General features: G+C 38.7%; 4 protein-coding genes, 1 long non-coding RNA gene and 1 other non-coding gene across 10 annotated transcripts; 3 read left to right on the forward strand and 3 right to left on the reverse strand.

The window, feature by feature from the left end:
* Nucleotides 1-32,575: 32,575 nt before the first annotated feature.
* Nucleotides 32,576-214,577, forward strand: KIAA1109 (KIAA1109 ortholog). 3 transcript variants are annotated; one of them, XM_040967356.1, is made up of 88 exons: nt 32,576-32,760; nt 34,202-34,287; nt 44,869-44,998; nt 47,028-47,144; nt 48,365-48,443; nt 50,165-50,229; nt 55,312-55,498; nt 60,842-60,923; nt 61,275-61,468; nt 63,194-63,273; nt 64,650-64,800; nt 70,221-70,377; nt 70,771-70,849; nt 73,894-73,985; nt 75,539-75,656; nt 78,591-78,746; nt 79,008-79,105; nt 80,441-80,619; nt 80,790-80,896; nt 81,876-82,084; nt 85,475-85,702; nt 86,450-86,587; nt 92,960-93,139; nt 97,109-97,237; nt 99,937-100,056; nt 100,948-101,228; nt 103,283-103,533; nt 106,285-106,543; nt 107,391-108,228; nt 109,984-110,054; nt 111,184-111,357; nt 112,369-112,489; nt 113,839-113,985; nt 114,361-114,488; nt 114,790-114,989; nt 118,915-119,112; nt 119,719-119,930; nt 123,311-123,462; nt 123,895-124,045; nt 124,212-124,364; nt 125,877-126,117; nt 127,136-127,278; nt 128,921-129,140; nt 129,588-129,746; nt 131,419-131,594; nt 134,403-134,578; nt 137,643-138,349; nt 138,764-139,009; nt 142,179-142,272; nt 144,030-144,080; nt 145,468-145,674; nt 147,105-147,343; nt 148,669-148,913; nt 149,638-149,743; nt 150,497-150,594; nt 151,144-151,329; nt 153,090-153,258; nt 155,614-155,825; nt 156,962-157,160; nt 160,833-160,892; nt 162,186-162,412; nt 163,195-163,395; nt 163,593-163,723; nt 164,515-164,638; nt 169,853-169,962; nt 170,586-170,676; nt 171,198-171,260; nt 174,577-174,830; nt 179,176-179,391; nt 180,115-180,295; nt 181,476-181,677; nt 183,528-183,689; nt 184,214-184,353; nt 186,737-186,938; nt 193,656-193,856; nt 194,572-194,751; nt 197,419-197,556; nt 198,196-198,453; nt 199,566-199,716; nt 200,140-200,297; nt 200,422-200,614; nt 200,811-201,028; nt 203,775-204,026; nt 204,264-204,467; nt 206,019-206,213; nt 206,654-206,788; nt 211,270-211,435; nt 213,897-214,577. In XM_040967356.1, the coding sequence occupies exons 3-88, from the start codon at nt 44,902-44,904 to the stop codon at nt 214,111-214,113; spliced, it is 15,282 nt and encodes a 5,093-aa protein (XP_040823290.1). In that variant the 5' UTR covers nt 32,576-32,760; nt 34,202-34,287; nt 44,869-44,901; the 3' UTR covers nt 214,114-214,577. The 3 variants fall into 3 exon arrangements, with proteins under 3 accessions (XP_040823290.1, XP_040823291.1, XP_040823292.1); XM_040967357.1 differs by lacking the exons at nt 144,030-144,080; nt 163,195-163,395 and having other exon boundaries at nt 32,584-32,760; XM_040967358.1 differs by lacking the exons at nt 144,030-144,080; nt 163,195-163,395; nt 198,196-198,453 and having other exon boundaries at nt 32,585-32,760.
* Nucleotides 212,590-212,655, reverse strand: LOC121147631. The gene has a single exon (XR_005882446.1). It is a non-coding gene; the product is annotated as a small nucleolar RNA SNORD31 (small nucleolar RNA).
* Nucleotides 214,578-218,706: 4,129 nt separating the features above from the next.
* ADAD1 (adenosine deaminase domain containing 1) lies at nt 218,707-272,672 on the forward strand. Of its 2 annotated transcripts, none has more exons than XM_040967100.1 (11): nt 218,707-218,949; nt 219,855-220,043; nt 223,201-223,374; nt 241,989-242,057; nt 246,600-246,722; nt 249,559-249,682; nt 251,691-251,861; nt 252,991-253,220; nt 258,056-258,293; nt 263,346-263,478; nt 272,520-272,672. In XM_040967100.1, the coding sequence occupies exons 1-11, from the start codon at nt 218,778-218,780 to the stop codon at nt 272,631-272,633; spliced, it is 1,737 nt and encodes a 578-aa protein (XP_040823034.1). In that variant the 5' UTR covers nt 218,707-218,777; the 3' UTR covers nt 272,634-272,672. The 2 variants fall into 2 exon arrangements, with proteins under 2 accessions (XP_040823034.1, XP_040823035.1); XM_040967101.1 differs by having other exon boundaries at nt 251,724-251,861.
* Nucleotides 272,673-298,937: 26,265 nt separating this feature from the next.
* Nucleotides 298,938-303,815, reverse strand: IL2 (interleukin 2). The gene is made up of 4 exons (XM_040967102.1): nt 303,669-303,815; nt 303,527-303,586; nt 301,079-301,225; nt 298,938-299,158 (listed from the first exon to the last, which is right to left on the reverse strand). Exons 1-4 carry the CDS (start codon nt 303,813-303,815, stop codon nt 299,042-299,044), a joined length of 471 nt encoding a protein of 156 aa, XP_040823036.1. The 3' UTR covers nt 298,938-299,041.
* Nucleotides 303,816-437,692: 133,877 nt separating this feature from the next.
* On the reverse strand, nt 437,693-445,088 carry IL21 (interleukin 21). Its single transcript, XM_040967252.1, has 5 exons — nt 444,786-445,088; nt 444,646-444,681; nt 440,236-440,391; nt 437,877-437,954; nt 437,693-437,783 (listed from the first exon to the last, which is right to left on the reverse strand). The coding sequence occupies exons 1-5, from the start codon at nt 444,951-444,953 to the stop codon at nt 437,748-437,750; spliced, it is 474 nt and encodes a 157-aa protein (XP_040823186.1). The 5' UTR covers nt 444,954-445,088; the 3' UTR covers nt 437,693-437,747.
* LOC121147400 lies at nt 443,298-499,944 on the forward strand. Of its 2 annotated transcripts, XR_005882375.1 has the most exons (10): nt 443,298-443,402; nt 443,928-444,095; nt 444,192-444,224; nt 449,021-449,118; nt 457,355-457,560; nt 477,679-477,826; nt 478,132-478,212; nt 484,950-485,065; nt 499,009-499,140; nt 499,419-499,944. It is a non-coding gene; the product is annotated as an uncharacterized LOC121147400 (long non-coding RNA). The 2 variants fall into 2 exon arrangements; XR_005882374.1 differs by lacking the exons at nt 478,132-478,212; nt 499,009-499,140 and having other exon boundaries at nt 484,950-485,025.
* Nucleotides 499,945-539,748: the final 39,804 nt, after the last annotated feature.

Here is a 539,748-nt window from a genome sequence, read left to right on the forward strand (position 1 = left end):
AATAATGGGAGTGCAAGCAAAGGCTTCTCTTCTCATTGTTGATCTCTTCTCCTAACATAGTTTTGGAGTTTTTGCTTTGTCCATATAGCCTCTGTCTTTCTCTGCCTTACTGTTCATGTTCCCTCTATATAGGTGTGGGTGAAAGAGAATAAGAATTCACAGAGTGAGAAAAACTTGTGGATTACATTATCAGCATGTAGCATTAAGGATGTGCTACTGATTTTTCCTAGTGTTCCCACAGGCTGTCAGGCCCCTCTTGCTCTGTGGCGTACATACTACCACACTTAGCCTGCGCCTGTAAGGCCCCCCTCTACAGCTGCAATTTCATGTCTCCATGGGCCCGAGTCCCCGGTGAGAACTGCCAGCAGGGACATGTGAGGTGTACATGTCCACGTCCTCGCTTGCCCCCATGGGAACAGGTCTCACTCCCACTTTGCTGAAACACAGTGATAGCTTTCAAGGCTGAGACTGCAAAGGGATATTCGTGAGAATTAGAGGCAAATCACTGCAGGGAACTAACAACATAAAAATGCCTCAAACTGTGAGGAATTGAAGCAACAATTCCTGTTGTGATGTACACAATGGACATGGCATATGTGCAGCTATAAAAAACACTGCAGGAGGAAGTGTGTTTATGAAAAATAACACAAAAAAACCCACTAAGGGCTCAGATTTTGCATGTGCAGAATATGTAGCTACCACTGCAAAGTCTCTGGGACTGAGAGACTAAACCTTCCACTGAATCCCAAACTAAATCTGCTGGGCCTCATCTGCCTGAGGGTGCCCCTAAATGAGCCCTCAATGTTGTAATTCTTCCTGCTTCTGCCAAACCCTTGAGGCCAAAGGAACTGGGTGAGTTGACCGTGCCCATTCCAAAGCCAATATCATGAAACTGCCTGAGCAAGATGAGGAATCAAGAATCAGTCCTAAAGCTAATGTAGAATATTCACTGCTAAATTCGTGTTTTAATACTACTCAAATTTGTGGCTGTTGTGCATATGTGTCACTAATAAAATATATTAAATCAACTACTTACTGCTTTTTTCATGTTTATGTTTTATTTTTCATCTACTTGAAAAGGGGAGAGAGAGAGAGAGAGAGATCGGGATTGATCTTTCAGCTGCTGGTTATTCCCTCACATATCTGCCAAATATAGGTCTGGACCAGGCAGAAACGACAGTGCAGAACAAAATTCAGGTCCCAGTGAGGGTGTCAGGGGCCCAGACAGTTATTACCTGCTGCATCCCAGGATGCCTCAGCAGGACACTGGATTGAAAGAAGAATGCCTGGGACTTGAACTGGCTCTTCAATATGCAAGTGTCCCAAGTAAGGCCTTAGCATTCTGTGCTATAAAGCCTCTATATTATCTTTTAAATATAAATATACCCTAGTACTTCAAGGCAAGATCACTCTGAATTGAACAGAATGAAAATAAAAATATAAACTGCCTAACATCATCATTTAATATCATGTACATCAATAAGGGAGTATTTTGCATAAGGATCACATTCTTCTGGAAAACAAGCATTTAAGAAAATCATTTTTAGCAGGTAGATAAATCTGACAGGGACCTAAAACTGCTCATTGATATTGAAAGAATAACTTTTTCTTATTGAGTAACTAATGAGCAGTTTATTGTATTTAATTTGCATTGTAGTCATTATCGCCGGATTGTAAAATCCTAGACAACAAAGGCTGCATATTTGTTCATTGATTCAAGGACCTTCCCCAACTGTTATTGTATTAAATAATTAGGAAATTTTTATACCATTTAGGATGCTTTCAGTTGGAATTAACAGAAAATTTATTCTAGCCTGCACAAGCAGTTTGGGATGTGTGTTATCTCAAATTGTTGTATATAACAAGTAGTGCAGTTAGGGGGAATTATTACATAGTTCAGTTGTATTATCAAAGACCCCACTTGTGCATGGGAATTGTGTTCCAGAAAGTTAAGCTGCTGCTTAGTACATCCAAGTGTCTGTTTGAGTTCTCTATATCCAGCTTCCAATCCACTGTCCTGATAATGCATCGAGCAAGGCTGTAGATGATGATTCAAGTGCTTGGGTCCTGTCATCCACGTGAAAGACCCAGATGGAGAGCCAGGGTCTTGGCTTCTGCCTGATCCAGTCCTAGCTGTTGAAGGCATTTGAGACGAGAACCAGTAAATAGATCTCTTTCTTTCTCCCTGACTCTCTATGCTTCCCCTCCACCTACCACTTCTCACTCCATCTATACCCTTCTTTCTGTTCTGCTACTTTTCAAATTTAAAAAAAAAAAACCTAAACTGTCTCCATTTTTCCATTATTGCGCTCTAGGAAGGTCAGTACTGTTAAGATGCCACATCCCTTCATGATTGAAAGATGACTATAAATTGCCAGATATTACATGCAGATACTTCAAAGTCTAATGCTTTATATTGCCATATCCTCCCATACCTGCCATTCTGAAAGAAAATTTGTCAAAATGTCCCCCACATTCCTGTCTGTAGCAGCTGGGTCACAAAGTTGCTCTATTAAACCATCACTGACAAGGCAAATATAACCCGATGATTAATCTGATCAACCAGGGCTTAATTTGGGGTCATGGGACAAAGATGGACAACTACATCAGTTCAGCATAGATTTGCTCATGCATAAAAACAACTCAGAATTATTGAGACTTAAATGAAAAATACAATTACCCACATGAAAATATTATTGTATTTAGATATTGCCACCTAGTGTCTTAAAATGATAAACCCTTATTTAGTATATAAATGCTAATGTTAGTGAAGGAGAGGGTGCAAGAATTGACAAAGCTTCTTGTTGTTGTTTAACAATCTACCCAAAACTTAGTGTCTTAAAACAACAACAGTACTTAGTTTATGAGTTTGTAAGTAGTTTGTGCAGCTCTCTCATGGGTGTTTCATCTAGTACTGTAACTGTGTTTTGACTACATAACCATGGAGCTTAGTTGGGAGCCCTCAGCTGCTCTCCAGTAGAATTTTCATCTGCCAGCAGTCCAACCAGAGCTGTGCTCACAGTGGAAGCAGGCGTTGGTCCACTAAACAAAGCAAAAGCATGCAAGGGGGATTAAGATTAGGATATGAAGTTGACAGATGGCCATTTCTGCTGCATTCTGTTGGCCGATGCCCAGAGGCAAGGTGCAAGGGAAGACTCCACTACTTGGTGAGCATAGCTGTAAAATCAACTTGGAACCATTGTGTATGTGGGGAAGGGAATCACGGAGGCTCTTTGTACGAACCCATCTGGCACAGCAGTGACTCGACTCTTTCTAGATTATCATTCAGTTATAGAGTGTCATCTTTGTCCTTTGGTTTAAGATAGTGGCTTGCATCTGCATTCCAGGTTGCAGACTGAGCAAAAGAACAAAATGGGTGGACAACATGTCTGGTATCTTCTAGGGAACGTTTTCAGAAGTTATTAAGTCACCCCTTTGTATCTAGCAGGCCAGAATCTAGTCACTTGGCTATGCAAAGGGATGTGGGAAATTCAGTCTTTTTTTAAAAACTTGTCTTAAAATATTTATTTACTTTCATTTGAAATGCAGATTTACAGAAAGAAAGAGAGACAGAGGGAAAGATCTTCCATCTGTTGGTTCACTTCCCAAATGACCACAACAGCTACAGTTAAGCTAATATGAAGCCAGGAGACAGGAGCCTCTTCTGGGTCTCCCCACATGGATACAGGGTCCCAAGGACTTTGGCATCCTCCACTGCTTCCCCAGGTATTAAACAAGGAATTGGGTCAGAAGTGGAATAGCCGAACATGGACTGGTACCCCATATGAGATACTGATGCTTGCAGGTGGAAGTTTAGCCTGTTGAGCCATGGCACTTTTCCTGGAAATTCAGCCTTTATTCTGAGTGGCCAGGAGCATTGAAAAAAATACTCGTTTGTGCATAAAAAGTGGGTACATGTTACTGCAAGACAACTGTCAGCCTGCCACAACACCCAACATCTATCAAGCAAGGAAGGTTGGATGCAGATAGCACCAACAACAGTATCTGATACAATTTCCCATAAAAGCTCTTCATTCATAAAAATATGTGGAATATATGGAGTTTATTTATTTGTTTGCCCTCAAAACAAACAAATAAATACTGCCACCATGATTAGGAATAAAATAGTAATTCAAGGATATGCATTATGGCATATCTGGTTAAGAGTCCTGAACTCTGGCCACTGTGCTTCTGATCCAACTTTCTGCTAATTCATTGTGGAAGTAAACGGAATATACCAAAGTGCTTGTGCCCCTGCCACCCATGTGGGAGACCCTGATGGAGTTGCAGGCTGTTAGATTTGGACTGGGCCAGAACTGGCAGTGCAAGAATTTGGAGAGTGAACCAATGAGTAAAAGATCCCTCGTTTTCTCTCACTCTCTTTTAAGCCAACATAAACTTTCACAAAAGCCACCTTAATTTTGTGACTTCTACTTTTCTTTCTGTAAAGAGGTAGGCACTGCCTTGCACTGATGCAAACATGGTAAAGGATCCTTTTCTTCTCTCTCACCATGCCAACTTATATCTGTATAGAATAGAGATGTTCCAGACACCACTTTTGGTAAATATTTTATGACTATTTTTATTTATTTTTTATTTTATGTATTTTTATTTTGAATTTTTGCTTTATGAAGTACAATTTCATATAGACTGAGATTCCCTCCTAAACCCCCACCTCCCCAACAGATTTTTCCCATTTTACTACATGGTGTGGTACTTCATAAGGATTCATAGTTCTATCAGTCTCTTATTTAAGCGTACTCCAACATTGTTGGTACAGGCAATGTCAGACAGTCCAGCATCCCATTGTCCACACATTTCCAACAGTTTCCTTAGGAATCCGTCTTTCGTCTGGAAGCAAGGATGCATGATCCATTATACCCTCACATCTGTATATGATAGACCCCAGTATTCCATCACTATACATTTTCATATTTGAGAAGCCAAGAAACAAGGTCAACAACTGGCATGAGTTAGAACAGCCGCAACAACAAAAACAACATCAACAACAAATCACAGCACCATGAAAAAATGCACCACTCAGTAACCAACACATGACAAAAAGGAAACACAGAAGTCCTTTGGGAAAAATGATGCCACCGTGTAATTCATGAGCCAGTGATGAATTCGACAAGAGAAAAGAAATTATCTGAAATAAACAAAACTGAAATAAAAAAATCAAAACAGATGGGATACAGCCAAACAAACAAACAAAAAACAGTATGGATCAGATTATTGAAGTTACACTTTCCATGCTGGTTTCCTTGTATAAGAGAGAACATATGGTACTTGTTCTTTTATGATTGCCTCATTTCACTGAGCATAATGGTCTCTAGTTGGGACCGCCTAGTTGCAAATACTATAATTTCATTCTTCTTAGTAGCTGAATAATAGCCCATGGAGTAGATGTACCACAGTTTCTTTAACCACTCTTCCTTGGACGCACAGCTGAATGGTTTCCATATCTATGCTATTGTAGATTATGCTGCTGCAAATATAGGATTGCAAGCTCAGTGATCTCCCTGATTGGGTAGGGGGCAGGGCCCTGATCAAATAGGGGGAAGAGTCAGGATAAGGTTCAGTATATCACATATTGTCCTCTGGGAAATTTTCACAGTGTCTTCACCTTGAACTCAGGCACATAAGCTGTTTCTGCATCTTCTTCATGTTGGAGGAGATCAGGTGCATCCCCAGATAATGGGTGTGCTGAACTGGCATTCAAGAAGGAGGGAAACTGTGGAATGTCTTCTAACTCTTATTTCCTGATGCCCTGCTCATCTCATGTCAAAATAAGATTCAATTATGTAAGAATTGAAATGTAATCACAGTCTGCTGCATAGTTCACTTGTAAGTAACACAGAGAATACGATAAATATTGAATGTTAATCTACTAAGAGGTAATCATAAAAACCAGATGTCAGCATTTGCTTCAAAATAGAATAAGATGATCACAGGAGAGGTTGGATATAAATGAAATGTGCACAGCACAGGAGGAGCTATAGGTTCATGGTCATTGTGGCTCAGCAATGGGTACATGATGACTCATTACGTGCATTTTTTGTGAACAAGTTCAGGATTCCCCGTACTACAATGCTTTTGAAAATAAAGCCATAACTATATTGGATAAGAATGAGATGGGATGGGTAAGGGGTAAGATCAGTGTGAGAAGTTGGAGGCAGAGGCAGGAGAGACTTAATCCGCAACTTCCATTTCAGGAAGCCTACAGAAAATGCTTGAAATTAAACACTCAGAAAGAAGATAAATATGCACAACACTTAGATATGTGGCCATAAATACCAGGTGGTATACCTAAAAGATAAGATCAGGCGCCACAGGAGGAAAGAAGGAAGAGAGTGAGACTACTGTTTTCACTGTAGATTTTATAGAACAATCTAAATTTCATACTATGTATTTGAACGTTTTTAAAAATTAAAATTAAATGTTAATATCTGAATAAAATAATATTTTAAAGAAAAAAGACGAAAGTCACTGAAAAAGATATAGCTTGCCATGTACCATCAGCATACCCACTTTGAGCTGAAGAGCAAGAACATCTGGATGGAGACAAGGGCAAGGCAGAACTCAGGCAGACTGATTCAGTCCCAGCTGAGCTTCCTTACCACTCAGAGCATCCATTGCGGTTGACCACGGGAAAGGAAAGCAGTTGATTACAAAGAGGCCACCTGGAACATCAACTTCCCAGTTGATGCTACTAGAAGCTACTAGATGCTAGATTTCTAGCTTTGAAAATATGAGATTTTCTGAATATTCCCAAGGACCTCTCAGTGCTTCCCCCCCCCCCCAAACCAGAAGAAAAAGTTCACAATGACACTGCCATTCTTTCAGCACAACTTTGACCTTTAGCCTTTTTTCTTTGACCTCCAATGGCTCATGGTTTGGTTATTAGACTTATTCAGAAACTGATACGACATATAATTGGGTCCTATAACTGCCACATTGTGGCCCCCCTTCCACAATATACAAGTGGGGTTTTCGGTGTACCTGCCAGGTCAGGCACTGATACCTCGATTGCTGACTGTAGGAAGATCTTAAGAAGTCCAAAGGAAGTCACAGCAAGGGTGATGCACATTCAGGAGGCATCAGTTATGTTCCGATTTTTATCAACATAATTCAGTATTTCTGACAAATTCTAATTGTTTTATCCAGGCAAGCTGAACATCAGCCATGTCAGGATTTCTAGTGCCGAGCAGCTGAACTCAGATGGCAGCAACCACTTTTGGATCTCTTGAGAACAGCACCAGGGATCTTGGTGCTGTGTGAGGATTTGGTCTTGGGAAGACAGGATCATGAGCTCTCTGTGCTTAGCAGAAGTCACTGATGCTTACTAGGCCATTGAAAGCTTTACTATCCTTTTGGTTCTTATTAGATCACTATTTTTCTCCATCCTGCTACTTCTCTAATGCCTGTCTTTCACCTATTGGCCACCATCCAGTTGTCATTGCTATTCACTGTTGATGCTCCTTGCCTAGAATACTGCCAGGCAAGTAAGGCGTAGGCATTTAATGAGTCAGTGGCTGCTAAATAAAGATGAAAAGTATTATGTACTGAAAAGAGATGTGAAGGGAGATCTGAAGGAAATGACTAGAACTCTGGTACTGTCCTGAGACTGGGGCCTTATGTGTGCAGACTTGGCTAGAGGACAGCAGCCAGGACTTTCCAGTCTCCTCCCAAACACTGCTCAAGACAGACAATCTTGGCCAGATGGGTTAAGGAAAGGGCAGTGGATGATGAATGTCTTTGCATACTCACAGTCCTATCTGCCAATAACAGTACGTTCATTCTGGCAGGGGAAGGAAATTGCTCTGCTTGCAGATAAGCATAGGCTGCCTTATTCTCACCCCTGACTGCTTCCTCAAACTCTGCCCCTTGCAAATGAGAAGCTCTCCCCTACAACTCTCACATATACTTGTCTCACTCCACCCTCTTCAAACTTGTCTTTGGATTTATAATGTACTGGGTCATGCACTGATTTGATGCTTTTAATCAGTTTTATGTCCACATTCAACTCTCTCTGTTAAATTGCAGGATAGCAGAGAATTGATCTGTATAACTGTCACGTTAAACAGTAGTGAAAAGCACCAGGTGCAGTAAGTATTTCACAGACTTCTGACAAAACAGCCATGGAATGGGCATTTGGTGCAGTGGTTGATTTCAAAGGGTCCATTTGAAGTGTGGCTTCTCCTCTTTCAATCTGTGCATGCTTGGTGTAGGAACTAGGGGAGGGGAGGTACCACAATTGATGACTCCACTAGTTGCATCCCTGCCTCCTCTTGGGGCACCTGGTTGGAGGTCTAGGCTCCTGGCTTCAGCCTGTTCCAGGCTTGACTGTTGCTGGCAGTTTGGAGTGACAGGTAAACCAGAAGATGCGAGATCTTTCTGTATCTCTATCTCTCTGTCACACTGTCCTTTCAAATAAAATGAAAAATAGTCATGGGTAAGGACCCTGAAACCAGAAACATATTGTCATAATAAAAAGTACCTCCACAAATGGATAACCTTTATATGGTGTTCATTTTACTACCTTCAGCTGAAAATGTAGTAATTTCTTCAATTATTGATAAGCAACAAGTCTTGAAAATATTAGCTGTGCATGTAAACTTGTTACCAATAAAATCACAGATATTTTCATATTGCGTTAGAGTTGCTATTGATAGTTTAAAGCAATGTTTGTACTTATCAGTACCTCAAATCAACAGTAGAATGTATATTACTGTAATATTAACAGTAGTTGTTAGACTTTCCACTAAGTCTTGCCATTTGATGTGTTAATAAAATAGTAATATTGATTTGCTTGAAATCAATGCTAATAATTATGTTTAACATATTTCCTTTGAAATTTTGTGTGTTTTATATTTTCCAAAAACAGGCTTTTAAGCAGTTTGCAAGCTCAGACAAAGGGGTCTATGGCATGTACATCAAAGGTGAATCTTCTCTATTCATGCAAAGCTCTTATCCCAACAACCAGTCATTAAAGTATCCCTATATTAAGACATCGTTTCTCACCATGATCCCGAGACATCAGAGAGATTGGTAATGTGCCTTAAATCACATAACTGAACGATAGCAACTTTGGAAATAGTCTAATTTCAAATCCTGTGCCTTAGTTACATAATAGCACACCTTCTGAATGTTTATGCATTATTACTTTATGTACTATGATGCATAAATTTATCGTATGTCATAAGAGTTCATATTTGCTTTTGTACAAAAGTGATTTTAGTTTCAACTAAGAATTAAACATTGCATTTTCTGTTTATACAGGCAATCTTTCTCTAATAGGTATTGAAGTGATTAAAAATTGAAATATCAGGAAGAAAATACTAATCTCCTGTGATACAACCAGTAATATCATAGATGTCAAATTGGCATCAGAGTTCCTGTTATCATCTAATACCAGCCCCAAAGGTACCCAGCAGCAACCACAAGTGGAAACGGCCAATTGGAATAAGCTTGCAGGAAGCATAGTTAGTGCGGAACTCGGTACCCCACTCCTTGAAACTGACTAAGCAAACTGAGGAAGGAAGAGCTTGAGATTTCTAATTCAAAGATGCCTGAAGTGTTGAGAAGGCAAATCTCTTGCCAAGATCTCATGTGCATTACTCCTCTATGCCACCAGGGTACCTCTGCTAACATCTGTACTGGTAACAGGGTTTGTCTATGTTTTAGAGCAGCAGAAACCTGGACCCTAGGACCCTAAATCCCTGGGTACCTGCCACTGTAGAAGAGCTCCTAGCTCCTAGCGCCAGGTGGCAGCCCTGGCTTAGGTCATTGCAAGCGTTTGGGAGAGTGCATCAACAAATAGGAGCTATTGTCTCTTTCTAAAAGATTAAATGAAAGAAAAAATGTTTGAGATGAGCAATTTACTGCCTAATTCAACAAATATTTTTAAACATAGACAAATGATAAAGGAAGCCATTTGTTCTATAATCAGAAAGCACAGGTTTTAAGGCAGAGGAAAGTTGAACAAATCTGGAGTATGTGATGGTTAGTTTATGCATGAGCTTAGTTCGTAGTATCAACTCATGTAAGCAAACAATAGTCTAGATGTTGCTGTATCTTGCATTTTGCAGATGTATATGATTGACATCTACAATGAGTTGCCTTTAAGTAGAAAGCCCTCTGATATGAGTGAAACTCATCAAGTTGCTTGGAGAGCTTAACGCTTTTAAAGAATAAAAGCAGTTTTCTTGCAAAGGAAGAAATGCTCAAATGGCAGCACTAAGTTTGCTTTTAAGTTTCCAGGTTTCCAACCTGCCTCAGGCTTAAAAATGGAGAGAGCATATGCATATTTATTTTTGTAAAAACAAAAATTCAGGCAAAAAATTAAAAGTTATAGCTAAGAAAACAGTTCTCTGTGATGCATAAGGTGGTGATGAAAATAAGTTCTCCTTGAATATTTTTTTACATGGTTTGATTTTAGAATGTATAAGTTGGAAAAATAACCCCCCAAGTCAGCACTGTGGCACATCAGACTAAGCTACTGTCTGCAGGGCTAGCATCCTATATGGGCACCAGTTCATCTCCTAGCTGTTCCACTTCTTTTTTTGTGTATATTTTCTTCATTTTATTTACTTTATTTTATTTTATTTTACTTATTTTTATTATTATTATCATTTTATGAGACAGTTTCATAGGCCCTGGGATTTTTCTCCCCCTTCCCAAGTCTCCTACCCTCCTACCTAGTTCCCCTGTATCATTACTATATTATAGCTCTTCAAAAACAGTCATATGTCCATCAATGTGGGCATGGACAATGGCAGAGTCCAGCATCCTATTGTCAAGACATAGTAAACAGTTTCATTTGAGAGTTCATCTTTGATCTGGAAGTAGAGATACATACTGCATTGTATCCTCACATCTGGATATGATAGTTTCCATTACACAACTACTATGCATCCTCTTAAATGAAAAGCCGCAATACAAAATCAACAACAGGAAGAAAAATAGATTTACAATTCCATGAAGTTAAATAACATGTTACTAGATATGAGAGTCTCTATTACACAGCTACCATACATCTCCTTAAATGAAAAGCCACAAAACAAAATCAACATCTGGGAGAAAAGATGAAATTGAAAATGCCGTGAAGTAAAATAGCATGCTACTGAATGACTAATGTGTCACTGAAGAAATGAAAAGTAAAATCAAGAATTTTCTTGAAGAAAATGATGCTGCTCTATGATCTATGGGTCAGTGAATAATTCAATGAGAAGGAAAGTGTTTTGAAGAGATGAAACTAAAAAAATTCAAAATCTATGAGATACAGTTTCTGCTGATTTTTGTTGGTGAGATATGTTTCCTGTAGGCAAGAAATAAATGGGCTTTGTTTTTTTTAATCCAGTCTACTTATCTATGATGTTTCATTGATGAGTTTAAGCCTTTTACATTCAGAGTTAATATGAATGGATGATAGTTTTGTCCTGTCATTTTAACAATGGATTGTTGGTTGATTTAGTCTTCTGTTATTTTACTGGGATGTTCTTCACATTTGCCTTTGGTTTTGGTGGGTGCTGTTCCTCTTCTCTGTCAAGAAAACATTTTTAGTTATCCTTTGAATGACAGATTTGGAAGAGGCATATTATTTTAACTTTTCTTTGTTGTGGACAAATATTATTTCATTTTCAAAGAGAAAGGAAAGCTTTGCTGGGCACATTATCCGGGGCTGACAATGTTTTGCGTTTAGAATCTGAAATATATCACTCCATTCTCTTCTTGCCTGTCGAGTTTCCAGTGGGGAAGTCTCCTGTGAATTTAACTGGCATTCCTTTACATGTCAATTGATTTTTTTTCACGTGCATATTTAAGAATCTTTTCCTTATGTTTGATTGAAGAGAGCTTGATTATTATGTGTCATAGTGAAGATCGCTTCTGATCAAGCCTGTTGGGAGTTATGTGCCCCTCCTGGATCTTGTTTCCCAATTCTTTCTCTAGATTAGGGAAATTTTCCCTTATTATTTCATTAAATACACCTTTAATCTCAGTTTCTCTTTCTGCACTTTCAGGGACTCCCATAACTCTTATATTTGGTTTTTGATAGTGTCTTTCAATTCTTGAATACTTTTTTTTAGCTTGACCCAGTTCTGCTTCCAGCTTTTTGTTTGCTTCCCCCTGGTGACAGGAAATATCTTATAATTTTCAGATTCTTTCTTCTGCTTGCTTCATTCTATTTTGGAGACTCTCTACTGCACTTTTAATTTGCTCCACTGTGAAGATATTTCTGATATATCAGTTTTCATTTGATTCATTTCCTGTGTGACATATTCCTTAAATTTCTTGAACTTCTGTATTACATGCTTCTCATTGATGAGAAGCTTTACAACAAGTGTTTTGAATTCTGTATCCCCCATTTTCTTGATGTATTCTACAGTTAACTCTGAGGTTGGCAAAGGCTTTTGCTCCTTTGTAGGGAAGTCTTTAGTAATATTCATTGTGCCTTTGGCTCTTCTTTTGCTCTTGGTCATTATACTTCTGGTTAGCAGATTCTTCTTGGGCAGGTTTCTAAGCTATGTCACCACAGGTCTACAATTTGATTTTACTTATTGTGATTGATACACAGTTCTTTGTTTGCAGTCACTTGTGCCACTCAGTCCAGCAAGTTCCAAATCTGGGTTCTTATGTTATACTTCCACCATGGTCTCCATATGCCCAGCTCCTGGCTCACCAGTCTCCATCTTCTGTGATCCTGTGCCGAGGCAGCACTGTTGTCTGTACAACCTTGCTCCCACTTCCGGTTCAAGCAGTTCCCAGGATTAGAGAGACACCAGCAGTCCTATATAGCTAGGTTGTTGGTGATTTTGCTGGAACCTGTTGGCCATTAGGTCTGGGGACAACACAAACCTATTTTGACCTGTACTATGCTGAAGTTGGTACTATTTTCCCTGTGGGACCAGTGCAGTGCACTGAACTCAGTGAGTTTGCTCACAGCTCAGCACATATGTAGCTCACTGTTGTCCTTGCAGCCCTAAAGCCTTTGCCACATTGTACAAAATGGCACCTGATATGTCACTACTAGATTTCTTGATCTGGTGGCTGTCAAGTCTTAGGGTTACCCAGGCCTGTCTTGGGTGGAACCTCTAGGATGTCCACTGCTTTCTCATGTCTGTCAGTCTTCAGGTACACCTCTGCTGTTGTTCTGTCCACTCCTATTTCCTGGAATGTGCCCTCTTTGCTTCACACTGGCTAATGTTTCTCCGTCTGTTTAAATGTGTCCTTATCCTATTCAACCATCTTAATTCCTGTTCCACTTCTTATCCAGATCCCAGCTAATGCACCTGGGAAAACAACAGAGGATGGCCCAAGTGCTTGGGTGCCTGCACCAAAGTGTGAGAACCCGAACAATCTCCTGGTTCCTGGCTTTGGCCTGGTGCAGTCCTAGCTGTTGTAACCAGCAGAGTGTACTAGCAGATGGAAGATTCTCTCTTGTGCTCACTCTCTTTCTCTCTCTTTCCCCCTTTCTTTCTCTCTCTCATCTTTCTCTGTCTCCTTCTTTCTCTCACCCTATCTCTATGTTTTAAAATACCTTAAACAGGTAAAATGAAAATAAGGTTGTACTTAACTGCTCTGTCCTGATTTTCTCTCAAAAAAGCACCCAGCATCTGACTGTGAGGTGCTCAGACAGCAGGCAGCTGTCAGCTGTCTGATCCTCTAGGGTCCCTTCAGCTGCAGAACTGCCTCATGCCAAGTCATCACTTTCCAGAGACAACCATATCCTGCAACCAAGCAGAGCAGTGGCATAAGGCCCAGTTCAAGATGATGCTATTGGACAATATTCTCAAGATTTCTGCCAAATTGGCCAAGGCTTTGGTATTGTTTGCATGGCATTTGTCTTTTTCCCTTGACTGAATCCTACTTCCTGATCCCTTTCTTCCCAGGAGCTCCTCTAATTTTGCATCTCAAACTCTGTCTCAATATCAGCTTCTGAAGGATTCAACATTTGCAGCTAAGATCTGGATTATTAGCCACCTGGGTGGCAATACAGTCCCCTTCACATAGATTTCTTGGTCTGTGGAGTAACAATAGCAATGACATAAAAATACCATCTGTTGGGCCCGGCGCGGTGGCGCAAGTGGTTAAAGGTCCTCGCCTTGCACGCCCGGGATCCCATATGGGCGCCGGTTCTAATCCCGGCAGCCCCGCTTCCCATCCAGCTCCCTGCCTGTGGCCTGGGAAAGCAGTTGAGGACAGCCCAAAGCTTTGGGACCCTGCACCCGCGTGGGAGACCCGCAAGAGGCTCCTGGCTTCGGATCGGCATAGTATCGGCCCGTTGCGCTCACTTGGGGAGTGAATCATCGGACGGAAGATCTTCCTCTCTGTCTCTTCTCTCTGTATATCCGCCTTTCCAATGAAAAAATAATAAAAATAAATCTTTAAAAAAAAAAAATAAAAAAATAATAAAAAATACCATCTGTTGTTCAGATAATAGGTAGAGAACACAGGATTGCTTCTCAAGAGCAGAAGAAATTAAAGCCAGCTTTAAGAATCTTCAGTATGAAGTGTGGTAGTCCCCATCCATTTAATTCTCCAATTCAACACCTACAGAAATTGGTTGAATCTTAGAAAATAACTTAGTTACCTCCATCTTGAACAGCTAGATTCCTGATCACAGCCCCCATGCCAGATGTGGCATCTTTGCTAGGGAATAGAAATGTGGTTTTATATATGCTATATAGCCATTGTTTTAGTGAATATTCCTTTCTAGCCCAATCCATTGAAATGGTTTTGCCCCAGCCATCTCTTAACTTTTCCATTCTTTGTCACACTACAGACCAAAGAGATAGGGACTGTTTAGATGTCCTGCAGAACATCAAATTAATCTGCTACATTTGTGGCATTGTGTTGAAAAAGTGCATAAATTGAAAATGATTGACACACTAAGGCCTTAATCACACATGTGTGTTCCAAAGGGTGACAGACTCTGTGGAGCTTCAGGGTTCTACTACCTGGGGAAAATGTTTAAAGTATCTGTGATCACAGCTGTTGTGGGACACCCCCTTTAAAGTTACTTCATTGCGTCTTCCTCATTCTTCCTGTCAATTAATAGTTCCTAGATATTGGAGGTAGCACATTCCATATCTCAGCCTGTATACTGTCACCTTTGAACATAGCCCACGGCAAGAAAGGGTGTAAATAGCTGTACCATTGAAACTATGTGAGCTACAGATTCTATCCCCAAAAAGAAAATCACAGAGCAAGAGCCACGGGGTTCTAGAACAATGTCACATCTTCTATAGCAGGAAATTATGTACCTGGCCTGACCATTCATCTGGAGTTTGCTTTCATGAATAGTGAACCAAACTCAAACTCATAATTTGATAAAAAAAAAATGATCAGGCCAGCAACAATCTCTCCTGACACAGAAGTGGCACACTAGAATTGGCCATGATCAACATCTTAGAAAAACAATGGCAGATAACCCAGATTCCCATGGCACCCACAACTGTTACACGAGTATCCCAAATGCAGACAAAGCAGGAAGAAATCACCTGCTTTTGGCTTATGGATGAATTAGCTCTACATGTGCATACAAAGTGAGATGGAGGGCAGCTGCAGGATAGTCTCACTCACAGATGTCCTTGACAGTGTTAAGAGACAATGGAAAGAAGCCTCGATAGGATGCAGATATGTGGGTGGACAAATGGGCATGCATACAAGATATGAAAATGTTTGTTTCACAGCCTAATTCCCAGCAGAGAGCATCCACTAAGTAAGACAGGGAGATGATTTGAGCAGTTGACATCCACTGTCTTTTATCACTGCCCACTTAAGTAGTTGTACAGTAGATACAATTACCAGGATGAATAACGATACTGAAGTATGTTTATTTCATATCTCTAACTACTGAAATGACTATGTTCCGGTAGAAATGAATATATCTAATTCCCAGATCTTGATTTTTGAAAACACCAATCTTCATTAAAACAAAACAGCCTTTTGGATACATGGTTGATTCTGGGTCTGGGAGACGATAAGTATAACAGGAGCTGGTACATATTCATATAGGCAAAAAAGTATGAAAGTGCTCCAGTGCTCACAGGTGTCAGCAAGGAGGAGTTTCCATTGGCTGAATTTGGAACCATTTAAGTGTCAGGACAAAGAATGCTAAAAATAAATTATAGCACATTAAATAGAAATACAGCAGAGTTTACAGTGTTCTTTTTTTTTTTAAGTGAGGGAATAATAGAAAAACCTACCTGCAAAACAGATATGAGCTAATAGATACAGGAATTGATAAATAAGATCACAATTGAGATAGGCTTTGTGGCACTGCAAGTTAAACTGTTGCCTGTAATGATGACATCCCATATTAGAGTGTTGCTTTGAATCCCGCCCCCTTTGCTTCGAATCCAGTTTCCTATTTAGTGAGCCTGAGAAAGCAGTGGAAGATGGCCATAGTTCTTGGATCCCTGGCATTCACATGAGAAAATGGGATGGAGTTCCTGGCAACGTTTGCCTAGTCTGGCCTTGGTTATTGTGAATATTTGGGAAATGAACCAACAGAGGAGAGGGGAGAGATATTCTCTCTCTCTCTGTCTCTCTCTCTTTCCCTCTCTCTCTCTCTCTCTTTTTCCTTACTCCTCTTTTGTTCTCCTCACTGTTATCCTGCCTTTCAAATAAATAAATAAAAATACATCTATTTATAAAAAAGAAGAATTAGTATTTTGACACCATCAACTAATATAGGAATCACTAATGGATGCTAAGTCCACTGGTTAAAAAGTTACTAGAGAATGGATAGTCACAGTTTCCAAATATCACCCTACAGAAGATTTATTAATTATAAAGAGAGAAATAAAGATGTACTTCCATAATGGAGACCTCTGGGGGAAACAATCATGACCCAGAGATCACACTTTTCCTCATTAATAACAGAAATGCCATTTTTCACTATGTTGCACTAATTAGGCAACATTATCTATGTCCATTAATACACAAAATGAAGCATGTGTAAATGAAATAACTTAATTCAGAACAACACACATAACAGAGCAGAAAAATAAATGGCTGTCATGGAGGAAAAGCTTACGAGAGTCCCAGGGAATATGAAAAAGATTACAAGATCAACAGTGAGAAGCTCCATTGCAGCTCAGTAATTCTGCAACTGGATGTAAAGTAATGTGCAGAAATGGTCTTAAAAAGGCCTCTCTTAAAGGGTTAAACTATTTTCCCAGGCAGAGTGAGACATTCTTATTGAAAGGAAGGACAAGGCAAAATGAGGAAGTTTTAAGTCACTACCATTGTCAGTGTCTCTGCTCCTCCTCAACCCCTACATGAATGCACGAAAATGATACTCACACACATTCAAAATGCCAGGGGACTTCAAAAAGCTCTTGCAAAAAATGGGATTAAAAGGTTTTTTAACATAAAAAAGTTGAAATCCATGCAGAGTTTTAGAATACTCATTTTCTATGAACGTTTTGAAGACTTCCTCAGCTCCATGGATTGCAAAACTTTGTGCACTAAAATCAGCCTATCCAAATTTCATTTTTCCTGAACTTTTTCAAGTGTCTGTTTATAAAGCCTTTGAACATCATTGTAAATGGGACCTGATTCAGAGGTCATATTGGATCTCAGTTTGTCTCATGGCCTTTCCCTACCCCCCCCCCTTTAATCTATTGGAAATTTTACAGATACAGGCAAATCAGAGAGAGTTGCCATTCTCTGATTCACTCTCCAAATACCTGCCGTAGCCATACGTGGACTAGGCCAAATGTGAGTTTTACCCCTGAGTCCTACCCTTCAATGGAATTTTTCTATAAAACACATAATTCCAATTAAAAAAAAATGCCAGAAATTGTAGGATCATTCCTTTTTTTTTTGTCTGCCTGCCTGCCTGCCTGCCTTCCTTCCTTCCTTCCCTTTCTTTCTTTCTTTCTTTCTTTCTTTCTTTCTTTCTTTCTTTCTTTCTTTCTTTCTTTCTTTCTTTCTCTCTCTCTTTCTTCCTTCTTTTCTTTCTTTCTATCTTTCTTTCTCTCTCTCTTTCTTCCTTCTTTTCTTTCTTTCTTTCTTTCTTTCTTTCTTTCTTTCTTTCTTTCTTTCTTTCTTTCTTTCTTTCCTTCCTTCCTTCCTTCCTTCCTTCCTTCCTTCCTTTCTTTCTTTCTTTCTTTCTTTCTTTCTTTCTTTCTTTCTTTCTTTCTTTCTTTCTTTCTGTCAGCTGTATAGAAATATCCTCCTTTCACAGTCCTAAACACCAGCTCTGAGATAGGACCAATGCATGAATTGGATATTGGAGACCCTTTATTAGCAACCCAGCTTTTCCTTGGCAGATGTAATTTTGGAATTAAGTTTCAGAAGTCTGTAAAGCTTTCTCCAGACAGGAAAGACAAGATGATACAATCAACTTCTAATTTACTTTTTCCCCATTGTACAAACATCATTTCCTTATCATCATGATTTCTTTCTCAAGGAGTCAGAGCAGAGTCAGCCAAGCAGATCTCTGAGTGCCTGATCATTGGAGGCCTGACACATACTTCACCATTGGTCTTCCAACAGTGCAGCCAACTCTTTTAGGAAAATGAAGAACTCTGTATAGCTCAGCAACCATCTCATCAGTTTTCTGGGGTTTTTACTCAATTACACACTGGCTGTGGTGATTCCTGCACTGGCTGTGCATTCCTTTGACACTGTGTATTTCGTAAGTATCCTCAGAGAAGACACTGACTAAGTGTTGGCACAGACCCATAGCCCAGGGTTCCTTGTTGTCGATGAGTTTCTGCCCAAGTTTTAGCTGAGTCTTGTTTATCTTCAGATGGTTTCCCTTCTCTTTTTATTGGCATCTGTGTTGGACTCACCATCACTGAAATGAGAAAACAAATCAAGAGAAACATTTATGTGCTGTTGGCAAGCTTGTTACATCACATCACATCCTCTTTTTCTTTTTCTATGTTTCTACTTCCTATTTCAACTTATCCATCTCCTTATTTCTAATGAGAAACAATATGGGTGCTGGTTAGAGTTCTTTTTTTATTTTTAATGATTTACTTATTTTTTTTTATTGGAAACACAGATATTCAGAAAGAGAAATATCTTTCATATACTGGTTCACTCCCCAAATGATTAAAACAGCCAAAGCTGACCCCATCTGGATTCAGCAACTTCTTCTAGGTCTCCCACGTGAGTACAGGGTCCCAAGACTGAGCCATCCTCCACTGCCTTCCCAGCCACAAGCAGGGAGCTGGATGGGAAGTGGAGCAACCAGGACATGAACCAGCACCCATATGAGATTTTAGCTACTAGGCTACCGCACGGGGCACCTGGTTAGAGTTCTAGCTACTCTACTTCTGAACCAGCTCTTTGCTAAAGGCTTGAGAAAGCAGCAGAGAATTTGTCGTAGGTACTTGGGGCCCCAAACCATGTGGGAGACCTGGATGAAGCTCTTGGCTTCTACCTAGCTCATCTCTCTCTCTCTCTCTCTCTCTCTCTCTCTCTCTCTCTTTCTCTCTCTCCTTAAGTCTTTCTCTCTCTCTGTAACTCTAATTTTCAGATAAATCTTATTTTGTATAAGTCATGAAGGTCATATGTTTTATAAGAGTAAGTAAAAGTAAAGGCAAGTCATGATTGAGCAGAGCAGTAGATTTTGTTAAAAAAAAAAAAAAAAGAAAGAAAGTTTTCCCCTACTTGTTCTCAGGATTGAAAAAAAAATCACCAATTTTATCTCACACTTTTGTATAGTAATTTCTACCTCAGTAAACATCTTGTTGCTGTTCTTATATATGTATATATATATTAATTATTTCATTCAGAAAAAAACATGTCATTTAGGTTTTTGTTTTCTCATTGAAACATGAATTTTAGTACTAGCTGAAATGCAGAAGATGAAAAAGAAGGTTGTGGGCTGTTACAGGGAGCCTCACATATTGTTCAGTACGGTGCTTATCTTTGTCCCAAACCCACATACAATATCCTCAACTAAGTCAGGGACTGACTTTAAAATCCACCTGCCAAAAACAGTGCTAGAGTTCCTTGCTTTTCAAAAGTCTTGAGATCTCAGTACTATTGAAAGGGAATTCATTTCTCTAGTGCATTTAATGTTTACAAAATGAAGACAGTGTTAAAAGGTTGTCCGTGTTTGTGTCTCTTTCCTTCCATAGGGAATCTCACACTCGTTTATTTCTTCAATTTCACCCTGCTCAGGGTCATCCTAGTTTTCTTGTTCCCAGTATCAAAAAAAAAAAATGCCACTTATTTGGAATTTTGTGTAAACTGTGTATTTACATATCTGTACATTTGAAGTGCTTCTTCTGTTCAGATTTTCCCAAGGCTGACATTTCTCTCTGAAAAAAAAAGAGGATTTTTCAAGGTATTTTTGGACACAAACAGACACAGCCTGATTTTAGTCTTTCAACAATGTTTGTGTTGGCTTCTGGGACACAATTAGTTTATATAAACTGAGATGAATCATGGTCCAATTTCTTGGTTTCTGTAAGAATTACTGTTATAGTTTAGGGGGAAAGTGACAGTGGACTGCTTATGATAGCCGTCTGACTGGGGTAATAATCCCATTACAGGTTATTGCAGTGGGAGCTTACAGGAAAGAAAACATGATTAGAGTTTAAGAAAAGTGTACATAGGAGAATTACTTCCCTTTGTTTGATAACAAATAAGCAAACAACAATATTTCGTTCTAATGAAGGAGCTGGTGTCTTGCTCTGTGATTTTGATGTCAGTGTATGCCACAAAAACTGCTGTTGAGAATTGTTATTTATTGCTGAAATCTTTTGGCAATAATTCAAAATTTCAACATTTGAATATGAATGGAATGGAGGAAAAAATGCAGTTCCAGGATAATAAGTGTAGGCACAAGTGTATTAGCTTCCTGTGTCACTTATAGAAAGAGGAGTGTTAGAGGCCTGGCATGATGGCTCAATTGGCTAATCCCCTAACCCCCACCCCCCCAACAAGTGACAGGATTCCATATGGGTGCTGGTCCATGTTCTGGCTGCTCCACTTCCCATCCAAGTCCCTGCTTGTGTCTGGAAAAGTAGTAAAGAATGGCCCAAAGCCTTGGGCACCTGCACCCATGTGGGAGACCCAAAAGGACCTCCTGCTGCTGGCCTCGGGTCAGCTCAGCTCCAACTGTTGCAGCCAACTGGGGCGCGAACAAATGGACAGAAGATCTTTCTGTCTCTCTGTAAATCTGCCTTTCCAATAAAAATAAATACTAAAAAAAAGAGAGAGAGAGAAACAAAGAAAAGAAGAAAGAAAAGAAAAAAGAAAAGAAAAGAAAGGAAAAGAAAAGAAAAAGAAAAGAAAAAGAAAAGAAAAGAAAAGAAAAGAAAAGAAAAGAAAAGAAAAGAAAAGAAAAGAAAAGAAAAGAAAAGGCAAGAGGGTTGGGCAGCTCTTTGTTTACTCAAGGTAGTTTGATTCTGATTGTTAAGAATTTTCACCACAAACCTAATACACCAAACAGTAGCGGGCCACATGGGAGATATTTATTCCAAGCAGAAAGGAACTGTACCCACACGGAAGGGGGTGAAAGCAAGAAGACAGGGCAGAGAGAGAATGGGGACTCCTGCCAGTGTGGCTGGAGTGGGGCTCCAAGGGAGTTCAGCCCGAGAGAGAGAGGGCCTCAAAGGAGCGCTAGGGGGAGAGAGAGAGAAATGAAAGAGAAAATGAAAGAGAACGTAGGGGCGGGTATTGGGAGTACAGGGCCACAGAGATTGGCGGATAGGGCTGTCAGGTATAAAATTGGGCACCTAACTAATGTGAAGCTTTACAAAAATGAAAATGAAACCAAAACTTAGGGGAACTGAACCCTAAGTGAAGCAACTTTTTACAGCAGTCGCAGGTCTAAAATGGTGGGGATCTCATCAATCTTTGAGTCTCATGTTTGAGTCACTCCTTTAAAACTAAGCCTATAGAATTTACAATTTTAGTTTGCATATTTATTAATGTATCATAAATAGAAGAAATGTGATTGGTTCTTGCATTAATAAGTTCTCTCCTAAACTTTCTTCATCTGTATTAGCTGTTTAACTTTTAATTTACTTGCTTATCTTTTTCTTTTTTCCTTTTTTTCAAAAGGAAGATGCAGGACTCAGCTGCTTGTCTTCACGGCCTGTCTCACTTTCCAGGCAGAACTCCTGCAATACTGTATTAGAAGTCTAGGCAGGGAATGACTTCCTTCCCATCTGCCTCTGTACGTTGGTGGGTATTGGGTGTACAGACTGGTCTGCCCAGTTAGCTCCTCCCAGAGTAGGTTCTTCCCCCACCTAGATGGTCTGGGCTGAGGAACATGGAGCCCTAATAGTTTCAGAGTGCCAAAACTGAGGCTGAATTTCTAGTCTTGAAGGGAGACAGTTGGGGTGAGATTCCTGCCTTCTGATGCTCGCTTAGGCGTTTCATAACATGGAGGTCAAGCAAGAGGAGAAATACCAGCTCCCTGCCCCTGTTATGGTTAGCATAACCCCAGATGAGAAGCAGGAACAGGGTAAAGAATCAGAGGGAGTGAGGAAATCCTGTTTTCTAGGGTTGCTGATTCCTGACATAAACATTTTATTATGCCGTGCCATGTGGTGCTGATGGGGACCATGACAGGGTAGACTGTGACTCGAATGTTCCAGCTTCTCCCGGATCTTCCCAAAGATGTGGTAGATTTCCTTGAATCGGTGTTTCTTCTTTTGGTGTATAAGGGTACTTTAGAAAGTTTGTGGAAATACAACATTAAAAGATAGATTTATTTTGGTGCAAAAATGTTGAGCTCCATGACTAGTTTTTTTTTTTTTTTCCATGGACTTTTGGAACTCTCCTATATGTCCTTAGTGCTATTTTCAGATACCTTAGATGAGTGATTTTGTAATTTTTCACCAGTTAAATTGCTTTTATGGAGAGAGGATCAGCTGAACTCCTTACTTTATTGTTCACTCCAGCTCCATTGTTTTAACAGGTACAAGGGTGTGGTAAATGAAAGGGAAGCTGGAAGAACCACACAGCAAAGTTAGTCCTCATCACCTACCAGGAAGGGGCCAAAGAAAAATGATTCTTCCTCTTCTCCCTAAGGTAAGTGGTTCTGAGACACAATATTCTGTGGTGCAGCCAAGGAACTAGAGTGGCCAAATTCATATGTGCTCCATTTCCCACCCTTTTTTCTTACTCATGCTTCCTGGTCAAGCACTTACACTAATCTTCTGCTTTAACCTCTTGTTAACATATTTATTTGAATTGAAAATTAGCATTTTTCCCCCACAGAATGAATGTCTGTTTTGACTAATTGGTCTAAAAAGGAAGACTGAATTTGCTAATTGAGTTCAATTGTCATAAATGAGCTTAGCCTGCAGCTCTGGTTTGACAAAGCTATAACCATGGTTAAATCATGATTTGAGAACCCATTTTGTCTAACACATTATATGGAAAAATATTCCAAATTTCCTAACTCTCCTTTTGTACAGTGAATTGAAGTTCTTCTAAAGGTTATATATAGGCATAATTAGCATAATTCCATTTGGAATAAATGACTGATCAGCTAATAAATAATTTTACAACCAAGGATCTTTTATTCATTCTGTAATTCTTAGTGTTACAAGAATTTAATCCAAAGATAATAATTTTTTGATAATAGAACATAGTGCAATTTTTATCATGTACCTGAAGAGATTCAGAGAATCAATATTGGAATAATAAAACTGCTTCTATCCCCATCTCTTTGTTTATATTAATGACATTATTTTGGAGACTACATCAAGAATAATCAGCTCTCTGTCAAGCATTTCATGAGATTGATTTCACAGATATATCAAATAACTGAAAAAAAACCCACTTTTTCTCAGTAACAGTTCTAATTTTTTATTGCTAGTTTAATAATTTTTATCATTATTTATTTAAAAAACTTGTTAAGTGACTTATATAAAATTCAGTTCAGAAGAAAAACAATTAACTATTACAATTTTATGGCAACTAGAAACTCATACTTATTTTCATATTTTATTGCCAATAAAGTGACAGATGATCAAGAAAGTTTTATGTATTGTAACCGGAATACATTCCATGAAAGAAAACGAAATGTAAAATTTGAAATCACTAAACATTGTCCATTATTATTTTAAAGTGAATTGTGTAGTATTTACATCCCACTGAATATATTTAAAAGTGATGTTGAAGTTTTCTTTAAATTCAAGAGATTACAATAGACTTTAAGATTGTAGCCTTCGCAATGATTTAAGTTTATAGTGAAAATTAATATATGGTGAGCTATATTGTTTTTCCAAAACCTTTTGGGAATTACAGAAACAAAATAATTTAAAGATCACTGACCCAAATTTAGCTGTCTTAGCTGGGGAGCTACCCACTTGGCACTAAGCCCCTTGGTACAAAGGGAAGGAACAAAAGAGAAACAATACCTGCAAGGTGACCTGGAAACTCTAAAGAGCCTTCTAATTACACACTTGCTGGAGGAGACACGAACAGCCTGAACTAAGAGCACAATGAACCTCTTAGAGAAATAAGGCACAGAACGAAACAACTGAATTCTTTTCGTAAAGTCTGCCGATGGTTTCTTAGTGAACTTATCCTAAACTCCACAGGTCTCATCCCAGGCTACAATCTTTTTTTTTTTTTTTTTAAGATTTATTTTTATTATTTTTTCATTGGAAAGGCGGATATACAGAGAGAAGAGACAGAGAGGAAGATCTTCCATCCGATGATTCACTCCCCAAGTGAGCGCAACGGGTCGATACTATGCCGATCCAAAGCCAGGAGCCTCTTGCGGGTCTCCCACGCGGGTGCAGGTTCCCAAAGCTTTGGGCCGTCCTTGACTGCTTTCCCAGGCCACAGGCTGGGAGCTGGAAGGGAAGCAGGGCTGCCGGGATTAGAACCGGCGCCCATATGGGATCCCGGGCGTGCAAGGCGAGGACCTTTAACCACTTGCGCCACCGCGCCCGGGCCCCCAGGCTACAATCTTGATCAATTCAAAGTCTGGTGCAAGGAATAGCAGCATCAGTATCATTGAGGGATTTGTTGAAAATATACAATCTTAGATACCAACACAGACCTTACATCAGAGCCTGTTAGTTTCTTAAGAGCCCTCATGATGTGGATGCTTATCAAAATGTGAGGAGCATGGGGCATGCATGACCATAAATGAATGATTTAGATGATTAGTAATGGCCAAGATACTTACTTTAGCATAGAAAAAGTAAGTTATTACATTGTTAGATTTTAGGCTTAAGATTGAAATCCCGGGCCAGTGCAGTGGCATAGCCTATGATAGCAGCATCCTATATGGGAGCCAATTCCTGTCCTGGCTGCTGCATTTCCAATCCAGCCCCCTGCTAGTGACTTGGAAAAGTAGTGGAAGATGGCCCAAGCCCTTGGACCCCTGCACCTATGTGGGAAACCTGGAAGAAGGTCCTGGCTTCCAGCTTTAGACAGGCCAAGACCTTGCTTTCAAATAAAACATGAAAATCCTAAGAAGTAAGTAAATAAATAAAAAGTAATCTCTAGCTAATTATAATGCCTCCGAAAAATACCCAGGAGCCTTTCCTACCTCATCAACCTATCTCCTTCTATTCTCCTTTGTTTTGCCCCAGCCTAGTGATTTTCTGTCAATTCTTTGTGCATGCCAAGGTTCCAGCACTTGTGCAGTGCTTCTCTGTTTCTAGACTGCTACTTCCCTCCCATTTTACACAAGGTTATTCTCTTAACTCTGCCCAAATACCCTCAATTCTCCAGATTCTCTCACTGTCCTGTCTTCCATTTCTTCCTAGGCCTTGGCACAAGGTATAATTTATTGCAAAAATAGTACCCATAATTCAGTGCACCATTCAAGCAGTTTTTCCCAGTGGCAACACCTTACATAATCATTGGACAGTAGAGTGTAGATACCACATGTCATGTGCAAGAAAAAAATTTTAGACAAATGGGATACCTACAGGCAGCTACTTAAAAAACAAACAAACAAACAAACAAACAAAACTGTCTCATTGTGGCACAGTTAAGCCACTACCTGTAGTGCCAGCGTCCCATCTGAGTGCCAATTCATGTCCTGCCTGTTCAACTCTGATTCAGTTTCCTACTAATGACTGTGAAAAGTAGTGGAAGAAGACCCAAGTGCTGGACCCCTGCCATGCATGTGGGAGAACTGGATGAAATTCTTGGCTCCTGCCTTTGTGTTGGCTCAGCACTGGTTATTGTAGCTATCTGGGGAGTGAACCAGAAAATGGAAGATTCATATTCTCTCTCTTTCTCTCTCTCTGCCTCTCCTTTGCTCTCTGTAACTTTGACTTTCCAACAAATACACAAATCATAAAAAACAAACAAACCACCATGTCAGGAAGCTGCTAAAATTTTGCAGATATGGACATCATTGTAAGAGTGAAGAAAAAGTATAAGGAGAAATGTGGTAATTACGCCAGTTTGTACTGAAAATAGTGTTTTTGGGGCCCGGCACAATGGTGCAGTGGTTAAGGTCCTCGCCTTGCACGCCCCAGGATCCCATATGGGCACCGGTTCTAATCCCGGCAGCCCCGCTTCCCATCCAGCTCCCTGCTTGTGGCCTAGGAAAGCAGTCGAGGACGGCTCAAAGCCTTGGGACCCTGCACCCGCGTGGGAGACCGGAAGAGGCTCCTGGCTTCGGATCAGCATAGCCTTGGCTGCTGCGCTCACTTGGGGAGTGAATCATTGGACAGAAGATCTTCTTCTCTGTCTCTCCTCTTCTTCTCCTCTCTGCCTTTCCAGTAAAAATAATAAAAAATAAATCTTTAAAAAAAAAGTAGTATTTTTGTTTTTTCATTTTGGTATTTTACTGGCTTTGAAATTTGTTACCTTCAATAGATGTGAATGTTTCTGGAAAATGAAAATATTCATCTCTTGTTTTGTACCTCTTGATAAGAATACTTCCCTTTGAAAATCATAATAACTTTAACTGGGCCTGCAACATTTTCTGCTTCAGTGGCCATTGTAAACTTCTGAATAAAATCAGCTTTCAACACCGAAATACTACCATGTATATAGATGATAGTTTTACATTAATTTGTATTCTGTTGTTTTAAATTTGGGGAGATTGAATCCAAGCTAAGCTACATAAAAACACTTGAGGATTGAATGATGGCACAGCAAGCTAATCCTCCACTCTGGAGTGCTGGTTTCCCATATGGGTGCTGGTTGGTGTGCTGGTTGCTTCACTTCCCATTGGCTCTCTGCTAATGGCCTGGAAAGCAGCGAAGGATGGCTCTAGTTCTTGGGCCCTTGCACCCAAATGGGAAGCTGGGAACCTGGTATTATGATGGGGGAAACAGATTTCTTAAGTGTATTAGGGCTCCAAATAAATAAATAAATAAATAGACTTTAAGAGGACGGAACTCAATCCAAAACGTGTTAAATATGTCATTTCCTAAAGTCATCTCATGTTTACTCTTCTAACATTCCTAGATACATATACTCCACATACCTTATTTTAAAACTCTCACCATTACATGTATCAATCATTTCTATTTGTCTAAGAAAGCATAATGATTTTCAAAATTTAAAAATTGTCACTTGGTCTCATTTATGTTCCATAAAAGGCTGCTGGGTAGGGATTTTCTTTTCCCTTCATTTCTTAGTATTGAACTAGCCTACACTTCACGTGTGTGCTGGCCATTTTCTTATCTCTCAAATCAATGCTTCCTGTTACCTCTGCAGCTTTGTCTTTTTGTAGTTCATTAGTCACCTGTCCCATTATCTCAGTTCCTCAGGTTACCAAATGAAAATATTTCAAAGTTCCTTTTATGTTGCGTTAAGATGTCTCAATAACCCTATGTTACTTTGTACTATGTGTTGTTGATAGGAAATTCTAACTTTTTCCCATTTAGTATATTTTTGATGTGTTGGTTTTGGCTGACTTGTTCATTAATTATTTTTCACACATACATGTGTGTTTTGCTCTTCACTTGATTTATGATAAACATTTAGGAAAATTTAATATTGACATAATTTTAGCTATCACATTCTTTTTTGCCGAGTTACAGATGTTCCATGATTTTTAAGCTAATTTCTAGAATGAACATTTTCAGGATGAAAATCTTTTTACGTTTATGAATAATGTAACAATGGATAACTTGAACACCTTAATCAAAGACAATTGTGCATAATCTGTGTCTAGAAGTCTGTCTCTTGCTGTGTCAAGACAGGAACAACTGAAAAGTTTGTTAAGTTATTGCTGTCAAGTTCACACCAGAGCTTCAGAAGTTCATATGCCAATCAGCAAGGGAAGTGGTTACCTACTTCCCCAAAGTCTAACACCAAGTTGTTTTTAAAATTAACTTTATTAGGTGGAATAGAAATTCACCTAATTATAGCTTTGCCTCTATCTTATTGTAAGAATGAACAGCATCTTCCATAATGTGTTAAGCTATGTTGTGTGTTCTTTTATGTGAACCAAATGTTTATATCTTTTGTTGATTGAGCTGTTGGTTTTGCTTGTTGATTTGTGGGATTTCCTTTTTTTCTCATGTTCAACTCATTAACAGAAAACTGGCCTTTTCTAGTATATCACAAGATGTACAAAACTTCCTGTTTCACAGATGTTCCTTTCCTCTCACTTTATTTTTAAAAGATCAACTTTAAAATAGAGTTGTGTTCCTAAAATATACTTTTGGCTTAAAAAAAAAAATCTCATGGATTTATTTGTTTTTGCATAGTCGGCTCCAGGAATGTTAGTGGCATGATAGGGTCCTGACATGAAGCCTGTCTTGATTCTTCTACATGCTGAGTCTCCACACAGATGGACACAGTGAAGCCAGGAGCTTCACCCATCTTATGTGGATGCCAGGGGTCCAAATACTTGGCCTATCTTCAATTGCTTTTTTTCCCCTCAGGGCATTATCAGAAAGCTGGATTGGAAGTAGAGTAGCTGGGTTATAAACCTATGCCATATGGGATACTAGTGTCATATGCAGTGGCTTAATTTGCTACACTACAATGCTGGCCCTTCTTTTTCTTTTTTAAATCACTAGACCACAAATAATTTTTTTTACATTTGCTCATAATAGCTTTATTTTTATTTTTTTTAAGATTTATTTATGTTTATTACAAAGTCAGATATACAGAGAGGAGGAGAGATAGAGAGGAAGATCTTCTGTCCAATGATTCACTCCCCAAGTGACTGCAATGGCCAATGCCATGCCAATCCGAAGCCAGGATCCAGGAACCTCTTCGGGTCTCCCACATGGGTGCCGGGTCCCAAAGCTTTGGGCCGTCCTCCACTGCTTTCCTAGGCCACAAGCAGGGAGCTGGATGGGAAGTGGAGCTGCCGGGATTAGAACCGGTGCCCATATGGGATCCTGGGGAGTGCAAGGCGAGGACTTTCAGCCGCTAGGCCACGCCGCCGGGCCCAATAGCTTTATTTCTAAAAGCTCTAAAATGCAAAGGATTGTATGTCCCACAATGGGTGAATGATTTACATTGTGGAACTTTCATACCATTTAATAACTGGCTAAGCAACAAAAATACATGTTACTGATAAGTGCAACAATTTGAATACACACCAAGAGCATTAGATAGAGTTTTAAAAAACTTGATTTGTAAAAGCTACACAGCATATGATTTCATTTATGCCATATTCTCAAAGTGATAAAATTCTGAAGTTGGAAGACAGCTTAGTGGCTGCCAGGGTTAACTGGGTATGCATATGAAGAGGCAGCACGAAGGAAACCATTGTGTTGATAACTGTTCAGTTAGAGTGGGCCTAATTGTTAAGAAGCCTGTGTCCCACATCTGAATACTGAGATTGACTTCTGCCTTCAATTCTTGATTCTAGTTACATCCTGATACACACGCAGGAGGCAGTGTGTGGAGACAGTAAGAGAAATAACAGGAAGAGAAGTAGGGAAAATAATGGGTCCCCCTATGAAAAATGAGGGTATGGCACCAGGCCAAACCACACCACAAAGAAACATGTATGTAGCAATCAGTGAGGTCAACAAAACCTTGCTTAACTGATCAGGTAAGCAACATTTCTCAATTTTCATATTTCTCATGTTGTTAGCAAGGTGATATTTTTCTTGGTTAGTAAACATGAACACTTCTTGAGACACACAGATAAAAACCTCCCTCCTCCCATTCAGAGACTGAAACTACGTAGCAGAATTAATCATTTGTACTACCTGTATAAGCTCCTGCACTCAGACCTTACTAGAACCCTCCTTTGGGTCTCCTCTTAATTAGCAGAAGTCTTTGTTCCTCAAGAAAATCTACTTTTTGCTACTTTGGAGGCAGGGACCCAAGCACTAGATCACTTACCTGCTGCCTCTGTGGTGTACATTAGCAAGGAGCTGGATCAAAAGCAGAGCTGGGATTCCAACCCAAGCACGGTGACATAGTACATGGCCATCCCAAGTAGTGTCTTAATTCCTATGCTAAATACACCTTCCCACTTTGTCTTAAAATTGTTTTTGTATCTGTTTCTTTTGATGTAAGAATGAACCTCCTTGTTGAAATGCTTGGAGGTACAATAAAGTCTAGAAGGAGTTAGAACTAGAGTGCAAGACATTTAGAACTCGAAAGGTTGTACAGGAATAGCTCAGAGATACTCTGTGTTGGGTTCCAGATCATTGCATACAGCTAATGTTGCAATAATGGAGTGAGTCACATGAATTTATTGGTTTCCCCAGTGCTTTTAGAAGCTATGTTTATATTACAGAAATGTCTGTTAAATGTGCAATAATACATGTATAAATAAATGTATCTGCCTAAATTTAAATCTATTGCTACAAATGCTATCACGTGAACTGTTGGAAAAATAACACTCACAGATGTGCTTGGTGCTGGATAACACAAACCTTCAAGTATCAAAAAACACAATGTAAGTATAACATGCTTGCATACAGACACAAATGGTTGTTTTGTCTGTTTTTAAAAAAGATGTATTTATTTAGTGTATGTGTAAATTTAAAAAAATTACGTTGAAGTGGTCTAAGAATGGCTGCTTTGTATATGTGAGCTTTTAAAAAGGATTATGGGGCTGGGCACACAAATGGGCCACTCAACCCCACTGGCCGTTCTTGGCTGGTGGGGTGTGGTGTGCAGCCCAACCTGGCTGCTTAGAGGTAGCTAGAGCCATCTTGGCCTGGGTCCGCTGGCCACCCAGCGACAAACTCTGGGGACCCCAGGGAGTGGAATTACTGCCTAGAGACATCAATGTATAAGGCTACAATAAGTGTAGTTGAGGAATGCATCCTGAGCGAATTCCAACAGGGCCACTGTACTTGCAGGCAGTGATGGCTTCAGAAAATGTTGATATAGCAGCTCATAGCTATTTGTTCAAGGAATCTGAAATTCTCATTTCTTCTGCCAGATGAGATCTTCAGTGCTTGGACTGTTTCTAGGCAAATGCAAATAGTAAAAGTTGAAAAAAGTACACAATTGATACTATATTGACAAACCCAAAAAATTATGTATCTGCTCATGTTTCCTCAAACTGATGACATATACATAAAATAACAGAAAAGTTTAACCATGCCTAACAAACTATACTCATAAAAAAAGATTTATTTACTTTAATTTGATAAGGTCACCTACAGATAAAAGAAGAGAGAAAGAGAGATCTTCTACCTGTCTGTTTGCTCCCTAAATGGCTGCAACTCCTGGTGCTGAGCCAATCTGAAGCCAAGATCCAGAAGCCTTCCCTGGGTCTCCCACATGGATGGAGGAACCCAAACATCTATTCATCCTCTGCTGCCCTCCCAGTGCACAGGTAGGGAGCTGGGTCAGGAACACAGCGGCCTGGACAGAATCAGCAAAGTTATGGGATACCTGCGTGGCAGGTGGAGGATTAGCCTGAGTCCCTATCATTTAACTTTTATTCGGTATGAATTTGGAGCCACATAAGTTTAGTTCAATCCTTGGCACTTCCTCTTGGCAACTTATTTAACTTCTCTGTGGCTTAGTTTTTCAATCTATGAAGCAGAGATAAATAAAGATAATGAAAATCTCCATTAGGAGGTTTTGGAAGCATTAGGCAAATCGGTAACCCTATGCCAAATGCTGTTTGCTGTTGTTACATACTGCTGCTTGTTCTTGTCTGATGTGCGTATTCTGCATCTGCATCAAGTGCTTTGAGAGCTAAGATTATGTTTCACGTTTCTCATTAGAGATCATAAATTTTAAGTGTAAAATTATACATCTGAGAATCCTCTAATTCCAGCAAGCTGTTGGTTTTGGTTCATCCTCTGAGTAATGTCAAGAGACTCTCTAACATTGGTAAAGTCACTTTCTATTAACACAGTAATAATATTAGTTTCTGCGTGGTAGCACTGTGACACAACCAAGCCCCCTTGATTAATAGGTCATGAACCCAGCCATCTTTTTTCCTCAGTCTGCTTTTCTTGCCTGGGCTCCCCTACCGCTTGCTATCAGCCTTCAGAGAGGACGGCAATTTCCCTTTCGCGGGACTAGCGTGGGGCATCCTCGGACGCGCACCTGCCGTCGGCCTGCCCGCCCAGGCTCCGCCCGCAGCCCAGGGGAGGAAGGGCAAGGGGCGGGCCCGGGCGGCGTGCCTGGAGTCGCCGGCGCCGCGGACGTGTGACGTTGCCGGCTGACGCAGCCGCAGTGCCTCCGGGTTTCAGCTCCGACCCCTCCCCTGCTCCGCCGCCCCCTTGGGTGTCAGTGTCCGCGGCGGGAGCTGGACCTGGGGCGGCGGGGCGTGAGGGTGTGTGCGTGGGCAGGCAGAGCTCGGCAGGGCGCGTCGGGCTCCGGCCGCCGCCGCCCCAAGCCCTCAGCCCCCGGGCAGAGAGGCCAGAGCGTTGCTGGGCAGCCTCGGCGCTCGCGCAGGTGAGGGGGCCGGTATGGGGGAGCCAGACCTGGGGGGAAGCGAGCCGCACTGTGTTTTGGCTTGTTGTCCGGGCCGCGGCCGGCCGGGTGGGGGTCGCAGAGGTTGCGGGCGTCGCGGCTGCGGCGGCTCTGAGGGTTCTTGGCCGTCGTCACCGGCTGCGCGAGCACCTCTGGGCTGGGTGTCCGTAGTGGGTAGGAAGGCCCGGAGGGGCCATGACAGTGCGGTGACTGGGGGCTCATCTGCAGCAGTGACCCCTGCGGGTGCTGACCAGGCGAGTGGGCGGTGCTGCACTGGCTGGAGGGGGCCCTCGCGGGGAGGACCGCACACCCTGTAGGCTGGGACTTCAGCCTGACCACCCGCGGGAGACCCCACGTTACTTAGTGTGGACAGGGACGGTTGGTTAAACTGGGCGAAGCCTTACAGCACCCGTTTTCCTTCCCAGGCTTGGGTGTGTTTCGCTTTCTGAATTGGTGCCCGCTTTGGAATTGCACATTTCCGCAAAGCAACAACAACAACAACAATCCATTGCCTTTTGATCAAAGGGACGTGAAGAGAAGTTGATTTTCCTTCCTGAGACTGTTCTGTGTCTTTCCCCCCCCTGCATTGTGTTCACATTGGAAAGTTAGAGAGGCTGTTTTTATAAAAGGGAACGAGTTCTTGTAAATTTCCTCTGTAAAGAAAGAATGGGTTTTGTAACCGAGCGTGTATGTTTGGACTGGTCTCAGGTTACTCTTTCGGCATAAAATAAAGTTGATTTATTTTGACTTGACTAGAGTAAGTGTAACAATGGCGAATTTACCAACAAGCGAGTGATACATACTTGCTGTGTCTCTGTTATTCTCACTTTAATGATGACAGTGCTGTCATGTAAAGTCTAGTGTTATTTCCTTTACACCTGAGAGAGCTATAGCATAATAGCCCTGCCAGGTGGTTTGTCCAAAGTTAAAGCTGTGAGTCAGGGCAGCCCCACCTGACTCTATGGCTTCTTAAACTGTGTGAGCTGTATCATCTCCCAAGTATGTTAATGAGTTTGCAGGGTGATTTTCAACTGAGAAAAAGTGTGCTGGGAACAGGGAAGAATTCTTATCATCAAGGACCCAATAATTTGAGCAAAGTATTTTTCCAGGATCACATGCTGAGTATGTTTTAAAAGTAGAATTTAATCTTCACAACTCTCCAGTGAGCAAACTCTTGCTCTTCCCTTAGTGTGGAGATTTTGAAACCTTTGGAAAGCTGTTGTTTGGAAATTGTGTTGTTGTTCTAGGTTTTAGAGTATTTCTTATTTGGAAACTTTAAACAAGGAAATGCAATTCTGGAGTCACGTGAAAGAGTTTCCTTATGTGTATTGCTGTGTATTTTAAGAATTTGGTCTGAAATTACTGAGTTACTGATAAGGCCGGGACAGGTCACATAATTGTCTGCCATGCTGTTCCTTTCTAGGTTTCTTAAGATGAAGCACTGCAGAAAGGCCTTCTGAAGAAAAGGAGAAAAATCAGGAAATTGCAGATTCTGGAAACAAACCTTGAGTAAGTATTTTCTGTTAATATTTTAAAAAATCTTGTTTTTAGTTAGAGCTCAGAGGAAATCTGACTTCATGCTTCATTTGTGGCTTAGCCTGCCGATGTGGCCAGGGAGAGGGGTGGGTTAGTGGTGGTGAATAATGCAACTTGTGAATCATTTCATCTGACTTTTGAACTGTTGATGTCTGATTGGCATCATGTGTTCAGTCTGCACACTGTCAGGAGAAAGCCATGGGACCCCTCCTTGACTCAGTTATGAAGTATACACATTCTTTTCTCTTTTACTTGCTCTGTAATTTTCCTATGTCTGCTTGGCTGAATTCAGTTTTGAATTTTTTATTATGAATTCTATGGAGAATGGTAGAAGATGTTTAACAGGATTAGGTAGCAGTTTAATTGGTTTGATAAGTATTTATTGAATGCCCTATAATAGGCATTATTCCAGGATTCTTCTGAGAGAGGTGATCATTATGGCCATGAAGTGTAATACAATAGTGAATTTTTTTTGAGAAGGCAATATTATAGTGAGCACATATATTTTCTTGACTTTGTACTTAAGAGTATTTTTGGTTTAGGTAAAAGACTAGCACATGAACAGTATGCACACAGTAGATGGTTTTGTATTTACAATAAATCTTTAATATTTTAGTTAATAGAGCAGGCTTCTCTATTGGTACTTCTTTAAGGTAAAGTGGGAAAATAAGAGTTCTTTTTTTTTTTCTCTGAAGGTTTATTTATTTGAATTGAGAGGCAAATTTGTACAGAGAGAAGGAAAGACACAGAAATATCTTCCATCCGTTGGTTCACTCTCCAAATGGTTGCAACAGCCGGATCTGAGCCTATCCAAAGCCAGGAGCCAGGAGCCAGGAGCCAGGAGCTAGGAGCTCAGATCTCCCATGTGGGTGCAGGGTCTGAAGGTTTTAGGTCATCCTCTACTGCTTCTTCAGACCGTATGCCTATAAATAGGGAGGTGGATGGGAAATGGAGTAGCTGGGACACAAACCAGTGTCCATATGGGGGGTTGGTACTTAGTAGAGGATTAGCAACTTGGCTACTGTGCCTCCCTGAAAATTAGGATTTTTTTTTAAGATTTATTTTTTTATTGGAAAGGCAGAGAGAAAATTCTTCTGTCTGTTGGTTCATTCCTCCCCAAGTGGCTGCAATGGCCAGAGTTGACCCGATTCAAAACCAGGAGCCAGGAATTTCTTTCATGACTCCCACACTGTGCAGGGTCCCAAGGCTTTGAGCCATTCTATATTGCAATGCCTCAGCAGGGAGCTGAATGGGAAGTAGAGCAGCTTGGACACGAACTGGCACCCATGTGGAATCCTAGTGCATGCAAGGTGATTTTAATCATCAGGCTACTGTGCCAGGCCCTCGAGTTGGGATTCTTATAGATTATTTTAGCGTATTATTTTTTCATGTCAGGTATAGTGACAGAATTTCAAATTCCATGCAGTATAAGAAAAATAACTTAAAATTGTTTCAAAGAGGTAGAGATTGAGAGAGAGAAACCTTCCATCTATTGGTTCACTACCCAAATGACTACAATGGCAAGTGCTGTTCCAGGCCAAAGCCAGGAGCCTGGCGCTGCTTCTGGGATTCCCATATGAGTACAGAGGCTCAAGCACTTGACCCTCTTCTGCTGTTTCCCAGGTGTGTTAGTGGGAGTTGGTTTGGAGTGAAACAGCTGGGAATAGAACCAGCATTCATGGCAGCAGCTTTACCTTCTGTGTCACAGAGCTTCCCCCGCCTCCCCCCCCCAATAAAGTCCTTAATATGAGAAAGTTTCAGGGGATTTATGCATTACAAATAGGCAGCAGTGTGGATGATGAAATAGAGGGTGAGTATGGAAGCATGGTAGTCAGTTGGGCTACTGAATATGCAGATAGTCAGTGAGAACCCAGACAAGTTCAAATAGGAGGTGAATTGAAGACATGCAAAGGATATGAAATAGATAGGATTTGGTGGGGTTTAAGGAAAGTGAAGTCAGGGAAATTTCTAACCACTTTCCTGTTCATGCAGACAATTCCTATGTAATATTTACAGGATGAATAAGTTCTATGATATCTGTCTTGGGAAACTGAATGGAGTCTGGGACTATTCACTGAGTAGGGAGTTTAGGAGAGATAGATTAGAGAACATGATTGCAGTTCAGTGCAAACTATTAAATATATATGTATTTTAAAAGATTCGTTAATTGAAAGCCAGAATTTCAGGAGTTGAAGAAAGAGAGAGGGAGAGAGGGAAGAAGAGAAAGAGTGAGTTCATTTCTTAAATGTTCCCAATGGTCAGAGTTGGGGCCTGTCTAAAACCGGGAGTCTGGAGCTTCTTCCATGTCTTCCATGTGTGCAGTGGGGATCCAAGGACTTGGGCAGTCTTCAGCTACTTTGCCAGGCAGAAAGCCAGGAGCTGGGTTGGAAGTGCAGCAGCTGGGAGTCAAGCAGGCACCCTTATAGGATTGGTGATCACTACCATGTAAAAGTGAGGTAGAAGAAAAACACCCCCGAAGAAGTGTGCAGGGAAGTAGCAGCAGCAGTAGCATCACAAATTGGTGGAAAAACTTAAGTTTGGAAAAAAAAAAGTATTAGATGTCTAAAGTCACCAAATAGGAAGAGGATTACTGGTGTCCATTGGATATGTTAAGAAATTGGTCAGTTACCTGAGCAAGAGCTGTTGATTCAGATAAAACCAGTGCACATTGGGCAAGAATAAGGAGGTTGAAATAATTGACTTCTTTAACTCTTTGAAAGTTTGATTGTAAATGAAATAGAGTGGGCTATAGCAAGACATAGGAGTTTACAATTTGGTTTCAGTGTTTAAGGGTATGAGGGCTGTACCACATTTAAGCTGTTGATTTGCCAAGGGTAAAAATCTATCAGAAAGAAGATGTGATAATTTAGGCTGAATAATTGATGAAGCTGTGCCATTGAACAAGTTGGGAAGGATGGAATGGAAAGATGCAGGTCTAGGGTATGTTGGGTTGACTTGTCCCAAGGGAGGAGGTAAAGAGGTCAGTGATGATTATGGATACAGATGAATTTGTATGAGGCAGGGCAGAGATTGTCTGAGAGGAACCTGCCCCCTCATTAATTGGTAGCCTTCTTGGTATGGTATTGCTGACTCCTGCTCCTTTAGTGAGTACGAGAGTAGTGTGGTTTAAGTGGATAGGTGTGAATCAGTAGGATAGTGATACCTTGAAGATTAGCTGTAATATTACCTATTCATACTTTTTCTTATCTGTTATACTGAGTAACAGCTTTTCCCAGAATGTAGCAGTTTAAGATGAAAAACAGTTACCTTGGGCCCGGCACGGTGGCGCAGTGGTTAAGGTCCTCGTCTTGCACGCCCGGGATCCCATATGGGCGCCGGTTCTATCCTGGCAGCCCCGCTTCCCTTCCAGCTCCCTGCCTGTGGCCTGGGAAAGCAGTCGAGGACGGCCCAAAGCTTTGGGACCCTGCACCCGTGTGGGATACCCGGAAGAAGTTCCTGGATCCTAGCTTTGGATCGGCATAGCCTTGGCTGTGGCGCTCACTTGGGGAGTGAATCATCGGATGGAAGATCTTCCTCTCTGTCTCTCTTCTCTGTATATCTGCCTTTCCAGTAAACAAATAATAAAAATAAAACTTTAAAAAAAAGAAAACAGTTACCTCAAAATGTCTGTGAATCAGGAACAGGGCAAGAACAAAACTGGGTGTGTGGCTCCCAGTTCTTCATGTGGATATAATGAAGATGTTGGCTAATCATCTAGGGTCTGAAACGATGCTGGAGGATATACTTAAGTGATGATTCACTAATGTGGCTGGTGGCTGAATACCTCAAATCCTCACAATGTAGAACTTTCCCCAGAGTTACTTAGGGATCCTAACAAGTCCGCTGACTTTCCTGAAGCAGGTGATCCCAAGGAGCAAGGAGAAAGCAGAGATTTCATTTTTTTACATTAATTATATACTATTGCTTCTACCATAATCTTCTAGAAATGAATTGCTAAATCCAGTCCACACTTGAGATAGGAATTTAACTGTTTTCTAAAGGGAGGAATATCCAAGAGTTTTGTGGCATAATTTAAAACTACCAAAGACCTATCAATTGTTACTTTCTTTGGGAGCAATAAGATCTTCAAAAATATGTAATTACAGCCTTTCTGAACAGGTGGTAAGATGGAGGTACAAAAATGTGGTGAGTTGGTATGGTTGGATTTAGCTAACTTCACAATTTGGCCTCAATTGCTGCTGTTCAGGCTTCATTGCTTGATGTGTTACCTCTTGTGGTTATTCAGAAAGAGCAATTTTCTAGGAAAAATGTATTGTGGGCACAATAAGATTTTTTTTTATATGAAAACATGATTTTTAGTACCAGTTGTATTATCTCCATAACCAGAATTTTGCTGCTGGGAAAAAAAAATAATTTTTCATAATAAAGAGCTCTAGTTGTACTCTCAAGTGGGAGCTGCAGCCTAGCAGGGGAGTTGCTAAAGTTCCCCTACAAGACACATTCCTAGCCCCGGTTCTTGTGGCTGTTGCTGCCTAGCCAAGCCAGTCAAAGCACATACCCTGTCCTGATGCTTGTACATGCCAGTGAGTGCTGCAGCCTAGCCCAGCCCATCTGCTCCCAGACCCAGCTTTTGTGTACACCAGTGGGCAATGTCAATGCTACTTAGCTCTGCCCAGATCTCTGCCATGTGGGTGGTTGGCTTGGCCTGATGCAGACATGCCCTCTGTACCCCCTATAAACCACCCTGTCTCAGCCCCCTCACCTACCTGTGAGTGCAGAGGCCTAGTCTTTGGAAGATCCCAGAAGTCATTCCCCTTCTGTCAAACATGCCCTCAGCTGCTTGTACTCCAATACATCCATAGACTGCTTTCCCTGGGCATTCTTCAGCATAGCTGCCCTCGCCCCCAAATTGCCCCTCCCCCCGAACTCACCTGATGGCTGGGGTGGCTTGTCCTGGCCTGATGTTCCCTGTGTTTCCCAAATATATTAAAAAACAAACAAAATTAGATGGCTTAATGGCCAAATCCTCACCTTGCAAAGAACCAGGATCCTATATGGGCGCGATTTGTGTCCTGGCTGCTTCACTTCCCATCCAGCGCCCTGCTTGTGGCCTGGGAAAGCAGTCGAGGACAGCTCAAAGCCTTGTAACCCTGCATCTGTATGGGAGACTTGGAAGAGGCTCCTGGCATTGGATTGGCTTCGCTCCGGATGTTGTGGCCATCCAGAGAGTGAACCAGCAGATAGAAGATCTTTTTCTCTGTCTCTCCTTCTCACCATAAATCTGATGTGCCTTTCCAAAACAAATAAAAAAAAAAATAGAATAAACAAGTATACTGGCATACAGATAGAGTTAACACAAATTTGGCATTAACCAGGTTCAGAATGCCTCTCTGGCTGCTTTTCTCCCAGCAGTGTTGCAGTTGCCTGGTAGAAGGCAACTAGGCAGTTGCCTGCAGCTGGGAATATATTTTTAATTAAAAGAAACTTGCAGAGTGTGTTTATCAGACAGTACAAAAATGAAGCACCACAATTAGCAGATTTATGGAGTGTAGAAATAGAAGTTTACATTTATTCTTGGTAATATCTATGGAAGTCTTTGTATTACTGATCATATGAAGGAATATTATCTGTTGAACATATTTGTAGTACAATGAAGGAGGATAATATTTAGAAGTCATGATTTCTTCTAGATTTATGGACATGCAAGTTAGCTCTTTTTTTAATGCTTTTTATAAAAATACAGTTATTGAATTTATTTCTGAATTTCTTTTCTTGGCTACCAGAAAATTTATTGTATACCAGAAAGTCAGAAAGTTTTCTTTTTAAGGTATATTTATTTTTATTGCAAAATCAGATATACAGAGAGAGGAAGAGACAGAGAGAAAGATCTTCTGTCTGCTGATTTACTCCCCATGTGGCCACAATAACCAGAGCTGAGCTGATCTGAAGCCAGGAGCCAGGAGCTTCTTGTGGGTCTCTCACGTGGGTGCAGGGTCGCAAAGCTTTGGGCCATCTTTGACTGCTTTACGAGATCACAAGCAGGGAGCTGGAAGAGAAGTGGAGCAGCCTGGACAGGAACTGGCGCCCATATGGGATCCTGGCTCATGAAAGGCGAGGACTTCAGCCATTAGGCTACTGTGTTGGGCCCCCAGAAAGTTTTTTGCTGGGGGTTGGGGAATGCAGATGGAGTTGGATAATCTACCCACAAATAAATTGGCTGAACTCGTTCTTAGAAAGCAGCTATCTGGTGATAGATATCTAATCTGATTATTGTAAGTGCTGAGGTTCAAGTGATCATTCAGAGAGCATTTTAGCATTTTCTGTTGCCAGACATTCTACTAAAGATTGCTATCAATATCTAAATTTTACACTTAGTAATCAAAATTTCTTAGTATGGTAGAATTCTTAAGTTCAATAAATATTGATTGGAAAGATAAGAAAAAATAGCCCTGTGCTATAATGTACTTACTATGATGCACCAGATAATCGAAATGTATGCTGTGCAATAATGATAATATCACCATAAGCTGTGACTCTTCATACCATGGACTTCTTAAGTTACAAGTACTAATATAAAGACAGAATTCAGTTTAGGACCAAATTAATAAAGCCTTATTTTCCACAACTATTTGTCAAATCAAGGAGTGATATTTATAAATTAAGGTATGAGGCAGCTGTTGGAGAGGCTTATCCCAGGCATTGAACTTTGATGAGGATCTGTGGGCAGGTGCATAGATTGGAATTGGAGAAATTGGTATTACTCAGTTTTTCCCAGTTCAAGTAATTCTTGCTGAGTTGGAATCAGCTGTGATAATGAAGGTTCCCTCATCTGTACTTTATCTCATTATTAGTCTAAGGCCATCCAGCCAGCTGTAATAAACACAAATTAAGCATCAAGAATGAAAGGAAAAAGGGACAGTGGAAGATAATGTGGTTGGCACCGAAAAAAAAATTAGAAGTGGTAACAAAAAAGGCATAAATTGAAATATTAATGTAAACTTTGTTCATATTTTAAAAATATATTGAAGTGGGCCCAGTGTGATGGCTTAATTGCTGATCCTTTCCCTGCAAGTGCTGGGATGCCATATGAGTGCTGGTTCATGGCCTGGCTGCCCCACTTCCCATCCAGCTCTCTGTGACCTGGGAAAGCAGTGGGAGATGGCCCAAAGCCTTGGAACCCTGCACCTGTTCCTGGCTTCGGATCAGCTCCTGGCTTCAGATTGGCTCAGTTTTGGTCATTGCAAGTATTTGGGGAATGAACCAACAGATAGAACATCTTTCTGTTTCTCCTTCTCTCTATAGATTTGCCTTTCTAATAAAGATAAATAAATCTTAAAAAAAATGGAAGTAATCAGGTTTCCTCATCTTTCCACCAGATTCCCCTTGCTTTGGAGTCTGTTTTTCCTCTCTCTGAGCAGATAAAAGTTTGTATTTCTGTCAAAGCTTTTCCTGCATATTTGTATATTAGCTGTGGATTTGAGTGTAAATATATTACATATTTTATTAAACATAATGTACTTTGTGATTTCAGATTTAAACCAAAGCATAGGGGCATCTTCTTATTTTAAAAATGTCCTTAGATTTTATATGACTAACAATAATATTGACAAAAAGATGTCTTTGGGTTTCCGAGAAGTAAATGCTAGGTGGAGATTCAGGCACAGGTGTTATACGGGAAATGGGCATCCAATACACTGTTGGGGTCAAGGAGAAATGGGAAAAGGATGGAATGAAAGCCAATAAAAGGCATTGTTGTGGCAGCTGCTATTATGGGCTTTTGGAGCTTACTCTCTCTGAGAGACTCTCCGACACAAAGTGAAATATACCTCACAGTTATCCCAAGGTAAGAGGAAGCAAGATTTGGTATTTTATCCACCAGCTTTCTATCTGTCATTGACAAGAATCCTCTGGCATATCTGATTGATGCCAGCTGGGCAAGTTGGGCATTTCCCTGTATTAGGAAGCAGCCCTCAGCAGACTGTCTCAGGCACTCATACAGTCCTCTTTTGTAGTAGTGATTGCCAGTGGTTTTTGGTAGACACCAAGAGCATTGGTTTTACATGGTAGACATGTCCTAAAGGTTTTCTTTACGTGAATTCAATTTCTACAATACAACTCTAGGAGGTAGGTACTCTTAGTGTCCACATTTTACACATTAAGTTCATTTTTACATGGAGAAATTAGATATTTTACCTATAGTTATATACCTATAATTACAGAATTGATATTTGCTTTTGCTCCATTCCCTTTATCTGAAAGGCAGATTGGTAGAGGGCAGTGGGATTGAGATCTTCCATTTGCTAATCAACTCCCAGAAGCCTGCATTCACTAGGGCTTGGTCAGGCCCAAGCCAGGAGCCAGGAGTTCCATCTGGCTTTCCTATGTGTGGCATGGACCTAATACCTGAGCCATCACCTGCTGCCTCCCAGCATGCACATTAACAGGAAACTGGATTGGAGGCACAAGAGGGATGCTAATCTAGGCACTCAGGGCTGAAATGCTAGCTTCCCAAGCTGCAGCCCACCTCACTATGCCATAGTATCTAGCCCACTCCATACTATTTCTCAATATAGTAGATTGCTTCTGGAATGACTGAAGCTGAATTTTTAAATTTACTGTTTTTCTTGATAACTGCCTCCTCTTTCTTCCTTTTTAAATCTTTTGATTTTTTTTTTTTTTTTTGAAAGGTAGAGTTAGACTTTGACCTACTGTTTTAGTCCCCACATTTTCCCAATGTTTGGGATTGGGCCAGACTAAAGCCAGAAGCCTGGAACTCCATCTGGGTTTCTCATGTGGGTAGTAAGGGTACAAACACCTGGGCTATCTTCTATTGCTTTCCCAGGTGCATTAACAAGGAGCTAGTTTGATGTGGGCATGTACTGGCATCCATATGGGATGCCCACCTTGCAGGCTGTGGCTAAACGTGCTGTGTCACAACATCAACCCCTCTTTTAGTGTTTTTTTTTTTTTAGCATCATAAATTGTAACTGTCTTACTCCCCACTCTTTCTTCCACTTAAAAATATAATTTTACGTATTTGTAATATACAGTGTGATGATTATATACATATATACATTGTTTAGTAATGGAATCTGCCTGTCACTTAGTGAACAGTGGATTATTAAAGAAATCAAAGAGAAATGAAAAAGTTTCTGAAATGAAAAGGGAAACAACTTGCCAAATTGAGTGATGCTGAGTATGAAGCTGTGCTCCTTCCTTCGCTGCATTACTGTCTCTCCTTTTCCAGTAGTATGTGGGCTCCAAAACTGTTACACATGGATTTTAGGTTTCTGTCTTTGAGAAGACCTCCGTGTCTTTTTGACATGTCTCCATCAAACACTTGCTTTTCTCTTCCTTGGTTTAGAGCCAGCCCTTTCTGGGGGGTGGGTCTTGGTTCTTCTTAGTTAGAGACGGGTTTTTGAAGTGAAATTCCCTGTCAGGTGTAATTTTCTCCTCATATTTTTGTGACTGCAGAAAAAAAATTGTTTGTTTTGGTAAAAATGACCTGCGCTTTTTTGTCTTAAAGGACTGTTGGAAGTATGCAGTTCTTTTTGTGAGTAGTCTCATCTTCTCACCCCTCCCACCCCCTTTTTTTTTCTGCCTTACTGTAAGATTTTTGTCTTTGGTTAGTTCAGTTAGTCAGATAGCAAACTTAGAGGACTTTTTCCTTGTTTCTTGGATCATCAAATAAGAACTTATAGTTTTTTTTTTTTAAATTTGTTCTTAGGTCATCTAGATATTTACACTGATCCTGCCAGTGTGTGTGTGTTGGGGAGAAGGACACACCAGTGTGTACACAGGAATGTTAATAAACACATTTGTCACGTTTGGTCACAATTTGACAGTATATTGTCATACTGAACATCTAATGACAGATCTGCTTAGTCTTCATAGTCCTCAGAGTGAATTTCAACTACATGGATTTCCTCATCCAACAATTAGGAATACCCCAAGGTGATAGATGGGTAGATGGATGTAGCTAACTAAATAGGCAGATAAAATTATGAAAAGGCAATTTGGGACAAGATTTAATGATTTTGTTCATGTAGATGACTAATATATATTCCCTTATTGTTGAGATAGCCACTTGGATTAGATTTGAAAATAATCACGATCTTCCTCTTTTGTTCGAGAATGTAGTAACTGATTGTTAGTCTTTGCTTATATTTAGGGTGATGGACTCGGGATGTTACATTTTCAGAATTATTGCAGATATGTTTCTTTTTTATATATGTGTATACCATATTTAAATTTTTATTTATCTGAAAAGCAGACATGCATGTGCATGAGCAAATACACAAAAATTTAGATTGACAAATGTGGGTGGCATGCCTATTGCACCATGACCTGTTACTTCCCAGAGCACATGTTAGCAGGAAGCTGGAATGAGTGCAGTATGAGGAGTTAACCTCAGGCATTCAGAAATGGCATCCCATGAAACACCTTAACTCCTGTGCCAAACTCTTGCCCTTTTATGCTTATATCCTTATTACTGAATGAAACAAAGTAATTTAGTAAAACTTTCTCCTTTATATGACTTCTCTTGTTATTTTATAAATTGTTAATTCTAAATGTTGTCTTTGTCTCTTTTAGTACTTTAGATACCATTTTGGAGAAACTTCAGTAATGGATCAAAGGAAGAACGACAGTATTGTCCCCAGTATCACACAATTAGAAGATTTTCTTACAGAGCATAATTCCAATGTTGTTTGGCTCCTTGTTGGTGAGTGGAATGCATTTCCGTATACTTTATTGTGTATTATGGATGGATTAACTGTCATATTTTGAGCAATGGTTGATTAAGTTGGGAAACTTACAGAAACATTTATTTCTTTTGAGGAAAGAAGCTTTTTATCAATCTGTCTTGAATATTTTTGTGGGAGTTACTCTGGAATACTCTTTCTTTTAGGTCTGCCTACTTACCTGAGTTAGAGTAGATGAGAAGACCAGAAAGACAATGCTCTTGTCCTATTTTTCCTGTTTCAGGTCACCTTTCCTCTCTGTTGGCCCAACATCCTGAGGTTACCTCCGTTATAAAAGTAGTAATTCCTCATAGTGTGTTTTTATGCTGAAATATGTTACATGTATTAAGAGATCAATTTTAATGTCTTTACTCCTTGCATATCTGGAAATAGGCTTTTTAAAAAGATTTATTTATTTTTAAGTCAAATATGCAGTGAGGAGGAGAGACAGAGAGGAAGATCTTCCATCCCCAGATTCACTCCCCAAGTGGCCGCAACGGCCGGAGTTGAGCCAATCTGAAGCCAGGAGCCAGAGCCTCTTCTGGGTCTCCCATGTGGGTGCAGGATCCCAAAGCATTGTGCTGTGCTCTACTGCTTTCCCAGGCCACAAGCAGGGAGCTGGATGGGAAGTGGAGCTGCCAGGATTAGAACCGGCGCCCATATGGGATCCTGGTGCGTTCAAAGCAAGGACTTTAGCTACTAGGCTGCTGCACTATTCTTTCCCTTTAACATGTTGGGCAGTCAAGGCCTATGAAGATTAAGTACCTTACAGTGGGTACATAGCTGGTATTTTTGGAGGGTATGCTTGTGCTTCTTTGCGCAATAGGGTGTGGTGGGTAGGGATATGGGTAAATAAACTATATTGAGAAAGAATTATACCTCGTGATTTGTTAGTAGTATTGGATTAGCAGGTAAACTTTGAGTTCTACATATTTAGTAAGAGCAACCATTGTAAATTACAGTGAATCCATACAAAATAAAATGCCTAGCATTAGTAGGAAATAGGGCTTTATAAAAGCAGAATTGAAGTTTACTGTGTGGTTTAATTAGGGGAAGATTTAGTCCTTATTTGCAAATGTATTCCTTTTCCTGTTCCCTAGAACTTATGTCACTTTTTTCATACTTTGTATATCTTTTTTTTCCTGCTAATATCTATGTATTTGAAAATTAGAGTAAAAGAGAGAGAGGGAGAGAAAGAGATCTTCAGTTTGCCAGTTTTCTCCCAAAATTACTGCAATGGCTGAAGCCAGGAACCCACATCTTCTTTCTAGTCTGCCACGTGGATGCAGGGCCCAAGCACTTGGGGCCATCCTTAGTTACTTTTAACAGGCCATTAAAAGTGAACTTGATCAGAAATGGACAAGACACAAGCCAGTGTTCATACTGGATGTTGGCATCACAGGTAGTAGCTTTACCTACTGTGCTATACAGTGCCAGCCCCAAATAGTTATAATTTGAGAAGAATAAAGAAAAGAAAATATTCAGTGACATTTTCCTCAGGAAGATTAATGACTTGACAATTATACCAAAGTTTCTAGTAAATGTTTTTATTTAATGTTTCTATTTAATGTGCCTTTATACTAGGGTTAAGATAATTGAAAGAAAAAATGACTTTTCTGTAGAAATTTCTTTTTCAAGTAGGCTATTTGTTAGTTTACTAGCTTGAGAATGAACTTGTGTATGAAGTTTCTGCATAATAAAAGTGAATATTTTTCAGGGAATTCAAGAGATTACAGATTTCTCTTCCTTGAACATATTTATTTATGTTTAGCAACTAAAGCTACAAAGAAAAGCAGTGAAAAAGGAACAGAAGAAAAGGAATTGTATTAGAAACATTGCTAAAATTGATCTCATTGGAATTTCTGCCTTTTCTAGCTAATGAGTGAACAGGAAGACAAGTTGGATAGAGTAGAATTAATCTCTGTTTTTTAAATCCAGGTATTAAATTGTGAGAGGACAGATTATCATATGGATGTAAATCCTATCTTTCATTTTTCTTTTTTCCGATAGCTACCATTTTGTCCTGTGGATGGATTATTTACCTCACATATTACAATTCTCGAAATGTTGGTCTTATTTTAACTCTAGTTCTTAATAGATTATACAAGCATGGCTATATCCATATTGGTAAGTTTAAGTAATACTGGATTTGTTTCTTAACATCTTGAGTTGTGTATTACAAATATATCATTTGTAAATGAATAGTTGGTTTAGAAATTTACCTTTATCCTGGAGGTTTAAAAAATGGCTTGGGATTTAGCTCACATAGCACTTCATGACTAGAGATGAACAACCAGTTGTTACATCTTTTGCCATGTTTTTATTTCACAAAGGGCTTTTATAGTAACTTTTTGACTGTTCTGTTGCTTATAAAATAACTTGAAAGTTTTAGGCATATATAAAATATAGCAATAGTAATGGTTTGATAGTCTACTATCTGAAGAAAATTTTTAATGCTTGATAGAATTTTTGTTACTCTTAAGAAAGGTAATCTAATACTTTGGAATCATGTTGTATACTTTATTTTGCAGTTTGCTTTACTAATTTGATTTCTGACAACTGTTTAAGTTGAATGTTTATTGGTTAGGGAGTATATTAGGAGTCTCTACTTTGGAAATCCCTAAACTGCTTTGAACCTGGAGTACAGGGAGGAGTCACTTGATAGAACTATTCTCATCTTCCTTAGAGTTGGACACAAGCCAGACTTCCCTAAGATGTCAGTAGGAAGTGGCATTTGGCTAGCAGTTAGGATACCAGTTGGAATGTCCACAACCCATATCAGGGTATCCAGGTTCATGTTCTGACCCTGCTCCCATGTCTGATGCTCTGCTAATACATACCACTGGGAGGCAGCCAGTGGTGGTTTAAATAGTTGAGTCCATGTGGCAAAATTGGATTGGCTTCCTAGCTTGGCTGTTCAGACATTTGGGAAATCTCTGTGTGTGCATATGCACACACACCCCCAAATCATAAGCAATCTTCTGTTAATTAGTGTTGGTGGCTGGTTCCAGCAGTGACCTAAATTAGTGGAGACAGATGATGAATTAATCTGTGCTTTGGGTTTACGTAAAGGGTGCATTATAAAGAGAATTATTTGTACTAAGCAGTTACTTAAACAGATTCCCTGATAGTAGCTTTAGTAGCTCAAAGCATATTGATATTTATGGTATTTTTTGTTATATTAGGGAAAGGATGTTGAAAAATTTGTAAGATTAAAAGAATATCAGGAAGTGAGTAGGAAGAGATGATTTAATTATCAAATAAAGATTATTCTCAGGCCTATTTGCTTTTATGTATTAAAACAACTATATTGATTGCTGTTTTCTGTTTGTTTTTCCCTGCAACAGGTTCCTTCTCTTTCTCTGTTCTTTCTGGAAAAGTCATGGTTCGTGAAATCTATTACATTACAGAAGACATGTCTATTAGGTAACAAAATAAAAAATTAAAAAGGATCCATTTTAAACAGCCTTGAAGTAATGTTTTAATTATGTGACTTACTCAAATAAAATTGTAAATAAAAAAAACCTTTCAGCAAGTCACACCTTGTGAACTGATTTTTGTGTGAACTGATTTTTAAGAATTTTTTTTCAGTAGGCTTATTTATCTAAGACTAGATTTTTAATAAGTTGATCAGATATTAGTTTATAGAATTGAATAATGTCATTTAGTTTCTGGGTGAAAGATTGAAGAATTTTCAATTATGTCCCAATTTCAGAGAATTTATGGTGGTCAGTTACATAACAGAAGGTTTGAGAATGTTTAACACTCATCCATTAATTTCCTACTTGAGATAATAAGTTTGTAGGTTTAGTGCTTGTTTGCAACTTTAAATTTTTTTAAGATTTTTTTTCTTTGAAAGATTTTTACAAAGAAAAAGGGAGAGACAGAGAAAGAGGTCTTCTGTCTGCAGTTTAATGCCCCAAATGGTTGCAGTGACCAAAGCTAACTTGATCTGAACCTGGGAGACAGGAACTTCTTCCCAGCCTGTCGTGTGGGTGCAAGAACCCAAGAGCTTGGGCCATCATCTGTTGCTTTCCCAGGTAATAAGCAGAGAGCTGAATTGGAAATGGAATAGCTGGGACTTGAACCAGTGCCCATAGTATGTTTGAGTGTTCCATGTTTGTAGGTCTTGAAGAGAAGCCTACTTTTTTCCTGTTTTCTTAAAATTCACAATTTAAGCAGTGCTTTTAATTAATTGAGAGGTTACAGGTTTTGACAGCACTCACACTCCACTTAAAATTGTGAGACACAACTTTCTATATCAGCTTAAAATTACTTGTCAGTCAATAGTGGAAAATAGAATTTGTACGTGCATATTTTGGGGTATGAGGTGAAGGCACATTTACAAGATGAAGGAATATCTTTAAAAGTTTGCTCTAACATATCTTTTTCAAGATTTGATTTCATATTTATATACTTATTTTTACTATTAACAGTTATTTAGAAAGGAAAAGGTTCTTGTATTAAACGCTTCATTTTCCTTTTAAATTTAATCTGTTGTCACATTGTTACCTAATTAAGAAAATTTTATTTCAAACATCATGCTTTACATATTTTAGTTAATTGTTAATAATATAATTTAGAGCTATACAAAATCTCTTTTCTTTTTCATTGGAAAATTATGGTATGTCATACTTTATAATTCTTAGAAGGATGTAAATTTGTGAATACTAGTGTCCTTTTGAGGATTTTCCTTATTTTTTTGTTATCAGTTGTGTGTTTTAGATAACAACTAATTAAGAGATGACCTTAGGAGACTGGCTATGTTGTGGTGAGGTTGTGGTTAGGTTGTGGCAGGTTAAATTGCCACTTAAGGATGTCAGCATCCCATACTGGCTGCCCCTTTGTGATTCAGCTTGCTGATAATGGCCCTAGGAAGGCAACAGAAGGTGGTTCAGGTGCTTAGGCCCTTACCACCTTTTTGGAGACTTTGGTGGAGTTTCTGGCTCCTGGCTACTGCAGCCCAGACCTGGCTGTTGTGGCTGTTTGGGCAAGTGAACCAATGGATAATGGTTAATCTCTCTGTGTCACTGTCTCCCTGTATGTGTGTGCTGACCCTTTTTATCTTTCAAATAAATGAATATTTTTAAAATGGTCTAAGTAAATTGTAATCATAAGTTCTCATTTTAAAAATTTATTGTGTTTAGAATACAGGATGGATTTATCATTTTTCGGTGGTGGAAAATGTATAACCCAAAACAGAAGCAACATGGTGAGTTTTTCTTTTTTCGTATTTTTAAAACGTTCAGTTATTTAATCAAAATTTTTCTTTATGGGTATTTATATGTTTTACTTTTTATTATGCATATTTTTAAAACTTTGGAGTTTATAAATTTATAAACTGCTTATTTGAACAACTTGAAGCAGCTTCCTGGCTTCAAGGTTATTTTCAGTGTGACCTCTGCCTCCATTACTAGTCTCTTCTGTTACATGTGTGGACCTCACCCTAGTTGCGATTAATATGATCTCCATAGCATTCTGATCTTAGATACTACCTGCTTTTTAGTTTCTATGCTTTTATTCATACCTCTACCTGATGCCACTACAGACCCCATTTACTGGATAAGGATGAAGATAAAAGAGGCAGTATAGGTGCAAGGCTACTCTTGGGTATGCTTTTTCATCATAAGAGCCTTACCTTTTGTCGTCTCAGAGTTTTATGCTTAAACCATCATGTTTTGTTGCTGAAAGTGTTGTCTAATTTCTGCCCTCGACTTTCCTGCTCTTCATTTATCATATTGGTGGCTTCAGGAAGGATTCATTGTGTTTACTTAATGGTTATCAGACATCTCAGTAACTCTCTACGTTCTCCTAGATTATTGAAGTCCTCAAACAGCTTTTATTTAGGGGGCTTTTATGAGAAATTAGGCCTGATAGATTTAGAAATATTTCTCAATTCATTAACAGTACTGTTAATACCAAAATAATGTATTTTGTGAAAAATATTTTCTAAAGCAAAATAAAATTTAATGAGTGCATTGTTTTGTATTTTGCAAATCTTTAAATGTTTGGCTTAATTTGAAAATAAACTGGAATCTTAGGATTCTTTTGTATTCTGTCCTACTCTCAATAATAATATATCATACTGTTGTTGAAAAGCTAAACTCTCCACTCCTGGGAGTATCATTGTGAAAAAGCAGAACATACCAATAATATGGATGTAGTCTTGGCATTTTGGACTCTGAGAAGGATCTTGGGACTCCTTCAAAGGTCCTCTGATCATACTTTGAGGATAGTCTTCTAGAAGGTTATAGGTGGGTTTGGAAGCATAAGATCAGATGAAGATGAATAACTCCATTTTTTTAAGCAATCAGCATTATCCTTTTATTTTTAAATGTATAATTTTTTTTACCTTGATACAGATTTACATATGTATGGAATCTCCGCTCCCTGTCCCTCTTCCCGTTCTCCCTCCCTACATCGCCTCTTACATGTCCCCAAGTGGCAGAGTCATTCATTTTACTGTTGCAGGTTCAACTTTTGGATATATCAATATTTCATTAGATTCCAAATATAGGAAAAGGAACAAAAGAAAGTAATATACCAAAAGTATAATTAAAAATAATAAGAATTCTGTTGTTATTTGATAGTAAAGACATAGGCTGTTATTCATTGTAATTTTCCAGTAGAGTTTACAGTTGTGTGTGTTTGTTCCTGTGTATTAGTTTTTGCATATCAGAGACAATATGAATATGATATTTGTCTTTTGGGGACTGGCTTATTTCAGTAAGTGTAATGGTTTTCAGCTGCGTCTGTTTTGTTGCACATGATTGATATGGTTGACATTTATTGGTAGAAAACTTAGAGGCCTGATTGGTGGATCTACTTGAATAACTAGGTGGTCACCCTACCTTTCGGGCAGATGAACTGAGAGCTGTTTGTGGCTAACCCAAGATTTTCATTGTCAAGTATTAAAATAGATGTGTTACAAGAGTGGTGTTCCAATGCCTAAATTCTGAGCCCTATAGTTTGGTGGGATAATTTTAGCTAGTAGCATTTTTACATTTGTTAGGGGTCTAGTATAACTGTTTGAAAAGGAAAAGAAGCAGAGCATATCTGATTTGTATACCATAGAACTGCCTGTAAAATGTTCCCTAGGTTATGAAATTAATGATCTGCTATAACTGGCTTTCAAAATTAAAGGCGAATTAGATGTCTGTCAAGATTTCAATTTTGTTTTCATGATAGCTGATTTTAAGCAGTTCTTTTAGAAAGTATTTGAATAACAGCATTAGTTGCTTTTTAACAGTGTTCTTTACCTATGTATCTAGTGTTTTGCATTGAAGTTGCCTTATGTGAGAGAGAACATATCATATTTGCTGGAATTGGCTTGTTTCTCTGAGGCTAATGGTCTCTAGTTTGTATTGTTTTGTTGCAAGTGGTAGAATTTCATTCTTTTAACGGCTGAGTAGTATTCCATGAAGTGGTTGTACTCCGTGGTTTCTTTTTCCATATGTGCATGTATGAATGTCAGTAGGAGGGAGAGGGCTACTTTGGGAAAACTGCCACTTTGTCTTTTGAAGGGATGCTTTTCTCTGGGAAGTGACATGCTCACTTTGAGAAAATGCTCTTGTTTATCTGGATCTTCCGTCTGCTGGCTCACTCCCCAAGTGGCTGCTATGACTGGAGCTAAGCTGATCTGAAACCAGGAGGCAGAAACTTCTTTTTGGTCTCCTATACAAGTGCAGGGTCCCAAGGCTTTGGGCCATCCTGTGCTGCTTTCCCAGGCCACAAGCACGGAGCTGAATGGGAAGTTGAGCAGCTGGGATTAGAACCAGCATCCATATGGGATCCTGGAGGATATAAGGCAAGGAGGTTAGCCACTAGGCTAGTGTGCAGGACCCATATGGATATGCTTTTTAGGCACTCAGTTTCTTTGCATCTCTATGTTGGAATAAAGATGGATGGTATTTACATTCCAGCATAGTGGAATGTAAAAAAAAATACTGAGAACATAAAATTGGGAATATCAGGAGGATCCTTTAGTATTTTAATGCTCGGATTTAGTGTGGGTCAGTGTTGTCAAAATACATTTAAAATTGAAAATCTTTATGCCTTGGTAATCACGTCTGTAGCTATATTCTTATGTTGAAAAAAGAGAGTCTCTGTGTATGTTCCACAAGGTAGAAATGAAATTGGAATTAATCCCCTTCCCATTTTTATCCAAGCACTGTGTATTCATCGCTGCTGATTTCATTAGGGGCAAGCGGCTTTTCTCATTGCTGCTTCTGCGGCTCACTGATCAGCCTTAACAGCACATTCCTGATGATCAAGGCTTTTGTACTCAGGATCATTAGTAAATTGTTGATAAGCAAATTTGAAAACAAGTGATTTACATTTGAATTTTAAGGTGAATTTACATTAATTTTTTTATTGCCTTGAAGAATAATATCACAAATTCATATTTGTAAAGGGCTTTCTGGGATTAGAAAAAATTCTTTTTATTAAACATTGTTATGATCAGGGTTATTAACAACAGTGAATAAAACAAGTCCCATCCCTTAGGGTCTGTTGGGTTTGAATCCTTTTTTGAGGGGATTCAGATAGTAAATAAGTTTATCAATCATTTTTAAAAGGTTCATGGATAATATGCTAAATGTAAAAATCAATACTTGAGTCTTAACTTTTTTTGCACTGAAATCTTTTACTTATGTTTCACCACAACCTTTTTGAAATACCCTTGCATATATTATAGTATTGGGAATGCTTGAGGACATAAGCATCTACTGAAGACAATAAAAGTAGGGTCAGTAGAATAAGGCATGCTGGTTGGGGGGAGTGCACTGGTTTACTGTGGGAAGTCAGGAAGGAAGTCTTCATTGGTAAAGGATAGAAGCATGAATTAACTAAGGGAATGAATTGTATTATCAGTAATTATGTGAAGCATTGTATAGTTTTGTTGTTATTTCATTACTTACACAAACAGGCTAATTTTCTTGGAAATGGGAGTCAAAGATTAAGTGTTGGGTTTTGGCACTATAGATCCCTCAGATTTTATCAGACACTTCAAAGACCTTATTAATGTAAATGGAAGCAATCGACAGTTTTATAGAATAGAAAGGGTAGAATTACCTAGAGTTGCTGAAAGATATTTCCAATGTGATAAGTATAGCACTGGTTAGGAGGTTTAGATAATGCCTGTATAAGCTATTGCTGTCTTTTGGACAGGGTAGTGAGAAGTGGTTGTATTCTGGGTATAGCCTGAAAGAAAATCTGAAAGGAATTGCAGAAAATCTTTGTAATACAAAAGAAAGAACCCAAATGGGCAGAAGATATTTCTAACTCCTCCTCAGTTGTTTTTTCAAATAAGCTTTTAAAATTATACTTAAAAATAAGTGACAGTGTATTTTTAGCTTTTTAAATTTGAAATTCACATTTTGTTAGGGAATATGTGTCAATTAAAAATCATTTCTGAAATCACTTGAAAGAATTGCTCATTTTGGCAAAACTTGATAGCTTATCGAAGCATATATACCTCTTATTTAAATCACAATTTAAGCTACTAAAAAGCTAATAGTTTTATTTTCACTTGATTTATAGCATTAAAGTTTTTGATTTTTAATTTCAATTAAATTTGTTTAGTAGAGGTAAAAATGGGTAAAGGTTAAAAAAGAGGTCTCAGGAAATGTGTGATTTTTATTTCCTAACGAAAGCAAGCATTAATACAGATACCTTTCTCTCTTTCGTACACTGTTTTAGATTATTTCCTCAGTAAAAAGTAGTGTGCAGACCATCATTTAAGATGGATACATTAAATACACTGTACCTATTTATACTTAATGCAATAATGTTTTTTTATTTGAGGTTATTGTATTTGGCCTAATCTTCAAAGAATTTTATAGTTACGTAGTTATTTCTAAAGTACTGTTTATGAAAAATCTCACTTTTTATGATGCTGTGGTTCAAATGCTAATAATATTAAGACACTTTAAATATTTTGCTATGTGATATTTTAATATGTGCTTAGGATTACATTCACTTTTATTGTTTAAATCATAATTTTGTTATTAGCATGAAAATTTAAAAATTTTATCATTATGTAACCCGAAGCTAGAACTTCAAGTTGATAATAGAGTGCTAGGTTAAAATACTTTAGTAACATCAGCTTTCGTCGTCTTTTTCTTTTAACTAGTATTTTGCATGTATTTTATAAGTCTCTCTTTACTATAATGTTCTATTTTAAACAAATTTGTTGGAGTTTAATTGTTTAACTGTGAACAAAATTTGACTACTTTGACTCAGGTCCTTTAATTAAGAAGTTGTTGAAACATGTTCTTGTGATTCATATCTTTAGATCCAAAAGCAGAAACCAGATTGCACATCACAGTTAATGATTTTGAATTTCATGTCTATAATCGTTCGGATCTTTATGGGCGCCTTCAAGAATTATTTGGTTTGGAACCAACAATAATTCCACCCAAGAAGGAGGATGATAAAACCTCAGAAAGTGGAAGAACAAGAACCCAGTCAAAAATTGAAAGGTACAAACTGGAATTTTGTTAACTCGAACATTTAAATATTTGCCATTATCCTAAACACAATCTTATATTTCTAATTAAATGTTTTAGTAATAAATAATTATGATTCTTTTAGAAATCTAAATAATCCAGAATAATGTAATATACTATTATATTACATTACAGAAATATGCCGTATGAAGTCCTGTTCTGCGTTTTGCTCACCTGTGTTCCTCAGTGCTCTCTCCCTCTGTAGTATTAAATACTTTTACCAGTTTTATTCTTACATTTTTTGAATTCATGTACACAAATATAGTCAAACATACATAATTAAGGTACTTGTACAGAGTTTTATATTTCTAAATTCATTTATGACCATATTTGGTGTGTATTATTCTCTAATTCACTTTTAATGAATGGCATGTCTAAGCTTTTTACCTATGAGTATCTGTGTATATCATACTACCTTATTTTAAAAATTTGCTAAAATAAGATCAGCAAACTTAGACCTACAGGTCAAATTTAGTGCACTGCTTGTTTTGTAAATAAGCTTTTATTGGAGCATAGCCATACACATTTGTTTATATATCATTGAAGACTGCTTTTATACTCTGAAAGTTGAATAGTTGGGGTCAAGATCACATGGACCGCAAATCCTAAAATATTTGCTATTTGGCTCTTACAAAAAAAGATGTTTACTGGCTGCTGGTATAGAATAAATGAGAAAAAATTGGAGATAGTTGGTTGACATACAGTGTGAGTGATGAAAATATGGCCCCTGGAACATCAGAATGGGTTGTGGAAGAAGTGACTAATATACTGGGGAGTAAAACTATTATGCAGTATGCATCTGTACTTTGAAATAAAAGTAGGACTACCAATGAAACTTATAAATTCATCTCTACATTACAATACTAGGTTTCTACCTTTGCTTTTATTATGTTATGACACATTTAAATATTGGAAAGTTAACACTTGTAACTTGAATTAAGGGACTGTGCTGTTGTGATAATACTGGGAAAAAATGGTGATGGGGAGAATGAGGAGTGAAAAAGAAGAGGGGGAGGCATGACTCCCTATAGGTGTAGAAATACAAAATGGTATCGTGGAAAATAATAAAACAATAACAAATCCCCCAAATAAAAAATTGTTTTTATTAATACCGAGGGGACAGTTTTCATGTATTTAATAGATAAAATTCTAAGAAGATTAAGTATAGTGACTTCGTTCCCTTCTTCAAAGCCCCTAATTCCTTCTGTTATTTTCTGCTTTAATGTTTACAGCAACATGTGTTCGGTTTACTTTGTATTACAGGCTTAGTGTACCACTAAGCACAGTGTTCAACAAGTAAAAAGTAGAAAGACAATGTTCCACTGGAATATATACAATGGCTATAAACAATAATCAAATCACAAGATGTCCATTTCATTCTTACATTTTTGTGTGCATTCTGTATTAACTATCATATCAGAGAAAACATAGTATTTGTCTTTTTGGGACTGTTTTATTTCACTTAGCATGGTGGCCTCTAGTTGCATTCATTTTGTTGCAAAAGACACTATTTCCTTCTTATTTTATCCGGATTAGCATGTCATAGTGTATGTATACCACATTCTTTTATCAGTCATCAGCTGATCTAGGTTGGTTCCACATCTTGGTTATTGTGAGTTAAACTGAAACATGGGGGTGCAAGTGACTCTGTCATATCTAGATTTCATTTCCTTTGGGTAAATTCCAAAGAGTGGGATGACAAAATTATATGGTAGATTCATTTTAGTTGTATTAGTTACCTACCCACCAACATTCTTACCATGTTTTTGTGCAAAAATAAACAGGTTATTTTAAGTTCCTATAATGTATCTTGAAATCTGGTATTAAACCTCTAGCTTTATTTTTGTTGTTTAAGACTGTTTTAGCTATTTGGAAACTCTTGTGTTCTGAATGAATTTCAGAATCGTTTTCTGGATCTGAGAAGAGTATCTTTGTTATGATTGGAATTGTATTCAAACTGTAAATTGCTTTCTGTGATATGGACACTTGATGGTAGATGATATTCTTTTAATCTGCAAACTTGAAAAATTTTTCTGGTTTTTGTGTTTTCTATTTCTTTCTTTAATGTCTTGTATTTTCACTGTGGTGGTCTTTCGTATCATTGGTTAACTTTATTTCAATGTATTTAGATTTTTTGTAGATATCATTAATGGGTTTGATTTTAAATGTTCCTTCCTTATAAATGCTATTAGATTTTGTTGATTTTATAAGCTGCAACTTTGCTAAACTCTGTTGAATTCTGATGGTCTCTTAGTGTTATCTTTTGGTTCCCCTGTATGTACGATCATGTCAACTATAAGCAAGGATAATTTGACTTCTTTCCAATTTGTATCCCTTTAATTGATTTTCCCTGCTTAATGTCTGATAAAAATCCAAGAGCTATACTTAACAGTGGTAGTGAAAAGTGGCATTCCTTTTTTGGTCTGTTTCTTAATGGAGATGCTTCCTGCTTTTCCCCGTTCAGTTTAATGTGGGTTTGTCATTATTGCTTTGATTGTGTTGAGAAGTGTTACTTGTATTAATTAAATTAATTAATTTAATTAAGGATTTTATTGTGAAAGGATGTTCTGTTTCATTGAATGTTTCTCTGCATCTGTAAAGAGAATCATGGTTTTTATTGTACAGTTTGTTAATATATATTGTATGTATTGATTTGCGTATGGTGAACCATCTCATATCCCTGGGATAAATCCCACTTGGTCCTGATGGATGATGCTGTTGATATGTCTGTTGTTGGATTCAGTTAGCTGCCTGTGCTGATTCAGCTTCCCATTAAAGCTCCAAGTTGTGGGCACTTGGGGAGTGAGCCAGCAGATGAAAAATCTCTGTCTTTACCTCTGTCACTCTGCCTTTCAAATAAATAAGTAGTAAGTAAATAAATAAGTCTAAAAAAAAAAAAAACTCAGATTGTTTCCAGAATTCAGTGATGAAATAATGTTGCAGTTTATTACATTATTCAGAGAAAACAAATTTTAAGGTAATTAGATTTCACTGATAAGAGATCATTAAAGAATACTTTTGTAAGCATTGGAGAAAAATGCTTGGATAAAATGATTTAGAATGAGTCAATGCTTAATAGTTTAGATTCCCTTTCATACGCTTGACTGCCATGGTTTACAGAAAAATAAAAGAAACTGAGATGTTCACCTTAAAGGTTAATGATTAAGGAATTGCTTTGTTCTTTAGTTGGTGTTTACAGGTAGGTGTAAAGAGTAGTCCTGAACATGTTAATTGATGGAGAAATGATTAAAGGCAAAGGAATCCAAGTTTTATAAAGAACAACTTGAATAAAATTTGAAATTGAAGAAACAAGATTTTTAGCTAACATGCAGATGTGACTTTATACTTCATCACTTCTGCTCCTGCCCCCGACCTTGCAGCACAGTAATGGCTCAGTGTCATCTGACATGGTGGGGTGGGAGCCAGGGAGACCAGATGGAGGCAAGTTGTCACAGTTCGTGCAAGAGCTTATTATCAAAGTAGTTGGTAGCAGAGGGAGGACAGAGGAATAGATTGCTTCCAGATATACCAACAGTAATTTATGTGGAGAAAAAGAAGAAAGAAGATGAAAATGAATCATATGGTTTTTGAATTTTAACCTCCTATGAGATATATTATTTGCAAACATTTTTACTTAATGCATGGATTATCGCTTAATATATGGGTTGTTTCTTGTGCATGTAGATTTATATAAAAAATCCTTTTCTTGATTTATGTTATGGAACTTTTCCCTCATGCTTTCTAATAATTTCATAGCTTCACTCTATAAATATTGGAATTGATTTTTGTGTATAGTGTGAGGTAGAGGTCTAATTTCATCCTTCTGTTTATACATATCTGGCTTTCCCAACAGTACTGTAGAGAATGACTCTTCCCCCATGGTGTGTTCTTGGTTAAAAATCAATTAACCAGGGCTCAGTGGCGTGGCCTACAGGCTAAAGTCCTCGCTTTGAGCGCACCAGGATCCCATATGGGCACCGGTTTTAATCCCAGCAGCTCCACTTCCCATCCGGCTCCCTGCTTGTGACCTGGGAAAGCAGTCAAGGACGGCCAAAAGCTTTGGGACCCTGCACCCATGTAGCATACCCGAAGGGGGTTCCTGGATCCTGGCTTCTGACCCTCATAGCATTGGCTGTTGCACTCACTTGGGGAGTGAATCATTGGATGGAAGATCTTCCTCTCTGTCTCTCCTCCTTTCTGTATATTTGACTTTCCAATAAAAATAAATAAATCTTTAAAATAAAATCAATTAACCATAAGGGTTTGGATTTATTTCTGGACACGCTATTCTGTTTCTTTGGCTTATGTTTTCGTTTTTTTTTGACAGGGCTATGCTGTTTTGATTACTTTTACTTTGGGATGTATTTTGAAGTCAGGTGCTGCAATGATTGTAGGAGGCTCATGCTTTGTGTTTTTTGTTTTGTTCAAGAGTACTTTAGCTATCCAAGGCTCCCCTCCCCCCCATGGTTCTATACACAATTTAGAATTATTCATTGTTCTATTCAAGATGCTATACAGAATTTTTCATTTCTGAAAAGAAGTTACCACTGAGATTTGATGGGGGATTATAACATCCATTTTGGCATTAATCCAATCCTTACACTCCATAAATGCAAGATATCGTTCCATTTACTTATATATTATGCTTATTTAATTAGTGATTTATACTTTTCAGTGTACAGATATTTTACCCCTTAAATTGATTCCTGAGTAATGTTTTAAATTAAGAAATTTGAAAGGCAGAGTTAACAGAGAAGGAAAGAGTCAAAGAGGTACTGAGGTAAAGCAAGAGCAAGAAAATGAATCTTCCATTCTCAGTTTCATTCCCACAGTGGCTCCAGTGGCCAGGGCAGGGCCAGGCAGAAACCTGGAGCCAGAACTTCATCCATCTCTCCCATTTGGGTGGTAGGGACCCAAGCACTTGGGCCATCTTCTGCTGCTTTTCTAGGTGCATTAGCAGGAAAATGGACTGGAAGTAGAGTGATCAGGACTCAAATTGGTGCTCATATTATTCTGGAATCATAGGTCATAGCTTAGACACTCTGATGCATGATTTGGCCATTTTAAACCCTAGGTTAAACTTCTATTACCCATTTATAATTTATCTTAGTTGTACATATTTATGGAATATTATGTGATAATTCAAAACATGCATTGAGTATATGAGATTTAAAAGATTGCCTTATAGGATCATTGCTTTATTTGATGGAGTGGTGTTTAAATGTTGATAAAGTGTAGCTGATGGTAGTAACGTATATTGTAAGAAAATCAGGTATTTCCCCAAGTGCTTAAGTGTTTGATGTTTTTTTCTTTCAGAGTGAAAGTAAAAACAGAATCTCAGGACCCCACATCTTCATGGAGATCACTTATTCCAGTTATAAAGGTCAATGTGAGCACAGTAAGTAAATCCTTACTATAGTTAATGCTTGGTAGTTAATAATGTAGAACTTAGTTTTGCAAATACAGCTTTTTTTCCAAGAAAAGTGTTTTCAGTCCCTAGTGAGGAACCTAGTGAGGTTTGACACCAATATTGCTTTAAGATACATTTATTAGGTTCTAAAGGTTGTTTTTTTTTATGACTATTTAAAGTTACTTTAAAATATCTTTAAACACTTGGCTTAGATTGATCAGTGGAATAATTTAAATAGCATCTATAATTAAAGTAGAGTCATTTAGCTATTGCCTGAAATTGTTACTCAGTCACTCAGGTGTAAGAGCGTGGTGTAATATCTTTTTGTCTATATTTTAGGGACGCTTGGCCTTTGGAAATCATTACCAACCTCAAACTCTGTGCATCAACTTTGATGATGCCCTCTTAACTTACACTACAAAACCACCTTCAAGTCACCTTGATCAATTCATGCACATTGTGAAAGGAAAGCTTGAAAATGTTCGAGTCATGCTTGTTCCCAGTCCAAGATACGTTGGTCTTCAAAATGATGAGTAAGGAAATTTTGTAAGAATAGCAAATAAGTTCTTTTTAGCAGATATCAGCTTAAACCCTTTATTGTCCTTTTAATTTCTTTGCCATAAGTTATACAATAACCAGGTATATATTGTACGCAGTATGTCTCTATTAATGCATAATCCTAGATAGTCTTGCTTTAGGGTACAAATGGACATATAACGCACTGATAAACTAGTTTTCAATATTTTTCTGTGTCGTTATAAATGCAATTTTTCTGTGCTTTTCCCCCATCTCAGTATTCTTATATTTTAAAAACTTATTTTGGGCAATTAAATCAAATTAAATCATTTTTTGTGATAGGAAATGCATATGACAGTTATTTTATGAAGGCATGACTAAATAGTAAATTCTTCAGATTTGTTATGGTGTGCCTCTCGAGTTAGTAAAAGTTTAAAATTGAATAAAAATTTTGTTGGAAAACTTGGTGGACTTAGGATAGTACAGTTTTATTACCCACTTGACATTTATTTAGGTGATTCCACAAAAATGATTTTTAGTTTTCTACTTAGTTTCCCAGATCCCTCTTCCCTTCTGTGAAGTAACTGGTTGTGTTTAGGAGGCTTGATGGGTGACGCACACTATATTCACCTTGATGTGTAGGAGTGCCTGGGAAGAACCGGAGGGAACAGTAGATTCGTAACTCTTCTCTGAGCCCAGGCCATACCTTTGTGGGTAGGATGGTGAACTTCCTCCGTCTGTTTTTTCTTCAGGAGACTCTGTGGTCTCATCTGAGGAGCGTGATTGCTTCTCATCTGTTCTAAGTCTACTAGCTTGCTGTGAGTTTTCTAGGGATTGAGTAGAATAATAGAGCGTGGTTGTTCTGCTTTTGAGCTCCGTGGTGGCTAAGGGTCGACCTGATCTTGTTGTTCACAAGATCATGAACTTGTTTAAGCATTTTTTGGAGTGCGGGACATATATGTAATTATTTATTCATTTTTTATATTAAGTTGTATATTGAATAAATCTGGAGTTTAAAACTTGCTACCAAGTAGGGGAAAGGTATTCTGTTAATCATTTATGTGAAGACATTTAAGATTAGATTTTTTACTTTTCTAAAGTATAAAAATTAAATCATGAAGTTAAGCATCAACCTCTGTATTAGAATATATAGTTTGAAGAAAAATTTTCATAGTGGTATATTGTTTTATAATGATTGAGAAGTTAATTTTGCTAACAGAGAAACATCTATTCTACACTATGAGTTCAAGATGTTTATTTCAAGGTGATAAACTATACTTGGATATGGGTTGTATTAAGTTGTAGACAAAAATGACAATGTTTCTGAATGTTTACATTTTATTATACAGACAGAATACATATTATTTAGTTTTGAGATATTAATATAAAATGGTTTAATTTTATTGTAAATGAAGAATGATTATTCCGTTAGAGCATTTCTTAATTTTGACGTTTCTTTTAAATTGATTTATAGAATTCTGAACTTAAAATGGAAAACATATGGCAAATGTTTACTTCTTGATCTATTTTACTGATCAATTTTATACTGTTTACTGTTTGATCTAATGTAGGTTACACTTATGGAATGACTTATTAGGACAGTTAGCTATATGAAAAATGTTTTCCCCTTTCTAAGGTGATATTTGTGTTTGCTATTTAAGTGCTCACTTAGTCTCAGCACTAAAATACTGAACATTTTATATTCTTCAGTTATATTTTGCTCTTACCCCTCCTTTTTGCAGACCTCCAAGGTTAATGGGAGAAGGTTTTGTAGTGATGCAATCAAATGATGTTGATATCTACTATTACATGGATGAGCCAGGTATTATTTTTCTAAAACATGTTTTATAGCCTGCAATTCTGTCTCTTTGAAGTGCTGATAATATTTTAAACCTACTTATTTAGGATATAAGCAAGTATCAATAAACAGGGAATGTTGATATGAATGTGTTTACCTAATGCCTGTCGTTTTTTAAAAGTTGAATCAGTATTTTAGACTAAAACAATATTATAATCTTTCCTTTAATTTTTGTTTTCACAGATACACCTCAAAAATTGAAAATGGCTATGAGTAAAAACCGTTAGGAAATAATGTGGTAATAGTTAAGTTAGTTCAGCTTGGTTTAGAAAGATTATTTCATTATGTTAGATTTGAGGCTTAAAATTTAATGTTTTTAAATCTAGCTAGTTATAGAGCTGACAGATAATTTACATTTTATAATATCTAAACAATTTAAAATGTTTTTATTTTTCATGGTAGTTCTGTGGGTTCAGGGATTTTGCCTTGCACTCTTTCCACACCTCCTCTCCCCCATTGCTTTTTCCTGTATTATTACAATAGTGTATCCCTCAGAAACAGTCACGAGTCCATTATTCTTCTGTGTAAGTGTATTGTGACATTGTAGATATAGACTATGATAAAAAGTCCAGTATCCTATTGTCAAGATATTAAATAACAGTTTCTAAAAATCTTGTTCCCTATTTCTGATCCCTTTGTGCCTATCTGGACTTGGAGGGCCAAAGTATTTTCAAAAAGTATGATGCTACTTGTCTTTTCACCTTATTGACATTTGTGCATTTTGCTGGTAAGTTCACATGAACCAAGGCAGTGGTTCCTAAATATATTAGTAGTCACTGTGTCTTCACTGCAATACATTCACAGTAAAAGAAAAGCTGTAGTGCCATTTAAAAGCTAAGCAATAAAAATTACTAAGTGTATCAAATATTGGCCCTTCAGTAAAGTCTTCTTAGAATTAGGTATGACAAGTTGCAGAAGTTACATAAAGTACTTCTGCTGTGTGCCAAAGTATTCTAGTGTCTTTTGGAAAAAATACTGTGTGATTGAAGTGCAGGCTGAACTACTAACTTTATTTTCATGGAGCATGTGTCTTATTTAAAGGGGTAGTTAGGGATTGCTTTAAACTTCAGTGTGAAAATCTGAATCTTGCAAAATTTTAATTAGGAAGAATATTTTGAGTTTCTAAATTTTAATTTTAACACAGTTAACTTTGATAGATATAATACAAAAGTAATTTTGTGGGTTCATAATTATTTTTAAGTGTTTTGAAACCAAACAACTTAAGAATTGCTGATCTATGGAAAATTTTTAGTAATCATTTACAAGTAACTACCTTTTTATTGTATGTTTAATAGTCATTTTAATGTAACTACCTTTTTATATTATGTTTTGGAATTTAGGACTTGTACCAGAAGAAATAGAAGAAAATGTTGAAGGAGAAATAAGCAGTGAAGATTGCAAATTGCAGGACTTGCCTCCCTGTTGGGGTCTGGATATAGTTTGTGGTAAAGGAACAGATTTTAATTATGGACCGTGGGCCGATAGGCAGAGGTACTTGAGTATTTGCCGTTTTAATAAAGCTCTCAAATGTAGAATATCATCATGGGAGAGGTGTTTAGCCTGTTGGTTGAAATGTCTGCATCCTACATTGGGGTGCTTCTGTTTGAGGCCTTGCTCTAGCTTCTTGCTGCTGCAGACACCGCGAGGCAGCTGTATTGGCTCGTGTGGTTGGGTTCCCGCTATACGTGTGAGAGAAACCCAGCTCTCAGCTTCAGCTCTTACTCAGCTCTTACCCAACCTTGACTTATGTTTGCATTTGGGATATGAACCAGTAGCTCTCTCTGCCTCTTTTTAAAGTCAACTAGTTTAATATTTTTATGCATTTTAAAAGAAAGATTAATATCATTAAATATTTTTGATCCAGACAGTAAACTTACTGGTAGAGAAATAATGAACTAATTCACCATCTTCCTATAGAAGAATATTAAAGCTGGAGACATTTTCTACTCATCATAAGGGAACATCTAAATATTTATGTAGGTGGACATTGTTCAAAGTGAATATCTGAGTGATACATTTGCTAAAGCAAATTCTGCTGGACCATAGATCCATCAATCAAAGAGGCTGATACTGACTTATGTATACTGGATTTGCTTATACTTTATTAATTTTGAAAAAGTGCTGCCTATCTAACATTATTAGAATAATTATACATGTTTTCAAGTTGTATGTTTTATAATGTTGGTAACTTTAGCATTCAGGAATATCTGCCACATTAAGTAACTAATTAACAAGCTGGCTGTGTGATAAATGAATGTTATTTGCAATACAGTAGTAAAATTCTTCACTATGTTCTTGGTTAGGTTATTTAATAAACTTGAAAATAATAGAGCTTACAATTTTTGGTCATAAAGCAAGTGCTTACTGGATTTAAATTTTTTTTTATTATATTTTGGGCAATCTTTACATAGTTAATTAGGGTAAAAAGGTTCAAGGGCTATAGGGAAGTGGGTAAGACTATTGTTTCCATATTGTTTCCTTCATGTATCTGAGGTGAAGGAGGATATTAAGGGAGAAGCCCCACCCAATTTCCCCACCCACCCCAAGTCCCAGATGTGGGGAATGCTCTGAGATACTTGCTCAAATGGCTTTGACAGTTCACAAGTTATGAATTGCTGCCAATCTTGCCACTCTGAGCACAATGAGGTCATTGAAGAATCCACTGATTGACATAGTCCCTCATAGAGTCTCCATTTGCCCAGTATTTCGCTCCCAACATATAGCCGAGGTGGTTGATTGACTTGTTCTGTCCTGTGTCTTTTCTTGTTTAGGGTTCTGCATCCTGCATTTAGATTGGGGAGATCCCCAAAGAAACTTTGAGGTATTCCCAGTCCAGGTTCTTGTGTGTTCTAGCAAGCACAGGGCTCAGCACAGTCCATCACCCTATTCAGCTGGTGGTTGCAATTGCTGGGTTGGTTCTGTTTTCAAGTCCCGACTTCCACTGTAAACAAATGGATGTTGCAGTCCAGCCTGGTTCTGCCCAGCACATACTCGGCCCTCACATAAACCAGTGGGAGCTACAGCCTAGTCGGAGCGACCCACAATAACCCCGACCAGGCTCGCCCCTACCCTGGTTTGCCAGTATGTGTGGCAGACTAGCCCAGTCTGTCCCACATCCCATTTGGCTCTCATACATGTTCCATCTAACCAGCTCCACCATGCAGCCCACATGGATGTTGTTGAGTGCCTCTGTCTAGCCACTCCAGCCCCTGTACTAGTTTTCGTGCACTCCCATGGGAGTAGTAACCCAAGAGGGAGGTGACCACTATTTCCCTCCCAGGTATCTCTCACTCCCGGTTTATGTACTCTTCAGGTGGTTCTGTGGTTTGACTTGACAGAATTAGCCCCCAGTGCTAACTTCTGCCAGCTAATGTTGTAGCTAAGCCCAAACAACCCTCAAACACTCTAATTTATGCTTGCACAATAGGAATAATTAGCACAACCTGGCTTTTCCCTGATCTAGTCCACCTGATGCGCACAGCTGTTGTAGCCCTGCTTATGCTGGTCTGCTCCCATCCCAGCACACGGTCTCCAGTGGGAGTAGCTGTCTGGCAAGGGATCCCTCCATATTTCCCCTGCCAGCTCTTCCCACTCCCTTCCTGGTTCTCATGTGTGCTGGTTGGGTGCTGCGGTCACATCTGGCTCAGGCAACCTCACTTTGGCATTCCTTATTGTGCACTAGTTTTTGTTGTGACTGAACCTGGCCCGACCCACACTCTGTTCTGGTGTTCAAATTTACCAGTGGATGATGTGAACTGATTCAGCCTGGTCTTCCCCCGACCCATGGCAAATGTATGCCAGTGGGAAACTTTACATGACCCACTCTGGGCTGTTTCCTATCATGTTTCTTGTGCTTACCTGCAGGTTCTGTGTCCTGCCAGAGGAGTTGCCCAGGCTCCTCCATCAGAACCCCTCCCAATGCCAGATTTTGTGCATACTAGGGCGTCCATGAGCCAGCCCCACTCAGTCCACCACCTGTCTTAGCAGGAACAGTGGCTTTCCCTGACTGGTCTTTAACCCAAACTGGTTCTTGCTGTTGGATGTTTCAGCCCAGCCATGGCTGGTCCATACCTACATACGGCTCACACATGGCTCAGTCGGGGTTGAGACCTAGCCTAGTCAGTCCCACATTTACCCTGGTCCTCTGGGACACCAGAGGGTGTTGGAGTCTGGCTTGGCCTGGTGCATCCAGTCCCAGTCCACACTAGTGCCAAGGGAGACTACATCTGTTCCCTGATTACAATGCAGCACCCATTCCAGCACGTGCGCCCCTTGGTGGGAACCTCATCCCAGTTAGGATGTCCCCTTAGCTCCCCAACCAGGCCTGTTCCCAGCCATAGATCACACACATGCCAGCAGTTGCTCTGACTTAGCTTAGCTCATCGCCTCACCTGTCCTGACCTCTGCCTTAGACACTGTGGCTTAGTGTCCCTGACTCTCACAGACCAGTAGGTGCAAGAGCCTAGTTCGGCATGATTTGTGCTCCATGCTGGTCTCTAGTTTCACTTGTAGGCTAAGGTTTGCTCAGTCCTGCCGGCCCACCCTGTTCCATTACCAATTGACACATTAGCCAGCTGTTGGAGCTACTTTTCCCAGCTTGTCTGACCCCCAGGTCTGGACCACATGTTCACTAGTGGGAGCTATGACTCATCAGGGGAGTTCCCAAGTTCCTCCACTTGATCCACTCCCAGACCCAGTTCTCATACATGCCAATGGGTTTTAGGCCAGTGCCCAGCACGGTGTGGCCTTCCACTTAGCCATGTATGAGCTGGTGAATGTTGTAGCCCGGCCCACCCCACAGCCCATTCAGGATGCACTTTTCGGTGCTGCTGCCTTGACCAGTCCAGATTGTTGTGGGTTCCTTTAACTGTGATTGATGGCAGACTCCTTGGTCACACCTAGCTTAGTCCATCACCATCCCAAACTCTTGAGCTAACTAGTCGGGCTAGAATTTCCATAGGATGTGGCCCCACACATCCCCCACAGAATCTACCCCAGATGTGGTTCTCTCGAGTGCTAGTTAATGTCATGACCCTGCCTAATGTGACCCATCTGCTGATCCATCATCATGTCAGGTAATATGATATCCTGCTGAACAAGCTCCGACCCTTAGCTTATGCATGAATTGGTGTCCAGTGCTCAGCATTGTTCAGTGATTACAAGTTTTTCAAAGGAAGAGTTACTGTCATTGGGAATCTTTAGGATTGACTCACATCCCAGAAGCACAGTGGGATCAACCTGGAGCTATCTAAGCAGTGATTCATAGAACCAAAACCCAAGAGCTCCCAAGCTGGGCCTCCAGCAGGCAGAGCCTGGCACCAAATGGCGCACTGGCTGCCTCGGGACAGCTCACCATGTGCGTGTGGTGGCTGGCATCTGGGATCCAAGCAAGACGCTCTTTCCTGGTCCTGAGGCCCACCAGCAGCCCGGAGGCTGCTGGAAGTTTAAACTCCCAGGCCCAAAGTCGTGCGCCTCCCCAATCCCATTCACTGGCCTTTGAGGGCAGTGGGTAAGCCCTGGACTTACCCAGTCATGGAGACTTCCCCCCTCGGTGTATTCACCCTGAAGGGAGCAATCCTGGAGCCCAGTCAGGCCCAGGGACAGCTCACCACGTGCACATGGTGGCTGGAGTCGGGATCTCAGCAAGACGCCCCGTCCTGAGGCACAGTAGCAGCAAGTTTGGATTTAAATTCTTATGGTACAATTTTTCCTAAAAGCAAGATCACATTATAGCCATGATGTAACAGAACACGAGGGTTAAGTAACAGATTAAATTCATTTCAGTTAAGTTCAGAAATCTTCAGAAAAATTTATTTTTCTTGATTGAAAGGCCTATTACATATTATTTGATAGTAACAATTAGAATGATATCTGATACGAACAGATTACATTATATTTGAATAAGGTAATTCTGTTAAAACTATGTTTAATTTCACTGAGCACTTTTAAAAAGTACTGGAATATATTTATACAAAATCCCAGCTAAAATTCTTATACCGTTGTATTTATTTTGGGAATAGTCTTTGTGTTATGGAAACATGACACTAAAATAGTATGAAACAAGAATTTACTTCAGTAACTTATTTTAGCAGAAGTTCTGCTGCTAAGGGAAAACAGTCTGTTTCTGAAGCTGTTCTGTAGTACAATAGGAAGATTACAGTTTACAGCTTTGTTGTATATTTTACAGAGAATTAGCAGAGAGGCTCCAAAAATTCCCAACACACACACACACAAAAAAATGATAAATGTTTAAGGAGATGGCACTGCTAATTAATTACTGTGGGTTTATCACTTGAAATTTTTATACCTATATTACACTAATCTTGGGCTCACATGAGAGATTGATTTGAAAATTTCTTATGTTCTTTCAAATGTATGAAATAATCAGGGAAGGCAAATATATAACAGTCTTAATCTCTATATGCTTACATGCTTCTTTGATGTCTATACCTCTTATTGATGTGATATTGATTAAAAACAGTGGAAATAATAGTTATAACTTCTGTGTGTACTACCAAGTCTTTTCCGTATAATGTTGCCATTAATTGTCTCAGACAAGTTAGATTATTTTTGTGTTGTACAACGGAAAGGAGGTCAGGTTTTTTTCAGGTTAAATAAATTGTCCTGAGTGGATAATCAATTCTTTCTTTGGCATTTTAACTGTTCAAACACTTGTAGAGTGTCTTTAATTTCTTGCAGTACACTTGAGCAGTGCAGATTTGACCTTACTGATATCTAAGTTTGTAATAGTGTAGGTGTTAAATTTCTAAACTCAGTTATCTCTAAAAGTTTAAAATATTAGAGAAAAGATTTTTATTTGTTAAATGATATGGATATACTGGCTTTGGTCCCGTATTAATGGTAATTTTGTTTGATTAACATGCTGTTACTCTTTCGACCTTCTTATTTAGAGATTGCTTATGGAAATTTTTCTTTCCACCTGATTACCAAGTTTTGAAAGTTTCTGAAGTTGCTCAGCCTGGGAGACCAAGACAGATACTTGCTTTTGAACTACGAATGAATATTATTGCAGATGCTACAATTGATTTGCTGTTTACCAAAAACAGGGTAATTTTTGTAATAATATAGTAGAAAATATTGTTTAGGATTTGATTTGAATGTTATTTCCTAGAGTATTTTTCTGGTGATTAGTCTTGTACTTAGGTTAATTTTTGTGAACTCTCCCCTTGAATGAGAAGTATGTTCCTTTAATCATGCTTTTATTAAAGGCCAAATAATGGAAAGAACTAAGTAGTAATAGATGTTCACACTGTATTTTTTCTTTCCTCCTCTATATTTGGCTAATTTGTTTTAGTTTATATTAGATGCACATCTGATCTTCTGTTTTTTGGGACATTGAATAGGTATTTAGTACATTGATAATTGTATTTCTTAGATAACTGAAAAGTATGATTTGAATAAAATTATACTGAATGCTTTGTATAACTTTTGTCTTGGTAGGAAACAAATGCTGTACATGTAAATGTGGGGGCTGGCTCATACTTAGAAATTAATATTCCAATGACAGTTGAAGAAAATGGTAAGTTACCGTTATTTTCTCTTCTAAATGATTGTCCAGTTAATGTTTTTTAGTCCTTTTCAGGTACCATTAATAGAGTTTATTTTTAATGTAATTTGATAAACCTGTAGCTATTAAGGGTATATATTACAGAAATAAATTATTTGATCACCTAAAGAGAAGGAACATTTTTTTTTTCCTAACTAAGTCTTATAGTTCTGTGCTTTTATCAGATCTTGAGCAGTTCTTTTGGAGAATTGTTTATAGTTTTCTTCCTGTATGATTTTTGTGTTAGATTATTGGGCTATGTTTCTAAGTGCTGTGTCTCTACTGGTGTATTTCAAGTGTTGAATCTAGAACCTGGTACATGGATAGTAATTGAGTGACTAATAGAATTTGTTTTAGACTATGTTGTTAGTAGATTTTAAGAAAGCTAGGCTCTTTGAACATCATCGTTATAAGAAGCAAATAGTAATTTAAAATAATTAAAATGTTATTAAAAATAATGTTTTCATAGCTATTTCTTCTTAACTGAGATTATTATACAAGTTCATTATACATCTGAAAATTTAAGTATCCAGAGAAGTTAATTAGTAACATGAAACATACTTTTGTTTAATTTATCAGATTGTTGTATGGTTTCTTCATTCTATCTGGTTACTGCCATCTTCTTACTACATTTGTAGTTGGATGCAGTTGAGATGAACTTTTTTTTTTACTTTATTAAAAAGATATATTTTATTTGAAATAAAATGAGATGGAGGAGAGATCATATGGCTCTAGTGGCAAGGCTGGCACAGGCAGAAATCAGGAGCCAGGAGTTTTATCCACATATCCCAAATGAGTGGCAGGGACCCACGCACTTGGTTCATCTTCCTCTGCTATACACAGGCCGGTAGCAGGGAGCTGGTCGTAAGTGAAACAGCCAGGGCAGGAAAAACACCCCAATGGGAAGCTGGCATCACACATGGTGGCTTTCTTGACTATGCTGTAAGCTTGGCCCTTGTTTTCTTACCTAAGAGTAAAGGGAATAGCAACCTGTTTGTATTTTAAAATAATATACTGGCAGTGTTACTGTTATTATGTTTGGTTAATTTTTTCTTTTTAAAAATTTTATATTTCATTTCTTTGTCTCTTTGGTTTTACTGTGACTAAAGAGTAAGGGGTTGCGTTGACTAGGTTCTTTAGCTCACATAAAATTATAGCTTTCTTGAATAAACAAACTGTTAAAAACGTAGCTGATAATCACATATTGTCTTTTACTGGTAACTTTGTGGTTGTTTTCCTGACCAGTAAACCTTAGATAGCTTTGTAAGAGTGATCTGGATGGAGATGCTTCAAATTCTCTGGGGTTTAAAATTCTCTGTTAATTCAGTGCAGGCAGATGGAAAGAATAAGCTTATCTTAGGAAAGCATTAATTATTGGTCTAGAACGGGTGTACAATCAGATTCTATAGTATTGATAATTGTTCTCTAAATGAGGAGGAAGTTCATTTATCTTTTTAAAAGTGATACACTTGGGAAATAATACTTATCTTACCACACAAAAATTTGTGAATGTTGGCCCACTGATGGGGCCACTTGTGTGTAAGGGGATTGGTATCTCCAGCATATGTATTGCACACTTGTGGCAAGTGCTTCAACAAACTGTTTGTAGAGCTCTGAGTGAGTTAGGGGTCTAAGGAAGGCCCAGTCAGGTTCTTAAGTAGCTTTTAAGGTGACTGAAGGGAAAGTGGGTTTAGGTATTAGGCAAGAACAATATATAACAACAAATAAATTTAAAACTTTTTTCCAGAGATTCAGCTGTTTTGAGGATTGGGGTTGTGGGACTGGGCAGCAGTATATTGAATTAAACTGTTTGATAATGACCATAGAATTAGTGTTAGTAGGAGCTAACGTCATGGCACAGTGGGTTAAGAATTATTATTAATAGGGCCCAGCGCCATGGCCTAGCAGCTAAAGTCCTCACCTTGAACATGCCAGGATCCCATATGGGCGCCGGTTCTAATCCCGGCGGCCCTGCTTCCCTTCCAGCTCCCTGCTTGTGGCCTGGGAAAGCAGTTGAGGACAGCCCAAGGCCTTGGGACCCTGCACCCATGTGGGAGACCTGGAGGAAGAGTTCCCGGCTTCGGATCAGCACAGTACTGGCCATTGCATTCACTTGGGGAGTGAATCATTTAATGGAAGATCTTATCTCTGTCTGTCCTCCTCTCTGTATGTCTGACTTTGCAATGAAATATAAATAAAAACATGGGTCCAGTGCCGTGGCCTAGCAGCTAAAGTCCTCGCTTTGGATGTGCGGGGATTCCATATGGGCGCCGGTTCTAATCCCAGCTGCTCCACTTCTCATCCAGCTCCCTGCTTGTGGCCTGGGAAAGTAGTTGAGGATGGCCCAAAGCCTTGGTATCCTGCAGCCACATGGGAGACCTGTAGGAGGTTCCTGGCTCCTGGCTTTAGATTGACTCAGCACCGGCCATTGCAGTCACTTGGGGAGTGAATCATTTAATGGAAGATCTTATCTCTGTCTGTCCTCCTCTCTGTATATCTAATTGTCCAATAAAAATGAATAAATCTTTTAAAAAATGATTATTAACAGATATTAACCCTACCAAGAAAGGAAATACTCTTCATTTCTGACTTGGGTGGGAATGGACTATGTTTTTGGAAAATTGCCATTACATAAATTATATGGTTCAGAAACTCATTTAATTAGGAGTAGTTGAAATTACATACGTATCCTTGAGTCTGTGGAAGCAAAAGCATGGGTTCACCTTGCATACTTAAAAGTTATTTTTTAGCGAATAGATATGTAGATTATATTGGAAGGTAAAGTCAAACTACCTGTTATATGAACATAAAACATAAAACATAAATTGGTTTTATATGAAAAAACCAATCAGTTGTTACATCAGAAAGTAGCCTGTCATTGAGGTGTGCTCAGATAGTGAGTGAGCTTTGTTTCTCAGTGATTCCTTCATTGGGTGATGGTAGGAGTTGGTTGTGACCACATATTTTCTAATTGTGTGATTTTCTTTTGTTTCTTGCTTTTTATCTTTTACTATTAGGTTATACCCCTGCAATTAAAGGACAACTCTTGCATGTTGATGCTACAACTAGCATGCAATATCGGACACTTTTAGAAGCAGAAATGTTGGCAGTAAGTCTAGATTGTAATATTTGTAATGAAATTTGAATTTTGTTTCACTTTTAAATAGAAAATAATAAAACTGGAAATAGTCTAATGGTCGTCTTCAACAATTATCAGCTGCTCTTGATCCTACTATGGGAAGGAGTTCCAGTGCTCAGAATTCCTCCTTTGGTATTTCACTTGACTCTGCTAGAGTGGAGAAGTGAATACTAAGTGAAGGGGTTAACCTTTGAAAAATAAGAAAAACTGTTAGATCATTGTTTGTAAACTTCATTATAAGAATGGAGTAAATATCCCAATTATATAGAAAGTTTTAAAATTAATTATTTTATTTAATAGTGAAAATTAGACAAAGACATACACACACACACACACACACACACACACACACACACAAGTGTGTGCATGCTTACAAAGAGAGAGAGCTTCCATCCATTGTTTTACTTCCTGGATGGCTGCAATAGCCAGTGCTTGGCCAGGTTGGAGCCAGGAGCCAGGAGCTTCTTACATTTTCCATTTGGGTCATGGGGATCAAATATTTTACACCATCGTTCACTGCTTTTTTGAGACCGTTAGCAGAGAGCTGGATCAGAAGTGATGTAAGTGGAACACAGACTGGCACCTACATAGGATACTGGTATTGTGACAGTTTAATTTTGTATGGCACCATGCATATAGGATAATATATGGACAACATTTTTAAGCATATGTTTTCTAGTCCCATTGGTCTCTTTTTTAGGATTTATATAATATAATCCGTTGTACTGTTAATGAGTAAGATATACAGAAAGTACTGATACTTTGGAATGCTCCAGATTAGAAACAGATAAAGTTAGAAATGTCCGTGATTATAGGTACAGATTGAAGATTAATTAATCAGGTGGATTATTACTTTTTAAAAACTGAGGACAGTATCAGTAACAACAATAAAAGTCATGGCCAACAGATAGAATGGTTGATATTTAGAGAAGATTCTTTTATCTAAGATGGTGATATAAGGTCTTTAGTAGGTAAACCAAAGTAGACATCTTATATATGTGTGTAAATTAAGAGAAAAATTTTGTAATTACTAATTACTAAGAATAAAACAAACGCCATAATTTGAGTAGACACTGAACTGGCTACTTAACACTTCAGTGAAATCTTGAGTTGTTGTTGAGGTACCTACTGTGTAACAGTACTGTTCCTGGGCGGAAACTTTTGCCTTTGCAGGAATCCCAGTGTCACTTTGTGTGATAGTATACATGACACTTGATTGTCCACTAAACTGAGCTTCTCACTGAACAGATGAAGCTTAAAGAGGAATTAGGGATAGTACAGTGTCAGAGTGGTGATCTAATTTGTTGAATTTTTTTTTTTAGTTTTCTGTCAATATTATAGCTTAATATTTCAAGTGGCTGAGTGTAATTGTGGGTATTGACCTTTAGTCAAAGCAGTACTAAAACCTCATGGTAGGAAAATAAGTTTTAATTTACTACTAATGTATTTGACTTCATTTCTCATATTGCTCACAGCTTCACATTTTGAACTCTTACATTTTTTATTTAATGGTTATTTTACAGTTCCATATCAATGCCAGCTATCCTCGAATATGGAACATGCCACAGACCTGGCAGTGTGAATTAGAAGTTTATAAAGCCACCTATCATTTTATCTTTGCACAGAAGAACTTTTTTACAGGTAATTTTCTAAGATAAGTATTGTATAAATATACTGCACTTTATTATATATATGAGATTTATTATGTATAACTTATTTATGTTCAATGTTTTGCTTTTATATTCAATATAAATATTTATTTATTTGAAAGGAAAAATTACTAAAGATAGAGGGAGAAATAGAGAAGGAGAGGAGATCTTCCATCTGCTGCTGGTTCACTCTTTAAATGCCCACACTGATTGTGATTGGTCTAGGCTAAAGTCAGGAACCTGAAACTCCACCTGGATCACTAGGGAGGGTGTAGGGGTCCAACCACTTGTGTTGCTTCTGCTTTCTGGACTGCTTTACTAAGGAGTTGTATTGTAAATGGAGCATCTGGGATACAAACTGGCGCTGATGTGGACTGCCAGCATTGAAGGCAGCGATTTAACCAACTATACCACATTGCTGCCCTCATGATTCATACTTTTACACTTCATATTCTGCTGCAGATAGCAAATTAACTATTTTCATGTAGGTGTTTTGTGTTTTTTCATAATCTCCTCAAAAACAATAACCAAAAGTTGAGTTTATAAATAAATTGAAGAATTCAGATAAGCTGTTGCTTTTTATTGTTCTAGTGGAGGTTAAAATGGGGTCAATGAATCAGTTTCTCTGTGTTCTTGAGTTAGACATTAGCATGACTTCATTATTTCAATTGTTTGCATCTATAATAGTATACTGAAATAACTAAATATGAGAGGGAAGCAGGCAGAGAGGCAGAGAGAGAAATAGAAAAGAGAAATCCTGTAGCAGCTGGAGCTGGATCATTCTGAGGCCATAGGCTTGGAACTCCAATATTCATTCTCCTGTGTAGATTCCAGGGACCCAAGTATTTGGGCTGTCACCTGTTACCTACAGGTTGTGCGTTAGCATTCAATTAGAATCAGAAGTTAGCCAGGAGCCTACACTGGCAGTCTGTTAGAGGAAGTGTGCTTGGTACCTGTTAACCTGTGTTAACACATCTATGTTAAATTTATATAACATCAAATACTGATCCCTTATGTGACATAAATTTATTTTTACTTTCATTATAGAATCTGTCATTTTATTTTTCAATTTAAAGATGCCCTTTAAAATTAAATATTTACATTATTCTGTTTTTATTAAAATATCTTTCACAAATTTATAGAATGATTACTGCCTGCAGTTTACTTGAGTGCCATTCAGATACCTCAATTAGTATAATAAACCTTCATTTTCTTTTCAAATCTAAAAAAAAGTTTGTTTATTGGAAAGGCAGTGTAGGGAGAGAAGAGTGACATCCGCTGTCTGCTGGATCACTGCCTCCATATTGAGGGTTGGGCCTGACCAAAATCTGGAACCAGGAGCTTTCTCTGGGTCTCCCATACGGATGGCAGGGGCCTGAAGCCCTTAAGTCATTTTCCATTGCCTTCCCAGGCTTCAAGCAGGAGGGAGCTGGATTGGAAATGGAGCGGCTGGAACTCAAACTGTTGCCCGTGTGAAATACTCTCATTGTAGGTGGCAGTTTCACCTATTACACCACACTGCTGGCAGTGCCAGTCTTCATTTTATGAAAGAGTAAACTTTACAGTACTCAAGTCATTTTCCCATAATTACATAGCTAGTAAACTATTAAAACCAGAATTTAAGATCAGGACTTTGTAGGGTCTGAGTTTTTGGTATCACAGTAGTTCTTCCAGTTGTTCCTTACAGATACTTTGTAATTTTCTATACAGAACATTGTGCTATACATGTAAGTTTGACTCATCTCTAAGGATATATAGTATTCGCATATGTTTATGCTGGGATTATATATAAGACATGTAAATGATACAGAGCCAGAAGAAAATGTTGTGGATACCATATGGAAGATCAGCGGTGTGAAAAGATTTTACTTAATGGGATTAAGAAATAAAGTATAGAAAACCAAAATATATCGATAAAATTTTAAGAGGCAGCAGTTGAAACATATAACAAATTCATAATCAACAAAAATGATTGATTATGAATTCTAAGAGACCAAGTCTATGGATGAAATTTCATCATTCTAATTAAGAGTATAGAACAGAGCATAAAAGACAGTGGATGCTCAGTAGGCTTTTTAAGGATGTATAAACATGAAAAATGTCATTAAGGGATCTAGTTGTAGTAAGATACTACTTTTCAGTACAAAATATCGAGACTCTCCTCACCCCAGTACAGTCCAAGCAACACAATGAAAATAAAAAAAGATAGGAAGATTATTAGGTAGAAGGAAATATATTAGCAGAAAGGATCCAATGATATCGCAAGTCAAGAATAAATTTTCTGGTACAAATGGATTTTGTTCTTTTGGAAGGCAATTGTATAATTTATGATAGCATTGAATTAATTCTTCAGCTTTGTTTTTGGTTCTGCTTCTGGACTATAAACTGACAAAAGGATCCTGAGTGTGTAAATATCTTGTACAAAACTGTAAATTTATGTATATAATGCATAAATCTGCATAGACTAAATATCCACATATAGAAAATAGTTAATGTAAATCCTGGCAAATCTCTTTAGTAAATTATCTTGCAAAATTTATATTAGCACGTGTCAAATAATGGAAAAATGAGTTCCATGAAAAGAATGTGTATGTAGAGTAGAATAAATGTCTAAATACATAATTAAAAGGAAATGTATCAATAATGTTGGATATGTGAATAGTGGATTATCAGGTGTCCCAACGCCTGCTCAACTTTATTTATAAAAATGCATAAAATTATTCCTGTTTAGAATTATGTAAGTAAACATTTGTATATTAACAAATAATTTAATTATATCTTAATCACTTTTTACTTATTCTAGTATAAAAGTTCTTTTTAGGTGCAAAGGGAAAATTTATTTTTGAGTATTTTAGAGAATCTATATGTTTTATTTTCTGAATTTCAGTTAACTTTACGTTTTTGTCCTCTGCCCCTATACTTTTAGATTTAATTCAGGACTGGTCTAGTGATAGTGCTCCAGACATTTTTTCATTTGTTCCATATACTTGGAATTTTAAGATCATGTTTCATCAGTTTGAAATGATTTGGGCTGCTAATCAGCACAATTGGATTGACTGTTCTACTAAGCAGCAGGAAAATGGTAAGAAATTTTAAAATTAGATTAAATATTCTTGTTAAGACAAATAAAAACAAAGATTAATTACTATTGATTTTTTCGTTTTAATAGACACTAGAATTGATTTCTTTCCCCATTATATTGGCAGACTCTCAGAGAACTATTTCCAAGTTTATGTTGGACTAAACATATTGTCTTTAATTTTGTTTAGATACATATTTAAGGCAGTTTTTATATTTAAATTTGAGTAAGCTTAAAAGTAAATTTACTTCTTATTTTTTGTAGTGTATCTGGCCGCCTGTGGAGAAACACTAAACATTGATTTTTCATTGCCTTTTACGGATTTCGTTCCAGCAACATGTAATACCAAGTTCTCTTTAAGAGTACGTATAATTGGATGCATTGTTTATTCCATAAGGTTTATTAGTAAGTTTGATTTCCCAAAGCTTATCTTTATTGTCCTCTGTCTATCCCATTTTCAGTTCTCAGGTATTTTAGCTTTATGCCTACTAATTGTAGAGTCACAAAGTCCCTGCTTTTCTTCTTTATGAGCCCTTAAGAAACTGGCTGAAAGAATCCAGATTCTGAGTTGACAAGTTTCTTAGCTTATTTCTGAACACTGAGATTTATAATTACATGTTCTCTTAAAAACTCTTGCTAGTTATAATGGTTGCTTTTGTCTCTGAATTAATTTCACACTTCCTTACTGGTTTTTCATTTATAAAGGAGTTTTTGGAAAGGTTTATGTATTTCAAAAGTAGAGTAAGAGAGAGAGCGAGAGATCTTCTGTTTGATAATTTGCTCTCCAAATGTTGGCAAAAGCTGGGCTGAGGTTGGAGCCCACTTTTCTTGGGCCACCTTTTGCTGCTTTTTCAGCGCGTTAGTGGGAAGCTGCATCAAAACTCAAGCTGCCACCTCCCATATGGAATGCCAGCAGTACTGGTGGTGACTTAATGCGCTGTACCACAATGTCGGCCCTTGATTCCTAGTTACTACTGTCAATTCAAGGAATAACCACAGTACTTTTTATTATTATCGTTGTCATCGTTGTCGTCATCATCATCATCATTTGAAAGCCTGTTTCTATTCCAGTTTCCTACTATGTTAACCCAGGCAGGTGGCAGTTAATGGCTTGGCTACTTTAATTTTTGCCACACATTGATTTCTGGGCTTCTCACTTTGCATGATGTGGCCCTGACTGTTGGGATCATTTTGAGAATCAATTGGCAAGCGGAGGAGCTGTATCTGCCTCTTCCTTTGCCTTTCAAATTAAGAAAGGAGAATGAATAAAAATTTTCTAAGATTATGCGTATTAACTAGCAACCGTATGATGTTATAGTTCATATATGGGTTGTATAATGTCCAATAAGGGTGAACAAATCTATTTAATCAAATATTTAACTTTCTCTTTATGGTAAAACTTTTAAATATTTTTCTGATAATTTAAGAGTAATATGTAGTATGTTATCACTATTTGTAGTATCCTATTATGCAATAGTACACCTGAACTTTTTTCAATCTGCATTTTCTTTTAGTCAGTGTAGTTTTACTCCATTTTTTCTTATCTAACTGTGCAATGTAAAATAAGGCTTATACAGTGTTTTTTTTTTTCTTTCTAGTTTTGAAGATTTTTGTATATTGATTTGACTGGAAATAATAAGCTAACATAGTTGTGTGCCAACTTTATTACCTTGTGATAATATACTTATGTTTTTTAGGGAGAAGATGTTGACCTTCATTTGTTTCTACCTGATTGCCATCCTAGTAAATACTCATTATTTATGCTGGTAAAGAATTGCCATTCAAGTAAAGTGATTCATGATGCTGGTATTCCTGCTGAATGTCAAAGTGGCCAGAAGACAGTGAGACCAAAGTGGCGCAACATTACTCAGGAGAAGTAAGTAAATTAACAATAACTTAAATATTTTGTGCTTAGAATTAATGATGCCAGAAAAGGTCTGCTTTATTCTTTCAAAAATAAAAAATGTTTGCTTACCTGTAACTAGTTTCGGTGTATAATTAAAGGAATATAATCTGAGTAGAAATTTTATTTCTTCTTCCTCAAAGGGCTGGTTGGGTTGAATGCTGGACAGTTCCAAGTGTCATGCTTACAATTGATTATACATGGCATCCAATTTATCCACAGAAAGCAGATGAGCAGCTAAAGCAGTCATGTAAGTGTTTGAATGTAGCTTGTACTTTGAAGCAGCTGCTGTTTGGAAATGCATTTATTCTTATTTTTGCATTTATCATCTATTAACTGTATGACTTTAATTGTAGTTGACTTATTGCATATCTGCTATGCATTAAATACTAGACTAAGCAGCTTTCTGATACGTTACCTCATTCAATCCTTACCATGATAATTCTATAAAATATTTATGATTTTAAGGTTATCTTTTAAATCTGGGAGTCAGAGAGACTGGCAAAAAAACTCTTATTTTCTAATTCACCCAGAAAAGCTTTTAACAGCTAGAGCTTTGCTGGGGCCAAAGGCAGGAGCCAGGAATGCATGCAGAGTGGGTTGTAGGAACAGTTACTTGAGCAATCACTACTGAATCTGTGTATTTAAGGTCCTTAATTTTGTGAAATGTTAGTTTCTTTAATGTATTTTGAGAAATCTGTAATTTATAGGTTTTTAAACACAACTTCTGTTATTACCAGAGGCAGAAAAGAATTAGTTAAGTTTTTTTTTTTCTGTTTTTCTAGTGAATCTAATTTCAGATAATAATTTTCATAGTTATTACTGTGTATGGTGGCTTGGTAATGTTATACTTATTTGCTTAAAATTTTGGTTACATATTAATATCTACCAATGCATAAATAACTTTGTAGATTAATGCCCAAGTAAAGTTAAGGCTTAATTGTGACACAAATTTATATTGCAAGAATTCAGTGAGCAGGTTATTTGTATATGAAATTTTCATTGATTTTGTGTGTGGTGATTTGCATATTTCTTTCCATAGTTGGGTCAAATTTATACTTTATTGGTCTTTAAGATTTGTGGTAATCCACAGTGATATATCAGAATTAGTTGGTTTAATATTTGTGATGTAAAATTTTTTAGTGAATATTTCTCTGGTGAATTTCTAAGAGATCATTTCTTTCCTCCCTCAAATATTTATTCATTATTTTTTTTCAAAACCTTCTCAGTGTCAGAAATGGAAGAAACAATGCTATCTGTCTTGAGGCCATCACAGAAAACATCAGAGAGAGTTGTTTCTTCTCCCTCTGCTTCTTCACGCCCTCCTGTGGATCCCTCAGAACTTCCACCTGACAAACTTCATGTGGAAATGGAGCTTTCCCCAGATTCTCAGATAACTCTTTATGGACCTCTGCTAAATGCCTTCTTATGTATAAAGGTATGATTATAGAGGGAAGTCATGTAACTGTAAAACGTAGGTTAAGAAGTAAAAAAGTAGTTCAAAACTGATGCCATCTCAAAAAGCAGTTGGGTGATTTAGTGTTGAGGCTATGTTATGATGTTGACTGGACTTACAGTTTTATATTCTGTTAAAGAGCTATTTAGAAAAAATAGTACGCTTCAGTTTGGCTTTTTTAAGCATCGAGTATGTACAGGAATGATAGCAATTACTAGAAATTAGATATGTATTTTTCAAAGAGATTGTCAGATTTTGACCTGTTTAATCAATGCAGCAGTAGAAATACTGTGTTAGCATAATTCATACTTGAAGATTTCACTTCAAATGAATCTGTTAATAAAGGATGGCAAGATTTCATGCTAAAAAATCTAAAATATTTGCTTGGAACTTTAAACATGAAGGAAATATAAAAAATAGTTTTGCTTAGTACTAAGTTTGATTTTAAATACATATGCATTACATAGAACAATGACTAACTCAAGTGTTGATTTTGTTAAGATTATTGCGATGCAATTGCATGATTGACAGTATGGTAACACTTGAGGTTAAGATCTGTAGTATGGTTGTGATAAGAGTTTTTTTTGGAAAAAATATTTCAAGAAATATTAATTTACTTTATGTAATAACCTAATCCTTCTACATCTTTGCCTATTCCTGATAGCTTTGTCTGTGATTTGTTTTCTTGATATTACTTTGAGCAACTAAATGAAATTCTGCAATTTTGCAAATTTATTTGACTTTTGACTTTTCATTGAATGTTTATTATCTCTGATAATAAAAGATTGATTATTTCTCAAAACATTAACATCAAGAGCAGTAGAATAAGTTGTGTGAATTATAATTGTGTGGGACTAATTTTGATGCTGTTTACTTGTTTTTCCAGTTTCACAACTTCAGAGATTGATTTTGAATCTTTAGATAACAAGGAATCCCATAAAGTACTGACAGGTGTGATTCCGGGGAGGGAGTAGAATGACCAGAAGTGCTAAAAAAAAGTTGGTTGTAGATGGCTTTAACTGCCTGTGCTTTGGTATCTTTTCCAAGAAGTCATCACCTGTACCGTTCCTTGTTGGGTGTTCTCTGTGTTTGCCTCTGGTTAATTTGATGGTGTTTGGGTGTAGGTTTAGATCCTTGATCCATTTAAAGCTAATTTTTGTATAGGGTGTAAGAGGGTTTTTGTTTCTTACTTCTATAAGAAGATATCCAATTTTCCTAGCAGCATATGTTAAAAAATAAACCTTTCTCCTTGATTGTTTTAATTTCTCTTGATAAAGGTTAGTTGGCTGTAAATGTATGGGCTCCCTTCTGGGATTTCTATTCTGTTCCACTGATTCTCTTCCCTGTGTTTGTACCAGTACAAGCTGCTTTGATTACCTCTGCTCTGTAGTACATCTTGAAATTTGATATTTATTGTTTAAGGTGGCCCTGGATACTTGGGGTCTGTTATGTTTCAGTATGAAATTTTTATCTGTTCCTGGCTCTGAGAATGTTGTTAGGATGTTGACTAGGATCATGTTGAATCTGTAGATTACTTTGGGTAATATGGGCATTTTGATGCTGTTGATTCTACCTATCGTCAAGCGTGGAAGATTTCTTCATCTTTCATAATGTTTGTAGTTTTCATCCTAGAGGTCTTTCACATCTTTGGGTAGATTTCCAAGGTAGTTAATGTTCTTTTTTGCCATTTTGAGATCAGATTGATATTATAGGTTCTCTCTCAGCTATAAAATTGTTTGGAACTCAGTTGTGGTCTCCCACGTGAGTGTAAGGGTTGTAAGCACCTGGGCCTTCACCTGCTATCTCCCATCCCCCAGGCGGCACATTAGTGGGAACCTAGAATGAAAAATAAAGCCAGGACTGTAAGCCAGGCACCTTTAAATCGGATGCAGGTGCCCAAGATTACTTGGTTTCTTGAAATGCTAGATGTGATTTCCTGAAAAAGTACCAACTGTTGATAACACAAAATTTATCTTATCAGCAACTCAAATTGGACATTCTTATTAAAGTTTCAAACATTTCTGATGATTATTCAAAATAAAATGTGTGAATTATTAATTGTATTTGGTCAAATTGGTTTTCAGTTAGTTAACCTACTACCCCTAAAGGGTATCACTGGCCATTACCTCAGAATAGTGAGAAGCAAAGATTGAAAACTGCGGAATTATACAAAACTTCAAAGGCCTCTTTGAAAAAGTAAATTGTAAGATGTTAATATAATGGAGGGTGGTATTTTGAAAGTTTACCATATGATTCTGTAACTTTTTGTGGGGTGTTTTTTTTGTTGTTGTTTTGTTTTTGTTTTTGCTCTAAAATATTTCCTAAGCATCTTATGTGGGTCTTACATATACTTAACTGTACATGTGTTATTAGGAATTTTCCCCATTAGCATGAGATGCCAGCTGCAGCAAGTCACATAGGAGATCTTTATACCAGCGGCAGAGGTAGCCACAGGGAAGTGAGACAAAGCAGGGCAGGGGAAGATGGCTGTGGGAAGGGAGAGAAGGAAGAGGGCAGAGAGAGAGGTTTCCTGCCATAGTGACAGGAGGGGAGTTTGAGGGAGGCCAGCAGGAGAGAAGGCCAAGAGCCAAGAACCAGGGAGAGCCGAGGACCAAGAGCCTTTATTTTCTCAGAGACAGGTGGCCTCCAGAGAAGCAGGGGCAGAGAGCAAGGAGAGTTATAAAATAGAGAGAAAGCTTGTTTTTTTTTGTTTTGTTTTTGTTTTTTTTTCTTTCTTTTTTTTTTTTTTTTTGCATGGGGTGGATACTGAGAGTACAGAGTCTCATTGACTGGTAGATGTAGCAATAGGTGGGGCAAGGGATAATGGGCCACAAGGGATTGTTGGATGTGCTGTCAGGGAACAAAATTGGGTGTGGACCTAAAAAGCCTGGGAATCAAATCAAAATAAGGGAACTGAAAGCCTAAGGGAAACCAAGACGGAAACTAAAGGGAGCTGATGCCTAAAGGAAACAACTATTTAAAGCAGTGGTTGGTCTAAGATGGTGGGAGGGGTGTCATTAGTCTTTGGGGTTGATGTTTGAGTTACTCCTCACACATGTATTTCAAGGTTTCTATTTAAGTACCAAAATACACTTGCTTTTATTCCAGTTTGGGGTTTGGAAAATGTGAAAAAGTATATTGGAAATATTTATTTTGTTTTAAAAATTTTTGAAATTCCTGCATAAGTTTTTCAAAATGTTTATTTTGTGTGACCTTTTCAAAGGTCTTGTATATATGCCTAATTTGTTTATCTTTAAGAAGTACAACTGGTAGTTATAGTAAAAGGGGTGTGTACTTTGTAGCATTGAGGTCATAAGTAAAAATCTATTACCTATCTCTCTTAAAGGGTTGTTGTTCTTTTAATGTTTTCAGGAAAACTACTTTGGGGAAGATGACATGTATATGGATTTTGAAGAGGTTATTTCAAGTCCAGTTTTGTCCCTTTCAACATCATCCAGCTCTGGGTGGACTGCTGTTGGAATGGAAAATGACAGAAAGGAAAATGAAAGTTCAGCGAAGTCAATTCATCCTCTCACATTGCGTCCTTGGGATATTACAGTACTTGTTAATTTGTACAAAGTTCATGGGCGTCTTCCTGTTGTAAGTGTTTATATATCAAAGTAGTCTAAAATGTATTGTGGCATTCACCTAGCATAGGACAGTGTGTGCCTCTGCCCATACATACTCATAATGAAAAAAAACTCATGAGCTAACTTAAGTTTATCCTTGTATTGTAATAGAGCAGCTTGTTTTTGTAATAGTATTTGACCATTTATAATGTTACGGTTTTTCTTTTACATTATCTCCTTGTTTGCTGTCTATTGTAACTTCAGGTCATTTTGTCACAATATTTCATTGTTGGTTTTATCATTAACCTACATTTACATTTTCTTGGCATTTGAGTCCAAATCCCAGATGCCAAAAGGGCTTTATGGTATACCTATTACAGTATTAAATTTCTGCCTTGATCCTGGAAGTTGAGTTGCACCAAAGGTTTAGTTCCAGGCCTGGGTTGTGGTTCATTATAAAGATATCCCTTTGGCCTATTGTTTCTAACCTGAAATGAGGTATATTACCCCCAAAACTCAGAGATTAGAGCAAGGCCAATTAAGGGGGAGGTAACATTGTGTTGCATACTGGCTCCATGCCATGTGTCCTGCTGTTGGATTGGTGTGGCTAACATCTTTAGTAAGACATTACCAAATAGGTATTTTAATTGGTAAGCAGTGTTCCCCGTTTTGAAAAACTGAATTCTCTTAATCATGATAAAATGTTACTTCTGTTTCCTATACTGCCTTAGTATTGCCTTTTTCCATATCTTAACTATGATATTTTGCTTGATGACAGCATGGTACTACGGATGGTCCGGAGTGTCCTACAGCTTTCTTAGAAAGACTGTGTTTTGAAATGAAAAAAGGATTTCGAGAAACGATGCTACAACTTGTCTTGTCACCTCTGAATGTGTTCGTCAGTGATAACTATCAGGTAGTAACGAAAGTGAGAGGGTAGAGATTTGGAGGTTTATTATTATTCTTAATTTTTATTGTGTAAGATAATGTTACCTTCTGTGCATAAAAAGGTAACTTTCAATTACAAACACTTAACTGGTCTTAAGTTTTGTAAGTGTGTATTCATGTGTAACAGTTATTTCAAAGAAACTTATTTTTGCTTTGGTTTTGTATTTATGTAATGCCAATTTTCTATATATACATATATATTTTTAAGATTTGTTTATTTTTTTAAATTAGATTTCTTTTTGATGATTTTTACATAGTTGATTAGGGTGCAAAGGGTCAAGGGCTACAGGATGGTGGGTGAATGAAAGCAAGTTTACTTTGCGGGTTCCTGGGAAGGAGATGTGACCTGAAGAAATGGGACAGTGCTGTCTTAGGCAACTAACAAAGTTTATTTCCAGGGTTCCAGTTTATATACATTCAGCAAAGCAGCACTTCAAACAATTCAGCTCAGATATCAGTTACAGTTAACAGGTTTGATATACAGCTCTCATCACGTGTGTAAGCAGGCAATTCCAGAAGAGCTAACAAGGCATCAGGATCAAAGCACCATTGGTATGAGATATTGATAAGGAACTCTAGTTTATCTAGGATAATTGACTTACTAAGCACAGGTCTTTGCTATAGATCAGAGAAATCCAAAAGCACATCCAAGGACTCACTGGGGGCAAAAGTGCACTCTGGATGAGAGGCCTTCTGCCTCCTCTTTTCTGGAGTCTTCTCAGCAGGATCCCACAGGCCTCTGCTGTCCCAGCTACCCCATTGAATGTATTCTGACAGGTGATATCACCATGTCCACTTTCTCTTTTTTTTCCTTCCTGTATCTGGTGGAAGGACGCAGATAAGGGAAGAAGCCACACCCAGCCTCCTAACCATCCAAGGGTTCCCAGTATGGGTCATGCTCTGAGGGTCCTGCTCAAGAGTTTTAGACAGTTCAGCAGTTCTGAATTACTGCCGATCTCGCCACTCCAAGCACAATGAAATCTTCCCAGAATCTATCTGAAAGTCTCCACTTGCCCAGATAGGCGCTGCCAACACTTGGCTGGGGTAGTTGATCTGTTTGTTCTATGCTCCATCCTCTGTTGTGGTACCAGGTGTCCTCTGCAGGCTAAATGTACTGCCATATCCTCCACATGCACCTAGACATGTGCTCCACTGCTCCATCTTAGCTGCTGAGAAGGCTCAGCTCTGATATATTCGTTCCATGATCAGCCCATGGAACCTGCAATTCCTTGGTTGGGATTCTGAGTCCAGTAACTCAGTTGGGGGGGAGGATCCCCGAAGAAACTTCACCTCAGCTGCTCCCAGACCTGATTTTTGTGTGTGCTTGCCAGTGCAGGGTCTGGCACAGCCCATCGCCCCAATGAGCTTATGCACATGCTGCTGGCTGCAGTTGCTAGGTCAGTTCTGCCTCTAGTTCTGGCTTCTACAGAAACCAATGAGTGTTGCAGCCCAGTTCCATCCTCCCCACAACACACCTGGCTTTCGTGTACACCAGTGGGAACTGCAGCCTAGTCGGAGTAATCTGCAGTAACACCTCCAGGCCCATCTTGCCCTGGTTCCCGTGCTTGTACAGCATGTACAGTGTGTACAGCAGATTGGTCCAGTCTATCCCACATCCCATTCAGCTCTCATACATGTCAGTGGGCCTTGAAGCCTAGTTTAACCCATCCAACCCCACAATCCAGCCCACATTGCCGGCAGGTGCCACTCTTCTATCTAGCCATGTCTTGTCTCAGTCTTGTTTTTCATGCTCACCAATGAGAGTGGCAACCCAAGAGGAAGGTGCCCCCTATTTACCTACTGGACCCATTCCCATTCCCAAATCCTGCACTCTGCAGATCTTATGTAGTTTAACTTGACAGAATTAGCCCCCAGTGCCAGCATCTGCCAACTGATGTTGCGGCAAAGCCCAACCAACCCAGTCCCACTCTGGTTTGTGCATGCACTAGTAGGAACAGTCAACCCAGCCTTTCTTTCTCCTGATCCAGTTCACATGAGGTGAACAGGTGTTGTAGCCCTGCTCAGCCTGGTCTACCCTCATCCCAATTCTTTTTTTTTTTTCCTTATTGTAAAGGCAGATAGATATACAGAGAGGAGAGGAGAGACAGAGAGGAAGATCTTCCGTCTGATGATTCACTCCCCAAGTGAGCGCAACGGCCAATGCTATGACAATCCGAAGCCAGGAGCCTCTTCTGGCTCTCCCGCGCAGGTGCCGGGTCCCAAAGCTTTGGGCCATCCTTGACTGCTTTCCCTGGCCACAGGCAGGGAGCTGGATGGGAAGTGGGGCTGCCGGACTAGAACCGGCGCCCATATGGGATCCCGGGCGTTCAAGGCGAGGATGTTAACCACTGCGCCACCGCGCCGGGCCCCCTCTTCCCAATTCTTAAGCTCACCAGTGGGAGTTGTGGTCCAGCAAGGGAGCCCCATGCAGCTCTCTACCAGGTTCACCTCTTTACCCCCTAAATCTTACATGTGCTGGTTGACTGCTGCAGTCTAGTCTGGCATGACCTGCCTCACCTTGGCATTTGCCAGTAGGTGCTGTAGCCTGACCAGATCCGGTCCACCCCCAGTTCCAGGTCACACTGGTGGGGGCTATAATCTAGCCCAGCCCAGCTAGCCCCCCGTCCTGTGCCTAATGTGAACTAGCATTTGTTGTGACCCAACCCAGCCTGATCCACATTTCATTCTGGTTCTCAGATTCACCAGCAGGTGATGTGAACTGACCCAGCCTGGTTCTCCCTGAACTTGTAACAAAGGTACACCAATGGGTACCATTCCCTAACCTGGTATGGGCTGCTCCCTATCTTGGTTCTTGCACTCACCTGCAGGGACTGTTATGACAGAGTAATTTCCCAAGCTCCTTCGTCAGAACCTCTCCCAATGCAGGATCTTTTGCCCTTCTGGGTCCATGAGCCAGCCTTACTTAATCCATCTCCTGTCCTTGCTGAAACAGTGGCCTTTCCTGACTGGCCTTCAATCCATTCCGGTTTTTACTCTTGTGTGTTACAGACCAGCCAAGCCTGGTCCACACCCAGATACAGCTCACCCATGACTTAGTAGGGGCAGAGACATGGCCTAACCTGTCCTACACCTACCCCGGTTCTCATGAGTACCAGTAGGTGCTGCAGTCTAGTCTGGTGCATCTCAGACTCAGTCCACATTTGTGCTGAGGAACACTGCAGCCATGTCCAGACCAGACTGCAGCCCCTACCCTGGACTTTGCACTCACTAGTGAGAACCACAGCCCAGCTAGTATGTCCCCTTAGCTCCTCAGCCAGGCCTGTTCCCAGCCATATATCTTGCACGTGCCAGTGGTTGCTCTGACCCAGCTTGGCATAGTCCCTTACCTGACTTGGCCTTTACTCTTGGATGCTGCAGCCTGGCTTTGCCCCACCTCCCTCCAGTCCTGATTCTCATTGGTGGGTGCTAGATCCTGGCCCTGCTCAGTCTGCTCCAATCCCTGGCCCATGCAAACTTGCATGTGTGACAGTCTATCCCTGCATAACCAGCCTGGTCTCTGCCTTTGACAGTGAGCTAAAGTTTGCTTGGCCCTGTCCAGTCTGCCGCCTTCCAAAACCAACCCACACATTTGCCAACAGTTGGAGCTACCTTTCGCAGCTTGTCGACACCTATGCGTGGACCATGTGCTCACCAGTGGGAGTTTTGACACACTAGGGTAGAATCCCATGTTCCCTCACTTGGCCCACTCCCAGACCCAGATCTTATGCATACTGGTGGGTGCTAGGCCCTTGCCCGACATAGCCTGCTCCTCCATCTTGGCCTTGTATGAGCTGGTGGAATTTGTGATGTGACCCAGCCTGCCCCACACCCTGTTAGGATGCACATGCAGGTGCAGCAGGCTGAACTTCCACAGACTGTTCTTTGTCCCTGTACCTGTTTGTGATGGCAGGTTCCATGGTCACACCTAGCTTATCCTGTCACCACCACAGCTCTTGAGCTAACCGGCAGGACTTGTATTTCCATAGGGTTTGGCTCACATATTCCCCCACAGAATCTACCTCTGGACCTTGTTCTTTCACATACTAGTTAGTGTCATGGCCCTACCTAATGTGACCTGTCCCCTGTTCTGACAGTCAGGTACTGGGATCTAACCTTGCTAGACAGGTCCCCAGCCCCAGCTTTCACATGGACTGATGTGTGGTGGTCAACAGTGTTCTATGCTAACAAGCTGTACTCAGTACTCCCCTGTGGGGTAGTGTATCAATCTGACCCATACAGATCTTCAAATCACTCACCTCCAAACCACCAGGTCTCAGTACCCACACTTATCTGAAATTACAGTGGTTCTGTTGTTAGGAGTCTTTCAGGATTCATTCTTCACCTGCATGTCCAGTGGTCTGTTCCTGGATGTCCCTAAGCAGTAATTCCATACCCCCGTATCCCTGAGCTCACTGCCAGGCAAGCTCAGGATTTGCCCTCCACCTGGTGGCTGGGGATATGGCCCCAAGCATTGAGTCCGACCTGACTCAGGTATTACCAGCAGCCTCCACGCTGTAGGGACATCTGTCCACCCAATCCCTGAGGTGGAACCCACTTTGGCCCCTCCTGCCAATTATATATTATATCTTTTCAGAAATAGAAAGAAATTCTTTCTTGTATGGAAAATGTACCCAGATTTTGTTAAAAATCATGACATAATGTTAACCTAACCTGTAGTCTTTTAAATCGTATTTTTGTACATGGTGAGTGACCTACTCTTAGTCATTTAAAATACTTGCATAGCACTTTAATTCCTTCAAGGTACTCTGAGTCTTTGTGAAGAAAATCACTTGCAGTCATCAAATGAAAATAATTACATTTCTGTGTAGATTATTATTTTATTTTTTTAAATGCCATATGAAATATTTGGTACATATCACTGCTTTAGAGCCATTCCCTAGTTTTACTCAAGTTGTATAATTTAGAAATATAAATAAATCTAAACTTAAGGCGAAGTAAAATATAAGTGGAATGCTGAATCTGATGCTCCCAAGTCATTAATGGATGATTATTTATTATGGATTATTTGTAGTAACTGATAGTATCAGTTAAAATAGTGTACACTCTTTTTAACTCCTACACCATAGCCGATTGTATTTGATGTGTTTATTTTTCCAGGATTACATGTGATGTTGCTTAGATCATAATAAGTAAAGCTTAGCAGTATATGCTAGCCATCTCTTTTTTTTTTTGCCATATAATATTTCTTTTTGTACAGCTCTTATTTTGACATAATTTTATTTATTTTTTTAAAGATTTATTTATTTTTTATTGGAAAGTCAGATATACAGAGAGGAGGAGAGACAGAGAGGAAGATCTTCCATCCGATGATTCACTCCCCAAGTGAGCACAATGGCCAATGCCATGCAGGTCCGAAGCCAGGAGCCAGGAACCTCTTCCAGGTATCCCACATGGGTGCAGGGTCTCAAAGCTTTGGGCCATCCTTGACTACTTTTCCAGGCCACAAGCAGGGAGCTGGATGGGAAGTGGAGCTGCTGGGATTGGAACTGGTGACCATATGGAATCCTGGCGCGTTCAAGGCGAGGACTTTAGCTGCTAGGCCATGCCGCCGGGCCCTTGACATAATTTTAGATTCATAGGCAGTGACTGAAATAAAATAGAGAAGTCTTGCATGTGCCTTGCACTGTTTCCCTTCAGTATAACATTTTACCTAAGAATAGTGCAATATTAACACAAAGTTTGTAAGATTTATTTGTTTTTATCTGAAAGGCAGATTTACAGAAAGACCAAATTTCCATCTACTGGCTCACTTCCCAAGTGGTCACAATGGGTGGAGCTGAGCTGATTTGAAGCCAGGAGCTGGAGTATGCCTGTCTGTATAGGGTCCCAAAGATTTGCGCCATCCTGCACTGCTTTCACATAAGCCATAAGTAGGGAGTTGGATCAGAGTTAGAGCAACTGAAACACCAGCTGGTACTCCTATGGGATGTTGGTGTTGGAAGGTGGAGGATTAGCCAGTTGGCTTGTTCTACTGGCACCTCTTTTGCATGTTTTAAATAGGATAGAAACCTTAAAAATAATTCCTGTATTCCTATAATAAGTGGATCATTAGAGTTGGTTATTTTTTATTTTGGGAGAGGCGTGTATGGAAAGGAAAATCATATTCTTTATTCAGATAATAAATAAATTAGTAAAGGGAAAAGGGAGCACCTCAGCAGGTGCTTGAGTTCTGGGCTTGATAAGCACATCTGTTTTCACCCGGTATCACTTCAGCTTATTTTTCAGATAGCTTGATTTATGTTCATGTTGGCCAGGGGCAGAAGATGGTTGGCACCCTAGACATTCTAACAGGATTGTTTTGTGTTTCTGTTGTTTTCAGCAGCGACCACCTGTGGATGAAGTCCTTAAGGAAGGTCATATCAATCTATCAGGTCTCCAGCTAAGAGCACATGCTATGTTCTCAGCAGAAGGCCTTCCTTTGGGAAGTGATTCCTTAGAATACGCATGGCTAATTGATGTGCAGGCTGGTAGCCTTACAGCTAAGGTGACAGCACCACAGGTAGGATTGTCACGATATGTTGACTTGTATCTTTTGTGCTTTCCTTACCTTCTCAAGAATAACTTAAGTGCCTTTTTGAACGTTCATTGTATTTAGAAGTCATGCTTGCTCTTCACAATTTTCTGATCAATACAGGACTCACAAGTTTTTCTTTAATGAGCCAATGGTATAATGTTTTAGTCCTATATAATACTTCCAAGAAATTTATTTGTTGGTAAAAATTCTGAATGAGACCTGATCTAGAAATCAAGTTCATCAATGAAATTTATATTCCTTGACCCTCCATTATTAGAAGAATTTTTTTCTCCAGTATATGGAGTAAACACTTGACTTATATATTTCTTAAGTAAGAGTTAAAGAAGCCTTTATGGTTTTAAAAAATTAGTAGTGTGTTTCTGTCCTTTCGTTTCCCCAAAGCAACATAACATCATCTATTCTTACTATTGGTGATTTACATACTAGTATAAAAAAGTAAAAAGGAGTGTACTGTTTAGTAATTCTGGTATATAGTCCTTGATGTAGTCACACTTAATTCTCAGAAGGCTCATTGGTGTTAAGTATTATTTAATTGTAGAAATAGACCATTGACATTTAGTTGAATAGGGATATTACTGTAACATTTTACCTCTTCTCACATATTTATAGTAATATGAATGCATGTCATTTTGAAGTATAGATACTCAAGCTTAGTCAAAGCTTCAGAATGTATATGAAACATATAATCTATGTTATATGTAGAGGAAGATAGTGGTAACAAAAAGATAATCAGTTCCTGTAGAAAATTGTCAGATGACACCAAATATTAATGTTCTAGAAATATTGGTAAAAAGAATGAAACTAAAAAGGGCTATTTTGAGGTTGAATGACTTGTAAAATATGTTAGAAATTAGAAGATCAATGGAATAGAATAGAAGCACCAAAAGGGAACCCACACAAATACAGCCAATTAATCTTTGACAAAAAGACCAATGACAGCTCAAGCAAGTGGGAAGGCCTCTTTGGTAAATGTTGTTGGGACAACTGGCTGATAGCCTGTAGAAACAAAAAAATAGACCCACATCTATCACCATACACTAAGATCCAATCTACATGGATAAAAGACCTAAACCTACATCCAGAAACCTTCAAACTCTTGCAAGAAAATGTAGGAAATACCCTGCAAGACCTAGGAGTAGGTCCCGACTTTCTAAGAAGGACACCAAAAGCAATAGCAGTTGAGAACAGAATAAACAAATGGGACCTCATCAAACTAAGAAGCTTCTGTACAGCAAGGGAAACAATCAACAAAGTAAAAAAGCAACCCACAGAGTGGGAGAAGATCTTTGCACACGATATAGGCGATAGGGGGCTAATTTCCAGGATATATAAAGAACTTCAAAACAACCAAAAAACCAAAACAAACAAGCCACTCAAGAAATGGGCACGGGAAATGGGCAAACATTTCACAAAGGAACAAGTCCAAATGGCAAACAAACATATGAAAAAATGTTCCAGCTCCCTAGCAATAAGGGAAATCCAAATTAAAACATCGATGAGGTACCACCTAACACCAGTAAGATTGGCCCACATAAACAAGAACACCAACGACGCTTGCTGGCGAGGATGCGGGGAAAAGGGAACCCTACTCCACTGCTGGTGGAGCTGCAAATTGGTACAGCCTTTATGGAAATCAGTCTGGAGAACACTCAAACAACTCAAAATCTGCATACCATATGACCCAGCAATAGCACTCCTAGGAATATATCCAAAACACCTGTTTTACGACAAACCAACATGCATCCCTATGTTCATTGCAGCACAATCAGTAATTGCAAAAACATGGAAGCAACCGAAATGCCCATCAGCAGAAGATTGGATAAGAAAGCTTTGGTTCATCTACTCCATGGAATACTACTCAGCTATTAAAAAAAACAAAATGCAGTTCTTTGTGGCTAAATGGGTACAACTGGAAACTATAATGCTAAGGGAAATGAGCGAATCCCAAAAGATTAGATACCACATGTTTGCCTTGATTTAACCTGTAATTTTTTGTTTGGTTGTTTGTTATTTTTTTTTTTTTTGAACCTGTCATTGATACTGTCTCAACCCAGATGTTTCGAAGAAGGGAACTTGCATTATTTTTAACATATTGTTTACCCAATACTATGTCAATTAATTCCATAATGTTGTATATTGATACTGTGGCCTCGTTGGGGCTTTTAACTGACTGGATCTTTACTCTGTTAGACCTATTTTCAGACCATAGAAGGTCTCCCCAAGAGGCCACTGAACTTATCTGGACAATAAGACGCTGAACTTTATGCTAGGCATGTGTCTGCAAGCAATGAATCTCAACCGAACTTGAACTATGGTTATGCAACAAGGTGGAGGAATCCACCATGGGGGGAGGGGTATGGGAGGGGTGGGGGGAATCCCCAGCGCCTATGAAACTGTACTACACAATACAATGTAAGCAACAATAATAAAAAAAAAAAAAAAAAAAAAAAAAAAAAAAAAAAAAAGAAATTAGGATGATATTTATGAAAATGTCTGAAAAAAAGTACATTGAGTGCTCCCTAGACTTGTAACTTTTCTTTCTTAATATCCTGTGTTTCTTGTCCTTAAAGTTTTAATTATAAACTGAAGCATGTAACAGATTAGCTTATTCCCTAAGCAGGGGAGAATCAGTGCTCACCTTTAGCGCCTTATACAATCGTTTGATTCTAAGGACTGCTAGAATCTTTTGTGTTTATGAATTATCCTTATTATAAAAGAAATATTTCTCTGCATTAGAATCTTGCATCACTGTTTCTTACATTGTTCATGAATGCACAAATACTTCGATGTTTATTGCATTTTTGTATGTTTTAATGGGTTAAATTATGTTTTCTGGTTCAAACTATGTTTTTCTTTGGAAGGGGTTGATGTCACATGTATACATCCTCAATGTTTATTATAAAGAACCCTAATTATGCAATTAATTATGCAATTAAGTTTAACTCAGAATTTGAAGAATTGATATATGCTTTCTTTGCTTTGTTCTTAAATATCTAGTTTTTAAAATTATAGCTCAGTATTAATAGATTTTATGTTGGACTTTATTTATTGTGAGATTATTTTAGGTACTTTTGTATGCAAAGGATTTCAGTGAACCTACATGAGAGGAAAGATATAACCTGGAAAAAAAAAGTAGCTTTGGAAGGTATTGAAATGGTGGCTGGTATTATGATTAAGCAGGTAAAACTGTTGCCTTATTGGGCCAATTTGTGGCCTATCTGCTCCACTTACAGTCCATCTCTCTGCTAGTGACCTAGAAAAGCAATGGAGGGTGGCCTAAGTGTGTGAGCCGTGACAGGGTCAATTGAAGCTGTTGGCTTTATCCTAGAACAGCCCTGGCTTGGCAGCTATTTGGGGAGTGAACTGGCAGTTGGAAAATCTTTCTCCTTCTCTGTATCTCCTATTTCTGTAGCTCTAACTTTTATATAAACAGTTTAAAAAAAATTTTTTTTTAAAAAAGCAGCTGAAAGAAATTTTCAGTTGAAATCAGTTTTCTTTTTTTTTCTTTTCTAAGATTGATTTTTTGCAAAAGGCACAGTGAGAGATGGAAAAGCAAATTTACCATCTGCTGGTTCAGTCCCCAAGTGGACTTGATAGGAGGGGCTGGATTTGTCTCAAGGCAGAAACTTTCTCAGTCTCCCATATGATTGTGGCTCAAGTTCTTGGCTTATCGTCTGCTACCTTTCCTGGCACTTTGTTAGGAAGCTTATTGTAAGGGGAATAACTGGGACCATTTTGCATTTTGTCATTCACAAAGAGAAATAACACAAGATTATAAATAATGTCTGAGTGGAAAAGTCATTGGCTAGCAAGGACATGATAGAGTAGCACGTCCTAGCATTGGCGTTTGTTACGATGTTGTTCATAAGCTTTAGAATTCTGAACACCATTTAGAATACTAACTGCTATAAACCTGTCACTGATTATCTGCAGCTAGCATGCCTCTTGGAATGGGGACAGACATTTGTTTTTCATGTTGTTTGTCGGGAATATGAACTGGAAAGACCAAAATCAGTAGTAATTTGTCAGCATGGGATTGATCGCCGATTCTGTGAATCTAAGGTATGTTAACAGACCTATTGGCAACATATATGAGATTTTTAAAAATTAGAAATATGAGGTATTGTCTTTAAAATATATTTAGTCACAAAGGAAACAATACTGTTCAGCTTCTTTTTTAAATTAATAAATGTGTGCAAATTCCTAGCTAGTTATTTAGACTATGAGGTAATTTTTTAAAACATGCTTATTCATAACTAGAAATATTGCAGAAGCTGTATCTTTTACATTTTTATTGTTGAAGTTCATGTCTTAGTATTTTACTGTGTAAACTGATTTGGGATATAGTTGTATATTTATGTCAGAGGTTTAAGAAATTGAAACAGAGATAATATGATACAGTTTATAGATAGTCTGGAACATTCCTGTTCTGTAATGTACTCAGCCATAGTGGGATATTTGCCAGATTTCTTGACTTCAGGTACTATTATGCTCTTCTTATATCATTGCAGTGCTTACACTGAGTTCATTGCCTTTGCCAGTTTATAAAATATAGATGATAATCCCCAAACCATGTGCAATGGCTATGAAAAAGAGTGTTATTGTACAGTAAATATTTTGTCTTGGGAATCTGAGGGGGTATATGCATGTTTTTCCATGTTAGAAGTATGCTTGTTTCAGAAAGTCTGAATGGCATGACAATTTCTAAAAGGAAGAAACAGATACTCCTAATTCTACAAAGATAACTGCTAGTAATTTTTTTTCTTTATCATTTCCTATATGCCTTTCCTTTTTTCCTTTTCTTCTGCTGTGCTAATTACGTTTGCTGTCTTCTTACTGTGAATTGAAAGTGACTTATCTTAATTTTTGTTATGTCCATAACAGCCTGTTACCAAATCTTGTTCATTGACAAAACAGAGAAAAGCTATAATTTGTGACAGAATTATTTTCTTCTTATAAACACATAGCAGGCCAAGGGAATTAGTCCCTTAGTCATATGTCAGGCAGTTAAATTTCTTTCAGATAGTTCACCATGTTGTTAGATGTCCCTGCCTTTTTTCCAGCTGAAAGCTTTTATGTTACAATGATTTTTAGCATTTGTTGAAAGATGTGTTTATTTGATATGCAGGGATAAAGAGTGATACAGAGACAGAGGGAGATTTTCCATTTGCTGGTTTATTCACCTAATGCCTACAACAACCAGAGCTGGGCCAGTCCAAAGCCGGGAGACTGGATCTTCATTTGTGTCTCATGTAGGTAGCAGAGGCCCAAGTGAAAAAGACATAACCAGCTGTATCCTAATGTGTGCGTTAGCAGGAAGCCCTATGGGAAGTGGAGTAGCAGCTTTGATGTAGGCACTCCAATGTGGGATGTGGGAGTTAAACTACAAGTGGTACCTCAATATCAACCCTAAGTTTTCCAAATAAACTTTTTTGGGGCATAATTTGCATACAATAAATTGCCCTTTTAAAGTCATATAGCTTGAGTTGTGACAATTGGGATGTACACATTTGTAACTGTTACCACCAGTGAAGATAATGGGCCATTTTACCATAGAAAATTCCTTTATGTCCCCTTGCAGTCAACTCCAATCCCAGGTGATTACTGATCTACTTCTGTCACTTCAGATTCATTTGTTGAGGTCTGTTTTTCCCTGGTAGAAATATATAACCATATCCATTGTCTCTAGTTTCAACACCTATTCCTAATCCTCACTTTGCCACTGTTGAGCACTTACACCCTATTCAAGAAACCATTGAAATTGATGATATGTACAATTTCTTTTACCGTAAACGCTAGCAAGTCTATTTTAGGAGTAAAAATTAGGTTTGTGTGTATTGTTGTAGATATCTCCCAAGGGTTAACTCCACAGCTTAGCTTGTTTCTCTAGGGGTTACAGGATGGGCAATCTTGGCCTGACACATTTAGCTCCTGACTTGACCGCAAGCTCCCTTTTCTCTGCTTCCCCCTTTTTAATATGCCCCCCGGGGGAGCTTAGGAGTTGCTTGAGCATTGGGAAAGTACTGGGAGGAACTAGGCAGACTATAAAAGAGGCAGGCCAACTTCAAATAAACGACATTCTCTTTACAAGAATGACCCAGTGTTTGTTGTCTTTTTTGTAACCCTGGTCCCTTCGCTCTGCTCAGGGTGGACAGTGATGAGGGCATTGCCAACAGATATCAGCATAAACTTATAGTTGATATATTTGTTTCTGTATGTGTGTAGTAATCAGAAGAGAATTTTGTAGGTCTAAATTCTTGTACAATTCCTTGTAAAGCTGTGACACTGTTTTGGTAGGTTAATTATTATTCTTTTTAAGATTGTGTAGGAAGTTGGACAAAGATATTTGAAAAAAAATGTGGATATGGAATTGAAAGATACATTTATTTTGGTGCATAAAATTTGAAACCCAAACACAATGGAGTCTTCAAAACAATGAAAGCCACATAATGTGAGAAAACGAATCATGGATTTCAAAACTTTTTTCCATCAAAATGAGCTTATCTTTTAATTTCATTTTTCTGTGAACATTTTTAATTGCTCTCATGTATATTTGTTAGATTTGCCATTTGCTCTACTTGAATAATAATAGCACATGCTTTTTATGAGTTTCTCTAGGTGTCAGTACTTTAGTTGCTGAGTATTTCATTTGTTATTGCAAAACATGGATTGCCAGAATTCTGCTTACTTGAGATTTACTTAAGTACAGAAAATGATTGATAGTGGTGAATTAAATCTGTACTCCTTTTTATTTGTTTTAGTTGAGCTCTATTCCTGGACCTTGTCCAACTTCAGATGATTTGAAATACACTATGACTCGGTTAGCAGTAGATGGAGCTGATATTTATATTGTAGAACATGGTTGTGCTACAAATATAAAGGTAAGCACTAGTATTTTTCTTGGCCTAAATATCTATTTCTCTCTCTCTTTGTTAATTAAATCTTCATTTCCTGAAATACAGCATATATTTGTAACTGGTCATATCCCAGAGTGTCACAAAACTTTCGAATTTAACTTTCCAGTTTTAACTCCTTTATATTCTGTTAGGTATTATTAATGTGTAGTTACTTGAAAGGCACAGTGACAGAGTGACAGAAACATGTTCCTTTTGCTGTTCTGCTCCCTAAACACCTTCAACAACAGTGGCCTGGGCCAAACCAAAGCTGGGAGCCTGGAAGTCCATCTGGTCTACTGTGTGGGTGGCAGGAAACAAAGTATTGGAGCTACTGCTGCTACCCTGGATGCACAGTAGCAGGAAATTAGCTCAAAAGTAAGGGCCAGACTAGGTCCTAGTCACTGTGGTGCGATATGCTGGTGTCCTGAGTGATCCTTTTACCTGCTTTACCATGCCTGTCCCTCTCGTCAGTATTTTTAGTGCATACCTTCAACACTTGTTTTTAATGTAACTGAATATAAAATGGCTTTTTGTTTCGAGTATAAACTTGTAGGTTGCTTTTTATGTCAGGGATGTAGACTGTTAGTAATTTTAAAAGATTTCATTTTGAGTGTCTGGGTCTTTCATTATGTTTTCCTTTGAATTTAAACTTTTTTCTCTTTTTGATCACTGCATGTCTTTTTATTCTGGCATTACATTGTATTCTTTTGTTATAATTTCCATTTCCTTTTTTGTTGTTGTTTTGTTTCTTTCCCTTAGTCCACCCTTTCTTTCTTTCACTTAGTTTTCATTCTTTTAAAATTATTACCCCTTTTTTACTTCAGGTGAAGCTACTGAAATCATAGTTTTTTTCTGCTTCTCTTCATTCATTTTCAGATGGGTATAATTCGAGTTGCAAACTGTAATCTCCACAATCAAACGGTTGGAGAAGGAATAAGTGCTGCAATTCAAGATTTTCAAGTGAGACAATATATTGAGCAAGTGAATAGTTGTAGGGTTGGACTTCAACCTGCAGTACTACGGAGGGCCTTTTGGCTGGAAGCTGGGTCAGCCAATCTCGGACTCATCACTGTTGATATTGCTTTAGCTGCTGATCATCATTCTAAACACGAGGCACAGAGACATTTCTTAGAAACTCATGATGCTAGAACTAAGAGGTAAGTTAAAATTTTAAGAATGGCATTGTGTCAGGTTTTGATAAATTACTAGGTACTTGCAGAGCAAATTCTTTTGTTATGGGTAGAATTTAAGTAAATTCATCAGGTATCATATCTCGTTATAGTGTAGTTGCTGGAAATAGTTTCTGTTAATATGTTTCTGAAGCCATGCTATCTGTCTACAGTGAAGTTAAATTTGTTAGTTGTTCCGCAAATAACATTTTGCATTCTGTCACTGTACTTCTATTTCATTATTTCACCATGTGACTTACAAAACTCCTCCTTTTGTGAACTTGGGAAAACACAAGGAGGACTAGGAATTCTTATATAGTTATTTCCATGAGTTCTAAAGACATACTCTTATCTACCTTTTAAAATCCTACTAAGGCCCCTTACTAAATAATTCCCTATTTACTTTTCATTCTTTCTTTTAAAGGTCTAGTTATTTATTTATTTGAAAGGCAGAGTTAACAGATGTTTTTCATCTACTGGTTTACTCCACAAATGATCACAACCACCAGAGCTGTGCCAGTGGGAAGACAAGAACCAGGAACCTCTTCCAGGTCTCCTGTGTGGGTCTATGCAGGCATTTGAGCACTTGAACCAACTTCCCTTGCTTTATCAGGAGCATGATTGGAAGTGGAGCAGCTGGGATTAGAAGCAGTGCTTGTCTTGGATGCCAATGTTACAGGGGACAACTTTACCTTCTATGCCATCACGCTCGCCACTGAATCATTTCCTTTTAAAGTGCTGCTTTGTCTTTTGTCATCCACAGTTTCCCCATTACATAGTTAATATATGCTTATTCTAAAAATATGGATATTATGGGCCTGGCACAGTGGCCTAGGGGCTAAATTCCTCATCTTGAACACACCAGGATCTTATATGGGCATCAGTTCTAATCCCAGCAGGCCTGCTTCCCATCTAGTTGCCTGCTTGTGGCCTGGGAAAGCAGTCAAGGATGGCCCAAAGCCTTGAGACCCTGCACCCCTGTGGGAGGCCTGGAAGAAGTTCCTGGCTCCTGGCTTCAGATTGGCTCAAAGCTCAGTCCATTGCAGCCACTTGGGGAGTGATTCATCAGATGGAAAATCTTCTCCATTTCTCCTCTCTGTATATCTGACTTTGCAGTAAAAATAAACAAATCTTTAAAAATATGGACACTTTTAAGAAAAGAAAAATAATGGTCTGAACTCCATCACATAAAATGTTGTTTTTTTATCTTTCTAGAACTTTAGGTGTATTTTTCTGACACTTGAAACTATTCTGTACTTACTCTGATAAATTTTACTTGTTTAATTAAACTTTCATCCTAAGGAACTGCCTGTGTGATTGAAAATGTTATAAAGATACTTCTAAGAAAATAATACACCATCAAAAAGACACCAAAATGCTGTATTCAGTCATTACCCTTTAATTTAATGTACAAATTGATAGTGTGAGGTAATTTTATTTAAGAAAAGATGTGTCAGTTTTGTGTAACATAATTTTATATGTAGGATAGAATACTTACACTATCTGAATCTGAAGAAGTCTGCATATATTCTTAATGCCTTAATCTTATTAGAGGTGAATGGACCTGGATTTTTTTTAAAGAAACATTATTTTAGTTTTTCAGAGAATAATTTCCTATCCTTAATTTGTAATATTTTGGTGTGATATTGAATTTATAGTGTAAAATTGGTCTTAATGAAAACTAATGAGTTACTTGTTAATCATAATCTATACTGATTGTTTTGTCAGTGTTTTGATTAATGATTTAAAATCCTAGTTCTCTAAGAGTGTTCACTGCTGCTTTAAAACAGCATTCATATGCTTGCTTTTTAGGCTTTTTAATATAAGCTGTCTCTATATTGTTAGTGCTCCTGCTTACTTCCATCACATTTATTAGGCTTATTTTTTCTGAAAGCAAAGATAATTATAACATAAACTGTGGTAGAAATAAGCTTTAATGTTTGCCTTTTGAAAACATTAATGATTGTTTTAAGTTTTTACTCCATATTTTTACTTAATAATGAGTTTTTAATGTTTCTTTGCTTTGTTTTGGATCTGTCTAGGTTGTGGTTTTTGTGGCCAGATGATACCTTGAAGAATAAAAGGTGTAGAAACAAGTGTGGTTGTCTTGGTGGCTGCAGGTTCTTTGGTGGCACAGTAATTGGCCTTGATTTCTTCAAACTTGAAGAATTGACACCTTCCAGTAGCTCTGCATTTTCAAGCACAAGTGCTGAGTCTGATATGTACTACGGACAGTCTCTGCTACAACCCGGAGAATGGATTGTTACTAAAGAGATTCCCAAAATTATAGATGGTAATAAGATATGTTATGTTGTCACTTTTGCTGATTTTTTGTTTACTGTCTTTGTTCCTATACCATTCTGAGAGAAATTCAATATTTTTCTCAGCTGATTTTTGAATAGGCTTATGGCTAGGGTTTAGTATAATCTGCCTTTGTTTTGCAGATGACTTGACTAAAGACAAGTACGACTTTTGATGATTTTCAGAATTACCATGGCCAAATTATGTATACTGTTCAGATTGCCTCTTATGGACATGGTTGGCCTCCCCAATATAGCTTATTCTACTTATTTCCTTATTTTTCTGTAATCTGTCTTCCATATATACTTATACAGAGCTGTACTTTAAGATAACAGTTGTCTTGCCAGCTTCTTTTTAGCAAAACTTATTTATAATTTTAATAGTAAATATTAATATTTATACTGTTACCTTTTTTACCAACTGCTTTTTTTCAAGTATTTACCTTATTGCTACAGTTTAACTTGTCAAGAGGGAAAATAGGGCTTTTGTTTAGAATGTTTAGGATAGCTCTATGAAACACTTGTGTAGTATGAGCAGTTACTGATGGTCTAAAGTGTATTCAGTTTTGAAACTTTTCGTAAGCTTTCTCTGAAAACTTCAAAATGAATTTCCCTTTGACTGTTTTCTGTGTGCTTTCCTGCAATTTAAGTTCAATAATATATTTATTGCTTAAATTGCTGTGCTGTAAGTGTAAGAAGGAAGGTAGCAGATGAACTACGTACACTACTTACAAGATTACTTTTTTTTTTCGTTGAATAAGTCTTCATTTTCAGTGGTTTACAGTAGAATTGTCTGGTCTAATATATGCGCCACCAGGTGAGGTGACTATTAGCCCTATTTTACAATAAGGAAACTAATTATTATCATTGCAAGTGAGTGCCCAAGGCTGATTGAGAAGTTGGAATCAGAGCCATTGAAGTCACATTCGTGTTGTTTCTACTGTACTTCAGTAGACACTGATTAGGAAGACAGCTGTCTCAAACTCAAGGAAGAAACCTGTAGGAAACTTACAAAAATATGAAAGGAGGATAGTAGTAAATTACGTTTGTAACAGTTGACCAGGCAAAACCAGTTCTTACAATGTATAATGGAGAATCTTCAAACCTCTTGGGGAATCTGTCAGTAATGAGTGTTAAATTACCGTAAGCTTCTTGCCCAGAGGAAATTGGAATTTTCCTCAGCATTCATAGCTGAGTTTCTCATTGTGGAACCTTTCTTTTTCATTTTATTTTTACTCAAAAGGTAGATTTTAGAGAAAAAAGAAGAAACAGAGAAAGACCTTCTGACCACTGGTTCACTCCCCAAATAGCTGCAATGGCCAGAGCTAAGCCATTCTGAAGCCAGGAGCCAGAAGCTTCTTCCAGGTCTCCCACACAGGAGCAGGGTCCCATGGCTTTGGGCCATGCTCAACTGCTTTCCCACCACAAGCAGGGGGCTTGATGGAAATGGAGCAGCCATGATGTGAACCGGCACTCATATGGGATCCTGGCGTGTAGAAAGCAAGGATTTAGCCCCTGAGCCATCGCACTGGGCCCTGAATGCTGAGTCTTTCAAGCAGTGAATGTAGATGTACAGTATCCCAGACACAATCAAAATAAGCACATTGGTAGAATTAGGATCTATTTGGAATGCTCCTATTGGAAGTGAATCAAAACTATTTATCTTTTGACTTTTGTTGTTTTATGTTTGTGGTTCTAGAAGTAAATATTATAAGTTATTGAACTTTCTTACCTGTGAGTCCCAACTAGAATTATGTTCATAAGGGAAATGGTTTTTTCCTATTAGCAGGTTTCTTTTTCTTGGATAGCATCTGAATAATTGAAAGGAGAAATTGAGCAAGATTTATTTATTTATTTACTAACTCACCTACTTAGCTGCCTACCTAGACAACTATAGAACTCTGTTTTTTTTTTTTAAGATTTATTTGATTTATTTTATTTTTATTGGAGAGGCGGATATACAGAGAGGAGAGACAGAGAGGAAGAACTTTCGTCCAATGATTCACTCCCCAAGTGAGCGCAATTGCCGATGCTATGCTGATCCAAAGCCAGGAGCCTCTTCCAGGTCTCCCACGCGGGAGCAGGTTCCCAAAGCTTGGGCCATCCTCGACTGCTTTCCCGGGCCACCGGCAGGGAGCTGGAAGGGAAGCGGGGCTGCCGGGAAAGAACCGGCGCCCATATGGGATCCCGGGCGTGCAAGGCGAGGACCTTAACCACTTGCGCCACCATGCCGGGCCCGAACTCTGTTTTTTATTATGTTGTTCAATTCCCCATTTATGTAACACGTAACAGGCTCTGACAGTTTTTCTCCACTCTGGCTATGAAGTCTTTGTTTATTTACTTGCAGAATTATTTGTTGCGTGATTTCTGTGTTCCAGACATTGTTTTAGGTTTTGAAATTAACATTAGTAAATTAAAAATACAGTCTTAGTGAACTTTCAGAACAAATGTAGCAAAATTTTAAAATAAGTAAATCTGAGTAAAAGATACTAGATATTCTTGGTGCTATGTGAAGTTTTCCATGAGTTTAAAAATTTTTAATTTATTGAAAAAGTGAGCTGCCTGTGAACTCTGGATTCATACCTGTGTAGATATCTTTCCATAGTACTGTACTTACTACTAGGGATGTAGATACTTGTACTTTTTTCAGGTGAGTATAGTTGAAAACGGAATTGTCTTTTTTACATATATATGTAAATAACCTTTGAGTTTTTAATGTTAGGTTAATCCACTCTTTTGTTTAGGTAACATGAATGGCATGAAGAGGAAAGAATGGGAAAACAAGTCAGTTGGCGTAGAAGCAGAGAGAAAAACGCAGCATCTTAGTCTTCAAGTCCCACTACGATCTCATAGTTCATCCTCTTCTTCGGAAGAGAACAGCAGTTCTAGTGCTGCTCAGCCTTTATTGGCTGGCGAAAAGGAAAGTCCCTCTTCTGTTGCTGATGACCATTTGGTTCAAAAAGAGTTCTTGCATGGCGCCAAAAGAGAAGATGGCCCTTCAAGGTCAGTATTCAGCTAGTTTTTGAAACTTGACTGTAATAGAATGATAGTTGCAAGAACTTTTTTCTCCATGTTCCCTCACTTCAGTAAGCTTTTTTCTCATGTGTGAACATATCTTGAACTATGTTTTAAGGGTAATACATAAATATTCACTGTACCTAATATGAAAATACAGAAATGTGTAAATAAAATAACTAGTGTCCTACCACTGAGAGTAAGCGCTTCCTAACATTCTGATATTATCCTTCCAATCTAGTGGAATAGTCCAAACAACTGCTCATTTTTGTTATGATCTTCAGCTAACATATGTGTTAAACTCCAGCCAAAATCTTTCTCCTTACAAGCTTAGCCATCTAGTTTGTATTTCTATTTGGATTCATGGAGAACTCAAGATTGAGGAATAACAAGTTACCTCATTCCTGCAATTTTCACCTTATTTTGCCTCAGTCATTGGTACTAATACCAGTTGCTAAAGTCAGAAATATTGTGGTTTTCATGACTTTTTCCTCTCCTTCAATCTTTCTCCCTTAGTCAACTGCCCATGGTATATTTTGTTGGAATTGTTAAAGTATATGCAAAGGAACTTTACGTGCATTGGTGTCCATGAATTATTCAAACAAGGTTGTTCTCTAGGTTTCTGTAATTTTAGTTTGATCAGCTTCAAATATTTTTGGAACTGTATGGGAGGTATGAACACATACTGTTCTATTCTGCTTCTTTAAATGTATATCACTGAAAAGTTTGCAATTTTATTTGTAAAATAAATTATTAAAAGTACTGAAATATCTTTTTGCTAAGAGTTAATTCTGTGATGTACAGAAATTGGTAACAATTTTGCTTTCTTTCTTAGTGTTCCTACAGAAATCTCAGGAAACAGTCCTGTATCTCCTAATACTCAAGAAAAATCAGTCGGTCAATCTCCTCTTAGATCTCCCCTGAAACGACAGCCTTCTGTGTGTTCCACCCGACTTGGAAGCACTAAGAGTCTTACTGCTGCTTTTTATGGGGACAAGCAACCTGTTACAGTTGGAGTGCAGTTCAGTAGTGATGTCTCCCGGAGTGATGAGAATGTACTGGACTCTCCAAAGCAGAGGAGAAGTTTTGGCTCATTTCCATACACACCATCTGCTGACTCTAATTCATTTCATCAGTATCGATCAATGGATTCCAGCATGTCAATGGCTGATAGTGAAGCCTACTTCTCTGCAGCTGAGGAATTTGAGCCCATTAGCAGTGATGAAGGCCCTGGAACTTACCCAGGCAGAAAAAAGAAGAAAAAGCAAGCTCAGCAGGTTGACTATAGCAGGGGTTCCATATATCATAGTGTGGAAGGACCACTTACTGGCCATGGAGAAAGCATTCCTGATCCCCGAACTGTGCCATTTAAAACTCATCCTTCCCAGGCTTCATTTGTTTCTGCATTAGGTGGAGAAGAAGATGTTATAGAACATCTGTATGTTGTAGAAGGTGAGAAAGTAGTAGAGAGTGAACAGATTACTTCTCAACAACCCATGATGAGTTGTTATCAGACTTACCTTACTCAGTTCCAGGTTATTAATTGGTCAGTTAAGCATCCAACCAACAAAAGAACCTCCAAGTCCTCATTGCATAGACCCCTTGATCTGGACACACCAACTAGTGAAGAAAGTTCGTCGTCCTTTGAACAACTCTCTGTTCCAACTTTTAAGGTATTAAGTCATTAATTTCCACTGATACAGTTACTTAGTAAAATAGACATTTTAGGCTTTGTCATAAAAATTACTTTTGCTCAGGCAGACTTTTAAAAGACACAGCTTCATTTATGACATTTAAGTTCGGGGCTATGGAGTATTATCAGTATAAGCAAGTAGAGTGAGTGGTTCAAGTTCTGATTATTGTCATGTTGATCTAAGCAGCACATAGTCTATCCCATCCTAAGATTGGAACCAAATTTCTATGAATTCATCTGTATCTTAAAAATAAAACTTTAAAAATATTTTTGCTAAGTTGCTTTTTCTAATCAGTGAAAGCTTCCAGGCAAATTGAGTTCCACTCATTTGACATTTGACTTCCTACAATTTAGGATGAATTTGGTAATTGCCCATACCTATAATATTTTCCATAAATGGCCTTTTTAAAATGCAGGTAAAAATATCTCAAAATAAATTTCCTGGCAATAGCCAACATGAAAACTCTTTAAAATTATAAATTACAAGAAAAAGTTTGATATTAAAGTGTAAAAACTCATACGTATAATAATGTTCAGTAATTTATATAATTTATAATACTTGTATACCAATTACTAATCAAAAGTGTCTATAAAACTTCATTAATCATTTTTAATTTAAATAATATACACCACTCTCTGTCAGATGTTTGATACACAGTGGTGAGGGAAGCAAATATACAGCTTACAGTTTACTAAGTGAAAGAAATTAAACATTCAGGTAAACATATGGTTACAAATTGAGACTTATGAAAATAAAAAATATGTTGGATAGAGAAAAACGGAGGAGGGACATGCCTGGTATGTAGTAGCATGGGTATGTTTTTATTCCCAAAGTAAAATTGAGTTAGCAATAGGCAAAGAAGGAACTTAAGTGGTGATCTAGACGGCTAGTACAATGTATACATGAGATAATGGACTTGGATTAAAGATAATAGTTGCCGATGGTGGAAGTGTGATAAATGGAGTTGAGTGTTTGTGTAGAGATAAACTTGATAACATATATTAAAAGAAGCATTAGAGATGGTTGTAGTTTTTTGTTTTCTTACTCAAGATAAATTACCCATATTGAGGTTATAAGATGTTCTAATTATTCCATGTTGAAATAAGTTTATATGAATTTTCTATGAAAGCAAATAGCAATTACTTTGTATAATGGTACCTGAAAGGATAAAGTTATTTTGGTATTTTAAATAATTTTTAGTTTGATTAGGCAAGTTTCTCTAGGTGGGCAAATTTTTTGAGAAAATGAAGAATTCTATCCTTATTATACAATTTCGGAAGTAGAACATTGGAAGTAAGAAAACCATTAATCCTAAAAATCTACTAGCATTTATAAAGATTCAGTTTAGAGTGCCATGGTTATTTATTATTTTTCAATGATCATTCTGGAGTTTCCTATAGTTTAATGTTTCTCTAGGTTTCTTTGCTACTTTAAAATGGATATGCTAGGAAAAGCCTAAAATTTTCTTGGGAGAAGTTCAGTTTGACAAACATTTGAAAGATAGGCATCTGAAACATATGGTTTTACATTTTCGTTTTAGTACTTTATTCTCATTGCTTATCCCTCACTAACTTGCTGGAATTGCCAATTGAGTATTTCCTGTGATATTCTTTAATATATGTGATTGTGTGAAATTCTGATTATAAGGTAATTGGGATATTTGCAAATATTGTTTGATACGATAACTTTGACAATACTAAAATTGGAAACTGTAAGGAATGTTTTATATTCTAGGTTATCAAACAGGGGCTTACAGCTAATTCTTTGCTAGACCGAGGCATGCAGTTTTCAGGATCAACATCAAAGTAAGTAAAGTCCATATACATTTAAAGTTTAAAAATCTTGTCTTTCTTGATTATGGGATGGGCATAGTTCTGGGCAATAGTCATTCTTTACTATGCATAGACATTTAAGAATAAATTAGCCTTTTGAGCCTGGATTCTTGGGCCCACCTACAAGGGTGCTGCCAGGTTCTTGAGATCTGAGGGTGGGGGATTCAGCAGGGCTTTTGTTTTTTGTTGGCTGGCCTGTATCCTTGGGCCTGCCTGCAAGTTAAAAAGGGGGAGCAGTGGACACAGATCCTGATGCACATGGAGAATATGGCAGCCAGGTTGGTACCATGGCAGAGGAAGGAGAACAGAGCAAATTGTACAACTTCCCTAGCAAACGATGACAACAAAGATCTGGGTGAATGGAGACTTGAGGTCAACTGTGTCAGCCAATGCACACTGGGAGGGTTGCCTTACCCTTGGTGAAATTGACAGCATTTCAGAACTATCCAAACTACTTGTTCAGAACCCTCGAAACATGCCCCATAATGGGACCCTGGGTTGATGTCAGGTAGCTATTCCCCATCCCTGGTTACTGGAATATTTGAGAGGCTGGGTGTGGCTCCACCCTTTATTTCTCCCCTTCCTGCAGAGTCAAGAAGAAACAGAAAATTTGGAAATAACGATTTTACCCACTTTTTCCTAACTCTCGTTCCTTCCCACCCTGACCAAGCATGTAATCATCAAAAATAAAAATTAAAAATAAATTTGCCAACATGGTATAGTTTTTTGATATGGTGTTAGGTACATTTATAAGCAATCAGTGTTTTATTTATTTAGTACCAAATGTATTTATTTACCAAATATGCTTTGCAAAAAGGTCAGAATTTGGGACTAATGAAGTCAGTTTTGTATTTTTTTTATGTTGGAACAAGTGATCAAGTAAACACATCAAAACTATTTTATCTTTGTGATGTATTAACCATATTTGATCAATTTATATTATAGTTCTTTTGGCCTGTCTTTGGTAAATGTTTGGGAAAAAAAATACCAATTCTAAGTTTATGAAATTTTTATTTAAATATAAACATCCCCTCATCTTAAGGAACTACTGGTTTCTATTTATAATCGTTTTAATATATGTTTTACTTACTGAACTGTATAGCACCCCATATACTCCTTTGGAAAAGAAAGTTGTTGACAACACAGATGATGAAACCTTAACAGAAGAATGGACTCTGGATCAACCAGTCTCCCAAACCAAGACAACAGCCATAGTTGAAGTAAAAGGAACTGTTGATGTTGTTCTGACTCCCCTGGTGGCTGAAGCTTTAGACAGGTATTAATTTTGTATAAAAATATAGGTATTATTTTGCAAAATGATGCATATTATATAAGTATATCTGGCATGACATTTTAAATAGATTATTGATTGAATAAATATGAAAGTACGTTTAAAGAGGTCTATGTTTCAGAATCATTTGTTTCATTGAGTCTGAATAATAATTTTGATTATGAAATAGAATTGGCATTCTATCTTTGGCTGTGCATTAATGAGCATAAAATGATTTTGTATTTAAGAAATAACTTTTGTTTCAAATTCTTATCTTACTCTCACTGTTGTCCTCTTAGTGAAAGGAAAATAGGGAAATAAATGCTTTGTGCTATAAGGAGCTTACAGTATATGTAGTAGCATAACAAAACTGAAATGAATATAAATCATAATGGAACATAATGGAATGCAGTTAGGTAAGGACTGAATTTCAATAAATTCTTCATTTTACTTCAAAGGCATGAAATTTTCTAACAGATTGTTTAGATTTGTGTTAGATATCACACAAATGAAAAACAGGAGATCATATTCAGGAGATTGTAAAGGAAAACACAGTTGCCATAACTGTGTGGTGTGGTGTGTAAAGTCACCATGTGTGATGCCTGTATTCCATATGGACACCCCCAAATGGGCATCATTTTGCATCATGGCTGCTCCACTTCTGATCCAGCTCCCTGCTAATGTGTCTGGGAAGTCAAAGCAAGATGGCCCAAAGGCTTAGACCCTGGCTCCCATGTGGGAAACCTGGAGTAAGCTCCTAGCTCCTCATGTCTGCCTGACCTAGCCCCTACTGTTGTGGCCATTTGGTTAGTGAACTAGTTAATGGAAGATCTCTTGCACTGTCTGTCTCTCCCTCTTTTTCTCTAATTCTGCCTTTCATGTAAATAAATGAATCTTAATAAAAACTAGAGTTTATGCGTTGAAATGAGAATGTTGTTTCCTAATAGGTTTAGATAAACTAGGTCATAGAGTAAAATGATGCTTAAATTTTTTGCTTATTGTTTTTTCTTTCCTCAGATATATTGAAGCAATGGTTCATTGTGCTAGTACCCGGCATCCAGCTGCAATTGTGGATGATCTACATGTTAAAGTCCTTAGAGAAGCGGTCCAAAATAGCAAGACTACCTTCTCAGAAAATGTGAGATCTTTTTTTATTTTAATTTTAAATTTTAAAAAATTTTAATTTTAATTTAATCTGCATAGCAGATCGTATATTCATCATATGCCCAAATTTCAAACATTGATTGTATCAAACTTTCATTACCAAATTAAATTAGAATACATGGGTTTGTTCAAAAAGCATTTATATCTTGTTATCTCCATTTAAAATATCATGTAAATGTAATATGAAACAGTAGTTAACATTTGTTTTTAGATATGGCTTTATTTTTTTCTTGTTATTGCAGAAGTAACTTAGCTCTAGCCCTTTTCTAAAGAGCATTGACCATGATTAAATGATTATGCCTTGTTTTTCTAAGAAATCAAAGAAGCTCATTAAAAAAACTTTACTCTTTTGACTTGTGTCTTAATATTATTTTTGAGGTTATTATTCATTTCTCTGACTCAAGTCACCACCTGTATGGTATAGTATTCTACCTCAAGCTGTAATTCTAGTAACAAAGCCAGTTGCATAACTCATATGCTGTTGTGGTGACTTTCCATTTGACTTTGAAATTTTATGAAACATATTTGCATTACAACCAGAAGAGAGGTGAAAGTGAGGCAAGTTCTTTATTTTCTTTAAAGATTTGTTTCTTTGTATGAAAGGTGAAGTAGAGAGTCCTTTCATGTCTAAATTCATTCTGGAATGGCTGCAGCAGCTGTGACTGAGACTGGCTGAATCCAGGAATCTGGAGCCCTTCTGAGTCTCACATGTGGATAGCTGGAGGCCAGGCATGGGGATAATCCTGTCCTGCTTTCCCAGGTCCATTGTTGGTGTTAGCAGGGTACTGGACTTGAAGGAGAGTAACCCAGTTTGGAACAGATACTTAGATAGGATGCCAACACTGCAGGCAGCAGCTAAACTTGATGAGCCACAACGCTGTTCCAGAAAGTGATAATTTTTAGTGCACCAGTTTTTCAGTATATATAGACATTTCGTTTGTTGGGTACTTAAGACAGAAGAATGCAAATAGAAGTTTGTTTTTTAGCATTTCCATCAAATTAGGAGCCAAGGATCAGAAGCTAAGTCTGCCTTCAAGTCCCTGGAGTTCTGTGATTTAAAAAAAAAAAAATCCTAGCTGTAGTTTCACCATTTTTTTCTGTTTGTTTCTCTGTAGACTAATTTCAATTTAATGCATATTACTTTTTTCAACATTGAAGCTATCCATGTATTTCCTAGTTTTTCTAATGTTTGGATTTTAAGATGAAGTGTAAAACCAGACAGCAGTTGGCACATTAAGCACAGCGGACAGGGGAGTTGCTGTTGTGAGTGATGTGGCAGTTATGAAAGGCCTGTGAAATACTTCTGTTTTTAATATTTCTAAGTTATCTTCCAAACAAGATGTTCGTGGAACAAAAATTGAGCACCCTACTATAGGAACGACTAACCAAGGACAAGCACAGACAAATCTTACCGTTAAGCAAGATAATGTGACAATTAAAGGTCTTCAAGCTAATGTTAGCATCCCAAAGGTAAGCATTCAATGATTAAAGTATTTTCATGAAAAAGGAGAATATTTTTTGGTTTTTAAACCTCTGTGTTTACCAAAACGAGTGCTGGTGGAATAATGTGCAACAATAAAATACACATTTTATTCTCTTGATGCTCTAATATAGCTTTATCATGATGCAATGATTAACTAAAATCTCGGTTAATACATAATAAAACATTCCATATTCACCCAGTAAACAAATCAGTTATAGTTGTGTTGAGAATCTATGTTTGTAAGTCTTATCTTTACTCAGATATGTTGGTATGCCATTTTTAATGGAAGTTTTTCATTTTTTGCATATTTTAGGTCAGTTTTTACTTTTTAGTCCTGAAATTTGTGACATTCTGTCTGTTAGGTAAACTTATGCTTGTTACAAGCCTCAGTGGAAGAATCTCCAACTGCAGCTCCTACTAGAAGTGTGACTCATGTTTCTCTAGTGGCATTGTGTTTTGACAGAATTGCTACACAAGTTCGTATGAACAGGTAAGAAAGAATTATTTTGAGTCATGCTTATCTTACCTGAGTATTAAAGTAGACCTTGATAATATTTTTCATACATATCTGTTCATTGTAATGTTAAAATTGTTTTTGGAACATTAAATCTTACTCTGGATTCATACTTTTTTTATAAAATCCTGTATTTTTATTAATAATATTTTCTTTTAGTAAATGTTGAATTGGTGATTGGTTGAATTAGAATAAAATGGTGGATTTTAAAAAAGTAAACCATCTAGTTAACTTTTTGCTGAACTATATTTTTAAAAAGCTGTTTGTCTTCATATAGAGGTGTGGTTGAAGAGACTTCAAATAGTACAGAACCTGGAAGAACATCACATTTTGATAAGTATGTTCATGCCACTAAGATGCAGCCTCAGTCATCTGGATCCCTCAGGTCAAATGCTGGAGCAGAAAAAGGCAAAGAAATGGCTGCCAAGTTAAACATTCATCGAGTTCATGGGCAACTCAGGGGTCTTGATACAACAGGTGAGATTCTACAACAAATTAACAGTTTTTCTGGCATACATCAATGTAAGGATTTTGCTGGAGGACAGGTTTTCATTTGTATCTTGTGGGATCTGTGTATTCTGTAAGAGATTTCTACATAGATTACACACAAGGTATTTAGTTTTTACTCACTGTTCAAAGTGTCAAGTAGACTTGGTTGGTATGAAAGATAGCTCTTTGACCCTCAGGTAGAAAGTGCTTGTATCTCAGGTGTTTTCTTCGTGCCTTTTGCATGAACCCTTAAGCTTTTTTTTTTTTTTTTTTAATTTTTAATTGTTTATAAAACTTTGTTTAAAAATGGTAGCTTGCAACACTGATAAATTCAGATATCCTCATTGTGAGCTATAGACATCCTGTAAACGTCCTGGTGACATAACAGAAAAAAGGAGAGGGGCTGGTGTTGTGGTGTATTAGGTTAAGCTGGTATTACAACACTGACATCCATGTGAAAACACTAGCTTAAGTCCTGGGACACTGCCAACAATATGGGAGACCTGGATGAAGTTCTAGGCTCCTGGCTTTAGCTTAGCCCAGACCTGGTTGTTGTGGCCATTTGGGGAGTGAACTAATGAATGAAAAGATCTGTCATCCTCTTTTCCCCCATACTACTTTCTGCTTGCCCATCAGTCTGCAAATAAATAAAGTCAGAGTGTAGGGCCCGGCAGCGTGGCCTAGCGGCTAAAGTTCTCATCTGGAACGTGCCAGGATCCCATATGGGCACCGGTTCCAATCCCAGTAGCTCTACTTCCCATCCAGCTCCCTGCTTGTGGCCTGGGAAAGCAGTCAAGGACGGCCCAAAGTTTTGGGACCCTGCACCCATGTGGGAGACCCAGAAGAGGTTCCTGGTTCCCGGCTTCGGATTGGCATAGCGCCGGCCGTTGCGCTCACTTGGGGAGTGAATCATTGGATGGAAGATCATCTTCTCTGTCTCTCCTCCTCTCTGTATATCTGACTTTGTAATAAAAATAAATAAATCTTTTTAAAAAAAAGTCAGAGGGTAGATTTATATATCATTTCAATATTTCAAATATTTTATATATTTTTATTGTTCATGATGCAGTTCTTTAATCTGAGAGGTTTGCCCTTCCATCCTTTTCTTCCCGTTTTTCCATACAGTTTTCCCCTACATTGTAACAATAGTATAGTTCTTTAGCAACAGTCACAAGGGTATCATTCTGCTATTTAAGTGTATGATGACATTTTAGGTATAAACAATGGTAAAAATTCCAGTGTTTTGTTGTGGAAGTCCGTATTTTATGGAGCAGACAAGATACATATTGTTTATATTGTAACCCAATTTATCGTATATTGTTATTCAGAATCATAAATTATTTCATATTATCAGAAAATGAATCCTGAGAAATTATCTTAAGAACATTAGTGTGTTAAAATAGCTTTGTGGGACAGATGAATAAACCTAAATAAACACATGAATTTTTAGTATTTGCTCATTAGGCTCATATTCTATAGCTTCTGCAAGATGGATGATCTTTATGTACTTTGTGGGTTTGTATTAAGTGTTGTAACTTTCTCAATGTTTATGCCACCCTCTTTTTTTCTGAGACCAATATATTTGACCTTAAGATTTCAGAATTACCTGATATAAAATACAATGTCTTAAGTAAAAAACAAGCAAAAAACACCCAGGAGCCTTTTTCTTATAGTTTGCATTAGTTGCCAGTCTGCACTTGGGTACTCTCACAGTTCATACACTGTATTTTAGGTAAATGTGGAAGGCACATCATCCAGATTAAGTTTTATGAGAGAGGAAAAACTCCAGGTGAAATTTCAAGTGGATATTTGCATAAAAATTCAGAATAAATGTCAATGATCAAATGTGTACCTTAGACATTTGTATTCTTAAGGCATGTGTAAAGTTAAGACGTGTTATGCATGGAAGGATGGAGGTACCATGTATGGTGTTGGAGACTTGATTTGTAGTAATTTTTACAGCTTTGATCTGTGTGCAAATATTACCTTCTCAAGACATTTAAATGAAAATCAAATAGAATCTTCAGCTGATACTCTGAAATCGGAAGAGCTCACAAGATTAAAGACAAATATAAAAGAAGCTAAAGAGTAAAAAATTACGGGCAAAAATGGTGAACATTTGCCATCTGAAGAATAGTTTCAGATTGAAGTACAAAGAAAGTTATTTTCCTGTGATAGATTATTGTATCTAGACTGCAATGAAAGTGTTATATTTGAAGAAATTTTAATGACCTGAGGAAATTACTATGCTTGGAAGGTGAGAACCAAAGCTAGGTTTTCAAATGATTTCTAAAGCCCTGGAAGGAAACGTATTTCAGATATATACAGTTATATCTATGCAGTTTAAAAATATTCTTTGGAGCCAGTGTTGTGGCTCAGTAGTGTAATCCTCCCCCTGCAGATGCTGGCATTACATACAGATACCACTTTGTGTGCTGGTTGATTCCCCTCCAGTCCAGCTGCCTGCATATGGCCTGGGAAAGCAACAGAGGATAATCCATGGTATTTGGGCCCCTGACCTACATGGAGACCGAAAAGAATTTTCTGTTTCCAGGCTTTGGACTGGCCCCGCTCAGCTGCTCTTTGGGGAGTGAGCCAGGAAATGAAAGATCTTTCTCTCTGTCTCTTCCTCTCTCTGTAAATCTCCTTTCCAAGTAAAAATGAATCTTTTAAGAACATGTTAATGGCCTGGCGCCGTGGCCTAGTAGCTGAAGTCCTCCCCTTGAGCATGCCGGGATCCCATATGGGTGCCAGTTCTAATCCTAGCAGCCCCACTTCCCATCCAGCTTCCTGCTTGTGGCCTGGGAAAGCAGTGGAGGACAACACAAAGCTTGGGACCCTGCACCCACGTGGGAGACTCAGAGGAGGTTCCTGGCTTCAGATCAGTACAGTACCAGCTGTTGCGCTCGCTTGGGGAGTGAATCATTGGATAGAAGATCTTCTCTGTCTCTCCTCCTCTCTGTATATCTGACTTTCCAATAAAAATAATAATAATAATAAAAGAAATATTATTTTTTGCATATGTGTATTTGTTAGCTGTAATCAGAGCAAGAGAGAATGAGGGGGGGAAGGAAGGTGAAATAAAGACTTCTGGTTATGCATATTACTTATATTGCAACTAATAGCAGTTGAGTTATAGCACTATTTATGATAAATTAGCTTTTAGGAAAAACTTAGTTTTCCTATAAAGTAGTTTTTCCAATAAATTGACAATTAAGATAATTGTTTTATAAAACATAAGATATTTAAAATTATTTTATTATGAAGGTGAATTATTTAAAATGGGCATGGACTTTTTTTTTACATTTTAAAGCTTTTTTTCTTTCTTTTTTTTTTTTTTTTTTCTTAAGCAGAGTTACAGAGAGGGAGAGTGATAAAAGGAAAAGGAGGGCAGTAAGACAGGAGGAATGGAGAGAAAGAGAAATCTTCCAGCTTCTGGTCACCTCCCCAAATGGCTACAGGGGTCAGGGCTGGCTAACTGAAGCTGGGGGCTGGGGATTCCTCCAAGTCCCTGTGGGTGCTGGGGCTCAAGCACTTGAGACATCTGCTGCTGCTTTCCCAGGTCTTTAGCAGAGAGCTGGATTAAAAGTGGATCTGTGCCCAGATGGCATGTTTGCGGTCATTGGGGTTAGCTTTGCCTGGTGTATCACAATGCTACAACATTTTAGAGTATTTTAACCTTTCTGAAATTCATTCACTCTACCTTTGAGCAGTTAACTTCTAATTATGGAATCTTATACATCTTGACTAGTATTACTCTAAATTTGGTTCATTTGTTTATTTTACTTTCTCATCTTTTAAGAAAACAGAATTATAAGATATCTCATCCGACAGCTGCTGTGCTGAATGTTTAATTTTTAAAATGTAAACGTTTTTCTTTCCAAATGATCATGTGACTTTTTCCTGATAATAGACATTGGAACCTGTGCCATCACTGCCATTCCTTTTGAGAAGTCCAAGGTGCTATTTACTCTTGAGGAACTGGATGAGTTTACTTTTGTGGATGAAACAGACCAGCAAGCTGTTCCAGATGTAACTCGAATAGGTCCTAGCCAAGAAAAATGGGGTTGGATTATGTTTGAATGTGGACTTGAAAATTTGACCATAAAAGGTAAACATTTTGTTGTTGAATTCTGCTTATGGGGGAAAATTGAAAAATTGTGTTTTAGTAACCTAAGTTATAATGCAGAAAATGTGCCAGCTGGTGTTGTATCCCAGGACTTGGGTGTTCCACTGTGATTGCTTCAGTATAGTGTTTTCTCCATTTTGTGATTCAGAACTATGTAGAGCATCCAGCTATACTATACGTCAGTGCCTGAGATAGTAAAAGTTCCCAAATAAAATATAAAAGCAAGCGTAAAATTTGCTTCTGCTGAAATTGTATCTCTGATTAGTAGTGCTTTGCTATTTAATGAGATATTAATGTTGTAAATCTTTTATTCAATGAAAAATACAAACTTGTAAATTTATTAAACATTGTTGGAGTAATTTTTGTGAAAAGGTTGAATTTTAGATTTAATCATATATAGTAACTTCAGTATTAACAGTAATTACATATGCCTACATTTATTCACCTGGTGATTCTCTTATCTGTTTTATAAATAAATGTAGACTTGATGAGAAAAAAAATTAGTCTCTGAAATTTTCTGTGCTATCATAGAGTACAATATTGAGGCACTTATCCCTTTTTTAATGAAACATTCTTTTGTTTTTATAGGAGGAAGACAGTCTGGTGCTGTGTTATATAATAGCTTTGCAGTTATGGGTAAAGCTAGTGCCACAGAGAGGGGTGGAGTGCTGACATCCAATAATTCTTCTGATTCTCCAACTGGCAGTGGTTATAATACTGATGTCTCTGATGATAATCTTCCTTGTGACCGGACAAGTCCTTCTTCAGACATCAATGGAAATTCTGTTTCAGATGAACAAGTAGGTGAATTTCTAATAATCAAATTTTTTTTAAATGACAGACAACTGTAATCTCAATTTAGAATTGCATTTTAATTTATTTTTAAAAAAATTATCGGTTAAGAGAGAATGAGAAATATTATCCGTCTGCTCCTTCGCTCCGTATATGGCTGCAAGAGCTAGCACTTAGCCAGGCCAAAGCCAGAAGCTTTGTCCCGATCTACCATATGATTGTCAAAGATTGCCAGATGTGGTACACCTTCCACTGCCTTTCACAAGGCATTAACAGGAAGCTGCACTGAAAGTGAAGCAGCTGGGAGATGAACAGGTTCTATCTGGGATGCTGGTGTTACTCACTACTAAATGCATATATATATGTGTGTGTATATATAGAGTATTGACTTAGTATTATATCTTGCTCATATAATTAATATCTACTGAATGAATTATTGGATTTAAGGGAAACAGACTATGTATGTATATTGAATACATTTAGAAAATTAGTTATTAGTTTTATTGGTAATATTTCATGTAAATTCTAAGTATTTTTGTTAGTTTCTGCTTATCTCAGTTATTCTGAATCTATTAAACACTAATTTTTTATTACTGGAGAGTTTCTTGGTGATATGTATAGTAAGTAACAAAAACTGTGAAATTAGAGATATAGGAAAATTGTGCTACTAACTATTGATGTTAGCATCTGTCTCCTAAATTTCTTCACCTGTGATATGCATATAATAGTGGTGTTGCTTTGATAGACCTATGAGGATTGAGGAGATGATACATATGAAGGACCTAACTCAGTACCTTGTACAAAATGAGAATATCGTAAATGTTGGTCTTATATATGCTTACATATTTGTACTTCTGATCATTTTATCCTTATGTATGTATGCTTCTGATATTTTTAAAAGGTTATATCAGCGTAAGAGGAAGTTTTAAAATTTCCAAGAAAACTCTACTTATTAAATTAAGAAACATGATATGTATAACCAATATTCATGGATATACTCGCTCTGAACTCCATATTCCTGGGGATTTTTTTTTTCCTAAGCATTTATTTTTACTTATTGCATTGTTTAAACAATTAAGTACTGTGGCATTTTTGTTTTTGTTTGTTATGCTTTTGTGAAGTCTTTAAATGAAGTCTTTAAATAGGGCATAGATTAGCAGTTTTTGGAAACCAAAAATATAGTAGCTATTCATGGGATGAAAGAGCTAAGGAAAACCTAGGTGTATTTTCTTTCATCTACTAAAATATCAGATACTGCAGCAACTTCCTGGGCCTCTCCCAGTTCTACTCTTCTTGCTGAACATTTTTTGAAGTTTTACTTTTTGGGGGTATATTTCCTCATGAAAGTATTTTTTTTCTTCTTAAATGAAGGTGTCCTCCTCCGATCCTTTTCTTGGGTCTTCTCATATTGCTGTTTTGTCCACCTCTGTCTCCTATTTCGTAATTTATGATTAAATTATAGAAGAGCATGAGTATATATGAATATATAGAGGACTATTATGTAGTTTACAAGGTTTTTGGCTAGAATGACTGAGCAGCATTTGGCTAGGGCTGCTGTTCTCCTCTTCTGTTCCTACTGCTACTTTTGTGCTGTGTCACAAGGTGATGGAGAAGCAGAAAATGAAATGGCCACAGATGAGGGGCTAAGCATATGGAGTGGTCTTGCCTTATAACAACCTGCTCCTGGAGAACTAATACAGACTTGCAAGAACTACATTCGTTTCTTTTTGTTTTGTCAAAATTTGTGTTTGCTTATTTAAAAGGCAGGGAGATAGAGACATGACCTCTCCCCACAAAAGCAAAAGAAATAACAGAATCCCATGTATTGATTAATTTCCTAGTTGCCTGCAACAAACGATGCTGTGCCAGGCATAAGCCATGAGCCAGGAATCTGATACAGATCTTCTCTGTGAGAGACAGGAACCTAACAGTTTGAGCCACCAAGTGCTGTCTACAGCTGTGATCAGAAGTAGAGCTGAGAATTTAACCTCAGCTTTGGGTGCAGGCATCCCCAAGTGGCGTCTTAACTGCCATTCCAGTTGTGCACTGCTATATTCATCAGTTCTAAGGGACATGCTGTCACGACCTAGTCTGCTTCTGCCAGATTCACTCAATGACTCTGTATTTGGTAGTTGTAGTAGTCTATGAAAATGGAACGGGGGATCCCAGCACGGTGGTCTAATGGCTAAAGTCCTCGCTTTGGGTGTGCCAAGATCCCAAATGGGCTACAGCTTGTGTCCCAGCAGCTCACTTCCCATCCAGCTCCCTGCCTGTGGCCTAGGAAAGCAGTTGACCCGCTTGGGAGACCTGGAAGAAGTTCCTGGCTCCTGGCTTTGGATTGGTGCAGCTCCGGCCATTGTGGTCGCTTGGGGAATGAATCATCAGACGAAAGATCTTTCTCTTTGTCTCTCCTCCTCTCTGTATATCTGACTTTCCAATAAAAATAAATAAATCTTAAAAGTGAGGGGGGAACAGGGAAGTGATATTTAGCCTAGAGGTTAAGACCCAAATGTGATTTCTGGCTCCTGATTCTAGACCCTTGGATGAAATAATGGTGACCAAGTGACTGGGTTCTTACTGGTCGTGTGACCTCTAACATTTTGCCAACACAGTTTCTAGCTGTTAGGAGCATTTGGGGAGTGAACCAGCAGATGGAAAAAAAAAGAAAGAAAGAAAATCAGATTACAGTAGAAAGCAGAGATCTTAATTCTACCACTCATTCTTTAACTTTATGATTAAAGGCGCTCTGAAATGTTGCAAAATCTCTTTTTCACTTTTATTCTGGGAAAGGTAGCACTCTACTTCATGAAACAATTGTGATTGAGTGAAGAGATCTATCAAAGCCCATCAATTCTCAAATTTCTGATAGATGGTTTATAGTACATCTTTTTGAAGTTTTTTTTGAAAGGCGAATTTATAGAAAGGAGGGACAGAGCTCTTTCACCTGCTAATTCACTCTCCAAATGGTCACAACAGCAACAGTTAGGCTGATACAAAGTTAGGAGGCTCCTCCAGGTCTTTCACATGGTGTAGGATCCTAAGGACCCAGGCCATCTTTCATTGCCCTCCCAGTCCAGAAACAGGAAGCTGGATCAAAATTGCAGCAGCTGGGACACAAACTAGCACCCATATGGGTTGCTGAAACTTCAGGCAGACCATTAGCCCATGAATCACAGTGCCAGCTGCTGTGGCTTTTTAAAAATCTATTCTCTGGCACATCAATGACCTCTAGATATGTCTCATTATTAGGAATTGCCTGGTGTATATAAAGGTGTTATTTATAAAGTTTGATTTCATAGAAAGATTTGTGCTTAAAACAGTGAATATCTGTGTTGGTAATTTTAAAGGACTATCTATTAATAAGTTTTTGTCATTCTGTTTTATGTAGGATGAAGGAGTTGAATCTGATGACTTGAAAAAAGATCTACCTCTTATGCCTCCCCCTCCAGATTCATGTAGCATGAAGTTAACCATTAAAGAAATTTGGTTTAGTTTTGCGGCTCCCACTAATGTTAGATCTGCTACACATTCATTTTCTAGGTAAGACATTTTTATAGTGTTTTTACTTGTGTATTGTTTATTTAAGATAGTATGCAGTTTTGCTTCATCTGTTTTGGGAATATTTTTCTGATACACTTAGTATTAGATTAGAAACTTTTCCATACTTCCTTCTTTGTGCTTTCTTTAGACAGTGTTCCCAAGTTGCTTTACCAGATTTATTTTTTCTAATACTTAATTTTGTCTTTATCATGTTACTCCTACCTTAGACTTTTTTTTCTTTTAACCTCTGACAACCTTTTTTTTTTTGCATTTTTGCTTTTTTTTCCTTGTTATGTTTTCATAATTTACTAATGGTCAAAAGATAGAGATAGTATTTTTACTTGAAAGAAATTATCAGTGAATAAAGTAAAAATGAGAAATTGTTTGATAATTCTGACACTTGTTTTTGCTATTTTTAATTTACTTTAAAAGGCAACTGAATCTTTTAAGCACTGCAACTCCAGCTGTTGGGGCATGGCTTGTTCCAATTGATCAACTCAAATCATCCTTAAACAAATTAGAAACTGAGGGAACCTTGAGAATTTGTGCTGTTATGGGATGCATAATGACTGAAGCACTAGAGGTATGTCTTCACAAATGTATGATATTATAAATCTGATGTTAAAATGACCCCTTGTTAATCAGCTTTACAAAATATTTGACCTGTGAGTTCTTAATTGCTAGATGTCTTTTGTTTGTATGATCTTTTATACCAGTTATTTTAATTTGTTGTTCTTGCTTGATTTCAGAATAAAAGTGTGCATTTTCCCCTGAGAAGTAAGTACAACAGACTTACAAAAGTCGCCCGCTTTCTCCAAGAAAATCCTTCATGTTTACTATGTAATATACTTCACCACTACTTACACCAAGCAAATTACTCTATCATTGATGATGCCACAATGGTGAGTAAATGAAGCTATATGTTACACTTACAGAAACCCTTATTCTATTTAGAGGCTAATGACCTACAGGGTTTGAAATGCATTTGGGAGTCCGAAGACAAAACTTGGTTACAAATTTATTAGACAGGAGGGTACTTATTGCTTTGAGAGTTACCAGCAGAAAGGTGGAAATAAAAACTGTAGACTTAAATGAATTTAGATTTCAAGGATGAAATGTCTAGTGAGAAAGGTCAGTGATGAAATCCTGAAGAATGTACAAATTAATTAGGAAAATTAAATAAAGATATACAGAGCGTTAAGAAGGAAGAGTTAAGTAGGAGAACCAGGGGAAGAGTTATGTCTTAGAAAGTAAAGGCATGAGAAGTTTCAATCAAGGGAGTAATCACAAGTGTCAAATTTCATGTGATAATTTATGAAATAGGGACTAATTTATGATTGAGGCTACAATATATGATTGTACAAAATAAATACAATTTGTTTCTGGATCTGGAAAAACAGATAAAGCATAATGATGCTAGTTCTAGAGTTTTGAGGAGCTTGTTTCTCTAAGTTCTGGTTAATATGCAAAAAATATTTAGTAAAATTAGAAAAAGTTGTTTCAGTATTATCACTTCCTGTCAGACCATTAGCCAGGCAAGTCAATAATGTTTATAAAATGATAGATTTGAGAAAAATGCTTATTGTGCTCTTTCTCATCTGATAACAGGCAGAGAGCATAGGACAAGAGGTATGGCAGGCATTTCCCAGGGACTGGTGCTCTGCCTGACATGCTTTGCATCTGAGATGAGGAAGCACAGACGTCCCTCCTTATGAGTCTGGGGATACAAGGGCAGGCTGTTGGAGCTGGTGCCCCTCTGAAAGTAAATGCATTTAATCATATCTCTCCAAGCAAATTACTTAGATATCCTAGTGTGCAAAGTTGGAGAAAGAAAGAGGATAAAGGATTAGTCTCTAAGACTTAAAGTCTAGAACTTTAAAAGTAAAATAATAAAAACAATTCTTGTAGTGATTGCCTTGTAGTGTCAAATATAACATATGTAAGTATTGAAGGTGATGTGTTGATTTTTAAGGCAGTTACTAATCAGTTAAATAACCAGCATTTAACTTAGATATTTAATTTTGTTAATTGTTAAAGTGGTAGTGGTTACCTAATATTTGTAGGAAATATTTTTTCCTCATTATTCAGTCATTATTCCACTACCTCAAATACATTTTGATTGTTTACATGAGCAAAATAATAAACTGATTAGATGCTTGTTAACAAGAAACCCAATTTTTGTATTTTATGACAGAAAGTTGATATGATATTAAGAGCTGGAGTTCAGAGATCACCTTAAAATTCTGATGTTTGGAGTAAATTTGGATAGATTACTTAATGTCTAAGTTTTAGTTTTCTCACATCTAAATAGAGATTGTAAGATTTAAGTGAACAAGCACAGCATATGCAAAACATTCAGTAGTAGCTATTATTATTACTTTAGGCTGCTTCTAACCATATCATTGTTTTTACAGAGTGATGGGCTTCCAGCTTTGGTAACGTTAAAGAAAGGTTTAGTTGCATTGGCAAGGCAGTGGATGAAGTTTATTGTGGTGACACCAGCTTTTAAAGGAGTTAGCTTACATCGACCAGCTCAGCCCCTGAAGCCTCAAATAGCTATTGACCATGAGCATGAAGATGGGCTTGGGCTGGACAATGGGGGTGGTCTTCAAAGTGATACCAGTGCTGATGGAGCAGAATTTGAATTTGACGCAGGTAATTTTGCAAACCTGTGTGGAGTGTTTTCTTACCCTACACAGTTTGATAGCTTATTTTTTTAGTACAGTTAATCTTTGCTGGGAAAGTTACACTGACCTGACAGTTTTTCCCCTTTAAAATGTGGAATATATCACTCCATTCTCTTGCCTATAGAGTTTCCCCTGAGAGGTCAACTGTGCCTCTGGTTGGGGTTCTTCTGTATGTTTAACTGATTTTTCTCATATGAATGTTTAAGGATTTTTTTTTGTATTCAACTGAAGAGAGCTTGATTATCATATGTCATAGCAAAGATTGGTTTTAGTCATCCGTGTTGGGAGTTTTGTGCCCCTATTGTATGATGTATTAATAATTATTTTTTGGAAAATTTCAACTGGATATAAAAATTGAAAGAGTAGTGTGATGAAGTTCCTTTGTTTATTTTTATATGGAATGCAGAATTACAGAGGTTAGAGCCAGATATTCCATCCACTGGTTCGCTCCCTTGATGATAGTGGTCAGAGCTGAGCTGATCCAGCACCAGAAGCCAGGAGCTTCTTCTGGACCCAAGAACTTGAGCCATTCTGTGCTGCTTTCTCAGGCCATAAACAGAAGCTGGATTGAAGTGGAGCCGCAACTCCAACGAGGTGCCCACATGGCACGCTGGCTCCACAGGTGAAGGCTTAGCTTACTTTTCCAGGGCATTGCATCTGTAAAGTTACTTTTTACTTATATGCAGATGCTTATAATAAAAATCTTTGAACATTATATACTTTCTTAAGCTTAGCTGAATTGGTTTTTGGTTGCTGTATCATTTGGCAACCATGTGAAAGATTGAATGGAAGCTGTTGTTGTGACTGAGTTGGAGGATTGAGGTTGTGGTATATAAAAGGAAAGAGTAAATATTATAGCAAATTTCATACCTAATTTATCAAGGAATATGAATTTAATATAGTTAAGTGACATTGAAGCCTTGGGTTGATATTTTAAGATAATGCATGATAATCTATCGCTCACATATTCTTTTGAACTTTTTCAGCCACAGTCAGTGAACACACAATGCTACTAGAAGGAACAGCTAACCGGCCCCCACCTGGTAGCTCTGGACCTGTAACTGGAGCTGAGATAATGAGAAAACTTTCTAAAACTCATACTCATAGTGACTCTGCATTAAAAATAAAGGTATCTATTTCTATTTTGGGTTAGAGTTACTTAAACAGAAACTGTATAAAAATTCCTCAAATTTAAATATTACATTCCCTAAATAGTCAAAAAACATTTTTATGCTCAAGTCGTTTTCAATAGTTTGTATTAGACATATTTATTTAAAAAATGTGCCTTATCAGTTAATAGCAAATGAAAACTAACTACCAATCTGTAGTCCATTCTTTATAATATTGATTTCATAAAGCTTAATAATGAAAATGTAGCATATCTTATAATCTTCAATTTTAATGAAAAAGTTTTTAAGGGATGTATTGACAATATGTGGTTTGCACTGGACTTCGAAGTAAATTATTTAATTGAAAATAAATGAGTAAGCATCCCTATCATTGTTCAAATGACAAAGGCTGAGTTTTGGCCAGGCCAAAGGCAGGAGTTAGGAACTTAACGCAGGTTTCCAACAACAGTGGCAGGAAATGAATTACTTGAGCATCTCCTCTGCCATCCCCACTTCCCCCGGTCATCTGCATTAGTAGGAGGCTGGATTCAGAGCCAGGTGTCCAACCTAGGCCCTGTGGCAATGAGGCATGGGTACCTAACCAGTGTCTGAACTGCTGGGACAAACACCTGACCTCGCTTTTGAACTTTTCTATCCCTTTAATTAACTTGTTTCATTTTAGGAAATGTAATGGTTGTTTGGTAAGACACAGATGATATTTGATTTCCACCTTGGGAACTAGATTGCTTTGGAAGTGAATGCTGTCCTTGCCACTTAGTTGTTATGTGACTAAAATTTTTCCTCACCTGTAAGATGCAAATTAGAAAAGTAACCTTCTTTAGAAAATTGTTGCGAGGAATAACTGAGTTACTATATGAGAAATGTTTAGGACAGAGTATCTGACAATAAAATACATGTTTTGTGGATTCTATTTCTAAACTTTGCTAGTTTGCTTTTATGAGCATTGAAAGCAACAGGTAATGATTTGACTGTGATAGAATGTTCCAGTGAAAGTTACTGAATCTAGACAACTTTCTCTAGTTTCTAACAAGAATGAGACTTGACTTTGGAGGATGTCATTCATACTGTGGATTGTTTTCAATGCATTAATTTTTAAAGAATGTTGAGGGAATGTTTTATGTAAGAGATTGTATCTGGGTGTCTGTGTTACTAGTTCAGTACACAAACGATGATACAAAGAATTTTTCAGACTGCATTTTTTTCTCCTTTAGCTGCTTATATTTCTTTAGCACTCCTACATATGTTCTATCCATACGCTTCTGAAATTCTGGTTCTCTGTTTCTTGCTCTTGAATAAACTACTGCTTTATTTGCCATAATCGTTTCTGTAAGCTGCTGTGTTGTGATCTGTATTTCTTGTCAGAAAATTCTTCAAATTTAGATGGAAATTAATGATTCCTGGTTAAAATGAATGAATGTGCTTTTTAATTTAAAGTTGTAAAGCATTTGTAATCCTCAAGGTTTATAATAATCATATAAAGTATTTGTAATCCTCAAGATTTATATAACAATCTTAGTATACAGGATCAATTTTGATACTAATTTTCAGAATCACTAGCTGTTTCAACAATAGTAGTAATTGTAACTTTTCACAGTCATTTTTGAATACGTAAACAAGAATCTTGTGTTGTTCCTTTAATAGGGCATTCATCCATATCATTCTTTGAGCTATACCAGTGGAGACACTGCCACAGATTCTCCTGTGCACATGGGACGTGCTGGGATGGCAGTCAAGGAGAGTCCCAGGAAGGAGAGCCTGCTTAGCTACCTGACAGGAAGCTTCCCAAGCTTGCACAACCTGCTGGAAGGGACTCCTCAGAGAAGTACTGCAGCTGTGAAAAGCAGCTCTTTAACGAGAACAGGTGCGTCCTCCAGCTTTGGCAACCATAGGTTTGCTTTTATGTGAAAATTCAGAAGATGCAATTTGAGTTTCAAATGTGTACTTAGGTTATATAACTAATCTTTCACACTACACCTTACACGTTTAGGAAAATATTTTAGGCACCAGTTATAACTTTTCGCATCTTCTTGTGTTTATTTAACACTTTTAATTTGTATCACTAGTATCCACCTAGGTGTTAGGAGTTGGTGCTTTCTATACCAGCCAAAATAGAATGTCCTCCTGTTACAGAAAGACTAAGGTATTTAGTAACACCTTAATGTGTGAATAACAGCAATATGGAGGGAAGATATTAACCCTTCTACAAAGAAATTCATTTTATCTACTTCTCAAAAATAATTATATATTAATCACATTTTGTACTCATTACTTTATATGTAGTATATATTCAGTAACACTTTATTTTCAGGAAACACAGCGGCCACTGATATGCTATCTGAACATCCATTACTGTCTGAACCATCATCTGTGAGTTTCTATAATTGGATGTCAAATGCTGTGGGTAACCGTGGAAGTGTGGTGCAAGAATCTCCTATTACAAAATCAGGACACAATAGCCTTCCAACAGGTATCAAGTTATACATTCTTGGTTACTACCTAAGATGCACACTTAGATATAGCAAACTTTCATTTTCTATTGTGTTAACTACTGTTGCATTGAAATTGGCTCATTTATAAAAGCCTTTTGTAATGGTGCAATTGAGAGTAGTAAGCACTCAGGATTCCTATCAATTTATGTCAAATATGAGATTGTCTATTCGCTGTAAAGAGATTAAAGGTTCAGTTTAATGTGACTAGTGTATGTTCTAAAACAGCAAAGGGAGTAAATAAAAAAAATGTTAAGTGTAAAATGTAATTGTGATAGCATGTTCCTGTGGTGCTGAAAATATTTTTTTTAGTTCATCCAGATTCTTCTGAGACAATATCTTCTTACATTTTTATAATGGTAATAACAAATATGTAACCAAATCTCAGAGAATACTATAAGAAATAAAGTAAAATTCGTTCTTTAAGAAGGAAAGCATGTGAGAGCTATTTATTTTAAAAAGAGGCTATATAGGGCCTGGAGTGATAGCCTTGTGGCTAAAGTCCTTGCTTTCATGCACCTGGATCCCTGATGGGTGCTGGTTCATGTCCTGGCAGCCCCGCTTCCCATCCAGCTCCCTACCTATGGCCTGGGAGAGCAGTTGAGGATGGCCCAAAGCCTTGGCACAACTGCACCCATGTGGGAGACCCGTAAGAAACGCCTGGCTCTCTGGCTTTGGATCAGCTCAGCTCTGGCCACTGTGGCCACTTAGGGAGTGAACCAATGGATGGAAAATTTTTTTCTCTGTAAATTTGACTTTCCAATAAAAAAAAAATCTTTACTAAAACACGTAGGAAATGTGGCAGGAAATTAATTAAAGAGGGAATTGTGGCTTAATAACCTTTTCTGTTTTTGTTGTTTTGTATTTCTTTACAATTATTAACTAGCTTATAATATATATTCTATATATAATAAATAATTTATATAATAGATTTCTAAAGGATAAATGAGGTTAGCCTTTAGTGTTGATTATTAAAGACAGCTAAAATTAATCTGTGTGACAACTCTTGAGTTGCTCACAGATCTTCATACAAAAAAAAATGAAAGCATAAACATGACTATTATGTAATTATGTAGCTTTGTTTTGCTGACATGTGGATAGCTTTGAATCAAACTGCATAATTTTCATTGCATTTTGGGTCTTGCAATTGGCTCTTAGAAAGATGAAAGGATAGTGCCTCTGTTAGCTCTTAGCACCTTTTTGTTTTTAGTTCAGCTGCTACACAGAGAAGGGGACAATTCCTTTGGGGAATTAAATGATGAAAGAAATAGAGAAGGAAAAAAAGTGCCATTTCATTTATGTCTTAACAGGAAAGCTTATGATTCTGTGACATCTGTAGCTTTTGCCCTGCTACTCTACTTTTTACAGATCTTTTAGCCATCAAATCCTACATTTTAGACTACTGGTTATAATATATGTGTAAGGATAACTGGTATTATATCAATATGAAATTTAGTCCATATTTCTATGATAACTATGTATGGAAAGCAACCTAAAGTGCGTTGTTTTTTGTTTTTTGGTTTTTTTTTTTTAATTTAAATGGTTTTGTGTGGAGGTTATAATACAGGCTTCAAGATGTTACCTTGCTGGGCCCTATATGTTTTTTTATTTCCAGTAACTTGCATTTTCATTCTTAATAATTTACTCTTTTAGGTGTTGCACCCAATCTTCCAACAATACCCTCAGCCTCAGATTTCAACACTGCCTTGTCCAGTGATCAGAATACTTTGGATGGGACACATTCTCAGCATAGCACTAGTCAGGATGATGTGGCAGGTGTGGAAGAAGCCAACCAAGGGTTTCCTGCAGTTCAGCTTGCTGATGCACAGGTGAGCCAGCCTTTTTTTCCCCATTCAGAATAATGCCTCATTGGCAGCTAGAACTGTCAAGCAGTAAAGTTCCTCAGAATTCTATAGAGAATTTTTTTTGTGCCTATTTGTCTAAAAGTTTCTTTTGAAACAGGAGGACTCTTTTAAGGTACTTGTAAATTATAAGTACAAATCAGTCGTTAATCAGTAGTGTCTTATAAGTAACATACTTGTGAAAAAAATGGCTAAGTTAAATACCTGGAAAGTTTAGTTTAAACATCTGTTCTCTTAAGTGCTATGTTAAAACTTAGTGAGCAGTAGGGAGGGATGGAGTATCTAAATAGAGTATCCAAAACTACACACACACACACACACACACACACACACACACACACACACGTAGACTGAAGCATAGGAACTGGAGATCAAAGGTGAGTTGTTGAAATAGTTGACATCAGTGGTAATGACTCTAAGCTTAGATGGTTGTGGTTTTGAAAGGTGAAACAAATATTGTGAGAGTTCTGTTTTAATTGGTAGAATTTGGAGACCGGAGAACAAAATTTTCTGAAACATACTTTTAAATTTGAGTGATCAGAAGACAAGTAGTTTAGAGGGACACTTGAGAAGTTATTTTTGTAGGAAATAGGAAGAGTCTCCAACATATTTATGAGGAAATAAGATGTCATGATGAAAAAAAGAAGGAAGGATTAGTGGATATAATGTGATTTGTAAAGAAAAGAGCAGTATCAGAATTTAGAGTCTAATGCAGAGATCTTTTAGCTATAGAATACACTTGTTCCTCATAAGTTTTGGAACATCAACAGGTACAGTTAATAGCAGTAGAGGGGGTGTGCAGATTGCTTCAATTTGTCTCTTACAAAAGGAGGTAATGTAACATTAAAAAATGTGTGGGCTGCCTTTTGTGGTATAGCGAGTAAAGCCACTGCATTTGATGCTGGCTTCCCATATGTGCCCTGGTTTGAATTGCAGCTGTTCCACTTCCTATACACTCCCTGCTAATGACCTGGAAAAGGTGGTGTAAGATGCCATTAGTCCATGGACTGCTGCCATCCACATGGGAGACCAGATGAAACTCCTGGCTTTGGCTTGGCCATTCCCTGGCTGTTGTGATGGGAGATATCTCTCCCTTTGTGTGTCTCTCTCCCTCTCTGCAGCTTTGTTATTTTCTTCTCTGTAACTCAAATAAGTAAATAAACATTAAGGAAAAAAAAAGTATATCAGGCACTTTTAAAGTTTCATGAGATTCTTTTTTCTCTCTAATAAATTGAAGTAGTTTTCAAAGACTCCTACATATTTTTAAAAAGTGTGATTGAGAAAACAAGTTTTTACTCTTTGGCACGTTTAAGAAATTAGTGGTTTCACTGGCATTCAATACATATTTTTAGTGATAGCTATGCCATGTTACATATAAGACTCAAGAATCTGCCAGAAATGTGAATCTTAAATTTTATAAGAATTTTACAGTTTTTGACCCGTGTAAAGGTCAGAGTGAGTAGGAAAGTGAGGTAATTGCAGAACCCTAGCAGAATTACTAAATAGTGCTGAGGATTTGATTAAAGATTTAGGTTAGTATTGAAGTTAGCAGTAAGTAGGTTTATATACTTTTGTCCCATCGTCCTTAGCAGCTCAGCTGCTGAAGTACAGGAAGATTGATTTTAAGCACAGTTAGTAAGAAAAATGGGGTAAAGAAATGAAATGATGGGTGTAGAGTGTAGAAAGTTGCTGAATGGAGTTTATAAGTAAAGTCGTGGGGGACATAGAAGTCACATGTATTTGAAGCTAGAGTGTTAGTTGTCATTTGCATGGCCAGGGATGTCATGCAGGATGTAAATTGAGATAAAAAATAAAAGCAGTCAGAAAGCAACAGTAGTGTATATGAAAAATTGACCATATATAGGTAGAAAAGACTCGGGAGAATGGACAATGATTTAAACTTTGAAAAGTGATATTACATTGGGATGAAGTAGCAAATCAAACCACGAGTAAACACAAGAAACAAGTAAAGTGATAACAAATTTCTTCCTAAAGTTCTAGTCTGTAGTAGAATTTATCCCCAAGTCCTTCAGACCTTTGTAAGGTGGCCTGCTTTCAGTAGTGCAGCAAAACAAAGTGATCCAAGACAGTAGTGGACATCATCAAATAATTGTCACTGTCCATTTTGATATGAATTTTTAAAAACTTCAGAAAAGGATCATTAAAGTGAAAGAGTACCAGGAAATGCATGGATTCCATCTGTATTTGGAACGTGGCAGGAGAAAAAGCAAGTACACAGTTGAGAACACATTAATTGGAGTGAGCACTTAGTTTGAATGATTATAATGCTGTGGAATTGAGCACATGTATCTGTGTAATTGACTAGATGTTTAGCCAATGTAAGATGGTTCAGTAAACATGTATGATTATTAAATGAACTTCTCTGTCAGAAAATAAATACTAAAGGACTTACAACTCAGTGATAATATTAAAATAGGTTAGATATTCTTAACATTTGAGATGTCTAAAAACATTTTAACACAAAAACTTTATCAGAGACCACTTTGTGAAACTAATTTTATCTGTTCAGATGCAAATAGTAGAAATGCATGCCTCTTTAAAAAGCAATATTTAAAATAAACCATGATTATATTTTTTGTACTTTCAGACATTTCGTTAGGGCCAAGTAGTCTTTGTTGTAAGTAAAATTAGAGCCAGTTATGCAAGGCATTTTATTACTTCACTGTGTAGCAATATCATGCACTGTGCCAGAATAAGAACAAACTATAGTAAACAAAATATAAATTGTGTTAATATGATTGATTTGTCTTTTAGGTTGTTTTCAAACCCCTTCTAAGTCACACAGGAATCCAGTCACAGGATACAATGCCTCTGTGCTACAGAATGTACTTTGGAGAACACCTTTCATTTTCAGGAACTTTGGACTGTCTGAGAGCAGATATTGTGGATTCAGACACAGCCAAAGATAGAAAAGGCAAAAGAGCAAGGAGGTATTTACATTTTTATATAAAATGTTACATGAGAATTTTAACATATGGTTGTTTTTTAGCTTTATTTTCTGAGAGAACACAACTTCAGCATCTTAAGGAGTTTAGGATAATTTCCAATATATAAAAATAGTTTTATTTCCTTTTTAATAGCTATTCTTTTTTCTTCTTTTTTCCTTTTGTGATTTAAGAACACATGCACGTATGTACACACACACACGTACGTACCTGCGTAGACCTCTAGCTCCTGTCCTCTGATTGATTTGCCAAATGCCCACAAAAGCCAGAGAACAGGCTGAAGCTGGAAGCCAGAGCCTTTCAGGTTTTCTAAATGGGCGACAGAGATGCAGCTGCTAGAACCGTGACCTGCTGCGCCTCAGCAGGCACATTAGCAGGAAACTGGAATGATCAGCAGAGCCAGGACTTGCAGCCATTCTCATGTAGGGTGGAAGTTATTCCTCTCTTCCTTTCTAAGTCAATTTGAATAAATGATGTTCATATCAGGAACAGAGAAGAAGCCAATTTTTTCAAATAATTATATTTTCAAATTAGTTTTTAATAAAGAATATGTGATTTGTTCAATTCGAAGAATATAGTGATATTCCCTCCCTCACTTTCACCCTCTTTTTTTTCTAGTTTTCAAGATAATCGTTTTGAATTTATGCTATATTTAAAAAGGGCTTATTACTCTACCGGATAAGGAATTTAACAAGTGAAAGGCAAAAAGAGCCTAATTTAATTGGAGTGTATAAATTGGAGTGGTTATAAACAATAAGTGAATGAAAAACAGTAGCCATCTTCAGAATCAAATGCACAGGGGATTAAATATAGCAAGATCAAATTGAAAACCTCTGTTATTGTAAGGTACTGTTGTGGATAGTTTTTCAGCTTCCTTGCTGCTTGCACAGGCAATGATACTACTCCCCAACAGGATCTGACTAATCTTTAGGAAACCTGAAATCTTATTTTGAATGGGACTTCTTTAAACAGACAGGGTATGCACATTCCTGGCAACATTCTTACTTTCATCCTATTAGTGCTTTTTCAAGGTGACATTAAGTGAAAAGTACTTTTTACCCAATATATAGCTAGCTAAAGTATTTCTCGTTTTAAATATTCTATGTAAAATTTTAAGCAGTTTAATAAAGTAATAGTTTTTATAAAACTCCATGAAATAATGTATAGACAACAAAGCTTTTTAACATTTTATTTTGTATCAAAATATCTGAATTTTTTTTTTAGTGTTAGAGTAGCATAGGCAGTTGCATTGTCCTTCCAGTATATCCAGAGATATAAACCGCATTGACTTTTTTTCTACTAAATCCAACGAATCCTTGGTTTTGTTAATAGTCATTACCATGATGAAGAATATTGAAGCTAAAACTGTGAATTGTCATCGTTAGTAGGAAAAATTGCTTTTATGACCTTGAAAAGATTTACCAAGTTGTTTAAAAAACCTTTCTTATTTATAACAAAATATATAGGAGAAGAGAAGAAACAGTAAAGCTAGTGTTTAGTACTAAGGGATAGTTTGAGAAGTCTTTCCCTTTGGAGCATCTTTTCTGTGCTGAGGAAAGAAACAAACATGGAATAGTTTCCAGGTGGTATACTCTGTCCTTTCAGTGCTCCGAAATAGCTCTGAGTTCCTTTCTTTGTCACCATCACTTCACTTGGGGTATTTTCATCCTTTTGTGATAGCCATCTTTTTGTTTATATCAATAAATGTGTTTCCACTGAGCTTTGTTGGCTGCGTATCTAGTCTCTTAAATAGTGAGAATAACGTTTCCTTCATCAGCTGTTGCTGCTTTTTGATAATTTTAAATTTAATTATTTGAGAGAGAGAAAGAAAAAGTTAATCAGTATATGCATTCCTGTCCACTGGTTCACCCCGCAGGGATTTTCTCTGGCTAATGCTCAGCCAAACTGAAAGCAGGAGCTAGGATCTCAGTCAGTATATGGGTGACAAGAAGCCAATTACGTGGGCCTTCACTGAAGCCCTCCAGGGTCTGCCTAAGGAGGAAGCTGGAGTTAGGAGCTGATGTTGGGAACAAAACCCAGATATTCCACTCTAGAACACTAGCATTCAACGTTTGTCTTAGCTTATAACCACATACCTCAGCCGTTTCTTCTATGGCTTGTTTTGTAGTTCAGTTGAATTTCATCTTCACAATTATCATTTCTAAGCAACAAATGATTTATGCATTTTTTTTGTATTTGTTGTCTAGTTTTTTCTTCTGTCAAACATTATTGGGCTGGTGTTTGTTTAGGCATTGCTGATATGTAATTATGATTTTTAAAGTTAAGTTGAGACTATCAAAGTAGCTTTTTTTTTTTACCAGAAAAAATTCTTATGTTTAACCTGACCTTTGTGACTGTGTACATTCATAATATACGTGGATGAAGAGGAGAAATTACTATTTTACAGTTTAAGTGTTTGTGGTTGTTGCTACTGGTAGATTTGGAGAAATTTGAGACAGTGACTTTTTTAAGATTAAAATTAATGTAATATTCTTACATGAAATTCTTCAGAAAGCTGAAATTTTTGCCAAAGTAAACTTTAAATAAGATTTTCAATTTTCTTTGCATTTTTATTTTGGTTTCAGTTATTTTTCTGTTTTCTAATCTGGCAAAGAATACTGTAAGAATGTTCTTTCTAGTGACAAATAAAATCATAATGTGACAACATCAAATACATGGTTTATATTGAGAGAGGATGGTTAAGAGAGATAGCCTAGTTGCTGTGTAATTGAGGCTGTATACCAGTTTTTTTAGGGGAAAGTGTCTTAGGATGTGGGGGAAAATTGTTTCAGTACCGCATTAAAATCATTTTGTAAAATGTGAATAGTAACATTCACTTGTTTTAGAGATCAGGAGGGAGGACATAAAAGGTTTAACCCCCAACTGATAAAAATCTACCCTAGAAGAAGTACCTATCTTCTGTAAAAACACTTAAGTGATTCTATTGTTGAGATTATTTTTTCTATAAGTCACTAAAGATGTGCAGTTCTAGAAAAAAAAGAAGCAAAATCTTATCATTTATTCATTTTTTATTTATTGTTTACTCTAGGCAAGGCCATGTGAATCTTCCTCCACTGGAGTTCAAACCAGCATTAATGTTGGAAACCTTTAGCATCAGTGCTGTTGTAATGGAAAAATCAGTGTGCACCCCACAAAACTCTACCAATGCCCTTTCTTTTCATGATCTCAACAAGCGTTATTACAATACCTTTCACTGCAATTTCACTATTTCCTGTCAGTCAATAAGCCAGCATGTCGATATGGCTTTGGTTCGTCTCATTCACCAGTTCAGTACAATGATAGATGACATTAAAGCCACTCAGACTGACATTAAACTCAGCAGATACACAGCTGGCTCAGCGTCCCCAACACCTACCTTCAAAACCAGAAAACATCGAGATTTTCGTTCCTCAGACTTCAGCCGCAGTTCTAGAGGAAGTCTAAATGGTGGCAATAGAGTAAACAACGCCAAGAACAAACGGACCAACAATGAGAATAACAAAAAGGAGTCTCGAAACAAAAACTCATTAGGAAGATCTGAACGAAGAACTTCAAAAGTGTCCAGGAAAGGCTCAAAAGATGTAGTGGATCACATGACCATTCACATGGATGATTCTGATTCAATTACAGTATCTGAACAAAGTGAGCCTTCTGCCGAGTGTTGGCAAAACATGTATAAATTACTCAACTTTTATTCGCTTATCTCTGATCCAACAGGAATACTGGAAAAATCTTCAGAAACATTTGGACCAGCAGGTAACAGATATCTTTATGATTTAAAAATCCTGTTTAGAGTAGTAATACTGAGAAAGTAGGGGGGGGCGCATCACATTTTCTTAATTTGCAGTTGGGTAAATGGAATACAGAGAAACTAGTTATCACTAAGGAGAGAAAAAATGATTATGCCATTTGGATATCCTGCCACCCTGTTGCTTACCATTTTTTCCATCTATTACTGACTGTGCTCTTCAGAGGGTTCTGACAGATTTGATATCGAACATCTGACTCCACTATTATTTTCAGTAGGAACTTGGGAAAATATTTAAGAATTTTAAAACTATTTTTGTGGGAAAGGGGAGAAATCTGAGCATGTATAATAAAAGGCAGAAGTTTGCAATATCTTTCTAGTTTGCACTTGTCATATTTAAAGCTCTATTTTCTCTTATTTAGGAGTTCGGAGCCCTACTGAGCCAACATGTAAAGTTGTGTTTGAGAATGAACAAGATAACGTAAGTTTGACCAAGACACAGAGGAAGCGTAGCTTGGTAACTTCTGAACCTCAGTACGTTACTCTGATTGTGTTTGGGATTGGCATGGTGAACCGCACACACCTAGAGGCAGATATCGGAGGGCTAACAATGGAATCAGAACTGAAGAGGATCCATGGCAGTTTTACTCTTAAGGAAAAAATGAAAGGTATGACCATTTTCTGATACTATAGCCCACTTTTCTGATGAGAATCCATGCTGTATCCCCAGAGTTTTCACTTACTAGTTTTTCTTTAGAAAATAAGACTTCCTGCTTCTGGGGTAGAGTACCAAGAACTGTGTATGCACTGGAAGATGAATGGATTGAGGTAGTTTTGATGGATTGGGGATATAGATATTAAGGTAATATACCTAATGCCGTGCGGCACTTGTTCTTTGATTATCTAATGCTGACAACTAATAACATGCTTGAATGGTTGGAAATTTAACAAAATAATGAATTTTGTGAAATATTTGCTGCTGCTTTTTTAATAAAAGATTTATTTTTAAAAATTTTTATTGGAAAGTCAAATCCACAAAAAGGAGAGACAGAGAGAAAGACAATGGCCAGAGTGAAGTTGATCCAAAGTCAGGAGCTTCTGTTAGGTCTTACTTTGGTGCAGGGTCCCAAAGCCTTGGATTATCCTCTACTGCCCTCCCCGGCCACAAGCAGGGAGCTGTAAGTGGAGCAGCTGGGACACAAATTGGCACCCATAAGGGATTCCGGTGCATCCAAGGCAAGAAACAATCTAATAATAAATTTGAAGCTGCACCATTGTTGTTTTATCCCTCCCAAAAAACACTGTTAAATACCATTGATTATAAAATACATCCCAGCTTCAGAAGTGCTAAAAATTTCTTAGAATCAGTTGATAAGTAACACAGAACTAACTTTTTTCTCTTTTTGATAAAACCACCAGGCTGTACTCCATGGAGAAAATGGAATGTATGAATCATCATGAGTTTTTTAATTGTTGTTAACTTTGAGATTGCCAGATATGTAAAGTTTAATCAAAAGTTGTGAACCTCTTTTCATTAAATACTCTTCTTACCTTTTTGGTTTTATATTATAAGCATTTAATACTCAAAAAGTTAATTTTGAATTAAAACTTATATGCCATCAAAAAGAATTCTTTGTATAAATTGAGTGGATTATACATTACTAAAAATACAAATATGGAAAAATACATAAATGTCGTAAAAATATACAAAAATTCGATAGCTAGGAACTAGCATTGTGATACAGTGAGCTAAGCCACCAATTCTGAATGAGGCACCCCAAATGGGAGTGCCCGTTCCAGTCTTGACTTTTGATCCGTCTTCCAGCAATGTGCCTGGGAAGGTTAAACATTATGATCCAAGTGGTTGGGGCCCTGTCATTCATATGATCTTGGCTCTTGATTTTGGCTTTGACCGCTTTGGCTGTTGAAGAAATTTGGAGAGTTAACCAGTAGAGAAAAGATCTCCACTTCCAACCCTGCCTCTCTGGTTCTCTCTGGCTTGCTCACCCTCTCTTTTCTCTTCTGTCTTTCTGTGTTATTCTGTCTTTTAAATAAATGAATAAGTCTTGTAAAATGTTTATTTGGATGGCTGATTTGTGCAAAAATGATTCATCTTTAAAGATTGAAAGGAAATTACCAGCATTTTTTTTGTTGTTGTTGCTTACCAAAAATTAAGAATGCTAATATGTATGTTTGGTTAGAAACACAGAAATAGATATTTTCGTTCACTTCTAAATGAATGCAGATGAATTTAACCTTTTCAAAGGTTAATTTAATATTTTATGTCAATAAGGCATATTTATCCTTTGACTCAACGATTCCAAGTCTGGTTGCTTAGTAGAAGCAATATCGGAGGACTTTGAATTGGGCAATAAAAGGACTGTTTTGAAATGGCTAGATTCATTGTTAAAATCTCAAACTGTGAAAGTTGAAGAAACTGAGTAAAGTTATTGCCTAGATCTTTTCAGACATATTCTTGTACATTTATGGGGTTTTTAGTTTATGAAAGAAGAAAGATCACTGAAATGCCTTTCTTTATTCAAAGCAATATTATTTCCAAGTGTATGAATTTTCTGGGAAACTTTTCAGTAGGAAACATCAGTGATCGGTACTGTAATGACTAATGTCCAGCATTCAAGACTTGTTACATGAACATAAACCACTGTCCCTTGTTCTCAAGTCAGAGGCATTAGACAAGTATACACAACTGTTGGGGACTTTCATATAAATGTAGGCTGAGAAATATTTGCCTGATGTTTTTCCGTAGCTCTATCTTGTCATTAAAGAAAGAGCACGAATTGAAGAGAGAGCTTGCATGTTGCAGAATTTTCCCTTTACAAAATAGTATTGGTAACCTTCAGCTCCATAGACAATGAGCCTGGAACAGAACCAGCACTATGGGGCTTGTCCATTCCTGCGCTCACTGTTGGGTGTTGAAGGATGCATTTCTACTGCAGCAACTCACCCTGTGCACATAAATCTCGAGGATTATGTGGCACTCTCCCGGTTTGTTTGATTTTAGTAATGTGTCATACTTAGCTCCTAGCACTGGTAACATTCCAGACTTGTTTCCTGTTCAACAACTCAGTACTTTGGTCTTTTTTTAATAAGACCTTCATAATAGAAATGTGAAACAGTTGGAACCCCTGACCCGATACTCAACCTTTTGTGTGCATCTGTAGCAGGAGGAATGTTTCTGCAGTGTTAAGTTGGCAGAGGTTTTAGGAACAGTGCTTTGATTTCGTGCCAGAGAAAACTTTCCCACTTTAATTAAATGAGGTGGCTAAAAAGAAAAATAAAACAAACAAAAAAAAAACAACACTGGAAGTTATTGTTCCACTTTCTCTCAGTGTAATGAAGGGAATGACACTATAGCACATGGAGTTATTGGTGTCATGATGCAGAATGGTGCACAGAATATTTGGATTATTTGAATGATGTTGACTTTTAGTCAATCTGCGCCTTAAGTGACTGTAAATATCAAAGAGATACAGATTGTATTTTTGTGTGGGCTTTGTCCTTTAGGTGACTTAAATCAGATATGGAATTAACATTGAAATGGGGATTTCTAAACTAATCAAGTATTAGTTGGAAAATAAATTTATATAGCCCTTTTGTTAAAAAAAAAAAAAAGAAGAGATTAGCTGGGACTATAACTAGCCTTCAGAAAGGATAATGTCATTGCAAGCAAGAGTTTAACTTGCTGTGCCACGATGTCAGATCCGAAATTATTTTTGTTGTTGAATTTTTCTTGAAGGAAAAGCAATTTTAGATTGAACTCCTATTGTTTAATTTTCAGAATTCAAATGTCAAATAATTATTTTTCTCCTATTTAAGATGTTTTACATCAAAAGATGACTGAAACATGTGCCACTGCTCATATTGGTGGAGTTAATATTGTGTTGCTTGAAGGAATTACACCAAATATACAGTAAGTATGTTATGTTGATTTTTATTTCCTTACATTTGTTAGTATTAAATAGAAAACTGAAGGTCTTTGTATAAACTGTAACTGCTCAGAACAAGATTCTGAATATCAGTAACATGAAACAGTAAAATGTTGTTAGAAAAATAATTATTTTCCTTGATTTTGAACTTGTACTACCTTTCTCCCTGAAAATATGGCAACTCTCATTGTAGGACTAACAAGAAAAATGATCAAGGCACAATTTCAGTTCAACATTTAAGAAGCAAATGTTCACATAACTTAAGTAGTTAATAAAAACAATTATAGTCAAAGAATATGGACTCTTAATTTCATATTAAATAGTCATTATCCATATTCACACTGAATTTTAAAACTTTCTCTTCACTTTCTATGTGATTAACAGTAAAACCAGTGAAATTTTTGGTAGCATGCATAAGGCTTTTATTTCTGTTCTTTTATCCTTTTTCTTGAAGTTGTTTTCTACTGGATCCAAATTGCTCTGATAATGATTACCTTCATACATATATTCAGATCGATTATTGATATATTTAACACTTTTACTTGAAGCATTTTCATGCTATTAGCTGTATATACTGTCATTCCTGGATCCGTTTCATACTGTAACTTCAAAGTGTTTTGATAAGTCAGATTTAGAGAGTTTACTTTTTAATATTATTACTACTTAATGTTGATATAATTGTTCTATAACATATCCATTATTCTAGGTACTAAGTACTGGATTTGGTTCAGTTTTATAAATTATTTGTCATAAATTAACTGAGAAGTATGACAAATTACAGCTCTGATCATATGTGCAAAGTTTTCTTAGGAAATATTTTGTTAATGTTCATAAATGATCTGTAGCTTTCTGCAGTGAGTTTTGGTTAAAATCAGTAACCCCAGCATAGATCCGAAACCTTCCTTGAGACCATCTCAGGTTTGTCTCTTGTTTAGTTTCATAATAACTCCCTAGGGTTCAGGTCATTATTTCCTTATTGATATTTTCAAGAAAGACCAGTAAATCCTAGTGATTTTGAGAAAGATCCTTAATATAGATGTTGGCTATTTATAATAATTTTGGATTATTTATAATAATTACAAACTTCCAACTCTTTACCAAGATCTTTGCTTAGACTATTTTATTTATCTTTCACTGTGGTCCTGAAAATTGATGTGGTTTTATTCCACTTTATAGAAATTTGAGATCAAGAAAAATGAAAAACATTTGCATAAATTCTTATAATCATATAATTAAACAAGACTCATGAGCCTATATTCTTTCCACTTTTTCCTGATGCTTCTGCAGAAAGTTACCTCAGATTTTGAGAGTCCATGATACCTTTGTTCACTGTAAAGCTCGCCTACCTTGGTTACTCTACCCTGTTCAAAAAGTAAATCTCTTCAGCTGTCCCAAGTATTCTATTATTCCATGCGCTTGAATCTCTTGTAAATCATATTGCTTTTAAAACCTGTTTCAGAGTGTTAAATTTGATGTTTTTTGCTTTTCACAAGTCACTGCCAAACTCAAATGGTAGTATTTTGAGGGATGAGTATTTAGCATTTCATTTTTAATTGCAATTAAGGGAACTAGAGTTTTTAAAATAGTCTAAAGTTCAAAAGTGTCTAAAATTTGAAGGAAAATTTTAGAAATGAGAAATTAGAAAAGCTTTCCAGTTTCTTGGTCCTGTTGTAACTAATGGATGTATGCCTGTTGATGTGCTTCCTTTTTGTTTCCTGCTCTCTTGAATCTTCATCTGTAGACTGGAGGATTTTCCTACATCTCCTACAAGTACAGCCAAACAAGAGTTTCTGTATGTCATATTATTCTTTTCAATGGCTTTCTGATTAACATAGTACTTGTCTTAGAGATAGATATTTAAATTATCTTAAAGATGTAAATATATGTATTTATTAATTTGAAGCTTTAACATAGAGCCTTTTAAATATTAAAACTTAATAAGGAAAACACAGGTAAGAGCTAATGTTTGAAAATTAATACCTTGTTTTGTTGTTGACAGATTCTAAACATTATAGTTGGGTGTTTCTTGTGCTTTTTTCTTTATCATGCTATTACAATTTCTGCCACAAATGACTGTTTTAAAGATCTTTTAAAGATCTTATTGCTTATTTAAAAGAAATTAAAATTATTCACCTTGCAAAATAATTTTCACTGATTGCAAAAATAATCCTTAAAATACTAACAACAAAGCACTTTTATATCTCAACTTTACATTTTTTTTAAATGTGAGACAGTTTACTGCTCCACTGCTGAATTTTACCTAAAGCTTTCACTATGTGAACTTTTACATTTTGAGTGACTCGAGTCACACATTATACAGTATTTTATACTACTTTTACTCAAGAAGAAAGTGATCAAAATGTCTGCAAAATGAGTATAGTTGTAGCGTGCAATATCTACTTATTGTACATGAAAAGTTCATGGCAAGTAACCAAGAAAACTGAAGACAATGTTCATTAACTGTGGTTCAGAAGACCTCCAAGTGCCCTGTGAGTCTCACTTCCAGGGACCATGCCTGTTCAAAGACCTGCACCAGTTTTCTCCCATTTCTTGAGTCCAGGCAAGAGGACCTTAAAGGCAGGGCCGGCTTTTCCAAGTCTTTTTTTGTTTGTTTTGTTTTTTAACATTTTTTTACTTTTGATGATCATTGCATATTTGATTAGTGTGCCTTAAGGGTCAAGGGCTAGAGGTCACTTTCTTTTAACACAGTAGTTATTAGAGTGATTTCTTTAACTCCTAGATCTTTGAAATAGCATGAGCATTTTCTTCTTTTTGTATCCAGTGCATGTCCCTCTTAGTAGTTGTACAGATCTCTAGAATATGCTGGAAAAGGAAAGAGTTCTAAATGTGAGACACACACAATGACTTTGGGCCATTGTTGACTGCTTTCCCAGGCTATAGGCAGGGAGCTGGAAGGGAAGTTGAGCAGTGGGGACACGAACTGACATCCATAGAGGACCCTGCTGCATGCAAGGCAAGGAGTTTAGCCACTTGGCTATCTCACCGGGCCCATAAATATTTTAACAGTTTTAGAATATGTTTCTGTGTACGATTCAAACACATGAAAAAATCTTGTCATCCTAGCTCATTAAATGATTTGACAGAGTATCTCATTTTTAATTCTTTTCAAAACTTTTTTTATGTTCTGTATGCTAACAGTCCTCTTTTTCTGTTGATAGAACGGTAGTGAAATGTAGTATTGCCAAATCCCAGGCCCTCTACAGTGCTCAGAGAGGGTTGAAAACAAACAACGCTGCTGTGTTCAAAGTAGGAGCTATCAGCATCAATATTCCTCAGCACCCTGCCACCTTACATAGCATGATGGTTCGGAGTTCTCACCAACTGTCTAAACAAATCTCAGACCTCATCAGGCAGCCTTCCACAGCGTAAGCTTTCCATTTGTTGATATTTTATGATTATGTACAATACCTAAGGGTGTTCTTTGCTACATCAACAAAACTTGGAGAAAATGCAGGATTACTTCGTAGTCCTGGCCATTATGGACAATGAATGGGATGTGTAAATATTATTACAATACCATGTCAGACATGAAATTGTTGTTGTGTCATTTTCCCAAAATGAGAATAGATGAATGCTAAAGATCTGAGGGCATCGAAATAGGTACCAGTAGAACTGATGAACTCTAGTCAATCCTTGTTTCTTTTAAATTCATTGAAATTTATAAACTGCATAGGTTTAAAAAAAATCACGATATTCGTTTTTATTCCATGAATGGTTTTGTGTTATAATCTATATGAAATTGTTTATGATTCAGAAAAGGATTTGACAATGCCATTTAAATATTTTAAAAGGCAATCAAAGTTTCGTACATTTCCCCTTATTTCCTATAGCCTTTATTCCTCATATTGCCTTTTTTGTCATTTCTGCATTGCTGGGCCTTATTCCTGGCCTCTGAAAGCCACCACTAAATAAAAATTATAGTAAATTATTAGGTATTTAAAACGTTTTGATAACAAAATATAAAAACATGTGAAATGTAAAAACATGACCATATTTCTTTTCCCCATTTTACAGAGTGGAAATACATTAATATGCCTTCTGATGATGTACAAAAGCAGTGATTTTTTCCCATTCTATCTAGCTCTTTAGCCATGATGTACTAATATGGCTGAAATTGACTAAGAAGTAAAAATTCAAATATTCTCATCCTGTGAATGGAATATGGAATCTAGATTGTATATGTTAAACCTAGGTTCAAAATATGGCATGGAATTCTTTTTTATACCTTTTTGTCAGAGGGATATGGTAGTTCACAAGTCACCCACTAAAGCCAAGTTGTGTTCCAATCCTGGTTTCATTACTTTGTAGCTATACTTTCTCATTTGCAAAATGGAGATAATAATACCTACTCTAAGGATTCTGTATGATACATAGAAAACAAAACATCTAAGACACTGGGAACAGTACCTGGCTCTCAAATAATTACTTTCATTGTTGGTTATTAATAGTGATAGTAATATTAGTAACAATAACATTCCATTAGAGTAACATTGCAGTACTGTACTCAGCAGTAGACTTCATCATGCATGCCATAAAATTTAGAATCTTTCACATTAATGATACAAATGTGTTGGCAGTATAACATTCAGGAGTTGAAGTTGTTACTAATTCTGAGTATCTACTTTTTTAGAATGTATCTGCTTAATAGCTTTCTTTGGAAAGTTTTACTATGATCTGATACTGGGAAGAAAATATCTGTTTGCACAATGTGATTGCTGTTTTTCACCGAGAAACCTTAAAATCTTATATAATAAAGTTATTCAGACTTTTTTCTAAATTTTTGGGGGGTTTATAGCCCACAGCCTGTTAAAGAAGATATTGCAACTCCACTACCTTCTGAGAAAACTCCAACAAGCGTTAATCAAACTCCTATTGAAACAAATGAATTTCCTCAGCTACCAGAAGGTCTAGAAAAGAAACCTATTGTTCTTAAATTCAGTGCCATGTTAGATGGCATAGCCATTGGAGCGGCGCTATTACCATCTCTAAAAGCAGAATACAAGATGGGAAGAATGAGAAGTCATGGAATGACAGGTAAGGTTGAATTTTGAATTGATTCTCTTAAAACTAATAATTTGTTTCACAAATTAGTAATATTCTGATGAAAATATGAATTTGGTTTTATAGATATTAGATGAAAATCTAAATTACTTTGATCACAACCTTTATATTTCAAAAGTAATATTCTCCAGTCTTGCAAATACCAATGCATCTTTTTGAATGGGCAGTGTGGACCTTGTTTTGAACACTTGGAAATGTTTCAGCTGGGGTAGGCATTTGGTTTATCTGTTAATATACCTATATCCCAAATCAAGAGTTCCTAGATTATGTCCTTGTTCTGCTTCTTCCTGGCTTCCAGCTACAGTGATGGCTCAAATCACTGCTTGAGTACTTGAGTACAGTGGTTCAGTTAGGCCAATCAAATAGAAGTTCCCAGTTGTAGGTCTGGGCTCCTGGTTTCAACCTAGCTAAGTGCTGGCTGTTGAAGGCCTTTCAAATAAATAAAAATTAAATAAATTTTTGAAAGCTTTGAGGTCATTTCTGTAATTTAAACTTGAGTAAATGAATCTGTACTTTTTATAGTCTCATAGTCAAAATAGCTTGATTTTCACATTGAGTGCACTTAGTGCAAGTTTGGGATAATTTATGTAAGATAATAACTTCTATGTTTCTGTGACCCTTCTGCTATTCTTCCTTTCCTTGTACACAGTTGGAGAAATATGGGCTGAGTATTAGTATTGACTGTACATTTATATTTATTTGAACAGCTGTTTCATTAGAAGTGAAGTGTTTACAGTCAACAATAAAATAAATAACATATCTTTATGTGATATACAATAGCATTAGTAATTATGGTTAAGGTCAGAGATGTGTATCTTTACATTTATGAATGTTTTCCGTGACTGTAGTTGTATTTGACGATTTTTACCATTTCCTCTTGCAGTTTATCAGGACTAGGAGACATGTTGTAACTGTCAGCTATTTTCTATGAATAAATCTCCCGATTTTTAAAATTTGATGTATTTCTCTTTTTCTAACTCCTTAATACCAATAACTTTTTTCTATTCTGCCATCTATGAAATAAAGAATGTGGATTTTTAGCATGTAAGAGGTTGTTGAACAGTAATAGTCTTAATATACATCTTTAGGCTTACTCTTTATGTGCAAAGTTAATAAACCCTGCTGACTAACTCTTCAGTCATAATATGTATATTTAAAAATAGGAGATATATCACCAGTTTAAAAATAGATTTTCATATATTTCAAGATCAATTCTAAGATATCCATATATTTTAATTTAGTCATTTTTTTGTCAAAGTAAGGATGAGTGCTGACCTATTCAGTGAATTTTCTTACAGGTGCACAGACAAGATTTACATTTGAGCTGCCAAATCACAGATTGCGTTTTACTTCAAAAGTTTCTGCCACAGATTTGTCAACTATTCCTCCTTCTGCTAGCCTTAACCTTCCACCTGTTACTATGTCAGGAAAATACATTATGGAAGAACATGATAGCTATTCAGATCAAGTGTGGAGTATCGATGAACTGCCTTCTAAACAAGGATACTATTTACAAGGAAATTATCTGCGTTGTGTGGCAGAAGTAAGTGTATTTTTATATTTTCTTTCTTTTTAAGTCTTCAAGATCTAAGTATACTAAAATATGTAATACTCTAAACCTTTAAGGCAATACGTTGAAACATTTAATTTTGTAGAAGAATTCTATATAATCCCAGGTCTGCATGTCTGTCTTGATTGTTTTATTTAGAGTTGGCGCTGTTTTAGAGTTTTGTAATGTAGTCTTTTGATTTTTTAAATTTTTGCTTATTTGCCAGCCAGGGAAATCATCTGTTGATTCACCCTGCTAATGCCCATTGAGCTAATGCTGGCAGCTGCAAGCTTATTAAAGAACTGAAGTACATGGACTATAAGGTCAATAAATATTTTAATAAATGGATAAATTTATTTTCACTTACAGTGGTACTTGCTTGTTTTTTGAGTCCATAAAAGTGGCCATTAAAATAAATGTTAACAATAGACAAAATTCCAACTTTGAAGTTAGCTGGCTACGTAATTTTCAAAGTATTTCTTATACTTTATTGATTTCTGTTATTCCAAAGAGGAACTAGTTGGGGGAGTATGGTTTAGTTCGTATAGGTGTCTGTCTTGGAAGTGTTACAGAATCTGTTACACATTCTACAATAAGTTGTGTTCAAATTGTATATAATTATTCCCTCAGAGTTATAGATGAATTTTATGAGCAAAAAGGGATAAAACTATGATTTAGTCAGTAGTGTTAATATAAAACTTTGGCTTTGTTTGGTCAGGTTGGCTCCTTTGAACATAATCTCACAACTGATCTTCTGAACCACTTGGTATTTGTGCAGAAAGTGTTCATGAAGGAAGTTAATGAAGTAATACAGAAAGTTTCTGGTAAGATAATCTGGCGTCCTTTAGTGCAGGTGCAGGTTTTTATTCTCATTAGTGAGCTACAGGATGAGTACTGATCGTTTATATATAACTGTTAGGTAAGTCTTCGGAAGTTATGTGTTCTTTTTCTGGCCTATCCACCTGTGAAGTGTTTGCTAATTATTTTAGTCATGTGTAGTGTAAACATTTTCAAAGCTTCTTTACTGCTCAACTCAAATAAATAAAGGAAGCAAGAAAGCTTAAGTAAGTTATTCAGATTAATCCAACTTATTTAGGAACAAAGGGTTAGGCAGCTATTAAGATTGCAAACCTTTTTCTGCTCTATATGGTGGCTATATACCATCTATATGCTAAATCATCTGTGGTGATGTTTATTTTTGCTATGTCTCAAGAGCAGGTTAATTGAATTTCTTGATCACTGTTTTACATTTTGTCCAGATATTTGATTAAAAATACTTGACTTTTAAATCATGAGATAATATATTAAGAGATGTGAATTAGGGTAAAAAACGTTGATTCTGTATGAAATTGTTTACTGGCATGGTATGTTCCCTGGGCCATTTCTCCTTGACTGTTGAAGTAACTATGAAACCAGAATAGCCACTGATTGTGGCTGGTGACCTCTGTTAAAGATATGATTACTAGCACTGATAAGAGTATCTGTTGTCTAGAACTTTTCCATTGCACAAAGGAGCTGTCTGTATGTTTGTTTCTCTTTTAACAACATTACCCTCACCCTGACTTGTTTACTTTTAGGTGGAGAGCAGCCCATTCCTCTCTGGAATGAACATGATGGAACAGCAGATGGAGATAAGCCTAAAATTCTCCTTTATTCCCTGAACTTGCAGTTCAAGGTAACTTTTAAATGACAGTGTTACTTCAAAGGTGTTTTTCGAACTAGTTGATATATGATAATCATGTCAGAAGTCATAATAAAGACCAATTTCATGTTATTAAATACTGTAATTTGTTTCACCATTGTAACAATTTACTTGATTAATGTTTTGGTGAGTATTTTGTTTTTTATTCTTATTTGTTGCTCTTATAGTTTACTCATAAGTAAATATTACATGTACTTTTTGAGTAGTAATATATGTATAAGAACCTGAATATTTCCAGTAGTTATATTAGTGCTCTTAAAAGGAATTCTTGCCAAATATTTGTTTAATGTATTTAACCAATGAACACTCTAAATATATAGATAAGACTGAAATGAAGTCTTATTGTCAAAAATGCCTTGTTAACCATGAGAAATCAGAATGCTGGCAGTTTTATGAGCTCTTTACTACATATCCTGTACATGTTTTAAAACATCATGTTTATATGTTGAAAGATTTCATTTCAATATGTGTACATTGTTGATTTAAAAGTCTTTTTCTTTCTCCTAATGTATAATCTGCTAGGGCATTCAAGTAACAGCCACAACTCCATCAATGAGAGCTGTGAGATTTGAAACTGGTTTGATTGAATTAGAACTTTCCAATCGACTTCAGACCAAAGCTTCACCAGGAAGTAGCAGCTACCTCAAACTGTTTGGAAAATGCCAGGTAGATTTAAATCTGGCATTAGGACAAATTGTCAAACATCAGGTGAATACAGAATATTTTGATAATAGAACTGTAGCTTTTAAATTTCACAATCAATTTTTTTTCTGTAGTATTTGGAAAATTATTTAAGTTTCTAAAGAAGGCCTTTACAATTTTACCTTGACATTTCATTGAATATTGTTTCATCATATGGTTAGAAGAATAAATTGCATGAAATTTACCTGTTATCTATGTAAAAATTTGCTTGTAATTTGAAAAAGTTCCTTATGTATTTTTATTTCAGCGCTTTGAACTAGCAGTAGTTATGACATCCTCACTGTAGAATGTTAGGTTTTGCAAATATTAATGTTAAATTTATAGTTTTGTAAAGCAATCAATACTTTTTCTCTGATTTACAAAAAGTAACTTTGATAGCTCATTGGAGATTTTGTTATTTCTGTTTTATAAAAATTATTGTAGTAATTAAAAGAGTGCCAATCAGTTTCAACATTGAATTACTAGTTTCAAAGAGTAGGTGGGGAAAAAAATGAACAAAAATTGCTTATCTCTCGAGCGCAAAGTAATTTTTTTAAGGGTCCACACTTTGGGAAGAGGACTAAACTCTGGCATTGCATTGCAGATTGTGAACGTCATCTTAGGTTTTCTTTTCTTTTTTTTAAGATTTATTTTTACTTTTAATGGAAAAGCAGATTTACAGAGAGGAGAGACAGAAATATCTTCCAGCCACTGGTTCACTCCCCAAGTGACTCTGAAGGCAGAGCTGAACTGATTGGAAGCCAGGAGCCAGGAGATGCTTCTGGGCTTCCCAAAAGAGCGCAGGGTCCCAAGGTTTTGAGCCATCCTCTGCCTTCTTTCCCACCACAAGCAGGGAGCTGGATGGGAAGTATAGCAGCCAGGACACGAATTGGTGCCCATATGGGATCCTAGTGCACGCAAGGCAAGGATTTAGCCAATGAACCAATGTAGAGGGCCATTCTGAACTTTTAAAAAAAGAAAAAAATAATTTATTTGAAAGGCAGAGTGTCAGAGGAAAGAAAGGAAGATTTCCTTCTATCTGCTGGGGTCTTCAGCAAATGGCTACTGTCCAGGATTAGTTCTGACCAAGGTCAGAAGGTTAGAAATCTATCCAGTTTTCCTATCTGAGTAGCAAGTGCTTGGGCCCTAGTTCATTTCTTACACAGACACATTAGTAGGAAGCTGGGATTGAATCAGTGCTCTAGAATCGGATGCTGGTACTCTAACTGGCTAATCACTGTGCCACAATGCTAGTCCCCATCCGAGCTTTTGTATTAGTTTTATTTGTGACTTTGTATTTACCTTTTATAGGACAATTCATATAGAATAAGTATTTCTGGTACTGAGTGCAAAAACTATTTCATAAGCAATTTAAATTGAGAAAAATGTACTGTTGTCCTTTTGATGAAAATGCTACAACGGGTTTGTTTTGTTGTTGTCTTTTAATGTTTTGGGGGCTTTGTGGTACAGTAAGTTGGGCTAATGTCTGTGATGCCAAAACACTGTATAGGTGCCAGTTTATATCCTGGCTCTCCACTTCTGATTCAGCTCCCTGCTAGTGTGCCTGGGAAAGCAATCGAGGATGACCCACATGTTTGGGCCCCTGCCACCCACATAGGAGACCTCCATGAAGTTTATGGATTCTGACTTAGACATGATCCAACCCTGTCCATTGTGGCTGTTTGAGTGATGAACCAGCAGGTGCAAGATCTCTCTCTCTCTCTGAAATTCTTATTAAAAAGAAATTTTCTTTCATTTGGTTTTTTAACCTTCACATTTTCTTTTAGGTTTATGAAGAAGCTGGTTCTGATTTTCATCAAGTTGCATATTTTAAAACCAGAATTGGATTAAGAAATGCCCTCCGAGAAGAAATCAGTGGTTCCTCGGATCGAGAGGCCGTGCTTATTACCTTGAATAGACCAATTGTTTATGCACAGCCTGTGGCCTTTGATAGAGGTATGATAAATTCAATAATTTCTGTTTTCTAGAAACTAGAAATGTTTTGGTAATGCTATTTTAAAAACATCTTCCACATACTGGTTAAAATATCTGACAGCTAAATGTTTCCTAAATCTTGAAATTTGACCATTTTTAGTCTCTTCTTCATTCCTTTCAGTTACATTTGAAAGTTCTTTTGCTTTCTACCTTAATACACGAGTATCTGATTCACACCTTTTTTGTGATGTCAAGTTCTTTGTTTTAGATAGCAGTTACATTCCTTTGTGTTTTGATGTATTTATTCATTTGTTTTTAAAAAAATATTTATTGTATATTGTATAGAATAAGAGCATAATATAAGATGGACCAGAGGAAACTGTCCTCAGGAAACTCTTAGTCCAATGGGAAAGAAACCAACTATAGAATACAAAGTCTAGTTAGAGAAATGAGTTCTATGACATAAATGAGTCCTTAAAAATGCCTATGCATCTTAGAGGAGAAACTTCAATTTTAACTTTGAGTTAGTAGTTGATCAGGGACACAAATATATGCACGTTGCTCTTGTCTTGTGTCTTGGGGCTTACTGCAGTCCTTAACATGAAGTAACTTTTTTTCTGTCAAATGGAAGAGTATGAATTGATCTATGAAGATATAAGCACAGAAGTCTCAAAGCATAGCAGCCTCTTTCATAAAGAAAATAGGAAAGAAAACATAGCAGGTAGACAGGGTTTAATTGTGCAGATTGGGCAAATATGTTTGAATTGTGTTTTAGAGGCATGAACCCTTTCTGAAGCCATTTAAGAATGCAGCTAATGGTAGTCATAGGACTGTGGTAAGATCTGCTGGAAAACTGCCCTTTTGCACTGCTACAGATAACATTTTATTTTTTAAAATCCTGTATTTAGCTCTCATTGTATCTCTCAACATTTCCTTAAAATATTTTTTAATAAAATTGTGGGAATTATACACACACACACACGTGTTCTGTGGTTCATTTCCCATATGGTAAAATAGCTGAAATCAGGAACCTGGAACTCCTCCCAGGTCTTCCATAACATGATCAGGCCTGCCTCTGTTGCATTCTTAGGCACATTAATGTGAAACTGGATTGGAATTAAAGAAGCTGGAACTTGAACCAGTGTTGATATGGGATGTGTCGATCACATCAGTGCCCTAAGCCTCTGTACCAAAACGCCAGCCTCTCCTTAAAGTATTTTCCACTCTTGGTGTCCATGACACATTACTTGCTGTTCTTCCTACTTCCTTTTGAAAGTAACAGAGAAAGAGAGGATAAGAGTTCTTCCATCTTCTGATTCACTGCCCAGATAACCACAATAACCTGGTCTGGGCCAGGCAGGTTAACACCAGGAGTCAGGAACTCCATCCTAGTCTATATATTGATAGCATGGCCTGAAGTACTAGGGACATTCTCTACTGCCTTCCCAGGTACGTTTTTAGGAAGCTGAATGGAAAGCAAAGAAGTACTCCAGTCACTGTAAACAGTGGCTCAACTTGATGTACCACATGACCAGCCCCATCTGAGTTCACATCTTTTTCTGCTGTTAGTCTCCTCTCCCTATGTAACACTATGAAATGAAGGTTTTCCTTAAGGTTTCTTCCTTGTTGAACCCTTAATTCTTTGACCTATCTTTCTAAGTCAATGCCTCTTAATATGTATTCCATACATGTTCTTCAAGAATTTTACAAAGTAAGGACCAGCACCATGGTTTGAAACATGAGCTAACATTTCCCCTGCAAGTGCTGTCATCCCATATGAGCCTTGGCTTGTGTCCCAGCTGCTCTACTTCTGTCTAGTTCCCTGCTTGTGGCCGGGGAGGGCAGCAGATAATAGCCCAAGCCCTTGGGACCCTGCAGTCATGTGGGAGACCAGGAGAAAGTTCCTGGCTCCTGGTTTTGGATTGACTCAACTCCAGCCATTGTGACCATTTGGGGAGTGAACCAGTGAACAGTGTTTGTCTCTCCTTCTTTGTAAATCTGTCTTTCCAATAAAAGTAAATCTTAATTTTTTTTTTTTACATAGTAGCAGTAAACTGTACAGACAAGATCAGTGACCATGTCTCAGTTCATTTGTTGTTCCAGCCCAGTATCTAGTGTAGAAATAGCCTTTCACAAATAGTTTGTTGAATGAATCCATGGATCTGGATTTTTTTCATTTCTACCATTATGCATTTGCCTTTATTTTTTTCATTTGTCAATAAAAGCATTAATGGTTGTTCCTTAGATCCTTTCTAATTTTAATGCTAAAGTTTTATGATGTAATTTTTATTAATGAAATTTTATAACTACTTGTTATAGTAAACTGTTTGCAGCATTGATTTTAATTTTCTTTCTGTCTTGCTTAATTCACAAAAGCTGTGCTGTTTTGGCTGAATTATAAGGCTGCCTATGACAACTGGAATGAACAAAGAATGGCTTTACATAAGGATATTCATATGGCTACAAAGGAAGTAGTAGATATGCTACCTGGTATCCAGCAAACATCTGCACAGGCCTTTGGGACTCTCTTCCTACAACTCACTGTGAATGATCTTGGTATTTGCCTACCTATTACAAATACTGCTCAGGTACGTAAGATCGATTGTATTCCAAGATTAGGAAGCAAGCACTGATACCATTCATTACTAAGTATACAGGAGTATGGGACATTTCTCCTCTCAGTGGCCATTTACTACATTAGTCAAAGGTCATACAAAATTATTAACTTAAAAATTAGACTGCTGTGGATTTTTAAAATTTCAAGTGTTGTCTGAAGTTGCCTTGGCAGTAGCTTACCAATTGATTTCACAGGACATACATGGCTTGTAGTCTGGACATTCTCTACTCCTAAAGAATGTTATAACAGATTTTTCAAGAAAATTATTTCTTGAGTTATTTCAGAACAACTGATCTTCTACAACAATTGCTCATCTGTAATGTATTAAATCTGATTCTTAGGAAACTATTCTCTCAAGCACTCTGGCACAGCTCAGGATTGACATCCATCTGGTAACTCTTAGTTTTTACCTTGATAAATGAGAAACTCAACTTTCAGAATCTTTTTGTTTTCCTTTAGCAAAGAAATCTTTGGTATAGGAGTGTAAAAGAAACAAAAATGCTTTTGTAATACTATTTAATAATTCCATGTACAATAGGACAAAGAAGCAAATGAGAAGTTTCTCTTAATTCAGAACTAACTTTTAGGAATACAAATTTGCGTGAGCATGTGTGTGAAAGAGAAAATGCTATGAATACTTGGCAGGGCAAGGATTTGATAGTTACAACAGTCACATACAAAGGTCTGTATTTTACTGTTAGTTTACCTTAAATAATCTATGACCAATTGCTCAGTAAATTTATCTTCCAGGTCTCTGATAAGAAAATCCTTGGGGTTGATCATGGGCAGCATTAGTATGCTGGTATGTCAGGAACTAAAATTTCGTGATTTCTCATGGCATGATTATATGATGCCTTAGGAAGACTGTACATACACGCCACAGGTACTGTCCTAGTGAAAGCACACCTACAGTTAAAACAGGCATGAGTTAGAAAAGTAGATAGTTACCCTGAACACACACATGACTAGTGTTTGACTTGAGCAGTTGAATTTTTAAAAGATGTTTCTAAGCTATTTTCAAATGGGACTTCCAGATGTTTAGTCTGTGAGGATTTCTAAAGGTAAACCATCATCACTTCTCTCTTACCTCTTGAATGTATTTTTCAGTCCAATCACACTGGAGACCTCGACACTGGTTCTGCTTTGGTACTCACCATTGAAAGTACTCTCATCACTGCCTGCTCTTCGGAGTCTCTGGTTAGCAAAGGGCATTTCAAAAATTTTTGTATCCGTTTTGCTGATGGCTTTGAAACATCGTGGGATGACTGGAAACCAGAAATCCGTGGGGATCTGGTGATGAATGCCTGTGAGTGTCGATTATTTTTCTGTGTTAAGTTTTGAATTTTTAGAAAATTCTTCATTTGTAAAACCAAAAATAAAACCATTCAGATATATGACAATTTTCAGTTTATGAAGTAAGAGCTATTTCTGATTTTAAAAAAATAATGAAATTTATTTGTGAGAAACTACATCCTTTAGTAGTTTTGACAAGTGGCTCATGCAGGCTTTCTGCTGCAATAGAAGGTTTCCTCATTGCCAATTTCTTCAATAATTGATCATGAATGATTGAGGAAAACAGCTATGTTCAATGGGTACCTTTAAGAAAGTAATAAATGTGATCTAATACATCATATATAACATATATATGACACCTGTAAATAGCCAAGACCATGAACTCCAGACTTAATCAACATGTGCAAATCCACACATCTGGATTTTTAGGAATACAAAGTGTAATGTATGAATTTCTCTAATTTCATGTTGCTCAAGGATTGATATAACCACAGCTGAGTTTATATGCTATTTATAGGATTTTTATTTATGTCTATTAGATGTCTTAAATGCTATATCAGAATTGGTCATTTTTAATTTTGATAATGAAGATAAATTATTATTGAGGAACTAATAGATTGTGAAATAAAATTCCTCAGCCAGTCTGATAAGTTACTTTTTAAAAGGAAGAATGTTGTTTTAATGCAATTTACCCTCCTTTCCACTGAAGAAAATCTTTGCTATCTTGGTTTATTTACAAATAAAAACTTTTCATTATGTTTATACCAAAAATTGAAGCATTAGCTTACAATATTATCTGAAATTTAAACAAAAAATATATAAAATTCTTATTTTCAATATATGAGGAAGTAAATATGTTTTTCTATGAGTTTTTAATTTCTGTCCTGGAGTCCCTATAATTTGAGACAGATTAATAAGAGAAATGCATCCAAATTGATGTAAGTTCTATGTGACACGGAAGCCTTCTAAAGAAAGTAAAAATGCAAAGAAGTAATCATACCTGGATGTTTTAAATTAGATTTGTTGGGAAAGACAATATAGTAGGGTTAGGGTGGAGATTAGGAGCTAAAGGTGGTAAAGAATGGGACATTCAGCAAGGCCTGTTGGTTTATATTTTTCCACTGTCACTCCATCTTCAGCAGTAGCGATTCTCTTTTCACAGTTTGTAGGAAGAGCACTTATTGCAATTATTAGATTAAGGACCTGCTTAGTCAGAGACTTCCTTTTTTTTTTTTTTTCTTCTGGAAACACTTTTTTTTTTTTTTTTCTTTCTGGAAACACTTTTTTTTTTCTGGAAACACTTTTTTTTTTTTTCTGGAAACACTTTTTTTTTTTTTTCTTCTTTTCTGGAAACACTTTTTTTTTTTTTTTTTCTGAGACTTCCTTTTAAACCTGCCATTTTCCAGATTTTTTTTTCCAGCTAAACATATTCAGTTTGTTAATACACCTTATTTTGGGATATATGGTCTAGTTTTCATCAAATACTTTACACTTAGACAATTCATTGATAGAATTTCCTTGAACTATTTCAAGTGACTGTGAGGAATTGATGCCAAAATACTCATGTCTGTTAGCCAGATCTGAGAAGATTAAAGACAGCCTTCATCAATTTTTATTTGATGAAATAGCCTGCATGTTTCTTAAAAAAAATAATTGGGCCGCTTGGTGGTGAATCAGTGGACAGAAGATCTTCCTCCCTGTCTCTTCTCTCTGTATATCTGACTTTCCAATAAAAAATAAATAAATAAAAAATAGAAAAAAGTATAAATTTTTATTTTTCTTAATAAAATGGAATTTCTTAAGAATAAGTTTAAATCTGAGTTTTATTAATATGACATTGCCATGATTTTATTATGCTCAGTACAATATTTGTAAGCAAAGTAAGTATAAAATTCCCTTAACAGTTTATCTTAAAGGAAATATGTAAAGAAAAAAATACACCTGTGATTCAAAATTAAAAACATGAATCTTAAATAAATAATAATCTAATGCTTCAGTATATATTCAGCTAACATTGGAGAACATTAATATTCTGATACTCATAGTCATAATAAGTTATTTTGGATTTTTGAGAGTACTAATAACTTGCTTTTGTAATAAGATTATAATTTGGATTTTATGGGCAAAGATCAGAGAGTAGAAGCAGATAACTGTTCTATTGGCTTAGTTATAAGAATGCCAAATGATAAAATAGGTGAATTACTAGTTTGTAGCTTTTACTACATCTTAACTGTATTTGCATTTGACTGCCATTTAGAATTTGGGGCAGGGGAAGAGGATGAGTATAAAATAGAGAAATCGGAATAATAGGATTGTAATTTGCAAATCATTATAAAGCATGTCTTAAAAAATACTATCCTATTGAAAAATGACTTTACCCAGTTGTTTTGGGAGGGACAAGTAGTAAAATTTTGAGCAGGAAATCTGTAAGAAGAGTTCAAAGAACCAAGTTAATAACTAGAAAAGAAATACCTGCTTTATCTATCTATATTTATGTAAACTAGAAGTTTAACATTTCAAGTTCTATTTCATAGTATTGGATCATCAGAATAGAAATATTTCCCTCTTCTGTTCAGTTAGAAACTGGCTGAGTCAGCATGTATCTCTTGACTCAGGAACAATGTTCCCTGCAAGAGGATCCCAGTTGACTTCTTATTGTTTTCAGGAGTCATTTATACACCTAGAAATCTTAATATTCTTTATTAATTCATCTATACTCTATGAATTTTTAAAGCATTTTTAAAATTGGATTTAAAAAAAATTGTCTCATTTCTTGGGATGAGAAGTCCTAGAAGTTTTCTACCTCCATTTTATTTCATCAGAAGTTTAATTACAAAGTACCCAGAAAACTAATACCAAACCCAACTTTAAGTAACATTAGGGTAACAATTTAGGATTTAGTGTGAGTTATGAAAGGATATTTCCTTTAAAGCATATCTACTGTTTAGTTTAAATTGTTGTTTTGTTTCTGTTGAGTGTTACTGAGAAAGATAATACTGTCTTTAGAGTTTGTACTTTTTTTGTTTCAGACTTTGTTTACTTTTTTAAAAAGCTGTGCTTATTGAGTTTAAAAATACTTAAAAACTGTTGAATTTACCTTCATTTTTGAAATTGCCACATTAAAACTAGGTGATAATAAATGTTTCATAGTGAATCAGATATTTCTATGGATAGATTCATGATTTTGTGCACTGAAATAGTTACCATAGCTATCATTAGTAGTCAATATTTTTTTCTCATACAGTGTTCCATCTCTGGAAAAAAAGAGAAAGTGGGTGAATCATGCCTCAGGCCTAAATAAATCCCATCAAAAATCATCTTAAAATCATTAGCATTGCCCACATGCCATTCATTCATGATGGTAGGAATGGTTATAGTATCCTGGATATTGGTGAACAGCAGCCTACAGTTTCAGAGCCAGCCAGATGTGGTCACTCAGATTAGGGAATCACGTGCAGAAAAGTGGAGCTGACACTATAAATTGTTAAGACAATGGAATAAAAGTGAGATATGAAACAGATCTAGCATGTCACTATGGTGACCATTTTATGCTAATTAGAAACTGGAACCTGGAAAGGCTAGTAATACTGTTTGCATTTAGATAATCTTAGGGAAAAAGTAAAAGTATAATGTTAAAGTCTAACTATCTTTTTATCAAAAACATTTGCTGGTGATTTTTCTGCAGGTGTCGTTCCAGATGGCACCTATGAAGTCTGTTCAAGGACCACAGGACAAGCAGCAGCTGGTAGGTACCTGTGAGATGTTACTTTTGCTGCATATTCAGAAGTCGGAGAGAATTCTGACTTCATTTTAATGCCAGAGAGTCATTTAACAAAGTTACTTCTAATGTTTACTATTTTTTTAAGAAATCATTTTGCAGTAATATTAGCAAATGTACATTTGTTCGTTATCAGTTAGATGCCTGATGTGTACGAGATACACTATAAAATATTTGGGAGGTGCTTGGATCTGAGAATACTTAAGAGAAGAATAAGCATTTAAATAGGGATTTAAAGGATGAAAAAACAGTTAAGCAAACACTTGGAGGTATTTTTTCAGTAGGATATGTTCAGTAGCAATGTTAAAAAGAAATGGCAGTAACTGAAATGAACACATATTGGGAGATGTTACGTAGAAATCCTTGACATGAACCTGGCATGATGGCTCAATGACGAAATCCTCCTGTTGAAAGTGCCAGAATTGCATATGAGTGCTGTTACGTGTCCTGGTCGCTCCACTTTCCATCCAGCTCCTTGGTTAAAGCCTGAGAAAGCAGTAGAGGATGACAAAACACCTTGGGACCCTGCACCCACATGGGAGACCCAGAAGAAGCTCCTCACTCCTGGCTTTGGATTGGCTCAGCACTAGCTGATGTGGCCTTTGGGGGAGTGAACTAAGAGGCTGGAAGATCTTTCTGTTTTTCCTCTCTGTAAATCTTAACCTGCCTTTCCAAAAAAAAAGTAATGTCTTAAAAACCAAAACAAAACAAAATCAAAAACTCCTTGACATGACTGTTTATGGGTGATAACAACACACTCAAATTAGCTTAACCAACAGGTATTTATTAAAAGGATACTTATAAGTTACAATTAAAATTAAGATTGTCTTGGGGAATAGAGAACCAGGAACTAATGGGACCAGATCAAAACTTTCAGCACAATTCTCTTGGTCCTGTGTCAACTTGTCTACCAAGAAAAGATTCTTCTTTTTCCAGCTTTGACTTTCACCAGGACTAATTATCTGATTAATTCTGGCTAAAGAACTAAATTTATGACAATTACTATAGCCATGGGAGGGTAAATTTATTTGGGGGGAATGATGGAATCCATAATTCACAGAAAAACAAGGGTGTACTGTACAGTAAACTAGATGCATGCTTTACATGTGGGGAAAAGTAAATCCATAGTCTACTGTTTTCAACAAATCTTACTGTGAGAGGCTTTTGTTGTATGCAGCCTACATAACATTTCATTACTTAAGTGCAGGATTTAAATTATTGTACTCAGAGTTTACTAAAATACCTCTTTTTACTAAACAGAAAGTAGTAGTGCTGGAACCTGGACACTCAATGTATTGTGGAAAATGTGTGGAATTGATGTCCACATGGATCCTAACATCGGAAAACGACTTAATGCTCTGGGCAATACCCTAACAACGCTTACTGGGGAGGAAGATATAGATGACATTGCTGACCTAAATTCAGTAAACATAGCTGACCTGTCAGATGAGGATGAAGTTGATACTATGTCTCCCACTATCCATACTGTAAGTAAACTCTTTGTTAGAACTTTTCAGGGCTGGCTTTATCCTGAGTAAATGCATCAATTCAGTGGGTATTTTTGTAGTGTTATATAGTTCCTGTTTTTGGAGATAGGGAAGAGAGTGGTGATTTCCTATGTTTGTGTTTCATAATACTGTCTTTTAATTGAGTTGCATTTACAGTGGTTGTTATTTAACATGTACCTTAACCTGTAACTAATGTCATGACATTGAAAGTGAAGTACAAGCAAATCTGTAGATACAGAGTGGAGTAGGGGTTGTTTGAGGTTGGGAGGGTGAAGAATGTGTGAAGAAAAGGAATAGGAAGAGACTGCTAATAAGTGTGGGATTTCTTTTGGGTTTTGAAAATATTCCCAACTGAAACTGTGGTAACGGTTGACACAAGTTTGTGAATGTAGTTAAAAAAAAAACTGGAGTGTACATATAAAATGGGTGAATTTTACTTTAAGTGAGCAGTAACTCAGTAAGTATGTATAGCTTGAAAAATGTATATACACAATCATAGTATACATTAAAAATGTGTATTTCCATCTTTAATGTACCTTGAATGGGTGGGGATCATTTTGTCTGTGGCTCAGATAATTCATGCAAACTTATTTGGTTTAAAAAAAATTATTTGGTTTGGGCATGTCAAAGAAACTATAGAGGGGGACTCAAAATTCAGTAAATGTATAGCAGGCTAATTTTTTTTCACTATGATAATTGAATTTTTCAAAGTTTTGTATTGCAAACATTTTTTCACAATTAAATTGCTGTTTATTATTTAGAATTCAGATGGAAGTACAGTAGGTGGAGATGGCCACAAGCTCACCTTTGGGCAGCGACTTGTAAATCACCTCCTAGGCCTGACGCCCCCACATCAACGCTATTCTGTTCCTGCAGAGTATCTGTGTGACTCATACATGTGGGGCTCCCCTAAGTCTAGCCAGTCCCACTTGAAAGCATGCAGAGCACACTCATGGGGAAATGTAGGTAGCAATTTAGTAGTTTCCTTCCATGAAAATAAGGGTTTAAATCAGCGGTAAATTGGCGATTATTTTGCTTAATCTAGAAGGCTTTGATTATTGCATGCTTACTTTGATTTCTGGTGTTAATTTTGTAATAGTATAAATTTGCTGCATGAAATGAGAGTGGTATTGACATAATTCACTTTCAACTTTTTTAGGAAACTGTAGATTATCGAAGACAAGCAGCATCTTCTAGCCAGCCAGGAGAACTTAGAGGAAGAAAAATTGTGAAACGTTTAGTGGATATCAGAGAACTGAATGAACAGGCCAAAGTAATAGATGACCTTAAGTATGTATAGTAATTTTTTTTAATGTAGTGTTCCTTAATATTGGAATCATGAGATGTTGAATGTGGAAGAAACTTTATTTGACCTAATACAAACTTTTTAGTATTTCAGTGAGATCACAAATATCCAAAGAAGTTTTACAAATTGCGTGAGATCATAAATTCATCAGTAAATTTTTTCCTGGATGATACTAAGCAATACATCTTACGTAAGAACTACTCTTCTTGCTGAACTTGGAAATTTTTTTCTTCTCAGAAAGTGATGGCTATGCCTCATTTTTCCTGATCTTAAACCTTTACATTTGGAATTTTTCTAAATGTATTCAAGGACTTTACACAAATATGAGTATATATATTTTGTGCAAAAATGAAAAATGTTGCCAGAACATGTTAGTCAGTTTTCTTACAGTGACTCACATGATTCTGTTAACTTAGGTTACAATTTGACTTTTATTCTCAGGGTAAACAAATGACGAAGCAAATCTTACATGAAGCTTTCTTATGATGTATAGTTTTATGTACAGACATTTTTTTGCACTTAGTTTGTTGTTTTTATGAGTTTACCAAAGTGACTTCTGATAAAACAGTGTTTAGAGAGCATTTTCTCAAATATTTGGCAATATGTTTTAATATAGTTTGCTAGATATGAGTGTTAAACTTAGGATTGATTTTGTTGGTATGTGTGATAGTTTTATATCCTGACAGTGTAGAGAATTAGAAAGCAGCCAAGTGAAAGTCAATGTTATTCACTTTGTTGCTTGTTTATAATAATAGGATATTTATTTTACATTCAGAAAATTAGGTGCAAGCGAAGGAACCATAAACCAGGAAATTCAGCGGTACCAACAGTTAGAGTCTGTGGCTGTGAATGACATTCGAAGAGATGTTCGGAAAAAATTGCGGAGGTCCAGTATGCGAGTGAGTGAACATTGAAGAATTTTACTAACCCAGACAGTAGAACTGTGCAATCTATGCCTTTGGCTTTTATATGTTTGCTGCCTTTCATGAAATCACACTTGCTTTCTAGTCACTAATCTGAATGGTAATGAAGAATAGAAGAAAAAGGTATGAAAATGGTATGAAATCTTTGAAATGTCTGTTCTTTCTCTATCCCATTTTCCATGATCAGAATTTACTTCTCAGTGCTGTTCTTTCCATTTTCCCATTTTATTTGCCCCCCACAAGAATTGAAGTCTAATAGTTAAAAGCAATTTTTAAAAACTGTTTTCTCTTTTCATCCAAAGTCATTATCATCCAAAGTCCACAGTTTGCATTAAGGTTTCCTCTTGGTGTTGTGCATTCTGTCAGTTTGTATAAATGTATAAGGTCAGGAACAGTAGTACATTGCCTTAATAATCCTCTGTGATCCCCTTTTCATTCCTTCTTCACTTCTCATACATTTTTGACTTATTAATATTTTGTGGTAGAAGATTTGGCATGTATTTTCAGGAAATTACTGCCCCATAGTTTTCTTGGAATATCTTTGATTTCATTTCTGCTTGTCATTGTCTGGTGGTCTCAGAACAAGTTAGGAACATTTGCTTTTCTGAAAAATATTGTGGACAATTGGTATTATTTTTTTAAATGGTAAGAATTTTTTTACTTACCAGAGTGCCCATTTGGGTTTGGTGTTTTCCATTTTGTAAGGTAATTTATTACTGATTCAGCTTCTTTAACTGAATAGACATATTCAGATTGTGTTTCTTGTAAATTTTGTAAAATTGTTTCTTTCAAGAAATGGCTCATTTTATGTAAATTCTTAAATTTGTTGGCATAGAGTTAGTCACAGTATTTCTTTTTTTAGTTGTTCACCAAGACTGTAGTTGTATTTCCACTTAAATATTTGATATTAATAATGTATTTTTTTCTTTGTGTAAGAACTTATCAATATTATTGATTTTTTAAGGTTTTATTTTATTTTTATTGGAAAGTCAGATATACAGAGAGGAGGAGAGACAGAAGAAGATCTTCCATCGATTGATTCACTCCCCAAGTGGCCACAATGGCCAGAGCTGTGCTGATCCGAAGCCAGGAGCCAGGAGCTCTTCTGGGTCTCCCATGTAGGTGCAAAGTCCCAAGACTTTGGGCTGTCCTCAACTGCTTTCTCAGACCACAAGCAGGGAGCTGGAAGTAGGGCTGCTGGAATTAGAACCAGCACCCATATGGGATGCCATTGTGTGCAGGGCGAGGATTTTAGCCACTAGGCTACTGTGCTGGGCCCTGTTACTGATTTTTTCAGACAACTTTTTGGTTAATTTTTCTCTGTTGATTTCCTCTTGATTTCTTCTTCTTCTTTAACTTTTATTACTCCTTCCTGAAATTTAAATTTAGTTGCTCTCCTTTCTCTAATCCGTATTGTGTAAACCTGGATGATTTATTCCAAGTGTTTTCTTTCTTCCAATATATATATTCAGTTCAATAAATTATCCTCTTAATGTTGCTTTCACTTTATTTTATATATTTTGGTGAGTTGTGTCTTAACTTTCATGTAGTTAAAAGATTTTAAAATGCCCTTGAGATTTCTTCTTTGACCCATATGCTGTTCAGAAGTGTTCTGGTAAATCTTGAAGCATTTGGGAATGTTCTGGGATCTTTCTGTTCATTTCTAGTTTAATTCCACTGTGATTTTGGAGCATACATTATATGGTATCTAACCTTTAAAATTGGGAGGTGTCTTGTGACTCAGACCATGTATTATACAGTGGTTGAATGCGGTATTCTGTGAATGTTGATTCCTGAGTTCAGTTGTGTTCTTACAAATTTGTGTGTTGTATTGTCCATTTTAGATAAGGAACATTGAATTCTTCAGCTGTAATGATGTATTTATCTCTTTCTGCTGCATTTTTATTTTTGCATCATAATTAGATGCTGTGTTAGGTACATATTATTAAGGATTACGTCTTTTTGTAGAAGTGATCCCTTTATTATTTGAAGTCTTTCCTTTCTGAAATTAATGTGTCTGCTCCTGATTGCTTATATTCTTTAATATTTATTTATTTATTTGAAAGAGTTACAGAGAAAGAGTGATTTCTATAAGCTGGTTCACTCTCGAGAAGACTGCAACAGTCAGGACTAAGCCAGGCTGAAGCCGGCAGCTTTATCTGGGCTTTCCGCGTAGTGGCAGGAGCTGAAACACTTCAGCCATCTTCCACTGCATTATCAGACCACTGGAAGGGAACTGGATTAAATGTGAAGTAGCTGGGATGCAAACTGGCACCCATAGGATCCTGGCATTGCTGGAGGCTGTTTCACCCATCAGGCCTCAAAACCACCCTTAATTCCTGCTTTCTTTCAAATATTGTTGGCATGATTTGTTTTTCTTCATTCACTTATTTTCCTTTTGTGTTTATTCATTTACTTTTATTCTCTATGTCCATTTATTTTTTTATTCTGGATATTTAAACTGCAGTGTGTAATTGGGTCTTACTTTCTGTTCTGACAGTTTCTAGTTAAGACATTTTGATCATTGACAAGGTAGTTGTTGATATACTTGGATTAATATTCACCATATGTTTTAAAATTTTTATTTTTATTGGAAATGAATATTTACAAGAAGAAAAGATGAAAAGATCTATCCACTGATTCACTCTCCAAAGGGCTGCCATGGTCTGAGCTAAGCTGATCACAAACCAGGAGTTTCTTCCATGTCTTCTTTGTGGGTTCAGGGTCCCAAGGCTTTAGGTCATCCTCCACTGCTTTCCCAGTCCACAAACAGGGAGCTGGATGGGAAGTGGAGCAGCCGTGACATGAACTGGCACTCATATGGGATCCTAGCCCTCGCAGGAGTAGATTAACCAGTTGAGCCATTGTGCCAGGCCCGATGATCACCATATGTGTTATCATTGTATCTTCCACTCTTTCTGTATTTTCACAGTTTTAATTGAATGTTATATGACCCCATTTTCCTTCTTAGCATATCAAATGCACTTGACTTTGCAATCTAGATGTACAACTAATCCAAATCTTCTTTTAGCTAACTCTACTGCTTCATGAGTGGTTAAGTACCTTGTAAAAGAAAAAATTCTGATTCTTTCCCTCTGTATCACTCATTTCTCATATATATAAAAATACATGTGAGGATGTACGAGAGGTTCTGCAAAAGCTCATGGAGAATGGGTATTATAAAAATACTCTGCACAGACTTAAAAAGTTTTGGCTTCAGAATAAGCCATCTTTTAATTCCATTTACCATAAGCTTTTTGCTATATCCTCAAATATAGAGACATACAAGACATATACATAAGCACATATAATTAAGCCCATTACTAATATTACTTTGAACAAACTGTTAGGTCAGTTAAGAATGACAGAGTTTTAGTTTTACCTTATTCCTTCCTTAATGTTCTTCCTATTCTTTATAGAGATCTGAATGCCTGATTTCTGTCATTTTCCTTCTGTCTGTAGAGCTTATTTAAATATTTTGCAAAGCACACCTGCGGGCTACAAATTTTCTGTCTTTCAGATTTTTATCTCTTCATTTGTGAAGGATAATTTAGCAGCATATAGAATTTTAGGTGTCTAATTCTTTCTGCACTTGGACTTTTCACTGCAGTCTTTCAGTGTTTTCTGTTTTTGAGATTGGTATTGATATTTCTTTAAGCTCAGAGATTTCTCAGTCAACTGCAGTCTACTAGTAAACTGACCAAAAAGAGTAACAGATAATTGTTTTTGCAATATTTTTGGTCTGTAATGTTTGCTTTTGGTTCTTTGTTAAGATTTTTGTTTCTAACATACTGTCATCTTTAACCACTAAGAGCCCTTAGCATATTCATCATAGTGTTATAAATCTGTGACCTGACAATTCTACCATTCTTGATGTGTCTGGTTCTCATGTTTGTTTTTTTGTTTGTTTGTTTTGTTTTGTTTTCTTTTACCTTTTGCTATGCTCTAGACATAATGTGACAAATAAAACGAACTTCCATAAATCATTCTTTACTGACGTACAGGGAAAGTGTTTTATAGTCCTCTGATCTGAAAGTGGAGCTTCACAAGTGTTTGTCAGTATTTTTGTCCCACATTAGGTTGGCAAGGTGACTGGAGCCAACTCTTCTCCCTGTCATTTCTGTCTTTATAATTACCCCAGAGCAGATTTTGTTTTGATACACTAAGTCCTTCTGAGGACAGACCTGTTTAAAAACAGATTGCAGTCAGCTCTCTTCATCTTTGAGTTTCACATTGAAGGACTCATCCAGCCTTAGATTAACAATATCTGGGAGATAAAAAGTTGCATATTTATTAAACATGTTTTTATCCCATAAACAGCTCAGCTGTTGATTAAATAGCACTTATATTCTTTTATTATAAAAATCTAAAGATTATCCAAAGTACAGGGGAGACTGTACTTGGTTTACATTACAGATATAATACTGAAATTTTATATAAGAGACTTGTGCATTTGCAGTATGCATGGAAGGCTTGAACAGTTCCCCCACAGATATGGAAGGGTGACTGCATTTTGGAGTTTTTCAGAATGGTTTCTTTTCCCTACCTGCTTTTGGAGCACTGAGGGGATTTTTCTTTGATATTTACTGTGGCCATCTGATCAAAGTCCTGAAGGAAAAATCTCCCAAAATTGTGGGGGTACCTTATGACTGGAACCCCCTGGAGTTTTTAAAAATTCTCACGTGGCTTCACTGAGCCTACAGCAATGTATTGATTACAGTTCAAATTGTCCCATCCCAGCACTGGCTGACAGTTCTGGGAAGCTGTAACTTCGTATTTTCCCCGTGTTTTCTAATCATAGGAAGCAGTCTGTATTGTGTGTTCACTGTCTTAGAGATCCAAAAAGAGTTGCTGATTTTCAAGTTTTCTCAGTTTTTGCTTGTTACACTCATACAATATAATTAAAATACTTCTTACGTGGTGTTTGCCAAGTAGTTTATATTTGGTAATTGAGTATTAAATATAAAACTAGACTTAAAGAAATTATTAGAGACATTGTTGAAACTATGCCTCTATTGTTAACGCTTTTCTCATTCAGCTTTCCCTCACAGTTTCTTTTATTCCTCTTAGATTTCCAGACCTGACATCTAGCATCCTTATCACAAGTTTGTGCGAGAGAGATTTAGAGGCAGGGAGAGAAGTGAAATGTGACAATAAATAATCACCTTTTTTACTCTCTCATTTTATTAGGCTGCATCTCTAAAGGATAAGTGGGGTTTGGGTTACAAACCAAGTTACAACCGATCAAAAAGCATTTCTGCATCTGGAAGACCACCTCTTAAACGAATGGAAAGAGCAAGGTAATAGAATTTTCAACTACTGAAATATATTGGAACATTAATTATTTCACTAAGATCCACTACATTTTTATTCTAACTGGAGAAATTATAAAATTCAGGTAGCAGAATATGTCTTATGAGTTAAATTGAAATCAGTGGATACTGTCACCCTACAAATTTGAGGAATTTCCCTATTATGTTTGTATCAGAATGTAGTGTTGCTTTATAGTAATAAAATGTATCTCTATTTATACATTTTTATGTATAAACTTGAAGACTGTGCAAAGAAAAGAAATTGTGCATACCACTAGCTGCTGCTGTCAACATGTGTGCTTAGAAAAGGTGTAATTGTATACAAACTTAGCACTTGAAAAAAATAGAAATTGTGCATATTACTAAAGTAAAATTAAGCAGTATCAACTAATTACTATAAATTCCTTTTTGTTTTAACTAGAAAATAATTAATGTGAACATTAAATCTTTTTACAGAATGCTGAATTAACAAATACAGTGCCAAGATTCAGTCCTCTAATAAACTATTTTATAAATAGAACACCAGTGTCTTTAGTCAGCCTTGTGTTAAGTATGGTGATATTTTCTTAATGAGAATATTAATGTTTTACAACTTTGTATTTTACTTGCAGTTCTCGAGTAGGAGAAACTGAGGAGCTGCCCGAAATCCGTGTGGATGCAGCGTCTCCTGGACCTAGAGTAACTTTTAATATCCAGGATACAGTAAGAAAGATATCACTTATCATTGCTAAATAATTTTTACAATTTTTACAAAATTATTGTTTTGTACAGTTTCAAAATTCAGATTTCTGCATCAGTAAAAGTGTGCATCATGATGGTTGAATTATCTGTACATGACCAACTCCTGGGGCACTGTCCCGGGCTGTCACTGGAGAGCCGTGTGGCAAAGGTTACTGCTTTCCTTCCTCAATAGATTCCATGAATGCTTGTTTTTAGGTAGGAGGTTTGCTGTTGAAAATGTTTTTTTCATTTGAGAATAGTCATTACTGTGTCTTTTACAAAGATGTAAATATGAAATATTTGTGTTTTCTTACACACTTTAGTTCAGGATAGAGAGATAGGTAGACTGAAAGATCATAGGAGAAACCAGAGAAAGAGGATCAGCTTCAGAGAATGTTAAAATGTTTGTTTTGGTTTTGTTGTGTATTTATTTACCTTTAAACCATTGCTTATTTTTTATTTTTTCATGAGTTCTCTTTTCTTTTCTTATTATTTTAATTAAGTTGAAAAATACGTTATGGGGAAGTACACCACAGTCCAGCTGTCCTGGGGAAGGGTATTTTCAGGTACTTATTAAAAACAACCTAAACCTTGCCTTAAAACTGATTAACTGATTAACCGCTTTGAAAATCTGCTTTCAAAATATCTTCCTCTTGTTTCCTCAAAAATATTTTACATGAAAGTTCATGATTAAGTTCCTTGTTATATATATATTTCATAAATTCTTGCATGTATATGTTATGTTTATGAATAGTTTGATACTAATTTTAATTTTCAGAATTAAACAAAATCAGCTTAACAAATCATCCCAACCAAATTGTATGTCCCAAATTTCAATTTATTAGGCATCTGCTAATCCCTTTTTTATTATATTCAGTTACAAAATGAATAATCTTTTTTGGAAATAAAAGTAAATAGTATAATGTAGAATTAGAAAACTCAAAACTAACAAATTAATGATTAAATGTTATTGTTTTGGAACATTTATATAAAAGACTATTTATGTAACTATGTGGCTTGGTAATTCTATTTTCATTTTCTTTTTTTTTTTAAGATTTATTCATTCATTGGAAAGTCAGATATACAGAGAAGGAGGAGAGACAGAGGAAGATCTTCCGTCTGATGATTCAGTCCCCAAGTGACCGCAACGGCCGGTACTGCGCCAATCCGAAGCCAGGGAGCCAGGAACTTCTTCCAGGTCTCCTACACGGGTGCAGGGTCCCAAGTCCTTGAGCCGTCCTCGACTGCTTTCCTAGGCCACAAGCAGGGAGCTGGATGGAAAGTGGAGCTGCCAGGATTAGAACCGATGCCCATATGGGATCCTGTCGCGTTCAAGGCTAGGACTTTAGCCGCTAGGCCACGCTGTGGGGCCTGGTAATTCTATTTTCAGTATAGTGTGCTACAAATACACAAATGAGATTAACATTTTAATATACTACATATTGTCCCAAAATAGATAATCAAAGTAAAAATACATTTTGAAAATATAAAGTTTTTTCTGTCAAAGTACATTAAAAGCAGACATTAATTCCAAAATCATTTTGTTTTCCTTTTCTCTCTTGAGTCTTGACATACCCTTTGGTGATACTGAATTCAGTGAAACCAGTTTTTGTTTTAGAATTATCAGATATAAAAAGTTGGAGAAACATATCCTTTTTTCCCCTAAAAAATAAAAAGCTTGAAAACATATAATTAGAGGAATTGAATGTATTGTACAGATTATGTGATTCTTAAAAGTATTAATATTTGAGGGCTCAGCACAATAGCCTAGTGACTAAACCTTCACTTTGTATGCACTGGGATCCCATATGGCCCCAGTTCTTGCCTTATCTACTCCACTTCCACCCAGCTCCCTGTCTGTGGCCTGGGAAAGCAGTAGAGGTTGGCCCAAAGCCTTGGGACCCTGCACCTGCATGGGAGGCCCAGAAGAAGTTCCTGCTTTCTGGCTTGGGATTGGCTCAGCTTCAGCCATTCAGACCACTTAGAGAACGAACTAGGGGATGAAAGACCTTTCTCTCTCTCTCTGTAAATCTGCCTTTCCAAAAAAATAAAATACAAGAAAAAAAGTGTTAATATTTGAAATGATCCAAGTCCTATTTTTAAATGGTAGTGTCGGCCACTGCTTCTAATAATATAGAATATAAAGAATTATAAATTAGATAACAGCAAGGAGCTTATTATAAATTAGAAAACTAGTCATTTAAAACTCTGACCACAGTTTTAAAATATTGCCAAGATAGCCAATAAATCTCATTAGTTATTCAGTAGCATGTATGTTACACAAGAGGAATTCAAAAAGTATATAGAAAATGAAATTAAAACTTAAACTTACTTTGCTGTGAATATTTTTAAGAATCCAATATATTGTTTTTCATAATACACAGTTCCTATGAAGATTTTGAAGACCCCCATATGTATAGTGGAAATTACCTGAGTTCTATAAAAGTTCGGTGTATTTGTTTTTTCATTTTTGAAATGCAGAGACAGAAAATTAGGCAGATGAAGCTCTCATTGACAAGCTCACTCCCCAAATGCAAACCATGGCCAGGAGTGGGCCAAGCTGACTCCAGAGCCAGGGATTCAATTCAGGCCTCCCATGTGAGCGGCAGGAATCCAGTCACTGAATTCATCACATGTTGCCTCCTAGAGCCTGTCTTACAAGACATGAATCAGGAGTTGAGTCATCCCTGGCTCTCCAGTTGGGAAATGGGTGTGCCAACTTGGGGCTTCCCTTCTAGACCAAAAGCTCACTCCTGAAATGCTTATGACTGCAGGATTCCACAATGCAATCACTAGTGGCATTTAACAGTTTTTTTAATTACATCATTGCTGTATACATTTTACTTTACAAAAGCTTATTCCCAAATGATAAGACAACTCTGAAAAGCTAGGAATTGATATTAGATCATAGGAAAGTTTGATTGTTTAGCTACTTAATATGAACTCCTAAATGAGTCACTTGATATTTACTGAACTATAGCAGTTTTGGGGCCAGCAAGGCAGTGTTGCAAGCTAATCCTCTACCTGCCACTCCAGCATCTCTTAAAGAGTGCTAGAGTCGGGTCCGTTTCTGATCCATCTGCCTACTTATGGGCTGACAAAGCAGCAGAGGATGGTTCAAGTCCTTAGGTCCCTGCACCCACGTGGGAGTCCCATAAAGAAGCTACTGGCTTCAGACCAGCTGAATTTTGGCTATTGTGGCCATTTGTGGAGTGAACCAGTGAATGAAAAATCTTTTTCTCTCTCCTTCTCTCTCTGCACTCTGCCTTTCCAAAAAATACATACATACATACAGACATAAATTTTGAAAAAATAAGCCATAGCATTCTTGATACATATTACGTCACTCAGCTGTTTACATGTGTTAAGAGCTCTTAGGAGCTTATTTATATATATATATATATATTTTTTTTAGGAGCTTATTTTTAAAACCATATATGTGCCAAAAGCATTTCCAAGCATGGTGATATGATTATCTGGATTGACACTGCATGCTGTTCCGTCACTAATTGCTCTGGCCACTCGGATTTATAATCCATTGTGTTTGTCTTGTTTCCACATGTTTGTCCTCTGTGCTAAAGAGTTAATATGTGTACTAGCAAATATGAATGAAATGTATATAATAAGTAAAATTGCACTGATTTTTAGTGTGTTAGTATAATTTTCTTTTTTGTAAAAGTCAAGTTAACTTGATTTTCAGCCTCTTTTTTTAGTTTGTCATTTCAAATGTTCATACATTTTTTAGTTCACAGTGAGATGTTTTAGATGTTTAAGCTTACATATTTTCTCTTTGCAATTGAGAAGGGATTTCAAACCTGATTCATGTTTTCTTTTTCCTTTTTTTTTTTGTTTGTTTGTTTGTTTGGTTGGTTTGTTTTTAAGTTTCCAGAGGAGACAGAACTGGACCTTTTGTCAGTGACTATTGAAGGTCCTTCCCATTACTCATCAAATAGTGAAGGGTCGTGTTCAGTGTTCAGTTCTCCCAAAACTCCAGGCAACTTCTCATCAGGCATGCCTTTCCAAGCAGAAGAGGGCCGGCGGGATGACAGTCTGTCTTCTTCCAGTGAGGAATCCGAGAAGGACGAGAAGGATGAAGACCGTGATAGGGAAAGGTTTTACATTTACAGGAAACCTTCGTGAGTAGCTTTTTTAAGACCCTAACATATAATGTAAAACTGAAACCAAACTGTTATATCAAACTTAAACACAAAGTCTTTGAAAGAAAAAACTGTGATTATTTGATGGGCAGAGGAAGAAAAGGAGAATTTTCCATCTAGGTCTATCCCAGCCAGAGCTGGGCCAGTCCAAAGCCAAGAACCTGGAACTCAATCTGAGCCTCCCACCTGACTGGGAGGAGTCCTAGCACTCGGCCAGTCCTTTGCTCCCTTCCCAGGTGTATCAACAGAAAAACTGACCAGTACTCAAATTGGCACCACAATAAAAGATGCTGGAGTCACATATATTACCCATTGCATCATATAGTCCTGACTACTACAAAAAGTCGTAATGTGTGCCTAGCCTCAGGAAGACTAAAAAGCATAACTAATGTAATTTAGTTTCATGTTACACTTTTTTTTTTTTAAGTTTTTATTTTTATTGGAAGGCAGATTTACAGAGAGGAAGAGAGACAGAGATGATCATCTGATATACTCCCCAAATGGCCACAACAGCTGGATTGGAGTCAATCCAAGCCAGAAGCCCAGAGCCTCCTCCAGGTCTCCCACACAGATGCAGGGTCCCAAGGCTTTGTACCATCTTTGACTGCTTTCCCAGGCCACAAACAGGAAGCGGGATGGGAAGTGGGGCCACCCAGACACAAACTGGCATTCTTCTGAGGTCCCGGCAGTTGGAAGACGAGGATTTAGCTGCTGAGCCATCGCTCCAGGGCCACTGTGTTTTTCTTTTTTTGAAAAATTAAATGGATTCATTCAAATCACTGAATTTTGGTTATCTATGAATCTCTGTCAAGAATATGGGAAGAAAGTTGTGGCTATGATTTAAAGCAGAGATTTGTATTTCTCCTAACATTAAAAGTAACAAATTACTGGCCCAGCAAGGTAGTACAGGGGCATGTTGCCAGGGAAAGCAGTGGAGGATGGCCCAAACACTTGGGACCATGCACTACAGCGCTGTATGGGAGACCTGGAAGAAACCCCTGGCTCCTGGCTTTGGATTGGCACAGCTCCAGCCATTGCAGCCGTTTGGAGAATGAACTAGTGGATAGAAGATCTTTCTGTCTTTCCTTCTCTCTGTGAATCTGCCTTTCCAATAAAAATAACTAAGAACAAGGAAACAAACAAAAAGTAATAAATTACAAGGAGGCACAATAGCACGTAACAGTGAAGTATAGCGAAAGAAATTAATAAAGGGAAAGAGGTTAGCGACCTAGGGGCCCATGCTGTGCTACAGCATAGTAAGCTACCATTGGCTGTGCTAATGTCTCATTTGGATACTATTTTGAGTCATACCTCCTCCAGTTCCTATCCTGCTCCCTAATAATGTTCTTGGGAAAGCAGCAGAGAATGCCCAAGTGTTTTGGCCACTGCATCCACATGGGAGACCTGGAAGAAGCTCTTTGCCCCTGGCTTTGAAACAGTTCAGTCCTGGCAGTTGCAAGCATTTGATGAGTGACCAGCAGATAGAAGAGCTCTGTCTCTCTTTTCTTTAATCCTGCCTTTCAGGTAAATAAATAATTATTCTATAAAATAGGTGAAATATTTCAGTGGCCTTCTTGGAAGAAAGAAATAATTTTTTTTAATACAGAATACATCTTCAAATAACTGTATATCTACTTTACTCATTTCTACTTTACTCATTTCTTTCATGTCCAAAATAACTTAGCCATTCCCATATATTACTATGTGGTACAGAATTCTGGTCTGAGTAAGACAATTTTTCCATTAGATTTTATTTATTTTGTAGACAGTTACAAAGAGAGAGACAGACTCGGAAACGAGAGAATTTTTCACCCACCGCTTCATTACTCACATGGCCACAACATCAGGTGCTGCACTAGGCCAAAGCCAGGATCCAGGGTCTTCTCCCACATCTTCCATGGGGCGGAAGGACCCAAGCTCTTGGACTGTCTTTCACTGATTTCCCTGGCATAGCAGCAGGGTGCTGGACCAAAAGTGGAGCAGCCTGAATTTAAACTGGTACCCATGTGGGTTTTGGTTCTGCAGGCAGTGGCTTAACTCATTGTGCCACAGTGCTGCCCCCTAGCATCAGTATTTTCCACGTTAGTTGGGTATCCTTTTTAATTCTCTCAATATGACCTCCTTATTTTCCTTTTGTATCTATTTTTTGTAATTATGATCTGTTTTCTACCCTGGAGTGTTTTTAAGGGCTTTTTATCTTTATGTTATTTAACTTCTGCAGTGATGTGTTCAGGTTTGAGTCTTTTCTAAACAATTTTATAAAATATTTTAGTTTTTCTTAAACACAAATTTCAGATTTGGCTATAAGAAATATTATTTTCAATTTGGATAAATTCTTCCCTTTATCTTTTGTCTTTTCGACATTAATCATAGCTATGTCCTTCTGTGTAAATGTTTCTTTTGTGTTATACATTACCCTTTGTTATTTTAAAAAAATTATTTCTTTAAAAGTCAAGAGTTAGACAGGGGCAGGGTGGTGGGGAGCTTGCATCTTGCATTTGTTTGTTCACTCCCCAAGTAGCCACAGCAGCCAGGACTGAGCCTGGCCAAATCTGAAAGTTAGAAGCTTCATCCTTATCTCCCACGTGGATGACAGGAGCCTAAGCATTTGTGTCATCTTCCTCTGCTTTCCCCTGGGCATGAGCTGAATTGAAGTGGAGCAGCTGGGAGGTTAATGTCTTAGGGGGAAGTTTACCTGCTGTGTCACAACACCAAATCCTATGTTTCTTTAAAAATATATGTATTTTAAGTTAGGCTTATTGAGATATAGCTTATATTAAGGTAGGGTATCTTTTTCATATATATATTTAGATAATTTTTTAATTCACTATATTTTATTGTGTTCTTTGCACTGTAACAGATTTTTAAGTGTATAATACAATTACTGATACTATTTCATATGCGTAGCCCTAAATTTTCTCATCCTGCATAACTAAAATTAAATCTGTTGAGTAGCTACTCCCTAAAGCTCTCCTTTTCCGCAACCCCTGGCCACTCCTGGCAACACCCATTCTCTTCTCTCCATCAGTGAGTTGATTGTTTCAGATATTTCATATAGGATGCATGCAGATTTTGTCCTTCTGAATAAGTTTCCATTGTATGTGCATATTACATTTTTATACATTCATTTTTTAAATACTATTTGGTGAACATTTACATTGTTTCTACATTGTAAAATATTGTAATGAACACAAGGGTGTTAAAATCTGCTTGAGATTGTGATTTCAGATTTTTGGATAAATATCCTAAAGTTACATTTCTGTATTATATGGTAGTTGTATTTATAATTGTTTAAGGAAATTCCATGCTCCTATCCCTAGTAGTTGAACTATTTTATATTCTTCCCAACCATGTTTGGGAGTTCAGATTTCTCCACTCCTTAACAGCACTAGCTGTCCTTTGTGTGCACTTGTGTGTGTGTGTTGTCTAGCAGTCATCCGAACAGAGGCATTTTCCCTCATAATTGGTGATCCAAAGTTTCATATACCTGTTGGCTATTGTTTTTGTCTTCTTTGTGGAAATATTCACTTAAATTTTTAATGCATTTTAAAATTAGATTGCTCATTTTTTTAAGCTATTGAATTGTAGGAGTTGCTTATGTATTTTGAAAATTAGCCTCTTGTCAAATGTATGGTTTAAGATTTGCTCCCATCCTGTCTTGTCACTCTTCGTTGGTTTCCTTTGTTCCATCAAAGCTCTTTTTAGTTTGAATGGCTCCACTTACCCATTTTTGCTTTTGTTGCTTGGTTTCAATGTCATATCCATGAGACCACTGTAAAAACCAATAATGCAGCTTTTTCTCCCTCTTTTCTAAGAGTTTTATAGTTTATAGCTTTACCATTTGAGTCCTTAATCTATTTTGTATTTATTTTGTAGAAGGGTCAAGATCCACTCTATCACAAGGGACTATACAATTTTTACCACTGCCTTTTTTTTTTTTGTGGAAGATATGGCATTGTTTTCCTTTCTTGCCCTGTGTATCTGACTTTTAATAAATTCTGCATATAATGTCTAAATATCATAATTTAAGAAAGTGAAATCTCTCCTAACACAGTGAATGTCATCCATACACTGATAATGAAACTCCAACACAGCAATGATTAACCTTGTGTAGCTTGTTGCCTTACAAATAACACTTTCTTGCTCTATAATTGTTAAAGTGTGACTTCATTAAACTTAAAGAAAACCAATTGATATGAATTACTTGTGTAATAAGAATACATTTATAAAAAAGTTACTACAAGCTATTTTTCGCACAGCATCTCAGAAATTGTTCAAAGGACTTCCCATTATATTGCAATGTAACAATCTGTTTCTTCCGTAGACATACTTCTCGTAAAAAAGCAACAGGCTTTGCTGCTGTTCATCAACTATTTACAGAACGCTGGCCAACTACACCTGTCAACCGAAGCCTTAGTGGCACAGCTACGGAGAGAAATATTGACTTTGAGCTTGACATACGAGTTGAAATTGATAGTGGAAAATGTGTACTTCACCCAACAACCCTTTTACAAGAACATGATGATATAAGTTTGAGAAGGTAAGAAATTCATTGTAAAGGAATATATGTAGTTTCATCTGTTAGAAATGTTATTCATACCTCACTGGAATTACAGTATAAAACTCCTTTCTAATTCCAAAGTGCAGATTTTTCTAGTCAATGAGCACAGTTGGAATGATCAAGTGATTAACTGCAAAGTATTCAATTTATTTAGACTAGTGTGTAGTGTTTTCCAGCTGCTAGGAATGGGTGTCTGATTTAGACTGGAAATTTGCCTATTAAAATAGCTACATCTTTTGAACTCTCCTTTTAGCATACATGACTTTTTTGGTCTTTGTCCTCGAATTGGCACATTTCTGTCCTAAAGAGCAGTTCAGCATTCCAAGGTGTCTGGATCATTTATTGCTTTGATGTCATAAAGAAATAACAACAGTTGGGAAATTGCTGTGCACTGATGCCTCAGCCAACTGAATAGTTGTTCAGGATATACAATGAGCTTTATCATTTCTTATCATTCAACTAAATAATCAAGCAAACAGACTTAACTTTTTTTTTTCTTTTAATTTTGTTTTGCTTTTCTTTCCTAATCTTGTCACTTGTACAAGGCACTAACTGGATAGCTAGAGATTGATGAGCTTTACTTTTCCAATATTTTAAATAATTATTAAATTCCACTCACTATATAAATACAAGTTTGCTTGTAACTCAAAGATGAGAAAAATGTGCCAAATTAAGAAATAAAACATTTTTTTCTTCTCATAGGAGTTACGATCGAAGTTCCAGAAGTTTAGATCAAGATTCTCCTACAAAAAAGAAGAAATTTCAAACTAATTATGCTTCTACCACCCATTTAATGACTGGCAAGAAAGTGCCATCATCTCTACAGACAAAACCTAGTGACGTAGAAACAACAGTATTTTACATTCCTGGAGTTGATGTAAAGGTAAAAACCTAAATGGATAGGAGAAAGTAAGGAATTAGTCCATAAGTAGTAGTGTGTATTTTCTCCTATATGTTCTTCCTTTGCTCATTATTTCATTATATTAGAGATGCAGCTTTCTGCTTTTTTTGTCTAATATAGCCATATCCTGAACATAAGAATCCCTTGCCATGTATTTTAAACAACTGTTGCCATGGAAGTTTGGCAAAAAAAAAAAGTTCTTTTTCATTTTTATTCACTGATTTTCAGATCACACTTGATAAATTTTGGAGAAAATTCATTTAAAAACTTTAGTTTTAGATTCTAGAATTTTAAAATCGGACTATTAAGCTAGAAAGAACTTTTAAAATAATTTGAAATTACTTTTATATTTTAAGACTTATCTGTTTGAAAGCTTATGAAAGGGTCCGGCAGTGTGGTCTAGCAGCTTAAGCCCTTGCCTTGAACGTGCTGGGATCCCATATGGGCTCCGGTTCTAGTCCCGGCAGCTCCACTTCCCATCCAGCTCCCTGCTTGTGGCCTGGGAAAGCAGTGGAGGACTGGCAATACCTTGGTATCCTGCACCCGCTTGGGAGACCTGGAAGAAGTTCATGGCTCCTGGCTTCAGATCAGCCCAGCACCGGCCATTGCGCTCACTTGGGGAGTGAATCATCGGACGGAAGATCTTTCTCCTTTCTCTCTATCTCTCCTCCTCTCTGTATATCTGACTTTGTTATTAAAAAAAAAAATTTTTTTAAGAAAGCTTATGAAAGCATAAGAGCAGGAGAGATAGCAGGATCTTCCATTTACAGATTCACTTCAACAGCCAGGTCTAAGCCTAGCTGAAACCAGGAGCCAGGAACTTCATCTTGGTCTCCCATATGAGTTGGCAGAGCCCTGAGTACTTGCACCATATCTGCTACCTTCCCAAACCATTTAGCATGAAGTTGGATCAGAAGCATTGTAACTGAGACTCCAGCCAACACTCCAGTGTCGGACAAGGGCAACTTAACCCACTTCACAAAATGTTAAAATGCTCCTAAGTTTTTTATTTTACCAGTGGAAAAGATAACAGAGCTAACTTGTAAAAGCTAGATATCAGTCTTGGGAGTCATGCGGTTGTGTTTTTAACATTTTCTACATTTCTTTCTTGATTTTCCTCATTTCTTTAATTAATTTTGAAAGCTTATTTCTTTCAATACAGTTGCATTACAATTCCAAGACCTTAAAGACAGAATCACCAAATACCTCCAGAGGATCTTCCTTGCCAAGAACGCTTTCCAAAGAGTCCAAACTGTATGGTATGAAAGATAGTGCAACATCTCCTCCTTCTCCTCCTTTACCTTGCACTGTCCAGAACAAGACTAACACCTTACTTCCTCCCCAACCCCCACCTATTCCCTCAGGTATTGAAGGATATACTCTATTGTTTGTCACTTATTTTCTTAATTTGTAATCATCACCTACTTGCTCTATTGAGACTTTAAGAATCATGTGTTTAGAAAAAAGGACATAAGCTTGTTAATAATGACTATGAAAGATTCCTGTGTAAAGTGTGGGCCAACTATGTTTGGCTGTTTATTAAATTGCTGTTACTTCAGATTATTAGTTATTAAGCTTAGTATACTGAGTAGTATACTTACACTTTTACATCGATGTACATTTAGAAAAGAGTAGTTTTAGGTAGTTGAAATTTGCGAGCTTACACAGATTTAAGACTGAGTACATTTGATCCAGCCACAATTATTATCTATTACTCTATAAGAGACTACTCCAGACTTAGTGGTTTATGCCCTCAAACACAAGATCAGAAATGCAGGAGCATTTTGGCTTGATTAATCTATCCGTGATCTTTTGTGAGGTTGTAAGTTGGCAAGGTCTGCAGTCATCTGAATACTTGGTTGATATTATTAAAATCTGCTTTTATCATGCACTGAATGTGTAGCTGGCTAACAGCTGTCTCAGTCCTACTGCATGTGGGTCCTTACACTGAACTGCTTCATGTTTTAATGCCATGGAAGCTGATGCAAATAAATCTATATGGCCAAAACTACAATATTGCTAATGACAGCCTCAAGAGTTGCTTACCATCAATGCCGCAATGTCTTACTGATAATTCAGTTCAGCACAAAAGGCACTGGCACAAGGGCGTGAATACCAGGAGCCAAGGAATATTCTGAGCTATGTTGGAATCTTGCTAGCACAGTACATGATTGATATCTTACATAAATGGTAGCAATTCCAACCAAAGGAATATTAAACTGGACAAGAATAATTAGAAAAACGTTTCATTTGTAAGTAGAATTTAATGTATATATCTTTAAGAATAATTCTGTTGAAAATGTCCAAGATTTTTACAAGACATTTACTTATTCATTTTAAAGTTAGAGTGACAGCAATATCTTCCATTCCCCAGTTTCACTCAAAGGCTGCAAAAGCTAGGATGGGCCTGGCCAAAGCCAGGAGCCGGGAATTCCAGCTGAGTCTCCCTCATCGGTGACAGGGTCCTAAGCACTTTTGTCATATTTTACTGCTTCATCAGATATATTAACAGGGAATTGATCAGAAATAAAGCAGCCAGGACTTGAATCCAGTTCACATATGAGATGCTAAACTCATAGTCAGAGGTTTAACTTGCAGTACTACAGTGCTAGCCCTGATAATGCGTAATATATTTATATCATTTTTTCAGTTGAAGACACATCTGCATCCATTAAGCAGTGGCAGATGTCATTATTTCATTTGACAAGTGAGGAAAGCCAAGGCTTATAGAAGTTGGACACCTTTTTATGCAAGTGATAAATGTTAAAATTGGAAACCTATACCTAACTTCATAAGTCGAAAAAGAGAGAGATGGCACCCCACATAGGGAAGCAGGACAAAACTGTGCAAGCTCAACCTAGGGAAATCTGAAAAGAGTGATGCTTTGCCTCACTTGCCACTAAATACTCTGAATTCTTTGTATCTTCTTAGACAAAAGTATGAATGTTAATGATTTTCCAAAAGTGTTATGTTTAAAAATTGAATCCAAGTTTGTTACCTAGAGCAAATAGGAATAATCATCTGCGTATTCAAATATTAATGAATCATTTCTATCAGTCTGCTCTTTATATTGCTTTCTTGTATGGTCTAAAGTATAACATGATTCATCTGATTACACTCATGTAATTCTAATTTCTCATAAAGCTGTCTTATGCTTTTTTGGAATGTTTTATTAAATTTCATTAAATGCACATCACATTTGTAAATATTCTAGCTAAAGGAAAAGGAAGCGGAGGAGTGAAAACAGCCAAGCTGTATGCCTGGGTAGCACTTCAGTCATTGCCAGAAGAAATGGTTATTAGTCCTTGCCTACTCGACTTTCTGGAAAAGGCTCTGGAAACCATCCCAATTACACCAATTGAAAGGAATTACACAAGTAAGCGTTCTTAGTATTTACTTCCTCATCACAAGTATTTTGACATCTTACTCCTTAGAAGGATTTCTTAATCATATTTTACATCGTTGTATAATGTCATCAGTTATAAATACAGAAAGGATTACAGAACTGCAGAACTTGAGAGATCATCTAACCCTCATTTAGAGATGGAGAAGGTAAGTCTTAGTGAAGTCATATGATTTTTCCATCACCACAGTTGGCTATAATGACAAAATTAGCATCCTTCAGTCCTGCATGTATGTGTTCAGTTGGAACTGCCTGAAAGGCAAGGGCATAGTCACTGATTTCTTTGTACAGTATTTGAAATAGCAAGAATAAATTGGAGTTTGTGGGAATGTGAAAAGAATTGAATAGGTAAAGGTGTGTGGAATGATGGCCTACAAGTGGCAAATATTTCTGGTTGTTTATCCCTCCTGTCTCAATATTAATATAAGATACAAGGGTCATTTAATAATTTCCACTCGACCTAGCAATGCAACTTAAAGCTACATTTTTTTTAACAGCTGTCAGCTCACAAGATGAAGACATGGGGCATTTTGAAATACCAGATCCTATGGAAGAATCAACAACATCATTAGTATCATCTTCAACATCTGCTTACTCTTCCTTCCCTGTAGATGTTGTGGTTTATGTACGAGTTCAGGTGATACACTTACTTCTTTTTATTTTAGGAAAAATATTACTATTGAATGTATTTGAGGTTTAGTAGTATTTCCCATTCAGTATTCTTTATGTTTGTTGGGTTTGCAAAACTTCAGCATGCCTTTGATAGCTTGGAGACTGCCTGCAACTCTCATTTCCTGCTGAGAATTTTCACAAATCTGTAGTTTCAAAATGTATGTCTCACGCTTTTGTAGCAAAAGTAACAATATGTGTTAAAACCTTTTTAAGAATTAAAAATGTCTTTTGTATGATTATACCTTTATTTCTTACTGTTTTTCTTCTGAAGACTTAGAAAGTTTGAGATATATAAAATCACAATAGTACCTTTTTTAGAATTTCTGCTGAGTTTTTAATTTATACATTCCTAAATTATAATATTATCGATAGACTTTTCAAAAGGTCTCAATACGATTGATTTGAAGACTACTTATTTCCACTTCAGTTGACATCTTCTAATTATTGCCATAAAAAAATCTAATGAACATCCATTTCAGCTATTTTCTATAAGCAAATCAGCCAAAAATGCTTCATTCTGATCATTTGGAGTTCTGTACTTGCTTTTATGAGGCTTTGATGAAAACATATAATGTGTGAGAGCTCCCACTGCTTTCCCTGGGCGCTAGCAAAGAGCTGCATTGGAAGTGGATTGGAAGCTGAGTCTTGAACTGTTGCCCAATGTTGCAAGTGGCAGCTTTACCGGCTATGCCACTACACTGTAGTTTTTTTTTTAATATTTTATTAATATCTTTTTAAAGTTTATTTATTGGTTGGTTGAAAGATTTGAAAGGCAGATTTACACAGGGAAAGATCTTCCATCTGCTGGTTCACTCTTCAAATGGCTGCAACAGTTGGGGCTGGGACAGTCTGAAACCAGGAGCTTAGATGTTCTGGGCCTCTCATATGAGTGCAGGGGCCCAAGGATTTGCACCTCTTTCCACTACTTTAGCAGGAAGCCAGATCAAAAGTGGCCCAACCACAACTTGAACCAACGCCCATAAGGGATGCCAACACTGCAGGCAAAGGATTAATTTAATATGTATGCAACAGCACCAGCTCCTGTTAATATATTTTTGTTCAGGGACATTCCTACCAAAAAGTCCTATTGAATATGTTGATTACTTTGATTACCAAGAATATTTTAGTAACATTAGTTCTTCCTGTGTATGAACCTTTTTTGTTACTTCCTTAAGTACTTTTGTCAGTCTTTTGTAATTATTATTATACAGATCATTTGCTTTTTGGCTTAGTTTATTCCTAGGTATTTTGTTTGTGGCTATTGTTCTTATTGGAGTCACTTGAGGCTTTTTTTTTTGAAAATTCATTATTGATATATAACAGTATTACCGATTTTTGTGAATTGATTTCACTTTTTTCAACTTTGTTGAACTCATTTATCAGTTCTAGCAGATTAGCAGGTCTTTTTTCTTTTAGCAAAATATAGGTTTTTGTGTGTGAAGAAATACAGGTTTTTATATGTGGGCACACATAATTTTACTTGCTCCTTTTCTGCTTGAATGCTCTTTATTTCATTCTCTTATTAAGTTATTCTATAACTGTATTGAACAGAAATGATGAAAGAATATTGTCTTGTTGCAGATCTTGGAAGAAATATTTTTGCCTTTTCTCCCATTCAGTATAATGTTGGCTGTGGGTGTGCCATAAGGAACCATTCATGTGTTAACATGTGCTTTTCTTTTTTAAAAAGCTTTATTTGAAAGGCAGAGTCACAATGAGAAAGGGAAGGACACACACACACCCCTTCAATTTTCTTGGTCATCTTGGTCACTTCCCAAATGGCTGCAGGCAGGAACTAAAAGCACCCTCCTGTTTTGCCCATGTGTGACAGGGATCCAAGTATTGGGACTTTATTCCTTGTCTTCCAAGACGAAGTAGCAGGAAGTTAGATAAAGAAACAAGGCGGCTGGGAGTTGAACTGACACTGTTACGTAGGATGTTCACACTACTATGAGTGGTTTACTTTGCTGTGCCACATCATCAACCTCAAAATATATGTTGTTTCTGTAATTGTAGAGGAATGTTATCATAAGCACGGCTAGGCATTGTCAAATGGCCCTTCATCAGTATGAAATGAGTGAATGATCTTTGTCCTTCATTCTGGTTATATGCTCTTTTTATTCGTCTGTATGTTTTACCACGCTTGCCTCCTGAGATAAAGTCTAAATCATGAGGGAGAAAAAAGAAAACTTGGGATATTAAACAAATCATTTTTAAGTGTCAAATTAGTAGACAAGATAAATTTGGTGTATAAACACTGAAATGAAAATTAAATGTATTTTTTGGAATGTAGTAAGAATTTAACCATCAGTTTTAGAAACCTGTTTTTGGCTCTCTGTTCCTTTTAGCCTTCACAGATCAAGTTTAGTTGTTTGCCAGTATCAAGAGTGGAGTGCATGCTAAAGCTGCCATCCCTGGATTTGGTGTTTTCTTCAAATCGAGGAGAGCTGGAGACGTTGGGGACTACATATCCGGTAGAAACCTTGTCTCCTGGATGTAACACCACTCAGAGTGGAACAAAGACCTCTACCAACAAAACTGGAATACCAGGTACAGAGAAAAAATTTTAATTCCTAGGGTGTGAAGCCAAATATTTTTAAATAAAAATTTTGATGATAGTTAACACGTGTTTTCAAATAAGTTTCAAGGGCTACATTTAATGTATTTGAGAAATATTTTTAAGAATTTATTATTCATTATGGAAAATTTAGAAAATAAAAATATTGTAAGTTCAATGAACATGAGAATGTTTTCCTATAGCTAATCAATGTTTTCAGTTTTTATTCTGTAGAATTTTTATAGTGATAGTTTTTTTCCTCAGAAAAATCAACTATGATCTCTTCAATTATGTAGCTTTTTTAAAATTGAAATGCAGTATATTTCTATGGGAGGTAGTACAAAATTTCAATACATGTATATAGCCTGAAGTAATCACATAACATAATTAGCATTTTCACTTTCTTATACTTTCTTTATATTTTGAGGTTATCAGCTCCTCTTTTCCACTTAATATGAAATTGTGTACCTAAATCATCCCACTGTGCCACCGAACAGCAGAATACATTACTAATATACAATATTACTAATTAGCAAACTCCTTCTGTCCATCTAACCTCTACCCATTACATCATATAATAATCATTATTCAGAGTTCGGATTGCCTTTTTCTAGTAACTTTAGCATTTTTTGAAATATCACGGGTAGCACCACAAATTATTACATTTCTAAAATAACTTAATGGTTGTATGATATTCCATAATCTTATCATACTTTTAGAATTCCTGGAATTTTTGTGGATTTAAAAATTTTTTTAATACTAATCTCAACATCTTTGTATGAAATGTTATAAATGAAGATAGTCTTAGAATATGCTCTTTATAGTTGAATCTGGCCATCTGCTGAAATAAACATTTTGTAAATAATGCAAAGATTTTGCTGTCTGTTGAGACTATAAGATTTGTATGTTTCATCAATTCAAAGTTCACTGTACTGTTTCTAACACTACATTATTGAATGTATTTTTTTTAATTGTATTTTTGACAATCCTTACATAGTTAATTAGGGTAAAAAGGTTCAAGGGCTATAGGGAAGTGGGTAAGACTATTATTTCCATATTGTTTCCTTCATGTATCTGAGGTAAAGGGGGATATTGAGGGAGAAGCCCCACCCAGTTTCCCACCCACCCCAAGTCCCGGATGTGGGGCATGCTTTGAGACACTTGCTCAAGTGGTTTTGATAGTTCACCTTTTATGAATTGCTACCAATCTCATCACTCCAAGCACGATGAGGTCGTTAAAGAATCCACCGATTGACACAGTCCCTCATAGGGTCTCCATTTGCCCAGTATTTCGCTGCCAACATATAGCTGAGGTGGTTGATTGACTTGTTCTGTCTTATCTTGGTTAGTGTTCTGAGTTCGGCATTTAGATTGGGGATATCTCCAAAGGAATTTTGAGGTATTCCCAGTCCAGGTTCTTGTGTGTTCTAGCAAGCACAGGGCACAGCACAGTCCATCATCCCAATCAGCTGGTGGTTGCAGTTGCTGGGTTGGTTCTGTTTCCATCCATGTCTTCCACTGGAACCAATGGGTGTTGCAGTCCAGCCTGGTTTTGCCCAGCACACACTCGGCCCTCACATAAACCAGTGGGAGCCGTAGCCTAGTCGGAGCGACCCACAATAACCCCGACCAGGCTTGCCCCTGCCCTGGTTTGCCAGTATGTGTGGCAGACTAGTCCAGTCTGTCCCACATTCCCTTCTGCTCTCATACATGTCAATGGGTATTGTAACCTAATTCCATCTAACCAGCTCAACTATCCAGCCTTCACGGGTGTTGTTGGGTGTCTCTCTAGCCACCCCAGCCCCTGTCCTAGTCTGCGTGCCCTCCCATGGGGAGTGGCAACCCAAGAGGAAGGTGCCCACTATTTCCCTCCCAGGTCACTCCCACTCCCAGATTGTGCTCTCTCCAGAAGGTTCTGTGGTTTAACTTGACAGATCAAGCCCCCAGTGCTAGCTTCTGCTAGCTGATGTGGCTAAGCCCAAACAACCCTTACCCACTCTGATTGTAGATTGCACCAGTAGGAATAGTCAGCCCAGCCTGGTTTTCCCCTGAATGGTCCATCTGAGGCACACAGGTGCTGTGGCCCTGCCTGCTCTGTTCTACCCCCATCCCAGCTCACGCTCCCCAGTGTGAGTAGCTGTTCTGCTAGGCAACCAGCCCTTAATCCCCTGCCAGCTCTGCCCCCTCCCTTCCTGGTTCTCACGTGAGCTGATTGGGTGTTCCGGTCACATCTGGCTCAGGCTACCTCACCTTGGCATTCCGTGTTGTGTACTGCTTTTGTTGTGACCGAACCTGGTTCGACCCACACTCTGTTCTGGCGTTCAGATTTACCAGTGGATGACGTGAACTGATTCAGCCTGGTCTGTCCCCGACCCATGCCAAATGTATGCCAGTGGGACACTTTCCATGACTTCTTGGCTGTTAGCTTCCATGCTTCTTGCTCAGGGTCTGTGTCCTGCCAGAGGAGCTGCCCAGGCTTATCCATCAGAACCCCTCCAAGCGCCAGTTTTCCTGCATACCAGTGGGTCCATGTGCCAGTACTACTCAGTTCGCCTCCTGTCCTAGCAGGAACAGTGGCTTTTTCTAATTGGCCTTCAACCCATTCTGGTTCTTGCTGTAGGATGTTTCAGCCCAGCCACAGCTCGTCCACACCCCCATATAGCTCGTATATGGCTTAGTTTGTGTTGAGACCTAGCCTAGTCCATCCCACATCTACCCTGGTCCTCCAGGACACCAGAGGGTGTTGGAATCTGGCCTGGCCCGGTACATCTTTTTCCAGTCCACACTTGTGCCAAGGGAGACTACAACTGTATCCTGACCAGAATGCAGCCCCATTCATCCATTGCGACACCTGCCTTAGACACTGTGGCTCAGCTTCTGGGGCTCATGCAAACCAGTTGGTGCAAAAACCTAGCTGGGCATGTCCTGAGCTCCACCCTGGTTTCCAATCCTGCTTGTGGGCTAAGGTTTGCTCAGTCCAAAGCTTCAGGTCTCAGTCCCACGCTTGCCCTAAAGGTTCATGTCCTTGGAATCACCAGGAATTCGTGTCTCACCTTCACTAAAGCTGGCCTTATTCATGGGTATCCCTAAGCAGCTATTTCATGTCATAGAAACCCCAGAGCTCACCGCTGGACAACCAGGAGGCACCATTTGGTGCACTGGCCGCCGAAAGCTAAGGACTCAGCTGCTGCCTTGCGGGCAGTGGCTTTGGCCTGAGTCCTCAGGGGTGCCCCCCACAAGTGCCACTCTGTGGGAGGTTAAGACCGCCCCCAGCCCCAAGTTCAGAATCCACCCAGACTTGTCCTGTGGCCAGCTTGGCGGCAGGGCAGAGATAGGACATTAACCCAGCTCCCAGGCTTCCCTCATGGCTACTCACCCTGAGGGGATGATTGCTCCTGGGCCAGGAGAAGCTGAGGACTCAGCCGCCACCTTGCAGCTTTGGCCTCTTGAATGTATTTTTAAGCTCTTGTCCATGTGATAGAGTAAAAAGAGGTGTATTAATACAAGAATTGATATTACCTAAGCCTGTTTCTCTTTTGGAAGAATTACCTTTTTATGACAAAAGAGTACCAATTTACTAGTACTTGAATTATTACAGCCATAGTATAATATATAAGGTGTGTGTGTGTCTGTGTATACTCTACTAGAAATATGTCATGAAAGGAATATAATATGAGCAACTCTTTTACCCACATTTATGGTTCTTTAAAAAGGCACAAAAATGAAACAATAATTCTTAACCTTTATCATTATAGGAACACAAAGGAATCATGTTGAGAATAAACATATAATGGGTCACGATAATATCCATTCTTCCAAAGTATTTTCACTAAATGTTTATGTTGTCTAGCACAGTGCTAGAGATTAAGTATACAGTAATGAACTTAGGTAGCAGACATGGTCATTGTAATTTGGAACTTAGAAAAACACATAATAGCCAAGCAAAAAAAAAAGTGTTAAAATTAAGTGGAAACATGGAGTGTGTTTGAGTTAGCCAGGCAGAGTACTGAGAAACCGAGCACTCCATGTTAGAACACAAAAATTCATGATGCAGCAATGAGTTTGGTAACTTCAGAAGAAAACAAAGTCCAGTATGTGTGAAGTATGGTTAGCAGAGGATAGTCTGACATAGAAAAGGTTTAGTGTAATGGGAAAGACCCAGATGATGTGGGTAATGAGCCATCTGATGTAGGTAAGCCACTGAAAGGTTAAGCAAGGAAGTGAATGTGATTCTGAATTAATGCTTTAAGAATGTCAGCCTAAAGCCTGGCATGATGGCTCAGTGATTTATTCCTTACTTTGCCATGTGTCAGGATCCCACATGGGCGCCAGTTCAGGTCCTGACTGCTCCACTTCTCATCCAGCTCCCTGCTTATGCCCTGGGAGAGCAGTAGAGGATGGACTAAAGCTTTGGGACTCTACCGCATGGGAGACCTGAAGAAGCTCCTGGCTCCTAGCTTCAAAGGGGCTCAGCCCTGGCCATTATGGCCTCTTGGGTAGTGAACCAGCAGATGGAAGATGTTTTTCTGTCTTTCTGTCTTTCCTCTCTGTAAATCTGCTTTTCCAATAAAAATCTTTTGTTAAGATTTATTTTTATTATTTTTTTATTGGAAAGGTGGATATACAGAGGAGACACAGAGAGGAAGATCTTCCGTCTGATGATTCACTCCCCAAGTGAGCAAAACGGCCGATGCTATGCCAATCCGAAGCCAGGAGCCTCTTCTGGGTCTCCCACACGGGTGCAGGGTCCCAAAGCTTTGGGCCATCCTTGACTGCTTTCCCGGGCCACAGGCAGGGAGCTGGAAGGGAAGCGGGGCTGCCAGGATAGAACCGGCGCCCATATGGGATCCCAGGCGTGCAAGGCGAGGATGTTAACCACTTGTGCCACCGCGTCGGGCCCAAAAATAAATCTTAAAAAAAAAAAAAGAATGTCAGTCTAGCTGTAGTACAGCAGTTTTTTGGAGTGGACGGAAACAGGGAGAGTAGTTGGTCATTTAATAGTACTTGAATGGACAATTGATTAAGCTAAAATAGTAATGTGAGAGAGAGGGAACTAGACATCCTTTATATGTGATACAGACATGAAACGTCTATAAATTGCAAGCAGAGTTGAAAGTGGAAAGGATACAATATTAAGCAGCTTTTCATTGCTGTAACAGAAAACTTGAGGCAGGCTAATAATGAAGAAAAGGCTGTATTGTGTTTCATGGTTCACCCTCCTGGTTTAGTCTAGGGTGATGGCCTCTCACTGGCTGTATGCTGATGTAACACAGGGCCACAGATGTGTTGTCTGCCTCTCTTATACTGCCTCCAGAATTCAGTAATGAAGGCTCCACCCTAAAGACCTGATCACTGTCCAGAGGGGTCACCTCTGGACATCATGGTTCAATTCAGTTTCTAGCCCCTTAACGCTATACACTGGCAATTAAATTTCAACGCAATAAGCCTTGAGGAACACTCAAACTACATGCTAACCGCATTAGATGATAAAAGTACCCAAGTTTCTGTTTTAGCTGTTTGCATGGACATGTCATTTTCAGATGGGGAAAAGTTGGAGGTAAAAAACCAGATTCAGGAGTTAAGACAAAAAGTTCAGTTTTGGAGATGGTAACCTTTAAATGCTTAAGACAAATCCTATTAGGTGGTCAGGTAGGCAGTTGTAATATATGAGTCCGAAGGAGATCTGTTTTTTTTTTAAAGATTTATTTATTTATTGGAAAGTCAGATATACAGAGAAGAGGAGAGACAGAGAGGAGGATCTTCCGTCCGATGATTCACTCCCCAAGTGAGCAAAACGGCCGATGCTATGCCGATCCGAAGCCAGGATCCAGGAACTTCTTCCGGGTATCCCACATAGGTGCAGGGTCCCAAGTCCTTGGGCTGTCCTCGGCTACTTTCCCAGGCCACAAGCAGGGAGCTGGAAGGGAAGTGGAGCTGCTGGGATTAGAACCAGAGCCCATATGGGATCCTAACACGTTCAAGGCGAGGACTTCAGCCGCTAGGCCATGCTGCCGGGCCCAGAAGGAGATCTTTACTGGCAATATATTTTAGGATCATCAGCAAAAATCTTACAGGGCTGTGTTAAGATGATCTCATATTTTTTATGTTTAAAACAATTGAAATTAACCTGTTCATCATTGAATGTTATCAATTAGGATATTTGGCTCTTAAGAGAAATAAATCTTTCACTTTCTGTATTTGCATACCTTGTATTATATCCACTGTTACTGCTGAAATGTGGCCTTCAGCTACATGATCGGGATATTTCTATAGCCTGTTCTCGTCCCTTAAAACTGAACCATTTGGGGGACCTTTTTTACTATGGGCTTTCAGTGATACAAAGGAGAAAAATGGAAAGTCATGTAATAAGGCAAATGTGTGTGTGTGTGTATAATTGTTTGGATTAAGAATATTTAATACTGGTTTATAAAATAAATTAACTGGAAAACATTTAAGTCTATTTCAATTTTATTGATATATATTAAATATTAATATTTACTATTTTTGAAGTCTTAATTGTTTCTTGAGAGCATTGTGGATTATGAATGCTATGCTTTGTGAAAAACATATACTGGGATTTCAAAATTTCTGAACCAAAATAAAAGTTACCTTTTAATTCCATTTCGCAGGAAACTGCTGGAGTACCCTGGCTGGATTTTAGAACTGTGTTGTGGTTGCTAAATATTTTTGTGTGTCTGTGTTCACTGTAGGTCCATCAGGATTGGGCAGCCCCCTGGGCAGAAGTCGACACAGTAGTAGTCAGTCAGATCTGACCACTGCCAGCAGCAGTTCATCTGGCTTGAGCTTCACCGCATGCATGTCTGACTTTTCCCTGTATGTCTTTCATCCATATGGAGCAGGAAAACAAAAAACTGCTGTTTCTGGCCTTACACCTGGATCAGGAGGATTAGGTATGTTTTTCATATGTATATCTTTTCAAATTTTATGATTATTTCAAGCTTTCTCATGCTGTTCAAGTTTTCTTTTGTTAAACCATAGTAACTGTAACAATGGAGATACACCAAAATCAGGACTTTGATTTTCCCTTTTGATATTACCTTTTTGTATCTTCATAATAAATACAAATGTGAAGCAAGTAAATCAAGTAAGCAAATTTTTCAAGAATTTAAAAACTTAAAATATTTTCTAAGTAATACATGTAGCAACCTTTTTGAATACCAAAGATCTGTTACTTATTTGTGTAAATGTCTTAGTAAATCTATTTGTGTAAAAAATGCATAATGCATTAAAGTAAAATTTTAAAGTAAGTAGAGCAAGCATGCTTTTTTATTTAAAACAGGACTATTATGTCATTCAGTTAGTGAAACTGAATTTTACTAGCAGGTGAACTACTAAAAATGCATAATATCTTATTAGTGAACATCTCTTTGCCATGTTTAGACATTAACAAAGACACAGACTACAAGAGTATTTTAGTTTGTTGTTGAAGGGTCATAAAATGAACCAGTTACATTTATTAGCATAAAATAGGTAAGCTAATAGCCATTAGTTAATCTGCTTAAATTATGCTTCACTTAAGCATTATTTCATTGGATAACTGGCATCAAGATGGTGATATATGTATGTATGTATACTAATGTGGAGATCTGTGTTATTTTCTTTTAGGGAATGTGGATGAGGAACCCACTTCAGTCACTGGTCGAAAAGACTCTCTCAGTATAAACCTTGAATTTGTGAAAGTGAGTTTGTCTCGGATAAGGCGTTCTGGAGGTGCCTCGTTTTTTGAAAGTCAGACTGTGAACAAGTCTTCAAACAAAATGGATACTACATTAATAAATATATCCGGTATTCAATTTTATAGTTTTTAAATTAAATTATTATTTTCCTGAACTAAATAATGGCCTCTTTTTAACAATGTTTAAATGTTAGTTCCCTTAAGTTTTGGGGAGAAGTATAATAAAGCAGAAGAGTGACAGCACAGCTTACTGTGCTCAGTGCCAATAATCCATGTTAGAAAAGTTCTTTCTAGATTGATTGATTTGTCACCAAAAGGCTAAACAGACCTAAATGAATTATTTCTTCACTTCTTTCTCACCATGAATTAGTAACAAGTCTTTTTATATGGCCTTAAAGTGTAAATGTTCCTAAAAAGGGATGTGACATTAAAAATCTCTACTTAATAACATATCCTGAGTTATACCGTAAGAATTAGCTTATGTAATAATGAACAAAGCACTTTTATAAACTAAACGCATATTAAACATCTGAAGAATTCAGCATACAGAGTAAAAATTTCTGTAATTTTTAATTAAAACTAGGGAAAACTGAATTAAAAGATGTATTTGCTATAAAATTTTTTAAATCCACCAGTATGAGATTTTCCATATATTTGTGAAAAAAATGTGTATTTTGGAAAAAAAAAACTTGGATTCAGGGTGATAAGACACCCAAAACATAATATTTTAAATAGCCATTTTCCCACAAACTTTTTCAAGTACCTTCATATTATGTTCACTGTTACCTCTAGTCATCAGCAAATCTATATGTAGCCTATGTTTTGACTTTCAGCTTTTGCCAGGTACTCTTCTAGATGACTGAGGAGAGCAGGCATGAATAAGGCAAGGTCTTATTTCTAGAAAAATAAATAACTTTGCCATAATGGGAACTTATATAAAGGGGACAAAACAATAAATTCTGTCTCATTATACATCAGAGAAGGCTTCATGAGGAAATGATGTTTGGATCAGATATTAGAAATTCAGTAGAAATATTCTTAAAGATAACAACATAGAATCCCATGACAGAACAATCAATCGTGTGCTTTTGGATCTTTAATTAGCCATGACTGAAGCATTGGGTATAACTAGACATTCAATTGGTTGTATACATAGGTGGGGCTAAAGGAAAAACTGATAAAATAGGACCAGGGTGTGGATGAATTTGAGTTCTAATCTATAGAATCCAGGTCTGCTCCTGTAATCAATGAGAAAGCTTTTGAGATTTTTAAGGATGATGCCCCAGATTTTTTTTTTTCTGAAAGAAGAGTAGGTGGGAAAAATGCTTGAGGCTGCTTTAATAGATTCAACAATAACCAGTGGAGGCCTTCATTATTATAAGAAACAGGAATAAAAGAGAATGGTTTTAAGGCGGAAATAATGACGTCTACAAGCTTGAGGACAAGTTATGGACGGGCATTGAAGGAGAAAAGAATGCCCCAGACTTTCGCAGAAGAGTAAAGGAGTAGTGAGGCAATTAATTTAGTTAAGTAGAATAAACAAAATAAGGGATTGTGTTGGCTGATGGTCTGTGTGGCCACGAATTCTGGATGAAACAGAAACTTTAGCTTTGAAAATTGGTTCATGAACTCCAGTGAAGTTATGATACAAGAATAGAAGATCACATAAAACGGGAGCAGAAGAATCCTCAGAGCAATGCTCTCAGCAGAAGGGTTTCAGTGAACGTTTATTGTCTGAAAACCACTGTTGTTTTTGTTTTTTGTTTTTTGGTTTTTTAGTGTGCGTATTTTTCCCTAAAAATGAGATTGCCACAAAGCTCTTTGATTTTCAGTTCCTATCCTATGTAACTCTTAAACTACATTTTTCATATTTGAGAGGAGCTTTGAAAGCTGGCCATAAATGATATTTTTTTAAAGATTTATTTTTATTATTTATTAATTGGAAAGGCGGATATACAGAGAGGAGAGACAGAGAGGAAGATCTTCCATCTGATGATTCACTCCCCAAGTGAGTGCAACGGGCCGATGCTATGCCAATCCGAAGCCAGGAGCCTCTTCCGGGTCTCCCACGCTGGTGCAGGGTCCCAAAGCCTTGGGCTGTCCTCGACTGCCTTCCCGGGCCACAGGCAGGGAGCTGGAAGGGAAGCAGGGCTGCCGGGATTAGAACCAGCGCCCATATGGGATCCCGGGCGTGCAAGGCGAGGACCTTAACCACTTGCGCCACCGCGCCGGGCCCCATAAATGATATTTTGAACCCAAGGATTTTATACTAAAAAGATGTGAGATTACAGTTTGCCATCAACTCAAAGCCAAAACAGAAGCTGTATTAGAATGTGCTATTTCTGGGGCCAGCACAATGGCTCAACTGGCTAATCCTCTGCCTGCAAATGCCAGCATCCCATATGAACACTGGTTCATGTCCCAGCTGTTCCATTTCCCATTCGACTTCCAGCTAATGGCCTGGGAGAGCAGTGGAGGATGGCTCAAATCCTTAGGACCCTGTACCCATGTGGGAGACCCAGTTCTTGGCTCCTGGCTTTGGATTGGCTCAGTTCCAGCCATTGTGACCATTTGGAGAGTGAACCAGTGGATGAAAGATCTTTCTCTATCTCTTCTTCTCTCCTTTCCAATAAAAATAAATATTTAAAACAATCAAACTTAATTTGATATTTCATGAATTGTAATGGAAATATATATATATATGATGTCTTATTCCTACCAGATGAAAATGCTAAATGTTTTAGAAATATAAGTTCTAACAAATCTGTTTTTCTCAGCTGTTTGTGATATAGGCTCTGCCTCCTTTAAATATGATATGCGCCGACTCAGTGAAATTCTGGCATTTCCAAGAGCCTGGTACAGGAGAAGTATTGCAAGACGTTTATTCCTTGGAGACCAAACTATAAATTTGCCAAGTGAGTTTCTTATATAATTATGTTGCTTTTAGTTTGGGTTGTAAGAATAGCAAGATCCATGATTGATAACACAAGGTTGTTTCACTTGGTTAGATTGAACCATGTGATTTGTTCACTTATTTGATAATTGTCTTTTGATTCTCTCATATATTACATCAGCACTGGGGACACAGGCAAGTCTTACCTTCTGAGAAATTACAGTCTGCCTGGTATTCTATAATGATTACATTGTAATCTTAAATCTGAAAATACTGAGATACATTTCAGTGAAGTTAATTGTTTGGTTAAGCATACAAAACAATATGTTGGGAACCTAATTGCTTTCATTTATTTCATGGACTTATTGTGCACAAGAGGTAACTGTGGAAAGTGAAAAGTAGAGTCCGCATAATACAGTGGAAAATGTTGGAAATTTTAGAACTGGGTCTATTCTCTCATATGTAAAATAAAATTTACCTCCTGTTTAGCTCTCTCATGGAATGTCTGAGAATAAAATAAAATATTGGAAGTTTCCTTGAAAATTGTAACTTGCCATACTCTTGCCAAATTGAGAACTGATTTTTTGGAGAACTAATTATTTTTCCACATGGTTATACTACCTTGTCACTTTTGTTTTTGTTTTTCAAACTTTTCTGCTAGCATCTGGTCCAGGGACACCTGATTCCATTGAAGGAGTGAACCAACACCTTTCCCCTGAATCATCAAGAAAAGCTTATTGCAGGACCTGGGAGCAGCCAAGTCAGTCAGCCTCTTTCACACACATGCCTCAGTCACCTAATGTATTCAATGAACATATGACAAACAGTACCATGTCACCAGGGACAGCAGCGCAGAGCCTGAAGTCCCCAGCTTCCATACGATCAAGGAGTGTGTCTGACTCTTCAGTTCCTCGAAGAGGTGATACTACTGTTTCCAAGATACACGTCTGTGTTTCCAAGATAAAAATTTTATTCATTCCCCAATTTTTGCCCAGCTGTAGGTTAATACTCTGGAAATTTTTCACAAAAACCAGAAGTAATGATAGACACTTCAGAGTTTTGCCAGAAGAGAATACAGATAGATGGCTGTTAGCTTTGCAAAGGGAGAGGGACTGAGAGGAATTGGCGTATTTTTTTGTGTGGCTTACTGAATTGGTTGCTTTAGAACTGTATCTACAATATTGTTAATGTACCAAATGATGCTTTGATATTGGAAATGTCAATCTTTGTATCCACTTAGCATTTTCTGAACTCTTGTGTGTGCCTAACTGTGGCATGGCTGAATGTATTAAAACAAATGTTGTTATTCTGTTACAAGGTAAGGTTTTAACACATAATGAGCAATTGCAGGATTCAATTTATAAGCTGAGTCCATAAAAGCCCAGAATACTGGTTCTGCAGACAACCTCTGCTTCTCTGTTATTGCAGCACCTTATGGATTTTCTTTCTTACGGAAATCCTAAGAGGAGCAAATACACCAGCTGGGATGCATCCATCCCACACAAGAGTGGGGGTTTGAATCTGAGCCAGCTCTGCTCCAATTTCCAGCTTCCTGCTGATACACACCCCGGGTGGCAGTAGGTGATGGCTCAAGTGCTAGGTTTCCTGCCAACACCAAAGGAGCTCTGGCTATGAGTCTTTTGACTCCTAGAATCAGCCTAGCTCAGTCCTGGCTGTTAGCATTTGTGGAGAGAGCTAGAGGTGGGGAGCATGCTCATACTCTCTCCCTCTTCTCTCAGATAGTTTTAAAGAAAATAAGCTTATGTGGCTGTATCTCATGCACACTGGATTTCCCCTTATAAAATGTGGGCGTTAATTTTACAAACTTTCAAGAAGTAAGGTTGCCAGCACTTAGTAATCAGTACATGTTAACTGTAATTTTAGCAGCAGTATGGCAATATTAAACATCAGGTTCTAATAGAAAAATACTGTATTTTTACCTGTTAGGTTATAGAAATAAAAATTGCTTTTACCTTGTAATTGGCTTGCCATTTATGTAAATGAGTAAGTGCTTATTTTTTTCCTCTTTAGATTCACTTTCAAAAACATCAACTCCTGTTAACAAATCTAACAAAGCAGCAAGCCAACAAGGGACCCCATGGGAAACACTTGTCGTGTTTGCTATCAACCTAAAGCAATTGAATGTTCAGATGAATATGAGTAATGTAATGGGAAATACGACGTAAGTTACTCAGATACAAAGAAAGTTTGTCTAATCATAATTTGTAGTTTCCTTCTATTGTAAAACATTTGGAGACCTTTATTATTAATGCTTAAATGTTTCAGATTATAGGAGTAAATAAAAGATACAAAGTGCTTAGCACTGGAAATAGTGTAATCCTTAGGATATATCAAAATAAAGCAGCAGCAGCATGGAATACATTTTCTAAAAAGGGGGAACAGTATAAGAATTAAAGAGTAATACCTTAGGCTGGGAGAAACCATGATCAGTGTTGATAATACAGACATTCACCTCATAGTTTTTATAAAAAGATGTATTTCATTATCAATCTTGATATTTTATTTAAATAATCTACTTTGTGTTTTTCAATTCTCACATTAGAAGCCATTTACCTAATTAATAATGCTTTGTTCTGTGTTTTAGTTGGACAACCAGTGGTTTGAAGAGCCAGGGCCGTCTGTCAGTGGGAAGTAATCGGGATCGGGAGATTAGCATGTCTGTTGGTCTGGGAAGATCACAGTTAGATTCTAAAGGAGGAGTAGTTGGAGGAACCATAGATGTCAATGCTTTGGAGATGGTTGGTATGTTAAATTTCACAACTGATATAATTTATCTTTAAAAACTACACTGAAAGGAGGCTTTTGAAAATTGATTAGTTTTTCCCATAGACATTTCTGTGAGTATTAATTACTGTTTTTGTTTTAGCACATATTTCCGAACACCCAAATCAGCAACCCAGTCACAAAATCCAGATTACTATGGGCTCTACTGAGGCTCGTGTTGATTACATGGGCTCAAGTATCCTCATGGGTATCTTCAGTAATGCTGATCTTAAGCTTCAGGATGAATGGAAAGTAAACCTGTATAATACACTGGAATCAAGCATAACTGATAAGAGGTATTTGTTAAGGTGTTACTTTGAACACTTCACATGACTCCTCTTAAGATATTTTCTATCATCTAATGAGAAAATATAAGTAGTCATTTTCTTAAAATTAAAATTTATATGAATGAAAAAGTTGGACGGGGAAGAGAATTTTTTTTCTTCGGTCTTTTCTGTAAGATGTGTGATGGAATTTTATTTTATACTGCAGTGAGATTTTTGTCCATGGAGATTTGAAGTGGGATATTTTCCAAGTAATGATATCAAGATCCACCACACCAGATCTGATAAAAATAGGAATGAAGCTCCAGGAATTTTTCACCCAACAGTTTGATACCAGCAAACGAGCTCTGTCTACGTGGGGACCAGTTCCCTATCTGCCACCAAAGACAATGACAAACAACCTGGAGAGAAATTCACAAGAACAATGTAAGAAAAAGAATTGAGCCTTTATATTTGCCTTATATTTCAGTAAGCTCATTGTATTTTTAATTTACAGATTAATATAGTATGTCATACTCACAAGGCTTAGGTCTGTATGTTGCATGTCTGATTCACTCAGCAAAGGTCATCACTGGGGAAGTTGTCATTTATTGCCTCCACTCTGTGCCACAGCTCCCCTGCAGCCATGTCCACTCCATGGCCATGAGAGCTGTTTACAACAGTATTGTGTTCTGCTTAATTGCATAGACTTTGAAGTCAGAATCTCTAAATTTATATTTATTGGCTTTTATTGGGCAGATTATTTTCACTAATTGAGTACTAAGATGTAATCATTTGCTTAAGGCACTATTCTAGGCATGAGAAATCAATTGGTGAAAAAGTTCCTACGCTCTTGAAGCTTAAATTCTAACTGAGGAGACTGATTTTAATTGCCTGCATAAGCATATATATATGATGATTTCAGGTAGAGAGATGTTCTGAGGAAAGGAACAAAGGAAGGGAAGGATGGTTAAAAACAAAAAAGCTACTTGAGAAAGAGTGAGCAGAGAACCATTTTTAGGAATAACATTTTAGTAGAAATGTAAAAGAGTAAAATAATTAGGCTAAGATTTGGCGGAAAAAAAGAGTTCCAGGCTAGAGGGGGTAGGAGGAGGGCATGGAGGGGACACTGAGGAATACAACGTTCTTACAGTAAGAACCTATTTGGCTTGTTTGAGGATTGTTACAGTATTCACTACGGCTTCAGCCAAAAGGGCAAGAAGGCAAATGTTGGAAGTCAGCTCTAAGACATAGGCAACAGAGAGGGTGGTTAATGCAATGGACAGATTTCGAGAAGTTTTGGCTAGATACAATTTTTATTTACCTTTTCATGAAATATTCCTTTTAAAACATCTCTGTGACTATTGTGTATAACACACTGTGGATGATGAAAAAGTGAAGTGCTGAAGCCATTGAAGTAACTACTATTACCATTGTTAAATATGCAGTTACAATACTATTGAAAGGAGGCCACTACAAAAAACCAGGCAAGACAGGTTGGTGGATTTAACTGGAGTGACAGAAGTCAAAATGGGGAGAAGTGGTTGCATAGCTTTTAGTAACAATATTCACATATGAAATATGTACATAGTGAGTACAAGCTAGAAAACACTAGCAAACAAAAACTTAAAATATCACTTTTCATCCAGAAATCGTCACTGTGGATGTTTTAAAATGTACAATCCCAGGTTTTTTGTGTATTTGTGAGCATGTAAATACATATATATCTCAAAATATTACCCCTTTCCTGCCAATAGTCTCTAATTTTCCATTTTGCTAATTTTTTATTTCGTCTAGCTTCAGAGCATACTCAGGTGTCCATAATTGGCCTACGGTATACTTTACAATTGGTTTGTAAAAAGTAATACCTCTAGTACCCTAGGTAAAACTACCACCATGTTTTGCCTGGACTCTGATAGTAACCTCCTTACAGTAATAATATAGCTATATTATTAATGGCAGCTACTGCAATGGCTTCCTTACTTCCATTGTTAACTGTCCATGGGATGATGACCATACAATAAGAATGATGAAAAGATGAATCAAAGTGGTTATCCAAACCAAACCAATACAGGTGTTTTCAACACAAGATGTTTTTCTGTTCTTTTACTCTTTCAATGTAGTTATTTTTGTATGGTCTTCACAAAGTTCATGAAATATATTACAAGAAAACTATCTGAATTTTATTTTTTTTCTTCATTGAAATAACCTTTTAATTCCATTTTCCTGCAAAATTTTTGAAGTCTTTTTAGATGATCTGACTTGTTGAAAAGACCTGGCCAGTTGTCCTGCAGAATGTCCAGATTTTTTTCTAGTTGCATTATTGTGTCACTTACCTACTTTCTCAAGCTCCTGTATTTCCTTTAAGCTAGAATTGTTAATGAGCATATACAAATTAATAGATATTCCACAAAACACCTCACTTTGGTTGTTCAGAAAAGTCATCATCATCACACACACACACACACGCACACACACACATACACACACACGTTTACATAGTTGTTTTAGATTTAAAAATAAACATGCATGATCATTGGATGTATTTGATATGAGAAAATCAGGACTTTATTAGAATGAATAAAAACTGTAAATGTGAATTACATGTTTGATGAATGCTTCTAAAACATTTGAAACATCTGGAGATCTTATTGAAATGCAGACTATGGTTCCTTAAGTGTGAAGTGTGGGGTGGACTTGAGCGTATGTGATTCTGACACAGTCCTAGGTGATGCTGATGCTGCTGGCCTTCTGACTTCTCTTTGTGGGTAGCAGAAGGAAGAAAACCAAAAAATATTACTTAAAAATAATGGGATCTAGGTCTTAACTCCTCTGTTCTGCTCTATGTCAGAGAGTTAAGGTAAATAATAGATTCATGGAATTGAGTTACCATGGGATTTGTGTAAAATTTCACATAAGCATTTTTTTGTGAATCTTTAACCATTACAGAAGTGGCAGCTGTAATTATTGTTTAATAATAAGTTATCACTGTTCCTTAGATCTTATCCTCATGCAGCAACATTTTCCAAACTTTTTATTAGCTATTGTTTCAGGTAAGCCAGGTATAGTGCATTATTTTAATCTCTGACTCACTTGTAGGAAGTAGACCCTGCTGCCTTCATACTTTTTTAACTTAGTTCACAAAGCTCACAGAAGGATAAAAACAAATGGCGATTTTGTCTTTTCCTTGCAGTGCTTGATGCAGCTCACCATCGACACTGGCCTGGAGTTTTAAAGGTGGTATCAGGATGCCACATATCCTTATTTCAGATTCCTTTACCTGAAGATGGAATGCAGTTTGGAGGATCAATGAGCTTACATGGAAATCATATGACACTGGCTTGTTTTCATGGTCCAAATTTCCGTTCCAAATCCTGGGCCCTTTTTCATTTGGAGGAACCAAATATTGCTTTTTGGACTGAAGCTCAAAAAATCTGGGAAGATGGTACATTGACAGATTTCCAGCTTTTACTTTATTCTATCTTGTGATATGATTATAAATAACATAATTCTTCTCATATTTTTACTTAAAGTATTTCTGGGATCTACCTCTATTCATTCACTTTTCACTTTTCCTTATCTACATATGACTTAGCTAAATATAATTATGAATCAACAGCTCTTTTATTTGATCTAGATATAGTTTGTTACTTTAAAAAAGAATTGTTTTTCTGTGCTCTAGGTTCTAGCGATCATTCCACCTATATTGTACAAACACTGGATTTTCATCTTGGTCACAATACCATGGTTACCAAGCCATGTGGTGCTTTAGAAAGTCCTATGGCAACGATAACCAAGATAACACGGCGTCGCCATGAAAATCCTCCCCATGGAGTGGCAAGTGTGAAAGAATGGTTCAATTATGTTACAGCCACAAGGAATGAAGGTGAAAATTTTGAGTCTTTGGAGCATTTACTTTGCTGTGTTTAGGTTCTGCTGACTGTTTAGATTTTAAGTGCAGGTACACTTTAAACAAGTTTCATCTTATTCCTGCTAATTCAAGTAGTGCTTATTTGGTACATGAGACAGTGCAATATCTCATAGACTCAAATTATTTTAGATGAAATTTAATTTATTTAAAATAAAATTGGCATTAAATATATTGTTTATTATACTGGAAAAACTAGAAATTATTTGGAAAATAATATTGCTAAAATATTTTTACAGTATGCTTACTTACAATTGAAGATTTGGAAAAGTTGTCATACAAATAAATAACAATGTGTCAGACACAGGGTTTAGAGAAGCATAAAGAGAATACTGGGATGAGTTTCGTTTCTTTTGATCATATACATCAGACTTGTGCAAGTGTGGTCATGGTGACACTTTGTGGTCATTCTGAGGTCAATCATCTCATGTGTATTAGAAAGCTGACTAGGTGGATGCTTGATTTCCTTAAACTTAAATGTGTCCATATTTCAATGGAAAACAAAGTAACTTGAACCCTATGAGAAAAAATTATCACAGGATAGGCAACAGCTGACATTAATACTGGAGAAGAAAAGAGAATTAGAAAGTAAATTAGATTATGCCTATTTTAACTATTTTACTTTCCAAATACAGATTTAAGGAGCGTTTCTTAAAGTAGCATGTTCCAAAGTGACTACTTAATAGGTAAATGGGTTAAATAGTACTAGGGTAAATAGAAAAATAAAAATTTTCATAAGACACTGATAGTGTACTCATAGCACATCTGTTTGGGAAAATGAGTAATCCTTGATTTCAAGATCATGATCATATTTAATTCTACATTCTTTCAGGGTAAATGTTCAATCTTTGGAAACCCTTGGGCTTAATGAAAATCAGACATGAATTCACTAAAAAATAATATTCATTTTAAAGTATGAGAACTCAAAACCAAAATGTATTGCGTTTATCTAAAACCATATTACAAAGTTTTCATTTTGAGAACTGTGATATCTATACCTATATTTTCTTATATAAGGATTTTTTTAATTGGGTTTTTATACGGATTTTTTTTTGTTATTGGAAAGGAAGAGTTATAGGCAGAAAGAGAGACAGAAAGATCTTCCATCCACTTGTTCCTCCCCAGTGTCCGTTACAGCCAGAGCTGAACGGATCTGAAGCCAGGAGACAGGAGCTTCTTTCGGGTCTCCCACCTGGATGCAGTGTCCCAAGGTTTTGGGCCATCCTCGACTGCTTTCCCAGGCCACAAGCAGGAAGCTGGATGGGAAATGGAGCAGCCAGAACATCAACTGGTGTACATAGGTGACCCTGGTACATACAAGGCAAGGATTTAGCCACTAGGGCACCACGCTGGTCCCTATACCTATACTTTCAGCTGTGCTTCTAAAAATGTTTTCCAGCTTCTGAAATGATTAAAGTTCTGTGTGTCATAATGCATGGAAGGCAGTAGGCTCACCAGTACCTGTTGGTTTCATTTGGCTAATGCTGCCTTTTTTTTTTATGACTGTAGAACTAAATTTACTTCGTAATGTTGATGCTAATAACACGGAAAATAGCACTACTGTGAAGAATTCCAGTTTGTTGAGTGGATTCCGAGGAGGTTCCAGCTATAACCATGAAACAGAGACTATCTTTGCATTACCAAGGATGCAGCTTGACTTTAAATCTATTCATGTTCAAGAACCACAGGAACCTTCATTACAGGGTATGTGGAAAAACAATCTAGTTTCCCCAATCACTTAACAATACTCTAAACAATACTAAACAATCTAAACAATACTCTAAACAATCACTAAACAATACTCCAATACTGATGTCTTCTCAGTTATTTTTGTAATACTAACATCTCCAAATGAAATTTATTTTCAAAGTGAAATTAATTTTTCTATTTATCTGACTTTTGACAAAGTAACTGTTCTTCTTTCTAACAAGTAAAATGGGGGATGTTAATTGATCTTCATCTTTAGTACTAGTATAAGGACTAAATGGCATATGCTAGTTAGTATAAACTGTCATCCTACAAAGCACACTCCATAATTACATTTCAAGTGGATACATCTGCACTGACCTTTGTAAATCTTATTAATGAGAAGAATATTCATCTTAGCAGTAAATACTTCATGTAAAAGAGCTTAATCATTGCAGATGTCAACCTGAAGCCAAAGGTGGAATGCAGTGTGGTAACAGAGTTCACTGACCACATTTGTGTGACCATGGATGCTGAGCTCATCATGTTTCTACATGATCTAGTGTCAGCTTATCTGAAAGAAAAAGAAAAAGGTATGTGCTATATTTTTCCATTCAAGTTGCAGGAAATGTGTCATTTATGGATTTTTATAGTCTAATGATAAAATGAATGTAAAATACTCTTTCTTCCATGAGTTGCTAGTATGTGTAAAAAGCATTAAGCATACTATGTGACAAACCTCCTGAAAATCTATTGGATATATGGCACTTTATTTCTATCATACTTCACACTTCCTGATGTTTTTACTTCTACTAGTATTTTACTATACATTATGTCATGGATATCTTCAATTAGACCTTATAGGAGATTTTGCTAAATAGGAAAATGTGAGGAAATACTGCATGTTTAAGTGAAATGACTAAAGAAACAATTATGTTTAAAAAAAAAAAGTAGCATGTTTTGTCAGAGGAGAATTCCAAAAGTTCATGGGAAGCTCACGTTACCTTTGAATTGTGTTTTTTCATGGACTTTTAATAGCCCTAATTGGGGAAACTGAATTAAATAAAAAAGATAAATGTATTTGGAATATAAAAAGCTTTACTTAAAAGATTTATTTATTCATTTGAAAGAGCTATTGAGAATGAAGAAGATATAGAAGAGTCTTCCATCCACTGGTTTACTCCCCAAATGGCATTAATGGCCAATGCTGCACCAGGCCAAAGCTAGAAGCTTCCTCTAAGCTTCCCATATGGGTAGTAATCAGGGCCCAAACACTTGGCCCAGCCAATGCTATATCTGCCAGGCTATCTGCAGAGAGCTGGATCAAAAATGAAACCACTGGGACACAAACTGGCACCCATATTGGATGCTGGCATCACAGATGACAGCTGTACCCAGTGGTGACCCTTGCAGAGAACACTGGTAAATTATTTAAATATCATTGGTGGTTTTTTGTTTTCATGAGCTAGCTAATATTAGTTTACTCAATAGAATCATAAATGTTTATCCATTAAAAAATGATAACCCTTCTATCTGGAATTAATTATATATTATATTATTTCATACCTATTTAAAAGAATTAGGTACTTTGAAATATAGTAATATGGAAAATTCTCTGACCCAACATTAATAGCAATGATAACTTTGGATCTTATTAATTCAGTAACTATTCCTTGCATGTTTGCTGCAGAACAAGCCTCCCAAACTAGTTGGAGTAGTTGCTATAGAACCCTAACTGGATTAGCTTCCTTCACAAACAGAAAGCCAGTAACTGCTATGGGTGGTGAAAGAAAACAGGTTTTATTTGCAATGTACAGAGCAAGGAATTGGATAGCTATTACTTAGTTCCCAGGCTCCCTGAGGTGTATAGAATGAATATTCTTAGAAATTAATGATGGGTTGTGATGGGCAGCATCCAGCACTTACTCAAGTTTATGGTTGATCAGCTGTGTCATACTTAGCAGTTTGTTAGGATGGGCAAATGGGCTCAGTCAGTCTGATGATGACTACATGCCTGTTACAGTTACTTCTGCCCTTAGCTTGGAGTCTCCCTGCCTGCACCTGGAAGTCACCTAAACAAAACCCTGAGGACAGTCCAGGCATCAAGGTGTCACCTTTTGGAGAAGTAAATGGCTTCAGGAGTCCAGTGATTAGAATATTTTAGAGTTGCCAGTAGCACCCTCTCAATCTAATGAATTTCATGTAGTGTAGTGCTATTAAAAGGCAGTACACGGACACTTTAAGCCAAGGGAGGGAGGTGAAGTGGCTGGGACCACCTGCTGGTGGTATCCAGCTACTGCGTTCAAGCCATTGTTTAGGGGCCTGGATTTCATAACTAACACATTTGTTTAAACGTGAAAATGCAGTGTTCAGGCAACACATGTAATTCTTTAAAAAGAGCTTGTGAAAATGTAATTTGTTCAAGTGACATTATAAATATTGATTTCATAAAAAAATAAAAATTTTTCTTGCAGGTATTTTAAAAATAAAAGATTAGCCAGAACCCATGTTGAAATAGTGCACAGGTAGCATAGCATAGGTTGAGTTGTTCTGTCAACTCAGGATATGCCAAAAAATTTAGTCTGAGAATGTAATCAGTAACAATGGCTGGGAAAACATGTCATTCCAGACTTGAAATGTCAAATCAAAATGACTAAAAACATTAATAGGCAGTATTATATACTAAGTGATTCTACATTGTAAGTAGATACAGTCTTCACAAATAGCACCAACGTGTCAGACACTGGAATACTTTTATTTTTGCCCTCTGCCTTAAAAGTTAAACTAAATGTAGAAAAATACATTTTAAATAAACCAGTGATGTTCAGATTTGTTTTCTGATGTATCTTAGTTTGAAAGTCTGGCATATTTATTTATTGTAGGTATGACATGAAACCTTTGTGTTGAACTATGTGTGTTTATAAGAAAGCTTTTCCAATAAACTCTCATATTATTTTAATTGGACAAGGAGTGGATTCGTAATATTATCAAAGTGTTTTTGTCTATGGAGATTTTAATAATAAAGACATTGTAATACCTATAGGTATGTCATTATTACGAACTAGAAACAATTTGTTTTGGCCAAAATAAGCATAGGCATCCCTAAGAAAAATCTTAGTATTTAACCCTACACCAGCATTAACAATGATACATTGGCAAGACAAATTAGCACTCTACCCAGGGAGAGTTAAAACACAGTGACTGAAGGCATCCATGTTCTTACATAGCGTGACTACACCTTCACACCTAGGCTTATTCCCAAGTAAGTTTTTAAAAAATGGAAGCTGCAAATTAAATTATGTGTGAGCCAATTTAAACAAACTCATTATTTAAAGAATTTGTTCATTCTTATTGTAAAAACAGATATACAGAGAGGAGGAGATACAGAAATATCTTTTGCCCACTGGTTCACTCCACAAAGGATGGAACTAAGCCAATATGAAGCCAGGAGCTTCTTATGGGTCTCCCACAAGGGTCCCAAGGCTTTGGGCCACCCCCAACTGCTTTCCCAGGCCACAGGCAGGAGCTGGATGGGAAGCAGAGCAACTGGGACATGAATCAGTACCTATATGGGATCCTGGTATATGCAAGGTGAGGCCTTTAGCCACTAGGCTACAGCACTGGACCCAAAGAGGCTCATCTTTAAAAAACAAAACAAAAACAACCATAATCAGGCCCAACACAATGGCTCAATAGGCTAATTCTTCCCCTTGAAAGCATTAAGATCACTTATGGGCTCATGTACTGGTCCATGTCCTTGTTGTTCCACTTTCCATCAAGCTCCCTGCTTGTGGCACTGGAAAGCAGTGGAGGATGCCCCAACACTTTGGTACCCTACACCCATGTGGGAGATCTGGAAGACGCTCCTGGCTTGGGATCAGCTCAGCTCCAACCATTGTGGCCCTTTAGGGAATGAATAAGCAGATGGAATATCTTTGTCTCTCCTTCTCTTTATAAATCTGCTTTTTCAATGAAATTAAGTAGGTACCTCATTTTTAAAATATATTTGCTTCACTATTAACATAAAAGGCATTCAAATGTATGAATTGTATCATATTTGAGTTATGTATCAAATTCCTTTTAAAAGTCATCCAAGAGCAGATGTTTAGCCTGCAATTAAGATGTGGACATTGGGGGCCCAACGTGGTAGCCTAGTGGCTAAAGTCCTCACCTTGCATCCACGAGGATCACATATGGGTGCTGGCTTGTGTCCTGGCAGCCCTCCTTCCCATTCAGCTCCCCTCCTGTGTCCTGGGAAAGCAGTCGTGCACAGTCCAAAGCCTTGCACTCACGTTGGAGACCCAGAAGAAGCTCCTGGCTCCTGGCTTTGGATCGGCTTAGCTCCAGCCTTTGCACCCATGTGGGGAGTGAATCAGCAGACGAAAGATCTTTCTGCTCTCCTTCTCTCTGTATATTCACCTTTTCAATAAAAATAAATCTTTGAGGGAAAAAAATGTGGATATTGGGAGTACTTAGATCCTAAGTAGATGACTAGCCTCCTGCTAATGCAGAACCTGGGAGGCTGTGGTGATGGTTTCAGTAATTCGGTTCCTGCAGTCTGTGTGGAAAACCTGGATTTTACTCCTGGCCCTGGACCCAGCTGTGGACCATTGCCGGCATTTGGGAATGAATTAGCAGATGCAAGCTTCCTCTCTTTTCCTCTGGAATAAATTATATATATACACACATATATATTTATGTACACATACACACGTGTATGATTGAAATTGAAGAACAACAACAAAGAAACAAAGGCACAAAATTACAAAACATTGTATGAAAGAATCTACCTACAGTTATTTTTTAGGAAATATAAAATGGTTTCAGTGCTCTTAAGTACTACAGTCAAATATATGATCCCCACATTCTTTATCTTTCGTGTTGACGTTGTTTTTCTCCAGTAAACACTAGTTAGTATTTATTCATGGCTTATTTTGAGTTATTACTTGTTGGAAATGTAATTGAGACTTTGACCAGATCATAAAAGTGAAAGATGGAACCAACTGAGTATTCTTAAGATGATTTGAAATCAATTAATATTGTATATAATATCAATTTCTTATTTTCATTACAGCTATATTTCCAACTCGTATTTTATCAACTCGACCAGGACAGAAAAGTCCAGTTATTATACATGATGATAATGCCTCTGACAAAGACAGAGAAGATGCTATCACATACACTACTGTCGACTGGAGAGATTTTATGTGCAACACATGGCATCTAGAACCCACTCTTAGGTAAGCAGTGGGTACATATATTTTACCCATATCATAAGGGATTGGTACTATGAGAAACAGGTTATAAATAGTGCAGGTTAAATATGGTTGTCAAATATTTTAAAAATTAGATACTTAAAACTAAGCTTCTGACTGCTTTTTTTTTTTTTTTTTTTTTTTTGCTTTGTGAGAGTTTCTATTCTGGAAGAAACAACAAATAAAAGTAACTTCTGCTCTGCTGTTGGTATTATTTTTTCACTTTCTCACCATAATGTTATTTTTACATGTTTGATGTACCTACAGCAAAAAATGTAGATGTCATACATCACGATTATGGAACCATTGTATTTTCTCACTGAGTGTGCTAGGACAATGTTATAGAACCTACAGTCACACAGTTTGCTTCCATCTACATATTAAGCAGTGTAAATTTTATAACAAAAATACCAAATTTTGTGTTGTCAGATTCAGACTGCTTATCAAGTTGTGGTGTTACAATCATGATCCCAATTGTCAACTTTTCATTAAAAAATGTTAAAAATATCTTCTAATTCTAGTTATCATGATTGCCACAGCTAGTGCTTACTTGCTTTGTTCGTTTGTGATTAATACTCATACACATCCTATTCTTTACTCACAGATGTTTTGTTGATCACATTATGAAGCCTAGAATAGCAATATTCAAAGAATTCTATATATTCCAGCTCAGTGTTCTGCAAAATAGTTCATTTTATTTAGATGAAGTTAACATATTTATGCCATAAAATTATTCCAAAATAAAACCCAACCCATTATATAGTGACTCTGGAATAAGGGAAAAAAAATGACTTGTGTGTTAGTAATTTGTAGTAAAAATTTTTGTAACCAAATCAACAAAACATTTCGGTATGAGAAATGTTAACAGTGCCATTATTCAGGAACAATATTAAAATATTTAAGAGATATTAACAGAAGAATATTTGAAAATTTGTTTTATATTCCTAAGAAAATAATTATAATAGTGACTAAGTATCTTATAGGGTGAACATATACACACATACACACACACACATACACACATAGGTACTTCAAAAAGATATAAAAAATTGAGTTGAAGGATAAGTTTATTTTGGTATGGAGGATTGTTGATATCCATGTATCATGCTTTTTTTTTGTTTTGTTTTATTTTGTTTTCACAAATCAGAGAGTACCTTTCAGTCAGAGTACTCAGACTGGAGTGGTAGGAACTCATCACGAGTCATGTATTATGTTTTTATGATACATCTTTCTATGAGATTTTGAAGATCCTACATATCCATGGATCACAAACACTTTTATACCAAAATAAACTCACCTTTAAAAGAAGTATTTTGGTTATTTGAAAAGCCGAGAGGCAGAAAAGGAGAAACCAGCTGGGGTTGGGCCAGACTGAAGGCAGGAGCCCAGAAATCTATACAGGTTGAGTGGCAAAGGTCCCAGTACCTGGGCCATGTTCCACTGCTTTCCAGGGACATTATCAGAGAGCTGGATCACAGAGAAGCAGCTGGGACTTGAACCATACCCAAATTAATCAATTTTACACTAAGTTTTTAAAGCACCTTAATATTTGAGTACAAAGTGAATTTAGTTTTAAATATATATTGAAAATAATTATATTTATTTTTCTTTTAGCAAAGTAGCAAGAGTAACTTTTTTTTTAATTAAGTAACATGATATGGAGGTGCAAAGCAGGGTAAAACTCTGGCTCCAAGCCCAGTTGTAACAGTAGCTGAATGATCCTGCCCCATATAAACAGTTGGGAGTGGGAGTTAATGCAAGATACTTATAACTATTTCAGTTTAAGGATATCAGTGCTTAACACCCCCCACCTGTGTTTAACACCAATTTAAATGATAAAAAGCAACTAAAAATTAAAATGGCCAATTTAGAACTGATGAAACTGATAACAAAATTTTGATGTGTACCCTTGAAAAGCTTACAGCATGGTGGAATAATCCAAAATGAGTGGTTCCCAAGAGAAAGTAGGGAGGAGAGTTTTGAACCATACCTACTTTGTTGTTAACTTTGCTAAATACAGGGACAGAAAGGCCAGAAGCGTTTCCCTACTAGCTGTTCCTCAGCCCTGTGTCCTTGTGTGGCACATGGCACTCTGTAAATTGTAGTGCCTCCTGATGTCTCCCCCACCCCCTACTTTGCCATATACTCAAACTTTTGAAAATTAATCAAATATCTTCAGGAATGAAATTAGAATTGATATTTGATAGACACTTGCTCTCTAGGCTCTCAGGGACATTTAACAGCTGCATCTTTATTATTTTGGAATGCTATTACTATAGACAATCCAGGAGTTACAGGCTTAATTATTCAAATACACCTCCTAAAAACAATTCAAATATACCTACGCATATTTTATGGAGTTTAGGTGATGTTCTTAGAGTTGCCATCAGGATAGTGCTGGGGCATTAAATAATCGAGTAATTACTCGTTATAATTGCTATTTCAGACTTATTTCTTGGACTGGAAGAAAAATTGATCCAGTAGGCGTTGATTACATTCTTCAAAAATTGGGCTTTCATCATGCCAGAACAACTATTCCTAAATGGCTTCAGAGGGGAGTCATGGACCCACTGGACAAGGTTCTATCGGTTCTCATCAAAAAGCTTGGTACTGCACTACAGGATGAGAAGGAAAAGAAAGGAAAAGACAAAGAAGAACACTAAAAAGTAAAAAACTGTGAACCTATGATGATTGTGTCCGTTAAGTTTTATTATACGGATGTGTTTTTTAGTATAATAATTTTAACTTTAAAATACTTCTAATTTTGTGGCTCTGGTAGAAATGTCTGTAAGTTAACATGTTTTAGTTCCACCATTCTGTGTACAGTGAAGTGTTGCATGATAATGTAAATTTTGTGAAAGCTATATTAATATATATAAATTTGCTTATTAGGGTTTATAATTGTATTATGTGCAATATGATTCCTGCATCTTTAAAATTTTGCAGAATTACTGTGAATTTTTTTGTTACTGGCCATAACTTTTAGAAAGAGAACTTTATTGATAATGTGATCTGTTGTTTTTTTAGACTTGTATAAATATGTTTGTATATAGTTTGAGCAATTGTGATATCACATACCACTAAAATATTGTTTGTAACTATTGTAATAAAGTCACAATAATGGTTTCAGTCTATTGTTATTTTTGAATTTTTATCGCCTTTTATAGCTTAATTTTATGAATGCCTATCCTGTTATACCTATCAAATATTTTCTAAAACAAATTATATAAAATAAGTGATTTTGAAAAATTAGTTCAAGAGGATACAGTCAGGGAGAGGCATAGCAGAAACTTCAGAAGGATTAGATATTTTACTGGAAGAGCTTCTCCATGCATCTCACACACTTTTCTACATCTTCCAAAAGAGACAGTCACTGTCCCTTGTTTGGGATTATGTTTTTTCAATAATATTTGTGTAGTGAACAATCTTAAAAGAAATTTGTTCACTGCCTTAGAGCAAAGAAGAGATTTTCTTACATTCATGGGTGATGTGCTTACTAAAAAAAATAATGGAATTCTCCAAACTGAGATTTCTGCTGTAACACAATCCTCTGTGTGTGTGTATGTGTAAGTGGCCCTAAATGTGCTGCCTCCATGGGAGCTGGAGACAAGAAGACATACAGATGTGCTGATACCCAAGCTGTGCATCATCAAGTCTTTTGTCCCGGACAAAAGCATCTTACATCTGGCAGCATCCATGAAATTGGGGCAGGCTAAGGTTAAAGCTTTTAAAGTAAAATTTTAAATCTTCCACAATCCTTGATAGATTGTTACACTGAATGAGGAGTCCACATAATCATGACAATAGTTTTTAGAGAGTCTCAAGGCATCTTGCTTCCTGACTGTTTTGGATGATCAGAAAACAAAAACATCAGCTTATTAAGTGACTATTTTAAGACAGCAAAGCTTTAGCAGGAAAACGCTCAGGAAACCAGAATCCTTCACATTGACAGTACTGGCTCAGTGCTTTTATAGAACAAGGGTAATTGTACTAGAGTTTTGATGGGAAATCATGAATCTGCCATGCAGTGCTGATTTTGCTCCTTCTGACTTTTTTTTTTAGCTTTGTGATTTTAAAATTAGTAGGGTTTGGATAGACTGTGGTGTAACAAATAAAATCACAGCCTACACAGTAGGCATCTTGGATTGGCACCAGTTTGAGTTCCAGCTACTCCACTTCTGATCCAGCTCCCTAATAATGGCCTGGGAAAGCAGTAATGATGGCTCCAAGTACTTGGGCGCTTGCACTCATGTGTGGGACTTGAAAGAAGCGCCTGGCTTCAAACCAGCCCAGCTCTGGCCATTTTGGCCCTTTGGGGAGTAAACCGGTATATGGAAGACTTCTTATTCTCTCTGTGATTCTGCCTTTTGGATAAATAGAATAAATCTTAAAAAAAAAAAAAAAAAAAGAGAAAAAGAAAAAGAAACTTAAAGGAAATCCATTGCATCAGTTAATGTTAAAAAAAAAAAAAGAGCAGGAAGCATTGACATAAATTCCCTAAGACTCACTTCTTCATTGATGGACTAAGTGGGTGTTATACCATTGATCCAAAAAGTATTTTGAACTTAATAGGGGTTTATAATAAGAAATAAACTTTGTATTTTTAATGTCATTGCTCTACAAACCTTTGAAAGTCCCCCTCGTACTTTTGATGTTTAAAAGGTTATTCTAGGGCTAGTGTTGTGGCAACCACCATATATCCCACAGCCTGGGACACCAACATTCCATATGGGTGCCATTTGGAGGCATGGTTGCTCCAGTTGTGATCCACCTCCCTGCTAATTTGCCTCGGAAATCAGTGGAAGATAGTGCAAGTGTTTGGATCCCTGCCCCCACAAAGGAGAACCAGATGGAGTTCCTAGCTCCCGGCTTTGTCCTGATTTGGCCCCAGCCATAGCAGCCATTGGACCAATGAACCAGTGAACGGAAGATACTGTAACTCAGCAATTGCCAAAATGTACTGCAGGCAGCATGGTAAAGTTTGGGTCACATAATATTTTGTTAAATTTACATCAGTATTCAGAAATAAGTGGAAGTGAGTGTTTAAAATGTGGTGTATTGGGCCCAGCACGATGGCTCAATGATTACATCTTCACCTTGCAACTGCCAGGATCCACATGGGTGCCAGTTCGTTTCCCAGCCACTCCACTTGCCCTCCCTACTTATGGCATGAGAAAGCCAATTAGGGCCCTGCACCGGCCTGGGAGACCTGGAGGAAACTCCTGGCTCCTGGCTTCAGACTGGCTCAGCTCTGGCCATTGTGGCCACTTGTGAAATAATCCAGCAGACAGAAGATCTCTCTAAATCTGCCTTTCCAATTAAAAAAAAAAAAAACTTAGAAAAAATGTGATGTATTTTCATTTAAAATTTGATATATTTCACAAGGCAATCAGCTATTAATAGTGGTATTTATACAGTATTACATCTGAGGCAGTTTACTAAAACTACTATATAGCATCTAGTATAATCTCAAAATATTATATGACTAACATACCCTCAACACTATTTTGTGGTTTTATTTTTATAATTCATTGGAAATTGGTATACAAATTATGGATCTTCTGTCTCAGAGCCTAAATGGGTAAATCACAACTGAAATATATCAGGCTGTGGCTGCGTGAAAATTTTAATCATAGTAAAATCATAGGGCCCAAAATATAGCATATCACTCCAGTCTTCATGTGCCAAACAGCATGTAAACTGGGGCTCAAATATAATGGAAAAGGCCAGAAGGAACTTGAAAAACGGATGATGTCATGAATTGATACATGTTTTGATCTTGGACTCCTAGTTTCCAACCTGGTGACTTTTTACAAGAGGGTATGATGAAAAGTTCATGGAAAATCAAATTGAGGGCCCGGCACGGTAGCCTAGTGGCTAAAGTTCTTACCTTGCATGCTGGTTCAGGTCCTGGCTGCTGTACTTCTCACCCAGCTCCCTGCTGTGTCCTCAGAAAGCAGGAAAGGATGGCTTAAAGCCTTGGGACCCTGCACCCATGTGGGAGACCCAGAAGAGGCCACTTCAATTTTTTAAAATTTTTAACAGGATATGGGATATTTTCCTCCAATTTGCCTATGTTTTTGTGGGTAAATATCACTTCTTGCTACAGTGAAGCAGATTGTCATCAATTTTTAAGAAATTTAATTCGTGAGAAACCTTTTTTATCTAAAAAGTAGAGACACGCTGAAATTTAGTGACAACAATACGACTAAGTTACATGATTTCTTCTTTGGTGGCAATCAAAACCTGATGACTGATGTTCTGTTGAAAACCGGCTCTGTTAGCTAATATTTGGAGCGGGGCGGCCTCCAATTACTTGGTAGCAAAGAGCTGAAACTACCCACATTGCATCTGATACACTGCAGCCATTCACTTCCAAGGCTCACAGGCTCCTGCAGGGCTTCCTTGAATTCACCATCACACAGGACACCTGGGGCAGCCTCCAGGCACTTGCACAGCTAACTGCTGTGTAGACCGCCATCCACACAGTGCTGAGGCCTGCAAGGAGACACAGGCCTGCATGGCACAGAAGTGAACGATTTTACTCCATCGCTCCGCCACAGCGGGAGGCCAGTGGGCTCCAACCCCAGAGCCCAGAGAACAGGGCGGCCCTCACCAGCGCCTCGAACGTGTAGAACATTCGGCGGCTCTCCCCTAGGCGACCACGCAGGGCGCCGGGCGCATGCGCGGCAGCGGGCGCGCGAGCCACGGAGGCGGTTGGTGATTGGACGAGGCCGACGCGGGCGGCGCGTTGACAGCAGGGGCAGCCCGAGGCCGCGTTTGAAAGACGCGACTCTGCGTGGGCCTCGCGCCGAGAGACGTGAGGCGCAGGCTGAGGCCGGGAGGAGGACGCAACGGTGGCGACGGGCGGCAGCCGTCGAGCGCCGGGCCTGCGGCTGGGCTTGCCCCTGGCCAGCCGGCTGGCCGCGGGGTGCAGTCGGGAAGGCACAAAGGACAGCCTCGGTGGGTGGGCTCGGACAGGTTCACGTTTTCCGTGTCTTACCCGGCCAGCTCTCCTCTGCCTTGCCATGTCTTTCCCTGATTCCCTGGGGGGGAAATGTGAGGCCTACTTGAAGGCCTCTTTCCGCCATTGTGGCTGAACTTTAGAGGAGGGATCCAGTAGATAATTCTGTGTGAAAACTCATGAAGCAGTCCTCAGATAAAGACCGCGTGGGCTGCGGTAAGAGGAAGGGCAAGAGGACACACCATCTGTGGGACTGTGTGTGGCTTTTCTTTTTTTCTTTTTGGCCTTCCTCACCCCCTTCCCAGGAAACTTTCAATTAACTTACTATTTTCATTGTCGGTGTTATCCTTTGCAGGTGAGAAAATGTCTGCCAAAAGTGACTGGTTTCAGAGTTCCAGGGCCCCCAGCTTTGCTCAGATGCTGAAAAAGAACCTGCCAGTTCAGCCATCAACCCAGAAGGTCACCACTTCGGCAGGCCAGGCCACGGAAAGCTACAGCCTGTCGAATATGGCCTCCAAGGTTACGCCAGTGACGGGTCGGTCTCGTTTGTCGTTTGTCGTAGCGATCCGCGCATGTGAGGGCCCCGGGGTGCTGAGTGAGCTCCGTTGGGCCTCGGACTTTGGCGTGGCAGGTGTCAGGCCGTGGAAGCATTCACCAGTGGTTGTGTCCCACCTGGCCCCGATCTGCCTCGGATACTCTGTGTCTGCCTAACTGTTCCTGGCACACTGTTCACTGTTCCTTTGCTGCCTTCGTCATGAACATTGTTGTTATTGTCTGTGATCTAGTTTCATAGGCATAGGGATTCTTCTTTCCCCATTTTCTCCTCCCATCCTTTTTCCCCATTTTATTTCAGTAGTATAACCCTTCAGCAGCAGTTACAAGTTTAGCATCCTATTTAAGTGTATCACGGCAGTTTCGGTCGAGGTGAAGGTAGAAAATCTAGTTTCATACTGCCAGAGTAGTTTAGCTGTTTCATTGGAAGACGACTTCAGAAAGGGGCCTGGATTTTGCTGGGTTCTAGCATAGTGTTAACAGTGGCAGAATAATTTAACTAAAAGTTAATTTCCGTGTGAAGAGCACTCAAAAATCCCCGAAATGGGGGGGGGGGGAAGTCACTGAAATGATTCTAGAACTAATGTCTCTTATTTCTGGGCTAGTGACTTAACCTGTAAAAATGATTTAGCTTCTGAAGACTTTGATACCAGAATCTCATGCCACTTTCATGTCAGTAATTGTGCGATAATATCGCTTATTTGCAATGTAATTTTTTTTACTTGCAGTTGTTCTTGCTATGGGTCTCAAAACTATATAGCAGAAATGATTGAAAGATGCATCTGACTAGATTCATATAGGGTGAGCTTCCAATTAGGGGATAGAGTTAATGCTTTTGCTGGTTTTTTTCTTTAAACTGAATTGACCAAAATAAACATTTATTTTTAGGTAATTTTCCAGAACCTTTGCTTTCCAAAGGTCTCTCATCTATTTCAAATCCTGTCCTTCCTCCAAAAAAAATACCTAAGGAATTTATAATGAAGTACAAACGTGGAGAGATTAATCCTGTGTCAGCCTTGCACCAGTTTGCACAAATGCAACGGGTTCAGCTTGACCTTAAGGAAACCGTAACAACAGGTAAGTACCAAGCTATGTCTGATTTTTGTGATTCTAGAAAAGTGTTTTTCCCTCTGAAAGAGAGTAGTTATGTTAAATTTGACTGTCTAAATGACTGTTGGTATGCTTTAAAAAATATACTTAGAAATATTTTCTGTTCACAGCTGTTAAACTTTTGAGCTTCTTCAAATGTAGACATAAAATTGTTTAAAATAATGATTTCATTGTAGTTTTTTGTATGTGCCTAGCTGAACTGAAGTGAAACCAGCCTCATGCATTTGTTTGGGGAGGGGGAGTGTAAATGCTTGCATAATAAACATGTTTTCATAGTGATGGTGAATACTTGGATTATGATTATGTGATGAAGATGCCACATTGAAACTTGTGGTTAAATTTGTCTTGTAGAAACCAAATGTTAGATATGAAAAAGGCTCTTGCACTTGCTGGTGTATCTGTAAACCTGTCAAAAATTTCTTCATTCAATCTTAAAACCCCTTTTAACAAACTACCCCAAACCAGAAGGCTCTTTGTCCCCCTTTTGCCTGTGGAAGACTATATATAGTAGCAGAGCTGAGTAAATTGCAGAAAGCAGCTACTGATTCACATTATGGTCAATGATTAGTAAAAATTTAGGAAAGTGACAGAATAAATGCTACAAAGTTATTGGCAACTTAAAAAATAACAACCAATAAGAATATTTTAAAACCCCTGATGTATGTTACTACACTTGCTTAAGTAGTTTGGTTTAGTAAAATTTCCTGTTAATAACTTGTCAGTATGATTTCAAAGCTTATGACTTTGGTAAAGAATTTGAAGAGAACGTGTTAGTAAGGATTGCCACAGGGACAGCATGTTTCAGTCTGTTAGTTTTGATGAAATCTTAGCAAGCGATAAAAAGAGAGACTATGGAAAGTGGTTTTTCCTTAATGTGAGAGTGGACTTACTTGCAATGTATCTCATTAGCTTTCCTTTAAGCCTATCAGTGGAAAAATCTAAGCTGTGAATCATTATTTTTTTTAATAATCAGGACAAATACTCATTGCAGTACAAACTACTAAAGCACAGGACCCGTCTGCTGTTGATGGTGTTCATTTTTTAGTTAAACCATAGATAAATAATTTGAATTATTCAGGTTGGTACTGAGACTAAAGTTACTTCAGTATTTTTAACAAGCTCCTAGTGTGATTTATATCAGTAATGAAGTTTGAGAACCGCAGTTACAACAGACCGCAGCTTAAAGGCCTCAGTTTTCTGACCCAAAATATAACCATTTAGAGGTGTAACAATACAGAAGAATTTTCTTAGCCACTTGTTAAAACCATTCTCTGGTTTAGTAAAATTGAAATGAACCCAGGTGGTCATGAATGAAGGCAATTGGGAAATAGTTTTTTTAATGTATGACCAATTACTTATTCTGAATGAATGATAGAAAAAAGTGCTACTAACATGCAAAGTTAACTTAATTCAGAGAATATTCAGAGAATATTGTTAAAATTTTCCTTTATTTTATTTTTCTGTTGGATCAAGCAGTAGCTTATAGTTATAGTTAGGTTTTTTTTGTTTTTTGTATTTTTTTTTTTTTTTGGTGCTGTCAAAAATATAGCAGTTAGCAGTGCCTTATGAATAATCAAATAGTTCCCAGTGGTTGTGTCCACATCTTGATTGTTCAGGTGTTCAGGAACTCTGTTATTGATTTGCTTTCATGTTTGGTTCTTGGTTATTATCTCCACGTGTGAAAGAGCTGAGAGGTTCTTACTACTCCCACAGGAAATTAACTGCAAACAGACTCCAATTTGGGGTAATAATTGCTAGGGAGTATCTTGACCAAATAAACCCTGTAGCCATCAGAACAGCAGAATGTGAGCTGTGCTGAACCAGTCCACATGCCAACCCCCATTCTGTAATCGAGGTTCAGAAGAAAACTCTCTGGGGACCTGCCAGCTGATTGAACATTGGCCTCAACTTCTCGGGTAGCATCAGCCCCACTTTATCCAGGAGCCAGTGGTGGATAGTCCTCAAGGCCTCCAGTGCCAGTGGCTGACATGGTGGCCTGGTGATCAACGGAAGCCAGCGTCACAGTCCTCATCCCTGACTACCAACAAAGGACAGCTGCTCACTTTCCCTTACCACAGTGCCTCGCATCTGCTTTACCGCAGGGTGCTCTTTCCGTGGCTTGTCTGCCCATGGGCAAACCACCCAGCAGCCTGTGCCCCGAGACAGCTCATTGGTGTGAGGGTGAGACTCTGGAATGGCTTGTCCCTCCGCCTCTGTCCCTCCCTGGATGGATACCGGGAAGTAAGTCTTAACTGATAGGCAGAAAACTCCCAAGATGCTGTCAGGAGTTGCTTGTTAGTGTAGTATGATTCTCACTATGTGAGGAAATAAGATGGTGGGGTTTATGTGCAGTGACATTATCCCCAGCCATCCAGAGCCAGAGACTGGCAACTTGGATCCTCTGAGTCTCCTAAAGTGTGAGTACCACAAAATTAAACTTGAATCAAAAAAAGTCTTTGAGTTGTAAATTTAGGAAGTTATTATGTTTAATTTTCTTCAGGAAACTGAAAGCTAAGTAAAACCTCTGTTAATCTAACCTTGCTAGGATTTTAAGAAGATGGGACATTCATTTTAATTTTTTGGATCTTTATTTTGTTATTGTTTGTTTTGATTCTCCTTCCCCTCCAACCCCGTGGCTAACTTACCCTAAGCTATAATGGATTAAATTGCTTACCATGTCCCTGGTAGAATCACAGGTTTTCTTCAGAACGGACCTTATGCTCTGAAGTTATTAAGCATAGTAGAGCAATCCAAGAGTGGGAGACATTCAGGTTTCTTGTAGTGATGTTTTCAATAACATTTTATGCTGTCATTGATCATTTGGTAGATATTTCAGTGTTTACTATTTCTAGATACTGTCACTCCGAGTATGGCCTGTATTCTGAAGCTAATGCTATTTGTCATATGAATCTGCAACCAACCTGGCTATTTAAATCCTCAAAATAAGTTCAGTGGCCTATCTAGCTCTAGTTTTATTGACCTTACAAGAAGGCTTGAGAAATTAGTATTTTAAAGTAAACAGTTTTCCAGAATTTTTGTAGTGGAATGTTATCCTGTATACTAATGCTGTTTACAAGAATACTCTGTAAATTACTCTAGTGTTGATTCCAAATTCATTTTCAAGGTAATGTTATGGGACCATATTTTGCTTTTTGTGCTGTGGTGGATGGTATTCAATATAAGACTGGATTGGGACAAAATAAAAAGGAGTCCAGATCCAATGCAGCAAAATTAGCACTTGATGAGCTTCTACAATTGGATGAACCTGAACCTGAACCAAGAGTCCTAGAAGCATCAGGTAAGTTCTCTTGACTCAGTGTTTCTAATTCCTCAAATGGAATCATATGTAAAATTTATGTTAATGGTAACTTGGCAAGTTGCAAGATAAAGCTCAGATCTGAATAATTGCCTTTAGTTGATGTCTGTTGGCACTTAATATAAGTAATGTGCTTTTGCATATTGAAGCATCAAAAAATACAATGTTGCTGAACAATCTGATAACTTGTGAGATTCTTAATGAATTCAGTCCAGAACTCTGGTTTTCTGTGTAATTTCTTAGATTTTCATTACATACTGTGATTTAATATTTAATGCAGCTTTTTGTGAAATTCACCTTTGTTAAATGCATTAGTTACTTGAGAAAGTAATTGCCAAAGGCAGCGTACAAATGGGTTAGTCAAGTATCTTGTCTCAGCTCTGACTTCTGATTCCTGTTTTCTTTGCTTTCTGTGAAGCAGCAGATGATGGAGGTAACTAAGATGAGTTTCTGGACTGCAGGCTTTTCCCTGGCACACCCTGTGCTGTTGGCTGCGTTTGATGAGTGTCCCTGAAGTTGGGAGCGCTCTAGTTTTCTCAATCTCTTGCTGTCTCAAAATAATACTTAAAAAAAATTTGTTTTTATTGGAAAGGAAGATTTACAGAAAGAAGGAGAGAGGAAAATCTTTCATTTGCTGGCCCACTCCCTAAATGGCTGCAAAAGCTAGAGGGAACTAATTCGGAACCAGCAGCTTCTTTTAGGTCTCTCACATGGCTTCAGGAGCCCACAGTTTTGGGCTGTCTTTGCTGCTTTCCCAGGTTGTAAGCAGGGAGCTGGATAAAAAGTGGAACAGCAGGGGCACAAAGCTGTACCCATATGGCATGCTGATACTTGGAGAATTAGCCTAGTAAGCCAAACCACCAGCTCCCATCAAAATTTTTAAAGCATTAACTCCAGAATTAAATTGTTCAGGTTGAAATATTAATCCTGAATTGGGATGGTGACATTATCCTTGGATCAGTGAAATCGGCAGCATTTCAGAACTATCCACACCGAGACTCTGGGTTTATATGGAGTGGTGGTTCCTTATCTGTGGGTACTGGGTTAAGTGGAATGTCATGCGTGGTTTCCCCCTTTGTCTCTCCTCCTCCACCAGGAACAACAAGAAGAAATAGCAAATTTGGGAGCAGTGAATTCACCCAATTTTCCCTAAACTGGACCTTAATCATTATTTAAAAATAAAATTTATTTTAAAAAATTTAAAAAAAAAGAAATATTGATCCTGGGCAAATGAGTCATTTACCCTCTAAACCTATATTTTATTTGACAGTGAAGTCAGTGATGATAACTACCTCTTGTAAGTGTCATTGATATTAAATAATGGCTATATGGGGCTGGTACAGTGGCATAGCATGCTGACCACCCACCTTAGGCACCAGCATCCCCTAAGGGTACTAGTTGAAGTCTCCCTGCCACCCTTCCAATCTTGCTCCTTGCTGTAGGCCTGGAAAAGCAGCAGAAGATGGTTCAAGGCCTTAGGCACCTTACACCCATGTGGGAGACTCTGTGAAGTCCAGTCTCTCACCTATGGACTGGCCCAGTTATGGCCATTGCAATCATTTAAAATGAATCAGTGGGTGGAAGAGCTTCCGTTCTCCCCTTTACTTCCTCTTCCTCTTAGTAACTCAGGTAAAATAACTAAATCTGAAGGAGAGGAAGAGGGCGGGAAGGAGGTAAAGAAAGGAAAGAAAGCACGCCTACAAAGCCATTTACCAGTGCCTGGTAACTAATGTATGACCAAGTGATGGATTGCGCATAATGAAAATTTTAAATGTTATAATAAGCATAAAATGTTAAAAACAGAAAAATGTTTATACTTTGTAACACAATGAAGTCACTGGATTACTGCTTTTTTAAATAACATGCAAAAATATCAGAACGTAAGGTAAGGATAAAAGGCAGTTATACTGCCATTATTTGGGAGATTTAATCCAATCACATTCTGAGTTAACACCTGTCATTTTTGTAATTGGTGACTGATTGTATCTACTCTTCACAAATTCTATAGTGTCATTTGTTTTCATGTTTGCTTCTTTATTTGCAGTTTTATTTTTAAATTTTTAAAAAAACTATCTTATGCTACAATTTTATAGGCTCTGGGATTTGCCTTAACCCTTCTCCTAATTTCCTGTCTGCCAATTATTTCTCCCTTTTGTTTATAGTAAAATAGTCCTTCATAAACAGTCATAAGTTCATCATTCTGCTATTTAAGTGTATACTTACATTGTGAGTATAGACTATGGCAGAGTCCAGCATCCTGTTGTCAAGATATGTTTAACAGTTTCATTGGGAGTGCATCTTTGATTTTGAAGCAGAGATGCATGCTGCATTGTAGCTTCACAGCTGCATATGATTCCTTTAAATGAAAAGCCATAAAATAAGTCAACAACAGGAAGAAAAATAGAGAATTTACAATGCCATGAAGTAACATGCTAATGAATGATCAATGTGCTGCTGAAGAAATGAAAAAAAAAAAACTTCTTGAAGAAAATGATGCTACTGTATGACCTGTGAGTCAGTGAAGAACTTAATAAAAGAAAACTTTTGAAGAATAGAAAATAAAAATATATCAAAACCCTTAAGATGTAACAAAAACAGTATTGAAAGGGCTTTTTATCTTATATTTTACAAGGAGGTTGCCTTATATCAGAGAGAAAATAAGATATTTGTCATTTTGTGATTGGTTTATTTCACTGAACATAATGGTCTCTAGTTGGGACCATTTAGTTCCAAAAGGTAGAATTTCATTCTTTTTAGTGGCCGAGTTGTATTCCATGGAGTAGATGTACTACAACTTCTTTATCCACTCTTCTTTTGACAGGCATCTGGGTTAATTCCATGTCTTTGCTATTGTAGTTTGTGCTGCTGTAAATGTAGGATTACAGATACATTTCTCCTATGCAGATTTCATTTCCTTTGGATATATTCCTTGCAGCAGGATAGCTGGATCATATTGCAGGTTTCAGTTCTCTTAGTACTCTCCATTCTGATTTCCATTGTGATTGTACTAACCTGTACTCCCACCAGCAGTGAAGGGGAGGATACCTTTCATATCCATGCCAGCAGGTGTTGTTAGTAGAGTTCTGAATATAGGCCACTGGAATTAGGAAGAACCTCAGTGTGATTTTCATTTGTTTTTCCCTGACAGATAGAAAGCCTGAGCATTTTTCATAGGTCTGTTAGGCATTTGAATTTGTTCTTTTGAAAAAATGTTCATTCCCTTCCCCCATTTCTTCACTATTGTTTGTTTTGCTTTCACTGGGTTTCTGAAACTTTTGTAAATCCTGATATTAGTCCCCTATCAGTTGCATAGTGTGCAGATTTTCTCCCATTCTTTGGTTGCTTCCTCATTTTGTTGATCATTTTCTTTACTGTACAGAAGGTTGTTAGTTTGATGTAGTCCCGATTGTTTATTTTGGCTTTGCTGTGTTTTCGGTGATAAAGAAGTCTTTCCCTATTCCTATATCTTGGAGTGTGCTTCCCATGTTTCCTTTGATCGTTTGATGGTTTTCGGGTGCAGATTTAGGTCTTTGATCCATTTAGAGCTGATTTTAATGTAGGGTGACAGGTAGGGGTCTTGCTTCTTAATTCTTCAGGCTGCTCCTCGGTCGTCCCAACAGCATAACAGCATTTGCTGAATAAATCAGGCTTTTCCCCTGGATTGCTTTCAGTTTTCTTGTCAAAGATTAGTTGGTATGCATGTGTGGGCTCCCTTCTGGGGTTTCTGTTCTGTTCTCCATTTCTGTACCAGTATCAGTCTGTTTTCCTTACCACTGCTCTGTATTGTCTTGAGGTCTGGAATTGTGATTCCTCCAGCTTGATGTTTATTCTTCAGGATAGTTTTGGCTATTTGTGATCACTTGTGTTTGCAGATGAATTTTTGTGTCTTTTCTATTTCTGAGAAGAGTGTTGGGATTTTGATTGGGATCACATTGAATCTAAATGTTATTTTTAGTAGTATGGACTTTGTGATGATGTTAATTCTACCTGCTGATCCAGGAATATGGTAAGTTTCTTCATCATTTAATGTCTTATTTTTTTAATGTTTCATAGCTTTCGTTATAGAGGTCTTCAATGTATTTGGTTAGATTGATTCCTAGGAATTTAAGATTCTTCTGCATTATCTTATAATGGCCTATACTTACAATTTCTTTCTTAATGCTTGAATTATTTGTGTGTATTAGTGCCATAGATTTGTGCTCATCAATTTTGTATTCTGCTACCCTGCCAAAGTCTGTTATGAGTTCTAATAGTCTCTTAATCAAGTCTTTTCGTTCTCCTGTGTAGAGAATCATGTAATCTGCAAACAGGGATGATTTTCATTCCTCATATCCAATTTGAATTGCCTTAATTTGTCTTTCTTACCTAATAGTCCTAGCAAGGACTTCCAATACTATATTGAATAGCAGTGGTAAGAGTGGATATCCTTGTCTCATTCCAGATCTTAGTGGAAAATCTTCCAGTCTTTCCCCATTTAGTATGATGCTGGCATTGGGTTTTTCATAAATTGCTTTGATTGTGTTCCCGCGATGTTCCTTTTGTGCCTATCTTGCTTATGGTTTTTTAGCATGAAGTAGTGTTGGATTTTATCATATGCCTTTTCTGCATCTATCGAGGTGATCATATGGTTTTTATTCTTCGGTTTGTTGATGTCATGTATCACATTTATTGATTTGCAAATGTTTAACCATTCCTGAATGCCTGGGATAAAGTCCACCTGGTCCGGGTGAATGATCAGCCTGATGTGCTGTTGGATCCTATTAGCTATTATTTTGTTGAGGATCTTTGCATCTTTGCTCATCAGGGAGTTCAGTCTGTACTTCTCTTTTTCTGTTGTGTCTCTATCTGGCTTTGAAGATAGTGGCTTCATAGAAAGAGATTTGAGGAATTTCTTTCCTTCCTGTTTTTTGGAAAAACTTGCAGAGAATTGGGGTAATTTCTTGAAATATTTGGTAGAATTCAGCCTTGAAGCCTTCTGGTCCAGGGCTTTCCTTGCTTGGGAGGGATTTAGTTTCCAATTCGATCTAAATCTTGTTATAGGTCCACTTAGATTATTAATTGCCTCATGATTTATTTTTTGTAGATTGCATGTGTCCACAAATTATCCATTTCTTCTAGGTCTTCTGATTTGTTGGCATAGGTTGCTTGTAATAGTTCGTGATAATTCTCTGTATGTCTGAGGTACCTGTTTTATTTCCTTTTCTGTCTTTGATGCTTTTTATTTGTATCTTTTCCCTCCTTTTTTTGATTAGTTGGGATAGTGGGAAATCTATTTTGCTGATTTTCTCAAAGAACCAGCTCTTTGGTTCATTGATCTTATCTATTGTTGTTTTGGTCTCTATTTGGTTTATTTCCTCCCTTATTTTGGTTATTTGTTTTTTCCTGCTAATCTTGAGATTGCTCTTCTATTGTTTTTCTAGCTCCTTCAAATGCAAGGTTATGTTTTCATGTTTACTTCTATAGTAGGAGTCCCCTCAGAATATCATAAAAGGCTGATCTGGGGAATCGGGATGAATGAATTCTCTGTTTTTGCTTCTCTGGGAAATACCTTATTTTTTTGTCATTTCAAAAGGATAACTTCACTGTGTTGTGGGCTGAGGAGTTGATTAGCACTGGTTAAGCTGAGCACTACAGGAAATGGGCTTGGTCTAATGGGACTCATTGGCATCCTATTTGGTTAAAGAGCTTGGGGAAAAGAGTATATAAGGAGTAATAAAGGGAAGACTTCGGAGAGACTTCCACCATCATTGGTCTGCTGTCGATACTTCATCTCCAGACCCTGGCTGTGTCCACGTTACTGGCTCTGCTGGCTGGAGCACATTGGGTATAGTATTCATTGAGCATGATGGCTCAGTTGTTCAATCTTCACTTTGAAGCTGAATGGAGGACAGGTCTTGTTAAACAAATGGAAGAACATGGCACAGCATTATTTTTTTGAGTGCCTATGATTTGCCTGGAATATTGTTAGATTTTATTACTGTCTTAATTGGTCCTTAAAACCATCTTTCCAATCTGTAGTATTCTATTTTTTTAAGAGAAAAGTTTGGATTATATTATATGTATTCTTTGGGAATGTTAAATTAAGTGGAAGAGACAGTTTAGTTTAGTTATTATTATTATTTGGAAAGCAGGGAGTCTGAAAGAAAGAGAAACATAGGAGACAAGCAGAGAGCTTCTGTTCCTGGGCTCATATCTCAAATATCTACACCAAAAACAGCTTTTCAAGGTTGAAGCCAGGACCCCAAAACTGCATACAGGCCTCCCACACAGTTGCAGGGAGCCAGTTGTGGACAGTACCGTGCAGTCCGTAAGAATTCAAACCAGGGACTCTTAAGACAAGAAATACACGCTTCCTGAACAAGCTTGTAATCATTGTGGAACCTGCCTGTCCTGAAGTGTTTTTAATTAGATCTTTTTATTGTCATATGTCAGAACTTAAAATTGGGGCTTGACATTATGACTCAGTAGCTAAATCCTCACCCTGCATGTGCTGGGATCTCATATAGGCACTTGTTTGTGTCATGGCTGCTCCACTTCCCATCCAGCTTTCTGCTTGTGGCCTGCGAAAACAGTCTAGGACGGTCCAAAGCCTTGGGACCCTTTATCCTGAACCCACGAAGGAGAGCTGGAAGAAACTCCTGGCTTCAGACCAGCTCAGCTCTGGTTGTTGTGGCCACCTGGGAATGAACCAGTGAATGGAAGTTCTTTCTCTGTGTCTCTGCTTCTCTGTGCAAATCTGCCTTTCCAATAAAAATCAATAATTTTTTAAAAGAAATATTTTTTCTTTTAAGACCTTGAATATATCACCTTACTTTGGTTCCTGCAGAGAAGCCTGCTGTTAATCTAATTGGTTTTCCTTTCTATGTAACTTGACACTTTTCTGAGTCTTTATGTTCTTGCTTTATCCTTGACAGTTTGACCACAGTATCCCTTGGAGAAAGTCTTTGGTTGGTTGAATCTGCTTGGTCGTCTTTCAGCTTCTTATATGTGATTGTTTATGTGTCTCTCAAAACTTAAGTTTGCAACTAATACATCATTTAGCCATTGGTTATCAGTGCCCCTTCTTTCTCTTTTTCTTCAGGAATTTCTGTAATAATATTGATTGCTCAGTGGCATCCTATGTTCCACTTAGGCTTTCTTCACTCCTTTTATTTTGTCTGAATGAGCTGTTCCAAACTCTTTTTCCCTCCAGATCATAAATTATTTCCTGTGATTGTTCTATTCTGCTGTTGAAACTCTCTAAGGTATTGATTTACTTCATTGATGGTTTCAGTGCCAAGATTTTTGTTTGGTTCTTTTTAATGATTTCTGTTTCCTTAAAGACTTTCTTGTTTTGTCACCTGGAATTTTCTTATTTCTTTAAACTATGTTTCCTCCATTTATTTTCCTGAGAATCATTATTTTGAGTTTTATTTTACACATTGCATAATTTTCCTTCATTTGAGTATTTTTCTGGAGAACTATCTTGTTTTCTGTGAGGTACTATGCTTCCTTGAATCTTCCTGCTTCTACTGTCCTTTTGTTGATGTACATGTGCTATAATAGTCCCTTCTTAATGGAGATTTTATTGGAAAGTTTTTTGTTCAGATAGAATGCTGGCTATTGCTTGGCTTTTTGCTTTGGTGTCATTTCTAGGAGAATCATGAAGTATAACCTCTGAGTGACTTATTTTGCTGCAGTCAGTGTCTGCAGTTTCTGTAAGTGACACAGTTGTCAACTGTTCAGCACTTCATGGAGGTGGAAATGCAATTTTGGGTAGAGATGGGCTTCTTAGGGTGTATATCTTTGGTCCCCAGCAACTTGGGTGTCACATGAGGGTTTCTGAAAGCCAGAGGCTCATTAATTTTTGCTGTGATAAATCCAACGAACTTTTCATTTGTCCAACTTATGGTACCAATCGTTATTGTGTTAAATAATAGTCTTACCCACTTTCCTGTAGCCCTTGAACCTTTTTACCCTAATTAACTATGTAAAGATTGTCAAAATATAATTTAAAAAGTAATTTTTAAAAATGATATGAATAGTAAGTAAGGAAGGGTCCTGCTGGGAGAGGGTAGTTGCTTCTAGGGCTTTTAGCACCGAAAGCTCTAGTTTCAGAACTGGGAGGTATGGAAGGGATACTTCTCCAGTATTATAATGTTACTGGAGATTTTGAACTGGTAGGTGTGAATCCAGAGGGTGGAATGTAGGCAGGTTTTTTCCTGGGTTTCACAAGGTACTTTCTGGTAAACTGAGGAAATTAGTAATAAATTTCACAGTCCTGGAGCTGAAGGATGCAATAGAGTCATTATCTAGATCTCCCAATGAGAGAACCAGTTGTGTTGGGGATGGAGAAAGTCACTTGCCTAAAGCAGAGCAATGCAGATAGAGGCCTGCAGATACCACTATTGGGTGTAAGTTGCTCCGGAGATTTTAATAACATCAACAGATCCAGCTCTGCAAAATACAAGATTGCCTCCTGCTTCCCATTTAGCATGTAAAGGTGATCCTGTGATTTATTCTGTGGGCTCCCAGCACTGTGAACTAAAAGGTGTAGAGGAAATGTGTTCCAGTCTGGTCCTCTTATTCTATGGGCCACTGCTGAAATTAGCCCCCAAGAAGCTGAGGGGAACCTTTCTGGATTGTGTAGAATGATCACAGCTCCAGGGCTTATATCACAAACTGCCCAGTCATATGGTGAAAGTGTTCTGGTCTCTCTGCCGCATATCTCAGTGTGGTGGCTTCTGTTAGGAGCAAGACTGCCTCTGTTAAGTCAGAACAGTGTAAAGTATTGTCTCTGTCATAGCACATTAACTTGAGTACTTTGTGAGGACAGAGCTATGTGGCTTCCATTTTCAATGCACAGTAGCCACTCAGACCCCAGTCATTCCCAGGATGGACTTAAAATAGTGGAGACTCTTGAATTCTGACTTGCCAATGCCTGGAGCTACGGTACCTTATTTTTACCTATTCCCAGCAAGATAACACCCTCCAAATTGGAGCAGGAAGCATAGGTATTGAAGCTGGCAGCACCAGGCAAAATATCTGTCCTCTCCTGGTGACTCATTGAGTCTCTTTTCAGTCCCATTACTGAAAATTTCAGTCAGTTCCCTGGAAACACTATCCATCCTTTGCTTTTGTGGTATTTTTCTGGGCTGAGGCAAGTGGAGCTTCTCACTATGCAATCATCTTGAATAGCTCTGAAGTATGTCTTTCAATATTTATTTGAAAGTCAGAGTTACAGAGAGAGGGAGTGTGATGGAGTAAGAGAAACATCTCTGCCTACTAGTTCATTTCTAAAAGGCTGCAACCACCTGGGGGTGATTCAGCCTGAAGCCAGGAGTTCCGCCCTAGTCTTCCACATGGTTGGCAAAGGACCAAGTACTAGAGCCATCTTTTATTCTTTCCTAGGCACTTCAGAGATGAAACAGCATATATTAAAACTCATGCTTATATATATTTTAGAAGGGCTTAATCTACTGATCTTAAACTTTGAACCCAAGTATAATCTTTAATTATTTTAACTAAAATTTTAAAATTTATTTATTTGAAAATCAGAATTACAGAGGGAGAGACACAGTGGCAGATATATTTCATCCTTTTGTTTTGTTTTGTTTTGTTTTTGTTTTTTCACTGCCCAAATGCCACACTGAAGCCAGGAGCTTTATCTGAGTCTACTATGTGGGTGGCAGGGGCACAAAAACTTGGACCGTCATACGTTGCTTTTTAAAGACCATCAGCAGGAGCTGAGCTGGAGTTGCAATGGAGCAGCTGATAAACTATATGATGCCCATATAAGATGCCAGAGTTGCAGGTGGCATTCAGCCTTACCCGCTGCACTACAGTATTGGAACCCCAAGTATAACTTTAATTGGAATGTACGTTTTTGCATAGTGGGTTAAAAAGCCTCCTGTAATGCTTGAATCAAGTATGCATGCCTAATTGAGGCCTGGCAGCTCCATTGGCCCTATGTACTTGAGAAAGCATTCAAACATGACCCAAGTGCTTGAGTTCTCAAGGTTTATCCAAGTTAGAGCAAGTATCAGAATTTCCTTCCAGACCCACTGTGGTGACCTAGTGGCTAAAGTCCTTGCCTAGAACTCACCTGGATCCCATATGGGTGCTGGTTCTAATCCCAGCATCTCTGCTTCCCATCCAGCTCCCTGCTTGTGGCCTGGAAAAGCAATCAAGGATGGCCTAAAGCCTTAGGACCCTGCACCCGCTTGGGAGACCTGGAAGAGGATCTGAGCTTCTGGCTCCAGATCGGCACAGTACCAGCCGTTGCGCTCACTTGGGGAGTGAATCATCAGACAGAAGATCTTCCTCTCTGTCTCTCCTCCTCTCTGTATATTTGACTTTGCAATAAAGATAAATTTAAAAAAATGAATTTTCTTCCTTTTAAGGTAGAATGATCTACTTAGTATATATTCCATATTTTGCTTTTTCATTTTTTAACATTCTTTTTTTATTACTACCATTTTATGATACAGTTCCATAAGCTTCAGGGATTTCCCTTACTTTCCTCCCCCCTTCCGCAGATTTCCCCCCACTACCACCTAGTTCCTCTATATCATTACTAAAGTATAGTTCTTCATACACAATCATATGTCCATCAATGTGAGCATGGACAATGGCAGAGAGTCCAGCATCCTATTGTCAAGATATAGTGAACAGTTTCATTGTAAGTCCATCTTTGTCTGGCAGTAGACATGCATACTACATTGTATCCTCAGATCTGAATTTGTTAGTGTCCATTTCACAGTTACTGTACATCCCCTTAAATGAAAAGCCACAATACAAAATCAAAAATAGGAAGAAACATAGAAATTTGCAACACCATGAAGTTAAATAACATGTTACTAGATATTAGTCTCCATTACACAGCTATTGTACATCCCCTTAAATGAAAAGACACAAAACAAAATCATCAATGGGAAGAAAAAAAACAAATTAACAATACCACGAAGTTAAATAACATGGTGCTGATGATTAAGAGGCCAAGTATAAAAATCATGGGATTTCCAGAAGGTGCAGAAAGAGCTTCTGATTAAATCATTCAAAGACTCATAGATCATACAGTAGCATGATTTTCTTCAAGAAGGTCCTTGATTTTTTTTTTTCATTTCTTCAGCTACACACTAATCATCAGCACCATGTTATTTAACTTCGTGGTATTGTTAATTTGTTTTTTTTTTCTTCCCATTGATGATTTTGTTTTGTGTCTTTTCATTTAAGGGGATGTATAATGGTCTACTAATCTATGACGTTTGATTGAGCTTAAGCCATTTACATTCAGGGTTAATAAGAATAGCTGGTAATTTGGTCTTGTCATTTTAGGAATGGGTTGTTCATTGGTTTGGTCTTCTGTTGTCATTTTACTGGGATGTTCTTCCCTGTTGCCTTTAGTTTTGGTAGGTGCTATTCCTCTTTGTCAAAAGAACATGTTGTATCATTTGTAGGGCAGGTTTACAAGAGGCAAATTCTTTTAACTTTACTGTGGAAGAATTTTATTGCATTGTCAAAAACAAAAGAAAGTGTTGCTGGATATGTTAAAAAAGGCCAACAATTTTTTTTCTTTTAGAATCTAGAATATGTCACTGCATTCTTTTCTTGCCTGTAGAGTTTCCTGTGAGAGATCTCCTGTGAGTTTAATTGGCATTCCTTTATATGTCACTTGATTTTTTTTCACATGCACATTTAAGGATCTTTTCCTTATGTTCAATTGAACAGAGCTTGATGATTATGTGTCTTGGTGAAGATTGCTTTTGATCAAGCCTGTTGGAAGTTCTGTGCCCCTCCTGGATCTTGTCTCCCAATCCTTTCTCCAGATTAGGGAAATTTTCCTTTATTATTTCATTAAATACATTTGTAAAACCAGCTTCTCTTTCTGCACCTTCTGGAAATCCCAATACTCTTATACTTGGCCTCTTAATAGTGTATTTCAATTCTTGAATACTTTTTTTGGTCTGATCCAGCTCTGCTTCCAGTTTTTCGTTTGCTTCCCCCTGGTGACAGGAAACATCTTCCAATTCTGAGATTCTTTCTTCTGCTTGCTTCATTCTGTTTTGGAGACTATCCATTGTACCTTTAATTTGCTCTACTGTGTTCTTGATTTCTGATGTATTAGCCTTGATTTATTTTCTTGCTGCTATTTCCTGTTTAACATATTCCTTACAATCTTTGAACTCGTGTATGTGCTTCCCATTGTGGATCAGAAGCTTTATAATGAGTTTTCTGAATTCTGTGACCCCCATTTTCTCAATGTCTTCCTCAGTTAATTATGAGATTGGCATGGAGCTTTGCTCCTTTACAGGGGAGTCTTCAGTAATATTTGTTTTACCTTTGTCTCTTCTTTTGCTCCTGATCATTGTACTTCTATTTAACAGATTCTTCTCCTTGGGGCAGGTTTCTTTTTTTTAATAAAAAGGATCTATTTATTTATTGGAAAGTCAGATATACAGAGAGGTGGAGAGACAGAGAGGAAGATCTTCCATCCGATGATTCACTCCCCAAGTTAGCCACAACGGCCAGTGCTACACCGATCCGAAGCCAGGATCAGAAACTTCTCCTGGGCATCCCACACAGTTCAGGGTCCCAAAGCTTTGGGCCATCCTCAACTGCTTTCCCAGGCCACAAGCAGGGAGCTAGATGGGAAGTGGAGCTACCAGGATTAGAACCGGTGCCCATATGTGATCCAGGCGGGTTCAAGGTGAGGTCTTCAGCTGCTGCATGCCAAGGTGCCAGGGGCAAGTTTCTAAGCTGTGTCACCCACAGTTCTACAATGCGATTTTACCTATTGCAGTTGGTATCCAGCTCTTTGCTTGCAGTCAATTTTGCCGCTCCCTCCAGCAAGTTCCAGGTCTGGGTTCTTATGTTAGATTTCCATTGTAGTCTCTGTAGCCCCAGCTCCTGGCTCACCAGTCTCCACCTCCTGTGATAATGTGTTGAGGTTACACTGTTGTCTCAGCAATCTTTCTCCCACTTCTGGTTGGAGCAGGTCCCAGGATTAGGGAGACACCAGATGTCCTACATAGCTAGGTTGTTGGTGGTGCTGATCTTGCCAGAACCTGTTGGCCATTAGGTCTGGGTGTCACACGGACCTATTTTGACCCATATGATGCCACAGTTGGTATTATTTTCCTGTGGAACCAGTGCAATCCACTGAACTCAGTGAGTTTTCGCGAGCTCAGCACATGCACAGTTCACTGATGTCCCCTGCAGTCCTAAAACTTTTATCCCACAGAACAAAATGGCACCTGTCATGCCACTAGTAACTAGAGTTCTTGATCTGCTGGTCGTCAGGTCTCAGGGCTACCCAGACCTGTCTTAGGTGGAACCTGTAGAATGCCATGTTGCTGCGTTCACCGAGTCAGAAATGAGTTCACTCCCAGCTCAGGGCATGCTCATTCCTTTCCCTTGCCTTTGCGTCCTAGGGAAAATGGCACCTAATTAGGCTCTAGTGGGCTGACCTGGCTGTGAAATCCAACCTGTTCCCATACCATGTGTCTGGCATCTGCTGCTCTGTCTCTGCTCCTGGCCAAATCATACAGACCAGCAGGACGGATAGTTTGTTGCCTGGGTTCACCTCCCAAGCTCCCAGTGAAAGTCCCTTCCCACCTAGTTGCTGGTGGAGTTCAGATTGTTAGCTGAATGTCCCTGGAGTATCAGTCACTGCAATACCACACTGTTATTTTCACTGCTTTCCTGTGTCTGACAATCTCCAGGTACCCTCTGCTGTTGTTCTGTCCTCTCCGATTAGTGAATGTGTCCTCTCTGCTTCATCCTGATTAAATGTTTTTCCATCTGTTTAAACGTGTCCTTACCCTAGTTGGCCATCTTGATTCCGGTTTTTCATTTGTTAATGCCTATTGGGTTGCTTCTGTTTTCTGTCTGTTGTGTATAATGCAGCTATCATTGTATACAGCATCTCTTCAATACCCTTTTTTCAATTCTTTCTGTATTATTCCCAGATCTCGGATTGTCAGATTATAGGAAATTTTTTGAACACTCATCACTCTGTCTTGATGCCTCTAGAGTTTGCTTTTTCGTATTTTGGACCCCCCTCCTTTTTTTTTTTTTTTTTTGGTGTAGCCATTCTAATGGAAATGAGATGATAGCTTCTCTGTGGTTTTTAACTTAAGTCACCTAACAAATAGTTATGTTGAATTTCTTCTTCATATTTTGTTCATTTGTATGTCTCTTTTTTGTTATTTTTAAATATCTATTTTATTTATTTATTTATTTTTACAATCTTTATATAGTTAATTAGGGTAAAAAGGTTCAAGGGCTACAGGACAGTGGATAAGACTAGTATTTTTTTCCATATTGTTTCCTTCATGTTTAAAGGGGGTATTAAGGGGAAAGGCCCACCCAGTTTCCTACCCTCCCCAGGTCCCAGATGTAGGGCATGCTCTGAGGTTCTTGCTCAAGTGGTTTTGTTATTTCAACAGTTATGAATCACTGCTAATCTTGCCACTCCAAGCACTATGAGGTCTTTGAAAAATCCACTGAATGACATAGTCTATCATAGCTGAGATGGTTGGTTGACCCGTTCTGTCTTCTCTCTTTTCTTCGTTAGGGTTCTGACTCCAGCATTTAGATTAGGAAGATCTCCAAAGAAACTTTTTGTGTGTGCTAGCAACTACAGGGCCCGGTACAGTCCATCACCCTGATCAGCTGGTGGTTGTAATTGCTGGGTTGGTTCTGTTTTCCACTCCCGACTTCCACTGGAACCAATGGGTGTTGCAGTCCAGCCTGGTTCTGCCCAGCACATACTTGGCCCTCACATAAACCAGTGGGAGCCTAGTTGGAGCAACCCGCAATAACCCCCACCAGGCCCGCCCCCTACCCTGGATTGCCAGTATGTGTAGCAGTAATCCAGCCTGTTCCACACCCCATTCCACCCCAGCCGCTGTCTTAGTTTTATGTCCTCCGGTGGAAGTGGTAACCCAAGGGGGATGAGCCCACTATTTCCCTCCCAGGCCTCTCCCACTCCCAGATTCCAGCTGATGCTGTGGCTAAGCCCAGACAACCCTTGCCCACTCTAATTTTGTCTGCATCAGTAGGAATAATCAGCCCAGCCTGGCTTTTCCCTGATCCAGGCCACTTGAGGCGCACAGGTGTGGTAGCCCTGCCTAGTCTGGTCTGCCCCCATCCCAGCCTGTGCTCTCCTGCAGGAGTAGCTGTCCAGCAAAGGAACCCTCCCTTATTCCCCTGCCGGCTCTGCCCCCTCCCTTCCTGGTCCTCATATGTGCTGGTTGGGCGCTGTGGTCCCTTCCGGTACAGGCAACCTCACCTTGGCATTCCGTATTGTGCACTAGTCTTTGTTGCGACTGAACCTGGCTCGACCCACACTCTGTTCTGTCGTTTGCATTTACCAGTGGATGACCTGGACAGATTCAGCCTGGTCTTCCCCCATGCCAAATGTATGCCAGTGGGACACTTTCCATGGCCTGTTCTGGGCTGTTTCCTATCATGTTTCTTGCACTTACCTGCCGGGTCTGTGTCCTGCCAGAGGAGTTGCCCAGGCTCCTCCATCAGAACCTCTCCCAATGCCAGGTTTCACGCTTACCATTGGGTCCATAAGCCAGCCCTACTCAGTCTACCTCCTGTCCTAGCAGGAACTGTGGCTTTTCCTGACTGGCCTTCAACCCAATCTGGTTCTTGTTGTTGGATGTTTCAGCCCAGCCATGGCTCGTCCATACCCACATATGGCTCACACATGGCTCAGTAGGGGTTTGAGACCTTGCCTCCTCCATTGTACATCTGCCTTGGTCCTCCAGGACACCAGGGGGTGTTGGGGTCTGGCCCGGTTCATTGCATCCAATCCCAGTCCACACTTGTGCCAAGGGAGACTACAACTGTTTCCAGATCAGAAAGCAGCCCCCATTCCAGGTCACACGCCTCTTTGAAGGAACCTCAGCCCAGCTAGGGTTGTCCCCTTAACTCCCCAACCGGGCCTGTTCCCAACCATAGTTCACTCGCATGCCAGTGGTTGCTCTTACTCAGCTTGGCACAGCCCCTCACCTGTCCCGACCTCTGCCTTAGACACTGTGGCTTAGCATCCCTGGCTCATGTGGACCAGTAGGTACAAGTCCTAGCTCAGCATGACCTCTGCTCCCTCCTGGTTTCTAGTTTTGCTTGTGGGCTAAGGTTTGCTCAGTCGTGCCTGATCTGCTCTGTCCCATTACCAGTTGACACATTAGCCAGCTGTTGGAGCTGCTTTTGCAGGACAAGCCCCAAGCCATAGCTTCTGCATAGACTGGTATTTGGTGGTCGGCATTGTTAGTGATTAAAAGTTTTACAAAGGAAGAGTTACTGCCAGTGGGAATCTTTATGAATGTTTCAGGTCCTAGAAGCACAATGGGTTCAACCTGGAGCTAACTAAGCAGCGACTCAAAAAAGCAAAACCCCAGAGCTCCCGGCCAGGCGGCCAGCAGGCAGAGCCTGGCACCCAATGGCATACTGGCCGTCCGGGGACAGTTCACCTCGTGCACATGGTGGCTGTCGTCTGGGATCCAGGCATGAGACGGCCCGTCCTGAGACCCAACTGTGTGTCTTCTTGAGATAAAGGTATTCTTTGGTCATTTTCAGTGAGGTCACTGATTTATAAAGTGCTTTTGCTTTTGAGAGATGGAGAGCACTCTATTCACTGGTTTAAATCCCAAATGTCCCCAGCAGCTAAGGTCAGCACCTAGAGCCAGAAGCTGTTTAGGTCCCCCATGTAACTGATGTGAATCCCATTACATAAGCCATTCCTGGGTCTGCTTTGGCAGGAAGCAAATCATGAGCCACAGCTAGAAATGGTACACAGGTATTTAGTTATGGGATGCTTATCCAGTGTTTATGCTGGAACTCCCTAGGTGTTTGGTTTTTGTTGCTGAATTTACTGTTTCATTGTAGAAATCCGCACATCCTGCTCAGGGTGATAGTGTACCAGTTAAGGTCCTCCCCTGAACATACCTGGTCCCATAGTCCTGGCAGCCCTGCTTCCCATCCAGCTCTCTGCTTGTGGCCTGGGAAAGAGTTGAGGATGGCCCAAAGCCTTGGAATCCTGTACCCATGTGGGAAACCTGGAGGACATTCCTCCCTCCTGGCTTCGGATAGTCGCAGTACTGGTTGTTGTGGTCACTTGGGGAGTGAATCATCAGATGGAAGACCTTCTTCTCTGTCTCTCCTCCTCTATATATATATATCTGACTTTGCAATAAAAATAAATAAAGCTTTATAAAAAAAGAAGAAATCAGCATATCACGTTTTTATCAACTGACTTACACTTATTCATCGGATACATTTTAACTCAATTGGTATACTGAAGTGTTAATATTGATGAAATTTTTGTCTGTTTTTTTCTGTAATACACATGCCCTTGAAATAAAAATTGTTGCCAAATCTGACGTCATGAAGCTTTTCTTTTTTTCCTGTATTTTTCCCTAGGACATTTTCTTTGCTTTTTCTTTCTTTCATTCCTTCATTCTTTCTTTCTTCTAGTTTTTAAAATATTGTTAGCTCTAATGTTAGGTCTTTGATCCATTTTGAATTAGTATTTATGTATGGCAAAAGTAGGGGTCCAGTATCACTATTTTGCATGTGAATATCCAATTTTAATAGCCTCATATGTTCAATAAATTGTTATTTCTGTATTTAGCAGTATTGATATATTTATTAAGGTTCATTTGACCACATAAACACAGGTTTGTTTCCAGGTTTTCTATTCTGTTATCCTGTGTATCTGTCTTTATGTCAGCACCACGTTGTTTTGATTTCTGTGACTTTAAATAAGTTCTGAAATCAACATGTGTATGTCCTTCAAATTTGTTGTTCTTTCTCAACATTATTTTGGCCACTGGAAATTGTGTTTTGCAATCAATTTTGTATAGTCTTATTTTCTTTCCTGTTAAAATTATCTGTTAATAAAATAGGATTAGTGTCTTTAATTTTCATTTCTGTTCAGCCAAACTTATTTGAGATCATAAATATATTTTTAGAGTTTATAAAGTTCTTTTTATCTGAAGTCCAGGGTATTTATAAACATTATTAGAGCATTTTCTTTACTAATTGAGCTCCAAGGTTCTAGTGTCACCGTACTCATGTCTAGATCTTGAAGCAGTCTCCGTATCACTCACAATTCAACTCTGGAGTCTCTTTGTTTAAGCTTTCCTGATCTCTTCTATCTTCTAGGTTTATGTGTTATTTTGTTGTTTTTCCTTTATTTCCTAACTTTGGAGGCCAGATTGGAAAGCAATTTCAAATATGAGAAACTTTGTATGTGGCATTTTTTTGGAAAATAGTCTGGTAAAAATAGTGTTTAAAATGGTCATTTTTGCTCATTAATTTTTAATAAGGTATTATTTTGAAATGTTTTATGGTCTTATAAATAGAAAAATATTCATACCTTTCTAAAATAGGACTTTAGTGACTTTTCCGAAAATTATACCTGTTATTTCAAAAGAGGAAAGATCCATTGAGGCTGAGATCAATAGGAAAGAGTTTATTGAGGAAGAGATGGCAGAAATTTATACAATAGGTAGTCATATTGCTGTTTTATTATAGAATAATAAGGTACTAGCTGCCTGAAATGTTAGCTGGCATTTCCTTACATTTTTTTGTTTTTATAGGTCCTCCTCCTATACCTGCAGAACCAGTTGTTACGCCTGAGCCATCGTATGTTTCCAAAGTACATTATGGTAGGAGAGCTTTGAAATCGTCCTTGTTAAGAGGGTAAAATATTTAAGATTTAGAATGACATCATTAACATATAGTAAAGTATGCACTATACTTTTTATCACTCAAAAACTTTCTCACACTTCCATGAGATGAGAGCAATAAGGAGTGAATAGAAAAAAAATAGTTTTTGCTTTTATTTTTTTTTCTGTAAAGAGATGATTCTTCAGTTTTATATACTTGTGTTTTTTTTTTTTTTTAATTTTGACAATCTTTACATATTTAATTGGGGTAAAAAAGGGTTTAAGGGCTACAGGGAAGTGGGCAAGACCATCACTTCCATACCGCTTTCTTCATGTATCTGAGGTAAAGGGGGATATAGAGGAAGAAGCCCCACCCAGTTTTCCACCCACCCCAAGTCCCGAATGTGGAGCATGCTCTGAGATACTCGATCAAGTGGTTCCAATAGTTCACCATTCATGGCTCGCTACCAGTCTTGCCACTCCAAGCACAATGTGATTGTTGAAGAGTCCACTGATTGACACAGGCCCTTCTAGAGTCTCCATTTGCCCAGTATTTTGCTGCCAACAGATAGCTGAGGTTGTTGATTGACTTGTTCTGTCTTTTCTTGGTTAGGACTCTGAGTCCGGTGTCTTGACTGTGGAGATCCTCAAAGAAATTTTGAGGTATTCCCAGTCCAGATTCCTGCGTGTTCTAGTAAGCATAGGGCACGGCACAGTCCGTTGCCCCGAGCAGCTGGTGGTGGCAGTTGCTGGGTCGGTTCTGTCTCCATCCGTGTCCTCCACTGAAACCAATGGGTGTTACAGTCTGGCCTGGTTCCACCCTGGACACACTTGGCCCTCGCAAGTACCAGTAGGAGCTGCAGCCCAGTCAGGGCGACCCACAGTAACCCCAACCGGGCCCACCCCCTACCTTCCTTGCCAGTATGTGTGGCATACTAGTCCAGTGTGTCCCAAATACCCTTCTGCTCATATACTTGCCAACGGGTGTTGCCACCTAATTCCATCCAACCATCTCATCCAACCAGCCTTAACGGGTGTTGTTGGGTGTCTGTCTAGCCACCCCAGCCCCTGTCCTAGTTCCCTTGCCCTCCCGTGGAAGGTGATGACCCAAGAGGGAGGTGCCCACTATTTCCCTCCCTGGTCGCTCCCTTTCCAGTTGTGTCCTCTCCAGTTGGCCCTGTGGTTCAACTCGACATGTCTAGCCCTTTGTACCAGCTTCTGCTAGCTGATGCTATGACCAAGCCCCAACAACCCTCACCCACTCTGATTGTAGCTTGCACCAGTGGGAATAGTCATCCCAGCCTGGTTTTCACCCAATCTGGTCCACATGAGGTGCACAGGTGCTGTGGCCCTGCCTGCTCTGGTCTACCCCCTACCCGGCTCACGCTCCTCAGTGTAAGTAGCTGTTCAGCTAGGGAATCACCCCTTATTCCCCTGTCAGCTCTGCCTCCTCCCTTCCTGGTTCTCACGTGTGCTGGTTGGGAGCTGTGGCTGCATCCGGCTCAGGCTACCTCACCTTGGCATTCCAACTTGTGTGTTGCTTTTGTCACGACCAGACCTGGTTCGACCCATACTCTGTTCGGGCGTTCGGATTTACCAGTGGATGACGTGAACAGATTCAGCCTGGTCTGCCTCTGACCCATGCCAAATGCATGCCAGTGGGACACTTTCCATGACTTCTTGGCTGTTACCTTCCATGTTTCTTGCACTGATCTTGCACAGGGTCTGTGTCCTGCCAGAGGAGCTGCCCGGGCTCCTCCATCAGAACCCCTCCAAGTGCCAGTTTTCCTGCATACCAGTGGGTCCATGTGCCAGTTCGCCTCCTGTCCTAGCAGGAACAGTGGCCTTTCCTAACTGGCCCTTCAACCCATTCTGGCTCTTGCTGTAGGATGTTTTAGCCCAGCCACGGCTCGTCCACACCCCCATATAGCTCGTATATGGCTCAGTTGGGGTAGAGACCTAGCCTGGTCTGTCCCACATCTACCCTGGTCCTCCAAAGCACCAGAAGGTGTTGCGGTCTGGCCCGGCCCGGTACGTCTTTTTCCAATCCACACTTGTGCCAATGGAGATGACAACTGTATCCAGACCCGACCACAGCCCCATCCACTAGTCACGACCCCTGCCTTAGACACTGTGGCTCAATTCTGTGCTTAATGTGGACCAGTTGGAGCCAAAATCTAGCTGGTCATGTCCTGAGCTCCACCTTGTGTTCCAATCATGTTTGTGGGCTAAGGTTTGCTTAGTCCAAACATTCAGATCCCAGCCCCACACTTGCATTAAGGTTTCATGTCCTGGTTCCTGGGAATCACCAGAAATTCGTGTCTCACCTACACTAACGCTGGTCTTATTTATGGGTGTCCCTAAGCAGCTATTTCATATCATAAAAACCCCAGAGCTCGCCGCTGGGCGGCCAGAAGGCAGAGCCTGGCACCACTTGGTGTACTGGCCACCCAAGGCCAGGGCCTCTGTCCCCGTCTTGTGGCGGGGGCTGTGGCCAAGACCCCTGCAGGGTTCCCTCCAGCAGGGGTGCCCCTGACAAGTGCCACCTTGAGGGGGGGTTAAGCCTGCCCCTTGTCCTGAGACTGGGACCCACACGACCTGTCCTGCCGCCAGCTTTTGGTTTTTAAGATAATATATTTTGCTTTTAAGAGAATATTTTGCTTTCACGGGCCTGTTATGAATGAAAACTTTCTGGTGTTTTATGGCCATTTGTCAATTTATCCAAACAATCTGTTCACATTTTAATCATAATTTTTAGTTGCTCATCCCCAGTTAGCTTCAGTTTCAAGATGAAGTTACTAGCTATATCATCTGGGACCAATTTCCTCTGTGTAAACTGGCTGGTACAGTAATTACGTCATATCACAATGAGGATTAATTAATTTAGTCAGAGCCTGGTACGTAGTACATGTTCACTAAGAAAAGCTGTGATTATTTTAGCACTTCATCACATTGATCATTGTATGGTAGTTAGTATATATTTATGTCACACTGTGAATCTCTTAGAAGGCACAAATTTATTCTAAGTTTCTGCTTTGACCATATTGTAGGCATATTTCAGATTTTAAAGTTTATTTGTAAAAGAAAGTTTTTCTTCATTTTCTTTTCCAGGCCTGGAGGTTAACATTTGAACATTATTAGTCCCATTCAGCTTTTATCTTGTATTTTTCCATGCTTGCTTGGAGTAAAAGCATCAGATTAGAGTAAACAATACGTTTAAAGATAAAACCCACTAACAGTTTGATGGAGTCATTTGCTATAACAGTTTTAAGAACTTATGAATAAAAGAACCACGAGGGATCTGCTGCCATATGGCTGTCCCCACGCCTCCAGCACTCACACCAGCAATCCTGTCTGGTATACTACCCTCACAAGCAGCAGCTGAAACCACAACTCTGGCCTCTGGTCTGTTTTTATTTTTTCCATCCTTCATTTTCAGAAATTTATGGAATTGTTTTATTTCCCAAACAGCCAGCACATATGTATAGGGAAAAGTTTTTACTTGTTTCTCATTCCTTCCCAAGATGAGATACATTTAATAGCTAAGATTTTATTATTATATTTTAAAAAAAAAGATTTATTTATTTTTATTGCAAAGTCAGATATATAGAGAGGAAGATCTTCTATCTGATGATTTACTCCCCAACCAGCTACAATGGCCAGAGCTGAACTGATGTGAAGCCAGGAGGCAGGAATGTCCTTCAGGTCTCCCACATGGGTGCAGGATTCTAAGGCTTTGGGCCGTCCTCAGCTGCTTTCCCAGGCCACAAGCAGGGAGCTGGATGGGAAGCGGGGCCGCTGGGATTAGACCATTGCCCGTATGGTATCCCAGTGCATTCAGGACAAGGACTTTAGCCACTAGGCTACTGTGATGGACCCCATTATCTTTTAATAAATATTCGGAGATATATTGATAAACCATTGGTTTTCAAATATTTGAAATTATTCATATGTAGTGAGGTATGTTGCTGCTATGCACCAAATAATTATTCTGTCAGTAATAGTTGTGCACTTTTCCACTTTATATCAGAACACAAAGTAATTGCTAGGTGTAATATGTACTTAAGTAAATATACCAGTTTTATGGAAAATTATGTCAACATGTGAAGAATTTTGTTTTGGTTTGTTGATTTGATTTTAGAGGTTCTTAACAGCTCACATGGTAGGTGTGCTTCGTCACAGTGCTTGGAGAGGACTATAGGCATTCAGTGGAATGTTGATCAGTTTGCACTGTTGTGTGCAGCAGTGCTGTACAACTAAGAATTGTCTTGTGTTTTATGTTACTTTTGTATATCTCATCACATTAAACTTAAGTGTAGAGTAATCCTCCAGTGTGTAATGTGGACACGTTTGTTTATAAAGAACTATGAGTAAAGGCCTAGCAGATTCTATTATTTTAGAATTAAATACTTTAAAAATTTTTATAATAAATTTGCTTTCATATATTTCTATAAATGATTAACTAATTTGAATATATGACAGTTATGAGACATCTTTAAAGAAAGCATAATGTTCTTCAAATTTATATTATTTTTTATGTAGAAGGAAGATATGTACAGAATGCGAAGTTTTCAAAGATTGTTGAAGAAACATTTAACCAGCTGATTTCTAATTCTGATTATCTGAAATGTAGCAGTTCATTGGCTGCTTTCATAATTGAAAGAGGTAAGTCCAAATACTAGGGATGAATACCTCAATGAGGTGATCTATACAGCAATAACATTTTAGTTAACTGTATTTACTTTTGTTGGTTGTGGTTTGTACTGCTCTTTGTATGTATGTATAGGTCTTTAAACCAAGAGGTTCCCAAAATCAGAGAAGGAGTGATACTGAACTAATGGAGAATTATGTCATAATAGACAATATTTTTCCCAAAGCTCTTCTGTCACTACCACTATCCCACAATCTTATCCCAATTGTAAGAAACATTCAACTGCAGGTTATAAAAATTGGCATCCTTTTAAAAAATATTTTTATCGGAAAGGCAGATTTATAAAATGAAATAAAGATCTTCCATCCACTTATTCACTCTCTAAAATCATCAAAAGTCAAAACTGAGCCATCCTGAAGCCAGGAGCTTCTTCCAAACCTCCCATGTGCATGCAGGGTTCCAAAGACTTGGGCCATCCTCTGTTGCTTTCCAATTAGCAGGGAGCAGGATGGGAAATAGAATAGCTAGGACATGAACTGGTGCCAGTATGGGATGCTTGCACTTGAGGATGAAGAGTTAGCCAAATTGAGCCATTGTGCTGGTATCTTTTACATTTGCAGTGATATTTGTTACATTTACGCTGATATTACATTATGTTTATATTTATACTTACAAAATTGGTGTATTTTATATTTACATTGATAGTATAGTGCTAGGTTATTCAGTCTTACAAACTGGTCAAAACTTGTTTAATACGATTTATGATAAATTGTGAAGTATTTAAAGTATAGACAATGTGCCAGAATTGTTGGAAACATCAGATTCAGGGCTTAATTAACTTCTGCATCATCTCTGGGATTCAATGTTTGCTCTCATTTCCTAAAAAAAACATAGAAATAAAGCCTACTTCATGGACTTTTTAGGATTAAATAGTAATTACAAATGCAGCGCATAGCATAAATTACATTTAGGATGAAGAAAAAGTTAGGTAGCAATTAATATTTTTTAAAAAGTTACGAGGGAAGAACCTGAGTTAAGAAACATACTCTAGGTAGATGTTATGATGGAGAGCCTACTTTAGTATTTTGGTAGACATGCATAGGAAGTGAAACCTGCTTTAGAAAACAAAATGAAGGGCTGGGCAGGGTAGCCTAGCAGCTAAAGTCCTCACCTTGAACGTGCCAGGATCCCATATGGGCACCGGTTCTAATCCCAGTGGCCCTGCTTCCCATCCAGTTCCCTGCTTGTGCCCTGGGAAAGCAGTGGAGGATGGCCCAAAGCCTTAGGACCCTGCACCTGTGTGGGAGACCCGGAGAAGCTCCTAGCTCCTGGGTTCAGATCAGCACAGCACTGGCCATTGTGGTCACTTGGGGAGTGAATCATCGGTTGGAAGATCTTCCTCTCTGTCTCACCTCCTCTCTGTGTAGGTGACTTTGTAATAAAAATAAATAAATCTTTAAAGAAAAAGAAAACAAAATGAAAATAGAAAATGATAAAGTAAGACTAATAGAAACATTGTCATTTCAACTTTAAAGGAATAGTGCTTCAGTGTGCATAGGGATTCTGGAAGTCAGCTTAAGTTCAGTCAAGAATAATATAAGAAAAATAAATATGATTTTACAAGACAAATGTTCATGCCATGGGAAAACCTGAGTGAAATTAAGTGAACATTTCTAAAGTACATCTTATGATCAAAATATTTTAAATATATTTTTAGAAACTTATTTTAGTTGGGTCTTTAAGATACCCATGAGATCCTAATATCACTGTCTGTATTGCCACCAAATGTAAATACCTTTCCTGCATTTGTATACATTTTTCTCTTCTAGGAAAGTGAAGAAATGATATTTGTTACATGGAAATTGATTTAGTTCTGATTTCCTCTCCTATCGCATTTTTAGTCTTTCTTTTGATTTTCTCTTACTTTCTTAGCTTTTCCATGAAATATTGCAGATTGAATTACAAAGTTGAGAAAGATTGGAAATCTTGCCTATGCTTTTGCATTTTGATTTTTAATTTTTTTAAATTTATTTTTATTGCTAGGTCAGATATACAGAGAGGGGAGACAGAGGGAGATCTTCCATCCGATGATTCACTCCCCAAGTGACCACAATGGCCAGTGCTGTGCTGATCTGAACCCAGGAGCTAGGAGCTTCTCCGGGTCTCCCACACAGGTGCAGGGTCCTAAGGCTTTGGGCCATCCTCCACTGCTTTCCCAGGCCACAAGCAGGGAGCTGGATGGGAAGCAGGGCCGCTAGGATTAGAACCGGTGCCCATATGGGATCCTGGCACATTCAAGGCGAGGACTTCAGCTGCTAGGCAACAGTGCTGGGCCCTGCTTTTGCATTTTGTAATTCAGAACTTACATCACAATTTTATTGTAGAACTTATTTTGATACTGTTACATAATTCCATACAAAGAACATTTACAGACCTGATTATTTACTCAAGTTCATCATTCACAAGATGACGTTTCTGGGGTTGAGGCATAGTGGCTTAAGCCACTATTTGTCATGCCAAATGGGCAGCAGTTTGAGTCTGAGCTTCTTTACTGTGATCTAGCTCCCTGGTTATGTACCTGGGTAAGCAACAGAAGATGGCCCAAGTGCATGGACACCATGCCACTTCTGATTCACCTTCCTGCTAATGTGCCAAGGAAAGCAGAAGAGGATGGCCAACTACTTGGACCCCTAAATTCAAATCGGAAAACTGGAAGGAGCTCTTGGCTGCTGGCTTTAGAACAGTCTGGCAACAGCCCAGCTCTGATATTGCAATCTCTCTAACTGCCCGTCAAATAAATAATGAAAAAAAAAAAAGAGTAACCTGCTACTGTTTACCTTTTCCTTTCAGCTGGACATCATGAAGTTGTAGCTATAGGCACAGGTGAATACAATTACAGTCAGTGCATTAAACCAAATGGAAGAGTATTACATGACACCCATGGTGTAGTTACAGCAAGAAGGTCTCTCCTCAGGTAAGGTGTCCAAGTATATTTAGTATCTCCAAATATAAATGCTCTCAGACCAAGATCAGTTTATGCAAATGTATTCAAAGATGGAACTTTACTGATCATTAAGCCAAGAATATGACAGTTTCTCATCCAAGTCAATTAATTGTGTTTTTTTTAATTGTCTTTGGAAAATTTATTGTTAACTACAATATCTAGTTTGTGGATTTTAATGTCCTCTATTAGTAAGACCTTGTGAACTGATTTCTAAGAGTCCTGTAGTACTTTTTAAAAGATACCATGATTTTACTAAAGTTATCGAAAAGTATGGCTTTAGATCTGGATAAAGTAGCCTTGGTCTTATTTTTGAATGAGCCATACTTATCCTATGGCAGGACCAGGAAGCAATGGGTTCATTTGTGTAGTACGTGCAAAGTATTCCATATGGATAGCATATACATAGCGATATTTTTCAGGCTAACAGATCTCAGAGAGAAAGGAACTGAAGGAGATGAATACACCTAGTATCTTTTTCCCAAAGTATCAGTCAACTATGCTCCTTGCAAGAGGAATTGAATAGGGGTCAGCACTGTGATACAGTGGGGTAAGCCCTTGCTTACATCCTTACAATTCTGACATCCCATTTTGGACATATGGGAAAGCAACAGATGGTAGTGCAGGTATTCAGACCGCTGCCACACATGTAGGTCAGAATGCAGTTCCTGGTTTCTGGCTCTAGTCTGCACCCACCCTAGCTGCTTCAGTCATTTGGGAAATGAACCAGGAGGTCTGCTTCTCCTCTCTCTTCCAAATTTAAAAAAAAAAATTTAATGGGAGAAGAGAAACCACAAATAGTACACTTTCAATGTCTCTTTGTATCAAATGTGGGAAATGTGTATACAAACTTTTCATTCTTTCAAGCCATTGAGCTTACTTCTGATCATTTTTTTTTATTATATCAGTTTCCAAACACAGGGGATAACAGGATAATAAATTCTACCAATTTCAGTTACCATCATTTTGCTATTTACTTTACTTTTTCATTTTTTCTGTCCTTTGCTAGAATCTATTAAAATAAATTTGGGTATATATATATATATATTAACCAAAAAAAAAAGATAAGTACAGATTCGTAATAATACAGAAATGTTTCTGTAATCCTAAAAGTTATTGGAGAAGTCCTTGAGGGTAATACAACTTACTGTTTGTTGTTGCCTCCCTCCACTTTGTTCATTTGGTGCTTTTAGAATCACTTGACTGCTTTAAAATTACCTTCTTTATATGTATATTTCTTCTCTTTTCTCATGCTTGATGTTGTTATAGACTAATACTTAATTTTCTGTTACATAATTCTGATGGAATTTGAGGGAGTCTATAAAACATAATTTTTGAATAGGCAAAATAGCACCTGCCCCTGCTGAAATTAATTGTGATCTTACAGGAGATCTGTGTCACATTTTTAATGCAATTTATAGAGTTTGAGGAATTATTGTTGTTCTCTTCTGCTTTTTTTTTTAAATTCTAAGGAGCATAAACCACAATTGTTTGCTTAGGTAGAGCAAGGGAAAGAATATTAAGGCTAAAAGTTTACCTGAGAAACTGGGAGCAGAAGTGAAGAGGAATCAATAGGGAGAAGGATCTTTAGCATGGTATGGTAGATTAAGGCTTAGATATGAATTGAAAGTGAAGTGACAGTGGTGGAATAGATTACAAGGCAGATTGGATTCCAGTTGAGAACCTTCCAAGGGGCATATGTTTTCATTAACGTCTGATAAGATTATCATATGAGTTCTTATCAATTTGAAAACTTACGATATTCAGGGACATTACTTATGATACATATGGATACTCATTAAGATGCTTATTTTAATGCAGCAAGGTGGAGGAATCCACCATGGGGGTAGGGTTGTGGGAGGGGTAGGGGGAATCCCAGTGCCTATAAAACTGTATCACATAATACAATGTGATTAACAATAAAAAAAAAACGCTTATTTTATAAATGCTAATGCTTGACACATTACGACATCTGTTTTAGGTACTTTTATAGACAACTTCTACTCTTCTATAGCAAAAATCCTGCTATGATGGAAAAATCAATCTTTTGTACAGAACCAGCTTCTAATCTTCTCACTCTTAAACAAAATATCAATATTTACCTTTATATGAACCAGTTGCCTAAAGGATCAGCCCAGATTAAGTCACAGCTGTAAGTATATACAGAGTTGGTGTTTAGTACCACATAAAATAGTAACACCATGTACCCTGAGTTGCTACAAGAGACAGGACTGTATTCTCTCTCCACTTAAATCTCCCTTTTGCTCAGCCTGATCTATTACTACTACTTAAAAATTTCATATACTTCACAATATTCTATGCTGTTGAAAATTTTTTAGCCCTTTAGACTTAGAAGACTTCCTAAAATGTAAAGATGTGGGCATGTGTGCGTGCACACACCATTCACATGCACATAAAGAAGTTAGGATGACTGAACTCAACCCTGTGGCCCAAATTTATTGCTTTGATTCAGCAGTATAGAACATCATGTAGATACACAACTTAAACATTACAGATAAACACAGTGAAGAAAGTAAGATTCATCTCAATTCTAGGAGAACTGCTGGTATTATTCTCATTAATGTATTTACAATAACACTTTTGAAAATAAGCTCAGTGTCCCTAGAGAAATCTTAAAAATAATGTGGCACAATGGCCACATCCTTGCCTTGAAAGTGCCAGGATCCCACATGGGTACCAGTGTGTATCTTGGCTGCTCCACTTCCATCCAGCGCCCTGCATGTAGCTTAGGCCATGTAGACCCAGATGAAGTTTCTTTTGATCAGCTCAGTTCTGGCCAGTGTGGACAGACACTTGGGGAGTGTACCAGCGTACAGAAGATCTTCCTGTAAATCTTATTTTCTAATAAAAAATAAATCTTCGGAAAATAATTTTTTATTTTATTTTTTGACATCTCTTATTGTAGATGAGACTTGAATTAAGAGAGTTGATTTTTTTTTCATTCTTCCTTATTGTACTCTAAAATTTCTATCTAGGAGAAAGAAATAACACAAATTTACTGGGACAATTAACTTTTTTTATATTTTGAGAGGCATAAAGAATGTTAATATGAAAGTTATGCAGGAAGTTCTGAAAATGGTTCATTTTTGCTTTATATTCATTTTGTATGATAGTCACTCCATTCCTATCTTATTTTGTGTTTGTAGCTGTATCTCTTGCTCGAATTAAATGTATACTGGCAAGTGAAACATGTTAAAAAATGTTCATGTGGTTTGCTTTGTCAGTTTGCTTTTTAAAAGAATACTTTTTTTTTTCTCTAGACGTCTTAATCCACATTCGTTATCTGCATTTGAAGCCAATGAAGAACTGAGTCTGCATGTGGCTGTTGAAGGCAAAATTTATCTGACAGTTTACTGTCCTGCTGATGTTGTTAACAGAGTAAGCAGTATGTCTTCAAGTGATAAATTGACAAGATGGGAAGTGCTTGGTGTACAAGGAGCATTGCTGAGTCACTTTATACAGCCAGTTTATATCAGCGGTATACTTGTTGGTGAGTGGAATTTCATTACCTCCTGGCCTCCTTCACTAAATAAATTTTGTGTATTTTACTTTTCAGTATATAGTGATCTTTAGCATAAGTAAAACAATTAAAACATAGATCTTTCTTTTTTTTGTTAAGGTCTTCATTTCACAGTTACATATAGTCAGGCTTAACTTAGCTGATTCTAATTCTGTTTTAAACTTACATTTGATTTGTGCGGTATTTAATTTTTCCTTCTATTTGGGACATGCTTTCTTCTAGATCTACAGAAATAAATTTCTTAATGATTTTTAAAATTTTTTCTCACCTTTATCTCTTTCCAGTTCCTAAAAAAAAACACAAAAAACATTTTTTTTTTAATTTATAAGAGTGTTAGAATGAAATAGACACTAATGAAGATCTTCCATCCGCTGGTTCACTGCCCAGATGATTGGATCAGGCAGAAGCCAGGGATAGCCAGGGCGACCGTGTGAGTGGCAGTGAACCAAGTACATGGACCATCTGCCTGTTTTCTCAGATGTATTAGTAGAGAGCAGAATTAGTAGCATCCAAGACCGGTAGCTGTGGATAGACATGGTCGCATCAGCAACAGATCTGAGGGCTCATTTTCTTTTTTCTTTTTCTTTCTTTTTTTTTTTTTTATTAATTGCATTGCATTATGTGTTCCCCCCACCCCTCTCCGAACCCTCTCTCCATGGTGGATTTCTCCACCTTGCAGCATTACCGCAGTTCAAATTCAGTTGAGGTTCTTTCATTGGAAGTATTTACCAAGCATTAAATCCAGTGTCTTATTATCCTAGTGGGTTCAACAATTTCTTGGTGAGACCATCTCTGGTCTGAAGGTAAAGCCAGCAAATTATCATCCCAATTAATTAAAAGCCCGAACATAACATCAACAGCCATTTACAACTTTATGGCATTAATTGACATGATATTGATTAACAGTGTGTTAATAGGAAAATGTGGTTTCTTAACTACATCCTGTGACTTCTTCATAGACATTTCAATTTTTGGTTTATATTCAACCTGATTCCATGCAGTTATCAGTTTAGGTACAGTACATTTTTTTAGAATGGGTGTGCAGAGATATCCCCAATACCCCAGGGAGGCGTAACTAATCTTTGTGTCCCACCTAGTGAGGCATGTTTGGATCCACGCTGTCCATTTCCTGTCTGATTCTAAGCTTTCCTTGTTGTTGTCTGTCCAGTCTAGATATTTTGTTTGTTTGTATGCTTGTTTGTTTTGAGGAGTTTCTGGAACAATCCTAATGGTCACCGCCAGGGAGGGTGGGAACCCAGAGCTGGAGCCAGGTAAGGACCAGAGAGAGCTTGCCTCCCTAGTCCCGAAGGAAGTTTATTATTATTCTGTTTCTGCAGATTGCTCAGGGCTCCTGGCCGTCGTTCCGATGAGGCTGGTTTCTGCCTAGCAGAGTTTGGACTTCTTCCATCCCCTATGGAAGGCTCCAGATGGGGGTGGGTGACCTCAGAGTTCTCAGCCTCCAAAGGCACTCCTATTCCCCGTGGTCTCCTTGGCAGTTGGGATGTAGTCCTTGGTGTCCGTATTGATGATCCTTGGTGAGGATCTGGGAGTCTTCAGGATTGGGATACGAGCCTCCCCCAGACCTCCCGCTCCACTCTGGGGTCTCCCCCCTGCTCCATATGCACGATCTCCTGTTAAGAGGCTGTCAGGATCGCTCCCGATTCCCCCCTTATGCCTGTGTAGCTTTACTATTGTCTAGTGCCAACTCGAGTCTGTTGTCTGTGGGTCATCAGATTTGATCCTGATAGGCTATATTTCACGACTTCCTCTCACTTTTTAGGGAGATGGAAGATTTCTCTGCAATGCCTCCCCATTACGGAGTAACATAGGGTATTAAGAGTGTTTTAGGTTTTACAGTTCTTTGATGTAGATCATTAGCATTCTGACTCACATTAATTGTTGTTTTATAGGTTACTATGCATTATCTTATTGCATTGGATACATGTTGTCAGAGATTGCAATAATATTACAATGTATAGGTATTATTTTCCAGATTAACAACTTTTAATCTCAGATTAAGGCAAACATGTGGTATTTAAGCTTTTGGGATTGGTTCATTTCTCTTAGTATAATGGATTCCAGTTGGGCCCATTTGGCCACAAAGAACTGCATTTCATTTTTTTTGATAGCTGAGTAGTATTCCATGGAGTATATGAACCATAGCTTCTTATTCAGTTGAGGGCTTATTTTCTGTCAGTTTCACATGGCTGTGGTTCTAACTTTTGCAAAGAAATTTATTACCATTATTTAGCTTTTCTGAGCTTACTGTTAATTTTGGAAATGAATACATTTGCAGTCCTTAACTCTGACATGTGAAATGTTTTTGTTTTTAGGTGGTTCTGTTAAATTTTTTGTATTTTTAAATTTTTAAAATTTGTTTTATAGCTATTTTTAAGGAATTTCTCTTCGACGTATAATTTTTAGTTTAATAAGCGAGCAATCTGTGCTAAGAGGGAAAAGTAGGTTGGTTTTTGTCTCATTATTACCTTCATTTGTATAGGAAATGGTCATGATTTACAATTTGAGACTATTGGATAAATTTTCCCTTCCATCCTAGTGTTCGAGGCACCTATTTTTAACCTCTGCAGAAGCACACATTGTTACAAGTTTCTTGTTTCTTTTTAAAGATAGCTTTTGCTTAGAAAAGTAGTAGTATACATTTTTTGCTTATTTTTCTTCAGACTTTTTATTTGCATGTCATTTTTTTCAGGCTTCTGTACACCTTGCTATTTTCATTTAAACATGTAGCTTTGGAAGTTTTCCAAATGACCATATAAAGATTTTCCTCACACTCCTCATGATTATGTGAATTTTCTTTTTATAAATGTGTCATTTTCTCTATCTTTGAAAAAGGAATTCCTTAAAACACTATAGTAATGATATATTTTTGTATAAATCTGTCATAACTCTCTTTAAAAAATAACCCTTAAAAATATAGAGTGGGTTATAACTGCTGATTTCCTCGTCATGATGAAACAGATTCTACTTTAAGTTTAATTCATGGATTTTTAACATGCATTTACTAATTTTAGGAATTCTTTTATTCAGTCCTTTTTTTTTTTCAGATCAGAAGTACAAGCTTCAGAATGTTAAAACTGTTGCAGTCATTCAGTTACTTTGTTGATTAAGCCTAGAATGTAATGTGATTTTTATTACTTCCCATGCTCCTGCTTATGCATTTGTAATTTGATGCCCTACAGGTCAAATCACCTGTAGCCTTTAATTATATTGAACCTTTGAGTTTTGTGGTTTTTTTTTCAGATAACTTTGAATGAATCAATTAGACATTTCCAAATTATATATATATCATTTTTGAGACATATTTTTCTAGAAATAGCCTTAAGATATTATAAAATTATTCTTTAGTTATAGTGAATTGTTAAAACCTACAAATATAAAGAAAAAAGTAAACTTTCCAGGAAAATGTTAATTCATTTTATTCTTTTTCATTAGATTAAAATTTTAACTTTGTGTTTAGTATGCCTACTGATGCTTAAGGAATCTTAGTAGTATAACTTATAGGAGTTTTTATACCCCGAAGTGTAACTCCTGTCATCATTAAATTGCAGTATGCAATGAATACATCTTCCTTCGACCATGCCTTCTGTTAATTATAGATACAATAATTATTCCTCAGGCCTTTCCCCAAGCATTTTCTGTGCTCCATTATATCTTTAATTTTAGTAACCTTCTTTACTAGCTGATTGTGGAGATTAAGACAAAATGCTTAGGAAAGGATGTCAAAAGCAGGTAATGCCCTGTTTACAACATAGTGCCTGAAGAGTCATAATAAGTATTAAATACTGTTAACCATCTTAGAAATGTCAGTGATGTGAAAGCAAGACTTTGTATACAAGATATAGAAAGATTCTATTGTTTGGGAATTTTCTGACCACCTAAGGAGAAAAATAAGATTTATTTTGTTTGTTGTTTAAAAGGCAGAGTAGCAGAGAAAGATGCTGCATCTGCTAGTTCATTCCCCAAATGGCTATTATGGCCAAGGTTAGGCCAGGCCAAAGCCAGGAGCAGGAAATCTTGGTTTCTCACGTGGGTGTCAAGTACCCAAGCAATTGGTCCATCTTCTGCTGTCTTCCCAGGCATGTTAACAGGAAGCTGAATTTGAAACAGAGTAGCTGAAACATGAATTGGCACTCTGATACTGAATCCTATCATTGCAAACAGCATCTTAATTTGCTAATACCAGGTCCATAGAATTATTATCTTAAAATATAAATGACTGTTCTAACTTATAGATGCACCTTACGATTTATATTAGTGACATTTCATCTTTTTTGAAATCTCTTCAACATAATTCAGAATTCAAGTATTTGATATTGACTGCATTTTAACTAGAAATGGTCATACTTTAAATTTGTGCTGTGAAAATGGAGCATTTGTAATTTGATGCCCTTAACTTGTGGGAAAGTAACACTGTTACCAGCTATTTCTCAGCTGGGTTAATACACAGTATAATGTGTTACTTCATACTGTAATCAGAGGAAATCAACACAGACTACAGCAGTTCTCTCTAGCAGAACTCTACTCACCCTAAGTTAGTACGAGTTATAAATTTATTTATTAGGACTACTTTTCCTTATTTTCTCTACATATAAAAGTCTGAAAATTTTGTTAACTTTTCCTGGTTTGGGTGAAAAATGTGGGAATAACTAATGAGACAGAAAGAGAAATGACATGGTTGAAAGGCAAAGAATAAATAGGCTTTGGAATGTTGTCAGAAATAGATTTTTTATAGTAGTCTGTTGATGTTGAATTTCTGAATGTTTATTTTGTTTTTGCTTTTCAAGGTGATGGGAATTGCAGTGATACTAGAGGCTTAGAAATTGCTATAAAACAGCGTGTTGATGATGCACTTACTTCAAAACTTCCGATGTTTTACTTGGTCAACAGACCTCACATTAGTTTAGTACCTTCTGCATATCCACTTCAAATGAACTTGGATTATAAATTCCTGAGTCTGAATTGGGCACAAGGAGACATTTCTCTGGAGATTGTGGATGGCCTTAGTGGGAAGATCACTGAAAGGTTAGAATTATTAATTTTTTAAATTATGTTTTAAAGGAGATTTTGTCATAATTTTAATTCTTACTTTTTAAATACCATTTATTGGACCCTGGGCAATAATAATTACCATTTATTGGATGTGACTACTATCTTGCTGGCATGTGCACATTTAAAATTTTTTTGTTGTAAGAAAAAAGACCTGAAGAAATTACATAGCTTACTGAAATTCTGTAATTAGCAGTGAAGATAGTATTTAGACCCTAGTTATCCGGCTGTATAATATGTATTTTTCATTTAAAACCATTAATACTGGAATCAGATTTTGTTTGAAAAAATCAATTTCACCTACTGAGTGTGAATTTCTGGATATTTGCTTAGGAATTTGTATTTTTAATGTGTTCTTCAAAATGTTATATAATGTATACTTAAGTGTAAGAACTACTATGTTATACTGCTTTCTAATAATCCTACAGATTCAATGATACTGATATTTTACAAATTTACAAGCAATTTTAAACTATCTTCACTATTTTACCTAAGTAACATAGCTGGCATTCTATCTGGACATTTTGTTTCCATGTTCCATACATTTCTCTGTAATATGCTTAAATTATGGGCAACCATTGGTACAGTGGTTAATAGAATGACTACATTCTGTGTCAGAGTGCCTGGTTTCTAGTGCCAGTTCTGCTTCTAATTGTTTCTTGCTAAGGCACATCCTTGGAAACACCAGCTTGTGTGCAGGTAACTAGGATCTGGATGGGTGCTCAGCTTCTTTATGCTGTCCCAGCTCTGACTGTTTTAGGCAGAATCGAACTAGCAAATAGAGCATCTCTCCCTCTCTCCCTTCCTCCTCCTGCCCCTTCCCATTTAATATAAAATGAAAATAAATAAAAATTGATACTAGAATTGATTGTCAAATAAAAACTTAGAATTCATCTTTAATTGTGAGCATAATACTTATAATGACAATATGGATAAGGTTAAAAGATTAAAATGCTTTCTTGAAATTTTTTTTTTATGAAGGACAGGTTTAAATTAAAGCAACTTACAGTTGTTTCTTAGTATGAATTCAGTCAAACATAAACCACATTATTTCACAAAGGACAAATTATACTATTATGCTTTTGATCAGAGAAGTGTCCAGCTGTTAATAACAAGCTCTACACAGATACAGTCCAAAGGTCACATATGAAAGACATTAAAAAACAAGAATAATAATGTAACAAAGATGAAATTAGAAAATGTTAAGATGAGTTTAATTTATTATAACCAAATATTTTTCGAGTGATTATAAACAGAAAAAAATGCATAAGATGTACTCTAAATTAGACATAGTATAATTCACCAAAAGCAGTATAGAGAGAAAAAGGAGAATACTTTATACCAAGAAGGGAGGAAGTTGGGATGGTATGAGCAACTTTGAAAAAGCACAATGTAAGCATTAAAACACATTACAGAAGACAAGAGGAAAAATACAAACACACTGTTCTAAAGACAGTAATTGACTTTTTTAAGTTCATTATAGATCAGGTGGACAAAATAATAATGGAAATAAGTAGATTTGACTATTTAGAAGTCTGTCTTAAAATGATTTAAAATACACCCCTTTTTAAGAACATATATAATCTTGACCAAAAAAAAAAAAAGGCCATGTATCTGATCACAAGATCTCAAATTCCAAAAACCAGAAGCAATGTGGGTAATATTCTTTCATTATGATGAAATGGAAATATATTAAAATCAGTATGCTAGAAACTGCTTTCATAAAGGCTTAATCTAGAAATATAAACAGCTAAGCAGTTGATTATAAAAACCTGATTCTATGAAAACTCTGTAGATAATCTCATGAATTAGAACAGTTACTCAAAAATATTAAAATTTAAAGAATTGTAAGAACCCACTTTTTACAATCTTGCAAATCTTAAAAAAATAAAAAATAAATCTTAAAAAAAATCAAAAGGAAATGGATAAGTGTCTTGGAAAATATTTCCAGCACTGGTATGGAAGAGGGAAAGTTCTAATCATTTTCATGAGTAAGTTATCAAAAAGAGACAGGCATTGTAGCATAGCAGTTTAAAAGCAGCCACTTGTGGCACTGGAGTCATATATTGTAAGTTGGCTCCACTTCATCCAGCCTCCTGCAGATGAGCCTAGGAAAACACCAGAAAATAGTACTTGGGTTATTAAAAATTCTGTGGATCCTGGAAACTCATATTGATGGGCTTTGTAAAGTTGCACGCTCTTGGATTTGACCTGTTCCAGCTCTGGTGATTACAATCATTTAGGGAAATGAACCAGCATGTAGAAGTTTTTCTCCACTGCATGTTATGCTTTCAAATAAATCTTTAGGGCCTGGAATGGTAGCCAAGCAGCTGAAGTCATCACTTTGCATACTCTGGGATCCCATATGAGCACTGGTTCTAATCCCAGTGGCCTCGCTTCCCATCCAGCTCCCTGCTTGTAGCTCGGGAAAGCAGTGGAGGATGACCCAAGGCCTTGGGACCCTGTACTTACATGGGAGACCTGGAGGAGGCTCTGAGCTCCTGGCTTCAGACTGGCACAGCTCTGGCCGTTACTGCAGCTTGGGGAGTGAATCAGCATATGGAAGATCTTCCTCTGTCCTCTGTATATCTGACTTTGCAATAAAAACAAAATCTTTTAAATAAATAAATAAATCTTTAAAGTTATGAAAGATACCTTAATTCTTCTTAAATAAAAGCAATGTTCTGATGAAGTTCTGAGGGATTTTGAAAGCTTTTAAATAGCAGATACTCTCAGTGCTATCTAAAAAGATGAAACATATGTAGATTTTTCATGAGGCAGGTGTCTCTCTCTCTCTCTCTCTCTTTTTAAAGGCAGATTTATAGAGAGATGAGAGAGAGCCTTCCATCTGCTAGTTCACTCCCCAAGTGATTGTAAGAGGCAGAGATGGACTGGCCTCATGTGGGTGCAGGGACCTAAGGTTCTGAGTCATCTGCTGCTGCTTTTCCCAGATGTGTTAGCAGGGAGCTACAACAGAAGTACAAGCAGCCTGGACTTGAACTAGCCAGGACTCAAACTCACCACAGTTGGAGGTTTAACCTTCTGTGCTCTGGCAGTTGCCACAATTGTGTCATTCCCAAAGCTGATAATATTGTTACCTTTACAGTTTTAAGTTGGATTAAACTCACTTATATCCGTTCAGAATTCCAAAGTAAAATAGTAGGAAGTAAATTTTAGTAGCACATTAAAATAATATATATTATACAATATTGGTTACCTTTATGTAAGTAAGAGGAGTAATTGTAAAAATATCATATTAGGAATTAAATTGGTCATACTAGTTGATTTAGGGAAAACACCTTATATTCATCCCCATAAATTCTACAGTCATATAAAAGAACTCTAAACAATTCTAGGTAAATATTCTTAGTAGTAGAGGAATAGTTACATTTTTTTTTTTGGTTACAAAATAAAGCAATAATTAACCCCAAAATAAGTGATTGCTGATGAAATGTCAGAGATAGTCTCACTAACTGAAAGCAGATCATGAATGGTGGAAACCTGTGGCTTAGCATTTTACTGGTAGCATTCATTAGCATATTGGAACAAAAGAATTCTCTTTTTGAAGATATTGCCATTTATACCTGACAGTTCAAGAAAACTTTCTGAAATACTACCACAGCAAAAATCATGGCGGAAAATGAATTTATGGAGATTAATAGATTTCACAAGTATGAGTGTGTGGTAAATATTGCTACATAAGAACTCCTCCAAAACTCAGTGGCTTAAATCAACAACCACTTAATACCTATTGTAATTATTTTTAGTTTAGATGAGTGGCTTTTCTGAGTTTGAGTAGTCTTTCACATGAATCTATAATCCCTGTAGGTCATATAAAACTATATTTGGCTGACTTTGGAATACAGCTTGGCTGTGGCCCAAGTGTCTGGCATGCTGTTTATTTTGTCCACTAAAACAAATTGCATAGTAAGGACAAATTCAAAGAAGGATAACACACTAATGGGAGGTTCGGAAAGTCACAAAGCCCAGAGACCAGCACAAATGAAGGTATCCAGCAATTTTCATGGTTTATCAAAAAACAAAACAAAAACAAATAGTCAAACACAAGAAACCTTAAGGGGAAAATTACAATAGCAAAATAATTCAAAGTCAGTGGACCACTTTCATTAAAAACAATTTACATGTACATCTGCAAACATACAGAGCATGGCATTGTAGATAAACTGCTGTCTGTAGTGCCAGCATCCCACATATGGGCTGCTGCCAAGGCACAAGCTGGCTTCTTGCTGATGTGCCTGGGAAAGCAGCAGTAAATGGCCCAGTTGTTTGGGACCCTGCCCTCATGAGGGAGACCTGGCTGGAGTTCCTGGCTTTTGGCTTTGGCTTTGGCTTTGAGTTTGTCCTGTCTGATATCTACATCTAGATATTGCAACCTTTTGGAAAGTGAACCAGTAGGTGAAAGAACGCTCATCTCTCTCTCTCTCTTCTCTCTCTCAGTTGTTCTCTATTTCTTTTTATTTCTGTATCTTTGTTTGCCTCTTTTCCCCTCAATAACTTCTTTTTAAATAACTAAAATCTTTAAAAGAAATAGAAAAAATACAAGCACACACATATATATGATGGCTTGTGAAGTGGGTGCACATATGTTGTTTTTTTAGTTAAAATTTATATGTAGTGAAATGTGCTGTACAGCCTCATGAATTTTGATATAAACATGTGCAGTGATCACCCCAGTCAAAAGGGGACACATTTTTATTATCCCAGAAAAGTTTTTCCATTTCTGCCACACTCAGGTAGGAACCACTGTTTTTGTATAACTAGAATAATTTTGCTTCAAATAGTAATGTTCCAAATATCAAACGTACACATTAGCTTTTATGTAGTACTATAAAACATCAACTGAAATTTAAATTACCTCCAGAAAGAATTGAACATTCAAAAGGTTTATGTACAAAAATTTTCCTACAAGCATTATACATAATCAAAATCAGTAAGTATACTATTGATTTTAGTCCCCATAATTACTAATGTAATTTAATAACAATATTTCATTCCTTTCTATTTTAGCTCCCCATTTAAAAGTGGTGTGTCAATGGCAAGTCGCCTTTGTAAGGCTGCAATGTTAAGTCGATTTAATCTGCTTGCCAAAGAAGCTAAAAAGGAAGATTTACTTGAAGCTAGTACCTATCATGCAGCTAAGGTAAATTCTTAAATCAATGAAGTTGTCCATAGAAATAAAGGTAATAATAATCATTATTTTTAGGATAGTTTCTTTTCAGCAAAGGTTTGTAGAATAATTTTTGAACATACACCATATAATAGTAAAAATAATTTTAAAGATGTTTATTAAAATAGAGAACAGATTTTTGTATTCCACAGGTTGAATTCCAAGTAGACCATACTTCTTTCACTTCTGATTATACAAAAATTGTCAAGTGAAGTGGACCAACCAACCTCGGGGCTGGCGTTGTGGCACATAGGGTTAAACCACTGTCAGCATCCCATGTGAGCAATCGTTCCAATCCCTTGCTATTCCCCTTCCAATGATACTTCTTGTTAATGTGTCTGAGAAAGCTACGGAACATGATCCCAGTGCTTGGGCCTCTGCACCTATGTAAGAGACTAGGATGGAGTTCCAGGTTCCTGGTTTTTACCTGGAAGAGCCCCTACTTGTTGCAGCAATTTGGGGAGGAAACCACTGGATGGAGGATCTCTTAACTTTTTCAAATAAAATATTTTAAAAGGTAGTAAAGGCCAACAGCAATGACAAAAAGATACAGAAATATCAAGTATACATAAAGATACTCAGCATCTTTTGTTATTAGAGAAATGCAAATGAAAATTATAGGGGAAGAAACTGGTGATGTGGTATATGAGTAAAACTGTTGCCTGCAATACCAGCATCCCTTAAAGGAAATTGTTAGAGTCTTGACTGCTCCACTTCTGACCCAGCTCCCTGTTGGTTGCCTGGGAAAAGCCATGGAAGATGGCTCAAGTATTTTTGGTCCCTGTCAGCTACATGGGACACTGATTTTAGCCTGGCCCAATCTTTGTCATTGTGGTTGTTCAGGGGAATAAACAAACTAATGGAAGATCTGCTTCTCATATATTAGAGTGGTAGGAATGTAAATAATGGCAGCTGCTTTTGAAAACAGTTTGTTCCTCACAAATTACATGTCAAGTTACTGTGTATCCCCACAATCCCTCCCCACAGTTCCATTCCTAGGTGTAAATATTAGAGATTTGAGGACAGACCTCCACACAGTTTGTGTATGAGTATTCATCAGCAGTAGCATTTGTAATATCTAAAAATCTGGAGCTCAACCCAAATCTTTGTCAACTGATGAATAAATAAAATATGACAAATTCATACAGTGGATTATTTGGTAAACAAAACTTAAGTGTTGGACTGCTCTACAACATGCATGAGCTTTGACAACAGCATGCTAATGAGGTAAAAGAAATTGATCACAAAAGCTTAAATATATAATTCTATGTATGTGAACTGTGATATATTGATATAGAATTATAACGTAAGTTTAAGAAGCCACACACATGAATGAATATGCTAAAACTCAGTAGTGTGCTTTAAAAAGAGTTGGTCTTATATGAATTCTATTTTGACAAAGTTGTTAATAATGATACAGTGAAGCCAAAATGCAGTAGAATGGCAGACTCAGTGTGCTGAAAGAGAAGTCCTCATTGCAGTGCAACAGGTTTAGCTGCCATTTCCAACACCATAATTACGTATCACTGTTCCAGTCCATATGCCAACTGTTCTGTTTCCAGTCCAGCTTCCTGTTAATGTGCCTGAAAAGGCAGTTAAAAATGGCTTAGTAACACGGCTCCTCACCCATGTGGGAGACCCAGATGAATTTCTTGGCTCCTGGCTTTGGCTAGGCTGTAATGAGCTAGCAGATGGAAGGTGTCTGTTCTCTTTTCTTCTCTTATCACCTCTCCTGTGTCTTCTCTTGTGTCTTGCCTTAAAGTATATTTCTCTGTATCCTCATTTCCTCACTCCTCTCCACTCATCCTGCCATCCCTCTCCTCTTTCTCCCTCTTTTTTCCTCTAAACCTCTCTACAGTCTGCCTTTCAAGTAAATCTTGATAAAGAAAATTTTGCAAGAGAAATTCTAGCAACCAAGAAAGTTTATCTAACAAACTAATCCTTCATAAATAAAATCACAATAAAAAATCCTCAGGTAAATAAGAACTAAGGAAATATTTTTTAAGTGGCACTTTGCTAAAGGAGGAGGTCCAAAGGAAGTCCTTGAGATTTAGAAGAGATTATTCCATGACAAATAAAAAAGCATAAAGGAATAATACTGAAAATGATAATCATGTGGATAAATACTTTCTGTGCATATATGTAGTGTTATTTTCCTTTAAAATCATAGCTTAAAATTATTTAAATTCTATATTATTGAATTTATGACATAAAAACATAGATGCAGTATATGGCAGTATAAGTCATGGATAAAACGGACTACGTTTAAATAAGTTTGCTATGTTTTGTAAAGTAATATTAATATGAAGTCAATTATGTGATATAAAGAGATATTTACAAATGTGTCCTTGAATAAATAAATGGAAAGACACTGGATAACACATTTTGGTGCAAATAAATTTTGGGATTATATACAAGAAATCTTCAGAACATTAATGGGAAATGTGTATTAACAAAAAACTTTGCAGGATTGCAAAAATTTTCTGTACCAGACTGAATCTTTTAATTTTGTTTTTCTGCAAGTACCCATTTTTTGAAGTATCCATGTGTATACGCTTTTGAAGTACACATGAAAAGTTCTCCAGCGGAGATCAGAGAGGTCATAAACAAGTCTTACTAAATTTCAAAGCATAAAAACTCTACAGAGCATGTTATAACTACTTTGGAATTAAATTGGAAACCAGTAACAAAATTAAATAGTAAAATGCAAGAATACTTCAGGAAGTCATAGAAATTTTATTTTTAAAATAATTTCATGCAAAAATATTTTAAATCCATGTAGTCTTTTAACACAATGCACACACGAAAGAGATGTAATAGCTATATGCTGGAAATGATGAAACTGTTTCTGTGTGGAATTGTAGAAGCTCTAAACAGATGGATCTTGCCTGATGTTGATGGCTGCTGACCTATCAAAGTGGTATGTACTTAAGATTTAGATGTCCAGACTGGTTTCTTAAGACAGAAATGAAGTTTGCCATGGTGCTTGATTTTTTTTTCCTTCCTGAAAGATTTCTTTGTAGTATATGATGTGATTTGGTAAAATTTTACCCACAATAGAACTTAAACTTGAGTGCTGCTGTATCAACTAAATTCATGGAATATTCTAAATCCTTTGTTGCCACTTCGACAGTGTTCATAGCATCTTTACTAGAAATACATTGTCATCTCAACACCACTTTCATTTCTCCTCATCTTGTGAGTATTTTGGGATTTAACAATTCAATATCACCCTCAGGATCTACTTCTAGTTCACTTACTATTTATTTCTACCACCACGTTAGCTTCCTCCATTAATCTTGAATGCCCTAAGTCATTCATGAGGTTCACAATCTGCTTCTAGGTTACTGATGTTTAATTTTTTTATCTCTTCCCATGAGTCTTCTTCATAGCTCCTAGATGCATGTATACTTATAAAAAGATTTTCATTTTACTTTGCCCAGCTGTATCAAATAAATCCCTATGGCAGCTATAGCCTTGCAGAATGTATTTCTTAAATAAAATGTAGGAATCAAAATTATTCTTTGATTTTTGAACTGCCGAATGAATGTTGTATAAGAAATATGAAAAACACATTAATCTCATTATACATGTTTGTCAGAACTGTTGAAGACAAAGCACATTGTCCATACGAGGTAATGTTTTCAAAGGAATTTTTATTCTGAGCATATCTCAACAATGGGTTTATAATACTCAAGAAACCATGTTGTATACAGCTGTAACATCTTTCAGGCTTTGTTTCTTTTACAAAACACAGGCTGATCAGAAGCAGTGTAATTCTTCAGGGTTTTGAATTTTCTGAATGATAAATGAGTATTAACTTCATCTTAAATTCACTAGCTGCATTACTTCTTGACAAGCAAGTCAGCATGTCTTTTGAAGCTGTAAAGGCATTGACTTTTACTCTTTAACTGTTGAATCCCTAGATGACATCTGTTTGCAGCAGAAAGCTGTTTTGTCTGCATTTATATCTTCTGTTTAAAGTATGCTTATCAAATTATCTAGATTTTCTGGGTAGCTTCTAGAAGTTTCTGCATCAGCATTTTATGCTTCATTTTGCACTTTCATGTTAATGGAGATGGTTTCTTTTTCTTAAACCTCATAAACCAACCTCTGCTAGCTTTAAACTTTCTTCTGCAGCTTGTTCACTTCTCTGACTTCACACATTTGGAGAGACTTGCTTCATATCAACAGTTTACTCTTTTCACTTTGTTGTTGCTTGTGTGTTTGCTGGAGTAGCATTTTTAATCTTCAAGAAATTTCCCTTTGCATTCACAACTTGAATGTAACTGGATGGTGCAAGAGGCCTAACTCTTAGCCTGTCTAGGCGTTCAACCTACCTTGCAACCTATGTTCCTCACTAAATTCATTTAAACATCATTCCTGGCTTTTATTTTCAGACAAAAAAAAAAAAGGCAGATCTTCCTTTTACATGAGCATTTAGAGGCAATTGTAGGATAATTAATTGGCCTAATTTCAGTATTAGAGACTTCAGATACTTGGGAGGCCAAAGGAAGGACTATTAGACACAGCTGGGTGACCGAACAGTAGGGATAGATACAACATTGATAAAGTTATTGTTTAGGTGAGGTTTGTTGTGTCCCAAGACAATTACAATAACATTAATGCATCACCATAGCAGATATGATGATTAAAGTTTAAAATGTAGTAAAATGATCAAAATATAGACTTGAGTGAGCATATGCTGTTTATGAAAGAAAACCAGTGCACATCCCAAAATCATAATTTCTAGAAACCTTCCATTTGTGTGCTTTTCAGCATAATAAAGAAAAGCTCAATAAAACAAGTTATGTTTATATAAAACATGAGTAGTGAAGATCGTATATTGACATAATTATAGGTCTGTAAACCAATAGAACAGAAATAAACACTCCTGTGGTCAGTTGATTTTGTGAAAAGGTATCGGGTGATTCAAAGAGAAAAATGAAGAGTTTTTTTTTTTAGATTTATTTTTATTATTTTTTTATTGGAAAGGCAGATACACAGAGAGGAGAGACAGAGAGGAAGATCTTCCATCCCATGATTCACTCCCCAAGTGAGCGCAACGGCCAATGCTATGCCAATCTGAAGCCAGGAGCCTCTTCCAGGTCTCCCACGCGGGTGCAGGGTCCCAAAGCTTTGGGCCGTCCTCGACTGCTTTCCCAGGCCACAGGCAGGGAGCTGGAAGGGAAGCGGGGCTGCCGGGATAGAACCGGCACCCATATGGGATCCGGGGCGTGCAAGGTGAGGACCTTAACCACTGTGCCACCGCGCCGGGCCCTGAAGAGTCTTTTTTAACAAATGGTGCTAAAATATCATGAGTATCCATGTGTAAAATACTAGGGAAAGAGCTCCTAGAAAATACACTAGAAGGTAATAGGGAAAGGGAAAGTAAATTTTGTATTGCCCTGAGTGGTCAAGCCATGTTCCTCCAAAACATGATGGTGAGACCTGCTCATGCTTCAGCATTTCTAATTGACTGACCTTCTCAAGGGTGCTGTGTAACACAGCATATTCATTTGTCACACAGTCCCCATTCTGGTGCCAACGCTGCATCCCTCTACTGGACTTGAGTTGTCAATGATTGCTCCTGGGCAGTTTCTGACTGCTTATTTGAATCTGTGCTCGACAATGGCCGGCTCCTTAGCTGCAGCTGTTAGGGTCCAGTTTTGTCAATTCCCATGAATGACAGAGTCTTAATGATAATGCAAAAGCAAGCAGAGTTTATTGTGCTAGCATGCTAGGGTCAGACTGATCGTGGGGCACACAGACCAGCCAAGGAGGGGTTGGACCCTGAACTAGCAAAAGGCTAGAGATTATATAGGCCCCTTCAGTCGTTACATGCATCATAGCCCGTGCAAATCACACGGGCTATGACACAGCAATCAGACACATCATCTTTAGGGCTTCCAGGTGCAAACAGTCCACTTCATTTCCAGACACATTATCTTTAAGGCCCCTGGGTCTAGACGGCTCATTCTGTTCACAGCAATCAGACACAGCAATCAGACACATCATCTTTAGGGCTTCCAGGTGCAAACAGTCCACTTCATTTCCAGATACATTATCTTTAAGGCCCCTAGGTCTAGACGGCTCATTCTGTTCCCACATACATTCCTGTTCCTGGGACCGGATGATTGTGCCACTATCCTCCTACACCTGAGTGCATTCTACAGATAAGGCTTGGACAGAGGAACAACATTTATTGCTAAAGTGTTTTCCATGGTCCAGATGCACCCTGACCTAGCAAAGCAGCAGCTTCTTGGCATGAAATGGCCTAACATTGCCTAATGCTAACATTATACTAGCACTCTAGCACAGCACTTGCTCTTTGTGGTCACTGGGGCCTCCTGTGTGTTGTTGCTCTATCTATGGGATCCACCACAAGATGTTCCCAAGGCAAGGCATCTGGCACTCTCAGCTTTAACCTTTGCAGGGCTTTGTTATTTCACCTATCGGAATGTGGACATCTGCAAAGCTGTGAACAATGTTGTGGAAGCTCTGACTATCCAAATTTAATGTCTGAAGAATTGTATGCCTCTGTTCTGCCATGCATTTAGCTCACGAGGAGGAAGAAACAGATTAAGGCTGTGAGTGCACAGACCTCTTGTTGCAGCCACGTTCTTATTTTCAGAATTTAACCAGTGAGAAAAAAATTTGAGGAAAATTGTCTGTAGTAAGTTGGCTGGCTGAGTTCTGTCACAAGGCTTCTCCTAAGATTTGCAATGTAAGCCTTGTCTGTGAACGTTTGCCCTTTAAGTTGTCATTCTGTTAGAGGGAACTGAGCTTTGCAGTCACCAATACAGATTAGTCTCTTCTATATTTGTCCTAGGATTGATGGATGAAAGGAAAGACTGGAAAAGTAGACTTTAATATTTGCAAATTTCTTTAGATGGTAGCAGCTACTGATAATTATGTCAGGGAATCTTTGAGATAACACACATTACAGATTTCTAAATCTTATGAGGAAAAGCTCAGAAAACCTCATATAGAGAAATTCCATTAGGAAAGAGGTCCCTGTTGACAATAAGGTACTAGACTTTTATCATTGCCTGTACCTATAATGCCATGATACACTTAAATAGCAGCATGTTAGACTTGTGATTGGCCCTGAAGGACTGAGCTATTATAATAGTATGGGGGAAAACAGTGGTGGTAGGGTAGAATGGGGAGGGAGGAAGGGCAAGTGGAGGGGGAATCCCTATGCCTCTAAAGCTGTATCATAATACTAAAGAATAAATTGAAATAAAAAGGAAAGAGGTCTCCCTGGTAGGTGTATTACCATACTAAGGTAAGACTTAATGGCCAAATATATTTGACTTGTTCTAAACTAATCTGCCAATAATTTTAAAACTGTTACTTTCCAACTATGTCAAACATGAGAAAATGAATCATTTGAGAAATAGTTTTAGAAATAAAATGTGCAATAGAAAGATAAAGTAATAGTTTGCTTCAAAATTAAATCTGCTTATCAAAAGCAGTTATGGAAAAAGTGAAGATAGTGAGGCAGGCATCAGGCACAGCAGGTTAAGTCACTGCTTTGGACATGTTCACTTTGTGTAAGAGTGTAAGGGATTGAATCTCACCTCCACTTCCAGTCCTAGAAGGTAGCTGATGTGGCTGCCACCCAGTTCTGGCTTCAACCTGTGTTCCAGCTCTGGCTGTTATAGACATTTAGGTAGTGAATTGATATGTGTGAATTACTTCTCATTTGCTGTTGCTCTCTTCACTTTCAATTAAATACAAACTTTTTGAAAACTTAAATTCAAGCCACAGACACAGAATGATGTACCTGACAAACAATAGATAAAATATGTAAAATATACAATAAAGATAAAAGTATAGGACAGGGAAAGTGTATTTTTTTTGTTGTTTTAGTGGTAAGGAAAAGGAATACATACAAGTAGTTAGTAAACACATGAATGACATACAACCTCCTTTAGGAATGAAAAATAAAAACACAGTAATAGACCAATTGCACACTGACTAAAATCCAGAAACTCAGTATAGTAAGTATTACTGAAAAATTGGAGAAACTGGAACCCACCTCCCCCAGGCTTTCACTGATGAAAGTGTAAGATAGTATAACTGCCTAGGAAAACAATTTGACATTTTCTTAGCCAAATGAAGCTTATAATTACCTATTCTATGGTGCCATTGCTATCCAGGAGAGTCTAAAATTTATGATCATACAAAGACTCATAAATGGATATTTGTAGCACTGTTATGTGTAATAAATATTGGAAGCAGTTTACATGTTCATTAGCTGATGAATGTATGAACAAAATTTTAACATATCCATATGATGAAATGCTAGCAATAAGAAGGGGCAAACTGCTGATACATGAAACAACATGAGAGGATTGAAGAATATGCTAGTGAAAAGAAGTTTGATGTAACAGTATATGATTCTGTTAACAAGTTTATGCGAAATTTCTAGAAAAAGCAAAATTGTATAGACATAAAGAGATTTATGGTTGCCAGGGGCTGGAGCTAAGGCAGGAATACACATTGACTGTAGGTGGCCAGTGTGGGAACTTTTGGAGTGATAGATGTTTTATAGTTGAACTATGGTGATATTCTCATACCTCTCAACTTACCTGAAAAAGCATAAAACTATTTACAGTGGGTGAATTTTATACTGTATGAATTATACTTGAGTAACACTAGCTTTTAAAAAGTTCATGTGGTTTTTTAAAAAATGAAAATACATCAAATATTAAGAGTTGTTGCCTGCAGTGTTGGAGTTTTGCAGGTAGTTTTTATTTATAATTTGTGTTTTTCAAATATTTGTAATGAGTATGATTACTCTTGTAATTATAGAGTTTAAAACCATCAAAATTGCCTTTAAGGCTTATTTTGAGGAAAACATTTTTTCCTCAAAAGTAATTTAAATCGGAATTCAAAAGTGACTTTTTTTTTTTAAAGGTCAAGCTAAAGAAGCAAGAATAGGACTACTTTTCATAAGTCTAATTCTACCTGTTTTATACAATTCCATTTTTCTCCTCCTCTAGTGTATGTCTGCATCCTATCAAGAAGCTAAAACTTTGTTGAAAGCCTACCTACAGCAACACGGCTATGGCTCCTGGATTGTGAAATCTCCCTGTATAGAGCAATTTAGTATGTGAATTAAACAATCCCTTGTCATAATAAAAATTTCTATTTTTTGATGTGTGCTGACTAGTAAAAATGTTAAAATATTGGAGGTTTTCACTTTCAAAAAGAGAGTCTCAAGAAAGAAATTGTTGAAAATTTACAAATTAGGATTATAAATAATTCTTGCCAGTTTACATTGAAACATCAGGATTCTTTTTACTTTGAATTTTTTGGAAAATAATTGTCTGATTCAATGTGTAGGCATTTTCCTTTTTCACTGATTATAGAGTATTTACCCTTTTGTAGTTTAAAAAGAAATTTGTTTTCTTGCAAGTTTTTGATTCACTGCTACCCGTATACTATGATAGTGAACATTGCATCATGGTAATTTAAGGTTGTTTATTCTTTGAACTGAAAATCATAATAAAAATAACTGTTAAATAATTCAGCAGGTATTAAAGTGCGTAATATTTGTCAGTCACTGTTTCAGGTGATAGTGTTTAAAAAAAGAAGAAAACATCTTTCATGTCAGAGAAGTTTATGAATGCAAACTACACTTATCATTGCAGAAAAATATTAACATGTTAAGGAATAGTTTGAGAAATTATTCTGGTTAACAGAGGGCTAATATATGTTTTAAGATTGCTTATTTTCAAGTGTCCTATAATAGCTAATAAGTACTTTACAAATAAATAAAAGATTAGGTTCATGTAGTGATTACATGAAAAACTTAAAATTTGAGTTATCCATTGTGGGTTTATCTTATTTTCTTTATTTTATTTGTTCTCTGTGTATGTATCTCTCTCTCTCTCTCTCTCTCTCTCTCTCTCTCTCTATATATATATATATATATATATATATATATATATATAAAATGGTTACTTTTCTTTATTAGAAAGATTTACAGAGAGAAGGAGAGACAAATATCTTCTGTCTGCTGGTTCATTCCCCAAGTGGCCTCAATAGCCGGAGCTGTGCTGATCTGAAGCCAGGAGCCAGGAGTGTCTATTCTAGGTCATCCACATGGGTATCAAGCATTATTGATTTCCTTAGGTTGTCCCTGTCAGGTTTCATCTTCTATGACTCTCATGCTCACTATAACTGAACCATTGGGTCTGGAGTGATGGCCTAGTAGCTAAATTCTTGTCTTGCAAGTGCCAAGATCCCATATGGGCTCCAGTTCATGTCCTGGCTGCTGTACTTCCCATTCATCTCCCTGTTGTAGCCTATGACTCTGCAGCCACATGGGAGACCTAAAAGAAGCTCCTGACTCAGCTCTGGCCATTGTGGTCACTTGAAGAATGAATCAGAAGATGGAAGATCTTTCTATTTCCTCTCTGTAAATCTGCCTTTCCAATAAAAATAAATCTTAAAAATTTGGAGGAATTTGGTGAGCATTGAAGTCATTTCTGGAAAAAAACATATGTCTTTCAGAAATCTAGACTCTATACAAGATAACATTAAGTTGAACTACATGAAATTGCCATTTTTGTAGAAAGAAAATGGACAGTTTGTATGGATCAATATAAATACCAATAAATTCAGTCTCAATTATAATTTATTTCTTCTTGGATATTTTTTCTGAAATATTTTATTGCCTCCCAATAGCAAATTTCCAAATTTTATTTCCATTATTTTACTTTTTCATACTAAATTTATCTTTGAAAATATGTTGTGCTCTTCATATTCAGTAATGTTAATAAAAATAGTAAATTAGGTATTCTATTCTCTGTTGGCACTTAAACAGGAAAAAGCACTAAGTCATTAATACCTATCTCTGAAGGTTCTGCCTAATTAGCAAAATATCCTTCAGCAGCCACTACAATGAAAAATGGTTAGAAGTGTGGTGGGGCTGGGGGGCATTGCTGGTTGGGTGGGTCAGACTGCCAGTCTCAATTCCAGTGTTCACATAAGCTTGCTGGTTTGAGTCTTGGCTGCTCTGCTTCAAATCCAGCTTCCTCCCGATGTGCTTGGGAAAGCAGGGGAAGGCAGTCCAAATACTTGGGTCCCTAATACCCACGTGGGAGACCTAGATGGAGTTTCAAGTTTCTTTTTGGCCTGACAGAGCCCTGCCCACTGTGTGCATTAGGGAAGTATTCAAAGAGACTATAGGGGCTGGCATTATGTGCAATAGCCTTAATCACCACCAGTGATGCCAGCATCCCATTTAAGCACTGGTTCAAGTCTCAGCTTTCCTCCCCACTTTCAGTCTGGCTCCATGTTAATGTCCCTGGGAAAACCAAAAGATGGTCCAAGTGCGTCAGCCCCTGATTCCATGTTGGAAAGCAGATGGAGTTCAGAATCCTAGGGCCCAGCGCAATGGCGCAGTGGTTAAGGTCCTCGCCTTGCATGCCTGGGATCCCATATGGGTGCCGGTTCTAATCCCGGCTGCCGGCTTCCCATCCAGCTCCCTGCCTGTGGCCCGGGAAAGCAGTCGAGGACGGCCCATGGCTTTGGGACCCTGCACCTGCATGGGAGACCCAGAAGAGGCTCCTAGCTTCAGATCAGCATAGCGTTGACCGTTGTGCTCACTTGGGGAGTGAATCATTGGATGGAAGATCTTCCTCTGTCTCTCTGTATATCCGCCTTTCCAATAAAAATAAAATAAATCTTTAAAAAAAAAAAAAGAATCCTGGCCCAATCCTAGCCATTGTGGCCATTTGTAAGGTGAGCCAGTGACTGGATGATGTCTCTTCAACTCATTCATTCTGTCACTCTGCCTTTTAAATAGATAAATCTTTAAAAATATTTTATACGAAACTAAAGAGATGTCATCTAGCAGAAGATAGTTGCTACAAGATTCATAAGATAAATATACAGCCTAACATTTGCCTCTATGATTGTGGCTATTGTAAATTGTTTAATTGCTCTCAGCTCAATTCTTTATCTCTCACAAGGATGAAATTGATACTACTGGGTTTTGTCTGGGGATGGAGGATTGATGGGAATAACTCTAGGCTCCCTTTCATCAAAAGCATCTATACATTTTAATCACTTTTTGTGTATTTTGTATTGACAAAATTGGTTTTAAAGCAAACTTCTGAATTCAGGCTTCTATATCTTCACTTTTAAACATCACTGAACTAGTTACATATACTACTTTTAATATCTAAAGTTTTGTTTTGTGAAACAGGCACTGAAGGATGGGTAAACTTGGGAGGATTAATTGAGAGGTTTCATTCCATTTGGAAATAAAGAAAAATTAGACACATTGTGATATTTAGGGCTACTGTGTATAATGCTAGAAAAACTGAAAGTCAAATCTAGCAGATATTCTCATTTTGAGAAAGAGAAAGGAGCCCTCCAAGAAGTTTGTGTAGGTAAATGATGTATTAAAATACCATCCTGGCTCACCTGTCTCCACCTCCTGTGATACCATGATGAGGCTGTACTGTTGTCCACTTCTGGTTGGAGCAGTTCCCACGATTAGGGAGACACCAGGTGTCCTAAATAGCTAGGTTATTGGTGGTGCTGATCTTGCCAGAACCTTTTGGCCATTAGATCTGGGTGCCACATGGAGCTATTTTGACCCATATGATGCCAAAGTCGGAATTTTCTCTCTGGGACCGGTGCAATCCACTGAGCTCAGTGAGTTTGCTGCCAGTTCAGCACATGTACAGCTCCCTACTATCACTACAGTCTTAACCTCTTTGCCACACTGTAAGAAATGGCACCTGATGTGCCACAACTAGAGTTCTTGATATGCTGGCCGTCAGGTCTGAGGGCTACTCATCAGATCTGAGGGCTACTGGGACCTATAATGGGTGGAACCTGTAGGATGCCATGTTGTTGCGATTCACTGAGCCAGAAATGAGTTCACTCCCAGGTTAGTGCATGCTCAGTCCTGACCCATAGCCTTTGTCTGTAGACAATATGGCACCCAATGCAGTTCTAGGGGGCAGACAGGACTGAAAAATCCACCATGTTCCCACACCACCTGTCTGTGACGTGCTGCTCTGTCTCTGCTCCTGGTCAAATCAAATTAGACCAGCAGGATGGGCAGGGGTTTTTTTGTCTGTGTTCACCTCCTGTGCTCCCAGCGAGTGCCCTTTCCCACTTTGTTGCTGGTGGAGTTCTGGTTGCCAGTGCAGTGCACATATGGCACTCATTGACTGCTGCTGGGGTATTGGTCACTGCAATACCACACTGTTGTGTCCGCTGCTTTCCCATGTTTGTCAGTCTCCAGGTGCCGCTCTGCTGTTACTTTGTCCTCCTATTTCCTGGAATGTGCCCTATCTTCTTCACACTGGCTAATGTTTCTGCATCTGCTAAAACGTGTCCTTATTGTATTCCGCCATCTTGATTGTCTCCTTTGTTTATTTAAAAAATTTTTATTGGAAAGGCAAATTTACAGAGAAAAGGAGAGACACAGATTTTCAATCTGCTGGTTCATTCCCCAACTGACTACAACAGCCTGAGCTGATTCAAAGCTGGGAGCTAGGCACTTCTTCCAGAGCTCCGTCATGGATAGCAGGACCCGAGAACCTGAACAATCTGCTGCTGCTTTCACAGACCATAAGCAGGGAGCTGGATTGAGAGTAGATCAGCCAGGATCAGAACCAGTGCCCATACAGGATACTGGTTCTGCAAAGTGAGCATTAGCCTGTTGAGTCACCTTGCTGGCCCCACATACAACGTTTTAAGCTTACATTGTTATTAAATGTTTAATGAGTCTCTGGATCTCTATCATAAAATAAACTTTAAAAAATTTTTAAAAAGAGGTGAAGCAGCCAGGACACAAATATACTCTTATGGAATGCTGGTCCTAGCAAGTGGAGGATTAGCCCACAGTGCCACTCCACGGGCCCCCATATTCCCTGTTTTTTCCTTTTTTATGGATTTATTAATTTTTACTGGAAAAACAGATTTAGAGAAAAAAGTGACAGAAGGTCTTTTCATCAGCTGGGTCAGTCCCCAAATGGCTGCAATGGCCAGAGTTGATCCAATTCAAAGCCAAGAGCCTCTTCCTGGTCTCCTGTATGAGTGTGAATCCCAAGGCTCTGGGGCCATTTTTTGCTGCTTCAGCACTTATATGGGATGCCAGTGCTTTAAGGTGGAGGATTAACCATTTGGGACATTGCAACTGCCTCTAACACTCAGTTTTTAACAAGGCTTTTTTATCAGGAGGGAGATGATATTTTATCAAATACTTTCTCTGCCTCTGTTGAGATAATCATATGATTTCTACCCATCCGCTTATTGATGTGATGTATCACATTTACTGATTTGCATATGTTGAATCTTCCCTGCATCCCGAGGATGAATCCCATTTGGTTCAGATGGGTGATCTTTTTGATGTGCTAGTAGATTCAAGATGTATTTTTTGAAATTCATCAGTGGAACAATTTTTCATAGACTTTTGTTTGTTTAAAAGCTCATTATGACAGATTCATTTTCAGCTTTGATTATTTGGTCTATTCAGCCTTTGTGTGTCTTTGTGCCTAGATTTTGGGAAATTATATGTATCCAGAAATCCATCTATTCTAGATTTTCTAATATGTTGGCTTATAGTAGTTTGTAATTTCTCATTATGTTTCTGTATTAACAATTGTAACATCTCCTTTTGAATCTCTGATTTTATTAATTTGAATGAGAAAATGCTCTATCACTTTTATTTGAAAAAAAATCCTTATTTCACTGGTCTTTTGTACAGTGAATTTCTCTTTTGTTTAATTTTTGTTATCATTCATCTTACAATTTTAGATTTTGTTATTTTTCACGATCCTTGGGATACATTGTTAGATAAGTTACTTTATACCTTCCGAATTTTGTGAGGTAGGCACTTATCACTGTAAGCTTACCTCAATATTTCCTTAAAAGTAAACCTACAAGAAGAAAAAAGAGTAAGCCTACATTTTGATATACTGTTCTAGTTTTAATTGGTAGAATTTTTTAGATTCCTTTTTAATTTCTTCTGTGACCCACTATTCATCCAGGAGCATATTGTTCAGTCTGTGTTTATATATTTTTCTAGAATTCTGTTCATTGCCAAGTTATCTTCATTATGGTACACTATATTTAATTTTAATTTTTTATATAATTTGATAAGACTTGTTTTATGACCTAGTGTAATTTGATCAGACTTGTTTTATAACCTGGTACATAGTCTATTCTGTAAGCAGAATGATCTACGTACTAATAAAAAAATGTATTCTGCAACTGTGTGCTGAAACACTCTAGTACTCTCTTAGACCCATTGGCCTTTATTACAAGTTAGTTATTTTTCCATATTGATTTTTATACATGTGTTTGGTGTGTCCATTTGTGAAAATGGTATGCTAAAATCCCCTATTATTATTGTATTTGAACTTATATCTCTTTTATAACAATTAACATTCATTTTATGAAATCAGTTCTTTGTTAGTGGGTGAATTCACATTTAATATAGACATAGTTTGTTAAATTAATTCCTTACTCATTATGTAATGACCTTCTTTGTGTCTTAACAGCTTTTCACTTGAAATGTATTTAGTCTATTCTTACAATTGCTACTTCTGCTCATTTTCATTTGCATAGAATATGTTTTTTCATCATTTTACTTTCTGTGTGTGATTTTTATTGATGAAGTGTGATTCCTTAGGCACCATATAGTTGTCTTTTATATATATATATTTTTTTCATAGTGTATACTGTGCCATGGGCTCAGGGATTTCCTCTCCCATTCTCTCCCTCATCACACTTTTACCTCATGTTGTTATAAGAGTGTAGTCCTTCAACAACCATCATAAGTTCATCTTGCTATTTAAGTGTATCCTGATATTGTAAGTATAGGCAATGGGACAGAATTCAGCATCCTATTGTCAAGATGTATTTAAAGCTTCATTGGGAGTTTTTTCATTTATGCGGAAATAGAGATGCATACTGCAATGTATTTTCACTTCTTGTTATGCTAATCTGCACCATATAGTTTCTCTACGTGAATATATATGCATGTTTACTTATATATCTATTGAGCTAGTATTTTCTATGAGGTTGCTTATATCAGAGGGAAAATATAATATTTCTCCTTTGGAGATTGGCTGTATCTCTGAGCACAGTGATACTTCATTTGAGACCATTTTCTTGCAAATGATACAATTTGATTCTTTTTAATGGCCAAGTAGTATTCCACAGAGTAGATAACATTGTAGTTTCTATACATTCCTCTTTTGATGGGCATCTGGATTGTTTCTATGTCTCAGCTATTGTAGATTGTGCTGCTGTAATTATAAGGTTGAAAATCAAATTTTAATATGCAGATTTTACTTTGTTTGAATATATTCCTGGAAGTGGGATAGCTGGGTCCTATGGTACATCAATTTTCAGTTGTCTTTGCACTATGCATACTGACTTTCATAGTGGTTTTACTAGCTTGTACTCCCACCAACAGTAAAGTAGGGCTACTTTCTACCCACATTCATACCAGAAGGTGTTAGTAGAGTTCCGAATGTAGGCCAACCTGACCAGAATTAGCTTTTTAAAGTGTTTTTTGTTTTTCCCTGATAATTAGGGAGCTGGAGTACTTTTTTCATATGTCTAGTACACATTTGAATTTGTTCTCTGTCAAAATGCCTGTTCATTTCCTTTGTGCATTTCTTCACAGGTTTTTTGTTTTGCTGTCATTGAGTTTCTAAAGCTCTTTGTAAATCCTAGATACTAGTACATCATCTGTTGTGCACTGTACAAAGATTTTCTCCCATTTTGTTGGTTGCCTCCTTGATGATCATTTCCTTTGCTGTACAGAAGTGTATTGCTTTGATGTAGTACCATTTGTTTATTTTGGATTTGACTGCTTATGCTTCTAGTGTCTTTTCTAAGAAATCTCTGCCTATGCCTGTATCTTATATAATGCTTCCTATGTTTTCCTCTAATAGTTTGATTATTTCTGAGTATAGACTTAGGTCCTTGATCCATTTATATCTTATTTTCTATAAAGTAAAATGTGGGGGTCTTGCTTCTTTCTTTTGCAGGATGATATCCAGTTGTCCCAATAGCGTTTGTTGAAAAGAACAACCTTTTTCACTGGATTATTTCCAGTACTACTCTTGAAGATTAATTGGTTATACATGTGTGGGCTCCCTTTTGCAGTTTCTATTATGTTCAATTGATCTTTTCCTCTGTTTCTGTACCAGTACCAGACTGTTTTGATCACCACTACTTTGTAGGATGTCTTGAGGTCTAGAGTTGTGATTGTTCCAGCTTATTTTTTTCTTCAGGATAGCTTTGGGTATTCTGGATCTCTTGTGTTTCCAGATAAGTATCCCTATCATCTTTTCTATTTCTGAGAAGAATGTTGTTGGGATTGTAATTGGGATCACATTGAATTTACATATTACTTTTGGTATAATGGACATGTTGATCCTGTCTTTGACCATACTACCATGAATGTACCCAAGCTCATCTGATAATGTTGATCGTGCCAATTCAGGCATATGTAAGCTTCTCCATCTGTCTTCTTTGAATTTCTTTTTTAAAGTATTTTGAAATTTTCCTCACAGAGATCTTCCATATTTGGTTAAGTTAATTACAAGTTATTTGAGATTCTTTTTCATTATTTAGAAGGGAATACATATCAATTCTTTCTCAGCCATGGAGTTATTTGTGTATACTTGGGCCGTTAATTTGTGCTCATTAATTTTGTATTCTGCTACTCTGCAAAAATTCCAGTTGTCTTTTGAGTGAGCTTTATGGTTATCTTGTGTGCAGAATCATCTGTGAACAAAGTTGATTTTTTTAATTTAATTCTTTAAATTTCTTTTTCTTGCCTAATAGCTATAGTGTGGACTTCCAATACTATATTGAATAGCAGTGGTAAAAGGGAGCATCCTTGTCTCATTCCAGATCTTAATAGAAAATCTTCCAGTGTTTCTCCATTCAGTATGATGCTGGCATTGGGCTTTTCATATATTGCTTTAATTGTTTATAGAACATTGTTCTGTGCCTATTGCTTAGGGATTTTTAGCAAGAAAATGTATTTGATTTTATCAAATGCCTTCTCTGCATCTATTGAGATGATTATATGGTTTTCATTCTTTAGTTTATTGATATAATGTATCACATTTATTGATACATTTGTTAAACCATCCCTGCATGCAAGGAAGAAATACCACCTGGTCTAGGTGAATAATCTGTCTAAAGTATTGTTGGATTCTGTCAGCTAGTATTTTTTTGAGGATTTTTGTGTTTGTGTTCATCAGGGATATCGGCCTGTAGTATTCTTTCCCTCTTGTATGTTTATCTGGCTTTAATAGTAAGGAGATGTTGGCTTCATAGAAAGGGTTTAGAAGGATTGGCTCCCTTTCTGTTGCTTTGTGGAGGATGGAGTAAGTGCTTCAAACATTTGATAGAATTTAGCCATAAAGCCATCTGTTTCATTGCTTTGCTTGTTTGTGAAAGATTTAATTATTGATTCTGTCTCTGTCCTAGTATAGGTCTATTTAGATTACTACTTGCCTCAGGATTCAATTTTGGTGATTGTGTCCAAAAATTTATCTAGGTCTTCTGATTTGTTGTGTTTAGTTCTTAGTAACATTCCCTGATTATTCTGTTTGTCCAAGTTGTTTACTATATATGTTTTGCATCTGATTCTATTGATCTGTATCTTCTCCCTCCTTTTTTGAATAATCAGGCTAGTGTGGGATCGGTTTTGTTGATTTTCTGAAAGAAAAATTGCTTTGATTTATTAATCTTGTATATTGTTCTTTTGGTCTCTATTTGGTTTATTTCTTCTCTTATTTCGATTATTTCTTTTTTCCTGCTAATCTTGGGATTTTTTTTTGCTGTTTTTCTAGCTCCTTCAGACAAATGGTTAGTCTGTTTACTTGGTGCTTTTCTAACTTACTTGACGTAAGTATTGATTGAATAGAACGTTCCTCCTAACATTGTCTTGATTGTGTTCATAAGTTTTGATGTGTTGTGTTGATGCTTTCCTTCATATTAAGCAGTTTTAAAATTTCCTCCATGATTTCTTCTATAACCCATCCTTCATTTCACATCATATTGTTCAGTTTCCAAGTATTTGCATATCTTTTGCAGTTGTTTGACTTGGTGGTCTCCAGTTTCACTCAATGATGATCTGAGAAGATGCATGGTATGATTTTGATTTTTTAAAAATTTTCTGAGACTTGTTTTGTGGCCTATTATATGATAAATCATGGAGAAGTTTCCATGTGCTGGTGAAAGTATATTCTGCATCTGTAGGGTGAAAGGTTCTTTAGATACCAATTGAGTCCATTTTTCTGTTGTCTGGATGAGCTCTGTTTTTTTCCTGTGTGAGTTCTTCCATCTGTCCATTGAAGCTAGTGGGATATTAAGATCCCACACTGTTACTGTATTAGAGCCTATTTTCCCTTTTAAATCCATTGATTTTTTTTTTTTCATATAGCAAGGTACTCTGGCATTTGGTGCTACTGTGGGGGCTCACAGATACAGCACCTACTGTACAAGCAATCCTAAGGACCCAGACCCAGAGTGGACCCCTGACCCCAAAGCTCTTGGATCTGGCACCCACTATGGAGATGTGGGCAAGGAATGGCTCAAGTGACCCAGGCCCTACTGGAGTCCCCACCCCCAGGGCTAATGGGCCTGTTACCTACCATGCTCAGACTGTCATAGTTAGCCTTACCTTGACATCTACCAGCGGATGCTGCAGTCTGGTTCAGTTCAGCCTGCTTATAGTTCCTGATCTTGCTGGTGGGTAGTATAACCTAGGCCTGTCCAGCCAGCCCTCATCCCTGGCCCTAAAGTTGACTGACTGGTATTGTGGTCCATCCTGGCCCATCATACACCCTGTCCTTGTTGCTGGATCTGCCAGTGGCTGTTATGAACTGGCCTAGGCTGGTCCAGCCTCAGACTTGACCCACATGTGTGCTGGCAGATACAGTAATCTGCCCTGGTCTGGGCTGTTCCTTGCCTTGGTTCTTGCACTTAACTGCAGGGCCTGTGTCCAAACAAAGGAGTTCCCTAAGCTCCTTTATCAGGTCTCCTCCCAATGGTAGATCTTGCATATCCTGGTGGGTACTTGGCTCATTGACATAGTCCACCTCCTGTTTTGGCAGGAATACTATCCTTACACAGTTGAAGCACAGCCGTGCTGGTTGTTACTCTTCAAATTACAGCCCAGCCATGCCTACCTAGTTCATATCCAGACAGCTCTCACATGTTTCAGCAGGAACAGAGACCTAACCTAGCTCTTTCTACACCCACGCTAGCTCTCACAAGTACTATTGGATACAGGAATCTGGTCCAGTCTGGCTCTCCCCAGACCCAGTCCACACTCATGCCAAGAAAGATTACAGCCATGTATATGTTGGGTGTTTTTCTCAGTTTTAGTCAGTGTCTCTTCATCATTTTGACTTTTCCAGCATTGCTACAGAAACTGTCTTCCAATTCTGAGGTTCTTTGTGCTGCCTCACTCATTCTGTTATTGAGGCTTTGTACTGAATTTTTAATTTACTGTGTTGTGTTCTTGGTTAATAATTCACCTTGGTTTTTGAATTTTTTCTACTGTTTAAATTTTTTATTTTTTTAATAATTTTTACAAAGTTGGTTATAAGGGCTAGAAGAAAGTGGGTACAACCTTTGTTTCCACATTTTCCTTCTTGTATCTGCAGGAAGTGAGATAAGGGGAGAAGCCACACCCAGCCTTCTCAGGGTCGCTGATCTAGGGCATGCTCTGAGGGTCCTGCTCAAGTGGTTTTGATAGTTCAATTGTTCTGAATTACTGTCAATCCAGCCACTCCAATCATGATGAAATCTCTCCAGAATCCGTTGGTTGACATAGTGCACCTTAGAGTCTCCACTTGCCCAGGTATTCACTGGCACCACTTCGCTGGGGTAGTTGATCAATTTGTTCTTTTTCTTCATCCTCTGTTATGGTACCAGGTGTCCTCTACAGGCTCTAATATACATGTGCATCTTGATAAACTATCCAGTACTCTGTCTAAGCCATCGAAGAGGCTCAGCTTTGATACATGCACTACTCGGTCAGACAATGGAACCTGCAATTCTCTCCATGGTTGGGGGTCTGAGTTCAGTGGTTAAGTTCTGGGGGAATCCCTAAGAAAACAGCATCTGAGGTGATCCCAGTCCTGATTCTTGTGTGTGCTTGCCAAAACAGGGTCCAACACAGTCCATTGCCCCAGTCAGTTTATGCACTTGCTAGTGGTTGCAATTGCTGTGTCAGTTTTGCCTTTAGCCCTGTCTTCTACATAAATCAGTGGGTGTTGAAGCCCAACCCAGTCCTGCCCACCACACCTTCAGCCTTTATACAAACCAGTGAAATCTGCAGCCACGTTGGAGTGACTGCAATAATCCCCACCAGGCCTGCCCCTGCCCTGGTTTCTATGCTTGCCAGTATGTACAGCAGACTGGTCCAGTCTGTCCCACATCCTGTTCAGCTCTCATACATGCCAATGGGCATTGAAGCCTAGTTCAGCTGAACCAGCCCCACTATCCCGTCCATATTTGTACCGGTGGGTGCCACCCTCTGTCTAGCCACACTTGCCCCAGTCCTGGTTCTCATGCTCACCAGTGGGAGTGGCAACCCAAGAAGGAGGTGCCCACTGTTTCATTTATTAGGCCACTCCCATTCCTGGATCTTATGCTGTCTGGGAGGTTCTGCTATTTAGCTTGTTAGAATTTGGCCCCTGCCAGCCTCTGCCAGCCTCTACCAGCTGAGCTCCTGGCATATGTGCTGTCACCCAAGTTGGATGTGGTATAGCACTTCTGGCTATAGTTAGTAGGGTGAGGGGATGAAGTTATCACATATGTTCCCAATTCCTGCCCTTTCATACTATGCTAGAATAAACCAGGTGATTCACAACTTGAAATGATTATGCTTTTACACCCCACTCACTAAGCACATGTGCCATACAAAAGACTGACTTTTGTGGTGTGTCCTTTGAGCCTTCCGTAAAATCTATCCCCACCTGGCAGGGACTTCTGAGATTCTGCTGTCAGACCATGCACATGAATCCAGCCGCAACCCATGTCCCTCTCAGCTCTTTTGCCTATTCTGGAACTCTCAGTCACCAGATATATAGACGTCCACTAGAAATCCTGTAAGCTGCCCCATCCCCAGTGTGAGTGACCTACTGCTCAAGAATCAGGATAGAGATGGCTCACCTTTGCCTTAGCAAAGGGGAAAGAAGCATTGTGGTATCCCTCAGTGGTAGCTTTCTGGGCACTGCGTGCTGCCCTAGCACCCAAAGTCCTTACCTTGCACACATAGGAATCCCATATGGATGCTGGTTTTAATCCTGGTGGCCCTGCTTCCTGTTGCGGCCTGGGAAGGCAGCTAAGGACAGCCCAAAGCCTTGAGGCCCTGCACTCGCATTGGTGACCCAGAAGAGGCTCTGGGCTCCTGGCTTTGGATCGGCTCAGCTCCGGCCGTTGAGCCTCTGTGTATTTGAATTTCCAGTAAAAATAAATCTTTTAAAAAATGTAGTAGCTTCCCCTACCTCCTTGACTTCCCAGAGGACTCAGAGTCGGTGAAGATGTAACAGTCTCCTCATCTTGCCTGGGAAGATGACACTGTTGGCTGGTGTTTCCCACAAAATTAAGTCGTTGTTCATAGCAGCAGACAGTATCTGTGTGTGTTTTCTGTCATCTTCCATAGGGTCTGTTCTTTTCTGTTCTCTACTAAAAATTTGAGTCAGTCCTTTGGGAACATGATCCTTCTTTGTTTTTCTGGTGTCTTGGTGTGGCTGAAATCAGTGAGACATCTCTCTTTTGCCAACCTTGGATCTTTACAACATGGTATCTTGATTGCACTTGGAAAAACAGCACCAGACAGAATATTAAGATAGTGGTGATTCAATCAAACCTGACAATAAGAAATGATAGCTTGAAAACAATGGATGCGTTCTAGTCTCTATAGAAGCTTGGTCATGAGAACTATCTTGTGGATGGTCTCCACTGTTTATAAGTTTGGAGAGATTTCATGAGTAAGTGTAAACTTATGCTTGAGCCACATAATGGAAGTTTATGGCTTACTTTGGGGCATGGGGTTGTTAGCCAGATCAGAATTGGCCCAGTGGTATTTGGGCCAGGTGTGGTTATTTTGAATGATATGGCTGTATTACTGAAATAACTGAAGCCAAATAGGGGAAATAAGCTAAGACTAAAGAGAAGAATTAAGTGGAAGTAAAACAGTCTCACCAAGTAAGGGGAAAATTGTGTTTATGTGTTTTGCAGAGTTTGGGTTCTTAGAGATTTAACTCAGTCCTGTATTGTGTCACGTGCCCTTTTCCTTCTTTTCCAGTCTGTGTTGCTAGCATGAATTAATTAGTGCTGTGGCATATATTTAAAATTAGTAAGGGACCCATTGTTGTAATCATCAGGTTAAGCTGCCATTTGCAGCTATGGCATCCCACATAGGCACTGATTGGAGCACCAGCTACTCTGCTTCCCATCAAACTCCCTGCTGTTGCTTCTGGGAATACAGCCGAAGATGGCCCACATGCTTGGGTACCTGCACACATATAAGAAACCTGAGAGAAGGTCCTGGCTACAGGTTTCAGCTTGTTCCAGCCCAGCCATTTGGGGAATGAATCAGTGGATAAAATATCTTTTAATTGTTTCTCTCCCCTCTCTCTTTGTAACTGTACCTTTAAAAAAAGGTGGAAAGGGCCCAGCATGGTAGCTTAGAGGTTAAAGTCCTCGCCTTGCATGCGCTGGGATCTCATATGGTTCTAATCCTGGCAGTCCCGCTTCCCATCCAGCTCCCTGCTTGTGGCCTGGGAAAGTAATTGAGGACTGCCCAAAGCCTTGGGACCCTGCACCTGCGTGGGAGACCTGAAGAGGCTCCGAGTTCCTGTCTTTGAATTGACTCAGCTACATATTAAGGCTGAACTTGTACAGGGTAGAATATTCAGTACCTGCCATAGAAACTTAAGATTTTTGAGTGGGAAGTTATTTCTAGATGTACATAAGTTTAATTTTGTGTGAAGTAAAATTACATGATTGTGCCTCATTTTAAAGTAGCTTTAGATAAAACTTGTGAAAAATAACATGACTATAGTTGGTACATGAAATATATACAGATACTTTAAGAATTTTGATGGAGACTGAATGTTAATTTTGTCAGTTTCATCACAAGGATAATAGAGGAACATCATGACTTTCAAATAAAAGTTTCTTTGCGTTGAAATTGATGGTTGCTAGATAAAGACAGTTGTTCTTTGATGTGACAAAGGAGAAAGAATTTTGTTAAATAAACAGGAAGCATTCAGATTTCCTCTTCAGAAACCTTTTGATGCAGATATTCTATACATTGAAATGAGTTAAAATATATCTTACTCCTCTGTCATGTCTTATGTTATAATAGATGTCTCACACATTTGGCCTTATTAATTTCAGTACTAACAGTTTTGTAGTACCAGAGGAGTATTCTGAGTACCAAAGCATTATTTATCCTTGTCCATTAGAGTCTTAAGATGCAGTTGTTTTTCTACTAACTTCTTATTGAATTCTTTATTTAGTGGAGGATTAAGCTTTGATTATAAAGTAAATTACAAGTATTTTTATTACAAACATTGAAGGAAGAGTGGCAGTAAAGGACAAAAAAGGGTTTAAAGTGGGAAGTACCATTATATTCTAAAGGCAGTACATGTATTTTTTTATTTCATTTTATGACACAGTTTCATAGGCTCTGGGATTGCCCCAACCCCTCCCTCTGCATTCTCCCCATGGTGGATTCCTCCAACTTGTTGCAGTATTACAAAGAATACAAAGAATCATTACATGATTCCTTCATTGCAAGCATATACCATGCATAGAGTCCAGCCTCTTATTGTCCAGATAAATTCAACAGTTTCTTGGGGAAACCATCTATGGTCTGAAAGCAGAGCTGGCAGAATGTTATCCCGTCCAATGAAAAGCTACAACATAACATCAACAGCAATTTACATCATTGTGGAATTAATTGACATGGTATTGAATGACCAATATGTTAGAAAATGCAAAGTACGTATTAAACAGGTGAAATGTGTTACCTTTTTATACATAAAATTTGAAAAAATAGTCTGTGTTCTTAGAATATATGACATGACTTCAGTTAATGGAAAAATAGAATTAAAAATAAATTTGTTAAAAATCCATGAATACAACAGGTCCCCAAATAGTTGATAGAGAGTATGTGTTATGACAAAACTATACGTGGATATAAAATTGTTTTACAGCAAAATAAACTTAAATTGCATTTGTTCCACAAAGTTTTTGAAATATCTTCATATTTTCTTAAAAATGAGTTTCTGTGATTGTTTAGTGCAGAAATGCTGACTTCACCCCTGTATAACTTTATGCTTACTAAGATGACCTAATAATTTTCAAAACCCAAATATTCCTGGAATACTAAGGGAAATAGAGGTAATCTTAATGTGTTTCTTTTTAATTATTTTTGTCTCAGAAATAAGGAAAAAAAGCCCGTTTATTTTGAAGTATTTATAGGCTTAAAAGAATTTGCAAAAATAGCATGAATATGCTCTATTTATTCACCACTCCCCATCTTTCAGTGGAACATCACCATTAAAGAAATCCTTGACTGTTCTCCTGAAGTCACTCTTCTCCTTAACTCTGGAAACCATTGATTTGTTCTCTCCTTATGTGGAGAATAGATTTAAAAGATAGGATTCTTGTACACAAAATTTTTTTGAAATACATAAAGTTTTTTCATAACATATTTTTCATGAACTTTTCTGTATATGTCTTGTTTGTGTGGGTTTTAAAAAGTCTTTGTGCAAAATGAACTTACCTTGTAATTGTATTTCCGTTAACTTGAAATCTTATTGAATAATTTATCATTTTGAGAATGTGGTATGGATGGAATTATACAAGTGTATTTTCTGTGTTTCCACAATAAATCACATGAGAGTGAAAAATATATAAACCAAAAAAGTTTATGTAGTTCACAACTTTCTCGAGACAGTCCAAAATTAAACAACCTCATTTACTTGGCCTCTTGTGAGATTTATGGCATTATTGCAAGATTTCATAGGAAAACCTGTTAGGAAAATGCCAGAGAATTGAACAAACCTTATCCTCTAACAAGCTGTTCTCATGGGAAAAAAACAGGGGACCTATGAAAACTCCTTAATCCTTTCCAAATGGCTGTATCTCCCAAAATGTAATGACCTCCCATTTGACCCTGCCTTTCAGATTCCATAAAGGCTACACTGAAACAGTGAGGACCAAACTTTTAATGTATGAGTCCTTCTGGGACACATTCAAACCATAGTTAAAGCAGGAATCCTATCAAAATTGGCTTTTTTCACTTAGCATAATCTTGAGATCAAACCAAGTGATTTCATGCATCAATAATTTGATCTTTTTCATTGCAGAATAGAATCCCCTTGTATTCATTATTGTACATTGTTTATCCCTTTAGCCATTTAACTACATTTGAGTTGTTTCTGATTTGGGGCTGGTATAAATAAAATTATAAGTATTACAGTCTGGCTCAACCCATCCTGCCCATAGTCCCAGGTCTCATTGGCAGGTGCTATGGCTTAGCCCAGCCTGCTCCAGCCCTCATGTGAACTGGCAGTTGTTACAACTGGAATGGCCTCTAACCCATTCTGGCTCTTGCTTGTGCCAGCAAGTGCTGCAGACTGGCATAGCCTGGCATGTCACCAGGTGTATCCACACTTATGTTGATGGGTACTGAAGCCTGGGCTAGCCTGACCCGAACCCCAGCTCTTTTGATCACTAACAGGAGCTGCAGCCTAGCAGGGGTGTTCCTCAAGTTCCCCTACCCACATTGGAGACCTGGGCTGGGCTAAATAATGTCACCCAACAATGACTGTTGCATGTAAAAGCTGGAGCTGGGCAGCATTCCTGGCAGTGCTAGGCTGTAGTACCTGCTAATGAGTGTCCAGCAGGGGGTGGGACATGTCATGCTCTGCTACAGCATCCACCACAATGGGGATAGATTCTGTAAGAGACTTGTGGGCTTTACAAGCGTCTGTGAGGCATCAGCACCTACCAGTTTGTACAGAGAGCTGAGAATGGTGAAATGCTGAACCAGGCTGAACCACAGAATTCACCTACTTGACACTTGTGGGAGCTGGGACTGGTAGGAGCCCAGACAGAGCAAAGCTCTAGATACACTGATACATACAAAGGCTAGGACTGAGGGTAGACCATGCTAGGTAGGGCTGCTGCACGTGCTGGCATGTATCAGATCCTGAGCTAGTAGCAGGCCTGGTAGGGGAACTTGGGTAACTCCCTACTAGGCTGCAGCTCACACTGGGAAGGGAGCATAAGAACTGGGCTTGGACACAGGCCAGGCCAGGCAAGTCTGAAGCACTCATCAGCATTTGTGTAAGCCAGAGCTGGAAACAGGCCAGGCTAGGCCAAGCTGCAGCACCAGATGGCACGTACAAGAGCAAGGACAGAGTGTAAGGCATGCCCAACTGACCTAGGCTTCAACACTTGCCAGTGAGCTGAGACTGAGGTGGGACCATGTGAAGGTAGATCAGAGTTGTCATCAGCATGCATAAGATCTAAGGTTGGTAATGGGCCCTGATACAGGAACTCTGGCTATAGCATGCATGTAGGCTGAGTCTGGAGGCAGGCCAAACTGGGCTGGGCTTCAGCTCCCACTAGTGCTCACAAGAACCAGAAAAGGTGTGGGACAGGCCAGGCTTTGGTCACATGAGAGCTATGCCTGGAGGTAGGCCAGGCTCAGTTAGGCTGTGGCACCCATCGATGAGAACCAGAATGAGTGTGGACAAGTTGAGCTAGGCTGCAGTACCTGCTAGTGAGTGCAAGAACTGGGATCAGCCCTATCAGTCTGTGCAGCAACACCCATTGGCACACGTGAGATCCTTTGCTGTGAATGGACCTGGTAGAGGAACTTAGGAAACTCTGTAGCGCACAGCTCCCACTAGTGAGCACAAGAGCCAGAGCTGACAGTAAGCCAGATCAGGCTGACTGCAGAACCCATTGGCATATGAGTGTGTTAGGTCTAGGGGCATTCTTGGGAGGGTCAATGCAGAAAGGGTGCCAGGACAGGGTGTAGGCCAGGCCAGATTGGATCACAACACCTGCTAGTCCATATGAGGGTTAGACTGGGCAAGGCTAGGCTAGGCTGCTCACCTGCCAGTGAGAGCTGGGACTTGAGGGTGGGTCATCTCAGACTGGGCCACAGAACCTGCTGGCACACAAAAAACCAAGGGCTTAGAGAAAGTCTGGTAGGGAAACTTTGGGGACTCCCTTGCTGGCCACTGCTTCCACTGGTATATATGAGAGCTGGATTGAGAGCAGGCCAGCCAGGTTAGACCTCAGCACCTACTGATAAGTGCCAGGATGGTGTGTGAGTCATGTCAGGCTGGACCATAATACTCCCTGGCAGGTGTAAGATCCAGGGCTGGGAACATGCCTACTAAGAAAACTATGGACACTCCCCTGGTAGGTGATACTTACTGCTAGCCAGCACAAGAACCAGGATCTCTGGGCAGGCCAGCCTGGTCATGGTGGTGGCATACATTGGCATACATAAAGGCCAGATTTGGTGGCAAGGCTGGCTTGGCCAAGCTGCAAACACCCACAGGTGAGCACAAGAGCCTCATCAGATACAGGCTAGATCAGGCTGGGCTGAAGCAGAGGCTGGCACATACAAAAATAGCTGGGGATGGGCCAACTAGGTCACAAGGACTGATAGTATGTTTGAGGACTGGTTATGTGCTGGCTTGGCCGCAGCACCCTTGTTGGTTCATTTGATATGGGGCTGGGGGTAGAACTGACAAGGCAAGCTTAATCCACGGGTACGTGCATTGGCTGGTGCTGGTGATGGACTGAGCTTGACCCTGTACTAGCTGGTGCATAGGAGAATCAAGTCTTAGGTCATACCAGGTGAGGTATCTCATAGGACTCTCCAACAAAACCACTGGACTCAGACCCCAGCCACAGGGAAAATCAAAGGATGGTGATCTAGCCTTAGAGTGCATATTTTGGGTCTGAGCCTCCTCAGTTGTTGATGCCTGTACAGTGGACTGAATGCCCAGATGCACATGGGAGACATAACGGCCAGCTCATCTCAACATGTCAGCTGCATCAATAAAGGATGGAAAGCAGTACAGGTTGAACAACTCTTCTGGCCAAGCTTTGCAGCAAATGTTTGGTTGTATAGATACACTAAAGTGGACTTCATCAAGTAAGAGAGTTTGGAAAGATTTTCTCAAGCCTATAGCAATGAAACTTAACAACTTGTCAGAACCATTAAAACCACTTAAGTAACACCCTGGGGACATTCTTCTCCATATGGGGGTCTCTAAGGCGTCATCAAGTGACTGTCTCCCAAACCCTGAAACTGATATGGTTTGATAATAAAGAGTGGCCACCCCTCTCTTTCCTTCCCTGGGAACACAGGAGGAAAAAACCACTCCGTTTCTTGCATACCTGACCCTCCCCACCCACATCAGAGGCCCACATGGGCATTCATCCCTCTCAACTATATAAACAATATTAAGAATAAAAATAAAGAATTTGAAAATCTATTTTTTTATTTCTCAATCCATTAGTTAATAGTCGGTTATATAATTGCTTTTGTTTTTTTTAAGATCTATTTTTTATTGAAAAGGCAGATCAGATTTACAGAGATTAGGAGAGACAGAAAGATCTTCCATCTGCTGGTTCAGGCTCCAAATGGCTGCAGTGACCAGAAATGAGCCCATCTGAAGCCAGGAACCAAGAGTTTCTCCCAGCCAGGTGTAGGGTCCCAAGGCTTTGGGCAATTCTTCTCGGGGGTTTAGGCGTGCCAGTAGACCCAGAGTTACCGAGGGTGAGGCTGACTGCAAGAACCACCTGAGACAAGCTGGTGAGGAATGTCCACTTTAATATGCACAGTTTACAGATTTTAAAGAGTAAGAAAGGGGAGGGCAGGAAGGAACCTTCCAGCAGACCCCAGACCCACCAAAGACTATAATTGGCTGTATGACACGTCTGTCTCCCTAGGTCTTCCAGTCATGTAAGAGGTAATGTTCCATGTATACTCCCCTTGACTTTGGAGGTTACACTGTGCCTCAGGCCATGGGGAAGGTTAGGCTTAGGCCATGCCCTCCTGGCAGCAGGGAATGGGCCTGAGGTGATGGCCTACACATTCTCAACTGCTTTCCCAGGCCTTGAGTAGGAACTGGAGTAATCAGGATATGAACCAATGACCAATGCAATCCCAGCGCTTGAAGATGAAGATTTAGCCATTGAACCATCATGCTGGGCCCCAGTTATATAATTTCATATATTTATGTAGATTCCAAATCTTTTCTTAATAGTGATTTCTGGTTTCATTTGGTTTTGGTTTGGCTTGGTTTGGTTTTTGTTTTGTTTTGTTTTCATCATAGTCAAAATAGTATATGATGTTACTTTTTTTGATTTGTTGAGATTTGTGACTTACCACATGCTCTATACTGAAGAATGTTCTCTACATATGTTCTTGAGAAGAATGGGCATTGCACAATGTCATATGGAAGACACTATAGATGTCTGTTAGTTCTATGTTATCTAGAGTACAATTTAAGTCTGTTGTTTCTTTGTTGGTTTTTGGCTGAATCCTGATTCAGCCCTGTGGTTTTTTGTGTCTGCCCTTGGTTGGAAGAGGGATAGTAATAATAGCTCCTCAGATGCACAAGTGACATTAGATGCATTATATCCCAATCCCACCTTTATCAGACTTGTGCAGTTTGGAGTATGCTTATCAGGCCCATGTGAGGCTTGCAGTAGTGCACCTTGCAGTAAGTTCATCATACCACAGTGCAAGTCACCACCTGATATGCGGACAAGTGTAAAATTTCAATTCACAGGCACTAGCCTAGGGAAGAGGAATGTTAGGCGCTATCCTGCATTGCTGGGTTTCACCAGCCCAACACTGAGTGCCAAGACAGTCCTGTGGTTCACTGCTTGTCTGGTCAAGGTTGAAGAAGGTTGATGAAGCAGCCTCTTCTCTGCCAAGACTACCACTAGGCTGGGTCACACTTAAGTCTCAGTCACTTGGCACCACAAAGTATCAAGTGTGCATGCAGGCTCAATGGAGACTGATGGTGAGATGTGCTGGAATGTTTTCATCCCACTGGTGAGATGTGATCCTGACGCCACGGCAGGTCTGGTGACTTCACCTATCAATGCTGGCCTGGAGACAGAGGGCTCTGGGCTTTATTAGCTGCTGAGTCTCCTTTAGCACTTCCCAAACAAAGCAAGACTCCTCTAATATTTTGTTGTTCTGATCTTTTTCCTTTATTTTGTCTGTTGTTTTAATTATTTTACTTTTGCATGTGTTAAAATGCAACTGGATACATTGTCTTCTTAGTTACTGCCAGCCCTCTTTGACACTTACCCTCTTTTAGTGTAAAGTTACACTGAAGTGTGGATTCTTGTAGTACTGTGGCTTAAATGTCTATTTCACCTTAATTTCTGAGCAATTCTGGGTATAGAATTTTAGAGTACAGAAAGGTTTTAAAAAGTGGATGCCATTCTCTTTCAATTTTATATATTTTGTTGAAAATTTTACTTAATTGGGCCTATTGCAGTAGACTAGTGGCAAAAGTCCTCCCCTTACATTTGCTGGTATCCCATATTGGCACCAATTCGTATCCTGGCTGCTCCACTTCCCTTTCAGCTCTCTGCTTTTAGCCTGAAAAAGCAGTAGAAAATGGCCCAAAACCTTGGGACCCTGCACCCACGTGGGAGACCTGGAAGAATCTCCTGGCTTCAGGTTGGCTTCGTTGTGGCCATTGTGACCACTTGGGAAGTGAACCAGCAGATCGAAGATCTTTCTCTCTGTCTCTTCTCTCTGTAAATCTGACTTTCCAATAAAAATAAGTAAATTTTTTTAAAGAACAATTTACTAAATTATAAAAATTGTTCTACAGGTAGTGCCTTTTTTTTGTTGGCTGCCTTTTCTCTTTGCTTTTCAAAAATCAACTGTGATGTTCTTAGGTATGGTTTTTTTGTGAGTTTGCTTCCTTTTGTTGTTTTATATTTATCTTCCTCAGCTTTTACTGAGCTTCTTTAATGTGTTTATACATTTTTCATTAGTTATGAAAATTACTAGCTATCCGTACTTCATCCTTACTTTCTTCTTACATTTATGATTCCAACTGCCTTTAAGTTAGATCTTACTGTGTTATACATTTCCTTGATCTTTTTGGAGGGGTGGGGAACCTTGTTTTTTTTATCTTCTTCAATTTGTACATTATTATAGTACCATCTTTAGATCACTAATCTGGTATTTTACATATCCAGTATGCTGTTAAGCATTTCTAATGATTTATTAATTTTAGATACACAATTCTAGGATGTTCATTTGTCTTTAAAATAAATTACAAGTTTTGGGGAAAAAACTTATTGTTTAGAACTCATGCTCTATTTTTCTCAAATATATTTCACTGCTTTAAAGTATATTATCACAACTAAATCTTATCTTGGAGATATTCATTGGGTTTTGTCCCTCTTTATTTTTAGTGTGTATTTGCGTATGCTAGTGTGTGTATATCAACAACTCATTTCTTTCTGAGGTAATGTGTAGATGAGTTATTTTATAGTCATTGGATGAGGTTATCTAGATTGCTTTCTTCAGATGACAGAATTGGGAAGATTCCTTTTATTCTGTTGAACCTTTGTTTTGCACACTTTTAGAGTTTGTGTATTCAAATTTGTCTTTATTCCAAAGATTTATCTTGTATACCTGCAGGATTGGCCCACTTTTTCTCTTAAATTCTAACATGCTCATTATACCATTCCCCCATGCAGAGCTTCAGCTCTAGCTTTGAACTCCTTAATGCTACTCAGTCTGTCTCCCACCTGCTTTTTCTGCTTTTTGTGGTTGAATACCACTGGTTCTACTGGGTCATACAACTCAAGTACCTGAGCAGGTGATACTGAGTCCTGGCACTGTTATTGAGCCTGCTTGTTGGGGGGCCTCACCAGCAATTGACAGTGTTATGAATTGCTCTGAAAATGTATCAGAATAAGATGCTTTCTAATTCCAGAGGCCTAATAAGGTCTGTGCTCCTTTGTAATGGACTATTCACAATGCAGGGTTTTATTCCCCAAAGTTTTCACTTAATATTCATTAAACTTTTTAGACCTTTAGAAACTTCGTTTTTGTGGTGGGGGGTTGTGGACAGTGAGGGCACATTCAGAGCTAGAATTCTATAGTGGCTTTCTTCGTGAGCCTAATCATGATTCCCTTGGTTTAAACATCTTGAATCTCACAAACTTGACTTGTTAAAGTTTACTTGGAATCAGCTTGGCAGCTTATCAGGTTAATTATCTGCTTATGGTGCCAGCATCCCATTAGAATGCCAGTTTGTATTCTGATTTCCCCACTTTCCACCCAGTTCCATATATATGACCCGTAAAAGTGGAGGAGTGGCCCAGATGCGTGAACCACTGTAACCTTATAGGAGTCCCAGAAGAAGCACCTGGCTCCTAGCTTCAGATTAGCTCCCTCTAGCCATTGTAGTCATTTGGGACGTGAACTAGCAGATAGAAGATTTTTCTGTCTCTCCTCTCTGTGGAAAATCTGCCTTTGCAATAAAGTCAGAAATACAGAGATCTGGAGGCATTAACTTTTAGACTGCTTCTTTGCAAACATTATATCAGACTTCAGCTTGGTTCTTTGTAGTATCTGTAGATGAGAGATTCCTGAACTACCATGCCTTCTAGTTACCCCTGCTTAAGCATACATTCATAGCTTCTATTTTTTCTCTTTAGCTTTGCCTGGAGTCACCAGAAAATCAAAAGTAAAAATTTTATGATCAGTATTGCTATAGCAACAATGTCACAGTGATGTGATCTCAGAATATTGTACCCTCTTGTACCCTCTCTCTCTACGTTACTCATGCTGCCTCCAAAGATACCACTGCCCATTTATTTCCCATGTAGTATGAATCACTATATTTCTTAAACATATGAAAACCACAACCTCATAATCCTATTTGGATGATTTTTGTATTTCAAAAGTTCATAGAAAATGAAATTTTGAAGTAAATTTATTTTGGAGTAAAGAAATTCTGAAGTCCATCCATACTATTTTAATATAGATTTTTTATGCATTTTTTGAAGACCTCTTCTGTATGAATTTCAAAAAGAGTTTTATTCTTTTAAATGTATGTATTTGAAAGAGAGAAAGCAATCTTGTATTTGTTGGTTTTGTCCCCTAATGGCTGTAGTAGCTAGTACTAAGCCTGACTCACTCTAGGTCTTTTATATGAGTGGTAGGAACCTAAGTACTTGGACCATCACCTCCTGCCTTCCCGTGCACACAGTAGCAGGAAGCTGGAGTCAGAAGAGAAGTCAGGACTTGAATACAGGTACTCCATTGTGGAATACTAGCATCCAAGGTGGGTTCATAACCACTAGGCCAGATACCTGTACTGATTTTAAAATTACTTTTCACTGAAGTTAACTTATTTTGAATTCCATTTTCCACAGATTTTTTTTTACATACCATCATGTTTTTTGAGGTTAGTTGTGGTACAAATACTAATTCTGAGCCTGGATGGAAAAAGATGGCATATTAAATTAGAATCTAATAAAAGGCTGACTTACAAAACAATGATCAAGATACAGGGAAACTGCAAGATGGTACATGTACCTTAGAGCTGGTAACTACAGAATTGTTAGATTAAAGGAAGAAATGGGGGGAAAAAAAGAGGACCAAAACCAAGAAGGGAGATATATCTAAAGTGCCGCAATAGCTGACTTTTTGGTTGAAAGAGATAGTCGTTAAAAGGCTGCTTTACAGAGAGAGAGTTAGAACTCCTGTCACGATTCCCCAGTGGTAGCACCCATTGGAAAATCAGAAGGGGTGGGAGGCCTTTGATAGAAACTGCACAAGTGAGTTTCTTCAAGGCAGAGAGCAAGGTGTAAGCCATTAAAGAATGGACATGGAGATGTACCAGCTCCATGAATAATTTCCTTTTTTGTGTGTGAATAATTTCAAGGATGCTTGTGTTTGGCATTTTGTGAAAATTGGAAATGTTATCATCTGGCAAGGTCTGCTTAGCTCAGAACTGAGAATCTGACCAGCTCTTGTAAGCGAAACTGGGACTCCGAGAAGCCCTTGTCTTTATTTTGAATATTCCTCCAGGAGAAAGAGTGGCACTCCAAGCATCTTAGATACTATAGATTTCTTAGGAATACAACAAAAATATTTCAGTGCTCACTTTATGTTGCTTCCACAATAAAAATAACAAGGATGACTTATTTCCACCTTTATTAAATAATGTTATTAACTGATCTACATAGACATTATATTTAACAATTCAATATAATAAATACTCTAGGATAAATAAGTAAAATCATTTTAGAGCCCCTAGGGCTTACAAAAAGAATCTTAAAAGATCCATTTTTATAATCTAAAGATTAATAGTTACAAAAGATAGCAAACAGTACATCCAAAAATAAATATAAATTTTAAATATTTAAATAAATAGTCTGATTTGTCATGAACAGCAGGCACTTAATTATGAGCCAGTGTTGAGATGATACTTTGACAAAAAGTGATCCATCTGTTCAGGAGTTCTACCACAGTGACTGTCTCATCATCACACTCAAATCTGGATGTCGTTTCAGATCCCTGCGAGAGAAAAATATTGTTTTTAATTCAAAGTAGTTTACCTTACATATAATTACTCTTAAAGTCTTATAGCTTGTGATCTTTATTTTTAAGCTCATTAAACATTAACAATCCACATTTTCTTAATCAAAATAATATGCCAGAATTATCATTCGTTATGATAGGAGAAAAGTTATGTTAAGGCTGAGCTTCTACTTAATTGTTATATCTCTTGTTAGTGGACACAAGATTTGTTTTTCTTAATTGAGTGGAAATACTTAAAAACAGTTAAAGGAAAATATTTTATTAAATGCTACATGTGAAAAAAAGGTGTTTGATTTCTTTTCTCCAGGTTTGTATTTGTATATGTTAAACATACGAAGCGATATGTACATTATATTTTCTTCCTTCTTAAATTTTAAGAGACTCCTATTTCTCTACATAAGTGAATCTTATCAGATTTCCCCCAAACCAGGATAGAGCTGCCTCACAGTAAGGACAAGCTTCTGTTTGGGAAAAATCTATGTCAAGAATATCTCATGCCTCACAAATATTCATACTCACATAGCATACCCTCACATCAATAAAGATCTAATAAAAAAAAGTCTAAATTAAATTGCTATACTGAAAGAAACTATTTCAGTTATACCGCTAATAAGCCAAGAAAGAAATATCTGTTTTTTTTTTTTTAACAGAACTGTATTTATTCTGGGATATAAGAGGAAGATTTTTCTAATTTGAATTCCTGCCCTGGGAATAGAAACCAAGTAAGTTGGGGTATTCCCTTTAAATAAGAGGGTACTTCAGAAAGTTCATAGAAAAATGTGTATTCATGGATATGTTTCTTTTTGTGAAAAAAGTAATGAAACCTCTGCAATTTTTTTCATTTTATTTATTTCCATGAACTTGTTGAAGACAGTTGATGAATATTTCCTATAAGGAAATGTTAGTAATACATATCATCTCTTTTACATAATGATTAAATACTGTAATCTTGGGTTTCTTTCACATTTTTTTATTTTTTGAAATGCATCTGGTTTTTAAAATAATACTCTGATGTTCACCTAGCTTTAAATTTGTATCAAGAGTTGAAAGTGGATTTTCTGATACTGGTTAATGATTTTAGAACAAACCTCTCAGCAGTAATTAAGAAACTGAATATGTCAATGGCTGGATGACATGGATCTCACTAATTCTGCATATAGACAAATAACACATATATATATAAGCATATATAAACTTAAATTTGTAAGTATATTTTAAAATATAAGCTGAATCAATCCACTAATAAAGTAACCTTATTTGGAAATCACTAGACTTGCATATTTTTAGGAGCTTGATTCTACTGTAATGAAAATTAGACTGCTTATTCAGGTTACTTACTGACTAACGGCAGATAGAATGAGAACAGAGAATTGTGGACCCTTTTCTTATCACTTGACAAGTGATTCATATTTCCTGTGCATTTATAAATACTTAAACTAGCTTCTAAACAAGAATTTAATTCTAATACATGGTCTTTTTACTGGCTGCCAATTTTCAGAAACAGTTCTTTCAACTAATGTTAGGATAACATCGTTGGAAAAGTTCCTCAGGTAATCAGTGTTAGCTGTTATGGTAGAGGACATGAAAGAACTGAGAAATATGTAATGAAATCTTTTTTTGAAATTCAATTCGGTGCCTGCTAACTCCCAATTCTATATTAATGTGAGAGATGTTGAAGTGTGGAAACTGAGGTTTGTCTGTGTACATGTTCAATGGAAATCTTCCAGCTCATACTTCCCAGGCCTGTATGTATTCATGTTTACAGAGGACTAAAAGTGTTGGCTCTTTAAATACATAGATACCTCACAAATGCCAAAAAGTATGATAATATAAAATGCAATACTTTTCCCTTTTACTTATTTTACTTCTAAGAGATCAAATAAAGTAATGCCTTACTTTTAGTTTCAGAACTGTCACATTGATGTTGCTGATTGATTCTCTAATATTTCTCAAATGAGAGTTTTTACTTTGATCTAAGCTAAGCACTTCTTCCAGAGGTTTGAGTTCTTCTTCTAGACACTGAAGATGTTCCAGTTCTGTGACCTGAAATAATAATAAAAATAATTATCAGCACCATTTCCCTTATACAAAAGACCCAAACCAGAAAATCTCCAACTTATATTATTAAAAGTTGTAGCTTGTAGCTTTTCCCATTCTCCTTTTTGTCAGTATTGATAAGATTGATCAGTACAGTTTACATTTAAAAATTGGAAGAACTAGGGCTCAAGTACCTAAGTCCAATATTAACCGTGAGTTAACAGTTAAAGTGTCACAAGATCAACAACTCGGTATTATAAAGTCAACATTCCCACACCAAATGCATAGGCTAAGTAGTTTTCCAACCTGCATGAAAATCATTCAGCCACAGCAGTCAGAATATGAAAATGTAGAAATCACATAGTATGATCCTAGTATTTGATCATGTAAGAGCTGAGAATCATGGAATGTTAAGGGGCAGAAGTCTTTGGGTGCCATTTATCACAGTTCCCACATTGTACAGCAGAGATGGTAATAACATGCAGTTATGACACTTAATATAGCCTAGAACAAGGCACATCTATCTACAGCTGAGTTTTCACTTTTTTACAATAACTACAACAACTAAGATAAATTTTAAAAATTATTTGTCCCAACCAAATAAAAGGTCAGAGTATCTGAAAGATTTTTGGGTAGGCCTCCGTATATACCTGTCTATCCACCATATTTCATTCTTACGTAATTCACAAATGTTTGTTCCTAAATAAGCCCATTAAGCTTCACAGCCACCTTTTGAGGTAGACAGGGAAGTGCTGTTATCCCCATTTTACAAATAAAATAAACTAAATCTTACAATGTGTGACTTTCCTGAGGTCACATAGGTAGTGAAGAGTAGGATTCAATTAGTTTTCAGTATAGTGTTAACACAGCATCTGTTGCACTAAATGTTTTTATTTCTTTTTAGGCAGGGAATGGTGGTTAAAGAAATGAATTAAATGTATTACATTACTTTTGGTTTCAAATATAGTTTGACTTGTCATTTAGAAACTTAGATTTCAAAGAATTATACTGCTATCCAAATTAGGCATATCATTTCATTGTATCTTTCCAACAATCTTAGAGGGAAAAGTAGGACAGACCAACACATACACCTCTTTTAATATGTCCATCTCCTGCCTTTCAACCAACTGCTACAATTTCTGTAGAGTCAGGGCCTAAGTTCTTGGCAGGAACAGTTTGGAACTATTTCCTTCAGAAAACACACTGAAGTTAGCAGTTGTATGACTGTAATTAAACTAGAGGAGCATCAATAAGCTATTTCTTATCTTTCAAAAGAGTAACTTGAAGCAGTTTCCTAAGTCAGTACAAGTTGCTCAACAGATTGTCTCTTTAAATCAAAGTTTCTTCTGGGCATGACTGGATTTAAACCTAGGTCAAGCTTTTTTTGAGTCCATAGTTTTGCCCATACTCTGTTGACTGGCCCAATTTGGGGGAAACTTGATATTGTAGTTCAAGCAAATTGAATAATTTCTGCTTATCATTCTAACCATCTGAATCCTCTGAACAAATGAAATTTTTAATCTTATAAAATAAGTCATATAGCAATGTAAGTCTTTAGTTCTGCTGGTAAAAAGGCATGGATATTCAAAATCTTACTTTATACCTCCCAGTGAGAATTTTATCTTACTAGCTTTAAAACTGTCTTTATCTTCCTAGATTTAAAACTACTAGTTCATGTTTGTATATTTACCACATGTTAAATACTGTTCTAAATGTTTTATGTAAATTTTTGCATCGATTCGTTAATGTAAAACTATGTAAAATACACACAGCTATTTTTCATGTAAGTGTGTAAGAAACTGAGTGACAAAGACAGTAGATAAAACCTAGAGTCACAAAAGCTAGGACATGTGAGATCTGTGATTGCACTTCAGGTGTTCTGCTCCCGAAGTGTCTGTGCTATTAATTACTGTGCTATACTGCCTCTCAAAGACAGATTATTGGAAATCTTTTCTTAAACAAGAATATTTTAAAGAGGACTCCTCTCAAATCAGTGTCAATATTTTGTGTTCTAAAATGGTATAATCAAATATATCCAGAGTTTTACATTGTTAAATAAAAAGTAAACACAATCTTTTAAAACTGTCTGCATAACAAAGTGAGCATGTTATCCTTATATTTTGTTTCTACACCCTCCCTCAAAACACACACACATATGTAAATATAAGTAAAGCCATTTAAACAGAAACTCCATTTTCAGATTTTAAAATATATATATATGCTGAAGTTACTTGTTCTTTTTCTCAAGTAAGGTGCTACAAGTTGGTTTTACTAAAACATAAATGAAACATCAAAACTTGGGCTTACCTTTTTAGGCATATAAAATTTAAATGTTAGCATCCTTGAAAGCTTGGAATTCTTGTAATCCTAAGAAAGCATAACATACTGTTATTAAAAGCTAAAATCCAGATAGAAAAATGTAGAAATCTTAGAAAGAGAATATACTTACATTAACTCCTTTCAAAAGCACCTGTAAATCCAGCAGTAGTTGACCGAGTTGTTCCTGTGTTTCCTTTGTAGAACTTGAAGTAGGTGCACTGTTTGTGAGGAGTACAAGAGTTAGTGCAATGCATGACAAAAGTTGCACCTTGTACATTGTGGCAAGAGTTGAGGTTACTGTGAGTAGTGATTACAGAGCCTGATAGGAAGCTCTTAAGCAAGAGAAGCATTTTATACTGCTAATTCTGGAAAAATATTATGGGGGTGTCAAAATGTTTTACATATTACACATATTTTCAAAGGCTCTACCTGTGTGGCAAAAAGTATTACCTTTATTTTTCCTCCTCTGATGACTCTTTGGAATTTCTTTAAACCCCCATATACTGACTGGATGGATGTAGGTGAAATCCCTCTTGGTTACATTAGCCCACACTTGGTGGCAGTTCTAATTCATGCAACTAACGCCTTCTGTATGAAACAGTTTTTCCTCCTTTAAGGGGGTGGAGATACAAAAGTAACTCATGAAAATTTTCTCTTTGTCATAAAACTGTGATGACATGTGAGCTGTGTGTTGTGGATAAGAGTAAGAGTAAATAGATAAAAAGAATAATTTTTTAGATTTGTTGATGAAACAGGAAGAATATTGGTTTCCTGTTTCAGGATGGCTTTAACCTTTTTATCTACACAAGAGCTAATTGCATGTAATACTATAGATGACTTCTTATGCTAGCAGTCGAATACTAGGGTTAGATTGCATAAACCACTGTTGAACTTGAGGTACTACTTTGTTTAAATGTGAACACATTTGTTTATCTGTTTAGACTTCTTGGCACCTTTTGTACTTTTTTGTTAAAGTTATGTTGTTTAACATGTGCAGAAACATGCATCTGAGGCTGCTATGCTGGCTTACGATAGACTTTTTGTCATTTGCAAAAAAGAAATCCACGTTTCTAGTTTTCTCTTTTTAAAAACTTTTAAAAATTTATTTTCATTGGAAAGACCGATTTATAGAGAAGGAAACACAGAGTGAGATCTTCCATCTGCTGGTTTACTCCCCAAATGCAATAGTGAGCTGAGCTGGCCAGGAGCCAAGAGTTTCTTCCAGGTGCAGGGTCCTAAGGACTTGGGCCAATCTCCACTGCTTTGCCAGGCCACAGGAAGGGAGCTGGATGGGACGTAGAACAGCTGGCTCCCATAGAGGATACTGTACTTAGAGGTGGAGGATTAGCCAATTGAGCCATTGCATTGGCCCCATATTTGTAGTTTGTTTTTGCTTTGTTTGTTTATTCGTTTTGGCTCCTGAATATATTTTGAATAATCCTCTAAAGCAGCTGTTGCCTTGGTTATAATAATAGTATTTACAAACTGTGGCATACTTTTTTTTAGTTGAAAACTTTGTAGGATATTAAGGGTATATGTTAATTTCTCTTCAATATTACCTGCCAACTCACTGAATGATAGAGATACAAGTCTTTGTTTGAATCTTGGGAGAATAGTGGAGATCCTTTGTCAAAATGCCTCCATTTCTGCTGTATTTTTCAGTTTTCATCTAGTCAAGCACCAGTGTTTTCCTCATATGGGAAAAAAAGCAACAGAAAAATGTGTATGCACAAGGTTGTAGTTAAGCTTTTCAACAAATCTGTGAAACTATGATTCCCTTCGTGCATACTAGATAACTAAGGCTTCTCGATTTCAGATAATTTAATATAGATCAGTAAGAGACAGAACGAGACTTTGAAACCAGAATGCTCTGACTTCAATATCTACTCTTACTCTTTACATTCTTTCTCAAAGAGCCTGGGAAAAGATATGTACATAGACAAATGTAATCCTAGGTTCAAGGGGATTGCTCCCTCAAAAGAAGAAGGATGGGTAGGCAAGACAGACTAATCATTCTAACATGTAGTCTCTTTCAAAGAACACAGAAAAATGATTCAGTAATTTGCTATGTGTTCAGCAATATTCTGAAGAATGTAAAGCAACTTCATGAAATTTAAACATAAGCTATAGTTCCTCAGGTACAAGGGAAAAAAATGGAAGGAAATGGAAAATTAGGGACAAATCTCATGATCTTTTTTTGTTGTTGTTACTAAAAAATGCAGAGTATCTCTCTATACCTTTCAAATCAAAACCACAACATTAGCATACTGTAAAGGGGAGGCTATTTAGTGATGTGTGTGTCAACTGTAGTATAATCCTCTAGCTTTTCTGAACACTTTCAGTGTCTCATCCCAGCATCGTCAGCTCAGGCCTTTCCCCTTCCAGAATGGAAGAATTCAGGCCCACACGTTTTCCTGTGCGGGGGCTTTTCCAATGAGCTGTTTGATGTTTCTACAGTCTTGATATTTTTATTTCTCCAGCTATTTCCGTTTGAGAATGGGGCATTTCTGGAACCTTACAGAAAACTGAGTTCCTGGGCCCCTTGCTTTTCCCTATATTAGCTGACAGATATCATTACAGAAGTTGGCTTCAGAAGTTTGTTTTTGAATTTGCAGCAGAGAAAGCTGCCAGCTCTGTGGCACACTTTCCTTTTTTAACATGTCTGACACATCAGCTGGCTTTTCTTGGCTCTCAAGGTGATAACAGTAGCAGTTAACTACTAACTACCACATTTGTCACACCCTTTACTTCTTCTTTTGCCATGCAAAATTTTGCCATTCAGCATAAAGCTATTTTAGTTACTTAGCAGTGTTTGTGACTCAGCCTCTTAGAAGCAGATAGACCAGGTTCTTTAAAAGGCCTGCCAATCAGAGAAGCTGGTCTCCCAATTGCACAAATATGTGCTGTTCTGCATTTATCACTTTCAAGGACTCTGCCTCCCCCAACAATTTCTACTTTCAGATCCTCTTTCTTAGTTTGGCCAAGAGCTTGATAAACCTGTGTGTGTTAGTGCATATCCTCTCAGTTTCTTTAAAGGCCTCTTGATTTTCAAGACTCAGTCTCACCCTTTGAAGTTAGGAAGCATTTCTGCTCTTTGTAACATCCAGCTTTAGGATTTCTAAGAACTTAGGGGAGTTAAATTCACACAGCAGCTATACAAGCTTGGTTTAATCTCCTCTTGAAGCCTTTTAAAAGCACTGAGGAAATGTTTTCTAACATTTCTTCCATATGTAAAGTAGGGACTTGATTGGATCCCCTGTAGATTAAAGCCACACTTTGCCTTTTAGGAATACAATATTTTATGACTGATGTGGACATAGTACTATAGGAATCATCTTCATTGGCAGCCAAGACATACGTACTATTTATATATAATGAGAATGGGAATAAATGTATATAAATATGAGATTCTGTAACAAGCCACACAGCAGTTATTATAAGCAGAATGCAATAATTTCTGACAATGTTAGTAACAGATTTTCAAAACACTTTAAATTTATAAAGCACTTTTTATTTCATTTAACTCATATCACACATCTTTTTATTTCATTTTGCTGTTAAAAAAAAAGAAAGCCTACTTTCCATCTTACATTATGATTCTGTAAAACTTGTAAACATGCACCTCATTTTCTTCTTCAGGATCAAGCTAGTCTCACAGATTTAAGTGAGCAATTCTGGATCCCTCAGCAGATATTATCAGGGTTCCCAGACATTCATTTCACCCCTTAGCCAAAGTTGTTTACAGACCAATCACCGTGGGCTTTTTTCTTCCTTCTTGGTAAATTTGGAAACCATGTTAGATGATTTCAGTACAATGAATGTCCATATAATTTTGTTATTCTGAGTATGAATATGGGCTTCAGGAGGTAACATCATGAAAAACCTTCAAAAGTGAACATACATTCCATTGAGATTCACGTACAGTGCCTAGAAGTAGCTTGATTCCTTCATGGACCAGGCAGATGACAAAATCTTTTTTATTATTATTATAATCCTAAAGTCAAATATACAGAGAGGGGAAGAGACAGAGAGGAAGATCTTCCATTCATTGATTAACTCCTCAAGTGGCTGCAATGGTCGGAACTGAGCTGGTCTGAACTTAGGAGCCAGGAACTTTTCTGGGTCTCCCATATGGATGCAGGGTCTCAAAACCTTGGGCCATCCTGGACTGCTTTTCCAGGCCACAAGCAGGGAGCTGGATGGAAAGCGGGGCAGCCTGGACTAGAACTAGCACCCATATGGAATCCTGCCACATTCAAGGTGAGGACTTAAGTGGCTACATTACCATGCTTTGCCCGAAGAAATCTTTTGAATAAAGCAAGAAGGTAAAATAGTAATTCTTGGTCCCAGCACAGTGGCCTAACTGTTAAAGTCCTCCCCTTGCACATGCCAGGATCCCATATGAGTGCTGGTTCTAGTCCAGGCTGCCCTGCTTCCCATCCAGCTCCCTGCTTGTGGCCTGGGAAAGCAGTCCAGGACAACCCAAAGCCTTGGGACCTGCACCCATATGGGAGACATGGAAGAGGCTCCTGCTCCTGGGTTCAGATTGGCGCAGCTTCAGCCATTGTGCTCACTTGATGAATGAATCATTGGATGGAAGATCTTCCTCTCTGTCTCTCCTCCTTTTTCTATATATCTGACTTTGCAATAAAAATAAATAAATCTTAAAAAAATAATGATTCTTCAGAATATTAATTCTTTTTCAAGCAAAGGATCATTGTTTGACTTAAAAGGTTCTATTAACCTAGGGACAATCTAGTAGATTAAAAATTGAATAGATTGAGAATTGAAAGTATGTGAATACATGCAGGGTAGGCAAAAGTATCTTAGATTTTCCATACAGATTTTTCAGAGAAGAAGAGAGTGATATTTGTTGTTTGACACTGGCGGGCAGGGGTCAGATCGTGTTAGGTATTTTTTCATTCCTACATTTGTCTTGCATGAGTAGCTATGTTCACTGTGGTAACCTAATGTTGCAGGGTATTCAATGCAAAACAGCCGCAACCTCATTCTTGTTCACATGAAAGAGTTTTCATGTGAACAATTCCGGTATGCAACGCAGGATTTATTTAGGAGGAAAAATAAAGGGAAAGTGGGCTCCTGCCATAGTCACAGAAGGGAGCTCCATGTATGGCAAGGAAAAACCGTTGCAACAAGGAGAGTTAATATCTTTTATACCCCATCTCAGGGGAGTCACCCAAAGGACAAAAGGAAGAAAATAATAATTACAATAACACCTGGTCCAGAATCAAAGAACATTATATGGGTGGGATTAGTTAACTTCCTCCTCCCATTCTGATGATAAGCTGAGTACCATCTGTTCTACAATCACCCAGAGATGATATCAGTGTGGGTTACTTTGCCTTGCTTTTTGTTATGACAGCAACTCTGAGAAGGGGAATTGATCTATTCATTATGCCCCTTTGTCCTTCCTCAAGGGAAGAAGGTTCCCTTGAAAGGAAGAATGTGCTCTTGGAAAATTAATGGGAAAAAATTCAATTTTATATTTTTAAAAAGTAAGGCCTGTTGGAGTGGCCTAGCCGCTTAAGTCCTTGCCTTGAACATACCAGGATCCCATATGGGCGCTGGTTCTAATCCCGGCAGCTCCACTTCCCATCCAGCTCCCTGCTTGTGGCTTGGGAAAGCAGTGGAGGACGGCCCAAAGCCTTGAGATCCTGCGTGGGAGACCTGGAAGAGGATCTGGGCTCCTGGCTTTAGATTGGTGCAGCTCCAGCCATTGCAATCACTTGGGGAGTGAATCATCGAATGGAAGATCTTTCTCTCTGTCTCTCCTCCTCTCTGTATATCTCATTTTGCAATAAAAATAAATTAATTTAAAAAAAAAGAAAGAAGTAATTTCACCAGGGACCAGAAACCCTAACTGCCTACTATCCTGTCTGACTCCTTACATACTAAAACTCCAACTATTAAAATTCCTTATATGAGTTAAAATATGTTGTTTTGGCATGCTCTTGCATTACAAGTGTTAATGCATTAAAACTCTGGTATTGGGGTGAGCATTTGGCTTAGGATTTGAGATCCCTGTTTCCTGTATGGAAGGATGTGGATTTGAATCTAGTTCCAAGTCCTCATTCCAACTCACTTCTAATATAGACCCTGGGATCCAGCGGTAATAACTCCAATAACTGAGTTCCTGCTACTCACATGGAAATCTTAGAATGAGTTTCTCATTCTTTACTTTAGCCTCGCTTTGTTGTACTGTCCCTTTGGGAGTGAACCACGGACAGGACATATCTGGATGGGAGATAGCTTTGTCTTCCCATCTATCTTTTTCTTTTTTTTTTCTTAAAGATTTATTTTTTTATTTTCTTTATTGGAAAGGCGGATATACAGAGAGGAGAGACAGAGAAGAAGATCTTCCGTCCGAGGATTCACTCCCCAAGTGAGCGCAACAGCCGATGCTATGCCAATCTGAAGCCAGGAGCCTCTTCCAGGTCTCCCACGCGGGTGCAGGGTCCCAAAGCTTTGGGCCGTCCTCGACTGCTTTCCCTGGCCACAGGCAGGGAGCTGGAAGGGAAGCCGGGCAGCCGGGATTAGAACAGGCACCCATATGGGATCCTGGGTGTGCAAGGCGAGGACCTTAACCATTGCGCCATCACGCTGGGCCCCATCTATCTTTTTCTGTTGTTATGGGGTGCAGCCAGTGATAGCCAACACCCATTGACAGTGGGCAAATGAAATGTGGCTGTGTCTCCTAACCTCTGACCTGAAGATGGGTCCTAATAACAATGGAATGTTAATTCCATTCTCAGCCACCCCCCTCTCACCTATGTATTCGCTCCTGCCCACCTGTGACTCACCTATCATCTGAGAGGGGATGGTTTTGCATTGTTGTGTAACCACTCCCCTCACAAGTCCCTTTAAAAGGCCTGTGAAGCAGGGACTCTCTTTCTGGTCAGGTGCTTCTGTTACTCTAGCACCTCAACTCTTGGCTGACCCAGGACAGGTAATCCCCTGAGCATGGTCCCTGTGTACTGCTTAGATGGAACAATGGATATAACAATGTTATATCTGGTTTGTGTACTATTGAGAGTTCCAGGAGAGATGAGGGGGGCAGTGGTGGAATGTGGGCAGAGAAGCCAGGGAAAGGTGAATGTCTGCTGCTTTGGAAGTGTGCACAGGTTATTCGTTGCATGTCTCTTTGGATAACATATTTTTGGGGAAGCTGGGACATAAGTTTTCAGCTTAACGGATGGACTTCAAGGTAATGACCATTTGTTTCTCTTGGGATTATGTCTGGTTGGATTTGGGTTGGCTGAATTGCCATATGGACTTGTGATTTGCTATTTCTAGTGTGCTCTGTTATCACCAAGCTTGGTTAATAAAGTTAATTAAGTTAATTACAGCAGGCTGATTGGGTCTGACCAGCATCCAATTTGGCTTTTGCACGTATTAATGAGTGCTGCGGCCTAGTTCAGCTCAGCCAACCCCAATATTTAGCTCACACTTATGCTGATGGGTGCTACTGCCTATCCAGCCAGGTCCACTCACAGCCCTGATTCTCATGCTCACTAGTGCGAGTTCTAGCCCTTGGGAGTGGTGCCCATATTTTCCCTACCAGGCCCAATACCAGCCCCAGATCTTGCACCTTACAGGTGATTCTGCAGTCCAGCTTGAAAGGACTTGCCCCCTTTCCCAGCACTTGCCAGCTGATGTTGCAGCAAAACCTGACCAGCCTGCAGTTTGACTCATGCATGCACCAATGGATATGGTTACATAGCCCAGCCTGACTCTCCCCCAACCCAGCTCACATTCAGGCCAATTGGCATTGTATCCCTGCCTAGTCTGCTCTGCCCCTGGGAGCAGTAGCTCACCACGGGAGTCCTCACTGTCGCCTATTGGGCTTTCCCTCTTGCCCCCTGTCTGATGTGTACTGGACAGAGCTACTGCCCAGTCTGGCAGTGCCTGCCTCACTTCAGCATTTGCCAGTGGGTGCTGCAGCCTGGCCCAGCCCTCAGTTCCAGTTGATGCAGGTGGGTGCTACAGCCTAACCTAGACATCCCCCAGTCCTGGCCCTAATGTTGACTGGCTATTTTTACAACCTGACCCAGCCTGTTCTTCACCCTGTCCTGGTTCTCAGATCTGCCAGTGGGTGTTATATACAGACCTAACCTGGCCTGCCCTCACACTTGAGCCACATATATGCCAGCGGGTACTGTAACCAAGCCTGGTCTGGGCTATTCCCAACCTTGGTTCTTGTGCTAACCTGTAGGTACTGTGTCCTGACAATGGAGTTCCCCAGGCTCCTCTATACATCACCACCCAGTGGCAGATCTCACTCATAATGGTGGGTCCTTTGCCCAACCCAACTTGTACACCTCCTGTTCTGGCAGGAACAATGGTTTTGCCCTACTGGCCCACACCCATTCCAGTTCTTACTGTGATGAGATAGCTCAGCTATGCCTGGTCCACACCCAAACCCAGCTCTTGAATGGTTCAGTAGATACTGAGACCTAGCCCAGTCCATCCTACACCCACCGTGGCTCTTACAGGTACCAGTGGGTGCTGGAGTCTAGCCTAGTCTGGCACACTTCAGGCCTAGTCCACATCCATGCCAGGGAACATTGCAGTCATGTCCAGCCAAGATTCATCAACCCCATTCCGGCTCTCATATTAACTAGTGAGAACTGCAATCTGTATGGAACGTCCCCTTAGCTCCCCAACCAGGCTGCCTCCATTCCAGTGATTGCTCTGACCCAGACTAGCATAATTCACCACCAGGTTGGCCTTTGCCATCAGATGCTGTAGCCTGGCCTGGCCCGGCCTGCACTCAGACCCAACTCTCATTGGTGGATATTACAGCCTAGCATGTCCAGTCTGCCCCAATCCCTGTCTCAAGTCAACTGATAGGTGTTAGAGCCTAGCCCAGCATGGGCCACCATGCATCCCTAGTTCTTGCATGTGCCAATGTTTGACCGAACCCGTGTCCCTACTCCCCCTAGAACCAAACCATATGCTTGCCAACAAGTAGAGCTACCTTTCCCCGTCTGACCAATATCCAGCCCTGAAACACATGCTCACCAGAGTGAGCTATGGCTCACCAGGGGTGTTCCCCAAGTTCTGTCAGGCCCACTCCCAGACCTAGATCTCACATATGCCAGCAGGTGCTAGGCCCTTACCTGGCATAGTCTGTCCCATCTGTTTCTGCTTTTGTGTGAGCTGGTGGATGCTGTGGCCTGGCCCACTCGGCATCCACTTCTTGGGTGTGCCTGTGGGTTTTGGCAGACCTGCTCTCTACTGCAGTACCCATGAGTGTTGCAGGGTTCCATGGTCATGCCTAGCTCAGCCTATCAGCATCCCAGCTCCTGAGCAAACCAGCAGAAACTGCAGATGCATGGGGGTGAGCCCACATATCGCCCACTGGATCTGCCCCTGGACCTGGGACTCTCAGTTAGTGTCATGGGCTAGCCTAAAATTACCTGGCCCCTGCTATGATATTCACTGGTCGGTACTGTGATCTAGTCTTGCCAGGTAGTCCCCCCCAGCCCTAGTTTAATGTGTGCCAGTGGGTGGTGGTCTGTGGTAGTTGATGCTAACTAGCCCAGCTCAAGTCTCTTGTGTGAACAGATGCATTGGTCTGATCTAGAAAGATCCTCCAGCTTATCTCCTTCAAATTGCCTGGTTACAATCCCTTTGCTTACCCAAAAGTACAATGGCCTTGACATTGGAAACCCTTCAGAAGTGATTCCTCACCTGCGACATACTGAGGCAGTGTTACTCCCTCCCACCCATCCTCTATTCCCTTCCCTGACCAGTCCACGATCCCTGTGCCTGGGAGCACATGGGTTCCCCAGCACAGTCTTCAAAGCCCAGTCTCCTAGTGGGGTGGTGTGCTTGCCTGGAGCTCTGCCCAACCCACTAGTGACCCTAGCTCCTGGCATGCATGTTGGCCTGGGATCCTACCCTTCCGCCCATCCAAGATCCAAGCACATTTGCAGTTCCCCAAGCCTAGTTCACCATCACAAGCATGCCAGGATGCTAAATTAGGGCTTCCCCCCCCCCCCCACCCCCGACTCCTCCAAGACCAAGCATATGGGGAAATCCCCAGGTGTGTTTCATCTGCCTGGGCACAAACATCCATTTCTCCACATGCCGCCATTGGTAGCATCCTCCAGGCCACCTGTAAGCCTATACACCCAAGTCCCCACAGGCCTACCCACGCTGGTGCAAGACCTTAATTTTCTCCTAACAGTTTTCTTCTTCTAACTTACAATAGTGAGCTTGATTTTTAGCTGGCCATACTGTTCCCAATTAAAAAATCAGATTATCTGATTTCACTTTGCAATAAGATATTGATATTGATTCCATGGCTGGTGTTCCAATGGTAGTTCAGCCCCGTGAGGACAGGAGACTACACTAAGTGGCATGCCAGTGTAATAAACAGTGAATTAAATCACAGTGTCACAATTCTGGTCCCAACCAAATGATTTTAATAGAAAAGTACATGAAAAAATATTCAACATCATTAATAGGGAAAAGCAAACCAAAATTCTAAGAAGATGCCTCTTCATACCCTTTAGGATAAATAAAACTTCAAAGACAATTAGGTGTTGATAAGAATATGAAGAAATTGGAACCATTGTGCATTGCTGGTGGGAATTTAAATGGTGCAGTTAGTTTGATAAGTGTAGGAATTCTGAAAAAAAATATTTAGATTAGGGCTGCCATATTACCCACTAGTTCTACTTCTAGATATATACTCAAAGTAAGTGAAAATATTTTCTGTTCAAAAACTTACATACAGGGCCCGGGGCAGTGGCACAATGGTTAAGGTCCTCGCCTTGCACACCCGGGATCCCATATGGGTGCCGGTTCTATCCCAGCAGCCCCGCTTCCCTTCCAGCTCCCTGCCTGTGGCCAGGGAAAGCAGTCGAGGACGGCCCGAGGCTTTGGGACCCTGCACCCGCGTGGGAGACCTGGAAGAGGCTCCTGGCTTCAGACTGGCATAGCATCGGCTGTTGCGCTCACTTGGGGAGTGAATCATCGGATGGAAGATCTTCCTCTCTGTCTCTCCTCTCTGTATATCTGCCTTTCCAATAAAAAAATAATAGAAATAAATCTTAAAAAAAAACTTACATACAAATGTTCATAGCAACATTATTCAGAATAAAAGTGGAAGCAATTCAAATACCCATCAGCTGATTAATGGATAAATTAAATGTGGCATAGCCATAGAATAGGAAATATGTTTAAGTTAAGACTCAAGTAGTGGTAAATCTTCAACATGGATGAACCTTGAAAATATGCTAAATGAAAGAAGCTGGTGCCAAAATGCTGCATATTTACTGTATTGTTTATATGAAATATTCTGATTAAGCAAATTCTTAGTGTCAAAAAATTAGTGGTTTTCAGGGAATTTGGGACAGAAGGAGTGGGAGTGACTGCTGAAGACCATGAGGTTTCTTTGGGAAGTCCTGAGAATGTTCTAAAATTAGTGGCTGTGGTTGTACAGTACTGTGAATATACTAAAAACCGTTGAAATATGCACTTTAGGTATGTAAATTTCCCCTCTTTTGCTCCATTCATAATTGATGTTAAAATACATGAAGGATGATTTCAGTTTGTGGTTGTACTAAAAAAATAACATCCCAGAATGAAACTAGAATTGTCTCTAAGAATTGAGTAAATAACCAGTGTGTGCAAAACAACCATGCAATGATTTGAATATTCACTCACCCAAACTCAGGAATTGGCTTTTCAAAGTTAAGTCACATGAAGAGAGTAGAAACCTAATCCAGTTAAGGTATTCGGAAGTTCAACCTTTGAGAAGTGATTAAGATTGAATGAACGAGGGGCTCCAGGATTAAAACCGAATGATTTTTAGAAGGAACCACATAGTCACAGACATGCATGCTTCTATCTTATGACGCTGGATGAGAAGACCACATTCTACTAAGATCCTAAGCCTTGAACCTCTTGAGCATGAATCAGAATTAATCTCTGTAAATTTTGGCAAGCTCAGGTATTTCATTACAGTATCAAAATGTTTTGTAATATAAACTGTATTATTATGACTAAGGAGAATAAAATAAATGTGCCAAAATTTCAAATTATCTCCATTGTTAAGTGGTAGAAGATATTTCATGACTTTCAATCACTTCTGTTACTAGATAGCATTGCCTGCCTAAATCCTAAATGTTGAAGACATGGAAACAATTTTTTTTCTTTGAGTAGTAAATGAAAATACATCCTTAGTACTACAGCATTTTTCTCTGAGCACAAGCAGATAGGCCAAACATTTGATCATCACAGGCCCTAACTGGTACACTAAGCAGCAGAGAACTATGGTGGGAAAAGAGAACCAACATTAAAGGTGCAGGTGGTGATATTTGTGCTTCACCAATGCAGTGTTTACTATTTTATACTCTAAGTAAGCTGACCTTTTTGAAGAGATTTGAAAGGCAGAGATACACACGAGGGGAAAGACAGAGAGAGCAAGCGAGAGAAATAGAGAGGTGGAGAAGGGGCCCAAGAAACTTGAGTTGCCTTCTGATGCCTTCCCAGACACTTGAGCAGGGAGCTGGATTAAACAACCGAAGCTGCCAGGACTCAAACCATATGGAATCTTAGCATCACAAAGTGGTGGCTTAACCTACTGCACTGCAACACTAGCCCCCAAATAAGCCAATATTTAATTACTAGGAGGTTTAACTCAAAAGGTTGGATTTCAAGTTCTCATGAAAACTCTGATGATTTGGCAGCACTGGCAGGTAGTCATTTGCCAAACCTGGAAATTTGTTACATTCCATAAGTGCCCTAATATATTAATTACTTGTGCACTTAAAACTGACCACTTTGCTCAAATGTGTCTGTCTTTGTAGGCATTTGGATTTACGATCTGAAATTTAGAGGCAAGTGTAACCTGCCTTGTGACCTTCAGAAAAATGTTTCATGTTTATAAGTCCAATTTATCTTTTATCAAATTTGTCAAGCAATGTCTACCCTCTCTCTTTATTACTCATTTTTTTAAAGAAGATTTTAAAAATAGTGAAATAGCACTTTTAACTAAAAAGTCCTATATGAATCCCTTTGGTCTTTTCTGTGAAATCTGTAATGTCAGCCTGACCATTTGGCCAAGGAAGGTCTTCCTTTCCACTCTGTGGAACTATTGTAATAATGATGATAAATAAATGGACATATGTATAATAGATGGGCCTTGATGTTTTCATATATGTACACATTTTAAATGATCACTGAAATCTGTTTAATTAATATACCTATCACCTCTCATAATTTTCTTTGTACGTGTGATAAGAACAGTTAAGATCTACCCTCTTGGCAAATTTCATATATACAATAGAGTATCGCTTCCTTTCCACCAGTTTTTACCTTAGATCTCTGAACTTATTCATCTTGTATAACTGGGTCTTTATATCCTTTAACCTACATCTCCTAACAGACAGCATTCTAGGATATTCTTCCTGCAGCTTGAATACTTTAGATTCTGTATCTTAAGTATTTAGCATAATGTCCTCCTGATTCACATATGTTCTTACAAATGGTTGTATATCCTTCTTTTATAAAGCTGAATAATATTTCATTGTATGTGTATGTATGTGGAGGTACATTAAAAATGCTATTGAACTAATTTTATTTTAAAACTGTAATTTCACACAATTTTAACACCAAAATAAACATCTTTAAATTCTACTTTCCACAGTCTTTTTTTTTTGTTAAAGGTTTATTTGCCTTTATTGGAAAGTCAGATATACGGAGAGGAGGAGAGAGAGAGGGAAAGACCTTCCATCTGCTGATTAATTCCCCAGGTGGCTGAGCCAATCTGAAGCCGGGAGCCAGGAGCTTCTCCAGGTTTCCCACCAGGTTAGCCACTAGACTGCTGCACTGGGACCGCCACAGGTTTTAAGTACCTGACCCCTCACGTTTTCTTAAGTCATTCTTCCATTGATTATGGCTAATCTTGGAATAAAATTGAAATGAAGATACCTTTTTAGTAACTTAATGCAATTTCCTTTGGACATATGCTGAGAAGTGGGGTTACTAGTGTACATGATAGTCTTCATTTTGATTTTTCCTTAAAGGCTGTCCCACGTTATATTTCCACCAATAATTACAGGTTTTCCAGTATATTATCATCCTCATTAATACTTACATACTGTGTTTTTGATAGTAGCCATTCTAACAGGTGTGAGGTGATATGTTATTGTGATTTGCTTTTCTTTTTAGATTTATTTATCTATGTACAAAGCCGCAAAATCATCTGCTGGTTCACTCCACAAATGGCTGCATTGGACAGGGATAGGTCAGGCCAAAGCCAGGGACTTGGGACTTCATACAGGTTTCATACATGGGGGAAAGGGGCCCATGTACTTTGGCCATTTTCTTTACTGCCTTCTAAGGAGCGTTAGCTGGAAGCAAGATCAGCAGCAAAGGAACTTAGACTTAGCAATATAGTGACAGACAGCAGTGTTATCACAAGCCGCAACTTAGCCTGCTTCACTATCATGCCAACCCCAAAATCTAATTTCCTTTAAAAAATGTATATATATTTATTTGTTTATTTTTATTGGAAAGGCACATTAGCAGAGAGAAGGAGAGACAGAGAAAGGTCTTCCATCCACTGGTTCATGCCCTAAGTAGCTGCATTGCTATAGCTTAGCTGTTCTAAAACTAAGAGCTAGAAGCTTCTTCTGGGTCTCCCACATGGGTGCAGGGTCCCAAGGCTTTGGGCTATGCTTTACTGCTTTCCCAGGCCACAAGCAGAGAGCTGGATGAGAAGTGGAGCATCTGGGAAACAAACCGTCCCACATATGAGATTCCAGCATTTGCAAGGTGAGGATGTAGCCACTAGGCTATTGTGTCATGCCCCCAAAATCCAACATCTAAGAACACGCATGCTTTCAGTCATTACTAACATATGAGGGAGATGAAATATGACTCTCTAGAGAATGAAGGAAAGCAGACTATACCATCCCTAAATATACCATTTGAGTAGAAGGATTATTTTAAACAATACAGTAGAGAAGAAGCAAAAATAGAAAAGCTTTCTGTCCTCCTTCTAATTATGTAAGGGTAGGACTTTAATTAGTAAAGATATTTCTTAATCTCTACCAGAAAGGACAGAAATTAACCAGTAGAGGTAACACTAGATCAGAAGTAGCTCTGGAATGCCACCAGAAGATCTGCTTGTCAAACCTTGCAAAAGTCACTCCTTCCATTAAGTTCCTTTGCCCTGTCTAGGATCTCAGAGTCCATTTTGTTTGTCTTCTTCACTTCTCTGTAAATTTTTTTAATGAAGAGGAATCAGAAATTGTTTTTTTTAACAATTTATCTATTTTTATTATAAAGTCAGATATACAGAGAGGAGGAGAGATAGAGAAGATCTTTCTTCCGCTGGTTCACTCCCCAAGTGACCGCAATGGCCGGAGCTGTGCCGATCCAAAGCCAGGATCCAGGAACCTCCTCCATGTCTCCCACACGGGTGCAAGTCCCAAGGCTTTGGGCCATCCTTGGCTGCTTTCCCAGGCCGCAAACAGGGAGCTGGATGGGAAGTGGAGCTGCCGGGATTAGAACCAGCATCCATATGGGACCCCCCGGCATGTTCAAGGCCAGGACTTTAGCGGTTAGGTCAGTGTGCCTGGCCCACTTCTCTGTGAATTTATACGTCTGTTATTATGTGCTTATAACCTTCATACTTCGAAGTACCCTTCAGAGTGCTCGCATCTGTACATTCAATGCCTTTGTTAAACTTATGTTGTTTTTTGCTCTTGTTAGTTCATCTTTTATCTGTCTAATTTGCAGTCCCCAACCAATGAACTATGAGTAGGGGACAAATAATTTTTTTTCCTCTAGAAGAATTGTTGCATGGTGCAAGCAAGATCATGCCAGACATTTCTAAGGTTCATTAAGGAGTCTTTGTTAACCAAGGTTGGTGATAATAGGGTCCACTAGAAATAGCAAATCACAAATACATGTAGCAATCCAGCCAATCAAAACCCCAAGAGAAACAAATGCTCATTACCTTGAAGTCTATCAGTTAAGCTGAAGAGCTATGTCCCAGCTGCTCCAGCAATGTAAGTTATCCTAAGAGACATGCAATGAACAACCTGGACACACTTCCAAAGCTGCAAACATTCACCTTTCCCTGGCTTCTCTGCCCACATTCCACTTCTGCTAGTCCTCACCTCCCCTCGAACTCCCAATAATACACAAATTAGAAATTCAAAGCATCTTAGCATTGCTATCTTCCCTGTTGTTCCCAAGCAGTGAACAGAGTGTGAGGAATTCAGACATACAGGGGCCAAGCTCAGGGGATACCTGTCCTCACAGTCTGTCCACGGAAAACCAGGCACCTCAACTCGTGGCCTTCTTAGTACTTCTGAGGACTAGAACTGGGGAGGCCAAGAGTGGGAGTGCTAGAGCGACGGAAACACATGACCAAGAGAGTGAGCCCCTCCCTATCAATGAGCTTTTATTAGGAGCTTGTGAGGGGAGTGGATACACAATAATTTGATTCCGCCCTCTCTCAGGTGATAGGTGAGAGTCACAGGTGGACAGGAGGGAACACCTAGGTGGTGGTGGGGGAGTGGCTTCCAAGCTTTTGATCCTGAACTAGCTGCCTACCTCACTACAGGATAAGAAAAGAATGTTGGTGACCAGCAACATTGGTGGATGTAAGAGGAATCAAAATAGTTAAGATAGTAAAGAAATCAGTTACAAGGAAGTCTGGAAATTGATAGAGTCATGGCCCTTGGTATTCACAAGGGATTAATTTCAGTCTTCCATCTTTCCACTTTACTTTCTACAGAATTATCTTATTAAGGTATACCCTGGATGCTCATGTTGCAGCATTTATTCATATCTGTGATCAGAACCAGAAAATCATAGGCTCCCTTCTTATTTCTTTGACAATATGGCCATCGCTCTAAAACTGTAGGGATTTGGGTCCAGGATTCCTTGTAGATAGCAAAATCTGCCAATGCTCAAGTACCTTGTATAAAAAGGTATGGTATTTTCATATACTCTCTAAGCATCCTCCTATTTATTTTCAGTCATTGATTAGTTATAATACTAATATAAATGCTATGCAAGTAGTTTTATACTATGTTGTTTAGTGAATAATGAGAAGAAAAAATCCTGTACATAATGTAATTTTTAGGTGCTCCATCCTACAGGAATGCTTTTGATGTCTGCTTTTTGGCAGCTTCCTGGGCCCAGCAGGCTGTGTGCTGTGTCCATGGCCACCTCCTACTTTGTGGTTTTCAAACCAGCTTCCTAGTTCCTGCCCAGAGCAATTCAGTTGATTTGGAGTAATGAGTCACAACAGAGGATGTCAGAAGCCATGGTTGACCTGGTTTCCTGTTATCTCACAAATAGCCTATTCTCATAACTTATGTTCTAATCTCTTCATAGTGTCCAGTGTGAGAAATCAAAGATTTCTTTCCTACCCTGCTCTACACTTCCAGTTGGCCTTTGCTGTTTTGGATTTAGCTCTGGAAAACTAATGAGAGAATTCTGCCTTCCTACCTAAGCCTTGAAAGCCATCTGCTTCTTTGCCCTATCTGCCTCTCTTATATCTTCTCCTGCCTCAGCTTTGCAGTTCAATAGATAATAGGAACTGGGCAGACACAGGGTGGGATTGGGGTTGGGAGGAAGAGGTGATGCTACAGTTGAGCAACAAAGCATTAAAGGGAACTTCAGTTTGGTCTTCATTGTGTCGTGTGTTGTTCCCAGAAAATCTAGGATATGGATTCAGAATAGGGCAAACCCGGAGGAACTCTTTCCCTCCTCTGTCTAGCCCTCCTCTGAATAGAGTATTGAACAAAAATAGTCATGCATCTTTGAAATTCCATACAGCAAATCAGGGGTGACTGTCTTTATTATCTTCAGTTGCTAGCTTTTCTCTGCAGAAATGAAAGTATTATGCCCCTGCACACAAACTCCCTTCTGAAATTCTTCCATTCAGGGCTTCTATTTCAGGGCTAAGAGTAATGGGAAATTACTCTAGATATCTGAGTCTTTAGGACTGGCTAATAGCACTCCACAGTTGGAGCTTAAAGGGAATTGCTATGCGTTTTCTGATCAAAACTGAACATTCATGAGATATACAGATGGAAATTCAACATTGGTGACAGAGTAGGCTATAAACAACTACTTGGGGTGCCCATGTCCAATACTGATACTCACTTATGCCTTTCTATCCAGCTTACTCATCTTGCCTTCTGATCCTTACTAATGCATCCTGGGAGAGAGCAAATGATGCCTAAACTGTTTGGAAAACTGAGACTCAGTTCCAGGTTTCTACGTCTGGCTGTCCCAGCCCTAGGGGTTACAGGTTGCAGGGTTTGGGTTTGGGGAGTGAATTAGCAGGAGAAAGATCAGTATCTCTCTTTCATTCCCAATTCATGTGTTTTCATGCTCCTTAAAAAATTTGGTTAGGTTCTGCAGCAATGCCCTGGTGCCTAAAATCCTCGCCTTGCAAATGCTGGGATCCCATATAGGGGACAGTTTGTTTCCCAGATGCTCCACTTCTCATCCAGCTCCCTGGCTTGGGAAAGCAGTAGAGGAGGGGTCAAAGCCTTAGGTACTTGTACCCGCATGGAAGACCCAGATGAAGCTCCTGGCTCCTGGCTTCAGAACAGCTGAACTATTAGCCTATGTGGCTACTTGGGGCATGAACTAATGGAAAGAAGACCTTTCTCTCTGTCTCTCTTTCTCTCTGCTAATCTTTCAAATAAATAAATAAATAAATTCTTGAAAAAAAGTTGGGCTTATAACCATACACATGAATTTTTATTGTGTTTTACATTTGCTCAACATTATATCATAACTATTTTCTGGGGTAAATAAGTATTTTTTGAAGGTAATTTTTAAAAATATTTTTACATCTTTCTATTATTACCATTTTATGATACAGTTTCATAGGCTCCTGGGATTTCCCTTATCCCTTCCCCAATTCCTTTCCCCATCACTGAGTTCCCCTATATCATTACTATAATATAGTTCTTCATACACAGGCCTGTGTCCATCATTACAAGCATAGACAATGGCAGAGAGTCCAGCATCCTATTGTCAAGATATTGTCAACAGTTTCATTGTAAGTCCATCTTCGTCTGGAAGTAGACATGCATACTGAATTGTATCCTCACATCTGGATATGGTAGCTTCCATTACACAGTTACTATACATCCCCTTAAATGAAAAGTCATAATATAAAACCAACAGCAGGAAGAAAAATAGAAATTTGCAGCACCATGATGGATATGATAGCCTCCATTGCAGAGTTACTATACATCCTGTTAAATGAAAAGCACAAAACAAAATCAACAACAGGAAGGAAAAAAATTAACAGCACCATGAAGATAAATAGCATGCTACGGAATGACTAATGTGTTACTGAAGAAATGAAAAAGAAAATCAAGAACCTTCTTGAACAAAATAATGCTACTGTATGATGTATGAGTCACTGAAGAATTTAATCAGAAGGAAGTGCTTTGAAGAGATGAAGCTAACAAAAAAAAAATCAAAATCCGTAAGATACAGTTTCCGCCAATCTTTGTTGGTGAAATGTGTCTCCTGTAGTGAACAAATAGATGGATTTTGTTTTTTAATCCAGTCTACTAATCTATGACATTTGATTGATGAATTTAAGCCATTTACATTTAGGGTTAATACACATAGGTGGTAATTTAGTTCTGTCATTTTAGCAATGGTTCATCGACTTAGTCTTCTATTGTTATTTTATTGGGATGTTCTTTGCATTTGCCTTTGGTTTTGGTGGGTGCTATTCCTCTTCTCTGTCAAGAGAACATCTTGAAGTATCATTTGTAAGACAGGTTTGGAAGAGGCATATTCTTTTAATTTTTCTTTACTGTGGAAGAATTTTATTTCATTTTCAAAGACAAAGGAAAGCTTTGCTGGGTACGTTATCCTGGACCAACATTTTTTTTTTTCTTTTAGAGTCTGGAATATGTCATTCCATTCTCTTCTGGACTGTAGAGTTTCCTGTGACAGGTCAGCTGTGAATTTAATTGACATTCCTTTATATGTCAATTGCTTTTTTTCACGTGTACATTTAAGGATCATTTCCTAATGTTCTATTGGTAGTTCTGTGGCCCTCCTGGGTCTTGTTTCCCAATTCTTTCTTTACATTAGGGACATTTTCTTTTATTATTTCATCAAATACATTTCTGAACTCAAGTTCTCTTTCTGCACCTTCTGGGACTCCCATAACTCTTAAATTAGGCCTTTTGAGAGTATCTTTCAATTCTTGAATACTTTCCTTATCCTGATCTAGCTTTGCTTCCAGCTTTTTGTTTGCTTCCCTCTGGTGACAGAAATATTTTCTTCTAATTTTGAGATTCTTTTTCCTGCCTCCTTCATTCTATTTTGGAGATTCTCCATGTACTTTTAATTTGCTCCATTTCATTCTTAATTTCTGATATATCAGCTTTCATTTGATTCATAGCCTGTGTGACATATTCCTTAAATTCCTTTAACTCCTGCCTTACGTGCTTCTCGTTGTTTGTAAGAAGTTTTATAACAAGTGTTTTGAATTCTGTATCCCCCATTTTGCCAATGTCTTCTTTAGTTATCTCTGAGGCTGGCATAGGCTTTCGCTCCTTTACAGGGGGAGTCTTCAGTAATATTTGTTGTGCCTCTGTTTCTTCTTTTGCTCTTGGTCATTATATTTCTCATTATCAGATTTTTATCCTTGGGGCAGGCTTCTAAGCTGTGTCACCCACAGGTCTATAATTCGATTGTACTTATTGCAGTTGATACACGGCTCTTTGTTTGCAGTCACTTGTGCTACTCCCTCCAGTGAGTTCCAGGTCTGGGATCTTATGTTATATTTCCATCGTGGTCTCCATTGCCCTAACTCCTGGCTCACCTGTCTTCACATTCTGTGATAATGTGCTGAGGCTGCACTGTTGTCTGTTCAACCTTTCACTTCCAGTTGGAGCAGTTGACAGGATTAGGGAGACACCATATGTCCTATATAGCTAGGTTGTTGTTGGTGCTGATCTTGCCGGAACCTGTTGGCTGTTAGGTCTGGGTGCCACATGGACCTTTTTTGATCCGTACCATGCCATAGTCAGTATTATTTTCCTGTGGGACCAGTGTAATGCAGTGAGCTCAGTGAGTTCTCGCCGAATTCAGCACATGTACAGCTCACTGTTGTCCCCTCCAGTCTTAAATTCTTTGCCACGCTGTATGAAATGGTGCTTGATATGCCACTACTAGAGCTCTTGATCTGCTGGCCGTCAGGTCTTAGGGCTATCCGGACCTGTCTTGGATGCCATGTTGTTGCAGTTCACTGAGTCAGAAATTCACTCCCAGTTCAGTGCATGCATAGTCCTGTCCCATGGCCTTTTCCTCCTTAAAAAAATGGTGCCCAATTTGGCTCTTGGAGGTAGACTGGGCTGTGAAATCCACCCTTTCCCACACCACCAGAGACATATTCCTCGGTCTCTGCTCCTGGTCAAATCAAATGGACTAGCAGGACAAGCAGTTCTCTGTCTGGGTTCACCTTTGGAGCTCCTGGTAAACCTCCTTTCCCACCTTGTTGCTCATGGAGTTCTCGCTGCCGGTGGAGTTCAGTTTGCCATTTGCTTAATGCTACTGGAGTATCAGTCACTGCAACACCACACCATTGTTTCTGCTGCTTTCATGTGTCTTTCAGTCTCCGGGTACCCCTCTGCTGTTGTTCTGTCCTCTCCTATTTACTGGAATGTGCCCTCTCTGCTTCACACTGGCTAATATTTCTCTGTCTGTTTAATCTTGTCCTTACCCTATTCTGCCATCTTGATTCTCCCCCCAAATCATTATTTTTCAAAATTGTCTTTTATAGCAATTGAGATGGTTTCATCAAATGGGCATACTATGATTTATTTAATTATTTGCCTGATAACCCTTCCTCTTCTGGGCAGATTTTAATTTATTTGTTCATACAGAAGACAGGTTGAAATGAAACTAATACATTTTTATTTGAGACTTCAATGTCATATTGATTTGTAATTGATGCAGAATCATATACTTTTATGGGTAAAATATAACTTTAGAACTTTATTTATATATTTTAAAGGCAAAGTTATAGAGCAAGAGGAAAAGACAGAGAGCGTCCATCCATTGGTTCACTTGTTAAATTGTCACAACAGCTCAGGCTGGGAAAACCCAAAGCTAGCAGCCTGGAACTCCATCCAGGTCTCCCACATGGGTGCAGTGGCCCAATGACTTGGACTGTCTCTCACCACTTCTTTTGGTACGTTAGCAGAGAGCTGGATCAGAAACTAAGCAAGCAGGATAGTAACCTGCATCTATATGGCATTCTAGCATTGAAGACAGCATCTAAACCCACTATGCCAGAATTCTAGCCCCAAATTAACATGCTCAAGCACATGAAACAATGAGTACTTTGTTCCGTATTCTATAAAACATATAAGCAACTATACAGCTACTTATTTTCCTCCAAAGATATTTTGGGTGCATTGTGGTATTTTTTCTCTAAAGATTTATTTATTTTTATTTGAAAGACAGATATACAGAGAGGAGGAAAGACAGAAAGATCATCTGCTAACTCACTGCCCAAGTGGCCACACTGGTAGAGCTGAGTTAATCTGAAACCAGGATCCCGGAGCCTCCTCTGGACCTCCTACACAGGTGTGTTTGAAAGGCAGATTTTACAGAGAGGAGACACAGAGACAGAGAAAGAGATATTCCATCTGCTAGTTCACTCTCAAAGTGGCCACAATGGCTGGAGCTGAGCTGGTCTGAAGGAGCATGGAGCATGGAGCTTCTTCTGGGTCTTCCACATGGGTGCAGGGGTCCAAGAATTTGGACCATCTTCCACTGCTTTCCCAGGCACATTAATAGGAAGGTAGGTCAGAAGGGAAACTGAGGGTCTTGAACTAGTGCCCATATATCAGCAACACAGGTGGCAGTTTAAAATACTGTGCCACCATGCTGGTCCCGTATTAGCTTTCTTGTTATAAGATTTGCTTTTTTAAAAAATTGTTTTTATTAGAAAGTGAGATATACAGAGAGGAAGAGAGACAGAGAGGAAGATCTTTCATCTGATGATACATCCACAAGTAGCTCCAGTGACCAGAGCTGAGCCAATCCAAAGCCAGGAGCCCAGAGCCTCTTCCCAGTCTCCCACGTGGGTGAAGGGTCCCAAGGCTTTTGAGTTTGTCCTCAACTGATTTCCCAGGCCACAGGCAGGGAGCTGGATGAGAAACAGGGCAGCCAGGATTAGAACCAACGTCCATATGGGATCCTGGTGTGTGCAACATGAAGCCTTCAGCCACGAGGCTACTGTGCAGGGCCCTCATATTAGCTTTCTTAAAAGATATGTTTATTTATTTAATAGGCAGATTTATAAAGAAAGAGAAGGAAAGGCAGAATGATCTTTAATCTGCTAGTTTACTTCCCATGTGGCCACAATAGCCTGGGCTGTGTCAGGTCAAAGCCAGGAGCTTTGTGGTTGTAGAACACAGAAATTTGGGCCAGCCTTCACTGCTTTCCCAGTTATCTCAGCAGCAATCTGGAAGAGAAACAGATCAGCCAGGACTCAGCCTACCACTTATATGGTATATCACAGCACTAGCCCCAACCCAAAGATTTCTTTTAGAGGATTTCTTTTATCTTATTTGAAAGGCAGAGTTATAGAAGGAAGGAAAAAGAAAGAGTCTTCCATCTGCTGATTCAGTCCCAAAGTGGTGGTAATAATCAGTGCTGAGCTCATTCAAAGCCAGGAACCAGGAGCTACTTCTGGGTGTCTCATAGGGACACAGGGGTTCAAAGACTTGAGCTATCTTCCATTGCTTTCCCAGATATAGCATGGTGCTGGATCAGAAGTGTAACAGTCAGGATTCTAACCAGCACCCATAAAGGATACCAGTGCTACAAGTGGAAGATTAGCTTGGTATATCACCACACTGTCTCCAAGTCCACAGATTTTATTGAGATCTTCCCATTTGTCAGGTACTGGGAAAAAAAGATGATCAAAATTGATATGTTCTCATAGAAGTTTCCATTTTGTGCTGAGAAACAAACTTTTTCCTTGCTCTGAATGGCAGTATCCTTGGGGAAAATTCTGAGACCCGTCATGTCTCTTCATTTCTCTTATAATAGATCCTCAGAAGAATCAATATAAACAATGTTAGAATTCAGCATAAGATTTAAAATTACAAATGTAGTACATCAGTGTAGAATTTAAAAGACAGATCATGAAGCTTGGATAATGTAGGTATTTAAATGCTTAGCATTTTCTCCATAAGTTCCTTATGTATGTTAATTATTCTAGCTCGTTTTCTGATAATATCAGCACAATTGATTGCTTTTAAAAAAATTTATTTTTAATTTTATTACAAAGTCAGATATACAGAGAGGAGGAGAGACAGAGAGGAAGATGTTCATCCGATGATTCACTGCTCAGGTGACGGCAACGGCCAATGCTATGCCGATCCGAAGCCAGGATCCAGGAACCTCTTCCGGGTCTCCCACGTGAGCGCAGGGTCCCAAGGCTTTGGGCTGTCCTCTACTGCTTTCCCAGGCCACAGGCAGGGAGCTGGATGGGAAGTGAAGCTGCTGGGATTAGAACTGGCGCCTATATGGGATCCCTGTGCGTTCAAGGCAAGGACTTCAGCCGCTAGGCCCAATTGATTGCTTTTAAATGTCTCTTTTAGAAATAACAGATGAAAACTCACCTCCAAGGCCTTGACTTGATATAATTACCATTTATATTTTACTCCATTCTTCCAAATTGCCATTGTAATATGCATATAATCATTTCTCATGTAAAGTTGTCGTTGAATTCTTACAAATCCTTATGTCATAAACATCTTTCATGATTCATAGTCTTCATGAGTGTAATTTACCTAACTTTCTTATGTTACATTTTCCATCTTTTCCAGTTTTTTGTGTGGCTTATAAGTAATACCAGAGAGACATGTTCATCATATGAATGTTTCATATCTTAAACTCTTGTTTTTGGAATCCTCCCCAAAAAGGATTTTCTTTTTCTGGGATTTGAGGTATATTATAAATTTCTTAGGTCTGCCATAACAAATACCACATATTTGGTACTTTAAAATCATAGAACTTTCTCATGATTTTGAGGAATAGAAGTTGTAAATGAAATTTTGGCAAGATGATTCTTTTGGGGGATTCTGATACAGAAGTCTGTTCTATATCCTCTCTCTCAGCTTGGATATTTGCCAGTAACCCTTGGCTTTCTTTGGCCTGTAGCTGCCTCATTCCAGTGGGTCGTCCATTGTTTTCATATTCTCCTTTCTGTGTTCTCATATGATACATTTATAAGGATACCAGCCCTCGGATTTAAGGCTTACACTAACCAATATGATATCATTTGAACTATATCTACAAAGACCATATTTCCAAATGAAGTCATAGTCCTATTCACAGATCCTGGGAGTTAGGATTTTAGCATATCTTTTTAGAGGAACACAGTTCACCCCAAAACAAAGTGACTGTTTTTTTCCAAAATGTCAGGCCAGCACTGCTGCACAGTAGATTAAGTGGTTGTCTACAGTGCCAGCATCCCATATGGTCTCTGTTGCTTGATTTCTGATCCAGCTTACTGCTAATGTGCCCAGGGAATCAGTGGAAGATGGTACAACTGCTTGGGACCCTGTACCCTCATGGGAGAACCAGATAAAGCTCCTGATTCCTGCTTTTTCCTGGGAACTGAAACAGCAGGTGGAAGATTCTTTGCCTTTCTCCCTCCCCCCCTTTTTTTTATTCCCTTTCCCTTTATTTCTTGTCCCTTTCTACCTTTCTGTAGCTGACTTTCAGATAAGTAAGTACATCTTTTTAAAAAAATTATTCTCTAAAGGACTCAGTTACTTGAAACATATCAATAAGTATAAGAATAGTTTGTATGTGTGTAATAATTATATATCTAGTGGAATCAGATACTTCCTATTTTTGTTTTCCTCACATCTATTAACAATTTACTGGTTGTGATTTTTTTAATAGCTGTTATTTACCTGGCTTCACTCAACAATGGCTTCTCTTTGCTGCCTTCTTTCCTTTGGTCCAGAGTAATAGAATGTCAGAGACTTTCTCAAGGGAGTCAGGGTACTGGGCATCTGACAGTCTGTCCATTTCCAGCACTTTTATTGATTTAGAAACAGCTGCTGGAGGACAGTAGGATCTGATTTAGGAGGAAAGAGAATTTGAAGCAGGATTACTGCTTGAACAAAGCCAGAGGCAGGAAGTGTTCTGGTATGTTGAGGAAACTATTAGTAATGCAGTGTTATTAGAACATAAATGTTCTAAAGACAAGATAGGCTATGGAAGAATTGGCTTATGTTAACTTGAGCTATTGGTTAAAGGAAGTTGTGGAAGTGCTTTAAGTGGGGGAAATAAAACAGCTCCTTCTAATTCAAATGTATAATAGTTATATGTTTTTAAAGGGAAAAGCATATTAATTGGTTGTTATGCCTTCAAAATACCAATCCAAGCAATACTGTAAGTAGACAGAACAGAACACAGACTTTAGGAATATTCAGAAGATAAACATGAAACTCAGGGAAGAATTAATACAGAGAATGATGAATGAGTTCAGAATAACTCCTAAGTTTCTGGGCAACCAATGAGCAGAGCCTGTTTACCTGAGACTAAAAACACAGAACAGAGGACATGTTTACAGGGGGAAACTACTAAGTTTAGTTATGGACATTTGAGTTTTAAGGATTCCAAGAACACATATTTGTATGTGTGCAACTAAATTCAAGTGTTAGATTTTCAAAGAAAATTTTCCCATATTTATTGATGAATAGTTGACAAATATAAATTATATATATATATATTTATGGTGAATTATGTTTTTATATATGTACACATTTTGAAATGAGTACAACAGTTGACCTAATGAACACACCCATCAAAAAATAATTCTTTCACCAGTTGCAGGTCAGAAGTCCCCTTTTTATAGTATCCTGTTCTTTTCTGTTGAGATTATCACAACTTAAGGTAAACTTAATGAAATCTTCAGCACACAGGGATGGTTTTCCTGGTCTAGGCCTGAGTCCCTCCTTACCAGGCATTCAGTAAATATCTGCTGAATGAATGACACATTCTTCTCTATAACACGAGGGATGAGTTTTGTTACCTTATAATCTCACTTATGTAGAGCTGGATGCTCTGGGAAATAAAATACCTTGTAAAAGGCAGTGGCTTGTGAAAGTGAAGGGTTGCCAAATTTAAGAAAACACTGGATGTCCAGTTAAAATTGAATTTGGTTAAGTAATAAATATTTATCAAAGTATATATCAAACATTGCATGGGATGCATATATCAACCCAAACAAGCAGGGTTTGATTCAGAACTATACAGCCCTCAAATCTAACTTTTTCTACTTTTCCACTCAGAGAGCACACTATTGTTAACCTGAAAATCTTGTGGAGGATAATGCTAGCACTAGTCCTCTTCCTCATTAATAAAAGTTTTGTTTGTATTGTCTTATTTTTATGTTCTTGTTAACTTAAATTTTTGTTTTATTCATTTATTGGAAAGATAGAATGACAGAGAAAGAGGAAGAGACAGAGATCTCCCATGTGTTGGTTCACCCCCAAAGCTCACAACAGCTAATGCTGAGCCAGTCTGAAGCCAGGAGCCAGTAACTCTCTTGGTCTCTCACATAAAACATGGACCAGAAGCTGAATAGCAAAGACTCAGACCAGTACACACCAGTATGGGTTGTGGCTATCCCTAATATCAGTTTATGCTGATGCACCACAACACCTATGTTCGTATTTTGTCATAAAAATAGTAAGGTTGGTATTTCATGTGTTATAAAACTTTGGAGCAGACAGCACAGTTAAAACCTTGGACCAACAACTGATGAATTCCAAAAGTTTGATTAAGAGTTTTTCTAGAATGCCTATCCCCAAACAAAGGTAAATTAAGAGTTTTTCAGTGTCACATGCGGGAAAGATGAGTTAAATGGCTGTCCCTGTGTGAAAATGCTCGCCATTCCTGTAGGACTTTGAGCCACTTAGCTATTGTGATCCCATCAGGTACAAATGTATGTCAACCAAAGTGCTTTAAAGTTTGTGAATTTCCTCACAGATGTTCTGAATTGCTCTTGGAAACAAGATAACAGTGTGGTTCTAGCAATTTTCCTGCACCGTCTTTAGGGATGTCCTGTGTGGTTAACCTGTCAGTATAGCTGCTGCGTTATGGGTAATTTTGAAACATGGGGTTTCCTTATCTCTTTGTCTGCCCTGGGTGACAGCATTTAGGTGCTGGATCAAGAGGAAGTACCCTGCTTGGAAGTACCCTGCTTGGGGGACATAAAAATCCTCTTTCAGTCTATGTATTTTCATAAGTTTATGTAATACACAAGTCTATGTAATTATAAGTAAGTTGTTTACTTGAATATTAATAGTGATTATCTTCTAGTTAGGAGCAGTTTTTCTTTTCCATTTTATCTCTGTATTTTTTGAGTTCTTGACATAAGCGATAGTAGGACCTTTGTGATAGCAACAAATGAAGACTGTTTTCTTCTGAGAAGAGAAGCCGTTTTAACCTTCCTTTTGGGGATGTGGGTTGTCTCCATATCTGATGCCCCTCTTCCTTCTTCCTGTTCTTCACTTACAAGAGGAAAATAGAAGAAAAAATAAGATAAAGAAAAATGTGTAGTCTTCTGAATGATTACTCAATAAATGGTGAATAGAAAAAAGTACAAATAACACTTCATAACAGAAATGTACTAAGCAAGAACATCATGGAAAGAGGTGAATTCTTTGGCTTAAATTATAATCAGTGAAAACATGTAAACTCAGTACTTGATATATAGATTCTTTTTAAAAGAAACCTGCCAGCAAATATTCTCAAAGAGTTCCACATGGTACAACCATGAGCCTCAGGAATGAATACATAACATTTACTCATACTTTATTATAGCTCCTCTTCTTTAGTCTTAGGTCAGTATCTTCACCATTCTCATTGTTCCATGGGGTTTTTACTGAAAGACAATGTGAATGGTGAACACATTGACCTATTCCTTCTTTAATCTTCTTCCCTCCCAAAAGACAATCTTCACCTTTAAACAACAACAACAACAAGAACTTATCTGAAAGGCAAGATTATAAAGAAAAAAATGTATGTATGTATATATATATATATATATATATATATAGAGAGAGAGAGAGAGAGAGAGAGAGAGAGAGAAAGAGAGATATAGCAGGGATAGGGGCAGGGGGAGAGATCTTCCATCTATTGGTTTACCCTCCAAATGCTGCAATGGCTGGGGCTATACTATGACAAATTTAGGAGGGCAGAGCTTCTTTCAGATCTCTCATAAAGGGTACAGGGGCCCAAGAACTTGGGCTGTCTTCCACTGCTTTCCCAGCTAAATTTTCAGAGAGCTGGGTCAGAAATGGAGTAGCCAGGTCTCAAATTGCCCACACAGGATGTTGGCATTGCAGGTGTCAGCTTTACTCACTATGACATAGGGCTAGCTTCTCAAGTGCATTCTTTTAAAGATTTGTTTATTTTTATTGGAAAGTCAGATATACATAGAAGAGGAGAGACAGAAAAGAAAATCTTCCATCTGCTGATTAACTCCCCTAGTGGCTGCAGCAGCATAGCTGAGCCAATACGAAGCCAGGAACTTCTTTCAAGTCTCCCACATGGATGCAGGGTCCCAAGGTTTTGGGCCAACCTCAACTGCTTTCCTAGTCCACAAGCAGGGAACTGGATGGTAAGTTGGGCCTCCAGGATACAAACTGGTGCCCATATGGGATTTAGCCTGTAGGTTACTGTGCTAAGCCTGAGTGTATTTTTAAAAGTTATTTATTTATTTATATATCTGAGAGAAAGACCAATACAACATCTAAGTTGTATTAACCCCCAATTGCCAGGGCTGAAGCAGGGATATGAGAATTCAATGCAAGTCTCCCTTGGTGGTAGGAACTCTACCTTTTGGGTCATCACTTGTGCATCTCAGCATCTGTATTGACTGAAATTTGGAGTCAGGGTAAGAGCTTGGAATTAAACCCAGGTGTTGAGCTGTAGACAAATATATCTTAATTGTTAAACACCCACTCCTTTGTTTTTTATCTAAACTTGAAGATATGCTTTCTTTATATGGGTCTGCTGCTGGTCTTCCAAACGTGTTTAAATAAAGCTGAGTTCTCAGGAGAATGTGACATAAAGTTCTAAATACACTGTGCTTTCTATGAATTTAGATTTGGGGTTCTAGATGTAGTAAAGTGCTTAGTGGAATGGAAAGATTAGAACCAGTAGCACCATAAAATGCCTAGCACTTCTCTGGCACAGGTGTGACCAGATTATCATTTTCAGAACAGTCATTTGAGTGAATTACCAATAGCATTTTAAAATCTTTATTTTTGATTATTTTTACATAGTTGATTAGGGTACAAAAGGTCAAGGGCTATATGACAGTGGGTGAGACCACCATTTTCACATTCTCTCTCTCTCTTTTAACTTCTTGCTTCTGGGGGAAAAAGGGGACACAAGGGGAAAAGCTACACCCAGCCTTATACCCGCCTACATATCTTGGATTGGAGGACAGTCACCCAATGCCATCTCAGGGTCCCCGATGTGGGGTAAGTTCCAAGGGTGCTGCTCAAGAGGTTTTGATAGTTTAATAGTTCTGGATTACTGCCAATCTTGTCACTCCAAGCATGATGAAATCTTTACAGAATTCATTGTTGGACATAGTTCACCTTAGAGTCTCTGTTTGCCTAGATATTCACTGCCAAAACTTGACTGGGGTAGTTGATCAATTGGTTCTGTCCTCTGTCCTCTGTTGTGGTGCCAGGTGTCCTCTGCAGGCTCCAATGTGCTGCCATATCCTCCTGTGCGCCTGAATATTGCTGTCCACTGCTCCATCTAAGCCACTGAGGAGACCCAGCTCTGACACATATACTCCACAGGCAAGCTGTGGTTCTCTCCATGGTTTGGGTTCTGAGTACGGCAATTCAGTTGGGGGGATCCCCATAAAACTTCATCTGAGGTGATCCCAGACTTGATTGTTATATGTACTTGCCAATACCGGGTCTGGCACAGTCTGTCACACACATTGGTAGTTGCAGTTACTGGGTCAGTTCTATCTCTAGCCTCGTCTTCTATGCAAACCAATGACTGTTGGAGCCCAGCTTGATCCTGCCTACTGCACGCTTGACCCTCACACAAACCAGTGAGAACTGCAGCCTAGTGAGTCTTCACCAGGCCCACCCCCTGCCTTGGTACCCATTCTTGCCAGTATGTACAGCAGACTGGTTCGGTCTGTCCCACATCCCATTCAACTCTTATACATGTCAATAGGCACTGAAGCCTGGTTCAACCCAACCAGCCCCACTATCCAGCTCACACATGTGCTGGCAGGTGCTACTCTCTGTCTATCCATTCCTGCCCCAGTCCTGGTCCTCATGCTCGCCAATTGAAGTAGCAACCCAAGAAGGAGATGCCCACTGTTTCCCTAATGAGCCCACTCCCACTCATGGACCTTGCACTCTCCAAGTGGTTCTGCAATCTATCTTTTTTCTTTAAAAGATTTATTTTTATTATTTTTCATTGGAAAGGCGGATATACAGAGAGGAGAGAGACAGAGAGGAAGATCTTCCGTCCGATGATTCACTCCCCAAGTGAGCGCAATGGGCCAATACTATGCCGGTCCGAAGCCAGGAGCCTCTTCCGGGTCTCCCACGCGGGTGCAGGTTCCCAAAGCTTTGGGCCGTCCTCGACTGCTTTCCCAGGCCACAGGCAGGGAGCTGGAAGGGAAGCGGGGCTGCCGGGATTAGAACCAGCACCCATATGGGATCCCGGGCGTGCAAGGTGAGGACCTTTAACCACTGCGCCACCGCGCCGGGCCCTGCAATCTATCTTAACAGAGTTTTCCTCCCATACCAGCGTCTGCCAGTTGATGCTGTGGCAAAGCCCAACCATCCTACATCCACTCTGGCTTGTGCAGGCACCAGTAGGAACAGTCAGCCCAGCCTGACTTTCCCAAGATCCAGCTCACATGAAGGCCACCAGGTACGGTAGCCCTACCCAGCCTGGTCTGCCACCATTCCAGCTCTCATACTCTTTAGTGGGATTGGTGGTCCAGCACGGGAGCCCCACACAGAACCCCTGTCAGCTCATCGCCCTGCTCGCAGTCTCACATGTGCTGCTTTGTTCTATGGCCCAGTCTGGTATGGCCTGCTTTAACTTGGCATTTGCCAGTGGGTGCTGTAACCTGGCCTGGCCCAGCCTGGCCCACCACCAATTCCAACTCATGCTGGTTGGGGCAACAGCCTAGCACAGCCCAGTTGGACAACAGTCCAAACCTTCATGTGAATTTGCTTGTGTTGAGGGCTGACCTGGCCTGACTTACTCTCCATTCTGGTGCTCAGATTCACCAGAGGTTGATATGACCTGGCCCAGCCTGGTTTGCCCTAGACCTGAGCCAAATGCATGCCGGTAGGTGCCATTTCCTGGCCTGTTCTGGACTGCTCCCTTTCTTGGTTCTTGTGCTCACCTGCAGGATTGTGTCCCAACAGAGGAGTTACCCAAGCTCCTCCAGCAGAACCTTTCCCAGTGCCTGATCTCACACATACTGGTGGGTCCATGGCCAGTCCTACTTAGACTACCTCCTGTCCTACAAGGAATAATGGCCTTTCCTGACTGGACCTCATCCATTCTGATTTTTACTGTTGGGTGTTGTAGCCCATCCTAACCTGGTCGACACCCAGACACAGCTCACACATGGCTGAGCAGGCGTAGAGTCCTAGCCTAGCCCATCTTAAATCCACCCTGGTTCTCACAAGTATCAGTGGATGCTGGATTCTGGCTCTATCTGGCCACCCTAGACCCACCCACACTTGTGTCGAGGGATACTGCAGCCATGTCCAGACCCAACAGCAGCTCTTCTTCTGGCCCTCACATTCAGCCAGTGGGAACCACAGCCTAGCCAGCATGTCCGCTTAGCTCTCCAACCAGGCCTGTTCCCAGCCACAGATCTTGTGTGTGCTAGTAGTTGCTCTGACCCAGCTTGGCATAGCACCACACCGGTCCTGGCCTTTGCTTTGGATGCTATAGCCTGGCTTAGCCAGCCTGTCCCCACTCCCAACTCTCACTGGTAGGTGCTGAAAGCTGGCCCTACTCAGTCTGCTCCCATCCCTGGCTCATGCAGACTGGCAGGTGTGACTACCTAGCCCTGGCATGACCTGCATTTCAATTTGGTTTCTGTACTTGCCAGTGAGGTAAGCTTTGCTCAGCTCTGTCCAGTCTGTCCCCTTCCAAAACCAACCTATACACTTGCCAACAGATGTAGCTGCCTTGTCCAGCTTGCCCAACACCTAGGTCTGGACAACATGCTCACCAGTCAGAGCTATGACCCTGTAGGGCAGTTATCAAGTTCCCCCACTTGGCACACTCCCAGATCTCATGCATGCCAGTTGGTGCTAGGCCCTTGCCCGGCATAACCTGCTCCTCCATCTTGGCCTTTGTGTGGCTGGTGAATGTTGTGGCTCAGCCCGTCCCACACCCTGTTTTATGATGCACATGTGGGTGCTGCAGCCTGGACCTGCCCAGCCTTTTCTCAGCCCCAGTACCTGTGAGTGTTGGTAGATTAAATGATCACATCTAGCTCAGCCCATTACCACCCCAATTCTTAAGCTAACCAACAGGACTCACATTTCCACAAGCATGGTCCCTCTTATCCCCCGCTGAATCTACTGCCAGACCTGGTTCTCTCGTGTGCTGGTTAGTGTCATGGCCCTGCCTAATGTGACCCATCCCCTGTTCTGACAGTCAGGTATTAGGATATATCCCTCCTAGACAGGCCCCCAACCCTAGCTTTCATGTGGGCTGGCATGTGGCAGTGAGTGAGATTCTGTGCTATCAAGCCCATCTCAGGACTTCCATGTGGGCTGGTGTATCAGTCTGACCCATACAGATCTTCCAATCTCTCTCCTCCAAACCACCAGGTCTCAGTCCCCTCACTTTCCCTCAGTACAGTGACCCTGTCATTGTAAGTCCCTCAGGATTCATTTCTCACCTACAGACACAGAGGCCTTATCCATGAACGTCCCTAGGCAGTAATCCCACACCCCTAAATCCCCTGAGCCAAGATGGTGCCTGCTGCTTTTTAAGCAGTCCAGCTAGGCTACATCCCCCGCCCATCAGCCAAAAGCGGCTAATTGAGTGGAAATTCTAGTTTGCATGCCTACCCCTGCAAATAGTGCCTTTTTTTTTTTTAAAGATACATCACTCCGGTAGAATGTTGTAAGAACTGTCCGAACAACCCTTTTTATATGGCAGAGACCTCTAGACCTAAATGTGCCTCCCAAATTTCCACCCCCAACATTGTTTCACTGGGAATTAAATTTCCAATACATGAGTTTGGGAAGATACATTAAAATCACTGCACCTTTGAAAAGCCTGAATGGCAGTGTCTTGGCTTGAGTAAAATCTGGGAAACAGAATATTCATCTGTTTTCATGCAAGGAACCTATAACAACAACCAAAGCAGGAATAGCTGCTACCTAGAACTTGAAATGAGAACTGACCATCTTGAACTGAGCAGGTATCCTTTTTGGCAATTCATGTGGGCTAGGAAGTAACACAGAAAGTAGGAGGAGCTAAGGATTTAAGTTGCTATACTTGCTGATATATGCATGTAAGGCTAAAATAATTGACTGCTAAAATTAGAGTACCATGGAATGGACAGATACCTGCATCCCATATCAGAATGCCTAGGTTCAGTTGCCAGCTCTGACTCCTGACTTGTTTCCTGCTAATATAGACCCTTAGAAGATTTCTCCAGTGAATATGGAAGAGCTTAATTGAGTTCCTGACTCTCATCCCTACTCAGCCTCAAGTTGTTCAGATTCTTAGGGTGTGAACCAGTAAGTGTAAGCACTTTTTCTCTTCCTCTCAAAAAGAAAACCCAATTGAAAACTGTTATAAAAAAATGAAATAAAATTATGGCTCTATCACTTTTTGTGCATTTGAATTATAAAGCAACATTTATGTGAATTATTTTAGCAGAGTGCAGGCACACTTACCTACTGTTTTGAGATTGATGTTCACTGCAGATTTACACTTTAATTCTTAAAATATTACATAAGCATTGCTTAAAAAAAAAGATTTTTGTATTTTCATTGGAAAGGCAGATATGCAGAGAAAAGGAGAAACAGAGAGGGAAAATCTTCCATCAGATGGTTCACTCCCCAAGTGGCTGCAACAGTTGGAGCTGAGCTGGTCCGAAGCCAGGAGCCAGGAGCTTCCTCCAGGTCTCATACACGGACGGGTGCAGGATCCCAAAACTTTGGGCCATGCTCAACTGCATTCCCAAGTTACAGGCAGGGAGCTGGATGGGAAGTGGAGCTACCGGGATTAGAACCAGCGTCCATATGGGATCCCTGTGCGTTCAAGGCGAGGACTTTAACAGCTATGCTATTGCACTGGGCCCAGCGTTGCTTTTAAAAGTAGATATTAACATGGTTGCTTGCCCTGCTCTGTTTCTTGAATCAGCAGAGCCCAGCCATTCAGTCTTTGGAATTGATAGAGACCATCTGTTTGTCTGATGCCACTCATCTGTTCTTGCCTTTGATTCCTGGTACTTTGATCTGAGTCTGTCTGTAGATCAGAGTTCAAGCTGTTTTCACAGTCTTCCCAGACTGACCATCTATTCTAGATTAGTTTTTCCAGTCATGTGGGCATATTCTTTTTCCAGGTAAAACTTTGGTAAATGTTCATCTTTTTAAAAAGATACATTTGTTTTTATTGGAAAGGAAGGTTTACAAAGAAAGGGAGAGACACAGAGAAAGATCTTCCATCTGCTGGTTCACTCTCCAAATGGCTGCAGTGGCCGGAGATGAGATGATCCGAAGCCAGGAACCAGGAGCTTCTTCTGGATCTTCCATGTGGATGCGGGGTCCCAAGGTTTTGGGCTGTCCTCTACTGTTTCCCGAAGTCACAGTCAGGGAGCTGAATGGGAAGGGAAGTGGAGCAGCCAGGATAAGGGCCAGCATGTGCAAGCTTAGGATTTAGCCACTGAGCCATCATACCTGGCCCCAACGTCCACCTTCCTTCTTGCCTCAACTCCTGCTCCCTGAGCAGTTTCCCTGTTCGTGGACAGGGATCAATGGAAGATCAGAAATTAGAGGCCAAGGCATTTACCAGTAACATGCAGTCTCCCATCCTGGGGATGGTCTTCCTAAGCTTCTCCATACTGTGTGTTTTCTTTACCTGTGAGACGAGAAGCTTGAAATAAATGGCCCTACCACATATGAGGAGTTAAGAAACAAACGCTATTTTTAGTGCTGTAGTGTTTGAGATGCACATACCACCACTCTCCAAAAAATAATTCCCTTCAAATCACATGTGAATTTCTTCCCCCAGAGCATTCACAGCCCACCTTCAAATGCTCTGTCAGTTATGGCAATGTAGTTTTTAAAAAGCTAAACCCTTATGAAAAATGGAAAAGTTTAATGAGTTAACACAGCATGGTGTCAAATGCTGGTATGTAGTTCCCCTTCTGAGAAGGGAAAGATGAAGATTAGAGAGCTAGTATAATGGAAAAACATGCTGAAATCCTGACATTACTTTTACCTTGACAGACTAGAGTTTTTATTCACATCAAGCTGATAATATAAGCAAAAGCAATGGAGAAATTTGCCTGAGACTTGGTCTTCCCACCTTTATTCAAATTACTGCCTATTACTTTCTAGATCTTAACAAGGGAAAAACTGAAAGCAAAGGAGTTGTGTGCATCACAACGACTGTACTCATACCTTCCATCACCGAAAGTGAGAATGAGCAAGCAGTTTGTTTTTCCACGTTCAGGAAAAAAAAACTCACTTTTTAATGGCATTAAGATTGAAAGTAACCAACAAAGGCAAGGAAATTCAGTGTGGAGGAAATGAAATTCCTTCTTAAATCACAAACCTAAGAAAACACAGTCTAATGATTTGATCATGTCAGGAATCCCCTGGTCATACTCAAAAACAATCTCCTCTCTGTAGCCGATATTTTTAGTCATGCAAAGAGTTGTCTCTTACACTCAATCATGAAGGGATTTTAAAATAAAATGATTGAGTGGAGGCTTTTTAAGTTAGATCTGTTGCGTGATTCTTAGAGATTTCTTCTGACAAGAATTATCAAACTACAAAAGCTTTCTAAGATTTGAAACCTGAAAAGTTTTTTTTTTTTTTTTTTTTTTTTTTTTTTTGGTTAGTCAGTAAAGACGACAAGTGTACTTGTTATCTTTAGAGAAATCACTGAGTAAACTGAGAGGAAGACAGGGTTGGGGTTTATGCAAACATGTTTCTTCCTCTCCACCTCTCATTCCTCCCCTTCCTGCAAAGAAATTTGCCTTTTTATTTCTGTATTCCATTGTTTTCTCCCCACAACACTGCTAATTTAGTTTTGGATAGTTAAACATGATATTATTTAAAGTCTGAATTTGAATGACATGGTATAATTTTCTACATTCAACCAAGAAAACCAGTCTAAACTAAAAACATAACACAGTACACTAGGTCTTTAGAGTGATGTGAAAAGGAACCATTTGGAGCTGTCTGGTCATAACTATCAAGAACTATTTATCATCGGTCAGCATTGTGATACAGCACTAAGCCACATGTGCAGCACCTACATGTGGCAGCAGAGCTAGAGTTCAAGTCTTGAATGCTCTGCTTCTGATGTAGCTCCTGTAAATATGCCTGGAAAAACAGCAAATAATGGCCAGAGCAGCCTTTCTCCCTTCATGAGGGAAACCAGGGTGGTCTTCCCTCTGGCTTCCACCTGCCTCAGTCTGGTTTTTGTGGCTATTTAGGGAGTCAAGAGCAGATGGAAGAGCTCTCTCTCTCTACTTTCTCTCTCTGTATCTCTTCTCTGTCCTTTGTGCTCTGCATTTGAAATAAATAAGTCATTTTAAAAAATAGAAACATACTTATGGCATCACTATTAACAGTCCATTTGAATCCTAGTTTTCCATATATAAATATATATTTATATCTAAATGGGATCATAATGTCTACACAAGGGCTCGGTTTAGATGTACAGGTAAGACGGTACCTGGGATACTTGTGTCCTCTATCAGAGTGCCTCTTTTGAGCTCCATGCAGCTCTCTGCAAAAGTACATCTTGGGAGACAGCAGGTGATGGCTTAAGTATTTGAATCTCTGCCACTCACACAGGAATCCTGGATGTAGTTCCAGGCACCTAGCTTCTGCCTAACCCAGGCATTTGGGAAGTAGACCAGAAGATGGAAGATCTTTTTCTCTCTCCGACATTCAAATAAAAGGAAGATAATTAATTCAAAAAATATATATAGGGCTCAGCTAGGTGGCCTGGTGGCGAAAGTCCTCGCCTTGCATGTGCCGGGATCCCATATGGGTGCGGTTCTAATACCAGCCGCCCTGCTTCCCATCCAGCTCCCCACTTGTGGCCTGGGGAAGCAATCAAGGATGGCCCAAAGCCTTGAGACCCTTCACCTGCATGGGAGAACTAGAAGAGACTCTGGGCAGCTGGCTTCAGTCGTTGTGGCCACTTGGGGAGTAAATCAGCAGACAGATCTTCCTCTGTCTCTCCTCTCTGTATGTCTGACTTTCCAATAAAAATGAAATGAATCTTAAAAAAAATATACAGACACACATACATTTTATCTAAATAGTATACTTTATATTGTTTCTATATCTGTACCTCATTCTTCCTGTGATTTTTACATAATATATTATAAGGCTATAATATAATACATTGAATGTATTTTACTGATGTAGGCACTTAAACTTGTTTTTGAGTTTTCCCCATGGCAAATATTTTAAAATAAATATTTTTCACTCGCACATGTTTAAAATGTATATAATAAATTCCTTGGAGATAAAAGCATCACATGAAAGAAAAGAAATATTTGAAATTATAATGGTGATTATCAGATGCCATCTGTAAAGGTTGCACTATTTTATACTTATGCCAGCATGTGGAGAGTGCCTGTCCTCCACTCCAGCAGCAGTAATGGACATCAATGATCTATAAATCTTTTCCAATAGTATGGGTAAGAACAGTATCTTATTTTAGTTGAACTTCTTTAATCAGTAGTGAGTTAATGTATTTTTTATGTTTATTTGCCACTTTAAGATTTTTATCTATGAATTATGAATTCTGTTTTCCTTTTCACTGGAAATGAAATTATTTCCTTCTTACTTTGATGACTTTCTTGTATGTTATCAGAGGCAGTGAAGCATTTATTGTCCTACAGATTGCATACTTTTTCCTAAGGTGTCTTTTGATCTCCTCTTTTATGCTTTTGCTTGGTCTCAGTTTCTTTCCTTTAGTTTTTCATTATTTTTTTAAGATTTATTTATTAGTATTGGAAAAGCAGATACACAAAGAGAGGGAGAGACAGAGAGAAAGATCTCCCATCTGCTAGTTCACTCCCCAAGTGGCCGCAATGGCTGGAGCTGAGCTGATCTGAAGCTAGGAGCCCAGGAGCTTCTTCCAAGTCTCTCACGTTGGTGCAGGGTCCCAAGGCTTTGGGCTGTCCTCAGTTGCTTTCCCAGGCCACAACCAAGGTGCTGGGAAGGAAGTGGAGCATCCAGGTCACAAACTGGCACATATATGGGAACCCAGTGATTGCAAAGTAAGAATTTAGCTACTGAGCCATTGCAGTGAACCTAATCTTTATTATGTTAAAAAATTATGAATTTTAGGGGCCCGGCGCGGTAGCGCAAGTGGTTAAAGGTCCTCGCCTTGCACGCCCGGGATCCCATATGGGCGCTGGTTCTAATCCCAGCAGCCCCGCTTCCCTTCCAGCTCCCTGCCTGTGGCCCGGGAAAGCAGTCGAGGACGGCCCAAAGCTTTGGGAACCTGCACCCGCGTGGGAGACCCAGAAGAGGCTCCTGGCTTCGGACCGGCATAGTATTGGCCCATTGCGCTCACTTGGGGAGTGAATCATCGGACGGAAGATCTTCCTCTCTGTCTCTCCTCTCTGTATATCCGCCTTTCCAATAAAAAAAATAATAAAAATAAATCTTAAAAAAAAATTATGAATTTTAGATGTGAAGTATTAGAAAAATATTGCAGAATCCCAAGAGTATAAAATTGCTAATATATCCTTTCCTCAGTATTATAATGATTATTTTCACATTAAATTTTTCATCTAACTTGAATTCATTCAGAAGAAGAGAGAAAACCAGGTTTTCAACTGAAATAATATTTTTTGAAATGTTTACTTTATACATATATGCATATAAATATTTCTATGCCCAAACATTCATAATACATATACATGTATATACATGTATACATGCATGTGTCATATATACATATATAAAGTATAAACCAAATAAAAACAAGATCAAACTGTTATACTGTTCATACAAAAATTGAGTTCATATGGTATGTAATTATATGTAGTGAAACTGCAATTACCTGCTTGAAGGTAATGATTTTCAAGTTCTGTCTCCTAAGGAAATTTAATCTACCTTTCAGTTTTCTCATCTGAAAATAGGAATAATACTATATCTTGGAAAAATGTATTTATACTTTGGTCTTGTGTGGAATCTCATGTAGGTGAATCTGTAAATGGAATAAGTTGTTAATCTGGTATCTGAGATAAGTTGTTAACTTGTAGTGGAGTTTTCAGAAATTACAGAAGACATCTTTACCATTCCCAAGTTTGTCTTCACATCATGTTCTGTGATTTTTCAGAGACAAAACAATTCCAGTGGAGATCCTATCAAATCAAATGATATGTATGGCTTCTCTGTGTGTTTCTGACAAAAGCATTAAAGCTAGGGTTAAGTCTCAGCAAGTCTTCAACTTGGTTGGAAAAGTTAAAGTTTCATTCAACTAGCAAGAGAATATACAAATAAGGATACTGTAATTAAAAGCCAAACTGTTACAGTCAAGATATGTGTTTTTATTTTTAAAAGTTATTTATTATTTTCCATGTTACAGTTTTTAGGTATAGAAATTCCTCCCCATTCTCCTCTTTTCAATTCCCATTTTCTCCTCCCATCATTCTCCCATATTATTACAGTACTGTAGGCCTCTAGTAACAGTTAAAAATTTCGCATTCTATTGTTTAAGTGTATTATGGCATTGTAGGTATAAGTGAAGTTAAAAATATAGTGTCATATTGTCAAGGTATATTTAACAGTTTCATTGGGAATCATCCTTTTATTCAGTAGCAGAGAACCTGCTACAACAGTTAATAAAGTTGCAGATTGAATGGAATTGAAGATTGTAAAGAAGGAGGGGGATTTGTTTATGTCAAGAAAAAGGTCATGCCAGGCTTGTGAAACAGTGCAAACACAGACATAGTTGTAGAATTGCATGCATTGTTGTGCTCCACTGCATATGGTAAGGACGGTCAGAACAAATGGGGCTGCAAGATTGGGCCAGAGTCTGTAGTTCAATAGCCTAGTGACTAAATCCTCATCTTGCATGCACTAGGATCCTATCTGGGGGCTGGTTTGTGTCTTTGCTAACCCACTTCTCATCCAGCTCTCTGCTTGTGACTTGGGAAGGCAGCTGATGATGACCCAAAGCTTTGGGACCCTGCACCCACATAGATCCAGAAGAAACTCCTGGCTTCAGATAAACTCAGCTCTGGCCATTGTGACCATCTGGGGGAGTGAAACAGCAGATAGAAGATCTTTTCTCTGTCTCTCCTTTTCTCTGTAAATCTGCATTTCCAATAACAATAATATATCTTTAAAAATATATATTGGAACAGAGAGGAAGGTACAAGGCCAGGGGAGAACTTCAGGAGGTATGATGAGACAAACAATTTATTGAGTTTATTGAACCCAATAAACAGGCCACAACTGTGGCTGTATATTCTGTGGGAAGTGACACAAGAATCTATGATAATGTAAAGTTTGGTAGCAATAATTGATCAATAATTGAAAATTATGACTATTAACATGGAAGTTGAAGTTGTGACTGTGGGTAAGAATTTAAAATTAATGATTGCAGAGTGGACTGAATGTTTGGTTTAGCAGTTAAGATAACTGTGTCTTATATCCTGGGGCTTATATCCCAACTGCAGTTTTTTTTGCCAGCACAGACCCTTGGAGTTTGTAGTGATGGCTCAAATAATTGGATTCCAGGTACCCATATGGGAGACCCCGAGTGAATTTCCAGCTTCCAGGTTTAATGGCCCAAGCTCAAGCATTTGGCAAATGAGCCAGCAGATTGGAACTATTTCTAAATAATTCTATCTCTTTTTTTCTGCCTTTCTAGCATAATTTTTAAAATTTTGAATAATTAGGGGCTAATGCAATAGCTCAATTGGCTGATTGGTTCATGTCTCAGCTACTCCATTTTCCATCCAGCTTCCAAAGTCTTGAGCTCCCTACATGCAGAAGAAGCTCCTGGCTCCTGGCTTCAGATCAGCTCACATGTGACCATTGTGGTCATTTGCAGAGCAAACCAGCAGATGGATCTCTTTCTGCTTCTCTCTTTGTAAAGCTGCCTTTATAATTAAAATAAATAAATCTTTAGAAAATGTTTTATAAAATTAATAATCAGCAGCACTTACTTTCACTAACACTGTCAGAAAGTCCATTAATGTAGATATGAATTCAGGACCCATTGTCTTCTCATTTAACCTTATTTATCATGTGAACATTATAATTGTGTTGTTATTCTCATTTGTTTTACTAAAATTTTTCTTCAAATATTTACTTACTTTTATTGGAAAGTAAGATATACAGAGAGGAGGAGAGACAAAGAAGATCTTCCATCCATTGATTCACTCCCCAAGTGGCCACAATGGCCAGAGCTGCACCACTCCAAAGCCAACAGTCAGGAGCCTCTTCTGGGTCTCCCTAGCAGATGCAGGGTCCCAAGGCTTTGGGCCATCCTCCCTGCTTTCCCAGGCCACTAGCCGGGAGCTGGATGGGAAGTGAGGCCACTGGGATTAGAACCTGTGCCCATATGGAATCCCAGCACATGCAAGGTGAGGACTTTAGCCACCAGGCCACCGTTCCATTATTCCCATTATTCTCATTTTCTAATGAAAATATTGAGCTACAGAGAAGTTAGAGACTTGTTCATGAAGAAATACGTCCTCTATAATGCTAGCAAGGCTATCACTTTGGGATCTTCTTAGGTTAGAAAAAAAATGCCTTTTAAAAATTACTGTTATTAAATTAACCTACTGACCACATTTCAAGGCATTGGTCCTGAGCTCTCATCCTCTTGTGAACATACTTTAGGATACAAGCCAACAAAAATAAGGACATAGTGTTACAACTTTCACTGTGTGGTATTTTCAGTAGCATTTCAGCGAAGTAGAAATTAATGAAACAGTAGAGCTCACAAAACATAGAAAGTCTATTCAGGTAAAAATATGTTCATTTTGACTCATGGATTTCTCTGTTTATTGACTCATGATTGCTTAATACTAACAGGTACTTCAGCAATTCCTTTTTTCCTCTTTTGACTACTAGGTACTTTCTCTCACTTTTCCTCTACAGTTTTGGGGACTTTTCAGATTTTAATTTGATACAAAATAACAAGGGAAGAGAGAACTATTGATTTCTGTAAATAGTTAATGTTTAATTTAATCCAGGTTGCAGAATAATCAAGAATCCTGTCTAGGACAACAAAATTCATTTCCACTAGAAATAGGATTGAAGGGCCTGGTGAGATAGCCTAGTGGCTAAATCCTCACCCTGCAGACAAAGGAGTCTCATACGGGTGCTGGTTTATATCTTCGATGCTCCATTTCCCTTCTAGCTCCTTGCTTGTAGCCTAAGAAAGCAGTAGAGGATGGCCCAAAGCCTCGAGACTCTGCACCAACTGTGGGAGACCCAGAGGAGACTTTTGAATCCTTGCTTCCGATTGTCTCAGCTGCTGCCATTTTGGCCAGTTGGGAAGTGAACTAACAGATGAAAGATCTTTCTCTGTCTCCTTTCTGTTATATCTGCCTTTCCAGTAAAAAAAAAAAAAAAATCAAAAAAGGAAATAGGAGTGAAGTGTCTCCCATATGGTGACTAGGACCAGGTGCTTGCAGAATGCGTTAGGGTGAAACTAGATTGGAAGCAGAGTAGCTGAGACTCAACCCAGCCCTCCGTTATGGGGTGTGAACATCCCAAGCTGTGACCTAGCACAACGTCAGTCTCCTTAAGCATATTTTGAAGCATCAACTTCTAGGATACGGTGCTACTTTCCTTCATAAGAACTGATAGATTTCACTTTTATTTCTCAGGCCTTTAAAAGTAAATCAAGCCACTTTTCTTAATTGTCTTACGTCACTTAAATTGTGTCAAGTTGGACGTGCAGAAGAAAGGAACTCTGATAGACAATCTGTCTTGGTATGAACTTCACCCCATCAAAAGGCAATTACGGGAAAATCTGCTTTCCTAGGATCCTAACTCTAATTACCCAACTGCCACCAGACTAAATCACATCTCTCAGGTATCATGTGTGTCAAGGTGAACCCAGAATGAGCTGGTATCTGCTGTCCTACTTACAGTGCTCAGCCTTGGTGGTTGTTTTGGATCACCCTTCTTTTCATTCACCCTTCTTTTCATTCTTTTCATTGGCATTGGAATAGGCCATGCCACATGTTCCACATGTGTAATATGAATAGCTGAAAGGATAGAGGAAATACTTTAAACATTGAGAAATTATAAGAGAGTACATTAACACTTTATGGAAGGGGCAAAAGTCCCTGAGCTGATGTGGCCTTTTTTCTTAAAGGAGAAGTTGTACGAGCTGGTCTTCAGAACATCAAGACAAACAGAATAAAAAAAAACGTACAAAGTTCCAGAGATAAAATTGAATATGACTTAAGAGACAATGAGCAGACAAACTGGTCTGTACTCTCCAAGGCAGAAACAAATGAGGCAGTAGGCATTTGTGAGTTAGACTGGGGAGTTTGAACTTTAATGAAGAGAGACAAGGAAGGTCTTCAGATTATTAATGAAGCAGGAGGCATGAATGGAGTATGTGTGAGAAAATTTGACCCATGAGATGGACACAAGAAAAAACAAGGCTGAGCTTCTCAAACTGATGTATACGTCCCTCACATTCACACCCAAAATGCTTGCTGAGCATGTCCCTTGTTTGAATATTTTGGGGCAAACAGCAATTTAATTTGCAAATAGTTGAGGTACATAAGACTTTAGAGGAATGATATTTTTACAGAGAATGGCCATGAGCTCTGCTGTATTAAGCTTCTAACTCACTTGGGCCTTCTGTTTCTAGTGTTTCACGTAGAGTAGAGTGTGAGAAATCCGGAAGAGAAGATGGAAGAGCAGAAGTGGCCAGGAGTTGCAGTGAGAGAGTTCTGGGCTAGGTGCTGTGCTCAGCGCTTGGTTACAGAGAGGAAGACAGTGCTGGAGAGAGGTCCAAAAACAGATGACTTCAACTTTTTTTTTTTTTAGAAAATGAAATAGTTCATAAAAATAACTGTACAGAGTATGGCCTGGGTAATCTGGAGAACATAGTGACAGACTGAGTGCTAAAGGATCTTAAACAAGGGCCACTTCAGGAATTCTGCCCTGGGATAATTGAAGAATGTTGCTGCTGCTAACAATAAATGGCAGGGAGGTGGTTGGGTTCCCCAAGTGTGGCTGTTACTGAACAACTTCTACACAGTTGAGAACCTATTCTATGGAAGCAAACAAGTGCATGAAAAAGACAAACACCCACTTAGAGAACTTATTGTTCACACCCACACTATCTAACCTCACAATGAAGCTCTCTCACACACCTGTGTATAAGCTCATGTCCATCCATGATTCTCAGATCCATCATACTATTCTGATAATTTCCCATTTTTAAGTTACCCTATCCATTGAGAATAAAACTAGTTGCAACTCCAGAATAAACTTGCAGATAAAGAACTCAGAATACCCTAGATCTTAAATAAATTAGACTGAAGATCTGACCTGTGGAACTGTAATATAATTTGCTAAGATAATATTTGCATTGTAAAGATTGCAATCTATAGAATTTAATATTGTAGCTCAATTTTTATAAAGAAAATATTTAGAATATTTGTAAAGAAAATAGAATGGCAAGCTGAAAATACATAGATTTAACTTTTCTTATACAACAACAGGTTTTTACAGTGGCAGGATACACTTAAATAACACAATGATGGGGCCCGGCGCGGTAGCGCAAGTGGTTAAAGGTCCTCGCCTTGCACGCCCGGGATCCCATATGGGCGCCGGTTCTAATCCCAGCAGCCCCGCTTCCCTTCCAGCTCCCTGCCTGTGGCCTGGGAAAGCAGTTGAGGACGACCCAAAGCTTTGGGAACCTGCACCCGCGTGGGAGACCCGGAAGAGGCTCCTGGCTTCGGATTGGCATAGTATCAACCCGTTGCGCTCACTTGGGGAGTGAATCATTGGACGGAAGATCTTCCTCTCTGTCTCTCCTCTCTGTATATCCACCTTTCCAATAAAAAAATAATAAAAATAAATCTTAAAAAAAAAAAAAGAAAAATAACACAATGATGGACTTAAGACTGTTTATGAAGACTATACTATTGTGATAATATAAGGGAAATCAGTGGGGGGAGGAGTGTTGGGGAAATCCCAGAACCTATTGAACTGCATCATAAAATTTTTAAAAAGGTTTTATTTATTGTATCGATTAAATTGAATTGAATATCAATGGCCCATTAATAAGTAAAGTCACATGTAATTAGCTAGTGATACTAACATTTATTGAATGTTTAATATTTGCTAGGAACTTTCTATCTCAGTGGTTTTCACTGATAGGACAAGAGATAGATTTGTTTAATTGTCACAGAATCTGGGTATCGATATTGTCATTGGTTTATATGTAAGAAAAATGAAATTTAAAAAAGGAAAGACATTTATCCAGAAGATGAATTGAGAACTCCAGTGCCTAGATGCTTATACATTGTACTTCACTCAAATAATGCAAATGAGCATTACAAATAATTTGAATATGCAAAGATTTTATATCTATTAAAAGATGATTATCCTTATGTGACTCTCTTGTATGCATTCTCTTGAGTAGGAAAGAGAAGGATAGAAAGAATGAGTTATAATAAAAGCAGCAGGAGTTATACCCACCTTAGATAATCTTGTGGGAGGATAATACGTCCAGCTACTAAGGTTAGGAATATCTTACCTATAGGCTGTATAAGACCTGTGAAGTCATTTGGTCTGAGTTTGCCATGGCAAACACAGGTGGGACTTGAAAGTTAATAAGTGTATAGCAGTCCAGTTTTTAAGTTGACGATTTTGTGTGGACCATGAATGATGTTATAAGTATCAAATAGCTTTTGGCAGAGTGTTTCCCCAGTGCTTTGGCATTACCTGAGTGGGGAAGGAAAAATATCACGGACTTCTGCAATGGAAAATGAATAGATGTCAGATACATTCTTTTCCTGTAATATGTCAGAAAACTATTGAGCAACTCATTATATATTACCAATAAACATCAGTATAGCACATAATTTCTCAAAATAATTGTGTCACTCTTCACTTTATAAAATTAGCTTGGAGGCATTCCCCTCTCTTCAGTCTTCTGAATGATATTTAGATTTATGATTTAGATTTCATGATATTTAGATTATGAAACCAAATGTTTCATAAACGTTTTCAGTGAAGTATTGAGCCTCCAGTTTTCTTTCTGGGAAAGCTTATAATCATGACTTTAATTTCCTTAGTAGAAATGAGACTGTTTCCACTAAGTAGTTTCCTGTTTCTTACTGAAAAAATCTTTGTAATTTCTGTCTTTTAAGGAATTTGTTATTTTAATCTGCTTATCAATTTCTTTAGCATAACATTCTTTATATAACACTTTCTAATTATCCTTTAATTCCTGGGGGATATGTACTAATGTCTCCTTTTCCATTCCATCCATTGGTAGTTGGAGCTTTATAATTTTTTTATAGATCATTATATGTGCAGGTTTATGAATTTCATTGACTTTTCAAAGAATTGGCTCTTGATTTCATTTATTATATCAACACATTTTATACTTGGTTAGTTTCTATTGTTTATCCTTTTCTTCCTTATTTACACTAACTAGCCACTGAGCAAACAGTTTTCAAAAGGAAAACAAGTATATTTTTTTGCATTTCTAATTTACAAGTTTACCAAACTGACCTTCAATACCATTTTGAGTTTCCTAATAACAGATAGTATAGTCCTTGAAAAGAAGATAAGAAATTACTTTCTGGTTGTTTGAGAAACTAATGTTTTGATAACCATGAAGAATGAATGAATAATATTTGCTTTTGACAACTTGATTTTAAAGGTCTGAACTGCAGTAATGACAAAATTAGTCAAGAAAGAAAACTTTCAATGAAAATTAGATCGTTAAATGAAATCTTTTTTAAAAAAATCATAAAAGATAGAAAGATAGGAACTGGCATGATGGCTTAATTGGCTAATGCTCTGCCTGCAAGTGCTGGCATCCATTTAGGCACTGGTTTGTGACCTGGCTGCTTCCAGGCCTTAATCCAATCCAGCTACCCACTTACTGCCTGGAAAAGTAGCACAAGATGACTGAAAACCTTGAGACCCTGCACCTGCATGAGAGACCTAGATGTTCTTGGCTCCTAGTTTTGGATCAGCTCAGCACCAGCATCATGGCCATTTGGAGAATAAAGCAGCAGATGAAAGATCTTTCTCTGTGTCTCTCCTTCTTTCCGTAAATCTTCCTTTCCAATAAAAACAAATCTGTATAAAAGTGGTAATATAGATGTTTAGGCTGAGACATAAATTATACTCTCCCTAGAAGTCTTGTGTCTGTAAAAAGACCCTTTCTCTGTTAACTGCATTTAATGAAAACATCCTTTTCAATATATAGCTTTCTTCTATTCTCCCATCCTTCCACACACAGTCATACATTTCCAATAAGAAGAAATAGAACCTCTAAAAAGATTTATTTGTTTTTATTTGAAAGGCAGATTACAGAGAGATGGTGACACATACATACATACACAATCACACACACACACGGGCGCGGGGGAGGGAGAGAGAGAGAGAGAGACTTTACATCCACTAGTTCACTCCCCAAATGGCTACAGTGGCTGAGACTGAAGTGATTCAAACCCAAGAGACAGGAACTTCCTGTGGTTCTCTCTTGAGAGTTCATGGCCGTAGGACTTGAACCATCCTTCCCAGGCCATTAGCAGGTAGCTGGATCAGAAGTGGAGCAGCCAAAACATGAACTAGCACCAATATGGGAAAGAGGTGCCGGAGCCAGAGGCTTTGACTATTACAGCTTGGCTCCAGACCCAGGAAATAGATTTTTGCTTTAGCAAAAATAACAATATGGCAAAAGGAAATATTTCAAAAATTTGCCTGTGGATTTTTAGGAAATTTGATATGACATGGTCACTAAAGGGAGATGTTACTGTCAGGCTGTCTTGGCTTCTAAGCTGATGATGGGCAGATTATCGATCCCTCTGTGTTACACCTTCTCCAACTATAAAATTGAGCTTGAGTTCATGTATATCAAGTATTTAATAAAGCTTTATAGCACACCATGAATTCTCTTTAAGATTAGCATCAATATTATTACTTTACTGTTCTTTTAGGTCACTGTGAAGAAAAGATTAAGTAAACCAACAGAATAACTGCAGCTCAATCCAAAAGTTTGGAAGTATCTTAGTTTTGAGTATATAAAGCTAAGTTAATTTGTAGTTTTGCCTTCTGGGTAAATAACTGAGAATATGGGGAAATAGTCCCATTTTCACATTTGCTTGGTACTTAGCCTAGAAAACTCTAGTTTCTTTAGTTTTCAGTAGTTTTGGCTAAGGTGGTGACAAATTACATTAATTTGGTAAAGTTGAAATCAATATTAAAAAACATCTTTAATAATTGATACTATTATATATGTCAAGGATTGGTTTCTTAAATGTTGCCTGTTCTTATCATTTAGTTCTTTGCTATCTTTTACAAGTTTGATTTCATAATATTGACCTGACAAGTCTGATATTTGATACAAATATTGTGAAGTTTAATATTTTGAAAGTTAACTTGCACAGAATCTGTAAGACTCCATTCTGTGCCATGCATGTTTTTCTCTCCCAAGTTTGCATTTACTCCTGCCTCATGTTTTAGGTATATTGCACATGAAATGTATTTTTGTATTCTCATTTGAAAGTCCTAAACAAAAAGATAGTGCATCCTAAATTAGCGTGAAGGCAGATCTGTGGTACTAATTCTTAGGAGAGAGAGTGTGTTTCTTCCTGTCTGTGCTTCCCCACACCCAGCTTTGTGGTTGTGGCTGATTTTTGTTCTCCCAGGGGTATAATGAACCTTGTGTACCCATTAATTGTCATGGAAAAAAAAACTATAAAATACCTCTAAGATTTCCAGCCTTTGGTACACACCCTTGTAGTCTTTTCTCCTTTGAAAACGAAGAGATGCCACTCCTGCAATCAGATTTCTAGTTAGCTGATTCCAAGTTGAGATTGTCTAGGTGAGCCTGCTTGAATCAGATGAGTCCTTAGAAGGGACTGGAACCTTCCTGAAATCAAGCAGTTTCAACTATGAGAAAAAATTGGCTGGGCTTGAAGAAATAAATAGCTCTGTTGTGAGAACACCAATGGAAGGGACCACTGGCAAAGATCCATGGGCAACTACTAGGATCCAAGAGAACCTCCTGATTGGTAGCCAGTCAGACAACAGGAACTTAAGTTCTACAACTACAACAAACTGAATGCTGTGTATTACATGAATGAGCTTGACAGAGGACTCGGAGTCTGAATGAGACCCAAGTCTGGCCAACATATAAACTTGCAAGGAATTAGAAGAGAGAACACAATCATGCCATGGCCTGGAATTTGAACTACCGAACTGCCAGAGGCAGATTTGTTTTCATCTGTTACATTTGAAGTAATTTATTAAGCAGTAACATAAAACTGTAATTCTTAGCCCAAGGATTAGCTGACTCTTACCCAAGACATTAAAAATTGTCTTTGGGGCCTGGCGGCGTGGCCTAGATGGTGAAGTCCTCGCCTTGAACACACTATGGATCCCATCTAGGCTCCAGTTCTTATCCTAGCAGTTCCACTTTCCATCCAGCTCCCTGCTTGTGGCCTTGGAAAGAGGTCGAGGACGGCCCAAAGCTTTGGGACCCTGCACCTGCATGGAAGACGTGGAAGAGGTTCTTGGTTCCTAGCTTTGAATTGGCGCAGCACTGGCTGTTGCAGTCACTTGGGGAATGAATCATTGGATGGAAGGTCTTCCTGTCTGTTTCTCCTCCTCTCTGTATATCTGACTTTGTAATAAAAATAAATAACTCTTTAAAAAAAAACTGTCTCTGATTCCCAGGGTGTCTGCTGTTGTTGTTTAACTTTTTTGGTTTGGTTTGGTTTGGTTTGGTTTGGGTTGTTTTTGTTTTTCTTGTAGTTGTGTAAGTTTTGCGTAAGTTTGGGAACAGATTTTTCTTTTTACTATCATTTGTTGTTTGATAGGAAAAGAACTTTCAAGTTTATCATTGAAGTTGAAACTGTAGTTCACTTGTTTTTGCTTTCATATGAAATTTTGATTGGATAGAAGACTCTGGGGAAAAAAATTTACACATATAAAGATAATGAGCCTTGAAAGCACTAATAATAGTCTTCTGCTTTTATCCGGGGGTGGGAAACAAGTCTAGAGAAGTTATATAATGGCATGTTCAAGATCACACAGAATTTGAGGTAGAGGTGGAACTAAAAGCTCATTTTTGGCTGTATGATGAGTAACTTTTCTTACAGTTGTGCCATGCTGACAGGCCTCAGCCAAAATGAATAAAATAAGATAAAATGGCTCCACAGTAACTTTAAAGTTGTACTACCTTCCACTGAGAAGATTGCTCAGATTTTTGTTTACCTTGGAGAGTCAATATGGCCCATACCTCCACTTTGTTCTCAGGGCCAGAGATAAGATAGTAAAATAGGAATTTTTCTTTTAGGAAATATATTGGACTAAAAATTTATAGTATAAGATCAAGTTTCTGGTGTCTCCCTCCACTTTCGAGAGGCACCCCACCTCCCGGCTTTCTTTCCAGAGGTGCTTCCCCTTCCCTCCGTTCCCTGCTCACCTGGTCCCTTTGCAAATAAACTTTTCTGTTAAAAAAAAAAAAAGATCAAGTTTGAGATTAAATGTATGGTCTTATCAGATTAAATAAATATAACCTGTTCATTGTATGTATCCTGGACATCTCCTTCAAAGTTATTATAGCAATTATAACTTTAATTTTATGATTGACAGTATTTCTTCTCTAATAGCTTATATGTTAAATAAGTGTAGGCAACAACTGTTTGTGTCAATGAAAAAGTTGATGGATAGCAATTATTGAATAAATGAACAACTTTGGAGCAAGAAATATAATGGCTTCTTACTAGTCATTTGAACAGTAATTTAAAACGTTTTACTCCTATGTTTTACCACTTTGACCACTATAACATTCAAGGCAATTGGGTAAGACTTCAGTTTAGGTTAGACATCAGTAGATTACTCAATTTTTTACTTGATTCCGTGGATATGTGTATATGTAACATTTTTCCCAGAGGCTACAAAACACATAGTTTTCCAGATTGGTTAGCTTCTTAATGCTTAATTATATAATATGCCTATTCTAGGGGAATAGTCAGATTTAAAATTTTGAATGTTATCTTTTTAAACAGAGCTCAAAAATATATCTAAACTTTTTTCATTATGTCAGCAGCTAAGTGATACATGCCATTTGTTTTAGTCAAGGTTTCTCAGAGTGTTCAGGGGAAAAGAAGCAAAAGTAGCCATCAGGAGAGCCAATGGTATATGTTCCAATCCAAAAGTCAGCAGGTTCCAGACCTAGGAAACAGCAGCATCCGAGTTCTGTGGCTGCGTGGCGGGGTCTCCCAAGGGTTAACTCCACAGTTTAGCTTGTTTCTCAAGGGGTAGTAGGATGGGCAATCTTGACCTGATACATTTAGCTCCTGGCTTAACCACAAGTTCCTGCTTCTCCTTTATCAAGATGCCCCCGGGGGCTCTTATGAGTTGCTTGAACATTGGAAAACTACTGGGAGGAACTAGGCAGACTATAAAAGGCAGACTGCAGTTCAATAAAGCAGCATTCTCTTTATAAGAATGACCCACTGTGTGTTGTCTTTTTTGTAACCCTAGTCCCTCCACGTGGGCGTTGCCAACATGTCGCTACCTTTGCAAGCTCAGAAATGCTCCTCCTTATCTCCATTGTGACAAAGTTCCATTTCCTCTTCCTAGTCAGGATCACTAACCCTAATCAGCACAGTAACTCCCTTATTTACCTATTGATTCAGAAGCATGAGGAGCCCAAAATGCTGGCTAGCATCTTAGTTTCTAGTTCAATAGAATTCCTGCTCTGATAAAAACATTCCTCCCTTTCAGGTTAAGACATCAAGGCCAGAAGCACATCAAGGCCACAGAAATCGTAAGAAGATGCTTTTTAAAAGATTTATTTTATTTTTATTTGAAAGATGGAGTTACAGAGGGAAGGAAACAGAGGGAACCATCTACTGGTTTCATTCCTCAAATGCAACAATGGCCAGAGATGAGCTGATTTAAAACCAGGAACCTGGAGCTTCCTACAGGTGAGATTACTAATGACTCAGATCAGCAGTGGAAGTTTGAGTTACCCCACTGGTGAAGAACCACTGCTAGTTGGCATCCATGCTGAATGCATCTAGAGTGGATAGTGGAAAATCTAGGTATAATACCACCTATAACTCTATGAGCCATGGAGTTACAGAAAGGAGGGATTCCTGCCTTGCGTATTTCCTCCTTGTATATTGTTTACATATGTGTGCATAATGTTTTCTTTCCTCAACATGTAACATAAGATGTACTGGCATTCTATCAATTTTAAACGTTCATAATTTTTATGCCATAGTTTAAGCTATGGGATATCAAAGAGAAGAGTTAACACTGTTTCAAGAACTTACCTTCTCTTCTGGAGAAGGAGTTAATATTTCTTTAATTGCATGCCACGCCACTGGACCCCTAGGGATTCCACAATTTAGAGGTTCTGAATTTTTGTTGTATTTATTTTCTACCCTCTGATGTTAAATGTCTCACCAATAAATCTAGTTTTTACTTTGTTCTTACTAGAGCTAATGAATACGTCATCAGTGTGATGGACAACAGGGATACCTTATCGAAGAGAAAGACCATCAAGAGCCTGCAAGCTAAATTAAGACGGAGTTGGCAAGTTTATAACCCCTTGAGGTAGGACAGTGAATGTTTATTGCTAACCTTGCTAGTGAAAATAAAACTACCTCTGGTGCACTTTATTGACAAGGCTGATGCCAGATCAATAGCTGCACACTAAGCATTTGTGGATATGTTATTTTTCTCAAACATTAGGTTTATGTTTGGACAGTATCTGTGACTGAAGTTACTACTTGTTTAAGCTTTTTATAAACTACTTTTATCCTACAAGATTGGTGTGTCTTCTAAACAGGCCAGAGAGATAAGGTCAGTAGGGATGTGGAGGGAATTATTACCACTCCCCTACACGTGTCAGTTCTTCAACAGTGACATCAATTTCTGTGATCTTCCCAAGGAAAGCAATGTTGTTTTTTGTTTGCTTTGTTTATTCTAGGTTGAGGCTATTCTAGTGGCTTCTACTTGAAAAATCTGAGTAGCTTATTCTCAGGGAAGTCTTCCTACCATGTTCCATCCTTCTGCTCATGAAAATGCCAGAAACCTTGTGGAAATGTTCACTAGGTTAATGAATCATTAATTATATGTTAATTATTGATTATATTAACATAATGTGTTATAATACATAGCATAAGTATGTTAACATTATGTGTTAAAAGATACTCAAAAAGTAAAAACATAAGAATGTATTATGTTTTCTCATTATCTTAGATTTTGCTGTGATTTATATATTTTATTTAGTATTACAGATATCTTCAAAAACTCAAAACATTTATTCTTAGTGTACACTTACTGTGAGTTTGTAAGAAGCGGTTTCTCAACAGAGTACTTATTGGTATGTTGGGGTGAGACAGTTCATCATTGTGCAATATTGCTGACTATATCCCATTCAGTGTTAGTAGTGTCCCTCTAGTTATGGCTACCAGAAGTTCTAGGGCCAGTGCTATCACCCTGGCTAGAGAATCACTGCACTGGCTGGTGGGATTGGTACAGACAGCCGATACTGTTGCCAAATAATACCCAAATTAGTTGGAGATATTGCTGTAGAACCCCTAAATTGGATTCTCCCCTCTGATACCCAGAAAGCTAATCACTGGCATCAGGGTGATACAGGAAAGTCAGTATTTATTGCAAGGTACAGAACAAGGAGATAGGCAGCTATTGATTAATTCGTAGGTCACCTGTGAAGGGTAGGCATGAAGGTTCTTATAGGTTGAAACTGGGAATGAGAGGTGTGATTGGCTCTTTTGCAGCCTTCTGGTTGGTCAGTAATGCTTATGAACTCCCTTTGGTTGGTCAGTGATGCTGTACTCTTTAGGGGATTTACTATAAACAAGGTGGGTTCTACTTGGCCTGGGGATTACGTGAAAATGATCCATTACATTCTTCTCAGACCTGAAATTCTATACCAGTCGCGCCAAGACAATACTGGCCATCAAGGTTTTTTATCTAGAATGAAGCAAACAACTCTTTTAATGTGGTGATTAGAACCTTACAAGGCTAGCTGGATCCTCCTTTAAGTCAGTTAATTTCTTTTGGCAAAGGATAGGCAGGGACACCTTGGCCTAAGGGAGCAGTAAGATGATGGATGCTGCTTCTACATTAGAGAATTCACTTTCAACACAGTATATAGGCATTAGTTTGTTTATACATGCATGTGTATAAAATATTAATTGTCTCTTCAAGGGAAAGTAAAAATAATGTGGCATTTTGATAATTTTCAAAGATAATCTCAGGCAAGTGAAGATTTTGTTGAAGCAGAGTATAACTCAAGACTGAGGAATGGCATTGGTCCACTCTTCAGGAATTCCCACACTGCTCCAGGACCAGCCCTCTCAGAAGTCTGTCCTTTCTCAGTCACTGTTTACAATGGACAAAGAAAGTATAGCAAGTGATTTGTTCACTTCCTTTACCTTGGTATGACCTATAGGAGACAGAGAAGAAGGGAAGTAACCCAATCTAATGCCCTTATCAACCAGATCTATGAGCTCATAAGATAATGTTTTTAAGTAGGAAAGATTTCATCTGTTGAATGCCTTTATCAGGATGTCCCTAAATTAGGATGCTATAACTTGAGATGGATGTATGTATGGGCCATGGCTTCCTAGAATATGTTATTTTTGTATGTAAAAATGGTCCTGTTTTATGACCAAAATGCTTCTCTTCCTGTGTGAGAGAACCCCTTTAAATTTCCCTTGGTGATCTAATTTATTATTCTAGACTGCAGCATCCCTGTGTGGCAAGGGGAGGTGAAACCTAGTGAACCACCTTCAATGTCTCTTGATCCCTTCTTGCTTTACTTAGCAAAGTTTAGTGTTGAGTAAGAGCCCAGATTTGGATAAAAGTGTTTTGCTTTTTTTGTTAACTCATTTCCAAATCCGTCTTCTCTCCCTGATATGAGAATCCTGAGTGGTTTGGCAGCAGTTACAAGGCCGTGCTCACACCAGCCCTCAGCGCCAGCTGTCCCCATGAGTGCTGCCTAGAGCCCAGATTGTCACGCTGTACCCTTCTCAGGATGATGTCATTCCAAAGGCCTTATTTTCTTTTTCTGCTACATGGTATGGATTTCTCACAAACGGTTCTGGGTATTAAGGCACATATTCCTCCACAGTGAATCACACACTGAGCTAATCCTCTGAACCAAACAGGAAACTTTCTAAAAGTACATGAGCTCCAAGTCTAACCTATAACATTTGCAATTCTGGAATGGGCAGAGAGAAGGAACTTTGTTTTTGTTTCTATTATTTTATGATACAATTCCACGGGTGCTGGGTTTTCCCTCTCCCCCTTTCCAAGCTCCCTCCCCGCATCTTATTCCCCCCCCCTTTTTAAATTGCATTAAGTACTATTAAAATAATCCTTCATAAATACTCATAAGTCCATCATTCTGCTACTTAAGTGTATCCTGACATTGTAGGCATGAACAATAGCAAAGAGTCGACCATTCTGTTGTCAAGATATATTTAAGAGTTTCATTGGGAGACCATCTTTGATCTGGAACTAGAAATGTATCCTGCATTGTATCTTCATATCGATATGACAGTCTTTATTACACAGTTACCATACATCCCTTTAAATGAAAAGTCATAAAACAAAATTACAACAGGAAGGAAAAATGGAAAATTAGCACCGACAAGAAGTTAAATAACATGCTACTGAATGGCCAATGTGTCGCTAAAAAAATGAAAAAGAAAATAAAAACCTTCTTGAAGCAAATGATGCTACTGTGTGACCCATGAGTCAGTGAAGAAATTAATAGAAAAAAAGTATTTTTAAGGAATGAAATAAAAACAAGAATATCAAAACCTATTAGATGCAACAAAAATGGTATTGAAAGGGACATTTGTAATATATGCTTACAAAAAATTGAATATCTCAAATTAATGATCTAATAGTGCATCTCAAGGACTTATTCAAAATGAATAGGAAGCAAGATATTATAAAATAATCACAGGAAAAAGATAAATGGAATTGAAACTAGAAAACTACAAATTGCAACAAGAAAAGAGCCACTTTTTAAAAGAAGATGAGCAAAACAAACCTTTAACCAGACTGGCAAAGAAAGCAAGAGAGAAAAACCAAGTAAAGTTAGAGATGGAAAAGAACACATTGCAAGAAACTAATAAGGTGATCTCTTCTAGTTGAGTGGGTCCTCTGCTCATTATGTGGTCTCCTTCTTCATCACTTTTAATATTTTTCATATCAAAGTCTATATTATCTATATAAGAATGGCTACACCAGCTCTTTTTCTTTTCCATTAGCCTGGAATATCTTTTTCCATTCTTTCAGCTCAGTTACCAAATATCTTTGTTGGTGAGTTGCCTCCTGTAGGCAAAAGAGAGATGGGATTTGTTTTTTGATCCAGTCCACTAATCTGTGATGATTGGTTAATGAGTTGAATCAATAAATCAATAGGTAGTAACTAAAACAAAATTTAAAAACTACCCTAGTGATTGCCAAACTGTCAGTGAGATGACCTCTTGTTCCCTTCAAGATTTAGATTATGTTATTATCACATCTTCTAAGTGAGTCAGAGCCCAGATTAACATACAAAATTAGATAATTTGCGGTTTCCTGCCTTTAGTTTGTAGTAGGAAGAAGTATCACATAATGGGCATTCCTCTAAGTTAATGGAGATTTATTATAACAGAAAAAGTGAGAAATGGCCTAAGTCCTTAAGTTTTAGATCTCTAATATTCTGACTGATCAAATAAATGAGGCATATTTTAATGCTGAATACACTGTGTCGCACCAAACACCCAAATCAAAGGAAAACAAAATGCCCAAGACACATCCAAACAAGGCGAAGTCAAGGGAGTGATGGGATGATGGGAAAGTGAGTTGAAAGTGATATCAGAGAGAAGTATTTACTTGTACTCCAGCTAAACTACTCCTATCTTGAAGTTGACTCAATGAAGTGAAAGAATAGGTTTCTGGGGGCACTGGAGTGATATTCTGTATGGAATTGTTAGCCACGATTCTTTCTGAGACCCCCATGGTCAAGGGAAATGGACTAAATGAGAATTCACATCCATAATTGATTCTATCAAAGAAAGCTCATTTTAGTTTTACAGCATATCACAGACTAATGTACCAGATACTGACCCCCAAAGTAAACTTTTGTTATTTCTAACAATGGCTCTAACTTCCAGAAAGTAACTACGCTTATGATAATAGTAAGATTCCAGAAAGCATATACACTTTGAAATTTAACGCTCTCTTAATGAACAGCAAAACAGCTGCCTTCACTCTTGAATTGCTGCAGAGAGAACAAAGTCATGGCCAACTTGATGATGTTACCCTTCAGAATTATTTACCTGTTGTATTTACATACAAGGAGTAAACTGCTTTATGCCTGTGATCACACAATTCTGGTCACACTATGCAGTTATGTTGAGAATGAAACTACCTGTAAGGGCAAGCATTGTGGCATAGTAAGTTAAGCCACCACTTGCAATATCAGCATCCCATATGAACTCCAATTCAAATCCCATCTTATCCACTGTTGATTTACCTCTGTGCTAATTGTGTGTGCCTAAAAAGGCAATGGAAGGTAGCCCACGTTCTTGGGCCCCTGCCACTCACATGAGAGATCCTGATGGAGTTCCTGGCTCCTGGCTTAGTCCCCTGCAACCATGTGGAGAGTGAACTATCCTCTCATTCTCTCTATAACTCTGCCTTTCAAATAAGTAAATCTAAAAAGAAGAAAGTAACTAAAAGACCTAAAGTCTTAGCAAAACAGTGGGACTATGTCATGCCTACAACCAGAAGTGTAACTTTTTAAAATGAATTTCTGTGATTTACAAAATGCTAGGTTCCCACAGAGTTGTCAGCACACTTTGGAAAGAATGAAAACCCCTGTTGGGCTCCTTTCAGTACTCTCATTGGACAAAGCCCAGCAGTCACAATGTATACTGGTTCTTATTAAATTCTCATTGAGGATTTTCTGTCTTTACTACCACATGCTGTCTCAGGGCTAAAAAACATTATGTAAGGGTTGAGAATCATCCCCAGCATGATGACCTTTATCTCCACTGAAAAAGTTGAGACCGAGGTTAATGCTGAATTTTCTGCAAGAAGTAGGTCTCAAGTTTCTATATGCTACTATGCTTTAAACTCTGAAATGAGCTAGCCTATTCACCTCTTATGTAGCAACAGAAAAGGAAATGATCAGGCTTTATAACTCCTGTATTTATAACCTTCTGATTCATATTTGGCCTCAGAGGTCTGTGGGTGTTTATTACAACTTAGCAACTTTCATTCATAAAGAAATGCCCATTAAACCTCTTATTTAACCACAGCCAGGATCCTCAGCCCCATTTTGCATCAGTGAACTTCATTGCCTTCAAAGAAGCTAAGAGTCAAGGCAAGAGCAGTTCATCCCAGAAGCTAACCACCACTCAAAGGATTCTGCATCTACACTGTTGACTAATATCTTTAGATTCAGGGCTGTATTTAAAGAGATCCATTTCATGGAATTGTTTAAGTCTGGTTGTAGAGTGATTTGAATGTAGAGCTTTATTACTTTACCTTTGAGTTTCATGTCTATGGCAATAAAGAAAGAGGGAAAGCTTGGCCTTTACAGAGCTGTCTTTGGAACGAAGTACTCTGTTTTAGAGTAGTTCCAAAGCGCTTGAATCAGCACTTCTAGTTGTACTTCCTCTCTACCATGAAATTAAGATAGTTTGTCTTAAAGGTTTTTCTCACTTTCTCTTTCTTTTTCACACTTATACTGTATCTTCTTTTTGCAAAGCATTTCCCTTATTTGTTCCTTATCCCATTCCTTTTCTCTTCACCCTCATTCTTTAAGAAATTCGCAGATGGAATGTGGATGGCAAAACATGCTCATTTCACTTACAAAGCCAGATAGGAAGCAGTCAGTAAAAGTCAGAGACTTCAGTTTGTTTTCTTTGTAAATTCAAAATCTTTAGATTAGCTGGATAAACCTTCTTATATAAGCAGCACTACTTGGAAGTTTTCATGGAAAATTCTGATGCTTCTTTCCAAAGTCCACTGTTAGTTTGGGGAAAGGCTTGGAGGCCAAATGGCATTAATTTGAAGTATCACTGAATGCATCTAAATAGATGTGGAAAGTTTAGTAGTAAAGACCTAAGCAGGCGGAGAGTCCCCAAAGTGGTGTTATTAGGATCTGTAAAAACTCAGTCATTTCCCCCATAAATCGAAGAATGTTGGAAATAGCCTGATCAGATTTTCTAGCATACAATGAGGATTTTGGTTAGGTGAAGTTTTGACTACTGACTAATGATACAAAATTCTTGATTTCAGAACTATCATCTTAACTTGTCTTGTGATGTAATTTATTGACTGAAGGGTACACTTCAGTCAAATGTTTAGATTACATTTGAGCCTTTGAGTAATTGACCATATCTTGAGCCTTCCAATTTAAATAACACCCTCTCTTTTTACTCCAGCCTTCCCAATCCCTTGTATCTACTGAAAAACCAGGAGGGGCAGGGTGAGCACACCTGCGTCTGGACACAGTATAAAAAAAAGACATTAGGAGAATAGAGGAAGGATATAACGTTTGTACGTTTGTACCTTACCCCGCTGTCTGAACCGGTGTGATTCTAGTTAACAAAAAAGAAATAGTACTTGTCCTCTGCGCCCTTTAGATTGAAAAGGAGAAAGCCAGACTTCAGGGGCCTGGCAGAGTGGAAAAACTATGTATCAAGTTATAGAAAAGAATGGTCATTTTACTGAAGTTCAATGTAGCCATGATGCCCTGAGGATTGTAAGCTTTGGGAACACTAGAAAGGTACCCTTGGCATAGACCTTGAGAGGCCACAGGGGTGCTTTTTCCGGAGACCCCATGGACCACAGACAAAGTGGAAAATGTGAGTGATCCAGACCAAACATCTGTGAAGTACATGGATACTCACAAATATCTATGAAAGAGTTTGAGGGGAAGGTGGAATGTTGCAATTGAGAGTGAGGGCATAGTAATTTTGAAATTGATGATGAAGATTCACACATGGGTTAAGAAACTCAGAAATACCCTCTTAGGACTGGCATGGTGGTATAACAGGCAAATGACAGTAACCCATATGGGTGCTGGTTCATGTACCAGCTGCTCCATTCCCACCCCAGCTCCCTACTTAAGCTCTGGGAAAGCGCTTGAGGATGGCTCAGGACCTTGGGTTCCTGCACCCATGTGGAAGACCCGGAACACTCAGAAGAAGCTCCTGGCTCTTGGCTTCAGATGGCTCAGCCCTGGCTGTTGCAGCCAGTTTGGAAATAAATGAGTGTGTGGAAGATTTCTCTCTTTCATTCTCTGTTTCTCTGTTTTTGTCTGTTTCTGCTTCTCTCTGTAAATCTTCCTTTCAAATAAAAATAAATAAATCTTAAAAAGTAAGCCTATAGCATTAAAATAAAAAATCCCTTGTCTGTGACTGTATATGCACATATGGGTATATGTATTGAGAGTAGTCAGGGTTTAGTACCTAAAATAATTATACACAGTGAAGAACATAGTCATTTATCATCAGTATGTCTTCTTAGCTTCCCTTTCCTCTACATTTGTTTTAACCTTTCTTGAATTTTGTGATTAAGAATTGATGGAGAACAGGTCTAATTATTAAATTATATACTATAGAAAATATTCTTCACCAAAATTCACATGATGAAAAGCCTTCCTGCCCCCAAAGATGTTTCCTTGCCCTCCCCCAAAGGTTATAATCAATGGATCCTTTGTTTTGCTTTAGAGAGTTGACTTTTTATTTTCTCAGAAATAGAAGTGTATGAACTAATTGATGTTTGAAAACATGGAGAATTAAAAGAAAAAATATCTGAAATCATAAACTGCCACAGCTTTTTGGAAAGCACAACCAGTATTCATAGAGTCAGAGCAATCCACTAGCAATTGAAGATCAAAATCATTCCTCTGAATCTAACTGGCAGAAATAGGGCTGAAGCAGGGGTCCAGCCAGCTGCTAACTACACTGTAATTGTTCCTCCTGGAGCCAGTGTCTTTACTTTTATTTTCTGGGTCCAGGAGAGCACCTACCCTATGAACTTTCAGATCACATAACAGGAGAATGACGCAGGATGGTGTGGAGAACTATGGTGAGTTCCCTGGGACTGCACACCAGGCTGCTGTAAGTATGTATTCGGGAACCCAAAACCATGTCATCATGCTGCTGTTTCTCCTAGACAAAAGGCAATATTTCTCTTCTCCTTTCTATTATATTCAGTCCAACATAAGAAAAACACAATTCATTCCAGTCTAAATGTAATATGTCTCCCAGATTTGAAAGACACATTTGGTCCATTCTCCAAAATTCTGCTTCCAGTAGAATTTGAACATATCTGTTCTAGTCTGAAGCCAGGGCCAGGAAATGCAACCAAAGTAGAACATGCAGGTTTCAAAGCAGCACTCCAATACAAACTCAGCCTTTTGGCTAAGATCAAATGAAAAAGCTTTGACAGAATGACCATGAAGTTATATATTGTACCTAGAAAGTAACTGAGTGAGTGTCCCTCATCATGAATCCTTCTCAACTCGTTTGCATCCATACTGATTTTAACTCAGAGAACTCTCTAATGTTGGTTTTAGGGATTAGGAATAAGCCCAGAAATTACTTAGCTATATTTAAAACATGAAGCAGTCATTCATTCATTCATTCATTCATTCATATTCAGCTCAGTGGTTGATTTTGGAGGAAATACAAAGACATTTAGATTTGTATCTCCTGGTCTTAAAGAACGTATACTCTTTTTTTTGTTTGACTTTTGTGGTACAATTATGTAGGGTCTAGGATTCCCCTCCCCAAAATTCCCACCCCCTGACTGATTTTCCCCATATTGTTATGATAGTTTAGTCTTTCTAAACAAGTTATAATTCCATCGGTCTGTTATTTAAGTGTGCCCCAACATTGCTGGTACAGACAATGTGAGATAGTCCAGCATCCCATTGCTCAGATATGTCCAACAGTTTCATTGAGAGTCCATCTTTGATTTGGAAGTAGAATTGCTTATTGCATTGTATCTTCACATTTGGATATGATAATCTCTATTACTCCATCACTTAAATGAATGTACTCCATACATTCCCTTAAGTGAGAGGCCAAAACAAATATGAAGTTAAAACAAAGACAAAAAGAAAAAATAACACAGCACCATAGAGTCAAAAAACACGCCATTGAATAACCAACAAATGGGTGATGAAAAGAAAACACAAAAGCCTAATTTGCATGATCGTTTCTTTATTTTAGAGAATATATAGTATTTGTCTTTTTGGATTTGACTTATTTCACTGAAGATGATGGTCTGTAGTTGGGACTATATAGTTTCAAATGGTATGACTTCATTTTTTTTAATGGCTATAATATTCCATGTAGTAGATGTATCAGTTTCTTTAACCACTCCTCATCGGATGGGCATCTGGATTATTTCCATGTCTTTGCTATTGTAGATTGTGCTGCAGTAAATATAGGATTACTGATCCCCTTCTCATATGCAGTTTTCATTTTCTTTGGGTGTATTCTTCTGAGCAGGATAGTGGTCATATGTCAGGCTTATTTGCAATCCTTAGAAAAGACCCCAAAAGCACAGGTACTCAAGGACACAAAAGTGGGACTACATCAAACAAAAAGCTTCTATACAGCAAAGGAAGCAATTAGCAAAGTAAATAAACAGCCAACAGAATGGAACAAAATTTTTGCACACTACACAGGTGATGGGGGTTTATATCCAGGATTTATAAAGAGTTTCAGACACCCAGAGACAGAAAGGAAAAAAAAAAAAAAAACACCACAAAATCAACCCTGTGAGAAAATGGCCAAAGAAAACAAACAGATATTTTTCAAAAGAACGTATACTCTTAAAATGAACATGAGATATATTTACTTTGGGCCTGGAGCAAGGGCTCAATAGCTAAATCCTCACCTTGCAAGCACCAGGATCCCACATGAATGCCAGTTTGTGTCTCAGCTGCTCCATTTTCTTTCCAGTTCCTTGCTTGGTGCCTGGAAAAGCAGTGGATGACAGCCCAAAGCTTTGGGATCCTACAGCTGCTTAGGGGCACCTCGCAGAAACTCCTGGCTCCTGGCTTTGGATCAGTTTAGCTCTGGCTATTTAGGCAACTTGAGGGGAGAATCAGCTGACAAAATCTTTGTCTCTGTCTTTCCTCTTTGTAAATTTGGCTTTTCAATAAAAATAAAATAACTTTAAAAAATATGTATTTTCTTTAGCACAGATGAAAGTGGTAATACTAAGTATTCTTCTTTGTGTATTTATTAAGAGAAGTAAGTACTACAGCATATTATTGATAGAAGAGAAAATGGCTGTTTGAAAGAGATGAAAAGGAAATTAGAGGAAACAAACCATTTTTTTCCAAGTTGTACTCCTGGCATAAGATGTGGTGAATTCCACTTTACAGAGGGGTCAGGAATGAGTATAAAAAGAAGAATGAGTTGGAATGCAGAGGTTCTATGAAAATCTAAGTTGGAAAAAAAGTGTAAGATTTATATTAAGCGGCCTTAGCCCACGTAAAATTCAGTGTAAATTCTATTTATTGACAGTGAATATTCAGTAGTCATTTCATGATGTGAGAGAGGAAAGGTTTAGAATAAGTGTTCTGAAATCTATAACATGGCATCCTTTAGGAAAAAGCATTGTCAGATAACACTGTGGCCCCAGCCAGGAATATGCTACATGGATTTGGTGTAGAACCAGAAAGCATAACTGAACGACAGAGAATCATCAACAAAGGCCTCTCCCTGACCTGTTCAAGTAATTTCTGCCTCACAGTGTCCTCCAATCTTTGACCTGCCTTTTATTCTCTTCAAATCTAACTTATGCAATGAGAGAAGAAGTGTTTGAGCACAGTGACAGGGCTCAAACGGTCAGAATATTAATAATGCAGCAGGTGATCTTAACCACAGTTAGGCTTACTGTAGGTCTGAGTCACAGAAAAACATCTCCTTTACCATTCAAAAATTTTTTAAATGTAGACAAATAACACAAAACAAAAACATAATCCAGATGAATAATATTAGAAAAATACTAAAATGATGAATAACTAAGGGCCGAAACAACTGAAAGAATTTTACATATTCTAAGCTACCATTAGTCATTATTTAATCTCACCCGTTTTCCTTCAGTTTCTATAGCCTTTTTTTTTCTCTTCACCATAAGTCTCTATAATTAAGATTGAAAAACCTACATCATCCAGTAGACCTTTGGCCTCTATTTTGCTGTAGGTCTTAACATTCCCACAATTGTGATTTTTTTCTCATGATTTGCTCTTTCTTTATTTACTTACAGATTTATTTTATTTATTTGAAAGGCAGAATTGCAGACAGGGGGAGAGAAAGAAACAGGGATGAGGGTCCTCCATCTACTGGTTTACTTCCAAAGCCAAGACCCAGGAGCTTCTTTCGGATTTTCCGTATGAGTGGCAGGGGCCCAAGGACTGGGACCATCTTCTGCTGCTTTTTCAGGTCATTATCTAGTACCTGGATCAAAGGAAAGAAGCTGGATCTTGAGCCAGCACACATAAGGGGTACCAGCACTGCAGGATGTGGCTTAATGTGCTAAGCCACAATACCAGTCCTGAGTCTTCATTACCAATTACTTAATGGAAATAAGTTAAATCAAGAGAATCAAGATGTCGGAATAGGGTAAGCACACATGTACACAGATGGAGAAACGTTTAATCTGGATGAAGCAGAGAGGACACATTCCAGTAAATAGGAGAGGGCAGAACAACAGCAGAGGGTACCTGGAGACTGACAGACACAGGAAAGCAGCGAAAACAATGCTGTGGTACTGCAGTGACTGATACTCCAGGGGCATTCAGCTAATGGTGATCTGAACTCCACCAGCAGCCAGAACTCCACCAGCAACCAGTTGGAAGGGACTTTCACTGGGAGCTTGGGAGGTGAACGTAGGCAACAAACTATCCGTCCTGCTGGTCTGTTTGATTTGACCAGGAGCAGAGACAGAGCAGCAGATGCCAGACAGGTGGTGTGGGAACAGGTTGGATTTCACAGCCATGTCAGCCCACTAGAGTCTAATTAGGCACCATTTTGCTAAGGAGGCAAAGGCAAGGGAGAGGAATGAGCATGCGCTGAGCTGGGACTGAACTTATTTCTGACTCAGTGATCTGCAGCAACATGGCATTCTACAGCTTCCACCCGAGACAGGTCTGGGTAGCCCTGAGACCTGATGACCAGCAGATCAAGAACTCTAGTAGGGGCATGTAGGTGCCATTTTGTTCTGTGGGATAAAAGTTTTAAGACTGCAGGGGACATCAGTGAACTGCGCATGTGCTGAGCTCGCGAAAACTCACTGAGTTCAGTGGATTGCACTGGTCCCACAGGAAAATAATACCAACTGTGGCTTCGTATGGGTCAGTGTGGCACCAGACCTGATGTCCAACAGGTTCTGGCAAGATCAGCACCACCAACAACCTAGCTATGTAGGACATCAGGTGTCTCCCTAATCCTGGGACCTGCTCCAACCAGAAGTGGGAGAAAGATTGCTGAGACAACCAGTGTAACCTCAGCACGATATCACAGGAGGTGGAGACTGGTGAGCCAGGAGCTGGGGCTACGGAGACTGCAGTGGAAATCTAACATAAGAACCCAGACCTGGAACTTGCTGGAGGGAGTGGCACAATTGGCTGCAAGCAAAGAGCTGGGTACCAATTGCAGTAAGTAAATCGCATTGTAGACCTGTGGGTGACACAGCTTAGACTGAAGACTCCCCTGTAAAAGAGCAAAGCCCCATGCCCACCTCATAATTAACTGAGGAACACATTGAGAAAATGGGGGTCACAGAATTCAGAAAACTCATTATAAAGCTTCTGATCCACAATGGGAAGCACATACGCGAGTTCAAAAATTGTAAGGAGTATGTTAAACATGAAATAGCAGCAAGAAAGCAAATCAAGGCTAATATATCAGAAATTAAGAACACAGTAGAGCAAATTAAAAGTACAGTGGATAGTCTCCAAAATAGAATGAAGCAAGCAGAAGAAAGAATCTCAGAATTGGAAGATGTTTCCTGTCACCAGGGGGAAGCAAACGAAAAACTGGAAGCAGAGCTGGATCAGACCAAAAAAAGTATTCAAGAATTGAAATACACTATTAAGAGGCCAAGTATAAGAGTATTGGGATTTCCAGAAGGTGCAGAAAGAGAAGCTGGTTTTACAAATGTATTTAATGAAATAATAAAGGAAAATTTCCCTAATCTGGAGAAAGGATTGGGAGACAAGATCCAGGAGGGGCACAGAACTACCAACAGGCTTGATCAAAAGCAATCTTCACCAAGACACATAATCATCAAGCTCTGTTCAATTGAACATAAGGAAAAGATCCTTAAATGTGCATGTGAAAAAAAAAATCAAGTGACATATAAAGGAATGCCAATTAAACTCACAGGAGATCTCTCACAGGAAACTCTACAGGCAAGAAGAGAATGGAGTGGCATATTTCACATTATAAAAGCAGAAGTTGTCAGCCCAGGATAATGTATCCAGCAATGTTTTCCATTGACTTTGACAATGAAATAAAATTCTTCCACAGTAAAGAAAAGTTAAAAGAATTTGCCTCTTGTAAACCTGCCCTACAAATGATACTTCAAGATGTTCTCTTGACAGAGAAGAGGAATAGCACCTACCAAAACTAAAGGCAACAGGGAAGAACATCCCAGTAAAATGACAACAGAAGACTAAATCAATGAACAACCCATTCCTAAAATGACATGACCTTAGTAGCACCCATACATATTAATTCTGAATGTAAATGATTGAAGCTCAATCAAACGTCAAAGATTAGTAGACTGGATTAAAAAATAAAACACATCTATTTGCTGTCTAGAAATACATTTCACCAACAAAAATCAGTGGAAACTGCATCATGGATTTTGATTTTGTTTTTGTTTTTGTTAGTTTCATCTCTTCATCTCTTCAAAGCAGTTTCTTGTTATTAAACTATTCAGTAATTCATACAGTAGCATCATTTTCTTTTTTTTTTAAAGATTTATTTTTATTATTTTTTCATTGGAAAGGCGGATATCCCAGTAGCATCATTTTCTTGAAGAAGGTTCTTGATTTTGTTTATTTCTTCAGCGACACATTTGTCATTCAGTACCATGTTATTTAACTTCTTGGTGTTGTTAATTTCTTTTTTCTTCCTGTTGTTGATTTTGTTTGTGTCTTTTCATTTAAGGGAATGTATAGTAGCTGTGTAATAGAGACTGTAACATCTAGTAACATATTGTTTAACTTCCTGGTATTGCAAATTTCTATTTTTCTTCCTATTGTTGATTTTTTATTGTGGCTTTTCATTTAAGGAGATGTATAGTAACTGTGAAATGGAGATTAACATATCCAGATGTGATGCTACAATGTAGTATGCATGTCTACTTCCAGACAAAGATGGACTTACAATTAAACTGTTGACAATATCTTGACAATAGGATGCTGGACTCTCTGCCATTGTCCATACCCACAATGATGGACATATGATTGTGTATGAAGAACTATACCTTAGTATTGATATAGAGGAACTAGATGTTAAGGGAAGTCCCAGGAGCCTATGAAACTGTATCATAAAATGATAATATTAATAAATAAAAAATATTTAAAAAGAAATAAGTTAAATCACAATTAAAACGTTGTCTTCTCTCCCACTCAAGACTTAGTAGATCCTTTTTGTTGTTGTTGGAAATTATGCTTTTTGTGCTCGTACCCTGATCACCTATCTTCTGTACAACAGCTGTGTAACTACACATTGCTACACAGAATTTTGGTTTTAAAAGGTATACCTGTCAAAAGATGACTTCGTAAAATATTACTTGAGAGGGTGAAGAAGGAAAGGGAGAGAGTGCCCACCCATTGTGCTCATTTTCCCAAGTTCTACAATTGCTAAGGGCAAAAGCTGAGAGCTAGGAATTCAGTCCACGTTCCTCCCCAGCACATATGGTCACATGGGAGATGGAAACTGCAATACTTCAATCATCACTGCAGCTTTACAGGGTTTGCAGTAAAAGAAAACTGGAGTCTGGAACTGTATGTGGATGTGAAACCCAGGCGCACAACTGTGTGATGTGGTATCCTAACCTGTTTCTTAACTACCAGGCTTGATGCCCACCTAGAAAATAAAGGTGGAAATTCACGAAGATTTCAAGCAGAGCCTAAATTCTAGCTAGATATGGTTGACTGGTACCAAGTGTTGAGCCATTTCATACTCTGGCCCTGAGCCAACCTGAAAGGAAAGTAATGAGGTTTATTGTCCATGATCTTAGATGCTTCTGGGTGATTGAACAGTGGTTCCTCCCACTACCCAGGCCCTTCTGTATTCATCCTGCTATGTCTCTGTGAGAACTCTTTTATCACACAGATTGGATGTGTATGTGACATTGAAAAAGAAAAATAAATGGCACGGGGCTTCAAGTCATCCACAAGACAGGATGTGAAAAATAGCAATGGGAAGTAATTTCACAGGTTCTAGAGCAGTGGTTTAACCTGTTTGTTGGAGTCAAATAAGGACCTTTTTTTTTAAATGCCAATGGGTAAGATGTCCAAGATGAATTAAATTGCTAAATGTGGGAATACAGTTGGAGCACAAGTATCTTTTATAAGTGCCTCATATGTTTCTAATTGGATAGGCATGATTGAGAACCATGGTCAAGAGTTTATTTTTTTCAGCCCCTCCATTAGTCCATTTTTCCATTGTTTTGTGAGCACAGTAATCCTTTCTCCATATCCAAATCACAGCACTCTTTCTAATCTGTGAGGCCTTCAGTTTGCTGGCCCATCACTCCCAGGTGCCTCAAGGGAGGTGCTTGTTAATCTCGCCTTGAAATGTAAGCACTATGGCCACAGATTCTCCTGAAATTTGCCCTCTGCTTCCTTATGAGCCTTAGCCTATCAAGTATTCAAATATCACCAGATAATTTGGTTTTCACAAAAGTTAATGTTTATTTAAAGGAAGTGATTTTTTAACTTAAAATTTATTTATTGTTTATATAAAATAGTGATTAGAAGAATAGACTGAGGACAGCTGGCCTGGTTCGAGATCCAGTTTAGCCACTTGTTAGCTTCATGATCTTAGGTCAATTCATCTCTCAGTGCTTAAGATTGAGTACTGCTAATATAGTTCTTTAGTTTCTTTTTGTGTGTTGTATATTTTTAAAATAATTTTTAAGTTCTTATTTATTTATTTATTTATATTTATTGCAAATTCAGATATATAGAGAGGAGGATAGACAAAGAAGATCTTCCGTCTAATCATTCACTCCCCAAGTGACCGCAATGGCCGGAGCTGCGCCAATCCAAAGCCAGAAGCCAGAAGCTCTTCCAGGTCTCCCACGCGGGAACAGGGTCTCAAGGTTTTGGGCCATCCCTGACTGCTTTCTCAGGCCACAAGCAGGGAGCAGAATGGGAAGCAGGGCTGCTGGGATTAGAACCGCACCGATATGGGATCCCAGCTTGTTCAAAGTGAGGACTTTAGCCACTAAGCTAATGTGTTGGGCCCCTGTGTGTGGTGTGTTAAAGAGACTCTGTATCCAAGGTGCTTAGAAAGATGGACAGTGTATTACAGTGGATTAGCTACCACTTGTGATGTCTGCAGTCCGTTTCAGAATACCTGGGATCTAGTCCCATCTTCACTTTGATCTAGCTTCCTTGTAATGCACACCTGGGAGGCATCAAGTGATAGCTCAAGCACCTGCGTCCCTGTGGAGAGCAGGATGACGTTCTGGCACCTGGCTTTGGCCTGACCCAACCTCCATTGTTTAAGGCATTTGGAAAGTGAACTAGTGGATGGAATCAGTCTGTGTTTGTGTTCTGCCTTTTAAAAAAATAATTTTGGGGCCTGGCGCGGTGGCGCAAGTGGTTAAAGGTCCTCGCCTTGCACGCCCGGGATCCCATATGGGTGCCGGTTCTATCCCGGCAGCCCCGCTTCCCTTCCAGCTCCCTGCCTGTGGCCTGGGAAAGCAGTCGAGGACGGCCCAAAGCTTTGGGACCCTGCACCCGCGTGGGAGACCTGGAAGAGGCTCCTGGCTTCGGATCGGCATAGTATCGGCCCATTGCGCTCACTTGGGGAGTGAATCATCGGATGGAAGATCTTCCTCTCTGTCTCTCCTCTCTGTATATCCGCCTTTCCAATGAAAAAATAATAAAAATAAATCTTTAAAGAAATAATAAAAATAAAAAAATAATTTTGAAGTGCCTACAGTAGTGCTTGATATAGTGCTAGCTCAATAGTTTTTTAATATTATTCATCACTTTCCTCACAAAACATATTGATAAGAGTCCACATTTAATAACTACTATACCAGAGAAAAACCATAACTAAAACATTTATGTGTAGCAAACAATATATCATAGGCTCATCTCTTCTTACAGTGCTTACTCAAATATATTCAATATGATCTCAATTTCCTAGTGTTATGTTCATGGCAATTAAAATAGGACATTTCCTTGACATAGGAAGTGGTCAGGCAAATATGTGACTCAGTATGAATCAGCTGAGATGCATGACACTAAGTGTTATAGATTGCTTTGGAGCCCACCTGAAACAGTAATATCAAAGTCCTAACCACTAGTGCTTCATCATGTGACCTCATTGGGAAATAGAGTCACTGCAGATCTGACCAGTTAATAGATGATCATACCTCAATAAGGTCAGCCGCTAATCCAACGTGGCTGGCACCCTTTATGTCATAAAGACAGACGTACAGGAAAAACACCTTGTGATGATATAGGCGGAGATTGGAATTTCCATCTGTAAGCCAGGAAACAGACTGACAACAAACTACCCAAATCTGGGGAGAGGCAAGAAAGGATTACCCATAGCATTCATAGTAAACATGATCCTGCCAATGCTGTGGACTGTTAGCCTCCAGAAATACTTCTGCATCACTTTGCTAATTATCCTTTCATGAAATCTTAATGCCACAAGCATGCTGAATATTTAAACTATGTGTACTTTGTATATCAAAAAAAGCAAAGAAAGAAATGACCAGAAAAGGAAGGAAAAGGAAAATAAAACTAATTTTTGCCTCCTTTGGAGCAATTTAGAGAATATGCTTCAGCCAAATCCCACAAAATGTTCTTGCTACTCCTGTGCCTCTTGCCCTGGGTGAATTGACAGGCACAGAAGCACATGCCTATGTGAATGCATTGCTAGATGCCCGAGCACCTTGGGAGTCTAATTTCAGTGAGAAGCACTGTGGATAACCTTTTTCATCATAGTAAATGAACAGCATGTTATGGCTTTTGTGACATATAATGTAAAAAAACTATAGAGAAAAATTAGAACTTGGGTTATCTGCTTATAGCCAGGCTTATGTCCTAATATCATTCTCATCCCTCAAAAGTGGGAGTTTATGGGACCAACATTATGGCATAGTGAGTTATGCTTCCACTTGCACTGTTAGCATCTTGTGTGGGTGCCAGTTCAAGCCCAGCTGATCCATTACCTTCTTGCTAACAGCCTGGTAAAAGCAGCAGAAGATGGCCTGAGTTTTGGGGTCCCTGACGCCCTTGTAGGAGATCTGGAAGAAGATCTTGGCTCCTGGCTTCAGCTTGGCCCAGCCCTGGCTGCTGTGGCTATCTGGGAAGTGAACCAACAAGTGAAAGAGTTTTCTCTCTCTCTCTTTTTTTCTCCCTGTTTCTCTCCCTGTGTAACTCTCATTTAAATAAGTAACAAAATCTTTAAAATTTTTTAAAAATTATTTTATGATACAGTTCCATGGGCTCTAGGATTTTTCCTTCTCCTTTCTCAAATCCTCTCCCCTTCCCTAATTTCCCTCATAATATTACAATAAGGATTACTAGTATAGTCCTTCATAAAGAGTCATACGTCCCTCATGTAACTGTTTAAGTGAGTCCTGACATTGTAGGTACAGACGATGCAGAAAGTCCAACATCCTGTTATCAAGATATATCCAACAGTTTCATTGAGAGTCCATCCTTGATTTAGAAGTAGAGATACATCCTGCATTGCACCTTCACATCTGAATAAAATAGTCTCTATTATATAGTTACTGTACATCCCTTTAAATGAAAATCCATAAAACAAAATCAATAACAAAGAGAAAAATATAAAATTTACAGTGTGAGGTTAAATAATATGCTACTGAATGGTCAATGTGTCACTGAAGAAAAGAAAAAAAATCTTGAAGAAAATGATGCTATTGTATAACCTATGAGTAATGAAGAATTTTGTAAAAGAAAAAAGTATTTTGAAGGAATGAAAATAAAAACAAAAATATCAAAACCCATGAGATATAGAAAAAAAATCATTGAAAGGGCTACTTGTCTTGTATTTTACAAGGAGGTTGTCCTATATCAGAAAGAACATATGATATTTGTCCTTTTGGGATTATTTCACTGAGCCATATGATCTGTAATTGGGACCATGTGGTTGCAAATAGTAGATTTTCGTTTTTTTTAATGGCTGAATAGTATTCCATACTGTAGATGTATCAAATAGAGACCGAAAGAACAATACATAAAATCAATGAATCAAAGATCTGGTTCTTTGAGTAAATCAACAAAATAGATTCCCCACTACCCCACCTAATCAAGAAAAAGGAGGGAGAAGATATAAATCAGCCACAAAATCTTTTTTTTTTTTTTTATTGGAAAGGCGATATACAGAGAGGAGAGACAGAGAGGAAGTTCTTCCGTCCGATGATTCACTCCCTAAGTGAGCGCAACAGCTGATGCTATGCCAATCCGAAGCCAGGAGCCTCTTCTGGGTCTCCCACACGGGTGCAGGGTCCCAAAGCTTTGGGCCTCCTCTGCTGCTTTCCCGGGCCACAGGCAGGGAGCTGGAAGGGAAGCGGGGCTGCCGGGATAGAACCGGAGCCCATATGGGATCCCGGGCGTGCAAGGCGAGGACCTTAACCACTTGTGCCATGGCGCCAGGCCCACAAAATCTTTTTTAAAATAGGAAATTTCCGGGAAAGCAGTGGAGGACGGCACAAAGCTTTGGGACCTTGCACCCGCGTGGGAGACCCGAAAGAGGCTCCTGGCTTCAGATCGGCATAGTATCGACCCATTGCGCTCACTTGGGGAGTGAATCATCGGATGGAAGATCTTCCTCTCTGTCTCTCCTCCTCTCTGTATATCCGCCTTTCCAATAAAAAAATAATAAAAATAAATCTTTAAAAAAAAATAAGAAATTTGCTTATTACAGAATTGCCCAGAAAATAGAAGCAAACTAATAAATATCTCTAGGAAAGATTGGATGAAACAAGCAAATATAACAATCTTCTTTTGTTTCAAAAGCGTATGAATTCACAGACATAGTGATAATAGGTTTGGGAAAATAATGTATTGTTTTACTTTATTTTTATTGGGAAGATTTATGGAGATAAGGAGGAGATACAGAGAGAAAGTCTTCTGCTGCATCACTCCCCAAGTGGCCACAACTGCCAGAGCTGAACCAATCCAAAGTCAAGAGCCAGGAGCTTCTTCTGGGTCTGCCACGTGGGTGCAGGGTCCCAAGACTTTGGAGTATCCTCCAGTGCTTTCTCAGGTTACAGGTAGGGAACAAGTGGAGCAGCTGGGACATGAACCAGTCCTCCTTGGGGATCCTGGCACTTACAAGGTGAAGATTTATTTATTCATTGAACCAATGCACTGGGCCCAATTATTTATTTATTAAAACTAAAGTTTTTTTTCTTTTTAAAGTGCTAATTACATTTGTGATGATGAATTAAAACATTTAAAATAATAGAAATTATTTTATAGTTGTCAACCAGGTGATGTCTCAAGTACTGGGGTACTTGTTACTTTTGAAAAATAACATTAAATTTGTTTTTAAAATGTTTTAAATCTTGACAAGGAATTAGAAAGCATATGGACTAAAACCAGTATGCATGAATATATGGGATTTGATAGAATTATATTACAAACAGAATATCAAAAATAGAATTTGTTGATCTTCAAAAACTTTAATGCTTTGAAGAAAAGTTAATTTAAAGGGTGTATATATATTTGATTTCACTGTAATTATAAAATGTGACATCTGAAGTTTAATTAAGTCTCCTATGATGAATTCTCCAGTCTCCAGTGGGTAGTGCAGTCTGGGCTGAAGTGGCCATTGCCTGCTAATGGTGGGCCTGAGACTAGTGACTAAGATGTAAACGATCCTTGAACGTGTTTTCACAAACTTCAAATAGAAAGACAGGTGTGACTTTTTCCCCATGTAGGAGAGAATGGAACATTTTAAAATTAAGAAACTTAAGAAGAATTCCAAGATAAAAGAAAGCGAGACTTGAAATTTCTAAGTAGTTCTGGGTATTTAGTCACAGTCCCCAAGTCATTTCTCATAAAGCACTTTTAATCTTTGGTAAGTCATGCCCCTTTACCTAATAAGAAATATGTATTGCTGTATTTATGAATATAGATGATTCCTTAAAAAAACAATGATAATCACCAAATAGTAATTCTATGCAGAATGTGCTTGTGTTGAATGTGGCGTAAAATACTGACTGTTGTCTTTAAAATATAGAAGTAGTCTATCAGTGTGACTCACCTCCTGAGACACAGTAAAGTGTTCTGTGAAGGCTTGTAAGAAAAGACTCTTCACAGGGTTGTTATCTGCATGACAATGTACACACAGCACATCTTGTCTTGTTCTTTGCAAGTAAGAATTGTCGCTGTGATTGTTGTTGTTAGGAATTAGAGTATCTGGAGAAATACTGTTCACTGTGTTGTGGTCTACTTGTAGCTCATAGTCCTCTTTTTTTTTTTTTTTTTAACTAAGCATTCTTAAAATTTGCCATGATGTTACTATATATAATTCCTGTCAACTGTAGTACAGTTATACTCTGTTGAGAGTTCCTATTTATGCATTAGTATCTACTGCTAGACTATAAGCTAGTGAGACAACCTGTCTCATTCATCATTCCCCTCCAGTATCTAGCATATATGACCAACCTAGCACCTAGTAGATGCCCTTGTATGCTGAACAAACACAAGACTAGATAGGTAATGATGTCATGACTGAGAGTTACATGCTTCAATTTCCTTAGGTAAAATGTTTTCCCCATGTGGTTTTAAAACCTGCTTCGAATGTGACCTGAGACCTCTGTGAGTCATTCAGCCTCCCAACCAAAAATGCCGGGAGTGCTAATTACTGTAAAAAGTAAGGTCTTCAGAAAGAGAAGTTTTCAATCTACAGTAACTCAACAGAAACCACCTACCATCTAATTTCATGATGACCCATGAAACACCCAAGAATAGGAGTTTTCCATCTTTATCTGAGAAAATTGCCATATAACAAGTAGCAACATCACAGTGGCAGGTGTTTGGACTCAAGCAAAGGAGGAGCCACGTACTGCTTAATGCTTTCTTTATTTCCTATGATGTAAACTACATTGTTCTAGGTTCTCTGTGGATGTATTATAGAAGAAATGGAAGCTCCATGTCTTTGCCTTCAAAGAGTTTGCTCCTGAGGAGAAAAGGCCATATTGGAGATGGAAAGATTGATTCAAAAGGGACTGACTCTTGGCTTGTAACTTTGGAGGTTACTCCTGGAGATGAAATAATAACTGCTGAGTTTTTTGTTTGTTTTAGTTTAGGATATTTTTTATTCCTCAAGTTTATTCATTTTAAAATTATTTTATTTGAAAAGTGGATTTTTATAGAAAGAGAAGAGAGACAAAGAGGTCTTCCATCTGCTGGTTCACCCGCCCCCCCCAAATGACTGCAGTGGCTGGAGCTAAGCTGATCCAAAGCCAGGAGGAGCCTGGAGCCTCCTTCAGGTCTCCCAATGGGTGTAGACACCCAAGAACTTGGGCCATCCTCCACTGGCCTCCCCAGTCCATAAGCAGAGAGCTAAATCAGAAGCACAGCAGCTGGGAAATAAATCAGCATTCATATGAGATGCTGGCACTTGCACATGGAAGTGATGGAGGGTTAGTCTGTGATATCACCGTGCTGGCTCCATGGTTTATTTATCTTTTGAAAGACAGAGACAGATAGATCCTCCATCTACTTGCTCACTCCCCAAACAGCTGCAACAGCTGGCCCTGGGACAGGCCAAAGCCCGGAGTGAGAAACTCCATCTGATTCTCCCTTGTGTGTGGCAGTGACCCAACTAGTTGAGTCATTACCCTTTGCCTCCTGCAACATGTGCATTTGCTAGAAGGTTAAATCAGAATCAGAGTGGGGACTCAAATTGAGATTCTCTAGTATGATATGTTGGCATCCCAGTTAAGTGGCATCTTAATTTGCTGTGCCAAATGCCCATGCCTAATTATTTTTATTTTTAAGTTTATTTGTATAGATATAGCATAAAAGGATCAGGGTCTTAAAAAATCAGGGTTATTCAAAAGCTAGTACCTAGGAAACTTGTTATACTCTGTGTTACATAGATTTCTACCTCGACTGCACAGCTCCATGTCTGCAAAGAATAGAACCTGTGTCCTAGGGTCCCCCCTTCCCTGTGGATAAAGCAGTTTGTAAACACACTACTGGTTTCAGGAAGCTGATGAAGGACTTTACTCTAACCAGAACTTGAGATGAGCAGGGTGGAGGTGAAAATGGGAGACCAGAGCTGGACAGGTGAGACAATTAAGATCAGCAAAGAGCAGGGAGGCAGGCTAAGATATAGTAACAAAATCCCAGGGGACTGAGAACTACCCAGCACAGATAACAACAGGAGATTAAAGGCCTGAAACAAAGTAGATCCCGAGAAAAAGACAGCTATGGAGACAAAATGGATTGGTGAGGAGAGAGTGATGAATTGTTCAGATTCCAAGTTAGGTTTAAGAAATGCATTGCCCAGGACTGTGCAAGAATATTTGACTTGAAGGTAGACTTGAGCTGTTTCCTTTGTACTGGTTACATTTTGATAAAGAAAACATGTAGGTAAAATAGTACACAGAGGCCTCCTGTGCAACATGGCCAGGCCTAGGTTTAAGGAAGTCGATACAGTGCTGTTGGAATGTGATGTGCCTCTGTATCTGTTAGGACTGCCTTCTTTCTCATTTGTCACTTCATGGTTCAAGATGGGCATCACAGCTGCAAACATCACATGCGTGCTCATTTAAAACTGTAATAGAGGGGCAGAGAGAAGGTTTAGCATCAACAGCTTTTCTCTAATGTCTTGTTCCTAAAATATCACTTCACCTTCTATCACCTTTTTATTGTGAAACAGAGGACATACAGGAACGTTTCTGATGAAAATGTTCCTCCTTTTGCACCAATCCATATGCTCACCTACCCAGAAGCCTGTTTCTTTAGTTTTGCCCCCTTTCATTCTCACAGCAGATGTATTTCCCCTTGGCCTACTTTGAATCTTGGCTACAGCTGTGGCAGTTCCCTATAAGTCATTAGCCTTCCACTCATCCTAAATCCCTCTGCTTTCCTGTCCTAAGGTTTATATCACAGCTGAAAGAATCTATTGGCTCATGCATATGAGTAGCCCAGAAGCACAAGATTTCTTCCCTGGAATTGGACATTCTTAGTGGAAAGAAGGAAGTCACTGCATAAATGTCACAGTTTTCTCCATTTAAACTTGCAGGAGTGTTCTGTACACTTCATTAGAGTCTCCAGTGGGAATGGGTTCCAGTTGCCTGCACTGAAAGCCAGCCTGATAAATCCCTCCTTCTGGTTTCTCCTTCTCAGCCCTACTTCATGGGAGCACCACACAAGTATATAGATTGTGGCACATTTGTCCTCATCTCAGGCTGTGCTTGCTGGGGAACCCAAGCCAGAGCAAATCACTCTTTGTTGGAACTCCCTGGCAGTTTTCCCTTTAGGTGTTTCCAAATGATCCCTTTCTTTACACACTCCCTTTGTAAGGGAAAGATATCCTTGACTTTTCTGTAGAAACCAGAAATCTAACCTTGCGAGCTATATGCCATTATACAAATGTAAATCATCATGTTTCTCTATTAGGAAAAACCAGTAGATCAGACACCATTAATGGAATAAAGTTTTGACTAACAATTTTAAGCATGTAAGTGTCCAGCAAAAAATGTAGAACAATTTCCAAGTAGTTTGTGGGCCAAAAACCAAGTCCAATATGTAAGATGCAGCTCCATACTCAAGTAGACTGTTTCTGCTTTCAATAACTCATGGAGTGAAGATAGTGCATGAGGAGCTTGTATCAACAGTGATGTGTCAGGTTATGTACAGGAACAATGCTCATATCTGGGTAACTGGAGAAAGTAGGAATAGGAACAACAACAAAAGCAGAAACCCAGGGTGACTACATATTTTCCAACCAAGGCAACTGGGCAGGATGTAATAAACAAAGCTAGTAAATGCAATGGCTGTATTGAAGTTGAAGAGAAAAACACTGCATGGAGGTTAAAATGTGTGTGAGTTATTCAGGAGGAGATAGATAGTGGATAGAAACATAGGTCAAGAGATAAGAAATCAAAGCTGAAATGTAAATTTGGAATCATTGATGCATAAAGTTGAAACTATAGTAATAAATTTAATCAGCAGGAATAGAAAAAAAGAAGTAGAAGACCAAGTTGAGGGAACAGTAGGAGTACTAAACGGATTAAGAAACAAGAACCAGTCCTGGCACAGTAGCTTAGTGGCTAAATCCTTGCCTTGCATCAACTGGAATCCCCTATGGGCACCGGTTCATAACCCAGCAGCTCCATTTCCCATCCAGCTCCCTGCTTTTGGCCTGGGAAAACATTAGAGGATGGCCCGGAGCCTTAGGACCCTGCACCCTGTGGGAGACTTGAAAGAATCTCCAGACAATCAGATAGGTTCAGCTCCGGCCATTACAACCACTTGCGGAGTGAACTGCGGACAGATTTCTTTGTCTGTTCTCTCTCAGTATATCTGACTTTTTAATAAAAATAAATAAATTCTAAAAAAGAAGAAGAAGAAACAAGCAAAACCAATAGTGAGAGTGAGGAGTGCTCACTGGAGAGCTTGGAGAACAATCAGATTAAATGTGTCTAATCCTTTCTAAAGATTTATTTATTTTTATTGCAAAGTCAGATATAAAGAGAGGAGAAGAGACAGAGAGGAAGATCTTCCATCCGATGATTCACTTCCCAAGTGACCACAATGGCCGGTGGTCTGTGCCGATCCGAAACTGGGAGCCAGGAACTTTCTCCAGTTCTCCCACTTGGGTGCAGAGTCCCAAAGCTTTGGGCCATCCTCGACTGCTTTCTCAGGCCACAAGCATGGAGCTGAATGGAAAGTGGGGCTGCTGGGATAAGAACCGGTGCTCATATGGGATCCCGGGCACATTCAAAGCAAGGACTTTAGTTGCTAGGCCACTGTGCAGGGCCCAATTCTTTTTTTTTTTAATTCTTTAATTATTATTATTTTATGATACAGTTCTATAGGCTCTGGGATTTCCCCTACATCCTCCCCCTCCACTCTTCCCCCTACTGATTTTCCCCATATTGTCACACTAGTGTAGTTAGTTCTTCACAGACAGTTGTAAGTCCATCGTTGTGGGCATGGACAATGGCAAAGATTCCAGCATCCTATTGTTAAGATATATTCAGCAGTTGCATTGAGAGTCCATCTTTGAGCTGGTAGTAGAGATGCATACTACATTGTATCCTCACATCTGGATATGATAATCTCCATTACACAGATACTACACATTCTCTTAAATGAAAAGCCACAAAACAAAATCAACAACAGGAAGGAAAAAATAGAAATTTACAATGCCATGAAGATAAATAACATGTTACTGAATAATGAATATGTCACTGAAGAAATGAAAAATAAAATCAAGTACCTTCTTAAAGAAAATGATGCTGGTGTATATGACCTATGAGTCAGTGAAGAATTTAATAAGAACTGTTTTGGGGAAATGAAAATAGAAACAAAAACATCAAAATCCATGAGATATAGTTTTGATCAACCCTGTTGGGAGTTCTTTGCCCTCCTGGATATTGTTTCCCAATTCTTAGTCTAGATTAGGGAAAATTTCCCTTATTTTTAAATTAAGTAGATTGTTTAACTCAGCTTCTCTTTCTGTGCCTTTTGGGACTCCCATAACTCATACCTGGTCTTTTAATAATGTCTGTTAATTCTGAATACTTTTTTTAGCTTGATCCAGCTCTGCTTCCAGCTTTTTGATTGTTTCTTCATTGTGACAAGAAGTAACCTTTCAATTTTGAGATTCTTTTTCCTGTTTCCTTCATTTTATAATTGAGATTTTCCCCTGAATTTTTAATTTGCTCTGTTGCAATCTTCATTTCCAGTAACTTTGCTTGATTTTGTTTCAATGTTGCTATTTCCTGTTGCTATATTTCTTAAATTCCTTGAACCCCTGTATGTGCTTCTTGTTGATAAGAAAACTTATAATGAGTTTTCTGAATTCTGTATTCTCCATTTTCACTATGTATTCCTCAGTTAACTCTGAGGTTGGCAAAGGCTTTCACTCCTTTGCAGGAGAGTCTTCAGTAATATTCATGGTGCCTCTGTCTCTTCTTTTGGTCTTGGTCATTGTACCTCTGGTTAGCAGATTCTTCTCCTAGGGCCAGTTTCTAAGCTGTGTCAATCCTATGTAAACAGTTTGATGTATTTGTTGTGGTTAGTATCTGGTTCTTTGTGGGAGGTTTTTGTTTTTGTTTTTTATTTTTTTTCTTTTTAAAGATTTATTTTTTTTATTGCAAAGTCAGATATACAAAGAGGAGTAAACACAGAGTGGAAGATTCACTTCCCAAGTGACTGCAGTGGCTGGAGCTGTGCTTATCTGAAGCCAGGAGACAGAAAATTCTTCCGGGTCTTCTACATGGGTGCAGGATCCTAAAGCTTTGGGCTGGCCTCAACTGGTTTTCCAGGCAGGGAGCTGGATGGGAAGTGGGGCTGCCAGGATTAGAACTGATGCCCATATGGGATCCTGGCAAGTGCAAGGAGAGGACTTTAGCTCTAGGCTGCCACGTCAGGCCCAGTACCTGGTTCTTTGTTTGCAGTCACTTGCACCACTTCCTTCAGTGAGTTCCAGATCTGGGCTCTTGTGTTAGACTTCTACCACAGTCTCTGTAGCCCCAGCTCCTGGCTCACACATCTCCACCTCCTGTGATCCTGTGCTGAGGCTTTAATGTTGTTTGTACAACCTTTCTCCCGCTTATGATTTGAACAGTTCCCTGGATTAGGGAGACACTAGGTGTCCTAAATAGCTAGGTTGTTGTTGCTCTTAATCATTCTGGAACCTGCTGGCCTATAGGTCTGAGGGTCACCTAGACCTATTTTGAGTTGTAAGATGCCAAAGTTGGTATTATATTGGATGTAGGACCAGTGCAATGCACTGAACTGGAAGTGAGTTTGCTCCCAGTACAAGTGCACATGCTCAGCTCTGTTGTCCCTGCAGCATCAAATTCTTTGCCATCCTGCACAAAATGGTAACTGATGTACCATTCATGGAGTTCTGTATCTGCTGGCCATTAGGTCTTGGGGCTTCCCGGACCTATTTTGGGTGGAACCTATAGGGTGTTACATTGGTGCAATGTACTGTGCCAGAAATGAATTCTCTCCCAGGTTAGTGCATGTGCAGTCCTGTTCCATAGCCTTTGCTTTGCTACACAAAATGGCGCCCAATGTGGCCCTGGGGGTAGGGAGTGGATCTGGGCTGTGAAATCCACCCTGTCCTGCACAGCCTGTTTGGGATCTGCTGAGCTCTCTCTGCTCCTGATCAAATCAAACAAATCAGCAGGACAGGCAGTTCTTTGCCTGGGTTCACCTGCTAAGCTCCTGCTGAACTCCCCTTCCACCTGTCTATCGGTGGAACTCTGGCCACTGATAGATCTCAGATAGCCTCTCACTGAATGCTGCTGGCTATCTGGTCACTGCAACACCACACCATTGTGTCTGCTGCTTTTCCATGTCTGTTATTCTCCAGGTACCCCTCTCCAGTCAGTCTGTCCTTTCCTATTTCCTGGAATATGCCCCCTCTGCTTCACTCTGGCTAATGATTCTCTGTTTAAACATGCCCTTACCATATTCCACCATCTTAATGGTGTCTTAATCATTAAGAGCTAAGGGGGGAGGTGTTCAGAGAAAGTACCATGCATAGTTCTTAATACTAAAAAGGGTTGGGGTGTAGAGTTGATGAGTAGAGGAAGATCAGGTAGAATGAATAAAGGACAAGCACCTTCAGCAATCAACAATTACAGACACAGCGATTTCAGCACAGGATGGACAATGGACACCATAGCTATTATTTTACTCACCACAAGCCTTGTCTGATCAGCAGCCATCAAAGTCAACCCCTGACACTAACTTCTAAAGCCTGTGTTTACAATACCAGCCTCTTCTGACAGCCAGAAATAGATTTCTTCATTTTTCTATCTCCCTTCTCACCAAACATTTTGTTGTCTGTCTGCCTTCTTTGTTGAGCTTTTACCACTCTCTCCTCTTACACAGTTCTGTTTACCAAGCAGGAGAAGTTTCCTTGACTTACTTGCAAAACAAAATCTGATTGAAAAAAAAAAAAGACTCTGCTCATATCTGAATCTAAGTTCTCTGAGACAGTGGACAGCTTCTAAGTTTTGTTAAGAAACATAAAAAGTATCTTTATTGAACACTTGCTCCTCTACAAGACTTTATAGCACACAAAAAATGTTTTTTTTAATTAAAAACACAAATTCATAGAAAGCCAGACATGCTGCAAAGCCACATTTTGCATCACTTGCTTTGTGCTCCTCCAGATAGGGATAATTATTTTACTTTTGTAATGACATTAAAACAACAAAAATCACATAATAGAGCCCAGCACAATAGCCTAATGACTAAATCCTTGCCTTACATGTGTTTGGATCCCTTATCGGTGCCGGTTCATATCCCAGTTGCTCTACTTCCAGTCCAACTCCCTGCTTGTGGCCTGGGAAAGCAGTAGAGGATGTCCCAAAGCCTTGAGACCCTGTACCTGCATAGGAAACCTGGAAGAGGCTTGTTGCTCCTGGCTTTGGATTGCCTCAGCTTTGGCATTGTGGACACTTGGAGAGTGAACCAGCAACTGGAAAATCTGTCCCTCTGTCTCTCCTTCTCTCTTAAATCTTCTTAAATCTGACATTCCAATAAAAAAAATAAATAAGTAAATCTTTTTTTTTATCACATAACAAAGCTAATCCTGCATCTTGGGGTAGACTTTGCTAGAGGCAGAAAAAAAAAACTACCAGAAAAGTCTGAAAAAAATTTTAATAGAACAGTCATGAGGATCACATAATATCAGCAATTGCGGTAGGAAATGTGATTTGGATGATAGCTGTTGAAGGCTCACTGAGAGAGACTGGAAAATTGCATTAAGCAATGTCAGTTTCTTGTATATATTTGAGCCTTAAGCTTCAGAAAACTAAGCAGAAGTTGTTTTGGGGTCTTACTAAGGCATTTATTGACTTAGTCAAGGTATGTTGAATTTGGGATTCAAATCAGGAGGAATATCTGGATGGAAGAGCCTCCCAGGAAGTTTTAAATGTGAAAAAGGGGCCTGGCGTGATAGCGTAGTGGTTAAAGTCCTCGCCAGGATCCCATATAGGCACCGGTTCTAATCCCATCGGCCCCTCTTCCCATGCAGCTCCCTGCCTGTGGCCTGGGAATGCAGTAGAGAACGGCCCAAGACTTTGGGACCCTGCACCCATGTGGGAGACCCAGAGGAGGCTCCTGGCTTCAGATTGGCTCAGCTCCAGTCATTGCTGCCTCTTGGGGAGTAAACCATAGGGCGGAAGATCTTCCTCCCTGTCTCTCCTCTCTGTATATTTGCCTTTCCAATAAAAATAAATAAATAAATAAGTCTTTAAAAAAATAAATGTGTAAAAGAAGGCTTAAGAGAAATTGAAACTGAGAGATTTATTTGAGAGGGCATCCATTACTTTTGGAACTAGTTAAAGTTGCCAATGTAGAATATACAATAAGAAAAGAAAAAAATAATAATAAAAGGAAAGGCTTGCTCAGGCATTTTTTTGCAACCCACCTGATAGTCATCCCTCCATCTTCCTGTGTAATGAATGTTAACTTTGAATGAAACATATCACCTTGTGATATAAAAGACCCTGTTTGCCAGTCTGCCATAATCTCTAAGCCACACAACCAAGTTCTGGCCATTTATTTATTGGTAGAAGTGTCATATGGGACTTCTGGGAGAAGCAGTAGGTTCTGTTTGTCAGTTTCTCTTTCTTAATGGTTAGAATTAAGATGGAATCATTAGCAGTTATGGTAGACAGGGGTAGGTTTGAGAAAACCACTGTTGGTGGTTCAAAGGGTAGAAATCTGGATTCTGTTGATTTTGTGGGGCTATTATAGGTGGGCTCTGGGGGTATCCTCTAACAAGATTTCTTTTATTAGAGAGAATGAATTTGTTGGAGAAGATAAATCCTTGTGTTGAATTACCACTGAGGTGGAATTTTTGTTACTTTTAGCCAGACCTAATATACCACAAACACAGGATAAAAACAGGAAGTGCTTTTAAGAAAAGACAAAGCAAAAAGGTCTAGTCAAAAGGTCAAAAGATTAGACCTTTGTATATCAGAACACCATGAGGCAGGAAAAGTGGAAGGAGAATAACTGGTTAAACTAGGGAAGAGCAAATGTCTATATTTCTTTGGAAGCATGGTACCCTATGATAAGAAAGCTATTAATCACACTGAATCAAGCATTTATTTGATGTTACATAAAGCATAGTGGCTCAAAGTTTTTATTCTAAAAGGCTTTATAATACATCTCTTTAAAAAATTATTAACATGAAGAAAACAAGAGTTGTGCATTCCACAGGTACAGTTCCAAGAAGGAAATCCATTTCCTTCTATTTAATCTGAGGTTAATCTGAGTCATAGAACTTCATAAATTATAGTTTATGTTTAATTTTAGAAGTAATTACCAGGTTATTGAATAGACAGTAATAAAGAAGACAGGAAAAAACACTGTGAAAAATAAAATTCGTAAGTCTCCAATTTGATTAGTAGTAATGATCTTTAATGCATTTTGAACTACATGACCTTACTGAATTTTTTGTTTTCATGTTCTTTGTTGCAAAAGGAAACTTATGTCAATAAATGAGTGTGAATACTTAGCAAAATTCTAATTTTTAAGTTTTATTTATTGTTTATATAAAAGACAGTTGCAGAGAGAGAGAGACAGAGAGAGGGAGATCTTCCATCCTCTGTTTCATTCCACAAATTGCCACAATCACTGGGCTAGGCCCGACTAAAGCCAGTCAGGAGCTCCATTTGGGTCTTCCAGGTGAACAGCAGTGGCCCAAGTTCTTAAACCATCACCTGTTACTTTCTCAGGTGCATTAGCAGGGAGCTGCATAGTAAGTGGAGTGACTGTGATTTGACCTAGCACCCACTTTAATCTGCTGTGTACAACACTGGCCCCATAGAACACAATTCAATTAAGGAACAGTTTACAGCCACTTAAAAGTTAATATTGGATAAAATGCTATATAGAATAAAGACACGAAGTTTAGAAATCTCCTGAATCAGCAAGCCTATATCACAAAAACATAATTTCATATTACTATTTTCCTTATTTTTCAGTTAACTTGGAGTTACATATCATAAGTCCATTATACCAATAATGACCTTGCTCTAGAAGCATATTCAACTGAACGTAGTTTAAAATAAAATATTTAAATTAAGTGAATATTGCCATGCAAGATTAAACAAAAACCTTTGATTTCATAATTGTTAGAGGCTTTGTAAGATGTATGTTCTCTAGACTTTTTAATAGAAATAGACTGTATTGATAATTTCATCTTTTAATGCTTATTTTACAGTGGCCTTGGGAATAGCTTTTAGGAGCTGTAAAATGAATGGAATGGAAATCCAATCATTAGAATCAAAATTTTGTATTACAGGTAAGTAAAAGACAGATTTATAATACACACACACTCACACACCTATATTAATATTAGTAATATTAATATAAGAGTGTGTATTGATAAAACAAAAATTAGTCCTTTAAAATATAAGATGTCAAAGGGACAAGTTTTTTTAAAAAATGCCATAGTACAAGAATTATAATTTTAACAAATGTAATATCTATTGATTTTTCCTACTCATAACTATGGACAAGATTCTTACACATTCTCTTTTGCATAATATGGTCAAAAGTTACCAATTGGCTCATAATTGTGGAATTGGATATCATTACTTGTAGTATATTAAAGCCCCAACAGAACCTTCTAAATAGGCAAAGAGACTGGTGAGCCAATGGCAGATTTCTGTTTTAATGGGCAAAATGAAGGTAAGGAGAAATGATATTCACATGGTAGTGATGCTGGCACCCTCAAAGATGAATCTCAACTATTGCTTGTGCAGTGAATCTTCTCTACTAGGACTTATAATTTGTTGCATGTATCCAGGATACTGTTCTATTTAGATCATGTTACTAGTAGGGGTTCTATATTACTAATATTGCCAATTAGTGGATTGTTAATAACACATCCTCTATTTTGTTAACTTGGTGCTGTTTTCCGCTAAATATACAAGGTTGCTGTATGTTGGTTTATATTTGTGGTACCATGATTATGGATACATTTTACAATCTAGCCAGCTTTATTCCTTTCCTGCAACTGCCTCTGAATACTGTACTGGCTCTCCCTTTCCCAACCTGGATATTATGTATGATAGATTTCAAACCTTTTCCATTAGAATTCTTATCTTCCATTAGAATCTTATTTTCAGCTGTTTAGAAGGACAACCAAGGTCAGTGTTACAATTTAAATTTTCCTGTGATTAAAGCTTCCTCCTTCTCTTACATACCAGCTTTGAAGCTGACTCATGACTGGACTGTAAACTAGCCTTGGGCAAAGGGAACACCATGCTGTTTTTTTCTCTCTCCTTCCTCTTCACTTCATAGACACACACATTTCCTTCAGGGCCAGGAGCAGGTGAGAAAATAATTATGTAGAGAATGATTCTTCCACTAGTCAGTGCTATTGTTCATGGGGGTCCAGATGCTGACTCTTTCATGGCATTTTTTTTTTAATTCTTCAGAGACACCTAAAACCTTGACTTGGCTGATTTCCTGTCCAGATAACTTAGTGACACACCTGCTAAATCCTGTCTGCAGTGATAACATTATATAGTCTTGTTCTTATCCCAATTGACAGCCTTTTTAATTCAGAGCTCTTTATGAAAAGCTCTCACATGATCTGATCCCTCTACTACCTGTCCATACAGAACTGGCCTGGAAATATTTCATATCCTTACCCTGCCCTGGTTACCTACTGTTGCTTACCCCCCATTGCCCTGCTTTCTTCAACTACTATGGTTTCTTCTTTACATGTGCGCCCAAGCACCTGGGAGTGCATCTGCATTTTACTGTAAAATTCAACTGTGTGTACTAGGGGTGCCAATCCATGGTAGAGTTCAGCAAGTACTGGAAGATAAATGCTTCCCTTCTTTCGGCTCTCTTTCCATCATAATACTGCCCACCTTTTATCTTCTTTCCTGTGATCTCTGTGTCAAACCTCCTCTCCCAAGGGAATACTTCCTTTTATGCAGTGTGAATGGTTAAAGGCCACTGGGCTACAGGTTGAATACTTTTCAGCAAGTCATGCAAGCTTATGCCTAAGGATTTCTGAAAGTGATAGAGATATTTTTCACTATTACATTTAGCTTTCTAATTTCAGGTTAAATTTCTAGAAAGTGAAAAGACTTAATTCTGTTACTCAGTACATTGATGATATGCAATGATTTTCATGAATGGTGTGCAAAGATGAATTGAAAGTGTCCCTTAATGTCTATGGGGGATCGGTTCCAGGACCCCTGAAAACACCAATGTCCGCGGATTCTCAACTACTTTATGTAAAACAGCTTAATTTTTTATATAACCTATGCACATCTTCTTATCTGTGCGTTACTTAAAAATAGCTAAAACAATGTGAATGCTATCTAGATGGGTCTTAGTTATGCTGTATTATATAGACAATAATGGCCTTCAAAAAACCTGTTTGTGTGGCCACTATGGAAAATATCACTGATATTCCATTAAAACCTAGAAACAGAACTTTCATCTGATCCAACAGTCCCAATATTGAGTGTATATCCAAAAAAAAATTAAATCATTATGTCAAATATACACCTGCACTGTTTATAATAACCCAAGCCACAATAGCCAAGGTATGGAATTAACCAAAGAATTCATTAGGAGATGAACAGATATAGAAAATGTGGTATATGCTTTGTAATATTATTCAGCAATTTTAAAAGCATGACATCTGGTCATTTGCAGCAAAATGAATAGAACTGGATAATATTATATTAAGAGAAATAAGCCAGGCACAAAAAGACAAATACCACATGGTCTCCTCAAATGTGGAAGATAAAATGTCAGACTCTACATAAAAGTGTGAATACAAGATGTGGGAGAATTGGGGAGGAGCTAGAGAGAAGCTGGATAACAAGTACCAAAGCACAGTAAGATGGAAGGAATATGTGCCTAATGTTGCACGACACAGTGGGTAACTATTATTCATAGTATCCTATTGACAGATAAGAGCTTGAGGACTCTAATAATGAAGCAGTGACAGGGAGAGGGAGGTGTTTATTACTCTGACATGTGCAGCATTACCTTATATACATGTACTGAAGCCTATACATATGTAAAAGTAATACTTTTCATTTTTAATATATTAAGAGATGGAAATGCTAACCAACTTGATGTGATCTTCAAACACTGAATTGAATGGATTTTGACACTATACTCCACAAATATTTATGATTAATAAAAGATAAGAATATGAATAGAAAAAAAGACAGCCACCACAGTCTTAAGAACACCAAGTTGATTGCTCAATACTGATTGAGCTCACACTCTGTGTAGTTCTGTCTCTAAATCAGAGCTAGATGAATAAAGCACTCAGCTATAAAAAAAAACATTGTACAAGTTCAGTACAGATGCATTTTTTTCCTTGAATAATTTGTGTCTGTATTTGTCTGACTCAACAGAAACAGCCTACTGATACAAAAGCCCAATTGTGTATAAATGTTAGTTCATCTTTCAGAGAGCTCCTCTGCTGCTGAAATATACCCACCTTTTTCTGAAAAACTCTTTTTTTATTAAGAAAATTAGATAGCATAAATCTCAAAAGACCTTAGAAAACAATTAAAAATCATATTTAAATACACACACAGGTGCATGTATACACATCTGAGTGTCTTACTTAACCAAAAACTCCCATGGTCTCTCCACTGTCTGCCTACTCTGACCTTTCCATCCACTGCTACTCATGGCTGACTTAACTTACTGAATGCAACAGAATTAGTGGGGATTTTGTGTTGCAAAAATGACCCTAGCATGAATTATCAATTAGGATGCTTTTCTTTTATAGCAACTAAAATCTAACTCAGAATTTTGAAGCTAAAGAAAATTATCATCCATGTAAGTGATGTATCTTATGTGACTTCCAGAAAGCTTGGTCAAGTTCTCACTAAAGATCCAATTCGGGCCCGGCGCGGTGGCGCAAGTGGTTAAAGGTCCTCGCCTTGCACGCCCGGGATCCCATATGGGCGCCGGTTCTAATCCCGGCAGCCCCGCTTCCCTTCCAGCTCCCTGCCTGTGGCCTGGGAAAGCAGTCGAGGACAGCCCAAAGCTTTGGGAACCTGCACCCGTGTGGGAGACCCGGAAGAGGCTCCTGGCTTCGGACCGGCATAGTATCGGCCCGTTGCGCTCACTTGGGGAGTGAATCATCGGACGGAAGACCTTCCTCTCTGTCTCTCCTCTCTGTATATCCGCCTTTCCAATGAAAAAATAATAAAAATAAATCTTTAAAAAAAAAAAGATCCAATTCATTTGTTCCTTCCTTTCTTCTTTCCCTTCACCCTTCACCCTCCCTCCCATCCTTTCTTCTCTCTCTCTTTGAGGATGTTGATTTAAATCTAATTTCCCATATAATTGTTAAGTATCTTACAGAAATACAAAACACTTAAACATTTCCATATTTGGACCTAGCAGATATCATTTTGCTAATTTAAGGATGAGAAAGAAAACCTCAGAAGCTTCCAGAAAATTCTCCTAATAGTTCAGTCAGTTCAATCCAGGACATGTGCTGACTTCTGCACCAAAACACCCTGTCTAAAAGAATGGAATGCAGTCCCAGCTTCAGCCTTGGCCTACGCTGGAGATTTAGGGTCAATTCCAACCAAAACATATAACTGGAAATTTGTGAAGCTCTTAGGAAGGAGGAAGTAAATGTAATGTGGGAAACAAGGAGCTATGTAAATAATTCATGGATCCTGGGTAGAGATGCCTGATTCTCAGGAAAGAACGGGAACAGTAATGAGATGTCCACTGGCAATTCTTAGTGCACTTGTTCCTTCATCTCACTCCTCCTTCTTTTAAAATCTCTACTCTTGCCTTATTAGAAAGAAGATGTCTAGGCCATGTGATGGGCAGAAGACAGCTTCTCATAGTTTCCAAGTTTGTATGTTGCAAGGGCAGACACACGGTTTAATCTCTCTTTCTCCAGATGATGTATTACCTAGGAACAACCTCTGATTAGGCTAGTTGGATGTAGGTGCCTCTCATTCATGCAGTAACCTGTTCCCAGGGATAGGTCATCATAAGTAAACATTTATTCTAGAATCCTGTTCTGTGTGTCAGGAAAGAATTACCCTTCACACTTGTGTCTACCACAGACATTAACTACTAGAGATAAACACATCACTGTATGTTGTCAGCAGCAAGAGAAAGGAAAAAAGAATTTACAAATCAGACACAAAAGGCAAATGGAGGAAAAGAGTCAGAACAGACAATTCACATGACCCAGTGGTCCATGTTTATGACAATGATTCTGGGCCAGTTAGTGTTATACTAACTTTGCACTATTCCAGTTAAACTAAATTTTTACTCTACTAAAAATAATGTATTGCCATTGTTATTTTAGTTTTTTTTATAACTGATAGCTACCTAATTATGTTTCTTGAGGTTTCTTCAGCACTGTGTACATCTTCTGAAATTTCTGATACCAATTTTGAATCACTACAATTGTTTCCAACATTGAATTATCCCAACACTTACATCTTACTAAGCAGTATGCTTGCCTTCCTCTGCTATGCATGTAGCCTTATTTAAATAATTTTGTCTGAGCAACAAGGGGGAGGTGCTATTTATCTTAGTCCCCAGATGTGAAATTGCTACCAAATTTTTTATAGATTTCTTTATTCCCAAGTTGTGATGCAAAACTCAATATATCCATTAAATAAATGATTTCTCTATACTGGAGTTGGATTCCTTGAGAAATAGCAATTTCATGGCTAGATGGAAGGAATCCTAATCACACAGTCCTAAAATAAAGAAAGAAAAATATATTGCCAGAAAGACTAATTTACGATAATCTGTCATTGTCACAGGAATGCTATGAAAGTAAACTCAAGAAGGCCTCCACTGAAACTCTGTCCTGTGTGTGTATGTGTGTTTTCTCTTTAAGGATATTTTGTGTTAACTTTATGGTTTATTTTTATTTATTTGATAGATACAGTAACAGAGAAAGGCTGAGAACCATAGAGAGGGAGAGATCCCGGTGTGCTGATTCATTCACTCCCCACATGCCCACAATAACTTGAGCTAGGCCAGATTAAAGCCAGGATCTTGAGTTCTATGCAGATCTTCCAGATGGGTAACAGGGACCCCGACCATCATCTGCTGCCTCCCAAAGTTTGCATTAGCAAGAAGCTGGATGGAATTGGAGGTCTGAATCTGTCCCAGGCCTTCCATGATGAAATCCCAGGAGGAAACAACTCTTACCCCTTTGTCCTGCTTTTCTTCAACTTGTTCTGAATTCACAGAACCTACTGTTAGTGAAACTTGTGTATGGTTAAGAGTGTAGACACATCACAATTAGAAGGATGTGGCAGCAATGGAGAACATGATCTGGATTCAAATTCCACCAGAAATTTGTGGGAAATCACTTGCCTTCTTTGCTTCAATACCTACCTGATATAATGGCTACACAACTTCATGCTAAAAGCTTGACGAAGTTCCCATACCCCCCTTCAGATTTGTCTTTCCTTCTTCCTTCATCCTAACATATCTTCTCTGTTCTATTCTTTTTTTTTTAAGATTTATTTATTTATTGGAAAGTCAGATATACAGAGAGGAGGATCTTCTGTCTGATGATTGACTCCCCAAGTGACCACAATGGCTGATGCTATGCCAGTCCGAAGCCAGGATCCAGGAACTTCTTCCAAGTCTCCCATGTGGGTGGAGGGTCCCAAAGCTTTGGGCCATCCTTGACTGCTTTTCCAGGCCACAAGCAGGGAGCTGGATGGGAAGTGGAGCTGCTGGGATTAGAACCAGTGCCCATATGGGATCCCGGGGCGTTCAAGGCGAGGACTTTAGCTGCTAGGCCACGCCGCTGGGCCCTTCTCTGTCCTATTCTATATTACATAGCAATTCTGTTCTTTCTGTTTTAATGGATCTTTTGACCAATTTAAGATACTATAAGATTTTACCGTATTTGAATATTAGACCATCCTTATTTTATTTTTCAAATATTTTGCAGTATTCTTCTGGAACTTCCTATGCTGGCGAGAAAGCAATTATCTTGGTCACTTTAAGTTCCTTTTTGAAAAATTCCTCAGTGGTCACTGGTGTTTTTTTTTTTTTTGTTTTTCTTTTTTGTTTTTCTCCAAAGTCAAGAGTTTAGGTCCATTCTTATCTCTGTCATAGAAAGTGCCTAGTAAGCCGCTACAGCTCATGAAGGATTAAATGAAGTCACAGTCTTCACTACAAACTGAGCAGTAGTCATAGACTTTACTTGGCCAGTAGCATTATATATATTGTGTCAAGCTCTGAAAAGCAGAGCAGAGCAAATACTATATCCACAGCACAAGAGCAGACACTTACAACAAATCAATGGGATAAGGCACATGTTGTTCCTTCTGGCCTAGTAGAGTGATCTCACTCCACACAGCAAATGGAGCCTGTCACAACATACCTGGGCACACTTGCTTAGGCAGTTTTGCTCACACCTGCAAGAACTTCCAATGTGCTGGTCATCTCCCAAGGGTCTTTATAATATTGAGGGGAAAACTCAATAGGCTGTACATTTGCCAATAGTCTACATTGACTGACGGACTGTACACTGGGCAATAGACTGTGTATTGGCTACTTTCCTACAGGAGAATAGCTTCCTTTCAAATCATAGATGCCCTTACTCTACAGTTTTCTCCCAACATTGTCAGAAAGGGGTAATCCTAAAGAATACCTTATCTTCATAACTTTATGGCTTATGGTCAAAGGATAACGTAGCCCTGGTATAATCATCTTGGGGGAGGCCTCTGATTTGATAAACATCATATAACACCATGTTTTGAAGTTATATTTTATTGTAGGTAGGTAGGTCTTTGCAAAAATTGAAGAAAGCCTATTTTTAAAATTGTTATTGATTTAAAATACAGAGAGAACTCTCATCAGTTCAGCTTGTCTGTTCCCCAAATATCCCCAACAGCTGGGCTGGGCTAGGCCAAAGCCAGGAGCTCAGAAGTCAATCCAGATCTCCCATATGGAGGGCAGGAACCCAGTTATGTGAATCATCAATGCTGCTTCCCAAGGTCTGCACTGGCAAGAAGCTAGAGTCAGAAAATGTAGCCAGAGTCAGAAATAGAACCTAGGGAAGGGAAAAAAGGGAAAAATGAAGGAGTAAAAATGAAAGGAATTGTGGGATGCAGGTGGCCAAAGCAAAGTCTTCCAAACAAACAAAAATTTGTTTTATTTGAGTCAGAGAAAGAGGTGAAGGGAGATCTCATGTTCACTCCTCAGATAGATGCTCAGGTCAAAGCCACAGGCCCAGAATTCTACCTAGGTCAGCCCTGTGGGTGCAGGAGCCCAAAGCATTTGTGCCATCTTCTACTGCTTTCCTAGGTAAATCAGCAATGAGCTGGACAACAAGTGCAACGGCCATGACTGAAAACAGTGCTCATATGGGATGCCAGCATCACAGCCAGCAGCCTTACCTACTGTTAAGTTTGCTACTTACCACTGACTTAACCGCAGAGTCAGCCCCCGAGTATCATCCTAACCATTATACTGATCACCAGCCATAAGGCAGCCTAATTATCGAAGTACTGATATGAATATGTATTAACAAGTGTAATGAACAAAATAATGTGAGCTTTAAAGTGGAGAGAAAAAAATCATTATGACAAGTTTCTGAAATGTAAAGCAGAGAAAGATTACACAAAAAAATAAACTCAAGCCTGTTGGTGGTAGTTTCTTTATCTGCTCTGCCCTCTAGTGGTAATGTGGAATTAGTATTTAAAGGGAAAGGAGACAGTGAGGGGCTGGAATAAGAAAGGTAACAGATGAAAGAATAAAATAGAAGAGAAACAGGCTTCTTGCATCTTGAGAGAGTCATCAGGAGAACCTCCAGCGAGGGTGCCAAGGCAGCTGCTCACAGCTGTGGGAGTTGCTTTGCTGCTATCTGTGATGGTCATCTCTCTTGAGTTTTTTCTGACCCACGAGAGTTTGCTTTGCTTTGTTTTGCACTGCTGTACAGGGTAGGCGTTGTGCTGTTGAGTTACACTGCTCAGCCACCATCATGTCTTGTACTCCCCAAAAGCTTAGAGAAATGGAACATAGGAAACTGATGACATCTAGTACATAGCATGTACTTAGAGGAGATGTTGGCAGAATCGCTCAGTGGGCCAGAGGAGGCCCCATTTAACCACCCTGGTGATTCCCAGAGAGAGGAGGGCTGTGATGTCTGTTTATAATGTATTCTCATGAAGTTACTGCGAGACAGAGACTAAAATAGCTATCACATTCACTGGGCAGAAACAGTGCAGAGACTTTTGCAGCACAGGATTACCACAGCTGAACATTTCTTTTACTATTTATTTATGTGAGAGGGGAGAGGAGGAGAAAGAGCATATGAGCCTATATTCCATCTACTGTTTCATTCCCAGTGCTCCCAGCAACCAGGTCTGAAGCCAAGAGCCAAAATTTCAATTTGGATTTCCAACATAGATGGCAGGAACCCAATTACTTGAGCCTTCCTCACTGCCATCTAGGGTTTCACATTAACAGGAAACTAGAATAAGGAGCCAGAACCAAGGCATCCTTGTATGAGGTGTGAGGTTCTTAATTACCAAGCTAAACTTCCATCCCTGAGCATTGCATTCACTTCTGAATTTAAGAATAGCTAAAGGAAAGCTGAAAATAAAAGAAAATTATAGTTTGTGTTCCCTGGAGCTAGAAAACTACAAATGTCCTTCAAAGATTCACAGACTGTGGGGTGGGGTTATATTCAAGGAGGAACATAATTCAATACTCTTAGACCCCACCCTCAAAACAAGCACTGAATTGGGCCTGGCGCAGTGGCGCAGTGGTTAAGGTCCTTGCCTTGCACGCCCAGGATCCCATATGGGCGCCGGTTCTATCCCGGCGGCCCCGCTTCCCTTCCTGCTCCCTGCTTGTGGCCCGGGAAAGCAGCAGAGGACGGCCCAAAGCTTTGGGAACCTGCACCCGCGTGGGAGACCCGGAAGAGGCTCCTGGCTTTGGACCGGCATAGTATTGGCCGTTGTGCTCACTTGGGGAGTGGATCATCGGATGGAAGATCTTCCTCTCTGTCTCTCCTCTCTGTATATCTGCCTTTCTGATAAAAAAAAATAATAAAAATAAATCTTTAAAAAAAAACAAGCACTGAATTGAAAGTCATCTGATTGCATGGTAGATGCTCTTCCGTATGATCCTTTACTTGTTAGGTACACGGTGTGCAGAGTGGTTCTCGACCTTAGGTGAGACCTCTAGTGGGCTGTGGAGTTTTTGCAAAGTGTCTCTGAATCAACATTCTGGAAGTGTCATTTCTGGAGTGAAAAAATAGTTCTGTGTAGAGGAATTGCTATCTTTCAGAAATAGGCTGGCCAGAGCTATAACATGCATATGTGTGTGAGAACTGCTGAATTCACACTACAGTTCTTGATTACTAGATATGTTCTTGCTTAGATTCTGTTAACAAGACATTATCAAAATATTGATATTACAAGCAAGTCTTTGTGCTTGAAAAAGTTGTAAACCATCCCTGGCAAGGGCTGGAGGTGTTGTCACTAAGTGTAGCAGAGAAGGTCAACCCACCATGCCTGCCTGCACATGATCCAAGGAAGGTGCTGCATGCTGAGCTGTTCTGCATTTGGTACAGTGATCAGATCTGTGCTTTCAGGAGGCCCAAGAGCACTTCAGGGCTTCCCACCCCGACTTTGTCCAGGAAGCTGAAGAGACTTGTTGTGGTCTGAGAAATGACACATTTGAAGTTTAGGAGTTGGTACAGGTTTCTGCTCCTGCTCTAACGGCTATTAGGAAGAAAGGCACCCGTGGGCCCTGGAGCCCGAAAACCCAGGCTGCGGTTGTTTCCACAGACAGCTGCTTTTCAGCAAGCTCGTGATTGCTCCTCAGAGCAAACACACTGCTTTCATGTGGGCAAAAGAAAGAACTTTATCAAACAGCACGTCTCTGTTCTCTTGACGCGTTTGGGAGGCAGGGGAGGAAGTTGGGCAGTAAATCCGGGCAGCATTTGCAACAGTGAAAATCACATTTTGTTCAGTTGTCCTTACCACATGTACCAATTCTAAAGTGCTGAAGATGTTTCATAAATGCCAGTGTGACTGTCATCTGCCAGTGGCCAATATTCCCACTGCCACGAGGACCCCAAAATGGGGATGGCACAGCTTCCTGGAGGAGGTCCTAAGCCTTACAGTGCTGTTCCCTGAATGACTCAGAATGCCCTTTTTTGAGGACAAAGGTTTTGGCAACTGGATTCCAAAGCTAAAAGGGCTATGTGCAAAACCCTGTGACTAGCAGTGTTACACAACCTCTCACACTCCCCTTTTGCAGCAGGGGCATACCAAAGACAGACTGGTAGATTTGTTGGGTAAGGTACCAATGTCAGTTTGTTTTTAGTTACAGTTTGTTTGTAGTTACAACTCTAAATGTATGTATAAGAGTACTTCAAATAGCTCATGGAAAATGCTGTTTGAAAAGTTTTAATTTGGGCCTGGTGCGACAGTCTAGTAGCTAAATCCTTGCCTTGCATCCACTGGGATTCAGTATGGTTGCGGGTTCATATCCTGGCTGCTCCACTTTTCATCCAGCTCCCTGCTTGTGGCCCAAAGCCTTGAGACCCTGCACCCTCTTGGGAAACCTAGAAGAAGCTCCTAGCTCCTAGCTTCAGATTAGCTCAGATGTAGCTGTTGCGGCTGCTTAGGGAGTGAATCAGAGTCTGGAAGATCTTTCTGTCTGTATCTGCTTCTCTCTGTATATCTGACTTTCAAATAAAAATAAATAAATCTTTTAAGAATAAAAATTTTTAAGTTCTAATTTGATGCCAAATCCCAAATTTTTGAAATCCGTGCATAATTTTTTTATGGTTTGTATATTTCATGGTCTTTTTTGAAGCCCTCCTGTATACATGGACTTCAGAAGTTTTGACCCAAACCAATGTAACCTTTTAAACATTTTTGTTTTCAGAGACAGAGGGGAATCTATCTTTTGATTCCCTCACCAAATTCCTACAACAGCCAGAGCTGACCCAGGCTGACGTCAGCAGCCTAGAGGTCAATCCAGGTCACTCTTATGAGTATCAGGGATCCAACTACTTGAGTTGATACCTGCTGCCCCTAGAATCTGAATTAGCAGGAAGCTGAATCAGAAGTGGAGTGAGTGTGTCTTGGACCATGCACTATGATATGCAAGAGTCGCAAGCTGTAACATAACCACTAAGTTACCTGCCCACACCCATAGACTAATTCCATGTTCCATGAACTTTTTGAAGTACCTTTGTTGTAGACATAATATAAATTTGAGTATATAGCCAAAAATGTCTATAGTGACTAAATGTCTAAATGTAGCATTCGAAATTCACTTATTTGGTGGGCATATCTATTAGAAATGGGAGAAATGGTGAATATCTAAAGAAGGGGCAGGGTATCAGAATGGATAATAAAATGGTAAAGAAGAATAAAACATAGTTTTTTGCAGTCTAATGTTTGGAATAGAATCCAGAATCTGTGCTGAGAAACAGGACAGCCAGAAGCAAATTGGAAAGTGGACAGTCTGTCAAGCTTGTGGCATGACCTTTCAGCTGCTTCCTCTCACCCTTCCAGGCCCTCATCTCCTCTGACAGACTCAGCCTCAGACTTTAAACTATTCTTCACTCACTTTTTGCTCTAGCAAACATGTCTGTCATCTAAGAGCACTGAAACAGACAGACATGCATTCAGAACTTGATTCTCTGGGTAAGGCATTCCATTTCCTTCTCTTTTCTCAAGTAAAATGGGGCTAATGCAATCATAGTTCCTTGGTGCTTAAGAAAATGTTTTTTAAATTTTAAATTTTCTGGAAACATTTTTAAGTACATATATTTAATGTAGCATAATTTTATCTTTTATTCAGTGTCAGAAAGGTGCTATTAAATAGTATGTCTTATAATTAATAGTCTCATTGAATTAAAATGGTAGTTTTCACTTTGTCTTGGATTAACTAGATGATTGAATGTAAAAATTCTATCAAAAATTCTATCAAAAATTCATTGCATTCATGTTTTAAGATGCCTTGCTCAATTCATGTTTTAAGATGCCTTGCTCAATTAAAACCATGTAGAAAAAGTCCTAGGAAGAAACCCTTAAAGGCTTCCTCTTTTGTAGATAATTTATATTTAGTGTTTAAACTTTATATGAACATTCAGGTACCCAAGAGTATCTCAATAAATTTATGGAAAAGTAGAATTAAGTTCTGTTTGTTTTGGTACAGAAAATCTTTGAAATTCATGCATACTTTTAAAAAATAATTTGCACTGTCCATTAACTTTCCAAAGAGCTCTCATACACATAGTTTTCAAAACTTTTTATACCAAAATAAGCATGTATTTTAATCTAATTTTCCACAGACTATCTTAAGTGGCTGTGTATTTGCGTTTTCTTCTTTTTCACCTTTATTCCTATTATCATGATATGTTTATAATACAAATTGTTTTCCAAAAACAGAACTCAACCTTAACATTGTGCCTTGGGAAAGAAAGACTTATGTGTCTGTTTTGCAAGAAAAAGTTGGATGTCTTCCATGGAGCCAGCTCCTCCATTCCTTTTCTCAGCATTTTTCTACTTCATATAAATCAGAACCAGGTTGTCCAGGAAAGAAACTAAAGTTTACTGTGAGGTTCTTATTTTCCAGGCATTCTGCTGGGCATTTAAATATACTCCACAGATAAAGTGGGTAATACTAGACAAATGACTGGTCCCAAACTTCATAGGATAAAGTTAACAGAGCTGTGATTCAAATCTAGTCCTATTTCCATGGGTTCTTTTCTCTCTGTTTTGTGTGTCTGTGAGTCCATCAAGAAACTGATTCTTGCCTTACTGTGAAATAAGTTAAGCCTAAAAGTTGGTACTTAATTGAGTGTTTCTTAAAAGAACACTGCAGTGGATGCTTTTCTCTACCGCTCTTACTTTCTTTACCTGATTTGAGATCCAGGCATACATCCGTCCACCCATCTATCTTTACATGTATCATCTCCATTCACCTGTATTCTGTCTAGTGGTGTTGAGAGAAGCAGTTTAGAGTTTAAGAACACTATCCAGTGCATAGAGCCAAAGTGACTGGGTTCAATTGTGAGTCTACCAGTTACTAGTTATGAGACTGAACAAGTGACCTAAACACTTTGTGCTTCCTTTTACTGTAAAATGGGTATACTCCACAGTAGCAGGAACATAATATGAAGTGATCATTATGAGCCACATAGTGAAATGCTTGGCAAGTGAAAAGCAGGTCTTCTCCATCATTAATTGATTAATACCAGGTACCAGGCACAAGACTATAAGGTGAAATTTCAAAAGATAGCAATTTGAGATTTATGCCTTGCAGGTGCTTAGGATGTCATAGATAAGTCTGACGTGTTGTTACCATAGGCTCAGAATGTGAGGACACAGAATTGCAGATGTGGGATCAGGAAGGAGTTCCTGGAAAAAGGCTGTTTCTAGGTGAGCCTGGTAAAGATGGAGCAAGCAAACTAGAAACATCATGCTAGAAACAGGATAAGGCACACAGTGCCACAGGAACTGAGAAGACATGGAACAAAAGAAGGAAAGTTGGGTGGCCCATTCCTTGGCAAATTTTATGGATGTTTCCTACCACTAGTGCAGCCTATTACACCCTTTCTAACTCTCCTTGCTCCCAAAAATGACCCTTGCTTACTAACAACACATCAAACCTGACAAATAAGTTCAGGGTCCTATGTAAACTCTCTCATTTTACTTTGTTCCCAGGGTGGGATGACTGAGTGTTTTGGCTGAACCTGTGTCTGAAAATATCAGCACATTTAAGATATCCACTGTGACAGTGGGATCCAGAGTGTGCCCCTCTTTGAGGAACACTGACCTTCCCAGTCATCTGGGGGTAGCAGGTCTTTTCTGTACCAGCTGCCTTCCAGCACACAGGCAGGAAAGTGAGGGCCCACACCCCTGCTTTCAGAGAAGTCACAGCAAGCATATGGGGCAGACTGGATGAAGAAGAATCACAGAATTTTCAGTTTTTAAATTGTCCTTTCCAACAATGATGTTGTAGAGACAGAACCAGGAGGATACAGTTCTCAGAGTTTTCCACCTCTTTCTTGATGGTTCTCAAGAGCTTCTCTCCCTTTAAAATATCAAATAAGCAAACTGTTTTCTGATTATTTAACTTTAACTGATGTCTCCTTCATCTCAGAAATCATGTACCCTTAACTTTGGTCTTCAGTGAGCAGCTCCATGGGTTCTGTTTGTTCTGAATATGTTGTTACACCTAAACATTCTTGTTCTATTTAGAGATTGTCTTTGAAAGTGAACCAAGGATGCCTGCTGAACTATTTGCTATTTTCCAGAGCAGCTCAAATCCTCTTACCTATATTTATCTTCAAAGGATTTTTGTAGGTTTGTCATAACACCCTTGATGTTTCTCTGCTGCCTTCAGTTTTCTTTCTGTTTTTTGATGTGACATCCTCCATCAGGTATTTTTGGCAACAGAGCTTGTCTGAATCATTTTCTGAGACAAACCAGTGATTCACCTTTAGTATGGAAACCACCTCCACAAACAAGACTCTTGCTGTTTTGTATTATTGGAATTTGAATTAGGGAGACAGATCAAATAATATTGCCTCAAGGAACTTTTAACTTTCCGGTTCATTTTTTACTGACCCTGCCATCCATAGCACCCTGCAGGCCCTAACTGTGGGCCAAGTCTTAGCCTGCCTTTGACATCAGTCCTGCTTGACGGCTGTGGGAGGGAAGGGTGAGCAGTGAGATGCCTGGAAAAACACAGAAAAGAAGATAACACTGAAAACTACTAAAATCACATGATTTCTTTCTCTCTCTCTCTCTCTCTCTCTCTCTCTCTCTTTACTGATTACATTGCATTATGTGACACAGTTTTATAGGCACTGGGATTCCCCCCCCCCAGCCCACCCCTCTCCCTGTGGTGGATTCCTCCACCTTGTTGTATTACCACAGTTCAAATTCAGTTGAGATTCTTTCATTGCATGCATCTACCAAGCATAAAGTCCAGTATCTTATTGTCCAGATAATTCAACGGTTTCTTGGGGAGACCATCTCTGGTCTGAAGACAGAGTGAACAGAGTATCATCCCAATCAATTAAAAGCCCTAACATTATATCAGTAACAATTTATAACGTTATGGAATTAGTTGACATGGTATTGAGTAACCAACATGTTAAAAGAGAGAGAAAAAAAAAGAATGCAAGTTCTGAACCACATCCTGTGACTTCTACATTGACATGTCAATTATTAGTTTATATACAACTGGGTTCTATATACCTTAAAATGGCTATAGATTACTATTCAGCTGTCTCATGTCTATTTTAATTTTAGTATTTAGCAGTTTATAGCGTTGAAGCATGATTTTGCTGAACCTGGCTGTTTTTTGGGTAGTCTATAACTGTAACAAGACATATGTCAACAGTTTAGATGAACAGTTTTAGGAAGGGTGTGCAGAGAAATCTTCTATACCCTAGTGAGGAGTAACTAATCTTTGTGTCCCACCCAGTGAGTTATAAGTGCATCCCCGTTGACCATTTCCTGTCTGTTTCTAAGCTTTCCTTGCTGTTCTCTATCTATTCTAGGGTTTTTTTGTTTGTTTGTTTATTTGTTTGTTAGTTTGTTTTGAGGGGTTTCTGGAACAATCATGATGGTCATTACAAGAAAGGGTGGGGACACAAAGTTGGAACCAGGCAAGGACCAGAGAAAGCTCCTCTCCCTAGTCCCAAATGAAGCTTACTGTTCTGTTTCTGCGGACCGCTCAGTGCTCCTGGTTATCGTTCTGCTGACCTTGGATCCTGCAAGGCAGGATTTGGGCCTCTTCCATCCCATGTGAGAGATCCAAATGGAGGTAGGTGACCTCAGAGTTCTCAGCCTCCAAAGGCACTCCAATTCCCCGAATCATATGCTTTCTAATGCAAAATATACTGAGAGAGGGATAGGATCATCCATGTTGTATTCTGGTCCCCAAAGACATCCTTTTTCTAATGACAAGGAAATAAGTAGAGGAATATTCATATGAAGAAGTATTTTACAAATTAGTTGTCTTAAACCCTTTAAAAATGCTAACATAATGAAACACAAAGAAAAGGACATTATTCTCCATTAGTTCTCAGCGAGTCCTAAACTAGCAAAGGGATATCACTCAGGAGCTTTTTGTAAATAGAAGCTTAAGCTCTGCACATATCTACATAACAAAACTCTGTCTTTTCATAAGTTTTCCAAGTAATGTGCATCTACATTCAATTCTGAGAATATCCTATCTAATATGCAATTCATATTCATACTTCCCTGGCGGTCCACCAGAGATCCCTCTTGACTATTCTTTGTCCTTCCCTATTCTCAATTCAGAATCTACTTACATAATTCTGATTTATACTTCTAAGGCTTCTGGTGAAAAAAGTGTAGTACATGACTCAATAACCACCCTCCAGATCAACTGGGGGATGACTTTTTCTGCTCTGGAGACAATTGGGAGTCTGGAAGAGAATAGTGTCTAAGAGGTAGAAGCCAGTGGAGAAGACATTTAGCTCAGCAGGGAGGTTGCCGACTTGGACATCCTCATCTGGTATCACAGTGCCTGGTTCACATCCTGGCCTTCTGCTTCTCATCCATTGTCCTGCAAATGGAGGCAGCAGATGATGACTCAAGTGCTTTGGTACCTTACATGTTGGGAACTGGACCATGTGATTGAACATCTCTCTCTCAAATAAAATGAAGATAAAGAAATTCATAAAGATAAACAAAATTCATTTTCTCACAGCTCTAGAGATTAGAACTCTGAGACCATAATTTAGAAGCTTTGGATTCTTCTGAAGCTTCTCCCCTAGGCTTGCAGGTCACTGTCCTCTCCTTGTGTCCTCACTTGCCTTTTCTCTGTGCATCCAAATCTCCCATTTTTATAAGGAAACAAGTAAAATCAGATTAGGATCCACTCCAACCCCTAACTTATCACTTCAATTTATTTTACACAGACCTTTAAAGACCTTCCAAGTACAGCCAGTATGAGGTTCTAGGGATTAGGGACAGAAAAGATGAACTTGGAGATGTGACATAATCCAACCAAGGCAGGTGAATGTGGAAATCTTCTGTAACACTGAGAGAATCAGGTTCCAGGGAAGATGTTTCAGTGGAGAAAGCACCTGCCTGATTCTTTCCTGACAGTGACATTTCTTCAGCAATCTCTCTAGTTTTTACCTCCAAATCACTGAGGGCCTATGACATCAGCAAATAAAAAATCACCTGTTTTAATCTTGGACCTCACATCCTCCCATATATGAACTAGGGTAAGTATCAATGCATTGTGGGATCCTGCCTCCCACTTGCAAACATGAGCAAACTCAATTCCTACTATGAAGGATGCAATAGTGAGATGTCAACTTCATAGCATCGGTGCTAGGAATTAATAAGATGTATATAACATAGTGCCTGACACAAAGCAAATACTCAACGAATGTTGAAGTTTGTTTTTGTTGTATATTGGACTTTTTTATATCACAGAAAATTTTTTCTTTCACCTTAGTAAAATCTTTGATCTTTGCAAGGCAAACATATTTTGCTTTCTATCTTTCCTCTTAATTGATGTAATAGAAAAACCGAGATCTCATCCACTTCTCACTTAGAGCTCATGTCATGGTGCCCTGTGTGCCACCAACTCTAGATTACTGACAGGCTCATGAGAGAAGGAATGAATTCAATGAGATGCAGATTTCTTCCATCAAGCCTATCCCTCCCTGTCCCCTCCTAGCATCCATGTCTGTTCTCAACTTGTAGATTCTGCGTCTTACTCACTCCCAAACATTTCTCTTTCCTAGTAAGTGTGCTCTGCACCACAGCTGGGACTCTTCCCATGTGTTGTATGGTACCTATTCAAAGGCTGATTCCCAATGCACTGAGCAGTTTCCCTTTACATACACATGCGTGTCTACCTGAATGGACACACACACACACACACACACACCCTCTCTGTGCCTTCAGTTAGATCTGACCAAAATAAATTGCCTCCATGGTTTGTCTAGTTTCAGGATGGATTTAAGATTCCTTAACCCACAAGATTCTTTGCATCTTGGTCCTTACTTCCATCTCAAGCTTTTCTGTCTTTCATTCCCTCCCCATTTAAGCCTTTTCATGTGTCACACTTTGTTTCAAATTCCATTCCTCTCACCACTAGCCAACTCCTCCTTGTTCTTCAAACATCCATTTCTTCCAGGAAACCTTCTTTGCTCTCCAGGCTCCAATTGTAGCTTTTATTTATGAAGGAAAATTTACATATAGTGAAGTTCGCAGGCCTTACTTGCATAATTCAAGAAGTTTTAATAAATTTGTACACATCCATTGAATACCTATTCAAAACAAAACAGAAAATTCCCTTGTGCTCACTGGTTCTCAATATCTCTTCAACCCCCTCTAATTTCTATCAGCACAAATTAGTTTTGCCTGTTGTTGAACTTCATAGAAGTGGAATCCTATAGAATATTGCCCTTTTGTGTCTGTTTACTTTTGCTTAGCATAATGTTACTGAAATCATCTGTTGAAGCTCAGGGCTACTACCCACGGGTGTGGTGCTTGGATGTGGTGTGCTAGAGAAACAGTCTGAGAATCCTCTCTGACCTCTGCCACCCCAGCCCTGATTGTGGTTCTGATCGCCTGCTCTGATCCTCTTTCTGGAACTATAAGGAAAAGTCATCTGTGAAGTTCCTTTATTCAAGTAAAGTTGCTTCTCAGAACTAAAGCAGTTGTAGGAAATCCACCATCCAAGAAGGATGAACACCAGAGAACAGACTGGAAATCAAATACCACACCCGAGAGTCCAAAGGAGCTTAGTGCTATGGGCCCATTCATTCCTCCTAAACATCATTTATTGACCTTATTTTTTTTAATTAATTGCATTGTATTATGTGACACAGTTTTATAGGTTTTGGGATTCCCCAAACCCTCCCCCCATGGTGGATTCCTCCACCTTGTTGCATAACCACAGTTCAAGTTCAGTTGAGATTCTTTCATTGCAAGCATACACCAAGCATAAAGTCCAGCCTCTTATTGTCCAGATAACTTCAATGGCTTGTTGGGGAGACCTTCTGTGGTACTGACCTTACCTAAAGTTGCCTATAACCCCTGCCCAGAGACCCTCTTGCCTATGATAGGGTTGTTTATATTTCCAGTGTCCAGCCCTTTTTCGGGTTCTCAGATTTGTCATGGCTTACATACACAAGTACATGTTCATAACTTTGAATGATTTCCTCCCCTTAAGCTATTTCCAGTTTGTTTGAACAAATTTAAAGACTTGAGTCTTCATAGTGGAAAGAAGGAATTCCTCTAACCTCTGTGTATTCGTGTTTATGTGTTGGTTGTTTACTTGCTATCAATGCTGAAAAGAATTTATTGTATGAAAATGATTACAATTTGATTAAGTGATCAGTTCCCTCTTGATAGACATTTCAGTTGCTTCTATATTTTGGCTATCAAGGATAAAACCTGCTACAACCATTCCTGACATTGTGGGGATTCATCTTTTTACTTCTCTTGAGAAAATATCTGAGATTGAAATTGACAAGTCATACAGTAAAGGTGTGTTTAATTTTTAAGAAAGTACCAAGCTGTTTTCTCAAGTGATTATATTATTTCATATATACACACACATAGTATATGAAATTGAAACTGCTCCAAATTTTGCCATTATTTGACTGTTAGTCTTTCTGGTGCAGTTGTATGGCCTTAACTTACAGTTCCTTAGTGCTTCATCATGTTGAAATCATTTGTTGTTTATTGTTTATTGTGCATATGTATACGTTTGTCATATATAAATGTATTATTCTGTATGTGAAGGGGAGAGAAGACAGATACTATGCAGCTATTTAAGTCTTTTGTCTGTCTAAAAAAAACTGAGTTCCCGGCAGGCAGTTCATGCAGCAGGAAAATCATGTGTAGAAAACTCACATCCCATATGTGAATGCCTGGGTTCAAGTTCCTGCTCTGCTTACAAATTCAGCTTCCTGCTAATTCACACCTTGGGAAACAGCAGGTTATGGTTCAAGTTCATGTGTTTCTGTCAGCTACATCAGAGACCCAAATGGAATTCCTGGTTCCTGACTTAAGCCCAGCCCAGCCCTACTTGTTACAGGCATTTAGGAAGTAAACAAGCAAGTGGAATATCTCTCTGTGTCTCTGTTTCCTTTCTTTCTTTGTACTTTTAAATAAATGTTTTAAAAATTGGGTTTAATATTATATTTTGTTATTTATTTGTAGAATATATTCTAGATACAATTTTTTGACCAAGTAAGAATACTAAGAATATTTTTCCCCTAGGACAATATTTTCTCCCAGTCTGAACTTGCCTTTACATATTCCTAGAGCTAGCTTTTGAGGAGCAAAAATCTTTTCATTTTGATAAAGTTTAAATAGTCTTTTCTTTTATGATTAGTGCTCTTTGTGTTCCAAAAAGTCTTTGCCTAATAATTTATATTTTCTTGTGTTTTCTGTAAAAAGTTTATGCTTTTAACTTTAGGCTGATGATTGGCCTCAAATTATTTACTATATGGTGTTGTGGAGTGTAAGAGAGATCATGTCAGACAAGTCTAGAATGTATTAATGAGTTTTTACTAACCATGCTTGGTGATAACAGGGCCCATTAGGAATTAGCAAATAACAATGCCATATGGCAATCGATCTGAATCAAAGCCCTGAGAGGAACAAATGGTCATTACCCTGAAGGCCATCAGTTAAACTGAAGCCCCAAGTTCCATCTTCTCCAGCTATATAAGTTAGCCTAAGAAGCGAGCAGCAGACAACCTGGACACACAAAACTTCAGGCATTCACGTTTTCCTGGCTTCTCTTCCCACACTCCATTACTGCTAAGCCTCATCTTTCCTGGAACTCTTGAAAGTACACAAATTACTAAACATATACTAAATACTAAACATCTTAGCATTAATATCTACTGTTCTGCCCAAGCAGTGAACAGATGGTGAAGAATACAAACATGCAGGGGCAATGTTCAGGGTTACCTGTCCTCAGAGTCTGTCCATAGGAAGCCAAGGAGCAAGCAGGTACTGGGGAGGACAAGAGTTGGAATGCCAGAGCAACAGAAGTATGCAACCAAGAGAGCAAGCCCTTCCCTATCATGGGCCTTTATGTGGGGGCTTGCAATGCCGCCCCCTAGGGTTCCAGGTGAGGATAGGTGAGTGTCACCAGTACGCAGAAAGGATCATGGAGGGTGGGAGGTGTGGCTGCCAAGCTCATGACCTTGAACTAGCTGCCTACCTCACAAATACAATGGAGATTGAGATTGATTTTCCTTTTGGTATTCAGTTGGTTTTCTTAGGTCCATAGATTATTTGTTTCTCACAAATCGCTTAACTTCCAAGTACTTACGGCTTGTTAGGTTAAGAGGTAATTGAGAAAGAGATAGAGAGAGAGAAGCTTTTAGTTCAGGCAGTTTTATTAGTTAGAGGAGAGTCTGATGGACTGCTCCCTATTGGGGGATGGCCTGGGACCACTTCCACATGGTGGTGGTGACCACATGAGGGAAACGGCTGCCCAGGATATACAGCGCTGGGTTTTTGTACCTCCTAAGCAGGGGGGATGGGGGATGGTAGAAGGCAGCAGATTCTTGGTTTTCACATTCCAGTGACCTGCAACAAGTGATCCATAGTACCAGTCACTCATCCTGGTGAGCTGTGACAAGGCCTGAGTGGTTCGTGTAGGGCATTCCAGACGTTTCTAAGGCAATGATGCCAGGATGAACCTTGGTGGTTTCACTCTCAGTTTGCCTCAGGCCAGCATCCTACTCTGCCCAAATGCAGCAGGGCTTATCTAGATATCCTAGTATTAATGATTTCTAATTTAATTGTAATGTGATTTTAAAAACCCATTGTCTATAATTTAAGGATCCAGTGTTGGGCACAGTAGATTTAACTGCCACTTGTGACACTAGTATTCCTTATTGGAGTGCCAGTTCAAGTCTGGCTGCTTTGCTTCTGCTCCAGCTCCCTATTAATTCTCCTTGGAAGGGAGCAGACGATGACCCAAGTACTTGGACCGCTGCTACTACTTGGGAGACCCATTTGGAGTTTTGGCTGTTGCTGCCATTTAAGGAATAAACTAGCAGATGAAAGATGAAACAGCAGAGGTGGTTGCCATGATGCTGTTCACTCTTGCAAAAGAGAGTAGGGAGAGAGAATATAAGAACATCAGTCCAGACCAAATACATGCTTCCCTGTTGCATGGAATAGCAGAGGATAATTGGATACTTGGATAATTATCCAACTTGGATAATTGGAGAACATTCTCTGGCTTTTGTTATTTCTAATATAATGCCAGTCAGTACTTGACAAAAAGATAATTCATGACTCTCAAAGGAAATATAAACAGATAATTGTGGAAATTCAGAATCTTTTCTGGGACTGTTCTGCTGTTTGCATGGTGATGGTTCCCTACTGTAAGATTTTCTGGCAGGACATAGACCATACATCTGTCTCAGTAACCTGCAGGTGTTCACCCTTCCATCAAGAGCTAATACTCAGACTTGACTGTGGGCTTTGTATTCTAACTAGGCTTGTTTTTCAAAGATGGGAGTAAATTCTCTATTCTTATTTGCTAGATATGATTAGCCAGAAACAAACACAGTTAGAAAGAGTTTCACACTTCAACTTTGTTTAAATTGGGCTTCAGTGGGATTGAAATCCTTTCTCTGTTTTGTAAAAGTTAATTTTAAGATGATTTAAAGTAAGGGATTATAAAGTATAATGATTCAAAACTCTTCAGCTATTGGTGACAGAAATACAATTGTAATTAACAGAATATTGACTCACATAATTAGGTTACTGATGAGCCTCCAGGAAGTCTATCTTCCTGTCTATTACTCTGCTTTTCGTTATTCTCCAAAGGATCTCCCCATTGAGGAGAACAATATGGAAACTCAAAAAGAAGTTCCAATGATTATTTTCTCAGAGACAGCAATTTGAAGAGCTATTTGTATGCCAAACCACCTCTACAGGATTAAGTAGACCAGTAAAGTAGTAACAGAACAACATAGAAATTTTGTAAACCAGCAGAGAGGACAGTCACACTGATGTGGCCACTAATGCCAGCAGCTTCAGCTTCTGCCTTACCTGCTCCCAGCTTAGAGTGTCATGTTGCCTTAAAAAAGGTAAAAGGCACTGCAACCTTCTCCAGAAATATGAACCAATTGTCAAGGCTACAGGGAATTCCATAGTCCATCTAGGCTTTAAGTCCATCCTGGAAAGAAATACATGCATTGTAGCCAAGCAGACTGAGCCCCACAGCCCACCTGGACCTATACAGTCAAGAGTAGCCCCAGAACCCAGACCCACACAGCACTTTATACTATGCATTGAACAGTGGTGATAGAGTACCTAGTATGAGGCCTCTAGAACTATGGAAATAGAGACCCACTCCATCCAAACTGGAAATCATACTTTTCTCCACTGACTACCCTCCCCAGACCACTTGAGAAGTAGCACATTACACCTGCTATCCCATGCACTTGCTGGAGTCTCTGGCCAAAGGATCTGCATTTAACCCAGACCCAGGTAGAGCACAGGGTGGACTCCAGCCCCTCCCACAAAAGTTGCCAAAGTTTCAGTACTGCTGACTCAACGCTTGGCCCTGAGGTAGCCGTATACAATTCAAGCCAGTAAACAGCACACCAGAGAGAAGCCCAAGGCAGCTTGTCTTGCTGTTGCAGGGCCAAAGTCAACCATTCTTTCAGATATCATCTGTGGGCCTTTCCTCCTCCACCCAGCATTGATACAACTCTTAGAACTCTGCATGTAGGCAGAAGTAGAGAGTCTCTTAAGTCCAATCAGCTCACAGAGCCACCAGTGGTTTTACAACTTTATGGTCAGACTTGGAATCTCTGTGCCAGGCCCACTCAAAACAGGGCCTACTACCAACACCTGAGACACTCATTACAATAGACTCTCCTTCAAGATATGGCTAGAGCCATTCATAACAGGATTCTCAGTGGTTACCCAGATGCAAGAAGAGCCCCAGGTCCCTGAAACAACTACCAAAAACTATAGCAAATAAAGAGAGAAAAAATCTACAACACAATCTAACTTAAACTCAAGATAAAGCACTGTATCAAACCAACAACCAGAGACACATCTCTAGGAATTAAGCCTTCCTTCAATTTAAAACAAAAAACGAAAAAATTCCAGAGGTGACAGTAGCTAGAGATCCCTCAGATGTACATAAATCAATGTAGAAATACAATAAGAATAGAAAGGCAATGTGACTCCCCCAAAGGAACACAATAATGCACTAATATTGCACCAGGAACAAAGGGACATTGACAAAATTACTGAAAAGAATTTAAAAGAACAATTGTTAAGCTACTAAAAAAACCAAAAGAGAATCAGTTAAATAAAATTAAGAAATCAATACATGATATGGATGTGAAGAATGAATAATAAGCTTCTGAATGAACAATGGGTTGTAAAATAAATAAAAAAGGAAATAAAACCTAAATAGACTTATAACTGTCTCTGTTTAGAGATTGAGTCATCAATTAATCCCACCGAAACCAAAGAAAAGCCCAGACCCAGATGCCTTCACTGTTGAATTCTACCAAGCATTCAAAGTAGAACTGACCCCAATTCTTCATAACAATAGAAAGAAATACAATCCTTCAAAACTCTTTCTATTGGGCCAACATCACCTTAATACAAAAACCAGACAGACACAACAGAGAAAGAAAATATAGACCGATATCCCTGATGAACATAGACACGAAGATCTTTAACAAAATACTGGCCAACAGAACACAACAAAACGTTAGGCAAATCATTCACCCAGACAAGGGGGAATTTATCCCTGCCATGTAGGGATGGTTTAACATATGCAAATCTATAAATGTGATAAATTACATCAAGAAATTAAAAACAAAAATTGCATGATAGATCAGCAGATGCAGAGAAAGCATTCTATAAAATCTAACACCACTTCATACTAAAAACTCTAAGCAAGATAGGCTTAGAAGGAACATTCTATAACATAATCAAAGCAATTTATGAAAAGCCCAATGCCAGCATCATACCGAATGGGGAAAGATTGGAAGCTTTCCCATTAACCTGTAGAACTAGACAAGGATGTCCACTATCACCACTACTCTTTAATATAGTATTGAAAGTCCTTGCCAGAGTTTTTAGGCAAGAAAAAGAAGTTAAAGGAATTTAAATTGGAAAAGAAGTCAGACTATATTTGCAGATGACATGATTCTATATATAGGAGAATAAAAAGACTCAATAAAGAGACTGCTAGAACTTATAAGAGAGTTTGGTAAGGTGGCAGGGTACAAAATATATGAATGTAAATCAGTAGCCTTCATGTGTACAAAAAAAAAATCCAGGGTTGAGAAGAAACTAATCAGTATGGTTCCTTCATTTTTTAAAATATTTTTAAAATTTATTTGGTGGTGATTACAGGGTTGACCACTGTGGGAAGGATCTAGCATCAGGGAAAAATGGGTGAAATCATTGCTTCCTAATCCTCCATTTCTTCTTGTCTCTGGGGAGTGTGGTCCCTTTCGAAATAGAAGAGAAGATACTTAAATACTTTGGAATAAACTTAACTAAAGATGTTGAAGATCTCTATAAGGAAAATTACAAAATATTGATAAATAAAATAGAAGAAGACTTTTAAAATTGGAGAACTGTACCATGTTCGTGGATGGGTAGAGTCAACATCATCATAATGTCCTTATTACCCAAAGTAATATACAGATTCAACACTATTCCAATCAAGATCCCAAGAACATTCTTCACATAGCTGGAAAAAAATGATACAAAAGTTCATCTGGAAATGCAAGACACCACAAATAGTAATAGCTATCCTTAAGAAAAAAAGAAAATCAAGTAGGAGGAAGACCTCAAAAGATGGAATAACATCCTGTGCTCCTGGATAGGCAAAATCAATATCATTAAAATGTCTATACTACCACAAGCAATATACATTTTCAACGCAATTCCAATCAAATTGCCCAAAACATTCTTCATGGAACTGGATACAATGATTCAAAAGTTCATCTGGAAACACAAAAAACCATGAATAGCTAGAACCATCCTGAAAAATAAGAAGTTAGCAGGGGGAATCACAATCCCGGACCTCTGGACATACTATAGAGCAGTGGTTATCAAAACAGCCTGGTACTGGCACAAAGACAGAAAGGAAGATCAATGGAATAGAATAGAAGCACCAAAAGGGAACCCACACAAATACAGCCAATTAAAAAAATCTTTGAGAAGATAATCAAAATAAATAATCCTCTAGCAAGATTAACAAAGAAAAAGAAGAAAGAACTCAAGTAAAGTTAGAGATGAAAAAAACTGACACCATTAAATATAAAGGATTGTAAGAAACTGCTGTAAAGAACTATATGCTTTAAACCAGAAAACCTGGAAGAAATGGGTAAATTCTTGGATTCATATAACCTTTCAAAACTGAATCAGGAAGACACAGACAACCTAAACAGGCATATAACAAGCAATGAGACTGAAACAATAATCAAAAGTTTCCCTCAAGGAAAAATCTGGGACTTGATGGCTTTATTACCGATTTATTTATTTACTTATTTACTTACTTACGTTTTTTTATTGGGAAGACAGATATATAGAGAGAGAGAGGAGAAGAGACAGAAAGGAAGATCTTTCGTCGGCTGATTTATTCTCCAAGCAACCACAATGGCCAGAGCTGCGCTAATCTGAAGACTGAAACCCAGAGCCTCTTTCAAGTCCCCCATGTAGGTGCAGGTTCCCAAAGCTTTGGGCCATCCTCTACTGTTTTCCCAGGCCACAAGCAGGAAGCTGGTTGGGAAGGTGGGCTGCACCCATATGGGATCCCAGCGTGTGCAAGGAGAGGACTTTAGCTCCTAGGCTACCGCTTCGGGCCCTATTACTGAATTTTAAAAAACATTCAAGGAGGAAGTAACTTTTGTACTCTTCAAACCATTCCAAAACATAGAACTGGATGGAACTCTGCCAAACTTTTTATGAAGCCAACATTACTTTGATATCAAAACCAAAGACAAGACATGGAAAGAAAACCACAGACCTATTTATCTGAAGAACATGGATGTAAAGAGTCTCAACAAGATGCGAGCAAATTGATCTAAAACCATATCACAAATCAGTGATCAATGTCATTTTGAACTGGGAAAAGCTGAAAGCATTTCCCTACAGATAAGGAGCAAAAATTGGATCTAAACTTTTATCAGTTTTTTTTTTCAGATTAACTTTTATTGGAAAGTCATACCCAGAGAAAGACAAAGATTTTCTATCTGCTGGTTCACTCCCCAAATAGCTACAATAGCTGGAGCTGACTCAATGCAAAGCCAGGAGTTTCTCAACAGGTTTTCCACATGGGTAAGGGTCCCAAGTCTATGGACCATCCTGCTTTCCCAGGCCAAAGGCAGGAAGATGGAGCATGAACTGGCACTCATATGGAATCCTGGTGCTTGCAGAAGGAGAGTCAAACAATTGAGCCATTATACTGGGCCTGTTGTGCAATATAGTACTGGAAGTTTTAGCAAGAAAAATTAGGGAGGAGAAAGAAATAAAGGACATCATATTTGGAAAAGAGGAAGTCAAATCCTCCATTTTTAAAGATGTTATACATGTCACAAAAAGATGTTACAACTGACAAACAATTGAGTAAAGTTCCAGATTACAAAATAAAAATACAAAAAACAAATTACAAAGTAAACATACAAAAAACAAGCCAGTGATAAATTCTCACAGAGACAGCAGTGAAAGATCTTTACAATGATAATCATCAAACATTGATAAAAAAAAATAATCAAGAACACATACAAAAAATGGAAGGATATTCCTTGCTCATGTATCAGAAAAATCAACATCATTAAAATGTCTAAAGCAATCTATAAACTCAACCCAAGCAAAATATCAATTACAGTCTTTACAGAATTAGATATACCTATCCTAACATTCATATGAAATCACGAAAGACCCAGCATGGTCAGAGTGATCCTGAACAAGAAAAATCAAGCTGAGGCATTACAATACTTGACTTCAAAACATGCTATGAGCTGCAGTAATTCAAGCAGTATGGTACTGGTATAAAAACCAATACATAAATAAATAAATGGAGCAGAATAGAGAGCCTACAGGTTAATCTATATCCATAAGGTGAACTGATTTTTGACAAACATGCTCAAACCATACAGTGGGGTAAGGATGATCTCTTCAACAAATGGTGCCAGCAAATTGGATATGTATGTGTAGAATTAAGTTAGGTCAATACCACGCACCATGTACAACAATCAACTCAAGGTGAATAGAAGACTTATGTTTAAGACCTGAGATTATGACATTGCTGGAATAAGACATAGAGAAAACACTCTGAGACATTGGAGTAGGGGCTGACATCTTGGACAAAAATGCCTAGTGCACAGGCAATCATTGCAAAACTAAACAAATGATAGCATATCAAACTCCAAAGCTTCTGCATAACAAAAGAAATGATGAATAGAGTGAAAGACAGCAACAGAATGAGAAATATTTGCAAACTACCTATCTGGTCAAGGATTAATATAAAGACTTCCTCAACAAATTTTAAAACTTAACAAAAAAGCAACCAAATACGTTAATAAATGGTGAAAGGACCTGAGTAGAGATTCTTGACAATAGAACTGTCTGCCATTGTCAATACCTAAAATATCAGGATGCATTTAAATAACAAAAGAATGGACTTAAGACTGTTCATGAAGTGCTATACATTGTAATAATAAAGGGAGAGGTATTGGGAAATGGGGAGGGGAAATCCCAGAGCCTATGGAACTGTATCATAAAATAATAAAAAAACTTTTTAAGAATGAGCAATAAATATATGACAAAATACTCAACATCACCAGCCACCAGGGAAAGGTGAACCAAAACCACAATGAGATATCGCCTCACCCTGTCAAAATGGGTAAAATCCAAAAAGCACAGACTAACAAATGCTGACCAGAATGTAAAGAAAGTTGAACACTTGCATACTGTTATTAAGAACGTAAATCAGTATACCCACTCTGGAAAACAATATGGATATTCATTTAAAACTAGAGATGGATTTGCCATAAGGAAAAGGAAACAATTAACAAAGTGAAGAGACAACCAACAGAATGGGTGAAAATATCTGTAAACTCTGCATCTAATCAGTGATTAATATCAGAAAATAAAAGTTCAAGAAAAATGAAACAATTTAGTTAACAAATGGGTATAGGAGATGAATAGACATTTTTTTTTTCAAATGTCTATACACATGGCCAACACATGAAAAAATGCTCAGGATCACTAGCCACCACGAAAACTTGAATATGAGGCATCACCTCATTTCAGGACAAGTGATTATTACATGAAAGTCAAAAATAGTCGAGATTGTGGAGAAAATCGATACCTTATTACACTCTTGCAACTGAAATTGGCACAATTGAAGTGAATAACAGTGTGAAGATTCCTCAGAAAACAAAGTAGATATATACAATCCAGCTGTCCCACTCCTGGGAATATATCCAAAGTAAATAAAGTCAGCATATGAAAAAGATACCTGCTCTCCCATGTTCGTAGCAGCTCACAGTAACAAAGGTACAGAATCAGCATAGGTGTACATCAACAAGTGTTTGGATAAACGAGATATAGTATATACACATGATGCAATATTACTCAGCCATAGAGATAATGAAATTCTGACATTTACAACAAAAAGGGTGGAAGTGGAGATCATTGTGCTAAGTGAAATAAGTCAATCTCAGAGAGACAAATATCATGCATTTTCTTATTTCTGAAGGTTAATATAGAGATTTATAAAAGTCATGTGGTGGTCCTATCATTTGGCATGTAGTTATAAATATTGCTCCATTGAGTCATACCATGCACATGTCCTTCTTTCCCTAGATTGTGATCATTGTCATGAAGTGACATTAATCTGTTTTCAAGAAATGCAGTATATACTTGTATGTATATAATGTCTACATAAATGTGGCAAAATGCTAAAAACTTGTTGAATTTTAAGGGTAAAATAGCTTAAAAATAAAACAGAAAGAGCTCCTGAAATGACAATGATGGCCATTATTAAACTCCCGTTAGCTTAGCTCCTATTAGCTTAGCAGCTACAGTAGAACTTGAAAGTGAAATCCTCTCTCCGATTATGACAGAAGCCACAGGAAGACTTTTCATTGCACTGACTTATGTTATGCTCTTACCCTTGGAGCTTGGAAGTTGGGCATGGACATGATGATCAACTTGTAGAAGGAGCAGATGTGATCAGAAACAGCTATACAGAGGATTTGCTTGATATGTTTAATTAAAATAATACAACCTCAAATCTTTCTTCTGCAGCAAATACTAGGAAGTTTTAAAGACTTGGTTCACTAGGAAGGTATGTGATAAAATATAATTGAATGAGACAAGGTTTTAGGAAACATGTATTTCTCTTTCTCCCTTCAAACACAATGAAAATACAGCTTGAAAAACGTTTTCAACAGATTTATTTCTTTTTATTGGAAGGCAGGTTTACAGAAGGAGACAAAGAGAAAGATCTTCCATTTGCTGGCTCACCCCCTGAGTGGCCACAATGGCCAGAGCTACGCCAATCCGAAGCCAGAAGACTGGAGCTTCCTCTGGGTCTCCCACACAGATTCAGGGTTTCAAGGTTTTGGACCATCTTCTACTGCCTTCCTAGGCCACAAGCAGGGAGCTAGAAGGGAAGTGGAGCAGCCAGGATATGAACTGGCGCCCGAATGGGATCCCAGTGTCTGCAAGGTGAGAACTTTAGCCACTAGGCACTGGGCTCTGAAAGTGAAACAGGTGGTCATGACAGAAATGTCCTAAGTCAGATAGCATGAGTGAGATTCCAGAACAAGCTGTTGTCACTAGAGTCAAAATAACACTGAGAGTTAGCTCCACCTTGTCAAAAGTAAAAACATGACAAGGCAGTTTACCATGTCTTATCTTTCCGTGTAGTCTATGATCTTATGGAGACTCAAATTATTGTACCTCTCACAGATGAGGAAATCTGTAGGATACTTCTGGCATCATGCCAAAAAAGTGTGACAGATGATGACTTCCTGACTAAAGGACCCCTGGAGCCAATGGACAGGCATTCTGCCCACGTCAGGACCCTGGCATCTCTTATCTGCAGGCTAGCTGCAGCTGAAAAGCTGTTGTTAAGTGTTCCTGTGTACCTTCTTCACACAGAATTTCATGGGTTCAAGGCAATATGAAGAGTCCTCTTGAACAGAACTCAGTTATTAAAAGCTCTGTAAAGTCCAGGACTGAAGTTGCTGAGAAACTCTTTAGGAGTTTATACCATTTGCTTTTCTCTGAAGTGTAGAGTGACAAAGTCCTGGCCTCTTTAGAACTTTCATATTGGTACATATCTGTATTGTTTCAATAGGTGGCAGCATGTCCTCTCCTTTAAAGGGTGTCTCTTAAAAGAACTTGTTCATTTGAAGGTTTCTACTGTTAGATGACAAAGGGACTATAATTATAAAGGCAAATAATGTTCCCTGTGATGCCCGTGTGTATATCGCTCTTGGCCATAACTTGAATCTTTTGACAGGATTACTTAAATTAATCAGTAACAACCTTAGGACAAAAGTAGTATCATGACATGACATTTCAGTTCCAACTCCAGTGTGATTTAGTTATTCCCTCAACAAGGTCTCAGTATAGCACAAAGCAATGTCAAGCCCTTTCTCACACTAACTTGTGATGCTTCTATTTTGCTCCTTGCCATGATTTTTTTCTCTGCCATCTATAATGTCACCAGTCCAATCTCTATTCAGGATGGATTTATCCATCAACACATGTCAATATCTTTATTTCATCAACAATGTACTTTTTCCAAAGGGACCTGCCAATGGACAGTTGGCCCCACCTAGAGTCAAATAAGACTTATTAGGAACTTAGCCAACTAAGTCAAACAAGCTTTCCAAAACTTACTAGGAACTTAGTAACCTTCAACTGTTCTGTGTTCCTAGGAAAATGAACATGCTTGCCAGGGAATTCAGTTGGGTCATGGAGTGATGGCTGCCCTGGAGGAAGTGAGTTGATAAGGAGAGGGCAGTAAGACCTTTTGGTGTGCAGGACTTGTGGTGCACTGCAGAAGTGTCATGATCTCCCTCTTGAGGGCTGCAATTATACTTTCATGCAAACACTGAGCTCCTTCACATTAAGTACACTTAAAGACAATGTAGTTATTTCCAAGAAGGGATATATCCACCTTAAGTTATATAATAAATACATGGAACAGGTATTCATGGAAAGTGTGCATTGTTGAGGCCAGCATTGTGAGGCATCAAGTTAAACCGCCAATTCCAAGTGCTGACACCGCATATGTTTGAGTCCTGGCTGCTCCAGTTGCAATCGAGCTTCCTGCTGATGACCTAGGACAGTGGTTCAGGATGGCCTAAATCCTTGTGCCTCTACCTACATAGTAGCTCCAGAAGAAACTCGAGGTTTCTGGCTTTGGTCTGGATCTACCTGACTATTGGGGCTCTCTGGGGAACGAACCAGGATATAGAAGATTCTCTCTCTCCTCTGTCTTTTCCTCCTTCTCTCTCTGTAACTCTGCCTTCCAAGTAACTAAATAATTTTAAATGTGCCTTATTTCTCTTAATTCCGTGTTCCATGCATTCCTGAAGTATGCATTACATGACTTCGTTTGTACAAATATAATAAAGTTAACCTTTTCCGTAAGCCTTTATATTATGTTAAAAATAGCCATTTCACAAAACAGTCATTCCTAATGTAGCAGACATGGCTGGTGCCCCTGCAGATCTTGGCTCTTTTTTTTTTTTTTTTTAATCAGGCTCAATGTAGCCACCACCTCATCTTCTGTAAACCATGGCAAAGTGTTGTGTTCTTTGGAATATTCAGAGGATATTTTTCAGGCAAAGCAACTGCCTCACTACTTTCCTGAAATTGAACAAATAGGAACAGGTGGGCAGGAGTGGACCTACCCAGTCCTTTTGCCTGCAGATGAAGCTAAAAACTCTAAGCTCTAAGGTGTAATTTTTGCTCCAGAGCTTCACACTGAATCCGGCTGAAGTTAGGAGCTTCACCAAAAATTACACTCTGCTGTGGCTTCCCTAGCCCTTCTTTATTCACTCCCTTACTAGTTTCTCTGGAAACATTTCCTTAATAAATCTTAGTAAATTCCTTGCACCTGACTTCTTGACTTGGGCTCTGCTTTTCATCCTCAGGCATTACAGCTGCCTTGCCACGATCGTCAAGTTCAGCAGCTGAGAACACTTAAACCATGTGATTTCTCCCCTGTTGTCTCCTAGCCAACCTTCCTCCCTTTCCATACACATCTCCAGCTTCTGCATAGCTTTTTGAAAACCACTTTTCCATCATTTAACTTGAATTATCTCTTGGAGTGTACATAGAAAAATGACATAAATCATAAATATTCAAGTCAGTGACTGCTACCACCTCCTGGGTCAGGAAAATATAAAGCTGCAGATTCCCCAAGCTGCAACCTGCATGTTTCTTCTCAATTACTACGCCCTCTTCTGAAAGATAACCACCTCTAGCATTCTTTTTTTAAATATATTTTTATTTTAAATTTTTGAATTATGTGGTACAATTTCATATAGACTGGGATTTCCCCCCAAACTCCCACCCCCGACAGATTTTCCCCATTTTATTACAGTGGTATAGTCCTTCATAAGGAATCATAATTCCATTAGTCTCTTATTTAAATGTACCCCAAAATTGCTGGTACAGACAATATCAGACAGTCCAGCATCCCATTGTCTACACATGTCCAACAGTTTCATTAGGAATCCATCTTTCTTTTGCAAACAAGGATGCATGTTGCATTATACCCCAACATCTGGATATGGTAGACCCCAGTAGTCCATCATTATACATTTCCATAATTGAGAAGCCATGAAACAAGGTCAACAACTGGTGTGAGTTAGAACAACAGCCTCAACAACAACAATGACAACAACAACAAATTACAATGAATTTGACAAGAAAAAAGAAAGTGTTTGGAATAAATAAAACTGAAATAAAAAACATCGAAGCACATGGGATGCAGCCAAAAAAGGAAAAAAAAAAAAACGACCAGTATGAATTGGATATTGAAGTTACACTTTCCATGCTGGTTTCCTTATATAAGAGAGAACATATGGTATTTGTTCTTTTGTGATTGACTCATTTCACTGAGCATAATGGTCTCTAGTTAGGACCACCTGGTTGTAGATAGTGTAATTTCATTCTTAATAGCTGAATAATATTCCATAGAGTAAATGTACCACAGTTTCTTTAACCACTCTTCTTTTGGCACACATCTGGACTGTTTCCATGCCTTTGCTATTGTGAGTTATGCTGCTGTAAATATAGGAATACAGATCCCCTTCTCATGCAGATTTCATTTCTATTGGGTATATTTCTAGGAGCAGGATAGCTGGGTCAGATGACAGATTTATTTGCAGTTCTCCAAGTATTCTCCATATTGATTTCCACAGTGGTTGTATTAACCTACACTGCTACCAGCAGTGAAGGAGGGTACCTTTCTCCCCACGTCCACTCCAGCAGGTGTTGTTAGTTGAGTTCTGAGTGTAGGCCAGTCTCACTGGATTAAGGTGGTACCTAAACCTACCTCAATGTAGTTTTCATTTGTATCTCTCTGAAGGCTAGGGAGCCTGAGACCCTGTGCATCTTTTCATATGTCTGATAGCCATTTGAATATGTTCTTTTGAAAAAAAAAAAGTCTGTTCATTTCCTTTGCCCATTTTGTTACAGTTTTTTTGTTTGTTTGTTTTGTTTTGTTTTTTGTTTTTTTCTGTCCCTCGGTTCGAAGCTCTTAGTAAATCCTGGATATTAGTCCCCTATCACTGTGTAGTGTGCAAAAATCTTCTCCCATTTTGTTGGCTGCTTCTTCACTTTATTAATTGTTTCCTTTGCTGTACAGAAGCTTTTTACTTTGATGTAGTCCCATTTGTTCATTTTGGTTTTGATTGCCTTTGCTTTTGGCATCTTCTGTAAGAAGTTTTTCCCTGTTCCTGTATCTTGGAGCGTGGTTCCTGTGTTTTCCTTTGATAGTTTGATGGTTTCTGGGTAAGATTTAGGTCCTTGATCCATTTAGAGATGATTTTTGTATAATGTGACAGGTGGGGGTCTTGCTTAATTCTGCAAGCTGCTATCCACTTGTCCCAACAGCATTTGTTGAATAGACCAGACTTTTTGCCTGGATTGTTTTCAGTTTTCTTATCAAAGATTAGTTGACTATACATGTGTGGGCTCCCTTCTGGTGTTTCTATTCTATTCCATTGATCTTCTTCTCTGTTTCTATACCAGTACCAGACTGTTTTGGTAATCACTGCTCTGTAGTATGTCTTGGGGTCTGGAATTGTGATTCCTCCAGCTTGATTTCTACTTTTCAGGATAGCTTTGCCTATTCGTGGTCTTTTGTGATTCCAGATGAACTTTTGTATCTTCTCTATTTCTGAAAAAAATGTTGGGATTTTGATTGGGATTGCATTGAATCTGTATATTACTTTTGGTAATATGGTCATTTTGATGATGTTGACCCTGCCAATCCAGGAACATAAGATTCTTCATTTTTCAAGGTCTTCTTCTATTTCCTTTTTTAGTGACTTATAGTTTTTGTCATAGAGGTCTTTCACATGTTTAGTTAGCTTAATTCCTAGTATTTAAGATTCTTGTCCTCTATTTTAAATTTCTTCCTCATCTATGGAATTATTTGTGTACACTAGTGCCATTGACTTGTGTTCATTAATTTTGTATCCTGCTACCCTGCCAAAGTCTCTTATGAGTTCCAGTAGTCTCTTGACTGAGTCTTCTGGTTCTCCTATGTAGAGAATAATGTCGTCTTCAAATAGAGATCATTTCACTTCCTCTTTTCCAATTTGAATTCCTTTAATTCTTTTTTCTTGACTAATAACTCTGGCAAGGAATTCCAATACTATATTGAAGAGTAGTGGTGACAGTGGACATCCCTGTCTAGTTCCAGATTTTAGTGGGAAGGCTTCCAGTCTTTCCCCCATTTAGTATGATGCTGGCACTGGGTTTTTCATAAATTTGATTGTGTTGTAGAATGTTCCTTCTGTGCCTATCTTGCTTAACGTTTTCAGGTTGAAGTGGTGTTGGATTTTATCAAATGCCTTCTCTGCATCTATTGAGATGATCATATGGTTTTTATTTTTTAATTTGTTGATGTGATGTATCACATTTTTGATTTGCGAATGTTGAACCATCCCTGCATGCCTGGGATGAATTCCACCTGGTCCAGGTGAATGATCTGCCTGACATGTTGTTGGATCCTGTTGGCTAGTATTTTGTTGAGGATCTTTGCATCTATGTTCATCAAAGATATCGGTCTATAGTTCTCTTTTTCTGTTGTTTCTCTATCTGGCTTTGATATTAAGGTGGTATTACCTTCATAGAAAGAGTTTGGAAGGATTGCCTCTCTTCTTATTGTTTGGAAAAGCTTGTGTAGGATTGGGGTAAGTTCCTCTTGAAACATTTGGTAGAATTCAGCAGTAAAGCCATCTGGTCTAGGACTTTTCTCGGTTGGGAGGGCTTTAATTAATGACTCAATTTCAGTACATGTTATTGGTCTATTTAGATTGTTAACTGCTTCTTGATTTGATTTGAATGGATTGTATGTGTCCAAAAATCTATCCATCTCTTCTAGGTCTTCTGATTTGTTCGCATTTAGTTGCTTTTAATAGTTCCTGATGATTCTTTGTATTTCTGAGGTATTTGTTGTTATATCTCCTTTCTCGTCTCTGATGCTATTGATGTGTATTTTCTCCCTCCTTTTTTTGACTAGTTGGGCTAGTGAGGAATCTATTTTGTTGATTTTCTCAAAGAACCAGCTCTTTCACTGATCTTATGTACCATTTTCTTTGTCTCTATTTGGTTTATTTCCTCCTCTATTTTTGATGATGATTTCTTTCTTTCTTTCTTTGCTTTTCTTTCCTTTTTTTTTTTTTTTTTTACTAATCTTAGGATTGCTTTGCTGTTGTTTTCTAGTTCCTTCAACTGTAACGTTAGCTTTACTTGATGCCTTTCTAATTTTGTAACATAAGCATTGACTGAGATGAACATTCCTCTTAACACTGCCTTCATTGTGTCCCATAAATTTTGATATGTTGTGTTGATGCCTTCATTTGTTTCAAGCAATTTTTAAATTTCCCCTTTGATTTCCTCTCTAATTCATTGCTCATTTAGTAACATATTATTCAATCTCCATGGGTTTGCAAGTCTTCCTGGGTGTTTTGACTTCTTGGTTTCTAACTTCACTCCATGACAGTCTCCTCAAGTGACACAATAGCCAGGGCAGGGTTAGGCCAAAGCTAGGATTTAGAAGTTCCATTTGGGCCTCTCATATGGGTGGTCAAAATTTAAGCTACTTAAATTTAATCCACTTGTTGCTTCCTTGACACATTATTAGGGAGCTGGATTGGAAGCAGAGAAGTTAGACTTGAACAGGCACTCACATATGGGATATGGGCATCCCAAGCTGTAATGGCTTTATCTGCCATGCTACAATTCCTACCCCTTTGGGAATTTTTTAGTAAGATTAACTCTACTTATTTCAAAAAGGATTAAAAATAGATTAAAGCACAATGGAATTACTATTGGCATTATTAGATCATGAAATCCAGCACAGCAATAAATAAATGTGCCATATATCTGTGTGGCTGGTTCTCACAAACATATTGTTGAACAAAAGATTGTAGAAATGAAAGAATTCTCAGTGAATCATCCATTTATATAACATTTGCATTTTTAAAAAAAGAACTAGCTATTAGAATGCTAGAGGTACAGAAAAAGATAGGGTTCAGGAAGTCAACAGGGAGTTACCTGGACACAGAGAAGAGGCGACAACGGCGGAGCAGTGTTACTTCAGAAAACCCAGCAGCCACCCGTGAGCTGTGATCTCCATCTCCCTCTCCCTGTCTTTTGTTCTACCTTTCAAATAAATATAATTCACTTATTTAAACCCCCCTGTCTTTCTATTATAAAAACTAAGTACTAATTTTGACTGTTATCTTTGTGTGAGGGGCTCACAAGGAATTAAACTGTTGTCAAAAACAGAAAGGAAATGACTTTGTGAAAGTATATTCATGTACTCATAATTTTATAGTACAGAGTTCTCTCAGTCATAATTTGCCAACATTGCCTTGGTTCACTCGGTGGCTCTGGGTTCTGGCTTTGCCCTGGGATCATCTGAAAGTTATGTAAACCCCTGTGCTCAGGCTCTTTCCTAAGACAATCTGATTTTATTTTAATTAATTAATTTGCAGTATTTTTATAAGCTCCTCCAGATGGCTGAGAACCACTTGCCAGTTTGTTCACACTTATCAGATAATTCATTTGGACTCAAATTCATTTCAATACAATATGAAAGAATTGTGCTTCAGACTTTGAGGGGTATGGGGTGTTCATGTGACTACTCCTGACTTTTGCATTATTCCCTATTTAACCCCAATGGAATTAAACAAAATACACCATTACATGTCTTTACACTTTCATCCTGTTTAAAATCTCTTTCTTCATCAGCCTCTTTTAGCCCCTCTTCCCCCACCTTTTTCTGTCCCCACTTCCCTGCTGGGTCTCTCCACTACATCTCTCCGTATAGTATTTTACCATCTTGTTGAGAATAAATGAGTAAAGCAAAGCTACAATGAGAAAAACATTTTTTGTACCTTCTGTGAAAAACTTTTTCCACAATATCCATTTTGAAAGAAGGGGAAAAAAATTACTTCTTTTTCCATCCATTCACTCATGAACACAAAGATACTTTGAACTGTCTTTTTGTAAAAAAAGATTTATTTGAAATTCAGAGTTATGGAGAGAGAGAGAGAGAAACAGAGAGGAGACAGCTTCTATCTGCTGGTGCACTCTGCAAATGGATGCAACAGCCAGAGCTGAGCTAATCTGTAGCAAGGAGCCAGTAGGGTTTTTTTATTTTTATTTTTTTAAACATTTTATTTTGTTTTATGGTATGGTTCCATAGGTTCTCAGGTAGCCCATGCTCTTCTCCAAGGTGCCTCACCCTCCCCTGCCTCCTCCCACATTGATTTCCTCTCTAGTTTTACAATGAATGTCCTTTATGAAGAGTCATAAGTCCAACGTGTTGTTGAAGTGTTTCCCAACAATGTAGGCATGGACATTGTCAGGGAGTCCATCATCTTACTGTTAGGATACATTCAGTTCTTTCACTGGGAGTCCATCTCAAGTCTATATGTATAGAGACATACAACACCTTTGTCTCCATATCTGAACATATCAGTCTTTGCTACACTTCCATTATGTATTACTGAAATTACAGAACCTGTGAGCACAGTCTATATTGGGGTAAAAACATAAAGTTTTCATCAATGTGATGTTAACAACCATGCTACTAAAATAAAAATGCATCACAAGATGGCAAAAACAAGAATCCAAAACTTTGCAGGAATAGATGCTAGTGTGTGACTCTTATGGCACTGAAGGATTTACAGTTACTAACTAGAACCTCAATTTTTGTGAAATGTAGCAAAACAGTTTAGAAATGGAGCCAGCAGCTTCTTCCAGGCCTTCCACATGGACTAGAAGTATACAATAAAAAGGCAAACGATGTGTTGGGAATTAAAGCCCTATGGGCAAACTCTTATTCCCAGCCAGTGCAGGCAGGCCCTGCCAATTCTTTCTACAGACATTAAAGGAGTATTTTCTGTGTTCAAGGTATATAGCAATGAATAAAGTGTACAAACATCCTGACTACAGGGAGCTTACACCATACTGGAAAACAGAGACAATAAGTACAGAAATGGTTTTATTTTATTTATTTATTTTAAATAGTTATTTATTTTTATTTGAAAGTCAGAATTATAGAGAGGAGAGCCAGGGAGAAGGATCTTCTATCAGCTGGTTCATTCCCAAAGTAGTCACAACTGCTGGAGCTGAGCTCTAATCTGAAGACAGGAACCAAGATCCAGGGACCTCCTCAAGGCCTCTCATGTGGGTGCAGGGTTCAAAGGCTTTGGGCCATCCTCGACTACTTTTCCAGGCCACAAGCAGCAAGCTGGATGGGAAGTAGTGAAGCCAGGACATGAACTGGCACCCTATGGCATCCCAGTGTGTACAAGGAGAGGAAGTTAACTACTAGGTTACTGCACCAGGCTCTAAATACAGAAATGTTTTTAAAGTATATAAGCCAAGGGTGGTGGTAACTTCTATGCAGAAAAATCCTGCAGAGGTATTTGGGGTGATGGTATTGAAATTTAAAACAGGGTAGCAGTGAGAAGACCTGATAGAGAAAATGACAGTTAAGGAAAGTGTATTTACTGGAGAGCCATTCGAAGCAAGGGAACAGAAAGTGGAAGTGTGGATGGATATTTGACTAGTAATGAAGATGCTGTGAACATCGTTCAGTCCTCTGTATGGAGAGCCTGTATTCAGATCCTGGCTCTGCTCCAAATTCCTGCTCTCTCTTACTATGAAGCCCAGGAGGCAGCAGGCAAGGACTCAGATTCTTGGATTCCTGTCATCCTTTAGTTTCTGTTTCTGGTTTTACCCTAGACAGAAACTGTCCACTGAGGGGAAGTGGAACATAATCCAGTGGATGAACACACACTCTTTCTCAGTGCATGCGTACATGCACACGTGTTTGCCTCTCAAATAAATAAGCATCATTTAGGTGTGAATGCTGTAAGTGGGAGTGTTCCTAGAGTGTTGGAAGAAGGAAGAATGCCACTGTGGCTGGAGTTTAAAAAAAGAGTTAATGAGGTTAGAAAGGGAGGAGGTAGAAAGGATACAACCAGTTGCCCTTATTGTAGAATTTGTACTTTACCTACAGTGATGTGTGAAACATTGGAGGGTTTTACTCTTAGAGATTACATAGTATGACAAGTTTTTAAAGGAACTACTAAGGCTGCTATGCTGCACATAGATTTTGGTGAGAGTCAGGCACAGTAGCAGGACAACTCTTTAGGAAGTTTTACAAGCACTTCAGTCAGAATTGTGGAGCCTTAAATAAAGAAGAATCTTGAAGTAATGACAAGTTGTTTGATTCTAGAGATGTTTTAAAAACACAGTCGACTGGCTTTGGTAGTAATTGGATTCAGCATATAAAAAAGATATGTAAAGGAGGATATTAAGTGAACAAATCATGTGTTTGGTTCAGTTCAGTTTTGCAAATTTTTTCTAGTATATTTCATTTAATAAATACAGAGTCCTTCAAAAAGTTCATGATAATGTGTATTATGAAAAACTATGTATGGATTTTTAAAGACATTTTCCCCAAAAAAGTATTTTAATTCAATGTCTCCATGAACTTTTTGAAATGCCTTTATATAAGAGACTGGTAGCAAAATGTGATTTTTTCTGCCAAGAAGTAAACATTCTGGAAAAGGAAGAAATGTTATAAAATTAAAAACATGCAAAATTTCTATTAAATTTAACAATCAAAGTATGTTCACGTTCTGAAAGTGAAAAGGAATTAATACTGTTACAGAGATAGAGTAACATGGTGATGATGGAAATCCTAAAGAGGTGACTAAATGATGTTGATGAACCCGTGAAGATTTTCTGAGCAACAGCAGATGGAGAGAGAAATATATTCCAGAGAGGGAGAGATTATTGAAAATTCAGATTCACAGAGGAATGAAGCAGCATGTTGCCTCTCAGAACTGGGAAGCAGTTTGGTTTAGCTACAACGCAAGAAGAAAAAAATCTGACAGTTACAGGAGAACAAATATTAAAGACTGCTACATGCTCTGTTTATGTCCTGGACTTTGTTCTAAAAGGGAACTATTGAGAGGTGTTAAATAAGAAAAAGTTGCCATCAGACTTAAGTTTTACAAAATATCATGCCAGTGGGCACATAGAAGTTGATTAGAGGAGGACAAAGTGAGAGACTAGGAACAGACTGCATGTTTTTTGCAACCACTTAAACAGGAACTGAGAGCCTGCATCAAGGTGATAGCAGAGTACGAATAGAAAAGAGAGATAGATTTCAAATAGATTAAAAGTCCCAGTGATCAGTTAGGTATGATGGTGAAGGGGAAAGCAGACTCTGGGAGGCTGGAAATATGTGGTACCATTGATCATAGTAAACAACTCTTAAAAACAGGGAAGGTGAAGGAGTGGGAAAGTGGCGAGATAGATTTTGGCATGTTAAGGTGAAGGGCGTGGGAGACAGAGACCTTTAGGGAGAATTTAGCCCTGGAAATTAGCAGAGACCTTGTGTCTAACCATAGATTTAGGGGCCATCCCTATGGGGGAACATTTAAAACATTTGATGGTAAAGGGAGTAAGCTTAAGCTAAGAAGTGAAAAACAGAATCCTCCGGAACATCAGCTTCTAAGGAGAGGACAGTGAAGCAAGTCAGTAACTCATCGAGGATATGTGGGTAAGAGAGATGAGACAATCAGCAGACAAAAAAGAGCCCCCAGTGGTAAAGAGGGAAAAGGGTGAAAGCAGCCAAAGTTAGCAAAACCCATGGCAAGATCGAGTAAGATGAGGACATTGACATCTGTGAATTGAGTAATTAGGAGGTAATTGTTGACAGAGCAATTTTTGATGCAGTAATAGGACAAAGGATAGGTAGGAATCAAATTATGAAAGCCTGGTGAGTGGATAAGGGATGAGAGAATATAGATACATGTCTAAACCAATCTTTTAATGAACTTAGTTCATAAATATACAAATTCTTTGTTCAACATGAGGTGAAGCCATGTGTTGGCTAACTAGGTACTTCACTAAGTGGAGAAAGTCTCTTGTCCAAAGTTGTGGCAGATATTTAAATCCGTGAGGAGTAAGGAAATGATTTCAGTAAACCCTTTGGGGGTTTGAAAAGGTGTCCAAATATGAGGGACTAAAGCCAATTTGTCTGAAGGGGTGCCAAGGAGAAGATATCTAGAGAAGGAATTGGTAGACACACTCTAGACAAATGTGCAAGGGCAGATGTGGTATTTGTTTTTGAATATGTAGCTCAAGAGACTGATCAGTGGTGCAGGTTCACTTAGGAAATAAGGCTAATCAACATGTGGAGAGATGACAACATGGCCTCAGGGTGTCAGAACAGGTACATTAACAGTAGGGTAGTTTGACAGCTAAAAGAGAAGCAGGCAGTGGTTTTATATGTGTGAAGATTTCACAGGAAAGTGAGGTAACTGATGATTAAAGTCTGGGGTCTGGTCATGTGTGAGGATGACAGGATGGTGTAAAAAAAAAAAAAAGAATGTGTGGGTTGATGAAATTCTTTCTGTGGACACTGAAGTTATCTAGGATGGTGACAAAAGTTGGACCCAGAGGAAGAAACAAGTCTAAGACCCAATGAACATGACAGAGTGACCAAGTGATACAAATCATTAGTAAAAAATAAGAGGACATAAAAAACTAGAAAGGGTAAACTTGAACCTAGAAGGGAGTTTTGCACAAGTGTGGCATGTCATGGTAGAAGTGAGCATTGGGAAGAATATTCTCAGCTGCTCCTGGATCTGCTGTACATTTGGGAGAGCTGCTGCAAAAGTGTTAACCTGGAGTAGGGACAGGAAGGGGACAGTTCCATTTCAGTGGAAGCAGATAAGGAGAAAAGGTCAATATTACCATACCCACAAAACTGTGTGCTCCCAGAACTAAGGACCATCCTGTATTTTCTATTAGGACTACTGAATTAAGGATTTATAGGGAACCACAAAAGACAGTTGTACTGACTGATAGTATTTAATGTGATTAGGTCTTAAATAAGAAGTCATGAACATAAACATTTAAAACCAAATATATAATAAATAATCATTAAGTTATAAGGTACATAGTTCATATAAAAACTAAATTCTCAGATGCAGATATAAATGCAACAGAGCAATAATATAGAATAATAATGCTACAATTTTATGCAAGTGTCCCAAGAAGACACTTTTGACTAAAACAGTAAAGATCATGATTAATTTTTTTCTGAATTCTCATAACTCCCATATCCTACAACAATGTTTTTCGTCCTGCCTGCCCTCCAGCCTTCCTTCTTGCCTTCTTCCCTTGGAACATTCCCTTGATCCTGCAATTAGCATTGCTACAAACGCTATTGGAATAATGTTGAACAACATAACATCTGACTCAGTAGAAAGTTTTACTCAGAGTTGATGATCAGATGTTTTTAGAAGAGTATCATAAACTTTATAGACATATAGAGCTCTAAAAACTAAGAAAAAAAGAAAGAAAAACAGATATAGAATTTAAGTCCAGCACCCTACAGATTATCAAATGGAAATCTTTCAGGTCTCCAATATCACCATCTGTAGATGAGTAATAATGGGTTATCCTTTTGCCACTTTGAGGAACTGGCTAAGTCTTGAACACTGAGCAGCAAAGATGAAGCTGTTCACATCTTCAATCTTCATCTTGTTCATTCCAGTGCGTTACATTTCCTGCACTCCTAGTGAGCACTTCACCTAACTTTTTAAATTTTATTTAATGAAGGCTCCAATTCCTCATTAAGTTGTTTTTACTTTTAAGATAGAGACCTTGGGAAAGAGGACTATAACAGAGTTTTTTAAAAAAAAAAAAACAATAAGCACACCAAAATAAATACATTATTTTAAATAAAATATCACAATGTTAAGGAAGTGAGCAACTATAAAGCCATACAAGAAATACATTCTGTTTCTTTCCCGAGTCATCATCTGTGCTTGCTTTCTACTTTTAGCCCAGCAGCCTGTGCTTGCACCATTTGACAATTAAGTATATCATCACCATTAGATACATGCTTACATGATTCCTTTATAAGAACATATTGTAAATTTTTTAATCATTGAGATTTGACCATATGTTCAGTCTGTATTTGTTATAAAACACTTGAAGTAGATAAATTTTCTTCGCAGAGTATAAAACATTTCCCAACCCACATCTTATAGTGCCCTCAGAGTCATATTAACAATAACCAATTCTCAAATAGCTTATACCATTCTAACGAAAATTTTATTTTTCTAGAGTGTTTAAACTTCACATTTAAACAAACTCTGCTGGAGTTGATATGAAGCAGCAATTACAGCTGGTTGCTTGTTTTTACTAACCACGGTTGGAAAATGGGGATTATTTATAAAACTCTGTTTTTAATTGGGACAGGAGTGCTGGTCCCTTGGTTTGTAATCCGATTTTGATTTTTATAAATGAGTGAATATCTCTTATCAAAAACATACAAAGTATCTAAAATGCTATGTTTTGAAATTTCTTCATACTTGAATTTCATTTTAAAAATAATGGAATAAAAAGGAAGAAAGAAGACAGTCATTTTGAGTTATTGGCTCATTTATCATATAGCAATTCAAAAAGAGTTATGAAACTTTCTGAACTCAAGTTCCAGAAGATGATCTGACATATGTACCTCTATAGCTTTTAATGGCCATTTCTACAAGCTTAAAATGTTAGCTTATTCAGGGACAAGGAATTAAGAGAAGGTAATCCTAAACCAACTTATTCATACTCTATTACCACTTTTAAAAAGATTGGGACTAGCTATAAATACATTCATATTTATAGCACTTACATATTTTTAAAAGTCCACTAAAGAAGTTAAACATTTTTTATAAATATGTGGTAGAACCATTCCCCAATATGTAGTAAATTACATACTTAGATAATAGACATTCTGAGATAAAAAGTAAACTCTTCAGCGGTAAGGTCTAGACACTCAGTTTCCATTTCCTTAAAAAAATAAATATTTTGACCTTTCATTTTATATGTATCCTTATATATTTTCAACTTGAATGAAGTATATACCTTTTAAGGATAACCTTAATAAACCTCTGTCATATAGTTATTAAGATCAAGATTTTCTGCAAAATACTGTAAGATTTTTAGTTGAAAATTTTGACTTTTCCCAACCAAATAATGTCATACGTTTGGGAGCAAAATAAAGGGTTAATGTCAGAAATAATAGAAATCTATACCATAGAAATTAGACTAAACTTAGTGCAAAGTTTCTTTAAGTTGGCCAATCACAGAGAATGTGGATGGAATAAACTATTGCATAGTAAATTGAGGAAAATAATCCTGACTTTCTGCACTCCTGTGAGCTTTTCCCCATCACCAAAATATTGGACTCTTCCACTTGGAAAATCAAGAAGCGAGTCTCACAATGGTGTTAGAGTATGTAGTATAGTGTCCAGCTTCAGGTTAGACCCACAGGAATCTTCTTATTCCTGATGTTCAAGGAGATGTTCATGAATCATCTGTGGAAATAACACATTATTAATACCCCAAACAGAAGCAATTTTGAAACAAAAAAATGAAATAAAAAATAAACCATAATTTAAGGTGAGTACCTTTTGGAGAAGTGATTTCAGTCTTTCTAAGAATTCTTTGGGCTTTTTTTTCTCATATGAAGCACATGAGGGGCATGTCTAGAAATAAATGAAAAGCAACATATCTATTTAAAACCATTGTTCTCCATTGAATAAAATGATCATATATATTTTCCCCAGTTAAAGACATAGTTCATGTTCATTAGAGAATATTTGGGAAATACATATAATTATTCAGAAGGTAACAAGAGGAAAAAGCACTTGTAATCTCATATCCAGAGATAACCACTGCCACATTTTAATGTATATCCTTTTGGTGGTATTTTTTATTGTTTTGATTTCCTTTAAACTTATGTTACTTACCTGGATTGATAATCTGCTTTTTAAAAGTATATCTAACAGATTTAAAGCACCTCCTAAGTATTAAATGATTTTTCAAAAGTTTAAAATACAATGATTGTTTTTTATTTTAATATAGAATAAATCTAATACAAATTTTTACATACAATATGCTTCTAGCATTTTATTTCTGTATATAATATTGCAAAGAACAGCCCTATGAGCAATTTTTAAATATACATCTTCACTTGATTGGAACAAATTTTAGAACTACTAAATTAAAGGGATAGAGAAGTCTAAGGCATTTGAGGTAGAAATTGAAAAACAAAAGTTTTTACCTATTTTCACTTAGAACACCCTTATTATTATTAAGTGTTGTTAAAATTTTTAACCAGGGAGAGTGTTAATAGGACTGCATATGCTCTCCTTTGCCTCTTTTCTTGTATTCTTTTTATTCAAAAATTTTATTTAAAATATTGCTTTATATTCTTTATCCCTATTGTTGAAATAACAAACACTACACCCTGTCTTGGTATTTAGCATCTAATTGCTGGTTTGATGTTGTAGTGAAAGTGTTTGGCAAAACCGTTCCAGTTCTCATTCTGATATTGTTTGTGGAATGTAGGACAGGGTGCCTGACCTATGTGGTAAGCCTGGTTTGCCTTGTCTGTGCCTTGAAAAGGTGGAACCGGACAGTTTCATGGTTCCCTGCCAACACTGACTACTGCTTCAGCCTTTGACTTTAGCACTCAGCTCCTGTTTCTCTAAAGAGAGTTTCAGAAGAGTATTTTTCACATGCTGACCTGGCCAAGTAACCAAAGAAATAAGAATCATTTTAATAATATAATTAAACTTTCATTTGAATCACACGTAGAATTCCTAAGTTCCTTAGAGAAAGGAGAATTGATTTTTAAACAAAAGTATTTATGCTTTTCCACTGTTTTTGATTGATGCTTAAATTACTCATGATCATGAGTAATAACATTGCTTGTGAGTTTGCATAAGAACAGTTAGATAGGAAGGTACCAGAATCCCAAAAAACCACAGATTACTGCAATTCCCTGAGGCTAATGCAGTGTCTCAATTAGCTCATCCTCCCTCTCCAGTACCAGGATCCAATATGGGCACCAGTTAGTGTCCCAGATTCAGATGCTGTACTTCCCATCTAACTTTCTACTTGTGATCTGGGAAGGCAGCAGAGGATGGCCCAAAGCCTTGGGACCTTGTACCCTACTGGGACACCCACAAGAAGTTCCTGGCTCCTGGCTTCAAATCAGCTCAACTCTGGCCATTGAGGCCTCCTTTGGGGAGTGAACCAACAGATTAAAGATCTTTTTCTCTGACTCTCCTTCTGTCTGTAAATTTGTGTTTCCAATAAAAATAAAATAAATCTTGGAAGAAAGAAAGAGAACCGAAAGGAAGGAAAGGAAAGGAGAGGGGAGGGGAGGGGAGGAGAAGAAAAGGAAGGGAAGAGAAGAAGAAAGGAATAGAGGGAAGGAGGGAGGGAGAGAGAGAGAGAGAAAGAAAGAAAGTCCCCATCCTTGTAGAGCTGTCTACTTGGTCAAACTCTGCACTGTGCTACAGTATGTGCAACAAGAGTTGATAAGAAAGTCTGGGATTTATCTTGGTCTCTCATAAATTCTTGTCAGAAAACTAGAATCTAGCTCCTGTCCATAAGAATATAAGTTATATATGACCATTTAATGAAAGGAGAAATTTCCTAACTCCAAATTACAATTGGATTTATTCTCTCGTGAATTCTTTACCTTTGTAAGCAATATTACATAGTCTAAATTCCAAGATCTATTTCTGAGTTGTAATTGTGGTGCTGGGCACTTTTGACTCTGTGACTTAAAAGACATACAATTCTCAAAAGACATTGTTTATAATAAGACATAACTAAGGAAGTCATTGGAAGGTCAAGCTACATGTGTGAATCTAATGTGCATGTAATATAACAGTTAATAAGGTAATACACCTTAATAAAGTAATCATAAATAAGGTTATTAAGTAGAAATGAAATAATGCATGACAGTCTTACTGGTCTGTGTTTCTGTGGTTTTTTTAACTTTGTGCTGGGTGGTTTCCTTCTCAGCTGTTTAATTAATAAATTGATTCTTTTTCCATTGTCTTCTGCCTTTGCTGGCTTGAGTTGGGCCTTCTGAAAACATGAAAGAGCTGACAGCTCACAGCCGTTCTGAAAAAGAAATCATTTGTAAATGTTAGCAACCCTCATTGTGAAAAGTTTAAAAAGTCACCTTACTGTCCTATTTCTGTGGAATTGCAGTGCAAGATCACATTTGCTTCAGCAGACAAGTGAAGTTTGCTTCCACCTCCTGTTTCATCATTGGGCTGCAAGCAGAAGTGTCCTTGACAGGGAGGGATGTTTCTCTGCCACACAGAAGGCTACTCAACTTTTTCACAGTCCTTTATTCCTAAGTCATTTTCATGTCTAGACAGAACTTTTGTGTTTTACAAGGAAGAGATAGTTTGCTTTAAGAACCCATTTGCAGAATTATGAGGCTCTAAAAATTACTGTGATTGGTGTATTCTTTGGATAAATTATACTGTAGGCTAATTAAGAATCATTGTCAATTGTTGCTCTGTGTCTTTATATACAGAAGAGTAACTATCAAATACATGATTTGAACAACACGTTATTCTCTGTAGCATATGGCATGATGCCTTGTTAAGGGAGAGAATGCTCAGTATATGCTAAGTGAACAGAGGAAATGAGTTACATCCACTCTCCAACCTGACCCTTTTGGGTAAAGGAAGTGAGTACCTAACTGTTGGTATGTTCTAATATTCAATACACTGGTCATAGACCACACATGACTTTCCCACAATCCCATTCACAGTCAGGTCAGTTAGGGTTGTGTTCTGCTGCAACCAAGCTGTCGAGGAACAAAACATGAGACTCATCCAACTAATGTGAAGGAACACCATTTCTTAGATGGAAAAGCAAAGAAAGTTTCAAGAAATAAGCAAAAGGGCAGAACAAGGATCAAAAACTTGTCTTTTGGTTTGGTCAAATAATCACTGAGTGCTGAATAAGCCAGTGTCTTAACTGTCAAAATGAAAAAGTACTTCATTGTAAGAGCCAAATTAATACTGACTCATTGAAGACCTTTTATTGCTGATCTAATTGCTTATAAGCCCATTGTTGAGTCCAAGTTACTTTTCTCATTGAACCAGTGTGTATAAGTGATACTGTTTATTCCCTGAAATTCTGAGTATTTTCCTTTCATTAATCTGTGGGAGGGTTGCTACCTTATTACCAACTAGAAGTCTCATTACCTCCCAATTCCTGCAAGGATTGTTCTTTACACAACAAGCTCACCTGAATCTTCCTTCCCGTGGACAACTTGCTGAAAATAGCACTAGCGTGCTTTGCATTTTCCAACCCATATGCTTACCCAACACAAATGTTGATTAATAACATGCATATATAAGACACAAACCCATAGGGCTTGCTTTGCATACACAGCCGCAAGCCGAGAACCAGCTTATCTGGTTTCCTTATATCAGGGCAGCCTGCATCTCACAGGGCAAGGTGGTGTCCTTTCCATATGATTGCCAAAATGCTTATTTAATAGAAACTATTTATAAATGTTAATTATAGCACTTTTTTTTCCTTGAAAACCACATGTTCGTATTTGTTGAAATTTTTTTCTTTTCTCTTCTTTTTGACCACAACCGGCTTAACTTACTGGAAAAAAATAATATTCATATTTAAAGAGGTAAATTTTCCAGCTGAAACTGAAAACACTAACTGCTTCAGCCGTGATGATCTGAGAAACCAGCATTTCTCACAGAGGTTCATTTTGCTGAGTTAACATTTTCATGTGTATGTTGAAAGAAAATTAGGTTCCAAGGAAGTAAAAAGGCCGTACAGAGCCAATGCCTTTGAAATAATAGTGCCAGGAATGGTCAAAACCAATGTGGCTTTCTGGAAGATGCTTTGGATGGCATCTGCATGTGTATGCCCCTGTCAAATGACTGCATACACTTTCCCAGTCTTCCTAGTTCACCTGTGTTATAAGGCAGCCATGTTTTGCTTTGTTTTATTTTGTTTTGTTTCGTTTTTGTTTGTTCTGCAAGCAGTAGAGCTGTCCCTGGCAGTGTGTGATCTGGAACACATCTAGTGTTAGATGTACATCAAAGGCAGCCTATGGGAGGAAAAGATGTGAAGATACTGTTCCTGCTAACTGCTAAGGTTGTATTGATAAGAGGAGTGGACAGGTTAACCTTGAGGAGGCAGCCTTAGGATGGCCCAGGTTCATGTTTAGTACAGTCTGGGAGCATAAACACTGCTTCCCTTTCTCTGCTTTAATCATAGCAGATTCCCAGAGCAAGGATTTGTTGCCCTCATCATTGATCATATGAGAACATGAGCAATTTCTTGTCCTATATTAGTGATACAGACTAGCAGGAGTAGTAAGGAAGTCAAAAGCATGCATAAAAAACACCTCTCTTTAGCTAGAAAACTAGTCAAGTGCTGCTTTTTAAAAGCGCGCAGCTGGCTTTCTTGTTTTGTATTTGAATATTTTAAATGTTTGCTTACTTAAAGCCTATTTTTATCCTATTTGTTTTTTTTTTTTTACCCTCTCTTGCAAGGAGAGCCCTAACCAATAACACTAAGAAATCTTGCTCACTGGCAAAATGCCCTTTGTCTCACACACCAAATAGCTTTGTTATCAGTATTTCTCAACAATGACACTTTTGACATTTGGGGATGGATGGTTCTGTCATGACTGTCCTGTGCCTTCAACAAAGTAAAACAACATCTCTGACCTCTGACTACCATATGTCAGTAATATCCTCATCCCACCCCCAATTATAACCACCAAAAATTTATCCAGACAATGTCCACAGCTCCCCTATAGGGCAAAATCAGCACCAGTTGAGATCTATTTGATGGCTGTCAAGGCCAAGCAAAAACCTTAGTTAATTACTACATAAATGCAACTTTTAAGTGATTTTATTTTCATTGAATTTTTCAATCATTAAAAAAAAATCTCTGAGACACAACTTTGATGCTAGCCCTGAAAAGCTCATTATAATGTCAATGTATCCTTGAACTCTTGTTCCTACTGAGCTTGCCTGCCAGTATAACTTCAAGATCGTAGTTATACCAATACTTGTATCGTAGGCAGATCATCAGACAGATACAGTACCACTGAGACAAACTACTCTCATTGTGAGGTAAGATCTTTCACTTAAAAAAAAAGTGTATAAAGTGCCCATAACATCATTTCCAGTTAGAAAAATGGGATATTTTGTTTTTTCTTTTGCAAGTTCTAAATTTCTGTAGGAAACTCTGGAAAAGATCCTAACCAGAGTAGTTAAACATGGTGCAATCAGATATATGTTTTGATAATCAGGAATCTGTTTAAGAAATATTCTCACTTATTGGAAAAATCTTTCCAATAAGCTAAATGTGCTATTTTCATTTTAGATGCTGCTTTTTAGAAAAGAACCTAGTAAATGAGAGTGATTAAGTTGAGAGCTAGAGAGTGAATTTTGGAGAACAACAATAGTTGTGACTCACTCACTTTCTAAACTTTTACACATAGTCATTTACGGTAGTTGTTTTCTTAGCAATATTTCTTCATAAGTCTCCCCCTTTCTGCAGTCCTAATTACGGTTAGCACTTTCATGGTTATCCTAATTTATGCAGTTAAAAGACTGTCACAATGAAACATCTCCCAAATGCTCTTATACCCTGAGAGACTGAATCAGAAGATCAGATCGAAGAAGTTACTGGAGCATACGATCAGCACACAGCACTCTTCATTGGCAGGCCTCTTCTCCCTGAGATACTCATGGATTTAATGATTCAAGATATGGACTCAAAAGACCTTATTGAAGGCAAAGACAAGACTCACTGAGGTCAAGGTACATAGGGATTGCATTAGGAAGGGCTGTTTTGACTACTACAGTAGCATTCCTCCATGCTGTCCCTGCAATCTAATTATTTCACTTTCTTTTTAGTTTGCTATTAAAGGAAGAACTCTGCTTCTTTGGGTATGTATCTATATTTGTTACATAAGAATAAAAAGAAAGTGCAGGAGCTTTCATGCCTCCAAGATTATTAAAATTTCACTAGCTGTTTATTATTCAAAATTGCTCCTAATACATGTTGTTAGTTTTGTCATTCTGTCTTAACATTAACTTAGGTATACTCTAAGAGATGCTTAAAGATAAACAGATACTTGATGCAGAACGTAATGGAGCTTCTTTTTTGATTGGTAAATGAATACCTGACAGAAATATAAATAAAAATTCTACCAATTATTAAATTCCTGAAATCATTAAAATTAATATAATGCTAAATTAATTATACTCCTGTTAAGCATATTACTAAATAACCATGCTACTGCCTTTCTTTTGGGGCTTGAAGATTTGCATCAAATATATTCTTAGAAATAAATTCAAATTATCTTACCTGTACATCATGTGGAGCTGGTAGAAAGTCAGGGTCCTAGAGCAAAAGAAAATTAGTTCTGAGTTACTTTTATAAATCAAAAGGATATTTTTATATGAACTGAAAAGTATAAAGTTTCATTGTGACAAGCATGGTCTTACCAAATCATTCACGTCATTTTTCAACTGATCAACAATGTCTATAAGTTGACGCATTCTAGTCATGTAACGATCTTGCCCTTGGGAGCTTGATTTATGGGCCACTGTCCCCAAAAAGATGACCATCAGACAGATGACTATCCTCTCCATGTTGCCAGCACTGGATGTCATAGGCCAGTAGTGGAGCAAAACCTTGAGCTTGTTTTTGCTTCAGTTTGAGTGTGACCAGGTTGTCAGAAAAGCTACCTATTTATTCATCCTTCAAGGAGAAGTAAAGCCCTCCCATTGCAGCCTGGAAATCTTTGTAAAATGGATGAATGTGAGTAACCCTTTTTTCTTTTCCACTGGCTAGGTATACGTGTGCATGTGCTAAGTGTGGGGGCAGGGATTGATGGAGTCAACGAAATATGCCCCGTCTGCACCTTAGACAGGAAAAAGAGAGAAATGGGTGAATTCCAATTTTCAACTTGAATCAAGAAGTATGTGTGGTAAACAGTAGGTACTACAAGACTTCAAAGAAGTAAACAAAAACACTTTGATGTGTCTTTCTTTGCATCTCTTGGCATCTTACCTGATCTTTCTGATAGTCATAAGGGCACTTCAATAATGAGTAAAGTGGCAACAACTTCTTGTAGATTTTTTTCTGATAGTAATGACTGTATCTTTTGACTGAAGTCATCCAGCATTCCATCGTAAAGGTAGGAGGAAAGACTACCTTTCAGGAAATTTTGAATAGAGAGTGTTTTCCTAACTAGGATTTTAGGTTCTTGCTAGGTTTCAAGGGCTTAAATAGACTTTGCTCTCAACTTACCAAAGCATCTGTAAATAAAATTGCTGTTGGCTTTTGACATTTCATTAACAGTCTGATTTGTAAATAACGTACAGGACTCAAAAAGTTTTTACAGAAAATTCATCCCCCCATTAAGATCTCCCTCTACCTTCATTAAAAAGCAAAGAAAATTTTCTGATATTTCCTCTCTTCTATATAATGTGTCATTTAAATGAATAAAAAATGTTAAAGTTCATTCTTCCCCCAAAGCAAAAAATATTTTGAAATAACAGAATTTGAAAATAAAACATGTTTGATTATTTTTCCCCTAGGGTAATATAATTTATTTTTGTTGCATATGATTCCTTTGGGTCTGAGCAATGCATTTCTAATTGCACCTATGACCAGGCAGAACTTAATGCAGTTCTAAAAACTCCAGAAGCTGTCTCATCATTCTCTTTTCTGCTTCTCTTATCCCTATTATTCTTTACCCATTTGAGAAAGTTGGATATACTATTTTAGCCAGGAAATGTACCACATTTAGAGTTAATAAATAAAATTCTTACCATAAGTTTTATTTATTAATTTATTTTTCATCTCTTCCATTATATGCTTACAGCTATCCTTTACTCTAGAACTTTATTTAGCCAAGATAAATTAGGGTTTAGACTTATTTGCTGTGAAAATTGTAACCTTTTCTCATAAAATATCAACTTAAGAGTTTATAGATTTGGTCTCATACCTTAGATAAGAACTCTTCTAATGGGATCAAGACGTTGTCCCCATGAGCACTAAATTCTATAGGAGAGAACTGTTTGCAAATCTATGAATGCATTTAATCATTGCCCGTTGGCACCTCAATGTTACCTGCAAGGACTTTATACCTATTCTTTTATCTACCTAAATAGATGTACATCTATTTGAAGACACTAACCACAGTGGTTAAGAGCTCAACCTCTAAAGAAAGCACTTGAGTTCAAACCCAGGCACCAACAACTAATTACGTATATGAGCCAACAATACATGTTATTATAAAGAAAGATAACTATAGACCACAATCATGAAGTTTGGATGAAACTTAAAATTAAATATTTCAAGAAAAAAGGGCTAGGTACACCATGCAATAAAATCCCAGGAGATTTGCATGCTGACTCTGGCTGAGACTGGAGAGAACTTGAAGACGCCTAAAGAAGCTACACTGACCCATGGAAGTAAGAACACAAAAGGGTTGGTGTTTAGCCAAATGCATGAGGGTGGCTGTACCAGTGGTATAAAAGCTGAAGGTTTTTTGTGTTGCTTAGAGAACCGCTGAGATCAGCTCTCATGCCTCCCCATGATGCCAGATGTCCAAGATGCTCCCTGAGATCCTTCATCTATATATTACGCATCACCCAGCACATCAGCAACCTCCAAAGCCGTGGTCCAGCCATGTGGCCTTACAGACCAAGAGTTCTTGCCTGAGAAGTATATCGATTATTAAACATTTTAAAGAATATCCCTGGTGTGAGAGGCTAAACAATGACCTCCCGCAAAATGTCTACATCCTGATCCTTTGGAACCTGTGAATATCTCTCCTTACATAACAAAAAGATTCTGCAGGTGTGACGAGGTGAAGTTATTCTGCTTTAACCAAGAGGCCCATTGTACTCTCAAGGTTCCTTGGAAGAGGAAGGTAAGAGGGTGAAAATCAAAAAAGATGTGATGACTTAAGCAGAGCTTAGAGTGAAGTGAGGTCAGAAGCACAAACGACAGGTGGCTTCTAGAAGCGAGAGGAGGCAAGGAACAGATTCTGTCTGCTATGGTCACCAGAAAACACAGCCTTGCCCATGCCCCACCAGCCAGCCCAAAAAGCTTATGTTGCGATTGTGATCTTCAGAACTGTAAGATGACTAATTGCAGTTTTTAAAGACACTTCATTTACAGTACTTTGTTAAAGTAGCGAGAGTAACATACCTGGATTTGGAATCTTTACTCTTGGGAAAAAAAATGACAGAATGGAAAATAGAGGAAGGGGTGATGAGAGAGGCAACAAATGCTGGAATTTGTTTGTGCTTTGGTGATACAGAAAGAGGAAGTATGAAGAAAAGTTTAGTATGGCTGCAATGTAGGATGAAACTTGAGAGATAAAAAGGTGTAACAAGGACTTTTCAGGAAGTTTGTGTGTGTGTGTGTGTGTGTGTGTGTGTGTGTGGTAGCAACTTCTCTCAACCCTGAGAAGCCTTCACTGCTTTCACTCAGGATTGGCATGATGTTTCAAAGTTATGAAGCCCAGTTTACCTTTATCTGAATTTATCACTATGTCAAATTGGTCCCTCACATGGGTGCAAAGCACTCAGATTTCCTTGAGTCATATAGACAAAGCAGGCTCTTCTATGCTGAGAAATAGTAATCTTATTGCTATTTTTACAACCTTGTTTCACTGTGGTCTTAATGGCATTTAATCTTTAAATTATAGTCAGTTTTAAAATCTCGATACAGTCAGCCCTACTCAAATGCTTGTTTAGAAAATAAGAACAATGAGTATAACAAGAATTTTACATTTTTTCATCTGCAGTTTCATCTCCAAGAAATGTTAGATGAATTCAGAAAATTCTCTTCTGCTCAAATGAGCCATATAAATGCACAAAATTCGCAGCGGACTGAGCTCACATTGTGGATGATGAATCAAATGTAGCCAAGTCTGGCAACGTGATTTTACATCACTACTTTGATACTTCTCAATAACTCACAAGCTGCAGTCCTTCTAACATTCACTTCTATGAGAAAACCTCAGGTACCCTTAACCTCATTTTCTCTCTAAGCCTGTGGTTTCGTATTGTGTGATATTGTACAGTATACGGATTTCTAGAAACATGTCACATTATAGCAGAACTGATGGTATTTTACCTGCCAGGGTCGCATTTAAGCCTCATCACCAACTAGTTATATTCAGCTCAAAAATCAAGACTAAAATGTAGAATTCAAGATAGAAGAAAAAAAGGAGGATGCAGAGGAAAGGAAGAGAACATTGTGTAATATCTTCTTCCTTTTGATACAAGGCCCATCTGTGCCTGGTTATCTAACACTTCTGGTGTTTACTCTTGCCTTGGCCCTTTCCCACAACATAGGGTGCTTCACCTGTAGTCTGTTTTCCCCCAGCATCCTATCAATATACATCAGGTGTTCTGGAACTTCCAGACAATTTATATGCAAACTTTTGTGCTTCTGTTTTGGGGTGAAAGAAAGCTGAAATTTATCAGATTCTCAAGGGAAATCTCATGCAGTTGCTGTTTTTATCTTCCAATCCCCAGGGTCCTCGGTGAAGAATCACATGATCATGCTTCTTCAGCATGAGCTCGGGGGTGTAACTTGGAAATGTCTACATAGGAGAAGCCATGCTGGTGTGACAAATGCACTGCTTGGACTTAACTCCAAGGTTGACTTGGGACTTTAGAGCGAGGTGATGACTTACTACATGTGTTCTCTCCAGGATTAAATAATTTTCTTTTGTGGACTGTGCCTGTGGAACATCTGGTCAGAACAGAAGCATGGCCAGGAGGCTGAAGGGAAGCTGAATAAAAGCTGAAGGTGAGAGCAGCTTATGGAAGGCATTGAGGTCTGGAAGAGAATAGTTGTGCCTAAGGAAACCCACACAGGCCTAACATTGTGCTGCATATCATTTGTTCCAGACCCTATATGCCCTGTATTCTTAGCTCTTCCTCGGGACCACTGTGTGTCCAACATGCCCTTTCTGCTTGCACCTGCTTTGGCCTCCATGGGGATAATTAGATAGTCTTCATGGAAAACTCTGGGAAGAGGGCCTCTGTTTTGAGGGATATTTAGTTACATGTACCCCTTCTGCCCGCTACAAGTATTTGGATGGGTAGCTTACCTCTGGGCTGGTTTAAAGCTTGTAGAAATCTACATTTAACTGGAAGAAAAAATCCTCTATGATATTTCACAGCAACTGTATACTTTCCAACAGTGTTCAAATAGAAGTTGAAAATATCTTAATTTCTTTTTATTATGGGAGAAAAATCAAGAAACAAAGTCCTCACAGAGTTTCTAACATCTTCTCTGTACTCCTGCCTTGAACACTCCCCTATTATACTGTTTTCTTTTTCCTCTGACTTCAGTGCATTTATTATATCATCAATTTGATTTCCTTTATATAACATATGCGTAACATTATATGTGTACAACCCACATTTTCATAATGACAATTTCTTCTAGAATTCTATTGACTCCAAATCACTGCTGCACATACTCATGACAATATTTCTTTCCATAATAATATTTCCATCCTCTCTATCAGGATAATTTCAAGAAGGCCACAAGGACTTATGTGGATCAAAGGGCCAGTGTTGGTCACTGTGGTCCAGAGTATGGCCACTGTGTTGTAACTCATGTGTAGTCTCTTTGGTATCACTGACGGTCCTGGGGTCAGGTGTCCAGGGTGTTGCAGCTCATCCTGCTGATGGCTTTTCTGGTAGAATGGGAACCTATATTCTGGTAGTCATTTCTAACAGATCACTCTCTGATCCTGCATGCCCAGGATCTTAGGAGACTGGTCTTTGAGCTCACAGCCATGGTCATGTCTAAAGGCACACTCCTGCTGCTGATGTGCGGGTCTCAAAGATTTCCAGCAGTTACAACATTGCCCTCTCCCCAGGTCTTGAATCTGACATTCCCAGTCCTATCCTGTGACACTCATCATTGAGGCTAGAGATCAGATGTGACTTAGTCTAAGGTCACCAGGCACATAGGATGATTAGAAAAAAGTGGAGGGCCCACACTGTTCAACCTGATTCCACTTGATTTCCACACTACAAGTTGAGAGAGCATCTATCAGCCTGTCCTGGCTGCCTGTTTAAGTCAGAGAAATTCTGCTCTCTGCCTCAAGAACTGCCTCTGTTGCCTTCTTTGGTGTGATGGGTGACTGTAACTGCTTCTCTCTTTTTTTTTTTTTTTTTTTTTTTGATCCTCTAGCAGACTCTAATGATACAGTCACAAAAATAAAGCAGTACAATATTAGCCCCATGGTATCTTCTTTTTTTTTTTTAAAGATTTATTTTAAATTTTTACTGAAAAGTCAGATACAAAGAGAGGAGGGAAACAGAGAGGAAGATCTTCCATTCATTTATTCACTCCCGAAGCAGCCACAATGCCAGAGCTGCACCAATCCAAAGCCGGGAGCCAGGAGCCTCTTCTGGGTCTCCTGTGCTGATGCAGAGTCCCATGGCCTTGGGCTGTCCTCTACTGCTTTCCCAGGCCACAAGCGGGGAGCTGGATAGGAAGCAGGGTTGCCAGGATACGAACCTGTGCCTATATGGGATCATGCTATATGCAAGGCGAGGACTTGAGCTGCAAGGCCACTACACTGGGTATGGTATCTTCTTTTTTAAGTTATCTATTGAGCCTGCACTAATCCCCAGTATAAGAACCTTCTGCCTGGGTTTTCCCAAGCAGCGGCACTGTGATGTTAAAGAGATTATAGACAGATATGGCTGTATTTGCTTTTTTTTCATATAACAAAGCACCAGAAAGAATCTACTTCCAAAAGAAGGAAGTTTATTTTGGCTCAGAGCTGTAGAGGCTAACAGGCCTGTATCAGGCATTCACACTGGTTTGGTCATCTGGTGAAGCCAGAGAATGGCGGTGGTAGAGCATCTGTGGAGGGGTGATCACACTGGGAGCAAGGAAACAGCAAGCTCAGGCTATTGTAACTAATCCTCTCACAAGAACTACCTTCCTAGGGCACCCGGTGACCTAGAGACCTCTCATTTGGTCCACCTCATAAACACCAGAATGATACTAAGCTTCTGCCTCCTCAGTGCCATCTACTTGTAATTTTGGGGTAACAAGGGATATTGTAGTGCAGAAGATTAAATTGCTGCTTGGCATGCTGGAATCTCGTGTCAGACACCTGGCTCAAGTCCATGCTGTTCTGTTCTTTCAATTCCATCTCCTGAGAATGCACCCACAGGCAGTGGATGGTGGTTGAAGCACATACAATCTTGCCATGCGCATGGGAGACCCAGATGAAACTCTTAACTGCTGGCTTCAGTTTGGCCTAGTTTCAGCTGTTGTGGGCATTTAGCAGATGGAAAATCACTTTCTCTTTTTTTGTTTCTTTCTTGCTGTCTGTTATTGTGCTTTTCAAATAAATAAATCTTTCTAAAAAAAAATAAAGTTTAGCACAAGTTTGAAAGCCGTATTCTATTCAAATCATAGCAGTGACCCACATTCAGAACTAAGTATTTCTATTTCTTTGAATGAAAATTCTTTTGGCCAACAATTGCTATTTGTTCTTTTACTGACAAAAGAAATACAAAGATCATGAAATAAAAACAATCTAAAAACATTTGGTAGGTAAGTTAAAACTACATGAAACAAACATTACTCTCTTTTCTTCCCTAAATTCATTTCCCATGAATACTCTTGAGAGTTTATTACATGTCATTTGGACTATTTTCCTTTCACATGAATAAAGAAATATATAAAAGAAATATTATGCATGTTGAAGGAAAGATAATTATGTATCTAAACAGAGACATAAAAAGTAGAGACACATATACATAGAAAATGTGGGAATTTTACAAAAATTTAATTTTACCATTACATTATTCTATAGTATTCCTTTTCATTTAGCCTATCAGGAACAGCCAGCTGACCAGTATTCATTCAAAGGAATAACTCTCTGTAATAACTGGCTAAATATTCATTATTTAACTATACCATAACCTATGCATTCATAACTCTATTATTGATAAACATTTACATTGCTGATTATTTTCATGTCACAAACATTATTAGGCATATATTACATATGTCTATATATACACACACATATATCCAACAATGTCTGAAATATATTTAAGGATTATATCTAAAGATGTGTAATCTGAATTGCATGTTGTTAGTGGAAGGAATGATTCTTTAAAATTTTTTATAGAAACTGTTGGATTTTCCTCTGGCGTGTCACTTCAATGTATACTCCGACAATAATTCAGAGAATCCTTACATTCTTTTCTCATTACTTTAGATTATGAATATTTCAAACATTGGCCTGTATACCAGAACAAAAACAGTATCTTGTCATGGCGTCTTTCTTTGCTCGATAGTTGCATCTGGTGTCTTTTCCTGAGTGTATTTCATTTCTGTTAACTGCCTTGTTATTCCATATTTTCTGTTGTTTCTTGTTTTCCTGTGCTGGGCTTTGGTTACAGTTCAAGTGTGTCCTCCAAGTGTGTTGAAATTTTACTCCCATTTCAGAACATAAAGTAGAAACAGTCTGGTTATGGTGTTTAAGGTAGTACATTTTGGAGGTGATTAAGACTAGAAAAGAACATCAGGGTTGAGCCCCTATGAATGAATATTGGTGGCTTTAGAAGAAAAAGAACAGAACACTTTCTCTCTCTCTCTCCCTCTCTCTCTCTCTCATACACACACTCCTTGTCTCTTGCCATGTAAAAGTCCTGCATCATCTGTGGACTCTGCTAACAAAGCCATCACCACATGCAGGCTCTCAACCTTAGGCCAGAGTCATAGGCCCAAACAAACCTTTTTTCTTTATAAACCATTGCAGACACAAGTATTTCATTATAGTAACAACAGCAACAAAATGTGACAGAAAATTTGTCCCAAGAGTGGGATTGTTGCTAATAGCAAATTCTTGAGCATGGAAAAGATTTTAGACTGGGTGACAGGCAGAGGTTACAATATTTGGAGGAATCTTTTAAAAATCTTATAAAAATATTATAAAAAGCTGGTAAGCAGAGCATTGTGGGCAATTCCGATGAGGGATCAGAAGACGAGACCAGTTTCAGATGAAAATGAGAATTTTATCAGAAAATAGGCTAAAGGCCAATATTGCTACACTGTGGCAAAGAAGTTGGCTGCACTGTGTCCATGCTGCCAGAATTTGAGGAAGAACCAAATTAAGAATGAGGGACTGGGGTCAGTGTTGTAACACAGCAAGTCACGCCATGGTCTGTAGTACTCAGATCCCATATAAGTGCTCATTCATGTCCCAGTTGCCGCACTTCTGATTCAGCTCCCTGTTAATGTGCCTGGGAAGGCAGCAGAAGATAGGCAAAGTGTCTGGGACCCTGCTATCCCCTGGGAGCCCAGATGGAGTTCCTGGTTTCTGGTTTCAGCCTGGTCCAACTCTGGCTGTTGTGAACATTTGGAGAGTGAACCAGCAGGTGAAAGATTCTATGTCTCTCTCTCTCTCCTTCTCTCTTTCTCTCTCTATCTCTAATTGCCTTTCAAATAAGTAAATAAAAGTTTACTTTTTTAAAATAAAAATTTACTGGGTATTACATTTTAACACACGAATCCATGTGTATATTTTACATATATTATTTATTGCATTTAATTTTATAACAACGTTTCATAGGCTCTGGTGTTTCCCCTTCCTCTCCCCTTGCCCTCCCCCCATGGTGGGTTGCTCCACCTTATTGCAGTATTACAGTTCAAATCTAGTCTTGTTTCTCTCAGTGCAAGTATGTGCCTTGCATAGTGTCCAGTATCTTATTGCCCAGCTGAATTCAACAGTTTCTTGAGGAGACCAATTCTGGCCTGGAGACATAGCTGGCAGATTATCGTTCCGACCAATTAAATGCCATAACATAACATCAACAACAGTTTCTAACATTATGGGGTTAATTACAATGTAATACTACATTTCAAAGGTACCCTCTTACAAATTGACAGCATTCCAACTTAAATTAAGGCAAACATGTGGTATCTGACCTTTTAGGATTGACTCATTTCCCAAATTTACTTTTTTAAAATAAAAATTTAAAAAATAAAGCACAGTGAGAAATTTCAAAACAGCAAAGCGTACAAAGTGTAGCAAAAACATTGTTGGCCAATTTTAGTCATATTTCTAGAGTCAAGAAAAAAAGGGGAAGCAAAGAAGAAAGATTTGAAGATATTAAAAAATTCAGTTTAGCTATGGAAGAAGTAAAAAAAAAAAAAAGGCAAGTTAGGGTTCTGCTGAAAAGGTACTTGCTAAAAAGAATATTGCAAATTAAAGGGAGCCAGTTGCTTTGCATTAGGACAATTGTAAAAGGACACTTCAGAAATCTTCAAGACTCCTCCCCTTACCCCATCACAGACACAGAGACCTTCCAAGGGTAAAATTGTTTCACACAAAGAACCTTAGGCTGCCTTATCCTTTTTGACAGCCCAGGGCTACTAGGGGATTTATTTCTATGCTATTAGCTGGTTAAGTACTGCACAACTAGACCCTTAGTTCAAGCAAGCCCAGCTGCCAGTGGCAGACTTTGACATCCATATATGTTCTGATTGGTGTGCAGATTGTTAAGACTTGTAGTGACTTCACATATTTCTAAGAAAAGTCTATGAGACTGGTGAGAAGCTTGCCATAGATTCAAAGAGGGCAATGCCTACTGGACATGTGAGAGGAGAGCTCCAACAAGAGCCCCAGAAAGGCCCAGCTACCAGCAATGTGCTGTGTTCATTGAGGAAGGCCACAGACAGTGGGACAAACTAGCCCAATGTGATACCAGCAAAGCCATAGGAGGAAGGCCACCTGAGGTCTTGGAAGCCCATCTCCTGCTGCAGTGTACACGGAATGCCAGGCTTCTGGTTTTAGAATTTAATGTCTGCCCTGCTAGGTTTGGGGCCTGTGTTGAGCTGATTGCTTCTTTCTGTTTATTTCTTCCATTTGGAATAGGAATATTTAACCTGTATACCTGTCCTGCCAATGTTGCTTGGAATTATGTATCAAGGAGGTTGCCTTGAGTCTCAGATAAAACCTCACACTTTGGACTTTGGAAGAAGTTCTAGCTTTAGGATTGTTGAGGGTGATGTGATTGTATTTTGCATTGTCAGAATGACGTGAACTTTAGGGAACAAGAGTGTCATGCTTTGATTTGGCTATAGTTTGAACGTGTCCTCCATGGATTCGTGTGTTAAAATGTAATACCCAGGGCCCAGTGTGGTGGCCCAGCAATTGATCCTCATCTCATATGTTCTGATTTCTCATATGGGCATCACTTTGTGTCCCAGACACTCTACTTCCCATCTAACTCCCTGCTTGTGGCCTGGGCAAGCAGTAGAAGATGACCCAATGCCTCTGGACCCTGCACCCACATAGGAGACCCAGAAGTAGTTCCTGGCTCCTGGCTTTGGATCAGTTCAACTGTGGCCATTGTGGCCGTTGGGGAGTGAGCAAGCAGATGGAAAATTTTTCTCCCTGTCTCTCCTCCTCTCTGTAAATCTGCCTTTCAAATAAATAAATAAATCTTTTTGAAAAATGCAGTGCCCATTTTGAGATGGAAAGGTGGTAGAAACTGAATCTGACTATGGTATTTAGGCATTGGTCGTTGGAAAGATTACCAGAATTAGATGAGGTCATCAGAGTTAAGCCCTCTCAATTAACTACTGGTGGCTATAAAAAGAAAGAGACAGAATAGACACACATGCACACTCCCTGCCTCTTACCATGTGATGCTCTTGGGCTTTTAGTGCTTTGGCAGCAAGAGTGTCATCAATAGAAGACCTTACGCTTGCACGAGAGCCATGGCCAAAGCAGATATTTTCAAGTTACTCAGTCTTGGGTATTTAATTATAGTAATGAAAAAGTAAGTAATATAACTTGTAAGGGTTCTTTTGCTATTAAAGATACATTAAACATATTGAAATTATTTTCCTTATGCTATTTTTGGCTCAAAAGAGATTTTAATTTTTATAACTGAGAATCTTCTGTTTTATGGGATAGATTCCAGTTTAATATAAAAATTCTCATTTTGAAAGCAATAAATGGTAGCACTTGGTTTTAGTGTTCTTTTGATTTAAGGATTCCAATGTCAGGGACAATAATGAATTCCAGAGTACTTTTTAATGAATTCGTATTTAATTGATCACAAGATTAGCTATTTTAAAAAATGCAATAATACATTGATATTGACATTTGGCTTAGCAGTTAACATGTCAGTTAGGATTCCTGCATCCCATATCAGAATTCCTAGGCTGGAGTCTTGGCTGTGCCCCTGATTCCATCTTTCTGCTAATGTATACCTTGAAAGAGGATGAGTAGAGTGTTCCAGAAGTTGAATCCCTACTGCATGGGTGGGAGGTCTGCATTGAATTCCTGGCTGTGATGATCAGGTTTGGGCCTGACACACAGTTCTCTCACTCTGTCTCTCTGACTCTCAAATATATAAATAAAATTAAAATTAAAGAGATTTTGAAAATAGTAACAAAAGTGCAGTTAAATGTGATTTGCTCTATTTATAGAAATGTCCTATATATTAGAGAATTCAAATCATTAGATTCCCCAAACACCATTGTTTTAGAATATAGAATGGATAAAATGTACTTCTCAAATTACTATTGCATATAAATACAATCATCTGAAATACCCAGGGGAACAAAGTGTCACAGAATCCTAAAATGCATGTAAACCATTATAAATCACTTATACTGTTACAGTCTTAGTGTTAAATGATTTATTTTGCTTGGATTCTTTAAATCTTTATTCTCCTTGAGCTGTATACGTGGTAGTTCTACAAATCAAGACAGGAAAACACAAACAATGAAATTTGTCCAATGAGCTTAAACGTTACCCTGAAATCAGCCTTTAAACTCAGAAATACTTTTACCTAATAGACTTCTTTCCCTCTGTCAAAGGGGGATTAAAAGACTCTTTCTGAGAAAAATAGCCTTTACCAATCAAAATGTTATTAATGTTAATAACTTCTAGCAAACACTTTGATGTCTATTTTCTAAACATTATCTCATCTACAGCAACAACGTGAGAATTAACTAATTTTCATATCCCTTTTTACAGATGAGGAAGCCAAAGCACAGAACAGTGAAATAACAAGCTGGAGTGACTGGAGGAGCTGCCTGCCTGGGTCTGACTGCTTCTCTCATGATAGGAACCCACCTCCACTGCTGCCATCATTGGATTCCAGGAGTACAGCTTATGCTGCTCATGGCACCCCATAAAGGGGCTCACCCCCAGTAGAGATGTTTCTGATACATGGATTTGGGGTAAGGAGATAGGTCCTTCTGAAAAACTGTTTTTGGTGGCACCCAGAATTCGAATGTGTATCTTGTCTGTGTTAAATAATCAGTTTCTAGTCTCAACTGAAACGTCCAATTGACTCTCTTGTATTGACTTTATCCAGTGACAACTTTTCTGGTATAAGAATTAATTTTAAAAAGGGGGGTGGGGTGGGCAGCATGATAGCCTAGTAGCTAAATCCTTACCTTCCATCTGCCAGAATCTCATAAGGGCACCAGCTCATGTCCCAGCTGCTCCACTTCTCATCCAGCTCCCTGCTTGTAGTTTGGGAAAGCAGTAGAGGGCAGCCCAAAGCCTTGGGATCCTGTACTCGCATGTTGAAGACCTGGAAGAAGCTCCTGGCTGCAGACCAGCTCAGCTTCAGCCACTGTAGCTGCCTGGGGAGTGAACCAGAGTATGGAAGATCTTTGTCTCTGTATCTCCTTCTCTATATATATCTACCTCTCCAAGAAAAAATAGAATAAATCTTTAAAAATTAATAACAAATATCAAGCATCTGATAGCCTTAAAATGAGAAAGAAATGCGTTAACTTCTAAAATCATTTTTTTCCATAACACAAACAAAACCTTTCAGAAAATCAATTATCTTGAGAACCTAGAAGACAAAAAATGTGGTTTATTTACATTTATTTAGTCAGTTGATTATTTTCTGTATTTTTTCAATGCTTTTCATGATGATAAAAACACTTAATTTTTGCTCTAGTTGCTTCTCGGAAATTTAAAATACACATTAAGGGAGGAAACTAGTGCAGAGAAAGAAAGAAAAATGAGAAGGACAAAAGAAACCTGCTTATAAAAAGAATCCATTCAAAGTATCTGCCACCAGTATGTGCAGTGTGTAGACACCTTAATGACATGGCAGGGATGAAAGAGTTTCTGACCTTTGACTTGATTTATCCAGCTCTCACAACCACTACTCTAATTATTGGGGTGTGAGGAGAATACATTCACGGAACACTGAAGCCTTAGAAGTAAAAGGATTGGGGAGCACTAGAGGCCATCAAAGATCGCTGAGCTCAACTACCAACACACAGAGCCTCCCATGGAACACAGAACTGAGGACAGCCCTGGAGGTCCAGTTCCCTTCTCCCTCTCTCTCCACATCTCTACCCTCCTTTCTTTGTTTGATCATTCACTTCAGATTTATTCTCCTCTTTCCTTTCCCATGCTTTGTTTTCTTCCATCCCAGTCTGTTTCTTATTCACATATTTATACTGTGAGACCAAAGCTTATTTTAATTGCAGTTGAAGCTTTCTAGCCCCTGCCTTAAATGTTTAGTCCAAGTAGGATTACTTGAACGTTAACATTTTCTTTAACTAGTAGAGAAAGTCTCTGTTAAATGCTATGTAGTGGGAAGTCTTTGTTGTTTTCTTTTGCCCTCTTGTGAATCAACAATTGTTTTGAAATCACTTTTTTCTTTATACAAAAGTACCACTATTACCTTCTGCTGGTTTCAGAAACGTAAGTTAAGGGAAACTCTAAAGAGGCAATTCTGCTTAGTTTCTAGAGAAAGGTTGACTTGGGAATATCTTATGTCTCTTTTGTGAGAGGAAAGGAGAGATTTTATTTCAGAAAGCTAACTTCATTACAAACTTTTCTCTGTGTTTTAAGATCTCTTGTGTTCAAAGCTCTCTGAGTTAGTTGCCCCTGTTATTAACCTTTGTGAGAACTACCCTGCAGTTAGCTCCTATATTGCACATAGTACATACCAAATCAGAGTCCCTCTCATACACAGAAGCCCAGGAGGAATCACTAGGGAGTAAACTCTCATGTAATATTATGTGGGATACCAATTGGAATACTTCTATATTCATGTATCTGCTAAATTTTATGTAGGTCATCCAGGAAAAGAAGGCTCTGTGGTTTGTTTTGTTTTCTATGAATTAGTAATTGGTCTACAGGAATGGCTGAGTTGAATTCATTTGGGGTAAGAGGCTTCATGAGTTGGAGTTCAAGGAAGAGTTTCAAGGGAAAGACACTGGAATAGAGTTCTAGAGAGAAGAAAGCCTTGTGTGGAATAAAGAGTTCAGCTTGCTTGCTGTTGTGTCCTCTGAGAGCATTAAGCTGGATGTGGGATCGGTAATGAGATGAGTTCATAAAAATGGAAGTACGGCCTCAGTTATATGCAATGGGTTCAAAACCAAAGGGAAGGAAAGTAGGAGAAGTGTACTGAAAGTGTGTTCAGTGCACTGTGCACTGAAGGTAGGTATTGACTAAGTCTACAGGTAAGTGATCCATGGTAAGATTTGGAGCAATTACTTGACAAACACTGATAGAGCTTTAGGAGTTTCACTCTCTTACTGTGATGACAAGGTGATGTTACTGCTCTAAAAAGTCTTGGAGGAGCTTCCTTGCAGGAAAAGGGAAAGGAAGATGAGCAGTTTTCCAGGTCCTTCCACCCCTGTATTAATGAGAGCAAATCCTCTTTTATCTGTTGTTCACATTGGATCCTTTGTGAGACTTCATTTGCAACAAAATGTTTCTTCAGGATAAAAGGGAAAGCTTTGTGGTGCTGTGAGTAAAGCAACTGCCTAAAGTGTCAGCATCCACTGTCCTGACTGCTCCACTTCCAGTCCAACTCCCTTCCAATGTCCTGAGAAAACAACAAAAGATGGCACAAGCATGTGGGTCCCTACACACATGGAAGATCCAGATGAAAGCTCCTGGCTTCAGCCTGGCTCCGCCCTGGCTGTTAAGGCCGTTTGAGGAGTAAACCAGTGGATGAAAGATATGTCTGTCTCTCCCTCACTCTGTAACCCTGACTTTCCAACAAATTAATCCTTTTTAAAAAATGTTTCCCTTGTAGAATAAAAATGTTTTGAAGTGACAAAGACAAATTAAAATTCACTCAAGTACAGTAAACTACTTAATCTTTATATTTGTGAAGTAACTACTATTGCCATCCGTTTTACAAAAAACTAAGGCAAAAAGAATATAAGAAAATTTGCGAAGGTCATACTTCTAAGTGGTGATCTGATAATGACTACTAAGATGCTAGGATTGCGAGTGAGCCGCTGAGGGGGTGACTGGACTGACTGCTGTCAGCATTGGGAATGTGCATGCTTCCCTATGGCATCTGTGATGAGAAGAGAAACAAACCACCACATCATGTAGAATTATGTGTACCTTGTTGAGAACAGGAAGCTCGAGACTCACAGTTCTGCACATTTCATCAACTCTGCCTACCTGACTTCATTATTCTCAATAAAGACCATTTTTCCTTAAATAATAGAACACATACAAGTCCATTCAAACTGTTTCTTGAATCATTAGGGGAATCAGAAAATGTTAATTTGCTGCCCTTTCTTCAAAATTAAAAACAAACAAAAAGCTTTCTTGTAATTCTTGTGATAGTGGTGCAGTCACTCTGTTAAATTTCTTTGCCAAATAGGAGTATAAGCTTTGGGGGAATCCTGGAGTTTGAACTTTTACTATCCCAGTTGATTTCTAGGCAGAAATGTAATATTTAAAACAGTTTTCCTAACTGCATAACAAATAAGATAATGTATTTTGGACAAAGCAGGACTATGATAATATTTTAAGATCACTAAAATACCACGGTGGAGAGGTGAACAGAAAGTAAATTCATAGCTAAAGTCAGGTGTAAAATATATTGGTTGTTAGAAACATGATTAAGAACAAGAGCAACAGGGGAGCTTGGTGTACTTCCGCTTTGTGTGAGTATGAGGTGGGGAAAATACACGGTTTCCCTGTCACCTACAGTGAGCAAATGGGCAAGCGACTTGTCTTCAGTATACGTCACCCAGGAGGTCTGTGGGTTAGGAACATATGGAGTCAATTTGTTACTTGAGAATTGACATCACCTTGATAGTGGACTTCCCCAAAAATGGAATTCTAAGCAAAGTCATATCCCTACCTGGGGAGGTCTGAGATTTCCTTTTTCCCCTGTGTCTGACAGTCCAAATCTAACGTGTAAGACGCGAAGCCGACCTCACTCCCTCCACCCACATTTTCCTTGACATAACAACAGAAGAGATTTTCCCTAAGGCTTACTCAACTGGCAGTTTAAGTAGCATTCTGAAAATTAGGAGGTAAGGTGACAAAACTGCTTTCAAGGAATTTTCTTTAACTGTAAGTTAAGAACTCTTTAACTCATTCAGCATGTAAGATAGAAATATACCAATCTGAGAGAGAAAATGACTAATTATTCAAATTAATTACTAGGAAGCATTACATCATCAGAAAACATTTATTGTGCTTGTGTGTGTTTGGTATTTCTCTAGATGGTATCAGATCACTGCTCAGTTGGAGACCCAAGTAAAACTATAATCGCATATGTGCTTGAGAAAATGAAAGCATACAACAGGCCTTTATGTGTGAAGTGACACTAAGTCATGAGCAGACCAAGAGATATTTCTGATTTTTTTTTTAGTCACACTGAGTTTTCTTCATGTAATATCTCTCATGGATTTATTGCTGGTGACCCATATCCTGATTTTTATTAGCAAGAGGTGCTAGCATGGTCATTAATTATAAAATACTTTTATAAAGATTTATTTATTTTTGTTGGAAAAGCAGATTTACAGAAAGAGGAGGAGAAACAGAAAAAGATCTTCCATCACTGGTTCACTCCTCAAATGGCTGCAACAACTGGAGCTAAGCTGATCCAACGCCAGGAGCTTCTTCCAGGTCTCCCATGCGGGTGCAGGGTACCAAGGCTTTGGGCCATCCTCCACTTCTTTCCTAGGCCACCAGCAGGGAACTGGATGGGAAGTGGAGCATCTGGAACATGAAATGCTGGCCATATGTGATCCCGGTGCATTAAAAGCAAGGATTTAGCCACTGAGACATCATGCCAGCCCTATAACATAGGTTTTAAAAACATTTATTTATTCAAAAGACAGAATGACAGAGAGAAGACAGAATGAATCTTCATTTGCTGTTTTATTCCCCAAATGTTGGTTAGTCAGGATTAAGCCATGCTGAAGCTTGAAGCCAGGATATTTAAGTCTGCCACTTGGAGAGCAGGAATCCAAGCACTTGAACCGTTATCCACTGCTTTCTTAGCTGTATTAGTAGGAAGCTGGATAGAAGTGGAGGTCCGGGCTTTTGAACTTGTGCTTGCACATGAGATGCTGGTATTGTGGGTGGCAGCTAATGTGCTGTACCACAACCACAATGCTGTGCCCCCATAGAGGGCTTTATAGTAATTAAAATCATGAGCAAACACTTAGCATCAAACCATGATTGAAGCGTCAGTAAAAATAATCAAGATGGGGGCCCAGTGTAATGGCACAATGGCTAAATCCTCACCTTGCCAGTGCCAGAACCCCACATGGGTGCAGGTTCATATCCAGGCTGCTCTACTTCCCATCCAGCTTTCTGTTTGTGGCCTGGGAAAGCAGTAGAGGATGGCTCAGGTTCTTGGGACCCTGTACTGCATGGGAGACCCAGAAGAGGCTCTTAGATCCTGGTTTCAGATTGGCTCAGTTCTGGCCATTGTGGCCATTTGGGGAGTGAACCAGCAGATGGACGATCTCTGTCTCTATCTCATGATAAATCTGCTTTTCCAATAAGAATAAATAAACCTTAATCAAAACAAAACAAAAACTAAGGTAGTATGAACAAAGCATAGGCTTTAACTAATAAAAGTACACTATTGGGCCCAGCACAATGACTCAATTGGTTAATCTTCACCAAGCAAATGCCAGGATCCCACATGGTCACAGGTGTGTCTCAGCTGTTCCACTTTCCAATTATGGCTTAGGAAAGCAGTGGAGAGTGACCCAGGGCCTTGGGACCCTGCACCTATGTGGGAGGCCTGGAAGAAGCTCCTGGCTCCTGGCTTTGAATCAGGTCAGCTCCAGCCATTGTGGCCACTTCAGGAGTGAATCGGCGGATGGAAGATCTTTTTCTCTGTCTCTCCTTCTCTGTATATCTGCCTTCCTAATAAAAATAAGTAAAAAAAAAAAAAAAATAAGACTCACAAGAATTTGGGAGAAGGCTTGTAAAATAAACTTTAGTGTAAAACACTTTCACGATTTGGAAATCATGACAATATTTACTACTTTTGATTCATTTATCTAAAAGGATTCATTAGGAGAAAAAAAATATAGAATAAGAGCTTTAACATTGAACTTGCTGGCATTCCTTTATGACGCCTTGTGCCAGAATGTATCTTGTTAATGCTGAATTAAGTTAGTGATTTTTTTTCTTCTTGATTTTAGATAGGAGAACCTCAAATAAATATCTCTCCACAGGATAATATAAAGATCCTAACTATCTTACCACAGCCTGGACCATGCCTCACTCAGAAAGACCCTTGATAAATATTTGCTGCATGAAAGATTGATTGGATTAGTGCATTGATTGCCTGGTGATTATCATGTACACGAAGTATGAATAGATTTGAAAGGAAACCAATCATCACCTCCACCGTTTTCTGCAATTAGAATAAGATTTATTGGGCACCACAATGGGAGGAGACCACCACAGTCTGTTAAGCTAGTCATGAAAATAGATGGCACAAGTTCTAGAGACTAGATGATGGTGACTTCTCTGCCATTACATTCTCCTAAAAAAAAACCCTGCAAGTATATCATAGGTAAAATGAACTGTTTCCATTCATGAAGCAGACACATTTGTTAATTAATCAAAAAGCGATCAACTTGAGCAGAGCTAGGCAAACGCCTTGAGCGGTTAAAAAAAGTTTCCTGCAGAAAAGCATTTCTTTTGATGATAACTTTAAAAATTAATTTGTGTAGTTTCTTTTTCAGTCGCTGCACTTGATCTGTATCGTGCAGCATTATTAGCATTTGTTAACAACAAAAGCGGTAAGGAAATTACTCACCATGCTTGTCAGACAGGGTTATTAGAGGCAGAGAACAGTGGCCTCCGTGGAGTACTCAGTTCAGATTGCTGCAGTCAGCAGAGGTGTGGGCCACGGTGGGGGAGGATGTGAGAATGGAAGAAGCAATTGGCTTGCCTGGGTTTCTGGTGAGGCATTTCATTTTGTAAAGCTAGCTGTCTAACTGGGTGAGGAGGATGAGTTTCTTTTGCTCTGGAAGAGAGAGGTTGCTTGGACATAAATTCCGATGGGGAATAATACAGTTCAAAAACTCTTTGAATTTGGCTTTTGTAAAAGCCTGGATGACAGAAGTTAGGTGAGGTTCCAGGAGACCAGTAGTATGGACTATGTTTTGTTACTTAAAAGTGTGCAGCAATTAGTTTGTGTAATTCACTTCCCTTGGAACATTTGATTCCATAGAGTTGGGATCCAGTTATAAATTGGGTGTCCCAGGTGTTTTGATTCCTAAATGTCTGTAGTTAATGGAGAATTCTTTATTCATTTAAAACTCATCCTGTCAGGGCAATGTTGGAGCTGCCTTCTTGGACTCCCACATCTCAAGGCGGAATGCCTGAGGATGAATTCTGTCCTAGCTTTTAATTCAGCATCATCTTTGAATGCAGCAGATGATGACTCAGTACTTGGGTCTCTGCTACTCCCATGGGAGACCCAGGTAGAGTTCCCGAATCCTTGCTTCAGTTTGGCCCAGAACCAGCTATTGCCAGCATCTGGGAGGTGAACCAGCGAGTAAATGGAATCTCTCCCTCTCTTTCTCTCTCTCTCTCTCACACACACATACACAATCTGTGTCTAGCTGTCACAGTGCTTTTCAAATACAGAATAAATCTTAAAAAGGATTAATTTATTCAGCATTCATTGTGCACCAACTAGTCACATTGTTTTTCTGATTTTTTCCCATTATATGGATACTCCAAAAGTTTCGTGGAAGATAGGATCAAAACATAAGTATATTTTGGTTTAAAAATTTTTGAAGTCTATGCATATGAAAAGTCTTCATGTAGTTCATGGGTATACATATCATGAAAAAAACTGCATGGATTTCAAAAACGTTTACACCAAAATGAACCTATTATTTCCCCTTTGCCACCAAATTCTTAGTCTTATAAATGGAAAATGATGGAGTCCTCTTTTTGCTGTTTTATTGGATAAGACCTGCAAGTGTTTTAGCAGACTTCCTAACAACTGTAGTGCTTCTCACAAAGCAACTAAAAGTAAAACAGTTCCCTCTCTTGCAAAAAGATTATTTTCAAAAGTGCCTCCTGACTCAGAGGAGGAAGACTAGCACCAAAGCACAGGGCTTGACAAGGGCAGTGCCCTCATCCCACCCTTCCCTGCAGATCACTTCGCAATACAGCTGAGACCTTCCTGGTGTGGGGGTCGGTCTTACTTGGAGTCCCAAAGAGTACTGAACATTCCTACAATCCTTGCCATATGAAGAATCTCTATTCCACTGCCTCTCAGTTGACCCATTGGACAGATAAGAGAATGAACTGGAGTCATTTTCTTTTCCTAAAAATAGTATTTTCTTGTCTGAGCGAGAGACCAAGAATACAGGCTTAGGAGTAATGCTGCTGGGCCTCAATCCAGGCCCTTTGACTTTAGAGCAGTCTGATGTTATAAAACCTTACAAATTTGTGAAGCATTCCATTTTTATTAAACAAATAATGATAAAAAAATTAAATAAAAACTCCCTGAATCTCAGTTTTTTTTTCTTTCATAAACTGGAGACAACCCTTGTACTTAGTACTTAGTTCATACACTTGGTCTGAGCATTAAATGATATAATGAATGTAAAGCCTTTGGTACAATGACTGGAATTTGGTGAGTTCTTAATTACCATTAGCTATCAGGACTGATATAGTGGCATAGCGGATAAATATCTCCAGCATCTCCTATGGGCACCAGTAAGAGTCCTGCTGTTCCATTTCTGATCTAGTTCCCTGCTTGCCTGAGGAAGCAGTGGAAGATGGCCCAAGTGCTTGGGTGCCTTCCAGTCTTGTGAGAGACTTGCATGAAACTGCTGGCTCCTGGCTGCATCCTGGCCCTGTTGTGGCCATTTAGATAGTAAACCAGTGGATGATTCTCTCGCACGCAAGCGTGCACGCTCTCACTCTCTCATTTCTTCCTCTCTCTGTGTCTTGCCTTTCAAATAAACAAAAATAAAATTTTAAAAAATAGTCATTAGTTATGTTCATCCTGATTACAATGTAGTTAGTGAAAGTGATTCTGTATCTGCAGAAACCCAGGGGCAGCCAATCCCCATCTCTCATCTAACAGAGCTCTGGTATCACACACCTCACTGTCACTCAAGAGCCTATCCATTTGCCGCTTCCCGATTATAGCACACTCAGGTTCCTTGCCAATAGCAAATAGGAGTATTTATTCTACAAGTTTTGACTAATCTACTGCTTAGTCTTCTGAAGTTACTGTCATACCCCTGCACATACTTGATGTCTTTATTGGGTAAAATCAAATAGAAGAGTTTGTTTTTGATTAAATCAGATGATTAGTCCTTTACTGATACCCTAACAGGCTTCCAAACATGATCTGTGCAGATTGAGAAATGATCCCTGGGAGCTAGCAGTGTGGCATAACGTTTAAGATGACACTTGTAATGCTGGCATACACACCAGTTTGAGTTCCATCTGCTCTACTTCCACTCCAACTCCCTGATAAGGCAACTGAGTCCCTGGGACCCTGCCTGCCATGTGGGAGACAGATGAGTTACTGGCTCCTAGCTTCCTGGTCCAGCCCTAGCTGCTCAGGCCATCTGGGGAGTGAACCAGTATAAAAAAGATCTCTCTCCCTCTCTGCTTTCCCCTCTCTTTTTAAAACTCAGCCTTTCAAATGAATAAACAAACAAATAAATAATTTTTAAAAAACAAGGAATCCCTAATCAGAGGTAGGGGAACTTTCTTCTGCCACCTGAATATTTATATTATAATTATAATTTGCAGGCCATACAGAATTATCAATTTAAAAATTAGGCTAATATAGATTTATTGAACTTTGAGGTTCATCTTCAGTTGCTTTGGCAGGACCAGACCCAATGATTTTACAGTTTTAATATAGCCTGCAGACCAGATGCGCCCAACCCCTGCATGAATTCCTAATATATTAAAAAGAAGACAATGTGTAGTCAGCCATTGCTGTACAAATAACTCCAAAGCCTCATGGTTAAACACAATCACTACTCTCATGAGTCCATGTGCTGGCTTGATAGCTCTCTGGATCTGGGGAAGGTTTGCTGATCTTGACAGGCTTGTTCATGTAGCTGCTGTCAGTGGCATGTTAGCCATGGCTGGGAAAACTCCATTCTGTTTAAGGTGACTCTCATAGAAGACATACATGATTTAAATCATGACCTAGCATGATTTTGACATGTCTAGCCTGCCCATACTCAGACAGGGGTCAAAGAGAGAAAGTGAAAACAAGTCTGGGCTCAGCGCTATAGCATAGTGGTTAAAGTCCTTGCCTTGTATGCGCCGGGATCCCATATGGTCGCCAATACAAATCCTAGTGGCCCTGCTTCCCATCAAGCTCCCTGCTTGTGGCCTGGGAAAGCAGTCGAGGACAGCCCAAAGCCTCGGGACCCTGCACCCGCATGGGAGACCTGGGAGAGCTCCTGGTTCCCGGCTTCGGATAAGCTCAGCACTGACCATTGTGGTCACTTAGGGAGTGAACCATCGGACAGAAGATCTTCCTCTCTGTCTCTCCTCCTCTCTGTATATCCACCTTTCCAATAAATATAAATAAATCTTAAGGAAAAAAAAAAGAAAACAAGTCCTTTTTCAAGCCTTTGTGCTGATCTTAGTATTGTGTCATTAGTCAAAAAAAAGAGAGAAAAAATCACCTGGTCAAGATCAGAGTTACCATGAAAGGGTACCACTGAAAAGTAAGGACAGAAGAAGGTATGAAACACTGGGTGAGGATGGTATTCTATGACACCCAGTCTACAGTGCTTTAAAATGTTTCTGGCTTATAATTTCATCTAGTAGTAAGCTTCATCGCTTCAAGATTCAACCAGTGTTACAATTTATATGTACACACAGGTTTATTCTTATTTCAGTCAAAGGAGCTATCTTGAAAAACAGCACCAAATCCAGAGATAAAGTGATTGAAACAGTTCTATTGTGGTTTGTTGTTGTTGTTTAATGTATTTTGATTGGAAAGACAGATTTAAAGAGAGGACAGAAAGACAGATCTTCCATCCACTACTTCATTCCCTAAGTGGCTGCAGTTGTGGAGCTGAGCTGGTCTGAAACCAGGAGCCAGGAGCTTCCCCTATGTCTTACATGTGGTTGCAGGGGCCCAAGAACTTGAACCATCCTCCCTGCTTTCCCAGACCATAAGCAGAGAGAGCTGTATCAGAAGTGGAGCAGCTGGACTAGAGCTGCAACTCATATGGAGTGTCAAAACCACAGATAAAGAATCAGTTTGCTATGCCACCACATTTGTCCCAATGTGTGTGACTCCCTACACAGCTTAAAAGTCAAGTCTTTGGAGCAGAGGTCATCACAGAGTTATAACTAGCATCTGCCAAAAGCTGAACAGCTTGTCCTCATCACCTGTGTGCCCTGAATAAAAACACATTAGAAAATGAACAGAAAGTAAATGAACAGACAAGCTCTTTAGGAGAGGTACCCTGCATCTGTCTGCTCTGCACACACAGCTCCCTGGAATTGGAATCATTTGTATGTTAAGAGAATAAATGAAAAATGACTTGTCACATCAAAGAAATAAAAAAATAAGAGTGCGGCCCAGCACAATAGCCTACTGGTTAAAGTCCTTGCCTTGCATGCACTGGGATCCCATATGGATGCTGTTTTATATCCCAGCTGCTACAATTCCCTCCCAGCTCCCTACTTGTGGCCTGGGAAAGCAATAGAGGATGGCCCAAAGTTTGGGGACCCTGCGTCCTAGTGGGAGACCCAAAGGATGTCTATGGCTCCTAGCTTTGACTCAGCATAGCTCTGGCCATTGTGGCCACTTGGGGAGTGAACCAGCAGATAAAATATCTTTCTCGCTGTTTCTCCTTCTCTCTGTAAATCTGACTTTCCAATAAAAATGGATAAAATATTTAAAAAGAAAAAGAGTGGAAAAATATTGCGTGCAGTCTTGATCAAATTCTCTTCATGACCTCCTAATTTGCACTTTTAGAAATCAGTTAGCAAAATTATCTTAAAATAGGTTGTTTTCTATGTGAGTTTAACCCATTGAGGTAAGACTAAAGTGATGAGTTATGCAGTGCAACCACCTGTTAGAGAAAGTCACTTAAGACAGTGTGGCAGATGAATTCCTTGTTTCACAATTGACTATGTACATATAAAGTTAAGGGTACAGGGGACATCAAATATCTAGTTCCAACCAGTTTGCAAGACCATAGTCATTATGACCTACAAATTCTCCAAAGTGCACCTTTTCCATTAAAATTCTCATTTGGGTCTTAACTCTGGGATATGCAAAAACATCCTCAAGATTGGTACTTTCTGCTTTACTGTGTGTTACAAGCTCTACCAAAGCAATACAATTATTCACATGTATGGAGTATTTGAAGACAGTATGTTATTTTCTCTCTTTTTTTTTTCAAAACTGACTTAATATGTCTTTACAGAACCTAGTTTCCAATAGTAACACCCATTCAACCCCCCCCCCACCAGCTCCTTGCCACACCTACTCTTAAATGTGGTGACCATAGTGCCCAGAGCTTAGTAAATTGGGACAGTTCCCAGGCCCTACATTTTTCCCCCTCAGACTTCCTCTTTCCCCACATTACAATGATAAGTGGCTAAAAAATGACTCAGGAGGTGGAGTGTGGAGGAACAAGAGGAGGCTCCCAGAAGCAAGTGTGGAAACAAAAAGTCATGAAGGTTTCATACTCAGATAACTAATTCATCCTTGCTCACCAAGGCAAAGAGAGTGGCATGCTCCTTTTTTCCACGGGCTTTTCAGGATGCATGTGCTTAATGAGCCTTACCAATTAATCCTTAGTTAAAAAAAGTAGCAGGAGACAGCTTGTGAATCCTTAGTAGCTAGAGACAGCTTGTGAATTAAATGCAACAGACAATGTGATTTGTCCTCAGTCTTACTATACCAACCACAGTGATCCCAGGTGGTAACCAACATCCATGATGAATCTACTAATGGTAATGCAAGCAAATATAAAACTTGAGTGTTGTTAAGTCATTCTTCCAACAGTGTAATGTTCTAAGTGTTTTGATGAGTACTCTAACACCAACATTATTCAGCTTTGGACTACTCCTTGTAGTCTTTTCCCTCTTGTTTTGTTTCTTTCCTTAATCACGTCTGTGTGTATTCTTTCAGAAGTCTCTGAGGTGAGTTGATAGAGAGCATGTAGAGGAGAGCAGATCTGCTTTACATCTTTGCTTCCTATGTTATTTCATTCTATTCTGTCTAATTTGGGGTTTGTAAAAGAACATTTTAGCTAAACACTGAGAAGCTATGAATAGGAAGTTTTATCTGATTAAATATGCAAAGAAAGAATTAGCTCAGGCTCCTTTATTGCAAGGCTTTCCTGTTTGATCTGGTATTAAGTCTGTGACTATCCACTGAAGTTTGATTATGACGTAGTCTCTATACTCACACAGGAATTGAAACATCAAAGTCTTGGGTTAGCAGCATTAAGGAACTATGTGTTTACTTTTATTACAGTGTTTAGAGGTAGGGATTTAGGAAATGATTGCATTGGATCAGTTCATTTTAGTGGAGGCTGATGATTGAATCTTGGTGAATTTCTAAGAAGAGAGACAAGAATCAGACAGCCATAGACAGACATGTGTATGATTTGTCTTTTGCTGTACAGTGAGCGTCCTGTGCCACTTCAGAATTCAACCAGTAAAAGACCCATTACTAGAGGCAGAATCAATGGGGCTCTTTCCATCTTGGACTATGAGTCTCTAAAATCATAGGCCAACATTAATCTCCTTTCTTTATAAAGCAATCTACCTCCCATACCTCATCATCATAATAAAAAGCTGAGAGACACACTTTCCAAGAGTATATGACTGTAGAGACTCTTTCACATTCAACATGAATGTGTTGATGTGAAAGGAACAAGCCCTACAGAATGCACTCTGGGAATTTGTTACAGATACAACCTTATGCAATTTGTTACAGGCACATCCCAGCACAGATATGGAACATCTCCACCAAGAGATGCTGCTAAATAGAACAATCTTCCTGTGACCAGATTGCCATCTCTGAAAGGGCTGACTTTCAAATGTTACATATAGGCCTCTAGATGCCTTTTGAATGACCTGGCATGGAAATAGACACTGTCTTTATTTACTCCCATTGATTTTCATAATATAGGGTCTGAAATTATTCACTCATTCAACAAATTTTCACTGAGCACAAACTTTATGCCAGACAAACAGATCAAGAATCTCAGTGCTCATAAAACTCAGATTCTAACGGTAGAAATAGGTAATATCATGGAATATAAAGAATATATAATCTACACACCAATAATTGCTGAAGACAAGAAAAGCAAGGTCTAGCATTGTAGCTTAGTAGGTTCAGCCACCTCTTATAGAGTGCTGTCATCCCATATTGGAGTGCCAGTTTGAGTCATGACTCTTCTACTTCTGATCCTGCTTCCTGAGACAGAGCCTAGAAGTGCAGAGGGTGATGACTCAAGTAAATGGGTTCATATGACCCATGTGGTAGAAATGGATTGAGTTCCTGGATCCTCGCTGTGCTTGGGTCAACCCCTGCTATTGTGGGCATTTAAGGAATGGGTTCATTCCTTAATGAATGGAAGAAGGAAGAACACTCTGTCTAAAGAGAAAGACTTGGGATAAGGTGCTGTGAGTAGGCGTTGTTTTTCTTGATGAACACAAGGAAGACCTAATGGATAAGTAAGAAAAAGAGTAGGTAAGAGTATATTCTCAAAATTCCAAAGAGAAATGCTCAGGACAGGGGCTTGAGAGCAAGTCTGTGTTTTGGGAAAGCATCTGAGCCTGCAAACATAAAACTGGATGTGATCAGCATACCTTAGTAGTTCAAAGCTGAGCTGTTGTTGAGATCATCAAAGTAGATCATAAAAACAAGAGGTTTAAAAATTGAGCCTCTAAGGGTAAGCACCTCACAGTTTATAGTTGATGAGGAGCAGTCAGCAAAAGGAAGAAAATCTAAGAGAACAAAAACCAAATGAGGAAACAGTGACCAACCCAATAGAATACTAATAGACTAAGGAAAATGTCCATAAAGTGACCTGGATGTAACAAGGTCAAAGCCATTGGTGAACTTAGATGGGGCTATTTCAGTGAATTAATAAAGACAAAAAAAAAAAAAAACTCAGTTGAATGTAGGTCTAACAGATAATGGAAGGAATATAGACAACTGGAAGAGAATTATTTCCAAGAGTTTGGAATGGACATGGGAGCAGAGAAATGAAGTAGTATGGAGGGTTGAACTGTCAAAATCATTTTAAGATAGAAAAAAAAATAACCACCAATTTTTATGCTTAACAGCCATTAGAATTGAGAAAGTGAATGACAACAGAGGAAACTGATGCACAACTAGTGAAGCTGAGATCTGCTGTACAATCAGGGCTTGTCCTTAAAACAGAGTACCCCCCACGTAATAAGAGGCTTACTCTACAGACATAGATGCAAGCAGGTTAGCCAGTGCATTGATGGGCCCTGGAAGAAATTCACCTGCAATTGTTTCTGTTTTCTTGGGTTGGTGGTGGGGAAATGGAAGCATGGGCAATAAATAAGAAAGAGTGAGATGGGAAGTGTGGAAAAGATAAGATGTGAAATAGTCTGATGAGAGTGAGTGGACTAGGGAATCTAGTGAGATTATCAGGCAGACCCATGGCCCTTTTGAGGTTGATAATCATGCATTTTGAGTGATACCAGTTGGTGCAGATGATGTATTCCTCCTGCCAAACTCAGTCTTGTACATGTAAACGGTGGAGAGGCAAATTTAACAAGAGTTCCACTCTTGCCAAATGGGGACAATGAAGTGACAAAGAAGGCAAAATGACACATAAAGAGAGATGTGATGGCATGACAATGGAGTAAGGAAAATTCATGTCAAATCCTCAGCAAGTTGGTAGTGATGGAGTGAAAGATTACTGGAATTACTGGAAAGATTACTGGCACTAGATTAAGTTGGAAAGATAGGCAGTATTGATTGAAGGACTTGATGCTTGGTATTGAGACTTTAAAAGGATCAAAGCAATTTACAATGATAAAGTCTGGTAGGATATGATTATGGAAGTAAGGAGGAGAGAATGATGTAAAGTCTTTGAAATCAAAGAACTGATTGTCCAGAATATCAAAAGAGTTAGAAGAACATTTAAAGAACCAAGAATGGCCACGGGCAGTGTTCAAGAAAGTAGGTGAGAATTAGAAAAGAGCTAAAATTTCAAGGAATGAGGGAATAGACAAGTGGTGTAATATGGGCCTTATGGTATACAATTCAAAGCAGGTATCTTATATGTTAGGTATAGGTGAATATTTTGTGTTGGCTTTCTTTTCTTTTTTATGCTTATAACTTTTTCTGTCTTATTTTTCTTTTCTGATATGCTTTTCTTTATTTTGTTTAACCAACAAGCACGCGTTCTCAGCCTGCAGTATATGTTAGAATTACCTAAAGAGGTTTTTAAAAATGATACCCTGGCTTATTGATATAATTGTTCAGAGACGGAATCAAGATGTTTGTATATTATGAAGTTCTCCAAGTGACTAATGAGCTCACATTCTGCCCACTAGTCCAAAAGAAGAATTTAAAGAGCTTTGTCTTTGTGAACTTATGCATTGCCATGCGGGATAATCTATTCTCAGTATAGCCTGGACAACAGTCCTCATCCAATAGAATTAGGAGGAAACCCTGAGGTAGATGTTATGGCTTAGCAGGTTGCGGGTGCCACATGATGGAGTGCCTGAATGTAGTCCCACCTGCACTTCCTACCTGCTTCCTGCTAAGGCACACCTGGAGAGATAGCAGATGACAGCTTAAATCATTGAGCTGACCTAATTTGGATTCCTGGCATGAATATGGCCCAGCCCCAGCTATCAAAAGCATTTGGGGAGTGAACCAGTCCTTTAGATAAATAAAAATTTTAAAAAGTGATATTCTTAAAAAAGAAATTCCCTTTTTCATTAGGACATTTAGTTAATTTTTAAAAATCTTCATTGGAAATGGAGGAAGGAAATGGGAAGGGGGAGTGGCTTTTTGTTTTGTTTTGTTTTGTTTGTTTTTAAATCTGGAAAGCAGAACATCAAATCAAATAAAACTTGCAAGTGCCTTTTCCAAATCATCTAGGTTTAAAGGTACGGTGCTAACCAGCTAATGTGAGCATCCCAGATGGCTTCTGTCCTTCCTTCTTCCCACCTTCTAAAACTGCAAATGGTGCTGAGGTAACTGACTCTGGGTTCTCTCTCACTGCTGGTTTCTGCGTAGGAGTGTTGCACACACCAGGCTCACTTAGCACCTGCATTTGTATTATGAAAACTGCACATCCACCATTTGAACATTACCTCAGATTGTATAATTTTCTCTCACAAAGTGGAAAAAAGAAGTTTCAGAATATGCATTTAACCTCTTCTGGCCTTCTGTGGGAACAAGCGAAGAATGGGGTCATTAAAGTCCAAGAACCCTGTGCACAGAGCCCACCTGCAACTGTGCTGTCATGCCAGCCTGCCTGCATGCTGTATTGGCTCTCTTGGCCCTTAACTTCAAGGCCAAACTAGGCTACCAGTAGACCAAGATTGGTAAGTTTGTTTGCTTCACTAACAAAATATTTGCCAAGGTTGATTTCATGGTCCTGGTTCTTTTATTGCAGGTCTTTGTCCTGGAATGATAAGACAGGAACATCTTAGAAACACGTACTTTCGTTATAGCCTTCACCTTTATTTAGCCACCCTTGTCTTTCTCAGTTGGGTTTCTGAAATGCCCAAACCAAGCCCATGGCATTTCTAAAGAACAACCAGAACAAAATTCTTGAAGTTATCTCCGTTAGTCATCTAACTGTATCTCTTTGCCTTAATAAACAGTAACTGTCAGCCACACCTTTACATACCAGAGGAAAAACAAACATTGGTAGATAGAAGAAGTCTGAGAATGAGCTGGGTGAAAGTGTATGAACCATCTCCCTCCTGTCTCCTTTCTCTCCCTTCCTTTTGCAACTCCTTTCCTTTCCTCTTTCTGCTTGTGGTCCTCTGTGTCAGCCACACCTGCTCACTTGACTCACCCCCACACGTCAACCACTGACTCACATTCTCACAATCACTCACACAATCCCTCCCTCTGCACTCCTAGCGTGTCCATTTCTGTCCAGATGCCTTGGTTCTATGCTCTTGCTTGTTTCAACAGTAGTTGCCTTTAGGTCTGTAGGCTTCCTACTGTCGAAAGCAACTGAACCAGCCACAAAACTGAGGTGACTTTTGACCTGCTCCACTGCTCAGTAGTATTTGGACCAACTTTTTGAAGAACTGTGATGACATGTGGAAATCTAAGGAAGTGAATCCAAGACAATTCACTCTACAGTGTAATTTTCAAATTAATATCCCCCACATCCCTTTGGACAGTATTCTGTTTAGCCCACATAAGGCCTTTCTTTAATAGAAATATTGACACTATATTTAAGGTTAGAAGATAACTATAACTTCTTTTATGTAATGTTGAGTCTACATTCTATCTAGATCACCGGCTCGTAGTTGGCTAAGTATTGTCTGCCTTACACAGAATGGTTCTCTGCATTTTGCAACAGTCCCCATCAGTCCTCTTCACCCCAACTACCTGCCTCTTCGCTCATGTATAGTATTCTCTCTGCTCATGTATGCATTTGTATTGGGCAGCTGTCTGTAACTATGACATATGGACAGTAGGACCAAACTGATGGAAACTCAAACCCAGAGAGATAAACTACTAACCAGTTGATGTTATAAGAAAAAGAAGAAGAAAAAGAAGGGCAGCCAAGGATTCTTGGCTCTCTCAGTTTTTGTGATATAATATAAAAAGCAGACACTTTAGGAATAAGCACCCCAGTGAAGGGGTTTAGGCCTAACTGTTTACTAATAGTTCACTTTGGGCAATTCACTTAACTGTTGTGAACTTTAGCGTTCCTTTCACTATGTTGTAGATACTAGTGAAAACACAGTGGTGAAGATGAGAGATAGTGCACATGGTAAGAGACCCAGCACAATAGATGCTAGCTGATATACCTGCTTCCCCTCTATTTTATGATACATGTACAATCTCAAGTACTACAACATGCATAGTACTAACAGGTATATAAATGCAGGGGACAGTGGGCATGCTTGCAATATTTGCCAAGCAATGTCAAGAATGTCCAGATATTTCTGGGTACTCCAAAGAGTTAGATGGGCATCAGCTCCTGAAATAGTAGATGGCTTTTCAAAGTGCTTGAAATCAGGACCCGAAGCTTATCAAATGTTTATACCTCTACTCTGCTGAGAGACCAGCAAGCAGAGGCCAAGATTATGAATTAGTGTGGTGGTAGTACGAGAATGAAAGGAAGGGATGAGTATAGTTAAAAATTCTGCAGTGGCCCTGGCACAATAACCTAGTAGCTAAAGTCCGCGCCTTGCATGTGCCGAGATCCCATATCGGTACTGGTTCATGTCCCAGCTGTTCCATTTCCCATCCAGCTCTCTGCTTATGGCCTGGGAAAGCAGCAGGGGATGGCCCAAAGCCTTGGGACCCTTCACCTGCTGGGGAGATAGAGAGGAAGCTTCTGGTTCCTGGGTTCAGATTGACTCAGCTCTGGCCTTTGCAGCCACTTGGGGAATGAACCCAGCAGTCCAAAGATCCTTCTCTCTGTATCTCCTTCTCTGTGTATATCTGGCTTTCCAACAACAACAACAAAAATTTAATAAATAAGAACTCAGTAGGGATTAAAACTGATTGCTAATCAAAAAGTGTGTGGATTGTGTACTTTATTAACTAGGCTGAAGTTATGTTTCCAGGACTTACCTATCAGTGTGATTCTAAGTGAGAGGTGGCCACACAGTTAAATATTATGTAGAAGGTAGAAAGGAAACAGCAGTCACTGGTGGACTGGATCCCCTGGAAACTGGCTAGCCCATAGCCTGGCTAGCTCCCATCCATGGGCTCCTTCAGCCCTTCTCAGACCTATGGTCCTGGTTTTTACTGATAACCATCAGGGTTTGATATTGTGAGTGGCAATCCTGAGTTTCAATTCTTCCTTATGGATTCTAGTTTCTCCACATCATTCCAGTCTTTTCTCACCCATTACAAGGTATGTCCAGCTTCTCCTCCTGCTGGCCAGCCTTCCTGACCAAGGGCAACCCCGGGGCTACCACCAGGTGATTCACCAAAATTCACAAGTTGCCACTACTAAGCAGGACACCTTCCACAGATGTCAGTACCAGCTTCTTCAGCAAATGGTGAGTAGCTATGACCTAATCATTTCAGGCTTTCATTTCCCTAGTTCCTTTCATAGTTGTATAAGAGTGAATGCCTTCAATAAATTTCTTTTGTAATTTGCACAATGGCCTGCTTCTCTGATGGCAGTCTTTCTGATTGCTGGGAGTAAGAGAGAGGATGTAAAGACAGACTGAGTAGATGTGTAAAAAGGTCTTCAAAAATATGGAAATGCATGCTAAGAGCTTCAAAAATTCTTGCTCCAAAATAAACCTATATTTTATTTTTATTTTTCCATGACTGTTCTGAAATGCGCTCACAAATGAAGAATGTTTGAAAGATGCTGGAGTTGTGTACCTGCCGTTCCTGAAAAGACTCCTTGATGGTTCTCACAAGAATGGAGGAAAAGGTTGGATTAATGTAAAGAACTCAGAGCTGTAGGGACCTTTGCTTCACCTGGAACTCACTTTCATCAAGGCCTTATCTTTAAGTCATAGATTCATCAACTCTACTCATTCACTAATGCAAAAAAAGAATCATCTCTGAATGCCATATCTTTGGATATAGCAGATCACCAGTCTTTGTAGAAATAATGGTCCAAAGTATTTATCAGTGACCTATGTCACTATATATTTTTTTTTGTAATACGTTTAAACATTAGGGTTTTTTTTTTAAAAGCAAAGAAACAAACAGTTCCCATCCACTGATTCATTCCTCAAATGCCTATAGTGGCCAATACTGGGTCAAGCAGAAGCCAAAGGCTGGACCCAGATCTCCTATGTGAAAGGAAGGGAGCCAACCACTTGAGCCATCCCTGCTGTCTTCTAGGTTGTGCATTACTGTGGATGAAATCTGGAGCAGAGCCAGGCGGGGGATGAGGTATTCTTATACAGGATGCAGGTCTCCACATCAGTACCTTAAGCAGTGTGCCACATGCTCACCCCGATAGGTTTCATTTTCTTCCTATATGCCTCTTAGTTACAGCTCCAACAATTAAAAGTGATGCAAAAGACTTGTAGAATGTATAGCAGGTCACTCTGTAACCTTAAAGAGACTAACCTTTATTGTGCATTTTGGAGGTACGAGATGCTCTCAATTTATTCCTATTTTTAATGGTAGGCAGATTTTCTAGGAAGAGTTTAGTGGCCCAATTTGAAATCCACAGCATGTTTTCAAGATCCATTTCAAATACACTGTGGAAGCCTTCTACTGCTCAGCAACTATACTGTCTGTCACATTATGCCCTCCTAGGGTAGGAGGAAGATTTGAGAAATATGCCATGAAGAGAGACACTGTATTGTCTGATCCCTGATTTAGAATTGTGGCATAATTCACAACCATCGCATGTGTTTAAAGGTAGTTTTTCTGATTAGGTGTGACCCTAGAGTGTGTAAGCATTTTCCAAATGTGAATAATTTACCAGTATGGTGACTTTGTTCCTAGAGTATCAAAAAAGTTGTTTGGTCAACTGATCATTATCTGAGAATCAGCCAATTTTTTTTTTGGTAGGGGAATCTACAAAACCAGAGAACAAATGAGTACATTCATGTCCACTAACCTCAGAAGACTTTTGAAAGCATTTAAATGAGGTGTGAATTGAGCTGAGTTACTTATTTGGGAAAAGCAAAAATCTTTGTTATCTGGCCTCTTCTCACTGCAATATCCTGTTCAGGTCCTCGTCTGTCTCTTGGACCATTGCAGGCACCTGCTAAATGGTCTCCTTCTGCCATCCTCGTTCCCTATGATTTATTGAAAGCTTTCAGTATCCAAATGAATGCTTTTAATTCATAATGTCTGCTCTGTTCAAATTCCTCAGTAGTTTTCTCTACTGTGCCTCATTTCTAAATCAGGGATCAGATAACACACAGTGTCTCTCTTCATGGCATATTTCTCCAATCTCTCCCTCCCATCCTAGGAGAGCATAACGTGATAGACAGTATAGTTGGTGAGCAGTAGGAGGCTGCTACAGATAAAAATCTACAACCATATATAGCCAAGAGGCCCCATCTGATACGGCTCCTGTTGGATCTCTGATCTCACTCTTCCCCATGTACACTGGCATCCTTGCTATTCCTTTTACTTGGATCACTTAATTGGCTACTTGCCTATTTCAACAGTGTACAAATCTTAGCTGCTCTGTCAGGCTATCCTGACAGCTCTGTGATGTGATAAACCTCTACCAGCTCCCTGATCCCTGATCCTCTTTCCTCTATTGACTTTTTCCTTTTTTCCACTGCAATAACTACCCAGACAGCTTGCTTATAAGCTATGTTTACTATTTACTTTCTGTGTCCTCCAACTATAATGTAAATATGGGAGCACTATACACTGATGAAACCAAAGTACTAAAAACTGTGTTTGACATGTAGTAAGAGTTCAGTAGTTATGCGGCCAATCCAAATGTTTATGTCACTCAGTGTGTGTAGTATAATGAGTTTTATTGTGATGTATTCAGAATCAGGAAGAGTGTGCAAAATGATTAGCTGAAGACATGGTCATAGAAGTTGTTGCCCATATATTTCATGCTATAATTCAGAATTATGTACTGAGAGCTTTTCTATCCAGAGGAGAGGGATGGCATTCAGTGCCACAGCAAGATTGCAACTGCTTCATTGCTTGGACAATGATAGAAGAATCTCAATAATCAAAGAACATTTCAGAAGGAAAACTCAAGTCCAAGCATCTTAAATCAGTGATCCATTGTACATAGCTCTTGAGGACACTGAATGACCAGTGGTTCCAATGCACTGAGACTTTAATAACCATTGGAAACATCCAACATGGAAGGCACTTCAGGAGGCACTGCATGTGTCTCATTTGATCCTCCCAACAAGCCAGGAAGCAGATAATGTTCTCATTTTGCAAGAGGAAACTGAGGTACAGAAATGCTGTCACCCAGAGAATCAGTGGACTGGCCTGAACCAGAGTGCCTCCTACCTCTGGTTTCTTAGGTGAACACACACACACACATAGGAATTTTTGTTGCTCATTCATGGTTATGATATGGCACTGTCATGCACTCATCCCTCCAAAAAAAATTCTTTGCTTTCAAGATAGCTTGTGCCCTCCCCTTTATTGTACACAATACAAATAACGAGGAATACTAAGATTAGTACAGATTTATATAGCAAAACTCTATTCAGAGAAGAAAGCATCAAAGCCTACTTGGTTTAAGTTCAAGGTTTATTTTTTTTTAATCTTGGAGATGAATTTTGGATCCAATTTTGTATAAAGGCAATATTGAGAATAAGATAATGAAAGAATTTTCCAAAGAAGCTTAACTGTTTTGAAGGCATCCTTCCATGGCACTCTTAGGAAAGACTGCCGTAAAGGTGTTAACTATTTATTTACTTTTCAGTTACAAGATGTTGCTTCTTTGCCTGTAAATTCTTGTGAAAATGGATTGTGAAGTCACTTGCTTCTATGAATTACAGACAGAGACAGAACTGGTTTACTCTCCAAAATCCTACACTGGACAGTGCTGCATTAGGGCCAAAGTCAGGAGTCAGGAACACAATCTAGGTTTCCTACATGGGAGGCAAGAACTCAGTTACGTGCAACTTCACTACCATCTTCAGGAATCTGCACTGGCATGAAGCTGGAGTCCAGAACCAAAGCCAGCAATCAAACCCAGATACCAGTGTGGGATGCAGACATGCTAGCCACTACACTAAATGCATCCCTCTGAATTTTATTTGGAAAGGAAGGAAAAGGGTAACTAATACCACCATCATATAAGCGTAAAATCACAAAGTAATCTGAGGCCTTTTACATTGATTTTGGTTTGCTGCATAATAATTGGCTTCCCATTTGCATTTTGGATAATAGAAAGGAGTCCAGGGAACTATACTGAAAGCAAAGAATTGTTTTTTCTTAATAAGAAGAAATGAGACTGCCCATGTCATAATTCTAAGACTTTGTGGCTAAAGATAATAAATACCATGTATCATGTCTCACAGATTCATCACCATGTGAACCTCCCAGCAGACATTCTAGGGTGTAATAGTTTCTTGCAGATTGAGCCATTTAAGCGCAGGATGAAGCAGGTGTCTTTAGTGACCTAGCCTTGGAAGTCTCACACCATCATTTCCAGTCCGTTTCCCTGATCACACAGGTCATCTCTGACATGAGAAGGACTTCCCAAGACTTGAATACTAGGAGTTAACAGTCACACCGTAGAGTGGGTCATCTTGGAGAATGGTAACCACAACGCTCTTTTCCTATCTCCCCAAATCCATAGTTCTTGAATAATAACTATGCTCTCACGTCACAATTAACGTGGATTTCTGTGCAGATCTCTCCACCAAGAAGCAAGTAAGTGTTACTCTGGTCAGCTGCTGGGCATCCTCTAATGCAATGCTGTTCTGATATTACCTGTGTGAGGACAACATCTCCCATAACTGCCAATCACAAACCCTAGGTTGTCTTACAGTGCTGCTAAACAACCACCTGTGAATCCTGGTCCCCAAACCCTAACCCCTCCAGTTTGATTAATTTGCTTGAATGACCCATAAAACTTAGGAAAACACTGTATTTACTAACCTGTTCTAAAGGATGTTACAAAGCAAACAGATGAGAAGAGGCATTGGAGATGGATGGAAAAGGCATGGAAGAACCCAGCAGCCACCCTTCAGGAGTCTGCCCATGTTCAGCCTTCCAGGTGCTCTCAAGTCCTGTCCTATTGGAGTTTTCTGGAGACTCCATTGCGTAGGCATGAGTGTTAATTGACTTGGTGGGGAAAGCCAACAAAGGCTGTCCAGAGTCTTCAGCATCCCTTCCTTGAGGGTATGAGGCAGGCCTTCTGGAGTAAGGAGTCTTAGAACTTGCTCTGTGGGTTGCTGCAGTGTGCCTTTGGGATGAAGTCATGGGTCAGTACTATAGAATGTGTGTGCGTGTGTGTGTGTGTGTGTATAGATTTATTTTCCTCACTAAAGGAAAAAGTTTTGAACTCGGTGACCATTTCACACATTTCACACATTTGCAAATCTCCCCATCTCCTAACGTATGCCTTAGGAAAGTGTGGTAAGAGGAAAAGCAGTAGAGCATGGTGGGGAATCACAGAGATGGTTGAGCCAGATAAAAGCTGAGCCTGAAGCCCGCATCTACCACATGCAAACTATGAGATCACAGGCAAGTTATTCAACCCTCTGTTTTCTAAAAAAAGAAAAAAAAATCAAGTTAATAGTGATTAATTTAATACCAGTCATCATCTGGAAGTAGTGACAGTTGTCGTAATTAATAGTGCTTACCTTTCAGAGAATGAGAATTATATAAGTGATATGTACAATGTGCTTAGCATACTGTCTTGCATATACTGAATGCTCAACAAATGACAACTGTCAGTATGCTGTGTGGCTGGCTTTTACTTTTTTGATAAAGGAATATGGCAATAGGGAGTATTTGACATGAAAGTTCTGTCTCCAGTAGGCCTTTCTTTGTTTTGGGGAGCTCTTTTGAGAGGCAGAAGGACCAAGCACTCCCATCTGCTGGTTCCTTGCTCAGATGCCTGTGGTAGCTGGCAGTATATAATTCCAGAGCACTCCATCCAATGAAACTCTAAGCAGCACTGTATACCTTCTGTCCTATAGAGTAACCACTTACCACTTGTCGCCATGGAACATTTGAAATATGGCTATCACAAAGAATTGCATTTTTATTGCATTCACTGGTTTAAAAACATAAATTTAAATAGTTGCATGTAGTGGTTTGCTCTGTATTGTTCAAGACAGACCTATAATCCTCACAGCATGGTGGGCATCCTGTTTTGACCTTCTCTCCTCCTTCTTCACAGTCATCTGTCTTGCTATAAAAACTGCCATATGAGACAAATGTTCAACCTGTATCAAGACACCCACATCCCACATTGAAGTCCCTGGGCCCAATTCCAAGCTCCAGTTCTGGACATTGGGTTCCTATTACTAAAGACGCTGGGAGGTAGCAGTGATCACTCAAGTAATTAGATTCCTGCCAATTACATGAGAGACCTGATTGCAAACCCGAATCCTAGCTTTGACAACAGTCCAGCCCCAGTTGTCTTGCAAACTTAGAGAATGAACCAGGGATAGGACTGCTCTCTGTGTATCTCCCGTGTGCGTGTGTGTGTGCGTGTGTGTGTGTGTATCTCAAATAAATGAAAATTTAGAAAACAAAATGTTTTTGGCAAATCTGAAGTTAATGACTATAAATTGAGCCATAAAAATGTTATGATTCCCATACTTAAGAATCTTTGACTGACTTACACTTTATACCCATAAACCAAGCATGAGGGAAAATATGATCTGACTTCTGTTGTGAAGAAAATAACTTGAGTATTAACAATATGGTGAGAGAAAGTAATTCACACATAACTGCCCTTTGTGATGTTATTATCAGTGGAACTCAGTGTTATCCTACCCACTTCATTCTTACCATCCCAGCGTTCTGTATCCAGATCCGCTGGCTCATACTGTATTTTATCCTGTGAAAGCCCTGTGGTGTTGTACTGTCCTCCTCCTTTTCATAAACAGGAAAACTGGATCTCTGTAAGAGTGAAAGTTTCATTAAAATCAATTATAGAAATGGTAAAGCAGAGCTGTGAACCCTGGAATATGATGGTCTCGGTTCCATTTCTACAGCCACTCTGCTCTTCTTTATCATTCATCTTCTGCATGGCTTGTTTGGTGCTAATTATTTTTTATGACAAATAGTAAAATATCATCTATTGGCTCATGCCCCAAGTGCCCATATCAGCCATGGCTCACAAGATTAAAACCAGAAGCTAGAACTCAATCCAGGTCTCCCATATGCATCACAGAGACCTATCAGCCGCTTCCTCCAAGGGCACACTAGCAGGAAGCTGCAGTCGAGGGAGTAGGGACTCAAAGCCAGGCACTCTGAATAGCATGTGGTTGTCCCAAACACTTTTTGAGCTGCTACTCACCACTTTGGGAAGCAGAGCTGGGTCTGAAACGCAGTCACTCTGATATAGTCTACAATCATCCTAAGCAGCAACAGCTTAATCACTGTGCCTAATGCCTGCTCCAGTTTGTCACTTCCTTACAAGAGTCCAGCTCTCGATATCTTCTCATGTGTGCACAACAAAATATCAGAGCTTTAAGGGAGCATACCATCAAATGATTCTAGACCAATTTTTTTTTCATTTTTCAGGGGAGAGGACTGTAAAACCCCAGGAATTTGAATAACTTGGAAATTGACAAAAAGATAAAATCACCCCTCATCAGAGGTAAGGCAGCAGAACATTCTGGAATCCTTTGTGCACGTAGGTGTTATGTTGTATTTCACAATATTCCTAAATAATTTATTCATAATGTCAAAGTGATAAACTACAGGTGGCTGCTGCTGCCATCTGTTGGTAATGGACAGAATTGGTGTATTTCTGCACAAGTGTTTACAATAGTCCATATCTAGGAATGTCTTGTGCATCCCAGAAACATCAGTAGTTGAGGGCAGATGGAAGGAGGGAAAGAGAGAGAAGGAAGGAAAAGGGATGGAAACAAGGAGGGAGGGATAGAGGAAGAAAAAAGAGGGAGAAGAGAGTAGGTATGTGGACCCAGATAGAACTGGCTGTGCCTCTTGAAGAAATGTGATAATTTTTATCCTTGGGTTTTCATTTGTAAAATGAGGGTAATATCAATTTCATAAGTATGTAACAACTTAGTAACAAAGGCATGAGAGATTATATGTATGTTGTTCAAAATTTCACTGACCTAGACACAGGTGTTTTATTCCTTGCTCATGTCACAGGCCAGTGTAGAACCTCCTGAACACCAGGCAGCTCCCTCCATCTTAGGGCTCTTGAAGATGGAACTAAGCTCATTTCACCCTAGGGATCCACCATCTTCAACTTGGACTTTCAAGGTCACTGTGAAGCCCAGATTCATCAAAAGGGGGAGGGGGTAACTGCCGCTCCCTCTGCCTGACTTGCTCTTCCTTAAGATGTCTTTGGAGCTTGTTTTCAGGGCCTACAGATCTTTGCTCAGAAACACTTGTTGACATGATTTAAACCTGTTATTATCCACCTCTCCCCCCCCCCCCGGCCAAACCTCATCTACTTCATGTGCTTTTATTTTCTTAAAAATTTTTTTTTCTTTCTAACATCTTATGGTGGACATTTGATACAGTGGTTAAACATCACTTGATATGCCTACATTGTAGTGCATGGATTCAAATCCTGGTTCCACTCCTGATTGCACCTTTCTGCCAATGATGAGAAATTCAGATTGTCTGGGTCTTTGATTTTGTCCTTGCCTAGCCTTGTTGTAGTGGGCATTTAGGAAATGAAGTTAAAGATGGAAGATTCCTCTGCTTTTCAAGTAATACTCCTTTTTCAAATTTTAATCTCTAACCATACTATATAATAACATATCTACTTAACTATTTAAATAGCAAATGACATGTATGGTGAAAAAAATAAAATAAATACAACAAATAAGAGACTATGAAGAAGGCTTGCAAAGGAGATTGGGGTTTTTTTGTTTGTTTCTTTTTTTTAATTTTTTTATTATATTTTTGACAATCTTTCCATAGTTGATTAGGGTAAAAAGGTTCAAGGGCTATAAGAAAATGGTAAGACGATTAGTTCCACATTGTTTCCTTCATGTTTAAAGGCGGGTATTAAGGGAGAAGGCCCACCCAATTTCCCACCCTCCACAGGTCCCAGATGCATAAACAAATGGGAGCTGCAGCCCAGTCAGAGCAACCCACAATAACCCCCACCAGGCCCGCCCCGTACCCTGGTTTGCCAGTCTGTGTAGCAGTAATCCAGTCTGTCCGACACCCCATTCCACCCCAGCCCCTGTCCTGGTTTTTGTGCCCTCCGGTGGGAGTGGTAACCCAAGAGAGAGGAACCCACTGTTTCCCTCCCAGGCTTCTCCCACTCCCAGATTATGCTCTTTCCAGGTAGTTCTGTGGTTTGACTTGACAGAACTAGCCCCCAGTGCCAGCTTCTGCCAGCTGATGCTGCAGCTAAGCCCAAACAACCCTCATTCACTCTAATTTTGTTTGCACCAGTAGGAATAATCAGCCCAGCCTGGCTTTTCCCTGATCTAGCTCACATGAGGCATACAGGTGTTGTAGCCCTGCTTAGTCTGGCCTGCCCCCATCCCAGCTCACGCTCTCCAGTGGGAGTAGCTGTTCAGCAAAGGAACCACCTCTTACTCCCCTGCCAGCTCCTTCTCCTCCCTTCCTGGTCCTCATGCGTGCTGGTTGGGTGCTGTGGTCACATCCAGCACAGGCAGCCTCAGCTTGGCATTCCATATTGTGTACTAGTTTTTGTTGCAACCGAACCCGGCCCGACCCACACTGTTCTGGTGCTTGGATTTGCCAGTGGATGACGTGAACTGATTCAGCCTGGTCTTCCCTCGACCCATGCCTAATGTAAGCCAGTGGATAACTTTCCATGGCCTGTTCTGGGCCTTTTCCTATCATGTTTCTTGTGCTTACCTGCCGGGTCTGTGTCCTGTCAGAGGAGTTACCCAGGCTCCTCCATCAGAACCTCTTCCAATGCCAGATTTTGCACATACTAGAGGGTCCAAGAGCCAGCCCTACTCAGTTAACTTCCTGTCCTAGCAGGAACAGTGGCTTTTCCTGACTGGCCTTCAACCCAAACTGGTCCTTGCTGTTGGATGTTTCAGCCCAGCCATGGCTTGTCCATACCCACATATGGCTCACACATGGCTCAGTAAGGGTTGAGACCTAGACTAGTCCATCCAACATCTACCCTGGTCCTTCAGGACACCAGAGTGTGTTGGAGTCTGGCCCAGCTCGATGCATCCAATCCCAGTCCACACTTGTACCAAGGGAGACTACAACCGTTTCCTAATCAGAACGCAGCCCCCATTCCAGGCCACAAGCCCCTTGGTGGGAACCTCAACCCAGCTAGGGTTGTCCCCTTAGCTCCCCAACCGAGCCCGTTCCTAGCCGTCGATCACACACATGCCAGTGGTTGCTCTGACTCAGCTTGGCTCAACCCCTCACCTGTCCCGACCTCTGCCTTAGACACTGTGGCTTAGCGTTCCTGACTCATGCAGACCAGTAGGTGCAAGATCCTAGCTCAGCATGACCTGTGCTCCATCCTGTTCGCTTGTAGGCTAAGGTTTGCTCAGTCCTGCCCACTCCACCCTGTTCCATTACCAATTGACACATTAGCCAGCTGTTGGAGCTACTTTGCCCAGCTTGTCTGAACCCCAGGTCTGGACCATATGTTCACCAATGGGAGCTATGACTCGCCAAGGGAGTTTCCCAAGTTCCTCCACAATATCTACTCCCAGACCCAGTTCTCATACATGCCATTGGGTTTAGGCCAGGTTCCGGCGAAGTCCGGCCTTCCATTTGGCCTTGTATGATCTGGTGAATGTTGTAGCCCGGCCCATCCCACACCCTATTCAGGATGCGCATTTGGGTGCTGCTGCCTTGACTAGTCCAGACCGTTACGGGTTCCTTTACCTGTGATTGATGGCAGGGTCTTTGGTCGCAACTAGCTTAGTCCATTACCACCCCAACTCTTGAGCTAACCAATGGGGCTAAAATTTCCAAAGGGTTTGGCCCATACTTCCCTCACAGAATCTATCCCCGGATATGGTTCTTGAGTGCTAGTCAATGCAATGGCCCTGCTTAATGTGACCCTTCTCCTGATCCATCATCATGTCAAATAACTGGATATGATTCTGCTGGACAAGCCCCTAGCCATAGCTTTTGCATGGACTGGTATTTGGTGGTCAGTATTGTTCAGTGATTACCAGTTTTTCAAAGGAAGAGTTACTGTCATTGGAAATCTTTACGATTGATTCACATTCTAGAAGCACAGTGAGTTCAACCTGGAGCTACCTAAGCAGCGATTCAAAGAACCAAAACCCCAGAGCTCCCCGGCCAGGCAGCCAGCAGGCAGAGCCTGGCACCAAAGGCCATACTGGCTGCCCAGGGACAGCTCACCATGTGCACGTGGTGGCTGGCTTCTGGGATCCAGGCATGAGATACCCCGTCCTGAGACCCACCAGCAGCTGGGAGGCTGCTGGAAGTTTAAACTCCCAGACCCAAGATCGCGCCCTTCCCCAGTCCCATTCACTGCCCAATGAGGGTGGCGGGTGGGCCCTGGACCTTCCCAGTCACAGAGATCTCCCCCCTTAGTGTACTCACCCCGAAGGGAGCAGCCCCTGGAGCCCAAGCAGGCCCGGTGACTGCTCACCACATGCATGTGGTGGCTGGCTTCTGGGATCCAGGCATAAGATGCCCCGTCCTGAGGCCCACCGAGATTGTTTTTTCTTAATGGCCAAGCATGGAGGCTGCATACATTACTTCTACTTCCATTCTGTTGACCAGAATCCAGTGCCACACTTGCATCTAACTGCTACAGAACCTGGATAACGTTTCTGGGAGTCTCTGACACCCATGCCAATTAGTCAGTTCTTTTAAAGCAATATCTTAGCTTCTGCCTCACAGTAAGTGATCAAAAATGGGTCCAGCAGTGTGGCACAACAGGTTCAGTGACCACTTGCAATACAAGCAGTCCATATCGGAGTGCTGGCTTAAGATCAAGCTGTTTCACTTTTGAATCAACTTCCTTTTAATGATTCAAAAAACAGCAGAAAACAGCCCAAGTACTTAGGTTCCTGCCATTTACATAGGATACATCAAGTTGAAGCTCTTGGCTCCTGACTATAGCCTGGCCCAGCCACGCTGAGCCCATTTAGGAAGTGAAACAGCAAAGATTCTCTCTCTCTCTCTTACTCTCTCTCTCTGTCTGTCTTTCCCACCCTCTTTCCTTCTGCCCATCTGCCCTCCCTCTCTGTGTCACTCTTTTGAATGAATACATAAATCTTTAAAAATTTTTTATTAACCACAATTCTCAGTAATAAGCACACAAGCAGTACTACAGTGCAGTTGCACATTCTTCTATATACATTATGCAATACTATTTACACTTTTCTCAGCTTTTAGTATGACACACACATGAAACTAAAAGGCAATGTGGTGTGGTGAAAATTACATGGTCTTGGAGATGTGGCTTCCAATCCTGTGTGATCTGGGACAAATCACTCAGAAAATCTGAACCCCAGTTTCCTTATCTAGATAATGAGATATCTGTGTAGTCTCCCCTCACCCTCATCTCCCCGGCTGCAAAGATATTTGTAGGGGCCAGAATTGCGGCATAGTGTGTGATTCAAGTTCCTAGTGCCCCACTTCTGATCCAACTTCCTGATAATGGTCTGAGAGAGCAATGAAAGATGGCCCAAGTTGTGGCCAACCAGGTTGTGAATCTCAGTCACCCTCTCTATGCATAACTCTGACTTTCAAATAAATAAGTAGATCTTTAAAGCTATTTGTGAAGCAATGCAAAAAACTGCAAAGTGATTCTTAAAGCAGACAAATGATGGAACAGAAATCTTGGATGGAATTGATGAGGAAGATCTCTAAGAAAATCAACTTTCAGTCCATTCTTGGAGGGCATGATGGTCCTGAGTAACAGGCATGAGGTATAAAATGCTTAAGCAGGGATGCCGTACAGAGGAAAATAAACAAAAGGAGTTTGGAGGGGGGACCATGGTAAAAAGAAAATCCCACCTAAAAAAGGGAATCTATTGAAATGAAAGTGTAGAGTGAATTACAAATCTTGAGGGGGAAAGAAGGTTGATGATAGGCTCCTAGGCTTTAGGATCACATTAATTTAAAGGAATGTCAGTAGGAAGCCAATTATAAGCACTATGAAAATATGCTAGTCATTTTTAGAAAAAATATGGTTAAACTATGGCACTTGGCATGACACTGCATTTTATTAAAGGGATACACTGTTTTTAAAATTTATTTTTTATCTTAAAGGCAAATTTGCAGAGGGAAGGGAAGAGAGATCTTTCATTCACTGGTTCACTCCCCAAATGGCAACAATAGTCAGAACTGAGATGATCTGAAGCCAGGAGATTCTTCCTGGTGTCTATATGGGTGCAGAGGCCCAACGACTTGGGCCATCCTCCACTGCTTTCCTGATCTCATAAGCAGGGAGCTGGATTGAAAGTAAAACAGCTGGGACTGGAACCACCACCCAAATGGGTTGCTGGCACTGGCAAGCAGAGAATTAACTTATTGAGCCACAAATAGCTACAGTTAATGTCTTCTAGTTGCACTTAAAAAAAATCTTCCAAACAACGAAGTTGTCTGAATTCTATACCCATTTCAAGGAAAAAGAATGAGTTTTGTGTGGTAATGGAGAAAAGATAAAGTTGTGGGAAGAATCAAATAGCCCACATTGAAATAGAGTCCTCATTTCTCTGATTTGTTTTATTTTTTAAACAGAGGATGGATATGTAGGTAAGGCATGAGTCAGAGCAAATTCAGAAAGTACCTAGAAACCTTTAGCATTTGAAGCATGCTAGCCAGTTTCATGGGGGTGAAGTGTGGTTTTCAAGAAGACAAACTGAAAATAGAACTTGTTTGTTTAGATTTTGCCATTCTCTGGGAGACTTACAAGGATATTCAGTGAACTCTAGAGAGAGGAATGTGTTCTTGGGTACTGCTGTTGAGAGGTATGTTTGGAGAGAATATTGTTCTGGATTGGAGGGTTAATGTTGTTCTCTGGACCAAGTCTGGAAAGACAGTGTGTTGAATTCCCAGTCCTCAAACCAGGTCCCCAGGAAAGGTCTCTGTTTTTCCCTTGAAAATCAACAGAACTCTGAATCATTTCATAGGAAAGCAACTGGGTGACTCTATAGGCTTGCCTTTAATCCTAGTACACTCTTAGGAGACAGTATCTTGGTGTGAGGTTTTTTGTTTGATTGGGTTTTTTTTTTTAAGATTTATTAACTTATTTGAAAGGCAGAGTTACGGAGTATGAAAAAAAGGAGAGACAGAAGGAGACATCATCCATCTGCTGGTTCACTCCCCAAAAGGCCACAACAGCCAGCTGAGCCAGACTAAAGCCAGGAGCCCAGAGCTTCTTCTAGGTCTCCCATGTGAGTGTAAGGACCCAAGCCCATCAGCAGGGAGCTGGATCAGAACTGAAGCATCCAGGAATCAATCCAGTGCTCATATGGGATTCTGTTACTGCAGGCAGCAGCTTAATGTGTGGTGCCACAGCACAAACCCTTTGGATTGCTTTTAAGAAAAGGTTTCATTTCAGATTGATGATTATTTATTATATGCTAGATGTTATTTTATTTACACAAAGGAAAATACTACATTACCCCATGACCATGGTATGTACCAAGTCTTTTCTGGGTGTCAGACTTGGGTTTTCTTCTCTGCGAGATACAGACACTTGGTTATCTGATCTCCAAGGTCTCTTTCTGACACTGAATAATATTTCTGACTCCAAAACTAACTTTCCGGTGCAGTAATATGAAGCTTCAAGTTTTTCTTTAATGCTGTTTTAAATGTCTAAGATTCTTAAGATGTAAAGGAAAGCATCAGCAAACCACTGTGTGCTGGCTGAAGAAAGAACCCTCCGATCAGCACAACACCACTTCAGTAGATTATTAAGCAGAGCTGCTTCTCTCTTGCCCTAACAGAGGGAAGAGCAGGAGCTGCCATTCATCCCTGTACACTTCTTAGAAGCACCAGTGTTTCCTTGTGGCTTTACAAGGAGAGCTTCAAAAACCTCATGTGAAAATGTAATTAAGAGCCTGGCACAGTAGCCTAGTGGCTAGAGTCCTCACCTAACATGTGCCAAAATCCCATATGGGCACTGGTTCATGTGCCTTGGGAACAATCAAAGCCCTGGGACCCTGCATGTAGGAAACCTGGAAGCTTTTTTTAAAAATGTATGCCTTAAAAGGCAAGTTTAGGGCCTGGCACAATTCATTTATTTAAGAATAAATAAATCTTTAAAAATATTAAAATATTAAAAACTATTTTTAAAAAATTTTAAAGTTATTTATTCTTATTGTAAAGTCAGATATACAGAGAGGAGGAGAGACAGAAAAGAAGAGCTTCTGTCCAATGATTCACTCCCCAAGTGACCTCAATGGCCAGAGCTGCACTGATCCGAAGTCAGCCGGGAACTTCTACCAGGTCTGCCATGCTGATGTATGGTCCCAAGGCTTTGGGCCGTCCTCGACCGCTTTCCTAGGCCACAAGTAGGGGGCTGGATGGGAAACAGGACTGCTGGGATTAGAACCAGCACCCATATGGAATTATGGCACATTCAAGGCAAGGACTTTAGCTGTTAGACTACTTGCACTGAACTCAAATAAATCTTTTTTTTTAAGATAAGTTTATTTTGGTGCAAAAAAATGGAATCAATGCATTGCTTTTTGATAATGTATATTTTCCTTGTTTTTGAAAATGTCTTATAGTTTATTTACTATACATTGTTTTATTTAAGATTTATTTTTGTTGTAAAGGCAGACAGATTTACAGAAAGAAAAAGAGACAATGAGAAAGTTTTCCAGCCTCTGGTTCACTCTGCAAATGGCCACAATATCTGGAACTGAGCTGATCCAAAGCCAGGAGCCAGGAGCTTCTTTCAGGTCTCCCACGCAGGTGCAGGGTCCCAAGCCTTTGGTCTATCCTCCACTGCTTTCCCAGGGAGCTGGATGGGAAATGGAGCAGTCATGACTTGAAATTGTACCCCATGGGATCTCAGCACATGCAAGCCAAGGTTTTAACCATAGAGCCATTATCTAGGCCCTATTTGCTACATATTCTTATTTGTCATCCCATTAGTGATCTTCCATCTACTGGTACACTTCCCAAATGGATGCAGTGACTGAAGCTGGGCCAAGGCAAAGCCAGGAACCAACAACTTCATCCAGGTCTTGCATGTAGTCATAGAGGCCCAAGCACTTGGGCCATCCTCCATTGATTTTCCAGGCACATTAATGGAAAGCTGGATCAGAAGTGGAACAGCCAGGACTCAAACAGATGCCCACATAGAATGAGTATGCTGATATCATAGGCAGCAATATTACCCACTATGCCATAGCTTCCCACATGAATATTTTTATAAGAGTTCCATTCTCTCTCAGTTGACAACCTCCTCTAAAGAAGGTTCAGGGCTGGATGTTTGGCTCAATAGGTAGGCTGCTAATTGAGACATCCATATCTAGATTGGATTATCTGGGTTCAAGCCCTAGCTCTGCTTTTCATTATAGCTTCCTGCTAATATATACCCTAAAAAAGTAGCATGCTGGCTCAAGTACTTGAATTCCTACCACACATATGGGAGACAAGAATAATATTCTAGGCTCCTGGATTTTGCCTGGTTCAGCCCCAGCTATTGTTGCAAGCATTTTAGAAATTAAATAATGATGAAATAATAAGGGAAAATTAAATCTATCCTTTCTCTCTCTCTCTCTCTCTCTCTCTCTCTCTCCCCTTCTTCCTCTCTCTTTATTAGCAACCCACTGCATTTCAAATAAATAGAAATAAAGATGGAATTCTGAATGGAGCAATTTTATTACAATGTTTAGGACACAGTATGCAAAAGTTATGTGATGATAAGAGCTAGAAAAATATCATAGAAGTTTACTGTTGGGAGAAATTAGAGCAGCACCATTCAGTATGGTTACCATTTGCCACATATGTCTATTTAAATAATAAGAATTAAATTAAATCTAAAATTCAATACCTAACTCATACAAGTGCTTGGTAGGCCCATGTGGCTCTTGACTAGCATGTTGGAGGCACAGACAGAATATTTCAACCACTACACAAATTTCTGTGGAATGGTACTGCTCCCAAAGCTCCCCCAATCTGGAAATTCCATGATATTTTTCTGAGCAATCAGTCAGTCACAGAATCTTATTTGTGAGAGATGTCTGAAAACTTGGGAGTCAGTTAACACACTCTTCTATAGTGGGATGATTCAAATCTTTCTGCTCCCATAGAATTAATCACTTTGTAAAGTGGCCCATTCCCATGTTTGGAGAAATTTACACTAGTGAGTTATTCCTTCAATTGGGTCAAAATCTAGACTCATATGATTTCTGCTCTTGTCATATGTGTACAAAGGACAAGCATGACAAGTATACCGTCTGGAACATCCTCAGAGTGTCCAGGCTGGCTGCTGTGTCTCCACTTCCACTCCTCCTTCTCACTGACCTGTGCATAGGTTAGGAGGCTGAGGTGATTCCATGATACCACAAAGGTCAAACACAGACATTCCTGTTGATGTGTTCCATTCAAGACTTCTTGTGCCAGAGTTTAACAACTGATTCATTAGTTTAAAGAAAATGTGCAGGTGCCAGCATCCCTTATGGGCACTGGTTCAAGTTCTGAATGCTTCATTTCTTATCTGGTTTCCTGCTAATGTGTCTGGAAAGGAACAGAAGGTGTGCCCCATTTGCTTGGGCTTGAACTCATCTGGCAGACCCCAATTCAGCTTCAGGTGCCTGGCTTCAGACCAGCACAATTGTGGCCACTGCAGCCATTTGGGGGATGAACCAGTGGGTACAAGATCTCTCTCTCTCTCTCTCTCTCTCTCTCTCTCTCTCTCTGCCTGTAACTCTGCCTTTCAGATAAATAAAACAAGATCTTTTAAAAAATATGTGTACATCAGTTTATGGAGGTGAAGTTCTTGGGCTTTACTTTCTGTTTTGTCGTTGTTCTCTCATTACTTTATTCTGTTTTTGTGCTGCATGCTTCCTACAAGAGTCTAGGCTGTTTCTTCCTGGAGCATTAGCAAAGAAAGATTACTCAGCTTCTGCATAAATGGTTCAGAACATGAAAGAGTTGCCCTCATTCCTACCCCCAAATAACCCCAAATGCCAATGATAGAAATCACCAAATGGCTTGCTCTAGTTGACAGTTCAAAAGCAGTTGAGTAAAAGAGGGAACTAGAAGTATTGAAGATCAACAATGTTCTTCCAGATGATGTCTAGAAGAGAGGAAGCTCTTAACGGATTCAGGAAGAAAGTGCGTCTACCTCTCCACATGGGCCAGTGGAGGTGTCCCAGGTGAGACATTGTGTTAAGTGCTAGTTATGGCTCCAGGACTGTTCAACAAATGTTCCTTGAAGTGGGAAGTCTTTGTTGGGACAACAAGGGTGACTGAAACATATACTTAATCTTGGGAATATATGATAATATGATGTTGTCCCAGCCATCAAGGTCTTCACTGTTCAGAGTTGATAAGGATGTGGAAATAACTACAAGCCATTGTGTTGACTATGATAGCAAAAGCATGTGTAGACTGCAGTAATACCAACTGACTATGCAAAGAGATGAGGAAGAGGCAATGAAGGATGAGTAGGAAATTATTAGAGGTTCTGAACAAAAAGAGCAGTGAATGCAAATGCAAAGAGGCTTAAAATGAATGAAACAGGAGAATGTGAGTAGTTTGACGTGGCTGAAATAAGAACAATAACAAAATAACAATGACAAATCTAAAATGGCTGGGCAAGATCCATCTGTAAATGGCATTGTAGGGTGAACCAATGAGTATAGATCTGCCTAGTAACCACTAAGAGGACCAGGAAGATGAGAATGATTTCATTTGATTTTGCATCTTTTGTGAAGGAAAACTTCTATAATTAAATGATTATTTACTTTTTATGGGTTGATTATTTATAATAAGAACTTCTATTGCCTACTTATCTCATTGTGAAGTAGAATTAACCATTTATATTCTGTTTCTTGCGCGTAATTGGTCACTGAATAGAGTCAGGCATACATCAAAGAAATAAACAGATTTGTTTGAAATCAAAATCCCAGGTTTGATAAGCTGATAACTACAGATTTCTCTTCTATGAAAATATAGATACAATGGTAGGTATTTGATGTAGCGTTAAAATGTTGCTTAGGAGGCTTGCATCTCCTATCAGATCTACTCCACTTCTGATCTAGCTTCCTGCTAATCTGAACTTTGGGAGAAAATGGATAAATATCTCATGTACTTGGATCCCTACCATCAACTTTGATGGAGTTCTAGTCTTCTGAATTGGCCTGGTCCAACCTGGCCATTACTGGGAGTGAAAGAGCATATTAAAGATCTCATTCTGCCTGATTCTCTGACTTTAAAATAAAATGAGAATAAATAAATAATTTAAAAATATACATATATAAAATATTGTATATAATTAGTGAAACTCTTTAACACATTCCTAAGCTCAGAGATTGTATAGACATTCAAATGACAGTTTTGTTTTGACACTTTTGGGGTTTTTTTAACAAGGAAATTATGTACAGTGTCTGTGGGATTCACCTAAAGCCCCACATCGAGGTCAAAATAATGAATGCAAAAACTGTATTTTGAGACTGACACTGTGGCTCAAAAGGCTAATTCTCCACCTTCAACTGCCAGGATCTTGTATGGGTGCTAGTTTGTGTCCTAGCTGCTTTGCTTCCCATCCAGCTACCTGCTTACTGCCTGGGAAAGCAGTGGAGTGTGTACCAAAGGCTTGGGACCCTGCACCTGTGTGGGAGACTCAAAAGAAGTTCCTGGCTCCTGACTTCAGATTGGCTCAGGTCCAGCTCTTGTGGCCGTTTGGGAAGTGAATCAAGAGATGGGCAATCTTTCCCTCTATGTCTCTTCTCTCTGTAAATCTACCTTTCCAATAAAAATAAATAAATCTTAAAAAAAAATGTTTTTGAAGTATGAGATCATTTCCCAAATGTAATGTGAAACACTGAGTTATCTTCAAGTCTTCCTGATTGAAAGAAATCTATGACAAAGTGGAGTGGGCCGTATTTAATCTAGGTCAATAAACTTTTTTAGGATACCAAAATAAGAAGTAAAAGGGAATAATCATATAATATAAGTAAAAGCAGTGATTCCAGCAAATGTCAGATTTTTTCATTGGCTTCTACTGCTGCCACTGTAAATGCTGAAATAAATGTATACTTTAAAACATCTCGTTTTATGGCTTGCCAACTTTATCGATTTCTCGACCTAAAGGACTCTAAAGTCGATCCTTTCACACATGGAATGGAAATAAAATCTTTTAGAAACATATTCACTATGCTTTCTTATTTAACACTGGGGAGGTGGAGAGAGTAAGCTGGAACTTTTTGAGAAGGAAAGGAAAAAAATTTGTTGTTAGTATCTGAAAAAACAAATTAAAACAGGAATTTGTTGTTTAGTTTCAGTAGAAACTAAAACAATTTTTCTAAACACTGTGCTATGTTGTTTACATCAGAAGAAACTGGACTGTAACTTGATCCTGAAGTTTGGAATGAGAAAAGGAGAGTTAATTACGAAGTGGGAGGACTGTGGAAAGAAGTTGTGAATGGGTGTGAGTGGAGCAAACAAGGAGCCACCAAGTCCTGACGTCCTCCCCTGGGCCAGGTCCCAGAGAGGTCCCATGTGCTAGACAAGCTAAGCACCCCTGCCCTGTATGGGATCACAGGTGAAGACAGGCTTGCAGTGTCGTCCTGAGCTACTGAGCAGCAAGGTAGATACTGAGCCAGCCCTCTTGGGCTGCCCCTGGTACAGTCAGCACAGTGCTCACAAGTTTCTGCTGGCACCCTGAGGGCTGCTAAAGGAAACTGGTGGCATTGGCTGTCCATTTTGGCAGAAACACTCAAACTGAGAGCAAAGTGTTCCTGAAGCCAAGTTGCAGCCAACTTTCAGGAGGCTAAGTGGCCAGGGAGAAGCCATGTGATCAGACCACCCTGAGACAGCACAGACCAGAGAGACCACTGGCCTACACCTGGGGAGCAGGCAGCAGTGACACAGCCCTGGAGGAAGCCAGATAGCCAGATCTCGGAAGACACCAGCCAGTTCACGACCAGGGATGCCCTGACTGCCCCTCATGGGCTCACCAGATAGATCCCTTCTCTCCCATAACCCCACAAGGGCAGGATTCTGGAGGTCAGAGCATTTATTTAAGGACTGAATCCCACAAAAACCCTTTAAATGGGCCCTGATACAAGGTATAATATTATATTTAAATAGATTGAAACTCAAACCAAGAAAGATACTCTTTAAAAAGTCAACTTTTCACTGCTATATTTAAGTACTCCTCCTCCCCCTGCCTTCATATAGGTTGATGACTCACTAGGAGGACAAAATCTGCAGCAGGAAATAAAGAAGCTATGTTTTTGTTGCAATATATTAAGTATGCTATATGTGAATTTGGAACCCTGCTATAGTGGTTTTTTCTACTTTACATCCTACCACAAATTCAGGATTGTATCATTTATCCCTTTCTGTGAAAAAGAGGGAAAAATCATTTTTAAAGGCTTTGTTTGTATGAGAGGCAAACAGCTACACCGCCTGGAGCTAGAAACTTGGTCTAAGTCACTGACCATGAGCTCTCTGCATCTGCACTGACAAGAAGCTGGAGTAAGATGCCAGATCCGGGCATCTCACCCAAGTTCGCCACTATGACATGTACAAATCTTAACTGCTGAGCTGAACACCTGCCCCAAAATTCAACTCTTATTTGGCAAGGTTTATCATTTTAAGCAAAGTAGGCAAATGTCACTTTAATATTTACTAAATTCTTTTTATTATATGAGTCATATATCTTGTGTATGTGAATGTGTGGGTGACACACATATATGTGTGTATGTATGTGTGACATTCATATAAATATATCTTAATATTTTTTATTTTATTTTTTGTTACATTTCCTGTGTGCTGAACTGGGCATATATTCTTCTGAATGATGCAATGGGTTAACAAGATAATGTATCAGGAAGGAAATCTTTTAAGGTAGAAGGACCCTGACACTACCTTTTGTTTCAGTTTGATTAAACAGATGGAATTCCACGCAGTGGAAAGTTGTGAAGGCGGACACCAATAGCACATGCATCACCACCAGCGAACAAAGCGGTGGGAAGTAACTGAAGAGGAAGGTGGCAGGATGGTTTTTGGCTTCTAACCTTGAAACAACAATCTCTGCTGTGTGCAGCCTTGATATTCAAAATCCAGGTTCTTACCCCAGGAATAATTGTTTTCACTAGTGAAATGCTGAAGTTCCGAACCATCAGAGAAAGGAGAGGGTGGTTGCCTGGAAAACAGCTCATACACTCCCTGAACATTTCTCTCAAGCAGTAATTATTTTGTGAATGTGAAGAGTGCACTGGGAACCCACTATAATGTCAGGGCTTTTTTTTTTTTTCTGAATAAAAGTGACTGAAGTGTTTGATAAAGATTCTTCTTCTTTTTGTACAGCAACATAATGGAGATGTCAAAAGTCAGCCAAAGATTTAAGTAGAATATTTTGGAAAGTTTGGCATGACCTAATTTTAGTTAAGTGGAAATATTTCTAATTAAAGATAATATGTTTGAAATGGCAGAATGCTTCCAAGATGCTTTCTTTCCAACTAAATCTTACAATGTTGAGACAAGAATTAATGAAAAACAGAAATATGAAGATCCAAATTTAACTTTTGTCTTCACTTATGAAAAGGATGTAAATCTTGCCAACTTAATCAGAATCTATTTTTTTCCTTCTCAGTTGTATTTTCATATTACACAGAATTAGAGAAATCGCCAGTGTTACAGCAAATGTTCTAACATCACATCGAATTTAAATACATTATTTTAAATGCAAAAAAAGTCCCACTTAGTGAACAGGAAACAGGCTTAGCTTGTGAAGTGTGCTCCATCTGTACATCAAACATCAAAGAAGACCACGTTTTAGAAGAGCATACGCCATCAAGTACAATGAGAGATTTTGATTTTTTTTTTTTTTGGCCATCAAACACTTGTACCATTATTGTATGCTTGATTCCCCTTTGTTTCGTCTATATTTGGAGGCCAAGTAGTTGCAGCAATTGGAAATGCTTGGTGAGCACAACCACCCATCTCAACAGAAGTAGCTGCAACAGCAACCACTCACAGGGAAACCACTTCAAAAACTTAGGTCAGTTCGCCAGGGGACAGTCTGACGGCAAAGCACCAGGTAGAATGCAGATCATTTCCAAATAGGGCAATGCTTAGGAAAAAATGCTGTCAAGGAAAGGAAGCCACCAAAGCTATAGGGTCTGGGGAAAATGCAGGGATTTCCAATACTGGCCACCCAGGTTCCAATCTCAGCTGGGAAAGTTCAGTTTGGTTGCCTGCACCTCTGACTTCTGAATAAGTGAGAATAAAGTTATACTTAGCTATATAAAAATTGTCACAAGTAATACATAGAAAGAGGTGAGTTTTAAGGCTGCAGAAGACCTTGTTGAATCCCTTTCTAGTTTTCTTACTTCATGTAAGAAATACACACTTGCCAATCAAATGCTTTGACCAAGTCATCCACGTGTCTCCAAGTGCACACACGTCATGCATGGGCCTCTCATGCTGGATGAGCATGCACCTGTATGGCTGTTAAACCTCCACCTCCAGCAGCTTCTAGAAGCTTCACACCTCTAGACTTCCTTGCCATACCTCTCATCATAATGAATCTTCTGAGCTCCAATCAGTTTATGCTTGTGTTCTACTCATCATCCAGAGAAAATAAAATATTTCTGAATCATTCCAATATTTATATTCAGAAATAATTCCAGAGTCCTCCTGTTCCATAAGCTTTCATTTTGATCATCTTCTTCCCACACTTAATAATTATAATACTATCAGTAAACATGTTGATAATCATGAATACTTGCTAAACACCAAGCATGGTGGTGAGTCCTTTATGTATGCTATCCTAACAATAATTCAAAGAAATGTGTGTTTTGTTAATAACAAGAACCAACCCTCCAAAGACAATGTTCCTGAAAGAACTAGTACTGTCTTAGTAGCAGGATTCCTGAATGTTCTTGTGTTGCAGGCCTCAGGCTCCTCCTCTGCAGGAGTTGGGAACCTGCTTCCCAAGTAGTGGACTCAAACTGAGTTCCTGGCTTCCAGCTTCAGCCCTGTCAGCCCTGTCATTGCATCTGGTTAGTGAAGTGAACTAGGGGACTGGGTGCTTTCTCTCTCTTTCACTCTCTACTTCTTTCTCCCCATGCCCCTCCATCTCTTTGCCTCTGAAATGAATAAATGGAATTTTTGTTTAATAAAAATTAATATGTAATTCTCACTTCCGTAGAGAATGTTTATTCATAAACAGCAACAGTATATTTATCAAATATTGAGTGCTAAGGAACATCAAGTACTTAAAAACATTTGAAAGAATGATTCACTATCATTACTAAGAAATTGTACAATGGGAGTGATTCAATCTAGACAGTTAAATAATACTTTGAAATAACTGCACAAATCATAGACTTTTTTAAAAAATGAGACAGAAAAAATAAAATCTCTTTGTGGTTTTTTTTTCTTACAACTGAATATTATTTTACTAGAAAAGGGTTTGACAAACAATTGATTTATCTTGGACAAATGCCACTTTTTATTTTACATTTTTTAAAGAATCATTGCTCATTTGAACAATCTTGTGTCTCCTTTTCCTTCTTTTCTTTCTCATTACTTTATGTCCTCCACTCTTTTTTCTTTTGTGGGAGTATTTAAAAATTTCATTTATTTGAAGAAGTTTCATAATGTACTACAAAATATCTATCAGATTTTATATTTTATTTCCTTTGTCCCTTCTGCTTGCCTACAAATAGTTTCTATTCTTTTTTCTCTAAGGGAGATAACATATTAGGAAACAGGGATGTAGTGGTGAGATATCATGAACTCATTTATCAGGAAAATTTATAAACTTCTGCAGTTCCTTGGGAATTCTCCAAAGAAACAGAATCAATAGGACACAGAAGACAGTTGGGTAGATTGAAAGAGGGGGAGAGAGAGAGAATTAATTAATTAAAAGACCTGTCTCATGTGTGATTGTGGACAATGGCAAGTCAAATTCTGCAGCATAAGCCATCGAAGACAGAGACCCAGGAAGATTCAAAGCTATAGTTGAAGTCTGAAGACAACCTACTGGCTGAGTTGCATATTCTTCAAGGAAAATCAGTCTGCTTCGATCAAAGTTTTTAAGTTGATTGAATGAAGCACACCCACACTGAGGATAATCTGCTTTGCTAAACTGCTGATTGCAGATCCGTTCTCTTCTTACAATATAGAAACACCTAGAATACTGTTTTAATGATGATGATATGGGTGTCTTAACCAAGTTGACACATAAAATTAATCAGCATAAATGACCTGTTGCTCCCTGGAAAGAATGATTACCACATATCCTGTTCTCAACAGTGTCAAAATAAATAGTCTGGTCCCATGATTCTTTTCTTCTTCCCCCCCCCCCCCCCGCCTCTTTTTTGAAACTAAAACCAAGTTCTGAGCATTGGCAGGAATTTGGAAAGAAAGTGTTGTCTCTTTAATGGTCTCTATTATGAAATAGCTGGTTTGCGTTTCCTGCAGTGTTGACCACCAAGTGCAACCAGCCTGTGTAGTTTTGTATGCCAAAACCTGTTTCCCACCATTTTCCAATAGTGTCAAACCTCCTTGCAACCTCCCTACCCGTGTCTGGAATTAATCAGTCACCCAGCACTTTCAGCGGCTCTCTAGTTTTACACTGGGTCCTAATGAAAATGCCCAGTCCCAAGAAATACTCTGTGAACCCTCATGGTTGTCCTGAATCACCATCACTCAGCGGCTGATATGGCTCCTCCCTGGATCACCTGGAAAGGTAAGGCCTACTCCCTGATTGGGCTTTCTTGTACCTGCTTTAACATTTGCAAAGCATCCATTCAGTTAGGCACTTAAGATGGAGACCTGCCCATCCGTCCTATGCTCACCTCTACCCACCCATTCTGGCTCGTCTCCTTTCCACTTTCTCCAATGGAAAGGAGTGGTCATGCACTTTTTTTATATTCTCCATGTCACTTTTCTTAGATGACCCTCGGTTACACAGAATTGGAATAATTGAGATTTGGGGTTTATTATGTATTACATGTGCTGGGTTCACACATGTCCCCTTTTGTTTTCAGTTGTCCATTTATTAGATCATAATGAACACCATGAAGCCTCCACCAGGCCCAGGTATTAAAGCATTGCCAATGACTTGTACTTAGCCTGTGCTTCCCCTTTATCCTCTCTCCCTTCTTTCCCCTAAAAATAATTATAATTCTGAATTTGCATCTCTCTCTCTCTCTCTCTCACACACACACACACACACACACACACACACACTTGCACATAGCTTTATCACACATTTAGGCTAAGGTGTACAGCTTCATATTGGTGATATTGTTGCAGGATTTTTGACTCTGAGTATGGCAGCAACTTCAAATTCTTGTCTCACAGGAAAGAAGAATTTTCATGCGGACACAGTTTAGTTTTAACGCAAGATTTATTAGAAAAGCTGAGAAGAGAAGACTCCCGTCCTAGTGACGGGAGGGGGTTTTGAGATAGAAAGGACCCTCATCCCCTGCCATAGTGGTAGGAGGAAAAGGACCCCAGTGCTCTGCCATAGTGGCAGGAAGACAAGAACCCTAGTGCTCTGCCATAGTGGCAGGAGGAGAAGAATAACCCTCTGTCATAGTGGCAGGAAGAAGAACCGAAAACCCTCTGCCATGGTGGCAGGAAGAGAAGAAGAACCCTAGTGCTCTGCCATAGTGGCAGGAGGAAAATGAGAACCCGTATCAATGGTGGGGAATGCACCTTTTAAAGGATTCCCTCAAAGATGTTTCTCCATAAACAAAGAAAATTCCTGATTTCCATGGTACCTGGCCTTGGGACAAAAGGTCACAGAGATACCAGACATAGGACATTCCAGGCCTTAGGCGATGTGTATTACTTCTTCCTGCTGTCCTTTCAATGATAAAGAGATCAGCCTGAGGCCCTCCCACAATGACCAGAGGGGATGGCCGATACTTCAGGTGGGGAATTGATATGCTAATAGCACCCCTGTCCCTTGGAAGAAACGTGCTCTGGTGAATCCAAGACATGATGGGGAAATTCTCTTTTACTTGGGGACCCAGAATACCCTAACTGCCTACTACCCACTCTAACTCCTCTCTCAATATCATGTTGGTAACTTGAAATCAGCCATAATGGGAAGATTGCACCGTGAAATTAGAAAATAAGTCACCACAGAGCCATTCCCCAGACTCACAGCACACCAATGTATGAATGTTCCTTGACAAAAGATGCTTTACCTCTGGGATTGATTTGCTATATCTTCACTTCTTAGAGAGATACTCGAAACATAGTGGACACTAAGTCATTTAGTATATAAATATCCTTCTCTATTCCTAAGTCAGCAAGCCTCAAGACCAAATAAAAGATAACCTCTCTACCTCCCGAAGAAATTCTATCATCTGAAATTAAATACATTCCATGTGTTTTATTGCAGCCTGGGTTTAGCAACTATTGTCTCCCACCTAACTCCCACATTAGGTGTTATAAGTAGAATATTAGAGTTTCTACTCTCATTCATTTTCATAGAAACCATTCTAAACTTATTAGCCAGTAGGCACCTCCAGAAAAGGGAGAGAGGAGAAATATACAAGGGAATACAAAAAGAAATTTATTTCATACATTTTTATTTCATAAAGTATCTGTTATTTTTCCAAAGGTGGCACATGAAAATAATTGAAGATTTCACAGTGAAAGAAGGCAGAGAAGAAAGAATATTTCTTGTTGTCATTCAAGTAATCCCACAAAGGTAAGGGGTCTATTACTGTAAGCAGGACAAGTCATGAATCTCTCCATAGTCAAGCCTATGGTATACTTACAAAAAGTGTAAAAGAAATTATCTTTGAAATTTTAGTAGGTTTTATAAAAACTCATAACACAGATGTTATGGGTCTTACCATACAGCTGCTTCCCTCTTCCCTCTCTTCTCTCTCCCAACCTGTCCCCATCTCTCCTCTCTTCCTGCATTTTTTATTCTACCTTTTTTTTTTCTTTTCGTCTGTACTTCTCGCTTTGGCCTTGTCTTTCCCCAGACAGTCCACTAAAATAAGACAGATCGCTGAATGTGTGAAAAATGAAAAACTATTGAAATAGGCTGTCATTCTCTCTCAAAGCATTGTACAACCCGGAGAGCTAAAATACTGAATGATTCTTTGCATTTATTTTTAGCAAATCTTGTACTGTCATTTTTTATGGGAAATGGTTAATCCTTTAAATGACTGCACAACCTAGGTTACTAAAACTAACAATGCCATTTATTGCCACCTAGCATCTGCCAGACACTGTGCTGGGTACTTTCCACTTGTATTTTCCAATTATTATAGTCATTTCATAGAAAATTAAATTTAAAAAATCAGGGGGCATTAAATCTCTTGAAAAAAATTCAGTCATTGGTTTTATCTCGGGAGTTTAAACCTGCCAGCAGGCCCTGTGGTCACCCAGGGTGAGGCGTGATAGTCTTCAGCCAAAGAACCATCAGAGACCTGCTGGTGAGAAATGTTTGCTTTATTATGCACAAGTTACAAGGTTTTAAAAGTTAAGGAAGGGGAGGACAGGAGGGTGGCTTTCAGCAGTCCCCGCCCACCAAAGATGCTGTAATTGGCTATTAGGCATGTCTATTCCCCTTGACCTTCTAGTTATGTCAGAGGTCATGTTCCAAGTGTTTGGCTGGAAGCTGTGCTTAAGGGCATGGGCAGGTAAGTGGTGAGCCATACCCACCAGGTAGCAGGCAGGAGCCCAGAGACTGGCCACAGTTATAAAGTGGATCAGAGGATCAAGCCCACTTGAAGCAGACTTGCTTTCCTTATTGACCTTCCAGCTAGGGCTGGTGCGGGATGAGCCATCAGGAATTGCTCAGAGAGCACTGGCAGTGTCTAAGATCTTAGGCACAACTGAGAACACCTCACACACCCTGAGTGGCTCACATGAGCCCCCATCAGGGGAAGTCGGCAAGTGGGAGGCTGAGCTTCCTTGCCCGTTTATTGGAAGGAATTGCAGGTTGTTAGATATGGCTTGAATTTGGGGCCAGGATTGATTTAGTCTGAAACTAAAAAAAAAAAAAAAAAAGTACTTTCTTTTATCAGATTAAAAGGAAAGTTGATTAGTGCTTTTGCCTTTTAAATTAAGGAAAGCGAATAATCAAATTATGCTGCTGAGGCAAAAGATCACCCAAGCACTCTGAAAAGCATGTATTCCTCAGAAACTAGTTTTTTTTCATTTGACCTGTTTTATATGTTTGTTTGGTTGTTTGTTTTGAATTTTTTCAAGTTCTCTGAACCCCCTTGGAAAAGTAAGTAATGTGTGTATAGGTTTATGAAATTTACAGTCTCATTGGTTGCTTGTTCTTTCAGCCCTTGCTAATGTGTGCGTTTGCAAAGTGGATCCAATGGCCGGGAGAGCACGCGCTCTCTGCCTTTCAACAATAACTAGTGAATGGTTAGAGCCCTAGTAACTTCCTGAGTGGTGAGAGTGTCACTCATTGTAACCTGTATTCTTACAAGGGTCTCTTAAGAGCTTCTGCAGCCCTTAGAATCTTTGGAGTAGTATGATGGTTTTTGTTGTTTTCCATTTGCTTGTTTGTCATTGAGATGACTAGGGGCTGGAACCCTCAGGATGGAGCAGGTTGCCAGGGGAAACAACCATATGGTTAGAGACTTGGAATCCCTCTCCCTGTGCCTACACACACTCAAGTCATACCTCCCAGGGAAAGGAAAATGGATGGATATTGGATTCAATCACCCAAGCCTTAAGTGTATCCACCGTGCCTGCATGATGGAGCCTCCACAAGATGCCAGGCAAGCAACAGGTCTAGAAGAGCTTCTGGATGCTGAGCAATAAAGGTTCTAGGGGCCAAGCACAGTGACTTACATCCAAAGGGGGTCAGTCAATGCTGCAGGATTGCGTCTTCACCTGTGTGATCTGCCTGTCTCCAGGAATCTGGTGTCCAGGCTGTAGGCTATCCAGTGGGAGAGAGAGGGAAGGAATGAATTGGGAAATTCATTCAAGTGTGCAGGAAATCCATACTTTTGTTAGAAGAAAAGTGATGAGTAGCAGAAAACAAAGAGTTTACCTCTTGATCCCTGAGATGTGGGGTGTGTACCTGTTACATCCAATCACAGTCATTCTTCCCAGATTTCACAGTGAATAGTAACCAGACATTCACAAAGAAAGGAGAGGGGAAGAGGAGTGGGAAAAGGAAGGGGAAGGAGGAGAGATTAGAGAGAAGGAATGAGAGAAATGAGAGTGAGAAGGGGAGGGATCCAATGCCTTTTCCACCAAAAGGAACAGAAACAGTAGGAGGGGTGGACTTCCTGGGACATTCCTGCGCATCCACTCCCCTCCAAATGCTGGGATCTTCATTGGGCATCTCTTCCCTCCAGCTTGCTACAGGGAGAGCCTGCTGCAAGGGGCTCATAACTGGCTTTACTCTTCCCCCTCGGTCTCTGTTTTTCTTTCTTACCCTTAGACTTGATTCAGAATCAAGGGACAAGCTTAGAGAGGGTGTATAATGCTGAGGCCCTGTCATGGCAGACAGATTAGTTCCAGCTCCTGAGCCTAGGACTGCTGGGTGAATGTCAGGCTTTCCTAGAGGGAAGAATTGAAGCAGCTTTGACCAAACGTGCTGGCTGCCACAGAGACATCCCTTGTGAACACTCACCATTGCTGCCTGCTGAAGCTGCTTTTCCACATGCCTTGCAACTCCCTAGACTTATTAGTCACTGCCTTCCTATTTATCCATCAGAACCCAAATCAATGGGGGCTGTCATGGGTCAGCAGCCTTTCTTATTAACAAAAAACTGATCAGCCCTGTGACCATGGGAGAAAGTGAGTAATGAGAAAAAAAATCTGCCCACCTTGGGGCTAACATTGTGGCATAATGAGTAGAACCATTGCTTTGGTGCATGGGCAAGAGTTCAAGTTCATTATTCATATGTAGTGCTTAAAAGAAGAAAAAAAAGTATATTTTTCTTATTCTATTTTCCTGCCTCTCTTTTATCTGGACCCACTCTTTAAATCTCCATCTTTCATGTTTCCCCCTGTTTTGTACATATGGGGATTCTTGTCAGGTGGGAAGTAGGAAACTGGTGCTATCCAGCTCACTGGACTCTTATCTCACCTGTTGCCTCTGCTGCTGCCCTAAGCCTCTCCATGGGCTCTGCTGACCACTTTGGTAACTCCTTCTGCTTTCTCCTGCATGGCTGCTGATCAGGAACAGGCCTTGAAGTTCTTAGAGGTTTCAGTTTTGCAGTTTGTTGGCTATCTTACCACTTAATTTTTTTTTAAATGTTATCTTTTTGTTTTGTTTTGTTTTGTTTATATTTGTGAGGAAGGGAGAGAGTTCTACAACCTGGAGTTCATTCCCCAAATGCCGCCATCAACTGGGGATGAGCCAGGGTCAGATCTAGGAGCTCTGAATTCAATCCAGGTCTCCCACATGGGTGGTAGGGACCCAAGTATTTAAGTTTTCATGGCTACTTCCCAGAGTCTGCATTAACAGAAAGCTGGAGTCAAGAACTTGAACTGGAATTCCAGCCTATGTATCTGCTGTGGGAAAAGGATGTTTTAACCATGAGGCTAAATGCCCACTCCCCTATTTTGTAATGTCTGTCTATATTTTATATGGAAATACAAGAAAATCTAAAAGCTATGTTATACCTACTATTGAAATTTACCAGAATATGAGAAGAATGATTTTTTAAATGGATTTTACTAATTTTGAAAGGCAGAGTTACACAGAGAGAGAGATCTTCCATTTGTTGGGTGACTGCATTAATGGCCACAACAACCTGATGCCTGGCCAGGCTGATGCCTGGTGTTTCATCTAGGTGCAAGTGTGCCATATGAGGTGCTAGTGCTGTTTAACCTGCTACAAGCTGTAGCAGGTAGCAGGTGCAGCTTAAACTGTTACACCACAATGTTAGTCCCTGAAAGGAAGCTTTAACACAAATTCAATGCTCACAACCAGCCCATAATTTGCAAGTGAATATTCAGGTCCATGATGAATCCACATGGTATCACAATTTTGCATCTATTATTTATGTGACTACAGCTATTAAACTGATTGTCTATGTTGATAATCTTTGGTATCATGCGGACTTGGATCACTCATTGTAATAATCTGGGCATGATTTGGCTCCCAAACCACGCAGATGTTTAAAGCATGAAGTCATAAATTCATGCGACCAGGTATGGAAACTCAATATAATTGTGACATTCAAGAGGTGAGCTACCAGAAAAATCCCAAGATCATTGGGACATATCTATGTAATACAATTCTTATGAGAGAGCGGCTTAGATAAAGCTGCTATGGGTCCAGATGTATTGTCTACCTTCCTGACCCAACTTGTTCCTTCTTTCACACCTGACCTGCCACCCTATAACCTCATCAGATGCCAGATGAACAAGCTGCTCAATGTTGTACTGTGAGTTGTTAAAACATTACCAAGTAGAAGTTCCTTCCTTTTAAAGAAATCATATGTCAGATCTTTATAGTGATGAATAACTGACTGCTCCACCCATATACCCTGAGATGTAGAAAGTACTGAGCCAATCGGTGTCAATCCATCAGCTCCTTTGGCAAATGTCAAGGTGAAGATCTATCTTTGCATGTGGTCTAACTGTCCTGCTTCTGCTGGAGTAAATGGAATTCTGGGTTTCAGCATCAGAAAGCCCACCTGCATATAGAAACCATGTCCTCCAGCCCAAACTGTGCAGCTCAATTTGAAGAAGATTAAGTTTTGGGCTGGGCAGCACCTTGGTATAGTAGACCAAGCCAAGCCTCAGCTTGTGGAACTAGAGTTCCATATGGGTGCTGGATCATGTCCCATTAGCTCTACTTTTAACCCAGCTCCCCACCCACAGCCTGGGAAAGCAGCAGAAGATGACTCAAATCCTTGAGCTCTTACACCCATGTGGGAAACCTAGGAAAAACTCTTAACTCCTGGTTTTGAATTGGCTCAGTTGCAGCCATTGAGGCCATTTAGGGAGTGAACCAGTGGATAGAAGTTCTCTTTTAATCTCTCCTTCTCTTTGTAATTATTTCAAATAAAAGCTTAAAGTTGATTTTTTTTTACAAAGTTTAAAAAAGAAGTTTAAGCTTTGCCACCAAATGCCAGTCACTCCTTTATATTCATTTTGTATTACTTCATCATTTGGATGGGGAAGAATTTTATTGCTTAAAAATAAAATAGAAGTGGGCCCGGCGGTGTGGCCTAGTGACTAAAGTCCTCGCCTTGAACAGCCGGGATCCCATGTGGGCGCCGGTTCTAATCCCAGCAGCTCCACTTCCCATTCAGCTCCCTGCTTGTGGCCTGGGAAGGCAGTTGAGGACGGACCAATGCTTTGGGACCCTGCACCCACGTGTGAGAGACCTGGAGGGGGTTCCTGGCTCCTGGCTCCGGATCGGCACAGCACCGGCCGTTGCGGTCACTTGGGGAGTGACTCATCGGACGGAAGATCTTCCTCTCTGTCTCTCCTCCTCTCTGTATATCTGACTTTGTAATAAAAATAAATACATCTTTAAAAAAAAATAAACTAGAAGTAAAATATTGCCAAATACCTGGCACCGCTGGATAAGATACCTTTAGATTGTTAAGTGTTGTGGATTCTGAATTGTGCCACACCAAAATAATATGTCCTGTGCCAGTACCTCCGATTGTGAGCTATGTGGAAATGGGGTTGTTGCAGGAATTTTGACTCCAAGTATGGCAGCAACCTCAAATTCTTGTCTCGCAGGAAAGAAGAATTTTCATGCGGACACAGTTTAGTTTTAACGCAAGATTTATTAGGAAAGTTGAGAAGAGAAGACTCCCGTCCTAGTGACGGGAGGGGGCTTTGAGATAGAAAGGACCCTTACCTCCTGCCATAGTGGCAGGAGGACAAGAAGCAAAACCCTAGTCCTCTGCCATAGTGGCAGGAGAAGAATAAGCAAAACCCGAATGAATGGTGGGGAATGCACCTTTTAAAGGTTTCCCTCAAAGATGTTTTTCCATAAACAAAGAAAATTCCTGATTTCCATGGTACCTGGCCTTGGGACAAAAGGTCACAGAGATACCAGACATAGGACATTCCAGGCCTTAGGCAGATGTGTATTACTCCTTTCAATGATAAAGAGATCAGCCTGAGGCCCTCCCACAATAGCCGAGGTAATGGCCGATACTTCAGGTGGGGAATTGATATGCTAATTGGAAGAGATGTGCTCTGGTGAGTCCAAGACATGGTGGGGAAATTCTCTTCTACTCGGGGACCCAGAATACCCTAACTGCCTACTACCCACTAACTCCTCTCTCATTCCGCCCCCCAGAAGAAGTGACCCTAACTGCTGTTAGGGGGAAATGGGACGGTGACCGCTCTGACTGCTTCCTGCTGACATGGGACGGAAGTTCAAAGGCAGCAGTTGGGTATTCATCTGGGGGTCGGTCTAAGGGTCCCCAGTGGAACGTAGAAGTCAGAGACGCCTGGCAGAAGTCATCAGAGGTGCCTGGCAGGTTGTTTTGGCTCTGGGTGTTCTTTCTTGTTGAAGTCTAGATGACAAAACAAAGACAATTATCTCTCCCAACCTAGTATGTAATGGGATAGGTGGAAACATCAGTTTGAATACTTGAGTTTTAGAACTTAGATGAGAAACATTTTGTTGAACATTGGACTTGAGCAGTGTTTAAGGCTATGAACTAGATTTATCAGTTTGAAATAGTTATTTTTTTAAGCTCAAGTTTTGAAACAATTAGACTCAACGAACATTATAGAACACATGAAACTTTCTGAGCTACATGAAATTGTTATCTAGGTCCATTAGAAGGCACAGAACCAATGAAAGTTAACATGTGGCTTTAGGACTTGAACCCATATAGGGCATGTAAATGTTAAGCCTCCATGGAGTTGCAATTTCGTCTAGCATTGATGATTCTGACTTAAGATTTAAACTTACTTGACTTTTAAAAATACTACAGTTGCTTTGTATACAAATGGTGGATTTTTAAAATAACAATTGTACTTTACCAGTTGCTGGAAACCCTAAGAGTGTCAGAAGACATTGAGCCTAGAACATAAAGCACAGCGCTGAAAACATTTCATTGCAAGACTTATCTGGATCATAGCATAGATGGCAAAAGACTAAACTAGTTGTGAGTTACAATAACCCAGCAGCTTATGGCATTCTAGTAAGAATTCACAAAACTCCACACATTAGGGCAACTAGTCCTGTAGTTGTAACAAGCCATACATTGACAGTTGGAGAACAGAAGAGTCTTAAATATATGAACAGAGAGATCAAATAATTTAGTCAATGAGGAAGACATGAACCCTGCTTCAGAATGGTGAGGGTGTTCTACCTAGTGATGTCTAGTACAAACTGAAGAGCGATGGCAAACATGCCCTGTCAGGAGCCTGGTCAGCGATACAGGCTGAGCAGTTACAGGCTAACTAACTTTTCCCTAGAAAAACTTCTTTTCTGAGCTTCTAGATTAATCTGTCTGTCACCTAAGCTAATTTGGGACTCCTGAGAGACCCTGATGGTCACCCTGAGAGAGGGAAGAAGCCCAAGCTAGCTAGGACAGAGAAGGCAGTGTCCAGATGGAAACTTAAAATTTTCCTTTCCACTGTGAAAACCACCCGGGGCTCCTCGATGCTGTTACGAGGTGTCACCAAAGTCCATGGATGGCCTTGAGCCTGTGCAGGTTCCCAGGCTACTTCCGTCCCATGTAGGAGATCCAATGGGAGATGACTGACCTGAAGTACTTGGCCTTTGAGGACAGTCAGATCTCCAATGACCTCCTTGTCAGTTGGGACATGGCCCTGGGTGGCCTTTCTGATGAAGTGTCCGTTGCTTCTGCAATGAAGAGCACTTGGGAGGCCTCCGGGGGTCTCACTGGAACCAGGAGCACACACCTCTCTCATCCTGCTTTGCCATGGGATCCCCTCCTGGTCTCTGAGGTAAAAGACCATGGTGACCCCTTTAAGAGGATATCAGGGCACATTCAGGTCCCATTTGTCTAAAGTTCTATCCTAATGTCCTGGGCAGTTAAGAATCTGTTATCTATATCACCTATTCTTCTCTACATAGAATCTAGTGGAATATACTTAAAGTCATTCCTCAAGCAGTTTAAGAAGCTGGGGGATTTCTCTGTGGCTCTTAATCTCAGATTTGTTTAAATCAAAATAAGATTCAGCTTAGCAATTCTCATTTATGAACATTTGTCCATAGTCAATTGAAACAGACTACATAGCTTGCCACGTATACCAGATAACATACATTATAAAGCAAAACTTTTGTAACAGCTTTTGAAAAATCTCTTTAAGTGTTTTAAAGTTACCACATCTTGCTCTTAGTAACACTAGTTGAAGGTGCTTTTAGTTGGAACCTGTAGCTTACTGCTTAGCTTTAGTTCTATCTGCAATGGATGCAATAGTAACTGTTGGAACTAGAAGATGAAGCATTCATTGTCAGAATTGTAATAACAAATATAAACATCTATTCATACAGCACACTGTGAAACCACCTGTAGGACTTATACACACATTTGTACTGTTTTAGGCCTTGTTCATTAGGATAACAGCTGTGAACAATAAAGCAATAAGATTATTATTAGACTTTAGTGATGTTTTCACATTTGTACCGATAGCAGTCTGTTATGTTAATATTTCATTATTGTACTAGAGCTAGCTAGCAGATTTAGTCACTAATAAGTAAGACAAGATTAACTTAAGAGACGTCAAAAAAACCTGTTGCTTTGACAAAGAATCAGATTTCAATTCTGTTGTACCAAAGATGAACATTAAGATGTTGTACACAATATTCAATCATACCATACATCCTTTAAGCACTTGCTGTCTGTCTTTCTGTAAGACAAAATCTCAAACGATGCTTTTTGCAAATTAGAACATAAATAATTGACAATGCAAGAATACAAATAATTCCACAACATGATACAGCTGCACAATTAAGACAACTTGACCAATAAACATAACCACCAGTATATGCATTAGCAGTTTTTGAACCTTTATCAAGAATCTTTGTAATTTATGCACGTATTCATTCACTTTAATAGAACATACAAGCTCACACGCAGAATCTGCTCCTCCTTATAGCAAGCACTACTCTGGGTGTAAACACTGTAGGCCAGATCTGATCAGAGCTAGGATGGCACTATAAATCAGTAGATGGTTAAACTTCAAGACCAAATAGCAACAAAAGCAGCAGAAAATATTGCAAAAACATTAAGAACTCATCGCTGAAGCCAGTTGCAATGACACAGAAAAACTTTGATTTAGCACATGAACAGAATGAAATACTAGTAGTTGGGGTCAGAGGGAACTGCAAAGGGAAGGAATCTCTCAGGCTACAAAGAGTTAATGAATTTTAAGTTCTCCCTGGGGGTGCAGGAGTCTGGGGTCTGGCCCATTGTTAACTAGCAATATTCCCGTTGGTTCCTGAGATCAGTGACCAAGGAGAGACAAAATGAACTTCTACCTCCTGTTAGATCTCTAACAATTAAGCCTAAAATGAAACAATTAAAGCTAAAAGAAAGAACAGGGAAGGGCCAAGGTAAAAGCCAGTTGTGTGCTCCACGTGGCGGTGGAGCCAGCACAGCACAGCAGCATAGTTATGCAAAGAGACCCATCCAGACTAACTCTCTCCACTCTAAAGCTCAAAGCTGGCAGCCAGGCTGTGGCATCCCTGTAATTGCGGAGGCACCCCAAGGGGTATCTCCGTTCAGCCCCCCATTCCTGTGACATGCTAACTCTGGGACTCCTGCCAGTACAAGTAAATCCTGGTTTTGCACCTGGACATACTCGTCAGAATAGCATGTGCTGGGAGCACTGAAATGAGGATAGAAACTAGAAGCGTCCCTCAGTTTCTATCTCTCCTGAGTCTGAGACGTCTCTCAGGACTCCTATAGCTCGCCCGTGGTGTCCAGGTGTGCGCTGCTGAAGACCACAGAAGAAGGGAGGAAGGTGGGAGTGAAGTCAGCACACTTGACTCACGTCGCTCGACCTTCCACGCCTTGTGGGATGTCTCAGTTAGAACAGCATGTGCCAGGAGTGAAAAATCCGCTCCCGTTTCCTGCGCCATGCTAGACCTAGGCCTCTGCCTGGTGCAATACTCTGATGTCCTGAAGAACATACAAGTCAGAAGCAGCATGTGCCAAACTGCACCCTGCTGCATCTGGGACTTCTGCCGGACAAATATGCTCTCCTTTTGAAATTTGTTCTAACCTCGAGCTGACAAGCCTGACCTCAAACTTCGGCCTGATTCTATAAGCCTATGTAACAATGCCCTTAATGAGAGCTGGAGGAATACCTGTGTTGACTCTGGTTTTCTGCTCACATTAGCGACTACACTCGTTAAGAGCTAACCTGGAGGAACTGTCTCTGCTGACTGCCTTGTGAGGGAATTAAAGCGCTTTCCAGTTAAGTTTATCTTAGATCTCATCTTTAGAGGGGCCTAGAAAGAAACTCTGCCTGCCTTTTCCTTTCCCCATCACAGACCAGCTGGTATTTAGCACATACTGACCAGTAAAAGAAAACCCAAAAACTGAATCCATAGAGAATGAGGAGACTTAGTGAGAAAAAGCTTTTGGAGAAGATATCAGAAAAGGTAACGGAGGACTCGTCAGTGCCTGAGGCTGTTTGGGAATTGAGGCACGCAGCCCAGGGCTTGTGGCCTCGCAGTGGTGACGACTGAGTCCCCGCAGAAGGAAGAAAAGAGTGCAGATTTCAGCCCGACACCCTGACGGGCTGTCGGAGTCTGGGGTACAGTCCAGAGGCCTTTCGAAAAGCATCAGGGAGTGGCCCTGACCAGAATTTCTGAGGCACCCTAAGACTTCTCCCAGTCTCACGCGACGGGCTTAGTCCGCGAAAAGAAACTGAGTCTGGACAAAACCGACATTCCTGGAGCCAAGGACCCCAGCTCCAGGGGATCAATTTAGCCAAACTCAGCAAGCCTCGCCCCTGAGTCTTAAGACCGGCAGCCGCGCTAACCGCATTTAACTGGCTGACAGGGACCCGGTGTTTCTTTTTCCGAGAGTTACTAATTGTGGAGAGCTAGTGTCTCCGAAAAACAGGATAGAGTCCGCTTTGCTCACCATCCGACGAGATGGATGTCTGGAGGCTGGCTGGAGATGAACTCAAGTCTCGCGGGTAGAATCCGAGTCACGGCACCAAAACTGTTGCAGGAATTTTGACTCCAAGTATGGCAGCAACCTCAAATTCTTGTCTCGCAGGAAAGAAGAATTTTCATGCGGACACAGTTTAGTTTTAACGCAAGATTTATTAGGAAAGTTGAGAAGAGAAGACTCCCGTCCTAGTGACGGGAGGGGGCTTTGAGATAGAAAGGACCCTTACCTCCTGCCATAGTGGCAGGAGGACAAGAAGCAAAACCCTAGTCCTCTGCCATAGTGGCAGGAGAAGAATAAGCAAAACCCGAATGAATGGTGGGGAATGCACCTTTTAAAGGTTTCCCTCAAAGATGTTTTTCCATAAACAAAGAAAATTCCTGATTTCCATGGTACCTGGCCTTGGGACAAAAGGTCACAGAGATACCAGACATAGGACATTCCAGGCCTTAGTCAGATGTGTATTACTCCTTTCAATGATAAAGAGATCAGCCTGAGGCCCTCCCACAATAGCCGAGGTAATGGCCGATACTTCAGGTGGGGAATTGATATGCTAATTGGAAGAGACGTGCTCTGGTGAGTCCAAGACATGGTGGGGAAATTCTCTTCTACTCGGGGACCCAGAATACCCTAACTGCCTACTACCCACTAACTCCTCTCTCAGGGTCATTGTAGATATAACTGGACAAGATGAAGTCATAAGAGCAAGATCAAAACCTACCCAGTGTGACTGATGTCAGTATGAGAACACGGCTAGTAAGTCAAGGACAGGAAAGAACCACACATGATGAAGAAGGCAGAGACTAGAGTAATGCCGCTGTAAGAAAAGGGGCATCACAGATGCCAGCAAACCATCGGAAGTTAAGGAAAGCAAGGGAGGATTCCTTGGCAGGTGTTTAAGAGAACAGTGTTGTGCTGACACCTTGGTTTCATGAATTCTAGCCTCCAGTGAGACAGATGTCTGTTGTCTTAAGTGATCCTGCTGATGAAATTTTATTATGTCCATCGTAGGCAACTAATTGCTCTTTTGGATGTTGTTTGTGTCATGTAGTTGGAGGTTTGGTGCCCAGGGTGTCACTACAGGAGCCCTTGGAAGGTTATTCTTATGGAGCTCCTATTAGAAGATTGTGTAAGTTGTTCCAAAAACCTAAGCTTGTTCCATTCAGCTTCCCTCTCCTATGGGCCCAAGGTACAGCCCCTTGCTGCTCCTCCATTGCCACATACCTTTTGTCATGCATTGATTTCACCAAATGATGGTCATCCAGCCTGCACTGTGCGGTTAAGATTTTCAGCCTCCAAAATTGCAAGCTCAGTAAAAACTTTTAGGACTAACGTAAGAATTCTGAAGAGACACAAGCATTTTGTGTCTACGTTAATATGTACAAAGAATTCACAAGTTGCATATAATAATCGGTGTTGTGGGGAAGAGAAGCAGAGAAATTGCAAACAGCATTTTATTGGTGCTTTTCCCAGCACTTGCAGCCTGATCTTGGATTTAGGTAGGGGTAGAAAGCTTTTGCCTCCTCTCTACCATTAGTTGGGTAGACTCTGATCAAGCTTGAACCTATTACAGTCACTTAATTTCTCTTGTCTGTGATTGGTTTTGTAAAAGGCATGTAACCCAGTTCTAGCCAACTAAATGCAAGTCAGAGAAATTCTTGAAAGAGTTATTTTGCTGTTTAAAAGGGAAACAATTTATGTTTTCCTTTGATAGGGTTAAATGTGAACATGACACAAAGAACATCTTATGACAATGAGAAATACAATCTGAAGAACAAATTAACATGTGGAGAATGATGGAAAGATGAAAATGTGGGTCCTGAATGAAATTGAAACACTGAAGCCATCCTGTTTCTATATGCTTTTAGTATATTGGAATGCATTTCCCTTATTGTATAAACTAAGCGCATAGCAAATAACAAAATGAGAATGAGTGTAAGGATAGTGTTGGAGAAATAAATTTAAAAAGTCACTTGCCAACCAAGAAAAATTTTCCACTAGACTAGAACAGAAGGAAAAGTCTTATTAGTGAATAAGCAATAAAGCATATAGGATGTACAGCCCAGGAAATCCATCAAGAAACTGCAAAATAAATCTTACCCTTTCATTTAGCCAGGCAGGTACAGCCCACTATGCACTCATTCCCAACATAAACAATGACTAGTGCTCAAGTAGGTAGACTTGACAACACTATTTTTCAAGCATATTCATCTGAAATTCACCTGGTATTTAATATGAACAATTTGCTTACTAATTGATTTTTTTTTGAAGATTTGTTTTTTATTTTTATTGCAAAGTCAGATACGCAGAGAGGAGAGACAGAGAGGAAGATCTCCAATCCATTGATTCACTCCCTAAGTGACCATAATAGCCAGAGCTGTGCCAATCCGAAGCTGGGAGCCAGGAACTTCCTCCAGGTCTCTCACATGGGTGCAGAATCCCAAGGCTTTGGGCCGTCTTCAACTGCTTTCCCAGGCCACAAGCACGGAGCTGGATGGGAAGTGGAGCTGCTGAGATTAGAACCAGAGCCCATATGGGATCCCAACTGTTCAAGGCAAGAATTTTAGCCACTAGGCTACCGTGCCAGGCCCTTGCTAATTGATTTTATGCAAAAGGAAAACAAACTTCTCCCCTCTTAATGGCAGAAAACAGTTATGCAATTGGGAGCCAGGCACTTCAGGCTACAGTTAGATTCCTTTTGCCACAAGGACCAGGAGATGGGATTCTCCCTATTCTGCATGATTGCATTCCAGAAAGATGGCTTCCAGATGTCTGGAGAAGCATTTGTGGATTGTAAAACTGCCAAGAGATTTATCTAGCTTTTAAAAGATTTACATACATGTCAAAGGGGGCAGAGAAGAAAGCACAGTTGTGTTTTCTTATGTAAATGCTTAGGGAAATGGGTAGTTGAAGACAATCTGTTTTCTTGCAGATTTATACAATGGCTAAATTCAAAAGAAATACTAAATTCAAAAGTCTCCCCTGAATGCTACACTCTTCTGTCAGGGCACTTAGCAAATCAGTTTGCTGGAACTGGTTCCCAGGTATTTCCAATGGTTTGCCTTGAACACCGATCCCTGGTGGTTGAGAAACGCTGTGAAAAGGAGCTAATTTCTCTTTTTCAAAAGATGTATTTATTTGAAAGGCAGAGTTACAGAGAGAGCAGGGGATGAGAGCAATCTTCCATTTGCTGTTTTCACTTCTCAAATAGCCATTACAGCCAAAGCTAGATCTGACCAAAGCCAAGAACTTCATCCAGTTCTCCCAGGTTGATAGTCGGAACCAAAAAATCAGGCCATCCTCTGCTGCTTTCTCAGACACATTAGCAACAAAATGGCTCAAAGTAGAGCAGCTAGGACTCGAACTGGTGTCCATATAGGAGATCGGTGCTACTGGCAGCTGCTCAACTTACTGCACCAAAGCATCAGGCCCAAAACAGTTCATCTCCACCAACATTTCCAAACATGTATTTTGTGAAATGCTCCATCAAAATAGAGTTTTATGATTATGACTTTCAACCTCCTTCTCTTCTTCCGTATAAATGAAATATTTTTAAAAGATTTATTATTTGCTTATTTATTTGTTGGAAAGGCAGAGCAAGAGAGTGGAGGGTCTTTCATCCACTTGTTCATTTCCTGAATATCTGTAACAGCTGGAGCTGGACCAGGTGAAAGCAAGTGGCCTGGAACTCCATCCACGCTACCTGGATCGTGGAATGGTACACACTTGGGGATGATCTGCTTTGGGGAAACAATTCAATCAGTACTTCCCTAATTCTTCTAGACTTTCCTCTGTAGAGCAAATATTACAGATCTTCTCAATATTTCCTTGTGAGAGTGGAAGCATTCCTAGTAGTATCAACACAGAGTTTTCTGGGTGGTCTTGGGTTGACTCAGTTATCCCCCTTTATCACTTGGGATTCTCAGATTCAACTATAGAATGTGTTGAAAATACAGCATTCTTATAAGCTAAGTGGGAGATGGCCAGAACATCCCAATGTCTGATCTGGCCCTCCAGGATACCCTCAAAACTCTAGCCTGTGATTTCAGTGACTCAGATGTAGAACTTGAGGCAAGCTGCCTTTTGGGGTCCCTCAGCAGCAGTGCAAGCAGAGCAGAAACTGTCAACACTCCATCCAGCCTTGGGCAGCTTTCTTGGGCCTTGGGTACCAGCTTAGAGCGTCTTCTCTTTCGTTGTCCATTGCTGCCAATGTAGAAGTGACAGCCTGTATCCTGTCTCCTGTCACTTGTAGAGCAGGGGTATGTATGTGTGTATATGTGTGTGTGCTCTACCTCATGGGGAACAAACAAGGGGCTAGGCAGTGCACAGTGAACCCACTTTACTGCTGGGGTATAAAAAGTGGTGTTAGAGGTGTTAAGGCCAATGCTACATAGCAAACAAGAATAGGAAGTAACTGAATTATGATTTTTAAAAGGTTCTTGACTTAGTGGCATCTCAAGCTAAGCCTCTGCCTGCAGCACTGGCATCCCATATGGGTTCTGGCTTGAGTCCTGGCTACTCTGCTTCCAATTCAGATTCCTGCTAATGGCCTGAGAAAGAGAATGACCCAAAATCTTGGGCCCCTACATCCACATGGGAGATGCAAAGAAGCTCTGGGCTCCCAGTTTCTAACCATGCCAGCTCTGGCTGCTACAGCCATTTGGAGAGTGAACCAGCAAATGAAAGATATTTCTCTCTCTCTCTCTCTCTCTCTCTCTCTCTCTCTCTCTCTCTCTCTCTCTCTTTCTCTCTGTAACTCTGACTTTCAAATAAAATAAATCTTTTGGAAAATCATTTTTATTGTTATTTATTTTGAAAAGTAGAGGGACACAGAAATTACTCATCTTCTGGGTTTACTGTCCACCACACCCAGGTCTCCCACATAGGTGGCAGGGACCCTAATATTGACACATCACCTGCTACTCCCAGGGTGTGGAAGGAAGAGCAGAGTCAAGATTAACTCAGGCACTCCGGCAGGACATGTGGGTGGCCCAAGTGCCATCTTAACCACAGTGTTAAACACCTTTCCCTCTGGCATTTTTGGGGACAAATATTGTATTTTGTAGCTCTTGTCAGGTAAAATCTTGTTAAGTTTAGACGTCAGTGTGAACACCTCTTTTTTATTTAAATTTGTTTATTCTCATTTGGATGATCTCATTTTAACTAAAGGGATATTCTTGATGGTAAAACATAAAAACAATCACATTTCTTTGTTTCAGTCCTTCTTTTCTTTCATCCTAGTCATTTCTGTAGAAACAGAGACTGAAATGAGTGGGTAGCACTGGGGAGGATTTCTGGTAATCAGACACCTACACAATGTGCTGCAGGAAATTCAGGGTCCATACCTGATATCCTGGCAACTTGTGACTTGATGAGTCATAGAAGAATTTAGTGCTATTCTACTAAATGTTGAAGATTTACATCCCAAATAGGTTTATTTTCTTGTATCAATAACTTAGCCTATGGATTTAAGAGGAGATATTTAGGATTCAGATTTTATACACACACAGATTTATGTCTTTGTACAGAAGTATACCAATGCACCAAGGTGTTTGGTTGCACATCGGGTGCAGGAGGTGGACAGGGAGGAGACAGGGCTGAGAGAGGAGCATGAAAAGTGAATAACACCTTCACTGTGGGAACCAGGTAGCTTTCACTTATTCCATCAGTGCAATGACCCTGAGAAGCAGGCATCAGTGACATGCTTTAACAGGTGAAGAAAATGAGACTTGATAGTAGTAGCTAGCAGAGCCCCAGTTTTGAATCAAGTTAAGCCTGATTCTAAAACCAGTAAGATGTGCAAAATGACTTTTCCTGCTCTCTGTGCATTGTAGCTGAGACCACAAATGCAAGCCACAAACCAGTGATTACCTCCATATTTTAAAATCAGAGACCCACCAGAATCTGGAACCAGCCATATTCTCATGGGACATAAAGCAGCAGAGTTAGTCTGTCCTCTATATCCTGTGTTTCTCCCTCCTTTGTTTCTCCTGCCCTAAGAGGACTGAGGAACAAAGAGGTGTAATTCCCCCCTCCTCAGAGGGGAAACCAACCAGCAAACAGAATTGAAGATTTGTATGGCAGAATTTTTTTTATCTATATGATAATCAGAATTATTATATAGATTGCTTCAAGAGTGGACATGTTGCTTAGGTCTCAAATGACCTGAGTAGGCAAGCCATTCAGGGAGAGGACATGATGAGGTCTGGGTACTGCTGTGACCTTAATTTGTCACTTTGTGTTAGAAGATACATATCTCATAGGCACCTGCTAACGTAGCAGTTTGCTGAGAGCTGAGGACTGGGACTATTGCCTGGGGCAATGTCTGAAATGTGTGTGTGTGTGTGTGTGTGTGTGTGTGTGAGAGAGAGAGAGAGAGAGAGAGAGAGAGAGAGAGAGAGAGAGAGAGAGAGAGAGATTGTGAGTGATTGGGGAAGAGGATGTTGGCAAGAAACATCAGCACTATGGGGGCCATCTAGAGCAGATGGCCAAAGCTGCGATGGACAGCCAGTGCCTAAGGAGCTGCCAGGTACAAGCCCCTCCTTGGGAAACGGTAATGGGGTTCCCTCACTAGCCTGTATGAGAACGTAGCCATGGACAACCAGAAGTGCAGTAATGGCCAACCAAGAAGAGGGCTGCATGTTTATCCATTCTCTTTACCCCAACTTGAAATATAGCTAGGAAAGGGAAGCAAAGTAGACACATAGCAAGCCACAAAACTTTCAGACATTCAGTCAAGTTTGATCATGGGATTTAATCTTACAGGCTGCAATTAGGTTGTTCGAATATCCACCATGGACTGAAAAATTGTAAACGCTGACCAAAGCATTGCTAAGGAAGCCACTACTAGAGAAGTTTGGTAGATGGTCCTCCTTTAGCACAGCTGCCAGTATAAAGAAATGTTGAAATTTTATGTTTATAGCCCATCAACTAAAGGTAAAGAGAGTCAGCAAGACAAGTCAGCAAGTTACTATATCATTCTTTCTTCTATGTAATCCTGACATGATAGCAACCAGTGGCCTTTCTCCAGCCCAGCATGGCCCTTCTCTTCGCCTTTCCAGTTAATCTGGCCTTGTTAAAGCTGCTGAGAAGAGAAGGGGCATCTGTTTGCCCTCCCAGGTGTTCCTGCCTTCATTGTGCATCCATCTCCCATCTACCCAAGTTTTGGAGAATGTTCCTGACTAATTCCATTTGTCACAAGTCTGAAATGGGGAAAGAGGGGCTCCAGAAACCTCTGTGGGAACAATGAAAAATCCTCTCAGATTTGGGGGTCTGGGGAAGGCTTGAATCTTTTAAGTGGCAAACATAGGCATTGTATCATCACAAGGCATGTCACTCAAAAGCTTATCCTCGTTCACTTTCCCTGACTTCTAATTCCCACATATTGACATAGACACCTGAATCTTGAAAGAGTAGATCTCATCTAAATTCACTGGACCAGTGGTCCCAGTGGCAGATTGCATCACCAGTTTCAATTCCAAACCAGCCAGGAATTTACCCACCAAGTAAACCCCTTCCAGTGTGCATGCTCCTTGTTATAGACCTTGAAATTCTTCTCAATAATGGAGCAAAACACATTTCCCCACACTCTGAATTCAACCATGAATCTTGCTTTGGACAATAGGATGAAGTGGAAATGACAATGCACCAGGATGCGCCTAGACCTCTCACCCTGTTGCCTATCAAGTATCCCAGCATCACCTCAGCTCTCCCTGGGGTCCTGAATGAATACATGGGAGGCAAACCTGAGTCCAAACCTAGCCAGAAACAAAACTGAACACAGTACTGCCGGATGAGCAGCCTCCACCCATCAGTTCACAGACACATGAGCCATTCAGTATTCAAGGTTTATAATGTACCAGAAGCTAATTAGCTACCTTCTACAGTAATTGCTCTAGTATAATGAACAAATGTGGTAGAATCCTACCAATTATTTGAAAGGCAGAGGGACAGAAAGGAAGAGAAAGTTGTGCATTCACTGGTTCACTCTCCCGACTGGCCACAACAACTGGGGCTGGAGCTGAGCTAGACTATAGCCAAGATCCAGGAATTCAATCCTGGTCTCCCAAATAGTTGGCAACTGCCCCAGTACTTGAACCATCCTATGCTGTTTCCCCAGGTGCATTAGTAAGGACATAGATCAGAAACAGAGCAGCCAGGATTTGAATAGGTGCTCCAATGAGGGATGTCAGAATTGCAAGCAGCATTTTAATCTGCTGTGCCACATTGCTACTCCCACTGTGACAGAACTTAACTAGAACAAGCTAGTGATCCTGGGTGCAGAAGTGGTTAGAATGCTGGAGGCACAAATGGTCACTGGCGTTTGAAACTGCAAAGACCCACTTCCCTTTATTCACTGTTCCTTTGCAGAAATTCTTTGTATGTTCCTACTGAGGGAAACGGCTAATCTTGAATTCAGTCTTCTGTCACACCTTCAATATGAGTCCATTTCAGACTGGCTCCACTTCTGAATGAATCTAAAGTTTCAAAGTTTCTTTCATGGAAGAGTCATGAGCATGTTTTATTAGAAGAGTTGATTTTGGAGAAATTAAGAGAGGTAGCAGAGACTATCTGCGTATTCCTGTTCTTTCAAGATTAGATTACATTGTATTAATGTGAGGCTGGCATTTGGTATAGTATTTAAGACACCTGCATCCCATATCAGAGTGTGTGGATTCAAGTTCTGCCTGTGCTGATTCCAGCTTCCTGCTAAGGCACATGCTGGGAGTATTTGAGTTCTTACTATCCACTTGGGAGATTCTGAGTTCTGGGCTCCTGGTTTCAACCAGGTCCAGCTGGGCAGTTGTAGGCATTGACCCTATGTACACTGTTTGGTGTCTTGTCTGCTCCAGTTGGCTCCTTGCTGATGTGCCTGGAGAAGCAGCAAAGGATGGCCCAAGTGCTTGGGTCCCTGCCATCCATGTGGGAGACCCCATTGCAGTTTAGCCTGGCCAGTCATGGTCTATTGCTACTATTAGGGGTGGAAGTCTCTCTACTGTCTCTCTCTCTTTCAGTAATTCTGCCTCTCACATAAATACAACAGTCTTCTTCAAAAAACACATTAACTTATTCTTCCAAATTCAAAGAATCAACATTTTCCTGACCCTAAATTCAACAGTCACAAATTTGTTTTGCTATAAACTCCTAATATCACCTTTATAAGAAATTCTGATATTCTTCAAAAGCATCCCTATTTTAACTATCATTCTTTTATCAAGTTAACATTTTATTAGTTTTGTCTTATGTTTTTAAAAACCAAGTGATAGACAAGTGATCTTCCTGCTTATATGAACATTTTTCTTCTTTTTAAAGAATATATCCTTTTTTTGTATTTGAAAGGCAGAACAAGAGAGAGAGCGAGAGAGACCAAGACAAGGACAGGGAGATCTCTCATCAGCTGACTCACTCCCCAAATGTCAGTAACAGCCAGAACTGGAGCCAATGGTTCCATGCTGCAGGGATCCAGGCATTGCCACCTTCCACTGCTTTCCCAGGTGCATTAGTTGGGAGCTATATAATAAGGAGAGCAGCAGGACCGGAATTGGTATTCCACCATGGGATGCCAGCATCGATAACAGAAGCTAAACCCACTGCACCCCAATGCTGGACTCCTAGAATTTTCTTTAGAAAGCTATTTTTTTCTCCACAATTTGCATTTTCATAGCCTTAAAAATGCCACATAAATTATTATTTAATTAGTTTTCCTACAGGTTTTATAGCCAACAGACACACTAGTCACTTATAATTCTAGATGATTTTTAACTAGAAAAGATTAACAGGGCCCGGCGCAGTGGCCTACCAGCTAAAGTCCTTGCCTTGCACACCTGGGATCCCATATGGATGCTGATTCTAATGCCAGTAGCTCCACTTCCCATCCAGCTCGCTATCTGTGGCCTGGGAAAGCAGTCGAGTATGGCCCAAAGCCTTGGGACCTTACACCTGCTTGGGAGACCTGGAGAAAGTTCCTGGCTCCTGGCTTCAGATTGGTGCAGCACCAGCCATTGCAGTCATTTGGGGAGTGAATCATAAGATGGAAGATCTTCCTCTCTGTGTCTCCTCTCTGTCTATCTGATTTTGCAATAAAAATAAATCTTTTTAAAAAGATTAAGAAATGGTTTAACTCTTTAATATTTTTCCAGTCTTCCTTTAAAATAGATGATATTTAATAGGTGGTTTCAATCGGTGTATCGTATCCTACACTCAGTTCAAATATTTGTTAACATCACTGTGAACCCTCATCTTCAGAGAATAGGGAGCGAGGAGGGGCTTTACAGTTTAAATGAGGCCCTCCTACAAATCAATTCTGATGACTTAACCAAAAGCACTTCAAAAACTCTCTCAGGAATACCACATTCTTACGGACTGTTGAGCACTTCAGAGCTTTCACCCACCCACAGGAGGTTAACGGAAGCCCCACCCCTAGCCAGGCCACAGGTTCTGGCTCTACTTTGTGGTGGGCAAAGACAGCAGGCTCTGGTGAGGTAGGAGGCCAACTTCTTTGTGAAGGAAGTGTACGTGCTCTGCTATGGAAAAATGTGAATGCTCTAAGAAAAATAGGGGCAAGAAAGTACTGGCAGATGTTGATCCTGGCTACACCTGCTCAAAGGCTAAATATGTCTCTGCCATCACCACCCCCCCATAATTATGAATAAAAAATTTCTCTTTAAAACAAATCAAGCACATATTTTTTGGTTTTCTTTTTTTTAAAAAATATGTGTTTATTTACTTGATAGGCAGTTACAATGATAGATAGAAAAGGAGAGAAGTTGGGGAGCAAGGGAGAGATCTTCCTTCCTCGGGTTCACTCTGCAAATGGCTGCAATAATCAGTGCTGAGCCCAGCCAAAGTCAGGAATCAGACACTCTGTCCAGGTCTCTCATGAGAGCAGCAGGGTCCCACAGACTTGGATTATCCTCTGCTGCTCTCTCTGGCACATTAGCAGGGAGCTGGATGGGAAGTGCAGCTGTTGAAATTGACCTGGCACTCACATGGGATGCTGGTGTCACAGGCAGTGGCTCACCCCACTTTGTAGATGTGTGTGAGCTCTCCTTCAGCCACTCCATGAGCTTGCAGTCAGAAAGCCAGCAATTGTCAGGACACATTAAAGAAAGGCCGGTGCAAAGGTCCAGCTAAGCTGCTGTGTGGTTCCTGGACACCAGCATACACTCAGCCAAGATGTCTGTCACCTTAAGCTTTTCGGCTGGGGTGGACATGGTAGCCCTACCACTGTTCCACTTCCACATGACATGCATGGTTTCATTTAGAAATCATTGCAAAACTATAACACAGTGATAGTTCCTAAATCATAGTAAAGCCTCTTGTAATGTTTTGGCTATAATGTGATGAAAGTGTAAATTGTCACTGAGACAGTAAATGATATATAAGCTAGGTGAGAGACATTATCTTGATTTAGTCATGCCAGTTGTATACAGATATAATATCTTTATATTATATAAAATTATGATTTGTCAGTAAAAAGTAATACTGATAATAATTTCTCTAAGAGGGCATAAAGCAATAAAAGAGAAGCTGTCAATTAGTAAATATTTCTATTTTAGACTAAAACTTTCTTATTACTATCAAGAAAATTAACAAGACGTACCCTTTGCTCTGGGGAAAGCCATGAACAAAGAAGCACATGCCCAAGGAAGCAAAACACCACCGCAAAATCACAATCAGTTTCATGGGTGTGTACGCGTCAGCAGTGATGGCTCAAGTATTTGAGTCCTTGTGATTCATGTGGGAGACTCGGATTGCTTTCCCATCACCTGGCTTCAGCCTTGACCTACTCTGCTGTTACTGCTGGGGAGGAAACCAGTAGATAGAAGTCTTTCACACTTGCTCTCTCTCTCTCTCTCTCTCTCTCTCTTGCTCTCTCCCTCACTCTCGCTCTTTCAAATGAGTAAATGCATAATTGTTTAGAAGATAACTTTGAGGAACAATTTTGCCAAATTTATGCCTCTGCCTAATTTGTATAGGAAAATTCCTTCCAGACTTAAAGTGACAGAATTTACATATTTTTATTTGATTTTTTATTTTCAAAAGGCAGATAGAAAGGAAAAAAGAGAGCTCCTATTCACTGGCTCACTTCCTCAAATGGTTGGTCCAGGGCCTAAATCAGGGACAGGAATTCAATCCAGACTTCCCATGTGGGAGATAGAAGCCCAGTTTACTTGAGGCAGCCCCACTGCCACCCAGGATGTGCGTGAACAAGAAGCGCTCGGGAGCCAAAGCCAGGGACTGAATCTGCATATTCAGATATGGAATGTGGACATTCTAACTGGTACCTTAACTATTGGGTAAGATACTTATCTTCACTTTGTGTTTCTAAAAGACTTGTTGTAAATTAAAAGAAATAAAGAAATCTGCAAATGAGCACCAAGATAAAATAAATGGGAGCTAAAAACATAGACTAAAGACAATTTTGTGGCAATAATACAAATAAGGGATTTTACTCTCATTGGATAGTTCCATGATTGTCTGGGTCACTCTGAATCTGATAAAGCAGTTGATGAATGACACAGATTCCAACAGTTACTCAGTGTCTTTGTAAAATAGGTCCTAAGAATAAGCTTGATAAGAATAGTGTCACAATTTAATTGCTAACTCTATCAGGGATGCTTATTTGCTGTTTTATGTACATACATTTCTATAATATAGCTTTTAGGATAGTATTAATGAATGTGTGGCCATCAACAGCTTGATATATATGAAAATATTTCAAAAAGCTCCTGGAAAACAGAATTAAAATTTAGTTTATTTTGGTACAAAGGAAAAATTTTGAAATCTATCCATGCACATATAGAAATGCTCAACATTTTTTCTATTTTCTTTCGAAAGCTGCAACAACTTTCAACCTAAGGTTTTAATGGCATTTTATGCATGTTGTCAAACAGTGCCGCACCCTCACCGCACCTCCCTCCCCCAAAGAGACAGCAGGGAGAGACATTTTAAGGGGTGAATTTTTCAGGATAGGTGATAATAGATAATTTTAAAAATTAAGTAAAAACAACCTCACTTAAGTTTCTAACATAGCTTACAATTGTACTTGACAAGAAGTGCTCTAAAAATTCAGTCTTTGAGATCCATTCATTAAGATAAGACTGCAGAGACGGGATTTCCCTGGGTTGACTTTTATGCAGGAAACTTGTCCTCACCAGTGAATAGAGGAAAGTTGTATTACTGGGACAATGTGTATTGGTTCATTGCTAAGAGACTCACACACACACACACAACACACATGCGCACAAGAATTGTTAAACATTTTTCCTACTTGGTAACTTGGTAACACAGGCTTCATATCACTGTGGAAATAGCAAAGGAGGGACAGACTGACAGACATGGAAATGAGAAAGGAACAGGGGGCAGCAACAGGGAAATGGACTGATGACACAAATGTAAAATTCCCTAGTTCAGAACAACGCAGCATTTGTGTGTGTGTGTGTGTGTGTGTGTGTATGTGTGTTTTTAAGAAAAATACGTAGAGGTATTCTTTGGTACTTTTCCATTAATTTTTTAAAGGTCTTGACCTCCTAAAGAAAAATTTCTGAGTAAGAGGGGTTTTCCTCACCACTCAGTTTCTTCTTTTGCCGGGTCCTTCAGTGAATCAATGATCCTATATTTGGCGCTTTAGATGGTTGCCTTGGAAATGAGAGCAGCAAATGCTCTCTGCTTACTGGCCTGGTGTGGGATCCGTGATTGAGCTGTCAGAGAAACTCCTAAGTCTTACCTAATAAGTAAGAGTTTCCAGGAAAATGGTGACACATATAGGAAGGAAAACAGAATTTAGCTCACTCTGAAAAAAAGAAAAATCCCTTTTGGTTCACAGACTGTCTACATGATCAAGACATTTTGTTAAGATCTCTTTTCCTAATTAGACTCCTAATTCACATATTAGTACTGTCACTGGAAGATAAAACCCGTGTTTATTGGCATGGGAAGGAATCATGTTAGCCAAGGAGTGATGTTAGCCTCGATGTTGAACAGATGTTCAATGGGAGACCGAGTTGTGAAGTGTACTAGAAAGGGGCATCAGATGGTGTTACATTAACTGTCAATCAAGTAACAGAACTCTACACAGCGGTTGCAGTGAATGGACCCTTCAGTCGATATCAATGTAAGTCAATTTCAGAAACGTCAAGATGTGAAAGGCTGCTCTGTCATGCTACCATAGAACATGTGAAATGGGCACAGATCAAGCTGCTGCTTGGGGTGCCTGCATCTCACATCACAGTGAAACTTTGAACCCAGCCCCTCCTCTTCTGGAAAGCAACAGGACACCGAATCCCTCAAATGCTTGGGCCCCTGCCACCCATGAGGGAGACACACGTGGAGTTCTTGGCTACTAGCTTTGGCCTGGCCCAGCCCTAGCTGTTGCAACCATTTGGGAATGTCTCTCTCTCTCTCTCTCTCCCCCTCTCTCATTCTCTTTTTCTCTCTCCCCCTCCCTTGCTCCCTTCCTCCTCTCTCTCTCTCTCTCTTTCTCTCTCTCTCTCTCTCTCTCACACACACACACACACACACACACAATCACTACATATTTGTCAGCATGAATAAGAAAATGTTTTCTCTTTGTGTACAAATGGGGTGCTGTTTTCATTGTTCAGGTTTTGTTGATTTGCTAGTATCTCCCACACTATTCTCACCTGTTACTTTCATCCTCAGATCAGAGCTCTGAACTCTACCTGGAAAAAAAAAATTGGCTCTTCCTGCTTGTCTGATTGTCCAGAATACACTGGCATTCCTATCTTGAGACACTCCTGGAGAGGTTCTCTCCTGTAGCTTGTTCTGTGTTCTCTGGCTGGGTTCCTCCTTGCCTTCCCCCCCTGGGCTGATACAAAGGCTGACTCCAGGCCTTTGACTAGAAGAGAGGCTTTCCTATCGGCTTAGCAGTGAGCACAGGAGACTTCCGGAGGTTTCCTTTGCAGTGCTCCTCAGAGTAGCTCCGAGGAATTCAGCAGGTGATGTGATGGGCTCACTGCTTGCCTTTCTACATTTTGACGTCTTTTCTTTGTATATGGCTTGACATTTGATTATACAGCACATGTTTCTGAGAGAAATATATGTTATTTCTAACAAAAAAGGGCATGATGCAATATAGAATATCTACATATTCTTTCTTTAGTTAAGAATCAATGAAAAGAACCATGTCCTAGAATATAATTTATTCTTGCTATAGCTGTTTCTTTGACGTATGGAACTCAATTTGGGAAAAACTGACCTGCACAAAAGAACTAGTTATATATGTCAAATTAAGTTCTATCGACCTGTTACTAATCCTTTTGTTATGTGGAAAGAAAAAGGTACTCCATTGTCAAGTAAACTGGTATGTTTGGGGTTACACCAAATCACATAAATTCCATTTGGAGCATTTTCTCGAAGCTCAGAAGTGACCACCCCAAGATAAACCCAAGAGATGCGTAAGTATACATTGTAACAAAAGTCACTTGCTTTCTGACTTTGTGTTGTGTTTTATTTATTATTGTCTCTACTAGTGCTTAGTGATGTCACTCAGATGCTGTATAGCAAAGCAAAAGCCAACATCTTTGTCCCAATCACACTTTCCGCTCTTAGATTTAACCATCACTAAGAACTGTGTTACTTTTACATAACACATTTGATTTTCCATTTCACATAGAGACAAATAACACCCATCCTCAAAGTTGAATTCAAGGGGAAAATGTTTTTTAATTGTCAAACAATGTATTTTTCCCTGGTAATATAATGGCTGCTTTTCAGAGCATCGAAGTTGGTATTAATTTGACTTTACTTTAAGCAAATGGTTACCAAAGAAGTGGATTAAGGAGTAATACACGGGTTTGTATTTTTTCTCCAATTGTGCTAGATAAATTATACCTTTAACTTTGGTGTTTTAAACACATCAGAATATATAGCAAACTTACAACAAGCATAAATCAAACTACACGCTCATTCACCAGCCAGAGCCAAGACTTCAACGCCCTCTAGTGGCAAGAGCCACGTTTCACGCTGGTGATTTGATAAATTCCCAGATTCTATTGAGTGGGTAAGGTGGAGCAATGGAAGTTATTACTAAGGAAAAGGTTCCAGCTTGTTTCTTTGGGAATTCTACTCCCTCCTTAATTTGTTCAACAAGAATTTTAAATTTGATTTAGAAAGAACGTAGGTTAAAATAAAGCAGGACCAAGAAATTTGAGACAGAATGGTCATCTATAAAACATGGAGTGACGACTTTACCACAATGGTGCCTTAGTCTCCTTTGTCCCAAGTATCTGTTTGTCTTGCCTGCCTACCCTGGGCCACATCACAGCTCTCAATGCTGAACTGACAATGAGTGAGGTCTGTGGCCCCAGTGTCTGTGCCCTGCCCCCAAGGTGGGAGACTCACATGCAATTCCAGGCTTTGGCCCAGCACAGGGCCTATTTGGAAAGTGAACCAGGGATGGAATATCGCTCTCTGTCTTCTCTCTCTCTCTCTCTCTCTCTCTCTCTCTCTCATTCTCTCTTATTCTCTCTCCTCTCTCTCCCAACTGTAACAGTTTCAAATAAGTAAGTAGATCTTTAAAAATGAGTATGTAACAGATTTTGTAGTTTTCTTGTTTCATTTTTTTCTAAATGTATCACTTTATTTAACTATGACCTCATTCACTTTTTCAAGGAACAACAGATGACTTATTTTCTCCTGAGAATGCGGGCTCTAGGCCTCTCTCACTCAGGGCAATTTAACTTCTGTTCTAGTCCTTGACAATATAGCAGAGTGGAGTGATAAAGAAGATCCTAGAGGCTATAGCCGGCAGGTCTGCCTCCAAAGACCAGAAGACCCATGTCCCGGGCGTGTGGTAGTGAATCATCTAAGTGTGCTCGGCTTTCTCAGCTGTAAACCCAGAACTAGAACAGCATTCAGCAGGCACAAGGCGTACACAAGGAAGTTTTTGTAATGGTAAAACCATGCAAGCACATGACCAACACCCAGCAACCTCTACTTATATTACTGCTGCATCAGAGTGAGAAGAAAACAAAAACATAAGTGAAATGTTTGAATTCAACATTTGAATTATTTAAATCCAACATTTGAATCCAAACCCAAATGCTCTTTTGTCAGGTCTTTGCCGTTCCTTATTTAAATGATCGCAGTGGCCTCCCAGTTGGGCCCTCGGCAGCAGTCTGTACCCATTCCAATCCACTGTCATCAGTCAGATTTCTTTTCCTCAAAGAATGTTGACATTTTTGGTTCCAGTCATGATGAACTAAGCTTCCTGCTGAAAACAACTATCAAAGCCAACATACAGAGCAGCAACATGAAGGGACAGAAAAGCACGCAGTGTGGGCAGGATGAGGACGATGGCTCTGATCCTTGACAGAGGAGATACCCAGGAGGTGAGCATGATGTACCATGGCATTCCAGCTCACAAAACAAGATTTCAGCACACAGAAGCCTGATTTTGCTTGGAATTTGGCACAGCCTGAGTGTCTAGAACTTGACAGGAAAACTCAGAGAGCAAAGGAATCAAGGTGAGCTGACATGAAAAAGTTAACTAATTTCATTCCCCTTTGACATCACCAGCTAATGGTAAGATCTCAAAGAAAAAAAAAAACAGAAAACAAGCTCTAAGAGAGCAAGTTGAGCATGAGCAAAATGTTTGACTACAGATGCTATGCTGCAAATGTAGAAACTGGAGTTCAAGACAAGACATGATGAAGTGGGGGGGGGATCAGGTGATGGCAGAAAATACATGGTGGGGTTTCAGAATTCGTGTGTCCTGGGAGTAAGAGCAAATCTGAACTAGAAAAGCCTTGATAATGATGGAAATCATCATACCAAAGAAGCAAAGCGATTCTCCTGTTCTCCCATTTCATCAACTTGCTGAAACTCCCTCCAGACTTTCTTTGGAGGAAGATAACAGAATGCATAGATTCACTCATTTTTATCTACACTCTGACTGAAAGGATCAAATAATTTAAAAATACAACTTTGAGAGGATGAGAAGCGTAGACTTAGAGATAGCTAAGATATTGAATTAATAAGAGAGGGATTTGAATGTAATCATTGTGTTCAATAAACCAGGGGAAATAATAATAATTTCAGCAAAACAAGACAGGGAACTAAGTCTAGGATGAAAGCACAGAGAAAGTGAGAACATGCAGAAAGGGGGAAGCAGACGTTTGGCCCAGCAGTTAGGAGCTCCTTTGGGGACACTGGGATCTCTAAACTCCACGACTGGGTTCAGGTCCAGTCCCCACCTCTCATTGCTGCTTTCTGCTACTGTGCTCCTGCCACCCACTGGATTGAGTAGACAGACTGAGTTCCAGGCTCCTGGCTTTCATCTCGTTCAGCAGAGCTGTTGCAGGCATTTGGGAAGCAAACCAGTGGATGAAACGTATTTCTGCCTTTCTCTATCTTTAAAACCAGTAAGCTGTTTTCTGAAAAAGGAAAATACAAAAGATAGGAGACATGTAGAGAACAGTAATAGATTGTGACATGTTTGTAGAGTCTTAGAAATAGAGAGGATGTGATCGCTCAAAAACAACATCTGAAGACGTCCCTGCCTAAAAACGCTGCAAAGTTGCTTAAAGACATCAAACCACAAAATCAAGACACTTAGTGAGCCACATGGAGAAAGAAAACCACACCTAAGTACATCATAGTCAGGTTGCTAATAACCAAGACAAATAAAAAAAAAAGCTTAAAAGTGTTTGTGGTGGGGGTGGGGTGGGAAACACCACCCATGACCCCCAAAGCAGCATGGGAATCAGGACATAATGGAATGACATCAAATGATCAAAGAAGCAAAAACCTTCCTATCTTTTCAACTAGAATTCTATACCCAGGAAAAATATGATTCAGAAAAGGCAAAGATGAAGGTCTTGTCAGACAAACAAAAGCTAAGCACATTTATCAGTGGCAGATCTTTACCACAACAAATGTAAAAGAGTTTTTCAGACTGAAGAAAATTACCCTGTGTGGGACCACAGACCTGCCGAAAGCAATGCAGAACACCAGCAGGGATAACTGTGTCAGGAGCTAATTGAACACCGAATGCTTTAGAATCACAAAAAAATATGGGTTTTGTTGGTACGTAAATAAATGTAGAAGCAAAATACAGACAGTAGTGCAAGAGATGAGAAACACGTGGAGAAAAAATTACTAAATTCTTCCATGTTAGGGAATTGTTAAAAGTAGTAAGAAAGGGATTAAGCCAGGAGAGGGTGGGGGAGTGGGAGAAGAGGTCTGAAATTGTGGCATAGTGGATTAGTCCACCACCTGCAGTGTAGGCATCCCATATGGATCCTGGTTCAAGTCCCAGCTGCTCAATTTCCAATTCAGCTCCATGCTAAGGTGCCCAGAGAGGCAACAGAGGATGGTCTACAACTTTGGGCCCCTGTACTCACATGGGAAACCTGGAAGAAGCTCCTGGCTGTAGGTTTTGGCCTGGCCCAGCTCTAGCTATTATGGCCATTTGGGGAGTGAGCCAGCAGATGGAAGACTGATAACACTGATATTTGTTCATTCATTCATATTTTCTCTCTCTCTCTGTCTCTCTCTCCCTCCCTCTCCTAATATCCCTTTCTCTCCATAACTCTGCTTTTCAAATAAAATAAATCTTTCTTTATAAAAAGTGATGAGGATGAGCTGTAATAATTTGAAGGTGTATGTTGTATTCTACTGGTGCTTAACTAATCATCCCAAAATGTATTATACTAGTCTTAGACATCACAACATTTGTTTTGCTCCAGGATCTTTAATTTAGGAAGGACTCAATTTAGGGAAGTTTTTCTCTACCCTAGCTAGGATCAGCTAGGAGGGCTCAAGGGCTGGTTGCCAGAACCATCTAACACTAGATTACTAGGGGCTAATATGGCACACAGGGGAAGTTGCTGCTTGTTATCCCAGCATCCCATATCAGAATTGCCATTTCAGGTCCCAAGTGCTTCACTTCCAATTCAGCTGATAATTCACCTGGAGAGGCAGTAGATAATGCCACAAGAACTTGTGCCTTTGCACTTGCATGGGAAATCAGGTTGGAGTTTCTGGTTCCTGGCTTCAGCCCAGCCCAGAGTTGGCTGTTAAGACCATTTGAATGACAAACCATAGACTGGAAGATTCTCTCTCTCTCTCTCTCTCTCTCTCTCTCTCTCTCTCTCTCCCTCCCTCCCTCATTCCCTCTCTGTGTTACTCTGCCTTTCAGACAATTTTTTAAAATTAAATGCTTGCTAATGTTTCTGTCCGGTGGCTGATGAGAGCTGTTGGCTGAAACATCCTTGGCATTAGGCCCAGAACACCTAAATGTGACCTTTCTGTGTAGCCACCTGAGTGTGGTGGCTGAGTTTCGAGGTTGCGTGCTTGGAAAGACAACCAGCCATCCAGCAGCTTTATCATCTTTGCTACCCTATCTTCAGATATCAGGCAGTGCCCTCTCCATGATTCTATTGGGTACAAGCTAGATTAATCTCAAACATGTTCAAGGAAAGGGCATTAGGATTCCATCTGTTAGTGGAAGGAATGTCAAAGAACTTGTGGGGCAAGCATTTGGTCTTAAATGCCTGTTAAGATGCTCATGTCCTATATACCACATTAGAATTCCTGAGTTAGATAACCAGCTCTGGCTCCTGCCTCTGAGTTCCTGCTAACACAGACCCTGGAAGGTTTCAAGTGATGATTCAACTACTTGGGTCCCTGCCGCTCCCATGAGGAACTTTTGGACAGTTCCCAGCTCCTAGATTTGGCCCTGCCCAATCCCAGCTGTTGCAGGACTGAAGAACTAGCAGAGAATGAGATATCAGCTTTGTTTGTTTGAAAGGCAATTACAGAAAGAGAGAAACAGAGAAAGAGCCTCCATGTACTGGTTCAATCTCCAAACGACAGCAGTGGCCAGGGCTGAACCTGGCTGAAGTCAGAAACCTGGAACTCCATCTGAATCTCCCACCTGGGCTGCAGGGACCCAAGACACTTGCTGCTGCTTTCCCAGGAATATTAGTAGGGAGCAGGCTCAGAAGTGGAGCAGCCAGGATATGAACTGGTGCCCATATGGGATATTGTCATTGTAGCTGGCAACTTAAACTGCTAGACCATGACATGGGCTCCCTTACATTTTTTCTGGAAAAAGAAAAAAAGTGGATATGCCCTAGAAGCACAGAAAATGTTTCAACAAATTTTGAAGAAGTGTTATGTGGGATCACATTCTCTGGTAACAGTGAGGTCATTATGAATTCTTCAAGAGCATGAGTTTGACTCAGCAGTTGAAACATGCCTGAGGGCACCCACATGCCATAGCAGAGCCCCTGTGTTGCTGCACCAGCTCTGCTGGTTCCCATTTCCAGCTTCCTGTGAAGCAGGGAGTGACCTCTCAGATTCCTGAGATCTGGACCCCAAACCCAAACCCAGCTGTTATGGACATCTGAGAAGTGAGCCGGAGGATGGAGGATGTTTCTGTCTCTCTCTCTAAAAATGAAGTAAATTCTTGAAAAGTCTCCATTTATTTGGAAATTAAAGCAGACACATTTATAGCCAAATAATAAATGAAAATTAGAAATGAAGTCAAAAAGAAACCTATTCAAATTAAACTGTATACTTAGGCTATTTTAAAGAAGAAATTTATTCTTAAAATGTGACTTTAATGGCTTCATCTTATTCCTTTTAACTCACCAGAAATGAAGGCTAAATGTCTTAGGTTTGTTTTGTCAACATAAGAAGATTTCGGTATTCAGCTAAAGCCAACACAGCATTTGCTTATGAACATTATGGGAGGAATTGAGTCTCTTTTCTTATTTAGAATATGTTTAGCTTTCCCTCTCTATGTATTATCTGTCCACAGCTTTTGCCCATCTATTGGATTTACCAATTTGTTGATTTATAGTAAATTTTTATATGCACAAAGTCCATCATCTTATATGTCCTCATTTGTTTTTCCCTTTCAATTTTGTCTTTAATTTTAAAAAATTTTGTGATATGATTTGCACAGATGTTCAAACTGTGTAGCAACACAATGACCATGTTTCATCTTCTAGCAGTATTTATTCTTCCACCAAACTGCAGCTTAATTCTGAGAGTAAAAAAGGGATTTTTAAAATCATGGCATTGGATTTTTTTAATTTGAGACGTAATCATTTTCACTTTTCAATTGAGATCATCTACATTTAATTCAATGCTGGGATAAGAGTTTTACGAGCATTGGCTCTGTTTAGGTATGCTACTGTGTTTAAGAGAGAAACTCCTGTATACACCAAGCTAAAATGCTTCCAACCCCAGATTGGTCTCTCAGGATATTGCCATAATAAGAAAATCAAGACTAGAAGTCTTAAGTTATTCTCAGATGGAAGATGAAAATTAATAGGGTACTTGCATTCCAAAATGTTTTCTTACTCAAAACATTTTTGAGATTTATAAATTTTACTTAAAATAGAAAAGATGTTCTGATTATTTTATGATAAAGGCAGGGAAGGTCAGGTGATCATCAGATGAGGCTGAGTGCGTTTTAGCCAAACGCTAACTTCATTATCTTGTCCCCAAACAATTCATACTGACGTAGTTCTCAATATTTCTCCTTCTCTTTTCAGAGCAAGATCAAATCCAACAGTTTGTGGGCAATTTAAGAAGCTGTCATAGAGGTGATTAAAATAAGAATGCTGCTTAAATACCTATGAGCACTTAAAAGAAAATCATTTTGATCACATGTAGTCAGCATTTTGATATTTTGGGTTATTTACTGAGTGCTGAATTATTTGTGGATCATATTGTCCCTAAGTTGGCTGACAATAAGAGCTAATATGGCAGGAAGCTTCCAAAATGTCTCAATGATTATGATTTCCTGATATCTACACCTTAGTATATTCTTGCTGCTATTTCAAAGTACCATTGGCTGGGTCATTATTAAGCAACAAAAATGTATTTCTCACAATTGTTGAAGTTGAAGAGTCATGGGTTAAGGTACCAGCATTTGATCAGGTGAGGGCCTTATTAGTGCTTTCTCCCATGCAAGCAGATGTTGGAAGGGTAAGACTCACTATGTGAAACCAAAAAATAAAAGGACACCTAGAGGAGCATTTATGTATCGGTTTGGTCACTACCAGGGATATTCAAATTCCATATCTAAGTTTCAAAAAACGTCTTCGCTCAACTTCCAATTCTAGCTTCCTGCCAGTGTGCACTTCAGGAGGTAGGAGGTGATGGTCCGAGCATGTGGGTGGCTGCCT

This window comes from Ochotona curzoniae, unplaced genomic scaffold, assembly GCF_017591425.1.
Source record: "Ochotona curzoniae isolate NIBS_2020 unplaced genomic scaffold, NIBS_Ocur_1.0 scaffold_4506, whole genome shotgun sequence".
In the NCBI taxonomy this organism is placed as follows: Eukaryota; Metazoa; Chordata; class Mammalia; order Lagomorpha; family Ochotonidae; genus Ochotona; species Ochotona curzoniae.

Bases quoted from the DNA above. Each gene is read 5' to 3' on its own strand.
- IL2 (XM_040967102.1), bottom strand. From the start codon at position 303,815: ATGTACAAGGTGCAACTTTTGTCATGCATTGCACTAACTCTTGTACTC. The intron at 303,587-303,668 runs GTAAGTATATTC...ATGCTTTCTTAG, and splicing joins TGCTTTTGAAAGGAGTTAAT to GATTACAAGAATTCCAAGCT. The intron at 299,159-301,078 runs GTAAGGCATTAC...TTTCTCTCGCAG, and splicing joins TGACAGTTCTGAAACTAAAA to GGATCTGAAACGACATCCAG.
- KIAA1109 (XM_040967356.1), top strand. From the start codon at position 44,902: ATGGATCAAAGGAAGAACGACAGTATTGTCCCCAGTATCACACAATTA. The intron at 123,463-123,894 runs GTAAGACATTTT...TTACTTTAAAAG, and splicing joins GCTACACATTCATTTTCTAG to GCAACTGAATCTTTTAAGCA. The intron at 124,365-125,876 runs GTGAGTAAATGA...TTGTTTTTACAG, and splicing joins TCATTGATGATGCCACAATG to AGTGATGGGCTTCCAGCTTT.
- ADAD1 (XM_040967100.1), top strand. From the start codon at position 218,778: ATGTCTGCCAAAAGTGACTGGTTTCAGAGTTCCAGGGCCCCCAGCTTT. The intron at 218,950-219,854 runs GTCGGTCTCGTT...ATTTATTTTTAG, and splicing joins CAAGGTTACGCCAGTGACGG to GTAATTTTCCAGAACCTTTG. The intron at 258,294-263,345 runs GTTAGAATTATT...TTTCTATTTTAG, and splicing joins AGTGGGAAGATCACTGAAAG to CTCCCCATTTAAAAGTGGTG.
- IL21 (XM_040967252.1), bottom strand. From the start codon at position 444,953: ATGACATCCAGTGCTGGCAACATGGAGAGGATAGTCATCTGTCTGATG. The intron at 440,392-444,645 runs GTAAGATAATTT...TTTCTTTTTCAG, and splicing joins CAGCTCCACATGATGTACAG to AACGGCTGTGAGCTGTCAGC. The intron at 437,955-440,235 runs GTAAGACTGTCA...ATTTATTTCTAG, and splicing joins AACCACAGAAACACAGACCA to ACATGCCCCTCATGTGCTTC.